Genomic DNA, 576,716 nt, shown 5'->3' on the forward strand with positions numbered 1-576,716 from the left:
TCAACATGGTGTTGTTCGGGTGGAGGAGGTGGTGGTGGGACAGGATTCATCACACTTGAGACCACCGAGTTTGAAAACAACCATACGGGTAAACCAATGGTCAACCCAGGCAAAGACAATGTTGCGATATACTGAACACCAACATTTCCAACAGAAGGAAATGGGCGAGGGTACCCATCAGGAGGAATGCCTTGGCCGGTGGGCACCGGAAAGGCTGCCATTGAACGAGAATTAACCCTACTCAAGCTAACGCATGCAAAATCTAATTGGGTAGATGTTATCGTGGCCAATAAATTTTAAGACACTGAACTTAACCTTTTCATTTTTTAAGAGTCGAGAAAAGGGTAAAAGATGACTCTAGTCTCCTTCGAATATTTAATGAGCACGAAGTGACAAGACGCTCATAGGCACCTTTTCGTTTAGGGAGTCCGAAAAGGATCAAAAGTGACTGCTCTGGAATTCTAGGTAGAGGGTGTGCCAAACTTTTCGCAAAACCATAGAATACTTTTTAGGGTACGGGTGGTCGATCTTCGTGAATGCTGTGTTCACTGCATTGCGAATCGTAGGGCGGCTGACACGGCTTCCTATGGATAAAGGCTTTATTCCTATAGGGGTCTCCCAATATATACTCGACGGTACGTGGGAGCACAGTCCGTATTGGCAGCTACCGTTTCACCGTGGAGGAATCACCCAACCACTCGACGATAAACTACCAGGTTTAACGACGCCGGAACACGTCTCTATCCTAGACCTCTAGAGTGTTTGCGTTATGTTCCAATGCGTTGTTATGTTCATTGAGTTAATTTTAAAGTTTATCTTTGATTATGTTTCAGTTTTTTGGTCCTACCGTATGTGATATCTCGAAAACTTCTTACATGCAAACTATATGCCGAAATTAAATCATTTGATTCGATGAATCCTATCTACAGGAGGGTTGAGATCTTTTTCACAAACGAAATGATCACTTCAACAAAGAACAAAGATCCTAATGCAGCTAATAACAAGAAACGAAATTTTGTCTTTTTCCTTTTAATAGCAACAAATAACAATAAATGCTAACTACTATAATGCAAGAGATTTTTTTTTTTTCCTTTCCTTTAAGATAGCATGATGCATGTAAAAAAATTCCAAGAGATATGCAAAATCCAAGTTCAGTCAATGAAATAGAACCAATTCTAAAACACAAAATGAACCATGCAAGCAAGGAAAAACACAAAAACTAGTGAACTTCAAAGAGGCTAGAAGTGAAGTATTCAGAGTATAGAAGATCAAGCTTCAACAAAGCACTGGATAGGTGTAGAACAATCAACAAGCTGACTGGATGATCAAGAGACCAAAACTTCCCACAGAAGGCTAGACATGCAAAGTCACTGGAAATAAGCAAACAGCTGAGGGATACAGGCTAAAACCAGTCAAGCAGAGGTTCAACACAGTTCCAGAGGCTGAAAGAGATATATAAAGAGACTGAATGAGCTTTCCACCCACACACAGGCAAAATTTACAGAGCTGGCGCGACTGTCATCCTGCAACTTGTGCTACCACAGAATTGGCGCGAGTTGCTTTTGAGCAACGTGCGCCAACTGGCGCGACTGTCAGAGAAATAACATCGCCAATTAAGCTTGCCAACTAAAAAGATAAATGATACGACCTCAAGTCGGGTTGACAGTGCTCAGATGGGTCAAACAGTAAAGAATCAACTCAGAACTGACTCAGGAAGCTCATGCACTCAAGCAGGCAGAAGAAAATTAACATGCAAGATAGAAAACAAAGAGTTAATCCCCAGTGGAGTCGCCAATTTCTTGGTAAGGTAAATCCCCTCTGCGGACAGAGGCGATCCCACTAGCCTATGACAGAACTAGCCACAAACAAACCACGCTGCTATGCAAGTTCCTAGTTATGCCTCAAAGGTGAATCAAGAAGACTAACCTGGAGTCCAACACTATGATTGAAGCAGAGTTGATATCCTCGCTCCCTTGCTCCAATAGATCATAACGAATACCTGCACATACAAAGGAAGAGACAGATACCAACATAAAAACTACCAAGGCACAACTATATTTCAGTCAGAAAGGAAATAAATCAACATATCACCATGACAGATAATGAGATTGGAACTATAATAGTAGTCGCTCATCAATTAATAAACAGGAAAAGTTACAACCATTGTTCTGACGTCGACCCTTCTCCTGGCTGGGTGAGTAACTATATGTGTCTTGACATGCATCTCCTCTCCGGCAGCATAACCTCTCTAGCACTCATTAGCATTCTCTCCATGACCAATAATCATCACTACTATAACTCAATTACCAAATCACTAGCATAACACTAACACCAACACTCTCTCTAGCACTAGCTTGTCCAATGCATAATGACAAGCTTATATAGATGGAGAAGGGAGGAGGATGCGATGAACCGGGACACCTTTTGTGGAATTAGCAAAAGCCATAAAGATGGATAAAGCTCGACAAAAAACTGATTTTCTATCCTCAGAAAAGCTCCATGTAATGAAGGAAACAACAGTCGGACGTGCATTAAGGCAAAAAGCACGACTAAATTTGGTTGGCGCGACTGTTTCTCTAAGATAGAGCGCCAATGGTCGCGCCCCCTTTTGAGGATCTCCATCATTGGCGCGGGTAGGATACTGTGGACTTGCGCCAATGGAAAAAGAGCATTTTTTAGGGATGATCTGCAGAAGGTGTCTTCAGGGAACATGGAGTACATACTCAGGGGAACATAATGCAGGTGTTTTTAGACTTTGTCACTTCTTATAACTCCCGGGATGGGTCCTCCAAGGTACGACAAGAGGAGTAATAGGGATGGTGACAAATTACTGTGTAACACTCCGTATAAAATTTCCCGCCAAAACTTCTTTTCGGAAATAAAAAGGGAAAAAGTCGTTTTTTCCATTTTTTTCTGCATATAGCGCCACGCGCACTCCAAATATAAAATCAGCCAAAATTAAATTTTCTAGTTTTAGACCGCCTCCGAACTAAAAAAGCTCCCGTAATGAGCCCGTGGCCTCAGCCAAGCTGCCAGTTACAATTTTCTTCCTTTTAAATACAGTTCGAACTAGTGCTAAGAGACATTTGGGCTTGCGGAAAAGGAAATAAAAGAATGAATAGGGATATTTGCTACCCTAGCTAGTGGAAACCTGTAGAAACATGAATTACAAGAGGAAAGGTGGTGTGAAGACACGTTAGCAGTTTTATTTTGCCAAAAAGTGGTGAACATGGGTCAGTTCAGCATTAAAGAGGATGAAAACGAGTCAAAGTGTATCAGACAAGCATTGAAGTGTATCAGATCAGAGTTAAAAGTAGTAGTTCAGAATTAAAGAGCCCATTTAAGACAGATATTCAGCGCAGAGCTACTACAGGATAGCTGCAGGCTGAACCCTAAAGGCCTGCCTCCAGCACAACATCAGTTAGTTGTTTCCATTCTACTTGTAAACTATTTTAGGTTAAAATCTAGATATTATCTCACAGCTTTTATGAGATATCTGTTGTACATATTTTGTTGTATATATACCCCCTCCATTAGAGTTTTGGAGAGGTTGGGTGTGTGTGGATTTCCTAGACTTTGTTGTAACTTAGATACTTTGGAATAAAGAGCTGTTAGAATCAACTATTGTTTGACCTACTCGATGAGGAATTGAAGCAGAGGACTTGTCACAAAATTCTTGAATCAACCTCTGGATCAATAAGTCCCTTATATCTTGTGTTTTACAATTTCATTTTTATTATATCACCTGTGTTTCACAATCTAAATGATAAAGAAAATGGTTAATTCAGAATTTGCTTGACTGCACTCTATTTTCAGTCTTTATTATTCTCTGTGTTTTCTTCAGAATTAGAATAAACAGTGAATTCTTAATTTCTCATGTTTTCCTAATTCTCTCATGTTGTTTATTTGCTAAGGAATTCTTGACTGCTCCTTATCAGTAATCATCCATTTTCCCCCTTTTGATATGTTGAAGGATTCTTAACTGCCCTTCAACCATTTGATCCCATTCCACCTGCTTCAAGTTTTTCATTTGTTCCCTGTTTGACTACCTTGCTCTGTGATGCCATCCTCTATTGAGAAACCAAATCCAGAAAGCTTGTTTTGTTTGACTCCATCATGCCCAATGGAATGAACTGTTCTATTTTACCTCACTATTCTATGGACTCTCACCACCCAAACCTAAAACAAAACCCTTGAACTTCATAACTAGCCTAATACCTTAAAAAAAAAGCTAAATCATAAAGAGAGAGCCCTCTCTAGATGCAGATTGGCTAGAAACTGTATCTAAAAGATTGCTCTGTGGTTACCTCGGTTGTATTCCCTTTCTTACAACTTTCAGGAACAACCTGAGTGGTAACAGAAGGAACGATCATTAACAAGTACACCACACATTCAAAAAAGTAAGCACGAAATCCAATTAACTAGTTCAATTTATTTAGTACAAATGAGAACATGTACCAGAAACATTGAAAAATAGTCTTACAACACTTATGAAATATGCATGAAAGTGTGTTGACTCAATGAGCTTCAAGTATTAAGAAAAAATCCCAAGATACATCGATACAATGAACACCACTATCTCCATAGTGGAGGATTGAGCCACCAATTTCTCTCCAAAAGAATTGTATTCCTCTCTAATGTGTAGTTGGAGAATACAAGGTGAGATAAGGTGACTCTCCACCTCCCCTATGACCCTTGAGCTCCCTTCATGCCTCTTGGACTTCCATATGACCTTTTGAATTCTCATGAGACCTTTGCCTTCTACATGATCTTTCACATTCTATACATAACCTTTGGCATTCCACCTACATTTTTTTTTCAATATATTGAAAATTACGTAATTATATCCACAAATGATGTGGCACACAATGGCTCATATGAATCTTGAGATGACACTTTCACAAGACATGACTTGAAATTGATGATATGGACTTGATGATGATGTGTCAATATCAAGATTCTCCTCTTGTTGATATATTTGTGTCTTCATGAAAGACGTCACATTTTCTTCCTCTACCTCCTCCAAAAGGCTTGAAAATAGGGAGTCCTCACTATGATTTTGATCCTTCATTTTCTATCCCAATCTAGTGTCCCTTCATCTACTTATTCAATGATCATCTTGTCTTTATAACTTCATAAGTTTCTTATACCATAGTCTCCTTCTCCTCCGTTTTTAGCACCATCCTGTCATGTCAAGATGTGGTACCTACAAATGGAACTCACTCATGACAAGATGACATTAGTCGAGAAATATCCTAGTCTAACTTTTGTCATGAGAATCATTGATTGACCTCGAACTAAGTATTGGACAGGGAGGAAGGATCATCGATTATATAGTGAACAATTCCAGAGAATAGGAGTGAGGGACTGATGGTTGTGATTTCACAATGCGTAGTAACTAGAGGCATTGGAAGCAAGATTACATAGTTGAGGGTCACAGTGAGTCAGGCTTTCCCACTCTAGCTACAATATGCAGTTGTGTAGTTTAGGGAGGCAAAGAGACAGGCTGGTAATTGAAACTACACAGTGCATAGAAAGAGGCTGGTTGGGAGGTAGGGTTGCACAATTTTGGGGATCAAGTGGTTGTTATTAAACACTATGACTACATAATGCACAATACTTGGAGGCAGTGATTACACATTGTATATTTCCAAGAGGAAGAGATGCAATGTTGAGGCTTACAATTGTTCAATGCACAGTTCATAGGGGCAGAGTGAGTCTAGCTTGGTCAGGAATGAAATTTTCTAAATTTTGGCTTAGCGTGGGATTGGTGAGAGAGAGATGAAACCAAGATAGAATTTGAAAATGATCACACACTCAGAAAAATCGATGACGCAAAATTGAACACTCAACAATTAGAATCAACAAAATTCCTTTTATCGGATGAAAAAACAACAATTTCCCCCAAGTGCAATAGTTAAGATACACTTTTCAATGCCAATGACGACAGTGACAAAATAGTGCATAAAACTTTGGGAATGAGTGTAGTACATGTATATATGGTAAATAGGACATATTAGTACCAAATTTTCCTCTTACAATGAGCCATAACTCCTCTTTTACAATGTGCACCACTTCCCATGCCAAAAGGTGACACTTATTTTTTCTTCAAAAGGGAACTAGAAAACTTAAAGTATTTACGTGGAATGACCCTTCCTAATAGAAACAAAACTTCAAAAGGTAAAAATATGCTTGGAAATTTGGATATAGGATAAATTTTTGGAGGGTGTTGTAGCAGCGACAACACTTGTTGACACATTGGTAGAACTCTAGCTTCTTTGCTTTGATCAAACTTTATGCACATGGTCTAGTTTCTCAGGAAGTATTGATTCATCATGTGGATTACTATGATTTTCCAACTTAACCCAATTAAGGATGTAGTCCCCTCCATCCCTTTCTTTGTTAAGCACATTCACAAAGTTAGTTATATCACAATTGTTTTCATTCAAGATAAGGATAATATATAATGGGAATTTTAAGATAATCAAAGTATGAGTTTTCATCTCTCGTGTTGCTCCATTGCCAGTGAGCCTATTCAGTACCCTAGTAGAGTCACTACAGGAACACAAGAATTTATTCACTACCAATGAGCCTACAAAGTACCTCAACGAAGTTGTTTGCTTCACCTCTTTTTATAGGGATCCTTTCTCTTCTTTCACCCTTTATTTAATTTATTTATAGAAATGTGCTAAGGTACTTATTATTTCATTAGGGAGGAAGAGGGATGATGAATTATTGAGAGTAGAAGAGGTTGTTCCTTCAGAGAAGGATATATATACCTTTAATGTAGGTTTTCTTGCTCTACATTTCCCCTTTCCCTTCTCTATTCGATTGGATGAACATGCGAAACACTGAAAGATTAGAGAACTGAGATTCTAAATGAGGTTCCTAGAATAGATATGGGTATCATGGTTCTGCACAAATCTTTCCTCACGGAAGGATCATATTTTTCATTAAAACGTTATTGAACATAAGATATAAACGAAGACAAAGAAGAAGGACTAAAAGTTAGGCAAATGTTGTGGTGTCACAAAGCCCTTTTCAATTTTCTACGCACATTGGAACCAAACAAAATAATTTCACACAAGGTTTTGTTCTCAAGGACAACACAAAAGACAATGGAAAAGAGTAAACACAACATAAGCAAATGGAAAAACTAAAGACAAGAAATGAAATATGTACATCAGGTAGGGACATAGCCCTAGACTATGATTGAAAATATCATTTAAGGTCTTTTCTATTGACAGGAAGAGAATCCATCTTCCCATCCAAGGACTGAAGATGATAAGTGTGGTTGCTAATCTTGTCATGAACTACATATGGTATGATCCAAAGGGAATAGAATTTAGTGTGTTTTCATTTCTCTTTGTGGGATTTATCCCAGTTCAATACTATGTCTCCCACACTAAATTCTTTATTCCCCACAGATTCCTTATCAAACCATCACTTGATATGATTCTGATGGATAACAAATTTTTCTTTACCCTTAATCCTTTATTCATGTAGCTTCAAAATACTGCCTATCCTACTCTAAACCAAAATAGAAGGCTTATCGTGAGAGTATTGAGAAAGTTGAAGGGTTGGGAGGTGTATGTTCAGAGGTAGGATGGCTTATTTCGCATAAACCAAGAAGTAAGGGTAAGTTTCCATAGAGGGATTACGCGTAACAAGGCCAGCCTATAAAGCATTCACCAAAGCATTGTGCGAGTTCCTTCGTTCAGAGTATACAAATTTCTTTATAATACAGATCAATTTTTTATCAGTTGACTCAGCAAGGCCATTACATTGCAAATAATAGTTAGATAAGTGTTTCAAAACAATGTCATTATCTAATGCAAAATCATAAGGTTTAAGAAATGAAAAATAAGTTTCACTATCAAAAACAAGTGATGTAGGAACGCCAAACTTGGTGATGATATTCTATTAGAGAAAATTTATGACCTTTTGTTCATTCACTTTTTTGAGAGGAATTGCTTCTATCCACCACGTGAAATATTCTGTAGCATTGAGTATGTATCAGTGTTTGCTTCGATGAGTGTGGAAATATTTCACTAATGACATCTAGTCCCCATTTTTGAAAAGGCTCTTCTACAACAATGGGCTACAAGGGGGTGGTTGGATTTCTATCACAAAAAGCACATTTTTGACAAACTATACACTTGGAGGCATAAGCATGAGCATCCTAGAAAATTGTGGGCCAGTAGTAACTAAACTACATGAATTTGTGCACAGTAGTATCACCCATGTAATTCTGACTTTTTGGTCCATCATGAAGATCCTATAACACCCTTTCTAAATATGGTGCTTCTAAACATCTAAGCAAGACCCCATTATGGTGCTTTCAAAAAAGCCCTCCATGTACCAACTTATATGATAGAGATTTAAATTGCATATCGCACTCATGTCATGCTGATAAGTGTGAGGGAAAGGTTCCATTATGAAGATAATGTTTCACATCTTCATACTACCAAGAGGTGGACACGTTAGTGGTGATAGCTTGTTCAATATTGTACATCTCAATTTCCTTCTCCCACCCATAAGTCTCCTCTTCTGGTGTATTAACCACATCTACTGCTATTTGGCATAGACCGTGGCCTTTTATAGTGTGAACTAGATTTAATTCAAGATCATACTCTTGCAAGCTTGTCATCTATTCCCCCCTTCTCTCACCCAACTCTTGTTGAAAAAACAATGATCTGACCATTGGGTGAGGCACAAAGATAATGAAGTGATTTTTTAGATGGTATGGCCTAAAGTATTTTACTACCTTGTACACTCCATAATCTTGTTTACCAATGGTGGGGCAATTTAACTCATATCCTTGTAATACAAGAATCATGAATGATATGCGCCACTTATTACCTTGATCATCCTTTTGTGTGAGAATAAATGTAAGATAAGTGTTAGAAGTGAAGGTATAGAAGAGGAAATCTTTGCTAAAATTTGGACTATATAGTGTTGGATGTTAGAAAATTATATATTACAGAGTAATGGAACACATAAAATATTATAGAATCACAAACACATAAAATGAATAAAATAAGAGAGAGACACAGATATACGTGGTTCACCAAATTTGGGCTATGTCCACAGAGAAACAATGAGTCCTTCCTTTTATATTATCTAGAAAAATGAAGAGATACAACCTACAACCAATTCACTACTCTCACACAGTCTCCTCTCTCTTTCTCGCTCCCAATACACATATATTCAGCCAATACAATTCCCTCATATATAGTGAGGGGTTGCCTTCTAGGGCCAAAAACCATAAATTAAACATAACTTATACCTTTAGATCATCCGCCTAATGAACAACCCAGATTGACTATGAAATTATAATATTTTAGAAAGTAATTTTACATCTATTTTTAGCTTCAAGGCTGCTACCCCCAAACCCCAGCCAGGCGGGGGCTCCTAAAAATCTTTGTCTCCCCCCCTTGTACCACCCTGGTGGTGGAAAAATGGGTGGCATTGCTACCCCATTACGAAATGGGGTCCACTGCAGTGATACCTTTGAATAAAGAAGATAATCAGGCTCCACACCCAACATTGGAGCTTTAACAATGACTTGCTTGATATCGACGAAGGCATATTTTTCTCTTTTATACCACTTATAAGTTGCATCCCTCTTAATCGTCTCTTGTAATGGTTTCCCTTTTTGTGCATAATTAGACATGAACTTAGGGAGGAATTTGATTTTCCCTAAGAAAGTTGCATAGGTTTCGTGTTCATTGGAAAGGGAATCTAAGAAATATCTTTGACTCATTCTAGGTCCACTTTAATTACACTCTTTGAAATAATATGGTACAAAATACTTCCCTAAGACACTCCAAATATGTCTTTTTCAAGATTTAAAGATATCTTATATTTGTGACATCGCTAAAAAATCTACCTCAAATGACACAAGTGATTAGATATTTTTGTTGAAAATATTGTCACATAATCTAAGTAGACCACAACAGTTTGTCCAATAAAATCCTGGAATGCGATGTACATAGCCCATTGGAGTGTAGCTACTACATTAATAAGTCCAAAAGGAATTTTCTTAAATACAAAGTACCCCATGTAGTCCTCAAAGTGGTTTTTTGTATGTCAGGTTCTTCTACTACAACATGGTTGTAACCGAAAAACCATCTAGTAACGAGAACATCTCTGACCTCAATATTGTTTGACGTTTTTTTTCCCTAGATGACACTAGATATTTATCCTTGTTTGTATCCCAGTTAAAATTACGGAAATCAACACACACGTGTATCTCTTCAGACTTATTTCTCACGGGGACTATATTAGAGACCCATGTCGAATGACAAAATTTGAATATGATCTGAGCATCCAGCAATTTTCTTAGTTTTTTTCAAATAAGGGATTCAAGCATAGGGTGAAATTCTCTAACTTTCTACTGAAAATGATTTACCCCTTCTTTGATGGGAATCACATGCTCGATTATCCATGTGTCATAAGTTTTTAGGTCATCGTACATCCATGTGAATACATCTTGATATTGTTTAAATAGGTAGGTGAAATCTTGACACTCTTGAGGTGTGAAACACATACCTATATTCACATAATTTGGATCCTCTTTCGTACCAATATTCACTTGTTCATGTGAAAGGGTGGAGCTATGAATCTTTGCATTAACTGGTCCCTTGAAGCGATTTTTCAGGACATACATATTTTCCAAAGATACCACGCCCTTGGGCATCGAGTTTCCTTTATTTTCTTGAGTTTATTCCTGCAATGCTTTATCATGCTTATCTTCATCAATGATGGTGTCCTTAGACACACCAAAATTCACCATAAAGTCCATTATTTGCTAGTCATCGTTAAAAACATGAAAGTTAGTAATATTGTCAGGCACATAAGGCATATAAATAATTTCAATTGAAAAATTATTCTTTAAATATGACAACGTAGAAGCAACATTATGAATTCAAGGAACAAAATTGATATTAAAGGCTTGGAAATGTGAAATAATATGCCGCACATCTTGTTGATAATTTCTAAGATTGGGTGACACATAATATATTGTCTTTTTTACATGACGTGTAACAATTTATGAGTCACCTATTGCTTTGAGTGCTTCAAATTTGAGGTTGATGGCTTTCTTTAAACCTAGAATGAACACTTCATATTCAACAACATTATTAGTGCACTCAAAATTCCAAGTGACATGAGATCAGATGTTTGTTCAATTGCGGGTATATTAAAATGCAACCAACTCCAAAACCCTCTTGCATCTTCTACCCATCAAAATAAAATGTCCAAATGTTAATAGTAATAGAGTTGGATCCTACTAATACTATTTACATATATAATACAAGAGTTTTTTGCACTAGTTGGGTTTCGAGGAAGGAATTCCAACTATGTTTTTGGTGGTAAGGGTGAAGGTTGTGCTAGATAAAATTTGTGATCTATTTCAAGAAATGAAGTTTCAAAAATGACATATGCAAAGCCTACCAGCTCATTATGTCCCTCATGTGGTGCCACAGTATACTTCCTATAAGTCTCACTTTCTAATCAAATATGATTGTTTCTTCCCTTATAAGGAAGCCATAAATGTGTCCAGTCTATTGAGAAATACCCTTGTAGTTTGTTGGACCAAACTTTACTCAAAATAAATCCATAAGCTTTAGGAATGTCCACAATAAAAATGTTAATGCACTGGTGAAATCTATGGTCTGATGAAAGATGAATGATAACATTATTGAGTTCACCAATTTCATGGACTAATGATCTGTCCAATTGTATGATTCAAGCAGTAGTCTTTTCCAATTTAGCATTAATTTTCTTCGAAATAGATAATGGAATGAAAATTGTGGATGCTCCAAAATCGACCAAACAATTATGGAAATTAAAATTAAATATTTCAAATGTTAAAATAAATGGAGGGTAGAGAGTGTTAATATTTAAATTAGCAGTATTTACTGCAAATTCAAAATTCTCACAAGACTTACGAGACAAAACTTGAGAAGAAGAAACTTCATTACCAGAATGAGATTGTGCTACAAGTGCAGGGAGTATTGGTTCACACTGTCATAGTTATATTAGCAACCTGAAATATTTAAATAATGGAACCTACTCTTTTCATGTCCTCAACAATGTTATAATGAATAATTTTGTTCTTAACAAGTTGTCTTGATGTATTGGGTGGTGTATCTTTGTTTGAATCTTCTGGAGTGATAGACTTATTCTTATTATTCATGGAAGTGTTCTTAGAATGATCTAGGTGGTTGTTAGTGGCTACCTGCCTATTCTACTTGGACCCCCACCACTGTCTCCTTCAGTTTTTCAGTTTTTCAGTTTCCTTAATTGTAGCATAGTTTACTATTTTTGGAAGTTTTTCGGTTCCTCAACATCTGGAGCCGTTTTGAGGCTGTAAACGACGTTTTTTGGGAAAAATAGCACCCACTAAAAATTTGTATTCCTTGGATATATATTTCTAACGAGGTATTGTGTGCATCCAACGGAGATCATATGCCAAAGTTACGACCCTAGGAAGTTGATGTACCAATTTACCCAAACGAGGCTCATAGTTTTGGTGCTTCATCTCCTAGGGTTACGTTTTTGGATGTTTAGGGTTTTCCATTATTTCTCAATAATAAATATGCCTTCGAGCCTCATTTTAACAAAATTTTAGAGGCATGCAGCCACCACATCTCTTCGAAGAGATAAGCTACAATCGCCCAAGCTAGTCTTATTTCCATTTTGTTTATAAGCATATTTAGGTATTTGGTATTAATGAAATGAAGTGTTATTTCTGCTACATCTTTATATTTATGGTTATATCTGTAATTTTTGTGTTCCCATTTAAGTTTGGTTCCGTGGTATTAGAGAGGTCTTCTCTTTCTCTCTTTTTTTCATGTCCCCAATGAAGTGTGGATATAAGGAGTTAGGGCTCGAATTGGTCGAACCTTTGCAAGACCAGTCTTGCAAATCCTTGCGGGCTCCCATGGCAGAAGAGAAGAAAGACGAGGGGGTAGGAGATCCTTTCAAAATATTACTTGAAGAAGCCCTTGAGTGACAAAGGAATGTGATCATGGAAAACTTTTCCCACATCCTTTAGCGGCTACCCAAAGGCGACACATCTCCTTGCAGCAGCTACTCTAGAAGCACCACACCCTTTAAGGTACAAGTTAAGTTTGATATCCCTATATATTAAGGTCAGATAGATGCGAGCATTGTAGATAAATGGTTAAATATTCTAGAAGGATATTTTATGTTCATGATTTTTCCAGTCGAGAAAAGATTACTTTTGCACTTCTCAAATTTCCCCCCCACATCAAGGAATGGTGGGAAACCTACTCTGAGAAGAAGGACGAAAGTACACCCTGATTATTTTCAGCCGCACCTACTCGGAATTTGTTCCAGGATGCCATAAAGGAGTAGTACTACCTTGTTGGGAGGTATGAGGATAAATACATAAAGTGGACCACACTATTGCAGGGAAGGGACCAAGATATGATGGAGTCTAACAATTTTTTTTATACCCTTCAAATGAAGTTGGGTATCAATGATTCTGAGTAGAATTTGGTACTCAAGTACCGCGACTTTCTACATAGGTACATCTAGGATGAGATGGAGCTCTTGGACATATCCTTGCTTGGCATGGCGTACTGATACGCTATCAAGGTTGAGCATAAGTTTAAACAAAAAAAATGAGACTTTGCATCTGCGAATCTGAAGCAAGGGAAAGGTGTCGTAAAAACACAGATCAAAGGATAGAGCTAAGGTGGGGCAACCTAGGATAACCCACTGAACATGCAAGAAAAGAACACACCATGAAGACAAAGAAGGAAACATGAAAGTGGTGTGAGTTCCATAAGAGCTCCACTCACAACACAAGTGAGTGTCGGGCCAAGTAGTCACAAGTGGACGAGATGAAGGTTTCTAAATCAGATGCATTTTCTAACTCTGAGTTAGATTCTGATAAGGGGAATGAAAAATGGAAGTAGGTCATTGACACAGAACCTAGTTCCATCGTGGCCACCACCAAGATCTAGAATATTGATCCTGAAAATCCAGAGGAGGGGGAATGCTTATTCCACTCATAGATGTGGGTGAAGGGTTCTTCGCTGCAATTCATTGTCAATAGTGGGAGCCAAAAGAACCTCATTTCAGTAGAGGTCATGAAGAGGTTGGGATTACCAACTATAGCACATCCACATCCATACACCATTAGGTGGCTTCACCAAGGACAAGATCTCTGCATCATCTAGAAGTGTCATCTTCCCTATAGCATCAAGCCCTTCACAAATGAGGTATTATGTGATGTTGCTCCTCTTGAATATTGTTATGTATTATTAGGACAACCATACTTGTGGTAGCGACATGATGTATATGAATCTAGACCCCACTATATTATTATTACTTTGTGTAGTAATTTATATAGGATACCGAAGGTAACACCGCCTACCCCCATTTCTTTGACCTCTGCTAAGAAATGCAGTAATATCATCTCCCAGACTAGGAAATTTATTTCTTTCTAATTCGATCTCAAAGTAAGTGGAAGATTGTAAACACATCCATGGCCCTCGAGGAGGGTTCCTCCATGCAGCAGAAGTAGGTGGATATTATTGTGGAAGAATACTAGGACATCTTCTCCTCACCCATAGGAATACCCTTGCATTATGAGGTCAAGCACTCCCAGAGCACCTCTACAAAATGGGCTAATATATCATCGCTCCATTCTAAAAAATGAAGAGATCAAGCAGAGAATCTAGGAGTTGTTGTAAAAAGGGCACATCTGACCAAGTTCCTTGCCTCGTGGGAGCTCGATTGTACTTGTACAGAAGAAGGATAGGACCTGGAGGCTCTGCATTGATTATCAGGCACTAAACAAAATCACTGTCAGGAATAGGTATCCAATCCCATGGATTGATGAGCTTCTAGACAAACACAATGGGGCCAAGTATTTCAGCAAGATCGATCTAAAGTTTTATTATCACCAGGTTCTAATAGAGCCCAAAGATGTATGGAAGACTACCTTCAAAAATAAGGAAGGCCTTTTTGAATGGTTGGTTATGCCCTTCAGGTTGACAAATTCCCCTTCTACCTTTATGAGGCTAATGGATGACATCTTGTGGCCCTTCACCAACTCATTCATGGTTTTTTATTTGGACAACATCCTCACCTTCAGCAAGAGTTGGGAAGAACACTTGCAACACATTTGGTAGATCCTTCAAACACTTCGGCAACAGAAACTGTGTGCCAACTTGGAGAAATGCACCTTTGGCATGAGCGAGGTCCAATATTTGGGTTACATCATAAATGAGCATGTTGTGCATGTGGATCTGACTAAGATCCAAGACATTCGAGATTGACCAGCGCTGACCACTCTAACAAAGCTTCGCATCTTTTTGGGCCTTGCAAATTTTTATCGGAGGTTCGTGTTGGGATTCTCCCATGTCACTTGGTCTCTCAGTCAGATTACAAAGGGCAGGGTGAAGGTAAAATTTTCGTGGTCTGAGTCCCAACAAAGGCATTCATTGAGTTGAAGCACTCACTTTGATCTGCACCAATACTCACACTGCTAGGCTTGGAATAGGCATTTGCAATCAAGACACGTGCCTTAGACTATGATATTTGTGTAGTCCTCACCCAAAACGGGCATCCAGTTTCCTATCATAGTGAGACACTTTGTGATAAAATTCGAAAGTACCCCACTTATGATAAAGATATGTATTCCATCGTGCAGGCTTGCCAAAAATGGAATAATTACATTCCAGAGAAGGAGATAGTCACCCACACTGATCACCGACCTCTTTAGTTTATACAGACACAAGGGAAGTTGTAGAACTATCGCCATCGGAAGTGGTCAACATATCTAGAACAATTCCACTTGAAAATTAAATACAAAAATGGCAACACCAATAATGTTGCAGACGGCCATAGCTAACCCCTATTTGTAGCACGGACTAATGTCCACAAGGCTTGTGGCCACGAGACCTTTGGATCCGCAAATATACAAAAATGATCCAGAGTTCACCTCTAGATATCAAATGCTAGTAGATGGAAATAAATTTCTTGATTTCCACCTCTAGGACACATTATTATGCTACCTGGGCCACCTTTATGTTCCTTCAAGTGAGTGTGCCAAGATGATTTCGGAGGTGCACTACAGTTGGGTCGCATGACACTTTGGGGTGGAGAAAATGGTGGTTGTACTGCAAAACTACTTTTTTTAGCCGAAACGCCAATTGGATGTTGGGAAATATATCAGATCTTACACTGCTTGTGACATTGCCAAACCAACCATCAAGAAGCAAGGCCTATACACTCCTCTGCCTACTCCCAACTAGCCATGGGAATCCATTTCCATGTACTATATGTCTGTCCTCCCTTCTAGCAAGCATGGTAATGACTTTGTATTTGTGGTCATGGAAACATTTTATAAGATGCCTATATTGGCGGCCTACAAGAAGAGTATCATAGCAGAGGAAATTGCCAAACTCTTCTTTGAACAAGTATGGGTACAGTTTGGGTTCCTGAAGACCATTATCTTAGATCGAGATAATAGGTTCTTGAGCACATTTTGGTCAATCCTCTGGACACTATTGGACACCAATCTCACCAAGTTGATTTCCTTCCATCCACAGACTAATGGCTAGACGAAGGTCGTCAATAAGATGATAATGCCCATACTCTACATGTATAACTCCAAGCATCATGAACATGGGATGAGATTCTTCCGTATGTGCAACATATTTATAATTGAACTCTCCATAGCTTGACTGGTCACAATCCCTTTCAAGTGGATCTATGATTTCAACCATTGTGTCTGATTGATGCTACCATGCCTCATGCGACTACACAGACAAAATCCACACATTTATTGTCCGAAGCTGATAAAGCGACTAGATTTATTAAACACATCCAAAAAATCTGCTATTAGGTTCATGACACCTTGGATAATTCAAATACCAAGTACAAGAAGCCACATGATTAACATCGGGTGCCACACAAGTTTCAGGATGGCGACAAAGTTTGGTTGCATTTGCAAAAAGAAAGCCTTACCGGAGCCCATCAGAAGCTCATACAACTCTGATATGGTCCTTACACCATTACCAAGGTTGTGGGAGACAATGATTTTGAGCCCAAATTTCCCCCATTCCTTTGCTTGCACCTAGTGTTCAATGTGGATACCCTTCGACCATACTTCCCACCATTATTGGACACATCAAACATTGCAGAACAACTCACACCAACAGAATTAAACGCAGACTGCATGGAACAGGCCACAACTAATTAGATTATGGACACATAAGTTAGGAACACTCACCAGTAGAATATCCAACTATATCAGGTTGTCAAAGCTGGCCAACTCCTGCACCAAGGCAAGTGGCTCACAGAGGCCCAAGTTCAACAGAAGTTTCCCAGTCTCATGGAGGCACTCAACGCAATGGGACCATTGCTTTGTAAGGGGGGGAGGAATGATCCAGGTGGATGTTGGTGGCCACCCACCTATTCCACTTGGACCCCCACCACTATCTCTTTTAGTTTTTCAGTTTCATTAATTGTAGCACAATTTACTATTTTTGGTAGTTTTTCAGGTCCTCAACTTCCGGAGTCTTTTTGAGGCCGTAAACTATGCTTTTTGGAAAAACTAGGTTAGAGAAGGGTTATAAAACGATGTTTTCCACTAGAAAGTTGTATTACTAGGATATATCTTTCTAACAAGGTATTTTACACATCAAATGAGGATCATATGCCAAAGTTACGACCCCGGGAAGTTGATGTACCAATTTACCCAAACGGGACGCATAATTTTGGTGCTTCACCTCATAGTGTTAGGTTTTTTTATGTTTATGGTTTTCAATTATTTATCAATAATAAATAGCCTTTGAGCCTCATTTTAACACAATTTAGAGGCATGTAGCCACCACATCTCTTCTCAGCGATAAGCTACTATTGTGGGGGAAAGTATCCAATTCGGAATGACCCTAACCCACTCTAAGGGTGACAGTTCCTTAGCAACAGCTGAAAGCAAAGCTATCTAAAGTTTCTTCTTTATGACATGCAAGAGATAGAAGGAAGAGATCCACTTACCGATGTCTTGCGCAAATGGTCGATCCAATCTCCTTTGTTTGCCGCTTGCTTCCAGATCCAAGTCTTTTCACGGGCCCAGCTACACGAGATCCTACAAATAAGACAGGAAAAGGAAACTACAAGAGGCATGCATTCATAATCGATTCAAGGATTAGCATAAATCAAAGACGCAAGTAAGACAATACACCATTGAAACACATGCGAATAGAAGAACCTCAAATGCTTTATTAATATATGGAAGTAAGGTTCAGGCGGTGATACAACCATGAGAGGTCCAATCCAGCATCACCTTCCCGACGGAGAGAAATCTCTTCTTCACCTCCCTCAAGCAATCACCCAATGCTCACAACTGTAAACCAACAGCAATTCTTTGCACAAAATTCCGGCCTCCAGATCCCATGGGATGAGATCCTTATATAGAGTTTTGGAGTGAAGATAAGTCAGCTTGATGTGTGACTTGTTGTCCTCTTCAACTCCAGTTGTTCTTCAGCTCTTCACTCGGAGTTTCTACCTTCCACTTGGAGTTTTAGAAGCTCTTAACTCATCATTAGGCAAATCTTTTGATCAAGTGTCTTTTTGGAAGCTTCCTGGGCACTGGCACATTGAGAAAAAGATTCCTCCACATGTCAAAGTACGCCCAACGCAGGTAGCCTTTGTTGCACTTGCTATGCAGCGCAGGTACACCATAGAGCTTTTGACATTCAGCGCAGATGCTTAGTGGAGCAGCTGCTTTGATCCAAAACTGACCTGTTTTTGAGTGTTTTTCAGTGGAGAACTGATTTGCAGTGCTGTGGTTTGCTGACCTTGTCCCTCTAAGGGTAATAACAACATGTTTAGGGACTTTGGATCCCTTAGATTATTGACATTTCATGCTCTATGCTGTAAGGCACAAAAATGTCTATAACAGTTGCCCCCTAAAGTATGAGGTCGTTTATCGGGTGAAATGCTTTATTAGGAGGATCCGAAGTTCATTCAATCGTCGGGAGGTGACCTGTAACAAAATACAATACAATACATTATCTTTTCACACTTTCTTTTCATGATCTAGCTGATGCGGGCATTTCCCATGCTCAGCTTTATAAATACATTTGCTGTACATAAACAGACGATCGTCTGATAATAGACTGATAATTCTCTGCTTTCAATTATCATCCTTTCAGTAGGATGATCATCTGCTGCACATGTCTATGTTTTTATCTCCTGAATATATATCGCAGCCCGGATGGATGAAACTAGATCCGGGGTCTTCAAACTTGTCCGATCTTCACTCTAGTACAAGTCGATCCATGTGAGAATTTCTTGAAGTCGAACATGGAAAGACATCGCTTGATTACCAGTCAATAATGTAAACTGTTAACAAGCGCGAGAGGAATCACCGATAATGATGATGACCCTCAAGGTACTGCAGCACAATTCACGTGGTGTGAATATAGGATCTGACGTCGAACACCACGCAAAGTCTCCTGGTCGAAGGTCATTAATGTATACCTATTGCCGGGAGTGAGAAACTTGCCATTGAGGCATGCAAGCTTCAAAGTACTGAGGGGGTGTTCCTAGATCAACTTCTTGGATAATGAGCTGATGTCGACAAGAAGTGATCCGTCAAAGGAGGGCCTTAATGAATCCCACATCAGTGACACGGAACGGAGCTAGTGATGATGGTGAAAACGATCTGTGAAATATGATTCAGGGTGGCGGTCATGGAAGGATGAAAGATGATGTACGGTAGTGGATGGGACCCGGTTGACACTTTCTGAATGACATCTCTTGAACATATAACGACACTGATGTGATGGATCGGTAGCATTACCCCATGTATGGATGGTATGGCGAGACCATGGTGAAGGGACCGGTGAATGATAATAACCCAACCCGATATTTACGGAGGCAAAAGTGTCATGTCCAAGAGCGACTTGCTACCATTAAGCTTTTGAGGTTCTTCCCAATTTTTCCCCAGTCATTTCTGACCAGTACCTCTTTATTTTTGTCAAGCTTGAGGAGGATAACATATGCTTGTTCTATAACCTGCCCTTCGGGCAAGCCCATCGCTATGTTTTAACGAGCCTAGCGATAGGGAAACTCGTTCTCGTCTAAAGACAAGTTTGTCACTATCTAATATTTTTAACGAGCCCAGCGACAAAGACAACTCGGTCCTTTTCATTTTTAGGGAGTCTGAAAAGGGTACATAAAGTGGACTCCAGGGGTCCTTTTTCGTCATTTAATCCCTTAAGTCCGAAAAAGTATAAAACAATACAGAAGGGATGAATGTTCGATATCTTTATCGAGCCGAACTAGACAAGCGCTCGATCTTTTTGTGCAATAATCCCTCAGGTCCAAAAAGATTAAAATCTAGAGGAGGGATAGCTCTTCCGGTCCTTTTAACGAGCTGGAAGGCCAAAACTCGGCAAAATTTTCATATTTTACGAGTCAGTGAAAAGAGCTCAAAGAAGACTCGTCTTTTGAGGAACGAGTGATAAACAGGGATAGCAGCAGATTCCAGGTACAGGTTGGAATTTTCCAATCACGGCAGTATTACAAGGATGGCTAGGTGGGATCACTCTTCGCAGCTGTTCCTCAAAATAGGTAAACAATCAAGTGGATGTGAATGATCGGCCAAATGAAAAGTGGAGGTGACGGTACACAAACACGACCAAGGCTTTTATGGCTGATGAATTTACGGTCTCAAATGGTTATTTACCGGTTCATTTTTTCTGAATGAGCTTGAACTCTGGGGAAAGCCTGCTCACAAGCTTATGTTTATTTTTTAACGAGCATGAATTTCCGCATTAAAACTGCTCGGATCTTGCGTTTATTTTTTAACGAGCATGAACTTTGCCAAAACTGCTCGTTTGATAAGGTCAAATTCATATTTTACCATGACTAGTTTTTTCTTTTCCAGAGATAGTACTGTTTTCATCAATTGCTGCAACAAACTTGTTAGAAATGGATAACATGAAGTAAAAAATACTAATATTTCACTTTGAACTACGTAAAAGCAATTAAAAGATGTTTTTACCTCTCATTTTACCATTTCATGTGCATTTGGTTTGTTGGAGCTTTGGAGGTGCCTCTTCCTCTCGATTTTTCACCAGCTGATTTCGGGAGATTCTGTGGACGATTTTCAGCGCCGTTTCCACCAGGTAGGAGCTAAACCCTAGCTCTATCTTTTCATGGTCTTATTTCTCAGTTTTATGCTTGTTTTCCTGCCCCCATGAGCCCCTAGGGTTTCTCTAGGGCGCCCTGCCATCAGCGCAGGTGCCCTATATCGAAACCTGCGTTGGGGGTTGTCATTTTCAAAGGCAGTTTGTCTCCCAACGCAGGTGAGGCCCTTCCCTACCTGCGTTGGGCGCAGAAAACATCTTGGTTGCACAATTTTTCATGAGATTTTTTCCATTTTCTTTACTCAGTCAGGGATCTTACTCCTCCTCTTGTTGGTTTTGCAGAGTTTATTGGAGCAGAATGACTCTTACGTGGCGAGAATGAGAGCATGAAGAGGAGGACATGATTGCCCTCCATGATCCTGTTACCGTGAGCGCGTTGCGGAACTGTGGCTTGCTAAAATTCTTCCGCATATCTAGCATGAGGGCACAGATACGTTTACTGCAGTACCTGCTTGATGCTTGGGATCCTGTTAACCAAGTGTTCCAGATTAGGGGCAAGTCCATCCCTTTGACCATAGTGGATATTTACTTCTTGACTGGGTTGTCAAGGTAGGGTGCCCCCATTTCCTTGTCCGGTTCGGCCCAAGGGAGTGATTCCGTGAAAGATTATATCCGTCAGTATTGCAGGGAGGGATCCCAGCCGAGCAGAGACGGCAAGATTTCTATCTGTGATGTTTACTGACAGGTCTCTCAGGTCTATTCTGTACACGATTTGTAGGATGGCCGGTAGTGCATCCCCTCATGTTGCCAACAGGTCATATGTGCAGCACGCCCTGGAGTGTCTTCAGCCGAAAGTTTTTAACTGGTGTGATGCAGTACTGGTTCAGATGAAAAACCAGTTGACCAAAGTAAAGGACAGGAGACTGAAGAATTTTGGCTTTGGTTCAGTTTTGACTGCCTTCGCTTTGGAGAAGATACCCTTGATGCAACCTCAGTACATTGTCCTCGACTTGCCATCTCCTACTGAGCCACGCATGCAGAGGTGGGTTGACCACATGGCTAGACATGCAGGCCAATCTCGGATTACTTTTACTGATGCCTTCTTTAGGTGGTTCGAGCGGCAGGATATGGCTTTTTCCGAGTATCCATATATTGGCATGGATTTCCGGGGTGATCCGGATTTGGTACTACCGGATGGCGAGCAGTGGGGTGATCTTGGTAAATATTTTGACTTTATCACTGTTTACTGTTTTTTATTTATAATGTCCTTGTGCTTTACTCTATCAAGACTCTAATCAAACTCATGTGTGCATGCAGATGTTGGTCCCGTCCGTCCAGCAGTTCGTCCGAGAGCTCCGGCTGCTGCCCCAGCAGGGGAGGCTCCAGGGAGAGCTATTCTCCGTGACCTTGACTTGGCCGAGACTCTTGCAGCTGTGCAGGAACAGGTCGAGGGTCTTACCCTTGGGATTACGGATGTACGGATCGACGAGTTGCCTCTACGATTGCAGCGACATACTGCTGGTGTTCCTAGACGATGGTCTCGTCTTCTGCGCATGATCGCACAGGCCGTGGCATGTTATCATGAGCATCACTAGGCTAGGGTGCCCCCCAGCCATTTTTTGAGTTTTGGGGTCGTATGACCGATTTTGTCTTGGTTACAGAACATTATATGTAGACCGTAAACAGTTATATATATTTTTGATTTTCGGGGTTTATTCCAGTTTTTATGTGATCCATGTATGAAACATCGATGATGCTTCTCTTTTTATCAATTTTGCAAATGTCTATCTAACACATAGTTTGCTAATGAGTCGGTTAATGTGTTTAAGTTTCTGGAAATGTGTTGATATTGGATAAAATCAAACTGGATAAAATCAAACTGTCTTTCCAAGATTTTAACTCTTAGGAACTTGCGATAAATAGCTGGATTTCGGACAGAGTAGGTACCATTGAGCTGTAGTACTACGAGCTGTGAGTCTAGCCTGACGACTAGCCGGCGTATGCCACGTGTGATGGCATCAGAGAGGAGCTCTATCAACGCGCTATACTCAGCGATATTATTTGTTGATTGACCAATACATACCCCCCTGAAACTCATTAACTCGCCGCTTGGGTTAAAAATGGCCCATGCTGCTGAGGATAGGTTCCTCGAACTACGACTCGCTCCGTCAGCATATCCAACCCATGGTTCCAATGGATTTGACATCTGCAATAAGTGTAAAAAGCGGATTACTTAAACCGGAACAAACGCTTTAGCGAAAACAAAAATGTAACAAAAGCATACAGGTTACTATTAGGCATAGTAACGCTTAAGGTACAACCCGTTGCGGGGTTGCGCCAGTGGAAGTCCGTCATAATCTACCAACTCGTAGGCACCTTTTGCTAACACCCTTTTAACAATATAAGGGCCCATCCATAAGGACTTGAATTTCCCAGCTCCCAATTTATCGGATTCTTGGTCATAAAGCAAGACCAAATCACCTTCCGAGAAGACACGGGGTTTGACATTTTTGTCGAACTGCGCTTTGACTCGTTTCTTGTGGGCTTCGTTGGCCAAGGCGGCATCACGACGGGTTTCATCCAACTGGATTAATTCCAAGAAACGAGCTTCTTCTTCCGAGGTTCCGGGGAGGAGATCAATTGCGAGTTTAAGGGACGAAATTTCACACTGGATTGGTAGGATCGCCTCTAGGCCATACACCAGTTGAAACGGTGTGAACCCAGTGGCATTCCTTACCGATGTTCGGTAGGCCCACAAAGCCGAGTACAGGATCAAATGCCATCTTCTTTTGTGAACCCCAACCATCCTTTGCAGCATGCGCTTCAGGACCTTGTTGATCGCTTCAACTTGTCCGTTAGCTTGCGGATAGTACGGGGTAGAGCTGTCGTGAGACAATCCTAGTTTGGCAGTTAATTCAACCATCATGTGATTGCGAAAATGCGATCCATGATCTGTTACTATGGCCTGTGGCACGCCGAATCTGGCGACTACATGATTAAAAAAGAATAGGGCTGCTGTTTCACCAGTGTTATCCAATGTAGGCATCGCCTCGGCCCATTTGGTAAAATAGTCAACTGCGACTATAATATACCCATGCCCCCCGGTCGAGGTGGGGTTACATTGCATGAAATCGATGCCCCACTTGGCGAAAGGCCCCACAGCTATTATTGGCTGTAGAGGAGCGGGGGGTCTTCTGGTTTTGCTAACTGTAGTTATGCAATCTTTGAACATGGTTGGCCAGAAGTATCCTGCTCGTAAGATTCTTTGTGCTGTAGCATATCCAGATTGATGCCCCCCACAGGTGCCTGAATGACATTCATTCAGGGCTTTTTCGGCCTCCTCATGGGTTAGACACCTTCTCAGGACCGTATCGACACCACGACGGTAAAGCGTATCACTGACGATCATGTAGTCTTTTGCTTGGTATCGAATGCGTTTTTGTTCTGAGTGAGAGATGTCTGGCCGAAACTTTTGGGTTTGGAGATAAACTATTATATCTCCATACCACTCATCACTTGCTGATATCAGAAACAAACTTTCGTCCACGATCGATTCTTTGGACCTTTCATCGTTGGATGATGATGGGAGATCGCATAATAATTCTGCGAAAACTAAAGCTTTCTTTGATTTGGATTTCACAAATTCCAGATCAAACTCTTGAAGGATAGCTATCCACTTTGAATATTTGCCCCCAAGCAACTGTCGCGACAGTATATAAGTCATGGGGTTGCAATCTGACAATACGGTGGTCTTCCTAAAGAGGACATAGTGCCGAAATCTTTGTATCGCTTGAACAGCCGCCAATGCTAGCTTTTCAACATGAGAATATTTACTTTCCGTATCATTTAAGTTTTTACTTAAATAATATATAGGGTGTTCAATTCCATCGACTTCTTGAACTAAAACCATCGCAATGGTCGTATCTGCTGCAGCCAGATACAGGTTAAAATCCCTTAGATAGTCTGGGGCGTACATTAATGATGCTTTGACTAGCGCTTCTTTCAAAGCATCAAAGGAAGCTTGTGCAACCTGGTCCCAGACGAAAGGTACATCCTTTTTCAGGAGACGGGTATAACCTTTAGCAAGTTCTGCGTAATTTGGAATGAACCTCCTCAGAAAGTTTGCTTTCCCTTGGAGTTTCTGAATCTGAAGCAAGTTCGAAGGTGGAGGCAAATTAATGATTGCCTGCACCTTGCAAGGGTCGAGACGAATCCCATCCTTGGAGACTATAAAGCCAAGTAAACGACCAGAACCGACGCAAAACACACATTTGTGCGGATTGAGTCTTATCTTGTAGTGTCGGCAACGTAGAAATATCGCTCTTAAATGATGCGGATGATCAGTCCGCTTTTGCGAATGAGCCGGAAGATCGTCGAGATAAGGTTGAACGATGTTCTTGATGTCGTGGAAAGCATAATTCATTGCTCTCTGAAACGTCGCCCCTGCGTTCTTTAAACCAAAGGGTAATTTTCGATAAGCGAATGTGCCCCACGGACAAATAAATGCAGTCTTTGACTGGTCCTGTGGGCGGATATTAATTTGATTATACCCGGAAAATCCGTCCATAAACGAAAAGATTTCACATCCGGCGCATTCATCAATTATCTGGTCGATGAAGGGTGTAGGGTAGTTGTCCTTTGGACAGGCTTGATTTACATCCCTATAATCGACGCACACTCGTATTGTTCCTTGTTTTTTCATAACAGGGACAATATTCGATACCCAATCGGTTAGAGGAACCGGGTAGATGAAACCAGCATGGAGAAGCTTCTCAACTTCCGCTTTAATGGCAGCGGCTTTCTTGGGGTGTACCTGCCGAAGCCGTTGTCTTACTGGTTTGACATCAGGATACATCTTAATTTCATGTTCAACGATACTCGAGTCAATGCCTGGCATTTCATCATATGACCAAGCAAAGACATCTCTAAATTCGCGGAAAAGAGCTTTATATATTTCTTGTTCTGAAGGGGAACAACCTTTGCCGACATAAATATTCTCTACAATGTCTGTTTTGGTCGAGATATTTATGGCTATAGTCTCTTCTATATTGGATAGGTTTCTCTCGGAATCCACCGTATTTACAGTATTTGTTAGGAATTCAAATACTGACGGGTGATACAGGTCGCCTTGAGTATCTTCCTTTGGAAGGGAACGATGGTGGTTATCATCCCATGGTGCCCCTTCAATCATCATTGATTGCAGGATTCCTTCGTCACTTGCATGCACTCGTGACCAAGGATCCAAAGGGGTTCCACATTCTCCTGACCTATCTACCCAAATGCTTGACGAGCATTGATTTGGGCTCGCCTCCCATGCCTGAAACATTGATTGCTACAATATTTCGATTGGGCTCGGGTGCAAAACCCTTGCCCGATCCATGATGACTTTACCTTTTGCGACCTTCGTGGAAGATATCATGTTGCAGGTGGCCACCAATGGTACACTTCCTATGTACATATGATTTGGTAGCGAGAAAGTCCCCATCATTGTGGGGTCTTTCAACAGGCCTACTCCTATATCTTTAATTGAATGGTCGCTTTCATGGATCATGGGAATGCTTCCCGTAACTTGTGAACCATTAAGGAGGAAGTTCTGTTGGTCGACGACCGTAATCCCTCCTTCAAACGGGAATGCGATCTTCCTAAAATAAGTCGACACGACAGCAGCCATGGCATAAATCCATGGTCTTCCCAGTAGGATGTTGTAATCCAGATTTCCATCTATGACCTCAACATCAATCTCTACTGTTTTTCCACCTAGTTCAACTTTTAAGTTACTTAGGATACCGTAAGGGGTATATGTCCTGCCGTCGAAAGCCTTTAGTGTTGTCGAAGATCTCGACAAGGTTGGTGACCCTAGCGTTTTCCAGCAGCTCATTGACATAATACATGTCGATGCCCCCTCGTCAATAATTGTTCTGTGAACAGTTTTGTTGAGGGCCTTTACTTGAATAAGGAAGGCTAGTTGAGCTGGTAACTGAGGGTCATACCCTTTGTGATCAAAGGACACAAGATTGGAATCCTTAGGATCAACCCCCCCTATTGCCGATAACAATGCCTGCCTTTGGGATGGACAATTTTGTAGTACTTCTAGAGTCGACATAGCGGATGGCGATTGAGCCAAATCTTCTACTATGTTATAATGCTGCGCCGCTCTGGCACGAGGATTAAACGTCGACTTGTGTACTACACCCTTAGGTGGTTTTATTGTTAATTCTGGCATTATGGGTGGGACAACTTCTGTCGAAGTTGTTGTCGAACTACTAGGTTGATCTTTACCTTTTTCGTTTGACAGTTGCGGATTCCCATAATCTTTGTTCCTTGTCGAAATCAAAGCATCATTTTGCTGCTTAGAGATTGACAACATCAGCACTTGCGACGGGGAAGCATTTCCACTATCAACCATATTTTGACCTGGATTGGGAAATGGATCAGTCAACACAGCTGGGTTCTTTGGACTTTTAAAGAATCTCTTGAGCTCAGCTTTGTATGGACAATCTGATGTCTTGTGATCTTCGTCACATATCATACAGGGCCATTTCTTTTTCCCTTTCTCAGGAGAGTTCGAAGAAGTTCTTTCAGGTGACGGATCATCCTGTTGCTTCTTCTTCCCTTTGTTTTGCTTCTTCTTGCTTCCTGGTTGATTGGTTTCTTTGCCTTTATCTGCTGATATGGCATTTACTTCCGAAGCAAGAATCTCTTCATGGGCGTTTCGATCTGAAGTCTTACGGGCTTTCTGAGGTGAAGCCTTTTTCGACTTCGCGCTTGCAGTGCCAATCACGCCATCTCCGGCATGAGAGTCAATATTCGATTTAGGAGGGGGAGGAATTGAAAATTCAGGTCTGGGGGCATCAGGTATTTTGTCATAGAGCGTGCCAGACTGAGTATATACCAAGTCTAAATATTGAGCACGAGCAATGACTTGCTCCTCTGTTACGACTCCCCCTTTGGCCACATCTTCCGTTATAGCTGGAAGTAATGACTTTATAAACCATTCGGCTAATAGCTGATCAGGAACGTATGTTTTCACCATCCTACGACGGCGACGCCACTCATGTATATGATCTGATATGTGAGTAGCTGTCGTTTGTTTGAAGTTGGTCAGTATTTCGGTTCCTGTTTCATACCTAATTGGTAATTGAAAATGGGTTAAGAAAGTCGTGGCTAAGGAGCTGAAATTGTCGAAAGAGGCTCTTGGCAATTCTATATACCATTTGGCCGCCGGACCTGTCAATGTCCTCTGGAAGAGGCGAAGTCTTATCGAATCATCGTTCAGAGTGTTCGATGAACACCATAGATGAAAGGTCATGACGTGATTCGACGGGTCTTCGCCCGGATTTCCATTGAATTTAGGAATGTCGGAGGGAAGTTTGTGAGGAATCGCTGGCCACCAAGGGGCATAAGCAATCAGATCGTTCGTCAACCGATGTAAATCGGGTAACTCTAGAGTTGCCACGAATGGCAGCTGTTGACTCAGATTAGGCGAAGCGTACCCAGGATACGAAGGGATCGCCTGAGCAGTTGGTCTTTGCATACCGGCATAATGTATTTGATGCTGGTATGATTGATACGGTTGGTGGACTACCCCACTGTAAAGTGGTTGGTTTTGACCGTATTGTAGGTACGGTTGTCCATTGTTCGCAAAAATCTGCTGCTCGGTACCTTGGTACACTTGCTGGAACTGCGGTTGTTGATACTGCACCAACCATGGTTGTGATGCCATTGGTTGTTGTGCGATGCTTACCACTGGGCCAAGATGAGGGGTAAGGGTACCCGTTTGTGCTTGTGTCGCCCCGCCAGTCGGCGATTGCGGTTGGGTTGCAGGGTCAAAGGGTTGTTGCATTACAACCTGAGAAAACTGAGGTTGACATACAACAGGCACCGTTTGAACTTGCGACACGGTTACAATCGCTGGTGTCGTCGGGATGTTCGTCACAGGCATTTGTTGTTGCATAGAATACACAACTCTTGGTTGCTGGGGTAGCATAGGTATCCAACCACTTGTAGTTATTCCAGTATAACCTGAATATGGTTGTGAACTCCCGTATGGGTAACCTCCCGGAGGGGGTAATGAAAAAGCATATTGCCCCCCATACGGCGGTGGTCCGGAACCGAGGGGATTTATTACACCTCGAGGACCGGATTGCCCAAACTGATTTCCGAAAGGATCAATTTGTTGAGTTCCAACATAGGAGTTACCGGGTATTATCCCGGGAGAACAAACAGGAACAGACCATACTGTCGTCATGGCCCCCGAAGGGACCCCCTCCAGTTGTTGAGAGTTAGGGACAGATGGTATGCCGGCGAACATTGTCGGAATGACTGCAGGGAGTTCTGCCGTCGCTGTGTCATTTGGCACAGTCCTAGATGTTGACGGTTGTTCAGACATTTTGAGTCTATCCAGCAGATTGCCTAGTGATTCTTCAGGAACTTCTCTGGGTGATAGGCTAGCTTCTGATGCAGTAGGAAGTAGAGTGATCCCTGCTCCAAAATGTGTTGGAGTAGTTGCTTGCGGATCTTCTACAATTTCTTCTATTGCGATCAGACCGGGTGGAAGAGGAAGACCGTCAGGTCCGTAGAATATTTCTGGTGCCGAAGAAGGGGTTGTTTCGACAGCGACAGTTGTTTGAGGAGCAAGACTCTCTGAACCGATCACTGATGGAACTGATTCAGTAACACAAGTATTTGCTCTCAGACTAGGATCAGTGTTACTGTCCTTCTGGGGCTGTCGAACTTCTTCAATAGGGGCAGGGTTTCCAGAAATGTTTGGAGTAACCGGAACCTCAGATGTCGTCGGAACACTTGTTCTAACTTTGACAGGAGATTTGGAACCAGTTGAACGAGATCGCTTTGCCCGGGTTGTTTTCGATTCCGGAGACAAAGACGGTTGACTCGTACGCCTCCGCGAACGACAGTTCATCGATTGAATTTCTTCCACGGTTGCGGATTACTTGATCAACCAACAATGCACAGGGTAAAATGTGTTTTCGAATTGAATTAATTTTAGACGCTTTTTAAGACACAACTTGCTTTTTCACTTTTTAAGAGTCGAGAAAAAGCTAAAGATGACTCTAGTCTCCTTCGATGTATTAACGAGCCCGAAGTGACAAATGCTCGGATGGACTTTTTCAGTTATAGAGTTTGAAAAAAGCCAAAAGAAACTACTCTGGAGTTCTAGGCAGAGGGTGTGCCAAACCTTTCGCGAAACCACAGAATACGTTTTACGGTACGAGTGGTCGATCTTCGTGAATGCTGTGTTCACTGCATCGCGATCAGTAGGGCGGCCGACACGGCTTCCTATGGATAAAGGCTTTGTTCCTATAGGGGTCCCCCAATATACGCGACGGTACGCGGGGGCACAAGTCCATATTAGTGCTATCGTCCCTCAGGAGGAATCACCCACCTTCGTAGAGATCGACAGTCACTATGTTTAACGACGCCGGTTCACGTCTCTACCTAGACCTCTACTGTGTTTCGTTATGTTTCAAAGCGTTGTTAGATAAATTCAGTTCTTTTTAGGTTGATCTTGCTTAGCAGTTTGCCTTTATGGATCACCACGTGATGTATGATACAACTCCTAAATGCAGTCTAAGAATGATAAGCAAGCTTTTTCAATTCTTTCAACTTATGAAAACCTTAACTACTGAAGGAAAAGAAAGACATCATCTTTTCAAACAGATCATAGAGCACACACTGATGCACTTTTCCTAAATCGACACGCAAACTGTCAAAATGCACATGCACAATGCAAGTATTTCTTTTCTTCTTCCTTAATGTTGATGTATTACAAAAAGAAAGCTGTTGTATAATTTCGAATTCAATTTCAAGCGAAAGCAACAAGTGTTTGTCCAATAATCAAAAGAACACCTTAAGATTCACTCGTTTCAACACAAGAAATACTGAAATTCGAACCATATAACGAAAGCAAATGCTCAAGCAGCTATGAACAGCAATAAACTAACTCTTAGAATCACAACGACACTTTCTCATAGGTCTAGATCCAAGAGGTCATAGCAAGACTAGTTCACTTTCGCTATGGGAAACTGTGAATGACAGCAAGAAATACAATAAGAACAATCACGGTTTCTTCATACAACTGAGGCGGAATGAAGGCAAAGAGAAGTGGTTTCAGCTGGGTATACAGGTTGACAACAGGCTGCAAAACAATACTGAAAACTGGGCAACAGACAGTGGGGAACCCGAGTTGCACAAGGCAAAACTGGATCAGCGCAGGTGCTGCACTGTCAATCTGAGATGCAGCGCAGGTAGCCCCTTCGGGACCTGCGTTGCAGTGCAGGTAGCCTTTGTTGCAGCTGCACTGATGAGACAACTCTCGTCTCTCTCAGATTCCGGGTCACAGTTTGCTCAAAAATCAATGGTTTTTGGCCAAATCAGAGGCTATCAGTCAAGTATACACTAGAGGGTGATTAAAGGAAGATGAACACTATCACAAAGAGCTACAAAGAGTCCTTGTGGATCAGCTCTTCAGATCATAAACATGCCCAGCACTGGGCTAGAGTAGCTGCCCTCTACTTTGCATTCGAAGGACTTGAATGCAGTTCGATTCGGTACTCCCTTTGTTTAAGAAATGAATAGCAAGAAACACAAGCTACCAACAAGACACGATCCCCAGCGGAGTCGCCAGTTTGTTTTGGGGGAAAGTATCCAACTTGGAATGACCCTAACCCACTCTAAGGGTGACAGTTCCTTAGCAACAGCTGAAAGCAAAGCTATCTAAAGTTTCTTCTTTATGACATGCAAGAGATAGAAGGAAGAGATCCACTTACCGATGTCTTGCGCAAATGGTCGATCCAATCTCCTTTGTTTGCCGCTTGCTTCCAGATCCAAGTCTTTTCACGGGCCCAGCTACACGAGATCCTGCAAATAAGACAGGAAAAGGAAACTACAAGAGGCATGCATTCATAATCGATTCAAGGATTAGCATAAATCAAAGACGCAAGTAAGACAATACACCATTGAAACACATGCGAATAGAAGAACCTCAAATGCTTTATTAATATATGGAAGTAAGGTTCAGGCGGTGATACAACCATGAGAGGTCCAATCCAGCATCACCTTCCCGACGGAGAGAAATCTCTTCTTCACCTCCCTCAAGCAATCACCCAATGCTCACAACTGTAAACCAACAGCAATTCTTTGCACAAAATTCCGGCCTCCAGATCCCATGGGATGAGATCCTTATATAGAGTTTTGGAGTGAAGATAAGTCAGCTTGATGTGTGACTTGTTGTCCTCTTCAACTCCAGTTGTTCTTTAGCTCTTCACTCGGAGTTTCTACCTTCCACTTGGAGTTTTAGAAGCTCTTAACTCATCATTAGGCGAATCTTTTGATCAAGTGTCTTTTTGGAAGCTTCCTGGGCACTGGCACATTGAGAAAAAGATTCCTCCACATGTCAAAGTACGCCCAGCGCAGGTAGCCTTTGTTGCACTTGCTATGCAGCGCAGGTACACCATAGAGCTTTTGACATTCAGCGCAGATGCTTAGTGGAGCAGCTGCTTTGATCCAAAACTGACCTGTTTTTGAGTGTTTTTCAGTGGAGAACTGATTTGCAGTGCTGTGGTTTGCTGACCTTGTCCCTCTAAGGGTAATAACAACATGTTTAGGGACTTTGGATCCCTTAGATTATTGACATTTCATGCTCTATGCTGTAAGGCACAAAAATGTCTATAACAGCTACCATCGCCCGAGCTAGTTTTATTTCCATTTTGTTTGTAAGTATATTTCACTATTTGATATTAATGAAATGAAGTTTTTTTTTGTGCATCTCTGTATTTATGGTTAAATCTGTAATTTTTTGTGTTCCTATTTAATTTTGGATCATTGAATGAGGAGCTCTTACATACTTGTTATACAAGGTCTAACCTTGATTAGAAGGTGGTAGAATTCTTCTCAATAATTTATTTTTAACCTCTTGCTTAGAGACATTTCCTTTGCTCCTCAAAATATATCGATTGATTGGTTGCTGAGGAGGAATCTCATTGAGTGGAAGCTCATCAACACTTTATTTTTCAATGTTATATAGGACATGAAATGTATTAACTGAGTGTCCAACACCTAAAATTTCCTCAGTCGGAGTAGTTTCATTTGGTTCTTCAGTATGCTCAAATTTCTCCTCTGCAAATAACGTGTCTACAAAGTTAGTCATCATAATAGTCATATTTATATGATTCCATTGGAGACAGGTCTTCTATGAATTCTTATCATGATGGAAAGTACAAAAGTTATGCATGCCCAACTTTCAACTTTAGATGTTGTGTTAGAACTTTGAGCAGAGTTAGCTGGTCGAGAATTGTTTTTTTCTTTTAAAGAAAGATGGCTTAATAGACATGCTGCTAGTAGTTGCCTCACTTGACCTTATTTTTAATTCAGATACTTTTTTTGTAAGAAATTTTGAAAGACTTAGTCAAGCTTTCAATATCAAAAGAATCTTTCTCTTTGGAATTGGTGGAAGAGGCTTGAGTTTTCTTACCAACATCTTTGGAGTCTTTGGGATCGTTAGGGTCTTCAATGGCTCCAATAGAACGCATATCTTTCTCAACAACAATAGCTTATTTGTAGTTAAAATCCAAATTCTCCTTTACAACTATTTTAACAAACATGAAAAATGTTAGTTGGAAATGCATCTATATAATAATATTTCGTACTTGAACCATGCGGTTGTACATCTGTGGGGAACTTTTTCAAAAAAAGAGTATATTTTTTATTAAAATATTTCATTTTTTATTTTATCCCCATCTTAATATTCCAAAGTTCTATTAATAATATGGTGGGATTTTTATAATTAGCAAAATTCCCTAAAAACAACTTCTTGAACTCCCTCTTACTATGTATCGAAAATTGATGGAAGAATGCGATACCATACTAATGTTGTACCAGCTAGAGTGTATGGAAAAATGCTAAAAGCAACATCATCAAAACTTACCTCAAGCATTCATAAATGCATGTAGAAATCATCAATATGGTCCTCATCTTTGGTCTTCTTATCATAAGAAAACTTTGATAACAAATTTTTTGAGTGTTTCGGAATGCATTGAAGATTATTCAGAAGAGCAAGTGGCCCTTGGGCCATCCAATCCAAATCTACATAAGCCATGTCTTCCTCTCCTTCCTCCTCCCCATTTTATAAATTTGAAGAGCCTTCTTGTTGGGAGCGGGATCCCCCAAGGGCAGTTTTGGGGCTAAAAGCCCATGTTTAAGTCAAATTTTTGTAATATTATTGTAAAGACGCCACATTTTGTGTTCATGTAGCATGAAGGTGTTATGTGTCACAAAGGATAGTTCGCCCATAGTTTTGTAAAGTAAAGTCATCTGTAAGAGATCTACCCATGGTCCGCGAACCATGGAATTGTATAAAAAGAGCTAAGCTCTAAGTAGTTAGAGAGAGAGAACAGGTAATAGATTCAAATCTTTAGAGCAAGAAGTCTAAGTCTTGGGTTGTAGAGTAGGTAGAGGCTCTACAGCTGAGTGCGCAGAGGCCTAAGATAGAAGTCCGCAACTAAGTGCGTGGACCCCTGCAGCTGTGTGCCCAGGGTGGACAGAGTCTGTAAACACCTAGAAGATATTAATAAAAGGAGTTATTCTGCAATTTCTGTGTCTTTGTTCTATCGATGCATGTGGGTATTTTATGTATGATTTTCCTTTATTATGCCTATACGATGCACGAATGAATGCAACTACATTGAATAATTGAACAAAATTACGAGTATCTACTTGTGCAGTGATAAATTTTATTAGTTGACAAGATAAACAAGTCACTTAGGGTAATTCAGGAATCTGCATGGCCCGCTACCATAACAACGCGAAAGTACTTGAGCCCCAGGTTAGGGCTGCGTGAAGGTCGATCGTATACCTTTGTGAAGGTATTGAAAGACGAAATAGAGAGTTTTTCTTACAGGCCCTAGAATGTGACCACCTATGTGAAGGCAGGGATAGAAGAAATCAAACGACATCACAACTATCTCAGGGTGTGGAAACTTGGTCCCAGCATCCCCCCATATTGCTTCAGGTGAGACTTCAGTCCGTGCTCCATGGGCTGATGCTAAAAGGGCTAGTAGTGAATGGATTTGTTTGGCTAATTAACGCTGAAACTGGGTCAGGCCCCCTCAAGCCAAAAAATGGTTATGTTGCCAGGACTGGAATCTGCATAAGAGATGTGTGTTGTCGTACCATCGAAATCCAACTAAGAAGGAGATTGGAGATTATTTGGATAGAAAAATCCACGAATTCGCGGCACAAGAGAACAGAAACCTGCGACTAAAAAAAGAACGGTGGTTGGATAGATACCTATATACAAAGATCCATGGGATCTTTTTATGCTCCTTCCCTATCGAGCTATACGAGTGGGTCGCGAAGCTATCATATAGCAAGGGAAGGTGGAAACTTGACAGTCCTATTGTGTGGACCCCAAGCTAGTGCGAAGGTTGGAAGCATCAGAGGATAATATCACCTGCACTGTCAACCATTGGCTCAATCGCATCATAGGAGGATTTGTGACTGAATTCGTGGTCGAAACCTCAATTATCTATAGCGAGGCGAAGTGATTCTTTTTCAAAGGACCGCAAGGTAAGTACATAAAAGCTTTGAATGTTTGGATTAAAATGCTGCTGTGCGAAAAATAGGTTATGCAGCTACCTTGATGTTTGGGGCTACGTGAAGCAGAAAAACTTATAGAAATGAAGGAAAAAAGGGTCCAGAGTATAGCCCTTTGATTTCACCTCCACGAAGTGACAAATAAGGGATAGAGAAGGTTTCTCTGTGAGGTTCTATTCAGTTAATAAGAAAAGGATTCCCGTGAATACCACCTCTGCCCACACCCCCTCCAACTTCACCACCCTCACCTCCAACGTCGCCCGTACCACCTCCACCTCCACTGCAGTTCAATATGGAAAATATAGTGAAGTTGCCTTTGTTCAAAGGCTTGGGAAATGAGGACCAAGACCAATTCTGGTTCGTTGTGAGAGCTGTATGGGAAGCTAAAGGTGTTACAGATTATCATATAAAGAAGGCGAAATTGGTTAGTTCTCTGCAAGATTGCACGCTAACCTAGTATATTATGTACTCTAATGATAACCCAAATGTTGGAGTAGCAAACATCCAGGCAGCCTTAAATAGGGAATTTAGTAGGCATAAATATGAGGCATAGTTGATTGTGGGATTCAAAGAGATTGTGATGCAACCAAGCAAGACACCTTGGGAACTAGACCAAAGGCTGAATTGTACAATCTGTGAAGCCAACATGAATTTGACAGATGGAAAACATCGCGAGTGGTTTGTGCCTTCACTACTACCACACTTAAGGAGTGCGTTGTTGTGGAAGAATATAACAACTCAGGTAGAGGCCTCTGAGATTTCCATGAGACTACATGAGACTCCAATGCAAGATCCTAATCTAGGAGTTTAGCATATCCATACACAACTGAAGAATCTGTGCCTCGAGATGTAAAGTCTAAAGCAGGATAGAATAGTTCAACCAGAGGTACACAAGGAGGTATGGTTCTTAAAATGCAAGAGCGAGGGTCATGAAAAATACCATTTCTTGGTCTTTGCAAATTACATTACAAGAGGAGGATCGATGCCTTTAAGGCCAGAAGATCAAACAGGACCTAGCATGGGGCCTGCATTATGGTGCACTATTAGTCAGGTAGTCAGAAAACATGCCATGGATAATTGTCACTTGCTACAGAAGTATGTACAAGCACCGCAACAGTTTTTTTGCAACTTTTTTAGGTCGGTAGGACATGTTGAGCATACTTGTAGGAGATCTGAAATGATGATGGATAGAACTCCCACCTATAGGGTTCGGGCCAAAACGCGACCCCTTGACTAGAACACGGGAATAGCGCGAACAAGATTTCAAGGGCACAGAAGAGGTTGAGGCGGAGGAGGACCTGGTAGAGGTTGAGGACAGTTGATTTGCTACAATTGCGAAGGACCAAGACACTATGCCCGTGATTGCACTAATCCAACGCGTCCCTCGTGCAAGTATTGCACACTAGTTGATCATGAAATGGAAGACTGTCTTACGTTGATAGCTAGGATATGTGACAAAGGGACACTACCACCTCTGCTGACTCAAAACCTGCAGATGATGAGGTCCGAGTCACGCGAGGAAGATCCAAATGTAAATATAGTGCTCAGAAGTGGAATCATGATATGAGATGACACAAGGAAACAACCAGAAGGTAATACATGGGTTCAAAAAGCCCCAACAAAGGAGGCTGAGTTTGATTTGGAGCACGCTCGTGAAGCCTTCATGGAAGCTAAGAAGAGCTTCACTGAGGCCTCCACCTGAGGAATCAAGGATAAGCCTGAGCCGAAGATGGACCCCTCTATGCTCACAACTTTCGTAGAAACCTGTATGAAGTTACTGCATGACAGTAAGGTTGTAAAAGGGTTACATGAACTCATTAATATATGTGTTGGAACTGCGCCAGGTGAGCCGCACATAGTACGAAAGATTGGCAAGCATAAGACAAGGACAGTATGGGAAATGAGGCTGACCATGTAGATAGGAGAATATAGAATGGATCAGGTCATTTCGGACTTGGGGTTAGATGTGACTGTCCTACCAAAACAGACTTGGGAGTGAATGGGGAGACCTGCGCTACAATGGTCTCCAATTCAGCTAAGAATGGTGACTCAGCATAAAATCATCCCCATGGGGCAACTGCAGGGGGTGACCGTGTGTTACACTAAAATTTGTCACCATGACTATTTGCAGTTAGTATGGCTCCATCAACTGTCATACTATCCTCCTTGGCAAGTCTCATACCTCTGCTCTCCATGTCAAACTCCAAGAAAGAGAGAAAGTATTTAAAAATCTATATATCTCTGGGTACGCAGTTTCTCTTAGCCTTACCTGTGTGTACGCACCCCAAGTTCACAATACCTGCGTACTTGTACGCTCTGTCTGTAAAGGGGAGGGTGCGTACTCCTGTAAAGGTCAAAAGGCGCAAGTTTCACTCCAAAAAAGTTACTTGTGGTCATTTCTAGATCATTCTAGAAGCTTGTTTGACGTGTATGGAGCGCCTCCAGATGGTTCATGTATCCCTATGAAAGAGGAACTTATCCCATCAAGAGGGGAGCTATCCCATCCAAAGAGGGGCTTATCCCATTGATGGTGGACCTGAATAACTTCCTCTAGAGCACTATAAATACAGGCATTAGGCCAGAAGGAGGGGAGGTTGAAAGCTGAACATTCCTAAGGGTAGATGCTGCTGGAATTAGGACTCCCTTGTAAAGCTTGAGAGGAGAGATTCCCATCCTTTCCTAGCCTTATTTGGAAGTGGGTGAGCTGATCAAAGTAAAGGAGAACTCTTGCTAGACACTAGGAGGGACCTACACAACACCAAGGCTCAGGTTGTAATGGTTTCTTTTGTTTCCACTTAATACAATTAAGCTCACTTTTCTTAACAGATTGTTATACATGATTTGTTTCATATACTCCTTGGTCTGTATGATGAATATGTGTTATTTTATAAGTTATTCAGGTGCTATGTAATCTTTTGGCTTGTTAGTGAATGCAGGTTTCGAAGAGAAGGAGGAGCTCATCCGGATCGGCGAGGCTGGACTACTACAAAGCGTTGGACTAAAGGTATGTTATAATCACCTGATTACTTGTATTCTAAATGCATATTTAGAGAAAGGTAGTTTTTACTTGTCTTATTTGTCACTAGAAAGCCTTAGCTTCTAGGGAGGTCGGTTTTGTCCGCAAAATTGACTCTTTCCGCATGACAAAATGGCAACTCCGCTGGGGAATCCATTGATGTGAATGATTTTTCCTTTGTGTGAAACTTTGATTTGAGAAAAGTCGTTTCTTTTCTGGTTTTTGGCTGTTTGACTGTGCATTTGGGTGGGATAGCTTAGGGTTAAATTAGATTTTAGTTTTTCTTGGTTTTGCTAGAAGTACGCAGCCTCTGCGTTGAGCACAGTGCGTACCTGTACGCACTGCAGCTTTGTACACAGAGCGTACACGCACCTGTGCAAATAGGCTGCCTGCGTACCCCTATCAAAAGCTTAGAAAATTTCAATTTTTTCCTTTTTCTCCTATTAGATTTTGTTTATAGCTTATTTTTGCTGCCCAGATCCACTGTTCACCTGTCAGAAGCTTTCATCTTGGTTAATTCCGTTGGCATTCCTGCTTTAAGCTTTCATCAATTGGGTGTTTTGTGTCTCTTTTTGAGAAATTCTTAATTTGATTTCCTTTGGTCATTACTTGGAGGTTTGTCTCAGTCTTTTCACAATTTTGTATGAGTGTTAATCGCCTTTGAGTGTTTTTATTTTTTGATCTTTGGAACTCTCACCCAATTTTCTCGACTTGCACTTGATTGGTTCTTAGATTACATTAGAATCATCTTGTGTTTGAGAATTCTCTTGCATAGATCACATTTGCATAATTAGAATTCTCATTTTCAGAATATGAATGAAAAATGTGCATAGATTACATTTGCACACTTTTCAAGTGAATTGTGCATAGATTACAATTGCATAGTTTACATTCTGAAAAATCAATCGTAGATTTAGATCAGCTTTCTTTGATTTGAATTTACACAAAAATAAAAATAAAAAAAATGGTTTGGAATTGATTTGCATTAGTTTTTCTTGATGAAATTAGTGCATTAGAGAATTTGTTATATTTTCTCTTAGTGATCAATTTTTTGCATTGTTGGAAGTGAATGGAAACTCTCTCCTTACTTTAGTTAGGATTCATCGAATTGAAAGGATTGCATTATCATATTCGATTGCATTCAGTTGAGTCGGGTCATAACACCATTGGTTTCATATCCATTTACCCATTTCAGTAATAACAGCCTTAATAACACAGCGCTTAATTAAAATTCATCTAGTAATTTTTACGTTTCTAGGGCTCTGAAACACCAACATAGATCAGGCTAGTGCCTTGGAGTAGGAGAGTAATTAACTCTCCAAGACAGCAAAACCAAACAAGTAGCTTATCTTGCGGTAGGATAAATCCAACTGTTACATTTATACTCTGGGAAAGCTCCTCTTAAAGGAGAAGCACGAGACCGTGTCTGAACTAGTGAGGGGATCAATCCTCTTTCATTGGGAAAGACGCCAGATACACACGTACTAGAAATGGTAAACCTCGGATTATTGTCGAGGAGCCTGGGGTCACTTGTCGGTAAACCTTGGATTATTGTCAAGGAGCCGGCAAGGGGATTGAGCTTGTTACTCTGCCCTTGCGTGCTATCAGGTCGTAGACTGTTCCCCCAGGTGTATTTGTTGCTGTTGGTGACCTTAGTGACCATTATCTTTAGGGTTCTACCCAAGGTGACGGTGGAGGGAAGATCCCACTGTACCTGGAGCAGACGTCGGCTAGACTCACTTGGATTTTCTGGGGGGTTCACTTCACTCGAGACGGTTAAAGTGGAGGAACTTGGTCCAGTCTATTCATTAAGCAGGTTGCCGGGGTAACTGTTCCACCCGCCACTTCTGTACTGAATTCTGCGATGTTGGATTTCATCACCAACTAGTGTTTTCGGTCCGAAAGGCTACTATTTGTGTGTGGTTTGACTCCTAGATTTGATAGCGCGTGTTAATTTGTTTGTTTTTACTTTTAGAGACCATAGGTGTGAATCGTGAATTTTAATTGTTAAGTGTGAATCGTGAATTGTTAATTTTAGTTTTAAATTGTTAATAAAATTCACTGAAGTTGAATATAATGGCAAATGTTCCGGAATTTACCAACCTAGGAACCCCTCCTAACGAGAATCCTATTACTTTTCCTTACTTTGGAAATGTTGGTCCTCCTTATATGGCTACTTTGTCATTACCTGGATTTACAATAGGTTTACCGATATGGTTATTTTCAACTTCGTTGGCCAAAGTACTCCAATTGTTCCACCTCAACCGGATGCTTCACCTCAACAGAGTTCACCATCTCAACATCACCAACCTTCTGTTGACCCTTTACCTTCTTCGCCTAATTTTTCTTCCTCCATTTCTTCCTCTTCGCCTGGTAAAAGCCTTGATGCTAGTAACCAGGAGGCTAAGAAGAAGAAGAAAGGGAAGAAGAAGAAGAAGAAGAAGCAAGATAAGAAAGAAGTCAACCAACCAACCACGACTGTAAGTGTTAGTTGTGTCGAGGAAAACTCCGACATGCCTCGTAAACCCAAATACCCTTGCAGGCTTTGTAAGGGTGACCACTTCCTTGTCAATTGTCCTGGTATACCAAAGGTCTTGGAAGTATGGTCAGAAAAATCTCATCAACTTTCCGTTGATCCATCAACCAGTGATAGTCAGGTTCCTGGGAAAAAGGGTAAAGTTAGGTTTCCTTGTAAGTTATGCAAAGGGAGTCATCAAACTCACATTTTCCCTCACATGGATGAAGCCTCAACATTGTTGGAAAACCTTACTGTTCCACAGCAAGAATTTCCAACTAGTTACCGTAAACTTTCTCCCAACCTACCGTCAACTGACGGAGTGATTGATTTAAATTCAAGTACAGTCGATCACACTCTCCCATTGGAGAGTGAAACTCATGTCACTCAGGTTGATGATCCATTAGTTGATCAAGTGGTCGATTCAATTTCACATTCGGTCGATCCCACTTTCCATTTAGAGAGTGAACTTCGTACCGCTCAGGTTCTTCTTGTTACATCAGATTCTTCTATGCCGGGGGGCATTTCACCTATTTCTACAGAACCCCCTCCAAGTACTGAGGTCTTTTCCTTTGATTGGAATAGACTGACAGAGAATAGACTGACAGAACCTCGTCTTCCTTCCTCCATCCCTTCCCAAATCATTGTCAAGGCTGGTGGTAGGGACATACATCGTACTCAGGTAGATGAAGGTGCTTCTGTTAGTATTTTATCCTCTACTATTTGGAAAGCTTTGGGTTCCCCTCAGCTTGCGCCTATTACGCAGAATCTGAAAGCTTTTAACCGAACCATTAGTGAACCTTTAGGGATCCTTCCTAAGTTTTCTATTACCTTGGAAGGTAAAAATGTCTGTATTGATCTTATGGTAGTTCGAGGTCCCTTGGATTTGAATTTACTCCTTGGGCGAGACTATGTTTATGCAATGAAAGCTGTCGTATCGACACTCTTTCGCGTGATGTCTTTCCCTCACAATGGAAATATTGTGACTATAGACCAGCTTTCGTTCCCTAGTCTTGTCTCAACTACCAATAATATGACACCCCTAAATGTTCCTGATTCTAAAGTGGTATCTACCCTGCCACGGGTTAATTATGTGGCAACTGGTCCCATGTTTTCAGTTACTGATGTAAGTGAACCTCTCACTTTTTGCTCATCTTCCTTTGATTTAGATCTGGTAATTGACATGGAGAACTCTATGGGATTATTTGAACACGATGTTCTTATCCCTTTGGAGTCCCTTGACATGTGTTCCTTCCAGAGAACTATTCTTCCTTCTGATGAAGACCTCTTGGAAGCCATGATCAAGGTGTGCCCATTGACATGTCTTTCTTCCAGTTGGAAGCCATGATCAGTGAGTACGAGGATAGTTTGTTCCTCTCTCAACCTCGTTAAAAAATGAAATTGGATGTTATGAGGAAAGTTCCTATTACTGAGTCAACCTCGTTAAAAAATGAATCAGGTTCGAGCATAGTTCCTCGTCTTGTGTCAAGCTTGTTAAAAAATGAAACAAGGGTAGGTTATGTAGGTAGATTGTAGAAAGTAGGATTTTGAGGATAGTTCCTGTTACTGAGTCAACCTCATTAAAAAATGAATCAGGTATGATGATAGTTCCTGTTACTGAGTCAACCTCGTTAAAAATGAATCAGGTATGAGGATAGTTCTTTTCTTGTGTCAACCTCCTTAAAAATGAAACAACTCCCTTTTCAAGTTCAATATTGAAAGGAAACATTCATTCCATCCATCTGGTTGAATGTAATGAAGCCTGGGGGGCATGTACCTCACTTTGCATCATTATACTGGGGGCATGCGAAATTTTAGAGCATAGTTCCTTGTCTTGTGTCAAGCTCGTTAAAAAATGAAACAAGGAGTCTTGAGCATAGTTCCTTGTCTTGTGTCAAGCTCCTTAAAAAATGAAACAAGGGTAGGTTAAGTAGGTAGATTGTAGAGAGTAGTTATGAGCATAGTTCCTTGTCTTGTGTCAAGCTCGTTAAAAAATGAATCAAGGTTTTTAGAGCATAGTTCCTTGTCTTGTGTCAAGCTCGTTAAAAAATGAATCAAGGTTTTTAGAGTATAGTTCTTTGTTAGGTAGATTGTAGAGTAGTTTTGAGCATAGTTCCTTATCTTGTGTCAAGCTCGTTTAAAAAATGAAACAAGGGTTTTGAGGATAGTTCTTTTCCTGTGTCAACCTCACTAAAAAATGAAACAACTCCCACAAGTATTTCCAAGATCTTGAAAGTAAAGCTTCATTCCATCCACCTCATTGAATGCAATGAAGCTTGGGGGGCATGTACCTCATTTTGCGTCATTATGCTGGGGGCATGTGAACTTATAACTAGCATAGTTTTTTGTTTCAAGCTTGCGTAAACATGAAACTGAATCCGAGCATAGTTCTTTTCCTGCGTCAAGCTCGTTAAAAAATGAAACAAATCCTCCTCTAATTGAGTCGAGAGTTTGACTAGATCTCATAAATGTTAAGTTGTATATTTAGGTTAGTTATTTCAGTGTTTTGCATAATTTTCTTACAGTTGTAGGTCGAGTCTTTCAAATGATCTCGTAACTCAACCTTCATTTCATCCAACTAATTGAATGAAATGAAGCTGGGGGGCATGCGCTCTAGCAGTTATGCTTAGGGGGCATCAAGCACAGTTTTCTCTCTGTTTCAAGCTTGTGTAAAAATGAAACTACTTTGAAGCATAGTTTTTCTCTGTTTCAAGCTTTTGTAAAAATGAAACCTATCTCGAGTCAATTTCAGTTATTTTCAAGACTCGTTAAACTCATGAAAGTCCCGAGATTATTTTGCTATCTTTCATTCTCGTAAAACAAATGAAAATTCCGAGTTCTTTCCGTCTTTTCCTGCTCATAAATTAAATTGAAAGTCGGCCATATGAGTACATTTTTATCATTTTTTCGAACTCGTTAAAACTTACGAAAAAGTGAAAACCATGAGTACATTTTTATCATTTTTTCGAACTCGTTAAAACTTACAAAAAAGTGAAACCTTGGAGTTCTCTTTTAAGCCCTTTTCAGACTCTCAAAATATGAAAAGATCGCCGAGTTTTTTCTTTTTAAACTCGTTAAAACGGAATTAAAAAGACGGTCCTCTTACAACCCTTTTCTGACCGTGAAAACATGAAAAGATTGCCGGATTTTTGTCGTTTCAAATTCGATATTGGAAATAAAACGACGTGTCCTTGATCGCTTTTTACTTTTCAGATCAGAGACACTAATCATGAAAGTACTCCTTGGTCGTAAAGATCAAGCGGTTCTCTCAAGTATTATTTTATACTTTTTCGGGCTTGGGAGACACAAATTTACGAAAAAGTTAAATCCTGGAGTCTTCTTAAGTTTTTTCAGACTCTCTAAAATTGAAAAACACCGAGTTTCTCCTATACTGGACTCGTTAAAATTTCACAGTAAAGGACCTGTTCGATTACAAACAGGAACGGACCACTCCTTCTTAGGGTTCGAATCAAAACTAAGTTGGACTCATCCGAAGGATGAGCTTATAATCAAGCATATGTTATCCTCCTCAAGCTTGTAAAAAATAAAGAGGTACTTGCCAGAAATGGTGGGGGAAAAGGGAGAAAAATGAGCCTATTTGTTATCCTTTGTCTCAGAAGAAGCCTTATCACCCCTCTTGAACACGACACTTTTCATTCACCTGGGTTGGGAAATCCTTTGCCTCACAGTTGATCAAACCACATTGAAAGTCTTCAGCCGGGTATTAACTTTGGGTCAAATGTCACCAAGCCATCTGTTGTGTCGTTATGTGTTCAAGAGGTCACTGCAAATAAACCATTCATCTGCAAAATACCCGTCATCCATCTCGATCATCCCTGAGTCAGTCCTTACAGCTACATTTCTTCAACTTGATCTATGATTTCGTGTTGTGGGCTTGCCTGCAACGGGTCGCTTTCTATCGACATCAGCACATTATCTAGAAAGATGACCTAGAAATCGTCAGTACCTTGAAATCTGCATGCATCAATGGCAGGTTTCTTGCCTTTGACGACGGTTTACATCATTGACTTTCGATCGAAGGATTCCGTGAAATGTTCGACATCAACTCATTCATTCACATCTCATGGATTGTACTGGTTACTTTGAGAACCATTGACATCACTGGTGGTTTCTCTCACACTTGTTAACAGTTTACATCATTGACTGGTAATCAAGTGGTTTCTACCATGTTCGACATCAACTCATTTATTCGCATGGATAGAATCGTACCTGCTCGGGAAGTAGAAATGAAGACCCTGGATCTAGTTTCCACCATCCAGGCTGCGAGGAGTTTTGTATTCATTATACAGTAGACTAATCATAAACAGATGGCTGCATCCATACTGTGTCTACAAGAGTCTATGATTATGATGTACTGCAAAATCATTCCTGTATCACAACAGTAGTTAGTTTGTTAGTTAAAGTTTTCAATTTGAGTATGGGAATGCCTACCTTAGCGATGATATGATCTTATATATGTATTTTGTGTTGAAGACTTGCAGGTTTCGACTGGGCTCTCCACAAGATAATCCTTGAAATGATAAAGTACTTCACCCTTCCTAGATGATATGAAACCCTAATCTACTACAGGCTTCGCACTTTAGGGGGCAATCTGTTACACTAAAATTTGTCACCATGACTATTTGCAGTTAGTATGGCTCCATCAACTGTCATACTATCCTCCTTGGCAAGTCTCATACCTCTGCTCTCCATGTCAAACTCCAAGAAAGAGAGAAAGTCTTTAAAAATCTATATATCTCTGGGTACATAGTTTCTCTTAGCCTTACCTGCGTGTATGCACCCCAAGTTCACAATACCTGCGTACTTGTACGCTCTGTCTGTAAAGGGGAGGGTGCGTACTCCTGTAAAGGTCAAAAGGCGCAAGTTTCACTCCAAAAACGTTACTTGTGGTCATTTCTAGATCATTCTAGAAGCTTGTTTGACGTGTATGGAGCGCCTCCAGATGGTTCATGTATCCCTATGAAAGAGGAACTTATCCCATCAAGAAGGGAGCTATCCCATCCAAAGAGGGGCTTATCCCATTGATGGTGGACCTGAATAACTTCCTCTAGAGCACTATAAATACAGGCATTAGGCCAGAGGGAAGGGAGGTTGAAAGCTAAACATTCCTAAGGGTAGATGCTGCTGGAATTAGGACTCCCTTGTAAAGCTTGATAGGAGAGATTCCCATCCTTTCCTAGCCTTATTTGGAAGTGGGTGAGCTGATCAAAGTAAAGGAGAACTCTTGCTGGACCCTAGGAGGGACCTGCACAACACCAAGGCTCAGGTTGTAATGGTTTCTTTTGTTTCCACTTAATACAATTAAGCTCACTTTTCTCAACAGATTGTTATACATGATTTTTTTCATATACTCCTTGGTCTGTATGATGAATATGTGTTATTTTATAAGTTATTCAGGTGCTATGTAATCTTTTGGCTTGTTAGTGAATGCAGGTTTCGAAGTGAAGGAGGAGCTCATCCGGATTGGCGAGGCTGGACTACTACAAAGCGTTGGACTAAAGGTATGTTATAATCACCTGATTACTTGTATTCTAAATGCATATTTAGAGAAAGGTAGTGTTTACTTGTCTTGTTTGTCACTAGAAAGCCTTAGCTTCTAGGGAGGTCGGTTTTGTCCGCAAAATTGACTCTTTCCGCATGACACCGTGGATATTGAGGGAGCAAGTGCGCTAGCTGACTTTGAAGTAATAGAGATAGTGGATCACAGAAATACCTATCCTGTGCTCCTGGAAATTGACTAGGCTATAGATATGAATGGGTTAATCAATCTGAAGAAGAAAAAGATGATCTTTGAGAAGAAATCCCTACGCGTAATAGTACCCCTCAATCCCACTGAAGGATCGCACTATACTAAACCTGTACGCGCTTATGAGAGTGATGACGACATGGACTGTATCTATAATATAACATCGCAAGACTGAGATTGGGTGAATCCCAGCGCGGATGGATGGATTACTTGGGATCGTAAGAGTTCTTGCACTTCATACTCCAACGAAGAAATAGAATGCTAGCAAAATTGGTTACATGAAGTAACTACAGTGAATTGCAACATGATGACCCAGTGGCTGCGTTGTGTGTCGTCAGAGGTAAGAAATTTGCCTACTTGTGATGGTTTGAATGAGGTAGATATATTTTTGGATGCATTTGAAAGGGAGGTACCAGAAAATCAGTGCTTCCAGGCCTTGGACTGTGCACTACGTGTGACGCCCGCAAGATGGTGGGGTACGAACAAGGGAAGCTTTGATGATTGTCGTGAATGTATGAGGATGATGAGAACACGATTTGGGAAGCCTAATATGCGACTGATAGACAAATACGATGTTTAGAATGATTCACGTGTGCATCTGGTCAAATGGAAGTAGGATTATGGAGAAAAGCCCCAACCTGAGTGGGTGCAACTATTTTGTCATACCCTGGATGTTATCCTAATGAATTGGTATATAGAAACAGAGCTTTGCGATGGGACATGCGAATGGATATCCTGTGCAAAGGATTCATGATGACATTCAGTTTTGAGGATGAGTTTGACAGTATTGATGAAGCGCTATAGGAGGTAAAAGCAGCAATCTTTAGGATACCACAGGATCCTTTAGACCTAATTTAGCCTTAATGGGCTACTCAGCTGAGTCAGGCACTAGAATGTTATAATAGAACTACTGAAGAAGAGGATGAGGATCTGCAAAAGACTAACATTCCAGAAATAGAAGGCCACTGCGTGGTTCAAGGACCACGGATTGAGAACCCTAACATAATTGCACCGTTGAAAATGAAACAAGTGAACATCGGTACAGAGGTAGAACCCAAATTCACGAAAATTGGAGACTATTGGGATGATGCAACAGTGGATAAGGTCGCGAAATTGCTTCATGAATATCAATACTTATTCCCTACCAAGTTTATGGATCTAAAAGGAATAATCGGGGACCTAGGAATCATGAAGATCATGTTAAATCTCAACGTAAAGCCAGTTAAGAAAAGGCCTTACTGTCTCGATCCGAAATATAAGGAGAAGGTCCACTTAGAACTAGACAAGATGCTAGCAGCAGGAACCATTGAGCTTGTCGAAGAATCTGATTGGGTAAGCCCAATTGTGGTGCAAAAGAAGAAGCAGAAGGATAAGATAAGGATATGTGTGGATCTCAAAAAACTAAATGATGCTTGTGTTCATGATCCTTTCCCGACTCCATTCACGGATGAAGTGTTAGACAATGTAGGTGACCAGGAAGCATATTCCTTCACTGATGGGTCATCTGGGTACCACCAAATCAAAATTGCGCCAGAGGATAGGAGCAAGACAACCTTCGCAAGTGAGTGGGGTTGTTTTCAATACATTGTAATGTTGTTTGGATTGAAGAATGAACCTACAATATTTTTGCATGTGGTTGTTGTGGCATTCAAGGAATTTATTCATAAGTTCCTGGAGGTCTCTTTTGATAACTGGACTGTATTTGGGTTGGTTAAGTTCCATGTAGCAGGCTTGTGCTTGATGCTTGATACCTGTCGAAGATACCAGATCACGCTTAATCTCAAGAAGTGTCTATTTTGTGTTCCTTTTCGGAACCTATTAGGGCATGTGGTTTGCAGACAAGGACTGATGGTAGGACCCATGAAGACCATGGTGATACTGAACATGGAAGTGCCGAGGAGTGTGAAATAGTTGCGCGCTACTCTGGGACATATGGGATATTACAGAAAGTTTATCAAAATTTATGCCCAGATCACTGTGCCTATGGAAAAATTGTTGAAGAAGGATGTCACGTTCTGCTGGAATGATGAATATAAGAAGAGATTGCATATATTGAAAGAAAATATGGTTACCGCATCGATTCTAGTCTTCCCTGACTGGAAGAAAGAGTTCCATGTACATGTCGACACGTCATGTTAGTGCTGGGAGTAGTACTAACACACGATGGTGGAGTAGTCTTGGACCACCCTATTGCGTTCACAAGCCGCAGATTATCCAAAGCAGAAAAGAACTATTCTACCACTGAACGCAAGGGTCTAGATATGGTGTATGTGCTCCAGAAGTACCGGAACTACTTGCTAGGAGGCCATTTTAAGATGTATACGGATCACTTCGCGCTGAAGTACCTAGTAAATAAGCCTGTGTTGGGGGGGATGAATCTACTGATGGCTCTTATTTTTTCAAGAGTACGATTTTGTAGTTGTTGTGAATCCAGGATGATTGAACATAGGAGAGGACCACCTATTGCGCATCGAAACAAGGGAGGAACCTACTAACTTGGAAGAAGGATTTCCTGACGCGCAACTATTTACAGTGCATGTCACGAATCATCATTTTGATGATATAATACACTTCCTAAATACATGAAAAACATTGGAAGGATACATTGTCCAACCAAAGAAGGAATTAGTGGTGTGCGTGGTATATTTCTCTGTCATTGTTGGGCATCTATACAAACTGGTTACTGATGAGATATTGTGACGGTATGTACCTACGTTTGAGAGAAGAAACATCCTTGCAGACACTCATGGGGGTGTCGCAAGAGGAAATTATTTAGGGAGAGCAATCGTGCAGAAGATTCTGCACACAGGGTTGTGGTGGCCAACCCTTCATCAATATTCAAAAGTATATTGCGAGGCGTGTGATGTATGTCAAAGAACGGGTAGGCCATCGTGGAGGGATGAAATGCCTTTGAATCCACAAATGACGTTGCAACCCTTCGAGAAGTGGCCGATAGATTTTGTAGGAACCATTCATCCATAAGGGAAGACAGGAGCAAGGTACATTATCACTGTGGTAGAGTATTTGACTCATTGTGCAGAAGCACAGTTGGTGAAGGATTGCATGGGAGCAACGACCATGAAGTTCCTATTTGATCATGTACTGAAGCGATTTGGATTTCCAAGGATCTTAATGAGTGATCGTGCTACGCACTTCATGAATGAGATGATCGGTGCACTAATGGATGAATTTCAGGTATATCACCAGAAGAGCACACCTTAACACCCACAGGCCAACGAGACAATGTAGGCATTCAACAAAGTGCTTGAAAATGCACTAACCAAGGTTTGCAATGCTCAACAAAGTGATTGGGACCTACCCATACCTACAGTATTGTGGGATTATTGAGTGACATGCAAGAAGTTGATGGAACAAAACCCTTTTAGGCTTGTCTATTGTGTGGAAGCCATAATGCCTACGGAATACATCGTGCCTATTCTACACATAGTAGCACTTATAGGTATGACGAATCACGGAACCCTAGAAGAGAGGCTCGCGCAGCTGGATGAGCTTGAAGAAGAAATATTTTTGGTTGGATTTCATCAGCATGTCCAAAAGCAGCGCGAAAAGGCGTGGCATGATCGACACATTAAGTTGTGAACATTTAAGGTAAATGATCTGATTTTGTTGTATGATAGTAAGTTTCATAAATTTCTAGGAAAATTTAGGATTCACTGGTTAGGGCCTTATGTTGTTAAGGAGAATACCGATGGAGGAGCAGCACAGTTGGTCAATTTAAATGGAGAACCCTTCCCAGGAAAGGTGAATAGCAGTCGCTTGAAGCCATACACCGATGATCTGACCATGTGAGTACATGAAAGTGGCACAGTCTTAGCGCTCCAGGTAGCTGAAAGGAGGCGCGAGACTATAAACTACACTGCTCGGGTGGGGGAGCTACATGATGGGAAGATGGTGCGAAGCAAGGATGTGTCACTGGGTTCGCGACAACGTGGAGGGAGCTGTGCTACCTAGGGAGAAATCATGCGGGTTGGTTGGAAAGTGACCCTTAAAGTCACTGTTCATGAAAATATGGTAGAAGTGAGGCTAAATGGAGCGGGCGACCGACATTTAGCACGAAATTTATGGCTTAGATCCTTGAAAATGTACCGCCAATCCGGCATTAATGAACCGATTTTGGGGGGAACAATAAAATTTGAATTCAAATTGCCTTATAAATTACAAGTGGCTGCCCAACAAAAAACACTTGGCATTTTTAGTATTCAGCGGTTGAGCTCTCAAGAACCTATCAATCATGAGCAATATGAGCTTCTGATAGTTTCTAGGGTATTTGTGACTTTGCCGGTGGACACACAAGAATTCTTGTTGAAGATCATGTCTGCTCCCCCAGAAGTTATCAATACACAGCAAGTAGTAGAGGAGCCAACACAAGGAATGGAGGGAGAGGTCGAAGTAGCTACCCCAGAAGTAGCCGAAGTATTGGCGAAGGTCCCTAAATCATTGAGAACATCGAGACCGAAGCCAACCCCAACCAAGGAGACCATGAAAGACAAGAAGGGTAAGCAGCCTACCATACAAGTGCGCACAGCCCCAAGATGAAACCCACCAAAGCCCACTGGCCAGGAGAAAGGCAAGGCCATAAACCTAGAACAGAAGAGGATGATATTGAAGACATCCCCATGGATGATGAGGTTGTGGGAGTGGAAATACAGGAGGTTGAAGCCCAGGGTGTAGACCCTATTACACGGTTGCCAGAGTATGTCCCTTCACGTAAGCCTAAGTCCAAGGTCCCAAAGGACGTTGATGAAAGTAAGACTCCCCTGCAAACCCCTTTGCTACCAAATGAATTCGCTTTTGACAGTCCACGTTTGGCACGGGTGCTGATTTTGAAGCTCAAGGACTGGGACTTGGTGGACCATGAGAAGTTCCTGCACCTGGAGACCGAACATTTGATGCACCACATCATAAAAAAAAATACGGGAATGAATTCACTATAGCCGCAGAAGAGGCTCAGAGGAGTAGAAAAGGTAGGATTACTCAACCTGCTTTGGGTATCGCACTATCACCACACCCCTGTGACAGTTTTGGTTATCAAGTAGCTGTTGTGCTTGGTACATGATGGGTGTCTATCACTGGAGGAGCCAATACCCATCACTGATATGTTGATTCACCACATAACGCACCTGCCGTATACAGACAAAACCCAGCTATGATCTTTGGTAGTAAGGGTGGCGAGCTCGTGCTCGCAAAATCAATGAAAGATAAGTTCAAACTAGTAAATAAGCCACACTAGTATGCTAGCTCTAGCATCTGCGACCCTGCTATGAAGGTGGTGACACAAATACTTGTAGGGAACGTGATGCGGAAGTGCCATGATGATGAGGTATCGGCGCCTGTCATCATGCTCGCACAGCAGTGTGCAGAAGGTGTCCAGTTTAACTGGTCAAACTACCTTCACTGAGGGTTCCTAGCAAACTGCTGTGAAGCACAAGAGAAAAGCAAGATGTTCCACTACGTGTGGCTCTTGCAGTCGATTGTGCTCATACCGTGGGAGCTACTAGCGGAGAGGAGATTCCCCTTGGTCGTGCCAGACCTTCCTAAAGCAGTGAAGTATGCTTCGTTGTGGGTGACCAAGGATGTCGAACGCATTCGAGACAGCAAGATCTTCTGGATCTTGATGGAAATGAATATCAGGATGGCTATGAATTGCAAGCTGTGATTTTCACCGATGGTATATGCTAACCTACATAGCTATGCCAAGTTTAAGGCTGATTTCCATCGAATTTAGATCAGGGCACAGAAGGACCCTACGCAGAAGTGGTACGATTTGCCGTACCTAGTGACAGATGATGCCATCAATGTGGTGTTGGATAAATGGTCAGAGGAGTGGCACACCTCGACGGACTTGGCGGTGGGTGGAATCAAGTCCACCGCACAAAAGAATAAGGAAGAGGCAAAGTTGAAGATGGCATAGCTGGTTGAAAAGAGGAAGAAGGAGGCCGCTGAGAAGACCCAGGTAGAACAGATAGGAAAGGAGGCAAGAAAACAGACAAGTGGCATAGAGCGGGGCTCTGACAAAGGTGCGCGATTTCCTTCACCTAAAAATGAAAAGGAGGATATAGAGAAAAATGAAGCAAACCGTCAGGAGATGTCCATCCACATTAAGCGCCCAAGAGAGCTGGAAAAGGGAGGGTCCAGAAAGAAATCCAAGGAAACCAAGACCTCGCTAGACCCCGTCACATTGATGGAGGGCGACTTATATGACATCGGTGACACAGTTAGAGATGTCACTGTGAAAGCCCTCCAATAAATTGAGAAGCAGCAGTAGGTCCTCCTAGGGGCCATCCAGACCGGGTTGCAAGAGTTGCAGACCTGCACATCACAAGCTCGTACACGGTCCACCAGCTTGGGTATCGACACATTAGAGGCTGCTGATATGTTGTGCATGAAGGCTTCCAGTGTGATAGTGATGTAGGATGGAGTACTAACAACAGAAAATGAGGCTGACAGGCCCATTATCAACACCTTGAAGGGAGTGGGATTGAACTTGGCAGCGCTCCTACACAAAGTGCTCCACCTCTTGCAGGATGGAGTCATTGCAGAGCTGAGGGCCCATGAGCACTGCGCCCTCTGGGTGATCAGTGAAGAAAAGATAAGCAAATAATAGATGGCCCTACAAAGGAATGTTTCCATCACCGCCGAGGATGAGGCGACCAGCCAGAACAAGAAGATCATACAGGTCATGGAGGAGGCCTGTATAATGGTCTCGAAATTTTCCATTCTGGAGGAGGAGATAGTCGAGGTCCGCATCCGCAAATTGGCCATAGGGGTGCGTGACACTTGGACAGAGATGATGTTGCTTCAGTTGAAGCTAAACCTGTAGATTACAAAGCTCTAGTTGAGGGTTCATCCTTCAACACCGCTAGAGGTACAGGAACGACGAGCGACCATTGTCACAGAAGCAGTTGCGACAATGGAGAGTGGAGTAGCAGACTGCACATAGTTGTTCAAACAATTGTTTGAGATCCTTATTGGCTTGTAGGAGGACCCAAACATCCAAAGGCTAGAAATAGAAGTGCGCAAACTCCAACAGCGCTATGACGAAGTTAAGGGCATGACATGATCCGTCGTGCTGACACAGAGGTTAGCTAAGCTGCAGGAAGCTAAGCAGCTAAAGGAACAGGTGGACGTAGCACTGCACAAGGAAGCAGTGCTGAAGGTGCGACTAAAGCCCTAGCTAGTGGAAGCTTATGCAGTCAAAAGAAATATTGAAGGAAAGCTTGCGACTCTATAAGAAACGCAACAATAATTGCAGGGGTAGTAATTGAGAAGACAATTGAAGATGTGAAGAAGGTAGTAGCTCAGCGTACAACCGAAGTTGCAGTCATTAGGGTCGAGCTGGATGGGCTTCGCACAAAGATCTCCGCGCCTACTAAGTGACTCGAGAGTGAGTCACGATATTTGTGTTGGGGGCCTGTTGGGAGCGGGATCCCCCAAGGGAATTTTTGGGGCTAAAAGCCCATTTTTAATTCAAATTTTTGTAATATTATTGTAAAAAATCCACATTTTGTGGTCACAGAGAGTGAAGGTGTTATGTGTCACAAAGGGTAGTCCACCCTTAGTTTTGAAAAGTAAAGTCCGCTGTAAGAGATCTACCCATGGTCCGCGGACCATGGCATTGTATAAAAAGAGCTAAGCTCTAAGTAGTTAGAGAGAGAGAATAGGTAAGAGAGTCATAGCTTTAGAGCAACAAGTTTAAGTATTGGGTTATAGCATAGGTAGAGGCTCTACAGCTGAGTGCGTAGAGGCCTAGGGTAGAAGTCCGCAGCTGAGAGCGCGGACCCTTGCAGCTGTGTGCGTAGGGTGGATAGAGTCTTTAAACACTTGGAAGATATTAATAAAAGGAGTTATTCTGCAATTTCCGTGTCTTTGTTTTTTCGATGCGTGTGGATATTTTATGTATGATTTTCCTTTATTATGCTTATACAATGCGCGAATGAATGCCACTACATTGAATAATTGAACACAATTACGAATATCTGCTTGCGCGATGATAACTTTTAGTAGTTGACAAGATAAGAAAGTCACTTAGGGTAATTGAGGAATCTACACGGCCCGCTGCCATAATAGTGTGAATGTACCTGAACCCTAGGTTAGGGCTATGTGAAGGTCAATTGTATACTTTCCCAAAGGTATTGAAAATTGGAATAGAGATTTTGTCTTACAAGCCCTAGAATGGGACCACCTGCATGAAGGTAGGGATAGAAGAAATCAAACAACATCACAACCATCTCACGATGCGAAAAGTTGGTTCTAGCATCCCCCCATACTACTTCGGGTGAGACTTTGGTCCGCACTCTGTGGGCTGATGCCGAAAGGGCCAGTAGTGTAGGGATTTGTTTGCCTAATTAATGCTGAACCTGGGTCAAACCCCCTCAAGCCAGCACTTCTCCTTCATTGTTGAAGTCTTCATTATAATCTAGTTTCTCTTTCTCTCTCAGCTATTATTTGTTAGAAAAATGAAAATATTCCCAGTCACCATCCAAATCCTCATCAATAGGTGGAAGAATCCCTTGTTTATTTGCCCTTTCTACAAAATCAGCTAACTCTTTAAGGGAGGCAATAACAAAATCTTCTACCAAAGAAACCAATACACCACTAGGAGTTGTTTATTTCTTTGATAGTTTGAGAGGAAGAATAACAGTAATGGGAAGTAACCCAAGTGCTCTTGTAAACTAACAAGTAATAAGTGTAATTTTCTATAGTTGATCGTAAGTGACTTCAAATGCTTCTTCTGGACCAAGATGAGAAGACCCCCCTACTTCAGAAGTATGAGTTGTAGTTGAACTCGGTGCATTTATACCTTGCATGGAAGATAAATTTTTGAGATGTGGCAACTTATCAACCATAAAAAGGTGGTTACCCTCCTTCTAGTGCCAGAATGTTGATGGTGTTGGAACTTGCCAACATACAAGGTGTCTCCCCAATGTGAACTCCCAATTAGACCTCACACCATTTGGTATAGGATCCCTTCGATAAATATGGCTTAACTATGATTATTCTTAAATATTTTCCTTGGATGAAATATTTAGTATAAGAGAGAAATGAACATGTACTTTTCAATGAACAAGTGAGCACGCCTTGTGAAATGTTCAATTGAAAACTATTTCAACCTCTTTCACTGGAGCGAAATCAAAGTGAGCCCTTATGACAAAAGTAATAGTACTATTCTAATGAAGACACACAGAAATACATATGAAGGAATTGTTAATCAACTAGAGAAATATTTTTCATCGAAGTAATGATCATTAAAATAAGCACAACACACATTCAACAAACTCAGCACTAAAGCTAGTGAACTAGTTGAATTTATTTAGTAAAAATGAGAACAACATATACCGCAAACATTCAAAGAATAGTCTTAAAACATTTTTTGTGTATGCATGAAAGTGTGTTGGCTCAATGAGCTTCATGTATTAAGTGAAAGTCCCAAGATACGTCGATAGAATTAAAACCACTAGCTTCAATAGTGGAGCGTTGAGCCACAACTTGCTCTCTAAATGAACTATCTTCCTCTCTAATGCCTAGTTGGAGAAGCCAAGGTGAAAATTCCTTTTCTTTAGCTATGAGGGTGTATATATAATGAATGAGGTGACTCTCCACCTCCCTTATGACCCTTGGGCTCCCCTCATGACTCTTGGACTTCCATACAAATTTTCTAATTCTCTTGAGACCTTTGACTTCTACATGACCTTTCACATTCTATAGGTGACCTTTGGAATTCCACCTACTTTATATTTCTCATTCTATTGAAAGTTACATAATTACATCCACAAATGATGTGGCACATGATGACTCATATGAATTTTGAGATGACACTTTGACAAGACATGACTAGGCACCGATGACATGGACTCGATGATAATGTTTCAATGTCTAGCTTCTCCTCTAGTTGTTATCTTTTTGTCTTCATGAAAAACGATGCATGTTCTTCCTCTTATTCCTCCAAAAGGCTTGGAAGTAGGGAGCCTTAATTATGAATTTAATCCTTCATTTTCTGTTGCAATCTATTGTCCCTTCATCTTCTTATTCAATGATCATGTTGTTTTCACATCTTCATAAATTTCTTCTAGCATAGCCTCCTTCTCCTCCTTTCTAAGAATCATACTCTCATGTCATGATATGGTACCTAAAAATGAAACTCACTCATGAAAAGACAATATCAGTCAAAATATCCTAGTCTAATTTTCTTCATGAGAATCACTTATTGGCCTGGAACTGATCACTGGACATGGAGGAAGGCTTAGGGATTATGCAGTGCACAGTTCCAGATAATAGGAGTGAGGGACTAATGGTTGTTACTGTGTAATTCATAGTAGCTAGAGGCCCAAGAAGAAATATTGCGAAATTGAGGGTCACTGTGAGGCAATCTTGGCCACTACAACTACACAATGTGCAGTTTTGGAGCGAGACTCAGAAATTGGATCAGACAATTGTGCAATTCAGGGAGGGAGAGAGACAAAATATTAAATGAAATTGCGCAATACATAGAAATAGGTTATATGGGAGGTAGGATTGTGCATTTCTGGGGAGTGAGAGGTTGTTTTTTAGCACTATCACTATAAAATGTGTATTCCTTAGAGGCAGTAACTACACATTGTGTAGTTCTAGGAGGCAGGAGATGAGGCTCATTAATAGGTATATGAGAAGGGTCACAATGCCATCCTCCAACTTTAAAATGATCTATTTCTCACATTTAATTACATATTTTGCTATATCATGCTTAGTGTGAGGGGTAAAATATGTGCTGCTATGTGATGTGGCCTAATATGTTTTAAGTGAGGGAATTGGATAAATTTTGAGATAATTTGAATGCAGGAGCTCTGAGTAGACATCAAGAAGAGATTCTAGGAGATTTTCCACCTCCTTAGATCCTTCAATTAGTCAAATATCACTATTTTATCTCTCATCAACTTGAGGTCATTGGCATCTAGGCCAATCTAGTTCAAGGAAGATCTAGGTCCACCTTTTTTGAGTTTGGGAGACACACATCTCTATTTTCTAGGGAGTTGTTGGTAGCTACCCTTTTGTATAAATAAACATGCCAAGGAACTCATTAGGATTCGAATTTTGGTTGTATCTAAGAGGCTATTGAGCTCAAGCACTTGTGACTACTATTTTTTATTATTATGTGATGTATTTGACATTTCTGCAATGATAATGAAAAGTTTCTTGTTGATCCATCACTGAGTTAGTCTAGAGGGCTGAAGCTCTTGGGTTTGGGCCCAACCCTAGTAGCTTAGGTCCCTCTTATGTATTGATATTTCTTTTAGCTTAGAATGTTTGATTAATTGTTGCATCTTAGTAGAATATAGTTCCTCAAAAAGTCTATGACTATGGCCTCTATCTCATCTCTCTCATGGGAGCATGATTAGAGGACTCCACCATCACAACCCAAAAACATTATGTGATTTCTTGTTTATGATTTCTTGGAAAAGTATACATTTGTTATCTTGATTTACATATGATTTTTGTAGCTTATAATTTAATTCATTGCATATATCAGAGTTCTTAGCATCAATTAGATAGTTTCCAAATTCAACTCATCTTTTCCACCATTGGTTGTAATATTTTGTAAATGAAAAGAATAATAGGTGCATGTGATGTTGCAGGACTATTGGACCTGCAGGCAAGGGATCTTTCCACCATCTCCATCCAGGACTTCTCAAATCTCCTTTGATGAATTCCAACTGCTGTTCTTGATATCTGTTTTTAGGTCATCGTGAGCACTCTCCTAGTCCAAAATTTGCCTTCTTGATGTGTTGAGCTTGGCCAGGGATGTCGGTCACCTTCCACTGACCCACCATTGATCTAGAAATGAGATCTTAAATCAATATAAAGGTATTACAGACTCATGTGTAGGAACGCCTATATTACTTAGTGCAATGGATCGAAAAGATTGTGAATAATATAGACAATGAGCAGTTAGAAAACATAACAGACACACACATCAACACAACAAATAATCAAGGAGTTCACTAGACTTCCTGGCTATGTCTCCTGGTCTAGCGTTCAGTGTCGACCTCTATATTATTTCTTCAAGAGCAGATTATTACAAATGTGAGCTCAAACCAAGTCTCAACACAACAGTGACAAAACAACAAGGATTTACTTGAAATACTCAAGTATATAAGAGTACACAGACTCTCCCTCTTGCTCTCTGTCTTCTGCTTTCTCTCTGTCTCAACAACTGCCTCCCTCTATCTCTAGCATTGAATGGCTTTTAAGCCTATTGGTGCTTGTCTGTTCGTCTCCCCATTCGGGCTCTCTAGCTTCTGGGCACTGTCCCTTCCTCTCCGTCTAGAGCGTCTAACAATCATTGCTAAATGCCCTAAGGTATTGTGGCTACCTATTTGTAACAAAAGGGACCACTAGTGTGGGTGAAATCCCAAAAAATCATTTCTTTGTTTACACAAAGAAATACATAGAAAACACTGAAAAATCTGACAAAACACTTTCTATCGGACTTCAAATAATATTGAATCTACCATATAATCCTATCGGGTCCACTTTTGGTCACTATCGCAAGCCCATTATTGATCTACGTGATCTTCAATTGAACGGTTGATATCTCTTTCGAGTGGCTTATGTGCATGGATATTACCCACCCGAACAGGCTGTTTTCTCTCTCTTATGCCAAGCCACGTGTCGGCAAATGTATGGGATCGAGTGGAGCCCGTCCAATACCACTTACTGCCTGAGGCCTGCCCGAAATATCTATTATTACGGAACTCAAATAATATAAAGCCACATCTATAATTCCTTTCGGGTCCAACTTTATCTCTTCGGGGCATTTTCTTTTGTATTTCGGTTTTTATACGAAAATGCACTAATACATAGAAAAAACCAACAAATCCCTTTATATCGAAACTCAAAACTTATAGAGTCATGTTTATAAAACCCGTCGGGTCTGGCTATCACAAGTCACATATTGTATTGGCCCCGCTCCTTTATATCGTTGCAATGTGATATTGCGATGCGATATTGCATGGTCTTCGGGGCTTCGTTAAGTTTTCCCTTTGCGTTATAGCGATGCGATATTGTGATTTGATCTGGGTTGTTGATCTATGCACTTGATCAATGGTCCTTGTTAAATCATGTCGATCGCTATGGTGATTTCCATAGGGCTACCTTTGATGTACTCCTCTAGTCTCTCCCGATTGCGATATTCCGATTTGATCTGGACCGTCGGATCGGTCTGATTCAACGGCTCCTATGCAACGTCACTTCCACCTTTGCTTAGCTTTGTTTTCTGCCATTCTTTCACTATTTTCACTTGCGATAGTGTTTCCAGTAGTTAACATATATGAAGACTTAGAGGTTTTAGGATCCATTTTGGATCACGCCTTCCCACTAAAAAGCTTTTGGACCACGAAAAGTTGGTTTTTAGGCATCGATCAAGTGAGGATACGGCTCCCTCACTTGTTTAACTTCTATCCATCGTGCTTTGCTTGGATTTGAACCTTTGAGCCCTATTCTCAGGTACTCAACATCCCCTCCATGCATATTTCTCACCTTCCTATCCAGAACTGTATCTTCCTGTAACTCATTGAGATATTCAGGCAATAGATCCTCAATGGAAGGCAACTGATTTTGCTGTTCTGGATCTTCAATCAATGTGAAAAGAATTTTCACGAACTTTATCAAGTATCTTGAAAGGTCCATACCTTATTGGTTTTAGTTTCTTACCTTCACCTTGCATTTTGTCTTTGCTAATGTAAAGCCAGACTTGATTACCAACTTGGAAACTATGCTCAACCTTATGCTTGTCATGTCTTGCCTTGTACTTGGCTTGACTTCTTTCTAGCTGTTCCTGTACTACCTGGTGAATTTCCTGGATTTGTTCAATGAACTTGGTTGCTTTGTCCACATCACTATGTCCATCAACTACGATGTCTTTACCAAATACAAAATCCAAGGGAGACTTTGGTATAAAATCAAAACAATTCTCAAAAGGAGATCTCTGAGTAGAAGAGTTCTTGGCACGGTTGTAAGCATGTTGCACATAACACAAATGCTCATCCGAAATCTTGGGATGCTTGCTGCAATAGCCTCTGAGCAACTGGATTATTATCCTGTTGACCACTTCTGTTTGACCATCTGTCTATGGATGAAATGTTCTGCTCTTCTTCAGCCTGGTGTCCATCAACTCCCATAGACTTGACCAAAACTTCCCAACAAATGGAAAATCTCTATCAGATACAATAGAAGTGGGTAACCCAAGATGAACCATACATTCTGAAAGAACAACTTTGTTGTTTGTTCAACTATAACCTACTTGTTACAAGGTATCAAAATACACATTTTACTAAACCTATCCACAACAACATACAAATAATCATGACCTTTTCTAGATTTTGGCAATCCCCCAACAAAGTCCATGGAAACACTTTCCCAAGGACGAGAAGGAATTGGAAGTCGAGTGTACAAGCCTAATTTTCTATTACTGGGCTTGCTTGTAGCACACATAGTACACCCTTTGATATATCTAGAAATTGTCTCATGCATTCTTCGCCAATAACAGAACCTTTGCAACTGTGCAATTGTTTTACTTACACCAAAACTCCCTAATATTAGAGAAGTATGTGCTTCTCGAATTATGTTAACTCTTTCATTTTGTGGAATGCATAACTTTCCCAAATGATATAAGAGTTGGTCCTTTACATAATAATCCAATTCTTCTACCTATTTTCCATGACTTAAACTTGCATATACATCTTTAAAATCTACATATTGAGCATATTGTTCAATGTAACTTTCATGCATTACTGAGTTATGCTTAAGTATAGTAGATGAATTTATGATTGGTCTTGACAACATGTCTGCAACCTTATTGTGTATGCCCTTCTTATATCTGCTGACAAGATGAAATTGTTGTAGAAAACCTATCCACCTATAATGTCTTGATTGCTGCAATTTAGTTTGTGACTGCAAATATTGAAGTGGTTGATGATCTGTGTGTATGATTGTTTCCTTACCCATTAGGTAATGTTTCCACTTTTTCACACTTTGTACTAATGCATATAATTCTTTATCATATGTGGGATAATTAAGTACTGCAGAAGAAAATGTCTTAGAATGATAACATATGGGTTTACCGTGTTGCATCAACACTGTTCCCATGTCATAGTCACTGGCATTTGTCTCAATCTCAAATGGATGTTGAAGATCTGGCAGTGCTAGTACTGGTGCTATACTAATTTTATCTTTTAAAGTGTCGAAGGCTTTCTGTTGTTTGCCTCCCCACTTAAACACCTGTTTCAATCCTGTTAAAGCATGTAATGGAGCTGCAATCAATGAAAAGTTAGTAATAAACTTTCTCCAGTATTGTGCTACCCCTAGGAAACTTCTAACCTCTGTAGCAGATTTGGGTTTAGGGCAGTTCACAATGAATTCAACCCTATAGGGATCTATCTTCAATTCACCATCCCCTACAATATGACCCAAATAATTTAAAGATGTTTTGCCAAATTCACATTTTGATAGTTTTACATAGAGATTTTCTCTTTTTAAAACATCTAAAGTCTGCTTTACATGATTTACATGGTCTTCCCATGTCTTACTAAAAACAAGAATGTCATCTAAATAAACAATTACAAAATCATCAATAAAAGGTCTGAGTACAACATTCACAACTCTCATAAATGTAGCAGGAGCATTAGTTAAGACAAAAGGCATAACCAACCATTCATACAGTCCTTGCTTTGTCTTGAAAGAAGTCTTCCATGCATCTTGTTCTGCAACTCTGACCTGATGATAGCCACTTCGCAAGTCTAACTTAGAAAAGTAAACTGCTTCTTTCAATTGATCTAATAGATCATCAATATGAGGAGGAGGATAACAATTCTTGATCGTTATTTTATTCAGTGCTCTATAATCAATGCACATTCTCCAGAAACCATCTTTCTTTCTCACCAGCATGATTGGAGATCCACATGGTGATGTGCTTGGTCGTATAAACCATTTTTCGAGCAAATCCTGTACATTCTTCTTTATCTTTGCATTCTCTAAATCTGATAACCTATACATTCCAATGTTAGGTAATGGAACATCTTGTTGCAAACAAATATCATGAACTATTTCTCGCTTGGGTGGCAGACCTTTTGGTTCTTGAAATAGAACATCATACTCTGAAACAAATTTAACTAAATCAGCTTTCTGTTTAGCATCACATCCTTCAAATGCATTGGATTTTTCAGGATCCTTTGCCTTTACAACCATTAGTAAAAGCTGCTTACTTGAATTCACAATTCTTTTCATCTATCCCGAATTTATGAGAGAATAATTACCTTTGAGTTTATGAGCTCTTACAATATATTCTATTCCATATTTAGTGAGTTGATACTTATTTTTAGCTCTATAGAAAATAAATTTTCTATCATACAAGTATGGACTTCTGAAAACAATACCACATATATCTAATGGAACTACATCTAACTCAACTTCATCTACAAATGTTGATCCAATAGCAATCCTAAGTTTACATTGTCTCGTTACTTGTAGCTTTATTTTATCACACACCCAACCTAATGGATATAGCTTCTCATGAGGTTTTGTTTGTAATCCCAACTTCTTTACAATTGTTTCAGAAATCAAATTTATTTGCGATCCATTATCAAACAAAGTATTAATCTTATTAGGCTTGGAAATTACTCTAATATGAAAAATCTCATTTCTTTCTCTCTCATTACTTTCATTATTAACATATTGTGCAGAATTACTAGTGGATGCTTCAGAATCTTTACCTTTAATACCTGTGGCTATAACTATTGTTTCATCGCCTGAATCTAATCCCAAGTCAAGTTGAACAGCTATAGCATTCTTCTTCTCCTAACCACCAAACATCTTGGGTTCCAGTTCTGGATGCAAAGACCAGCAGTGTGCCTCATCGTGTCCTTCTTTCTTGCAATGAGTGCACGAAGGTTTATCCTTCTTTACAGTGTTTTCTTTCCTCTCCTTCCATTTCAGTTTTTCTTTTCCTTGCTCTTGCTTACAAAATATTTAGATGTCCCCCCAATCTCTGGGTTTACATTCTTACCTCTAGCTTCTAGATCTGTGGCTTGAACTGATACATCATCTAATCTAGTGGGATTAAACATGAGAATAGTATGCTTTAAATATCTAGAAGACCACCTATATACTTCAATAAAGTTTCAGGTGAGTCTAATGATATTCCTAGAGTTAAAGGTCTCTTCCTGAATTCCTGAGTATAACTTTGTACACTTTGACCCTTCAACTGATGAAGAGTTTTCCAACTCATTATTTCTTGCTGCATGTAATCTAAAGGATATAATTTCTTTTTGATAGCAGAAACAAAGTCATTCCAAGTAGAAAGGATTTTACCATGTTTTTGTAGATCATCTTGGGTCTTGCCTTCCCACCATACTAGTGTAGTTCCTCCAAGTCGAAGGCTAGCCAGCTGAATCTTTCTCCTTTCCAAATCAATGTTCTGCACCCTGTAATATACATCAATCTGTCTTATCCAATTATCTAGCTTCTCTGCATTTAGTCCTCCATCATAAATTGGCAAATCAAACTTCACATTAATTTAATCAAAGAAGTTTTCTTCTTTTTCTTGTCACGGCTAGCTTTATGCGAAGAAGATGATGAGGTAGGTGATGATGGAGGAGTTGGTGGAGAAGGCATTTCTCCTTTTCCTTTGCCTTCTGGAGAGAAAACTAGAAAAGGTTCCTCTACTCCTTTATCTGCTTTAGGTGTTGAGGTGCTTTCACCTTGATACTTCTTAAACTCCAGATACATCTCTTCCGCCATGGCTTGCATGGCCTTAAAACCTTCCATATTGAGATTCTGATCCCAATGGAGTTTCTTTTCCCATTATTCTCTAAGAATAGACTCTTCCAATCTCTAGATTAGCCTCAACAAGTTCTCCTTCTCCTTGTCTGAGCTTTAATCTAGTTAGCATTCAAAATCTAGCACAAGCTTGTCTAACCTTATCAAAACCAAATTCTCTAATACCACTTGATCTAGAAATGAGATCTTAAATCAATATAAATGTATTACAGACTCATGTGCAGGAATGCCTATATTACTTAGTGCAACAGATCAAAAATATTGTGAATAATATAGACAATGAGTAGTTAGAAACATAACAAACACACACATCAACACAAAAAATAATCAAGGAGTTCACCAGACTTCCTGGCTACGTCTCCTGGTCCAGCGTTCAGTGTCAACCTCTATATTATGTCTTCAAGAGTAGATTATTACAAGTGTGAGCTCAAACTGAGTCTCAACACAACAGTGACAAAACAATAGGGATTTACTTGAAATCCTCAAGTCTACAAGAGTACACAGACTCTCCCTCTTGCTCTCTATCTTTTGCTTTCTCTCTGTCTCAGCAACTGCCTCCCTCTATCTCTGCCATTGAATGGATTTTAAGCCTATCGGTGCCTCTCTGTTCGTCTCCCCTTTAGGGCTCTCTGGCTTCTGGCCTCTGTCCCTTCCTCTCCTTCTGGGGCGTTTAACAATCATTGCTAAATGCCCTAAGGTATGGCGGCCACCTGTTTGTAACGGAAAGGACCACTGGCATGGGTGAAATCCCAGAAAGTCGTTTCTCTATTTACATAGGGAAATACACAGAAAACACTGAAAAATCCGACAAAACACTTTCTATCAGACTTCAAATAATATTGAATCCACCCTATAATCCTATTGGGTCCGCCTTTGGTCGCTATCATAAGCCCACCATTCATCTGCGTGATCTCCGATCCAATGACTGATATCTCTTTTGGGTGGCTTATGTGCAGGGAGGTTACCTGCCCAAAAAGGTAGTTTTCTCTCTCCTGCACCAAGCCACGTGTCGCCAGTGTATGGGATCGAGCGGAGCCCATCTAATACCACTTACTACTTGAGGCCCACTCAAAATCCCGCTTATATTATGGAACTCAAATAATATAAAGTCGAGTCTATAATTCCTTTCGGGTCCGACTTTATCGCTTCAGGGAATTTTCTTTTGTATTTCAGTTTTTATAGGGAAATGTGCTAATACACAGAAAAGCCCAACAAATCCCTTTATATCGGAACTCAAAACTTATAAAACCACATTTATAAAACCCGTCGGGTTCAGATATCGCAAGTCACATATTGTATCGGCCTCGCTCCTTTGTATCATTGCAATGCAATATTACGTTGCAATATATCACAATCACATATTGCATGGTCTTCGAGCCTCCGGTAAGTCTTCCCTTTGTGTTATACCGATGCGATATTTTGATTTGATATGGGCCATTGATCTGCGTGCTTGATCAATGGTCCTCGTTAAATCGCGCTGATTGCTATCGTGATTTCCATAAGGCTGCCTCCGATGTACTCCACCGATCTCTCCCAATTTTGATATTCCAATTTGATCTAGACCGTCGGATTGGTCCGATCCGACAGCTCCTGTGCATTGTCACTTCCACCTTTGGTTAGCTCTGTTTTCCACCATTCTTTCACTATTTTCCCTTGCGATAGTGTTTCATATAGTTAACATATATGAAGAGTTAGAGTTTTTAGGATCCATTTTGGATCAACCACAACCTTCATCCATCTTTTCATCCCTAGATCCCATCATTATTACCTTCCAAACACTCTCAACACCCTTCCTATAGCATTTCAGGACTCCGTGTAGAACGCTTATAGCAACCTGTGTTTGCCCTTGTTTTGACTTGTAATGCTAGTATATATTAGCATAGGAGTAGGTTAATCCCCTAACTTGGACTCCATGATTAGAGGTACCATGTAGGTCATTCCCTCCATTCCTTTTCCTTTACTGCAAGAAAAAATAGCATTAGTTTCTTCATCACAGATTTGGGAATTAGAGCATTACTTAATCTACAAGTGTGAAATAGATAAATGATGCAAGAATTCTTGAGTTGTGAGTTGGTAAAATAATCTTTTTTTTTCAAGTGGATTTGATAGCTAGATGGTTGATTGAAATTAGTGTATTTTCCTTTATGCAGGTAGCATAATTCTTGTGCTCTTTCATGGATTGACTCAATATCATTTACAAGTTGAAAACATTTACAAGTTAGAGTTGAAAAGAATTTACTTTTTCTGCACTAGGACTAGTGTTTGAATTATGCTTTCAATAGTTAATGTAGAAATTTCACCGTAGATTAAACTGATTATGCAATGTACTAAAGCGGAGTACTTAATCTAATTCTACCATCAAACTTGTGGAAGCTTAATCGATTTTGAGTAAGATCAAATAGAACACATATAACAGAGAAGAAGATTCAATCACACGCGAAACACAAAAGAATACTCTGGGCAAAGCCTCAGCAAAAAACCATGCTATCTGTATTATCATACAAGTGGAAATATCTCAGTATTACATAAAGCTTTAGCTCTCAAGCTATCCAGTTCTCAATACAATCCCTCACTGCTGCTCATAGACAGAATAGACAACACATATGCCTTCCTTCAGTCCTCCAAGCCTCATATTTCCTTGCGCAGTTTCTCCTGGGTCCTCAAGATACAACCTGTGTGTAATAATCCCTCACACACTTCTCAGACCTCTGAAATAAGTACGCAATCCTGAAGGAGTGAATTCCTTCTGCATGGATGAGTTTCCTTTATAGGAAAATTCCTCCAACTGACAGTACATTGTCCCTTCCTTTATTCTCAACTGGGTCTTTCTCTGAACTGACATGCATGAGTTATTTATGAGAGAATATTCAGTTATCTGGATAACACTAGTTCCATGCATGCATGCATTAACTCACTGAACTCGCAATTAGTTCCACAAACTGTTTGGAACTAATTTAACTAGACTTAACTTAGTTAACTAAGCTAACTAATTACAACTCAAACAAAACTGATCCTTATCTCCTTAATTAAGGGATAACTTCCTAAATCAAAGGGATAACTGTTGCATGTCTTCACAAAGACTTCATGTTTGATTTTCTCCAACTAATTAACTCAAGATGAATGAATTAATTATTTTTCAAATAGCTAGTGAGACTAAATTCAAATTTTAATTCAAGGACTAATTAAAATTGGAATATATCCTGAAATGCTATTGATAGAAATGTTATTTTTAGCATTTCTATTTTATCATTCCTTGTTTCTATTTTCAACACTAGTACCTGAAATGCTATTTATGGCAATGCTATTTATAGCATTTCTATTTTTAGCATTTCTTGTTGCTATTTTCAACACTCCCTCTCAACAAGAAAGGCATTCAACTCAAACCCGATCCTGAACCTTTGGAATGTTCTGCATGCAACACTTCTCCTTAGTGTTGTTGCTCTAGAAACTCTAGAAACAAAAAATATCCAACCTGAATTAGAATGATGCCTCCGTCATCAAAGTCTCTGACTGTTATTGCCCATGTCGACTAAAAACTCTGCACTTTTGTGCCCTTCAGTATCTGACCGCTCTAGCCTCTGTCACTTTGATCTCTGACTACATCAATCACACTAATTCCTCCTGTTGCATCTGTGCTGCTGCTAGTTCTATCTCCCAGCACTGCATCCGCATTGCACCTCCCCTCATCATGTTGCATAGTGCTGCCCACTGCTACACTACAACTCAATTATTGAGAAGTAAGTAATTGATCACCCAACTTACCACCCTATTGGGCTAGAAACACCCTCTAATGCTGAAGCTTCCTCTACTACTCCATCTGCATCTATCTCTACCCACTTAGCTTGTCCTGCTACTCCTCGTCGGGGCTCCCATAGCAAGGTCTAATCAAAGAGGTTGGGTACCTCAAGGATCCTACCCCTATTTTAGCCTTCTTAAGACTATCACTTCACATCGCCCCACCTCACACCTGAAGGTATGGACGCATGTGATCTCTCTTCCACTTTGCTCGAAATTTCCCCCTACTGGAGGTCCCTGCATGAGTGGATGCCTCCACTCGGTCTCCTCTTAGCTTCTCCAGTTGTGGCTACTCCACAACCTCATGAAGTTGCTTCACCAATTGTGGCTCCTCTATAATTGTCTGATACTTCTTCTGGTGCTGCATGTTGAGAGGTAATGTACTCTCCCTCTCAACCACCAAGTCTCTAACAGATGCCTTGCTCCTCAAGGCTTTGCATGCATCTTGAACCTCAAGAGCATATAGGTTCTTGACTCGTGAACCGATCTGCTTCACTTGCCTCGTGGTGATGTGTCTAAGGAAAACCTTTCCCTTACTGAAGACTACATCATAGCCTTTGTCCCCCAACATCGCGATCGATGCCAAGTTATTCTTCAGTCCTGGCACATATTTCACATCTGCCAAGGTGATGTGAGCTCCATGCTCCCTCTGAAAAGAAACAGTGCCCACTCCTGAAACACTATACTTTTCATCATTACCCATTTCTATGCGCATCTGAAGGTCTTTCTCCTCCAAGGTACTGAACCAACTCTTATCGCAAGTCATGTGGAATGACGCTCCACTGTCAAGAAATCAACCACAACCCATCATCGATGAAACCATGGATGCAATGAGGGTAAAATCCAATTCGAACTAAGAGGCCAATGCCTCACCTTTAGATCCTTCCGAGGATCCCTTCTTGGATTTTTCAATGGACAATTAGTTTCATAATGGCCCACCTCATCACAATTAAAGCATCTCACTTTAGATTTGTCAATATTCTTCCCTCCATGAGAAGAACTCAATTTGGGATGAGAATCCTTCTCCTTCCCTTTCCTTGTCCTACCTGCTAAGGAAAAATTTTCTTCATCCTCCTTGGATGAAGAACCATCTCTAGTGCTCCTCCTCATCTCCTCCTGCACCAGATCCGACCACAGTCATTCCCAATATGGCAGTTTCTCTCTTCTATTCACTAAGTCCTGGTAGCTATGCTAGCTCTTAGGAAGACTGAGGAGAGCAAGGCTCACCATATCATCATCGGCTTTCATGATTCCTACACCTCCAAGTTCATCTCTACAGGTGGTGATCTTGTGCAGATATGCAGAGATCATGCCACCCTTTTCACACTTGATTTTACGAAGCTTGTCCTTTAGCACCAGATTCCTCTAGTCACTGCTATTTTGACATAGGTCCTTCAATGTCTTCCACATTGAAAACAGGGTCTCCTTCCCATGGAGACTCGAGAAAATATGGTCTCGAACTCCCTCCTGAAGAATCCTCCTTGCTCTTGCCACACATTTCTTCCATTCTACCAATTCTTGGGAATTAGCTGTTGTTGGCTTGGGGACTTCTTGATCAATGAAGTCCTTCAAACCATTGTACTCTAATACCACCTCCATGCGATCCTTCCATGCTATGTAATTCAAGCTGCCATCCAGGGCATACTCAAGTCTCAAGCCATTAAATGCCATTGGTGAACTTTGAGATGTGATAAGAAATCGATTATGTACCTACAATCAAGAAATTCAAACTTTGAACTTCTCCCTTCTTTGTATATTGTTCTCCGCTTTGATCACCTTTGCTCTAATACCATGTAGAAATTTCACCATAGATTAAACTGATTATGCAATGTACTAAAGAGGAATACTTAATCTACTTCTACCATCAAACTTTCGGAAGCTTAGTCGATTTTGAGTAAGATCAAATAGAACACATATAACATAGAAGAAGATTTAATCACACATGAAATATAGAAGAATACTCTGGGGAAATCCTCAGCTAAAAACCCTACTATCTGTATTATCATACAAGTGGAAATATCTCAGGATTACACAAGTTTTAGCTCTCAAGCTATCCAACTCTTAGTACAATCCCTCATTGCTGCTCATAGACAGAATAGACAACACATATGCCTTCCTTCAGTCCTCCAAGCCTCCTATTTCCTTACGCAGTTTCTCCTGGGACCTCAAGCTGCAACCTATGTTTAATAATTCCTCACACATTGCTCAGACCTCTGAAATAACTACGCAATCCTGAAGGAGTGAATTCCTTCTACATGGATGACTTTCCTTTATAGGAAAATTCCTCCAACTGATAGCACATTGTCCCTTCCTTTAATCTCAACTAGATCTTTCTCTGAACTGACATGCATGAGTTATTTATGAGAGAATATTTAGTTATCTAGAGAACACTAGTTGCATGCATGCATGCATTAACTGACTGAACTCACAATTAGTTCCACAAACTATTAGGAACTAATTTAACTGGACTTAACTCAATTAACTGAGCTAACTAATTACAATGCAAATACAACTCATCCTTATCTCCTTAATTAAAGGATTAATTCCTCAATCAAAGGGATAACTATTGCATGTCTTCACAAAGACTTCATGTTTGATTTTCTGCAACTAATTAACTCAAGATGAAAAAATTAATTATTTTTCAAACAACTAGTGAGACTAAATTCGAATTTTACTTCTAAATTTTAATTCAAGGACTAATTAAAATTGGAATATATCCTGAAATGATATTTATAGCAATGTTATTTTTAGCATTTCTATTTTATCATTCCTTGTTTCTATTTTCAACACTGGTACCTGAAATGCTATTTATAGCATTTCTATTTTTAGCATTTCTTGTTGCTATTTTCAATAGTTAATCTCCCATAGTTCAGTAGAAGAATGGTCTTGTGGCCCTAATGATCAAATGACCTATTTGAGGGTGGCATGAGTGGAATTCCATCTACTGTGTGTATAACACTGTCACCTCAAACTTTATATGAACACCATGTTGATAAATAGAGTTGACGAGCCTCTAGGAGTTGCAACACTCTTGGTGCAATACCAAGGCTCACCACATTTTGGCATCATTCCCGGGGAGGTCTCTAGGTAGATGTTGTTTCTGATTTTCTTTCTATTTTTCATTCAGTTAAAAAAAAAATCATATAAAAGAAAAAAAACTTTCCTTCGTGCCTTGTAGGAGTAGAGTCATTCTAGGAAAATTCTTTCTAAACACACCCAAATCATCAAATAATCAACTTTCACTCTTCTTCGGTGACTGGAAATTTCCCTCTTTGACTATAGGGGAGTTAGAAGACCCCTTAGGTAAAAAAACTAAGATATTTGGACAACCTATTGGGGAAGAAGAAGAAACCATTCTACATACCCACACCATGGCTGAAAACAAGAATGAGGAGGTTTTTGCTATTAGAGAAACTAATGGAGATGTTAGAATGAAGAATATAAGCCCTAGTGCCATTCCTCACTTCCATGGATTAATCTCTGAAGAACCTGATACTTTTATGTTTGAGTGTGTTGTTGTCTATAGGACTTATGACTATACTTCTGATGACCATGAGCTAAAGTTATTCCCATATACCCTTAAGGATGCAACCTTGTGTTGGTTTATGGGTCTACCTGGGGATAGCATCACTACTTGGGCTCAGATGTAGAAATCCTTTAAAAACAAGTACATGGACTATTATAGGTCTAAAGAAACCAAAGAGGAAATATCTATAATAATTCTTGGACTTGATGAATCCCTATAAGACTATGAGGTAAGATTCCAGCTCAGTTATAGGAGGGCCAGATGCACCCTTGATCTGGAATCGCTCAATTTAGTCCTTCTTTGAGGAATCAAAAAGGACATGTTGGAAACCCTCAACATGTTGTCTAGGGGAGACATCTATCAGCTACCCTATGAAGACATCAAAACAGTGTTCAAAAACCATTATAGGGCTACAAGGAAGAAGGGTAGGGCTAGTCAATATTTGGTTAGCTCCTCTCCCTCCACAATATCCATCAAGAATGAAATTCGAAACATGTTGGAGGACTTTAAAAGTGAAAATTTTCATAGCTTTTCTTTGAAAATGGATACCGTACAGATCAAGAGGAGACAAGAGGAATCAGATAGGGCCTGTTGTTGGGAAAAGTATCCAATACGGAATGACCCTATCCCACTCTAAGGGTGATAGTACCTTAGCAACAATCAAAGCAAAGCTATCTAAGAATTCTTCTTTATGAAAGTAAAATAGGGGAGAAAGAGATCCACTAACCGATGTCTTTCGCTAATGGTTGATCCAATCTTCTCTCCTTGCTACTTGCTCCCAGCTCCTTTCTCTTTCATTGGCCCAGCTACACCAAGATCCTGCAAAATGGAAAGAGAGGGAAACTACAAGAAGCACACATTCATAATTGATTTAAGGATTAGAATAAATCAAATACACAAGTATAACAATACATCATTGAAACACATGCATATAGAAGAACCTCAAATGCTTTATTAATGGAAGAAGTAAAGTTCAGGAAGTGATACAACCATAAGAGGCCCAATCCAGCATCACCTCCCAGCAGAAAGAAATCTCCTCTTCACCTCCTTCAAAGCAAATCACCCAATAGTTCTATACTCAAACCAACAGCACTTCCTTACATTCACCAGATTCCAGCCTCGCTAGACCTCATGAGAGAGCTCTATATATAGGAGTTTTGGAGAAAGTATGAGTCAGCTTGAGGCTGGCATGAAGCTGACTAGTGTCCTCTCCCACTTCAGTTATTCTTCAGTTCTTGAGTCCACTTGGAGGTTCTTGCTTCCGCTTGGAGATCTAGACCCTCTTACTCATCACCAGTCGAATTCCCTGATCCAAGTGTCAGTTTGGAAGCTTCCTGGGCATTGACACCTTGAGGAATGACTGTGCCACTTGGCCAAACTCACCCAGCGCAGGTAGCCTTCTTTACAGTTGACATTCAGCGCAGGTACACAGTGGAGCACTTGACATTCAGCACAGATGCTCAGTGGAGCAGTTGACATGATCCAGAATTAGCTTGTTTTTGAGTGTTTTCAGGTGGAGAACTGATATTTAGTGCTGTGGTTTGCTGACCTTGTTCCTCTAGGGGTAGGAACAACATGTTTAGGGACTTTGGATCCCTTAGATTATTGACATTTCATGCTTCATGCTGTAAGGCACAAAAATGTCTATAACAGTTTCCCCTTAAAGTATGAGGTCGTTTATCGGGTGAAATGCTTTATCAGGAGGATCCGAAGTTCATTCAATCGCTGAGAGGTGACCTGTAATAAAATACAATACAATACATTATTTTTCATTCTGCTTTCATGATCTAGCTGAGGCGGGCATTCCCATGCTCAGCTTTATAAATTCATTTTGGTACATAGAACAGACGATCGTCTGATGGTAGACTGATAATTCTCTGCTGAAATTATCATCCTTTGAGTAGGATGATCATCTGCTGCAATGATGTACATGTCAAATGTCTTTATATTTCCTGAATATATATCGCAACCAGGATGGATGAAACTAGATCCGGGGTCTTCAAACTCGTTCGATCTTCACTCTAAGTACAAGTCGATCCATGTGAGAATTGCGCTGAAGTCGAACATGGAAAGACATCGCTTGATTACCGGTCAATGATGTAAACCGTTAACAAGCGTGAGAGGAATCACCGATAATGATAATGATCCTCAAGGTACTACAGTACAATTCACGTGGTGTGAATAAAGGACTTGGCGTCGAACACCACACAAAATCTTTCGGTCGAAGGTCATTGATGTATACCTATCGCCGGAAGTGAGAAACTTGCCATTGAGGCATGCAAGCTTCAAAGTACTGAGGGGGGTGTTCCTAGATCAACTTCTTGGATAATGAGCTGAAGTCGACAAGAAGCGATCTGTCAAAGGAGGGCCTTAATGAATCCCACATCAGTGACGCGGAACGGAGCTAATGATTTTAGTGGAGGTGAAAACAATCTGTGACATATGATTCAGGGTGGCGATCACGGGTGGATGAAGGATAATGTATGGCAGTGGATGGGACACGGTTGACTCTTCCTGAACAACATCTCTTGAACATATAATGACACTGATGCGATGGATCGGTAGCATTACCCCAAATGTGAATGGTTTGGCGAGACCATGGTGATGAGACCGGTGAATGAAACAACCCAACCCGATGTGATACGGAGGAAAAGTGTCATGTTCAAGAGCGACTTGCTACCATTAAAGTTTTGAGGTTCTCCCAATTTTTCCCCAGTCATTTCTGACCAGTACCTCTTTATTTTTGTCAAGCTTGAGGAGGATAACATATGCTTGTTCTATAACCTGCCCTTCGGGCAAGCCTATCGCTATGTTTTAACGAGCCTAGCGATAGGGAAACTCGTTCTCGTCTAAAGACAAGTTTGTCGCTATTTAATCATTTTAACGAGTCTAACGACAAGGAAAACTCGGTCCTTTTCATTTTTAGAGAGTCTGAAAAGGTACAGAAAGTTAACTCCAAAATTCCTTTTTCGTCATCTAATCCCTTAAGTCTGAAAAAGTATAAAACAATACAGAAGGGATGAGTTTTTGATAATTTTAACGAGCTGAATAAAACAAGCGCTCGACCTTTTTGTGCAATAATCCCTCAGGTCCAAAAAGATTAAAATCTAGAGGAGGGATAGCTCTTCCGGTCATTTTAACGAGCTGGAAGGCCAAAACTCGGCAAACTTTTCATATTTTACGAGTCAATTGAAAAGAGCTCAAAGAAGACTCGTCTTTTGAGGAACGAGTGATAAACAGGGATAGCAGCAGATTCCGGGTACAGGTTGGAATTTTCCAATCACGACAGTGTCACAAGGATGGCTAGGTGAAATCACTCTTCGCAGCTGTTCCTCAAAATGGGTAAACAATCATATGGAGGTGAACGATCGGCCAAATGGAATGGAGGTGGCAGGTGCAAAACACGACCAAGGCTTTTTATGGCTAATAAATTTACGATCACAATGGTTATTTACCGGGATAGGTTCATTTTTTTATTTAACGAGCTTGAATGCACCAAAAACACTGCTCAATCTTATGTTTATTTTTTAACGAGCATGAACTATGTGCTAAAACTGCTCGGATCTCGCTTTTCTATTTTTTAACGAGCATAAATTCCGCGGTAAAACTGCTCGATATACCAGTCATAAGATAAGAAATGTCTCCCATAAGATCCCATTTTTTATAGAGCTCGCGCCTTACCAAAGCTATGCTCCCTCTCATCCTTTCTTTATGCAAGTTCAGAAACGATTAATCCAAAAAACAGATAAATAACCGCCCTTTGCTTGCATTCCAAAAGGTTTGCATGCCCCCAGGTATAAAATACAATTTCAAGGCTGCCCCTCCTCTCCCCCACCTCTGCTTTTCTTTGGGTGTTCACAGCTACTTGTCGTCTTGCTAGTCTAATGTTAACGATACTTGTCTTCTCGTTATTTTTAACAGGTCTTATGCGGTACTTGTCTTCCCGTCAGCCCAACTTTTGACAGCTCTTTTGCAAGATCGCAAGAGAACAGCTACTTGCGACAAGAGAGCAGCTACTTGCGACAAGAGAAGAACACTACTCAAAGACAAAACATATGTATTATTGAGGGAGGCTTGCCTCTTTCTGGTTACCCAAAGATTGCTTTGTTAACTTCTTCAAACGAAAACATTTCTTCGGCACCGTCTACCGAAGTAGACAATGGTGAATGACCTTTGTCAAACAAGTAACCTTGACAAAAGAATCCTATTCTAGAACAACCCCTCTTCCATCCACGGACGGGGTACGGACTAGTCATATTCTCTCATGGAAATTCTATCTTATACCTAAGGTTTCTTCTCCCCGAAGCAGACCAGGATGCATGCCCCTTGGGTTCCAGTCCCATCTTTCCGAATCACTCGCACTCATCGGGAAGGAGGACTGGGGGTGGAGACATTTCTTGATTGAATAGACCATTCAGGGTTGGTATGTGACTATTTGCGATGCGTGATCCCGGAAATGAAAGTTGGTCTACGAGCTTGACCATCCTTCCTTCGTGTGGAAAACACATTACTCTAAAGAGTGAGGAGACTATAGCTCCCATGCAATATATATAGTCTCGTCCAAGGAGTATGTTATAATCCAAGGGTCCTTGAACTACCATCACGTTCATTTGAACGGTCTTCCCTTTCAATGTAACAGGCACATTGGGGAGGATCCCTAATGGTCAACTGGTTCCTTTATCGAAACCCGAGAGATTTCTTATCTCAGGAAAAAGCGCCGGGGAACCCAGTGCTTTCCAAGCAATAGAGGAAAGGATACTCACAGATGCCCCTTCATCAATGATAGTTCCAGCCATTACCATTCTGTATATTTGGACGATGATTCTGAATGGTATACTGGCTGGTAACCGGGGTCTGCCTAGTTGGTTCCAATCAAAGGACACAACCAGGTTGCTTGGTGGTGGGACCGAATACACGGCCGGATACGACCCTGATGATGTTCCTTCCTACGATAAAGGAATGGGCGCATTGCCCTGATGCTCATCAGAGTCTGTGTTGATGAAAAGAATCTGGATGGTGTCATCCTTATTCTCTTCAGTGAGGGTGTCATTTGAAGATGAATCTTCAGTGACGGTGTCATTTGAAGATGAAACCTCTGAAGGCGGAACCGGGTCAACTGCCGTTTCGACCTTTAGACTTTCGTCTGGTCTGGATTCAGTAGGTTCATTTTCAATGACTGACGCTTCAGTTGACCACTTGAGAGGGCCAGCTGTATTTTCAACCAACGAAGGACTTGGCACGAGTTTTTTGTATCCAGGAGGAAGTCTCAACGGTGAAACCGGGCGATCTTCCTCTCTTCGCTTCGTCTAAGAAGGGACAACGGTGGATGGCATGATCGCCTTCACACAGTCTGCAGGGGGATCTTGCTCCCCTTCTTTGTCTTGAACCTTCACTTTCGCTGGTTGACGGTAAGCACTCAACATGGCTATCAGAGGTTGATGCTCCCGGATTGTGCAAACGAGGGGACCAGTCCCTTAGTATCCGGGGAATACAGGGACAATCTCTATGGAAGTGGTCTCTTTTACATATGACACATGGCGATTTAGGCCCGGTCTGTGCTGTGTGTGGATTTTTGTTAGATGTCTTTTGCTTGCCCCCAGTCGCCTTAGGCTCCTTCTTCTTCTTCTCTCTCTTCTTCTTCTCCTTCTTCTTCATGGGAGCTTGGCTCTTGCCGGCTCTACCTTGCGAAGACGAAGGATTAGAGGAAGAGTTATAGGAAGTAGAAGGCTGGTGGGCAGCTCTAGACTGATCTAACTGTTGACTCAACTGTTTAGGAACCATGGTGTTCTGAACTACATTGGTTGAGAATAGCCAAATTGGCAGGCCAATTGTCAGTCCTGGAAGCGACAATGTGGCCATGTGGGGCGCACCAACTTCTCCCCAAGAGGAGAAAGGACTAGGATTTCCATCATGTGGAATTCCTTGGTTGGGGCGTTCCATGTTCTCAACCTACAGATCAACGCAGGAATAGGAGGTGATTATGTTCCATTTAAAATAAATTTTATAACGACGCTTTAGACACAACTTGCTTTTTCACTTTTTAAGAGTCGAGAAAACGCTAAAGATGACTCTAGTCTCCTTCGATGTTTTAACGAGCCCGAAGTGACAAATGCTCGGATGGACTTTTTCAGTTATAGAGTTTGAAAAAGGCCAAAAGAAACTACTCTGGAGTTCTAGGCGGAGGGTGTGCCAAACTTTTCGCAAAACCACAGAATACGTTTTACGGTACGAGTGGTCGATCTTCGTGAATGCTGTGTTCACTGCATTGCGATCAGTAGGGCGGCCGACACGGTTTCCTATGTATAAAGGCTTTGTTCCTATAGGGGTCTCCCAATATATACGCGACGGTACGTGGGAGCACAAGTCCGTATTGATACTTATCGCTTCACCGTGGAGGAATCACCCAACCACTCAACGCTAAGATATCACGTTTAACGACGCCGGAACACGTCTCTAGCTTAGACCTCTATGTGTTTGCGTTATGTTTCAATGCGTTGTTATGTAAATTCAATTTATTTTAAGGTTGATCTTGTTTAGCAGTTTGCCTTTATGGATCACCACGAGATGTATAGTAACACTCCTAAATGCAGTCTAAGATGATAAACAAGCTTTTCAATCTTTCAACTTTGAAAATCTTAACTACTGAGGGAAAAGAAAGACATCATCTTTTCACACAGATCATAGAGCACACACTAATGCACTTTTTCCTAAATCAACATACAAGTTGTCAAAATGCACATGCACAATGCAAGTATTTCTTTTCTCTTTCTTAATGTTGACGTAATACAAAAAGAAAGCTGTTGTATAACTTTGAATTCAATTTCAAGCGAAAGCAAACAAGCTTGTCCAAAATCAAAAGACACCTTAAGATTTACTTGTTTCGACACTAGAAATATATAAATTCAAACCATACGACGAAAGAAAAAGCTCATTCAGCTATGAACAGCAAACAAACTAACTCTTAAGATCAAAACAACACTTATCACAAGTCTAGATCTAAGAGGCCACAGCAAGACTAGTTCACTTTTCGTTATGGGAAACTGCAGATGATATAAGAAATACACAAAGAACAAATACAGTTTCTTTATACAACCAAGGCGGAATAGTGGCAAGGAAAGTTGGTTTCAGATAGGTACATTGACTGATAACAGGCTGCAAAAACAAGGATGAAAACAGGGCAATGAACAGCAAGGAACCCCAGTAGCACTAGGCAAAACTGGTTCAGCGCAGGTAGTACACTGGCAGTTTGACCTTCAGCGCAGGTAGCCCCTTCGGGAACTGCGCTGAAATGCAGACTGCCTTCACAATGCCTGCAATGAAGAGATAAACTTTCGTTTTTCTCAGTTTCCGGGTCACAGATTGCTCAAAAATTCACAGTTTTTGGCCAAATCAGAAGCTATCAATCAAGTACACACTAAGGGATGAAAAGGAGGATGAAAAGCTATCACTAAGAGCTATTCAGAGTCCTTGTGGATCAGCTCTTCAAATCATAAACATGCCCAGAAACTGAGCTAGAGTAGCTGCCCTATACTTTGCATTTGAAAGATCCAAATTCAGTTCGATTCGGTACTCCCTGTGTTTATGAAATGAATAGCAAAAACACAAACAACCAACAAGATACGATCCCCAGTGGAGTCGCCAATTTGTTGTTGGGAAAAGTATCCAATACGGAATGACCCTATCCCACTCTAAGGGTGATAGTACCTCAGCAACAATCAAAGCAAAGCTATCTAAGATTTCTTCTTTATGAAAGTAAAATAGGGGAGAAAGAGATCCACTAACCGATGTCTTTCTCTAATGGTTGATCCAATCTTCTCTCCTTGCTGCTTGCTCCCAGCTACACCAAGACCCTGCAAAATGGCAAGAGAGGGAAACTACAAGAAGCACACATTCATAATTGATTTAAGGATTAGAATAAATCAAATACACAAGTATAACAATACATCATTGAAACACATGCATATAGAAGAACCTCAAATGCTTTATTAATGGAAGAAGTAAAGTTCAGGAAGTGATACAACCATAAGAGGCCCAATCTAGCATCACCTCCCAGCAGAAAGAAATCTCCTCTTCACCTCCTTCAAAGCAAATCACCCAATAGTTCTATACTCAAACCAACAACACTTCCTTACATTCACCAGATTCCAGCCTCCCTAGACCTCATGAGAGAGCTCTATATATAGGAGTTTTGGAGAAAGGATGAGTCAGCTTGAGGCTGGCATGAAGTTGACTAGTGTCCTCTCCCACTTCAGTTATTCTTCAGTTCTTGAGTCCACTTGGAGGTTCTTGCTTCCACTTGGAGATCTAGACCCTCTTACTCATCACCAGTCGAATTCCCTGATCCAAGTGTCATTTTGGAAGCTTCCTGGGCATTGACACCTTGAGGAATGACTGTGCCACTTGGCCAAACTCGCCCAGCGCAGGTAGCCTTCTTTGCAGTTGACATTCACCGCAGGTACACAGTGGAGCACTTGACATTCAGCGCAGATGCTCAGTGGAGCAGTTGACATGATCCAGAATTAGCTTGTTTTTGAGTGTTTTCAGGTGGAGAACTGATATTCAGTGCTGTGGTTTGCTGACCTTGTTCCTCTAGGGGTAGGAACAACATGTTTAGGGACTTTGGATCCCTTAGATTATTGACATTTCATGCTTCATGTTGTAAGGCACAAAAATGTCTATAACAGGGCCTTAGCTATCTTTTACCCTAAATGCACTAGAAGGAACCCCAGAAATGAATGTCCAGTAAATTTTATAGAGGTATACCCAATCTTTGAGGAAAACAATGCCACAGATAAGTGTCCTTCTTTGCATGGATTGAAAGTTCTATACCAAGGGGTAGAAGGTGGGGCTAAGAAACTATGTTTCATCAATCAAAGGAGGCCTCAAGGACCTTGGCCATACCAGTAGGGCATGTAAGGTGCATCCTACTCTTATTACCATGACAACCAAAATGCACCCTTTTCACCTTGGTACTCTTCCACTCATCCATCATGGTCCACACCTCCTTCTTGGCCTTATGCACCTCAACATCCTCCCTAGTCTTTAAATCAACCATTTCAGCCATATGATTCTCCACATCCTCAGTGGAATAACCCATCATAAGGGTGGAGGCCTCAACTCAACCAACCTCCTACTTTAATGCCTCCAACTCCATCTCAACCACAGCTCACTCATGCTACTACACACAAGAAACCTCAGATGCCTGCTAAACCCAATCCAAACCCAAATAAAAAGAAGGCATAACAGGTCTACAGTGGAGAGACGTATTACCTTGCCTATGTTGTGGAGATTCAATAAATCAACCTCAGGTCTAGAAGAGTTATCATAGATAATCAACCTCCATCTCCGCTTGACGAGCTTGAAGAGGAAAAGGAAGAGAGTAACCCTTAAATAAATCTACCAGAGAGAGTGATCCATTCTAACCAGAACACCCTAGAAGAGACTAAACTTCTATGAGAATTGGAGAATATGTGTGTTAAAATTCCCCTCCTCCAAGCTATCAAGGATGTTCCCATATACAACAAGCTTATCAAAGAGAAATGTTTCAAACATCCTAGGAGGAGGAAGAAATACACCCCCACCATCAATGTTATTAGTCAATTATCTGATTTGATGTTTGGGAGAGTGATTTGCCCAAAATATCAAGACCCTGGAAGTCTTGTGGTAGATGTACACATTGATGGTATCATTATCCCTCACACCCTGATTGATCTCAGGGTTGCCATCAATGTGATGACTAAGGAACCATGCTAAAGCTAAACCTCCAAGTATACTTGATAGAAACCACTATAGTGTTGCAACTTGCATATAGGTCTACAATGGCCCCTTAGGGAGTTTTTGAGGATGTAATTGTGTCTATAGATTGATGGGAGTATCCTACTCACATTCTAGTTCTCCTACCCAAAACCAAATTCAATGGTTATCCTCTCATCCTTGGAAGACCATGGCTAGCCATTGTTGATGCATACATAAGTTCTAGGGCTGGGAACATGACCATTAAGAATGGGTATTTTGTCTAAACAATTGGTATTGTACCCTTCTGCTCAACCATCCATTGAGCATGACTTACCCCTATGGCTGGAGGAGGAGGATGAATATGAAGTGTATCATACAACATCCCATCCAATGTGTACCCTAGATGTTGTTATAGGAGGGAGAAAACCTGATGAAGATGACCTCATTGACCAAATCCTCCAGACACAACCCCCCAATACCTTGCCTCTTCGTTATCTTGTGAACGGAGCTGAGGGTAATCCTTAGATTGAGTTATGTCTAGCTGACCCAAGTCCTGCACATATCAAACTTGTAGAATTTTTTCCATATAAAACCTTGAAGATTAACCCATCTCTCTCGGCCAGCCAAGAAGATAAGTTGTGAAAGATGTTGACAGAGCACTTGGATGCTTTTTCTTGGAGCTATAAAGAAATGAAAGGGGTGCATCCTTCGGTTTGTACTTGTAACATATCCATCAAGGAGGAATGAAAACCTGTGTGCTAACCTTAGAGGATAATGAACCCAACCTTGAAAGACCTAGTAAAGGAAGAGTTTCAAAAGTTGTTGGATGCAAGTTTCATATACCCCATCTCAGATAGTGAGTGGGTGTCCCCTCTATTTTTGGTCCCAAATAAGAATGGGAAGTGGAGGATTTGTTTGGATTACAGAGAGCTAAACAAAGCCACCCAGAAAGACCATGTCTTTTTATCTTTCATCGATCAAGTTTTAGATGGTCTTGCAGGGAATAAGTTCTTCTCTTTCCTAGATGGATTCAGTGGTTGAAATAAGATCCAGATCAGCCCCAAGGACTAAGAAAAAACTACATTCACCTGGTCGTGGGGTACCTTTTCTTATAGGGTCCTTCCTTTTGGATTATGTAATTCCCCTACCACATTTGAAAGGGCAGTTTTGAGTATCTTTGTTGAGATGGTCCGTGAATATGTAGAGATCTACATGGATGATTTCACCCCCTATGCATGTGACTTCCAAGAGGTTCTCGCTAACCTGGGGAAAGTCATGAAGAAGAGAATTGAATTGAACATCTCGCTTAGTCCTGAAAAGTGTGAATTTTTAATGAATGCAAGGATTGTCCTTGGCCATTCAATATCTCAAGAGGGAATACAAGTGGACCCAAATAAAATTGCCATCATTAAAAGGGTCCCTACTCCTCAAAAGCAGAGGGATGTTAGATGTTTATTGGGCTTGGCTGGATATTATAGGAGGTTTATCAAGGACTTCCACAAAGTAGCCTCACCATTGTTTGAATTGGTGGCCAAGGACATAGAATTGTGCTCGACAAATAGTTGCCAAGAGACCCTAAAGATCTTGAAAGACAAATTAACCACTACACCCATACTTTGAGGCCCAAATTGGACTCTTCCTTTCCATATCCATGATGATGCATCCGAAAAATCCATGGGGGTGGATTTAGGCCAAATAGATGGTAATTTACCTTATGAAATTTACATCATTAGTAAAAAAAATTCTAAGGCTAAATTGAACTACAGTCTAACTAAGAAAGAACTCCTAGTTGTTGTACACTCTTTGAACAAGTTCAGACACTACATCACTGGATACCAAAATTATGTGCATACTAACCATGCAGCTATCAAATACTTGATGAAAAATCCTAATGTGAATGCTAGAATCATAATATGGTTTCTATTGTTACAGCAGTTTGATTTAACTATCACTGACAAGCCAGGAAAAGAAAATGTAGTTGCATATTTTTTGTTTAAACTTACTTTTCCTGTAAGTGATGAAGGGATGGTTGATGATCATATTCCATATGAGCACTTATTTTCTATCTTATTTCTCTTTCCATGGTTTGCTGACATAGCCAACTACCTAGTTGCTATAAAATCTCCTCCAAATCTGTCATCGAGGGAAAAGAGCATAATCGTAAGGAAGAGCGCCCCTTTCACATGGATTGGGGGCAATCTCTTTAAGCTAGGACCAGATCAAATATTGAGGAGATGTGTCACGGAAAAGGAATTCTTTGACATCCTCTCACCCTGTCATGATGGGCCTTGTGGAGGTCATTTTGCTGCCAAGAGAACAACTTTCAAAGCTCTACAAGTCGACTATTACTGTCCCACTATGCACCAAGATGCAAGAATGTATACCAACAGATGTGACCAATGCGAAAGGATGGGGACAACCGCACCGAAGGATGAAATTCCCCTATAACCTCAGGTTGATTTGGAGCCATTTGACAAGTGGGGCATGGATTTGATTAGGCCAATTCATCCACCATCAAGGTAGAAAAAAGTACATCATTGTGTGCACTCATTATCTGAAAAAGTGGGTTGAGTCAAAGGATGTCAAGGCAGCAACATAGGAGAAAGTGGCTGAGTTCTTAAGGGAGAATGTGTTATACAAATTTGGGTACCCCAGAGAGATATTCATCGACTGGGGAGCTCAATTCACATCAAATCTGATCGAGAATCTATAAGGCAACATCATATTAAGCACAAAAAATCTACCACCTATCATCCTCAGCCCAATGGAAAAGTAGAGGTCATAAATAGGGCATTAGAGGGCATCCTCACCAAGGTTGTGAGTAGCAACAATAGGGATTTGGTAGACAGATTAGTGGAGGCCACTTGGGCCTATAAAACAAGTTGGAAAACAACTACTAGTTTTACACCATATGATTTCGTCTCTGGAAATAAAGCTCTTCTCTCTATTGAGTTTGAGTATAATACTTTGAGAATGACAGTCCAATTGGATTTGGATATCAACAAAGCACAATAGGAGAGGTTTCTCCAATTAAATGGCTTGGATGAGTTCAGAATGCATGCCCTCCTACACACCGAGGTTATCCAATTGCCTAGAAAGGTCTGGCATGATAGGCATATCAAGGACAATTTTTTTCAAGAAGGGGATTGGGCCTTACTGTATGACTCTAGATTCAAGGATTTCAAAGGAAAATTGATGACAAGATGGTTAGGCCCATATCTGATAGAGAAATTCCATGAAAATGGAGATGTTCAAATAAGGACCATTGATGATGAAGGGATTCCCTTTCTTGCCAATGGCTACATATTGAAGGTGTACATAGAGCCTATGTCTAAGGAAGAATTCATCAGCGCCATCAGCAGAGAGGTTAATGCGATTGGAAGTGTCATAGCTTCCAAGTCACAACATTCCTAGATATTGTTTTTTGTAGAAAAAATAGAAAAAGGGGGAAATAAAATAAAAGGCCTGGATGAAAACCTTGATGAGGCATCTGAAGCCAACTCTTGGGTTGAAAACCTCCTTGGGGCAACCCTGGATTAAATAGAAAGGAAAAAATTAAGATCAATGGGGTGAAAACCTCTATTGAGGTACTCACGGTAGGCATATAGGTTGAAAAACGCTCCCCAGGCTGTGTGTCTCAAAAGAAAAAGAGTGAAAAAAAAAGAGAAAACAAAGGATAATCTCAGGACATGGATCCACAACATGTATGTTAATTATTTTTTTCATTTTGCAGGTTTGAGGACAATGGCGAATTCTGGATCTATAGGTCCAGCATCCTCACGATTCTCTCCATGTCTCCGTCCATCCACTCCATACCCTCCATCCAAACCCATGTCCTCACCACTCTCCATTATCCTAGTAGCTCAAAAATAAAATTTCATCCCCTCTTTGGATTACTGTAGGAAGACTGTAAGTGCTATAGGAAGATCATATAACACTACATGAGGACACCAAAAAACTATAGGAAGACGATCTAAATGAAAAGACCACCAAGCATGACCTTGCCAAATGTAAATAGGGTTCTCCAACCTTTATCAACCATCCATCCACCATTCATACATCCGATTTCACAAGAAAATTCAATATCTTTCAAAACCAACTTTCTACTCTGTCTCATCCTACAAATTTCTTAAAAATAACAAAGCACATCCTCTCCATTTTCACAAACCTACACTACTTAATCAGAGCCCTAACATCATCCTCAAAACCCTTTATACCCTTTCTCATCACTCTCATGCAATGAAAATACCTTAGAAGGGAAGGAAATGGCGTCTACATGAAGATAAACTCCTCCCTGTAGCAGCCTATGTAACCATTTTAGAAAATCCATTATCCTAGTTTTTTCCTTTCCCATCAAGTAGAGGGGTGATACCAACTCATGAGGTACTCTGTAGTAACCATAACACTCCAAGAAAGACTCTCCACCAGTAGCAGAAGCACCTGGGAAATAAACAAAGGACTTGCACACATAGCAACAACAATAGTCAAATACCATGAGTAGCAAATAAGATATAAGAAAGAGTAGAAAAACACGACAAGACAACTCCATTGGTGACAGTACAAAGGTCCATCACTCCAGCATGAACACCCCTGCATCATTTAATGACGACGTAGGCACAAGTATGGAAACCTCTCATCTCCTCCCTGTGTAAATAATGAAAAATGTATGAAGTTCAAGAATAGGTATTTTTATAAACTAGAGGTGTCCAGTTAACTTAGCCACCATCGGTCAGTAAACAAAAAGTGATTATGAGCCCTCATGCAATGTGGAGGTCTCACGTTAATCAAGATTAGATCACAAAGTGTGGGTGTTGATTATGAGGGATGAAGGAAGGATTACTCTAAGTGGGGACAACAGTCCTAAAGAGGAAACCTCGTGCCTTTGCCAAGTCATCAAAGTGCTCTGAGCCCTAGCCAAAAATATCATATAATGTATTGAGCCTCTAATTCTCTTGTATCTGCACTCATTTCAAAAGTAGTTAAAGTGAGGATGAGTCTAGGGAGCCATCAAGGAGAGTCGATCACTGCTCTGTTATTTCTACAGGAGGAATCAACAGGAAGCTACAAGAAGCCCACAAAATTTCTACAAGAAGCCTCAAAGGGTCTATAAAGAATGCTACCAAGGGTCAATTTGGTCTCCAATTATCCTTATCCAAGGCTATGTGGTGAAAATTAAGTGCACCATCTCTTTCATCTGTCCATAACTTATATGTTGTTGCACCCTAAAGTCTAAAGGAAATATCAGTCATTTTGTGAATTGAAAGAAGTTTCCTGGTTGTATAATAGATGGATTATAAAAATAATTGTCATCAACTAGAAATTTCAACCCTCTACTTCCATTGAATAACACATCATAGCTATGACAGGAAGCATCCTTCCTTCACTTAGTTGAAAACAAAGGAAAAATATGCGAGGAGCACTCAATAGAAGGGAGCCTACAGACACTAAAAGAATTCATCTTCATCCTCCTGTATTACACATTTTTCAAAAACATCAGTGGCTAGGATTCTTTGAACTAATGAAGGGATATGATTATGGCATTACATATGAATTTTCCATGCCCCTAAACTCTCAGACAGGAGTCAGTGCCACCACTATGGTGAGGGGATTAGTTATTTCAATCAGTCTTGAGCTAATTAGTAGGGTGACAACCCTTCCCTTAGGAGTCTAATGGAGAAGAGAAGAAAAAATTTCCAGTGCCATTTCCAGAAAGAACTTCTTCATTGTTGATAAAAAAACATATTGAATACAAGAATGAAGTTAGGAGGGAAATCCTACCCTATCCTTGGGATGAGGTGGGATACCATATCTTAAAATACATCTCCTATGAAGGAAAGTTGAGTGTAGTTTATGGCTACCATTTTAGATTACTCCATGAACTAAGGTTTCAAGAATAATTTCCCCTAGCCCAAAGAATTGGTATACCAAATTTTCTCCTACATTCCATTAGGGACATGATCTAAAAGGTGAGAGAGGGAGGGCACCAACACCTAGGCCACCATGGCCTCATCAAATTGATAGTGGTAGATCCCTTGAATAAACTAAGGATCCCAGTTCTTTGTTCCAAATTCATGGATATAGACATAGAGACCTTCATTAATACTCCAACCCTCACACCAAGTGATACCCCAACCTCTATTTTTGGAGGAAGAGAGGGGAAATAAGAAGAAGAAGAAGAGGTAGAGGAAGAAGTGGAAAGAGAGACAGAGGTAGATGTAGAAGAGGAAAGATAGACAGAGGCCAAGGCAGAAGAGGAAAGGGAGACAGAGGCATAGAAAACAAAGGAAGACCCAAAGGCATAAGTAGAGAAAAAGAAAGATGATGAAGAAGAAGAGGAGCAACAGGAAAAACCAAGACCTGGGAAAACCATTGCATTTGGAGAAGAAGAGGTATCCCCAGATCCAACAAGTTTGTCTCCAGTACCCAGTGAAAACGAGGTAGCTTCCACCTTAGCTACCTTGAGCACACTAATCAAACCCAAAAAGAAAAGGCAAAGGAAAACTCCCCTCTACTTTAAAACCATGAAAAGAACCAGGATGAAGCAATGAAGGCCTCAAACTCCCACAAAGGCCCCTATCACAATTGAAGAGTCCCCGAGTAAAAAAGAGGAGGTAGGACCTACTGAAAGGAAAGTTGAGGAGGTCACCTCTCTAGAAACCATATCAAAGACTCCTATAACATATGTAACTAGTCCCACAACTAGATCAACTTCCTTTAGACAACCCAAGGCACCTACCACACTCCAACAAAAATAAAAAGGGAAGCTACAAAAAAAAAAAAAAGTGTGCTACAGGAAGAATAGAAAGTCATACAAGAAGAACATAAGGTGCTACAAGAAGAGCAAAATGAAAAATAGGAGGGGCAAAAGGCAACACAATAGTTACAGGAGGTGGATTCTTCCCCAAAACAATTTGAGAAGTATTTCCCAGAGCTACAAGAGCCTATTCCACAACCTAGTTTGAGCTCCTATTATAAATTCATTGAAGGAGGGAGAGTTATTCCCAAAAAAATTATAATCCTACTTTTATTTGAACTTGAAGTAGAAAGAGGAAGAACCCACATATGGATGTATACTTCTAAAACCAAAAAGGTGGAAGTTTGGGGCCTCATGGAAATGAAAGTCCTTGAAATGGGCAAGGAGTTGAGTAAGTTAAGGGAGAAAGAGTCCACAATGAGAGAACAACTGCAGGCAGAAAATAGATGGTTGAGGAAGAAATTGCATGAGAACGAAACCCAATAGGCCATAATGGCAAGAATCTCCATGGGGGAACTACAGTGCAGATAATCATCCAAGTCTTATGCACTCCTTTTCAAAGAGAAATGGATGCAGTTCCAAATCAAGACCTTAGAACAACATGGATATATGCCATTTTAGGACTACAAACAATTCATTGAATTGTGTGAACAAAGTAGCATAGAAGACAGAACCAAATTGGTTAAATTCTACATGCATAACATCACCTTGACTGATACAAATGTTTGGGATCCCAATGTAAATTTGGCAGACCTGCAACTGACGGACCTTGAATCTTGGAATACTCATGAGGAGGCTAGAATGGAGGAGGTAAAGAAGGTAATGGAAAAGGAAAAAAAATAACCACTCTATATCATGGTAGAGCAGATAAGCCCAATGGTTGTAACTAGTACTCACAATATCATGTCCAATGATGTTGATGTAGCACCTAGATACCTTATCGGGCCAAGAGTAGGCCATCTTACATTTTGATGACACTCTAAGGATGTTAGGGAAAGAAAGCCGACAAGAATTATAGAGAATATGAAATGCCTTACCCCGCAATATCCAGATCACGGAGTATCAGTCTCCTGAAAGGTTGAGGAATGCATTGGAAAGGACACACCTATACAAAAGGCTCATGCAAAGATTAAAAGTCAACTAGATTGGACTCAAGCTCAATCCACCTTTGTTGTTGGGTCTATAGGAAGGAAGGAATGAAGAAGAAGAAAGGATGTAGTGGACAGACATAGAGAAGGATGTAGACTTCGATACTCAAGAAGGCACACCATCTGCAGAACCTTGGGATGTCAGAGAGGCCACCAGGGCCATGAAAGACATGGACATAGGTGACTAAGTTTCTCAGAGGATGAGAAACAAGTTCAGTAGGGGGTGATGATGAGGCTCATCAATGGATATATCATAAGGGTCACAATTCCATCCTATAGCTTTAAAATTATCTCTTTCACATATTTATTTACATATTTTGTTATATTATGCTTAGTGTGAGGGGTAAAAGATGTTTTTCTATGTCATGTGACCTAATATGTTTTAAATGCAAGAAGTGGAGCAATTTTGAGATAATTTGAATGTAGGAGCTCAGAGTACATGACTAGGAGAGATCCTAGGATATTTTCCTCCTCCTTAAATCCTTCAATCAGTCAAATATCACCACTTTATCTCTGATCAACTTGAGTTCATTGGCAGTGAATCAGGACAAGGTCATTGGTAGCCAAGCAAATCTAGTTCAAGGAAGATCTAGATCTACCTTTCTCAAGTTTGGGAGACACTCATATCTATTTTATAGGGGTTTGTTGGTAGCTACCCTTTTGTATAAATAAGCATGCCAAAGACCTCATTAGGATTTGAATTTTGGTTGTAGCTAAGAGGCTATTTAGCTCAAGCACTTGTGACTTCTATTTTTTATTATTATGTGATGTTTTTGACATTTCTCCAATGATAATGAGACGTTTCTTGTTGATCCATGACTGATTTAGTCCAGAGTGTTATAGACATTTTTGTGCCTTACAGCATTGAGCATGAAATGTCCATAATCTAAGGGATCCAAAGTCCCTAAACATGTTATTCCTACCCCTAGAGGAACAATGCTAACAAACCACAGCAATTCACAGAAGTTCTCCACCAGAAACTGCTCAAAAACAAGTCAATTCAAGATCAATTCAGTGGCTCCACTAGCTGTCTGCGCTAAATGTCAAAGCCAACACTGGCTACCTACACTGCAACGCAGGTAGAAGCACTACCAGGGTGCGTTGAGCGAGAATTGCCAAATGGCAAGTTCATTCCAAGAGGTTTCAAGACCCAAGAAGCTTCCAGAATCTTCCTCAATGACACTTGCCTCAGTGAATTCGACTGGTGATGAGTAAGAGGTTCCTAATCTGCAAGTGGAAGCAAGAACCTCCAAGTGGAATCAAGAACTGACAGAGGGAGAGGACACTAGTCGGATCTCAAGCTGACTCATCCTCTCTCCAAACATCTATATATGGATCTCTCCTCCATGAGATCCAGGGAGGCTGGAATTTTGTTATTGCAAAGAATTGTTGTTGGTTTGAGATTGGAATCATTGGGTGCTTAATGCTTTAAAGGGGGTGAAGATAGGAATTCCATTTTCTGGGAAGGAGATGCTGGATTGGAGCCCTCTGGGTTGTATCTCTTATTGAACCTTGTTATTCATCAATAAAGCTATCTTGGTTTCTCCTATATACTGATGTATCTTTGATGTATGATTGCATTAGTATGTTTAGTTTATTTCTAATCCTGAACTAGTTATGAATATGAATCCATGTCTTGTGTAGTGTTCTCTTCTTGTGATCTTGCAGAAACCTCTTGAAGCTGGGCGAGCGAGAAGGCAAGTAGCTGGGAACCCTCAAAGAGAAGAGAGACCGGATCGAGGGACAAACGGAAGACACCGGTTAGTCCATCTATCTCTCTTCATTCTTAATTCATAAAGGAAGAATACTAGAATAGCTATCTCTGTTTGTTGTTAAGGCACTGTCACACCTTAGGTGGATAGGATCGTCCTGCATAGGCATTTTTCCCCACAACACAGAGGGTTGAAGCTCTTGGGTTTGGGCCCAACCCGAGTAGCTTAGGTCCCTCTTATGTATTGATATTTCTTTTATCTTAAAATGTTTGATTAATTGTTGCATATTAGTATAATATAGTTCCTAAAAAAGTTTGTATATGTCACCTCTATCTCATCTCTCTCATGCGAGCATGATTAGAGGACTCCACCATCATAACCCAAAAACATTATGTGATTTATTGTTTATGATTTCTTGGAAATGTCTACATTTGTTATATTGCTTTACATATAATTGTTGTAGCTTAGAAGTTAATTTATTGCATAGATAATAGTTATTAGGATCAGTTAGATAGTTTCCAAATTCAACTCATCTTATCCATAATTGGTTGTAATATTTTGTAAATAAAAATACGAATAAGTGCATGTGATGTTGTAGGATTGTTGGACCTGCATGCGAGGGATATTTTCACCATCTCCATCCAATACGTATACAATCCCTTTTGATGAATGCCAATTGATGTTCTATATCTCTAGTTTTAGGTCATCGTGAGCACCCTCCTAATCCAAAACTGACCTTCATGAAGTGTTGAGTTTGGCTACGAGTGTTGGTGACATTCCACACACCTACCACAACCTTAATCCATCTTTCCATCCCTTGATTCCATCATTATTACCTTCCAAATCCTCTCTCTACCCTTCCTGTAGCATTTCAGGACATCCTATAGCATTTCAAGACTTCTTGTAGCACTTCAGGACTTCCTGTAGCACACATGTTGTCCTCTAAGATAATTCTAGGTTAGTTAATTATGGCAAAGCATCTAAATTTTTTTGGTTTTTTTAAAAAAATTTTGGACGACCAATTTGATGAGCAGGTTAAGGCAGGTGCTTAAACCTTATTAATATTGCATATTATGAAAGGGTTGATTCTTCACCTCTGACAGTAATTTGATTTAAAGTTTACAGAAAGACAAACTTGTAAGAGGCTATGATTTCCTAAATATTCAGACTGAATATTTAGTTTAATCATAAGGAAGCATGAAACTAAACAATGTTTATAGCCCAACAAAATATATTTAACCTTATGAATATTCTTGACAATTTATAAATGTAAAGGAGCTTATAAATACAAATAGTCCAATAAACTATTCCCTAAAATATATTATAACTTCATGGGGCTTTAAGATTGACTGATATTCAGTTCTCTCTTTCCCAATTATATTCATAAATATTAAAACAAAAATCAAGTAAAAACATTAAGACAAACTCACAAAGTAACAAGTTGTTTGAAGAAAATCCAGAATCCTTTCATTAATGTGAAGTTAATTCAGTCTAAACAGTTCTTCTTTAGAAAAACTCATGCAAGCGTTCAACCCTTATTAAATCGAATCACTGCTTATTTACACAAAAATATGGGTTCTAGAAACATGTGAACTAATTTACAAAATTGGTACTAAAATATAGAATTGCTTAAATTTTTGAGATGCTCGCACTATCTTTCAGGAAGTTGTTGATGACTTGGCCCCTAAATCTTGTCTTGTTGTCTTTCAGTTGGAGGCAAAAAAATTTACTGAATGGTATCACATAACTCATCACATATTTCATCACTCAGTATAGAAATATTTATTAGCTTTCTATAGACTTCATCTACTTCAATATACTTCTCTAAAGTTGGATGGTTAAAGAAAATATGCTTGATTTCATGTTTGATGGTTAAATCAAACTCAAATGCTTCAATAAATTCTTTCCTTGTAAAATGTCCCTTAATACCTGCAAGCTTTGATGTATCTATTGCAATGGTGTAAAGCTTTTCACAGTAATCTTCTAAGCTAATTAACCTTTCATTTGGTTCTACTAGCCCTCACAGTCCTCTTTGATTCAAAAAATTGAATTTAGTGTGAAATCTCTAGATAACATTTTCTAGAGCATGAGAATTAGTCTCCAATTGGGTCATTAAATTCATTTTCTATAATACCTTTTTGATCCCCAGAATGGTCTCTATTCTATCTGTAATCTGAATCTATTCCAACTCTGATATAGTCTTTGAATTCAATATTCTGATAATGGAAGTAGCCTCTCCTAGTTTTTGTCCTAGTGTTGTTCTGCATCTATCAATTAACTCTTCTTGCTCAAATATAATCTAGATAGATGGCCAAACTTTAGTCATGGCATGATTTATATCCACCCAAATCCTTTCCTTGGATTGGGCCAAGGTGTGAGCCATTAGTGACTAATTTTCCAATTGGTCAGTCTTCTTGGCCAATTGGTGAGATTTCTTCATCTCTTCCACCAAAAGAGAATCATTTTTTATCTTTCGTGCTTTTATATGCTTGAGATTTTGGTGAAGCCTATCATTTTCTTGTCTCTGAAGATACAAATCCTGCACAACTTTATGTAAATCACCATGTGTTGATGTCGAATCCCCTCTTGTGTCTGCAACTATGATTGGTGTGGATGCCACTAGAGCTGTAATTAATTGTGCAACCTCTTCTTCTTCCTTAAGGAGTTTCTCAATCTATTATTCCATCTCCTTCATCTGTATATTTTTCTCAATGATCAATTTGAGCATGTCTTCTTTATGTTGTTCACTTTCTTCAATCTCTTTTGTTAATGGATATTTTGTAGAAAGAAATTTCAACTGTTTGCTAAGTGCTACAATGCCTACATCCTTTTACTTGATAATCTCCTCCATTGCTTTGACATCACTGGGATTACATCCCAGTTTGATCACTAAATCTTCTGAAGTTTTTATTCTATTGTCTTTGACTAATGAATAAATTTTCTCCAATTTTAATTGTGTTTGGACATTTGCAAGACATGTCCTTAAATTTGAAAACTCTATGGAAGTATTTGTCATGGTGGAGAAAATCATTTCTCCAGACTGTCTATGCATATCCATTTGATCAATGGGATGTATTAACTTTGCTTCAATTGAAAATATGGTCTTCTTATAATCTGCAGATGGTTTTGGAGATGGTACTTGAGCCTGTAAGAATTCCATTTTCATTCTTCCTTTTTTATTGTCAAATGTTGTTAACAACTTGTGATGAGAGGTAGAAGTTTGCTTCCAAAATTGAGCATAAGTGTTGGCCTATAGTGTTTCATTCTTCTACTTAATCTACAAAAACTTTCTAAAGATATTGGGATCATCAAGTTCACCCAATTTTGTTGACTGTGATTTGTCTAAAGGATTCTGTGAGGCTTAAGAGGATGAGGTGTCAGGGAGGTGTTCTTCTAACCCTGTGGAAAACTAAAAACCACTCATAACAATAGTTTGCTGCTCTTCCTCTTTTTGAATGGTGAAATCTTTGAGTTGTGTCTTTTGTTTCTTCTGTTGAATAAAATTCTTGAGAACTTATTTATGTACATGATGGAGATGGAACTTCTCCTCTTGGTAGTTTTCCCTATTTATCGTGAAGTAGTGGAGTGTGGAGGGTAGTTGTAGACATAATCTTCTCTTCTGCTTCCTGTAATGTATTCTCCTCCCACTGGTCCTGATTCATAAACTTTTTGATCTCTGGTCTGGGGGTATGATTATAAGGTGTGGTTTTGAGTTCCACCCTAATATTAGAAATAATTTTGAATGAATCATATGACCAAGTGAAACTAGGCTGAAAGTTGAACTGCTTGAGAATTGAATTTGCCTCATCACCTGTTGTTCTAGTATTGCATATAAATGGTCCTACTTGAGTCTTGATTTTAAATTGTGATTTCCTTTTCCATGAAACAAGGATTTCATCGATGTTGATCACCTGCCTTATGTATTCCAAAGAGAAAATCCTCATTGGAACATACTTAGGTAGGTTGTAGGGAGCCAACTTGCATCCATATACTCTTATTTCTTTGTAATTATAGTATAAATACAAGTCTCCATTCTTTGTATGCTCACTCAAGTGTAAAACATTTTTAATTTCCGCACTAATTCTTGGCTCATTCTGACTGCTAAGAAGCCCTACAACTATATGAACAAAACTGTCAATGAATTATGCAAACTTAAACTCTTTTGAGTTTCTCTTGACTAACGAGGTCCATTGTGTCACTGCTTGATTGATGCCATGATCATCTTTCATGTTTAGATTTATTGGAAGTTTGTCTCCCTGCTGAAAAAGACACATGTAGACTAGTACAAATGCATAAGTAAATATTCCTTCTGTAGTAATCTTCAACATTTGTTCATGCATATTATTAACCAGAAATTGGGTAAAATTATACATGAATGTTGGCTTGTCTTCATTGGAGAAAATTGATAGAAAGCCTAAGATAGGCTCATCTACCCAGTGGTCTGATGGATACCCTAAAAGGAAAGAAACTACGGCAATTATCTGCTTGGATTTCTTAGGGAACATGGAAGCTGGGTAAGGGGGATTTTTCTTAGGAGGTTGAGAGTATTCCAGGAGAAAAATATCAAAAAATTTGAGCTCTCTAAGGAAAGGTTAACTTATGATACAAGTCCGTTAGAACATCTACAGAAAAATGGATGAGGGAGTGATTTTGAGGAATCAACATCATTTGGTTTATGGTTTCTGGTGTAATGGACATCAGAATATCTCCATTCTAAGCCATAATGGTCCTTTGCAGTGGATTATACCTGGCTTGACACCACATGACCAAATAAGGGAAATAATAGGTTTGAGTAAAGATAAACATAGGTAATAAGGATTCCCAAATATTAATGTCATCTTGCTGATCTAGATAATTTTTCTTTAACTAGTGATGTAATTTGAACAAGTCGAATTCACACTCGGTGTCAACAATCTTAAAGAATTAGTCATTTAATGGCGTATGATCTAGGTCTAGGGTAGTAGAGGTCTTAGGGTTATCATCAGTTTTAGATTTATTGCGAGAAGACTGGGATTTTCCCTTTGGTGCCATGAATGAGTATTTTGAGAAAGAAAGAAAGAATGAGGACATAATTTGGCTTTAACAGGCACCTGGATAAGAAAATAAATCTCTGTTAAGGAGATCTGGGCTCTAAATTGCCAAAATTGAAAGTGTTGGACAGTAGGAGTGTGGAAAATTTGAACAGTACCTGCAATTGAAAACAATAATCAAAGTAGCTAGGGGAACCACGTGAAATGTGTCAAATTGATTTTATAGGTCTCAATCGATTACCGTTGGGGTGGAACCGTTACCAAAAAAGATTTAGGTGTGTTAGTGGATAACGAAACTTGGTAATGGATAAGCTAGATTAATGGGAAAATGATAATGGGTATGTGGTAATGGATAATAGATGGGAAAGTGGAGGAATATGATTTGCAAAGGGAAATGTGCAGGAGATGATGTACTAACCATTGGCGGGAGTGAAGGAGAGAGGGGGTTGATGGTAAGTGGTTTAGGACGAGGGGGGTGCCAAGTCATGAGAGAGTGCCATGTTCTGTGGGGCCTGTGAAAAGAAATACCTATTTTCGGACGCACCCCTTGGGGTTAACGTGAAATGGGATGAGGGGGTGTGAATTGGTTTCCCCATCATTGATCTGGGCGGGGAAAATCATGGTTGTCGAAAAGTGCACTTTGGATATTTCAAAATGACAAGACATCAAATCATCCCCCGATGTAAAATAAAAATCAAGTTTAAAGATTATTACATAGAGCTAATCATGTTTAAATGACATGATTAGTTTATTATTAAACGAAATAAATCTAACAAAGCATGATTTATAATTTTAAAGGTAGATTTGGTCAAGCATGCCCTTTTTATTTCCTAAAGTAACTCCTAACCCTATTCTAGTACAAAAATACAATTGACCAAGATTAAATTCTTTGGTCACTTTTTCCTCTAATCTATCCTATCTTCTAATTTAGACCAAGATTAAATAGTTTGGTTGAATTATTTTCTAATCCTAAAACAGAAATTTAAACATGTTTGATCATGATTATACTATATGATTCAAACACGGTTTATTTCAAGTGGCATTTGAGCTTTCTCACTTGTTCTTTGTTTTTCTTTTGATGGGGTTTATTTTCATATTTTTTTCACAAATTTTCATATTTTCACTCTTTTATTATATTTTCTTTTTCAAATTTTTATATTCTATTTTAGAAATATCTAACTTATCAAAACTATCTATGTTACAACATTGGCTCCAACTGGGGACTGCTTCCACCTGCAAGATGCAGAGAACTTGCAAATCCATTTGTCTTCTCCTTGGGCTAATGGGGTCTCTGTTGAAAGCAATCACAGACTGCATGTAAAAATAAAAACAATCGGTGATGTACAAATGATGAATGAATGAAGGAATCTCAATATTGGATATAATGCTTCAAATATTTCCCATTGATAGGAAATGAGGAATATTTTCCTTCCGATTTCTGCAAGATAAAAGTATTGTTGCCTTTAACCTTTGCAATGTTAAAAGGCCCAAACTAGAGATTATAAAACTTTCCATGTTTCCCTTTATCTTCCCTTCTTGCATCCCATCTTAATAATAAATATTATTCTTTAAGATCTCTTTCTCTAGCATTTCTATCAGATAGACTCTTCATTTTGTTATGATATTTCCAAAGCTTATAATAAATTTCATTTCTGTTTTCATTAAGTTCTATAATCTGATTAATTCTCCTAGAAAAATCATCAGGTTCTTCATTTTCTTCTTGTAAAAACCTCATGACAAGAAAAGCTAGATGTGTAGGAAATATGGCTTCCTTACCATAAACAAGCTAAAATGGAGATTTACCTATTGACCTTTTTGGAGATATCCTATTTTCCCAAACTACATATATGAGATGGTTGTCCCAACTCCTTTTGTGGTCTTCCAGTGTTTTCTTAATGACTTTAGCAAGGCTCTTGTTTGAAGACTCTGTCAGTCCATTTCCTTGTGGATAGTATGGGGTAGAATGATGCAAGAAAATTTGGTATTTTTGACAAAATTTAATAATTTTGACACTTTTGAATGCTGTTTATTTGTCTATAACTATCTGTTGGGGTCATCCAAGCCTAGATAATATATTCTCTTTAATAAATTTAATAACTACAGTGTCAATTGCATTTCTAACTGGAATTACGTCTACCCATTTAGTAAAGTAATATGTGGCAGTCAATATCCATCTATGATCATCGCTTGATGTTGGATGAATTTCTCGAATGAAATCCAATCCCCATTGTAGAAACGTTGCTTGAACTAGTACTGAAACTAGAGGAAGTGCTACTAATCTTTGTTTTCTAGCAAATAATTGACATTGGGTACAACTTCTAACCTTTTCTCCTACTTTTACAAACAATGTAGGCCAATAAAATCCTACTCTTAAAATATTATATGTTGTAGCTCTCCAAGCATAGTGTCCTCCACAAATACCTGCATGAAATTGTTCAATAATTCCTTTTTTCTCACTTTCTATCAAACAAAGTAAAATGATGTTGAGTGGGTCCTTCCAATACATATTTGCATTGATGATTACAGTATTTTATGGCCTTCAACTTCAGTGTTTTACATTGATTCTTTGTAAATTCGGATGGACACTGAAAATTTGTAAGAAAATGTACAATATCAGTGTACCATTCAGATAACAAAGATTTCTCATAAATATGAATAGGAGTTGATTAGATTGAAGATGAAGGTTCTTGTGGATTCTTCTCTGCTAAATATTAAGAAGGTTCTTGTGGATTCTTCTCTGCTGAAATTTCAAAAACATAATTTATTCCCAAGGCTTTACAATTTGACTCATCTAAGAGTTTAGCCAAGCCTTGAACCTTTACCAACTTTGTCTTTTTGATAATGAGATCAAATTATAATATCTTAGTAATCGATATTCCTCTTTTTCCATCAGTATTAGGTTGAGTTAACACAGTTTTAACAACACTATTGGGAACATAGGAAGTAATGGAAGAATGAAGGACATAGACTCTAAAAGCATTCAGTGCTTGAACTAAGGAATAGGCCTATTTTTCAATAATATAATATTTGAGTTCGACATCTCTCATAAATTTACTGAAAAAGGAAATAGGTTGGTCATCTCCATCCTCATTCTTTCGTAAAAGAAAAAAGGCTAAGGTAGTTTCAGAGGCAATGAAAAAGATGCTAAATGTTTGTGAACAGTTTGGACTGGCTAGTATTGGGGCTTCTGAAATAGATTTTTTGGTCTGGTCAAAATCATATCTTGCTGGAATTGTCCATTTAACTTCATCATCCTTCCTCAACATATCAGTGATATCCTTAACTATTTCAGCATAATTAGGTATAAATCTTCTTAAAAAATTAATTTTTTCAAGGAAAGCCTAATTTTTCTTCTTATTCCTTGGTAATGAAAGATCTTGGATAACTGAAACTCTTCTAAGTTCAATGACCACCCCTTCCTTGGAAATAATATGGCCAAGCGATTTTCCTTCTTTGATTGCAAACAAGGACTTTTTGGGATTAAGTGAAATCCAAAACTTCCTACACCTGTCAAAAACTTTCCTCAAGTGCTTTAAATGTTTTTTATCAGAGTAAGAAAATACAGTCAAATCATAAAGATAAATGACAAAAAAAATTATTTTTCTTTCCCACAAATGCTCAATCCATAACTCTTTGAAATGTAGCTCCAATGTTGGTTAATTCGAAAGGCATCCTTGCATACATAAATGTACCCCAAGGAGTTGTGAATGTTATCTTTTCTCTATCTTCTAGGCTCACCATAATTTGATTGTATCCAGAAAAACCATCAAACATAGAAATTCTATTAGCACCTAAAAAGTTTTGAAGCAATTGTTCCATCATGGGTAATGGATAATTATCTTTCAAATATGATTTATTTAAGTTCCTAAAATCTACACACAACTTGATTTCACCATTTTTCTTTCTTACTGAAACTAAATTAGCTACCTAATCATAAAAACTCAATGGAACTATGATCTTGGCATCAAGTAGCTTTTTAATTTCTTTTTCAATGGTAGGAAGAAGGACACGATTAATTCTCCTTAAATTTTCCTTAAAAGGTTTAGCTTCTAGTTTTAAAGGGATTTTATGTTCAATAAGAGTTGTATCATATGTCTTCAACTCACTATAAGACCAAGAAAAACATATTTATATGCTTTACGGAGAGCTAAATATTTATCTTTCACTTCCATTGACAAAGATGCAGAGATTTTCATATTTCCGAATTATTCTGAAGTTCCAACACTACATTCTTGTATATCTTCTTTAGGTGAATTTGATAATGGACTTTTAGGAACATCATTGTGGTCAAACAGCGTTTCAAGAGGGACCAAGCCCTTAGAAATGAAATTGTTAGATAACTAAATGATACTATGATCACCAATTCTTGAGTCAAATTGTGAAGTTTGATTTTCCTTATTCAACTCATTATTATCCAGTTGTTCTTCTTCAATTTCCGAGGCTAAAAATTCATCAATTACTTGTAAAAAGGATTTCAGCTACTCATCATCATGAAATATTTGTCAATGTTTAAGATTGTCAGCAATTGAAGGCCTATATTTAACTTTTATTTGATATTGCACAAGCATTTGATCAGGAATTTTAAAAGAACTAGGTGACACAACCAAATAGTCTGCATGAATATTTTCATTCCTCGGAATAACAATGATGTTCAATGCTTGAAATAAATTATCCACTGAATCCCATACCTCATTTCTATAAGATATAAGTCTAGGATGTTTTGTTTGACAAAGATTCCTTACTTGTTTAACAATGAATTCTAAGTCACTGAATACACTTAGATTTTGCACTTTAAGACTTTTGGCTAATTCCAATCCTAGAAGGAAGGCTTCATACTCTACTAAATTATTTATCACATCAACTTCAAGCTTATAGGATTGAGTTATATTACCTTTGTTTGATGAAAATAGTACAATACTAGCTCCAAATCCTTCCTTTGAGCAAGAACCATCAAATTATTACTTCCAAATATCAATCTTAATGGTTTTTGGTTTTTCTACAATGTTTTCAATGCTAAGATGAGTGTTTTGTAAGTTATTTGATGATAATTGAAAACATCCAAAATCTTGATCTACTGCATAAATGGGATGATTTCTTGCTTGATCTGATTTTCAAACAGTATTCATGAATCTTACTTCTCTGTATAATCTGTGATGCTTACCCCCATATACAAGAATGGTAGCATAAGACATGTCCGTTTGAAGACTTCCTCCTAATTCGGCACAACATGATCTTGATAATAACATGCCACATTTGGGAGGAATATCAATAAGTACAATGTCTAATACCACACTCTTAATAGAGATTTGACCTAAAGTGACCACTAGATCTTTTATAAGTCCAAGACATGGTACTTTCTTGGAATCAAAAGTATATAGATCATGATAAGTTCAGGTAACTTCATTGAAGTTGGTCCACGATTACCTTTGGCATCAGATTATGGGAGGCTCCATAATCTAACATGCAGTTTTATAATAAGAAATCATGAACTTTTAGAGTAACATAAAAAGGTGATACATTTCCATCAATCATATCTGAGTTGGGACCAAATACTACTGAAGGTTTTTCATCTTGTAAGCTTATTACATCTCCTTCAGCATCAACACTTGGTGATTGGATCCATTTAGAAACTTTATTTTTATATCCTGGATTCTTTGAAAGTTTAGATAAAGGAATGGGTATTTTGATTCTTTCTAATTCCTTTTCAACATTGAAAGTAGTTAGAACAATTTTATCAATTAAAGTTGTTTCATTTGACTAATTCTATGGTTGGATAGTTGTTGTTTGAAATTCAATAGATTTAGTTCATGGTTCATTTACAATGGGATATTTGGGAGGTCTACCAGGCCCTAAACTAGGTATTAAGTCATATCCCCTATTCAATTATGCAATTAAAAACTCAGAAAAGGCCTTATATTTTGACACTTGTGAGTCTTCTTGATCTTGCTGAGAAGACCGAGTTAAAGGAAGAGAGACGATAACATTTTTTATAGATGAATGATCAAGATTATTTATATCCTTGGTAATCAAAGGGATAATGTATTTAGGTTGTTGATCATCAATCATCAATGGAGATTGAATTTGTTGATCAATATTTGGTCTTTATAAGGTTTGGGTTTGGGGAGCTCTCCTAAATTGAGTTTGAGGTCTAGCAGTAGTTTGTTGAATTGTTCTAGGCTGAGCTTCTATTTTTGAAATTCTAATTGAAAGGTTTCTAAGTAATGAAGTGATTTAATCTATCTTTTGATCTTCATTTTTAGTTTTTGAGGAAGAACCTTCTTCCCTAGCTTTCATTTTCCTCTCATCTTTTTCTACCTTAGCTTTGAGTTTAGTTGATGTTGACCTATTGGCTTCAACTTCTATAGCATTTGTTTGCATGTCTTCTAGGGTATGATATATCCTTTCCCTAAGAATAACTGAAAAATAATCTTCAAATTCTTTAGAAAATAAAAATTTCGCTAATGCTACTGGTGGCTTATAGTCAGGTGGAATTTTATGATAAAGTTTATTAAATCTCTTTATGAAATCAGCCACTCGCTCACCATCATTTCTTTTCAGTTCTTCAAATTCTCTGAGAAAATAAACATGGTCCTTCTTAACCCCCTATTGATTCTTAAATATGGTAGTTAATTCATTCCAGGTCGAGTAGAATAAGCTCTTAGTTGTCTAAACCAAATTCTGACATTCCCTTCTAGTGATTGAACAAACAATCTCATACATACATATTCATGTTCAATGTCCATGTTATCAGCAAAATGCAAGAAGGTAGCTAAATGGTCTTCAACAGACAAACCAGTTTCTAAATTAAACCTTGGTAGGTGTTTTAAATACCCATCAGGAAAATTATTGAGTATATTAGGAAGTTGTACAACAACATACCTAGCTTGAACAATAGGTCAAAAAACAACCATTCTTGAGGATGAAGGTGAATCAGTAGAAGATGTCATAGATAATGAGGTAGAGGATGATGAAGTTGTAGGTGAAGATGGAGGTGTTAGAGTAGGTGGAGGAGGAAAAGAGGGTGGAGGATCTCTTAAAGTTTTAAAAGGTATTTTGATGACTAACTTCTGGACCTCTATTACAACTTCTTCTTCTTTTCCAAACAAAGGATTTGAATATATAGAAAAAAATTTCTCAAGTTGGGAAGAAGTAGATGGAAAAGAATAGTGAGTGGGAGAGATAAAATTAGTAGGCTTTAACTCAGGTAAACTTACATCTAATTCTTCTTTTGAGTTAGGTGAATCTAAAGGTATTTTAGGAATTTGATATGGTTCCAGTGAATGGGCTACAAGAGTTGGCTATAGATCAACTCCTTTGTATAGTATCTATAAAACCCTAGGTGTTAAATCAGCCAAATCTAATGGAGATGGAACAGACCCAAAGAGATCATAGGTTGAAATATCTCATGTTGTAGTGGTACAGAAAAAGAGGAAGAAGCTTCAAGTCTTCTTCTTAAAGAGGCTTCTCTTAACAATATCTCTGGATCAGGTAATGGAGAAACAATTTCAGAGTCAGAATGAGACCTGGTATGTCTTGAAGGAGCCAATATGGGTTTGTGAAGTTGCCAGGTGAAAATATTTTAACCTACTATTCCTTTATTCACCTTAAAGGAAAATATCTATCATTCTGCAGGGAAAAATAATTCAATTTTCGTTCCCCGACAATGATGCTAATTCGATGTTGTCCTATAAGATAATTATAGGTTAATTAATTATGCCAGAGCATCTAAAATGTTTGGGTGTTTTAAAAGATTTTTGGATGACCAATGTGATGAGTAGGTTAAGGAAGGTGCTTAAACCTTATTAATATTGCATATTATGAAAGGCTTGATTCTTCACCTTTGACAGTAATTTGATTTAAAGTGTATGGAAAGGAAGAATTGTAAGAGGCTATGATTTCCTAAATATTCAGACCGAATATTTAGTTTACTCATAAGGAAGCATGCAAGTAAACAATGTTTACAGGCCAACAAAATATATTTAGCCCTATGAATACGGTTGACAATTTATAAATGTAGAGGAGGTTATAAATAAAAACATTCTAATAAACTATTCCCTAAATTAGATTATAGCTTCATGGGGGCTTTAAGATAGACTGATATTTAGTTTTCTATGACCCAATTATCTTCATAAAAATTAAATGTATGTAGAATAAAAAAAATTAATGGAAAACATTAATGCAAACTAACAAAGTAAAAATTCATTTGAAGCAAATCCATAATCCTTTCAGTAATGTGAAGTTAATTCAGTCTGGTACAATTCTTCTTTAGAAAAACTCATGCAAGGGTTAAACCCTTATTACATTGAATCACTGCTTATTTATACAAAAATATGGATTCTAGAAACATCCGAACTAATTTACAAAAATAGTACTAAAATATAGAACTGCTTAAATTTTTGAGATGTTGGCACTATCTTCGAGGAAGCTGTTAATGAATTGGCCCCCAAATGATATATTCTTGTCTATTAGTTGGAGGTAAAAAAATTTTACTTAGTGGTATCACATAACTCATCCCATATTTCATCACTTGGTATAGAAAGAGTTATTACCTTTCTATAGAATTCATTTACTTCAGTGTAGTTCTCGAAAGTTGGCTCGTTGATGAAGATATGCTTGATTTCATGTTTGATGGTTAAATCAAACTCTAATGCTTCAAAAATTCTTTCCCTGTAACGTGTCACTTAATACCTTCAAACTTTGATGTATCTGTTGCAATCGTGTAAAGCTTTTCACAGTAATCGTCCAAGCTAATTAACCTGTCATTTGGTGCTACTAGCCCTCACAGTCCTCTTTGATTCAGCAAATTGAATTTAGTGTGAAATATTTAGACAACATTTTCCATAGCTTGAGACTTAGTCTCCAATTGGGTCATTAAATTCCTTTTCTCTAATAACTTTTTGATATCCAGAATGGTCTCTATTCTATTTGCAATCTGAATTTTTTCCAACTCTGATCTAGTCTTTGAATTCAATATTCTGATCATGGAAGTAGCCTTTGTTGGTTTTTGTCCTAGTGCTATCCTAATATGTTCAATAGTTGTTCTTCATCTATCAATTAACTCTTCTTGCTCAAATATAATCTGGATAGATGGCCAAACTTCAGTTATGGCATGGTTTATATCCACCTAGATCGTTTCCTTGGCTTGGGCCAAGGTGTGAGCCATTAGTGACTGATTTTCCAATTGGTCAATCTTCTTGGTAAATTGGTGATATTTCTACATCTCTTCCACCAAAAGAGAGTCATTTTTTTGTATCTTTTGTGATTCTATATGCATGAGATTTTGATGAAGCCTGTCATTGTCTTGTCTATAAAGAGAAAATTCATGCACAACTTTATTTAAATCACCAGGTGTTGATGTCGAATCCCCTCCTGTGTCTGTAGCTATGATTGGTATGGATGTCACAGGCGTTGTAATTAATTTTACAGCTACTTCTTCTTCCTTATTTCTTTGACATCACTGGGATCATATCCTAGTTTGATCACTAAATGTTCTAATGTTTTGATTTTGGTGTCTTTGGCTAATGAAGAAATTTTCTCCAATTTTAATTGTGTCTAGACATTTGCAAGATATTTCCTTAACTTTGAAATCTCTATGGAAGTATTTGTCATGGTGGAGAAAATAATTTCTCCAGACTATCTATGCATATCCATTTGATAAATGGGATGCATTAACTTTGCATAAAATGAAAAGATGGTATTCTTATAATCTACAGAATTTTTTGGAGATGGTACTTGAGCCTGTAATAATTCCATTTGAATTCTTCCTTTCCCAATGTAAAATGTTGTTAGCAACCTGTCGTGGAATGTAGAAGTTTTCTTCAAAAACTGAGCATAGGTGTTGGCCTTTAGTTTTTCATTCTTCTTCTTAATCTGCAAAATATTTCTAAAGATGTTGGGATCATCAAGTTCACCCAATTCTGTTGAATGTGATTTGTCTGAAGGATTCTCTGAGGCCGAAGAGGAAGGGGTGTCAAGGGGGTGTTCTCCTCACCTAGTGCAAAACTGTAAACCACTCATAACAATAGTTTGCTTCTCTTTCTCATTGTGAATAGTGACATATTTGAGTTGTGTCTTTTGTTTCTTCTGCTGAATAATGAATTCTTGAGCACTTATTTCTGTACATAATGGAGATGAAACTTCTTCTCTTGGCATTTTTCCCTGTTTATCTTGAGGTAGTGGCGTGTGGAGGATAGCTATAGACAGAATCTTCTCTTCTACTTCATGTAATGTATTATCCTCCCACTGGTCCTGATTCATCAACTCTTCGATCTTTGGTTTGGGGGTATGATTATAAGGTGTGGTTTTGACTTCCACCCTTAGATTAGAAATAATGTTGAATGGATCATATGACCAGGTGAAACTAGGCTGAAAGTTGAACTACTTGAGAATTGAATCTGCCTCATCACCTGTTGTTCTAGTATTACATATAAATGGTCCTACTTGAGTCTTGATTTTAAATTGTGATTTCCTTTTCCGTGAACAAAATGGATTTAATCCATGCTGATCATCTTCCTTATGTATTCCAGAGAGAAAATCCTCATTGGAACACAGTTAGGCAGCCTGTAGGGAGCCAACTCACATCCATATACTCTTATTTTTGTGTAATTATGGTATAAATACTAGCCTCCAGACTTTGTCTTCTCACTCAAGTGTAAAACCTTTTTAAGTTTTGCACTAATCCTTGGCTCATTCTAACTGCTAAGAAGCCCTGCAACTTAATGAAAAAAATTGTCAATGAATTCTGCAAACTTAAACTTGTTGAGTTTCTCCTGACTAATGAGGCCCACTATGTCACTGCTTAATTGATTCCCTGATAATATTTATTGTGTATATTTATTGGAAACTTGTCTCCCAGCTGAAAAAAAAAAACATGTAGAATAGTACAAATGCATAAGTAAATATGCTTTTGTAGTAATATTCAACATCTATTCATGCATATTATCAGCCAAAAATTGGGTAAAATTGTACATGAATGATAGAAACCCTAAAATAGGCTCATCTACCCACTAGTATGATGGATACCCTAAAAGGAAACAAAATAAGACAATTATCTGCTTGGATTTCTCAGGGAACATGGAAGCTGGGTAAGGGGGGTTTTTCTTAAGAAGCTGAGATTCTTCTGGGAGAAAAATCTCAAAAATTTGATCTCTCTTAGCAAAGGTTAACTTATGATACAAGTCCATTAGAATAGCTGTAGAAAAATGGCTGACAGAGTCATTCTGTGGAATCAACATCATCTGGTTTTTTTGGTGTAATTGAGATCAGAATGTCTCCATTCTGAGCCACAATGGTCCTTTGTAGTGGATTATACCTAGCTTGATACCACATGACCATATCATGCAAATAATGGTTCTTAGGAAAGATAAACATAGGTAATAAGGATTCCCCAAGATTAATGTAATCCTACTGATCTAGATAATTTTTCTTTAACAAGTGATGTATTTCTAACAAGTCGAATTCACACTCGGTGTCAGAAATCTAAAAGTATTGGTTAGCTAATAACATACGATCTAGGTCTAGGGTAGTAGAGGTCTTAGGGTTGTCATCATTTTTAGATTTACTATTAGAAGAATGGGCTTTTCCCTTTCATGCCATGATTTAGGCTTTTGATAAAGAAAGAATGAAAGAGGACATAATTTGGCTTTAACATGTACCTAGATAAGAAAATAAATCTCTATCAAGGAGATCTAGGCTCTGAATTGCCAAAATTGATAAGTGTTGGATAGTAGGAGTGTAGAAACTTTGAACAACACCTGCAATTGGAAACAATATTCAAAGTAGCTCAGGGAACCGTGCAAAATGTGTCAAAGTGATTTTATAGGCCTCAATCGATTACCGTTAGGATGGAACCGTTACCAAATGGGATTTAGGTGAATTAATGGATAACAGGAACTTGGTAATGGAAAAGTGGGATTAACGAGCAAATGATAATGGGAATGTTGTAATTGATAATAGATGGACAAGTGGCGGAATATGATTTGTGGAGGGAAATATGTGGGAGGTTATGTATTAATTGTTGGCAGGAGCAAAGGAGCGCTAGTGGATTTTGGAGGGGGAGGGGTGATGGTAAGTGGTTTAGGATAGGGGGGGTGCGAAGTCATGAGAGAGTGCCACATTTCGTGGGTCCCTTGAAAAGAAATACCACTTTTCAGACTCCCCCTTGGCATTAACATGAAATAGGATGAGAGGGTGTGAATTGGTTTTCTCGTCGTTGATCTAGGCAGGGAAAATCATGGCAGTCGAAAAGTGCACTTTGGATATTGCAAAATGATAAGAAATCAAATCATCTCCCAACGTAAAATAAAACTCAAATTTAAAGCTTATTACATGGCACTAATCATGTTTAAATGACATGATTTTTTTATTATTAAACAAAATAAATCTAAGAAAGCATGATTTATAATTCTAAAGTCACATTTGATCAAGCATACCCATTTTATTTCCTAAAGTAACTCCTAACCCTATTCTAGTACAAAAATACAATTGACCAATGTTAAATGCTTTGGTCACTTTTTCCTCTAATCTGTCCTATCTTCTGATTTCAACCAAGATTAAACAGTTTGGTTTAATTATTTTATAATCTTAAAACATAAATTTAAACATGTTTGATCATGAGTATACTATATGATTCAAATAGGGTTTATTACAAGTGGCATTTGAGCTTGCTATCTTGTTCTTTTGTTTTTCTTTTGGTGGGGTTTCCTTTCATATTTTTTTCACAAATTTTCATATTTTCATTCTTTTATTCTATTTTTTGTTTTTCAATTTTTTATACCCTCCTTTTTAAATATCTAACTTATCAAAACTATTTATGTTACAACAACACCTGTAGCAGCCCGTTTTTCCCTTGTTTTGACCTGTAATGCCACTACGAATTAGCATATGAGTAGGTTAGCCCCCCATATTGGACTCCATGATCAGAGGTACAACCTAGGTCATTCCCTCCATTCTTTTTTCTCTACTGCAAGAGAAAATAACATTAGTTTTTTCATCAGAGATTTGGAAATTAGGGCATTACTTAATCTGCAAGTTTGAAATAGATAAATGATGTAAGAATTCTTGAGTTGTGAGTTGGTAGAATAACCTTCTATTTTCGAGCGAATTTGATAGCTAGATAGTCAATTGCAATTAATTTAATTTCCTTTCTGTAGGTAGCATAATTATTGTGTTCTTTCATGGATTGATTCAGTAGCATTCACAAGTTGACATCATTTACAAGTTAGAGTTGAAAAACATTTACATTTTATGCACTAGGACTAGCTTTTGAATTATGCTTTCAGTGGTTAATCTCCCCTAGTTTAGTAGAAAAATGGTCTTGGTGCTCTAATGATGAAATGACCTAGTTGAGGATGGCATGAGTACAATTCCATCTACTGTGTATAGATCACAGTCACCTCGAAGTTTGTAGGAACCCCGAGTTCATAAATAGAGTTGAGGAGCCTCTCAGAGTTGTAGAACTCTTGGTGCAATAACAGGACTCACCATTACGGATGAAGTGATGAGGCTTGAAAATGAGAAATGAGTAGTTCAGAGAAGCAGACTGAGTCTAGGTTGGTCAGGCATGAAACAATCTGGAATTTGGCTAAGTTTGGCATTGATGAGACAAAGATGAAACCAAGATAAAATTTAAATATTGATCAGACACTTAAAACAATAAATGAAACAACATTGAACATTCATCACTTAGAATCCACATAATCCCTTTGATTTGATGGAAAAAAAACACTTTCCCCCAAGTGCGACACTTATATGCACTTTGTGGATAAATCCCTTTTGTGGACATAAGTGATCTCCCTAGGTTCAGTGGCTTAACCTAGAAACAACTAGACACAATATAATGTCTTTCCCTAGAGATATTTGAAATATATCATAAGAATAATTACTTGGAATCTAATGCAAACTTCCTTCTTCTCTTCACTTGTTCCCTCAAGCCCCAACTTCGACTTCCAAAAGTGAAATATGATATATTCAAATAAATATAAACAAGAAATCAAGGAATCTTATTCTACACATGTAGAAGAAAATACATAATGTATGGGGAAAAATGCACTTTGTAGTAATAAAACTAGATAAATATTACAACAATTTCTAGGCCTTGACATTGTGAATCTCTCCCAGATTTATTTTCCTTTCTTTACCACAATGATAAGCCTCTAATATCTTCAATATCTAAGGATGGATTATGGAACTCCAAAGTTAAAATGACTAGCATAACGACAAGAATCATAGTTTCCAACATCCAATCCCTACTTTATAGTAGGTAATGATTTTATAGCACAAATGAGGAATTTTTAGATCTAACATAATAGGGCTAGATCCACTTTGAAAGGGTATAAGGTCCATGGGATAAGACATAATTCCTTACTAGTAAATGGAAGAATCAGCTCTCAAAGCATCCAAAAGGGGAATCTTCAAAATTATATTTTCTTTTTCCTCATTACTAGGTTCTATCGCACTTATTGTAAAGGGACCAACACAAGTTGCATGTGTGCAACCTAAACCATTTACTTTTTTCAAGAGTAAGTGCGATGGAGTCTTAAATTAGGGTTTTGAGCCAATGTAATCCAAGATTCTTATAACCTTTGGAAATAGTTTTTTATGAGAACTAGTATTGTAGCAAGAATGCTGCAACTCGTGGAACTACCAACTTTACTTTATCAACTTGGGGTTCATACAAACTTGGAGGTGAAAGTGTTGTATATACAAGTAGATGCGATGGGTCCACTCTTTGTCACTACAAAGTTGGTGATAGACCACTATGGTTTCTGAAACCAACCTTCTATTGATTTAGAAGAAGCTTGATTACCAATGAGAAAAAGGGAAATTTGCACTAAATGAAATCTTGTCCACTGTGGTAAGGAAAAGACAGGAATCAAATGCTTAAACACACAATTAATCTAACTAACTACTAAGAGGCTTTGCTTCAAAAGAATGCTAAGTTGACATGTGTGTAGTCCTACTATCCTAGGCATGCAATTTGAAACATCCAAACATTCTATTGCTGTGCATGTAAATGAACACAATGACTCTTTTTCCTTTTTGCCTTTTTTGTGTGAAAATGTGAATGCTAACTTCTCTTGGTAATGTGGCAGATGGATTAGGGATGATGTTGAATGGTCAGATATCTTGGGAGGCATGTAAGGGTATTATCCTATCTTCCTAGGTTTCTTTTTCCACAATTCATCCTCAAAACAGGCCACTACAAGTCAACCTACATGATATCCTAATGCCTCCTACAAGATGTCCTAATGCTCCTATAGGATCCCCTGTATTCTTAAATGATCCGACTGAGAGCAAGAGGAGGGATTTGGAAGGTGATGTATGGTTTAGAGAAGGTGAATGGTGGGTGAAATGAGGCAATGGAGTGGCTAGGACTCCTTCAGAGCTCAAAACAGAGCTTGTGAGATGGTCGGATTTTCTCAACAAACTTGGAGAAGTGTTCTTATGGAATGATGAACTTGGTGAGGGACTTAGTGGAAAAAAGTGATAATCATGGATGGATGAGGTTAGGATGGGGATTTTCATCATGAAATCTCTCTGCATTGCTAAAACTCCTACACTACATCATTCATTGACATTTATCCATGAATCATGTTAAACAAGAAAGATTTTCAATTAACTAAACAAAAAATAGAATTTCATTATCTAGTTGCCTATCTCATGCATGGGAAAACTTGCAAAATAATGTGAAGCCTTTATGAGATCTAATGCAAGGTTGGAGATATTAGAAATGACAATTAGAAATCTCCATAGCTCAAAGAAGTCTCCTAAGGTGTCTAAGATTCATCTATTCTATTCAACTTCTACTATCAGCAAACCAATAAAGAGAGTTTTTTCCATTATTTTGTTGACTTGTTTACTCCATTGAGAATTGTTTGTGTATTTACCTCTTTTTTTTAGTTTATGTTTTATGTTTGGATTGTTTCCACCATTTATAATGTTTTGTTTATCTAAGTTTGTAAACTAACAACAACAACTATGTCTGTGATCCTTTGCAAGGAACAATCGATTGGTAAGGAGGTGTCTTTTGGTATACCATTGCCACAAAAACACTACCAAAGGATTCTCTACTTAATACATTGAGAAAAGACTCAAAAAAGATACTCTACATAAGTTACATCTGCTTCAAATCTAACTAGATGGTTGGAAAACCTCTAACTAGGCTCTCCCCATGCTCAAATATGCCTCCAAACTGCTTCAAAACTGACTCTACCTCTAGCACTAAAACACTTTATTCTACAAAATGTCCATCATGAAGTGCTCAAATAAGAAAATTAAGGTTTCCATTGAGTCTGGGACACTTAAAAACCCCCATATATATGTTCTTTGTGAGCTCAAAAAGGTTAATAATTGAGCAAGATATGCTTCTCCAAGCCAAGCTCCGGTATCTATACTACAAATTGGAAAAACCTACTAATTATCGTGCAAATTCTCCCTTTAAAAACTCATTTGAGCAACAATTTCACCCAAGGCGGCATGATTATGCTAAAAGATGCGCAATTTGTTGCCTATTTAATTTCGCCAATAACCATTATGTGCAAGATCAGGGCCACATGGCACCCATAAGGCCCAGGGTTAGGGCCAACTTTCCACCCCCCCAGGTTTGGCTCCTTTCTAGTCATGACAAGGTCACGTGTGGCCATATGGCTAGGGGCCGGAGGCCCACTGCTTTCCCCCTCTGGCTGGGCCTCCGCATGTGGTCGTGTGGCATTGATGAAACCAAGGGTCAACGCTTATTCGCCCTCACCCTCTGCCTAGCCCTCCTCCGCTAGTCATATGTTTGCCGAGGAACCTGGGCCTAGGGTCAAGTTCCCCGCACCTCCGCCATAGCTCTGTCTGTCGATTATATGGTGAGAACATAACCAGGGGCTTGGGCCAATCCCCACCCACCAATTTTCTTCCGTAGTGGGAATGTGCATCAGACGTGACCAGGGGCAAGGGCCACCGCCCGACCCCTCCTCGCAACCACCAAACACTTCAAACTTAAATATATGTGGTAGCCTATAGCTTTTAAGATAAAATTCTTGGCTTGGTGGTATCGAACTGGACTATATTGTGACAAGTAGAGGGGTCAAAACCCACCGAGGCATTCCGGTCTATATATAAAAATTTAGTCAGTCATGGAGGCTCACGTGGCACCCTCCCATAGGGCCACATGGCATCCTCTGATTGGGCCACCTCATAACTATACGATCCAATCCAAACATGTCAATTTCCACCCGTAGAAATATGACGTGTGTCAGCACAGTATTATCCCATTTGACACCATACCCTAAATAGTCATTTGATGATGTTAGTTGTATGAACTACCCAAGCAGAAGCCCAGTCAACCTTGTTGTTGACTTTTTAACTATTGGTAAAAAACTTTAGAACATCATAACTTCTTCATACAACGTCAAATTGAGGAAATTCAAGCGTCATTGGAATCAGGATGACAAAAAATATGCCTTCACGCCAGTTTCAGGACATTTCAATCACTTTCACGTTTTATCCTATTTTGATCTCTGGATCATACCTCCCCACTAGGAACTTTTGGACCTCCAAAATTTTATCCTGTATCAGCAAATAAGTGAGGAAAAAGCTCATTAATGTTTCTGATCTCAATCCTTTCTATTTTGTTTGGCTTGGTGCCTTCGAGCTCCAATCAAGGTACTCCACCTTGCCTTTGAGTGAATTCCTTATCTTCCTGTTAAAAATTAAGCCACAATTCTTCTAAACAACCAGGGCCATGCTTGTCATATTAAAGCTAGTTTTACACTATGATTTACCTAGTCGTTTTCGTCTTTCTCTGAACTCATTATCATATCTCTCTAAGAATGGCTTTAAGATCCTTTCAGTAATGTGCTTTGGAGTTCTATCTTTCATAAATAATTTGGTTTTTATGGATGTGGGACCCTTAGTGCATGTGATTCACTTTTCTTGAACAAGTTGAGCTTTAGCTATATGCTTGGGTAATGGTAATATGGTCATCCTGCGAAGGTATCATTTTATCTCTATTTCCATCCATTTTAATACCTTCACTTCCAAATAGTGTCATTTCTATTTATAATAATGAGGATACTGCAACTGAAAACTTGCTGATTTGGATTACTCTTGAGATGCTTTGTGGAAATTTTATTGTTGGCTATTTCATTATGAAACTATCCTTGCAGTTTAGCATTTTTATAATACCCTTGGTATCATATTTTGTTGGAATAAATATTAATGAATGAGTAATCGAGCATGAAATAAACCAACATAAATCTCCATTGTCAAGACAATCATATATAGTAGGAAATCTTGCAAGGATATTGAAATCTTGTTTTTTTTGCAAGGGAGCGACAATACAACAATTGATTTTCTTGCATGGGGACATGTAAGATGATTGGCATGGGGGGATGTTAGGCCTTTGCTTTGTCTTATTTTATATCCATTTTTATTTGGAAATCCCTCGTGCTTTTGTTTATATTGTATGGTTATTTTCAACATTTGGTGCATTCTTAGAAACAATAAAGTAAATATTTATTGTGTAACATATCTCGCTTATTTTAACAAGATTTGACATTTAAGCCATTATTAATGATGGTTTTTGTGTTTGTAGGTTTAAACATGGTAAATTACCTTCTAACCTATATGAAAAGGGACGTTGATCATGTGCTCACCTCTCTATACTATAAATTAGGTTCCCCCACCACACATCGAATTCCTGCACCAATTCAGTGTTTACATCATTCCTGCGCCAATTCAGTTTTTACAACAACATTCCTGCACCAATTGCGGGCTTTCATACATTGACACTTTTCAGGGAAAATATGGAAGAGGTTTTGGTTCAAAATGTTGTTTAAACACTTCCACATGAGTCAAGATACACCCATTTCGTATGGATATATATTTAGGGAATAATTAGTGCTTCAGCCCTGGATTCACAGCAGTTTTCAAACTTCCTATTTCCTCCTTGATTTTCATGCCGATTTAGTGAATCTTAAAATTTTGAAACATGGGATTTTTGCCTAGCATAGGAAGTTGAGTAAGACGTGGGTAATTTTCCAAAATTCATAATGGTTAAGAAGATATGAAGTGTTCTTTGGAGACAATTTGTTAAAAATACTAATGTTTCCAGAATTCCAGAATATGACCAAATTTGGAAAATTCATATCAAATTTGCATTCTTTCAATGGGGAAACCATTGTACTGATATTTCATTGACGATAATTAGTTGGGATTCAATTCCCATATTGTTTTCAAATGAATGGATTTTCTAAAGCAAAATTTGTAATGTAAAAATATTATAAAAGAAACTGAGTTATGCTAGAAAGGGGAGGAAAACACTATTTATTGTACTTCCATGCTGTTGGATCAAGTTTAGGGGGCTCTTCCCCCTTCCCTATAATCATTTGGAGGCTAGATTCAAGGCTTTGATGTATAATTGTAGCAAATATTCAAGTTAATCTAAGGAGCTATGCCAGTTTATCAATTTCTGAGTTTAAGTCTTATGTGAATGAGTTGATTGTGTATTTGATTTCCCAGCCTTCGTAAAGGGAAACAAGCTAGTTTGCTAGGGCCCAATCAACCCAGCACATTCTCTCTCTTTTTATAACGTGTGCTAAAATATTTATATGAAAATTCATAGCAAAGGAGTATTATGTTTATGTACCTAGCTAGCAGATTCATTTTTTCTTCATGAACTGCATGCTTCTCAGATCCGATGTTTGACAGTGTGGTTTTGTGTATCTATTCAAGTTTGTTGTAGTATTTCTTTCCATTCCTTTGATGCATCATGTGACTCCCTTTCTCTTTATATAAATGAGTGTTTCATTTTAATTTCACAAGTGTGTTTAACTTAGGGTTGGTTTATTTTCATCCCCTGGGTATTAATGAGACTTTGTTTGCATCATAGGATCTATGACTGTGTCAGCCCCCTTGTGTGGAGTCTATTGTAAGAACCTTTGATTCAAAAAATTCATCTTAGAAAGATATAGATCTTGTTCATGCGGTGACAACCATTTAAGAAATAAGGAATGCTCTCTTTCTTAGATTAGATGCTTATCTTTACATGAAGAAACATTCTATTATGATAGAGATCTCTTTCGATTCTTGCAATGTTTTTTCTCTTGAATGAATGAATCGTTAAAGAGTTCTTTGATTTCATATGGTTCATTTACGATTCTTTCCCTTGCTTTGATTTGATTTCAATTGGTTTATAGTTAGCATCCTTTATCCTTTATGAAAGTGGTTGGGAACAAGAAACTTAGTGCAGGAGTTTTGGTTCCATAGTAACAGGGATGTTCTCAGTACAGGAATAGAGCACCCTGGTTTAGGAACTCAAAATTCTAATACTATGTCAAAATATTCAGTGCAGAAACAGAATAAACTTCTGGTACAGGAACAACATTCTAGTACAGGAATATCGTCCCAAATGCAAGAACATTGTTGTGGTAGAGGAACGTTGGTTCAGTCCATGAATGGAAAACTTATAATAGAGACAGGCATAACTATAAGTCTAAGTATTTCTCTGTCACTTAACGCGTTGATACTCAGTCACAAAAGATTTTATTTCTTCCTTTATTTACCAGAATTTTTTCTATTGATTGAAGTTCCTTTCATTAAGTTCTAATGCAGGAATGAGACTCATTTCGGCATAGGCACGGGGTTTGTCTAGTACAGGAATGAGATAACTTTAGTAAAGGACTCATATTTGTAAGTATAATAGAAGATCATCCCTTATGTTCTTTTTAAAGCATTGGAGTCTTGATTGCAGGAACATATTTCATTTTCCAACATTATTTTCAGATTGATTGTAATGCATGCTTTAATTTTTTTGTCAAAGTTTGTGGAAAGTATTTTTATTGAGTGAATCCAGTGTCCAAAATGGTGTGGTGTCATTGTATTAACTAGTGCAAGTTGTTGAAGTCCTTCTCTGGCATTTCCAGTGATGCACCTCTAAATTTACAAAATTCGGGATTGACAACTAAATGTTAGATTGTTTATTACGCCGGACAACAAGATTAAAAATTGAGCAAGATATGCTTCTCCAAGCCAAGCCTTATTATATGTCCTACAAATTGGAAAAACATCCTAATTTTCCTATGAATTCACCCTTTACATAGTCTACCAAGCGAAAGTTTTGCCTAAGACTGGCATGATTCCCGTCAAAAAAAGTGCAATTTGTTTCCTATTTAATCTCGCCAATAACTCCTACGTGCAAAATCAAGGCCACATGGCCCCATAAAGCCAACAATTGGGGCAAACTATCCACCCCTGTGGGCCTTGGTTTCTTTCCTGTCGGGATAAGGTCACATGTGGTCATATGTCTAGGGGTCGGGGGCCAACTACCCACCCCTGCCAGTTAGGCCTCTGCTTTTGGTCACATGACATTGATGAGACCAAGGGTCGGGGCTTATCTACTCGTGCCCTCTGCCTAGCCCTCCTCCATCGGTCATATATGTGTTGAACAGCTTCGGGCTAGGCCAAGTTCCCCGCTCTTCCGCCATACCTCTCACCATCAATTATATGGTGAGCTCGTAACTAGGTGTTGGGGCTAGTCCCCACCCCCCACTTCACTTTTTTCATGGGAATTTATGCCAAACATGACCAAGGGCCAATGCCACCACCCGAACCCTCCTCTAAACTAACAAACACTTCAAACTTAAATATATGTGGTAACCTATAGTTGTTAAGAAACAACACGTGGCTTGGTCGTAGACCATTAGACTGTATTGTAGCAAGTCAAGGGGTCGAACCCTGCCGAGGCCTTCAGGCCTATATATAATTTTTTTGGCTAATTATTGATATGAAATGATCATATGTTAAAACTAAAGTAGAATTTATTATGTTAACAGTGAAATGAATGTAAACTTAAAGTGTTGAAACTGTGAGAACTGCTTCAGAAGAAGATTTTACGATAGATGAGAAAACATAAGAAAGATGAAAAACAAAAGTGAGAAGAGCAAATACATAGTGATACCAGACAAAAAGATTGACTACGGAGTTCGTCCCTGATGGACTACGTCTCCGGGTCTGATTTCAGGATGGGCAACCACTTTATTAGGATTGAAACCGAAGAGGTCGATTACACAAAAATTTGACCAAATGGAATGTACATGCAAGCACTTTTGGTCATTTTCATAAGATAGCTCTTTGAACTAGCTTTCCAACGCCTATCACGATTCCCAATTCCGACTCCAAATGCTCTTGTTACACTGAAAACAAAACAAGCTATATCCCTCAAGAACCTGCACATGAAACTCAAAACCACACTCCTCTTTTTCAATGAGAAAAAACTACCTCTGATAACCCTGCAAGTACATTCAAACTTCTTTGGACTAAACTTGGCATGAATTGGCTGAAATTTGGGTTTATGAGTCTCGATCATACCATGGTTTGACACATTAGGGTAAACACGCAAGGTTCTTGAATTAGTTTTAATGCCAAAACTTAACAAAACCCAAAAATAAACCATATATTAAACATTTCCACTCATGGTTTAGTAATGGTGCAGAGTTGGTTGACCACTCGCATGTGAATAAGTGGTTTGGCTGCGGTCTTGTCACAAGCCGCCACCTTGTAGGTTAATCTCAATGGTTGTGATCTACCATGTGAACACATATACCCTCTAACCGACGCGGGTTACCTAATGGTCTTACCCCGGCAGTTCCAACACGATCTCCATCTAATCATTGGCTATTCACATGGCCTTATCGCCATGGTTCCACTGTGGTTAACTCCCATGGATAGGGACTGTGTTTAAGGCTCTAACATCTCCACTTTTTTGCATGAACAATGGTCCCCACATGGTTTAGGCCCATGGTTTTATGACTATTTTATGTATTTTGTAATGTTTTTTTATTTTTTAACAAATTTCGAGTGTTTGTAACATAGATTTTATGTGTTTTATGTTGTTTTATTTCATAGATTTGTAATGTAACATGCCTGATAGGTATAGGATTAGGGTTTAATGTATTTTTTATACATTGTTTGTATTGCAATTTGGTTTGATAGGGTTTAGGACTTAGGGTAAAGGCTTAATGTTTTAGGTTAGACTTTAGGATTAATGTATTAGGGTTTTTTCATTACATGGTTTTTTGTTTTAACATAACCTTTTACATCAACTTGTCACAAGGTGACATTTGCATCAATCGTCACATGATGACAAATCTATTGGCAACCAACTCTGTGAAGATGGATGGCAACCACATCTCAACAACCATTTCCTGGCGGAACTGACGACAACCACATGTCGACAACCCAAATCCTACGAGGTAGATGACAAACACAGGTCGACGACCAAATCCTGGTGGAACTGACGACAACCACATGTCGACAGTCAAGTATAAAACCATATTGCCATGAAAACCATTAACATCACCTGAACAACCTGAACCATAAACAACACTGTCGAAGTTGAATGACACTAGATTGAATGTTGACGACGACATTGAACCTGTATAACTGATCTAACAAGATCCTCCTAGATCAATCCTCTCCACTTGAAAGCTTTTGAACCACAAAAGTTTGACTTAAACAGATAGTAGATGAGGGTAGAGCTCCCTCACTCTCCACCTAGCCCTGATGATGTACCAATACATTCGATCAACCACCTGAAAGTGATGACACTGATGATGCTGACTGTTGCAGCTTATATTGTGTTTGAAGTTTATTTATCAGTTATATCACTATCGGGAGTTCAAACTCAATGAAACTCCTTTATATTCTTTAACCCCCCCCCTCCCCCACCCCAACAAAGTCTAAAAGAAATGAAACAAGGAAATGCTTGAAGCATTCGTGATTAAAAGAATCACAGAGCTCAAGCTCAGGAGAGAAGAGTTGCACAGTGGCATAGCAGAAGGCCAGAATCACTGAGGAACCTGAAACCCTGAAGAAAACCCAAAACCACAGAAAACTTGAACAAGGCTGGGCATAAATCAAGACAAAGGACGGATTTAAAATTACAAGTGAGATTTCGGGTGGAGTAAAAATGGTAAGTGGTTTTTAGTGGAGCTCACCCAATTCCACTTATCGTTCGACACGTAGCAGTCAGGTGGAGAGAGAAAACTGCTCATTTTGGGCAGGTATTCTCCGTGCTTGTGTCTCACCCGAAATCTTTGTAGACCGTCTCATCCACTAAGTGCAGATCTATGGTGGGGAACTATTAGGCAAGTTATGTTTATTCGGAGAAGACACCAGGCATTGATCTAGTGGCAGAAGATTAACGGTGGAGATAAATATTGCATTGGAGGAGAACACAGGCATGAATAACCCCGACCTTAATCGATGCCCGATTGCGATCAAGCGATAAAGCGAGGACCGTTATATCTATGAAGAGGATCAACAACGGGAATTTAAATATCACATCGCAAGCAAAGAAGTTTCGTATCAGTGGAAAATGGATACGACATGTGTTATGGCAAACTTGATAGAGTTATGAACGCAACGTATATGGCTTGAAGTCCGATTGCGTTTATCGCATATCGGAAGCGGAGGAGGAAAGTGTTAAAGAGGATTGTGGAAGATTGCGATTGCAATAAAGGTATGCCTCAATAGTTGTGCAGAGCCCACGTTAAAAGCGAAAAGTGCATGTTCATGGCGTATTTCTATTATAAAAGATATATAATAGAAATAGTGCAAATATGAAGGATTTATGCGTAAGTCCAACATCACCATAGTTATAAAGTGGGGTTTGTTTTATATGCGGCTTAAGGATTGTGTAAAGTTAAGGGTTGTGTTATAAAGTTCTGATAACACTAATTGTTCAAGGCTGGGCTATTGTAATGAATTATTCCACGAGGATTAAGAAAGGGCCTTAACCATTGATACACGCGGGTAACCCCATTTTAGGTTGTCCTGTGTGATTGGGTTGATATAACAATGGAAAGCGCCGATTGCGATTTGCAATGGGAAGTCAACGGAGCACTGAGTAGGTGGATCTAATAGATTTATTAAACAGATTTAATTCCTTTCAGTTCCGCTTTGTGTGTTTTGCATTGATTTCGCTGTGTAAATGGAAAAATTAATGTTAAAACTGAATCTGAAGAGGAAGGCAATTGGGTGTATTTTCTAGTGTTTTGGCCAATAAAAATGCATTCGATACATACATAAGACTAGGTTATGCACAAGTCAAACACAATTTATTATGATTAAAGTGGATTAATTATTATTAAGGCATATAGAAAGGAACCTGGTAGCAGATTAACAAAGCTGAAAGGGCAGCAGTCATTGTCATTGTTCAATTATTTTCTGTTATTTTATGTTCTTTGAGATGTCCTTACCCTCTATGTAATATTTTGTAATAATTCTTACTTTAGATAGTTAGAGAAACAATTTTAGTATTTTGACAGTTTCAAAGATCAGCAATTGTTTCACAATGTATAAAAAGAGGAAAATTTACAGAGAAGGGGTTGTTCGAATTTTGGAGAGCCCTGAGGCAAGGCCATTGTATTCAAGATATAATTGTTGATTAATGAAGAACCAGAAGTTTTCATGTATTTTTTGGGTATGATTCTATGACTTCTCTGTTATGTGCCATCTTATGTTTTCTTCCTTCAAGTATGATAATGAAGCTACAGGTCTTTATTTTCTTAGGTAGATAAAGTTAAAATTCCTTAAAAGAGCACTCCTGTACTTGAAATTTCACCTTTCTTTCTAAGTTACAAATAGTAGTTTCTGTGCAAGGCAACATATTATCTTTAACTTCTCCAAGAGTCATAAATAGTAGGTTCTATGTTAAACAACATATTGTTTATGATTCAGTGTTCACCTTCATAATTCTTCTAAGTTACAGATAGTAGTTTCTGTGTAAGGCAGCATACTATTTTTAACTTCTTCAAGCTTTCTTCATTTATCATTCATATTCAGCTATCAAATGGAATTCTAATATTCCCTTGTCAACTAAGTATTGAGAGTAAAAAACCAAGTCTCTAGGTCCTTCACTTGAGAACATCACATATATCTAAGTGACAAATAAGGGATAGTAAATAATATTTATTAATGTCTTAAGCACAATTTCTATATAGCCAGGAAATTGGTTTCTTAAGGTACAACACTAACAATGGCACATTTTGAATAGGTGACCTATTTCATCCATCTACAGTATGTAGAACTTGCGAAGATTTAAACAACCTATCATGAACATGGCAATTGATTTCTTTTCGCGAAATACCATGAGTTAGTGATTCATAATCATATTTGAAAACAATCTATACAGGATATTGTTCAATATCATTGATGTGTATTAACAATCTATTTTGTGGAATGACAGAGACAATCAAAGACATTTTTGTCATCAAACTATCTACTTGACTTGATATACTTTCCTGCTTCCGGATTACTAAGTGAACTCGCTGCAATAAACCCATCAGACTGTAAGGTGAAAACTGCTGCAACTTAGTTTGATTTTGAAAGTGTTGAATTAGTTGTTGATTTTTTTGGATCATTATTTCTTCATTTATTAAATGATGTTTCCATTGATTAGCACTTCCCTTGATGCATAAATCTCCCTTAGATAACTTGACACTGCTTTAGAAAAGCCTTTGATATGAAAACAAATAGGCTTCCTCTCCACTTGAAAATAGGCTTCCAAACTGTTTGAAACATGAAATGGTGACACAATACAAGAGAAATTTAACACTGAATTCCCCCAATACTGACCTACATCCATGTAACTTATAACTTCCAAACTTGTATTGAATTGATTAATTTTGACATTAGGAAGAGGATCTTTAGGCACAAACTGTAATTCACCTTGGATTCCCTGCTTATGAGTACGATATTTGGTTTCTTTAAATAGAACTGGAAAATTTTCTATCTCTTGGATCAAACTATCTTTAAGCTAAGTCTCATAAGTTGAACAAACATCTTGTCAATTCTTATGTTGTTCCTTCAAACACATGATTACAAATCTTTTATATGAACTTATTAATCACTTCATATGATTAGGAACAACTAAATTCAAGTGATTTTTACTTTGATGTGCCTTGACAATAAATTCAACCCCATCCTTCTTAAGGTGATATTTATGCTCTCTCCTATAAAATACTGCATCACGATCATAAAGATAAGGACTTCCTAAGACAACTCCACATATGTCTACTAGAGCCACATCTAATTCCACTTCATCAATGTAATTCGTTGTAATGGAAAATATTAATCGACACTGTTTTGTGACTTTTATTTGAGCTGATTTATTTAGCCATCCTAATGGTTAAGGTCTTGGACAATTCCGTGTCTCCAAACCCAAATTCTTAACTAAATATTCAGATATTAAATTGGCTTGTGATCCACTATCAAACATTGTATCTATCTTTGTGTGCTTAGAAGTTATCCTTATGTTAAATAATTCAACTCTTTTATCCTCATTTGAAGGATTTATGTTTGATGAAGACACAATGGTATTCAAACTTGAACCAGTGTCAGAAGTTTTACGTATTGAAACTATGGTAGTTATCCTCCTTTCATCACCTGAATCTAAACCTAGATCTTGCTGGACTACTACAATTGCCTTCTTTTCATCCTTCTCCTTAAGGAAATTTTTGCGCTTAAGTTATGGATGAAGTTTCCAACACTTAGATTTATCGTGACTGACTCTCTAGCAATGATAACAAGTAGGTCTTTCCTTTTGAGCTATTGCTGATTTCTTTCTCTTCAAATTGTTCTTCCCTTTACTGTCATTGGAATCATTGATTTCCAACTCTTCGGATGATTGAGGTCAAAACTTCAATGGTCTTCCACCTGATTCAATATGTATGGCTTGAACACACACTTCATCAAAATCATCAGGATTGAACATCAATAATGTATGCTGCAAATAAGAATGTAAATTGCCGATGTATTTTAATAAAGTTTTACGTGTATCCAATTAAATACCAAGTGACAATGCTTTCATTCTGAACTCTTGAGTAAACTCCTGAGAACTCTGCCCTTTACCTTGCCTCAAGTGCTACCAATCAATAACGGCTTGCTTCATGTATCCTAAAGGATAGAATTGTTTCCTAAGAGCTTTTAAAAACTTAGACCATGAAGAGATGACTTTACCTTTCCTCTTTACATCTATCTGAGTTTTACTTTCACACCAGATTAAAGATGTTCCCCCCATTCTAAGTGTAGCTAACTGAATTTTTATTTTATCGTCAGAAATGTTCTGAATACAACAATACACTTCTAACTAATTAATCCAGTTATCTAGCTTTTCAGGATTCATTTCGCCATCATAAATAGGTAACTCAAATTTTACATCAAGTTTCAAAAGAGATGTTTTCTTAGGTTTTTTTTTTTTTTTTTTCTCTGTTTCAGATTCTGCACTGGAAGAAGAATAAGAAGATGATGATGATGATGGAGATGATGGAGGTGAAGGTGGTTTATCAGCCTTGCCTTTACCTTTTTCCTTCTTCGATGTCTTTGAAGAAGAAGTTGCATCTCTTGCCTTCTTATCTTCATAGAGTTATCCCAACATCTGTTGCATAGTCAAAAATGCTTGCTGAAACTGTTCATCGCTCATCTTAGTTTCTAGAATTTCACCTGCATCTAATCCTGTCATGGTCGACTTATGAACGACTATCCACTTTCCAATCTCTGGATCAATCTGCTCAAGGATTCCTTCTCCACGTTGCGCCTTTAACCTGGTAAACATTCAATGAAAAATTCTACAAACACAACCTGCTCTGATACCAAATCATGTGATCTGAAATGATAATATGTTAAAACTGAAGTAGAATTGATTATCCCAACAGTGAAATGAATGTACACTTAAAGCGCTGAAATTGTGAGAACTTCTTGAGAAGAATACTTTACGCAGATGAGAAAACATAAGAAAGGTGAAAAACAGAAGTGAAAATAGCAAATACTCAACAATACTAGACAACAAGATTCATTACGGAGCTTGTCCCTAATGGACTACGTCTCTGGGTCCGCTTTCAATATGGGTGACACTTTATTAGGATTGAAACTGAAGATGTCTATTACATAGAAATTTGACCAAACTGAATGTACATGCAGGCACTTCTAGTCACTGTCATAAGATAGCTCTCTGAACCATCTTTCCAACACCTATCAAGGTTCCCAATTCTGACTCAGCATGTTGTTGCTACACTAAAAACAAAACAATCTATATCCCTCCAGAACCTGCACATGAAACTCAAAACCACTCTCCTATTTTTCAATGAGCAAAAACTCCCTCTTATAACCTTGCAAGTAAATTTGAACTTCTTTGTAATAAACTTGGCATGAATTGGCTAAAATTTGGGTTTATGAGTCTCATTCATACCATGTTTTGACACCTTATGGTAAACACCCATGGTCATTAAATTAGTTTTTATGCCAAAACTTAACAAAACCCAAAAATAAATCATGTATTAAACATTTCCACTGGCGATTTGCTAACAGTGCAGAGTTGGTTGAGCACCTGCATGTGAAAAGGTGGTTTGGTTGCGGTCTTGTCACAAGCCTCCACCTTGCAGGTTAATCCCGATGGTTGCAGTCTGCCAGGTGAACATGTATACCCTCGACAAACGCGACTTACCTGATGGTCTTACCCCGGTGGTTCCCGTGTGATATCCAACTGCTAGCCCCAATGGCTAATCATTGGTTGTTCGCATGGCCTTATCGTCATGGTTCCGCTGCGGTTAACTCCCACAGTTAGGGACTGTGGTTAAGGCTCTGACATCTCCACTTGTTTGCATGAACAATGGTCCCCCCACGGTTTAGGCCCATGGTTTTATGATTGTTTTATGTATTTTGTAATGTCTTTGTATTGTTTAACAAAGGCCGAGAGTTTGTAACATAGGTTTTATGTGTTTTATGTTGTTTTATTTCATATATTTGTAATGTAACATGCCCGCTAGGTATAGGATTAGGGTTTAATGTATTTTTTATACATTGTTTGTATTGTAATATGGTTTGATAGGGTTTAGGACTTGGGGTAAAGGCTTAATTTTTTTAGTTAGACTTTAGGATTAATGTATTAGGGTTTTGTCATTACATGGTTTTTTGTTTTAACATAATCTTTTACATCAACTTGTCACAAGGTGACATTTGCGACAATCGTCACATGATGACAAATCCGTCGACAACCAACTCTGCGAAGATGAACAAAAACCACATGTCGATAACCCAAATCCTGCGAGGCAGATGGTGAACACATGTCAATGACAAAATCATAGAGGAACTAAAGACAATCACATGTCGACAACCAGGTACAAAACCATATCACTATGAAAACCATTGACATCACCTGAACAACTTGAACCATAAACAACAGTGTCGAAGTTGAACGACACCAGACTGAATTCTGACGACGACACTGAACCTGTATAACTAATCTGACAAGATACTCCTGGATCAATCATGGAGGGTGACATGGTACCCTTTGATATGGCCACATGGCAACCTCTGATTGGGCCACCTCACAACTACACGATCCAATCAAAACATGTCAACACAGGATTGGCTCGTCTGACACTGTACCCTCAAAAATTACCTAATGACGTCAATTGTACAGACTGCCCAGTCAGAAACCCAGTCAACCATGTTGTTGACCATTTTAATGTTTGCTAAAAACTTCAGGACATCGTACCTTCTTCATACGAGGTCAGATTTTGGCAATTCAATCCTTGTTGGAATTATGATGAAGAACACTATGACTTGATGTCAGTTTCGGGAGATTATGAGCACTTTTGTTTTTGACCTATTTTTAATCTTTGGATCACTAATGCCTTACTGAGAAATAATGAATCCCAGTAGTCATCCTGTGTTGAAGCAAAATCCACTCTTGAGGGTTTCAAGTGTAGGTTATATTGTTAACACCTTTGAAAAATCAAGCGGAGATATTCCAGGTGGTATGAGTGCTTTTTGGATTGTGTTGTAAGGTCATCCAATTAGGATAATATTAGATGAGCCATGTTGTGGAATATATAATTCATGTCCCATTATAAGGTGGCACCAACATTTTTATGGCCAAAGGGAATGATGTGATAGGTGAACTTTCCCCAAGGGGTAGTAGATGTTTTTTTTTACTGGTATGTATGTCATATCTGAATCTAGTTACACCTTGAGAATCCATCCATAAAGGATAAGATTTCATGTCCAGCATAGGCATAGATTACTTGAGAAATGAAGGGCGTAGGGTAATTATCTTTGAGACATGCCCTGTTCAAATATATGAAGCCAGTACAAACCCGAATGTTGCCTTGTTTCCTAACGATGGGTACAGGGTTAGAAACCCAAGTTGTGTAAGTGATAGGGTAGATGAAACTGAGTTTTTTAAGTTTGTCAATTTCTTTTCTAATTTCTTATACCTTGGAAGGGTTGAGCTGACATTGATTTTTCTTAAATGGTAAGCATCAAGCCATGTGTCAATGTGGTGCTCCATGATTGTAGGACTAACGCCTGGCATTCCTGAATAATATCATGAAAAAATATCCATATATTCTTGAAATAGGGCTTTGTAAGTGGCCAATTCTACTAGAGAGAAAGCTACCCACAATGAGATTTTTTTTATTATGCTTGGCTTGGTGGAAATATCTTACATAATTGTAGATGATATGTTGTACATGTTCCCTTCCTCAAATGCGCCTAGTGTAGGGATGGGATTTTTGAACCAATCTATTTATACTGGTGGTATGAAGTCCTTTGTCTCTACTGTACAAATATTATCGCATGGTGCTTTAGTAGATGAGAATGGTTTTCTAGGTCAAAAGAAATAATGATGATAAATGGCATCCCAAGGGAACTCTAGCTCCATCATTCCCTATAGAATATGTTCGTCTGAATGAAAAGTATTTTCTAATGGTGATAGAGTTTATGAAAGGTCATGGGTTTTGGATTGACACGCAATGGTGTCGGTTGACAAGAAAGAGAATGATTTAGTGGTTGCTTCCATAAAACCCAGTGATGTTGACAATGGGAATATTGCATGGGTCTACACAATCAAGGGTGGTGGAACCTTCGCAATGGGCGAAGTAGTCTCAACGCCAAAAAATGATGAGGAGACAAGACGAAGAAGTGTCCATATAGACAAGGAAATAAATCATATTCGATGTTGGGTGTCATAAGCACTAAGTGGTGGAGGCATCTCTCTTATGGTTATAGGTGGGGAACTTGTTGAAGGTGAATCCCACCCATTACCCATGAGAGAACGGTTAGAGGTCCCAATGTCACTTTATAGCAAGGTTTCCTTTGCCACTAGAAATCAAGAAAGTTATGTGCAGTTCCATGTATGATTGACTTGGGAACAAATGTGATAATGGCTACACTTACGTTTAGCCTTATTTGAGTGAAAAGGCCAAGGAAGGTGGGCTAATGAGAGTAAAAGGTCCTTGATCTTTCTCAATTCATGACATTTGTTAATCAAATGCTCTGGTTTGTCACATAAGGAATATGAGTGAGTAGGTGTTGGTGATGTCATTTTAGGTAGCTTCACCATCCTAGATGGTAGGGAGATTGTGTGTGAGGTTGAGTGGCAATAAGCACACGGGTGTTACTTTCGTGAGGTTTCTTTCGCAAAGACACAATAAATATTCTGAGACACATCATCCACCACTGGGGTGTTGGGAAGCAATGATGTCACAATATTAGCTTAGCTGAGAGCTCCCAATACATCTTGATAGTGAGGGATTTCTAGACAGTCATGCATGTACTATTCGTACTATGTGCATATTATGTATGGGTGGTTGGTATGTAATGATTTATTATGTGTTCGTGTGGCCTTGTCTCCAGAAGGTGGAGGTGGCACCACCAATGCTTATGGAGCATGAAAAAGATATTTTAACTCCTCTAGTTCTAGGCACTAGTTGGTGGGGTGGCCTGATGTCTCACATAATGAAAAGGGTAGAGGTGTCTCGAAGAGGAAGTGGATGGATTTTCAACCTTTTGGTGTTGACACATGTATTACTCTCTATGGGGCGATTTCTTGAGAGTTGACCACTAGAATGACACTTGTCAAAGCAATACTTGAGTTTTCTCACATGGCATGTGGGGCCAAATACCATACATGTATTGCAAGAGGCATGTTTGCCAATGTAAGTGTTGTCATGACTTAGTGTGAGAAAAAATCAGGTGGGGGATACAAGAAAGGTGTTTGAGTGATTGCATAGGGTAGGAATGGTCACTCACTAGTCATAGCACTACGGGTGTCTAGAACTCGTTCCTAAGACCGTGGTGTGTTTAACGAACTCATCATTCATACTGATGTTGTGGGCTCTGGTGTGGCGATCAGAGGATTTCCTAGATATGTTTTAAGGAGTGATGATTCCTTGAACATCCTTGGACCAGTATCAGTACGATAGCACTCCATCAGGGGATGTTGATGCTCATATATCATAATGTGTGAGTTGGTCTATGGTGATCATATTCCTATTATGTGGTAACATCATGATGTGAAATAACAATGTTGCTACTATTTTCGTGGAGTACATATAGCTACAACCCAACATGATATTGTAATCTAGTTGGGCATCGAGGAGTTCAATATCAATGAGAACCATTTTTCTGGCAATCTCTACCACAACATTCTGAAATATTCCTATGGGTGCTGAGTAGCACCCGTCATATCCCTTGAGTGTGATGGGTGAAGTGGTTAGCTCGATGGATCCTAGATTCTGCCAAACTGATTTGGACATGATACAAGTAGATGTCCCCTCATTAACGATGCAACAATGGATGGTGTTATTCCAAATAATGATTGGAATCTAGAAGGAGACTATCAATGGTAGCCATGGTTGTGCATTGTCCAAATTAAATACCATCCACTATGATTCAGATGGGTCAATCACACCTAAAGAAAAAAGGAGATATTTTTACTTCTTTGGACAAGTTTCCATGACCTCTAACGTTGACATGGCAAAAGGTGACTGCGCCAAGTCATCAACAATGTTATAGCTCTGAGTTTCCTTTGAATTCTACCATATACAACGTAGTGCAATTTTGATCATCCGTGGTATGGTTTTGATAGGGAGTCAAAGCAACGTCAAAGGTGTCGTGTATGTAGCATTAGTTGATGTGGAAGGATTTGTTTCTAGTGGGGTTCCATAGTTGCAGTTCCGAGTATGTAAATGGACATTGAAGGCTTCCATATAAATGTCATGATTTGCTAGGTCATTGATATTGCCCCCATTTTGGTTTTAATAAGGTGGACGTGCTTCCTCATGTTGCGTGGCCAACGTTCATTGGTGAGGAAAATTGTTCAGCATAACTGCAGATTGTTGGTTTGCTCCTCCCACTCCCCTGGTTTTTCTCATTCTCTTCAACTCGGGGAGTGGAGGGAAATGATGAGTGTAATGCCCATGCACCACAAATAACACATGCATGATTAGTCCTCAGACTAGCATTATTGTTATGCTTATGTGGGTTATTTTTATTCCGACCTTGGTTCTAGTTTCAATTAGGGAGATTTCCCCCATCCAATGCCCATGGAGGTTGTTGTTTGTTGCTGCCCCTGTGCCCACGTTCCCCTTTTTGTTTTCTCTTTCATTGATTATTGTTGGTACTTGAAGGGTTTGTTGTATTTAGTTTTTCAAATGACTATTGTTGTTGTGGGAAACAAGGTTTCACAAAATTAATCTTGATGTTTGGTTGATCCATAAAGTTGGTATGTTGGGTCGCTGGAAAAGGGTAGTAGGGGTTCCTTTGTCTAAGGTTTTTATAATGGGTTTGGGAGGTGGACACCACCACTACGAAACCTATAGGGTACTTGCCACCCTGCATGGTAGGATATTGGTTACTCTGAATGTTAGAGTATTGAATGCTCTCCATGGTGGGGTTTTAAGAGGGAATAGGCTGATTGGGATAATATCCCGTGTTGGGTGAAATTTGAGCTGAAAGTGGACCACCATATGATTGGAAATGAATTTGTCCACTTGTTGATGGAAAGAATTGACTGCATCAACATTTGGGAATCCACCCAGTCAAGGCCCCAAATTAAACCCTTTTTCATTGATAATAATGGTTCCGACTGGTTGTGGGTGCAGTTACCCTATCAACTAAGAGTATCCTAAAGTTAATCTAGCCTAATTTTATTTATCCTATATCAAGTTAACACTAGGTATTAGTCCTATGATATTGTGTTAGATATATATTAATGCTAACTGAATTCCACTGTTATAGATGCTACTGTGTTAATAATTATTCTGTAAGTTATACCTATATAATTATCTTAGTATTACCTAAATAATCTTATATTAATATAACCTATGATATAACACTAGTTATATCATATACTAAGTGTTAATATATATTAATCCATCCATCCATCCATCCATCTGATATTACTTATAATTATAAATAATTAAATAATATATATCTATGAACTATTACTAAATCAAATAAAATAAATAAATGTTAATTATTAAAATACATATATTACTAATATTAATCCTAATACTATACTAATATTTTATCAAGTCAAATTCCAAAAGGATATTAATAAAACATATAGCTATATTAAAATTTTAGAGTTAAGTGTTAATCATTAGTTAGCGTTACCATGACTAACTTAATATTATTTATAATTATAATTACAAATATTTTATCAAGTCAAATTCCAAAAAAATATTAATAGAACATATAACTATATTAAAATTTTGGAGTTTAATGTTAATCATAAGTTAGCATTACCATGACTCACTTAATATTATTTCTAAATATAATTATACTAAGATAAATATTATATGTAATATTAATCTACCTTGAAAATTATTAACACTAATTAAAATAAAATTATTACTATTATTTAATCTAGCGAAACAAAAATAAAAATGTCAAATTGAGTTAGTGTTACCATGACTAACTTAATACTATTTCTAATTATAATTATAGTAAGATAAATATTATATGTAATATTAATTTACCTTAAAAATTATTAACACTAATTGAAATAAAATTATTACTATTATTTAATCTAAGGAAAGAAAAATAAAAATGTCAAATTTTAATATACAAAAATGTATATTTGTTTTTTTAATAATTTAAATAAAAGATTAAGATTGATTGATATGATAGGCTTACAAGATAATTTCCTTTATGAAAGAGGACGTCGTCATATAAAGAAGAAATGGAAATGGGCACATGAGTGTATGGTTCACCGGCTTATTCGCGCCTCGCCCGGTTTCGACTCGCTATCGTGAAGTTCCTCTGCAACAATTTGTATGATCATCAGTGCATATTGATAAATGATGTTTGATTGATGTGATGCTTATCAGCCTGGATACATGTAAATTTATTGTACATATGGCCTAATAAATGCTTCTTCAGGGAACTGGCCACCCCATTTAAAAAAAAAATAAAATGGAAATGTAGATTCAACACTATTCTATAATGCAAATTCACAGTTGTAAAAATCTCTTTCGAATAGAAAAATGATTGAAAATAAGGGGAATAGGACCGTGATTGTAATTAGAATGATGATATACTTGAAATTAGCCAAAATAGTTGCTGATTAACAAGTTATTTACACATATGAAACAAAGATAATTTTAACAAATAATTGTTGAAATTACTTGATACATGTAAAAAAAAAATGAATCCATTGTAGAGATTATATATTTAAATTGAGGAAAAAAGTTTCTTCAACGCATGAAATAAGCAAAATAAGCATGAAATAAGCGAATAAATAGTCATTGATCCATTACACATGTATCTTAATAAATTCGTCTTTTGATCCTAATTAAATTTTGTTGAGCCCTGCAAAACATAATTTCACTCAAAGCACCAATTAGTATAGTACAAATAATCAAAATAAAAGTATTGAAATTGATAGCAACATATTAACTGGAACAAAATCGAATCAAGTAGGAAAAACAATGAAGGAAATAACAATTGAATTTTATATCTAGATAACAGAGAGAAGAAAAGAAACACAATTTCTATTATCTTCAGTGCTTATTACATATACAATTCTTTAGATTTTAACTCCCTTGGGAAATCCTTGTACAATAGTGGAGAGAAAATCCTTTACAAAGCTCAAGCCCTTTTTTGCTTTCTACAACAAATCCAAAATAATTACAAAAAAGCACCCATTAAAATTCACAGCATAAAGAGCTTTGCCTTTTCTTGAATCTAATCATGTCTATCACTTCCTATGAATTCAAATCCCCCCTCCTTTTTCACTGAGCTTAGCCTCTACTTAAATATCTTTATCCAAGCCTGATGCTTCCTCTACTCTTGAATTTTCCAAAACAGTTTCCTCTTAAAGTGGGCAATGAACTCATTCAACAAATTGGTTTCATTGATACAAGTGAAAGAGAGTTTGATTCAATTCAATACCAACATATTTCTAGAAACTTGAACACATTAATAGATTCATTAGCAAACTATGTATTAGATAGACATTTACAACATATATAAAAAGAGATGCATCGGTGCTATGTAAAGTGGATCACAAATAAACTGAAATAAACTCCGAAAATCAAAATATATAAAGCTGTTTATAGTTTGTACATAATGTGCTGTAATCAAAACAAAATTGGTCATATGACCTAGAACTCAAAAAGATGCTAGGGGGCACCCTAGCCTAGTGGTGCTCATGAAAGTACGTCACGGTCTGTGCGATCATGCGCAAGAGACGAGTCCATCGTCTAGGCACGCCAATAGTGTGCCGCTGCAACTGTAAAGGTAACTCGTCAATCTGTACATCCGGAAGACCACGAGTAAGGCTCTCAACCTACTCCTGCACAGCTGCAAGTATCTCAGTATCACCAAGGTCGCGAATAACAACTCTCCTAGCAGGCTCTGCTGCTGGGGCAGCAACTGGCGATCGTGGACGAGCTACTGGACGAACAGGACCAACATCTGCATGCACCCAAGAGTTTGATCAGTTTTGAACAGTAAACATCATGAATAAAAACAATAAACAGTGATATGGTCAGAGATTTTACCAATAGCGCCCCATTGCTCGCCATCCGGAAGCACCAAGTCCGGATCACCTCGGTAGTCCATACCCACATATGGATACTCAGAAAATGCCATCTCCTGACGCTCGAACCACCTAAAGAAGGACTCAGTGAATGTAATATGAGGTTGACCAGCATGCTGGGACATATGGTCAACCCACCTCTGCATGCGTGGCTCGGTCAGAGAAGGCACATCAAGCAAGATGTACTGAGGTTGCATCAATGGGATTTTCTCCAAGACAAAGGCAGTCAGAATAGAACCAAATCCAAAGTTCTTCAGCCCCCCGTCCTTTACCTTGGTCAATTGACTTTTCATCTGAACAAGTACTGCATCACACCAGTTGAACACTTTCGATTGGAGACACTCCAAGGCGTGCTGCATATAAGATCTGTTGGCAACATGTAAAGCTGCGCTACCGGCCATCCTACCAATAGTAAACAGAATGGACCTGAGAGACCTGTAAGTGATGTCACGGATGTTGATCTTGCCGTCTTTGCTCGGCTGTGAACCTTCCCGGCAATACTGACGGATATAGTCTCTGGTGGAAGTAGTCCCTCGAGCCGTACCTGACAAAGAAATGGGGGCACCCCACCTTGACAACCCAGTCAAGAAGTACATGTCCTCTATGGTCAAGGGGAAAGACTTCCCCCTAATCTGGAATACTTGGTTAACAGGATCCCAAGCATCAAGCATATACTGCAGTAAAGAAATCTGTGCTCTCATGCTAGAGATACGGAAGAACTTCAGCAGGCCACAGTTCCGAAGCGCGTTCACCGTGACTGGGTCATGGAGTGCAACCATGTCCTCTGCTTCATGTTCTCGTTCTCGCCATGTAAGGGACATTTTGTTCAAAGTTCCCTGCAAGCCAACAAGAGAAGGAGTAAGTTCCTGATTTTGATGAAAATCTGGCGAAAAAATCATCAAAAAACACATGCAAGGTCGGCTTTTCTAGGCCCAGCGCAGGCAGAGAGGCTTCCCCTTGCGCTGTAAGGCAGTCTGCCTTAAGGCTGCCTAAAATACAGCGCAATTTTCGAAAGGGGAACCTGCGCTGATGCCAGGGCGCCCTGATGAAACCCCTGGGGCTCAGAAACCCTGAAAAACATGCATGAAACTGAAAAAGGAAACCATGAAAGTGAAGGGCTAAGGTTTAGCTCCTACCTGGTCCAAACGGCGCCGAAAATCGTCCACAGAATCTCCCGGAATCAGCTGGTGAAAATCAAGGAAGAAGAGGCACCTCCAGAGCTCCAACAAGCAAAATGCAAATGAAATGGTAAATGAGAGGTAAAAAAAAAACCCTTTTTATGACTTTTTACACAGTTTAAAGTTAAATATTAGGGTTATAATCTCGTTTTCATGCAAATATTGTCCATTTCTAACAAAATTTGTTGCAGCAATTGAAGATGAAGTACTACATTTGAAAAGAGAAACGCTAGTAAAAGTAAAAAATTAAATTTGACCATGAATCGAGCAGTTTTACCACGGAATTTATGCTCGTTAAAAAACAGAAAAGTGTGAGCAGAGTTTTTCCACCAAAGTTCAAGCTCATTAAAAAATGAACCTATCTCGGTAAATAACCATTGCGATCATAAATTTATAAGCCTTAAAAGCCTTGGTCGTGTTTTCATCCATCACCTCCATTTCATTTGGCCGATCGTTCACCCCCATATGTGTGTTTACCTATTTTGAGGAACAGCTGCGAAGAGTGATTTCACCTAGCCATCCTTGTGACACTACCGTGATTGGAAATTCCAATTTGTACCTGGAATCAGTTGCTATCCCTGTCTATCACTCGTTCCTCAAAAGACGAGTCTTCTTTGAGCTCTTTTCACTGACTCGTAAAATATGAAAAGTTTGCCGAGTTTTTGGCCTTCTAGCTCGTTAAACGACCGAAAGCTATCCCTCCTCTAGATTTTAATCTTTTTGGACCTGAGGGATTATTACACAAAAAGACCGAGCGCTTGTCTTGTTCGGCTCGTAAAAGTACCGAACAGCCATCCCTTCTGTATTGTTTTATACTTTTTCGGACTTAAGGGATTAGATGACGAAAAAGGAATCATGGAGTTGACTTTCTGTACCTTTTCAGACTCTCTAAAAAAGAAAAGGACCGAGTTTTCCTTGTCGTTAGACTCGTTAAAATGATTAAATAGCGACAAACTTGTCTTTAGACGAGAACGAGTTTCCCTATCGCTAGGCTCGTTAAATCATAGCGATGGGCTTGCCCGAAGGGCAGGTTATAGAACAAGCATATGTTATCCTCCTCAAGCTTGACAAAAATAAAGAGGTACTGGTCAGAAATGACTGGGGAAAAATTGGGAGAACATCAAAGTTTAAAGGTAGCAAGTCACTCTTGAACATGACACTTTTCCTCCGTACCACATCGGGTTGGGTTGTTTCATTCACCGGTCTCATCACCATGGTCCTCGCCAAACCATCCACATTTGGGGTAATGCTACCGATCCATCGCATCAGTGTCGTTATATGTTCAAGAGGGGTCATTCTGAAAGTGTCAACCGTGTCCCATCCACTGCCATACATTATCCTTCATCCATTCATGATCGCCACCCTGAATCATATGTCACAGTTTGTTTTCACCTCCACTAAAGTCATTAGCTCCATTCCGTGTCATTGATGTGGGATTCATTAAGGCCCTCCTTTGACGGATCGCTTCTTGTCGACTTCAGCTCATTATCCAAGAAGTTGATCTAGGAACACCCCCATCAGTACTTTGAAGCTTGCATGCCTCAATGGCAAGTTTCTCACTTCCGGCGACAGGTATACATCAATGACCTTCGACCAGAAGATTTTGCGTGGCGTTCGACGCCAAGTCCTTTATTCACGCCACGTGAATTGTACTGCAGTACCTTGAGGGTCATCGTCATTATTGGTGATTCCTCTCGCGCTTGTTAACGGTTTTCATTATTGACCGGTAATCAAGCGATGTCTTTCCATGTTCGACTTCAGCGCAATTCTCACATGGATCGACTTGTAGTTAGAGTGAAGATCGAACGAGTTCGAAGACCCCGGATCTAGTTTCATCCATCCGGGCTGCGATATATATTCAGGAAATATAAAAGCATTTGCCATGTACATCATTGCAGCAGATGATCATCCTATTCAAAGGATGATGATTTCAGCAGAAAATTATCAGTCTACCTTCAGACGATCGTCTGTCATATGTACCAAAATGTGTTTATAAAAGCTGAGCATGGGAATGCCCGCCTCAGCTAGATCATGAAAAAAGAATGAAAAATAATGTATTGTATTGTATTGTACTACAGGGCACTCTCCTCAGCACTGGAACGAACTTCGGATCCTCTAGATAAAGCATTTCACCCGATAAACGGCCTCATACTTTAGGGGGCAACTGTTATAGACATTTTTGTGCCTCGCGACATGGAGCATGAAATGTCAATAATTACAGGGATCCTCAGTCCCTAAACATGTTGTTCTTACCCCTAAAAGAACAAGGTCATCAAACAACAGCACTTCCAATCAGTTCTCCACCTGAAAACACTTCAAAACAGGCTTATTTTGGATCATGTCAGCTGCTCCACTGAGCTTCTGCGCTGGAATGCAACTGTCCCTCCTTGTACCTGCGCTGGAAGTCAAATTTAATGAAGGCTACCTGCGCTGGGCGAGATTGGCCAAGTGGCACAGTCATTCTGCAAGGTGTCAACTGCCCAGGAAGCTTCCAAACTGACACTTGGTTCATGAGATTCGCCCTATGATGAGTAAGAGGTACTTGATCACCATGTGTAAGCAAGGATCTCCAAGTGGACTCAAGAACTGAAGAGGGAGAGGACACAAGGCAGCTTCATGTCAGTCTCAAGCTGACTCATCCTCTCTTCTTCTCTCCTATATATAGAGCTCTTCTATGAGGTCTAGGGAGGCTGGAATTTTGTGTAAAACAAGGAGGTGCTGTTGGTTTACAGTTAGAGCTATTGGGTGATTGTTTTACTAGAGGTGAAGAGGAGAGTTCTTGCTGCTGGGGAGGTGCTGCTGGATTGGAGCCATCATTGGTTGTAACCTTCTCAGAACCCTGTTACTTCTATCAATAAAGTTTTGCATGTTCTCCTATATACTTGTATTGCATTGATGTATTGTATTTACATGTATATTTGATTCATCCTAATCCATGCTTCAGTTATGAGTACATGTATCTTGTAGTTTGCTCTCTTGTTTTGTGCAGGATCTGTGTGTAGCTGGACCGGCAAAGAGAGCAAGGAGCTGGGAACAAGAGACAAAGAGAGAGGACAAGGATCGACTAAGCGAAAGACACCAGGTTGGTTAATCTTTCTTCATTCTCTCTGTACTTTCATAAAGGAAATCATCAAAACTTTACTTTCAGTTGTTGCTAAAGACTGTCACCTTTAGAGTAGGGATAGGGTCATCCGCATCGGATACTTTTCCCCACAACAGTGTCCCTTTTCGCCTAGAGGGGACCATAGTGAGTAGCTTCCGGCCATTCCAAGTCCATGACTAGAAACTGGCTTTCTTTGGGCAAGTCAGTGGTGACCAGCATGATGGATAGGAGCAACCACGCATAATGGAAAGTCTTTCCCTCCTCCTGCACTTCACGGCAATTGGTCAGAAACTCTTCACAAAGGAACTGTGATCAATTGAACCGTATGCCGACTGCACATTCCTCAACAAGTGTGATAACTACTGCGGGAACCTTAGTGCCATGGCATTTCCGCATTACTTTCCCTACCAGCAACTGAGTGGTAATGCGGACTGTGTGATTTGAGATATTGTCAATGATGTACCCTCGCTGGCCCTTCACAAGGTGATACTTCTTTTTCAATCACTCTATCATCCCCACATCGTTACTTCTATCAGTAATTTCCTGAGGGTCTCCTCCGTCGTAGGGAAGGTGTGGGACCTGATGAACAAGTGCAGCTGTGATATGGACGGGTTTGCTAACCCATAATATTTCCTCATGAACTAAACAAAGTAGCTGCTTAATGACCAAGATAGTGATAGGAGGCCAGAGGAAGTGGGGAATAGACAAGAGACAGAGCAACCTGGCTTTGTCCACCTTCCACAGCCCCTCCTTTGGCTGTAGTGTTGTCACTGCCCCTTCCACATTCCATTCCATTAGTGCGTCCATCGCTAGGTGGGGAAATTTTACTATATCTGCGAGGTCCCAATCTTCGAACTTCATTGTCGCAACCCAGCCAACCACTGAGTTTTCCACTGGGATGGCTTTTGGTAGAGACGGGGTAACGATTATATTGTCGACTTCATCGAGGTTTGCAGGCACCTTTGCCTTCCCCTTGATAGGAGGCACATATTTGGGTCGTCGCACTGGCTGTATGGGGTCCTCCTCAGGGCTTACTTCTTCGACATATGTGGTAGACTCTTCTACTTCCTCGCCGTTGTCAATTGTAACAGTTTTACCCTTTTCCTCCATTGTAAACTTGCCAAAGTGCAAATGTCGCGGTGACTATCGTACTGATTCTAGAACCTGAGGGTCCTTCCTAGTCCACGACGTCTTGGGAGATTTAGGGAGCTTGGCTGCTTGCGGTGAATCTTGCTGTGGACTATTGGTGGTAGGGTTTTGTGCTTCGAGGATTTCTTCTTAATAGTGCTTTGGCAATGCCTGACACCACGGACTTTCTTCGAGTTGCTTGTCACTCATCTTGTGCTTGTCCTAGACCCAGGGTGGCTTTCTTGTAGGACGGTAAAGTGTAGGGGTGTGATCCTTACTATGATTGTATAGGATTTCAAATTTAAACTCGTCTGGTCTCCCATGCGGCAACTCATAATTGCAATTTTGGCGGTTATTTCCTTGCCTTAATTGCCCGCTGCCCGCTCCAATGTGCCTTAATTGAGTCATCATATCATGAATAGTACTTGCAATGGTTGCTTTCCATCTTTCCTTCGCGGTAGCGAATCCCTAGGGATGCAAGTGCGGTTCCTACATGTATGCTGTGGCCAGGGTACGCAGCTTTGCAACAGCCTGTTTTAGAGTCTCGCGCTCTCTTCCAACTGCGCGGGGCATTGGGACTAGGCCCCCTATGGATAGTTAGGTGGGAAAACCGCTTGCGTGGGTCTCCCGTCTGCCGACTAGCCCGGGGTGCGAGTACCTTTTACATTCCCTCGATTATGCTATCGAATGGTTGTGTGTGCATCCTTGTCCTCTCGGGTGCAAGTGCAACCATGCTAGTGGCATCGTTGGTTGTAGCAAGGTAGGAGAGCCAACCATCTCCGTTCCCATCACTAGTTCTTTCGTGTAAGTGACTTCTAACTGTAGCTGCTCAATTACTTCATCTAACCGCACACTTTGTGCTCGGAGGCTGGCCTCTGTTGCTTCTAACTTTTCAAGTTGTGTTTTACCGCGAAAAATGGCTGCCCAGAGCTGCTGAATCCTTTCGCGGGTGTTGTTACTGATGGAATGGGCTGTATCGGTGCTTGTTGGTTCGGCTGTAAAGAAACTTCCCTGTCTGGATGTGCAAGCCTTCATTCCGCGCAGATCCATGTGGGTTAATGGTCACTTGATGTGCACCTGTACCCTTCGTTGTTGACGAACGACCGATCTATACTTCCCTGCTGCCACATACGTCCTCCAATCTGTACCTGGAACCGCCTCCCATGTTTCGGAATTTGTGGCCCCCCTGCAGGTGAGCGCACCACATCCTCCGACACACTCTGGTGCTCCCGTGCTACACCTAAAGTGTCAAGCTGGACGAGCCGACTTTCATCTTTCGTGTCACTCTCTACTGGTCGCTGTCGTTCCTTGGTGGTTACGCATCGCAATGACTGGATCATCATATTGCAGTTCAGTGACGTAGCTTTTTGCACCCAGTTCTACCATATATCAGTTTCCTCATTGGAATCCTCTGTGCAGGTGCTGTCGCATTCCCACGAAATTTTCCTACCGTCCGTAGAGTGCACCTGATCTTGGTCCTGCACAATTATTTGGTAGATGCAATCCAGTTTGTCATCACTATCCTCGTTACGCACAGGTTCGGTGTAGCATTCTCCTTCCGCTGGGTCCAACGGAACTACTACTTGCAGTGACTTATTTTCAAATGTCATCTTCCATATTTTTAAGTTAATGATCCCCTTCATGTCCATTGGCCAATCAATTCCAAGCAATGCAGGGTAAGGGTTACTATCATCGTCAATCTCTATGACTTCGAAATCATTCTATGTACTGACGCCGTCAATATCCACGGTCACTCTCTGCAATCGACCCATGGGTAAGATCTTTTTTTGGTTGGCCATTCGCAGTTGAATTGGGGACCATTGCAGTGTAGGCTTGCCCACACACTCCCATGTTTGTTTAGGTAATACGTTTGCATCCGAGCCTAAGTCCAGAATGAATTGATCCATTTCGTATTCACCGATTTGCGCTGTCAGTCTCATCTCCTGTCCAGTGCGCAGAGCATGTTTTCTTTTTTCTGGACTACCTGTGGCTCGCTAGATCTGGCGCACCTAGTGATCAGCTCTTGCAACCCTTGAACAGTTGCATTATCGCGCAGTAGTTTTATGCAGGTTTCAAGAAAGGTAGTAACCATGGAGGGCTCCAATCTCGGCTCTGTTTGATCCCTCTTACCCATAATAGAAGCTTCCGCTAATCTCCCCTTAGCTTCCCTTGGCATCTTCTTCCCTTGTTCTGGCTCAGAGTCATGTTTCTTTGTAGGAATGTCGCACCTCTTTCCGCCTTCCGCACGCTCTTCTTGCGGATGGCCTCGTATACTTGCGCTGCTCCTTAGTACCATATTGATGCTGGGATCCTCTTTGCAAGATTCTGCTCGCATCATTTGGATATTCTGGGTAGGTGGAGGTTGAAGTACTCCATTTTCGTGCATTTGGGCAATTAAGGTCGGACAGTCTACCATTTCGTGATCAAACTGTTCGCAGTAGGGGCACGAAATCCTAGTTGGGTTAATACAGTTGCGAGCGTAATGTCCGAGCCCTCCACAATTATAACAGATTAGCTGTCCGCGGCCCCGCTTGGGCCCCATTCTTCTTCCTTAGACGCGTCCTTGAAATCCTCTCCGCACTTTAGCTTGCATTTGGTAAGCTGGGGTTATTTCCATCATTAAATCATAACTTCGGCATGTTTGCTCATCGTGTTCCACTGATCGACAAAAGTTGCAATACAGCTGCTGTGGGGTTTGGGTATACTTTTGCAATAGGTGGCAGTTATCTGTTGCATGTTTCACACCCACCTGACAAATCGCACACCAGAGTGCAGGTGCGGCACTTGGTCTTGCTTGTACCTCCACTTTTAACGACATCGGGCCTCCCCCTGCCAGATATTTTACGAAGATAGGGCAGTGGTCCTTATCGTGCGCTTGGCACTTGCATCTAATACAGCCTACCTATGTATGTACCTCTGGTTGGGACACTCTTTCTTGATTCAAGCTCTACATTTCTAAACTCAAGTTTTGAATTTTCACGTGGATTTGTTGAACTCCCGAACCCGGATCCAGTATTGGGGTCTCATGTTACCTCATTGCTGCCTCCAGTGCCTCAGCTTGGGTTGAGATCTTTTGCTGTGACAGAGCCATCCTCAGATGTGGTGTCAATGATGCCACAAACCACGCACAATGTTGCGCATCCGTTAAGGTCATGTTAGCATCGCGGATAGTGCTTTTTAACCTTTGGTCCAAGTCCCATGGAGTTTCGCCAGGCAACATTGTGATCTCCTTGAATCCAATAACTAACTGAGCTTCTGACTTTGGCCAGTCAAACTCTTTATCTAGCGCCTCCTAGATTGCCACTATTCCTTCATTTGGATGGTTGGTCGAGTATTTTATATACCAGGTCAGTGCGCGATCCTGTAGTGCACTAACTAAGGTGGCCTTCTTGACGTTTTCATCTGTAATGGCTTGGGTTTCCCATACAGATCGTATCACAAACCAGAATCGTCCTGGTTCTTCGTTCCCCACACCCTTAAATACTGGTAGTTTAATTTCACTTTCCATTCCAACTCTTGGTGGAAGTGATGGAGGAGGTAGGGTCGGAGTTGGTGTTCACAACGTTGATGTAGGTGAAGTGGGTGGTGGTGTAGATGGAGGTGGTATCAGTTGGAAGCGCTCCCTAATCAACCAGACCGCACTTCCTGGTGAGAACCTCACGAGTTCCTCCTCACTTTCACGGGGAATGGAAGCTAAAGCACTGTTCTCTACTCCTCCCATTTCGTGGTATCCTCTTCTGCTCCGCGTTACTCTAGACATCAATAAATGCACATAATTTGTTTCTCACATAACAACATCTTAATCCAAGTATTCAATGATTTGATATACCTAACCTAAGGTCCTTGAAGAAACCGCCTTTCTTCTTCGCTATAGCTTGCGGTAGTATCTATTGTGAACTCAGTGATAAATCCTCCTATTACCCAATCTAGCCAATGATCTACTGCGCGCATGATTTTATCTTCGGTAGCTTATAACCTACACACCAATTCTGGGGTCCACACAATAGGTTGGTCCGATCTGCACCTTCCCACACCGTCAGCCAGCCTCACAATCCACTCGTATAGCTCTACCAGGAATGACACAAAGAAGATCTTGTGAATATCTATGAATATGTATCGGTCCAACCCATCTTCCTATGATATTCATGGGTTTCTGTTTTCTTGAATTGCAAACTCGTGGATTTTCAAATCCCACCACTCTTCAATCTCTTTCTTTGTAGGGTTCCAGTGTTCCCACATCAGACACCCCTTATGTAGATCCTGGTCCCGGCAACGGAACCATTTTTTGGCTTATATGGGCCTAACCCAGGTTCGGAAGAATTGTTTAGCCAAACAAATCCCACAGCTACCGGCCCTTTCAGCAACAACCCACAAAGCGCGGACTGAGGTCTCACCCGAGGTAGCAGGGGAGGGTGCTAGAACCAGGTTTTCGCACCCTTGGGATGTCTAGATGTGGTCTTGGAGGTCACACGCATCGTTCCGTAGCTCCACGCTGTCTGTTTCACGCAGATCCAAATCTAGAATATTCTTTACCTAGCACGCTATTTACCGTTCTATTTGATGAAGTATTGTGACTTAGATCTACTTAGAAGGGTCTTTAAGCAAACATTTATAAGAGTTATCCATTTCGCGTATTTCGAACAGACACTAATTCATATATTCATAACAAAAACATATGCGCATAAATAGTTACAATAACCATACAAAAGCCAGATTCGTGATAATTCAGATTTAACATAGAATTTTAGAAACCACTTATCTTTATTCACTTTCTTCACCAATACATCCAAATCCACCCTGTGCACTTAGCTGCAGGAGTCCGTGCACACAGCTGCGAACTCTTTCAAGCCTCTGTGCACACAGCTGCAAAGCCTCTATCTACTACCCAAACCCTCGACTCGGACTTACAGACACTTTCCAACTATTTTCCTCAAAAACCCATTACATGTCAGGTCGTTCTCTTTTTCCAACTTCCCCCCTCTACCCATAGAGCCTCACTCTATTTATACCTTTCCATGGACCGTGATCCATGGGCGGGACGACTCACTTACATTTCTTTACATTATTTTTGGGTGGACTACCCTTTTTACTTTGACTTATTACAAATCGCGCTCTGCGCATCCACGGAGTCTTTACCCTATGTTTACCCAAAATTTTGGGCTTCGCGCCCCATGACCGTTGCGCAGGGCTTCTGCTAGCCAACAAGCTTCTAGAATTTTAGTTTAATTAACAATACTTATTAGGTAGATTCTAGAGAATTAACTTGAAGATTCTAGAATATTTATCATAATATATGCAAATTAAAGGTTGATATTTATCTCTAAAGTGGTTATGTCCTTTTTTCCCTTTTAATTACATTGATTAATTGAAAGAAACTTATGTGAACAAGAGTCATATGGAGTGAGTTAAGCCATAGTATTGGCCTATGCTATTGTAACAAACCCTATTTAGAGATTAAGAATCTCCACGTAGAGAGAGGTAAATGTCTATTGTTAAGAATATTGTTCCCCATTTTTTAAATGTCTATATGTTGAACTTCTATATTAATTCTTTTTATTATTTATTGTAAATAATAATAATTTTAAATAAAGTTATAAATTAGTTAGTATTTACTATTTTTTTAATTTTAGCAACGTGATATTATGTAATAAGTTTTTTGATGTTTATTATGGATTAATGCATCTTGGGGTTTACCATCCATTTAATTTATGTGACTACACTAGTCCTGCTCATAGGCATCTCTAATTTGGAATAGGTCTTCTAAAATTTCAATTTAATATCAATAATTATTTTGTGGATGGTAAGGATTTAACCTTAATAATAATTTATTGGTCGTATTCACTGGCCAAAGGTTGACATTTATCTCAAAAGTAGTTATGCATCTTCTTATATTTTAGTTAAATTCATTAATTATAAAAAAAATCATATGCAATGACTTATGTGTTTTTGGACATTGACAAGACATGGTGTTGCCCTATGTTATCGTAGAAAATTCTATTTACAAGGTAAGAATCCCCATGGTTAAATGAGGTGAATCTTCATTCTTAAGAATCTTGTTACATGTTTTTGTAAATGTATATGTGTTTAATTAATAATAATAATATAAAGCTATAATTTAGTTAATTTTTATCATTTTTTTAGTCTTTGGAAATGTGATATGTATTATGAAGTAAGTGTTTTAATACTTATCATGGATTGATTCCCATTAGCATTTTATATCCATGTAATTATATGATTTTCTTAGTTTAAGTGTAATAGGAGTTTTCTAGGCACTGAATTCATTTATGCATTTAAAAATAAAATTCATTTTGTTTAATTTTAGACTTATATTATTCAGATCCTTTTAATATTATCTATATCCCCACATAGAAATCAAAAAATTAATAAAGGAATGATGTGTGGTTTGTAAATGTACTCATTTAACCTAGAAATACAGATATAATACCACCAACATTGAGTGATAATATTGATTTTGAATCCAATTTTGTTGTTGAAGGGTGTAGCTGCAAAATCCATCATAGATAAATAGTACCAATGGGAAATGTATCTCTACATAATTGAAAATACTTGTCCTCCCATCAATCCACATGGACATTTTACACATTTGTTGGGCCTTTTCATAAAATTCCTTGATGACATTTCATACTCCTAGTAGAATAACAATAAATACTTATATAAATAAAATTGCTACAATGTTTAAATCCTAGCATCAAATTGTAAGTTGAACAAAAAAAGATACTATTTATGTACTTGTCAGTAACCTTGGAAGTGGCCAATTATATCTTCTTTCATTCATTCCCTCCCTCATCATTGTATGTGACATATTTGAAGCTTTGCTAATTAACCTCCTTCCTCCCCAATTCATACTTATCACTCACGTTGATGCACTTTCTCAGTAATGCCATTCTACTAGAACTGAAGCATGTCCCCTCTAAGAAAGTTTTTTGTTAAAATGTACCCCCATCAAGCATTATGCTTAGGATACTATGAATAAAGTCTCTAGATGATGTCGACAAAAATATAGATAAGAATTTATGAAAAAGGGTGGTATGTGATACTATGTGTGTGTGTGTGAGTGAGTCATATAGTAAGAGTATTCAATGTGGTGTCAATAACAACATGTGATATGAGTTTTATTTATTTTAACATACCAAGGCTTGCATTTTTCAAATTATATTTGGCCCAAGTGAAGTGTAGAAAGTGAATTCTTAAATATCTTATATAACTATGTATATGTCATGCAAAGGAAGTGTTTAATGTGGGGTACACGTTCCCTATAACCACTTCTTAATTTTATTACATATTATGCCAGAAATTTTCTACTGGTCCCTTAACTACTTCAATTAACATCATAATAGAATGAGGTAGCCTACCAATGAAGGATCAACAATATATTTGGCCAACTGTGTTGAGGATATCTTTTCTAATAGAATACTTTTGAAGGGTTTTGACATTGCATTTAATAGGAGGGAATATGGGTTTTAGGAATTGACATTTTCTTATGATCTTGCTAACTATAGATTGTGACAAGACACAATATGCCACATTATGGTCTTGTGATTGAGTTTTCTTACTACTTTTTTTAAAAGCATTCATAAAGTTTTTAACATTATAATTATTTTTTTTTCTATATTTTTTCAATGTTTTAATGCCTGTAATTCTTGTAACAACAGTTAAACTCCTAGATTTTAGCAAAGACAAAAATTATTGGCATTTGGATGCATCAATCTTCCATTTAAAGTATTCTTTAATAATATTATAAGATTGGTAGTGAATAGTTTGTTCAAGTAGCTTACCTTGAAGTAGAAATAAACCACTTTCATCCACCTAAAGACATTTTGGCTTCCTTCATCACACAATGTCCAGTCTAGGTAGGGGTGATGAACCTATATTTTGGAACTCTTGATTTATTTGTTGTGGGCTTACATTCATTGAATGGAATTAGATGTTCTCAAGGGTGGTTTCTAAAACGTCAGATTTTTTAATTAGAGGTTGCATAACGAAATATTATTCATCAAGAATTTGTGCACTAATCACCTCTCTGATTTCATACATCTTATAATCATCTCCAAGAAAATACATCACCATCTTACCATCCACAACAATTTTTTCGAATGGAATATTAATTAGAGGTTCATTTGTTGCACTAGAAGTTGGATTGTCCTTTTATAAAGTTTGTGTCTTTCCATATCTACCGTAGCCTTCTAGTTTCCTTCAATGATCTTTTCTATTGATTGTTTTTTCCCTTGGAGAAATATTTTTTGACTGTATTTGTTCCCCATGTTTAAATAGATTGTAATTACAAGGAGACAACCATGGTCTTCCAACCACAAATAAAAATAAAAATTTTCTTTTAATTACAAAAATTATCTTCCAATTATACAAGAAATGAAATATTGTCTCCCATTCTTACAAGAAAGGACAAAATCGTCTTCCAATTTCACAACAAGACAAAAATATTCCTTACAATTACACTAGAAGACAAAAGTTGTTTTCCAATTCCTTAACAAGAGAATAATTTTCTTCAAATTAAACAAATTTCCTTTTAATTATATAAACATTTTATTGTAGCTACACAATAAGACAAAACCTTGATTAACAATGGAACACATAAACAAAAATTATTTCCAATTACACAAAATCCCATACCAAGTGTTAACATACTCATTTGTCTTCTATTCTTTTTCATGATATTTATGTTTGTATGTTGGGTGAGTGGAAATCACATAAGCTTAAGGCTAGACAAAAAATTGTGCATGCATTCTTAGGAACGTGCATGTGTTCTTGGGAATGCACACACACATTCCCAATAGCATGCATGCATTATCTAACTTCCTCTCTCTTCTTATCATTTTTTTCAATAATGGTAGGAAAGCATGCATTAAATAATGCAGGTGTACTTTTTTCTCTGGTTCCTTCCCTCTATCCTTTATCTTTCCCTCTCTCTCCCCCATGCCCCCCAAAACTCTCTCTGTCTCTCCCTCTTTATCCTGCCTCCATCTCTGTCTCTACCTCTCTCCCTCTCTCCTTACTGTAGGTTGTAACTCTATACAATTAATAAATGCAGACATATTCTTAATAAAATAGAAAATATACAATGGAAAACACACGCACATTTACACCAAGAATTTATCTTGGAAACCCAAACCAGGAAACCTAATTTTGTTTTTCAATATATTACTTTATGTATAGTATTCCAATACAATATAGAACATGTGGCATGCATGAACCACCAATACAATCATATTTCGTTAACTAAAAGTAAAAAACCATGGGAAAAACCACCATGAACCAGAAAACCATTTTTAGCTAAAATTGTGTGTCAAAAACTTCCAAAAAAATATGTAGAAAACCACCCAAAAAAAATCATGGCTACTACCCCCAAACTGTAACGCAGGGAGACTTATGGCCCCCTACAAACTCCCCAAATAGGGGAAGTCTACGCCACCTCTGTGTCCCCCCACTACACCTAGTGGATCGTATAATGCATGAAGATAATCATGCAAAAAATGTAACACATACCCAACATTCTCCCACTTATTGTGTTCTTTTCACACGAGGGTCATAATAGTGGTCTAACAACCCCGTGTTAAAAGTTCATATAATAAAGTTAATAAAGTTAAAATAATATCAAGGTCATGGGACATGTATTCCAAGTTGAATATTGGGAAAGCATCCTAGTGGGTTTTCATTTGGTTTATTATGGCTAAGGAAATTGGTACAAGAATTAACAAAGGCAACGGTGCATTAATTAACAATTTGTTTATGAAAATAAAGGAAAATAAGAGAAAAGGGAGATGAAAAGTCACATGTTTGCATGAGAGGATAATTGAAGGGAAAATAGAGGAAATTGAAGAAAATAGAGGCGTGAATAATAAAATGATTCTAAGGATCAGTTCACAACTCTTGTCAGTTCATTATTTGGAGCTCTCTCTATTCTTTCATACTATTGTACACTTAGAGAATCCCTGGAGAAATCTGGCATTGGAGAAAGGAAAGGAAATAAAAGGAAGGATAAGAAGGCAAAGGAAATCAAGGGACAAGAAAGGAAAAGTTGGATCAAGCAGTTTCAGCTGGAATACTTGCATGTAACAGGTTGCATGTGTGATTTCCTAGCTAGTATGTGAATGTATGGTACATTCATGCGTGTATCTGGTTCTCATGTTGTCATTGGCATGGGTTTTACCGAGTTTCATTGTGGTTTCATCCTTGCCTTTCCATTTCTATATAGTGATTGCATGATGGAGTTATTTTATTTGGTTGAGCTTTGGATTCCTTGATGGTTTTGGAACCAGGTGAGGTGGTCTTAGGAGAATTCCCACAGGGCCTAATAATCCCTTGACCGGTTTTCGCGGGATTGTGGTAAAGCCTAAGGATGGGGACAAGAAAATTCCTCAAGGTATTGGTGAACAAATTATGAGGCATCCAAGCTTGTTTTCATCCTAGTAATGTCTTGACTAGTTTTGGCAGGATTGCGTTAAAGCCTGAGCGTGGAGGTTGTTTAATCTTTAGGAAGCATTGGTTGTTTATTTATTGGTTTTGGGCCTAGTAATCCCTTGACTGGTTTTGGCGGGACTGTGGTAAACCCTGAGGGTGGAGGAAGTTTAATCTCTGGGAAGCCCTGGGGTTTTTTGTCTTCAGCCCCACATTCCTGTTTAGAATATGGCACGACGGTGATTGGCTTAAAGAAAGATTTGGTTAAGCTTCATCTATGGTCAGGTGGTACGTGAAACTACCTGATTTGGTTGGATTTTTCATATTTTAATAAGAAATCTCTTCCTCTTGTATTTCATGAGTACTTTTACTTTTTATTTCATGGATTTGATGATTGTTCTATCATGGTTATTATGTCGGTCATACAATGGTTATAAGCATTGTTCTATAACAAGTTCTAGCTATCGATATTGATATGTTTGATTTGTTGATTAATGGTTAATGAATGCATGAGCTAACAAATGTGATTGCATGTATTATGAGAGGGAAATAGACCTTCTTAATGATTCTCAAATAAGTATTTGACCCCTATGTTTAGATATGCAATCATGACCTGTAGATTACATGTTCTCAATATGTTTGACGAAATGACTATCATGGTTAGGCCTGGTTAGGTCAATTTTTTATCAAAGTTTGGCATGACTGTTTTGTCTTAATGTTATTTATCATTTTTGAAAGTCTCATTGAGTGCTAAGCAGTGGTCTGTAGGATTTCCTGGAATTTAGGCTTAGAATTCAGGATCACACACTCTGAACTGAAGAGTTTAGGTCACAACCGTTACATGGTAGGCTTATGCATACATTTGGAGGCTCTCAACCACATGCAAGATTTGGCATGCATGCAGTTGGGAGACTAAGTCATTGAAAAAGCATTCCATCTTAGGGTTTGGGCACTGGGAGTTTTTGTTTGGCTCTTGGGTGTCATGTATCTCTTCAGGAAGGTTAGTGAGGTTCCAGTTTGTTGATTCCACTTCATTAATGGGACCTAGGAGGTTGGTTCATGTCATAGTAGCCCTCAGCTCATGTTTACCCCTGTAGGGCGATGAAACTTGGTAAACATGGGAGGGGTGTTGTTGAAACCTTGAAATTCGCTGCAACAACATGGGGGATAACCACCCGATCAGGGACTTGAATATCGTCCCTTATCCATTTGGCTTGGTGGCTCCAACTGGAATTATGGGACTTGTTTCCCAATCTAAAATATGGTAGGTGTTGTACCTCTGAGATAGTAGTTGGTAAAGCTACCAATGGCAGAGCATCTAAAATAACTGTTTTGGGGGTTTTTGGTTTTAATTTTGGAAGATCAATGAAAGAAGGCAGATGTAGGATTGACGTAATTAATCCTTTGGGATATATTAATTACTTCAGTAGAGCACTACTATAAGACTTTACACAGTGATATAGATCAAAATAGTGGTGAGTAGAAGACATAAAAAAATATGATATCACAGTTTCCATAATGTGAAACAGAACAATCATAAGTTAGAAAACCTTCTGAATTACATTCAAAAGATTCAAGGTAGTATACTTAAGCTTACACAAGATGCTAATGATTTATGATTAGAGGGGATTTATAGGCACAGAAATTTGCATTAATCCATTCTATTAATAGGTGATCAATTCAGGAGCTTATAGGAATCAATTGATACTCTAATTGTTCCTACCTAGATATCTCTGCAAGTCATAAGCATACGAAGAAAACACTTGATGATTGAAAATTGGAAAAACTTACAGGATAACACAAACTATGTAAAACCAGATTCAGAATCCTCTGTTTTGTATTAAGGCCCCAGAAAGACTGAGTACAACAAGTATCTACAAAAGCTTCCTTCAAAGGTGACTTCCAAGTTCAAAGTGGAACCAACAGTCACAACTTTACAGCAATGCTATGAATCTTGAACTCCGAACCATTTACAACTCAGAAAAGGAGTTATTTATACAACAATAAAACTACAAATATCTTAAAACTATTTAAGATTTATTCTAGGAATGAAGAAGACCTTCATGGCAAGAAGATAGGGGCAGCTATTGAACTGCTTCTTGCTGTCCTCCTTTATTTAGGTTGTGCTAGCTTTTGTATGATGATATTTTCCCCTTTATGCTCCTTGATTGTTTACATTCTTCACGCTGGCTGATTCCTTCATTTTTGATTTTTCACCTGTCTTCTTTAAACTCTGTAATTGTGGCTTTCACCGGGTTGAGTGATTATGACTGTGCATTCCAGTTTTTACTGTTATTTTTAATAGTAAATCTTCATATTCTTTTCAAACTATTACGTAGGTTCATTTTCTTTATAAACTTGCAACAACAGTCTTCCCTGTAAGAAACAGAAATTTATTAATAAAAATAATGTGACAGAGAAGGTTGTGATGGCTCTGTTGAGCTTGAAAGGTTTTCAAAAGAAGTCTAGGGCATATTAGAGGCTAAATGATGGCTTTAAATGGGCCACAGAGGCATTATGATGCTGCGCCATGTTAAAACGGGCAAACATAGCAAAATGGCGTAAAAAAGTGTTTAATGGAGAAAAACAGTTAACCCTTTAACTATTGGGCGATGAATACTGCGAAAGAGAGAGTATGGACAGATTAAATATGGTGGGAATGGCTTAATCGTGATCAAAATAGTGATTAGCAGCTTAAATGGAGGTTTTGGGTCATTTCTACGTTTAAATCGAAAATCGGTTTAACACAGAAAATCATTGGAAAATAATACATGGCAGATTTGAAATTTAATGGAATCGGGCGAATAAAGATATCAGGTCTAAGGTTAATTGAATATCGTTATTGGAGTGGGCGGGGGTAGGCCCATCGCAAAGAGATGCGAAATGGTGTTTAACTGGAATGTATGCAATGTTGGGTCCGTGGTTTATTGCACATCGCTATCGGAGTTGGCGGGGAGTCATGGCTTTGGTCGAGACTCACGACGAGAGGCGGACGCGATATGCGAATATACTATGATATAGATGTGGTTGGGTACGGGCTATGTATCATAGTCAGGGATCAGAGTTTGCAATGCGGGGAGGGTTTAATATATAAAGGACTTTCAACCCGCCGATATGCGATGCGATGTTTATATGAAAGGTTGCGATATTTATATAATACATAGTTTTATTATAAAACTATTGTGTATGCATGTTTTAAAGGCCTGCGGTTCCACCGATTTGCGATGCAATATATAGTTTCTAACAAAACTAAAAGGTTTTCGGGATATTTAATAAAGGAACTATATAATACGGGAAAAGGGGAATTATATTAAGGATTTAATACATTATGTCAATGTTAATATGAAATATAGCGGAAAAGAGGAATAACACTCACAGTAATGCTTTCTATGAATGTTTTGACTTTCATATATGGATAATACTAAGGGAAAATGACTTTTTATGGGTTTTTACTTTTCCTAGGTAAAAAGGATTTTTACCATAGGAAAGGGGATTTTTAGCAGAAAATGGATGATTATGGATATATGAAGGGGAAATTAGTAAATATATGAATAAAAGGAGATGAATGGGAAGCTAATTAATCAATTTGTAGACCTTAATTTTCCTTCTATAATTGCCTTCTGGGCCTAGAAACATTTCAAATATTCTATTTAATCAGAACCAAAAAATGCTACAACATTGGCTCCATCTGTGGACTGCTTTCTCCTGTAGAATGAAGAGAACTAGTAGACTAGTCGCCTTTAGTGTTGGGCATGGAATCATACCATGAAACCACCAACCATTGGTTTGTCATCTTATGTAAAAATATAACCAATCCCCATGGATCAATGCTGTCATTGCAATACTCTACTACTGCATACTGCAACCTACAACTGTAAAATGGAACTGTATGGCTCCACTAATTCGAATACTCTTTCACACTGAAATCTGAAACTTGAAAACTGTTGAAGTGAAACAACTGACAATGTAAGCAGAAATAAGAAGAAGAGTGCCTACTTCACGGGCTATGAAGTTAATCAGTTACTCCCTTGGAAGTTATTGCACTCAACAAAGCAAACTTGATACTACAATCTTGAAATATAATTGAAACAATTGTAGATCTATTGCACCCTAAAACTGAAAGTAGCTAATCACTCCCACACCTCTATCTAACTGAACTGAAAAACTTTACATTGTTAAGTGTAATATGTTTTCCAATGTAACCAAGTGCGGAGTGGATTTATTGACAAACCAAGTTTCCAGCAACTGAAAATCTAAAGGATATATGCAATGTGAACATGAAATCCCATGGAAAACTTATACTCACAAGTGTACGTTAAAAGTTACATCCTCTGTAGACATTTTGGATTTCTGACCATGGCTGAGAGGAAAAGACATATACTGCTAATTTCAAGTATCATTGAACCTTGCATAATAGTAAAGGCAACTGAAATTTCAAAACAAGAGTGGGATCAGTAATCCAGTGGAATCACCATCCGACAAAGTGGAGTCGCCAGGTGAAAATAATGTGACCAATACAAATGCTTATTCCTTGTTCACCAGCAAGAAATAGATCTAAACTTTATCATTCCCCAGAGAAAGATCTTTGTTACTTCGCTCCCCAGCATCGGCACCATTCTGTTGTTGTACCTCTGAGATAGTAGTTGGTCAAGCTACCAATGCCAGAGCATCTAAAATAATTGTTTTGGGGGTTTTTGGTTTTAATTTTGGAAGACCAATGAAAGAAGGCAGATGTAGGATTGAAGTAATTAATCCTTTGGGATATATTAATTACTTCAGTAGAGGGCTGCTATAAGACTTTACATAGTGATATAGATCAAAATAGTGGTGAGTAGAAGACAAAAAAAATATGATTATCACAGTTTCCATACTGTAAAACAGAACAATCATAAGTTGGAAAACCTTCTGAATTACATTCAAAAGATTCAAGGCAGTATACTTAAGCTTACACAAGATGTTGATGATTTATGATTAGAGGGTATTTAGAGGCACATGCAGTTGCATTAATCCATTCTATTAATAGGTGATCAATTCAGGAGCTTATAGGAATCAATTGGTACTCTAATTGTTCCTACCTAGATATCTCTAAAAGTCATAAGTATACAAAGAAACACATGATGATTGAAAACTGGAAAAACTTACAAGATAACACAAACTGTGTAAAACTAGATTCAGAATCCTCTGTTTGTATTAAGGCCCCAGAAAGACTGAGTACAACAAGTATCTACAAAATCTTCCTTCAAATGTGACTTCCAAGTTCAAAGTGGAACCAACAGTCACAACATTACAGCAATGCTATGAATCTTGAACTCCAAACCATTTACAACCCAGGAAAGGAGTTATTTATACAACAATAAAACTACAACTATCTTAAAATTGTTTAAGATTTATTCTAGGAATGAAGAAGATCTTCATGGCAAGAAGATAGGGGCGGCTATTGAACTGCTTCTTGTTGTCCTCCTTTATTCAGGCAGTGTTGGCTTTTGTATGATGATATTTGCCCCTTTATTCTACTTGGTTGTTTACATTCTTCACGTTGGCCGATTCCTTCATTTTGATTTTTCACCTGCCTTCTTTAAACTCTGTAATTGTGGTTTTCACCTAGCTGAGTGATTATGACTATGCATTCCAGTTTTTACTGTTATTTTTAATAGTAAATCTTCATATTCATTTCAAACTGTTACGCAGGCTCATTTTCTTTATAAACCTGCAACAACAGTCTTCCGTGTAAAAAACAAAAATTTATTAATAAAAATATGTGACAGAGGAGGTCATGATGGCTCTGCTGAGCTTGAAAGGTTATCAGAAGAAGTCTGGGGCATATTGGAGGCTAAATGATGGCTTTAAATGGGCCGCAGAGGCATTATGGGGTTGCGCTGTGTTAAAACATGCAAACATAGCAAAATGGTGTAAAAATGTGTTTAATGGAGAAAAACAGTTAACCCTTTAACTATCGGGCGATGAACATTGCAAAAGAGAGAGTACAGAGAGATTAAATATGGTGAGAATGGCTTAATCATGGTCAAAATAGTGATTAGCGGCTTAAATGGAGGTTTTGGGTCATTTCTATGTTTAAATCGAAAATCGGTTTAACACAGAAAATCATCGCAAAACAATACATGGAAGATTTGAAATTTAATGGAATCGGGCGGATAAAGATATCAAGTCCGAGGTTAATCGCATATCACTATCGGAGTGGGAGAGGGTAGGCCCATTGCAAAGGGATGCGATGGGGGCCGTATACGAAATGGCATTTAACTAGAATGTATGTAGTGTTGGGTTCGTGGCTTATCGTGCATTGCTATCAGAGTTGGCGGGGAGTCATGGCTTTGGTTGGGACTCGCGATGATAGGTAGACGCGATATGGGAATATAATGTGATATATATGTGGTCGGGTCCAGGCTATGATATCGCAGTCGGGGATCAGAGTTTACAATGCAGGAAGGGTTTAATATATAAAGGACTTTCAACCTGTCGATATGTGATGCGATGTTTATATGAAAGATTGTGATATTTATATAATACATAGTTTTATTATAAAACTATTATGTATGCATGTTTTAAAGGCCCGCGGTTCTGCCGATTTGCGATGCGATAACGAAACTAAAGGATTTTTGGGATATTAATAATGGAACTATATAATATGGGAAAGGGGGAATTATATTAAGGATTTAATACATTATGTCAATGTTAATATGAAATATAGCGGAAAAGAGGAATAACACTCAATATAATGCTTTCTATGAATGTTTTGACTTTCATAGATGCATAATACTAAGGGAAACTGACTTTTTATCGGTTTTTACTTTTCCTAGGTAAAAAGGACTTTTACCATAGGAAAAGGGATTTTTAGTGGAAAATGGATGATTATGGATATATGAAGGGGAAATTAGTAAATATATTAATAAATGGAGATGAATGGGAAGTTAATTAATCGACCTGCAGACCTTCATTTGCCTTGTGTAATTGCCTCCTAAGCATAGAAACATTTCAAATATTCTATTTAATTAGAACCAAAAAATGCTACAACAGTAGGATGGGGTATGTGTTTGATTATGAAATCTGATTTGGTAGATGAGGGTGGTTTAAATGAAAAAATCAAACTATCTATATATATTACTATTACCCGGGCTTAAAATATTTTTGCGATCTAAATAAATGACTATTTTGAATGATAATGAAGAATATTCATATTATCATTAACAATTTCTATCATATTGTTTGATGTTTCACTTGCGCTAGAAACTGCCCTTTCAACCTCTTTTATCTGGATTTCCCAATCATTAAAGAGAATGTCCTTGGGAGATTCTCTGATCTTTGGCATTTCTGTTATTTATCCCTTTCAATTGTCGCACCATGTGATCAAGTTTGAAATCTTTTCATCTATTTCCTCAAAGTTGATTTTAGCATCTGTGAATTGATTCACTAATGCATCAGCTTCTTCGCACAATGGGTTAATCTCTACTAATTGTTTACAAAAGATAGATTGTTGATTTGAAAGCAATGAATTGATTTCTAAAGCCTCTTTGATGAATTCATCAACTTTTGGGTAATCCTTCATTTGATCTACAGTAAATCGCAGCTGTGCAATTTCAGCATCTTTGGAATTTAATTCTGCTTGGCTTTGAAGTTTTAGGCTCTCGAAACTCTATTGCATTTGTTCAAGCTATGACCTAACCTATTCCTGTGCATTCACCTTTTCTCTTGTGAGTTGATCCTCCAGCTGCCTTATTCTTTCCTCCTTTTATTTGATCAAATTTCTTACTTCTTCTGCTTTGTCAATCATTGCAGAAGCATAAGCTCCTGCAAATTGAGATAACTTTGTCATGTTGTCGGATGGATCTATAGGTGTATCTTTCTAGACAACGTCCATTGGATAGTTTCCTAGAAATATAATAACATCATGGTCAATCTTTCTCTTTTTCCTTTGTCTCTTCACGACTACCCGATGTTTGGGACTATATAAAATATCTAAAGGAGGAATTTCCTCTTCTTTCAAAAAAATATCTGAAGAGGGAAAAGTAGGAATAAGTTCGATATCTTCTGAAGTAGTGAGAGGTTTTTCCGAAGATTTCTCAGGAGGTTTTGGTGTCTCGAGAAAAGTCTGTGTTTGATTCGTACCCCCATGTGGTTCATTGATTATCTGTTCAAATTGTCCCCATTCTTTCTGCATTTGCTCCTGATCAAGTCCCTTCTCAGTATTCTTTTTGTTGGAAGGTTCTTCTATGTTCTTCTCTGTAGCAGACTCCTTTTGTGATTCAGTATCTTTGGAGGCTTTCTTTGCATCCTTCCCTGAAACATTAGTAGAAACCTGTTGGGTCCCTATAATACTAGTGATTACCCCATTACTATTGTAGTTATACCCCATATCTATATTGTTGTGCCCCTATTACCCCCATGTTGTTATTTCTGTGCCCCATAGAATCCCTCTATTGTTATTTTTGTGGCTTTATATTATTATTGTTAGGTCTGCTGGATTATATTGTGACTCCTTAGACTCCTATATATAGAAAGGAGGTTTTGTCATTTGAATCATCCAAGAATTGTTCATTTATGTAATGTAAAGGAGGTTGCCCCCTCAAAGAGGCTGAATTCTAAGGCGTTGATCTATCTTTTCTATCTTTTCTTGAGCTGGTTTCATAACATTTGGTATCGGAGCTTTGGATTCTAGGGTTTCGCTGCTCCAAACAGGTCATCGTGGCATTTTCGCTATAACTTTTTTCGGTGACATTTTAGAAGTAAAAAAAAAACTCATTTGAGAAGAAATCGCGCTGATCCTTGGGTCCGAATTTCAGAGCTTTTCGCGCGATATTTGCGGAGATATGATCTGAGGAATTTGGTCTTTTTGCAGACTCCTGAATTACATTCAAAACAGGTGACTTGGGGAAAATCGTCATAACTTTCTCTCTGGGGATCGGATTGAAATTTTGTAGGAAGTTACAGAAAGAGGACGGACTGTAGTTTCTTGTGTGCATGTTTCAGATCCAAAGGTTGAAACAGTGACTCGTGGAACGTCATACAAGTTCGCTCTACTGAACTAGTCTAGAAGAAAGTCACTGTGGGAGATTTCACATAACTCTTCATTGGAGAATCCAATTTGGGTTAGAATTGTGGCATTGGAAAGAGGACGCAGAAGGCTACTATAGATCACAATTTCAGAACTGGATGATCCGAAATTACAGAGATACATCAGATTCAATATCAGGCTTCTATAAAGTGAAAAAAGGTGTGTAGGTTTTTTTTTAAAGTTTTGCGTAAGCTTGGTTTAATGGAATTCAAAGGGCATAGTAAAGCATTATTATCGGTAACTGATGCCCTGAGGAAAGAAAATGAAAACACCTAGTAAGGAACCTGAAAGCTCTAGCATGACTCATGAAGAAGAGGAAGAAATGCTACATGATATATCAAAATTACAAGAACAAGTGCAACAAATGTCACGCTCACAAAAGCTAACAGAAGCTAAGATAAATGGCGTGGAATCTAAGATAAATGTCGTGGAATCTAAGATAAAGGGCATGGAAGCTAAGATGGATGATTCGAAGATAGATTTGAAAAGAGACATGGCAGATTTGAAGACAGACATGGCAGATTTGAAGACAGATTTGACAAATTTTCTACAAGAAATACTTACTAATGGTGAAAAGGTTGTAAAGGAAACTCATGATGTGAACAAAAGAAATGTTAATCATGATTCCATAGACTCTAATGTTGGATCGAAGACCCACCATATTCCAAAAATCGATATGAGGAAGTTTGATGGCAAGGATCCCGCCACATGGATATTACAGATGGAGCAATTCTTCGATCTCAATAATGTGCAAAACACACAAAAGGTACGTATGGAAACTGTATATTTGGAACCAAATCAGTTTGTATGGTATCAATGGCTTTGCTCTCGTAAAAAATTTATCACTTGGGCAATTTTTATAGAAGAATTGATAGCACATTATGAAGATACAAAAAGCAACACTTTTTTTAGCCAATTGATAAGTCTCAAACAAAAGGGTTCAGTAATGGAGCACATTGAGGAGTTCCAAAAATTGAACATAAGGGTAAAAGATATTCCAGAGGAGCATAGGATTGATGTGTTCATAGGGTCTTTAAAGGATAATATCCAACATGATGTTCGCCTTTGGGAACCTGATTCATTAGAGAAGGCATTCAGGTTAGCAAGAAAAATGGAAAGCAAAATTATGGCAACCAGGAAGCATACCACTCACAACTATAAAGACGAAAGTGTTGTTGCCCCTAGTCTTCCACAACCTATAAGGTTGACACCACAACAATTGGAAGAAAAAAGAGCAAAAGGGCTTTGTTACAATTGTGATAGCAAATACACTAAAGGTCATAAGTGTGCTGAGAAGAAATTATTCTACATAGATTATGAAGAGGAAGAAGATATACTCCAGGAACAAAGCCTAGATGAAGAAAAAATAAATCCGACCATATCTTGTAATGCATTGGCGGGAATTACCACTCCTCAAACCATCAAGATAGAAGGACAAATCAAGAAGAAAAAGGTAATAGTGTTGATTGATTCAGGAAGCACCCACAATTTTATTCATTGTAGGGTAGCAAAAGAATTGAATTGCTTCCTATATCCAGCACCAGAGTGTCAAGTGATGATTGCAAATGGAGGAACAATAAATTGCTCTGGAAAGTGCCATAATATCAAGCTATCCATGGGAGAATATGTATTGACTAGCCCAATGCTTTCCATTCCAATGGGGGGTGCTGATGTTGTACTAGGAGTCCAATGGCTACAATCCTTGGGTACAATAGCTTTTAATTTTCAAGAACTTTTCATCAAATTTTCTACGGAAGGAAAGGAAGTTGAATTAAGGGTATTGCAGGGAAACCAGGAAAGATAATCAGCTCTAATGGTATGACAAAGCTTCTAAAAAAGGAGCAAAGAGGTGTAATTGCACAATTATGTTCGCTAGATGTTTCCACATTGGAATCATCTATTTCTCCAGATCTCCAAAAAGTCTTGGACAATCATTCCAAGGTATTTGAGACTCCCAAGGGTCTCCCACCTATGCGTGATCATGATCATGCTATTCATCTGATTCCAGGAAGTGTTCCTCCAAACATCAGGCCGTACAGATATCCCTATGTCCAAAAAAGTGAAATTGAACGTATGGTTGCAGAAATGCTAGAGGCTGGTATAATTCAACCAAGTCAAAGTTCTTTCTCTGCTCCAGTAGTATTGGTGCACAAGAAGGATGGATCATGGCGCATGTGTCCGGATTATAGGGAGCTCAACAAGCTCACTATTAAAGATAAGTTCCCATTCCTGTCATTGATGAATTACTGGATGAATTGCATGGATCAATTTACTTCACCAAGTTGGATCTTCGTTTGGGATATCATCAAATCAGAATGAAGATTGAAGACATTCCGAAAACGGCATTTAGAACTCATGAGGGTCATTATGAATTTTTGGTCATGCCTTTTGGCCTTACCAATGCACCTTCAACATTTCAAGGTTTGATGAATTCAATTTTCAAACCATTCCTTAGAAAATTTGTGTTAGTATTTTTTGATGATATACTAATCTACAGCAAGTCTTGGAAGGATCATGTTGAACATGTTGACAAGGTGCTACAACTATTGGAGGAGAAACAATTATATGCAAAAAGATCCAAATGTTTCTTTGGAGTCCAGGAGGTGGAATATTTGGGTCATATTGTATCTCATGAAGGAGTTAAGGTAGACCCTAGCAAAATTAAAGCCATTAAGGAATGGAAAATCCCCACATCCATAAAGCATCTGCGAGGATTTCTTGGGTTGACAGGGTATTATCGCAAGTTTGTTAAGAATTATGGGAGAATAGCAGCACCTCTAACAACATTATTGAAGAAAGATGCATTTTCATGGACTCCGGAAGCAACAAAGGCCTTTGAACATCTTAAAGAGGCAATGTGCCAAGCACCGGTCTTAGCTACACCGGACTTCACAAAAACCTTTATTGTGGAATGTGATGCTTCAGGAAATGGAATTGGTGTTGTTCTAATGCAAGATGAAAGACCCATTGCTTTTGAAAGTCGTCCAATCAAGGGAAAGTTTTTAAGCAAAGCTATTTATGAGAAGGAAATGTTGGCAATACTCCATGCACTTAAGAAATGGCGACCCTACCTAATGGGAAGACACTTCAAGGTAAAAACGGATCATGATAGCCTTAAATACTTTTTAGAACAAAGATTATCCTCTAAAGAGCAACAAAAGTGGGTCACAAAGATGTTGGGTTATGACTTTGAAATCATCTACAAAAAAGGGAAGCAAAATGTGGTGGCAGATGCACTCTCAAGAAAGGATGAGGATGTGGAAAGCATTGTTGTGTGCCATTTCTATTATCCAACCAGATTGGATAAACGAAGCAAGGGAGGAATGGAAGAATGATGAAGAAGTGTGGGCACTTATTCGAAAGCTACAACAAGATTCCAGTACGACTGATACATTTAGCTGGCAAAATGATTCGTTATGGTACAAAGATCGCTTATACCTCTGTAAGAATTCCCAGCTAAAACAAAAGATTCTTATGGAATTGCACACTTCTCCCTTAGGAGGGCACTCAGGATTTTTAAAAACTTACCACAGGGTTAAGAAGGAATTTTTTTGGGATGGCCTTAAATCAGATATTCAAAAGTTTGTGGCGGAATGTTTGGTTTGCCAACAAAATAAAGTTGAAACAATTAAGACACCGGGTCTATTACAACCTTTATCCATTCCAAGCCAACGTTGGGAGGATGTTTCAATGGATTTTATCACAGGTTTACCCAAGTCTAAGGGAAAGAGTGTCATCATGGTGGTAGTTGATAGACTTACCAAGTATGCACACTTTTGTGCATTATCACATCCATTTAAAGCCAGTACAGTTTCTACTGCATTTATGGAAACAATTCAAAAGCTACATGGAAACCCAAAGATTATTGTAAGTGACAGAGATCCCATTTTCACTGGAAATTTTTGGACAGAATTATTTTCTTGTCTTGGTACTCAGTTAGCTCATATCTCATCTTATCATCCTCAATCTGATGGGAAAACTGAGATAGTAAACAAATGTTTGGAAGGATATCTTCGTTGCTTTGTTTATGATAAACAGACACAATGGGTCAAATGGTTGCCTCTGGCTGAATGGTGGTATAACACTTCCTTCCATACAACAACAAAAATGACCCCATTTATGGCACTTTATGGGTATCAACCACCATCCATCACATCATATTTAAGAGAAAATTCTAAGGTTCAGGCAGTGGAACATCACATCGAACATCAACAACAAGTCCTCCAACTCTTAAAGGATAAGCTCGTGTTGGCACAGAATAGAATGAAACAACAGGCAAATCAACATCGCAGTGAAAGAAGTTTTGATGTAGGCGATTGGGTATTCCTACTGCTACAACCATATAAGAAAATGTCCCTATAATACTAGTGATTACCAGAATTTTATGCAAAAGTATCCAGAACTACTCAAGCGTTGAGGACAACACTTTTTTGAAGGAGAGGCCATGTTAGGTCCCTATAATACTAGTGATTACCCCATTACTATTTTATTTATACCGCTTATTTATATTGTTGTGCCCCTATTACCCCCATGTTGTTATTTCTGTGCCCCATAGAATCCCTCTATTGTTATTTTTGTGGCTTTATATTATTATTGTTAGGTCTGCTGGATTATATTGTGACTCCTTAGACTCCTATATATAGAAAGGAGGTTTTGTCATTTGAATCATCCAAGAATTGTTCATTTATGTAATGTAAAGGAGGTTGCCCCCTCGAAGAGGCTGAATTCTAAGGCGTTGATCTATCTTTTCTATCTTTTCTTGAGCTGGTTTCATAACAAAACCCTTTCTTCTTGATATTCCTCCTTTGATTATTTGAAGTATATTTAAAAGCACTTCATTAACATTTGATTTATGTACTCCTGAAATTCTGCTAATTTAGTTGGATTCACTCTAAGGGCAGTTAATCTCTGTACTTGTGAACATTGTTTAGTTGCTTCAAAAGCATCGTAAAAATGATCGTCTATATGAATAAACACCTTGACTTTAACAAATGAGGTAAAATCATACATGAAATTATTATGTTCAGCCTGTGCATGTCTGAAGTCATTTAAACAATAAACACCACACCAAAGCAGAAAAGTGGGCCAGAAAGATTTTTTAGACTCTTTGAGAGACCTAGTTACACCCTTGCTAATTATCTGGTATGAAATTTCTCTGGTTAATAATTTATCAGGGACATACCATGGAAGTACATGTGGTGGAGCGGTGCTTCCAAAAAATCTAATATATGTGAGTAATTCCTCTCCAAAACATTCTACCATAGGTTGAATATCAACCTTAGCTTCTTCATATAACCTTGGGGCTTTCTTGTCAAAGAGAGATAAACGCCTTAGAATTCAGCCTCTTCAAGGGGGAAACCTCCTTTACATTACACAAATGAACAATTCTTCAATGATACAAATGATAAAACCTCCTTTCTATATATAGGAGTCTAAGGGGTCACAATATAACCAAAGTCGACCTAACAATAATAATATAAGGGCACAAAAATAACAATAGTGGGATTATATGGGGCATAATAATAACAATATGGGGACAATAGGGGCACAGCAATAACAATAAGGGATACAATGAAAATAGTAATGGGGGACTCACTATTATTATAGGGACCTAACATGCTCCTCTCCTTCAAAAACGTTTTGTCATCAATGCTTGAGTAGTTCTAGATGATTCTGTATAAAATTCTCATCCTCCCATGTGGAATCTTCAACGGGTAAGTTCTTCCACTTGATGAGATACTCTGAAATTGATCGATTTCATAGTTGTCGAGTTCTTGTTTCTTTGATTGCTTCAGGCTCCAATATGACTCTTCCTTCCTCATCAAGTTCTGGCAATATTGTTTGAACTGGGAACTTGTCACCTATAACCTTATTTAAGCATGACATATGGAAAACTAGGTGCACTCGGGAAGCTGCAGGAAGCTCCAATTTGTATGCCATAGTACCTATCTTTTGCAACACCTTGTATGGACCATAATACTTTGCTGATAATTTATTATCCTTCCTACCTTGCTTAAGGGATATTTGTTTATATGGTTATATCCATAGGAATACACAATCACCTACATCAAAACTTCTTTCGCTGTAATGTTGATCTTCCTGCTGTTTCATTCTATTCTGCACCAAGGTGAGGTTATCCTTCAAGAGTTGGAGAACTTGTTCTTGATGCTCGATGTGATATTCCACTGCTTGAATCTTAGAATTTTCTCTTAAGTATGATGTGATGGATGGTGGATGATATCCATAAATTTCCATAAATGGAGTCATTTTTGTTGCAGTATGGAAGGAAGTGTTATACCACATTCAGCTAGAGGCAACCATTTGACCCATTGTGTCTATTTATCAGATACAAAGAAACGAAGATATCCTTCCAAACATTCGTTTACTATCTCAGTTTTTCCATCAGATTGAGGATGATAAGATGAGCTATGAGCTAATTGAGTACCAAGACAAGAAAATAATTATGTCCAAAAATTTCCAGTGAAAATGTGATCTCTGTCGCTTACAATAATCTTTGGGTTTCCATTTAGCTTTTGAATTGTTTCGATAAATGCAGTAAAAACTGTACTCACTTTAAATGAATGAGATAATGCAAAAAAGTGTGCATACTTGGTAAGTCTGTCAACTACCACCATGTTAACACTCTTTCCTTCAGACTTGGGTAAACCTGTGATAAAATACATTGAAACCTCCTCCCAATGTTGGATTGGAATGGATAAAGGTTGTAATAGACCTGGGGTCTTAATTGTTTCAACTTTATTTTTTTGGCAAACCAAACATTCTGCCACAAACTTTTGAATGTCTGATTTAAGGCCATCCCAAAAAAATTCCTTCTTAAACCTGTGGTAAGTTCTTAGAAATCCTGAGTGCCCTCCTAAGAGAGAGGTGTGTAATTCCCTAAGAATATTTTGTTTGAGTTGGGAATTCTTACATAGGTATAACTGATCATTGTACCATACCAAATCATTTTTCCAACTAGATGTATCAGATGTACTGGGATCTTGTTGTAACTTTTGAACGAGTGCCCACACTTCTTCATCATTCTTCCATTCATTCCTTGCTTCGTTTATCCAATCTGGTTAGGTAATAGAAATGGCACAAAGAAATGCTTCCACATCCTCATCATTTCTTGAGAGTGCATCTGCCACAACATTTTTCTTTCCTTTTTGTAGATGATTTGAAAGTCATAACCCAACCTCTTTGTGGCCCATTTTTGCTGCTCCTCTGAAGATAATCTTTATTCTAAAAATTATTTAAGACTATCATGATATGTTTTACCTTGAAGTGTCTTCCCATTAGGTAGGGTCGCCATTTCTTAAGTGCATGTAGTATTGCCAACATTTCCTTCTCATAAATAGCTTTTTGTAAATATTTTCCTTTGATTGGACGACTTTCAAAGGAAATGGGGCTTTCTTCTTTCATTAAAACAACACCAATTCCATTTCTTGAGGCATCACATTCCACATGAAGGTTTTTGTGAAGTTCGTTGTAGCTAAGACCAGTTCTTTGCACATTGCCTCTTTAAGATGTTCAAAGGCCTTCGTTGCTTCTGGAGTCCATGAAAATGCATCTTTATTCAATAATGTTGTTAGAGGTGCTGCTATTCTCCCATAATTCTAAACAAACTTGCAATAATACCCTGTTAACCCGATAAATCCTCGTAGATTCTTTATGGATGTGGAGATTTTTCATTCCTTAATGGTTTTAATTTTGCTAGGGTCTACCTTAACACCGTCATGAGATACAATATGACCTAGATATTCCACCTCTTGTACTCCAAAGAAACATTTGGAGCTTTTTGCATATAATTGTTTCTCCTCTAATAGTTTGAGCACCCTGTCAACATGTTGAACATGATCCTTCCAAGACTTGTTGTAGATTAGTATATCATCAAAAAATACTAACACAAATTTTCAAAGGAAGGGTTTGAAAATGGAATTCATCAAACCTTGAAATGTAGAAGGTGCATTGGTAAGGCCAAAAGGCATGACCAAAAATTCATAATGACCCTCATGAGTTCTAAATGTTGTTTTTGTAATGTCTTTAGTCTTCATTCTGATTTGATGATATCCTAAACGAAGATCCAACTTGGTGAAGTAAATTGATCCATGAAATTAATCCAATAATTCATCAATGACAGGAATGGGAAATTTCTCTTTAATAGTGAGCTTGTTGAGCTCCCTATAATCTGGACACATGCGCCATTATCCATCCTTCTTATGAATCAATACTACTGGAGCAGAGAAAAAACTTTGACTAGGTTGAATTATACCAGTCTCTAGCATTTCTGCAACCATACGTTCAATTTCACTCTTTTCGTCATAGGGATATCTGTAAGGTCTGATGTTTAGAGGAACACTTCCTGGAATCAAATGAATAGCATGATCATGATCACGAATAGGTGGGAGGCCTTTGGGAGTCTCAAATACCTTGGAATGATTGTCCAAGACTTTTTGGAGATCTGGAGAAATAGATGATTTTGATGTGGAAACCTCTAGTGAACATAATTGTGCAATTATGCCTCGTTGTTCTTTCTTTATAAGCTTTGTCATTCCGTTAAAGCTAATTATATTTCCTAGTTTCCCTATGATACCCCTTAATTCAACTTCCTTTCCTTCTAAAGAAAATTTCATGAAAATTTCTTGAAAATTAAAAGCTATTGTACCCAAGGATTGTAACCACTAGACTCCTAGTACAACATCAGCACCACCCATTGGAATAGAAAGCATTGGGCGATTCAATACATATTCTCCCATGGATAGCTTGATATTATGGCACTATCCTGAGCAATTTATGGTTCCTCCACTTGCAACCATCACTTGACACTCTGGTGTTGGATATAGGAAGCAAATCAATTCCTTGGCTATCTTACAATGAATAAAATTATGGGTACTACTCGAATAAATCAACACTATTACCTTTTTCTTCTTGATATGCCCTTCTATCTTGATAGTTTGGGGAGTGTGTTGTGCTATTCAACAACCCCCCATTTGTTAATAGTAGTATTCAATATTACATTAATAATGGGGACCCTTTAAAAAATCTTTCCAAAAATAAGTTTAGCATTTAGGCATTTTCTTTATTAATTTTTAGTAAAACAAGATATCAATCAGACCCTGTTGGGTAGTGGATCCCCCGCGCAAGGGTTTGGTCTAGAGTCCGAAATTTTGGGTAAGAGTAGGGTAAAAGCTCTGCGAAATGCGCGGATAATGATATGTAATAGGTCAAGTCAAGGGGTTGTCCACCCAAGAATAATGTAAATTAATAGAAGTCGAGTCACCCTGACCATGAGTCATGGACCATGGAAACGTATAAATAAAGGTCCTAAGGGTAGAGGTAGTCTGATTTTGGATCTTGAATGTATGGGCTATTGGAAGCTAGAGAAAATTTGAGTCTGTAAGTCTAAATCTGGGGTTGGTGATAGGAGATAGAGGTTCCGCAGCTGTGTGCACAGAGGCCTAGTAGTGTCCGCAACTGTGTGCGTGGACCCCTGCAGCTAAGTGCGCAGGGGGAAAGGGGAATGTATTGATCTGAACACATTAATAAAGCTAAGTGATTCTGGAATACTACGATCTATGCTTATTCTGTCTATGCATCTATTAATGATCTTTGTGTTATGATTTTTCATGTGAATCTATAATCCGTTGGGTACGCACACTAGTTAATATTGTTAAATGTTTTCTTAAAGACCCTAAGAAATAGATCTGATCTGTAATAAAATCCTTAAACGAGTGAAAGAGTGCTCGCGTGAGGGTCAAAGAGTAGTACAGAGCAGCGTGAAGCCACAAGATTAATCGTGAACCTTCCAAGTTCTCATTACGACATCCCTCCGGTGCGGAAGCCTAGTTCCAACACTCCCCCCCTACTACCTTGGGTGAGACCTCAGTCTGCGCTCCGCAGAATGCTACCGAAAGGGCCGGTAGCGCAGGTTTTATTTGGCTAAATAACTCTTCCGAACCTGGGTCAGGGCGCAATAAGCCAACAAATGGTTGCGTTGCCAGGACCGCGATCTGCCTAAGGGATGGCTAATGTCTGAACACTGGAACCCTACGAAGAAAGAACTTGAAGATTGGTTGGATCAGAAGTTGCACGAGTTTGCGGTATAGGAAAATAAGAAACCGCGGATATCAGAAGAGAGGTGGCTAGATCGTTACATATACATGGACATCCACGAGATCTTTTTCGCGACCTTCCAAATAGAGCTGTACCAGTGGATCGCAAGACTCCCTGACAATGTGGGAAGGTGTAGACTTGATCAACCTATAGTGTGGACCCCAAAGTTGGTGTGCAGGCTAGAAGCATCCAAAGACAAGATTGCAAGGGAAGTAAATCACTGGCTGGAGCGGATCATAGGAGGATTTATCACTGAGTTCGCGATAGACACCACTGTAAGCTACAGTGAACCGGAAAGACAGTTTCTCCAAGGACCGCGGGGAAAGTACATCAAATCATTAAATACTTGGATTAAAATGTTGTTATGTGAAAAGAGGGTTATGCGAGTCCATTGATTTCTGGAGTAACACGAAGTGGAAGAGGCTACTGAGGGATTGCAGGATTAGGAAATAGCCCCCTGATCTCACTATGACGGGAAAGTGAAGATGAGCTTGCTGGGTTTTCCCCGAGAAGCACAGTCTGGTTGATCAACTAGCAGATTCCCCTATCACTGCATCCATCCACACCATCACCCACTTCACCTATAACAACCCCACCATCATCAACCACATCTTCATCTACCCTACCTCCACCTCTGCTGAAGGTTTGGATGGTGAATGTAATCAAGTTGCCTGTGTTTAGGGGCATAGAAAATGAGGCACGGGATCAGTTCTGGTCCGTAGTGAAGGCAGTACGGGAAGCCCAAGGTATTACAGATAAGAACCTTAAAAAGGCCACTCTGGTAAGTGTGCTGCAGGACCGGGCGTTGACATGGTATATAAAGCACATTAACAATCATCCGACTAATGGAATAGTGGAGATCCAGCTCGCCTTGAACAAGGAGTTTAGTCAACCAAAGTCGGAGATGCAGTCGATCATTGGGTTCAAGGAGATTACGATGCTACTAGGAGAAACTCTGTGGGATCTGGATCAGAGGTTGAAAAGTATGATCTGCGAAGTTAACATGACACTGACAGATGTGCAACACTACGTGTTGTTTGTGACGTCTTTCACACCGCACTTGAGGACAACGTTATCATAGTAGAAGGTCTTGACCCAGGCTAAAGCATTAGAAACCACGATGAGATTACATGAAACTCCTATACAGGACCCTGGGTTGGGATTTCAGCAAATCCATGCGCAGCTACAAAACCTATGTTTAGAAATGTAGAGTTTGAAACAAGAGAAGGCACCTTGTGCAAAGATGTGTGCAGAGGTGTGGTGCGTAAAGTGGAAGGGTCAAGGTCATGATAAAGAACATTGTCCGGTTTTTGCAAACTATTTGGCCAGAGGGGGACCGATGCCGTTAAGACTAGAGGCGTAGGTAGGGCTGAGTGCGAAACCCGTGCTTTGGTGCACGATTTGCCAGGTAGGAGGAAAGCATACAACGGAAAACTGTCATCTATTGCAGAATTTTACGCAACCCACCCAACCACTATTTTGCAAGTTTTGCAGATTGATGGGACAGGATGAAGGGAATGGTTGAAGCTATGAATTATTGATGGATTGGGCTCCGGCTTACAGAATGAAAACTGAGGCGCGAGGTCCAGATCTCATAGTAGAAATAGTGCGAGGGGGGTTCCAGGGGCGCAGACGAGGCCGAGGAGGTATGGGACCCGACCAAGGGTGTGGACAGTTAATATTTTATAATTGTGGGGGACCAAGGCATTACGTGCGCGATTATACGAATCCAACCCAACCATGCTGTTCGTACCATTACCAATTCGACCACGACGCAGTAGATTGTCTGACACTGATTGCACAGATGCGGGAAAAGGGTGTGCTACCGACCAACCCAACACAAAATATTCAAATGCTGAAGGCTGAATCGCGTGGAGGGGGCCCTAACATTAACATGATACTCCGAAGTGGGACCACCACCGGTGAGGATAAGGGGAAGCAACCAGAGGAAAATACCTGGGTGTGCAAGGTCCCTACAAAGCAACCTTAATTCAACCTGGAGTGCACAAGGGAGGCATTCATGGAAGCCAAGAAGAGCTTCGTAGAGGCCTCTACATCAGGTAATGGAGATCAAACTGAATCAGAAATGGATCCGTCCATGCTAACTACCATTTTGGAGACCTGCATAAAACTAGTAAGGGACCATAGAGCTATCCAGGGGCTACAGGAACTGATAACTCAGTGCACAAGAGCAGGGGAACTGCGCATCATTCGAAAACTAGGCAAGCAAGTATTGCCCACCAGGCGTGAAATGCGACTGACTGCCCAAATTGGTGATTATGAAATGGATCAGGTCATTCTCGATTTGGGGTCGGATGCAAATGTGCTACCTAAATAGACCTGGGAGCGTATGGGCAGACCCGCACTACAATGGTCTCCTATCCAACTGCAGATGGCAAATCAACAAAAAATCTTGCCCATGGGGAGGTTACAACGCGTCACAGTGGATGTTGGAGGCACGAGCACACAAACAGACTTTGAGGTAATCGAAATTATGGATGATAGCAATCCCTACCCTGCCTTATTAGGGATAGACTGGGCCATGAACATGAACGGGGTCATTAATTTAAAGAACGAGAAGATGATATTTGAAAAGAAGTCCCTACGCATGGTTGTTCCATTGGATCCAGCTGAAGGGGGGCACTATACAGAACTGATGTGTGATGAGGACAACGATATCGAACTGGATTGCATCTACTAGATAACAGCGCGTGACCAGGACCGAGTGAATCCAACTATGGACGGGCGACTCTCATGGGAACGCGATAGTTCTTGCACATGGGACTCAGATGAAGAAACAGAGTGATGGCAAAACCGCTTGCATGAGGTAACAACTCTGAAATGTAATCGGATGACCCGAATGCTACACCGTGTAGTGTCTGAAGTAAAGAAACTGCCAGCCGCGAAGGACACAGCATGCATGAAGGATCCCGAGGGGATGGTGATGTAGATATAGAATGGGCACGACGTGAGTCCAGGGCCACGGCCCAGGACTAGTGCATTCAGAGGGCCGCCACACCAGAAAACCAAGACGATTAGGCACGAATACCAAAGGCGGACGCATGTGCATACTAAATGACACATCTTTAGCCAACCCCTCAAGGTAGGGATAAAGATTATGTGAACACCCACCCGACTAAGAAGCATGAAGCAGAGCCCATCACAGCGGCTGGAAGAGCGATGCACTCCCGCTGCTCGCGCCACAACGATTGGGATAGTTGACGACAACATGATCCATGTTCACATGGAAAGGCAAACCAATGAAACACCACACGTACCAAGGGTTACGACGCGTAATCAGTCCTCAATCATAACATGGGTCATCACCTGGGACGTAGAAACCCATAGGGCATGTCGAGCCACTCGGCGCGTCAGCAGAAGGCATCGTGATCTCACCACCACACCAGCGCGGCTGCGAAAGAAATATGCGATACGGGTGGGCCATGCAAAGGTAGGAACACGTGGACAGGACCTGGCTGACCCTCCTCCCCTCGTACAACACACTATGACCCTGCTATCATGGTTGCCAATGCACCTTATTAAACACGGGCAAGCAGGACAAGCGACGGACCCTACTTCGAAGGACCGGGAGGGGTGCCCGTAGGCTGAGCTAGCAAGGAGGAGTGAGGCTCACACGTGGAATGCGCCTACCTAACTATCCATTAGGAGTTTGGTCTCAACGCTTCACGCAGTTGGAAGAAAGCGTGGAACCATAAACAAGTCTACCGAGAAAGGGCGCGAGTCTGTCTTAACGTGCAGAATCTACAGGAAGCCAAGGTTTTGATTGCGTACTGGAAACTGCGCTGCCATGTGGATAAGATGGAAGGTGACCGTTGCATCTGTTATCACAAAATCACTACTAAGGGCTGCAACCAAGTAAGATTTTATGTAACTCTTTCAACCAGACTTTAGACTAGGAATTAGCCTTCCTAGTCAGAGAGGGCTCTCTCACAGACTTATAATAGAAATCAATCACAACAAAAGATGGCTAACTCTTCACTCATTCATGAAAACAACAGCTGGTTGAACACATATCAAATTGGTCTTCATTGGGCTATGGAGTCTTACACATTTAATAAACAAAAGCACAGTCATTTCATGGAAGTCAAGGCTCTTTGCATTAGATGTTCAAACATATTTCACACAAACCACAACTTGCCAAACATACAGGAAGTCAGAGCATTAGAAATGAATTCTGAGTGATTATGTTATAACAAGGTTGTACAAGAACATATAAGATAAAACACCACCATCATATTTGAACAAAATAATCCATTGAGAATCTTGAGAAGAAATAACCACTGTTTTACTATTACTGTAACAAGTCTTACATTGGCCCAAATAACTCTGTTTTTGTATAAAATGTCCAACCCTTTCTACATCCAACATTGATCCATATATAGGCAAACAAACTTAACCACCTCGAGCTTCCTCCTCCAGCATGAGGGGAGCCTCGAAGGTGGCTATTGACTATCCTTATCTAGTGCATAACTAATTTATTAATTACATAATGGCTAAACTGAAATTACAAATGGTTTTCATTTAATCAAAATCCAAAATCTTTGCTCCTCGTAGCATGATGCTTTTCTGGCTCTTGACACATGTCCTTTTGCTGCTTGGGTTGAGATGGCTGAGCTACAGATGCAATGAATGCTGACTTTGGATGCTTGAAAGCGCTGTTGGTTCATTAATTGACCAAAAGATGTGCTCCTATTTTAACGGTCTCTGTCTCCCAACATTCTCCGAAAGTTCAGCAACATGTCTCAGCTCTTTTAATAACCCCAAGTATGGAATGCTGCCATGTTTTTGATGTGCTGGCCACCCTTTTCCATATACCTGTGTGATAACCGAACTTTCAAAAAGATTTGCAGTCACATGTACATAATTAACTGGCTTAACTGAAACATGCAGCTACAGCAGTTTCGTAGCGCGCTACGAAACTGCTGTATAATTTCATCATACACAGTCTCATCACTTCTCTGCATTCTTGCTATCTTCTCCTTGCAGTTGATGGACTTACAACAGATAAATGACGAATAATAGCTGCTCCTAACAACACTGAAGCCACCACTGTATAGCTAAGGCAATGATCAAGATACCAATAATGTACTCTGAAGCATATTAAGAAGACTCTGTATATTCCAGCCACAAACAAAACAGCAATTCGACTTTTTGAAAAGTTCAAAGCCAAATAATCATGCTTCAGTACTAACTTCAATCCCATCCACATAAGCAAATTTATAGGACCTCCGGACATACTCATCTGCATCTAGGCCTGCTCCATGAAAAACCAATCCATAACATGTGTATCTCTGTCCATTTTCAAGAGTCCTTCATCAAATGTCTTTAGATATTTGATCTGCACATTTGTACCATCTTTGCTGTGAACTTCAGGAAAGGACATGCCGAAGCATGTTATAGACAAGGCAGTAGAAGCTGTGAAACTGAATTTAGTTGCATAAAATGATGCAACAGATAAAAGGTCTTTGATTACCAACATGACATCCTTCAAATCACTGATGTTATATTTATCTGCAAAGCCAACTTTCAAAGACAGGTGATCTAGCAGCTTAGAATAGCACAGTGAGCACCAATGCTTCTTTTGACCATTCACCAGCAATTTCCATGATATTTTGAAATGCAACAAAAATATAAGAACGTTAATGAATAGTAGCACCATGTATTAATTCTTCATCCAGTTCAGGGTTTAGTGCCCATTGCCACATTCCAAGTTTTAATGTATTCAAACAAGGAGGGAAATACTCGAATTTGAAGGGCTAACAGAGCTTGATAATTTCTCTTCAATTTTATCACGGGGAACAGAGGACATTCCAGTTCTTCTAACTTCCTTATCTTCTTTCTTGACCATTGTTTTCCATTTTTAATGCGCTGAGGATGTAAGCACAGTTCCAGGTAATATCTCATCTTCCAAGTTCTGGAATGAGTGAATCAAAAAGATCAAGTAATTTGTTTCTCTGCTATATTTAGGTTTCTTTCCTGCTGTTTCAGTAACCAAACTCATCTTAAGAAACTCTCAAATGCATTGTCCCTGTCATGAAAGCCTTTCCATGTTGGCACATTTTCCCCAAACCTTTCCTTCGCCATTAAAATCATAGACATAAGATGCTCAAAGGTTGCGTTGTCGGGCTCAAAATTATGCAACAGATAATTCTTCAGATATCGGCTGACTTCAAGGAGCATCACCCTTTGCAAAGGAACAGATTTGTCACTTGTTACAAGAAGTTCAGTTCTATAAATCTCCTCCACAAGGCTAGAATTAAAAGTATGCTTTGACACAACATCTGGAGAGATTATCTAGTTTGCATTTGCAGTTTTGGTAATCCGATCTCTTTGAATCTCGTCAAGAGCGATTATATTTCCTGAAATAGACCCCGTCTTCAAACTGTGTATCTTTATGTATGCAGCCATCGCTGGCATCCGAATGGAATTGATGTAGAAAACCGTAGCCAGATTAACGAAGGTTCCTGTCATGACAACATCACCTATCGCCTTTTGAGCAGAAGCAACTCGTTTGAATGCTCGTTCTGACTCCAGTGTGCGAACCCTGAGCATTCAAATCTCCTTGTTCCAGGCGTTGGATAAACTCAGCAAGTTTTTCAACTTTGTCAGCCTGTCTAAAGAGATTAGAAAATACACGTGACTGCTAATCCCCTTTAATGGATTCTGGTTCATCAAATTGTGTTCTACCCATTGCAGAAGCCACTGGATACCACACCAAATCGGATTTTTCGTATGGCTGGGAAACTGTTTCAAATGTAAGGCGAGAAAAATCATTCAACCAAGCATCAATTTTACTCTCCGTCCCCAATATAACATGCATTCAATCATGAAGCCACGCCAACGCCTTAGAGGAACGTGTAGTCAAAATAGTAAATGTAAAGAACACTCCTCCTTTAGAAACTTGCCATGTGTCATAAGGAGCTACAGGTAGGCAAAGAAAAGCTACGAGGGATAAAACTTCATGAGGTTCAGCAAAACGCTTTAAAGGAATACGATCAAGTAACACAAACTCTTTGTCTTCCAAGAGCTTCTCCAAGAGCGATGTCTTGGTACGCCATGGTGCCACACAGTTAACACGTATGTTGTCACTTGTCCATGCACATGCAAGACTTTTTGTGAGTTGGCTCATTACTCCTTTGCTGGCCGCATACATGGTACCAGAAAATAGCTACAACACCAACAACCGATGAAATGAAAACAATGCTTCCCCTTTTTAATGCTTTTAGTAGAGGATGTGACAGCTGAGACATATGATAAGCTGATTCAACGTTGGTAGACATAAGAAATGAGAAATCCTCATATTTATACCGACATTATTAATCAACATATTGAGTTTCCCATTGCAAAATGAAAAACATCTTTCAATCAACTCCTCTTGTGCTGAACAAGATGATAAAACATAGACTATACCATCAAACTGCAGCCCAGATTCCTTTCACTGAGTCAAACATTCATTAAAATCCTTCTCTGTACGCGAACATGTCATTAACAGTGGAAATCCTTTGTTCATTTATCTTGAAAATGTATATAGAATGATTGCTTCTTCGCTCCATCCTTTTTCCACTCGTAAAATCCTTCAACTGACACAAGGTAATGATAACTTGGAATAAGTCAACGAACAGAAGCCTTCTCATAACCGATTCTGATCAAGCATTGATTTCAAAAAAGACCACGGTTTTGAGACTTGAGTATGAAATAGAGTTTTGATGGAACTTCGTTGGTGATCATGAGAACCTCGTTTCCTGCAGTGTTTCCATCAATTCACTTTAAATATCCGTCATTTCCCAATTTTGCAGCGCAGCCAGTGCAAGGTCAGTGTTTTCGCTACGAAATCACTAAAACAGATGGCGCTGCGAAACTGCTAACGGATTTATGTGCTGCGAAAACACCCTGTCTTTAAGCTAGGCAAAAAAAAATTTGGCAACAGAATTATCAGTGATAACAGCATCTACTATTCATGACAAGCCGTTCAAGTGATGGTAAAATGGAGCGGGCGACGGATCATTAAGACAGGAGTATCACGCTGGATACGAAAAGATCTGCCGCCACAATGCTATTAATACTTTAGCAGGAGCGAGAAGGGTTCTATTCAAAGTTTCACATGCATCTAAAAACCCTTGGGGAACATTGCGGTCTTCAAGAAGCCAGGAAGCACATATGACTATGATGGCCAGAACCCGAGCATAGTTCGCAGTAGACTTGTATACAGCCCAAGAGGAGTGAGACAAAGCAGTTGCTAGGCTCGAAGTCCTTAATTCCCCACAAACACCACGACCCTGAAAGAACAAGCAGACAGTGGGACCAATCTGGGCATCACCATGACTCAATGAAATAGCAATGGCTGACAAAACCAAGGTAGTCTCTACGGAGATCGAAGAAGAGGACGACAACTTCTAAGACCTGATCAAGTTGATTGAAACAGAGGATGAGGATGAAGAGGATGCTTTCCGCATGTCGGTGCTACCACCATATCTTTTTCCATGGAACAGAAAGGCCAAGATACTCAAGGACTTAGATGCTGCCAAAAGCACACTTCAGACCCCGCTCCTTCCTAATGAGATCAGATTCGAAGGATTACCACTGGGACGAGTACAGAATGTCAAGTTTGAGGACTGGGATCTTGCAAACATTGAGAAATTCCCCAACTTTGCCTCATATAACTTAATGCCACGGAAATGGCTATTAGGAGTGGAGAGGGCAGGAATTCTCAATCTACGGTGGATACCTCACTATCACCGCATGGCCGTCACCAGTTTTGTGATCCGCCAATTACTCTATCTGCCACATGAAGGGTATCTCTGGATAGAAGAGCCGATTTCCATCATGCCTGACTTCATACATAGGATTACCCATCTGTTGTTTAAGGGGAATGATCCCACAAATATAGCTGAAACCAGTAGTGAGCTAAGTCTGGCGGACGTAATGAAGGTGAAATACAAGTTGGAAAAGCGGAAGCGAGGATATGTCATAGCAAGCATCAAGAACAGAGGGGTGCGCATCACAACCCAGCTACTGGCTTCTAAGCTCATGAAGAAATTTCGCATGGATGAGGTACCAGCCCCTGCCATTGTGCTCGTAGAGCAATGCACAGAAGGGGTTCAGTCCAACTGGTCGCAGTTCTTATGTGACGATTTTTTGACAAATTGCAGGGAAGTGCAAGAGAAAGGCAAAACTTTCCATTATGCATGGTTGCTCCTATCCATCCTACTGGTCGCAAGCGAATTACCACAGGGTAGCCAATTCCCTAGTCTTGAGAAGAACCTCCCAGAAGCAGCAAGGTATAGTTCGCTCGGGGTGACAAAGGATGCCACGCGGGTTCGGCAAATCAAGATATTATGGACATTCATGGAAGCAAGTATTCGGATGTGGATTGCTCACAAACCAAGGTTATCCCCCACAGTCTACAACACTTTGCAAAGTACAACCGAATTCAAAGTAGACATGCATAACGTCTATCTTAGGGCAAGAAAGGATCCACAACAGGCTTGGGTAAAGCTTCCATTCATCGCAACAGATGACGCCATTTATGACATAATGGCAGCCTGGCCTCCGAAATGGTGTGCCCCAGACCCAGTCACAGTAGCCAAGCTAGCCGCATAGCAGTGAAAGAAGGAACTCAAGCCACACCTATAGTACTTAGCGGACAACAAACAAAGGGATTGGAACACAGCATCACCACAGAAGGCGACTGAGGAAATAACCACCGAAGGAGGGCGGGTGGATTAGGAAATATCTTCGGAGCACGATATGTAGCAAGAACCCGAAACACAGCTACACACGAAATCATCCCAAGCTAAGATGTCGCGTATCACCGAGTTGCCCCACATGTGCAAAAAATCAAAAACCGGCAAGGCTTTGGGCAAGTTGATGCACATGCAGGCAGAGTATGAAACCAAGTAGCTGGTGATGGATAATGACACCTCAGTGGCGTGCATGGAACAAGTACAATAGCTGGCATCAAAGTTTGGAGCGAGTCTAAATGAAGCCCATATGTTGATGAAGGACCTTCAGGCGAAGATTACTACACCAGCCGAGTGACTCGAGATGAGTCGCCATGATTGTGTTGGGGGCCTGTTGGGTAGCGGATCCCCCGCACAAGGGTTTTTGGTCTAGACTCTAAAATTTTGGGTAATAGTAGGGTAAAAGCTCCACGAAATGCACAAAGCATGATATGTAATAGGTCAAGTCAAGGGTTTGTCCACCCAAGAATAATGTAAATTAATAGAAGTCGAGTCGGCCTAACCATGAGTCGCAGACCATGGAAATGTATAAATAGAGTAAGGTACTAAGGGTAGAGGTAGTCTGATTTTGGATCTTTGATGTATGGGCTATTGGAAGCTAGAGTAAATCTGAGACTGTAAGTCCGAATCTGGGGTTGGTGATAGGAGATAGAGGCTCTGCAACTGTGTGCGCAGACCCCTGCAGCTGAGTGTGCAGGGCAGAAGGGGAATGTATTGATCTGAACACATTAATAAAGCTAAGTGATTTTGGAATATTGCGATCTGTGCTTATTCTTGTTGGAAATAATACTGAGAGGGGGGGTGAATTAGTATTATTAAATCAATAAAACTTTTTCATTTCCATACTTAGATACATATACGCTACTTCAGTTAATGGAACCCACGTGTATACGCAATTTTGTCTAATGAAACTAGCGTATATCCAAAATACTTATGATTCAGTTAATCCATTAAATGTTGATCTTTAGTTGGAGCATCAGAACTTCATTAACCATATGAACACTAAGCAGGTGCAGTAAAACAGAACAGATTATCACACATAAGAAGCACACATGAACACCATGATATAAGGTGGAAACCCAATGTGGGTGAAAACCACCTGCTGCAAGTCATCTCTATCTTCTTTTAATAAGAAACTTCATTTTACAATATTTGTGTACTGGTGCAGTCTTATACCAGTACACAGGCTTCAACCTGCAGAAGGCTACAACTTTCTCTCATTCTCCAGACTCTCCTGGAAGGGAGCTACAACTCCTTTAGCTCTTGTACTAGCCAATACATTTACTAGTACATAGGTGCCTGCCTACAGAAATTCTCCAACCTTTACTTGTCCTCCAGCTGCTACTAGAAGGGAGCTACCACTCCCTTTGCTCTTGTACTAGCTGATGTACTAGTACGTAGGCGCCGGCCTACAATCTCCTTCCATCCTCCAGGGACCACATTTCATACATTTTCAGACTGGATACTCCTGAAGCACAACACTATAATCTGAAGGCCATGTTTCATCCAATTTTCATACTGGACCCATCAATATCATTGAAGCACAAAAACAATCAATACTAGCATCATCAATCTCTGAATCACCCAATACTGAATCACTGAAACCTTGTCAACAAAAATTGCAGTCACCAGAACACAGAGCAGAACACTGAACTCTGCAACAATATTCAGAACCAATTGTATCATCAAAATCATGCATCAGAGTGCATACGCTACTTGGAAGTGCTGAACCAGCATGTATACACAACTTCACCAAAGTGAACCAGCGTATATATCATCAATTACTTACTTATAACTTGATGCACTTCCTGACTTCAGACATATCCAAACTATTACATATGCAAGGATAATATGTGTGTTAGCAACCAGATGTAGTCCATCAGATCACATAAATATGAGTCATTATGATCTTGATCCATTATTGGATCTCATCCATCACCACTGAAGCTAAACACAATCAACCAAACAGAATATGCAGAATACTGACACCATTAAACAGTCATCAGAACTCATCAACAACCAGAACCACCTGTAACTTCAAACATCATGGCTCAAATAGTATACGCTACTACAATGAACCAAACCCGCATACATACGCACTTTCACCAAAGCCAACCCGCGTACAGATCTATAAATATTCAATCATGACTTGCAGCGATTTCAAACTTAAGTTATACCCAGTTCAGATCATTACATGTGTCAGTATACAGATCTAGAATAAACATAATCAATCATATAGAGATAGTTCATTTCAAACCATTTGATCCCGATCTATCCTTAGATCTTGTTCTCCATCAACCGGTGAGATTCCTCCTTAGGTCAGATCAAGCAATGCATCATAAACCCTTTACATGCATACTGGATCTCTTACTTCATCAGATAATCAAGTCTTTTCATACTCTTGCCTAATGATCTTCTTCTCCTTTTATAGTCTTAGGCCTTACTCAATACCATGGTCCAAAACCATAACAAATCAATACCATGGATCCAATACTTGGGATCAACAATTCTGACGAGATACCATGGTCCAAAACCATAGGTCCAAATACCAAGGACTTAATACCATGTACCAAAACCCAATGTACACGCCTTCCCTTGCATGAAAGTGCGTGTATACGTATACGCGCCTTTTGATCTATGATCCCGCGTGTATACGCGACTTTGATAAGAGGAACCTGCGTATACCTTATTTTCTTCATTCTTTGTAGTCTGATCATCAACTCTTTGCTACTGACCTGCTGCACTATGATCTGTCATCTATGTGATTTTCCATCAAGGACAACACTTGTCTCATAATGCCAACAATCTCCCCCTTTGGACTTGATGGAAAAGCTAACTTGTCATTACTGAGAACTGTCATCCGATTCCTTTGAGTTGTCCTGCATCCTGTGCATTCAGTCATATCTGATATAAATAAGTGAGATGTTCTTCTATGAGTGGGTTGCCATCAAGTACAACACATGCATCATAATGCCAACAATCTCCCCCTTTGGACTTGATGGCAACAATACTAAATCACTCTCCCCCTTTGACATCAAGTTCAAAGGGTGGAACAAGATATTCTCTTTCCTTGATAAACATTCCATTGTCCATACTCCCCCTGAGTACCTGCTAAAATCTCTGAATGAGCTCCCTCTTTGTATATGCCAAGGTGTACCAATCTGTCCATGCTCCCTCTGAGTACATGCTGAAATCTCTGCTCTGCTGAAGTGTGTTGTTCATGCTCCCCCTGATTGTAACCCAGGTCTGCAAAAAGATGTTCTACTAGAAGAACATGATTGTATCATAAATGACCTTCCTATCACTAAGGACTCATACATTCATCTCTCAACCTAGTGGGGATATACCAATATTGACTCATCCACCCAACCAAGTGGGGATACAAGAGTATAACCTCATTCATCCCAGGCATAGTGGGGAAAACAACATACTCCATTACATGACCTTGATATGACTGAAATATTTCATCATCCTTCTTATGCATAAAGGGGTTACAAATTACATCATGTGACCAGAAGAGATTTCATCAAATGACTACAATAGATAGAGACACATTATTACATCATGAGTCTTGATATGACCTTTACATGAGACCAAACATCTAAATAATACCATGATAGTCATTAGCAACTATCATACATAATGAATGATCTGCTCCATAAGCATCTTTCAACAACATCTAGACCAGCAATCATGATCTCCCTCTGTACCTGCTCCATCTGTGCCAGATGGTTTCTGTCAGGCCCATATCAGACTCTTCTCATTCTGAGATTGGCCCACTGATTTCCTTCAAATTAACATATACGCTACTATATCCACAGAAACAAGCGTATATACATGGATACTCCTTATTAAACTCATGTACAACCATTTCCAGATCAGCAACCTGTAAATGTCCTATGACAGGGTATGTCTGCATATAGATATCAACTCATCATCATAAAATCATTCACATTATATCATATGTGTAAAAAACCATAGCCATCTTATCAACAAGATCATCCATATATCATCACTTGGGAATATCTGCATCAATCAACATATGTAAGTATCAACCTATCAACATATAGGTAAGAACTCATCATCATCATGTCTCCAACAATGCAACTTTGAGTAATCATTCATGTATCCAGCGCTATGTATCTTGAGCTCAAGATATTTTGTCAAGGCTTCTTTATATCATCAACTTCAACAATCCTTATCCACATGAGCACCAAGAACTATAGGAATCCTGCATCATAACTGTATTATATGATCTTTATGCATATGATGACAGCAACATATGAGTGACTCATCATCAAGTAATGAAGTTGTGTATTCAAGCTTTGTACTTCTCCTTATCCTTATGAAGATCAAAATGTAAGCATCATATATGCACCATCTAAGAATCAATTCACAAATATGATCTGAACATCAACTATGTAACCCCAAGAATCATATGAGATTTTATCATGGACAACTCATAACCACATCATAGCAAGATATATCATTTAGCCATATAAGCATCATCACCAAGGACTATTAACCATAATGCCAACAATGCATTATTAAAGGCATATGCTCCCCCTCAATCTATGCCATCTGTTTACTGTTAGATCTGATCATGCATATATCAGCAATAAGCATCAAGCTAGGATCAAAACACTGCTAAAAATCTTACAAGTATCAAGACATTTCCACACATCCTCAGCAGACTGTAACTATTAACCAATAGAGAAAATAATGGACTGAATCATATCAAATCCTTTTTCTGAGCCTGTCCCCACTGCTTTTCCTCAGACTGACATATATGCGACTTTGCAGTGTCTAACTCGTGTATATATGCGACTTCCCTTTATGAAACTTGCGTATGAGATTTAGGACACTGAAGTTTTACACTTTTAGCTCCCCCTGAGTCTGTGATGTCTGTGTTGTGTTGTGTCTGTGCGGTGCCACATCTTTCTGACGGAACTTCCTTCTTTTTCCATATCTTCAAGCGTGATGATGTTTTCTCCTTTTGGTATGGTGCCCGTACTTTGTTCCTGCATTCCTTTGCTATATGTCCAAGCTTGTTACAGGCATAACATCTTACCTGTTTCATATTCCTTCTGTAGCAATCAACAGCTTTGTGACCAAACATATTGCAAGAGAAACAATATCCCTTAAAGTACCTGGACCGTGATGATCTTTCTGTGTGATGGTCTTGAACCATTCTTCTTCTGCATCTGGCTGCAACATGTCCAAGATTATGACATACATAACATTCAACATTATTCATTGGAGGAGTAAAAGATTTTCTTTGAAGAATTTCTTTCCTTGGTTGTTGATGGGGTCGACCTTTCATCTCCTTGTTGAGCATTTCAGATTTTGCATTAGAGTTCCTTGTCTTATTTCCTGAACTAGATTCACCTTCAATAGATTCATGAAAACCAAGACCAGTTTTGATAGCAGGAGACCTTTGACTACTAAGAATATCATCCAAGATCTTAGTACTATCTTGAAATCGTAAGAGCTTATCCTTTTCTTCTAATTTATCATTTAGAATATTTACCTCAACCTGAAGTTGCTCTTCCCTTTCAAGATGTTGCTTCTTCATGTTTTCTTCAACTTTTCTTTCTTCTTCCAACTGATGTCTTAGTTCAAGAACTACGTTTTCTTGTTTTTCAAGAGCTTGGAGTAGTTCTTTATTCTGCTTCTTTGATTCTTCAAGATCTTCCTTTAGCGAGAGGATCGTAGCTTCAAGCCTTTCATAGTAACTGGATCTATCATTGAGTTTCTTGATAGTTGTGCTTCTTTCATTTACTTCATTTCTTAATGATGTCACATCATCCTGCAACTTTTGACATTGATTTTCCTTGTCCTTGAGTAACTTCCTTACCTTGTTTCCTTCCTCTAGTTGAGCTTTTAGTTTGGTAACTTCTTCTTTGAAAGCACATTACCTTTTGTTCAAAAATACTGCCTCTATTTGATATCTTTCTTGCTCACCCATAACAGCAAATTCAGTTGCTTCGCTATCACTTTCATCATCTTAACATGGATGGATACCAGAAGATAATAAATTCATACCTGATAGATCTTGTTCATCTTCATTCTGAAGTGATTCTGAACGTGAAGTGCTTCTTCCACATAATCCCCAATTGATGCTCCCACTGTCATAGACTTTCTGAGATGTCTTCTTATTTTTAGGTGCTTTCTTCTTAAGCTTCTTTCCCATTGTTCCACAGATCTCCTTCAAGTGATCAAGCTTCTACCAAAGGACTGCTTTGATACCAATCATTGGAAATAATACTGAGAGGGGGGGTGAATCAGTATTATTAAATCAATAAAACTTTTTCATTTCCATACATAGATACATATACGCTACTTCAGTTAATGGAACCCGCGTGTATACACAACTGTGTCTAATGCAACTAGCGTATATCCAAAATACTTATGATTCAGTTAGTCCATTAAATGTTGATCTTTAGTTAGAGCATCAGAACTTCATTAACCATATGAACACTAAGCAGGTGCAGTAAAACAGAATAGATCATCACACACAATAAGCACACATGAACACCATGATATAAGGTGGAAACCCAATGTGGGTGAAAACCACCTGCTGCAAGTCATCTCTATATTCTTTTAATAAGAAACTTCATTTTACAATATTTTTGTACTAGTGCAGTCTTATACCAGTACACAGGATTCAACCTGCAGAAGGCTACAACCTTCTCTCGTTCTCCAAACTCTCCTGGAAGGGAGCTACAACCCCTTTAGCTCTTGTACTAGCTGATCCATTTACTAGTACATAGGTTCCTGCCTACAGAAATGCTCCAACCTTTACTCGTTCTCCAGCTGCTACTAGAAGGGAGCTACCACTCCCTTTGCCCTTGTACTAGCTGATGTACTAGTACGTAGGCGTCGGCCTACAATCTCCTTCCATCCTCCAGGGACCACATTTCATACATTTTCAGACTGGATACTCCTGAAGCACAACACTATCATCTGAAGGCCACGTTTCATCCAATTTTCATACTGGACCCATCAATATCATTGAAGCACAAAAACAATCAATACCAGAAAAATCAATCTCTGGATAACCCAATACTGAATCACTGAAACCCTTTCAACAAAAATTGCAGTCACCAGAACACAGAGCAGAACCCTGAACTCTGCAACAACATTCAGAACCAACTGTATCATCAAAATCATGCATCAGAGTGCATACGCTACTGGGAAGTGCTTAACCAGCGTGTATACACAACTTCACCAAAGTGAACCAACATATATATCATCAATTACTTACTTATAACTTGATGCACTTCCTGACTTCAGACATATCCAGACTATTACATATGCAAGGATAATATGTGTGTTAGCAACCAGATCTAGTCCATCAGATCACATAAATATGAGTCACTATGATCTTGATCCATTATTAGATCTCATCCATCACCACTGAAGCTAAACACAATCAACCAAACAGAATATGCAGAATATTGACACCATTAAACAATCATCAGAACTAATCAACAACTAGAACCACCTGTAACTTCAAACATCATAGCTCAAATGGTATACGCTACTACAATGAACCAAACTCGCATACATACGCGCTTTCACCAAAGCCAACCCACGTACAGATCTATAAATACTCAATCATGACTTGCAGCGATTTCAAACTTAAGTTATACCCAGTTCAGATCATTACATGCGTCAGTATACAAATCTAGAATAAACATAATCAATCATATAGAGATAGTTCATTTCAAACCATTTTATCCCGATCTATCCTTAGATCTTGTTCTCCATCAACCGGTGAGATTCCTCCTTAGCTCAGATCAAGCAATGCATCATAAACCCTTTACCTGCATACTGGATCTCATACTTCATTAGATATTCAAGTCTTTTCATACTCTTGCCTAATGATCTTCTTCTCCTTTTATAGTCTTAGGCCTTACTCAATACCATGGTCCAAAACCATAACAAATCAATACCATGGATCCAATACTTGGGATCAACAATTTTGATGAGATACCATGGTCCAAAACCATAGGTCCAAATACCAAGGACTTAATACAATGGACCAAAACCCAATGTACGCGCCTTCCCTTGAATGAAAGTGCATGTATACGTATATGCGCCTTTTGATCTATGATCTCGCGTGTATACGTGACTTTGATAAGAGGAACCCGCGTATACCTTATTTTCTTCACTCTTTGTAGTTTGATCATCAACTCTTTTCTACTGACCTGCTGCACTATGATCTGTCATCTGTGTGATTTGCCATCAAATAAAACACTTGTCTCATAATGCCAACAATTCTGTCTATGCATCTATTAATGATCTCTATGTTATTATTTTTCATGTGAATCTATAATCCGCTGGGTACACACACTGGTTAATATTGCTAAATGTTTGCTTAAAGACCCTAAGAAATAGATATGATCTGTAATAAAATCCTTACACGGGTGAAAGATCACTCACGCGAGGGTCAAAGAGCAGTACAGAGCAGTGAGAAGCCACGGGATTAATCGTAAACCTTCCAAGTTCTCATCATGACATCCCTCCGGTGCGGAAGCCTGGTTCTAGCACCCCCCCCCATTACCTCGAGTGAGACCTCAGGCAGCGCTCTGCGGGTTGCTGCCGAAAGGGCTGGTAGCGTGGGTTTTGTTTGGCTAAATAACTCTTCTGAACCTAGGTCAGGCCCCAATAAGCCAACAAACCACTTTTCTAAAGAACTAGTAAATGATTGACTTTCCCGCATATTGCACGATTAAGCATGATTGAAAGCCTTGCTAACCTACCAAATCTAGCGAAAAGAAACCAAAGAATGACTTCATGCTAAAACACTTTGAAACTACTAAGTTTCTTATATAAACTAGGTCCTTAGGTATTTCTCATCAAAACTAAGTCTCGCATCACATATCACTATTCATAGAAGGAACGCCTTAATAAGTAGCCTAAAAAACAAGCAAAATGCAAAATTGTGATTGCATCATTTCCCTTACCACATCGCATTTTGAGCATTTAAAAGAGCACCGCAAACTTACCATCAGTGAAAATTATTAAATACGATTAAGACCCAGACCCACTCTTGAGATACATTACAAACAAATGTTGAGAAAAAGGGCATAATGCGATAATGCGATCTGCGATATTGCTTCGCAAATCGTAAAATCGCATTATCGCAATTCAAAGGCTCGCCACCCTAGAAGCTTTCTTCCTGACTTATGATGCGTACATTTATGAGCATTAAAGCTAAGAGATAACGAAACATTAGTGGGTATTTAGTGAAGGTTAATGGAATTTATGTGTGAAAATCCATTCAACGTGATATGATATCTTCTTACTTGTGTTCAAATAAAACTCATTTTTATCACCTTTACAAGTTGCCTATATTATTCCATTCACGTTCATTATTATCTCTTAATATCCAATAGCAATTTTTTTTCTCCACTTTCAAGAACAATCCACAAAACAAATCTTTGAGAGCGATGGTGAAGAAAGGCAAGGCAGTCGTGTCTGAGAAATAAAAAATGACTCCTCTATTTTCAGATACTACATGCATCAGAGATGGAGGAACTTGTACGTGGGAAACCATGTATAATATATTAGAAGAAGAGGAACCAAGACTTCTGGAAACAAATATCACAGTTGATGACCGTGATTCCTCAGATGCCTCCATTTTTGAGATGGTATGCTCATTTTTGCATCACATAGCTGTGCCCCCAAAGATAATCCCTTATATAGATATGGTTAAATGGGTTAATGATGAGGACGATATCTCAGACACAGAATTCAAGACCAGGAGCCAAGAGGTTATGGGATCTTTTTCACTAGACAACCTACGGCTCATGTACCACCTACCAAAGCCACTAGCCATTTACAAAAAACAGTTTGTTGAGAATTTTTCCAAAGAGAACGAGGACCCAACAGATTGCACCCGGACCCAGTCAAATAATGAGGGAAAAATAAAAAAGGACAAAAACGGTATGTACTCTACTCCATCTATTTCTCCCCCTCATATATTTGCAATGGTCATGCTATGTAGGATATTTGGCAAGCCTGATAACACTAAATTTTCCCCAGAATGGCTGTCATTAATAGATGCAGCCATAAACACAAATATAAGGAATTGGGCCCAAATTTTGTCTGATAATTTAGCAAGAACAATAATGGAGTATAGGAGGAAAAGAAGTGTCCCTTCTAGGGTTTACCCTCCATTTTTAATGAGTGCATATGTAATGGATGCAATCTATTTTGGTTCAAAATTTCGTGTAATGGGATGCAAGTGGACTATCAAAGATCCACTTCCCATTCATATATACCATAAAGACATGTGGGAATCTCAGTTTGACCCACATTTTTACAAAATTTATCATGGAGTTATGCTACCTATCCATAAACATATTTACAACCGAGATGCTCCTACGTTTTCCAAGGAATCTAAGGTAGATATCCTCCCAGTGGCCAGATGGTTTAGAGAGGAAACATTCACATATATCAGGGTATTTGGCAGCATTACCTCACCGCATGTCCTCCCATACTATGTTCTGGACAAATTGATGGCCAGAGAGATAGCCTATCAAACAGCTAGCGAGGGTGGGCTGAGAAAAGCATTAAAGGAAGTAAAAAAGGCCATTTGGCCTACATTCCCTTTGTAGTGTGGAGCATTTTCACTACACGATGTGGGCATGCATTTAAATAAGTAGAGATCATGTTATCTCTACAATTACCTAAATTCCCAGGAAGGCAGTCTAACCCATTTGGCACTGCCAAAGACTTTACTACCGTGGTAAAAGTGAAGGTATTCAGTCATGAGAGATGCATTTGATGACATATTTTTACAGAAAGAAACATTCACAGATGTGAAGCACATGACATCACTACTTTTTGACCCAAGATATCTCAAGGCCTTTCATGAATATAAAGAAAGGAGACTATTAAAGGTCCCATTGGACCAATTGCAGATTGATCCAATAAGGGAGCCAACTCCTAGCGTAAGTCTAGAAGGGAGTTCCAAAGAAAATTCTAAAGTTGATTCTAAAGCAGAATCCCAAGAAAATTATACCAGGGAGTCAGAGCACTCAGAACAACAATCACAGAATGGGAGAAAAAAAATTAAGGAGGCAGGAAAAGATACAGCCCAGTCTACAGAAAAACAGTTGAGCAAACTTCAACTAAAAACAGGTTGAAATTCATTCCACCTCCACCCAACCAATAAACCCCTAGTGATTGATTTAGACGAAGAATGGGAGCACTTTAATAGAAAGATCCAATTATAAGAACAAACACCAGAGCTATAGACTTCACAACATAGAACAACTAAAGAAATTGCAGTAGAGAAAATTGTAAATACTCAAGAGGTAGAGCACATTCCTATCACTCCTACCTCTGAAATTGTTTTAAGGATTGAGGATATTCCTCCTTTAGATGTATTGTATAGCCCTACCCACAAAGATGTTGTTAAAAGACAAAGGAAGAAGAGGAATTTGGATGCTATAGCTGCTACTACTCTCGATAATGAACTGCTGGATATTGCTTGGAAAGACTCACCCATTGACCCATTCGAGAACCTTAGTAGACTATCACAGTTTGCAGGAGCCTATGCTATAGTGAATATCGATAAAGCAACAAAGGTGAAAATGTTGCTCAAGGAAAGGGAAAATAAAATTTTCTTGTTAGAACAACAATTACAGCAAGAAAAATCTAACCAGCAAGAATAATCGCAGTTAGCTGAGCTCCAACAAGAATTCGAGCAGATGCAAATAAAACATCAAGCCATCTTAGTAGAAAAGGAAGCACATATACAAGGAATAAATGATTTGCATAAATATGATCCAAAAATTGATCAGTTTATTACTGAAGCACTTGGCCTTAACTCCCAGCTGATGCACCAAAAGGAACTATTATGCCAGAAGATCTCACAATGGAATTCCTATTGCGAGACAAGTGACAAATTGACGAGTAATGTCATTGAAATGAGACTCGAATATGATGAAATCTTGAAAAGAGTTTCTGAATTCATTACCTGGAAGAATTGAGAATATGGGATAAAGGGTGACTTGCCTAAACTGGAGGAATTACACAGCGAAATTTTATTTTCAGACTGGGATTCTCAGCTTAGACAGGTAGGAAAGGAAATAGCAGACGCAACAACAGTACCAAACAGTGCTATCGAGAACATCAATGAAAATTTACATAGCACCAACCTAGTGGCAGAGTCCTTCCAGGTTTTCTTCCAAATGTCAAACAACTTGAACAACAGTGGAGGAAGGCAACAGAGGAAAAAAGGAGAAGCAATTAGGCAAACGACCAGGTTAAATTGGGAAGCATATTGAAGACATTTAGTGAAACCTCACTAGTGGATGACCCTGCAATTCCTAACCACTTCCACGGAGAAAATGGTGCCAGCACAAACCGACGTCATGTTCACTAGGCAGTTGAAATGTAAAATCGATCGATCATCACAGCTTAAGCTCATGACAGACATCTGCGATCTCAAAGATCAAACGCAAAGGAGTTAGTCACCATGTTCATTTCTATTTTTGTTTTATTTTGCATAATTTGAGGAAGGTCATTTAAACCTCCTCAACTATTTTTGTAATAATCTCTTTTTAGTTTTATAGTTTAGTATTTAAACCCCTCTCATGCATGTAGAGAGAGGTGCATAAATTTTATCAGAAAGAATCTTCAAAACATGCACTTTTGTCCCTTTGAGGAAGTTCTAGTGAAATGAATGGAATAGGATTTATTTTTATCTTATCTGTCATCTTCTACTGAAATCCAATTTGGTACTCTTAGTTGGTGTTGGATTGATTGGAAGTAGATCAATATTGTTGAATCACATGAGAAGGACTTATTACAAATGGTACTTTTATCTCGTAATTTTGTTTTACTTATGTATTAAGCAATAACTTCTCTTCAAGTTGTTTATGTATGAAAGTTTGAATCTTGGTTAGCATTATTGCACTTTTGTATGGTGATGGCCTAAATTTTATGTTGAATACATGAATAATTTCTTATACGATATATCTTTCACAATCGTTTCGGCTAACTATTTATTCGAAACAATTATTGTTAAAACGATTTCATTTCTTATTGCAGTTGAATTATCTTTATTACTAATTGCTTTAAGACATTATTGTAGATCACATACTTCAAATTTATTGCTGGGTATAGTCATAGCTAGATAGTGTTTAAATTAGGATATATAAATGTGATTGTTAGTTTAGATTACATTAATTTTAGCTTAAACATTACTCCAAACTATCACATATCACCCCATCAACACTATCATAAATTATATTGGGAAACTGGTCCCATTATCCCCAGTCGAAGCCACTACACCAAACGAAAAAGGAACTGCCAACCAAGGTCCAGACCATGTGGTTTTCCCCCATGTTGTAAGGAACGATTTTTGAGGTTTCAACATTTTGGCACTAGGAGGAGGGCCTCACTATGAATGGCAAGTAAATCCAAATCAACATGCCATTCTAAGAGTAAAACTCCCTCACCATCACCTCCAACTTCTCGACTGCATTCCAAATCTCTTGATCCTAAGTGAGAAGTTGCAAAGAAAACTACAGAACACATTACTGAAATCCCAAACAAGCTAGATCATTCTTCTCCTACTGAAGCCCCTGTAGTCCAATCCTTGATTCATAAATTACAATGGCTTTCGTTATCTCAAGAAGAATCTGAGTTATCCCAAGATAGTGTTACCTCTCAGTTTACCCCATCTCAACGGTTAACTAGAGCACAGAGTGAAAAACTTGGAATCCCACTATTCGAATTCCCTCTTCCAAGCCATAAGAAAGCTAAGAAAACACCATTTCAATCCAACAACGAGGTTCTCTCATCGACACAATCATCATCTTCATTCATTCCATCCATACCATCACAAGATCAATCACCCACCTCACCACTCCAGATTGTGATTCACATAGGTACAGGAACTACATCCTCCTCTACCCAATAACCTTCAACCACTGGTACACCTTCTTCTACTCACATACCAACAATGGCACATAATCCTCTGAGGCCATGGAACAACCCAGGAGCCGTTAGGATGGCTGGGCCTTTACATCAATTACCAGCTCATCCAGAGAAATGGTTACCAAAATTCAATCCTAATAATGGCCTACTTGCTGAGGAACATATAAACAATTTCATGTTGTCCATTAACTTGAATGAAGTAGTAGAAGAAGACATAGTTGTAAGATTATTTCCATATACTTTACAAGGAGCAGCAAGATCATGGTACTTCTCATTACCATCAGGTTCTATTAATAGTTGGGATGCTTTTCAAGAGAAATTCTTAACTAAATTCGGAGATGATAGATCCACGACTACCCTAATCAGTGACCTCTCAAATTTGAAAGACGAACCCAAAGAACCCATTAAAGACTTCAACTCTCGCTTCAATAAATTATTAAATAAGATACCAACTCATCTAAGCCCAACAATGAGGTCCAAAATGAGTGGTATATTTCTGCTCTCCCTTCAAACACAACTATTTTTGTTGATAGAGCTGCCAAACTGACTTCGACAAAAAATATGAAAGAGGCAATAGCTGTAAAAAAACACATTCAAGTTGTAGAAAAGAAAAATGCATTACAAGAACAAAAATCTAAGAGAGTGAATTTTAGGTATGACTCCAAGAAGAAACCACCTAAAGATCCTTTTGATCTTGAAGGTTTGAAAAAAGTCCTCAAAACCATGTCTAACGAAATGGTTGATATCAAAAAACAGGTAGCAGAGACTTCCTCTAAGAAATATTTTATACCATTTAAGAGGAATTCCCTTGCTGATCCTAAACCTCCAAATGCTATATCAAATGTCGAACCAAATGGAGAGGAAGATGAAGTCTTAGCAAACTAATAACAAATAGATGATGAAGAAGTGGCGGAGTTACAAGGAATGTGGGATTTTATACTTCCCAACAAAGAAACTCAAGAAGCACTGCCTGTTTCCACCCGAAGTAAAAACCTTGTTGATTTTCCACAAATAAATCCAAAGCAGAAGGCTTCAATGCCACCTCCCAGGGACAAAACAACAGGTAAGAAGTCTTCACCAAAATCCACTCAAACTACTCCTCCTTAGTTGAACTCTTCATATTCAACTAAAACCCTGATAGTATCAGATGAAATGGAATATAATATTGTTGATGATATGAAAAAGACTAGGGAAAACATCACCTTTCATGAGCTTAGCAAATTAAAACATCAACAGAAGCTACTCCTTAAAGAACTCAAAGCAGTACCTACTACACCTCTTCCTGCTGTTGTGATCTCACAAGCTGCCCAAGAAATGGGAAGACCCCCTAGCACTTCTTTAGACAAAATTGATCCAACTGACATTGCTCTGATTGGAGGAAGATCTAAATCTCATACTCCTCCATTTCTCCTTACTTTTGAAATTTTTAATAGGAACTTACACAATTGTTTAGTTGATTCAGGAGCTTCATCTAACATTTTACCTAGAACAGTTTGTGCAAAGTTGAATGTTTAGCCCCAAAAATCTATTATACATATAGTACAGTTAGATCAGTCTCAAGTCGAAGTTGTTGGGGAACTTAGTCAAGTAACCATTAGACTTTCGTCAAAACCCTAAAGTTTGTCAAGTCATTGACATTCTTGTGGCTGATATTCCTTTCTATGGCTTAATATTTAGTAGAGACTAATCAGAAAAACTTCATGGTTATTTTGCAGCTGATTGGTCTCACATCTGGCTTCCCTATAATGGCAAGCCAAATCAAATAAGGGTTGATCGTGAAAAACATCAAAAGTACATAGTCACAGAGCTAGAAGGAGAAAATGAACCAGTCGTGTATACCAACAATATCATCGGAAACTACTCAGTAGAATCATTTGTAGGAAATTTCAATGCTTATACTTCACCTTTCTTGAAAAACTCCGTTGTATCTCAAGTCGAAAGTTTTTCCCAAACAAACACTTCTAGATGCATAAATTTTGTAGATAAACCTATAGTTAGCTCTTTATTTTGGAAATTATTTTTTGATGGATCTAAATCCAATGATGGAACAAGCGCAGGATGCATATTAGTTATCCTAGAAGGGGAAAAGACTATGTTAGCGTGCAGACTTGAATTTGATTGCACAAACAACACTGTTGAATATGAAGCACTAATTCAAGGTTTGTATAAAGCCATTGGCCTTAATATCAAACACCTCCAAGTATTTGGAGATTCAGAAATTGTGATTAAGTAGGTAAGAAATGCTATACACTGTTTGTTAGGACATTTGAAACACTATCAATCGTTGGTCCAAGACCTAACTTCCCACTTTACAACATTTAATATTTCCCCTATTCCAAGACTCCAAAATGCCAGTGCCGATCTCCTAGCTAATGTTGCTTCCAAGCTTATTCCACCAGAAGATTATAACCCCAATCGCTTTTCTATTGAATTGATTTTTAGGCCTTCTATTCCTGATAATATCACCAACTGGAGAGTCTTTAATAACGACCTAGATATCATAAGCTTTTTGACATCAGAAGGCTCTTATGATGACCAGATAGTTGATGAAGACCAACATGATAAGAAACTTAAACAAGAAACAACCAATAATGTTATACCAAAGTCTGTAGTTAAGTTGGAAAATTTATATGACCTCAAAGATAGATTTAAAAAACCCACCAATTCAAAACTTCAGATTTTAACTTTGAGATTTGAAATGATTAACCTTGGAACTAACCTGAAACCTCAAAATATTAATCTAAGCCTTGGACTTACATCAGATGAAAAATCAGCCTTTATACGGTTGTTGAAGAGATGCAAGAATGTCTTCACATGGAACTATGAAGATCTTAAAATGTATGACACTTCTATTATTCAACATACTATTCCCAGGACATTTGATGAAAAACTTGTTCAGCACAAATTAAGGAAAATCCATCTTAATTTAGAAAATCAGATTAAATCTAATTGAATAAACGCTGAAAGTCAAAGTTATTTTCTGTGTTAGACATTCCGGGTGGGTCTCAAATCTTGTCCCAGTCAGAAAGAAGAATGATGATATTTAGATATGTATAGAACTCCACAACCTCAACAAATATTGTCAAAAGGACAATTTCCCATTACCTCCTATGGAACAGATATTGTAATCAATTGTAGGCTCAGAACAAGTGTCTTTCCTGGATGGATTCTCAAGTTATAATCAAATCCTAGTACATCTAGATGACCAGCTAAAAACTACATTCAGGACAAAATGGGGCACTTATTCTTATCAAAAGATGCCATTTTGATTGATTAATGCTAGTGCTACTTTCCAGAGAACCATGGACATAGCCTTCAAAGGTTTAGTAAACAAATAAGTAGTAATCTACTTAGATGATATAACTATATATTCCAGAAAGCGCAGTAATCATCTAAGAGATTTAAAACAAATCTTTGAGCGTGGCCAAAGGTACGGAATTTCTCTTAACCCTAAGAAATCTTTCTTCACGTTGAGAGAAGGAAAGCCCCTTGGATTCATTGTGTCCAAATCAGGGATTCACATAGACCCTGACAGAATAAGAGAAATTTCTGAAATACCTTTACCTCATAACAAAAAATCAATGCAATCTTTCCTAGGTCAGATAAATTTTGTTAAAAGATTTGTCCCTAACTTCTCACAAATTGTTTTACCTCTTCAATCTATGATAAAGAAAAATTCTATGTTTAAATGGGGACACTCAAAACATGAAGCTTTTAACTTGATTAAACAAGAAATCATAAATTCTCCATCTTTAGCAACTCCGAATTTTTCAATTCATTTCATTTTATACACTTTTGCTTCCGAGAAATCATATGCAGCCATATTGACACAAGTCAATGAAGAAAAAGTTGAAGCCCCAATCTCTTTCTTTAGCTCCAATTTGCAGGGGGCTGAATTGAATTACTCAAATGTTGAAAAACAAGCTTTTGTTGTTTTCAAATCAATAAAACACTTCAGACCTTTTCTCCTCAAAACCCACACCAAAGTAATAGTGTCATTCTCAGCAGTGAGAAATCTGTTAATACAAATGGATGTAGGTGAGAAGAGAGCAAATTGGGTAACAACTCTACAAGAATATGACATTGAAATCAGACCAGCAAAAAGTATAAAAGGTGAAGGTTTTCGTAGGATGTTAGAAGGATCATCTAATCTATCAGCACTACAAGACTCAGGCGATGATGTACAAGTCTATGAGGTAAGACTTAACGAAATTGAGTCAAGATACGCAGGTATCATATTTTACTTAAAAAATGGATATGCCCCAATGCAATTAAATTACAAGAAGAGAAGGGTCTTGAGGCTAAAAGCTAGACAATATCAAATTGTCAAAGATGCGCTGTTTAGAATAAATTATGATTCTATTTTACTTAGATGTCTTGAAAAATATGAGGTGGAAAAGGTGTTGCAGGAACTACATGATGGACCAGCTGGTGGACATTTCAGAGGAGATACCACTGTGCATAAAATCCTGCATGCTGGCTATTACTGGCCAACATTATTCAAGGATGCACACAGTTATGTAAGGAGATGTAAAGTTTGTCAGACAGCTACTGGGAGACAAAGAAAACCCGCATTACCATTGCTTATTGAACAACCTTTTTAGAAATTGGGATTGGACATAATAGATGAGATCGTTTCTCATTCTTCTAAGCAGCATAGATATATTCTTACAACGATTGATTAATTCACAAAATGGGTGGAAGAAATTCCACTCAAGGTAGCCAATTCTGAAAACATCATTGAGTTCATCGATCAATTTATCATAACGAGATTTGGTCTACCATCTGCCATGATGTTTGATAATGCATCTTATTTTTCAGGCAATGCTATGATAGAATTTGCTCTTAAAAGAGGTTTCAAGCTCAAGTACTCTGCTAACTATTATCCACAGGGAAATGGGTTAGCTAAATCTATAAACAAAAAATATCATAAGGATTAGTAAACGAACTATTGACCAAAGTCAAAAGAACTGGCATAAGTCTTTGATATTTGCTCTATGGGCAGATCAAATAACTCAGAAAGCCTCCATTGGCACTTTTCCTTTTCATTTGGTTTATGGGAAAGAAGCTGTCTTACCTACAAATGTAGCCATTCCCTCTTTAGCCTTAGTTTAGTTCATTGAAGAAACTCCCTCCTCTTCTATGCAAGTTAGATAATTACAAATCCTTAAGCTCAAAGAGGAAAGGGAAAAAGTCAGAATCTCACATGCACATCATCAACAGTTAGTCAAATCTTCCTTTGATTCACATTCTATAAGTTCAAAATCATTTCAACTCGGAGACCTAGTATTGAAATGGGATAAAGCCCACGAGGAAAAAGGTAAGCATACCAAGTTCCAACAAATGTGGCTTGGTCCATTTCAGATTGTTGAACAAATAGGCCTATCAACCTTTTTATTATAGGATTTATCAGGAAAGAGTGAATCTCTACCTGTTAATGGGTAGATCTTAAAGAAATATTTTCCATAGAAGATGATCTATTCTATTCACTGTATATTATGGACTTTATTTTATTTTTCTAGAAAGAATAATACAAGTTGAAAAACATTTACTTTTAGCTTTACCAATGATAGTCTCTTTTTATTTTTTTTACTTTTCGCTTGTATAAGTAAAGATTATTATGAAAATAAAATTCACACATAAAATATAGAATTAAGTCATGCTACTCTCAAATTGCTTGTTCCCTGCCAAAATTATTTGATCTTTGATCAAACTTAACTTTAGAAAGGAACCTTTCCTCTACCTCAGTCAAGAAAAATATCAATAACGAAACAGAGTCTCTCTACAGAAAATCATCTTTAAAACTCTACAATTCTCATCCAGATGCTCTTAGCGAGCCAATGATTCTCCCCATCAATTCAGTTTACATTTTTTTAAAGTGTAATTCTAAAATATACTTAAAAGTTAAATGCTAATAGGTCTCATCAAGAGCTGGCTTACCATGATCATAAGGTTGTAACTAGCTGACATTACCAATACTACATATCAAAATAGGGTAATGGCTTGAGATTGTATCAAAAGACAAGGGGTCTCATCAAGAGCTAGCTTGTTCAGTTAAATTTATAATCAAGTGAATGGCATTGTCAATTTTGGCCACCAAACCAAGACATTGTCCTTTAAGTGATAAAAAATGAAATTTTGAAGAAAAAAGAATTATTTCAGAAAATGAAAGAAATAAGTGTACACTCTGAGCTTATCTTTAAAATTTGTATTCTAACCTTGGTGGGATACTGAATCATTGTTGGTTAAAAGGTAACCCTATCGAGGCTATGAACGCCTGCTGGCAACAAAGGCTCTACCTATGACAACTGAGTATACCAAAAACTAATCTGAGAAGAGCCTCCCTGCTTTTATCTTTAAAACCAAGTAATGACTGATGTAGACAAAGTAACTTTATTATGAGCTGAGGATAATCAAAAGGATGATAATTAAGTAGATATTGCTTAAATACTCAAACAGCAGTATGATTTATCTTATATTTCATGTAAATTTTATTTTCTAAATCATCTTTATTTTGAAAGTTTTAGAAATTTCAAAAAACTCTCAGAGATAACTGATTCTTCCAAGTGAATCTCCAATTGTTAATAGTAGTAGTCAATATTACATTAATAAATGGGGACCCTTTAAAAATTCTTTCCAAAATAAGTTTATCATTTATGTTTTCGGGAAAAGTTTATATTCAGAACGACCCTATCCCACTAGGTTGTGACAGAGACCTCAGAAACAAATAGGGAAAACTACTCTTGTATTCTCCTTTATGAACTATAAACGAAGATGAATAGGATGAACCAACCTGTGTCTTGCGCTAGTTCTTTGATCCAACCTCTCTTCTCTTTGACAGCTTCCAGCTACCTGCTCCCTTACTTTCCCAGTGTCACCAAGTTCCTGTAAGTTCACAGAAGAAAGAAACTACACAGAGACATAGATTTATGTTCATAAAAAGCTTAGGATCAGATTTAAGCTAAACATACCAACATAACAAACATCAGTGATATACAAGCATGTAGGAGAAACTCAAGTAGTTTTATTGATAAAACAAGAAGATCCAGGAGGAGTTACAACCGATGATTCCTGATCCAGCATCCACCTCCCAGCATAGAATCCCTTCTTCACCTCTAACAAAGCATAAATCACCCAATACTCTGATATCTATCACAAAACAAATAGCAATTCTCTGCAATGTACAAAATTCCAGCCTCCGGATCTCTTGGAGAGGGATCCATATATAGATGTATGCAAAGAGGATGAGTCAGCTCATGAATTGATTAGTGGCTTCTCTCTGTCAGTTCTTGCTTCCACTTCGAGACTAAGAGCCTCTTACTCATCACTGGTCGAATTCAGTGAGGCAAGTGTCATTGGAGAAGATTCTGGAAGCTTCCATTGTCTCTCCACCTCATGGAATGACTCTGCCACTTGTCATTTCCCGCTCAACGCACCCTGGTAGTGCATTCAAGTGCGTTGCAACGCACCTAGCCAGTGTATTTGGGTGCTTTCCAACGCAGCTAGGTAGTGGAGCATCTGAAATGATCATGATTTGACTAGTTTTGAGCAGTTTCTGGTGGAGAACTTCTGGGAGAAGCTATAATTTGTTGACCTTGTTTCTTTAGGAGCTGGAACAACGCTTTTAGGGACTTAGGATCCCTTGGTTTATGGACATTTCATGCTTATAGCTGTAAGGCACAAAACCATCTATAACAGTTGCCCCCTAAAGTATGAGGCTGTTTATCGGGTGAAATGCTTTATTAGGAGGATCCGATGTTCTTCTAATGCTGGGGAGGAGACCTGTAATAAGATACAATACAATACATTATCTTCATACTGTTTTCATGATCTAGCTAAGGCGGGCATTCCCATGCTCAGCTTTATAAATTCATTTTCATGTACATAGGACAGACAATCGTCTGATGGTAGACTGATGATTCTGATGAAGTCATCATCCTTTTGGTAGGATGATTATCTGTGCTGCAATGCTGTAAATTTCAATGTCTTTCTTTTTCCTGAATATATATCGCAACCCGGATGGATGAAACTAGATCCGGGGTCTTCAATCTCGTCCTATCTTCACTCTAAGTACAAGTCAATCCATGTGAGAAATGTTTTGAAGTCGAACATGGAAAGACATCGCTTGATTACCAGTCAATGATGTAAACTGTTAACAAGCGCGAGAGGAATCACCGATAATGATAATGACCCTAAAGGTACTGCAGTACAATTCACGTGGTGTGAATAAAGGACTTGGCATCGAACACCACGCAAAATCTTTCGGTCGAAGGTCATTGATGTATACCTATCGCCGGAAGTGAGAAACTTGCCATTGAGGCATGCAAGCTTCAAAGTACTGGATGGGGTGTTCCTAGATCAACTTCTTGGATAATGAGCTGATGTCGACAAGAAGTGATCCGTCAAAGGAGGGCCTTAATGAATCCCACATCAATGACACGGAACGGAGCAAATGATTTTGATGGAGGTGAAAACGATCTGGTGATATATGGTTCAGGGTGGCGGTCATGAAAGAATGAAGTATAGTGTATGGTAGTGGATGGGACACGGGTGACTTCTCTGGATGACTTCTCTTGAACATGTCGGCGACACTTATGTGATGGATTGGTAGCACTTACCCCAAATGTGGATGGTATGGTGTGACCATGGTGATGTGACCGGTGAATGAAACAACCCAACCCAACTCAGGCACGGAGTGGAAGTGTCATGTTCAAGAGCGACTTGCTACCAATAATGTTTCTTTGAGTTTTCTTCCCAATTTTTTCCCAGTCATTGCTGACCAGTACCTCTTTATTTTTGTCAAGCTTGAGGAGGACAACATATGCTTGTTCTATAATTTTCCCTTCGGGCAAACCCATCGTTATGTTTTAACGAGCCTAGCGATAGTGAAACTCGTTCTCGCCTAAAGACAAGTTTGTCGCTATTAATTCTTTTTAACGAGTTTAACGACAAAGATAACTCGGTCCTTTTCATTTTTAGAGAGTCTGAAAAGGTACGTAAAGGTAACTCCGGAATTCATTTTTCATCATCTAATCCCTTAAGTCCGAAAAAGTATAAAACAATACAGAAGGGATGAATTTTGGATAGTTTTAACGAGCCGAACAAAACAAGCGCTCGATCTTTTTGTGCAATAATCCCTCAGGTCCAAAAAGATTAAAATCTAGAGGAGGGATAGCACTTCCTGTCGCTTTAATGAGCTGGAAGGCCAAAACTCGGCAATCTTTTCATATTTTACGAGTCAGTTGAAAAGAGCTTAAAGAAGACTCGTCTTTTGAGGAACGAGTGATAAAATGGGTAGCAGCTGATTCCAGGTAAGGTTTGGAATTTTCCAATCACGGCAGTGTCACAAGGATGGCTAGTGAAATCACTCTTCGCTGCTGTTCCTCAAAATGGGTAAACAAACAAATGGAGGTGAATGATCGGCCAATGGAAAAGTGGAGGTGACGGTGCAAACACGACCAAGGCTTTAATGGCTGAAAATGTTTCATTCACGGTGGTTATTTACCGGGGGATAGTTCATTTTTTAACGAGCTTAAACACGGGTGGAAAAATTTGCTCGGTCTTATGTTTATTTTTTAACGAGCTTGAACTATGTGCTAAAACTACTCGATTAATCCAGTCATATGATAAGAATGTCTCATATAAAACCGGCAACTTTTAGATTTTTGCCCCACATCCTTTCTTTATGCAAGTTTGGTGACGACTAGTCCTACGAGTTTAAAGGGTTAGAGGTCCTAAAAATTTAAAAAAATAAATAGCCGCCCCTTACTTCCATGCCAAAATGTTTGCATGCCCCTAGGTATAAAACAGAGTTTCAAAGTTACCCCTCAATTTGCAGACAAAACATTTGTTCTATCAGGAGAGGCCTACCTCTTACAGGTTACCCAAAGATTGTTCTATTCGCGGTGCAAACAAAACACTTCCTCGACGATGTCTATCGAGATAAAAAAAGGCGAGTGACTCCGTCTGTCAACTCACATAACTTTGACAAAAGAATCTTATTCTAGAATAACCCCTCTTCCAATCACGGACAGGGTACAGACTAGTCATATTCTCCCGCGGAAACCTACTCTATACCCGAAGTTTTCCTGCCGAAGCAGACCAGGACGCATGCCCCCTGGGTTTCAGTCATATCCCTCCAAATTACTCGCGCTCATCGGGAGGATGGAATGGGAATTGAGACATTTCTTGCGTGAAGAGACCATTTAGGGATGGTATATGACTATTTTCTATGCGTGATCCGGGAAATGAAAGCTGGTCCACGAGCTTGACCACTCTTCCTTCGTGCGGAAAACACATTACTCTAAAGAGTGAGGAGACAAATGGCTTCCATGCAATAAATATAGTCTCATCCAAGGAGTAGGTTATAATCCAAGGGTCCTTGAACGACCATGACATTCATGCGAACTGTCTTCCTTCTCAATGTTATGGGCACATCGGGAAGGATCCCTAAAGGTCGACTAGTTCCTTTATCAAAGCCTGTCAGATTTTTCATTTCAGGCAACAGCGATGGCGAACCTAGCGCTTTCCAAGCAATAGAGGAAAGGATACTCACAGAAGCCCCCTCATCTTTGATGGTGCCAGCCATGACCATTCTATATATTTGGACGATAATTCGGAATGGTATGCTTGCTGGCAAACGGGGTCTGCCTAGTTGATTCCAGTCGAAAGATACAACTAGGTTGCTTGGACGTGGGACCGAGTAGACGGCCGGGTATGGCTCTGACGAACTTCCTTCCTGCAGTAAAGGAATGGGTGGATTGCCCCCATGTTCGTCGGAGTCTGTGTTGATGAAGAGAATTTGGAAGGTGTCATCTTTGTTCTCTTCAGTGATTGTATCATCCGAAGATAAAACCTCTGAAGGAAAGACCGGGTCAACTGCCGCCTCGACCTTTTTACTTTCGTCTGGTATGGATTCAGATGGTTTATCTTCGATGATAGGCACTTCAGCCGACCACTTGAGCGGGCCAGCTGGGTTCTCAACTAGTGACGGACTCGGCAAGAGTTTTTTATATCCAGGAGGAAGTCGTAACGATGAAACCGGACGATCATCCAAAACTCTTTTAGCTTCGTCTAAGAAGGGACAACGGTGGAGGGCATGGTCGCCTTCGCATAGTTTACAGGGAAATCTAGCTTTCCCTTTTTGTCCTGGGGCTTCACTTTCACTAGTTGACGGTGTGCTTTCAACATGATCACCAGAGGTTGATGACACCAGATTGTGAAAATGAGGAGACCAGTCCCTTAGTATCCAGGGGATGCAAGGACAATCTCTGTGAAAGTGGTCTCCTTTGCAAATGACACATGGCGAATTAGGCCTAGTCGGTGCTGTGTGTGGGTTTTCGTTAGACGACACTCGTTTTCCCCCATTTGCCTTTGGCTCCTTCTTCTTTTTCTCTTTCTTCTTCTTTTCCTTCTTCTCCTTAGGGACTTGGCTTTTAGCTTTACCAGTCCCGTCAAGCAAAGAGGAAGGAGGAGAGGAAGAATTAGAGGAAGTAGAAGGCTGGTGGGTAACTCTGGACTCATCTAATTATTGATTCGATTGTTCAGGAATAGTGGTGTTTTGAACGACATTGGTTGAGAAGAGCCATACTGGCAAGCCAATTGTCAGTCCTGGAAGCGACAATGTGGCCATATGGGGCGCACCAACATCTCCCCAAGAGGAGAAGGGACTAGGATTTCCACCAAGGGGAATTCCTTGGTTGGTAGGCTCCATCTTCTCAACCCAAAGATCAACGTAGGAAAAGGGGATGAATATTCCATTTAAAATAAATTTTAACACACTTTGACACAACTTGTTTTTTCAGTTTTAAAGAGTCGAGAAAAAACAAAAGATGACTCTAGTCTCCTTCGATTTTTAATGAGCCTGAAGTGACAAGTGCTCAGATGGACCTTTTCCGTTAAGGAGTCTGAAAAGGAACGAAAGGGACTGCTCTGGAGGTCTAGGTAGAGGGAGTACCAAACCAATCGCAAAACTGCAGAATACTTTTTACGGTACGACAGTCAATCTTCCCGAATGCTGTGTTCGGTTCATTGCGATCAGTAGGGCAGCCGACACGGCTTCCTATGGATAAAGGTTTTATGCCTATAGGGGTCTCCCAATATATACTCGACGGTACGTGGGAGCACAGGTCAATCTTCCCGAATGCTATGTTTGGTGCATTGCGATCCGTAGGGCGGCCGACACGGCTTCCTATGGATAAAGGTTTTATGCCTATAGGGGTCTCCCAATATATACTCGACGGTACGTGGGAGCACAAGTCCGTACTGGCACTTATCATCTCAAAGTGGATGAATCACCCAACCATCAGTGAGGACAACAGTTACCAGGCTTTACGACGCCGGAATACGTCTCTAGCCTAGACCTCTAAATGTTGTGCGTTAAGTTACAAAGCGTTGTTAAGTTCATTGAATTTATTTTAGGTTGATCTTTCTTATGAAGTTTGCCTTTTGGGTTCACCACGAGATGTAGATGTAATTCCTAAAATGCAATCTAAAGATGATAAGCAAGCTTTTATCTCTTTTCAGCAATGAAAATCCTAGCTACAAAGGGAAAAGAAAGACACAATCTTTTCTCAAAGAGCAAAGAGCACACTGTAAATGCACTTTTCCTAAATCAAGCCAAACAGACTGTCATTATGCAAATGCACATGTGCATGTATTTTTTTTTCACTTTCTTAATATTGATACCTAAAAAGAAAGTTGTTGTACAAATTTGAATTCACTTTCAAGTGAAAAATGCAAACAAGCTTCTTTTTGAAATCAAAAGGTAGAGACGATTACGACACTTTATGATTTTGAAGTAAACACTTGTTTCGACACTAGAAATTCACAAATTCAAGCCAAAGGCAAAAGTAAAAGCGTAATCGACTGTCAAGAGCAAATAAACTTTCTCCTAAGATTAAAATCGACACTTACGACAGATCTAAATCCAAGGACGACAGTATGACTAGTTTACTTTTGCAATGGGAAACTGTAAATGATGTAACAAACACACAAAAACAAAAATAGATTCTTTTATACAACTGAGGCGGAATTAAGGCAAAGAAAAGGGGCTTTTAAACAGACACACACACTGATCACAGGCTGCAAAAAATCAGAGGCAAAACTGGAAAAAGTGAGCAAAGAACCTCAGCTAGACAGGGCTAAGCTGATCAACGCACCTGCTACACAGAGAAATTGAATTGCAACGCAGGTAGCCCTCTCGGGAACTGCGCTGAAATGCAGAGTCTCTTCACAGAGCCTGCAATGGAGTAGAAACGAGAATTCTCTCCGGGTTCTGGGTCACGGTTTGCAGTTTAATCTATGGTTTTTGGCCAGGTAAAAGCAATCAGTAATGCACAATCAGAGGGTTGATTTAAAAGAGGTTTAAGAGCTATCACAAAGGGTAATCAGATCATTTGTGAATCAGCTGTTCAAATCATAAACAGATCCAGTGAATGGACTAGTGTAGCAGATGTCTACTTTGCATTTGTAAATGGAAAATGCAGTTCGATTCGCTACTTCTAAGTTTATGAGATGAACAACAATAGAAACAAAAACAAACTAACTAGACACGATCCCCAGCGGAGTCGCCATTTTTTTTCGGGAAAAGTGTCTATTCAGAACGACCCTATCCCACTGGGTTGTGACAGAGACCTCAGAAACAAACAGGGAAAACTACTCTTGTATTCTCCTTTATGAACTATAAACGAAGATGAATAGGATGAACCAACCTGTGTCTTGCGCTAGTCCTTTGATCCAACCTCTCTTCTCTTTGACAGCTTCCAGCTACCTGCTCCCTTACTTGCCCAGTGTCACCAAGTTCCTGTAAGTGCACAGAAGAAAGAAACTACACAAAGACATAGATTTATGTTCATAAAAAGCTTAGGATCAGATTTAAGCTAAACATACCAACATAACAAACATCAGTGATATACAAGCATGTAGGAGAAACTCAAGTAGTTTTATTGTAACAAGAAGATCCAGGAGGAGTTACAACTGATGATTCCTGATCCAGCATCAACCTCGCAGCATAGAATCCCTTCTTCACCTCTAACAAAGCATAAATCACCCAATACTCTGATATCTATCACAAAACCAACAGCAATTCTCTGCAATGTACAAAATTCCAGCTTCCGGATCTCTTGGAGAGGGATCCATATATAGATGTATGCAAAGAGGATGAGTCAGCTCATGAATTGATTAGTGGCTTCTCTCTGTCATTTATTGCTTCCACTTGGAGACTGAGAGCCTCTTACTCATCACTGGTCGAATTCAGTGAGGCAAGTGTCATTGGAGAAGATTCTGGAAGCTTCCATTGTCTCTCCACCTCGTGGAATGACTCTGCCACTTGTCATTTCCCGCTCAACGCACCCTGGTAGTGCATTCAAGTGCGTTGCAATGCACCTAGCCAGTGTATTTGGGTGCTTTGCAACGCAACTAGCTAGTGGAGCATCTGAAATAATCCTGATTTGACTAGTTTTGAGCAGTTTCTGGTGGAGAACTTCTGGGAGAAGCTGTAATTTGTTGACCTTGTTTCTTTAGGAGCTGGAACAACGCTTTTAGGGACTTAGGATCCCTTGGTTTATGGACATTTCATGCTTATAGCTGTAAGGCACAAAAATGTCTATAACAATTTAGGCATTTTCTTTATTAATTTTTGAATAAAGCAATATATCAATCAAACCCCTTTTCAAAAGAACTAGTAAATGCTTACCTTTCCCACATATCACACGATTAAGCATGATTGAAAGCCTTGCTAACCCACCAAATCTAGCGAAAAGAAATCAAAGAAGGACTTCATGCTAAAATGCTTTGAAACTACTAAGTTTCTTATATAAACTAGGTCCTTAGGTATTTCTCATCAAAACTAAGTGTCGCATTGCATATCACTATTCATAGAAGGCACATCTTAATAAGTTACCTCAAAAACAAGAAAAATCTGAAATTTCCATCACATCATTTCCCTTATCACATCGCATTACGAGCATTTAAAAGAGCACTACAAACTTACCATTAGTCGAAATTGTGAAATACGATCAAGACCCAGACCCACTCCCGAGATACATTACAAACAAATGTTTAGGTCCTTCACTTAGTAAAAAGTTATTTACATAGAAAACCTAATAAATGAGCTATGTATTAGAAATGATAACGAGTGGCTCACATCTCACATCTCACAGGAACATAAGAGATGATAAGAAAAGCAAAAAGGCATAATGCGATAATGTGATATGCGATATTGGTTCGCAAATCGCAAAATCGACATTATCACAATTCAAAGGCTCACCACCCTAGAAGCTTTCTTCTCGAATTATGATGCATACATTTATGAGCATTAAAGTTAAGAGATAACAAAACATTAGTGGCTATTTAGTGAAGGTTAATGGCATTTATGTGTGAAACGCCATTCAACGTGATATGATATCTTCTTACTTCTGTTCAAATAAAACTCCTTTTTATCACCTTTACAAGTTGTTTGTATTATTCCATTTCACGTTCATTATTATCTCTTAATATCCGATAGCTGCTATTTTTCTCCACTTTCAGGAACAATCCAAAAAACAAATCTTTGGGAGCGATGGCGAAGAAAGGCAAGGCAGTCACATCTGAGAAATAAAAAATGACTCTTCTATTTTCGGATACTACATGCAGCAGAGATGGAGAAACCTCTACGTGGGAAACCATGTATAATATATTAGAAGAAGAGGAACCAAGACTTTTGGAAACAAAGATCATAGTTGACGATCGTGATTCCTTAGATGCCTCCATTTTTGAGACGTCATGCTCATTTTTGCATCACATAGCTGCACGCCCAAAGATAATCCCTTATATAGATATAGTTAAATGGGTTATTGATGAGGCCAATATCTTAGACAAAGAATTCAAGACCAGAAGCCAAGAGGTTATGGGATGTTTTTTGCCAGACAACCTACGGCTCATGTACCACCTACCAGAGCCATAAGTCATCTACAACAAATAGTTCGTTGAGAATTTTGCCAAAGAGAACGAGGACCCAGTAGATTGCACCCGGACCTGGTCAAATAATGAGGGAAAAATCAAAAAGGACAAAAATGGTATGTACTCTACTACGTCTATTTCTCCCCCTCATAGTTTTGCAGTGGCCATGCTATGTAGGATATTTGGCAATCCCAATAGCACTAAATTTTCTCCAGAATGGCTGCCATTGATAGACGCAACCGTGAACGCAACTATAATGAATTGGTCCCAAATTTTTTCTGATAATTTAGCAAGAATGATAATGGAGTATAGGAGGAAATGCAGTGTCCATTCGAGGGTTTACCCTCCATTTTTTATGAGTGCATATGTGATGGATGCAATCTGTTTTGGTTCAAAATTTCCTGCCATGGGATGGAAGTGGACAGTCAAAGATCCACTTCCCATTCATATATACCATAAATACATGTGGGAATCTTAGTTTCACCCACATGTTTACAAAATTTGTCATGGAGTTATGCTACCTATCCATAAACAGATTTACAACCGAGATGCTCCTAGGTTTTCCAAGGAAGCTGAGGTAGATATACTCCCAGTTGCCAGATGGTTTGGAGAGGAAAAATTCACACATATCAGGCTATTTGGCAACATTACCTCGCTGCATGTCCTCCCATACTATGTTCTAGAAAAATTGATGGCCAAAGAGATAGCTTCTCAAACAGATAGTGAGGGTGGGCTGAGAAAAGCATTAAAGGAAGCAAAAAAGCTCATTTGGTCTACATTCCCTTTGTAGTGTGGATAATTTTCACTACACGATGTGGGGCATGCATTTAAAGAAGTAGAGATCATGCTATCTCTACAATTACCTAAATTCCCAGGAAGGCAATATGACCCATTTGGAACTGCCAAATACTTTACTACCATGGTAAAAGTGAAGTTATTCAGTCATGAGAAAGATGCATTTAATCACATCTTTTTACAGAACGAAACATTCAAAAATGTGAAGCACATGTCATCACTACTTTTTGACCCAAGAGAGCTCAAGGCCTTTCATGAATACAGAGAAAGGAGACTATTAAAGGTCCCATTGGACCAATTGCAGATTGAACCAATAAGGGAGCCAACTCCCAACGTAAGTTTGGAAGGGAGTTCCAAAGAAAATTCTAAAGTTGATTCTGAAGAAGAATCCCAAGAAAAGTCTACCTGGGAAGTCATAGCACTTGGAAAAACAATCACAAAATGGGAGAAGCAAAAGTAAGGAGTAAGAAAAATATAAAGCCCAGTCTATAGAAAAAACAGCTGAGCAAACTTCAGCTAAAAAATGGGCTGAAATTCATTCAACCTCCACCCAGCCAATAAAACCCATGCTGATTGATTTAGATGAAGAATAGGAGCACTTTAATAGAAAGCTCCATATAGAGGAACAAATGCTAGAGCTACACACTCAACAACACATAACAACTCAAGAAATTGCAGTAGAGAAAACTGTAAATACTCAAGAGGTAGAGCACATTCCTGTCACTCCTACCTCTGAAATTGTATTGAGGATTGATGAGATTCTTCCTTTAGATGTATTCTATAGCACTGACCATAAAGACGTTGTTAAGAGACAAAGGAAGAAGTGGAAGTTGGATTCTACAGCTGCTACTTGTCCCGATAATGAATCAATGGATATTGTCTGGAAAGACTCACCCATCAACCCATCTGAGAACCTTACTAGACTGTCACAGTTTGCAGGAGCCTATGTTATAGCAACTATCGATAAACCAACAGAGGTTCAAATGTTTCTCAAGGAAAGCGAAAATCAAATTTTGTTGTTAGAACAACAGTTATAGCAAGACAAATCTAACCAGCAAGCAGAATCGCAGTTAGCTAAGCTCCAACAAAAATTCGAGCAAATGCAAATAAAGCATCAAGCTAGCTTAGCAAAAAAGGAAGCACAGATATAAGGAATAAATGCTCTGTATAAACATTATCCAAAAATTGATCAGTTTATTACTGAAGCGCTTGGCCTTAACTCCCAGCTGATGCACCAAAAGGAACTATTATGCCAGAAGATCTCACAATGGAATTCCTATTGCGAGACAAGTTACAAATTGATGAGTCAAGTCATTGAGATGAGACTCAAATATGATGAAATCTTGAAAATAATTTCCGACTTCATTACCTGGCAGAATTTAGAAGATGGGAGATAGGCCGACTTGCCTAAACTGGAGGAATCACATAAGGAAATTTTATTTACAAACTGGGATTCTCGGCTTGGACAGGCAGAAAAGGCAATAGCAGATGCAACAGTAGTACCAAACAGTGTTATCGAGAACATCAATGAAAATTTACATAGCGCCAACCTGGTGGTACAGTCCATTCCAAGTTTTCTTCCAATTGTCAAACAACTTGAACAACAATGGAGGCAGGCAACAGAGGAAAAAGGAGACACAATTAAGCAAACGACCAGGTTAAACTGGGAAGCATACTGGTGACATTTAGTGAAACCTCACAGCTAGTGGATGACCCTACGATGCCTAACCACTTCCACAGAGAAAATGGTGCCAACACTAACCGATGTCATGTTCACTGGGCAGTTGAAATCTAAAATCGATCGACCATCACATCTTAAGCTCATGACAGACATCTGCGATCTCAAAGATCAAATGCAAAGGAGTTAGTCACCATGTTCATTTCTATTTTTGTTTTATTTTGCATAATTTGAGGAAGGTCATTTAAACCTCCTCAACTATTTTTGTAATAATCTATTTTTAGTTTGATAATTTAGTATTTAAACCCCTCTCATGCATGTAGAGAGAGGTCCATAAATTTTATCAGAAACAATCTTCAAAACATGCACTTTTGTCCCTTTAAAGAAGTTCTGGTGAAATGAATGGAACATGATTTATTTTTATCTTATCTCACATCTTCTACTGAAATTGCCCTTTTGTACTCTTATATGGTGTTGGATTGATTGGAAGTAGATTAATATTACTAAATCACATGAGCGAGACTTATTACAAATGGTACTTTTATCTCATAATTTTGTTTACTTATGTATTAAGCAATAACTTCTCTTCAAGTTGTTTATGTATGAAATTTTGAATCTTGGTTAGCATTATTTCACTTTTGTATGGTGATGGCCTAAATTTTATGCTGAATACATGAATAATTTCTTATGCGATATATCTTTCACAATCGTTTCGGCTAACTATTTATCTGAAACGATTATTGTTAAAACGATTTCATTTCTTATTGCAGTTGAATGATCTTTATTACCAATTTCTTTAAGACATTATTGTAGATCACATACTTCAAATTTATTCCTGGATATAGTCATAGCTAGATAGTGCTTAAATTAGGATATATAGATGTGATTATTAGTTTAGATTAGATTACTTTTAGCATAAACATTACTCCAAAATATCAAATATCACCCCATCAGCACTATCATAAATTAGATTGGGAATGTAGTCCCATTATCCCCAGTCGGAGCCACTACAACAAATGGAAAAGGAACTGCCAACCAAGGTTCGAACCGGGTGGTGTTCCCCCATGTTGTAAGAAATGATTTTTGAGGCTTCAACAAAGTCGTAATTCTAGCCAATGCATTACAAGATATGGTTGGATTCATTTCTTCTTTCTCTAGTGTTTGTTCCTCATGTATATCCTCTTCTCTTGACATTTCTTGTTCCTTTTCTTCCTCCTCTTCACAATCTATGTAAAATATTTTTTTCTCAACACACTTATGACCTTTAGTGTATTTGCTATCACAAGTGTAACAAATCCCTTTTTCTCATTTTTCTTCCAATTGTTGTGGTGTCAACCTTATAGGTTGTGGATGGCTAGGGGCAACAACACTTCCATATTTATGATTGTGAGTGATAGACTTCCTTGTCGCCATAATTTTTCTTTCCATTTTTCTTGCCAACCTGAATGCCTTCTCCAATGAATCAAGTTCCCAAAGGTGAACCTCATGTTGGATGTTATCCTTTAAAGTCCCTATGAACACATCAATCCTATGCTCCTATGGAATATATTTTACCCTTATATTCAATTTTTGGAAGCCCTCAATCTGCTCATCATTGAACCCTTTTGTTTGAGATTTATCAATTGGCTAAAAAAAGTGTTTCTTTTTGTATCCTCATCATTTTCTATCATTTCATTTGTGAAAATAGCATAAGTGACAATTTGTTTACGAGGGAAAAGCCATCCATACCATATAAACTGATTTGGTTCCAAATATAAAGTTGCAATGCGTACCTTTTGTGTGTTTTGGACATTATGGAGATCGAAAAATTGCTTCATCTGTAGTATCCATGTTACGGGATCCTTGCCATCAAACTTATTCATATCGATCTTTGGAACATGGCAGTTCTTCAATCCAATGTTAGAGTCTATGAAATCATGATTAACATCTATTTTGTTCTCATCATGAGTTTCCTTTACTACGCTTTCGCCATTAGTAAGCATTTCTTGTAGAAACGTTGTCAAATCTGTCTTCAAATATTCCATCTTAGCTTCCACACCTTTCTTTAAATCATCCATCTTAGCTACCACACCATCCATCTTAGCTTCCATGCCATCCATGTTAGCTTCCTCGTCATTCATCCTAGCTTATACACCTTTCTTTAAACCATCCATCTTAGCTTCCACGCCATAGGTCTTAGCTTCTACATCTTTCTTTAAACCATCCATCTTATCTTCTGTTACTTTTTGTGCGAGTAAAATTTGTTGCACTTGGTCTCGTAATTTTGATATATCATGTTGAATTTATTTCTCTTCTTCATGAGTCATGGTAGAGATTTCAGGTTGCTTACTAGGTGTTTCAATTTTCTTTCTTCGGGGCATCAATTACTTATAATAATGCTTCATTATGCCCTTTGAATTCCTTCAAACTAATTTTTCAAACCAAACTTAGGCAAAGAAAAAAAAAAACTACACACCTTTTTTCACTTTGTAGGAGCTCGATATTGAATCTGCTATATCTCTATAATTTTCGATCTCCAAGGTCTGAAATCTCTTCCTACGGTAACCCTATAAGTACTCTTTATAATCCCACAAGTCTGACCAAGATTGGATTATCCAATTAAGATTTATGTGAAATCTCCCACGATGACCTAATTATAGTCTAGTTCAGTAGCGTGAGCTTGTACGAAGTGACACGTGTGACTGTTTTTCCCTTACGATCTAAAACTGATACATCGAAAACCAAATTTTGTCCTCTTTCTGTAAATTCTTACGAAATTTCAATCTAATGCTCAGCAAAAGAGTTATGAAAATTTTCCCTAGGTCACTTGTTTGAGATATAATTTGGGATCCTGTAAAAACCCTACCTTCCTTGGATCATATCTCCAAAAATATAGCGAGACAAGACCTGAAATTCAGACCTGTAGTTCAGAATGATTTCAGCTCAAATGGGTTTTTTTTTTCTCTTCTGCAATGTCACAGAAAACAATTTATAGCGAACATGCCACAATAACCTGTTTAGAGCAACAAAACCCTGGAATCCAAGCTCTGATACCAAATATTATGAAACCAGCTCACAAAAAGATAGAAAAGAGAGATAAATGCCGTAGAATTTAGCCTCTTCGAGGGGGGAACCTCCTTTACATTACACAAATGAACAATTCTTGGATGATACAAATGAAAAAACCTCCTTTCTATATATAGGAGTCTAAGGGGTCACAATATAACCAAAGATGACCTAACAATAATAATATAAGGGCGCATAAATAACAATAGTGGGATTCTATGGGGCACAATAATAACAATATGGGGACAGTAGGGGCACAACAATAAAAATAAGGGATACAATGACAATAGTAATGGGGCAATCACTATTATTATAGGGACCTAACACACCCATTCAACTAAAAACTTGGTAGTATCTGCATATCCAAATAATCTACATAACATTGCGACAATGTATAAATAAGGAGTGGCGAGAGAGGCTACCAAATACATACGAGTTCTATCCATCTTGTGGTTGTTAGGATTTTACCTCAATTTCATTATAAATTAGGATGATTCTTCATTTTAAAAAGCAAATTTCTCAACAAATTCTTTATCATAAACCCTGTGTGGTTGTGGTAAATGATACATCATTCTAATATCCTCTCGTTTAAAAGAGTCGATGACCACTTGTGTTGAGGTTACAAATTCTTTGTCTTCAATGTTCACATTTTCAATAACCCATTTCACCATATTAGTGTAGGGTAATAATTTTGGCATGGCTATTAGCTTATGCAAAATAGAGCATTTGACCTCAAGATGAGAAGTGTCTGAGGATTGAATATCATCTATCATCACTCCCTTTTGTATTTACTTCTTGAATATATTATAAACATTCTCCCAGGAGCCGACGCTGCACTTTGTGAACAAGTTGTACCATAAAATAGAGGTGATGATTCCAGTACATCTTCATCTGTGGGCTCTATAACCTTTCCCTTATTCATCTTAACCATCAAGTCGAGTAATCGAGTCTCTGTTATAGTCCTGTCACCACAAAAAAGACGAGAGTGGTAGTGCGGAGGATGAAAAATGGAAATATAATGACATGCAGATATGAAAATATTTTTCAAAGTAATGAAACTGAAACACTTAAATGCACCTATAATGGTGAGAAGACATCGAATTTTTTGAGTCGCGAGGTCATAAATATCCATAACGTGAAACGATATCTACGTAAGATTCGGATTAACTCACATTAATGTAGTCTATTGCAAACGATATTTTTGGAGAAGATCATTAAAACTTGTTATCGTACCATCCTTAGAACATGAAATGTGATTTAATGACGTGTTAGTCAGTCCAAATTCTCTCGCAAATCAGCTACTCGCAATGTCGCATAATAGTTTGATTGCCAGTTTTGCGTGTCAGATGCGAACATGTTTTGATATTACGGTTAATTCATTTTTTGGGTCCATCGTTATATCACAATACTTAAAGGAAGGTTTAACATATTTTGTTTCTTTTTTGTGATGCTAAAAGTCCCACATGATTTGAATGGAAAGGAATATTCCTAGATTCTACGCATATCACAAATTGACGATGTTCATATACTAACATTAAGTGTTGTGCAGGAAACTTTGTGAAATGTGAAATAAGATTTTTCTTTGTAGCAAGGTAAATTATTTTTTTATTTGGATTTTAATGAATTTAAACAAAATTGTTTTCTAAAGGGTCCCCATTTATTATCTAAAGGATTTTACCAAAAATGGGAGTTGTTGTACATCACAGCAATTGGCGATTCACCGGAAGAACCAGTTATCTATGATAATTTTGAAGTTTCTGTTACTATCGGTATCTTCATCCCTCCATCAGTGATCAAAGTTCTCTTTTTGCATGCATATTAGGTGTCCCATCTGATCAGCTGCATTCCATTAGGTCATAGATCAACTGATGGTAGTGGTTCATTGTCAATTTCCTTCATGGCATTTACCTACTGGCCTGTTCTCACATGTTTAGGTCATTTACTGTCGTTTTGTTTCATTTCATTTACCAAAATCAGTTTTAGGGTTTTTAGTCTCACTAGGTATAGGGTTTACCACCATGGTCATCCAAACCTCAATAAAAGGTCAACGGGCACATGAGGAAGTTTTATAAATTCATAAGATCAAAAAATTCACTAATGATATGCTCAATAAATTGTTTTTACCTCAAAACTTTGTTTTGAGGTGAAAACAAGGTTTTTTATTTTATGTACAAATATTATGTAATTTAAAGTGTTTTCATATGTAATAAGTTCCAGCTGCTGCCCTTGCTCACCTTGCCAACTCCAGCCACTGCAAACAAAAGCAAAAGCATCAATGCATTAGTTCATCAAGTGATCAAGGAAAGTCAATTTAAATGAAAAACAGAGTTTTAAAGCAAAAGTGACTATGACATTATAAAAGTGGGTTTGAAAGAAAGAAAAATCAAAAGCCATCCATATATAAAGTGAAAGGAGTGCTATTCATCCATTTCATTGTGCAAGATACCCTTAGAGAGCTAAAATCGTGATTTTGAGGCAAATTGAATAAAGGAAGTTGAAAACCCTATTTTCCAAGCAAATTTGCCTGGCGCTATGCATCAGACTGGCGCTACGCATCAGTGAGTTTCTGCTAGTGTTAATTTGCAAGGGCACTGCGCATCAGGAGGGCACTACGCATTGGGCCCAGTGCACTGCGCATAAGTCAAGAAGCTGCCAAAACATTCCAAATCACCCAATAACCCTCAAAAACGCTGCATTTCTCTTCTACAAGTAAGTCTTCATTGCATTTGAGCTGAATTTGATCTTCTACATGTGTTCTTCATGAGTTTTTCATTTTGAAAAGCAAACCCTAGCTTGTCTTCATTATTTTCCATTTCATTGTACAACTTTCACTCCATAACTACAACCAACATCATTTTCCCCTTTTCTATCTTACATTGCCCTAAATCAATCCATTAATCCCATTTTCCATATCCCACTCCCATAAAACAACTCATTCCCTTCATCAAACCCTAAATCCCTCACAAAACCCTAGTTTTCTAAAACCTATCCCTTCATTCCCTAACTCCTTCTCCCATTAGTAAAATCTCTTCATACTCATCTCCCTTGTCCTCCCTCATTACCATCCTCTAATATATTATCATCACATCACTTCCCCAAGAAAAGAACCAAGCACCATGGCAAGAAACAGTGAGTCAAGTTATGAGGAAGAAACACTAGGTGACAACTTAAGAGAAAGAAATGTACAGCCTAAGAGACCTCATAAGGGTGGAAAAGTTATCAGAGAACAACCTATTAGCATGATTGAACTACTTGCTTGCCCCCTTGCTACCACTTGTTTCAGATACCAGTCTTGCTTTGAGTTTTGTGAGATGGTTGAGAGGGGTAAGTACCATCATGAGTTAGCAAGGCAGTTTGTCGTAAACATGGAGAATAATGTGGTACACCTTGATGGGATCAATTTCACTCTTTCACGAGCTATTATTGCAGAAGCCACTAGAATGCCAGATGTAGGGGAAAAGGGGAACAAAAGGCATAATATCAGCGAGCAGCATTATGAACCATATATTAAGGCCAAATATCATGGTAAACTGAGCAGGGTGTTTCCTTTCAAGTTTTTGGAGGACCAGTATGTTCCACTTATGAAACTTATCATTAAATACTTCACATATGAGGGTAGGTTCTCCAAACTCTATGCCTACCATATCAGAATACTTATGCACTTCACCAAGGTCAAAATGATGAGTATTCCATATTTCATATGCAAAAACATAGAGAGGATGACTGTGATTGCAAAAAAAAACCATACCCACAGCAGCTCAACAATATTTATCACTTTGCTGTCATCAAAATTGTTGTTGTGCATCAGCTCACTCAATTGGGAGAGTCATGGGAAACTTTCATTTCCCATGAAATCTTCAAGGGGCCTCAAATTTTTGTAGATCCTCAAGAGGAAGGTGAACCTTCCAGGCAACAAAAAGATCCTAAAAGCAAAACGGAAGAGGCTCATATTCTTGTGTTTATAACTTATGAGAAAGGCACTAGGAGGCTTTTTGCAGCTGCCAAACGAGTATTATCTCCACTAGGGGTGGAAGGGGTCTCGTTTTCTTCATCGGATCACAGGAAAATGCTATCTTCACCTCGGGTGAAAGGGGCTTTGCCTTCTTCTTCAGTTAAACAGGTACAGGACAAGGATAAAGGAAAGCAACAAGTGCATGATGAAAGGCCTATTGAAGGGTAGGACAGGGATTTTGTTTTGATTGAGGAAGATGACATTGATTTGCACTCTCAAAGCTCAAGACTCAAGGATATGATCATCAAAGAGAAAGAGGCTGAAGTCCAAGCCTTATCACTTGACCTTGAGAGGGCCAAATGGATCATTAAATTTCTTGAGCAAGAGAACAAGCAATTGGAGGAGAAACAAGCAATCATGGAGCTGCAAACAATTAGAGAAAACTGACAAGTGGCAAAGAGAAGGAAAATCAAGATGACATCCTTAGAGCAAGAAATTGAGGCCAACCGGGAATCATGGTTGGAAAGAGTGAATATTCACCTTGAGAAGCTTCTTGATAAGGCTAACAAGGAGAAGAAAATGTTGTGCCACATTGCATACCATTACTTAGCTCGGAATAAAATTTGCAAGACAAGGATAAATGGCCTAAAAGCTAAGTTGAAGAGAGCCTTAAAAGCCAAAAAGGAACAAGACAAACTTAAAATTTTGGCTGAAGCTTCCTTGGCTCAGCAAAGCAATTAGTAAGCTTGCCTCTTGCCAAATTTGAAGCAATTTTGAGAAAATTTTGTCATTTCACAATTTTTAAATGCAAAACACAGGAATTTTCAGCTAATGCGCAGCACCACCGGTGCTACGCATTGAGTTGGCTAGGAATTTTCAAAATGGCTTGTATTTTTGGATTCCTCAAGGAAAAATGATGAAACCTAGAAAGTTTCATGAACTTCTGAGGAGATCTGGGTCACCTAAAGGGCAAAAAACACCTAAAAAATACCCTCTCTGCCACTTTTTGGACCCACAGGAACCAGTCTTGGGAGAAATGATTTTTGAACGGGCAAATGGACTCCAAGTCCAAAAATTCTAGTTGTTATAGAAAGTAGACAGGCAGTGCTTTCCAGCAAGCTATCTTGGGCCTAATTTGGTGAAGTGGAAGGCCTTCAAACCCAGCCTTTAAGTGGCGCTAGTCATCAGGCTCATGGCGCTGTGCATGAGGCAAAATTTTGCCAATTTTGCCTAAAAACTCAAAATTTCTCCTAGTTTGTTGCTAGTTTGACTTTTTCTTCTCTATTGGGTAAATTGATGATGTAATATGATGTAATGTGATGTACCATGATGTAAAAATGATGAAAATGACTTAAGGAGGTAGATACATCAGTTTGAGTTGGTTTGAGGATGAATGAATCAGTTTCCATAGTTTTAGAGGCAAGTTGTTCCACTGCCTATTTTTCAGTTCCTAGTTTAGATCCTGTTGAAACAGTTCCTTGAATCATGGATTCGACTCCTGATGGCAAGCATAGTTGGTTTGATGCCTACATCTTGTACTTTCTTAGTCATTTGTCGAGGTTGGACTGTTGTGGATGCATTGAGCTACTTTGTAAATCACTTCTGCAGCTTGGCAAGGAAATGAACCAGAGTTTTACAGCATTTTGTGGGATTCTTGTGGCAAGGTGAATTAGCATTGTTTTCTCCTCTATTATTTAGTGTTTCTCTTATGTGTATATGTGCCATCATCTATCTTTTTCTGCATAACTAAATGAATCAAGATTAAAGGGTGGAATCCATTGGTGTTTCAGTGCTCTGCCTTGGGGTTTATTTAGTTTTAAATGTTTTCTACTATTTGAAGAGGACTCATGAAACTTGCATGCCCTCTCCAACTCCTCACCAGTCTTTAAACTCACCATCACATTCATTTCAAAGTGCTAAAACACTTGCCTACCTCGCCCCACAAAAACCTCTACAAATCTGAGTTGATTTCTCAGACCCAAAGCTTCCTTCCTCATATGATCCAGCAAACAATCATTAAAATCAATCAGATTGCTCTGAGCATATACCTATCCTAAAATTAGTATTCATATCAGTCATCTCAAGCCTTACTTTCTATATTTTCTTTGAGATTGACAAGGAGAGAGCCCTCTCTCGACCTGGTAGGGCTAGCTACCAGGTTAAGCGTGGTTTGATGTTACCCTAGACCTGCCTTCCTTCAGCCTAAGGTAGATTTAGGCTCTAATAGTTTCTAAAAATTTCAAATTAAATATAGTTCAGGAAGTAGGAATTGCATGAATTTTTAGATAAGTAACATTTCTTTGAATAATAAAAGCAAACTCACCTAATTATCATTCATTTGCTACCCTCTTAAAGATGAAAATTCCTTTGTCTATATCAGTCTTTACTTCGTTTAAAAATAAAGTAGGGGGCTTTTGCATATTAGCTTTTTAATGTACTCATTTGTCACAGGTAGAGCCTCTGTTGCCAGCAGGCATTCATAGCCTCGACAGGGTTACATTTTAACTAACAATCATTCAGTGTCCCATTGAGATAAGAGTGCAGTTTTTAGAGATAACTTCTAAATCATATACTTGTTCTCCTTTATTTTTTGCAATTTTTATTATTATTATTATTACTCAAAAGTCATTGTCCTGGTTTGGTGGCCAAATAATGACAACTCCATTTTGTTGTACTATGTAACAATCGCCCCATTTATACAAGTAATAGTTGATATTTGACATATAAATGGGGACCCTTTTTAAAATTTTTAGTCTTTGAAAAATAAATGTTAACTCTAAGAAATTTCCTTGAAACCCTTAGAAAACAACCCAATCTTAGGATTTTTTTCGCAAATCGCATTTCACAGTTTTCCATTTGATAATTATAAACATCTTTAAGAAAATCCTGAAATGCGATGAAGCCCCCCCGCTACAATATTTCGTTCAAAATTCCCTAAGAACACGCGATCACACTTCGCAGAGTCGCAAATAAATAATGCATGCCAATGTGTCATCCTCTAACTATTTGCGAAATGTGATATTGTGATTTCGGCAATTGCATTTCGCATTATCTCCAAGCAACACTATATTACAACATTTAAAAGTTGTGATGCACGAATAAAGCATGAAGCATGGAAAATTACTGTGTTCTAATATAATAATGAGTGGCTTGGTAGGGTAATTAAAGTTTAGCAACTCGAGGAGAGGTAATGATGTTTCAAGTTATGGCTATTTAACAATGAATATCTTGTTCAAAATCTTGCCACGATTCAAAGTCATTTCAGAGCGATTTCAACCTTAATTTCCCTATATCATCTGTGCTTATATATCTCTTCTGTTTCAAGCAAGCTTCAAAAGACATGTCATTGTGAAAGGTGATGCAAAAGCAGAAGAAGCAGAGCATTACAGAGTCTAAGCTAACAGAAATGTCACCTATATTCACTGATACAGTTTGCAATGCTGATGGAGGAGCAACAACATGGGAAGTCATATACAATAGACTTGAAGATGAACTCCTAAAATTATTATCATAGAGGCAATGGTTGACTCAATAAAACCTTCGAGAGTCCAATTCAAAGATGTATCCTGTTCCTTCCTTCATAGAATAGGAGCGAGAGTGAAAATACTCCCATACACTAATATGATTAGGTGGGTGTTGCAAAATCTCAGTATTGAAGACAGGAAATTCAGGAAATCGAGGATGGAGCTCATGGGGTCATTCAAAGTTGAAGACCTGAAGCAAATGTATCATATACTTGATCCTAAAGACATATATCACAAGTCATGCCTAGCCAACTTCACAAAGAAAAATTAAGAACCTTTCAACATGATCCAGGGTTGGAGGGTACTGGAGAACAAGTTCAAATATGATAAAACAGGTATGTATCCCATAGCCTCTTCGGCAAACCCTACAACTATGTAGCTTCTATGTTATGTAGGTTATATAGATTACCTAATAATACCAAGTTTTCCATAGAATCGACTCCTTTAATTGATGCCTATGTCAATTCCCACATAATGAATTGGGCCACTATCCTATCTGATAACTTAACCACCACCATCTCCGAGTATCGTCAGAATAGATCCTCCGAGACAAAGAACCTTCATCCATTTTATTTCAATGCATATATCATGGATGCCATCTGTTTCTGCACTAAATTTCCAATCATGGGTTGGAAATGGAATTTGTAGGACCCCTACCATATCCATAATATCCATAAAGAAATTCGAGAATCCCATTATATACCCCATTTTTATAAAGTATGCCATGTTGTTATTTTACCATTACATCAATTGATTTTTAGTAAGAAAGCCCCCAGGTTTTCCAAAGAAGCCGCTACGGACCTTCTCATAGTAGGCAAGTATTTTTTTGAAGAATGGTTTACATACATCAGGGTTTTTGGCAGTACAGCGAACCCTCATGTCCTCCCTTTGTATGTCTATGATAAACTATTAGCAAGAGAAATAGCCCACCAGACTGTGGGAAAAATCTTGACGAAGACCCTAAAAGATAACAAATAGTGATTGTGGCCATCTTTTCCCATTCTATGTGGTTCCTTTTCATTATCAAATTTCAACCATGCAACCAAGGAATCACTAAGACTAGACAGCCTCAGGCTCCATACTCTACCGAAGAGGCAATTCGACCCTGACAAGATAGCACATAATATTACTACTACAGTGAATATTAAGCCCTTTAACCATGAGGCTAATAATTCTAAAGACCTTTTACAGTCATCTGAATCATTCGAACAAGCGTTCGAGTGGGCAAGGGAAAATTTGAGTCCTGAAGATTTTGAAAGCTTTCAGGAATTCAGAAACAAAAGGCTTGAAATAATTCCATTGCATTTGTTAAAAGCTGAGGACAAACCTATAGCCAGTGTAACTTTCAACAACGAGGAACAAAATTCTTGCATAGAGTCTCAAGTGGACACAGGAAAAGAACTAGATACATGGAAAGCCCAAGACACCGAGAATATGGCGAAATCTAGCATGAGGTCAGTGGAAAAGCAGGTCATAAGTGACCTCACTAAAGATACCGGTTCTGAGACCAAAAGCAAGAATTTGGAGCAGGAGTGGTAGCAATGCAATAAAAACTACAAGACACTCCTAAGACAACAGATGCCAAGGAAACCACAAAATATCACACTCCTCTACATACCTAGAAAATTATAGGGTCTGAGCCGATGGATGAGAAAGTGATAATTTTGTAGCAGACAAAAATCATTCTTGCTTTGCCCACATCGGAAATTTTCCTAAAGGTGACCAAAATTCCTCCTTTAGATGTGTTCTACAACCCACTTCAAAAGGCTGTAGTAAGGAGACAGAGGAAAATAAGGAGGGTAGAGACACCAGAGATCCCACCTGGGAATGAGTCGATGGACATAGTCTGGAAGGAATTCAATCCTATGCTCCTATGGAATATATTTTACCCTTATATTCAATTTTTGAAAGTCCTCAATCTGCTCCATCATTGAACCCTTTTGTTTGAGATTTATCAATTGGCTAAAAAAAGTGTTTCTTTTTGTATCCTCATAATTTGCTATCATTTCATCTGTAAAAATAGCATAAGTGACAATTTGTTTACAAGAGCAAAGCCATCCATACCATACAAACTGATTTGGTTCCAAATATAAAGTTGCAATGCGTACCTTTTGTGTGTTTTGGACATTATGGAGATCGAAAAATTGCTCCATCTGTAGTATCCATGTTACGGGATCCTTGCCATCAAACTTATTCATATCGAACATTGGAACATGGCGGTTGTTCGATCCAACGTTAGAGTCTATGAAATCATGATTAACATTTATTTTGTTCTCATCATGAGTTTCCTTTACTACCCTTTCGCCATTAGTAAGCGTTTCTTGTAGAAACGTTGTCAAATATGTCTTCAAATATTCCATCTTAGCTTCCACGCCATAGGTCTTAGCTTCTACATATTTCTTTAAAACATCCATCTTATCTTTTGTTACTTTTTGTGCGAGTGAAATTTGTTGCACTTGGTCTCGTAATCTTGATATATCATGTTGAATATCTTCCTCTTCTTCATGAGTCATGCTAGAGATTCCAGGTTTCTTACTAGGTGTTTCAATTTTCTTTCTTCGGGGCATCAATTACTTATAATAATGCTTCATTATGCCCTTTGAATTCCTTCAAACTAATTTTTCAAACCAAATTTAGGCAAAAATTTAAAAAAAACTACACACCTTTTTTCACTTTGTAGGAGCTCGATATTGAATCTGCTATATCTCTGTAATTTTCGATCTCCAAGGTCTGAAATTGCTTCTTGCAGTAACCCTTTAAGTACTCTTTATAATCCCACAAGTCTTACCAAGATTGGATTATCCAATGAAGAGTTATGCCAAATCTCCCACGATGACCTGATTATAGACTAGTTCGGTAGCGCGAGCTTGTACGAAGTGACACATGTGATTGTTTTTCCCTTACGATCTAAAACGGGTACATCAAAAACCAAAGTTTGTCCTCTTTCTATAAATTCTTACGAAATTTCAATCTGATGCTCAGAAAAAGAGTTATGACAATTTTCCCTAGGTCACCTGTTTGAGATATAATTTGGGATCCTCCAAAAACCCTACCTTCCTTGGATCATATCTCCGAAAATATAGCGATACAAGACCTGAAATTTAGACCTGCACTTCAGAACGATTTTGGCTCAAATGGGTTTTTTTTTGCTTCTGCAAAATCACAAGAAAAAAAAGTTATAGCGAACATGCCACAATGACCTTTTTGGAGCAGCAAAACCCTGGAATTCAAGCTCTGATACCAAATGTTATGAAACCAGCTCACAAAAAGATAGAAAAGAGAGATAAACGCCTTAGAATTTAGCCTCTTCGAGGGGGGAACCTCCTTTACATTACACAAATGAACAATTCTTGGATGATACAAATGAAAAAACCTCCTTTCTATATATAGGAGTCTAAGGGGTCACAATATAACCAAAGCTGACCTAAAAATAATAATATAAGGGCACAAAAATAACAATAGTGGGATTCTATGGGGCACAATAATAACAATATGGGGACAGTAGGGGCACAACAATAACAATAAGGGATACAATGACAATAGTAATGGGGGAATCACTATTATTATAGGGACCTAACACACCCATTCAACTAAAAACTTGGTAGCATCTACATATCCAAATAATCTACATAACATTGCGGCAATGTATAAATAAGGAGTGGCGAGAGAGGCTACCGAATACATACGAGTTCTATCCATCTTGTGGTTGCTAGGATTTTACCTCGATTGCTTTATAAATTTGGATGGTTCTTCATTTTCAACAACAAATTGCTCAACAAATTCTTTATCATAAACCTTGTGTGGCTGTGGTAAATGATACATCATCCTGATATCCTCTAGTTTAAAAGAGTCGATGACCACTTGTCTTGAGGTTACAAATTCTTTGTCTTCAATGTTCATATTTTCAATAACCCATTTCACCATATCAGTGTAGGGTAACAAGTTTGGCCTGGCTGTTGGCTTATGCAAAACAGAGCATTCGACCTCAAGATGAGAAGTGTCTGAGGATTGAATATCATCTATCATCACTTCCTTTTGTATTTACTTCTCAAATATATTATAAACATTCTCCCAGGAGCCGACGCTACACTCTGGTGAACAAGTTGTACCATAAAATAGAGGTGATGATTCGAGTACATCTTCATCTGTGGACTCTGTAACCTTTCCCTTATTCATCTTGACCATCAAGCCGAGTAATCGAGTCTCTGTTATAGTCCTGTCACCATAAAAAAGACGAGAGTGGTAGTGCGGAGGATGAAAAATGGAAATATAACGACATGCAGATATGAAAATATTTTTCAAATTAATGAAACTGAAACACTTAAATGCACCTATAATGGTGAGAAGACATTGAATTTTTTGAGCCGCAGGGTCATAAATATCCATAACGTGAAACGATATCTGCGTAACATTCGGATTAACTCACATTAATATAGTCAATTGCAAACGATATTTTTGGAGAAGATCATTAAAACATGTTATCATACCATCCTCATAACATGAAATGTGATTTAATGACATGTTGGTCGGTCCAAATTCTCTCGCAAATCGGCTATTTGAAATGTTGCATAATAGTTTGATTGCCAGTTTTGCGAGTCGGATGCGAACATGTTTTGATATTACGGTTAATTCATTTTTTGGGTCCATCGTTATATCACAATACTTAAAGGAAGGTTTAACATATTTTGTTTCTTTTTTGTGATGCTAAAAGTCCAACATGATTTGACTGGAAAGGAATATTCCTAGATTCTATGCATATCACAAATTGACGATGTTCATATAGTAACGTTAAGTGTTGCGCACGAAACTTTGCGAAATGTGAAATAAGATTTTACTTTGTAGCAAGGTAAATTATTTTTTTATTTGGATTTTAATGAATTTAAACCAAATTATTTTCTAAAGGGTCCCCATTTATTATCTAAAGGATTTTACCAAAAATGGGGGTTGTTGTACAACACAACAATTGGCAATTCACTGGAAGAACCAGTTATCTCTGATAATTTTGAAGTTTCTAAAAATTTCAAAGTAAAGATAGTTTAGGAAATAAGAATTGCATGAAATTTTAGATAAGTAACATTTCTTTGAATAAAAAAAGCAAACTCACCTAATTATAATTCATTTGATACCCTCTTAAAGATGAAAATTCCTTTGTCTATATCAGTCTTTACTTAGTTTAAAAATAAAGTAGGGGGATTTTGCATATTAGCTTTTTAATGTACTCATTTGTCACAGGTAGAGCCTCTACTACCAACAGGCATTCATAGTCTTGACAGGCTTACATTTTAACTAACAATGATTTAGTGTCCCATCGAGATAAGAGTGCAGTTTTTAGAGATAAATTCAAAATCATATACTTGTTCTCTTTTCTTTTTTTGCAATTATTATTATTATTATTACTCAAAAGTCATTGTCTTGGTTTGGTGGCCAAATAATGACAACTCCATTTTGTTGTACTATGTAACAACCGCCCCATTTATACGAGTAATAGTTGATATTTGACATATAAATGGGGACCCTTTTTAAATTTTTAGTCTTTGAAAAATAAATGTTAACTATAAGAAATTGCCTTGAAACCTTTAGAAAACAACCCAAGCTTAGGATTTTTATCGAAAATCATATTTCGCAGTTTTCCATGTGATAATCATAAACATATTTAAGAAAATCCTGAAATACGATGAAGCCCCCCCGCTGCAATATTCTGATCAAAATTCCCTAAGAACACGCGATCGCACTTCGCAGAGTCGCAAATAAATAATGCATGCCAATGTGTCATCCTTTAACGATTTGCGAAATGCGATATTATGGTTTTGCAATCGCATTTCACATTATCTCCATGCAACACTATATTACAACATTTAAAATTTGTGATGTGCGAATAAAGCATGAAGTGTGGGAAATTATTGTGTTCTAATATAATAATGAGTGGTTTGGCAGGGTAATTAAAGTTTAGCAACCCGAGGAGAGGTAATGATGTTTCAAGTTATGGCTAGTTAACAATGAATATCTTGTTCAAAATCTTGCCACAATTTAAAGTCATTTCAGAGCAATTTCAACCTTAATTTCCCTATATCGTCTGTGCTAATATATCTATTCTGTTTCAGGCAAGCTTCAAAAGACATGTCATTGTGAAAGGTGATGCAAAAGCAGAAGAAGCAGATCATTACAGAGTCTAAGCTAACAGAAATGTCGCCTATATTCACTGATACACTTTGCAACACTGATGGAGGAGCGACAACATGGGAAGTCATATACAATAGACTTGAAGATAAACGTCCTAAAATTACTTTCATAGAGGCAATGGCTGACTCAATAAAACCTTTGGGAGTCCAATTCAAAGATGTTGCCTATTCCTTCCTTCATAGAATAGGAGCGAGAGCGAAAATATTCCCATATAATGATATGATTAGGTGGGTGTTGCAAAATCTTAGTATTGAAGATAGGAAATTCAAGAAATCGAGGATGGAGCTCATGGGCTCATTCAAAGTTGAAGACCTGAAGAAAATGTATCATATACCTAATCCTCGGGACATATATCACAAGTCATACCTGACCAACTTCACAAAGAAAAATGAAGAACGTTTCAACATGATCTAGGGCTGGAGGGTACTGGAGAACAAGTTCAAATATGATAAAACAGGTATGTATCCCGTAGCCTCTTTGGCAAACCCCTACAACTATGTAGCTTCTATGTTATGTAGGCTATATGGATTACCTAATAATACCAAGTTTTCCATAGAATCGACTCCTTTAATTGATGCCTGTGTCAATTCCCACATAATGAATTGGGCCACTATCCTATCTGATAACTTAACCACTACCATCTCCGAGTATCGTCAAAATAGATCCTCCTCTACAAAGAACCTTCATCCATTTTATTTCAATGCATATATCATTGATGCCATCTGTTTCTGCACTAAATTTCCAATCATGGGTTGGAAATGGAATTCATAGGACCCCTACCCTATCCATATTAGCCATAAAGAAATTCGAGAATCCCATTATATACTCCATTTTTATAAAGTATGCCATGTTGTTATTTTACCATTACATCAATTGATTTTTAATAAGAAAGCCCCCAGGTTTTCCAAAGAAGCCGCTACGGACCTTCTCATAGTAGGCAAGTATTTTGTTGAAGAATGGTTTACATACATCAGGGTTTTTGGTAGTACATCGAATCCTCATGTCCTCCCTTTGTATGTCTATGATAAACTATTAGCAAGAAAAATAACCCACTAGACTGTGGGAAAAAGCTTGACCAAGACCCTAAAAGATAACGAAAAGTCATTTTGGCCATCTTTTCCCATTCTATGTGGTTCCTTTTCATTATCAAATTTCAACCATGCAACCAAGGAATCATTAAGACTAGAGAGCCTCAGGCTCCATACTCTACCGAAGAGGCAATTTGACCCTGACAAGATAGCACATAATATTACTACTACAGTGAAGATTAAGCCCTTTAACCATGAGGCTAATAATTCTAAAGACCTTTTACAGTCAGCTGAATCATTCGAACAAGCGTTCGAGTGGGCAAGGGACAATCTGAGTCCTGAAGATTTTGAAAGCTTTCACAAATTCAGAAACAAAAGGATCGAAATAATTCCATTGCATTTGTTAAAAGCTTAGGACAAACCTATAGCCAGTGTAACTTTCAACAACGAGGAACCAAATTCTCACATAGAGTCTCAAGTGGACACACGAAAAGAACTACATACATGGAAAGCCTAAGGCACCGAGAATACAGTGAAATCTAGCACGAGGTCAGCGGAAATGTAGGTCAGAAGTGACCTCACTAAAGATACCGGTTCTGAGACCAAAAGCAAGAATTTGGAGCAGGGGTGGTAGCAATTCAATAAAAAACTACAAGACACTCCTAAGACAACAGATGCCAAGGAAACCACAGAATATCACACTCCTCTACATACCTAGAAAATTACAGAGTCGGAGTCGACGGATGAGCAAGGGATAAGTTTGCAGCAGACAAAAATCATTCTTGCTTTGCCCACATCGGAAATTGTCCTAAAGGTGACCAAAATTCCTCCTTTAGATGTGTTCTACAACCCACTTCACAAGGATGTAGTAAGGAGACAAAGGAAAATAAGGAGGGTAGAGACACCAAAGATCCCACCTGGGAATGAGTCGATGGACATAGTCTGGGAGCATATCCCTTCCAATCCAACTGAAAACTTGACCAGATTGTCATAGTTTACTGGGGCATATGCAATTGCCACCATGGATAAAGCTATGGAGATATGTATTTTGTTAAGGGAAATAGAAGAGAAGATAATGCAGCTCGAGCAACAACTGCAAATTGAAAAAGAAAATGTAAACCAGCAAGCTGCCGAAAAAGTCGCTCAATTACGGTAGAACATGGAAGTGTTAAAGATAAGACATGAAGCAAACATGTCTGTGAAGAACATGCAAATTCAAGAATTGTAAGAAGCCATGGAAAAATATGAAGATGTCCCTACTGTCAATGAATTCAACAAAGAGGCACTAGAGCTAAATTCCCTTCTATCAAAACAACAAGAGTAATTTTGCCAAAGAATGTCACATATTGCTCTTTATCTGATCTCCAGTGATTATTTAACCGATAAGGTGATTGACCAAAGAACTGAATTTAATGATTTAATTACAAGGATCTCAGAATTCATTGAGTGGCAAGAAACAAAAGAAGGAAGGTGAGCTAATCTGCCTGAGATTGATGAGAGACATAAGGAAATTCTATTCACGGATTGGGATGCGCGGATTAAGCAAGCTGAATTAGCAGTGGCAAGTGTAGCAGGGCTGTCAAAGAACATAGTAAGCAGTAAACCACACTTTGGATGCCACCAACCTGGTGAAAGAAGGTAACCCGAAAATAATTCTAGATTTAAATGACTTGCATAAAATATGGAAGGAAAGAGCAGAAATCCAAAGGGAAGTGATCACAAAGTTAGCAAAGACTGACTGGGAGGCGTATTGGCAATACCTTGTCAAGCCACACAGCCAAATCATGACCCTCAACTGCTCACTCCATTCAACTCAATGGATGATGCCACCTCTCACAGATGTTATTTTCACAGGACAAGTCAAAACACAGTTTGGGGCACCTCCTCAAGTGAAATTGATGGCCGATATATGTGATTTAAAAGAGCAGCTGGCAGACAACAAGTCATCGTTATAACCTCTACTCATCAGGTCACTTTTATTCTTAGAGTTAGTTGACTAGTTAGGAGGAAGGCTTTTTGAAACCTCCTCAATTTTTTGTATAATCTATTTTTGAACATTAATTAGAATAGTACGTATACCCCTCTGATGCATTTAGAGAAGGGTCCAGAATTTTATCAAAAACATTTGCAAATAATGCACTTTTGTAAGTTTGTGAATGCCATGATGAAATTATGGAACATGGTAGTTTCTTTCAAATATCAGACTACTTTCCTTTGTTTATGCACTATTGTATACTTGGAAGATAATTTGATCTAAAGAAAGGAGTTGATCTATGTCATTAGTCAAATGAGCAGAACTTCACACATATGGTACTTCTATCTTGTATGATTAGTTTTGTTTCTGTTTAATTACTAAGAACATTTCATTTTCATGAAATGTATATGAGATATGTTCTTTCTATTATGTGTTAATTGCACTACTGTATGATGCCTAGCTGAAATTGTTTATTTTTCATATATAATCATCAAATATATGTGATATAGTTTATACATTTCTTTGAATAACTATATAGTCAAAGAAATTATCTTTACACGTTATCACATATGTTTAATGCGTGATTGATCTTTATTATCACATGTCAACCAGATATCTTTTTTAGATCGCATATCACACAGACTACCTGAGTTTATATTAGATTAAGTTAGTTAGAGATTTGCATGATAGAATAGGCCATTTCATTATCATTATCCTTACTGCAATCGATTGAAAACCACCCTGGGAAACCGGTCCCATTATCCCCAATTGGAGCCACCCGTTCAAATGGAAAAGGAGTTGTCTTTATGGTCCAGACTGGGTGGTTATCCCCCATGTTGGAGTAGCAGAAATCTGAGGCTTTAACATTTTGGCACTAGAAGGAGGGCCATCCGACTATGAATGGCATATAAACCTAAAGATCAATCGAAAAACATTTATAAGAGTTAAAACCCCTCCACAACTTCTACACCTTCTAGATCTCATTCAAAATCTCGGGATCAGAAATCTAAAGTTGTAGAAACATCTCCCTCATCTCCTGAAGTATTAAGACAACCACCTTCTTCAGATTACACTTGCGAGTCTCTGGAAGTTCACACTTTGATACAAAAATTAGAACATATATCCATTTCTACCGAGAAACCAGAGATGCCTGAAGTTTCTAAAGAAAGTGTCACTTCCTTATTACGAGAAACTATTATATTAACTAGATTACAAAGTGAAAGGCTTGGAGTAACTCCTTTTGAGTTTCCCATTCATTCACAACGTAAGAAAGTTATCACATCAAGATCTAAATCAGATACCAATGATATCACTTCACCTTTCTGTCCATTCACTTCTCAATCCACTTCTTCAACTAGTACTGCTACTAGTAGTACTAGCCCAATAGTAAGTTCTTCACCATATATACCTAGTTCTGGATCAGCCTTCCCATCTTCCCAGTCTCCAACTCAAGTTATGGCCAATCAACCCACTTAACCTTGGACAAATCCTGGTGCTATTTTGGTTGCTAATCCAAATTCTCTCCCAGCAAACCCAGAAAAATGGTTACCGAAGTATAATCCTGATGATGGTCTTCTTGTTGAAGAACATCTAAATAACTTTATGCTAGCCATGAATCTTAATGGAGTTGCACATGAAGATGTTGTAATGAGACCGTTTCCTTATATTTTCCAAGGATCTGCAAGATCTTGGTATTTTTCCCTTCCAGTTGGCTCAATAAGAAACTCGGATACTTTTCAAGAAATATTTCTTGAAAAATTTGGTGATGACAGGACTATAGCATCCTTAATCAATGATCTTTCCAACTTAAAAGCAAATGTAGATGAAAGGATCAAATACTTCAACTCCATATTTAACAAGTTGTTAAACAAAATCCCAACTGCCTCTAAACCTGTAGTAGATGTACGAATAGAATGGTACATATCCTCCCTTCCTTTTAATATCGCAATTTTTGTAGATAGAGCCAATAAGGCTACCCTTGTAGAAAACATGAAAGAATAATTGTTGTAGAAAGAAGAATTATTTCCTTAGAGAAGAGGTCATGGACGAACGAAAGGAAATCAAAGAAAGTAAAATTCAAGGATGATTCAAAAAAGAAAGCTCCAAAGGACCCTTTTGACCTTGAAGGCCTTCAAAAAGTGTTGAAGACCATGTCCAATGAAATGGTCAAAATCAAGAAAGAGATTGCAGAATCATCTACTCCCAAGAAACCTTTTCACTCATTTAAAAGAAATCCTTCTACATCTCATCCACCGAATACTATTTCTAATGCTCAATCTAATCCAGAAACAGAAGAAGACTCGCCAACCGAAGAGGAAGCTAAAAATGAAGAAGAAGTTGAGTTAAACGGAATGTGGGACTTCATTCTTCCACCTGAAGAGGAAGCACCAGCTATTCCAGTAACTACAAGAAGTAAAAACTCTCCTGATATGTCTACAACAATTCAGAAACAGAAAATTGCGACTCTTGTAAAGGACAAGACAGTAAGTAAGAAATCTAAGACTACTCAAACTGATTCTATTCCACTAGATCCTCCAACTTCTTCCAAAATGTTAATGATCTTAGATACAATAGAATATAACATAGTTGAAGATATGAAAAAGACGAGAGCAAGTATTTCATTACATGAGATGACTAAACTCAAGCAACAACAAAAAATTCTACTTAGAGAGTTAAAAGTAGTTCCTGTAACCCCTCTACCATCCTCCGTAGTCACTCAAGCTTCTTATGATATGGGAAAACCTCCTTCATCTTAAAACAAAGTAAATCCCTCATATTTAGTTCTGATAGGTGATAGGTCTATTTCTCATACACCTCCATTTCTTCTTACTTATGAGATTTTCAACACAAATGTCAATAATTGCCTTGTTGATTCAGGAGCCTCTTCAAATATTATGCCAAGAATTGTGTGCACCAAATTGAATATTACACCTTAAAAATATGGTGTACACATAGTTCAACTAGACATAACTAAAGTAGAGGTACTTGGAGAAATAGCATCAATTTCAATCAGGCTTTCCTCTAATCCAAAAGTTTCACAGATAATCGATATTCTAGTGGCTGATATCCCTAAATTTTATGGTTTAATTCTAAGTAGGGATTGGTCTGAAAAGTTACACGGATACTTTGCAACTGATTGGTCTCACATGTGGTTGCCACATAATGGTAAACCAAACCAAATCAGAGTAGACCGTGAAAAATTCATGAAGTACACAGTCACTGATCTCGAGGGAAGCAATGAACCTGTAGCTTTCACCAATAACATTATTGGAAACTACTCAGTTGAGTCATTCTTGGGATCCTTTAATACTCAAAAATCTCCCTTTCCAGATAATGTTGTAATATCTCAGATAGAAAAATTTTCACAAACAGATGCTTCCAAGTGTGTATATGTAGTTGATAAAGTTGTAAATAATTCACTATTATGGACTCTTTATTTTGATGGTTCCAAGTCTGAATATGGTGTAGGTGCAGGATGTATCTTAATAAACCCGCAATGAGAGAAAACCATTTTAGCATGCAGGCTTCAATTTCAATGCACTAACAATATTGTAGAATATGAAGCCTTGATTCAAGGTTTGTACAAAGCCATTGGCCTTAATGTCAAATATTTGCAAGTATATGGAGACTCTGAAATAGTTATTAATCAAGTAAGAAACAAAATCCATTGCATGTCTGGGCATCTCAAACATTATCAATCTTTAGCCTAGAATCTTACTTCTCATTTCACTGCTTTTAACATTTCTTCAGTCCCCAAATTACAAAATGCAAGTGCTAACTTACTTGCCAATGTAGCATCTAGGCTTATACCTTCAGAAGAATTTAGTCAAGATATATTTTCCATAGAGTTAGTTTTTGTACCATTCATTCTTGACAATGTAACAAATTGGAGAGTGTTTAATAATGATGTTGATATAATTGATTTCCTTACATCAGAAGGATCTTATGAGGAGAAAATCATAGATGAACATGAGCATGACTTGAAAATCAACCGTAAACAAGATCAAAACCCAATTCCAAAGTCTGTAGTCAAAATGGAAGATCTTTATGATTTGAAATACAGATTGAAGAAGATTACCAACTCCAAGACTCAAAGTTGTACTCTAAGATTTGAAGTGGTAAACCTAGGAACAACTCAAAACCTCAAAATGTCAACCTAGGTCTTAGTTTATCATCTGAAGAAGGGATATCATTCATCAATTTGTTGAAACATATAAAGGTGTCTTTTCCTAGGATTATTCAGATCTCAAGATCTATGATACCTCTGTAATTCAACATAATATACCAATGATTTCTACTGAGAAACCAGTTCAATAGAAGCTGAGAAAGATTCATCCAAACCTTGAAAGTCAAATCAGATCTGAATTGAAAAAACTTCTGAAAGCAAAGATAATCCTATTAGACCCTCAAAATGAGTATCAAATATGATTCCTGTGAGGAAAAAGAATGAAGACACTAGGATTTGTATCGATTTTAGAAACTTAAATAGAGCTTGTCAAAAGGATAACTTTCATTTGCCTACCATGGAGAAAATATTGTAATCAGTGCAGGTTCTGAGTTAATGTATTTTCTAGATGGATTTTCAGGATACAATCAGATTCTTGTACATCCAGATGACAGATTAAAGACAACATTCAGGACCAAGTGGGGGACATATGCTTATCAAAAGATGCCTTTTGGACTTATCAATGCAGGTGCTACATTCCAATGCGCCATGGATATTGCTTTTAAAGGTCTAATTAATAAATCAGTTGTTATTTACCTAGATGACATCATAGTCTACTCTAGGAATAGAAACAATCATTTGAATGACCTAAAGCATATCTTTGAAAGATGCAAGAAATATGGCATTTCTTTGAATCCAAAAAAGTCATACTTTTATTTAGCAGAAGGCAAGCTTCTTGGGTTCATAGTATCGAAGAAAGGAATTTATATTGATCCTGATAGTATCCAAGAAATTGAAAAGATTCCTCTCCCACATAAAAAAAATACCATGCAATCATTCCTATGTCAGATCAATTTTGTAAAAAGATTTGTTCCAGATATCTCACAGATTGTTTTACCCCTTCAATAAATGATAAGAAAGAATGCAGTATTCAAATGGGGTAAATATGAAAGAGATTCATTTGAGTTAATCAGAAAAGCCATTAGCAATTCTCCTTCTTTAACACTCCAGACTTTCTCAAACATTTTGTGTTGTACACTTTTTCATCTGATACATTATATGTGATAGTTTTAACACAGCTAAATGATCAAAACATAGAAGCACCTATCTCTTTCTTCAGTTCAAATTTACAGGGTGTTGATTTAAAATACTCAAGTGTTGAGAAACAAGCTTTTGGTGTCTTTAAAACCTTGAAACATTTCAGACCTTTTCTCCTCAAAACTCATACAAAAACAATAGTACCTTACCCTGCAGTAAGGCAACTATTGGCTCAAATAGAAGTGGGGGAGAAAAGAGCCAATTGGGTCACTGCACTTCAAGAATACGATGTAGAAATGTAGCCAGCTAAAATTGTTAGGGGCCAAGGTTTTTGCAGGATGTTAACTGGAGCTTCCCACTTATCAACAGAAGAAGACCAAGGTAATGAAGTGCAAATATCAGAGGTAAGCCTCAATGATGCACAATCACAGTATGCTGATTTGAAGTTTTATTTGAAGAATGGATATGCTCCTATGCATCTCAATTACAAAACAAAACGTGCTTTAAGGTTGAAATCAAATCAGTATCAATTGATTGATGATTTATTATTTAGAAAAAATTATGATGAAATATTATTAAGATGCCTTGAAAAACCTGAAGCTGAAAATATTATGCAGGAGTTACATGATGGACCAGTTGGAGGCCATTTAAGAGGAAACACCACAGCTCATAAAATCCTACATGCAGGTTATAATTGGCCAACACTATTCGAGGATGCACATGACTATGCAAGAAAATGAAAAACTTGTCAATCTGCAGCTAGAAGAGAAAAGAAACCAGCATTCCCTTTGCAGCGAGTTAATATCCAACAACCATTTGAACAATGGCGATTAGATATAATTGGTGAGATTGTTCCTAACTCTTCCAAGAAGCACAAGTACATTCTTACAACTACTGATTATTTTATGAAATGGGTAGAGGCTAACTCAACAAAGGTAGCTAATACAGAAAGTATCACAAACTTTATTGATCCTTACATAGTCACCAAGTTTGGCCTACCCACAACTTTAATGTTTGATAATGCATTTTATTTTTCTAGAAATACTATGGTAGAATTTGCTTTGAAAATAGGTTTCAAATTGAAGTATTCAGCCAACTATTATCCACAAGGTAATGGATTAGCTGAATCAACAAACAAAAACCTTATCAGAGTCATCGAGAGGACTATAGAAAAAAATCATAGGAATTTGCACAAAGCACTGAAATTTTCTCTTTGGGCAGATAGAATAACACAGAAGGCCTCAATCGGTTCTTCTCCTTTTGCTTTAGTTTATGGAAAAAAAGTAGTCTCCCCACAAACATAGCAATCCCATCTCTTGCCCTAGTGCAATTTATCAATGAAAATCCTTCCTCTTCTCTTCAAGCAATACAATTTCAGATCCTTAAACTCGAAGAAGAAAGAGAAAAGGCTAAAGCTACCCATTCCAATCATCAACAGTTAGTTAAAGCCTCTTTTGGTACAACCTCTGCCAGTCATAAAATTTTTGAAGTAGGTGATCGGGTTTTAAAATGGGACAAATCACATGAGGAAAAGGGTAAGCATACCAAGTTCCAAAGACTGTGGCTTGGACCATTCCAAATCATTGAGAAAATTGGTCGATCAACATTTCTTTTACAAGACTTGTCAGGTAAAGTGGATTCCTTGCCCGTTAATGGGAAAATTATAAAAAATACTTTTCCTAGAAGACAAACTCTTTTATTTTTGTATCATATTGTCTTTAATATTCTTAGGAAAATAAACGTTAAAGTAGTATTTATTTTTGGCTTCTCAAAATAAAATCCCTGATAATATTTTTATTTTTCACTTCTATAAGTAGGAAAAGATAAAGAAATAATTAGAACATTTGAGTATCAAAATGAACCTTATTTCTTTGGAAACAATTGACCTTGCTAAAAACACTTATTCAATGAAACAAGATCTTATCTTTATAAAAGTATAGATGTCTTCTTATCAATCAGGAAAAGAATCTTTAACCCAGTAAGGACTTTCTACAGATGAGTATCTCAAAACTATATCATTATCATCCAAAACTATTTAAAAGGGCCAATGATTCACCCCATCTGATAAAATTTTCTTTTCTGACAATGTAATTCTAAAATATAAAAAACTTAAAAGATAGTAAGTCTCATTACGAGCTTGTTTACCATGATCATAAGGGAATAATTAAACTGATATTACCAAAACTGCATTTCAAAACATGGTAATAGCCAATGATCTAATCAATCAAAGGACAAGGGGCTCATCAAGAGCCATCTTGTTCAGTTTAGTTACAACTGGTGAATGACATTGTCATTATTGGGTTACCAAGCCTAGACAATGTCTTTTAAGAAATTTCAAAAGAAAATTACATGAAAAGAAAAACAAGGTCCAAAGAAAAAAGAAAAAGCAAATGAATATCATTTTGAATTTTGAAAATTGCTTCGGATGGGACAATGAATCATTGTTGGTTAAAAGATAACCCTATCGAGGCTATGAATGCCTGCTGGTAGCAGAGGCTCTATCTATGATAAATGAGAAAACCAAAAAACTAATCTGTAGAAGACACCTGCTATATCTCTTTAAAATCTTAGTATTGACTAAAGTAAACATTTGTATTTTTATCACTACAAGAGTAAAGTAGTTGAATAGATAGATTGAGTGAGTGGTTATAATTTCAAAGGAATGTGGTTTAGTTTATAACTCATGTAATTATTATCCCTATAACTTTTCTTATTTTGAAAGTTTTAGAAATTTCAAAAAATCAATCAGAGATAGTTGGTTCTCCCAAGTGAATCGCCAATTGTTGTACTATGTAACAACCCCCCCATTTATATGAGTAATAGTTGATATTTGACATATAAATGGGGACCCTTTTTAAAAAATTTATTCTTTGAAAAATAAATGCTAACTCTAAGAAATTTCCTTGAAACCCTTAGAAAACAACCCAAGCTTAGGATTTTTATCGCATATCGCATTTCACAGTTTTACATGTGATAATTATAAACATCTTTAAGAAAATCCCAAAATGCGATATGCGATGAAGCCCCTCCACTGCGATATTCCATTCAGAACGCCTTGAGAACACACGATCACACTTCACAAAGTTGCAAATAAATAATGCATGCCATTGTGTCATCCTTTAACGACTTGCAAAATGCGAGATTGTGATTTCCGCAATCGCATTTCTCACTATCTCTAGGCAACACTATATTACAATGTTTAAAAGTTGTGATGCGCAAATAAATCATAAAGCATGGGAAATGACTGTGTTTTAATATAATAATGAGTGGTTTGGCAAGGTAATTAATGTTTAATAGCCTAAGGAGAGGTAATGATATTTCAAGTTATGACTAGTTAATGCTGAATATCTCATTCAAAATATTTCGATGATTCAAAGTCATTTCAGAGTGCTTTCAACCTTAATTGCCCTATATCATCTATGCTGATATATCTCTTCTATTTCAGGAAAACTTCAAAAGACATGTCATTGGAAAAAGTGATGAAAAAGTAGAAGAAGCAGAGCATTACAGAGTCTGAGCTAACAGAAATGTCGCCTATATTCACTGATATAGTTTGCAATGCCGATGGAGGAGCAACAACATGGGAAGTCATATACAAGAGGCTTGAAGATGAACATCCTAAAATTACTATCATAAAGGCGACAACTATCTCAATAAAACCTTTAGGAGTCTAATTCAAAGATGTTACCTGTTCCTTCCTTCACAGAATAGGAGCCAGAGCGAAAATACTCCAATATACTGATATGATTAGGTGGGTGGTGGAAAACATCAGTATTGAATGACAGGAAATTCAGGAACTCGAGGATGGATCTCATGGGGTCATTCAAAGCTGAAGATCTGAATAAAATGTATCATATGCTTGATCCTCAAGACATATATGACAAGTCATACCTAGCCAACATCGCAAAGAAAAATGAAGAACCTTTCAAGATGATTCAGGGCTGGAGGGTACTGGAGAACAAGTTCAAATATGATAAAACGGGTATGTATCTTGTAGCCTCTTTGGAAAACCCCTACATCTATGCATCTTCTATTTCATGTAGGCTATATGTATTACCTAATAATACCAATTTTTCCATAGAATAAATTCCTTTAATTGATTTTCCTATGTCAATTCCCACATAATGAATTGGGTCACTATCCTATCTGATAACCTAGCCACTGCCATCTCTGAGTATCGTCAAAAGAGAACCTCCTCCACAAAGAGCCTTCCTCCATTTTATTTCAATGCATATATCATGGATGCCATCTGTTTCTGCACTAAATTTCCAATCATGGGTTCGAAATGGACTTTGCAAGACCCCTACCCTATCCATCTCAGCCATAAACAGATTTGGGAATCCCATTATATACCCCATTTTTATAAAGTATGTCATGCTATTATTTTACCATTGCATCAATTGATTTTTAATAATAAATCCTCGATGTTTTCCAAAGAAGCTACTACAGACCTTCTCGTAGTAGGCAAGTATTTTGTTGAAGAATGGTTTACATACATCAGGGTTTTTGGCAATACAACGGACCCGCATGTCCTCCCTTTCTATGTCTCTGATAAACTATTAGCAAGAGAAATAGCCCACCATATTGTGGGAAAAGGCTTGACCAAGACCCTAAAAGATAACAAAAAGTCATTGTGGCCATCTTTTCCCATTCAGTGTGGTTCCTTTTTGTTAGAAAATTTCAACCATGCAACCAAGGAATCATTAAGTCTAGAGAAACTCAGACTCCATACTCTGCCGAAGAGGCAATTCGACCTTTATAAGATAGCATATAATATTACTACTGGATTGAAAATTAAGCCCGTTAACCATGAGGCGAATAATTCTGAAGACCTGTTACAGTCAGTTGAATCATTCACGAAAGCATTAGAGTGGGCAAGGGCCAATCTGAGTCGTGAAGATTTTGAAAGCTTTCAGGAATTCTGAAACAAAAGGCTCGAAATAATTCCATTGAAATTGTTAAAAGCCGAGGACAAAACTACACCCAGTGTAACTATCAACAGCGAGGAACCAAATGTTGGAAATAATACTAAGAAGGGGGGGGTGAATCAGTATTAGAAAATCAATAACTTTTTCATTTCCATAATCAAATTCATATACACTACTTCAGTTAAGGGAACTCGCATGTACACGCAACTGTATTTAATGCAACTAGCGTATATCCAACAAACTTATAATTCAGTTAATTCATCATATGTTGATCTTTAATCAGTGGATCAGAACTTCATTAACCATATAAATAGTAACCAGGTGCAGTAAAAACAGAACAGACCATCACACATAAGAAACACACATGAACACCAAGGTTTAAGGTGGAAACCCAATGTGGGACAAAAACCACCTGTTGTTGTCTTCTTTTAATATAAGAAAAACCTATTTACAATCTTGTACTGGTGCATACTCATACCAGTACATAGGCACCCACCTACAGATGGCTACAACCTTCTCTCATTTTCCAGCTACTACTGGAATGGAGCTACAACCCCCTAGCTCTTGTACTAGTTGATCCGTTTACTAGTACGTAGGCGCTGACCTACAGAAGGCTCCAACCTTCACTCGTTTTCAAGCTGCTAATGGAAGGGAGATCCAAACCCCTGGATCTTGTACTGGCCGATATGTTTACCAGTACGTAGGCATCGGCCTACAGAAGATTACGACCTTCTCTCTTCCTCCAGGGACCACGTTTCATCAATTTTCAGACTCGATACTCCTGGAACACAACAACATAATATGAAGGCCACATTTCATCCAATTTTCATACTGGACCCATCAACAACATTAAAGCTCAAAATCATTCACCACTGTAATACAACTATTGCATTAACCAATAATTGAATGTTCAATCATCAATCCTTGAATCACCCAACAACTGAATCACTAAATCCCTATCATCAAAACACAGTCACCAGAACACAAAGCAGAACCCAGAACTCTGCAACAACCACTAGAACTAACAACAACCTCAAATATCAAATCTCATAATGTATACGCTACTATGATGAACCAAACCAGCATGTATACGCGCTTTTACCAAAGGCAAGCAGCGTATGCATCTACAAACATAATTTTTCAGCTATTACAAACTTCAGTTATACCCAAATCATAACATTTACAGGACAACACATGCATCAGTATTCATATCTAGACTATACATGATCAAACCTCATAATGATAATTCATTTCAAGCCTTAAGATCCCGATCCATCAATAGATCTTATCCCTTCATCAACCGCTAAGGTTCATCCTTGATTCAGATTAGGCAAAGCACCATAAGCCGATAACCTGCATACTAGATCTCACACTTCATCAGATATTCGATGCTTCCACACCATGGCCTAATGATCTTCTCCTCCTTATATAGTTTTAGGCCTTTCTCAATACCATGGACCAAAACCACTTAGGACCAATACCTTGGACCAAATACCTAGGGTCAATACTTCGGACCAGATACCTTGGACCAATACCATGGATCAAAATACCATGGACCAAATACCTTGGACCAAAACTTAGTTCTCCAAGATATACGTGATTTTCCTTCCGTGAAAGTGTGTGTGTATGTTATACACTCCTTTTTTTCTGTTAACCCACGTGTATACGATCCTTTGTCAAGGTGAACCTATGTATACCTCTCTTTATTCATTCTTTGTAGTCTGATCATTAATTCTTTTCTATTGACATTCTGCACTATGATCTGTCATCTGAGTGAGTTTCCATCAAGAACAACACCTGTATCATAATGACAACAATCTCCCCCTTTGGACTTGATGGCAACAACCACACCAAGTCACTTTCCCACTTTGTCATCAAGGGAAAAGGGCAGACCAAGATATTCTCTCCCTTTGATATAAATTATGCTATCCATACCCCTGAGTACATGTTGAAATCTCTGATTGAGCTCCCCCTCTGTACATGCTAAGATGTACCAATCCGTCCATGCTCCCCCTAAGCACATGCAAAGTCTGCGAAAATAATTTTCAAAAGAATAACATGACTCTACAACTCAACTAAGTGAGTATGACTTTCCTATCACCAATGACTCATACATACATCCATCTCCCAATCAAGTGGGGATATACCATATTTGACTCATCCACCCAACCAGGTGGGGATATACCAATTGTTTATACATGACAAAATCAAGAAATATTACATCATCCATCCCATACATAGTGGGGTTACAAATTAGGTCTTTTCATGACCTTTACATCAAATGATATACATGACAAGGACAACTGATATAAATAGGACCATGATAGTCATCAGCAACTATCATACACCATATATATGATCTGCACCATTAGCATCATCAGGATCAACAACCTGTATATTTCCATCATCCAAAGAGTCACCTGAATCAAAAAAATTATGTGGATTAAGCAATATAAGCATCTTCAAGTACCAAAATCTTCTAAGATAATGCCAACAATGCCTTATTAGAAGCATATGTCCCCCCTGAACCTGTGCCAACTTATGAGTACCAACATATTTCTACATATCATCATCAAACAGAGCAGATGAGTGACTGAACCATATGAGACTCCTTTTCCTGAGTGTGTCCCGCTACTTTTCCCTCAGAATACCATATATGCAGTTGTGTAGCTTCTAACTTGTGTATATATGTGACTTCTCTTCATAATAGCTACTTACAAAAATTGGGATACTGAAGTTTTACACTTTCAGCTTCCCATGGGTCTGTTATGTCTGCAAACTGAGCTATGCCACATCTTTCTGACAATAATTCTATCTTCTTCAACACCTTGGATTGTGATAATGTATGCTCTTTTTGGTTTGGTGTCTGAATTTTTCTCTTGCATTCCTTTACTTTATGTCTAACCTTGTTACGTGCATAACATCTTACATGTTTCATATTACTTTTATTACAATCAATAGCTTTGTGACCAAACATATTGCAAGAAAAACAATATCCCTTGAAGTACCTCTAACGTGATGATCTTTCTGTGTGACGGTATTGAACCATTCTACTTCTTCATCTAGCTGCAACATGTCCAAAATTATGATATATAAAACATTCAACATCATTCATTGAAGGAAATAACTGACTATCACTTCCACAGTTAGGAGTAAAAGGTTTTCTTTGAAGAATTTCATTCCTTGGTTGTTAATGGGGTTGACTCTTTATTTCCTTGTTGAGCATCTCATATTTTTCATTGGGGTTCCTTACCTCACCTTGTGAGCTAGATTCACCTTCATGAAAACTAAGACCAGTCTTTATAATGGGAAAACGCTGAACTTTGAGGATTTCATCTAACGTTTCTGATCCTTTAGCAAATCTAAGATTCAGAGTATTTGTCTTTTCAAGTTCTTTTCTTAGACTTTCTACTTCAAATTCTAATACTTCATTATGTTTGTCCTTTTCAGTGAGTTGATGTGTCACTATGTTTATGACTGTCTCCTTTTCTGACAAACTGATTTTAAGTTGACTGATTTCTTTAAGGAAGTCTTCCTTTTCTAAGCCATTATTTTCATATGCCATGAGTAGTTTAATTTCTTGATCATCTTCATCACTATTGGACAATCCATCACTATGATCATGAGTATAATAACTTTTATTACCTTCGTCAAACATATTTCCTTTGTTATGAGGGCACCTAGTAGCGTAATGACCAACTCTACGACAAGAAAAACATTTGAAAGGTAGCTTACCTTTGAACCTTCCAGAACCCCGTTGAAGCTTCTTGACAAAATTTACCTCATCTTCTTCTTATGAAATGTATCCTAATCCATTGTGTTTTTCTTTTTCTTTTCCCTTTGTTGATGCTTTAAACATGAATTCTCTCATATCCGATGGTCCTCCTTTTCTCATCTCAAAAGTAGTTAAGATTCCATGAAGTCGCGTCATAGTGATATTCTGTAGATCTTGTTTTTCTTCTATGGCAAACACTTTGGGTTCAAATTTAGCAGACAAGGATCTCAAAACTTTCTCAATAAGGTAACTTCCTTAATTTCTTCACCCCGATTCCTCATACAATTGACAATCTCATCTATACGTAGGAAGTAACTAGCTATGCTTTCATCATTATGCATCTTAAGAGTTTCATACTGAATTCTGAGAGTTTGAAGCTTAGCATGTTTTATGTAAGAGTCTCCTTCGTAGCTCAGAACGATTTTGTACCATATTTATTTGGCTGATTTGAGCTGCATGGCGTTGACAAACTCTGATTTTGACAAACTTCCCAATAAAATATTAACATCTTTGGCATTGGTTTCATATTCCTTTTTACCTGCCATATTTGTAGGAATTGTTTTTGGAAATGCATATCCTTTTTCCACAATTTCCCAAACATCCATTCCAATTGATTGTAGATAGGTCGTGGTTCTTATTTTGTAGTAAACAAAATAGCTCCCATCGAAGATTGGCGGTCTGATGAATCCCATGCTCTCTGGATTATTCATTTTGATGGATCTCCCTTCAAGCGATCAAGATTCTTCTAAAGTATCTACTTTGATACATATTGTTGGAAATAATACTAAAGGGGGGGGGGTGAATCAGTGTTAAAAAATCAATAACTTTTTCATTTCCATAATCAGATTCATATACGCTACTTCAGTTAAGGGAACTCGCGTGTACACGCAACTGTATTTAATGCAACTAGCGTATATCCAGCAAAATTATAATTCAGTTAATTCATCATATGTTGATCTTTAATCAGTGGATCAAAACATCATTAACCATATAAATAGTAACCAGGTGCAGTAAAAACAGAGCCGACCATCACACATAAAAAACACACATGAACACCAAGGTTTAAGGTGGAAACCCAATGTGGGACAAAAACCACCTGCTGTTGTCTTCTTTTAATATAAGAAAAACCTATTTACAATCTTGTACTGGTGCAGACTCATACCAGTACGTAGGCACCCACCTGCAGAAGGCTACAACCTTCTCTCATTTTCTAGCTACTACTGGAAGGGAGCTACAACCCCCTAGCTCTTGTACTAGCCGATCCATTTACTAGTACATAGGCGCCGACCTATAGAAGGCTCCAACCTTCACTCGTTTTCTAGCTGCTACTAGAAGGGAGCTCCAACCCCCTGGCTCTTGTACTGGCTGATATGTTTACCAGTATGTAGGCACCAGCCTACAGATGGCTACGACATTCTTTCTTCCTCCAGGGACCACATTTCATAAATTTTCAGATTGGATACTCCTGGAACACAACACCATAATATGAAGGCCACGTTTCATCCAATTTTCATACTGGACCCATCAACAACATTGAAGCTCAAAATCAATCACCACTGCAATACAACTATTGCATTAACCAATAATTGTATACTCAATCATCAATCCCTAAATCACCCATCAACTGAATCATTGAAGCCCTGTCATCAAAACACAATCACCAGAACACAAATTAGAACCGAGAACTCTACAACAACCACTAGAACCAACAACAACCTCAAATATCAATTATCATAATGCATACGCTACTCTGATGAACCAAACCAGCGTGTATATGCGCTTTTACCAAAGCCAACCAACGTATACATCTACAAACATAATTTTGCAAATATTCCAGACTTCAGTTATACCCAAATCATAACATTTACAGGACAACACATGCGTCAATATTTAGATCTAGACTATACATGATCAAACCTCATAATGGTAATTCATTTCAAGCCTTAAGATCCTGATCCATCAATATATCTTATCCCTTCATCAACCGCTAAGGTTCATCCTTGATTTAGATCAGGCAAAGCACCATAAGCCAATAACCTGGATACTAGATCTCACACTTCATTCGATGCTTGCACACCATGGCCTAATGATCTTCTCCTCCTTATATAGTTTTAGGCCTTTCTCAATACCATGGACCAAAACCACTTAGGACCAATACCTTGGACCAAATACCTAGGGTCAATACCTTGGACCAGACACCTTGGATCAATACCATGGATCAAAACACCATGAACCAAATACCTTGGAACAAAACTTAGTTTTCCAAGATATGCGTGCTTTTCCTTTCATGAAAGTGCGTGTGTACGTTATACGCTCCTTTTGGTCTGTTAACCTGCGTGTTTACACTCATTTGTTAAGGTGAACCTGTGTATACCTCTCTTTATTCATTCTCTATAGTCTGATCATTAATTCTTTGCTAATGACTTGCTGCACTATGATCTGTCATCTAAGTGAGTTGCCATCAACGACAACACCTGTATCATAATGCCAACACCAAATTCTCACATAGAGTCTCAAGTGGGCACAAGGAAAGCACTGGATACAGGGAAATCCCAAGACACCAAGAATACAGCAGAGTCCAGTAGGAGGTAAGCCGAAAAGCAGGTCATAAGTGACCTGACTAAAGATATCAGTTCTGAGATCAAAAGAAACAGTTTGGAGCAGGAGTGGGATAAATTCAAAAAAAAAATACAAGACACTCCTAAGACAACAGATGCCAAGGAAACCATAAAATATCACACTCCTATGCCTACCCAGAAAATTACAGAGTCTTAGTCAATGGATGAGCAAGGGACAAGTTTACAGCAGACATAAATCATTCTTGCTTTGCCCACATCGGAAATTGTGCTAAAGGTGACCAAAATTCCTCCTTTAGATGTGTTCTACATCCCACTTCACAAGGTTTTAGTAAGGAGACAGAGGAAAATAAGGAGGGTAGAGACACCAGAGATCCCACCTGGGAATGAGCCGATGGACATAGTCTGGAAGGATATTCCTTCCAATCCAGCTGAAAAATTGACCAGATTGTCACAGTTTATTAGGGCATATGCAACTGCCACCATGGATAAAGCTATGGAGATATCTATTTTTTTAAGGGAAAGAGAAGAGAAGATAGCACAGCTCAAGCAACAACTGCAAATTGAAAAAGAAAATGTGAACCAGCAAGCTGCTAAACAAATCGCTCAATTACAACAGAATATGGAAGTGTTAAAGATAAGCCATGAAGCAGACATTTCTGTGAAGAACATGCAAATTCAAGAATTGCAAGAAGCCATGGAAAAATATGAATATGTCCCTACTGTCGATGAATTCATCAAAGAGGCACTAGAGCTAAATTCCCTTCTATCAAAACAGCAAGAGCAATTTGGCCAAAGAATGTCACATATCGCTCCTTATCTGATAACCAATGATCAGTTAACAGATAAGGAGATTGACTAAAGAACTAAATTTAATGATTTAAATAAAAGGATCTCAGAATTCATTGAATGGAAAGAAACATAAGAAAGAAGGAGAGCTAATATGCCCGAGATTGAGGAGACACACAAGGACATTCTATTCACGGATTGTGATGCACGGATTAAGAAAGTTGAATTAACAGTGGCAAGAGCAGCAGGGGTGTCAAAGAACATAGTAAAAGTAGTAAACCACACCTTTCACACCACCAACCCGGTGAAAGAAGGTAACCCGAAAATACTCCCAAATTTTAATGACTTGCATAAAATCTGGAAGGAAAGATCAAAAATACAAAGGGAAGAGATCGCAAAGTTAGCAAAGACTGACTCCGAGGTGTATTGGAAATACCTTGTCAATCCACACAGCCAAATCATGACCCTCAACTTCTCACTCCATTCAACTCAACAGATGATGCCACCTCTCACAGATGCTATTTTCGCAGGATAGGTGAGAACACAGTTTGGGGCACCTCCTCAAGTTAAACCGATGGCCGATATATGGGATTTAAAAGAGAAGTTGGTAGACAGAAAGTCCTAATTATAACCTTTGTGCATCAATTCACTTTTATTTTTAGAGTTAGTTGAGTAGTTAGGAGTAAGGTTATTTGAAACCTCCTCAAATTTTTGTATAATCTATTTTTGAACATTAGTTAGAATAGTATTTATACCCTTCTCATGCATTTAGATAAGGGTCCAAAATTTTATCAAAATTATTTGCAAATAATGCACTTCTGTAAGTTTGTGAATGCATTGATGAAATTATGGAACATGGTTGTTTCTTTCAAAAATAAGACTACTTTCCTTTGTTGATGCACTATTGTATACTTGGAAGATAATTTGATCCGAAAAAAGGAGCTGATCTATGTCATTAGTCAAATGAGGAGAACTTCACGCATATGGTACTTCTATCTTATATGATTAGTTTTATTTCTGTTTAATTAGTGATAACATTTCATTTTCATGAATTGTATATGAGATATGTTCTTTCTATTATGTGTTAATTGCACTATTGTATGATGCCTAGCTGAAATTGTTTATTTTTCATATATAATCATTAGATATATGTGATATAGTTTATACATTTCTTTGACTAACTATTTAGTCAAAGAAATTATCTTTACACATTATCACCTCTTCTTAATGCGTGATTGATCTTTATTATCACATGTCAACTAGATATATTTTTTAGATTGCATATCACACAAAATACCCGGGTTTATATTAGATTAAGTTAGCTAGAGATTTGCATGATAGAATAGGCCATTTAGTTATCATTATCCTTACTAAAATCAGTTGAAATCCACCCAGTCTCATTTTAAAACCCACACTGGGAAACTGGTCACATTATCCCTAGTGGGAGCTACCACTTCAAACGGAAAAGGAGTTGTCTTTAAGGTCCGGGCCAGGTGGTTATCCACCTTGTTGGAGCAACATAAATCTAAGGCTTCAACACATTCACTGGTTGTAATTCAACTGAACAAGATGACTCATGATGAGACCCCCTGTCTTAAGATTAAAATAATCTCAAGCCATTACCCTATTTTGGTATGCAGTATTGGCAATGTTAGTCTATTATTTCCCTATGAACATGGTAAGCGAGCTCTTGATGAGACCTCTCATCTTTTAAGTTTTAGTATATTTTATAATTACACTCTAAAAAGAGAAAAGTTTACTGGATGGGGAGAACCTTTGACTCCTTAAGGGTTTTGGATGACAATTATAGAGTTGAAGATGCTTATATGAAAATAGTCTTTACTTTGTTAATACTTTTCTTGAGAGATAATAGAACAAAAGTTTTTTATAAAGTTGGAGGTTTCTCAAAGAATAAATAATTTTGGAGGAAAATAAAATCTCATAGATTCATGGAACTTAGCTAATTCTAAAATGTTATAATTATTTCCTCAACAATCTTCACGCCTAAAATCGAAAAATCAAAATATTTCTAAAAGATTTATTGTCAAGCCAAAATTAAATGCTATTTAACATTATGTTCCTACAAAGCATAAAAATGAAATAAGATAAATGCGACAATGTTACAATTAGGAGAGGTTATTCCCTAAGAAAATAATTTCTTTAAGATAAGACCATTAACATGAAGAGGATCTATTCTTCTTCATAAATCTTGTAATAAGAAGGTCGATGGGCCTATTTGCTCAACAATCTGAAATGGTCCTAAGCACAGTCTTTGGAATTTGGTGTGTTTACCTTTTTCCTCGTTTTCTTTTTCCCATTTCGAGACAAGATCTCCGATTTGAAATGACTTGGTGGAAACTAAACTTGCATCAAAAGACATTTTAACTAATTGTTGATGATGGACATGTGTGATATTTGCTTTCTCTCTTTCCTCTTCTAATTTGAGAATTTGATCTTTCCTTAATTATAATGAAGAAGAAGGAGTTTCTTCAATTAATTGCATTAGGGTCAGAGAGGGAATAACTAGATTTGATGGAATGACAGCTTCTTTCCCATAAACCAAATTAAATGGAGAAGTGCCTATTGAGGCATTCTCAATGATTCTATCTTCCCATAGAGAAAATGTTAAAGATTTATGTCAATTCTTTTGGCTTTGGTCGACAGTCCATTTAATGATTCTAATGAGATTTTTGTTAGTTGATTCTGCTAACCCGTTTCCTTGAGGATAGTAATTGGCAGAATACTTCAATTTAAAACCTCTTTTTAGTGTGAATTCAGTCATACTGTTTCCAGAAAAATAAGATGCATTGTCGAACATGAGTGCATTAGGTAAGCCAAATCTAGTTATTATAAATTGATCAATGAATTCAATAATTGCATCAGAATTGACTACTCTTAGTGGAATTTCTTCCACCCACTTGGTAAAATAATTTGTAGTAGTAAGAATGTATTTGTGTTGTTTTGAAGAGTTAGGAACAATCTCACCTATAACATCCAATCCCCATTGTTCAAAAGGTTGTTCAATGTTGACTGGCTGTAAAGGAAATGCTTATTTCCTTTGTCTTCCAACAGTTGTTTGACATACTTTGCATTTTTGAACATATTCATGAGTGTCCTTGAACAATCTTGGCCAATAATAACTGGCATGAAGAATTTTGTGCATTGTTGTATCTCCTCCAAAATGTCCACCAGCTGGGCCATCATGGAGTTCCTACAAAACCTTTTATGCTTCAAATTTTTTGAGGCATCTTAATAAAATGGAATCATAATTTTTTCAAAATAAGACATTATCAATGATTTGATATTGATTAGATTTTAGCCTTAAATCTCTTTTCCTTTTATAACTGAGTTCAAGAGGAGCAAATCCATTCCTCAAATAGAAAATTAAATCAGCATATTGGGATTCAAACTCGTTTAGATTTACCTCAGATATTTGCACAGTATTACCTGAATCTTTGTTTGCTGATATGTTGGAAGCTCCTGCTAACATCCTGCAAAAACCTTGTCCTTTGATGATTTTAGCTGGTTTAATTTCAATGTCATATTCCTGCAGTGTTGTCACCCAATTTTCCCTTTTCTCTCCTAATTATTTTTGCACTAGTAAATTTCTCACAGATGAGAATGGGACTATTACTTTAGTGTGTGTTTTAAGAAGAGAATGTCTGAAATTCTTTATAGATTTGAAAACAACAAAAGTCTGTTTTTCAACATCTAAGTAATTTAATTCAATGCTGTTAGGCCCCTATACTACTAGTGTAACCCCTTATTATTATTAGTACAACCCCCTTATTATATTTATGTACCCATGTAGTGCCCATATTGTTACTATTGTGCCCCATAGAAGCCCACTATTGTTATTATTGTGCCGTTAAATTATTATTGTTATGTCGGCTCTGATTATATTATGACCCCTTAGACTCCTATATATAGAAAGGAGGTCTTTTCATTTGTATCATCAAGGAATCATTCATTTGTGTCATGTAAAGGAGGTTGCCCCCTCGAAGGGGCTGAATTCTAAGGCGTTGATCTATCTTTTCTATCTTTTTGTGAGCTGGTTTCATAACATTTGGTTTCAGAGCTTTGGATTCTAGGGTTTCGCTACTCCAAATAGGTCATCATGGAATTTTCGCTATAACTTTTTTTCTGCGACGTTTTAGAAGCGAAAAAAAAAACTCATTTGAGAAGAAATCGCATTGAACCTCGGGTCCAAATTTCAGAGCTTTTCACGCTATATTTGCGGAGATATGATCTGAGGAAGTTGGTCTTTTTGCAGACTCTTGAATTACATTCCAAACAGGTGACCTAGGGAAAATCATCGTCACTTTCTCTCTAAGCATCAGATTGAAATTTTGTAAGAAGGTACAGAAAGAGGACGGACTGTAGTTTCTTGTATATATTTTTCAGAGCCAAAGGTCGAAACAGTGACACGTGGCACTTGATACAAGTTCGCTCTTCTGGAAAGGTATATAATCAGGTCATCTTGGGAGATTGTGCATAACTCTTCCTTTGAGAATCCAATTAGGATCAGACTTGTGGCATTGGAAAGAGGACGCAGAGGGCTACTGTAGGTAGTAATTTCATAACTGGAAGAACTGAACTTACCAAGTTATAGTCATTTCAAGATCGAGCTCCTAAAATCAAGAAAAGGCGATATGACGAATTTTGATGGCAAGGATCCGGTAAATTGGATATTTCAGATGGAGCAATATTTTGATCTACATGGTGTACCACTATTACAAAAGGTATGTATTGCATCTTCATATTTAGAACCAGATCAATTTTTATGGTATAAATGGCTTTGTTCTCGTAAACAACTTGTTATGTGGTCAATTTTCACAGAGGAAATGACAACACATTATGAGGATACAAAGAGCGACACCACAACAATTTGAAAGAGTAAAAGTGCTTTATTACATAGTGGAAAGTAAAATTATGGCAACAAGGAAGTTTACCCCTCACAACTATAAAGATGGAAGTGTTGTTTCTCCTAGCCTTCCACAACCTACAAGGGTTAAACCACAACAATTGGAAGAAAAAAGAGAAAAAGGTCTTTGTTACAATTGTGATAGCAAATGCACCAAAGGTCATAAGTGTGCTGAGAAGAAATTATTTTACATAGAGTATGAAGAGGAGGAAGAAAAGGATCAAGAAACATCAAAAGAAGAGGATATATGTCAAGACCCAGCCCCAGAGAAAGAAGAAATGAATCATACCATATCTTGTAAAGCATTGGCAAGAATTACCACTCCTCAAACTCTCAAGATAGAAGGACATATCAAGAAGAAAAATGTGCAAGAAGTGAAATATCACATCGAGAAAGAAGAAATGATTCCAACCATATCTTGTAATTCATTGGTCGGAATTACCACTCCTCAAACTATCATGATAGAAGGACATATCAAGAAGAAAAATGTTCAAGAAGTGAAAGATCACATCGAGCATCAAGAAATGAATCCGACCATATCTTGTAAAGGATTGGAAGAAATTACCACTCCTCAAACTCTAAAGATAGAAGGACATATCAAAAAGAAAAAGGTTCAAGCAATGAAAGATCACATCGAGCATCAACAACAAGTTCTCCAACTTTTAAAGGATAACGCCACTTTGGTGCAAAATCGAACGAAACAACAGGTAGATCAACATCGTAGTGAAAAATGTTTTGATGTAGGTGATTGGGTATTTTTACTGCTACATCTCAAGCAAGCTATTTATGAGAAGGAAATGTTGGCAATACTACATGCACTTAAGAAATGGCGACCTTACCGAATGGGAAGACACTTCAAGGTAAAAGTGGATCGTGATAGTCTTAAATACTTTTTAGAACAACTATTATCTCTAGAAGAACAGAAAAAACGTGTCACAAATATGTTGGGATATGACTTTGACATCATCTATAGAAAATGGAAGCAAAATTTTGTTGCAAATGCACTCTCAAGAAAGGATGAGGATGTGGAAGCATTGTTTTGTGCTATTTCTATTATCCAACCAGAATGGATAAACGAAGCAAGGGATGAATGGAAGAAGGACGAAGAAGTATGGCCACTTATTCAAAAGTTGCAAAAGATCCCAATTCAAACAATATTGCCAGAAATTGAAGAGGAAGGAAAAATCATATTGGAACCTGGAGCAGTCACAGAAACAAGAAACCGACAGCTACGAAATCGATCAATTTTATAGTATCTCATCAAGTGGAAGAACTTACCCGATGGAAATTCCACATGGGAGGACAAGAACTTTATACAGAAGCATCAAGAACTACTCAAGCATTGAGGACAACACTTTTTGAAGGAGAGGGGCATGTTAGGCCCCTATACTACTAGTGTAACCCCTTATTGTTATTAGTACAACCCCCTTATCATATTGATGTACCCATGTAGTGCCCATATTGTTACTATTGTGCCCCATAGAAGCCCACTATTGTTATTATTGTGCCCTTACATTATTATTGTTATGTCGTCTCTGATTATATTATGACCCCTTAGACTCCTATATATAGAAAGGAGGTCCTTTCATTTGTATCATCAAGGATTTATTCATTTGTGTCATGTAAAGGAGGTTGTCCCCTCGAAGAGGCTGAATTCTAAGGCGTTGATCTATCTTTTCTATCTTTTTGTGAGCTGGTTTCATAACAAATGCCATGCAAATTGGAGCTAAAGAAAGATACTAGTGCTTCAATTTTTTCATCATTGATTTGTGTCAAAATGGCTACATATGATGTCTCAGAGGCCAAAGTATATAAAATAAAATTGTTAGAAAATTTCGGGGTTGCTAAAGAGGGAGAATTTATAATTTCCTATTTGATAATATCGAAAGCTTCTCGCTCACTATGTCGCCATTTAAAAACCAAATTTTTCTTGATCATCGATTGCAAGGGTAAAACAATTTGTAAAAATTAAGGGACAAATATTTTAGAAAAATTTATCTGACCTAGGAAGGACTGCATGGATTTTTTGTTGTGAAGCAAAGAGATTTCAGAAATTTCTTTTATACTATTAGGATCTATGTGAATGCCATCTTTGGATACAATAAATCCGAGAAGTTTACCTTCTCTTAAATCAAAGTAAGACTTCTTTGGGTTTTGAGAAATTATGTACTTTTTACAACATTCAAAGATCTATTTTAAGTCTTTTAATTGATTAATGAGTTTCCTTGAATATACTGTTATATGATCTAAATAAATGATAACTGTTTTATTTACCAAACCTTTGAAAGCTATATCCATGGCTCTCTGGAAAGTTGCACCAGCATTGATTAATCCAAATGACATCTTTTGATAGGCGTATGTTCCCCATTTGGTTATGAATGTGGTTTTCAGTCGATCATTTGGATGTACAAGAATTTGATTATAACCTAAAAATCCATCTAGAAAAGACATTAATTCTGAACCTGCAACTAACTACAGTACCTGTTCCATAGGAGGCAATGGAAATTTGTCCTTCTGACAATCCTTGTTGAGATTGCAGAAGTCTATGCAAATACAAATATCACCATTCTTTTTCCTGACTGGTACTAGGTTAGAAACCCATCTTGAATGTCTAACAGGAAAAATGATTTTGGCTTTAAGAAGTTTGTTTAATTCAGATTTGATTTGATTCTCCAAATTTGGATGAATCTTTCTCAACTTCTGTTGTACAGGCTTTTCATCGGATATCATAGGAATAATGTGTTGTATGATAGAAGTATCATATGTTTTAAGATCATCATAATTCCAAGAAAAAACATTTTTATATATTCTCAACAAATGAATGAAGGCTAACCTTTCATCAGGTGCAAGACCAAGACCTAGATTAATATTTTGTGGTTTTAGATCAGTTCCAAGATTTACTAATTCAAACCTCAATGTTGAACTTTGAAGTTTTGAATTAGTTGGTTTCTTGAATCTTCCTTTAACATCATACAGATCCTCCAGTTTAACTACATATTTGGGCATGGGATATCATTTGTCTTTTGTTTAAGATGACTATCATGTTGGTCTTCATCTATTATTTGGTCATCGTATGAGCCCTTAGATGTTAAGAAGTTTATGATATCCTAGTCGTCATTAAAAACTCACCAACTGGTGATATTATCAGGATCAAAAGGTCTAAAAATTAAATTTATAGAAAATCGGTCAGGACTATAATCTTCTGATGGTATGAGTTTGGAAGAAATAATAGCCAAGACATCAGCACTTACATTCTGAAGTCTTGGCATTGGAGAGATATTAAATGCCACGAAATGCGACGTAAGGTCCTGGACTAATGATTGATAATGCTTTAAATGTCCAAAAATGCAGTGAATAGTGTTCCTTACCTGTTTGATCACGATTTCAGAGTCTCCAAAGACTTGGAGGTATTTGATATCAAGGCTTATGCCTTTGTACAATCCTTGAATATTGCCTCATACCCAACAATGTTATTCGTGCATTCAAATTCAAGTCTACATGCCAACATATTTTTCTCTCTTTTAGGACTAACTAATATGCAGCTTGCCCCTTTCCCATCATTAGATTTAGATCCATCAAAAAATAATTTCCAAAAAAATAATTAACTACTGGTTTATATACAAAATTGATTTGGAAGAACATATTTGTGAATAATTTTCAATCTGTGAGGTAACAGAATTCTCCAAAAAAGGTGAAGTTTGTGCATTAAAACTGCCCGAAAATGATTCAGAAAAATAGTTTCCAATGATATTATTGTTGTATGCAACATACTCATTTTCTCCTTCCAGTTCATTCACAGTGTACTTTAAATGTTTCTAATGATCGACCCTTATTTGATTTGGCTTGTTGTTGTAAGGAAACCACATATGAGACCAGTTTGTCGCGAAATAGCCATGAAGCTTTTCGGACCAATCCCTGACGAGGATCAAGCCATAATATGTCAATTACTTGACATACTCTCAGATTTGAAGAGAGTCTGATGGTGACCAAATTAATTTCTCCAATGACTTCGACTTGTGTCCAGTCTAACTGCACAATGTGTCTGCTCATATTTCTGTGGTAAAACATTTAATTTAACGCAGACTATTTTTGGCATAATGTTGGATGAAGCCCTTGAATATGTTGGGTTGTGTTATATTCTTTCCACGACTAGCCCACGTAGTTAACCGGGGGGTTAGAGGGGGGGCGGAGCCCCCCCCCCCTTCGTTGCAATGATTACACAGCGGGGGGGTCATAGGGGGGGAAGCAGCCCCCTTTTCCAGGGGGTTTGAGGGGCATGGGTAACCCCCCTCTATGGGGTCTAGGGCAACGGCCCTGTTATCACTCAAAATGTACCTTAAGGCTAAGAAAAGGCAACTTTGAGGTAACCACAAACTAAGCTTTCGATCTGGCATCTAGCCCTGCCAGACCAGAGAGGGCTCTCTCTTTGCCAATAAGATGTGGCTACAATAAATTAAATTTTAGGCTAGAGATGGAGTGCGGGGAATATGTTTGAAAGTTTTTGCGTCGAAAACAGCAAGAGAAAGGACCATTTGGGCTATGGAGTCGACGCCAGTTTCTGCCGACAAACTAGGGGCAAAGTAAGTGCAATGTTCAGCCAGATAAAGATTGTGAATGTAAGAAGAATAAGGGAGAAAGCCTGCTGCCTTGTAGGCACCAAATAGGGGATGGATCTGCAGCAGCAACTTTAGACGAAATAGGAACATGAGGTTGCTCAGCAGAGCATCTAGCAAGGGATGAATTCTGCAAAGATAACCATTACATCTAACAGAAAAATCATCGTGAAAGGAGCATCACATGGGATGGATTCCTAACATATCTCTTAGATAATGTTGTAACAAGGTAGAGAAAACAAAATATGTAAGTGATTTTTATGAGAAACATACTGAACAATAACACCGCAATGGATCCTAGGTCCAAAGGGCAGAAAACTGCTTTATTAAAATGATATTCAGGAAAAATTTACACAATGCCAAGCAGCCTCTCTGCTGCCAAAATCCAACACTTACACTCTAAAATTCATAAAATATATACAAATTGCTCATCCCTGTTCTAAGGGAATTGAGCTCAACCATCTTCTTCAAAATAGAATCAGTTACATTAAATTTGGACCGAATTTCTAAAATTAGGTGTCAAAGATGAACTCGTATCTCCTGAACCATAACACCTATTACAAAACTGAAGGAGGCTTTTGTAGATGGTCATCTTTTAGAACAACCTCTCTCAAAGTTTGGAAATTCGTTTCCAGTTGCTAGGAATATGTGCCACAAAATCATCTCTAAAACAGAAAATCATTAAAAATTTAAATCTGTAAAAATAAGCTGTAAAGATCTAGTCAAATATTTCAATTCACGACACTTGTGAATAAACTAAAAGAGGTCTTTGTTATATGGCTCGTGTTTGACTAGAGCCTCCTTGGGTTTCTCAAAATTACTTTCCATCTGTTGTAAAATGATGCCACACTAAAATGAGTAAAATAGTAAAACAAATGCAAAATTTGTTTTGTTTTAATGTAGGCTTCAAATATCATCGCATATCTCCCACATAGTAACACCTGTGCATAAACTGAAGGAGGTTTTTGTTATATGGTATGTGATTGAAAAAAAGCTATTTCACTTTTATAAAATGCATGCCCATTACTTCCGAAACTGATTTTGTAGTAAACTTGTCCCTGTGTGCAGCAAATGACCTCAAAACATGCACAACCAAGAATCAATCATTCATTTCGATCATATCTTCTTATCCAGGAACCGGTTTCGGGCGTGCAATATACCGTTAGAAATCTATTTCTGAGCTTCTTCTGATGAACATACTTATGATATTATTTGCACTAGAAATCATGTGCAAAACATCTCTGAAAACCACACATTGTAAGAGCCCATTTTGATCCCTGGTGACACGCTGTGAAGACTGGAACTAACAGGCCCAGGTAAAATAAATTTGGACCCTATAATAGGTTGGGTGGACCTACCTATGGTTTTGTGCATAGATTTCACACATGGTTTTGGATGCAATGGTTTTCGGTCCATGGTTTTGGATGTGATGGTTTTTGGTCCATGGTATTGGATGCTTCAGCATGTATAAATATGTATTGTAACATTGAAAGGAACATAATGAAAAATCAATCTGGTAGTCCCGATTTTGGGATCCAGGGGAAAATCTCTATGTATATGTGTTTTATGTGTTATTCTATCGCATTTTTTATTTTCTGTGTTTTAGAATTCGTATGCAGGTAATTTATGTACGGGGTTAAAACCTACATTTGGTATCAAAGATGTTTTGGCTTCAAGGGGACACCTTTGTTGCTAAGGGGTTTCGCTTGGGCCTATGGTAGACCCTATTAAGTGGGAGACCTGCGGGATCGATTATGGTGGTGAAAGAAGATGGCGAGTAGTGGAAAGATAGAGATCGAGAAATTTAATGGGAATAGTTTTGAGTTATGGAAACTCAAGATGGAGGATCTGTTGGTGGATAAAGATCAGTGGATCATGATAGATCCAGGTACTAAACCAATGGGATGGTCCAATGAAGAATGGAAGAAGTTGGATCAAAAGGAAAAGAGAACAATATGATTGTGTGTCTCAGATTCAGTATTGCTGAATGTATCAGGGAAAGCTACGAAGAAAGCTTTGTGGGACAAGTTAGGGACTTTCTACCAATCTAAGTCTCTGGTGAACAAACTATTCCTACGGAAAAAGTTGTATAACCTGAGGATGAAAGATGGAGACTCAGTGACAGAGCATCTGAATGCATTTAATACTGTGGTAAGTCAGTTATTATCTGTTGATATGAAAATTTCAGATGAAGATAAATGCATCAATTTGTTGTGTTCTCTACCAGATTCGTGGGATAGTCTGGTTATTGCAATAGGTAGCAATGCAACTACCTTGCAGTTTGATGAAATAGTCTCATCCTTGCTGACGGAGGAGATGAGGCGGAAAAATATGGAGAGCCAGAATGGTGATGCCTTGTCTGTCTGAGGATGGTCCCAGAGCATAAACAAAAATAAGTCATCGAGTGGGAGATATAAATCTAGAGGGAGATATAAATCTAGAGGGAGATATAAATCTCCAAGAAAACCTGTAAAGGTGGTGTGCTGGAAATGCGAAAAGGAAGGGCACTACAAAAGGGACTGTAAATCTAAAGCTCTTGACAAAGGAAAGGGATCTGATGATGCTCCCTCTGCAGAGGCGAAAACTGCCTCAGATGAAGGTGGGGATGTGTACTTGGCTTCTTCAAGTACACATGTAGATCATTAGGCATGGTTGATTGACTCAGGTGCATCCTTTCACCTCACTCCCCATAGAGAGTGGTTCTATGAGTATGAGAAATATGATAGTGGTGATGGTTTCTTGGGGGATGACAGGAAGGCTAGAATCGTTGGCCGCGGAAAAGTAAAGTTGAAGTTGCAAGGTGGAAGGGTTAAAACACTTCCAGGTGTTCTACATATTCCTGCATTGACCAGAAATCTGATTTCCGTAAGCAATATAGATAATGCAGGTGTAAAAACAGTGTTTGAGAAGGACACCTGCAAGATGGTTCGGGGAGCACTGGTATTGATGCGAGGATTTCATATTGGAACTCTATACAAGCTGCAAGGCAATACTGTTGTGGATGGGTGCAACAGTTCTATGGTTCTTGAAAGTGGAGCAGAAAATCTAGTGGTCTCTGGAGAGAATACCATGTTGTGGCATCAAAGGCTTAGACATATTGGAGAAAAGGGCCTTCGAATACTTCATGGTAAAGGTATGATAGAAGTTATGAATATTATCTCTCTAGATTTTGATTTCTGTGAAAATTGTGTATATGGGAAGCAGAATTGAGTGAGTTTCCCCTCTAGTGGTAAGAGGGTGAAATAGATATTAGAACTTGTGCACGCTAATGTCTTTGGACCTGTGAAGGTTCCATCACTAGGTAAGTCTGTGTACTATGTAGCATTGGTAGATGACTTCTCAAGGAATACATGGATATATTTCCCTAAGAAGAAATCTGAATTCTTTGATAGGTTTAAAGAATTTAAGGCTCTGGTGGAAAACCAGACAGAGAAGAAGATAAAGGTGTTGAGGACAGATAATGGTGGAGAGTCTTGCTGTAAGGAATTTGAAAAATTATGTAAGAAGTGTGGTATAGCACAATAGAAGACTACTCCATACACACGTGAGCAAAATGGAGTTGCAGAAAGAATGAACAAGACATTGATGGAAAGGGCAAGAAGCATGCTCTGTGGTGTCGGGTTAGGATAGGAATTCTGGGCAGAGGCAATGGAGAAAGCATGTTACTTGGTCAACAGATCACCTTCATCAGCATTTGAAGATAAGACTCCACAACAAGTATGGACTGGTAAGAAACCCTCTCTTTCACATCTGTGGGTATTTGGATATGATGCATATGTACATGTTCCAAAGGAGAAAAGAACCAAGATGGATAGTAAATCTAAAAAGTGCATCTTTATTGGGTATAAGGATGATTTAAAGGGTTATAAGCTTTGGAACCCAGTAACAAGGAATGTTGTGTACAGCGGAGATGTGGTGTTTAGAGAGGTGAAGAATGTTATTAAACATGAAGTCCCATGAAAGGAACTTGAGAAGATAGAGTTTGAGCTTAAGGAGGAAGAATCAGACTCTACAACAGAAGAGGAATCAGATGATGAAGAGCCACAAACTCTAGTTGGGACAAGATCAGTTCGATAAAGAAGGCAGTCAAAAAGGTCTAGCCCATCTGCTTTCTATTCAAATTTTGCTCTATCTATTACTAATGATGATCCCATAATTGTGAAGGAAGCAGTAGATTCATAGGATGGAAAACTCTGGAAAGAGGCCATGGTTGATGAAATGGCATCTTTGCACAAAAATGAGGCTTGGGATCTGGTGGAGTTACGGGCTGGAAGGAAACCCATTGGCAATAAATGGGTGTTCAAGAAGAAGACAAATGTAGAAGGAAAGGTGGAGAAATACAAAGCTCAGTTGGTAGCAAAAGGTTATTCCCAGGTGCCAGGAATTGATTTTGGTGATATTTTTTCTCCTATTGCCAAGGTATCTTCTATTAGATTACTTGTATCTATTGTTGTTGCTTTTGATTTTGAGGTAGAACAAATGGATGTGAATGCAACATTTCTTCACGGGGATATGAAAGAGGAGATCTACATGAAGCAACCTGAAGGCTTTGTGGTGAAGGGTAAGAAAGAACTGGTATGCAAGTTAAAGAAGTCTCTTTATGGGTTAAAACAATCACCAAGGATGTGGTATCAAAAATTTGATACATTTATATGGGGACTTGGCTTCACCAGAACAAAGCAGATCACTGTGTGTATTTTAAATTAATTGGTGACCAGGTTATTTATCTGGTCTTGTATGTGGATGACATGTTGTTGCTTGGAAATGACAAAGAAATTATCAAGGATTTGAAGACCCAATTTTCCTCCAAATTCGACATGAAAGATATTGGTGCTGCAAACTACATTTTGGGCATGGAAATTAAAAGAGATCAGGCAAAGAGGAAGCTATGTTTAAACCAGAGGAAGTATGTTGAGACAATATTGCAGAGGTTTCATATGCAGCATAGTAAACCGGTGAAGGTTCCTATTCTTGTAGGTGTAAAGTTATATACTGAACAATGTCCCAAGACACAAGTAGAGGAAGAAGACATGTCCCGTGTTCCATATGTAAGTGCAGTCGGTAGCCTGATGTATGCAATGGTTTGTACGAGACCAGACATTGCACATGCAGTGGGAGTATTGAGCAGGTTTATGTCAAAACTAGGGAAGGAGCATTGGACAACAGTGAAGCAGGTTTTCAGGTATTTGCGTGGCACTAGTGATTATGGTTTGTGCTACCAAGGAAGACCAAGATTGGACAAAGTGTTGGATATTCATGGCTTTGCTGATGCAGACTGGGCTGGAGATTTGGATAAGGGAAGGTCTACAAGTGGGTATGTGTTTAACCTATTTGGAGGTGCAGTCAGTTGGACGAGTAAGAAACAATCTGTAGTGGCACTATCAACTACAGAGGCAAAATACATGGCAGCCACTCATGCAAGCAAGGAAGCAGTTTGGTTGCAGAGATTGTGTTCAAGTATGGGGTTAGTACAGGGAGATATAAGGATAGATTGTGATAGCCAAAGTGTAATTTTCTTGGCAAAGAACCCTGCTTACCATTCAAAGACAAAGCACATTGATGTTTAGTATCACTTTTTGAGGGATATGATAGAAGAAAAAAAGGTGTTGTTGGTAAATGTGGACACTTTGAATAAAACTGCAGATGCATTGAAAAAATCTATGAGCTCTGAGAATTGTTCTTGGTTTAGAGAAACAATGGGCGTTGCAGGGTTGGATAAATGAGTAAGCTCTCACGTGGCCCCCTGTAGAAAGAAAGCAAAAAGTGGGAGAATCTTGGGTTGTGTTATATTATTTCCATGACTAGCCCACGTAGTTAACTGGGGGGTTAGAGGGGGGGCGGAGCCCCCCCTTTGTTGCGCCGATTGCACAAGGAGGGGGTCATAGGGGGGCGGCAACCCCCCCTGTCCAGGGGGTTTAATGGAGGCAAGCAGCCCCTCTCTACGGGGTCTGGGGCAGCGCCTTGGGGGAAATTTTTTTGGACCCTATATTAGGTTGGGCAGACCTACCTATGGTTTTTTGCATGGTTTTCGCACATGGTTTTCGGTCCATGGTTTTGGACGTGATGGTTTTTGGTCCATGGTATTGGATGCTTTGGCATGTATAAATATGTATTGTAACATTGAAAGGAACATAATGAAAAATCAATCTGGTAGTCTCGGTTTTGGGATCTAGGGGAAAATCTCTGTGTATATGTGTTTTATGTGTTATGCTCTTGCATTTTTTATTTTCAGTGTTTTAGGATTCGTATGCAGGTAATTTCTGTACGGGGTTAAAACCTACAGAATCAACTAAAGAATAGTGTAAATTCTTATTAAAGATTTCAAAAGTCAAAAGAAAAGGAGAAGTATGAGAATTAGATCTACCACTAATTAAAATAACATCAGTTGATTTGATTTTATCCGATGAAGTACTGGGAGGCTTACCCATTCCTTGAGCAGCTTGAGAAATTACAACAGTAGGAAGAGGAGAAGTGGGAACTGCATTTAATTCCTTGAGCAATAGCTTCTACTAATATTTCAACTTTCTAAGCTCATATAGCATAATATTAGCTCTGGTATTCTCCGTGTCTTCAACTATGATATATTCCATATCATCAGAAATTAATAAGGTTTTGGCTGAAGGCAAAGGATTAGATTGAAGTGGGGACTTTTTAGTAGACTTGGGAGATGAGTTTTTACTGATTACTTTTTCTTTGACAACACGATTTGATGGTTTTTGTTTTTGACTTGACTGTGGTGAATCAGTGGTGCTCTTGCTTCTGATGGTAACAAGTAAAGCTTCTTATTCCTCATTGTTTGACAAAGGGAGAATGAAATCCCACATTCCATGTACTTCAACCAGCTCTTCATCATCAGTTTGTTTATCATAGCTGTTGATACTTCTTCTTCTTCCAAATATGATTCAACATTTGATATGGTATTTGGAGGTTTAGGATCAGAGATTGGATTTCTTTTACAAGGTCTAAAAGGCTTTCTAGAAGAAGTTTCAGTTGCTTGTTTCTTTATCTCAACCATTTCATTGGACATGGTTTTAAGTACTTTTTGTAGACCTTCAAGATCGAAAGGGTATTTAGGTGTTTTCTTCTTAGATTCGTCTTTGAAGGTGACCTTTTTGGATTTTATTTCTTCTAATGCATTTTTCTTTTCTAAGGCTAAAATTCATTTCTCTACAACTATAGCTTCTTTCATATTTTCAGCCAAGGTTGGCATAGCAGCTCTATCAACAAAAATAGTTGTATTTGAAGGGAGAGTAGAAATGTACCATTCATTTTGTACTTCAGCACTTAGTCTGGATGCAACTGGGATTTTATTTAACAATTTGTTAAAACATGAATTGAAATCCTTAATGGGTTCTTTTGATTCAGCTTTTAAGTTGGAGAGATCATTAAGAAGAGTAGTTGTTGAGCGGTCATCTCCAAATTTGGTTAGGAATTGTTCTTGGAACACGTTCCAATTATCAATGGAACTAGATGGTAATGAAAAGTACCAGGATCCTGCTGATCCTCTGAAATTATAAGGAAATTGTTGGAAATAATACTGAGAGGGGGGGTGAATCAGTATTATCAAGTCAATTATTTTTCATTTCCATAATCAAATTCATATACGCTACTTCAGTTAATGCAACTTGTGTGTATACGCGGCTGTGTTTAAGGCAACCAACGTATATCCTGCAAACTTAAGATTCAGTTAATTCTTCATATATCAGTGCATCAGAACCATATAAACAGTAACCAAGTGTAGGAAAAAATAGAGCAAACAGTCACACGCACAAGAACACAAGATATAAGGTGGAAACTCAATGTGGGTGAAAACCACCTACTGCAATCTTCTCTATCTTCTTTTTAAATTAGAAACTTCTTTTTACAATTTTCGTACTGGTGCAGTCTTATACTAGTACGCAGGCTTCTACTTGCAGAAGGCTACAACCTTCTCTCGTTTTCCAGCTTCTCCTAGAAGGGAGCTACAACCCCCTAGCTCTTGTACTAGCTGATATGTCTACTAGTACGTAGGTGTCGGCCTACAGAAGGCTACAACCTTCTCTTTTCTTCCAGAGACCACGTTTCATAAATTTTCAGTCTGGATCCATCAACAGCATTATTCAGTCATAAAATATATCTACATCAACCAATCTCCTTTTGCACCAACCAAAACGGAATCAACCAATCAACTTGACAACCCTTCAATCAGATCTTTCAGAATGCTATAACCAGAATACAGTAACAGTAACGAGAACCCAAGCCAGAACCCAGAACACTGCAACAACAAACAGAAGTAGATAAAATATATTTTGTGAGATATACGATACTTCCTTTTGTCAAACATGCGTGTATACGCACTTTTATCAAGGCGAACCTGCGTATACACTGTATTAATATGTAGAACGAACATGTATACGCACCTTTTCTTAAGTGAACCTTTGTATAGATCTGTAAATGATGATTTAAACTTTACAACAATTTCAGACTTCAGTTATACCCAGATCATCATATTTACAGATTACAACATGCGCCAGTTATACAGATAAAAGATCAAAACCACATAGAGATACTTCACTTCAAGCCTTAAGATCTTGACCCATCAATAGATCTTATCCTTCATCAAGCGCTAAGGTTCATCTTTGGTTCAGATCCAGCTATGCACCACAACCCAGTAATCTGTATATCAGATCTTGCTCTTCATTAGATATGCATTGCTTGAGTGCCTTTGCCTAATGATCTTCTCCTCCTTTTATAGTCTTAGGCCTTGCTCAATACCATGGACCAAAACCACTTAGGACCAATACCTTGGACCAAATACCTGGGGTCAACACTTCGAACTAGATACCTTGGACCAATACCATGGATCAAAATACCATGGACCAAATACCACGGACCAAAATTTAGTTTCCCAACATGTACGCGCCTTTCCTTCTGTGAAAGTGCGTGTGTACGTTATACGCCCTTTTTGGTATGCTAACCCGCGTGTACACGCGGCTTGGTCAATAAGGAACTTGCGTATGCCTCTTTTCTTCATCCTGTAGGTCTGAACTGTGATTTGTCATCTGAGTGAGTTGCCATCAAGGACAACACCTGTGTCATAGTGCCAAATCTATTTCATAATGCCAACAGAAATAATCGTACAACAACATCTTCTTCTACAACTCCATTTAAATTTATAGATAACATGAAGTTGTTTATATGCTCCTCGGCAGGAAGACCATGATCAGGATTAAACTTTGGCAACCATTTTTCCGAATGGGCAGGTAATGCATGTAATGGTCGTACCATTTGAACAACTCCTAGATTTGTCCACAGTCTTTGAGCCATTATCCGTATCTGTGTGGAAGAAAATGCACCAGTAGTAGAAGGTGATTGGGTGGAGGAAGATTGTGCTCCTGTACCGGTGTAAATGACTATTTAAGATGGTGAAGTGGATGATTGGATAGAGTGAGTTTGTGATGCAGATGATTGAATAAATGAAGGATTTTGTGGTGATGGTGAGAGAATCTCACTATAAATTTCAGACTCATATTTCTTGGTTTTCCTTCGAGGAGGAGGTAGAGGAAATTTAAATGGAGGTATTCCAAATTTTTCACTCTGCGATCTGGTTAATCTTCGAGAGGAAGGAAAAGATGAAGAAATGATGGCTTCAGATAATTCAGATACTTCTTGAGATAGAGAAATCCCTCCTAATTTCTAAATTAAAGATTGTACTTCAAGAGTTTCTACAGAAGAAGGTTGATCTGATTTCTTTGGGGAAACACTAGTGGATTTTAGAGATTTTTTTACAACTTCACGTTTGGGATTTGGAGATATAGAATGTGACTGGGAAGTTAGAGGTGACGGTGAGGGAGTTTGAATCTTAGAATGGCTTTCTGATTTAGATTTACTTTCCATTCATAGCCCTTGCCCTCCTTCTAGTGCCAAAATGTTGAAGCCTCGATATTTGTTGCTACAACATGGGGGATAACCACCCAGTCAGGGACTTGAATACCATCCCTTATTTGTTTTTGGGTTGGTGGCTCTGACTGGAATTATGGGACCAGTTTCCCAATTTGAAATATGGTAGGATGGGGTATGTGTTTGATTATCAAAGTTGATTTGGTAGATGAGGGTGGTTTAAATGAAAAAATCAAACTATCTATATATATTACTATTACCCAGGCTTAAATCAATATTTGTGTGATCTAAATAAATGACTATCTTGAATGATAATGAAAATTATTCATACAAGAAGTATAAAACTTTCATAAAAACAATTATTTCGATTAAATAGTTAATCGAAATGGTTGACTGTAAAACGTATTGCATCAAATACTTAACAGAATTTTGCTTATCAAAAATAAATAGAATGACAGCTCAGCTATCTTTCAAAAGTGAAGGAATAGCAGGCTGTATTAAAACACAATTCACAAACAATGTACATATAGAAGAAACAACTTAACAGTTCATAAAATAATCATTATGCAATGATAAAAGTACCCGATGTGAGATGATTGATCCATGGACAATCAAGCTGCAATCCATAAGTTTTCTTCAAGATCGATCATCGAAAAACAGAAGTGAAATTCTTAGCAAAATTTCTTAAATAAACTTCATGGACTAGATCTTCAAAATTAAAGAAAGCCTTTAAAAGTACATAAGTGTACGTTTTTAAAGAGTCTCAAATAAAATTGTCAGACCCCTTTCTAAATACATGAAAGGGGTTTAAATAACAAAAATATTACAAAAATAGCTAAGCACGAAATTCTGAGGAGTGAAATGACTCTCCTTAGAATCAGTGCCAAAAATGCAAAACTAAATTTGATTTAAAATTCAAAAATATGATCTTGATTGGTGTTAGCTTTTGATTTTTTTCCTAGATATCTATCATTGCCTGAACTCCTGGACGCTGCTTAATGCTTATCTTCACTTGTCCCGCATAAATTGTATGTGATAATCACAGCGTCATATGGGTGATAGAATTGGTTAAGCATCGTAGGGTCATCACTTGACTATGTGATTTTACCAGATATGACCAATATGATTCCCAATTCAAATGTGACAGCTGTCTGATCCGTTGTTCTTTTGCTGCAAGACTTTCGTGCCAACTTGATTGCAAATCCTAGATCTCGGGAAAATTACCTGGCAAACATTTTTTAATAAACCCTGCATACCAAATATTATCATTAACAGTTTCTATCATATTGTTTGATGTTTCAATTTAGCTAGAAAATGCCCTTTCAACCTATTTTATCTAGATTTCCCAATCAGCAAAGAGAATGTCCTTGTGATGTTCTTTGATCTTTGGCATTTCTATTGTTTTTCCCTTTGAATTGTCCTACCAGGTGATCAAGTTTGAAATCCTTTCATCTATTTACTCAAAGTTTATTTTAGCATATGTGAATTGATTCACTAATGCATCATCTTCTTGGCATAATGGGATAATCTCTACAAATTGTTTACAAAATATTGATTGGTTCTTTAAAATCAATGAATTGAATTCTAAAACCTTTTTGATGAATTCATCAATTTTTGGGTAATACTTCATTTTATCTGCAGTAAATCGAAACTATGTGATTTCAGCATCTTTGGCATTTAATTCTGCTTGGCTTTGAAGTTTTAGGCTCTCGAAACTCTGTTGCATTTGTTCAAGCTGTGACTTAACCTGTTCTTGCACATTCACCTTTTCTCGTGTGAGTTGATCCTCCAACTACCTTATTCTTTCCTCCTTTTCTTTGATCAAATTTCTCACTTCTTATGCTTTGTCAATCATTGCAAAAGCATAAGCTCCTGCAAACTGAGATAACTTGGTCAAGTTTTCGGATGGATCTATAGGTGTATCTTTCTAGACAACATCCATTGGCTCGTTGCCTGGAAAGATAATAGCAACATGGTCAATCTTTCTCTTTTTCCTTTGTCTCTTCACAACTTCCCGATGTTTGGGACTATAGAAAATATCTAAAGGAGGAATTTCATCTTCTTTCAAAACAATCTCTGAAGAGGGAAAAGCGGGAATAACTTTGATATCTTCTGAAGTAGTGAGAGGTTTTTCTGAAGATTTCTCGGGAGGTTTTGGTGTCTCGAGAAAAGTCTGTGTTTGATTTGTACCCCCCTGTGGTTCATTGATTATCTATTCAAACTATCCCCATTCTTTCTGCATTTTCTCTTGATCAAGTCCCTTCTCGGTATTCTTTTTGTTGGAAGGTTATTCTACATTCTTCTCTGTAGCAAAATCCTTTTGTGATTCAGCATATTTGGATGCTTTCTTTGTATCCTTCCCTGAAAAATTAGTAGAAGCCCTTTCTTCCTAAGATTCTAGCAGGATTATTTTAAATAGATTTAAAGGCACTTGCATTAACCTTTGATTTCTGTACTCCTTAAATTCTGCTAATTTAGTTGGATTAAGTGTGAGGGCAGCTAAGCTTTGTACTTGTGAAAATTGTTCAACTACTTCAAAAATATCATCAAAACGATCGTCCTCATGAATAAACACCTTGACTTTAACAGACGAGGTAAAATCATACACGACCTTATTAGGGTCATACTTCCTTTCGTGAAACTCAACAAGATTTAAACTGTAAATGTGTTTGACTTCAACCTGTGCATGTCTAAAGTCGTTTAAAAAATAAACACCACACTGAAGTGGAAAAGTGGGCTAGAGATATTTTTTAGACTCTTTGAGAGACTTGGTTACACCCTTGCTAACTGTTTGGTATGCAATTTCTCTGGCTAATAATTTATTAGGGACATACCACAGAAGTACATGTGGTGGAGCGGTGCTTCCAAAAACTCTAATATATGTGAATAATTCCTCTCCAAACCATCTCGCCACAGGTTGAATATCGACCTTGGCTTCTTCAGATAACCTTGGGGCTTTCTTGTCAAAGACAACCTGATGAATAGGGAGCATAACCCCCTGACAAATATGATAGAAATATTCATTGAAACAAGATTTCCAAAGGGCTTTATGATATACATGAATTGGTGTGGGATCCTAAGGCGTCCACTTCCATCCCATAATCGGAAAGGGAAAAATGAAACACACAGCGTCCATGATGTAGGCACACATATAAAATGGAGGAATGGTTCTTGTAGTGACAAAACAGTTCTTTCTATATTCTATGATGTGGTGGGCTAAGTTATTTGACAATATTGTGGCCCAATCCATTATTATAGAATTAGAAGCAACATCAATGAGAGGCACCCATTCAACTGAAAACTTGGTAGCGTCTGCATATCCAAATAATCTACATAGAATTGTGGCAATGTATAAATAAGGGGTGGCGAGAGAGGCTACCGAATACATACCAGTTATATCCATCTTGTGCTTGATAGGATTTGAACTCCATTGCTTTATAACTTCAGATGCTTCTTCATTTTCAGCAGCAAATTTCTCAAAAAAAGCTTTATCATAAACCTTGTGTGGCTTTGGTAAATGATACATCCTCCTAATATCCTCTGGTTTAAAAGAGATGATGACCACTTGTCTTGAGGTTACAAATTATTTGTCTTCAATGTTCACATTTTCAATAACCCATTTCACCATATCAATGTAGGGTAATAATTTTGGCCTAGTTGCTACCTTATGCAAAACAGAGCATGCAACCTCAGGATAAGAAGCATCTGAGGATTGAATATCATATATCATCACTTCCTTCTGTATTTCATTCTTGAATATATTATAAACATTTTCCCAAGAGTTGGCACCACACTCTGGTGAACAAGTTGTATCAGAAAATAGAGGTGATGATTCTAGTACATCTTCAGCTATGGACTATGTAACCTTTCCCTTATTCATGTTGACCATCAAGTTGAGTAATCGAGTCTCTGTTATAGTCCTATCACCACAAAGAAGACGAGAGTGATAGTGTGGAGAATGAAAAATGGAAATATAATGGCATGCAAATATGAAAACCTTTTTCAAATTAATGAAACCGAAACACTTAAATGCACCCATAATGGTGAGAAGACATCGAATTTTTTGAGCCGCGGGGTCATAAATATCCATAACCTGAAACGATATCTGCATAAGATTCAGATTAACTCACATTAATGTAGTCTATTGCAAATGATCTTTTCAGAGAAGATCCTTAAAACTTGTTATCGTACCATCCTTAGAACGTGAAATGTGATTTAATGACATGTTGGTGGGTCCAAATTCTCTCGCAAATTATCTATTTGCAATGTCACATAATAGTTTGATTGCCAGTTTTGTGATTTTGAGATTTGCGAGATTGCGATCTCACAGATGCGAACATGTTTTGATATTACGATTAATTCATTTGTTAGGTCCATCATTATATCACAATACTTAAAGGAAGGTTTAACATGTTTTGTTGATTTTTTGTGATGCGAAAAGTCTCACATGATTTGACTAGAAAAGAATATTCTTAGATTTTGTGCATATCGCAAATCGACGATGTTCATATAGTAACGTTAAGTGTTGCGCACGAGACTTTGCGAAATGTAAAATGTGATTTTACTTTGTAGCAAGGTAAATGAATTTTTTATTTGGATTTTAATGAATTTAAACCAAATTATTTTCTAAAGGTTCCCCATTTATTATCTACAGGATTTTACCAAAAATGGGGGTTGTTTTACAACACAACAGGTGGTTATAGATTGGTATCAGAGCATGGCTCAAATACTTAGACTAAATGAATAGAATGTGTTTGTCTTGCATGCATGGAAGTGTCTATATGGTTGTTATGCATGCATTCTCATGGTTATGGTTTCTGTGCATGAGCTCATGGTATGTAGTTGGTGTTATCATGCATTATCATGTATGTAGTTGGTGTTATCATGTATGTAGTTGGTGTTATCATGGTATGTAGTTGGTGTTATAATGCATTATGTATATACATGTATCATGCTAATATGGATTGATTTTGCAGATGAGATATCCTCTCCTCAACTTCACTAAGGTATGTTGATTATGTTTGTATTTGGTTATCTTACATGGTATGCTTGCAAGAAGAAGAGGATCAGAGATGACTAGAAAAATGGTGGATTACAGTTCATGAGACTCTCCTTATATATCAAATGAGAAACCAAGAGATGGGTACTCTCCTGACATAGCAGACACCTTGAAAATTTTAAAGGTAGAAATCAGAAGTTGCAAAGCAGATAATGAGAAGCTCATTCTGTCATAGGAAAGACTTTTCAGGGCATAGGAGAAATAAGTAGAGTGTAATGCAGTTATCCTTCAAAGTTTTTCAGACTTGCAGTGATAGGGAAAACCATGAATGAGTTATGGACATGAGGATAGGACTAATAGGGCATATGGTAGCAGGTCTCATGGTGGTCACAAGTCGGACATGGATGACGCAGTCTGAGATGGAAGTTTCTTGGATACATCGGATAGGAGAGGTAGTGGATATGGGTTCTACTCTGATTCGGGTTCAAACAAGTATCATCGTCATCATCACTATCATCCTTACAAAATGAGTGACAAGGGATATTTTTCGGATGAGTTCAAGAAAGACAAGCCACCTACATTTGAAGGAGAGTTGAAGAAACCAGAAGATGGAGAGTCATGGTTACCTAGGATGAAGAAGTTCTTTTAGCTTCATCATTACACAGAGAACATGAAGGCCAAGATAGGCATTTTTGGTCTCAAAGGGAAAAAATACATCTGGTCGGAAGGTGTGAAGCATTATAGAGACATCAGGATAGAGGAGTTGAGTTGTCATGAATTCAAGAGACTCTTCAAGAAGAAGTATTTGTCAAAGAGGTACTATGATAGAAAGGCCAAGGAGTTCTATGAGATGAAGATGGGATCGTTGAAAGATGAGGAATACAAGACTAAGTTCCTAGAGTTTTTTAGGTATGTGTCGTATCTTAAGGATGAGAAGACAAAACTTCAAAGATTTATCAGTGGACTGCCATTAGCATTTAAGGATCATATTGAGTGTGATGAGCCTCGGTCGAAGAAGTCATTGGAAGGTTGAAGCACTTCTATGAGAAATCGAAGCGTAAGATTGAGTGTAAGTAGGGTTGGAAAGGGAATGCCAAGACTAGGTTTGGAAAGGGAACGAATAGCCTTCCTCCATAAATATCCTTTGTAATGCATCCATCTTCAGTTCCAAATCTCTCTTTGCATGAAATATGTTGCCAAATTCTAACCTATTACACTGCTTTAATTGATATTTTATATATCTTAATTGGGCCAACAATAGATACATCTTAGGGCCCCTAATTGGTATCAAACCCCCCACCATTTATTGATATTTTCCAGAAAAGAGGGATGATCTATCTAGAATGCCTAAAATCTAAACGATCTATTTTTATGGGTACCTAACATTGCAATAATTAATATCACAGGCCAGTGATCTAATCCTCCGTAAAGGAGGAGATTGGCTTCCATATGTAACCCTCTCATCAACAAATCCTCCGAAATTAAGAATTCATCTAACCTTAATGCAACTTGATGTTCCCCTCCATGCTTATTACTCCAAGTGAAGCTACCATTGATAGTTTCCATATCAATTAGATTAGCTTCATCAATATTTAAGTCTCCCCCTATAATCCAGGCGAGATGGATTTTTCTACTTCTAAGCCCCTTAAGGTATCGAATAAAACTAAGCTTCTCCTCTATCCTTTCACAACCGTAAATATTCATGAATACTAGCAACCATGGGACCCCTGTGACCTACATTTCCACTGATAAGTAAGATCTAGTGGCTTTTGCTTCAATTAGATTCAAGGCCTGAGTGTTCCACCAAGTCACCTGCAAAACCTTGCATTGCTACCGCCAAGAAAGTAAAACCCCTTCCTAATTTCCTACTTACCTCCCTAATCTTTTCTATGGAACATTTCATTTCCTAAAGAAAAACAAGATCTGTCTGTTCCATTTTTATTGTTTTCTTAAGAAATATTTGTTTTCTGAGGTTATTTATGCCCCTTGCATTCCATGTTAGAACTTTCATTTTTAACTACAGAGATTGGGTTGCGAGCTTAGTGCTCTCATATTACCCGAAGTGATCAAGATTTCTTCCAGCTCCTGAAAAGATACGATGTTAGACTTCCTGCCTCGTTTCCATTGGATGTGCCATGGCACTAATACTGGTTGAGATCCTGATGCATTAACTCCCATCTCCCCTATGTCTACATGTGTCTGTTTCTATTCTTGTAATTTAGCCTCTTCTCTCATCAGAAATAGGTATTGTATTCTATCCATCTACTCTGCTAGGATGGCCTCTAATCCTTATTTCCGGACTTGTTCCACCATAGTCTGAAGGTCAATCCCTTCCCTTTCCACTATTTCCTGTAGATATGGGTCTTTTGTACCTATCTCACTTGGGGTCATCTTAGCATCTCCTTCAAAGTCCTTAGACAGATCTGGTATGTTCAAGTTTTTTCCAAGATCTTCTGGTGACTATAGCATTTCCTCCTCTTCACCTTTTTCCTGCTCCTCAATTTTATCTTCTTCATTCCTGTGAGGCTCCATATTTTCTTGCGACAAGACTTCAAAATTATTCCTTTGTGCCATTCTGCCTCCTTGATTTCTTTGTTGTTGTCTTCAGTTAACACTTCCCCTTATGTTTGCTATCACAAAACCTTCAACATCCTTTCGTTCTTTTTCTTTCCCCTGTTCCTCAATTTTATTCAGAGGGCATTCCTAGATCAAGTGGCCATGTTCATGAAAGTGTCTACACCTGAAGGGAATCTTCTCGTAATCTACCTATTATAACCATATTTCATCCCTGAATTCTAGTTTGACTGCTCCAAGAAATGCACCTGAAACATCCATTTCCACACATTTTTTTGCATACGATGTATATCATCCCTAAATTGTTGCCTCTGATATCTTGATAGGTTTTCCTAGTGTGTCTCATATGAGCTTTAGGGTCAAAGCTAGCCAGTAGTCAAGGGGTAATGAGTACAACCTGACCCAAACTAGAACTTTGGTAAACGTTTCCTTTCCTGGAGTAAAATTTTTCGTTCACGGGTGCATATGTAGATCTGTTGATGCAAAGAAGTAGGGTCATCGCCAAAGATTCGGCCTCTATCCTTCATAGTCACAAAGACCACAATAATGAACCCTTTATACCCTAGATGTAGCTCCATTTCCCCGTGTGGTTATTGTTTGTTCCAGTCACATAACACTTTTTCCGTGGGCTAGAGGCACATAAACTTGCAGATAATAGCATATGATTGCATGCAATCCCTAAAGGTCTATGTCTCAGGACTTGTGATTAATTTCGTTGGGAGTATCGTTTTTTTGGGTTTACATGGCCCTTTCCTAGTGGTCCCTTTAGACTTTTGTTGCTAATCTGCCTAATTCATGCAATACTTTTGTCCTCTTCTCTTCTCTAATCATTCCCACGCTTAATACCTACTCCAACTTCTCCTTGGCTATTACCTCGTACAGCATTAGCTAAAAACTTGAAACATGCCTTGGATCCCTTCCCTTTGTCTGTTACCACATTACAATAGAAGGGAGTGGATTGCCTCCCCCTCTCAACACTATTTGTTTCAAACCCTAACTTCGCATGCACAAAAACCCTCGCTCTAGTTCGCCTTCTAGCCCAATTTCATTAATTTCTTCAATTACTCAATTTCCCATTGTGACAAAGGTTTTGAAAATTAAGACAAATGTGAATAAAAATTGGACAATCCAAGAGAAAATACTTTCTATCTTCAACCTTTTTAATATGGAAAAAACGAAAAACTCTTTAGTCCCAAAATAATTTCTTACCTATCTTTATAAAAATATTTTTTTACAATCTTTAAATTTATTATTTATTATTTTAATTTAATTTATATTTTAAATCTAAATTACTTTTATTATATTTTATATCCATTTACTATTAGTTAATTATTTTTTATATTTATATAAATTTAAAAACGCATATTATATATTTTATATTTATATAGATTTAAAGACGCATATTATATTTCATATTTATTTATCTAATAATTTCATTTAATCCAACAAAAAAATAGATGTAATTACAAGTTTAACTTGTATAGTGTATACAATCCAGCAAAAAATTGTTCTAATTGCAAGATCCAACGTACAGCCTGAATGTGATGGCTGGGAACCCAAATAGCGAAACCGCCAGCTCCTCGGCAGTTAATTCCTGGTTTCGCAATTTACAAGGGTCAAAAGCCCGACAACAAAATGCAATCGAAAACACAAATAAATACACGGAACGTGCATCTCCGCAGCCACGGTCGGTGCCCAATATTGCACGAAGTCGTGGACGAGATAATCCGGTGAAACCCGCCCTAACAGGCTTCGGAACAGCTTCTCCATGCCATCCATAGCTTTCTTGAATAGAAGTGTCATTTCTAATGGGATGTCTGTTGCGCATTTAACACATAAATGATTTAATGAATCTGAATTTTAGTTTAAAATTGTTTGGAGCACTCACAATAAAATTTCTATAACTTCTAAATCAAATACCATTGACCTGGATATGCCATAATATTTGTACATATAAAATATGACTAGGGAAATATGATGAGACATATAAGATCACCAATCAAAAATAAGGAATTTGTAGAGTGAAACATTAATAAGTTAATATAGAAGATTCCTTGTTTCCTATAGAGTTTTTACCATTTTTGTTTAGGGAAATGTTCATTGTTGTTTGCATGTGTTTGTTAGTACAACAGCAATATTGGTATTATTCTCAACTATATCTTTATATTTTTATACATTTTTTTTTTTCAATGATTGCTTACCTATAATTTGACCAAAACAAAAATCAATAAACCTACCAATCATATTTTATTTTCATACCAAATGTACCCATCACTATTGGGAAATAGCTATCCATCAAAAGGAAGGTCCTCACCATCTCCATGGAATGTAACATCTTCCTAAAAAATAAAGAGATAGAGGTTCATATCGAGTAGTGGCCTCTACAGAGGACAATCAAGACGTGAGGAAATGAGATTTAAAACTTGGTTAAAAGTGAGTAGAGGTGACCTAGGATTTGGTTAAGAATGATATAGCTATCAAATAGAAAAGTCTTTCAAGGAAAAGATCAGATAAAGTAAGGTTGTTGGATTTTATTTTCTTCAATTAAGCTTCCATAATAAGTATGCTACCTTTTAATAGGACACAATACAACTTGTTTCACCACTTGAACTCGAGGACTCTAGATTAAGCTAAGCGTGAATCATAACAAAAGTATCTTTAATGATTGGATTTTTTTTGCTTAATACAATCCAACGTCTTTAGAGGAGCTACTACACAATCTTTCTACAGCTACATATGTATAAAATATTATTAAACACATGAAATGAAATAAACATATAAACATAATTATTTATTAAAATAAAACCCAAAAGAAACAATGCATACATTGTTTACCCACTCCACATAATGTGGAATGTACATCAACCATTGTTATAGGGTTTAATCATTGAAACTATCACCTCCTCTCCCATAGGATACAAAATGTAAACAATAAAAAAACACCAATATCAAAGCCCACCTCCTCTCCCATAGGATACCAAATGTAAACAATAAAAAAACACCAATATCAAAGCCCACCTCCTCTCCCATAGGATACCAAATGTAAACAATAAAAAAACACCAATATCAAAGCCAAATAGAAAACCCAAATTCCACAAAAAACACACGAGCAAGAACAAGAACAAGAATAGATAAATAATCATTGACATAGCAAAAACATGAACAAAAGAAAGAAGCATAATGAGAAAAGGAAAGACAAATCAATTGTGTACAATGGAATTGAACTCAACTTAACAACATACAACCCTCTATTCCTTGCTCTATAACAATGTTCCTTTCTTCTTTGTTAACTTTGAATGAAGAAGGCATTAATGGTATACAAAATGGAAGAATATAAGAAAATGTGAATTTTCAAGAACAGACCTAAACATTACATATAATGAAAAAAGGTAATCAATATATATACCTATGATTAACAAAGGATATTTACAAAATGAAATCTAGTAGCCTCTTCTCAATAACTCAATTCTTGTGATGGAGTATACATCGGTGTGAATAGATGACCCAACTAAATTCATGATAATGAAGTTAAGACTCTCTTGCACGTTGGGTGGCCTATACCTCATCTTGCACAACTAATTTTTGCACATCTAAGTTGGGTCCAAACCTATGTAAATATCACTAGTTTATTTCTCAATGGAGTTCACGCGAGTGGAGGAAATCTTCCCTATATTACTCGTAATGGTTTCATAATTCTAGGGTCCTAGGCCACTTGTCATCAATCTCCTTAACCCCTTATTCAATCACCTAGCTATTGGATTAAACTTCATGGGTCATGGCATATGAATTAAGGAATTAGGTGGATGTGGGGTGGAAACATTCACACAATGTTCCAGAAGGATAGAAAATTGCTTTCTTGGACAATGAGTTTGCTAGTTGAGCCGAGATGATCATTCTACAACCCAGTATGATGTGTAATGTTATTCATCCATCATCAAAGTTCAAATTTTTCTCATCTCATCAAAATAAAAATAAATAAATAAAAATTGAAAAACTATACAAAACATTTAAATAATATCCACTTATAAAAAAAATTGGGCGTGAAGAAATTCCCTCTCGGCTCATGTTAGATCCATATTTAAGATTGATCCATGCTAGTGTATTATGATCCCACAATACATGGATATATTGATATTATGGGATGAAAGATAGGCTTGATACAATTTTCATAATGATTGATTTAAGATTTGGATCTAAAGGATTAGTGCCGAGGTTTACCTTATGATATTATTGGGATTACACACAATAATTAACTTGTGAATTAATTATTTCTTAGCAAAATTGATTCCCTATAGTACTATATACAAGTCACTTGGTTATTCAAATTTGTACCTAGACTCAAGCACAGCTCCACGGGGGGAGCAATACCATACCACATGCATTTATATTGGGGGATATATATTGAGGGGAAAATGACATAATATATTGGAAGATATGTAGGCGGTAAAGGGTTTTTGTATTATTAGGTATAAAAAATGGAGCTCAAAGTTAATGGCAAAATATAAAGGGGTATAAAAAATATTAATGAAAAAATGGATACCTACAATATCTAGTGAAAGTATGGGTTTTTTAAATTGGGAAGGTGTATTGGATTTGTATTGATAGGGGGTTAAACAATGTGATTTTTAGAGGTATTCTCTAATATGTAGTCAAATTAGGGGTATTGTTTAGTATGCCACGAACGCACATGATATGTTAGAGGTTCATTGAGTGAAGCCTCTATGGACTCAAGTCATTTGGTTATTCAAAGTTATACCTAAACTCTATGGATAAATTAGCTTAATATATCGATCAAAGATGAAAATTTCCTAGCCTCACACACAATTGTTATCCATTTGAATAAATAATAATAAAAATATATTAAAATTGTAATATTAATATTTTAATATCACAAAATTATTTTTAAATAATAATGATTATTTTATTATTTTAAAAATGGAAGATTTTTTTTAAATAAGATTTTAATCATGTTTGTGTTATATTTATATTTTAAATTTTATCTCACGTGGAAATTAAAACAATAGTAACTAGTTAATTTATAACTAGTTAGATTATATTATTTTAATAATAATATTATAAGGTAATGAATTGTATTTATTTTTTTAATTTTATTTTAAATAAGAAAATATATTATAATTTAATGGTCTATTCAATTTTTTATTATTATTTTAAAAAATCACATTTAAAATAATTTACTAATATTTTTTTAAATAAAGTTTTATTAATAAAAATATGAGTAAATATTAACCTAATACTGTCTTTTTTTTATTTTCTTTCATGAAAATAAATTCTTATCTCATCATAAATAATTTTGGTGAAAATATATTCCACACTTATATATATAGAGAGTAAGTTTTCATAAAATATGTAATTTTACCTTTTGTAATTAATATATATATTTATATATAATTACAAAAAATCACATATTTTATATATATGATTACAAAAAAGGTAAAATTAAGTATTTTATGAAAACTTAATATAAATGTTGCATATTTATATATACAAAATTAATTTTATATTATATTATATTTTTATATTATTTAATTTAAAATATTTTATTAATAATTATTTATTTTATTTTTATTTCTAATCTAATCAAATCATGATATTAGATTTCATTACAATATCTCTATTATATTTAGTATATCTGAACACAATAAAATTAAATGTTATCTAAAAGACAATTTAATTTTTTATTTTTTAAAATATAAAATAATAAATAAATTAGATTAAATTTAAAAAATAATAAATTAAAAAAACTCGTAAATCTTTAAAATGACTAATCATATAAACATACATGTTTTCATATGTTAATTGAAACTGATCTTCAAAAATATAATAAATTATTAGAATAAAATAAAACAAAACATTTTGAATCAAAAATTAAAACTTACTCTATATTATGCCATTAAAATTATTCTTCCCAAAAACAGTTATAAAAATGATTTAAAATAGAATAAATAATAAATTATTAAAAAAAAAGAATTTTTTTATTTAAATCTAAACTTATGGTTACCCGCTTCCTTACCAAATTTCAATAACTCTAATCTCCCAAGTCCATTTAGGCGATGGCCGCGTTTGTAAGCAGACAAATATATCTCACCAAATGTCGTGTTTCTTACAGAGTTTTCCTCTCACGATTCGGCCGTGGGCTACATACTTTTTGTCCGCAATCGAGATAAGCTCACGCAAATGATAAACACAAGGTATAACAATGTTAAATGAATTTTGCGGGCCTAAAAGGATATATGTGGCCATGGAAATACCAGAAAGTGAAGCTTCTTCTCTCCATTCTGATTGTTCATCTTCCATGACATTAATATTTAACATGGAACACTTATCTCATCTTCCATGTTCCAACTCTACAAAAAGAATACTTGTTACATCTTTATATTTACAATTTGGTAAATTTGGGTGGCATTGAAGACTTTAAGAATGTAAAAAGGTCTCTATTGCCTCTTGCATAGTTTTTATGGAAGAATTGTTTGCAGATTACGATGAGAATACGAGTAACACATTCTTTAGTCAACTAACAAAACTCAAGCAAAGAGGTCCAATATAGAGTACATTCCTCTCTCTCAGTCTTGGAGTTTCCCATGTTTTGGTTACACCAAGTGGCAACTCCACTCTCTCCTCCTACTTGTGGTAGTAAGGCTCCTAATTCTAACCCTTACTCCACTATGATTTTCATCAACTCTACACCCGATTGAATGGAGGCTCCATCCTTTTATTTTTTTATCCTCTTTTCAGTTTGTTTGCTCATGAGGCCATTTGTTGTTCTTCAAATGTTGTCTCCTTTCTTCCCTAATCCTCACATGGGCTTTTTCTCAAACAATTCTATTTAGTCCAATAGATTGGGATACAGAGGTAGTTGCATTAATCCAAGTATCCCTTCAACAATTTTAGATATATAAACATTGTACTCTACCTATCCACAACATGTAACCTAAGAGAATTCAAAGTTTTAAAAATAACCATGAATATTTCTTCAGTATTTTCAATTAGAGATGTATTAGATCAAAGAAAATAATCGATGTTTTAGCTTAAATTATTATTCTTCTTGTAACTCAACTCACCCCGTTGATCTGAGGGAACAGTAAGAAGATTTTTAAGATTCCTAAGAATAAAATTTTTAAAGCCACAAAATTACTAGAAGCTTTTTCAACTTCATGAAAGAAGAAATTCACCATCTTAAAAGAAAATGTGTTTATGTTATTTTTTAGGTAAGATAATCAATTAACCAGATATGTAAATGTTCGTAGAGTAACTCCATTATATAACAATGGAGGAGGCCTAGTAATGGTTAAAGAGAGCTAGGAAAACTAGGAAGATACAAATTCCTACATAGAGATAGCTCATTGAGAAAATAAGAATTGAAAAAGGCCAACTCTAAGACCTCCCCTTAAGGGAAACATAGGGAATAAACATAAACAAAAAATTGGGCCTTGGAAATAAGGCCTACTAAGGTACCCAAGTATAAACTCTCATAAGCGAAGAAAAGAATAAAAACTTTAGGAAAATATATATTCTCCAATAGAGAGAAAGATGTCAATGCTTAGATAAGCATGGAGATCAAATTGTAGATCCCACAATAATATAATGAATGACAAGAAAAGAATCTCACTCCAGTGAGGAAGTATCGATATGTGAAGATGACAGTCATGAAACCTTAGTGAATTTGGTTAATATCTAAAGTAGAAGAAGTCACAAAGGCATAAGAAAGGTGAACAATGACAACCACTTCATCAAAGGTTCAAATAAGCAACGGTAAAAAATTAACACAAAGACTTTGAAATAAATCAACATCATCATTGAACAATTGTAAGTATGGAAAAAACAACTCAAGTTAGATACAATAACACCACAAGGGCTTCACTCAATGAACATTTGACATATCACAGGTGTTGATGGCATACTAAAAATACCCTTAAAATGACTATGTATTGGAAAATACCTCTAAAAATGTTGGGCATGGAATCCCCCCAAGGCATGTTTCAGGGCTTGAAGCCCAATTTTTGACCAAGTCTTTTGTAAAAACTCCGCGAATTATGGGCACCGAGCGCGAAGTTATAATAGAGTCACAGGGTTGTCTGCCCTCATTTTTGTAATGTAATGTCGGCTTGATAGACCTATCCATGGTCCGCGGACCATGGGATTGTATAAATAGAGCGAGGCTCTAAGTCTATAGAGAGGGAATATAGAGAGGAAGCATGATGAGTCTAAGTGATTGAGTCGAAGTGTAAAGTGTGTCCTTGGGTCGTAGAGTAGGAAAAGTCTCTGCAGCTGAGTGCGTGGACCCCTGTAGCTGAGTGCACAGGACAGGTCGAGTCTGTAGTCATTGGAAGAATTAATAACGAGAAGTTTACCATATTACTCTGTATCTTTCTCTGTTTTAATGTATGATTGGGTTTAAATTGCAAGTTTACTGTTTATTTGTTGCGCGAACTCTTATGAATGTGTTGTATAAATAAATATAACATAATACATCCATTTCTGCGAAGATAATTGACTAGGCGTAGGAAGATAAGTAAGATCTCAGGTGTGACTTAGGGGAATAGCGCAGAGCATTGCTCCAGAAGCGCGGAAGCTCCATAGCCCCTGGTTAGGGCTGCGCGAAGGCAATTATATCAGGGCATAAAGGCCTGGGAAGTGCGTGAAGCAATCTGCACGAAGGGACTAATAGTTGGACCAGTTAAACCTCTCATACATCTCAAGAGTACGGAAACCTAGTTCCAGCACCCCCCATACTACTTCGGGTGAGACCTCAGTCTGCGCTCCACGGGCCGTTGCCAAAAGGGCCAGTAGTATAGGGATTTTTTTGGCTAATTAACTCCGAACCTAGGTTAGGCCCCAACAAGCCAACAAATGGTTCTGTTGTCAGGACCGGGATCTACATAGAGATGTCTGATGTCATATCATTGGAATCCGACAAAGCAAGGAATTGAAGATTGGTTGGACAAAAATATTCACGAGTTCGCAGCGCAGGAAAACAGGAATCTGTGACTATCAAAGGAAGAGTGGCTAGACTGCTACTTATACACAGATATCCATGAAACTTTCTTCACATCTTTCCCTACTAAGCTATACGAGTGGATCGCGAAGCTAGCAGATAGCCAACGAAGGTGTAAACTCGACAAACCTATTGTGTGGACTCCAGAACTAGTGCGCAGATTGGAAGCATCAGAGGATAAGATCGCGCACGCTGTTGATCACTACCTCGATCGAATCATAGGAGGATTCATCACCGAGTTCACGGTAGATACTTCAGTCAGCTATAGCGAGGCAGAACGACGCTTCCTCAATGGGCCACAAGGTAAGTATGTTAAATCTTTGAACACTTGGATTAAAATGCTACTATGTGAAAAGCGGGTTATGTGAATAAATTTATTTTTGGGACTACACGAATTGGGAGAATCTACAAAAACAAAGGTAGTACCGAACTAGAAACTAGCCCCTTGATTTCGCCTCTGCGAGGGGGCAAAGAAGAGCTCGCAAAGGTCTGACCAAGAAGTGTGATCAATTTGATAAGGAAAAGAATTTTGTGCATACCACCCCCACCCACACCACTACCAGTGTCACCCTCTTCACCTCCATCTTCACCCATACCACCTCCACCACCACCGCGAAGTAATATGGTGAGCGCGATAAAGTTTCCAGTGTTCAAGGGAGTAGGAAATGAAGATCCGGACCAGTTTTGGCTCATGATAAAAGCTGTATGGGAAGCGTAGGGAGTCACAGATGATAATATAAAGAAGGCAACGTTGGTCACCGCTCTCCAAGATCGCGCGCTGACTTGGTACATTAAGCATTCCAATGACAATCTGAATGCAGGGATTGTGGATATCCAAGCTGCGTAAACAAAGAATTTAGCAGGCCAAAGTCAGAGGCACAGTCGATCATTGGGTTCAAGGAAATCAAAATGCTACCATGCGAGACCCCTTGGGAGTTGGATCAGAGACTGAAGTGTACAATTCGCGAAGCTAACATGACATTGATGGATGGACAACACTGTCAATGGTTTGTAGCATCGTTAACGCCGCATTTAAGGAATGTGATGACACTACAGAGGCTAACAACTCAGGTCGAGGCCTTGGAGGTCACGATGAGATTGCGCGAGACCCCGTTACAAGATCCCAACCTGGTAGTTTAGTAGATTCACACGCATTTGAAAAACTTGTGCCTTGAGATGCAGAGTTTGAAACAAGACAGGACAGCCCGTGCAGAGGTGCACGATGAGGTATGGTGCGTAAAGTGTAAGGGCCAGGGACATGACAAGGACCACTGCCCGCAAATTACGTCGCGGGAGGAGGGTCAAGGCCATTGAGACTAGAGGCACAAGCAGGACCGAGCGCGACGCCTGCACTATGGTGCCTGATTTGTCAGATAGGAGGAAAGCATGCTATAGATAACTGTCATTTATTGAAGAAGTACACGCAGAATTCACATCAATTGTTTTGTAATTTCTATAGATCAGTGAGACATGATGAGCGTACCTGTAGAAGTTACGAGTTGATGATGGATCAGACTCCTACCTACAGAGTTAGGCCGAAACGCGGCCCCTTGATCAGAACGCAGGGATGGCGTGAACTGGATTTCAGGGGCGTGGACAAGGCCGAGGTGGAGGAGGACCAGGAAGAGGTCACAAATATTTGATATGTTACAATTGCGAAGGGCCAGGACATTATGCCCACGATTGTACAAATCAAACGTGGCCATCATGTTTGTATTATACATTGTTTGATCACGAGATAGAGGATTGTCTCATGCTGATAGCAAGGTTGCACGATAAAGGAGCACTCCAACCTCCCCCAACTCAGAACCTGCAAATGATGAGGTCTGAGCCACGCGAGGAAGACCCTAATGTGAATATTGTGCTCCAAAGTGGAATTACGACTGGGGATGAAAAAGGCAAGCAACTTGAAGAAAGTAATTGGGTTTGCAAGGCTCCAACGAAAGAACCAAAGTTTGATTTGGAGCACACTAAGGTGACCTTCATGGAAGCCAAGAGGAGCTTTGCTGATGCCTCCACTGCAGGAAGTAAAGACAGATTGGAGTCGGAAATGGACCCATCGATGCTCACCACGTTCCTGGAAACATGCATGAAGCTGCTACGTGACAACAAGGCTATAAAGGGGCTACAAGAACTCATAAATAGATGTGTTGGGACCACGCAAGGAGAACCGTGTGTAGTCTGGAAGCTCAGAAAGCACACAACATGAACAGGAAGGGATATGAGATTAACCGCGCAGATTGGAGAATGTGAGATGGACCAAGTGATTTTGGATCTAGGATCAGATGCGAACGTCTTGCCAAAGCAGACATCGGAGCGTATGGGAAGGCCTACATTGTAATGGTCTCCTATCCAACTGCGAATGGCGAACCAGCAAAAGATCCTACCAATGGGGAGATTGGAGGGAATCACAATGGATATCGAAGGAGCAAGCGCGCTAGTAGATTTCGAAGTGATAGAAATTGTTGATGACAAAAATCCCTACCCTGCACTATTAGGAATAGATTGGGCCACTGACATGAATGGGGTGATAAATCTAAAGAAGCGCAAGATGATTTTTGAGAAAAATTCTCTGCGCTTAGTGGTACCTTTGAACCCTGCAGAAGGATCATGCTACACGGAGCCGGTGCACGATTATGACAGCGATGATGATTTGGACTACATCTACAAGATAACTGTGTGAGAAAAAGAATGGATGAATACGACTGCGGGTGGACAAATCTCATGGGAGTATGAAAGCTCCTGCACATCGGATTCAGGTGAGGAATAGAACGATGGTAGAACCGGTTACACGAAGTAACCACACTAACCTGTAACATGATGACAAGATTGTTGCACTGCGTATCGACAGAGGTGAGCGATCTGCCTATGTATGATGGGTTAAGTGAAGTAGATGACTTCCTGAATATATTTGAAAGTGAAGTGCCGGAACAACAACGTCTCGAAGCTTTGAAATGGGTACTGCGCACTCCACCTATGAGGTGGTAGGGTATGCACCAAAGAAGTTTTGAGGACTGGCGCGAATGCAGAAGAACGATGTGCATGTGGTTTGGGAAGCCTCAGATGCAATTAACAAACAAGATTTCCAGACGAAATGGTCTATGCACCCACCTATCGAGATGGATGTAGGCATGTGGTGCAAAACCTGCACGGATGCACACAGTCTTCATGTTAGGAGACAAGCTCAGTAAGCGGGTTTGGGCAAGGCAATGGTGCGAACAACCCCTCCAATTGGAACCACGGAGTATGGAAAGACCAAGTGCGCAGAAGGTTATCCACACAGAAGCCTTTAACAAAGTGTGCAGTGTGCTGAACAAGGTCTACAATGTGAAGCGGACAGACTGGGACCTACGCGTACCAGCGGTTCTATGGGATTATAGGACCGCGTGCAAGAACCCAATGGTGCAGGCGCCGCCAAGGCTGGAATATGAAGCAAACATTGTAAGCCTCATAGAGAATGAAAGGCCTAGTCCACGCATGGCAGCACCAGTAGATACAACGGTTCTTGAAACCTTGGAAGAAGAAATCCAACATGTAAGTTTTAGGCTCCAAGAACTTAAGAAAGAAAGGGTGCGATTAAGGAAGAAAAGCACTCTGGTAGAAGCGGAAGTCAAGAAGCTAGAGGAAGAGATAAAGGAATATTTTCTCGATAAGAAGACTCAGGTGATGAAATAGGGTGTGCACGATCACGCTAACAAGTTTGAGGACTATCGCCGCGAATTGATCAGTCTGATGCCTTGGCTTGGACCACATATTACTAAGTGAATCAACTAGGGTGGCATGCTGTAGAGGATAAAGTGCGCGACGCCGCCAGTAACAATAAAAGGTGGGTATTTTCTAGAAAAGGTGATGGATGACCAGATGACACCCTATACAAGTGGCGTGACCACCTGACAAGCCATGGAAAGCACAGTCTTCACGCTCCAAGAATCCAGACAAAGGAGTGGGACTATAAACAAATGCAGGGAACACAGGCACAGATGCAAGGAAGCAGTTCCAACACTGTGGTCTCGGAATAATGCATACAGGAGATCCAGCAGGCAGCCGCTCAGTGCGTTACAGACCTTGCAGCAGTTCAGACAAAGTTAGAGGGACTCCGCACGAAGATCTTCGCGCCGACAGAGTGACTCGAGGACAAGTCATGATGTTTGTGTTAGGGGCCTGTTGGGCATGGAATCCCCCCAAGGCATGTTTTGGGGCTTGAAGCCCAAGTTTTGACAAAGTCTTTTGTAAAAGCTCCACGAATTATGGGCATGGAGCGTGAAGTTATAATAGAGTCACAGGATTTTCTGCCCTCATTTTGTAATGTAATGTCGGCTTGATAGACCTACCCATGGTCCACGGACCATGGGATTGTATAAATAGAGCAAGGGTCTAAGTGTATAGAGAGGGAATATAGAGAGGAAGCATGATGAGTCTAAGTGATTGAGTCGAAGTGTAAAGTGTGTCCTTGGGTTGTAGAGTAGGAGGAGGCTCTGCAGCTGAGTGCGCAGAAGCCTAGTAATCCGTAGCTAAGTGTGCGGACCCCTGCAGTTGATTGTGCAGGACAGGTCGAGTCTGTAATCATTGGAAGAATTAATAAAGAGAAGTTTACCATATTACTATGTGTCTTTCCCTGTTTTAATGTATGATTGGGTTTAAATTGCAAGTGTACTATTTATTTGTTGCATGAACTATTATGAATGTGTTGTATACATAAATATAACATAAGACATCCATTTTCGTGAAGATAATTGATTAGGCATAGGAAGATAAGTAAGATCTCAGGTGCAACTTAGGGGAATAGCGCAGAGCGCTACTCCAGCAGCGCAGAAGCTCCACAGCCCCTGCTTAGGGCTGCACAAAGGTAAGTATATCAGGGCGCGAAGGCTTGGGAAGTGCACGAAGGGACTAAAAATTGAACCAGTTAAACCTCTCAGACATCTCAAGGGTGCAGAAACCTGGCTCCAACACCCCCCCCCCCCCCCATACTACTTTGGGTGAGACCTCAGTCCGTGCTCTACAGACTGTTGCCAAAAGGGCCAATAGTACAGGGATTTGTTTGGCTAATTAACTCCAAACCTGGGTCAGGCCCTAACAAGCCAACAAAAAATCACATTATTTATCCACTGTAACAATATGAACCCAATATACCTTTCCTATTTAAACAACCCCTACTTTCACTAAATATGGTAGGTATCCATTTTTTCATTAACATTTTTTATACCCCTTTATTTTTTTCATTAATTTTTAGCTCCATCTATTAAACCTGCTAATATAAAACCCCTTTACCCCCTATTCTAAGCTCAATATTTTATGCCATTTTTTCTACAATATATATTGTAGAATTTCCTATAGATTCATAAGCTCATGCAATGTACTAAAGCATAGGACAAGAATCTACTTCTACTTTCGATCAACGGAAGCTAATAGATCGATGAAAACAATAAGAACAACAAGAAGATAAATCAATGGCACATAACAAAAGATGTATCTCGAGAAATCCACTGTTCAAACCTCTGCTATTTGTATTGGATATATTAGAAATATGAGTGAAGATACAAAGCTTATTCTCACTAGAACAATTTTGCACAAGTATGCTCAACTCCGTTAGCTCATAAGTAAGATCTTGGCCAACACTTAGCCAATTATGCATCTCTCCAAGACCCTATTTCCTTACATAATTCCTAGATGAATTAGCCTCTATTTAATGAGGAAATCCTTCTTCCATAACTGCACAATCCAAACTTAGGTCCTCAACTGATTGCATGCACCATCTATACAACTCGGAGAGCTATACAACTCATACTACACTGTCCCTGCACTCTAATCTTAACTTGGTCTTCCTATGAACTGACATGCATGATTTTCTCTTGAGTGAATCTCCAATTAGCTAGAGTAGCACTGAGGATGCACTAGTGCACCAACTCACTACTAGACCTCTACTAGTTCCTCCAACAATTAGAACTAGTTTAACTGAATATAACTCAGTTGAACTGAGTTATCTAATTACAACTCCAATAAACTCAATCGAGGCCCCTAAAACTTAGGGGTCACATTTACATGACTCCAGATAGACTTACAACTCGAATTTCCTAAGCTAACTAACTCAACTTAACTTAGTTAACTATTACAAGTTGTTATGCGAAAAGAATTACAAATTAATTCACTATTTAATTCAAGGACAAATTAAATTGGAATTTCTAGATGTTATTTTTAACATTTCTTGTTGCTATTTTCAACATATATCTCCCAATATGAATGCACATGGTATGGTATTTCTCCCCAGTGAAGCCCTCGTGAATAGCACTCATTGAAGTGTATGAACACCGTTACCTTCACATTAATTGGACACAAGAAATGACAACAGTCAACAACAACAATGCAATGAAAACCATACATGTCATCGTCTAACTTCCCTCACTGAAACTCAAATAACGAACTATTGATAATTAACAACCTATGTCATCATCAAATTTCTAGCACCTAAAACACAATTGAGGGGGAAATTGTGACCAATGTAAAAAAGAACATTGTATGACTACATAGAGCAAGGTTGCTCGTGACGATGGTGTTGAAGCATTGAAGTTGATTAAGGGTTGAAGAAGCTTGACAATTGATGATAGTGGAAGCAGGTACTTGCAAGTGAAGGAAGTTGGTTTCACATACAAGTGGAACAAGAGCTTGTTCATGATTGCAGGGAACTTGGTGAAGTTGGTGAATGCTGAAACAGGTTTAGTAGAGGTGAAGCTTAGTACTTGGACCAAGCTGAACAACAAGGCATGGCAAGTTTGGAAGAATGCGAAGGGAAGCTCTTGCTTACCTTATACAGGTTGAAGCGGATGAAAGAAGAGAATCCCCAGATTTGAGATAAGCTTGAAGTCTTGGAAAGGAATGTTGAAGACAAACATATTCAACTTGGTCAGACAATGGAGTAGGATGAAGTTGCAGATTGTGCTGACAAGGGAGAGGAAGCTATGATGATTGAGGATGTTGCAGATATGACTATGATGGAGGATGAACTTGAGGATGATCAAGTTGGACCAGGATCGTTAGTTTGCAGACATGGATGAATGGGGATACTCACATGGAGGAACCTCATGATGATGATGTAAGTACTATTGCTACTTGTGTTTCATTTGAGCATTTGGTAGATGGACCGTATGCAGGGAAGAGCAAAGTCAGTTTGTCGATGCTAGGGAGGATCTTACCATGGATGTCTATGATGAGACCTTGTATGGAGAAGCAAGGATTGTTGACTGTTGCAGGACTTTTTGGGGTTGTTTGTGACCTTATGGTAGAAGGTACAAAGGCCCATGACAAGGGAGGAACATGATGATCGTTGTGAAGGATTGGGTCATGCTTTAGCCACATGGAGAACTAGCTAAGTGCCTGGCATGACTCATGGACAGATTAAAGGGCACACACTTGAGGTATGATGATACTTGGGTGGACTTCTCATGGCCGAGACCAAGAGCAAGTCTTGGTGGAACCTTCAGTGGGGGAGCTATGATGGAAGGGACTCGTGATGATGATGATATGGTTGGGTGACCGAGTTCACTAGACCGAAGATCGCAGACTTGGATGAGGATGACCGATTGTTGTGATGGGTCTACTTGGTTGGACTACATGGGCAGCTTAGTCATGGACATCAGGTTGGAGACATGGGGCATGGCAGCCTTATGCAGGGACATTATGCAGGAGCACTTGTAGAGGTGTCACTTATGTGCATCCAATGAGGAGTGCCAAGGCAGGGATGTTGTGCAAGTAGATTTGCGATGTTACATGGATACTTATTACTTATGAGTCGATGGAGAGGTTGTGAAGTTATGTACAACAAGGCCGCGGACTTGGATGGAGTTGTGAGCAGACTATGGAGCATTCCTACTAGATGGAGAGTTGAGGCATCTTGTAGAGACCTTTGGGTCGAAACTTGTATGCTTTCTGAGATGTAGGTTGGAGATGACTCATGGAGCTCATGATGACATGAGGTTGTGACTTTTAGGGACTTCATATATGGTGGACTTGGAGGATCTGATGCACTGAGGAGCTGAGGTCAGAGACTTTGATGCAGGACGGGGTGCATACTTCAAGTACATGTATGGGAATGGCTTGAAAGAGTGACTTGATGTGGAGGATTGATACGAGACACTTTGAAGTGATGGAGTTACAACGATGATGATGCCTTGGTGACTACACTTGGGCATGGGTTGAGCTGAGACTCAACTACTTTGGACACATGGGAGCTGATTGATCTATGATCATAGGCAGCACATGGATAGATGAGATAGGTGTATACTTGTTTCTATGGCAGGCTTGAGGGATGGCACATTGCAGATATGATGGAGGTTGCTTCATGGGCCTGGATGTGGCACATCGAGAGTCGGAGTTTGATGAGATGGTCTCTTCATATTGAGGAGGCACACATATGGATGATGATGTTGGGGTAGATGTGGTTGATTTCATGCAGCACATTAGTACCAGACATCATGGACAACATGTTGCAGATGAGATGGGGACTACTTCATGGACCTGAGCATGGCTTACACTTGTATGGATATGGATTCTTGATCGAGTTGAGGATGTGACGGGATGTTCTGAGAAACGATTGATGGTGGCATGAGGATGTGCATTCTCATGGTTTGATCACCGGACTAGTTCAGACATGGGGTCGCGAAGTGTACAAAGATGTGTTAGCATTTGTTTGAGTATCATGGTTGTAGTTCACATGAGGAAGACACATGATGAGGTCGACACGAGAGGTTGCAGGAAACATGTAGCTTGAGATGGAAGGGCCAGCCTTCCACAATGGGGAGCAGCATGTGGAGATTGCGACAAGATGGTCGATGGTCATGGATTGAGATGATTTCCGATGTATGACATACCGATGGGTTGTATACCTTGGTATGGTGATCTTGGTGACAGATGGTTGTCGGGACGAGACATGATGGAGACGATGGTTCTACATATGTTGCAGGGATGTTTGCAGTATGTGGAGGAGTTGACATCATGGATGAGACAGTTGTTATTGATCTTGGTGGATGGCTACCAAGATGGTATGTTGTCGAGGACAATAACGACTTCAGGTGGAGGAGGATGTAAGGACCTGCAGTCCTTATACGAACACTCTGGCTTGAAGTGCGACGCGAGAGGAGAAACCCTTGACTTAGCACGCGTTATAATGAAGTGCAGGAGGAGGGTGAGCTGTTTATAGGCGCAGGAGCATGGAGAAGCACCCACGGGCCGACCAACAAACGAAGGCAAGCTGACCATGGTTGAGGACGTTTGGAGGGATGGCCGACTTGATGTTTAGAGGCTTTTGTGATGAGGTTTAGGGTGTGGGCAGGTTGGCTGGGTAGCTGCGACCTCGCCCAACGCTCATATATATTGGAGGAGCATTGGAGTTCATTCCACCATCGAACGACTTCGCTCAACAAAGAGGATTGTGCATAACTAGAAGGTGGACCCAGCAAGATAGGGAGGCGTAGATTTGGGAGATGCGCCTGTTCTTGGGCGAGGCCACACGGAGGTGAACGCATATCTTGGTTTTGGGTGAAGGGCGTGGGCAGGGTCGCCCGCCGATTGGAGAAAGGAGTGCATGGGTGTGGCGCCCGGTTTGTGCGACGACTTGGCACAGGTTCTTGGGTGACTTGGGTGAGCGCCCGCTCGTCGTGAAAGTGTGCACGGTGTGACTTGGTGAAGTGTTGAGATTGTGAACAAAGGTGTGTCTCGGGTAGAGGCGCCTGTGTGTGGCGACTTGGAGGCGCGCCCAAGTTGGGCAAACAACACGATCGTGCGACGAGGTGAATGAAGGGTTGGTGAGCCGTGCAGAGGCACCAATGAGCTGGGCAACTGAGTTTGCTGAAGTTGAAAATTGGCTAAATGTAAATTTGGGTTTCCCAAGATTTAACTTGTAAAGTTGTGTAACATTGAAAATTGTATAATATATTGATTCGCGCAGACTCATATTGCAGGGAGTTGCCCCTCCCTTTATATTGTTGTGCATTTCTCTTGTATAATGTTGTTTATGTGAATGTTATGGGCTTTCACTTGTATAAAGGAACACATTAATAATACTTGGTTGCGAAACACAAACTAAGTAGGCTAAGTGGAATGTTAGGCGTAGTCTACAATCGTAAGTATTGGTGAAAAGAAAATGCTTGGTAGTGCCGCACCTCACTATAAGCGGTTGAAAGACTACCGCAGATGTAGGGGCGTGACAGTTGGTCTCATGGGACACAATGATACGAGGTTTGTAAACTTATTTTCAAATGATGTCATTGCTATCCATCAATCCAACCACAAGTTATTTATGATGGTTCGCACTAGTCTATGATTGAACCTTTCATATCATTTTCATAATGATTTGACTTCATATATACAATTTTTTTTTTATTTTTTGGTAAATCCGCGGATATGAAAGCTCATAATATTGTTTCGCTGGCTCAAACTTAGGTTCCACAATAGGAGGAAAACCATATACATCGACAACAACATTTTTATCCATCTCATCAATCTGCACAACAAAAATAGTAGGGGGTTTAAGTTCCATGCATTTGAACTTCACATGCAATAAAAAACGCCGTCATGATCATATGTAGTTAGTGAATCAATCACAACAAAGTATCCAAGACTTTCTCTAGATGCATTCAATTTGAAAGAAATAGGAACAAAAATACCATGTCGATTTTTCCCAAGACCTCCTCCGGTATCCCATTTTTCTTAGTATTCAAGATCTAATGTCAGTGCTGTATTTTTCAAAGCTATGTGAGAGAAAAGTACCATTATCAACATCAATAGGTGGGCTTGACAACTCAACAATAGCATTCTCTTTCTTAATGCTCTAAAGGCAATTAATTTACAACTCAAGGTGCTACTTGCACTCTTGCAAGTGTAGTGCCTTTCTCTAGTTGATATCAAATTTACACTATCTTTAACCTAAGAGATTATTTTATTTATACATTATTCTTCAAAGACATCAGTATGATGATCCAAACATTTTATGTATTTTGGGGAGACATATTTTCATGATGTTATGATATTTTATGGTCATTAATGATGATGATGTTGATTATAACCTCTATATGTGATTATTATTATGCTTACTATATGGTAGTTATATCATATTAAAAAAAAATACTAACACTTTCCTGAGTGTTACAAGAAAAGAGGCTTATGGAAACAAACCCATACAATGACAATTTGATCTGTGTGTGTGTGTGTGTGTTTTTTGGGAACTTGACATTGAGGAAGATAATGGGTATGGCTATATATATGGATTAAACTCATCAATTCTCTTTGGTTTTTGCAGCGTGTGATAAGTGTTGATCAAATGACCCACATACGGGTAGTATGATTGTAAGACAAAGAGATTATACATATTTGGAGGGCTCTGATCAATGTCCCTAATCATACCTACTAGTAATCAAGCTGTGGCTCAAGATGAAGTATAGGGTTGCTTATCCTTTCAGTTGCATGATGTTGTAATGGTTGAACCATGGATATGATCACTCATTAGGTACTACTGAGGGGTGCACAATAAGGAAAACCTTGATCCTCAGTCACCACAAAACTATGAACAAGATTGATGGTGAGACTATTGTGTTTCCTTTCCACCAATACCTCTTCCCTTGCTCAGATCATTGGTGTTTGAAGGGAAACCTATGGTACCCTTGGAATGAGAGATTCTTAAAGTGCACAAAAGTTGACACTAAACTAATATCTAAAAACGAGTTTATTGTAAGTTATAACGAAGTGAATAATCGATACACAATTTATTTACATGATATCAGGTTTAAAAGGGGGAATACTCAAAATTTAACTTGATGTGACATAAGTGGGCTAAAATATAAATAGTAATGTGAAATATTGGAATTATTTAAATAAGGAATTGTAGGAAATTTCAATCAACAAAATCTCTCCTAATTGAGAAAATCCTCGAAAGATAACCTAAGTTGAAGATCAGAACTTAAAGGACGTAACTACTACTAATTAGGACTCTTGGTATGTATGAAAAAACTAATGAAAACAAATAGCAAAAGTTAAGGTAGAGGAAAAGAGCATAAAGTAACATATAGGAGTAAAATTAGGAAGATGCGACACTTGGTTGAGATAAAATCTTTAGTTTAAATAAAATAATAGAAAATTAGATGAAATCCAAATTATGGAGAGTACATGTAGCTGTGTGAATAATCAAATTTATGCGATTTAATATTTAGTTATTTTTCATGTGAAAACAAGTGTCACATATAATACTCGACAAAAAGAATCTACAAAAAAAACACATTGATGTGAAAGGGGCATCCTTGAGCTCGTTAGAGCGGGATGGGTCTTCCAATGACATTGTAAATTTTTCTAGTGAGAACTTGTGATTTATTTTAAAGTGGTCATCTTGAGAATTGTTGATAGTTTGGTGGATAGGAATCATTGATTTTAGGAGATGAGTGCTATGACCCAAATTCATGTTGGCTAGTGTTATTCTCTCCTCCTATGTACAACCCCATTGCATCTCAGGTGCCCAAAGAGAAGAATAGTACCTTAATGATCAGAGGGTGGACACTTGAGTGTGTTAGCAATTTTGGTCAGGCATAGTGGAAATTATAGAATATTGGTCATTGGTTCCATGATGAGAAAGTAATGATGACTATGATATCTTTCATTAAGGATTCCATCTTTCTCTAGGTGAATAATAACTCTTGTATTCCATTTTGTTTATTATTTAGTAAACACCCATTCTTCATTATATTTCATGCATTATTTTTTTACATTGCTATAGAATTTAATAATGATGTTCTGCTTAACTATTGAAATTGTAATGCTTTGCAACTATATTTATAGATGCATTTGCTAATGTTAAAAAAAATACTAGAAATTAGGGTCACATGGAGGGGCTTGGACTTGGTATCAGTGCCTTGGTTGAGTATCTATTATCTAGTTTAGATTTTTTTATTATTACGTATATGTTACCATTAAATAATATTAGACTTTAAATACCCCTTTACTGTTCAAATACAAGAAGTTTTTCGCTCCTACAACAATTACAACCTGTGCACCAAGGAGATTAAATACAACAATTTCTCTCGCAATTGATGGTGTGATCATTGGGTCAAGATTTTTTGCATTCATTGCTAAATTAACAGCCTTTTGTAAACCACCATACCATGCTAAACTGTAGATTCTTACGGTTTCGTTCTCTACTTTAATTTTCATGTCTTAATGTAAGCTGATGGGGAAGATGTTCGAGTTAAGATATTATATATATATAAAATAAAAAATTGTCGAAACAGTGCATCGTATAGTATTTTGTGAATGTGGCAAAAGATATTTCTTAATTAAGTTTCATTTTGTTTAAAATTGGCGAAAATTGGTAGAAACCGTGCATTCTAACCGTGGTTAGATGTCTTGTTTGGTAAAATAATATATATATTGATTCATCTTAATCTGACATTCTAACCGTGGTTAGATGTCTTGTTTGGTAAAATAATATATATATTGATTCATCTTAATCTGACATTTATTATAGAGACGTATAAATATTTTAATTTTCAAAATTTTTTGATGTTCAAAACTAAAAAGAAATTACAGGTTGAAAGATTTGATTTTTTAAGACCCTCGATATATATGATTATATATATATATATATATATATATAAATTATGGTTTTGAATATGATTTTATATATATATATATATATATATATATATATATATATATATAATTTTATGGTTTTGAATATGATTATATATATATATATATTATGGTTTTGAATAAATAAATATATTTAGCATTTTGAAAAAAAAATATCCCGAAAAATTTTAAAGTTAAATTGTGTACATTCTGTGATCCGGATTTAAACAGGAATGCAATAAAATACAGAGATAACCATAAAGACAGATATGCAGCGGAAATAATACCTCAATTCATTACTGTAAAATACTGAAATATGCTTACAAACAGAAATGGAAATAAACCAGCTAGGGCGATGGTAGCTTATCTCTGAGAAGAGATGTGGTGGCTACATGCCTCTAAATTGTCTTACAACGAGGCTCGAAGGCCTATTTATTATTGAGAAACAATGGAAAACCCTTCACATTTCAAAACCTAACCCTAGAAGATGAAACGCCAAATTGTGGGCCCCGTTTTTGGGTAAGTTGGTACATCAACTTCCCGGGGTCGCGAATTGGTTGCACTATCTCCGTTTGACATGCATGATAGCCCGTTGGAAAGATCTCTCCGAGGACTACGACGGAAAAGACAATTTTTATCAAAAAAAAATCGTTGGCCATAGATTTCCCAAAAAACATCGTTTAGAGCCTCAAAACGGCTCCGGAAGTTTAGGACTCGAAAAATTGCTAAAAATAGTAAATTGTGCTATAATTAAGGAAACTGAAAAAACTATAAGAAGCACTAGATGGGATCCAAGTGGAATTAGTAGGTGGCCACCAATATCCACCTGGATCATTCTGGGGCTTAATTTTGTAAATTCAATAATTTTTTTGGGATTTTAGGCAAAATTGACTTAAAAATATACTTATACAAGTAGCATCTTATATTGAGATATTTATTTAACATGAAAGTTAAAATATTTTATTTAACTATTATATCCTGCACATTAATATGATATTTTTTTGTTATTGTTGAAAGTAATGCTTCCATGTCATGTGTGAGTTGTCATTATGAGTCTCTAGGTGTCAATCTAGAAGTAGTTAGTGTCCTATGTGTGAGTTGTAATAGTTATCTAGATGTGTCATGGTCAAGTGATCTAGATACTATAAATATGTAACCATTGAGATCAATAAAACATAGTGAGTGTGATTTGTTGTGTTGTGTCCTCATCTCTCATTTTCTATCAATTATTAATATATTTTAAATACTTGTGAATATAATTTAATCTTCCATATTGAAATAACATTATATTTTTTATTATCATTAATATTTTTTTAATAATATATTAATTTCATATTAAAAATTAAATGATTTATATATTATCCATAAATATTAAAATATTCTATTATTATCAACATTAAAATATTATTTTTATTTTTATTTTGAATATATATATATATATATATATATATAAACAAAAATAATTTAAATAGTTTATTTAAATACCATATGGCAATATTTTTAAAAAATATAACAATGATATAACTTATGAAAAGTCTTTCCGTATAAATTACCTAACATAATTGTTTGGCTAACGCTTTTTTGAAAAATAATATTTAAATTATGATATTAACAAATATTATTAAGTAACAAAAGTTTAATTTTGGTCTCTACATTACTTTATATTTAAGCAGTTGCCATGGTCGACCTTTTTATCTTGTCCTCATGATGAACTACACTGATTGGTTCCCAAAATATTATGTTATGTGATTTCTACCAAAAAAAAATTGATAATTCATTATGGATAACAAAAATTTGAATTCATAGTTGTTGTGCTAGAAGAGGAGGGAAAGCGGAGGGGAGCGCGAAGAACAGCTAGGGTTGATAGTCTGCAGGCGTTGAAATCCATGGAAGGGCATGGAGGAGGGAGCTCCACTCACTCCTACAAGCAGGTTGTTTCCAGCCGAGGTAAGAAGCCAATGGAAGAAGTCAGAGGTCTTGCTGACAAAGGGAAAGAGAGCAGGGAAGAAGAGCAAGAGGGAGTCAGAGATCGTGAGAATAAAAGCAAAAAAGAAAAGGAAGAAAATGACAAGGAAAAGGGAGCACAAACCAAGGCACAGAAAGGACCTTGTAAGCCCAAAACTAAGGTTACACCCAACGTAGTTCTGAATGATCCTGCGTTGCAGGCACACAGGGACCACATGTGAACTTATGTTATCATTTGTAAATTCATGGGAGTATGGCCCACACAAAAAGCTTTACAGACATGGATTAAATACCATTTGAAACCAAAAGGGAGCATTGACCTACATCTGGGGTCAAAAGGATTCTTTATTGTGGTCTTCACTAATATTGAGGATAAAGATAGAGTGTTTGAAGGAGGGCCCTACTTCTATGCAGCTGTTGGCCTCTATATGAGGCCGTGGATGATGAACTTTTTCCTGGAGCAGGAGACTTTCACATTAGTTCCGGTTTGGGTAAGACTTTACTCCCTTTCTCTTGATTACTGGCAAACATAATCATTAACATCCATAGGTAATAAATTAGGACATTTTATCAAAGCTTCTGAAGCCACTAGAAGAGGAAAATATACTTCCTTTGCATGAATCTGTGTGGAAATGGATCTCTCCGGAGCTCTACCGGATGAGTTGATCTTGGAATTTTTTTATGAAGAATGGGTGCAAACAATAGATTATGAACATATTCCCTTTAGATGTCATAGATGCCATAAGCATGGATACCTACTCAGAGATTGCCCTCTCAGTAAAATAGAGAATAAGAGAAAAACTTCCACAACGAAAGATACAAAAAACTTTCAAAAAGTGAGCCACAGAAAAAAAGGGGCAAAAGGGGACTTAAGCAACATCAAGTAGAAGGGCCTCAAGTTACGCAGAATAGGTTCCAGGTTCTCGAGGAAGAAGAAGAGATGATAAAAGTAGACCAGGGAATGGAGGGAAGTCCAGAGGACAAGGAGACAGAGGAGGACAAAGACCAAACAAAGATCAATAATATACAGAAAGAGGCTATGATGAGCGATGTAGAACTGGATATGGACCAGGAAATGACCCAGAGTGTGATGGATATGGAGGATCATGAACTTCAGGAGATTCTGGATAGGGAGCACCTAGATTTGGAAGGGTTCTTGAAACAGGGAACCATGGGAGGGTTAGACTCGTTACCTCAAGAAGAGTTCTCTAGAGTACAGCAGCTGTACTTATGGAAAACCCAGGCTAAAGGGGTGGAAAGGCAAGGTACCATGACAAACCATGGTAAAGAAGATGTGAAATCTATAAAAGATACTCCAAGATTAGCACCTCGAGGCCCGGGAAATAAAGGAGGCAGAAAAAAGCAGAATGAGCTGCTGATGGAGTATGGAAAGCTAATGATAGATTCAGGTAAGATGAAAGACCTAACTAGTTACTCTTTCACAAATCTTTAATGATGAAGTTTACTTCTTGGAACATTAGGGGTCTAGGTAGTAAAAGGAAGCAAAGATTACTTAGTAACAGAATGAAACAGGAAGCTCTGGATATTATTTTCATCCAGGAAATTAAATGTTCCATTCAAAAAATAAAAGAACTATATAGTAATTGGCTCAATCGTTTTGAGTTTCTAGAAGTCAAGGCAGAAAATACAGCAGGTGGCATTCTTACTCTTTCGAATCCCCTAAAGATTGGTATAATAGATGTTGAGGCTTCCAGAAATTATTTATCAGTGGTTATTCAACCTGTGGGGGATAGGGAGAGCTATCTGGTCACGAATGTTTATGTCCCTCAGAGAATGGACGACAAACTTAGATTTCTAGATTCTCTTATGGATCTCAGAGAGAGATATGTTGGGATACCATGGATTATGGGTGGGGACTTCAACATGATCAAATCATTATCAGAGAAAAAGGGGGCACCAAAACTCTATCGAAAGATGCCTTAGCTTTTCAATCTTTTATGGAAACCATGAAGCTCGTTGACATTGATTCAAGTAATGGTCTCTTTACTTGGAACAATAGAAGAGGAGGAGGGTCTCTTGTTGCCTCAAAGCTAGACATATTTATCATCTCAGAGGACCTAATACTCAATGATAAAGGAATGGAAGCAAGGATTCTCCCCTTTGGAGGATCCGATCACTGGCCAATTCAACTGGAGATCAGGGGCATTGGTACTCCCAGGAATAGACCTTTTAGATTTGAGAATATCTGGGTCACCCATCTAGATTTTACCAGCAACATTTCAAGTTGGTGGTCTGAAGATTTGCATATTTAGGGTACAAGTATGTTCCTTCTTCACAAAAGACTAAAACATATCAAGCTTAGGCTTAAAGATTGGAACATGAATGAATTTGGCAATATTTTTGAAGGAAAAAAGGCTATCAAAAACAAATTGCAGATACTCAACCAATCCCTTATCAAGGATGGCTTTGATAAAGTCAACAATGATAGAGCCACCAAATTTCAGCATGATCGGGAGAACTTATGTAAATAAGAGGAATTTTTTTGGAGACAAAAGTCTAGAGTGCAATGGTTAAAAGAAGGGGAACGAAACACCAGATTTTTCCACAGGTCAACCTTGGCAAACCGAGCTCATAATAGAATCTCTTCCATTAAGGATGAGGGAGGGCAACTGCTTAGTACCCAAGAAGAAATAGAAGCTGTATTAGCTCAACACTTTCGTGGGATTGCAAAGTAACCCATTTCAAACAGAGAGCCTTACATTAAGGATTTAACAAGACATATACCAAGACTATTGTCCAGAGAGGATAATTTCAACCTCAATAGGCCAGTATCTGAAGAGGAAATCAGTGAAGTCCTTAAGGAAATGCAGAATGGTAAAGCACCGGGACCTGATGGTTTTAATGTGGATTTCTTTAAATCTTGCTGGGATATTGTTAAACAAGATATTTTGAATGTAGTAGAAGATTCCAGGAGGAATAGAACTATTCTAAAGGCACTCAACACCTCCTTCATTTCTCTGATCCCTAAACAAGATAATGCCCTAACTCCTAATAAGTTTAGACCCATAGCATTGTGCAATGTGGTTTACAAGATTTATCCAAGGTTATAGCTAACAGACTCAAACCTCTTCTCCCCACTCTTGTTTCTGGGGAGCAATCTGGTTATGTGGAAGGTAGATAGATTCTCAACAACATCATTCAAGCATAGGAGGTGGTGCACTCACTGACTAGCCACAGGAAGGCTGGAATGATCATGCAGCTAGACCTAGCCAAATCCTATGATAAGTTGAACTGGACCTATATAAGGAGAGTTCTTATTGCTTTTGGGTTTGATCATAATTGGGTTAGATGGGTCATGGCTTTGGTAACTTCTTCTAGCTTTTCAATTTTGGTGAATGGCTCTCCCTCCGAGATTTTTATTCCCTCAAGAGGCCTCAGGCAGGGAGATCCACTCTCTCCCTTTCTCTTTATACTCATGATGGAAGGACTTAGTAGATCGATTAAGCAGGCAAAAGAAGAAGGAAAAATCAAGGGTCATCAACTTTCTAGGAATGGATAGACATTGATTCATCAACAATTTGTGGATGATACCATGCTACAGGGAGTTCCTACAGTCAAAGAAGCTTTGGCATACAAACAACTTCTAATTGAATTTGGCATGGCCATAGGTATGGAGGTTAATATTTTCAAATCTAAAATATTTTTCTTTAATACTGATATTGCTATTCAAAGGAATATCTCCAGAATATTAGGCTTTCAAAGAGATTCTCTTCCTTCGAAATATTTGGGAGTCCCTCTAATGGCTAAACCTCTTCATAAGAGCATATGGGAACCGGTGATTAATAAGATGCAGGATAAAATCAGGAATTGGACCATCAAATCTTTAAAGTTGGCTAGCAGGTTAGTGCTTACAAAGGTTGTTCTCCAATCTATCCCAGTTTTTATGCTTTTATCACTCCCAGCTCCAAAAGGAGTCTTACAACAATTCAAAACCATTCAAAGAGGCTTCCTCTAGGGTAAGGGGGGAAAAGGAAATGGGCCTTAGTTGCTTGGGAAAAGATTTGCAAACCCAAAAATCAAGGAGGTCTGGGTTTGGATGATCTAGAGGTTCTAAGCAGGGCTTTAGGAGCTAAATTATGGTGGAGATGGGTCAAAGAACCAAAGGCCCAGTGGGCTAGTATTTGGACAGAAAAATATGCTAGCACTTGGGATATTAACGATCATATAAGGATGTCTGGAAATATAAAGGGTTCATACATCTAGAATAAGGCCTGGGAGAATAGAGGCTTAGTTCAAAAGAATAGCTTTTGGGAAATCAGAGAGGGGGATCTGGCACTTTTTTGGGAAGATAAATGGCAACAAGAACCAATACTGCTAAAAGAGGAATTTGTGGACCTCAAGAGAGAGACAGACATCATAGGGCTATCAAAGGTCAAAGACTTTTGGGACCAAAACAATAATGCAAGCAAATGGAGAAAGTGGAGGAACGTGATTTACAGGGAAGATAATCCCTTGAAAGCTAAAGTAGAGGCTCTCATGCAGATATTGGAACAAAGGAAGATTCTAGTGATAGGGGGGCATGACCGGTTGAGGTGGGGCAACAATAATGAGGGCACCTTTAATCTTAAGGAGACAAAATGCAAACTCCTTGAGATGGATTCTCTTGCTCCGGATAGAATATGGCAGAATCTGTGGAGGCATCAAGGCTGGATGAAGATTAAACTCTTCATGTGGCTTGTTTATCATAAGAAAATTCTGACTTGGGATAACATAAGGAAAAGGGGTTTTCTGGGGCATTCCAGATGCCAGCTCTGTGAAGCCCAAGAAGAAACCATGGAACACCTCCTTAATAACTGTATCTTTACCTCTAGATTGTGGGATTCTTTTGCCAGCATCTTCGAAAAGAGTGACAGGGATAGAGGGTGTATTATCAACACCCTAACCAAGTGGACGCGAAATTATTCAGATAATGAAATTCTTGGCTCAGCTTAGGCTCTTATGCCCAACTTCATTATTTGGAATGTCTGGAAAGAAAAGAATAAGAGAATTTTCAAGAATGAAAAAAGACCCTTTCAATGTTTTTTGGAGCAGACCTTGGCTCAACTTAAGGAGATGGTTGGTACCATTGTGCGAAATACCCCTAAAAATCCACCTTCAGATGCTGACATGAGGATTCTAGGACAGTTTGGCATGCAGGGGCTTATTCCACAGGGCCTGAACATAAAGGTTAAGGTTATGGATTCTGAGCAGGACTTTTGGCAACCGCCCCCTATGGGCTTTGTTATAGATCTGATCCAAAAGATATATGAGAATAGAAATAACCCAAGAATAATAAGATCCAAATATAGAAATGATTCACTTTATTGATATCGAACCCTTAAGGTAGGGCAACACCATACATTCACTCCTTAAGGAAGGAGAACACTCCACAAGCCATATCCCTGTTCATACAATAATCCTTGACAATATTCCTTGACATGGAGTCTCTAGCCTCTATATAGGCCTCATACATACAATACCATGAGTCATTACCATGGTTCCCTCATACCATCAAACTAATACCATGGGCCCATTAAATTATTACTAACTACTTGCGGTCCCTTACATGATATGGGTTAACCACCTTATTTATTACTATGGCCCATCCCATTATTACATTATTATCTTGGGTACCTCCCTTGGTACCCCATATTATCCCCCCAGGTATATAACATTCAACCCCCCTTAGCATGTTTCATCCCCGAAACATGGGAAGAACACAAATAATAAGATCTACTCAAAAGAGTAGTCCACTGGTACCATGCACATGTATCTAGCCATCCAAGAGAAAGGTGAACCCTCGATCTTGCTGGTGCCTCGCTCACTTGAAATGGAAGTTGACCATGGCAGCTCTTCTGTGTTGATGTGTAGTAGGTGGATCTTTGCTCCTCGCTATCCATCATATGGGGGTTGTTGTCCTTGTGGCTAATTGGTTGCCATCTTGTTGGTTGTTTTCTTGCGGGGTGATGTGGGTGATGATATGTTGAAGTTTTAACCCTCGGTGTATTTTTCTTTAATTCACCCTGCTGTGGTGCCTGTTGTGGTGTCTTCTTTTCCAGTATGACTTCAACCACTGAGCCCTCATCTGATGTACCTGTAACCTTTTCAGCTTCAGCCTCTGTTTGTGTTTGATTGTCTATCACCACTGGCTCATCATCTAATATGTCAGACCCTGGAACATCTTCTGCTTCAACATTCGTGGACTCTGCCTGTTTATTGATGGAAATATCCTGTAATGTAATTTTCTTTTTTTTTTATACCAGAGCTTCAGGAATTTCTTCTGCACATTAATATTGATAGTACCCGTAGATTCCATCCAAGGATATCCCAAAACAACATCCATATTATCCATCTCTGAAGTATAAAAATCACCATGCAACACATACTTATCCATAGAAAGCTTCAAATCCTTATAAATTTGAACATCCTCATCATCAACCTGTGTATTTTCAATTTTTTTTGCTGGAACTTCCAATTTTTTTGCCAAATTAACATTGATGAAATTATGCTTGCAACTAGGATTTATGGAAACAATGATCTTCTCTTTCTGAATCAATCCATGAACCTGCAATAAGGAGATACCAGCAGAAAATAACCCTTTAGGTTCCTTGGTTTCCTTCTTTTCTGTAAAAATAAAATCTGTGCTAGGCAGTGTGTCTGTCTGTGTGAGCATATCAACAAGATTAGTTTTACGGTCAAAGTGGTCCATAATAGATTTTGTGAATATGTCCCAAGTCAAGGGCCTTCGATAGCAATGTTGATGCCTTTGCCACCATTACCATCTTTCATAGTCCAAGTACATTTGTCCCATTCTCAGCCGAGCCTCATCATCCATGATATAATTCAAACTAAAACATTTCTCCATTTGTGCTAGCCATTTGGCTGGATGAGAGCCATCAAATTTATACAAGTCCCTCAAACTCCAATCTTGGCCCGCCATCACAAAAAAAATTGGCGACAATTTTAAATGGCCACAATTCTGTCAATATTGCTCAGAATCCCTATTATGACCTATTTTTGGAAATGAAACAACCATTCTGCATCTACCCATGTGATAGAAATCTTGATCCAGACACTGGAATTTCAGATCTGTGCTGCAACTCTCCTGTCGTCACCAAAATTTCTGCAAAAAGAGTTGATTTTAAATCAGCTATATCTCCCTCATCAGAACTCCGATTCGACCAATTGTTTTTTTGAAATCGATTATTTTTTCACATAGAATCCAGATCTACAATTATATTTTGCAGATCTTGCACCAAGACGTCCAGATCTGCGCCGCAAACTCGTTTCCCTGAAAAATTGTCTGCAACCCCACTGATTTTTAGATCAGTGGTACCTCCTTCATCCGGACTTCGATTCAACCGATTTTTTTTTGAAATGGGCTATTTTTTCACAAAGAATCCATATCTGCAATTATATTTTGCAGATATTGCACCAAAACATATAGATTTGATCTGCAAACTTGTCGCACCCGAAATCCTGCAAAAAATAAAAAAAAAATCTCCACTTTGGCCCAAGAAAGTGCTCTGATACCGGTTGTTATAGATCTGATCCAAAAGATATATGAGAATAGAAATAACCCAAGAATAATAAGATCCAAATATAGAAATGATTCACTTTATTGATATCGAACCCTTAAGGTAGGGCAACACCATACATTCACTCCTTAAGGAAGGAGAACACTCCACAAGCCATATGCCTGTTCATACAATAATCGTTGACAATATTCCTTGACATGGACTCTCTAGCCTCTATATAGGCCTCATACATACAATACCATGGGTCATTACCATGGTTCCCTCATACCATCAAACTAATACCATTGGTCCATTACCTTATTACTAACTACTTGTGGTCCCTTACATGATATGGGTAACCACCTTATTTATTACTATGGCCCATCCCATTATTACATTATTACCTTAGGTACCTCCCTTGGTACCCCATATTATCCCCCCTAGGTATATAACAGGCTTTCTAAAATACAACATTGTCGAGGCTTCAAAAGGCAACCCGGGCAATGCGGGCTTTGGAAGGGTGTTAAGGGATGATATGGGTATTATCCTTTCCATCTTCCATGGCCATTTAGGCAGAGCTAATAATAACATGGCAGAATCCATGGCTATGGAGCAGTGCTTAGAACTCCTGGTGCAGGATAATCGGCAAAATGTGATTATCGAAGCTGACTCTGAATTAATTATCAACACAGTCAAAAAAATTAGTTGGGGTTCAGAGCTGGAGAAGGTTTCAAAACACTGGAGATTTATCTAGGTCTTTCAAAGGATCCAGCTCCACCTCAGAGGCCTACGCACGGTAAGTTTTAACCATGTGCGAAGGCAGGCCAACAAACTAGTTGATTTACTGGCTAATCAAGGAGCGAAGTGTACCATAAACAGGGTCGCGATGGGTGGGAATGGGTTGCCTCAGGATGGTCTCATGGATCAGTGCAACACCCAAGCAAACGGGGATATGATGGTGTATCACATCAAAACTATGGAAGCTCTGTCCAATTAATTTGGTTTAGTTATAAGCTGCAAGTTTTTCCTTTTTTCGTTCTTTCTTAAGTTGCTCGGAGGATTATTCTGCCTGAGTAGTTGGTTGGAAGGATGGGGTTGTACTTCGCTTAGGCTCACATACGGTTGTAAAGGAGAAGGCGGGAGCTGCTGGAATCCGGGATCTAGTGGTGACCAGAATATTCTTGATTCGTTGTATAAGGATGCAAATCCGCTCGTAGAGTGGTTTCAGGTGTATCGGGGGCCTCTCAGGCGGGAAGTGGTTTTTAAAAATTGGGAGTGATCCCACACATCGTGCTACACGTGGTCGAGGGGTGGGTTTGTTTACCGCCCTTATCGCACGTTAATTAGCAGTACTTTTGCTCGGTGCAATATGATCCTTAGCCGTCGGATCAAGCACGACAGATCTACAACTATGATTCAACGGGCATGTAAGTGGGTCCATAAGGTTAAAAGGAGGACTTCTAGGCTGCGTGATATTCTCCTCAACCATTGGATCAAGTTCTGAGGATCGACGGTTAGGAAACTGCGCGCTTATTGGCGGGTCCAAATGGTTAATTGGCGGGAGTCTTGGCTCAGCGAGGTCCTACTCTGTCGTTGGTTGGGGCAAGGAGTTCAGATGGTGGAGATTAAATGCTTTCTCCCCCTTCCGGATTTGATGGGTTGATTTTGTGGCCTTGGTATTTTTTGCTTTTAAGGATGGTGCAGTTTTGTGGGTAGGGGTTGGAGATTTCACTCTTAACTCGAGACCCTTGGCTTTCTAGAAAATAGTTTTGACTAAGATCCATGTTTCCATGTGGATGGTTGTATTCTATGTAAATATTTTTCCGATTTAATGATAACGAAGGTACGACTCTTTCTTTAGCAAAACAAAAAAACAAAAATTTGAATTCAGAAAATAATATAATTTCTTTACATTACTCAACTATTAAAATTAAAATGAAAATTATATATAACTCCTCACTTTCCATAATTAAAATTGTATATATATATATATTAGTTTAGATAGACATTATTTATATATGAAAGTTGGAATGGAATATTTTAAGAATTTCTTTTTCGGTTTCACTATACATTGTTTTTTTTTTTTCTGATTGAACTAATATATATATATATATATATATATATATATATATATATATAGATAAAGACTCAATTTGAAATTAAGCATGGAATAAATTTTGCCTCTTAGATCTAGTCTGTAGAATTCATTCTCCCGATCAATTTGTAAGTCTCAAATAACGATTATTCTATAACAATCGAAAACTTTAACAATGTTAAATCTGAACTTTAATGCGGAATATTTTTTTTTTTATGCCCAAGAAAAATACCTCCAGCCATTGATGTTGCTCTTGCTGCAAACCAAACTTTCTGCTAAGCTTGAAGCAGTCCCTTCCTTTTATAGATAACCAGTGCTCATGACAACGAATGCAGAAACACATTATTTTAGGCTGCACAATCTCAACACTACGCTCCACGGTTGTTGGTGGATTCGCAGCAACCCATCTCTGTTTATTCATCCGCTGCACTACTCCACTGTGTTGTAACGAGGAACGACCTTCAAGTTTAAATGAGAAGCGTGAATGTATGGATGAATGGGTGGATTATATATGTAAAACAAAATTCATATGAACAGGCGCTGTCTAGGTGGATTTCCTTTTTATGCAGATCTCCAAAACAAGTTTCAACACAAAGTTTGTATAACAGTGAATTGCAACAACCACACCATGCAATGGTCAACGCATTAACACATCTCAGTATGAAACACATATAAACCTACAACTGCAACTAATCTAAAGCCAGAGCTTTTAACGCAGAATTTGTAGAGCTTCCAACTATGGCAGCATTCTAGTATCTATAATCTTCCAAGCTCTGCTCACTCTTACTTGATGGTGTAAAATTGAAGGGGATTGAGTTAGTGAGCTTGGGGACCAAACAAAAGAATTTATAGCCAAGCTTCCATCAAGCTTCTGATGGCTATGTGTCAAGTGTTCCACAGATCATGACAGATAACTGCAGAGGGAGTAATGGACCACTCTAGGAGCTCCCAACAAGAAATTAATTAACTGAAGATAGTTTCTGCAAATTAAGGAAAATTACTGCAGTTGTTTTCCAGAAGTTTTGGAATGGGCGGTAGATGGCTTCCTGATCATCGCAGCCGTTAAGGGAGCCGACTCACGGTAGTTATGGGAGCTAACATTCTCCCACTTCGTCCACACTTCCAATCTTAATGTCTCATCTTAAAACCCATTGATAATCTGTATTAAGTAATAGATACATGAATCATGGCGATAAGTCCTCTAATGATGAGTATTATCTTCCATGTATTACTATGTATTTATTTCTACTAAAATTTATGTGGCAACAATTTCTTAATGAATAAACCATATGTTTATTCTTGGTCCTACAGAGATGAATTTTCTCAAATCAAATTAAGGTGCACATAAATATGAGAAAAACATCACAATAATTAAGAATTTCATTAAAATAACATTGTTCATACAATGAGAAACTACATAATGGAACCAAGTCCGATATTCATTACATGATCCTTGAATTTAAACGGTGGCATGCCCTTAGTCAAAGGATCGGCGATCATCAACTCAGTGCTAACATGCTCAATGACCACTTTCTTTTCTTTAACATGTTCCCTTATAGCTAAATACTTAATGTCGATGTGTTTATTTCGGCTCCCACTTTTGTTGTTTTTAGCCATAAAAACAACAGCTGAATTGTCGCAATATATTCTCAATGGCTTAGAGATAGAATCCATAATTCTAAGCCTGGAAATAAAACTCTTAAGCCATACACCATGTAAAGTAGCCTCAAAATAGGAGACAAGCTCGGCTTCCATAGTGGAAGTGGCAATCAAGGTTTGCTTGGCACCCCTCCATGATACAGCTCCACGGCCATCATAAAAATGTATCTTGATGTTGATTTGCGTGAATCAACACATCTAACAAAGTTAGAATCTGAGTAGCCAATTACTTCCAAATTGTCCGTCCGTCTATACATAAGCATGTACTTTTTGGTTCCTTGAAGGTATCTCATTACTTTCTTTGCAGATCTCCAGTGGTCTAAACTTGGATCACTCTGATATCGTCCCAACATTCCCACAACAATTGCAATGTCAGGTCTTGTGCAGACCTGAGCATACATTAGGCTTCCGACAACAGAAGCATATGGAATGTTCTTCATTTGTTCCCTTTCAAATCTGTTCTTCGGGCATTGGTTCAAATTGAACCTATCACCCTTCACAATGGGAGCTACACTTGGTGAACAATCCTTCATCCGAAATCTCTCTAAAATTTTATTAATATAGGTTTCCTGAGACAGACCCAAGATGCCTCGAAATCTGTCTCTATGGATCTTAATTCCAATGACATAAGATGCCTCACCCATATCCTTCATATCAAAATTTTTAGAGAGGAATTGTTTCACCTCATGCAACAAACCCTTATCATTGGTTGCTAGCAAAATGTCATCCACATATAAAACAAGAAAACAAATTTTACTCCCACTAACTTTGAGGTATATACATTGATCCATAATGTTTTCTAGAAAACCGAAAGAAGAAATTACATTATGAAATTTCAAATACCATTGGTGGGATGCTTGTTTTAAACTGTATAATGAATTCTTGAGCTTTCAAACCAATTTCTCACCATCACTAGAGGGGAATCCTTCAGGTTGTTTCATGTAAACCTCCTCCTCTAGATCTCCATTGAGAAAAGTTGTTTTCACATCCATTTGTTGCAACTCCAAGTCGAAATGGGCTACTAATGCCATAATAACATGCAAGGAATCTTTCTTAGATATAGGAGAAAAAATCTTCATGTAGTTGATTCTTTCTTTCTGAGTGAATCCCTTAGCAACAAGTCTTGCCTTGTATCTCTAAATGTTGCCCAATGAGTCTTTCTTTGTCTTAAAGACCCATTTACATCCAATGGCTTTTCCACCATTAGGCAACTCAACAAGATCCCAGACTTCATTACTCTTTATGGAATTCATCTCTTCCTTCATGGCATTATACCATAATTCTGATTCTTTGCAACTCATGGCTTGTGAAAAGGACTCGGGATCATTTTCGACTTCAATGTTGTAGTCAGATTCTTACAGATACACAACATAATCATCAGGAATTGCTGATCTCTTTGGTCTAGTAGATCTTATTAATCTTGTACCATCATCTTCCTAAGAAGTATGTGGTTCAACTCGTTGTTCAAAAGTTCTTGGCAACTCTTGAACTACTTGATCTATTAGAATGTCGTCAGCAGCTTATGGAACTTCAACAATTGGTTGTTCAACACCAGTTTTTACTTGAGGGGTGCTGTGAACAATGATAAATCTATCACTTGAGGTGGAAGGTTGAAACTCTGAATGATCCTTCTCAGAAACTATGTTCCTGGTTTGATCGCTCCCACTGATTAAGTCATTTTCAAGAAACTTTGCATTTCTTGATTCCACAATCCTAGTGTTGTGAGATGGTGGTGGGCTCCAGTATTGCAGCAATAATGCTGCAACTCCTGGGACTCCCTTCTTTACTCTTATCAACCCGGTAGTTCGTAACAAACTTGGAAGCGACGATGCTGTATGCACAAGTACTAGCTCTTGCCGCAGCTATCACTTGGTCAGCTGGCAGAAGTCCGCTAGGGGCTCAAGCCAACTTCTATGAGCTCTTAGAAGAAGCTTTATACCTGATGGATGGAAGCTAACTCAAAGGAAGCTGATCTATTTGCAGAAAGAAACTGAAAGTCAAATAGTAACATAAACCCTGGCAAACCCTAATTCTACTAGCTAGTCCTACTGATGCAAAGGAGAGGATGCAAACTATTGAAAAATATGACATTACCTCTACAAAGGTGAAATGCACATGCCTATGCTATCTCTATCTAAAGAACACATCTTTTTTCTATTTTTGATTACGTTATCAAAATTATCATACATGTACTTTTAACTGGCTTCTTACTGTGCAGGGGTGGATCAAGGAGGAGAAATGTTTGGAAAAGGTTGGGAAGGTTCAGAGAGGGTCTAAGGAGTCCCTAACACCCTCCCAGAGAGTTTCACCAAGTTTGGCTATCCATCAACCTCACTTGCGAGCTTCTACAGGAAGTCTGCAGGGGTTCTACAGGATGTTTCAGGGACTTCTACAGGATGTTCATAAATTTCTACAGGATGTTCTGACATTGGATTTTGGAGGATGGGTGAGTGAAAGAGGATGCAGAATGGATAGGGAGGTAGGGTAGGGGTCTGAGATGACCCAGTGACTGATGGATGAAGTGATGAGAGGGTGTGGAGAGCTAACTTGTCTTAAGGAAGGCTAAGGCAATGGAAGAGCAAGAAGGTAGGGTTACGTTGACAGAAGAGGAGTTGTGAGATGAAAAAGCTGACTAGGAGATGGAGAAGTTGGCCTGGACGAAGCTTAGGTGGATGAGAGAAAGATGGATAATCCCTGCACGGTGTGTACTTAACTAAATCAACCAAATCCTGCATACAATCGAAATCTTAGCTAATCTATCCAAACTGTCAATGAAACAAATGAACAACAGCTTTATTTCCAAAGAGAACCATGTACAACACTTAATCAAAGGAACATCTAAAAAGGTCTAAACGCATGACTAACTTCTACAAATGAAAAACATTACACCAACGATTGCATGGTCAAGCAAACTAGTGTTTTTGTTGAGCAGCACTGGCTCCACAATTCCAGCCCCTAATCCAATAAGGGAGAGGTGAAACTGAGAGTGCAGGCAACCCTTTTATGGAGCTTTCATTAATCTTTATCTTATCAATATGTTCTACACATCTGAAGTAATTCTATTCCTCAACAATCACCTACTTAACCAACACAACTAAGTCTAGCTCAACAAACTTCGTTTCAGATGCATAAAAGGAAAATCATAATGCTGGAAGGAAAGGTAACAATACAAATAAGGAGGCCCTAGGCTCTCAGGTTGGGCCCAACCCCGAGAGCTATGGCTCCTATAAAAAACTCAGAGCTGATATCAAATCTGACTGCTTCCCATTATCAAAAAATAATCATATGTCAAGAGTTATCCCAATAATGGCTACAAAAGAACAAAACAGAGCTAGCAGCACGTAGTGCAGAATATGCAAGAGTTTTTCCAAAATTCCTTTTCGAAGGCTGAAGCCTTAACATTTATACACTACGAGGCCCTAGCTGGCCTCCTAAATCTATGGGACTTGGCTGCCCAAACTGTGAGTGAACAGCTCCTTCCAAGAAATCTGCTTGGCTGCCATCTAGATCCGGTTTTGGTGGCCTTTGGAGCTCGGAGTTGGGGGTGAAGATCCCGAGGGGGGCTATTCAATGCCATAAACAAACCCCCTACGAATCCTCAACCCAAGCTTGACTGTCTCCTAGCCCATGTTTGCTCGGTTTTGCTTCAACATGTGTCAAAAATCCTGAAATGAGCACGTGTTAGCCACCTAGGAATAGTGACTACCCTTATTCATACAAATGACATAAAAATACTAGAAAATGATGCATAAGTTATGAAAAATGAAGGATTGAACAAGGGTAGTTAGGCCAAATGAACCCAAAATGTTACCAAATTTGGGGCTCATCATCACCCCCTTGCTAAAATGATTGCTCATCTTTGAGCAACTAATCCAGCTCCTCGTCCTTCATTGCTTTAACCGCCACTCTCACATCCCAGGCTTCTGAAATAGTATCCTCCTCACTGTCATGGAACCCGGCCTTCTTTTCCACCTCTTCCCATTGCTTATGTTCTTCTTTTTCTGTGCTTCCTTCTACCAATCCCAGAAGCAAAGGTGGGCTTAGCTTGAGGCCGATCCAGCTGGCCTGAAGGTTCTGCATGGACTTCTTGTAGAGAGGTACCTGTACTAAGCCCTCCCTCATTCTAGTTGGAGTGTGATACTCCCTGATTTTGAGGCTGTGGGACAATGTGTTCCACCTCCGGGTGCAGGCATGAACACAATTGTCCCCTAGTAGTCGCTCCATATCCTCGAAATGTGCTATAGCCTGATCCTGTTGATCCATATATTTTAGTAAAGCCTGCGGGTTGGTTGTTAGGTGTTGGTGGGTGGATATCAATGCAGTGGGGTCCCCTGGCTCTGCTTTGATTAACAATGGTTCATGTAACTCCCGGTTCATAACATCTTTGACCTCTGTCGCTCTCTTTTCTTCGTGGTTTAACCATGAGGTAAATGCCATTAGCTGCATATCTCCCACAACTGTGTTGGGATCCCATGAAGTTACATTAGGAAGGGCCAAATTATGGAGGTAGAACTCTAATAGCTTGGCCTTGTCTTTTGAGGAGCTACTGTTGCATAAATCTGTGAACTGCTGGGGGTTTTGGATCTGGGAGATACTGCTTTGTGATAATGCATTAATCTAGAATTGCAACCACTGGTCCCGTAGGTATAGGCCATAAGATTTGGCCGGCTGCCTACATTGTAGAGCATCCATAGCCCAACTGGCCATGCAGGCTAGTTGTGCCTCTTTTTCTTGCAACTGCTATTTGAGAGCTTGTATCTCTATGTTTGCTTGCAGTTACCTTTCCTGTAGATGCTGGTTTAGTTCCTCAAGACCAGCTTGCATTCCTTCTTTGCCTTGAGGTTTTGCTGTAGTGTCCTCTGAGGCTGTGCCCCTTTCTTTCCCCTGTTCCTGTAGCTACAGTTTGAGCTTCTCATTCTCTTCCTGTAGAAATACTCGCTGGCAGTTTCCCACGTGCTTGGCCATAGCTAATTCCCTTCTTGCCTCCTTGAGTTGTTCCTCCAAGGGGCCTACATCTGCTACTCCTTTAGATTTAGCTATCCTCATCCACGTGTGGGTCCGTTCTCTTTCTTCTTCCAATGCAAAGAAGAGCGGTACTGTGAATTTTTGTGGGATAATTTTCCCAGCCTCCAAAAAGTCATAATAAGAGCTCAAGCTGGGTTGGGGGCTAGGCTCCATGATGTGTTCGACCTCTGCTTCCCTTTGTGGTGAGGTGGCTGCCTCCCCCTCCATTCTTTCGGCCTCCTTGAGCCTGGTTAAAGTTTCCTGTAGAACTGCTTCAGGGTCCTGTAGAGGGGTTTTTGACGCTGACCTTTCCATTGTCTCCCTCCAGGTAATTGTCTTGGGGCTCCCCCGCTCATAAGTGACTGATACTTTGGAGGGGGACTTCTCCCTTGGCGAGGTAGGGGTGTCTTCGACGGTAATTGGGTCTTTAGGTGGAGGTTGGGGCCTGCCAGTTTTAATTCTCACACTTCTGCTCGCTTTGAAATACAGAGGAGTCTCCCTTTTGCGTTTCTCCTTTGGCTTGGGAGAGGTACTTAGGGTGGCCAACACAGTTGCTGCCTCCCGAGCAAGAATTTCAGCTGTCTTCTCCTTCTATGTTCTTTTCTCAGGACTTCCTATAGAAAGCCCTATAGTGGCTGATTTTTGGCTTCCTGTAGAAGCCGTTTTCAATTTTCCTGTAGAAATAGATGGCACCGTTTTAGCCTGCTTGGCTGAGGGTTCTTTTTCTTTCAATTTTGTTGAGGTTGCCTTAGAGGTGCCCTCACTGACATGGACCTTTTCAGTCCTTTCCACCCTGCTCTGTAGTCGTTTCTCCCTGGGGGTTAATGTGGTTTTGTCACCCTCTGTTTTGGCAGCTTGTTTTTCCTCTTGTTTTCCCTTGTGCTCTTTCTTTGGTGCTTTGGCCATGTTTTCTTGGCCTTTCTCTTTCTTCTCTGTTTGAATTGGTTCCTTCTCCTCGTTGTTGGAGGAGGTGAGCTCCTCAGCCAGCACTCGAATGTCATCATCCTTAGTCAAATTTCGGAAGGTTTCCCGGGAGAGAGGGACGGTATACGTGTGAAGTGCATCTTCCACGAGGAGCTTAATGAGCCCATGATGGGCTATCTGATCTGGCGTCCCCTCTCTCAACTTAGTGGCACACTTGTTCATGGACTGTAGGAGGAAGTAAAGGATGCTCAACTTTTTCTCTGAGGGTAGGTCCCTTTGGTGCCTAATTTCTGTGAGCAGCTGAAAATGGTATCCATACACGATGTTGAATCGCCCCTCGCACATGATATACTTCATAATTTGGAGGCTGACCTCACTCCAGAACGGCTGTAGGCTGGTTGCTCGCACTCCATTCTTGTCTTCTGAGAATTGCTCCTCTGGCAATAAGAATTCCTTCTTAGCCTTCTGGCCTAGTTTTCTCTCCTCATTATCCCAAGGTACCACCATCGGTAGATCAGTGACCCTGCTAATGAACTGCGAGGTAAGTCTGAGGGTCAAACCTCTGAACTTGACAACAGCCAACATTTTGGACTTTGGCTGCAAGGATCGCAAGAATTCCTCTGCAACCTTGTCATCGTGAACTTGAAGCTTGTCACAGAATGACATCAACCGTGCACGAGAAAACAGGTCTACCACCTCAGGGGTTTCCCGTAGCTTCTTTGAGTCTGTAGGCTCTTTCCTGATGAACCCATCTGGCATGGTAAAAGCTTGCTGTGGTGGCCTGAGCTGGCTAGCGTGTATAAAAAGATGGACCTTTGGGACTTCCTCAGACAGAGCGCAGAGTTACGCCTCTATCATGCACACAATTTATAAATTCACGACTGTCTACAGGTGAGCCTTGACAGTGGCTCAATTATGAACCAAACCCTGTAGAAAATCCCGCATATACACTACGACGACAATTCTCATGCAGAAATAAGAAGACACTTGCAAATTCATGCACAGACTGAAATTTACGGTTTTCTACCCCTTTGATATGTCGACTTCACCACCTTTCGAACCAATTGCATGGGAGGACTATGTTCAAGCTTACCTCGTTCCAGACTTGCCACCTTTGACGTGAACAATTTAATTTCTCTGTAACGTTGAGCTTCCTGTAGCACAGCTTCCTGTAGAAGTCGTGCACGGGTTCTGGGGAGCGCTTCAGTGGTTCTGGGCCTTCTGTGCAACAACAGGACGTTTGAACAGGCCGAGAACTCGGAGTATCAACCTTCAGGAAATTGCGGATGCGTACTCGGCTGCAAAGCGGTTGGAATAAATGAGTGTAGTGCGCCATACGCGATCTAGCCGGTAGATTTGAATCTCTGCGGAACTCGTGGCGTGGGGGTGAGCTGTCCCCGTCGGCCCGTTGGCTGACATCACCTGTGATCATTCCACTGCATGTCTGCCTGACCACCGAATCATTCCCTGCATATCTACTGCCGCCACTCCTGTTAGATCGTCACTTCTCTCCGACTGGACTCTTCCCACGTGTCCATTTCCTGCCTCGTCAACACACCCAAAGCTTTTCGGATTGGACGAGGCCGTCGGGCTGGTTGTGGTGGCCAGTTGAATGGCTACCCGACTTGCTCAACCCATTCATTTTCATATTTACACACATTTTAAAGCATTATTCATGTAATTTGACGAAACAGGGTGAGGCACTTACCTGTGCGGCTGTGACGTTATTTTTCTCATGCTTTAGGACGAGGGTGACAGATCCACTTGCTGCTGCTTCGTGCACAGGCACGGGAGCTCCTTTTCGCTGATTGCTGCTGGTTACGAGACCGGTTGCTTGGCTGTGGATGGTGCATGCGCCGGCTCACGAGTTTTAGGTATCTTCATGATGTGCGCTCTAGCCAGATCAACTGCTACAGGATTCCTGTAGGACATCCTGTAGTCGTTTCTCCTCCTCAGGTGCATGCTGAAACGGTGGAGTCACGTTCACGGTTGCAGGGTCTTCGGATTGCCTTGACAGGTAGTGCAGTGGCCTCTGCATGCTTTGTTTTTCATTTGAAAATGATTTCTTCTGAGAGTCCAACGTTCTGGTTTGACTGCGCAGGTATTTCAATCGTATGGCAGCAATGGTGGTGGAAGGAGGCGACAGCAGTGGGTGATGGAGAAAAACATTGGTTGCATGCCTCCTTATTGGACTTCGGGCTTCAAATTCTTCTACACAGTCGGTCCTGGCCCGTCCCAAGATTCTACAGGAAGTTTCCTGTAGAAATACAGAACTTCCTGTAGAAAGTCCTGTAGCTTCCTGTAGGAGGCTAAACTATGACCAGACTGTGCCCAAACCTTGGAAGAGATGAGTGTTTCTGGAGGGAGTGCTGGTGAGGTCACCTGGTAGCATGGTAGGGACCCTTATCCTTGAGTTGAGAGGCCTCCTTTTCTGCATGGGATACCTACAACCTGCATTAATTTCCAAAGCTTGGGCCTGTTTTTCTGTTTCTGCCTCTTTTTTCTTTTCCTTGGTTTTTTTCTCCTTTTTTTTTTTTTTTTTTTTTAGGAGACAGCAGGGGTGCCTCAATGAGGTTTTCACCCCTACTATCTGCCTTGGGTGCCTCAGACAGGTTTTCACCCAAGGGTCTTTTTTTGTTTTTATTCCAATTTTTCAGAGAGATAGCAGGGGCGCCTCAATGAGGTTTTCACCCCTACCATCTGCCTTGGAAGCCTCAGAAAGGTTTTCACCCAAGGATCTTTTTATTATGATTTTTTTTTTTTTTTTTTGGATGCTCAGGGTATGCCCAAAATAGAGGCAGAACCCTTCTCTATGACCAGCACTGATTTTTCCACAGTTTTGATGAACTCTTGCCTCGAAAGAGGTTTCCTGTAGATCTTTAGTTGATGCCCATTGACGAGCATGGGGATGGCTTCCTCATCGATGGTCCGGATAAGAAAAGACCCATTATCATTACACTTCTCTACTACATATGGCCCTAACCATCTTGTCCTCAGCTTCCCCTTGAAATCCTTGTGTCTGGAATCATACAACAACGCCCAATCTCCCAGTTGGAATTGCTTGTCATTGAGGTGCCGGTCATGCCATATCTTCCTCTGAAGTTGAACCACTTCTGAGTGGATAAGGGCCTGCATTCTGTGTTCATCTAGCCCATTCAGCTGCAATAACCTTTCTTGTTGGGCATGGCTGAGATCTAGGTCCAGCTGAGCTGCCATCCTCAATGTGTTGTACTCGAACTCAATTGACAGCAAAGCTCTCTTCCCATAGACCAGTTCATAAGGTGTGAAACCAGTTGTGGTCTTCCAAGTGGTGTTGTAAGCCCAGGTGGCCTCAACCAGGCGATCTGCCCAATCCTTTCTGCTGCTGCTCACCACCTTAGTCAAAATCCCTTCTAATGCTCTACTGGTGACTTCCACTTGCCCATTTGCTTGAGGATGATAGTGGGTGGAAGTCCTATGCTTGATCTTGTGATGAGCAAGCAAATATTCAATTAAGTTGGAGGTGAACTGGCTTCCTTGATCGGTGACTAGCTCTCTTGGGTAGCCAAATTTGTAGAAGATGTTTTCTCTTAAAAACTTAGCCACCTTTTCTTCTGTCGCTGCTTTGATTGCCTTTGTTTCTGTCCACTTTGTCAGATAGTCTGTGCACACAATGATGTAAGACCTTTGCCTTGAAGGAGGATTGATAGGACCCACAAAATCCATGCCCCACTTCTCGAATGGTTCAAGAGTCACTTGAGGTTGGAGAGGCATTTCGTCCCTTGGGGTTGGCTTCCCCATCCTTTGGCATCGGTCACATTGGCTGATATATCTCTTGACATCTTGATGAAGCGTGGGCCAATAGTAGCCTGCCTGTAGAATTTTGAAGGTAGTCCTCTTGGCTGCAAAATGTCCTCCACAAGGCCCATCATGACAGGTTAGGAGGATGTCAAAGACTTCCTCCTCCCTTACACAACGCCTTAAGATCTGATCGGGGCCAAGTTTGAATAGGTTGCCCCCAATCCAAATGAATGAGGCACTCTTCCTTACAATTTTGCTTTTCTCTTTGGAAGATAGATGCGGAGGGAACTGTGCTGAGACCAGATAGTTTTCTATATCAGAAAACCATGGGGAGAGTACTGAGATGGCAAACAGATGTTCATCTGGCATCTGGTCGTCCACTGTTCCATCTTCACCTGCAGGTAACTCCAATCTAGACAAGAAGTCAGCAACAACATTTTCTTTACCTGGTTTGTCAACGATAGTCAAATCAAATCGTTGCAACAGAAGTAACCATCTAATAATACGAACATTCACATCTGGTTTATTCATTAAATATCTAATTGTAGCATGATCAGTATGTACAAATGTTTGATAGCCAGTGATGTAGTGTCGGAACTTGTTCAGGGCATGGACCACAGCCAGGAACTCTTTCTCAGTTACAGTATAGTTCAGTTCTGCCTTGGATAAGTTTTTGCTGACAAAGTATATGGCATATGGGAGTTTTTGTTCAACCTATCCTAAGGCTACCCCTATGGCTTTGTTCGAGGCATCAATGTGGATGTGGAAAGGTAGGGCCCAGTTTGGACCTCTTAATATCGGGGAGGACACCAACTTATCCTTTAATTCATTCAGAGCCCTTTGACAGTCATCCGTCCATTTGAACTCAACATATTTTGCTAAGAGGCCAAACAGTGGCAAGGCTAGATTACTGAAATCTTTAATAAATCTTCTATAATATCCTGCTAAGCCTAGGAAACTCCGAACATCTCTTACTTTCTGAGGAGGTGGAACCTTTTTGATGAGAGCAATTTTATTAGGGTCCACCTGCAATCCCTGGCGAGAAATGGTATTGTTAACACCCAGGTTGTTCCCTATGACTCCCAAGGGAATACGGCCGGGGTAACCACTAACCAATCTTTGGATCACTGTTTCTAGCCAAACTGTGATCAGAGAGGGCTCTCTCTTTATGATTTGTAACTGTTTATGATAGGGTTTTAGGCTAGCTATTATGCACAGGTTTTGTTTATGTTTTGGTTGATGAAACTCCTTTTAGATTCCAGTGATGTAGTTTTCAGAGAAGTTGAGTACCATTGGGCAATGGAGTCTGTGGCTATATGTGTTTGAAACTTTGAGATGAAAGATGGAACTTACAAGGCCATTTGAGTGCTTAATAGAACAGATTTTTGATTAAATGACTGGAAACAGGTAACACAAACAGTGAAAGCATTTAAGAATTTTCACTTATTGTTTATGTATTCCCAACAGACAGGTTTAAGAGGAAAAGACAGAGGTCTCAGGGGCAAAAATTGAATCCCTGAGAATGCCTATCACAGTAAAAGACACAGTTTTGAAATGCAGCAATTAAGAATTACAATTTTGTCACTGTATCTGAGGAAAACATGTATAATAGCTCAGTTTGAGTCCAGGGTAATCATGGGTTAAGTCCTGGAACTATCCTTTCACCTTGCTATCAAGTGTAAAACATTTAAACAACAAAAGAGAACAAAAGACTCGAAAACATATAACAAAGAGATTTGAGAATACTTATTGTTTTATGCAACACCCTGGAATCCTGTAACATTCATCTTTCACCACAATACATCAAAGTACACCACGCCTTGGAAATTCCATTCTTCCTTTGTATTACTTCTCTGAAAATATTACAGTAAGAGAGAGTTCTCAAAAGAAAATTACATCAACCCCTTCAACTGCTGTGAAGGGTGAATATATACTTGCGGTGATTTACAAAATATCTGAGTTTTGAGTTATCTCAGATTGTACATTCTTACCAACTACTTAAGATATTATGACCAAAATTTAATACAGCATTGATTACAGAGTACAGGCATTTTAATGCTCTGTCAGAAGATATTTTAGCCTTTGGGAACAGCTAAGTCGGTCGAGATATTCTGAATAAATGCTGGAAGACCTGTCTTTAAGGCTTGTACGCTGTATCCTGGACTTTTCACCTGTGATTGTGACTGCTGCTTGTGGTGAGTCAATGGTCCTGCTGAGTTGGCTCAGCCTCAGCCTCTTCCTTGTAGATATCTTTCTTCAAAATTGTGCCTGCGCATGTATGCTTATTTGCCTGGAGAATTAGCGCTACTGATTCTGGCCTGACAAAATTGTCTGTGACAAATTTCTCCAGACATCCTGTGTGGGCAGTTGGTGTGCTAAGATTGCCCCTAGAGTTTCATCTGCTTCTGTGAATTTGAAGAAGTTAGGTGGTGTATCAAACAGATGCTCAACTTCATTCATGAGGAAAAATAGGTTCTCCACCCTGTCATACATAGTCTGCCCGGTTGCTGGCCCTGCGTCTGCTGAAGTGCTGGGCGGTTTTGCAATCTCTGCTACTGCATGGGCATCAATTCTCTTGTTGTAATTGTCTAGGGTGAGCAGTCTTCCTACACTGCTTAAAATGCTGGGGAGGCCTCTGTTCTGTAGTGCCACGAATTTTTCCAGGAATCTGTTGATTTCAGTCTGCATATCCTGTGTCCTCCTCTCCAGTGTTCCAACTAAGTTCCTCAATGTTATAACTCTTTTGGCTACAGCAATTGTTTCTGTCCTGTTGGTGATTCCCATGACAGCTAATTGAGAGCTAGTCTTATAGTTCAGAATATTGATCATCCTAGTGGCAGCTTCTGGCATGTGTCCAAGGCTTGCCCTCGCTCTCTGTACTTCTCTGTTTGCTTTAGTGATGAGCACCATTTGCTCATCCATGGTCTCAATATATTGCCACTGGTTGGCAATGGACCGCCCAATGTTGCTCCATAGCACTGCTTTCATTTCAGCTGTCACTTTTTCTAGTGCAAGCTCTTTCTCTAGTTCAGCAATTCTCCTCTTAAGAGCTCTTACCTCTCTCTCCTTGGCTGCCTCATTCTGTTTGCTCTTGTCAAACTTTTCATTTACCTTAGCCAAGGTTTTCTTAAGTTCATCCAGCTCTTTCATTTGAGATTCCATGGCTTGGATCTCAGCTTGCAGCTTTTGCATGTCTAAACTAGTAGCCTGTTCCGATGTTGTAGTTGTTGTTGCTGTGGATGGCGCTGTAGTTGGTGCTGTAGCTTCTGTTTGCTGAGGAGGAGGAGTAGTCTTTGGAGGGACTTCCTCAAGATTTATTATCACAGGAGGAGGCTGGGAGGGTTGGCCCTCTTCTCTTTGCTTCAGTGCTTCTTGTAGTGCTGCCTTTGCAGCTTCAGTTTGTCCTAGCTGGTCTTGAGTCCTAACCAGCTCTTTGTATAGGGATACCAGCAGGTCTGTAGTATCCTTTTCTTGCCTTTGCTGGGCAACTTCATCTGTTTGTGGATGGATGGTGGCCGGGAGTTTGATTTTCTTTCTTAGGGCCGCCATGTCTGCATCCCTTATCTTCAGGAGTTCTTGGATGCCTTTGACATCTTTAGGATCATGCCCTATATCTATAATTACCTCTTCCAAGGACTTGATCCTATTGTCCTTGGCTTGTGATGATGCTCTTTCTAATTCCAGCTGAGAAGCTGTGTTATCCAGGCTGCTCTTTAGTTTGTAGTTCTCCAATGTCTCATCTGCCAGGCAGGCATACACCATTTCACCAGTTTGTTTATGTAATTCAATCTTGTCCATAGGGTGTATGTCTTTGGCAAGAACCTCCATGTTGGTTCTTAGATAGTCCGAGGTGGACTGAGGATGCAGAGTTGTGGGCATGAAGTGGCTCATTGTCATTTTGCCTTCGCTCACATCGAAAGCAGACATGAGTCTCTGCTGGTTGCTAGGAGCTAGGTTTAACAAGTGATTATACAGCTGCACTTTTATGGGATCACTCCTCCTTTTGATGTCAATGAATTGCTGCTTTATACTTGACTGCCCTTCTCTATGTTGACCGGAGGAGCTGACCTCTCCTCCCATAGTCATGTCATGTCCACGCTGAGATGAGCTGGCCGAAAGTTCTCCACTGGGTGGGCCCATGCCCATGGCTTGCCTTACTGCTATGTCCTCCTCTTGGGAGTCATTCAGTCTTTGTCTCTTCTCTCCTCTGATGAAGGATGAGGTGTGGGGGGTCTCTCTCTCCCTTTTCCTGGTCAAGTCCTCCTTCTGTGGTGTTTGGAGGACTGAGGTGTCTACATTGGTGTCTGTCCTGGGAGGCACCTCTGTTTGGGGCTGCTGCTCAGTGTAACTAGGTAGATCTGTCCCCTTTTCCTGCTGCAAGGGCTGCTGTTCACTGGACTGTGCTTCTTCTTGTTGCTGCCCCAGTTCTTGCTGTTCCATTTCTTCTTGCTGCTGTAGCAAGGTGTCAACTTGTTCTTCTGTCAATATAGGTGGCTGTTCCACCTGTTTTCCTTTGTCTTTGCTTGCTGCCTGGGGTGTCTTCTCAGTAGTTTGCTGCTGTGCTGCTGAAGATTTAGCAGCTGTTCCAATTTGCTTTCTGTAGGAGAGGGGCACCTGTCCACAAGTTTCCAAGTCAGCTTCTTTTTGCACATTCCTAGCTTCTTTCTCAAGTAATTCTTCCTTAGTGACTTGTTCTACTAGTGTACCCTCTTCCCAATCTAGTGCATTGGCATACTGTTCAATTTCAGGTTGTCTTTTATGTGCATAGTTGCCCAATTTGTATCTAATTCTTCTGAGGGAGATAGAATGATTGGGGTCATAGGGAATCCATTCAAAACTGGTCTGCAATCTGAGGCCTTCCAGGATGCTGTCTGCCTCTTTCCACCCTTCCTCTTTCCTGTTATATAGGAAGGAACCTAGCTGGTTTCTTACCTTCAATTGTGACTTCTTGTTTCTACTCTGAAAGTGAAGGTAATCTGAGTTCCCAAACTGCCTGAAATATTCTAAGGCGAAAAGCCTCATGGGGACATACCTTGGCAACCTAAATGGGTTCAATTCACAGCCATATATCCTAATGACTGTGTGGTTCTGGTAGAAGTACCGGTTGCCAATATTGTAAGATTTGTTCAAATGTAGAATCCTCTTCATTTCATCGGTTAATCTAGGAGGAGGAGTACCTTGCAGCGCTGTTAGGGCTGGATGAACAAATAAATCAATAAACTCACAGTATGTATAGGGTGATACTGAGGTAGAATGAAAGACAGAGGTCCAGAAAACAACTGATCTTGGGATTCCTTAGGCATTGAGTGGCCTCAAAGGAACTGAGAAGGTAGCTGGCTGGTAGAAAAGGAATAAATGATATATATAGGAGGAGTACCTGAACAGTCTCTCCCTTTTCAAATTCATGAACTGCTCATGGATTTTCTCTGCTATGTAAGTTGCATAATCATACTGCACAGCTGGAGGCTTACCAGGGGCAAATATAGACAGCATTGCCATTATGCTGTCATCTACATCTTCCAACCCCCTGAATCCTAGGACATAGCCAATTAGATCCACCAACATTCTGCCCAACTCATTTAGATATTGGTACCCAATAGGAGGGGTTCTGACTGTTTCAGAGCCTGGTGTGACAAACAGTTGGTTGATTTTGACAATCTGGTCACTGGACAGCTTGATCCCTCTGTTAATCAGATTCTGCATGGATAGAGGGGTCAATTTCTTGGCTGTTTTGAAGCGCAGCATCTGGTTTATGCTCTCTGGGGTGATCTGGAACAGGACTAGGCCTGTGGGGCTCATGACTGCTCTTTGGCTGGGGTCATAGCATTCCTGGCAGCTATAAATGAGCTCTGGCATAGGATTGACTTGGGGAAGGTTGTATATGGGCAAATTTGACTCCCAAATCCCCAAGATATCTGCCCCACTGAGGTGCTGGGCCCTTAATTCATTCAACATTTGAATATTGTACTTGGTTCCCATGGGGAACCAATCCAGCATTTGGTAGTCCATGTCTCCCAGGGCTTTCCATGCTAATTCCTGGTGAGGAGCATTGATGGGCTTAATATTCAGTGCAATAGGGGTCTCCATAGCTCTTCAAGATGCAAGAATTGCAGGTGGACAGGTGGAATGGTAAAAACACAGTCTGGAGGCAGTTCTCTGTGGAAACAGTTGATGTTTTGAGTATCCAAGGGGAATTCTCTCAATAGCAATTGAAATACTACTGGAGTCTAGTGACAGAACTTCTCTGTGGTCTAACTGAACTCTCCAATCGGGTGAATTATATCTATTAGGAGCTCTGCCGGGAAAAATGGTGAATTACAGTGGTTTTATGTGAATTGCAGGTTTCTAAAGCTCTGCAGGTACTTCTTGGCCCTCACAATGACAATGGTGGATGAACAAATGGAAATGAACGGTGCAAATAGCGTTTTTATGGTTCTACTATCCCTCTGAGCAATTTCAAGCTTAATGAAGGTCGTATGGAGGGCGAAACGGTCTAAATACCTGTAATTCGATGAGCAGAGGTTGAAGCAAAGGTGCACAGTTGCTGCTTGAGGAGGTCGCCCGGGCTAATAGACTGGTTGGCGAAAATTAGAGTGCAAACGGTCATGCAGAGCGTCCAACAGAAATAACAGTGAAAGTGGTAAAAAACACGGGAAAATTGGTAAATATGGGTTATTTTACCAATTTGGCGCTTTTTTCTGCTGACGTCAGCATGATGTCATTGGTGGGTCATGGTGAGGTGACGTCAGCTGACGTCATCGGGCGACGTGGCAGTGGGTGACTGGTCAAAGGGGCGGTGAGGTGGCAACCCAGTCAGCAGCGAGGTGGACCAATAACAAAGGCAGGTACGAGCAGACAAGGACGTGGCGGCGAGTTAGCGACGGGTAGGTGGCAGTCAAACCGCAGCGGTCACGGTTAAGGCCTTAACCGCCGCGGTTTCTCGGGGCGGTTTAGGTACGGCGCAGAGGCTGTCAGACTTGGCTCCGAGATGGTTCATCGATCGACGCGTGGAGGAGGCGTGACAAGGCGCAACGTCACTTTCCCGGAGGTTAAAGTGCCGCCATATGATGCGCTCCGATATTGATGTGGACCGTCGGATCTGATGGGCTTGATCCGACGGCTGGCGGAGGAGAAAGATGCGCGCTTCATACTGCGGGCGGAAAAGATTAAACTTTGTGGGTTTTTATGGGTTTTTTCAAATGTTTCGTTTAACCAATAATGTGGTAGGATTGGGGAACGTGCCAGAGGCGGGTATTAACCTTTGCAAAGGTTTTTATAGGCAAAAGGGGTTTGGAGAGGGGGTTTTATCAATGCAGAGGTGATTTGAGGGTAAATTATCTTGCAGCAAAGGGGGAATAGGGTGGAATAGGTTCACCAAAGTGGCCAGATGCCATTTGGTCCCTTTTGAAAAATACACGGCTATTATGCCTAGGGGAGGGAATATACATAAGATTTGGGGTTTTATACACCTTAGTGTTAATATTATTAGGGGTGGGGGTAAGATAGGGGAGGTTATATAGTATAATTAGGAGTTAATATGAATGAAGGAGGGGAATTAGAAAGGGGGTGTTAGTGATGGACTAGAGAGGGAAGAAAAAGAAGTTAGTGATCCTCTTTGCTGTGAGTTCATGGAATTCACCACTTTGTTTGCTGATAGATTTATTGCCTTGGCAAGAGACCTATTGATACCTGTGTAATGGTGATCATATTCTTTCTGCAACCACAACTGCCTACCCAACTATTTTGCCTAGCATTTTTTGTTTCTTCTTGGAGGGGCACTTGGACTTGCAACCCTCAATTGCCTTTTCTTTTCTTTGGCTTTTTCCTTTTCTCTCTACCTACTTCTACCCTTATGTCTTCCAAGGTCCCAGATTAAACTTTTGGGAACCTTTGCTTCTCTACCTGAACTACTTGTCTGCCAAGATTAGGCTGTTTGGACAGACTTCTTTCTCTATTCTAAAACTCAAAATTGAAACATGGCATGATCCAGATTAGACTGTTGAATCATCCACAAAATTTGAAATAAGGTCCTCAATACTTGAAACACTTTACCCAGCTCTTGCTTTCTAAGAAATATGGGATCTTTGGGACACCAGAGCAGAGCATATTTGGCTTTTCTCTTGCCAATCATGAAATATGAAACCTATTAGTATAGGTATCCAACAGGTATGTCCTAGCACGGTCCCTTCAGTCATCAAGAATTCACATTTTTCCAGACTAAGGGACATGTTCATCTCAATGCACTTGGTTAGGACTTTTCCCAGATTGGACAATGCTTCTTGGAAGTTGGACCCATAGGGAGTGAAGTCATCCATATAGATTTCCACTGAATCATGGACCAGCTCAGAAAAGATGCTCAACACTCCTCTTTGGAAAGTGGCAGGAGCGTTGCATAGCCCAAAGGGAAGGACTCGGTAAGCAAAGGTACCCCAAGGACAAGTGAAGGTGGTCTTATCTTGGTCTTCCGGGCTGATTTGGATCTGGTTATACCCGCTGAACCCATCTAGGAAAGAGAAAAACTTCTTCCCCGCTAGTCCATCCAACACTTGATCTATGAAAGGCAGAGGAAAGTGGTCTTTCTTGGTGGCTTTGTTCAGTTCTCGGTAGTCCACACAGATTCTCCACTTTCCATTTTTCTTGGGTACCAACACTAGAGGGGACACCCACTCGCTATCCGAGATGGGGTAGATGAATCCTGCATCCAACAATTTTTGCAGTTCTTCTTTGACAATGTCCTTAAGGGCTGGATTCATTCTCCTCTGAGGTTGCCTGACCGGTTTACAATCTTCTTTGATGTAGATGTGATGGGTACAGACCGAAGGGTGGACTCCTTTCATCTCCTTATAGCTCCAAGCGAAAGCATCTAGATGACTGGCCAACAGACTATACAGCTCCTTTTCTTGGGAAGGAGATAGGGAGGACCTTATCTTTAACGTTCTCTCGGGGCCAAACTCCACATTTTTGACCTTGGGAGAGAGTGGATCGGTCACACAAAGGTCCACTAAAGTGCTGGCTTGAGTATCTTCCACCAATTTCTCTAAGGACAATGCACTGGGAGGCGGATTCTGAATCAAGGTCTCAATCAAATCATCCTCAGTTTGAGGACCTCCCTTGGTGGTCTCTAAGGTGCACAAGGGTGCAGAGTACACCTCGTCCTCTTCTCCTTCTTCCAACCAAAGTGGTAAGTCATGCTCTAATAGAGGTTGGGCAGGAGGGTATAGGACTAGCTGCTTGGACATAGGACCATTTTTGATGGTCATGTTTCTTGCTCGGCAGCTTATGTAAGAATCCGCAGTGGCTAGCCAAGGTCTTTCAAAAATAAGGGGGTATCCGGTAAGCTTTTCCTTTGGCTGAAGAACCAAGAAGTCTGCAGGATACTCCCAAGAGTCAACAGAGACCAAGAAATCCTCCACAATCCCTTCGGGAGTCACGGTGGAGTGATCTGCCAACTGCAGGACTGTCAAGGTCTTCCTTAAGGAACCCTGAAGGTTGAGTTTGAGCATGGTATCCATGGTCATCACATTAATGGCAGCCCCTAAATCAATCAAAGTGTGGGGTATGATGGTGCCATTGATGTGGACATCAACTACAGGACTCTCAGGATCCAAATACTTTGGACAGATTACTTGCCCCAACATAAGATCAGACAGTTGTCCTATGACATTGATGGTTGAGGCATCTCTTTTTCGCCTGCCTGGGTGCCTGAAACACTTTTCCTTAACCAATTTGTTGTATATCGGTACATCTTTGATGGCTTGGAGAAGTGGTATTCTTACACACAACGGTTTGAGTTCTCCCAGAAGCTCATTCTCCTCTGGGTCAGGTTTTGTGGTTACGTTAGTCTCTCAGGAAAGGGTGGAGTGGTCTTGGGTTCACTTTCCTGTTTGTCTTCCTCATCCTCTAGGGGAGGAGGTTGGCGATCCGGAAGAGTCTTCCCGGATCGCAGGTTGATCTCCTGGATCTCCACAGCATAGGTGGGGCAGGTTGTTTCCCCGGTATATACCTGTTGGGCCTGTCGGTTGTTGGGGTTCGGGTTCAGTTGAGCAGGCATTTGGGGTTGTCTCGGAGGAGCAGGAGGTAATGGTTGTGGTTGAGCTGGTGGTGGAGGCAAAATGGCGTGAGGAGTGTTGTACTGGGGCCTCGACCCTGGTTGAGGTGCATTCCACTGAGGCTATGGTTGGGCATGTGAGTGAAACGAATGAGTAGTGGGCTGAGTATGGTATTGAGGTGGATGATACCATGGAGGAGGCACAGACCAGGGAGGATGAGAAGGGGGCCCCCAAGAAGGCATAGGAGCAGATTGGTTGGGGCTATAATAGGCTTGGGATGTCCCTTGCATCCCCTACTGGTAAGGTCTAGGTCCATGTGGCCTTCTTTGGTTGAGGAAGTAGAGAGGTTCAGTGGGTGCCTCAGTTCCTTGGTACATGGCCTTAAACCCAGGTAAGGTTGGGCATTGGTTTGTGGGGTGGTCCTCCTCACAAACGAAGCATACCTCTACCGAGTGTAAGGGACACTCGTTCTTAGGGTGCTTCCTTGTACACCTAGGACAGAAGATGGCCAAAGCCCTCTCAACTTCCTCTTTCTTTTGCTGGATTCGGAATGTATCAAGTTGCATGGCAATGGTCTGTCTCACCTCACTTTTGAGGTCCTCCAGCTGATTAACAAACTCATGCTTGGAGAAAGTAGCACTAGCTGAAAGGGGGTTTCCCCTACCTCTTTTCCGAGCTACCCTAGAGTGGTTTCTGAACACAGTCTTTATATCCTCGTAAGGTAGTTGGTAGATGTCTCCTCCAGCTAGCATGTGAAGGGTATCTAGGAGGTCTTCAGGGACTTCTCGGAGCAGGACCAACATGAGAGATTCAAGGTCAAGTGTGCACCTGGCCCGTTTATAGCTAAGTTGGAATCTTTCCTCATAATCTTCTAAAGACTCCTCATTTCCCATGGTCATCCAGAAGATCTCTCCCTTGGCTTCCTTGGACCTACAGTAGTCCCGGTATTTGGTATTGAAAGCTTGTTGCATCTGATCCCAAGTGGTGATATTGTTTCCAGGTAATCCCATGAACCAGCGTAATGTTGCATCCTTGAGAGTAGAGGGAAAGAGTTTCAGTTTTTGCTCATCTTCTGTATAGTCATAGGTTCGACAAAGGATAGCAAACTCAAACAAGAAGGTATCAGGGTCTTCAGTAGTCAATCCATGGAAGTGAGGTAAAGCAGAGGGGCTTATGTTTTTCATTTTCATGTCCCCATTGGTCTCTCGGATGGGAAAGGCACCTTCTATTCTCTCATCTTCTCTTCCATCTTCAGCCATGGCTTCAGGGCGGATGGTTTCTAACTCTTCTTCTGGTATAGGATCTTCGTATGTCTCAGGAGGCTCGCCTATAGGTTCTTCTAGATCACTGTCACCAAAGAAGAGAGAAGGGTGACTCAGTGAAGTGGTGGGGGTGTTGGGTAAGAATTTACCGGTTTTATCTCTGTTCCTACGAGGCATGAAATGGAAAGGCTTTTGATTGCTTTTTGCTTTTTCTGCTTGTACCTGCAAAACTAAAATAGATTGAACTGCAACTAGCTATCTTGCTGGAATGAAGATGCGGAATTGAAATGAGACTAAGCTACGTTGCTCAAATGAAATTGCAGGAATGAAATGCTAGTCTATGCTTGCAGAATTGAGATTGCTAGTCTACGCTTGCAGAATTGAAATTGCTAGTCTACGCTTGTAGAATTGAAATTACTAATCTATGAAAGCAGGAAATATCTATTTTACTTTTGCGGAAATGAAATTGCAGAATGGAAATGAAATGAACTATTTAGTAGAAGGCGAGTGTAGAAAAATAGAAGAAAAGCAACAATCACCAATACTCTGACGCTTCCCCGGCAATGGCGCCAAAAAGATGGTGGGCTCCAGTATTGCAGCAATAATGCTGCAACTCCTGGGACTCACTTCTTTACTCTTATCAACCCGGTAGTTAGTAACAAACTTGTAAGCGACGGTGCTGTATGAACAAGTACTAGCTCTTTCCGTAGCTGTCACTTAGTCAGCTGGCACAAGTCCGCTAGGGGCTCAAGCCAACTTCTATGAGCTCTTAGAAGAAGCTTTATACCTGATGGATGGAAGCTAACTCAAAGGAAGCTGATCTATTTGCAGAAAGAAACTGAAAGTCAAAGAGTAACATAAACCCTAGCAAACCCTAATTCTACCAGCTAGTCCTACTGATGCAAAGGAGAGGATGAAAACTATTGAAAAAGATGCCATTACTTCTACAAAGGTGAAATGCACATGCCTATGCTATCTCTATCTAAAGAACACATATTTTTTGTATTTTTGATTACGTTATCAAAATTATCATACATGTACTTTTAACTGGCTTCTTACTGTGCAAGGGTGGATCAAGGAGGAGAAATGCTTGGAAAAGGTTGGGAAGGTTCAGAGAGGGTCTAAGGAGTCCCTAACACCCTTCCAGAGAGTTTCATCAAGTTTGGCTATCCATCAACCTCACTTGTGAGCTTCTACAGGAAGTCTGCAGGGGTTCTACAAGATGTTTCAGGGATTTCTACACGATGTTCAGAAATTTCTACAGGATGTTCTGACATTGGATTTTGGAGGATGGATGAGTGAAAGAGGATGCATGAATGGATGAGGAAGTAGGGTAGGGGTCTGAGATGACCCAGTGACTGATGGATGAAGTGATGAGAGGGTGTGGAGAGCTAACTTGTCTTAAGGAAGGCTAAGGAAATGGAAGAGCAAGAAGGTAGGGTTACGTGGACAGAAGAGGAGTTGTGAGACGAAAAAGATGACTAGGAGATGGAGCAGCTGGCCTGGACGAAGCTTAGGTGGATGAGAGAGAGATGGATAAGCCCTGCACGATGTGTACTTAACTAAATCAACCAAATCCTGCATACAATCGAAATCTTAGCTAATCTATCCAAACTGTCAATGAAACAAATGAACAACAGCTTTATTTCCAAAGAGAACCATGTACAACACTTAATCAAAGGAACATCTAAAAAGTTCTAAACGCATGACTAACTTCTACAAATGAAAAACATTACACCAACGATTGCATGGTCAAGCTAACTAGTGTTTTTGTTGAGTAGCACTGGCTCCACAATTCCAGCCCCTAATCCAATAAGGGAGAGGTGAAACTGAGAGTGCAGGCAACCCTTTTATGGAGCTTTCATCAATCTTTATCTTATCAATCTGTTCTACACATCTGAAGTAATTCTATTCCTCAACAATCACCTACTTAACCAACACAACTAAATCTAGCTCAACAAACTTCGTTTCAGATGCATAAAAGGAAAATCACAGTGCTGAAAGGAAAGGTAACAATACAAATAAGGAGGCCCTAGGCTCTCAGGTTGGGCCCAACCCCGAGAGCTATGGCTCCTATAAAAAACTCAGAGCTGATATCAAATCTGACTGCTTCCCATTATCAAAAAATAATCATAAGTCAAGAGTTATGCTGATAATGGCTACAAAAGAACAAAACAGAGCTAGCAGCACGTAGTGCAGAATATGCAAGAGTTTTTCCAAAAGTCCTTTTCGAAGGTTGAAGCCTTAACATTTATACACTACGAGGCCCTAGCTAGCCTCCTAAATCTATGGGACTTGGCTGCCCAAACTGTGAGTGAACAGCTCCTTCCAAGAAATCTGCTTGGCTGCCTTCTAGATCTGGTTTTGGTGGCCTTTGGAGCTCGGAGTTGGAGGTGAAGATCCTGAGGGAGGTTATTTAATGCCATAGACAAACCCTCTATGAATCCTCAACCCAAGCTTGGTTGTCTCCTAGCCAATGTCTGCTCGGTTTTGCTTCAACATGTGTCAAAAATCCTGAAATGAGCACGTGTTAGCCACTTAGGAATAGTGACTACCCTTATTCGTACAAATGACATAAACATACTAGAAAATGATGCATAAGTTATGAAAAATGAAGGATTGAACAAGGGTGGTTAGGCCAAATGAGCCCAAAATGTTACCAAATTTGGGGCTCATCAGATGGACAATAAAATCTGTAACCTTTAGACCTTTCAGCATATCCAATGAAATACCCACTAATGGTCCTTGGGGCCAGCTTCTTCTCTTGTGGATTATAAATTCTCACTTCAGACGGGCATCCCCAAATGCGCATATGTCGCAAACTCAGTTTCCAACCTTTCCATAATTCAAATGGCATTTTAGGAACATCCTTGGTTGGAACTCAGTTTAGTATATACATTGTCGTCTTAAGTGCTTTAGTCCCCAAGGATTTAGGAATATTGGAGCTGCTAAGCATACTCCACACCATGTCCAATAATGTTCGGTTTCTTCTTTCTGCTACACCATTCTAGTCAGGTGAACCAGGCATGGTGTATTGGGCAACAATCCCATGCTCTTGAAGAAATTTAGTAAATGGCCCAGGTGCTTGTCCATCTTCTATGTATCTACCATAATATTCTGCACCTCTATCTGATCTCATGATCTTAATTTGCTTGCCGCATTGTTTCTCTACATCAGCCTTAAAGATCTTAAAGGCATCTAATGCTTCGCTCGTTTTATGAAGCATGTAGAGATATATATATCGTGAGTAATCATCTCTAAAGGAGATGAAGTATATCTGACCATGTGAGTCCATGTCTGGACTACATCAATCAGTACGTATGATCTCTAATATGTCTGAACTCCAATTGGCACCTTTCTTTGACTTGTTGGTTTGCTTTCCCTTTATGTAGTCCACTCAAGTCTCAAAATCAATAAAATCCAGAGTATTAAGTACCCCTTCATTTACCAATATTTTAATTCTTTATGGAGATATGACCTAGTCTCCGGTGCCATAATTTAGAGGAATCTTCATTAATAGCACATCTTTTAGTGTCAGTGTGAACATGCATTGAATCATAAGTGACATTGTTTTGTAAATTAATGCAGTAAAGACCATTAGACAAAATACCATTCCCAACATAATCAGATTTATAAAATAGACTGAAGGATTTTTCTGAAAAGTTAAAGGAATATCGAAAAGGTACAAGCCTTGAAACTGAAATCAAGTTTCTAGAAAAACTTGGAACATAAAAGGTCTTTTCTAATTCTAAAACAAAGCCACTACTTTAAGTTAAATAAGATGTTCCTATAGCTTCCACATGCGAGCCCATCTTGTTTCCTGATAAGATGCTTTTCTCACTTCCCACTGGCTTCCTTGGGTTTTTCAAACCCTGCAAGGAATTCGAAATGTGAATTGTTGATCCAGAATCAATCCACCATTTGTTAATATTGACATTAACCATATTAGATTCATAACAAACAAACGAGATTAAATTACCTTTGTTCGCAACCCATTTCTAAAATTTGGCGCATTCCTTCTTCATGTGTCCCTTCTTTTTACAGAAAAAACACTTGGAATCCTTCTTGATATCGGCTTGGGGAGGTACTTTACCTTTCCCTTTCTGATTGGCTTGAGATTTGCCCTTTCTACGCATTGCCAGCATTGCACTCTTTCCCAGTTCCATCACTAGTCTCTCTTCCTCTTGAACACACATGGTCATAAGTTCATTAATTGACCATTTATCCTTATGTGTGTTGTATGAGATTTTGAAAGGTCAGTATTGGTGTGGAAGGGTGTTCAGGATATAGTGCACCAGGAAAGACTCCGATATTTCAACCTCGAGTTTCTTCAATTGAGCCATACTGTCCCTCATCTGCATGATGTGCTCACGCACACCTTTCACACTAGTGAGCCTTAGGGATGAGAACTTCATGATTAGGGTGCTTGCTAGTGCCTTGTCTAAAGTGATGAATTGATCATCAATGACTTTTAACAAGTCTCAGACCTTTTCATGTTGATCAACAGAACTACAAATACCAGCTGAAATTTTAATCTTAATGAACATCATGCTCAAGCAATTAGATCTCTCTCATCGTTCATAAAGCGTGATGTCCGCTGCAGTGCTGGTATTAGTGAGTGCCGGTGGTTCATCTTTCCTAATAGCATAGTCTATGTCCATCTACCCCAAATGAAGGAGAACCCTCTCCTTCTAGACCTTTTAGTTATCTCCCTTAAGTTCAGGGATATCACAACGAATTTAAGAGAAATTTGCATGTTGTACAACTGCATCTAAATTAAAGATCACATGCTTATGTTAAAATTGAGGCCTAAATAAAATTTCATGCTTTACCAATGTAAATCATGCTTAAAATTGAATCTATTGACATAAAAATTGTCTGTGGGCTAAATTTTCAATTCAAATAGATTCAATTATTCTTTATGATAGAATTTATCAAATTATTCACATCACTCACAATTCTAAAGGGTATATTATGATTACAATTTGATATAAATTCTATTTTACAGTTGAACTTTATTATAAAACTATTAATTCATAATTCCTGTGGGTAAGTTATGAATATTTTATCCTAATTAATTATATAAATATAATAAAAATTCTTGTGGGATAAAATTTATTATATTTAGTATAATTAATTACAATTAATGTTTAAATAATCTTTATGTGATCCTAATCTATCATAATATATAATATTATTTAATTAGAGATGTTGTGGCTATTCTCTAATCAATTAAAATTATATGGATCACTAGACATTATTTCTTACATAAATTGCATAAACAAAACTATACATAGTACTTCACATTTCATGCTACGTGAAATGGCGTATACACAGTTTAATATGAAGCAATTAAAAAATATATATATGGAAAACGGAAACACTCACACGAAACACTTAAAATTCACTTATAAAATTATAAACAAATTTTAACCAGTAAAAATAATGTTTCATGAAAGCAATAAGTCAAAATGACAAAAAACCCAAAAATAGGATTATTGGGTTGAATCATCTAAATTCAATCGCAATTTTAACAATTAAATTCTAGCCGACCATATTTCCACAACTGCATTTCTTTCTTAGAGTAATAGCATAAATCTATAAATGCTATTTAGTTGTTTCACTCACTAGTTTATATGTTTTCAAAACATTATTACTGCAGTTACACTGATGCCTATTGTAGCTTTGGAGGACGAAAAGATAATGAAAAAACGGCCATGGATAAACATAGCAGGATGTGAAATGCAAATAATTCAACCAGATGGTAGGCAAGTATGTCTATAACACCAAGGCAGAGATAAAATATGGGCTCTGATACCAAATGTAAGTCCCAAATAACGATTATTCTATAACAATCAAAAACTTTAACAATATTAAATCTGAACTTTAATGCGGAATATTTTTTTTTATTTTTTTTCTATGCCCAAGAAAAATACCTCGAGCCATTGATGCTACTCTTGCTGCAAACCAATCTTTCTGCTAAGCTTGACGCAGTCCCTTCCTTTTATAGATAACCAGTGCCCACGACAACAAATGTAGAAACATGTTATTTTAAGATGCACAATATCAACACTACGCTCCACCGTTGTTGGTGGATTCACAGCAACCCATCTTTGTTTATTCATCCGCTGCACTACTCCGCTGTGTTGTAACGAGGAAAGGCCTTCAAGTTTAAATCAGAGGCATGAATGTATGGATGAATGGGTGGATTATATATGTAAAACAAAATTCATATGAACAGGCATTGTCCAGGTGGATTTCCTTTTTATGCAAATCTCCAAAACAAGTTTCAATGCAAATTTTGTATAACAGTGAATTGCAACTGCCACACCATGCAATGGTCAACGCATTAACACATCTCAGTATGAAACGCATATAAACCTACCACTGCAACTAATCTAAAGCCAGAGCTTTTAACGCAAAATTTGCAAAGCTTCCAACTATGGCAGCGTTCTAGTATCTGGAAGATGCTCTGCTCACTCTTATTTGATGGTGTAAAACTGAAGGGGATTGAGTTAGTGAGCTTGGGGACCAAACAGAAGAATTTATTGCCAAGCTTCCATCAAGTTTCTGATGGCTATGTGTCAAGTGTTTCACAGATCATGGCAAAGAACTGCAGAGGGAGTAATGGACCACTCGAGGAGTTCCCAACAAGAAATTAATCAACTGAAAATAGTTTCCTCAAATTAAAAAAAATTACTGCAGTTGTTTTCCAAAATTTTTAGAATGGGCAGCAGATGGCTTCCTGATCATCGGAACCGTTAATGAGCCGACTCGCGGCAGTTAGGGGAGCTAACACAATTTTGCACCGCTGGAACGAGTAATCACGTGTTAGGAATGAATATTAATATAATGATATTTTATATGCCACAAGGCAGCAAAATGATGAAACGATAGTCGAACATGAAGAACTTATGTGTGAGACTGTTCGTTTTTGGAAGAAGACCATCAGATTTGATAGAATCTGTTCAAACCTCGTACACGAAGACCACCTATGCTTCTACCAAATTCGCTATTACCTTATATAGTATACATGTACAAAAAAATATAGAATCAAATAAAAAACAAACATTCGCTATTACTGTTGAAAAGTGTGCAACAAGAAATTCTTGTTGAGAATGCAACAAGATGATGGAGCTTAGTGAAAAGAGTCACCTTCACTAAGTGGGCCCGCAAGCAAATTATGGCGCAAGTTCTATTTTTGATCACAGTGTGGATGATCACAGTGTGGGTGACCACAGTGTGAGTGATCACAGTGTGAGTGATCAAAGTATATTTTTAGACTGGCTGTCAAAAATAGAAAAGTCAAATATTATTGTCTCATAATAATATTTGGACTATAAACTTGATCTTATTCTCTTGGAGCACTTCAGGATGAGCTACGGATGTGGTACATGGAGATCCCAGAGGGAAATACGTGGTTACCTATGGGATGACTAATATTTGCATGCAGGACTTTAGTTAGAACTCAAGTGAGTTGAGTTTAGTGGACTGGAGGTGCAGTTGATGGAGTTGTGTTCAATTTAGCTTTGTTAAACTAGTTGTATTTAGTCTAACTGATCAATAGACTAGAGATGAGTTGGGTGAATTAGTTATTAATTAATTCACAAGTTATTAACTCATAATGCAACTATAGAATACATCAGTTAGCTCAGTTGCATGTCAGTGCATGTTCAGTTCAGCAGGGACAGATGTTAGAGGATCAGATTGCTATCAGTTGTGACTATAGCTGTGCATGATGATTTGCACAATCAGAGGGATTGAGTATGCCAATGAATTGGCCAATATCAAGAATTTTAGCCTGTGCTCACGTCCAACAGAGTGTGAGTGATTATTTGTAGGTCAAATACGAGTTTGGTAAGCCATTCTCATTAGTTCTTAAGCAGGTATTGAGTTGGACAGGCAGGCAAGCACTGGAATAGATTTGGAGATCAGATCTGAGCTGTATTGTGTGTAACAGGTGGAGCCAGTACTGGATTTCTTGTGATAAGCATTGTACTTTGTAATGTTACATGATTCAATCAATATAATATACAGATAGTGTGGGGTTTTTAGCGAGATGCTTTCCCCGGGATACATACTATGTTAATGAGTTTGATTGATGCTTCTATGTGTGCCTGTGAATGTTTCTGCTTCCGTAAATCGATGATCAACATAGAGGAGATTATGTATTATACATGTTCCGCTTATAATTGTATGATTAGGATAATCTCTATGAATATGTGTTAAATTATTCAAAATCTCTACATGGTATCAGAGCTGCTTGATTTGTAGAAGAGATTTTTACAGGATATCAAGCGAGGATTGATCATCGAATCTATTATTCAGAAAGTGTTTACATTTTATTTCTTCAGGGAGAGTCTGTAATCGGGCCAGGTAGCCTCTGGATTCATCCTTCTTTTGGAAGGTGAGATATCCAGGGAATTCCCATACACTCGATCTATGTACAAGAAATAATTTGTTCTCACGAATTCTAGATCGGAAGCAGTTGAGTTTTGAGCTGGTGGAATTTGAATTTAATTCCAAAGCAAGAGATAAAACTCAGAAACATTCAGTGTGAGAATGGAGACAATATGCCCCAGTATCTCACGAAGTTCACCCAATGCCGGGATGAGCTGGGAAGTGTGGGGGTGACTGTCGGATGAGGATGGTGAGTCTAGCACTCCTTGACCTTCCTAAGAGTTGGCATAGCTACTAGGACTTGGTGAATGGAAGGGAGAAACTTCCAAATTGGGAACAACTACGATCGGATTTGATGCAGGAGGAGATTAGACGGCACACCAGAGACAGTTCTTCATCTATGCATGATGAGGAGAATTGTGCCTTAGCGAGTAAGGTGAAGAAGGGGAATGGGAAGGTTTCTCTTTCTGAATCCAGTTCTTCAAGTGGTGGGAAGAAGGTTGACAAATCAAAAGTGTGATGCTTTCGTTGTCATGAGGAGGGTTCACGGGTCAAGAACCTGTATGCTCTTGAGGTTCAAGATGCATGCAACGCCTTGAGTAGCGAGGCAACTGATGGAGACTTGGTGGTTGAGAGGGAGCGTATATTACCTTTCAACATGTAGAGCCAGAAGAAGTCTCAGACGATTGTGGAGGAGCCACGATTGGTGCAGCAGCTTCAGGAGGTTGTGGAGGAGCCACAACAAGGGAAGCTGAGAGGAGATCGAGTAGAGACATCTACTCATCTAGAGACCTCCAGTAGGGGGAAACTTCGAGCCAGGTGGGCTGAGGGATCGCATGCAGCCATACCTCCAAGTAGGAGGTGGGGTGATGTGGATTGATTGTCCCAAGGAGGAGGGGCAGGATCCTTGAGGTACCTAACCTCTTGGACGAGACCTTGCTACGAGAGCCCAAAATGTGTAGTAGCAGGAACTGACTGATTGGGTAGAGACAGATGCGGATGGAGCGGCAGAGAGAGCGACAGTGCAGAGAATCCCAGGATAGTGCATAACTAGCAGGCTGCAGCAATGCGAGAGGCACAAGTGTTTTGCACAGTGCTAGGTGGCACAGAGAGGTGTGCAATGGTGCGAGATGCATGGAGATGTTGCAGTAGCGCAGATGTCAGAGAGGGAGTGCTTGTCAGCAGCAGGTAGAGCTTCAGCATCAGAAGGTGTTTCTAGCCCAACAGGGAGGTCAGTTGGGAGGTGCAGTGCAGATGCAATGCTGGGAGATAGAATTAGCAGTAGCACGGATGCAGTCAGAGATCAAAGTGAAAAAGGCTAGAGCAGTCAGATACTGAAGAGCATAGAGATGCAAAGTCTTCAGTCGACAGAGGCAATAGCAGTCAAAGACTTTGATGATAGAGCAAGTGGACCAGCCAGATGTGTTGCATGGAGAACATTCCAGAGTTTCAGGATCGAGTTTGAGAGGAATCCTTTCTTGTTGAGAGGGAGTGTTGAAAAGTGTGCAACAAGAAATGCTTGTTGAGAATGCAACAAGATGATGGAGCTTAGTGAAAAGAGTCGCCTTCACTAAGTGGGCCCGCAAGCAAAATATGGCGCAAGTCCTATTTTTTATCACAGTGTGGATGATCACAGTGTGGATGATCATAGTGTGGGTGATCACAGTGTGGGTGATCACAGTGTGGGTGACCACAGTGTGAGTGATCACAGTGTGAGTGATCAAAGTCTATTTTTAGACTGGCTGTCAAAAATAGAAAAGTCAAATATTATTGTCTCATAATAATATTTGAACTATAAACTTGATCTTATTCTCTTGGAGCACTTCAGGATGAGCTACGGATGTGGTACATGTAGATCCCAGAGGGAAATACGTGGTTACTTATGGGATGACTAATATTTGCATGCAGGACTTCAGTTAGAACTCAAGTGAGTTGAGTTTAGTGGACTGGAGGTGCAGTTGATGGAGTTGTGTTCAATTTAGCTTTGTTAAACTAGTTGTATTTAGTCTAACTGATCAATAGACTAGAGATGAGTTGGGTGAATTAGTTATTAATTAATTCACAAGTTATTAACTCATAATGCAACTGTAGAATACATCAGCTAACTTAGTTGCATGCATGTTCAGTTCAACAGGGACAGGTGTTAGAGGATTAGATTGCTATCAGTTGTGACTATAGTTGTGCATGATGATTTGCACAATCAGAGGGATTGAGTATGCCAATGAATTGGCTAATATCAAGAATTGTAGCCTGTGCTCAAGTCCAACAGAGTGTGAGTGATTATTTGTAGGTCAAATACGAGTTTGGTAAGCCATTCTCATTAGTTCTTGAGCAAGTATTGAGCTGGAGAGGCAGGCAAGCAGTGGAATAGATTTGGAGATCAGATCTGAGCTGTATTGTGTGTAACAGGTGGAGATGGTACTGAATTTCTTGTGATAAGCATTGTACTTTGTAATGTTATGTGATTCAATCAATATAATATACAAATAGTGTGGGGTTTTTAGCGAGATGCTTTCCCCGAGATACATACTGTGTTAATGAGTTTGATTGATGCTTCTATGTGTGCCTGTGAATGTTTCTGCTTCTGTAAATTGATGATCAACGTAGAGGAGATTATGTATTATACATGTTCTGCTTATAATTGTATGATCAGGATAATCTCTGTGAATATGTGTTAAATTATTCAAAATTTCTACAATTACCGTATACAGTATACATGGACAAAACATATAGAATTGACATCTGCACAGCAACAACTACTAAATCTGTAAAAAGCATGTGTATGAAAACATAAACATATAGATTTGACATCGGCACAGTAACAACCACTCCAATCAAGAACAAACATTGGCTATTACCATTGTTTTAAGAAACGGCTGTTTCGAAACCGAAACGGCTGTTTCGAAACCGAAACGGCCGGGTTGATCCGAGCCACAACCTCCAACATTGAAACGGCCTTTGGAACGGTCCGGCTGGCCGAGTCAGCCATGACTCGGCCAAATCGGCCGTTTCCGTTATGACTCGGCCGAGTCACAAGAAACCGCCCAGCAACACATATTACAATGGATTTGTAAAATTTTAATGGATTTTTAAATGGTTTTTTGGTTGGTTTGGACTCCAAATAGGTATATGAATTTGCTAAATGATTTTTGGGGTCCATTCCCCCCCCCCCCAAACCCTATTTAACACACCCAAGTGCTCTCATTCACTCACAGCAATCTTATGCATTTGAGTGAGAGTCTTCTTTCAGAGTTAGTGAGCAGTTCTTGAGCTTGTTTTGGAGCAACAGTGAGGAGTCTTGGAGGAGCATTGTAGCTGGAGTGAGGAGCTTCTTGGGCAGCCATTTGGAGCAGCATTGAGGAGCTTATTCTTGGAGCAAGCTTGAGGAGGCAGTTTGTGCCTGGAGGTATTTTTTTTCACCTCTATAAATCTGTTTTTGCTTAGTAAATTTTAGGTGCATATATAGAAATCTTAGAGAGTGTTTTTTGTCAAATAAATGAACATTAAATCAAGGTTTTTTTTTTTCATTTTCAAATTGTTTGCTTTCATTTCCTAGTCAAAATATGGCACCTAGAGCAAGAGATCCTACTTGGGCATATGTTGAAATGGTTGATAGTCAAATGCAATGCAAATTTATCCATAGGAAAATTAAGGAAGGTCCTGGGGGCATTAATAGGCTGAAACAACACTTGGCAGGGATTAGAGGCCAAATCACCCCATGTACCTCACCAAAAATTGGGGAGATTAGGAAGAATTTGTTGGCGAGCTTTGAGAAATTTAAAGAAGATAAGGCTAGGCAAAGAGACATACAGGCTGAAATTGGGAGGAAGAGGGAGATACAAAAAATGATCGCTGCCAACCCCCATTATGATTTTGAGGGTTCTTCCTCTATCCCTCAAACTGATACATCCAACCCTTTCTGATATGTTCCTCCCTCTTTTGTTTCTGTTCAAGATAAGGGAAAGGGTATAATGTCAATGAAAAACGGTGATGTGACTATCAAAAGTTATTTCACTCCCTCCTCTCCATCAGATGCGCATGGTCCTGAAGTTAGTAAAACTCAAATGCAACCCACTTTAGATGACCATTGGAAGAAAGAATTGAGGGAGACTGCTTGTGATTACATAGCTAGATGGTGGTATGATGCTGATATCCCCTTTAATGCTGCTCGTTCACCATATTATGAGCCTATGTTTGATGCCATACATGCTGCTGGAAAAGGCTTCAAAGGCCCTACTATGCATGAGTTAAGGGGGTTTCGTTTACAGAAAGAAATTCAATCCATTAATGAGTATTTGCAAGAGTTCAAGGACTCATGGGCAAGAACAGGGTGTACCATCATGTCAGATGGATGGACTGATCAAAGAAACCGTACCATCATAAACTTTCTTGTCTTCTGCCGACAGGGAACCATGTTTTTAAAATCAGTTGATGCATCTAATAAGATAAAAGATGGCCACTTGTTGTTTCAGCTATTGGATCAGGTTGTTGAGGAGGTGGGGGTGGCTCATGTTGTTCAAATCATCACAGATAATGCCTCTAACTATGTTCTTGCTGGTAAACTGTTAGAGGAAAAACACAAGACCATCTTTTGGACCCCATGCGCTGCACATTGTATAGACCTCATGCTTGAGGATATTGGAAAATTAGATTGGGTCAAAAACACTATAGATCATGCCAAAAGCATAACAAAATTTATCTACAATCATACATTGTTTTTGAGCCTCATGAGGAAACACACTAGGGGCAAGGATATTATTAGGCCTGCCATCACTAGATTTGCTACACATTTTTTGAGATTGCAATCTATGCTTTCCCAACATAGAAACTTGCAAAAGATGTTTTCCAGTGATGAATGGAATCAAAGCAATTGGTCTAACAAACCAGAAGGCAAAGAATTGAAAAGGAAAGTCCATGAAGAAACTTTTTGGAGAAAGGCAGCAGAGTTTGTGAAGCTTGCTGAGCCACTAGTTAAGGTGTTGCGGTTGGTGGATGGGGAAAGGTTGGCTATGGGCTTCATTTATGAGGCTATGGATCAAGCAAAGGAGTAAATAAAGATGGTATACAAGGATAGAGTGGCAAAGTATGGACCCATTTGGGCAATCATTGATGAAAGATGGAACAATCAACTCCATCGCCCTATACATGCAGCTGGGTATTTTTTGAACCCACGGTATCATTATAAAGATAAGGAGTCAGGAGCTTTGAGGGGGGAGGTCAGAGATGGACTGGTTGATTGCATTGAACGCATGATCCCATTGGAGTCTGATCAGATGGAGATACACCGACAGGCCAATATCTTCAGCAATGCAACAGGTACCTTTGGGAAGAACCTAGCAAAGATTGCAAGAGAAGAAGATGAGCCACGTAAACAAAAATTTCAATTTTCAAATTCTTAATAGTTTTACTTTTTTTTTTAAATTTGTTAAATCGTTTATAATTTGAAAGTTAGATATAATTTGTAATTTTGTTGAGCTAACTCATTACAATCCTATGTTTTTTGCAGCACAATGGTGGGAGGCCTTTGGTGGCCATTGTCCTGAATTGCAAAGGTTTGCAATTCGTATTTTGAGTCAAACTTGCAGTGCATCTAGGTGTGAGCGCAATTGGGTTGTCTTTGAGAGGATTCACACAAAGAAGAGAAACCGTTTGGATCAAAAACGGTTAAAGGATCTAGTTTATGTCCAATACAACCTTCGGCTCAGACGAAACCATTTGTTGAACAAAAGACCTGATTCAGATCCCATTGTGTTGGAAGACATTGATCCAACATCAGATTGGGTAGTGGAGAGTTGTCCAACAGAGTTTGATCCTGATGAGGATCTTGATTTAGATTTAGATATGGAGACATCAGTTGAACTTGAACATGTTGTTCAACTTCAGCCTGTTCAGTTGAATGCAGATCCCAATCCACCAGCCTCAGTCTCACAGCCAGCAAGGACTCCAGTTGTAGGTGCTTCCTCTGCTCAGCCACGACAGAAGCGCAGCCGCATATCTACTCTATCTCAGCTTGCATCTGCTGCAGTTGCACAGCCTGCTAGTGGTACCACTTCTACAGTTGCAGTTGGGGATGATGATGATGAGGAGGAGCCATGGGGCCCCCTGTCTGACTCTGATGATGATGGTCTAGAGATTGATCGACATGATCTTGGCTCCTCTGGCAGTAGCTACTAGCCAATAGTACTGTAGTACTAGTACTGGAGTTTGGTCACCGTCACAGTTTACTTTTGTTGTAGAGGCCATTTCTAGCCTCCTTGGTTATGTGTTTTTTGTTTTGAGTCTTCGATCATGTATGACAGTTGACTATGTATTGCCATTGGGTACCATTTTGATATAATGGATTGGTTCATGAGCCTACTTTGATCATATGTTGTCTTCCATCTATATTATAATGCTGTGTGTTTGGAAACATGAATGAAAATCTTTAAAATTATGTTTTTTTATAAAAAAAATAAATATTTAATGTATTTTTTACAACGACCTAGTCATTGAAATTGAGCCGGCCGAGTCATTACCATTTCAGAGTCGGAGTCGGAGTCGATCCTCGGCCGAGTCGGAGTCTTAAAACATCGGCTATTACCTTATATAGTATACATGTACAAAGCATTGCACAGTAACAACCACTCCAATCAAGAACAAACATTGGCTATTACCTTATATAGTATACATGTACAAAACATATAGAATTGACATATGCACATCAACAATTACTCAAATACTGTTAAATTCATAAAGATTATACATATTAAAATATAAAAAAGTAAGGAAAAAAACCAAGAAAATATAAAAAAATTAATGAACAAAAATAAAAGAAGTTTGATTCTCAACTTATGAGCTGAATTCTCATTGGAATTTCATTTCGCAGTAAAAATAATAATACATTATTTTATAACTAACATATTTCTAATTAGATTATCTATGATCTCGCTAATCTCTAATTTTAATCTACTACACCTAATATTTTAGTGAATAATAACTAACTATATCTATTATAGATTTATTATCTTAATTCTGATAACTCAAAACACAAATTTTATAAACATTATCCTCAACCATATTTGGAAATTGGATATCTTCCATCTCGAAGAGATCATTATGCTCAACTGAAATTGAAATTTGAAAATGAATAGCGAAACATAATAATGTTATAGCCCGTGGGCGTTATATTCCTTACCAGCAGCACCTTTAAAAACACTGATAAAACTCATAGTACCATTAATGACCCATATTAAATTCCTTACCAGACTGATACAACTCGTAGTACCATTAATTAATGACCCATATTATTTGACTTCACTAACATTGCTTAGACTTTTAGGGTATCAATATTTTTGTCATGTGTTTTTTTATCGATAATACCTTCCACAGTAACTACATTGCAAATAAACGTGTAGACCGGAAAACAAACTACGTAAGATGTAAAAGCTAAGCTAGACATGCTTATTGTTCTTAGCAGCTGCTAAATATAATGACCAGATGTAGTCACCATATACACTGCATTATTCACTGTAACTACATTGCATGGCCTGCTTTTCTTCTTTAGTCGTCAGCCAACTGTTGGAGCTTCTGAAGGAAATCATCGATGCAACTCTGCTTATTTGCCGCTATAATATCGCGGGCCATGGCCGCCTTGGATCTCAACTTCTCCCCTTCCTCTCCAGTCATTGCCATGGTAAGTGCTGTACATATGTTTTCTCTCATAAAAGAGCCATCGTCTCCTCTTTCTATTTCAATCCCTGCTTTCAGTTCCACGGCTATTAGCCGGGCATTCAAGCCATGGTCAATTCGAATGGGGAGGAAAATTAGGGGTATTCCGAAGCTCAGTGATTCAATGGTGGAACCCCATCCACCGTGAAACAGAAACACACCCAGCGAGGGATGCGAGAGGATTTGCAACTGCGGTACCCAGCCCTGGACGATCAATCCCCGTCCCTGGGTTCGACTCTCGTGTCCCTCGGGAAGGAGCCCTAGGTCGTCACCGCGATCACCATCGGAATACGGCGGAAAGCGAAGACACCAGAGGAACGGGAGCCCACTTGATTCCAAACCTAGCGCCAGCTCCTGAATTTGGTGTTCCGAGAGAAATACCTCGCTGCCGAACGACACAAAAACGACCGACGCCACCCTCTGCTGGTCCAGCCATTGCAGCATATCGGAGCGGTCGCCTCCGACGGCAGCGGGCTGGACAACTGGTGTAAGAGGGCCGAGAGAAAACACTGGTTTTCCGATGGTGTCCTGGAAATAACGAATATACTTATTTTCTTCACGGAAGGAGGTTTTCAGAGCCACCGCCACGCATCCTTCCAGGCATTTAGCCATCCGATAAGCTTGACTAACATGGCCGGGTATTGTTGCGTTCAAAAGTAAAAGATCCCGAACCTCGTACGGCCTGACAGTGATGGCAGAAGAAGGAAACCCAAAGGGCGGCGCCGCGATCTCCTCCATAGTTATTTCTGGGTTCCTCAATTTTTCTTCAGAAGATTCTTGGGTTTGGTTCCACGATTTATAAGGGTGAAAGACACGAGAGCAGAATGCAGCGCGAAACACGCAGAAATAAATGGCCGGAACACGCATTTCCGCAGCCGCCTTCTGCGCCCAATATTGCACGAAGTCGTGGACGAGATAATCCGGTGAAAGCTGCCCCAACAGCCTTCGGAACGGCTTCTCCATGCCGTCCATAGCTTTCTTCAACAGAAGCGTCATTTCTATCGGAATGTCTGCAGTGCATTCCGCTCCGGGAGTCAGTCCCTCCGTGGGCGGTAATGGCAGTTCCAGCAGATTGATCTGGCCTGGACACTCCCCAAGCTGTAAGGACTGCTTGATTCTGGAAATGTTAAGAGGCGTGGAGAGGAAGGAGACCGTGTGGCCGAGGCTTGCAAGAGACTTTGAAAGCTCTAAGAAAGGATTTATGTGGCCCTGCGCCAACCATGGGAATACCAGAAAGTGAAGCTTCTTCTCGCCATTATGACTGTCCATCACAAACCTTCCTTGTACGGGACGGAATGGATGTATTCTCTGCTGCGATGAACGTCAACGTCAAGGGAATTCAGAGGGAGGGAAGCCTGGCAAAAGAAACGGATCGATCTTTTAAAACGAGCCACGGCCTAAATTCGAAATCAGTCTTATTAAATCCGACTCCTTGAGGTCCTTTTATGCTATTCTATGACGCTAGATGTTAAGCATAACGATTAGTTTAGTGACTTTACATTTTGTTTTTCTGTACATCATTTTTATTTTTTTTAAATGAATGACCAGTCTGGTGACTTTACATTTTGTTTTTCTGGACATCAATTTTTTTCTTAAATTTAATGATTTGTTCATTTTTTTTTTTTTTAATTTAATGATTAATTTATTGACGTCACATTTCTGGATATCAATTTTTTGATCTATGTAAAAAAAAACGCAAAATAATAATAATAATAAATTTTATTAACTTACAACTGCTTCATATGCAACAAACCCGACATCAAAATAGTTAAAAGGTGGCCAAACAATATCTGTGCCAATGTGGATCCGCCGCTGGAGTTTAAGCAAATAAACAAATGCACTCCTCTTATACTTCCTTTAGGGGCGCCCGTTGTGAACCCTACAAGGGAGAGTTAAAACCAAGTGAATAAGATCTAAAAAGGTAAAAACCAATTCAAAATAGTTAAAAGGTGGGTAAAGCCACTACTACGCCTCGAATACATATATGTGCCGATGTGGATCTGACTTCCAAGTTTAAGCAAATAAACAAATCTTTGTATAATCCTTATACAAACAACCTCAAGGAGTTAATATTGCATAAGTGGTTAGATTGGCCTCTTTTTTTCCCTAGGTTTGTTAATTTGTTAATGAAGAAGAGAATGATACTTTAATGGAAGAAGTTAAAAGTGTTCTCACTAGTTTTTAGAGATACAGAAGTCTAGGTTGGGATGGGTAGATAGACAATTGGCGACGATCTTCTAAGAGTTGTAGAAAAATCAAGGACATCTCGGCATGTTTTAGCTTATTTCAATACTATTTTCATGGTACTCATTCTTAAAGTGGATACCTTATTTATCTTCGAGGAATTCATACCTATCTCATTGTGTAACTGTGTTTACAAGATTATAGCAAAGATTATTTCTCGAAGAATTAAGCCCATTCTTTCTAGGGAAATTTCCAAAGAGAGAATTGGTTTTCTCAATGGTAGACAAATTCATGAGGCTATTTGGGTAGCTCAAGAAGGCAGCTTTAGTTTAAAGATTAGAAACATTAACTTGGGCCAATTCTTAAGATTGATCTTCCAAAAGCTTATGACAAAGCTAGTTGGACTTATATCAGACTTCTTCTTACCCATCTCAAGTTCAAACTGAATTTGGTTAATTGGATAATGGGTTTCTTAACTTCAGTGTTCTTTGCAGTACTTAGCAATGGATCCCCTTCCTCTTACTCTCATTCTCAAGAGGATTATGGCAAGGGTGTCCATTATTCGCCTGCTTATTTTTATTTGTTCTTGAAGCGTTAAGTAGACTACTTTCATAGGAGAAAAGAAGACAGAATCTGAAGGGGATTGGTATTTCCATTTATCTCTTTATTTCTCATATACTATTTGTGGATGTTATTCTCATCTTTTGTGATGGTTCCAAGAGGGATTCAAGAACCATTCAAGAGACTCTTTCTTTATTTAAGATAGTTATAGGTATGGTCATTAAAATCGGAAAGTCAATTCTTTCTCACTTTGGTCTAAATGATGTTGAATATCATAGATTGCAAATTATTTGTCCATTTCGATCTACTGATCTTGCTAAAGGTTTGAAATATTTTGGTTTCAAGATCAAACCTAATTGTTATAATGTTTTTCATTAGAGTTGGGTTATCGCAAAGATTGATAAAATACTCAAGATATGGTATATGAGATGGTTATCAAGGGTTGGAAGATTAGTACTCGTAAAAAAAATATTGAAATTTATTTTTGTGTATTGGGTTTCATTGTCATGGGTTAGGGGTATGCTTTCTAAAATTAGGAAAATATGTTGCAGGTTTTTATGGTCTGCTCTGTTGATCGCAATGTCATTCCATGGGTCAAGTGGGATAATATTTCCCTTTTGAAATATTTTAGGGTGTGGGGACTTAAGAGTCTTCCCTTATTCTAGAAAAATCTTGTTGGCAAGGTTGGTTGGAGATTATAAAAACTATTTCTCTATGGACTGGGGTGATCATTAAGAAGTATATTTCTCCCTTGTCTGCGGGAGAATGGATAAGGAAGACGAATAAGGTAACACCAAATTCTTCAATCATTTTGAAAGTTGTAACCTCTTCCTTTTCACCTATAAAATAGCATTTGGCCTTGAAAGTTGGTAATGGTTCTCAATAAAGAGTTGATTTGGACCATTCAGAGGGAAGTTAGAATAACCACAAATTAACTCCTAACTTTGTGGAATTTCTTCATGGCTTAGGGTGCAATACTTTGAATCAATTTGCTCATGTTGGGAATTATTGGGAACAAAGTTGGTTGTACGCTGAATAGTGGGGGCCGCCTCAAGCATATTGTGGTCAATGGAATAAATATATTTATTTTTTTAGAAGGGCTCATATTAAAATTCCCCACGAAAATGGTGAATTAGTATGGTCATTAGATCGTATTAGCCAATACTACCCTAAAGAACGATATCTGTTGCTGATAGCTGATAGAATTGAGGTCATTCATGGAGACTAGTGGAAAATCATTTGGAAATTTAAGTGCTCTACTAAATATAGGCTCTTAATGTGGTGTTCCCTTTCTAATAAAGTTCCCACTATTGATAGTCTAAAGAAAAGAAGGTTTCATGGTCGAAACTGGTGTGCATTATGCATTATGTAGAGAATAGGGAGAATCAATAAATTATTTATTTTTACATTGCATTTTCTCAAGGGTTGTTTGGTAAATTATACATAATATATTTGGACAAGAATGGTTATGGTAACGAGAAGAGATTATGGAGGTATGGTTTAAGTGGATTTATGTGAGGGGGTTGAAGTCTTTAATTATTATCCCACTTACTTTTTTTTCGGGGAACGTGTTTAGCTTGGAACAATGTTATATTTAATGGAAAGCATATTTCTATAGACATTCTGGTTACTCAGATAATAGGAATTTTTCACCTACTTCCGAAGAAGATTTGGGAACAAAATGTGAGAGAACTTAATCATATCAACATAAACGGGAATATGCCTTGGTATTTCTTTGATGGGGCACCTTAGAGGAAGCCAAATGTTTTTGGCGGGGGCTGGAAATTATACTTATCAGAAAGTCATTCCTTATCCATCAAAATGGGGTTGGGACTTGGATCTAATAACTACGTCGAATTAAAAGTCCTCAATCTATTGCTAAAATTTTCCATTGGAAAAAGAATTGACTAGATCCAGATATTTGGAGATTCATTACTTATTATCAACTGGGTCAAAGGACTATAGAGATGCCACAATTTAATCCTAATTACTTTTTTGAATGTAGTCAATAGATTAAAAGATGTGTTTAACCACTTTAATATTTCTCACATTTATAAGGATCTCAACACTGATGTCAACAACCTCTCAAAAGAAGGACCACAACTAGGTTTTGGGAAATCGATGATAGGAGAGCACAACAATGATAATCTTTTTTAGTATTATCATCCTCCATTCATAAATCCAGTTGAGGACAAACGTAACAACAAATTATCTCTATTTTGACCACATTAGACTGAAAATATGGAGTTTATTTATCTTGTTTAATATTTTAGCACTTCCTAGTAATATTGTGAACTATTTAGTTATCTTGTGACCTATTTAGGGATGGATATTATACATGTTTTTGTATTAAAACATACATATTTCTAAATTTTTTTAGTATGGCTATATGCTATTCTTCAAGACCAAATCCATTACATGCATCCTTTTTTGAATCATGCCAGACATGTATGTATAGAAGGTGATTTTATAAATAAATAAAATTATGCTTTTCTTCTAAGGAAAAAACAAACAAACAAATGTTGGTCTCATCTTATGCTTAGGGGCCCTATCATGAACTCTACAAGGGAGAGATAAAACCAAGTGAAGTGAAATAGGTTTTAGGTTTCAATTTTTTTTAAAGAATTGCATAAAATCTAAAGTATATACTCTGTATTAATGATGATAGACTACTTATTAATGAATATTCGAAAAAGTTATCGATTCTTTTATCTTAAAGTATGTTCATTATGAAGAGGAGAAGAAAAAAAGATAATCAAACTCTAATCACATGTGGAGAAAACACTAATAAGTATGGAGAATAAGAAAAATGAGTTCTAAAAACCTAATCATTGATCACACCAACATCCACAATATTAAGGTTTAAAATCTACATCAATGAACTACTTCATTCTCAAGATTAATATGAAAATATTTGTTGGTAATGATCCCACGACATCAATATTTAAGATAAAATGCTCATCTCATATAGCAAGTGCCAACTCTTCAAAACATATTATGTAGGTAATAGCATAAATACATTCTTTAATCAATTAACAAATCTCAAGCAAAGAAGTCCAATATAGAGTACATTCCTTTCTTTCTCTCTCTCACTCTTAGAGTGCGCAACTCCACTCTCTTCTACTTGAATCTCTTCTACTTGTGGTAGTAAGGTACCTAATTCTAACCCTTACTCTACATATTGATGTTGCCACTATGAACTTTCTAGAATGAAGGCTCCATCCTTTTGTTGTTCTATCTTTTTTTCAATTTGTTAGCTCATAAGGTCCTTTGTTTTCCTTCTAATGTTGTCCCCTTTCTTCCCTAATCCTCATGTGGGCTTTTGTCAAACCATTCTATTTTTTCCATTAGATTGGTATAGGGAGGTAGTTGCATTAACCCAAGTATCCCTTCAATAATTTTAAATATATAAATAATGTACTCTACTTATCCACAAAATGTAACCTAAGAAAATTCAAAGTTCTCAAAATAACTATGAACATTTCTTTCTTATTTTGAATTTCAGAGGTATTAGATCATATAAAATAATTGATGTTTTAGTTCAAAATTATTACTCGTCTTATAACTTAGCCCACCAAAGGAACACACATATCCACATGTGTGCTTGACACCCAATATTGCATGAAGTTGTGGATGAGATAATCCATCAAAAGCTACCAAGCAGGTTTTAGAATGACTTATCCATGTTGTCCATAGCTTTCTTCAATAGGAGCGCAATTTCTATTGGGATGCTTGTAGTGCATTCCGCTTACAGAGCCAATTTCTCCATTGGTGGCAAAGGAAGTTCCAATAGATCAATTCTCCCTAGCCACTCCTGAACTTGTAAGGAAAACTTGGTTCTAGAAATGTTGAAATGCATAGAGAGGAAGGAGATTATGTGGGCATGGATTGTGAGTGCCTTGGAGAGATCAAAGGAAGGATTTAGGTGGTCCTGTTCCAACCATGGAAATACAAAAAAGTGAAGTTTTTTCTTTCCACCCTGATTTTCCATCATAAAACTCCTTATATGTAACAATGGTATGTGATCTATTATTTGGTTTGTGCATCATTGACCTTATAAATTAATCTTGAAGTTATTTTGATTCCGGAAATATTCCAAAATATGATGGAACAATGCGTGAGAATTACAATTCAGGGTTTCAATCACATAATAATATCTAATTACTGAAATTATTCATGTTAATAGAGGATTGTCGGTACCGCAGGTTAAAATTTTATAGGAGGGGTTGATCGTGGAATTTATTTTGGGAATTGAACTTCTCAAGGAAGCATTTCATTATGAGTGGATTGGTCTTCTTCCATCCAAAATATAGGCCAACTATGACGGACTCAACCTAGTAAAAAAAAATAACTAATGGATTAAATGCTCAATTTTATTAAGATATTGTTATAAAAGTTAAGTGAAACCAAAGGGAGAAAAGTTTAAGTAAATAAATTTTTGGAATTTTGACTCCATATATGGCTCAAATTATGTTTACCTAGGAATGCTAGAGGGGGAAGAGCAATGCATGAAGTTTAGCTTTTACAAATTTTATTTAAATTTGAATTTAAAATATATAGGCTAACCGTGACCGACTCAACCTAGTCCCCCAAAAAAACTAATGGATTAAATGCTCAATTTTATTAAGAAATTGTTATAAAGGTTAAGTGAAACTAAAGAGACAAGTTTAAGTAAATAAATTTTGGGAATTTTGACTCCATATATGGCTCAAATTATGTTTGTCTAAGAATGTGAGAGGGAGAAAAGCAATGCATGCAGTTTAGTTTTTGCAAATTTTATTTAAATTTGAATTTAAAATGTTATGAAAATTAATTTTATATTTATATATATATATATATATATATATATATATATAATTGAAAATTAAAATTTGTTTAAATAAATAAATAAATAAATAAATCTATTCTAATTATTAATTTATTTTTAAATTAATAATATAATTTTGTATAAAATTATGATTTTTTATTTTTTAAATGATATTTTTTTAATGTCTAAATTAAATACTTTTAAAATAATTTTTCAAAATATTTGATATTAGGAATATTTGAATTCCTTTTTTAGAAATATCTATTTTTTTTTTTAATGGTAGAAATAGATTCCAACATCCTGAAAAACCTTAAAACACTTAAAATTCTAAAACTGATAATTATAATATTAATTTCTAACAATTTCCACCCATACAACAAAACGATTCTTTTCTTGCCCACGGGGCTTTGGATTGACGGTGAATGGGTGCGTTGTTAAAAGCACTCCCTGCTATAGGCCACTGGTTCAAATCCCCCGTGAGTGCATGAGATTAGTCTTAACAAACAAAAAAAAAAAACGATTCTTTTCTTAGAAAAAACATCATCTTAAAATCTATATCACAAAAATAAATAAGTAAAAACTCTTGAAAAATCCCTAAGACATGCAAATGATGGACATTAAATAGTCAAAACTTACTTTCATAGGAAATCCCTAAGAAATTTCTCCTTGCAATTCTCCAAGGCGACTAATTCCCTCCGATACCCGATATGTGTCAATGGGGGCCCAGTTCCGAATTTAAAGAAAGCCTGAATCTCTCAGTGGCCTCCTCTTATCCTTCCATTCGTATATGTGAACCTTACAACAGCGATAAAAACAAGTGAAGCTTCCAAAAATTTATGACTTTCTAATGTTTGCATGTTACTGATCATTTTTTTAAAATAATATTTATATCATTTTTTAAGGGTTAACGATGTTTTCAAGAGATGGAGATGGACATCATGTGAGGGCACTTTGAAGTTATCTTTTTAATTTCGGACATCTAGAATTAATTTTAATACTTAATATCTGGCTTCTCTATTTTAAGTACGTCTAGGATTTCGTATGTAATACTTTAAAATTTTCAATAATGTTGATTTCATCATTTACAGACGCATAGGCTCATTAAAAACCAATATAGAATGACTTAATGTCTTTCTTATTTTAAGACATATATTTATATGATTTTTCTTTAATATCCTTAACAGTTAAAATTTTTTATTATTAATTCCTATCAATGAGCGAGGAGGTTGGAAGTTACAATTCTAATTCTAAAAAAAATATATATATATAAAATTACGGTTTAATATTTTTATCTTTTAATTTTATATATATATTCAAATTTTCCAATGAATTTAATATCATCATTTGTTTATATATAAAAAGACAAATTCTTGATAATATAATCATTTTAAGAAATCAAATACACTTAAATATATCTATATCTATCTATATATATATAACACTTAAAGCAGCGATATTACTTGTCTTGGCCGCACTTAAAATATATATAATAACTAATTAATTAAGAAGTGATATTACTTATCTTTGCCGCTCTATAGTAATGAGTTTATTATTTGAGTGCATATTAGACACTATAGTAATGAGGTTATCATTTGAGTGCATATTAGTTATAAGTTTACTGAAAATTGTTTTAATTTTTATTTTAAATATTTTAAATTATTTTTCTTATAATTGATTAGTAATACAGATTGAAATTTTATTAAATTTTTATATTGTTAAAGTTTAAATATTGATTACAAAATTAATTATAGAATTATCTATATATGTTGCATATCATATATATGTTATATATAGTCTAAATGAGTTTTGTTTTTTCTTATATATTATCCTAAAAGTTTGAATTACTATCACTTTGATGTCTCATGTACATTGGCAAAATTACTACCACCTTGATTTCTCATACACATGCTTACCTTTGATTTTGCCACAATTAGTGCTATCACTGTCATTGCCCTTAGAATTGATTTCTTTTGTGAATCCAAGCTTGTCCATTATTACAAAAGATTACATCTTGTCATAACATGTTTCAAAAACATGTTGGCCTCACTATTACTAGATTTATTAGCCAACAAATGAATACCTAGATATATAGTAAATTTCCAAAATGATAATGATTTATATAAACTTATAAGAGAAAAATGATAAAACAACCACAAAACTAAAATACAACCAAGAATCATAACATATCATAAGAATTTACTAAGACAGGATGATCTGTAGCCGAGCCAGGGGATGGTGGGGGTTTGAAATCACAATGAACATACCCCTCCATGTGTGCTAGCCTAGTTTCCAAAGGTCGATCTACTCCTAGATGCGTTGTTGTCCTCTCCATAGATTGACCAGTTTGTCATGGATCTCCCACATGTTTCGTTGAATTCGATTCATTTAGTCAGTGGTGTCATTGTGATTATCTTGTTGGGCCCAATTGAGCTGGCCCAAATAACTGCTCAACTTCCAAAAGTGGATCGCGCTATCTTCCATCGAGGATGTGTTTCCCACAAAGGGAAAGGATTGAGAGAGCAATGGTATACAGTTTCTCCATGTCCCTTCTCCTGTTGTTGTTGTCGCCCCTAAAATCCCCTCGTTGTCATCCCCTAACACGCCCATCCTTGCTAAGGATGCATATTCATCACCCTCCTTGGACCTTTTTGTCCCGTAAAGAAAATGTTTCTGATGCACCAGCTAAACCTACTAAGTGGATGGGGGTCCTCCTTCTTCCCACTAGAGGCCAAAAACACCCACAACCCTCAATTCATACATCACTTACCAGGGAGATCCTCGCAAGCTACAACAAATACTACATAATCAACAAAACAACAACCAATTCGTCGCTGCCCAACTTGACCCCAGTGGAGGAAACACCCACCAACCACCCCAAAGAAGTTAAATAAAGCTCAGAATGGAATATGCAGAAAGTCGGGACTTTCAGAACCACAAAACTAATAAACCAAATAGGATCCCTTCTTTCCTGGATACAACTAGTATGGATAACCCACAACAACTCTGAGAATGATTCCAAGCACCTGTATCAGCAATGTAGCCTAGTTGCTTCGTGATATGTCTCCCACCACATGGCACAAAGCCAAATTTCTCTTTACCTTTTCTCTGAAACTCTTGCACACTATGTTTCTCAAGGTTAATTCCACTCAATATTACCCCTACCGTCCCTAGGATGAGGCAGGGTTCATTCCCCTTGAAGCACTCCTCACTAAACGCATGAAAAAACAAACTAACAAGCATCCTTGCACCTATTTTACACTGGGACATTAAGCATCGTCGAAAAGAGCATTAACGTCTCCTCAGGTATAATAGTGATATGACAAATGTAAATGCCATTAATTTCCCTCCTAAAGTGGCTTGGGTCATCGTATGGGCATGCATGCTTCCGATTTGCCACTTGAAGACTCACATAATATCAAGAGGGGGACATGGCGTGGTAAGCCCATTCCACATTACCCAAACCCTGGTGATTTGTCACCCCCATCAAAAGAGTTTTTTCCATTTACAAAATATTTGTCATTTCTTCAGCTCGACTGAAATTAGATAAGACCAGCTGAGTGGAGGAAAAATCCACATCTATTTCGTTACTAGCCCAATTAGCTAAAAGATTAGACACTTTATTACCAAATTTATGGTAGTGAGAAGTGATCACATAGGGAAAGGATAATAATGAAGAGTGAATATGAGACATCAGAAGCTCCAACCACTAGCTATTAACAACTTTCATCACCGGTTCCCCATAGATTGATTTTTAAGTTCGCTCGATAGTTATTTTAGAATCATCGTCAACCTGGATCTTTATTAACCCCTTCTCCCTTGAAATTTTGATCCCCCTCTCCAATGCACTAAATTCAACAACATTTTTACTAGTATAGCCACAATATCATGCATATACACGCTTTACATTTCCTTGATCATCCCATAATATTCCTCTGTAGCCAACAAGTCAAGGATTCCCCTTAGATGCCCCATCAAAACTCAACTTTATGAATCTCAAAGGCAAGGGGGGTGGGTGAAGCATGAGGTAGAATCTCTTGCCTATGGAGGGCGTTGAATCTTCACTAATACCACCATCTCCTGAAATATTTGTAAATCACTCAAGATTCTCTTCTCTAACTAATCCACCTTCCAATCGTTAGGATCCCAAGATTCCAAGAGAATGGTCTCTTTCAAATATTTCTTTGTAATTTATGATACATGTTCCATGGATGGCTTCTAATATTTAAAGATGGTGTTGTTATACTCTTTCCACACGTTCCATAGAAGGAAACCCAAAATTATGACCCATGATATATTCACCACAAACTTTTTAAACAGAGATAAGCATCACATTTCCAAGGTCTCCCTGAGGGTGTTTGGAGAGTGGTCCAAATGTCCTAATAGATGGAATACTTTGTTCCACATGTTCCCAATGAATTTACAAGAATTTAAAAGGTGTTTTATTTTTGCATCTTGAATTTTGTGTAGGGGACAATAAGATGGGATGATGTGTCTATTCTTTATAAGAAGATCCTGTGTTAGCAGTTTATGTCTTCCTATTAGCCATAGGAAATGTGCTACCTTTCGCCATAATTTCACTTTGAATATTCTCCACCAGAAAGGATATTTAGGAGCTTCTTTATGTCCCACCATGATGCTACAACCTTCTTTTACCATGAACATACCTATTAGAGGAGATAGTCTGATTAGCTGACTAACCTAAGTTAATTCGACAAGTCCGCAATGTAATGAAAGGCTAACTAATGATAAACTAAGTAACATGTTTGGTCAAACAGTTAGAATAACAAAATTATCTCGATAGTTTATATATATTTATGTATAAATACAATGTAACAATTATGGTTCTAATTTCGACATATAATAAAGATATATATGTGCGCTTTTGTTGATTCTCCATTACTGTGTCACTCCATCTTTTTCAATGCTTATTATGTGATTACTTGATGTCTCTCTACTAGTAACTATGCATGATTTTTTCTAGATTACAACATTGGTTCCGTTGCCGGTAGCCACAACTCGAGTCACAGAACATGCAAGCATAAATGTTAACTTTAGAAGAGATATAATTATGGTGGGAGACAAAGATCAATAATTGTTTAAAGAACTACACAAACAAAAATTGTCTAAAAATTGTAGAAGCGAGAGTTAACTTCTCTATGGAAGCACATGAATGATTTATAGAATGTGCCCTAGTTGAAATCAAGAAGTACCTCGCCTATGTTTCCCATGAAAAAACCTCAAAATGAAACTAACACTTGATTGTTATCGAAACTGTTGAATGATAGTTGAATGAATTTACATGCGCAGATTGAGTCAATTCTTGAAGACAATTGTGAAGAAAAAGAAAAAGAAGACCAGACTTCGATTAAACGTATTAAGACCAGATTTTATGATGACTTGAACGTTGGTTTATTTTGCATAATCCTTAACCTTGTCCATAAGTTCCATCTTCAAAAAGGTCTAGGACATATTTTCAAGTACTAACCACCCTTAGGGATACCAACGAATACCGATTGGAAGAAAGATAAAACCAAGTGGTGAAAATTTAGTGATGCTCAGTGTAAAGGTAAAAAGGAAGCATGGGATTATTTCTTAAGTAAATAATCATGACCGATAGATACCTCTCTGTAGGCCAATGCTAATCCGGGTCGGCATGGGTGGGGGGTATTGGATCATGAGAAATAAAGAAGAAAATGAAAAAAAAGAAATAAAGTTGGATAACTACATGTAATCGATAAGGATGGAAGGAAGAAAGTTGTCTGGCCATGAAACAACAACAAGAAGATAACTTACCAAATAATGATTGAAAATATAAATTATTGATTGATATATAAAAAAATAGCAAGGGACAAGAGACAACAATGACGAGAGAAAATTAAAGGACAAAAATACTAGAGGAAAAGAATGTAGAATCAAGAGTGTGAGAGAAGAGATGCATGAGACTCCTTAGAAGAGTTGAGAGGCATATCACAGCCCACACTGATAGAGAATTAAGGTCTACTGATAATCCCTGGGGAGGAAGTAGATGCCATGGAAGTCGACAACTCTAGTCTAGTAATAAAAAAAAACTCCAGATATAGAAATAATGAGTCTGAACATTAGAGAATTTCTTTAGTTGCAAAATTATTCATAATTACTTGCAGCCTGGTATAACGAACAATAACAAAGAAACTTTCAAGAGACAAAAAACTATGACCAAGATCAATCAAATAATAATCATGAAGGGGGACAAGTATCTCTCCCACTAACCTATCTCATGATTGTACCGCCTTGTCATAGCTTGTATCCATTAAAGAAACTCAAAGTAGAGGAGCAGTTGATGAAGAGTCACAACCTCAAGAAGGTAGGTTCACAAAATATATGGGTAAGGCATGCCAGACCAATGAGTAATAATATCAAGTTATCAATGACAACAAATAAAAATAACAATACGTCATTTGATGTTGGGTCTGACAATAAAAACCATTTATGTCTAATACCTCGACCACCATGACCTACTTCAATCAAAATGGATATGGACCACATACCCATCTATGAAGGCGACGAAGACCCGAAAAGGCATTGGTTTGTTTGTGAAAAATTCTTGACCGTGAATGATATAAATGATGAAGACAAGAAAATGGCGTAGTTTGATGCAACCTTAAGAAAATGAGCATTAACCTGGTTTAAGAACCTCACAAAGAAACAACCTAAGTCAAAAAGTGAAATTAAAGCTAGTTTTCTTACATTTCGTAAAGCACAAGATGTTAAGTATCTCATTGCCAAGGAATTAAATGAAATCAAGTGAAGACCGAATGAATCTCTACACGAGTATGAAAAATGATTCAAATATTTTTTGATCTGGATTCCATATATTACCATCGACGAACATCTTTTAGTCCGATGGTATATGGTTGGTCTACTACAAAAAATATGAGGTCCTCTTTGAATGCATGAAGTGTATTGAAGCCTCCCCTCGTATCTTCCCACTTTAACAATCTTTCCTGGGGTAAACATGAGATGAGGGGCTACTATGACAAGACTCGACCTCCTAGGTGACCTTAAGGAAGTGGAATCAATGAAAACCCACAACACAGACCTTCTATACCTGCTACAGGACTCCCAGAAGCCTTCCCAGTCATCTCCATGACTAGTCACTGGGTCCCACAGAATTTTAGTGCAGCAAACCCATGGACGCTCCCTTGATATGGACAAGGGTGTGTCTGAGAGGCTCCAGACGCTCCCATAGCAAGGCATGGGTGTGACTAGGGATTTTTCTCCTAAGTCTTCTCCTTGCGACTCCAAGATTTGTGCCACTTTTCAAGCCCAGAAACCCTTGTGGTTTTTAGAATCCATAATTTACATGAAAACAAGACTTGCAAGCCAAAAATTGGCTCTAGGACTAGGCCTAACCATCCCCAACCGGGACTGACATTCTGTCAAACACTTGGTATCAATGCAATCTACATGGCATGAATACAAGATAGGTCTTAAATGACTAATAACTCATATGAGACTTGACAAGAAGGATCACCACCCTCTTCTCTTAACTATTTTGACATCAATTAGGTCTTGCATCCATTATCCTTTCAATTACAAGTAAATACCTGAAATAACCATGACTATAACGAGTCACATATCCATGCTTATAACCAGCACTAAACCATTTAAATAACAATGAGAGAATATCCATTAAGGACACATAATAACAAGTACAAAAGCAAGATAACTTAGCTTTTATTAAACATAGACAAGAGCCAACCATGTTCGTGACTTCCATGTACCACCTGACCATAGACATCGTTGAACAAAATATTTCTTTCAACCAGTCACCGCCATGCCATATTCCAAGCATGAATGTGGGATCTCATGGATAAACCAATCCAAAAAAATGAAGGGAATCCATAGGTGAAACCACATCGACCTTCGCCAAACCATGATCTCACCAAAACCAACACCTAGATCACGAAATCAAATCTAGCTTTCAATGCCTCTAGACTCCATCACTATCCTTGATTAATTTTTTGTCTCCTTGTCTCTTAGGATTTACCGTAATCCAAACCAGATCACTAGGCCCAAAATCGAAACTCCACCGTTAGGCTTTACCGTGTATCTCACCAAAACAGGTCAAGGGATTACTAGGCCTTTAGGAATTTTCCTGAGACCACCTCCACCACGGTTTCAAAAACCATATGGAAATTTAAAAGCTCAAAGTTGAGAAGCAATCCCATCACACCATGGCTACCTAGAAAAAGGCAAGGCAAGGTTGAAAACCATTGTCATGACCTGGAAAAACCATGCCACCGACAACAAGAGAACCATATACCAACATCAAAATCCATGCATGTCAAAAATAGCTAGGACATCGCACATGCAATATGTTACCTACATGTATTCTTGCTCTTAGAACTCCGTATTTTTCCTACGCTGAGGAGGAAAATTACAAAGGTAACCATAAGCCACTTTTAAAACTAGGATCTAGCCCTTCCAGCTTCAGAGAGGGTTCTCTTTGTATGATTTAATTTCTGCTTTTAAGGTCTTAGGGTAGATATTAAAGTTTGAGATACATTTTTAAAAATATTGGTTTTAAAATGCAGGAAAAGTCCATTGGACATGGAGTCATTAAAATTCTCGGAAATCAATCACAAATTAACAGAGTAGCTAAAACATGGCAAAGTTAGAAAACTCCTGGGTATTAAGATACTTTATGGTGTGGATGAAATGATAAAGCAGACGATGAATTAAATATAAAGCATACTCAAATGAATTTTATATTTAGTCCCATAACGAAAATATTAAGATTGTTTAAACAAGCCAGAGCAGACTAAAATAAGTAAATTCAACTCTTAATCTTCTTGCAACAATCAGGAAGGGAAATCCATATGAAAACTAAAAAATAAGAACAAATCGACATGAGGATAAACATCACCATTTGTTTGACACAAGAATCCTAGAACAAAATTGTCTCTATATTTTTGAAATTGATTACTTCAAATAAAAATCCACAGCTTACATCAAGGTAGAGCTCTTTTATTCATACATAATCCAACCCTTACTAAGACATTTTACAAAATATTTATAGAGTTCCTATGGAAATAACTTCGGATCTCAAAAAGAAATCAATTACAAAAACATATCTATCAAAATATGTAGATATTTCTAAAATAGAACTAAGAAATAGGAATTTTGTACAAATTTGGTTGTTCTGTTGACACTTTTGAGGAAAGTTGTTGCTGAATGTAGCTACATTTCTACTCCTTCTATTTATCTATTCTCAAAACTGTAGGATTTATGTTTGTCTTTATTCAACTAGCTCCAGCAATTGATCCCATCGTTCTTCACTAGGAATTGAAAATTTTACCATGTTGCGAAATCTCTCATCTAATTCTGTCTATGTATGGAAAGTTGATTTGTTTAAATATACATGATGGATTTGATGTTGAATGAAGAGATCATGTTGTAGTACTTCCATGAAATATTCTCCACTTATTGTTCCTCTTATTTATTAAACTTGGATGTATTTGCAGCTATATTACATAATTGATCTTGCTATTTTTCTAATGGAATCAATTTACCATTAGAAGCTCTTAAGGTTGGGAGCCCTTTCTCTTGCAATAAAGAAAAATTTTGGTTAAATATTTTAACTCGCAATTCTGATTCTTTGCATTTATTCCCTAGTTGCACCATGAGATTCCTCTTTGTTAATATTGTTTTTACTTCCATCATTGTGGCTATTCTGTCTTGAATATGGAGTTCTTCAAGCTCTTCCTTAGTTTCATAATTCGAGATTTTAATAACTCTATTTGTTTTTGCCGACCTGTGCTCTATTTCAATATTTGCTTGTTCAATTGTTTCCTTGACATTTTTCACTAACTCCTTCTCAAATATGATCTAAATGGATGACCATAATTCTACGATATTTGCATTTATATTATGCCATATACTCATTTTGGCCTCTGCCAACATCTAGGTTGTTAAAGACGAATTCTCACACTTTTGAATTTGTTGTGTCAATTTGAATTTATTTTGCACCTTTGCTAGGTATGCATTATCTTCTTTATCTTGTTTTCCTTAATCTTTGATAGTCATGCCATTAACTTCTCATTTTCCTTATTTGTTAATGATAATTCTCCCAAATCTTGGACTATCTTCTCAGAAGTGTCTGAAGTTGATGCTTGTGTTTCTTGCTATACTTCTTGTTGTACTGATGTACCTATTTCTACCAATTGTTCCTTTTTCTTCAACAATGCTTCCATGTCCTTTTCCATCTTCTGGACTTGAACATTCTGTTCAACTATTAATTTTAACAACTTTTATCTCTTTATTTCCAGATTGGTTACTTCTTTGGCCTGAGGGTGCCCTATGGTTGGAAGCTTAAGTTGTTTCCTGAGGGTTTGAATATCTACATTTTTATTTTTAATTATCTCCTCAGCTACCTTGACATTACTAGGATCATATCCTTGTTTTATTATTAAATCTTATAAATCTTTAGTTCTAGTGTCTTTGGCCAGAGAATACATTTGTTCTATCTTCAATTGTGAATGCATATTATTCAGAGAGGCTTGTAACTTTTAGGCAGTCATGGTTGAGCTGGTCAGTGTTGTATAAATCATCTCACCTACTTTCTTATGCAAATTGATTTGATCAATTGCATGAACCTTTTTGGTATCAACAAATAATAATGAAGCTTTGTAGTCTTCTGCACTTCTAGGGACTGGAACTATAGGTTCTAGGAAATATAATAGAAACTGTCCCTTTTCTATGTGAAATGAAGATAACAACCTATGTTGAGTGGTAACATTCTGTTTCCAAAATTCTAAATATGTTGAAGCCTTCAATGCTTCATTCTTCTTCTTGATCTCCCTTTATCTAGAAAACATATTTTGTTGTGTTCCCATCTGAGATGTAGAAGATACATGTGACTATGTTATATCTTCAACATTTGAAAAAGGAGTGACTGGAAAACATGTTCGGACAATTGTAGCTTGGTCTTGTGACTCCTTATCTTCTTATGATTCTTCTTGAATGTTTATTATCTGAGTGTCACTTTTAGTATTAGTCTTTGGATCCTTTTTATCCTCTTGAAAACACGAAAGTCTGCAGCTTGAGCTTCTGAATCTGTAGGGGACATACTTTCCCTTGGTCTCTTTATTTCTTTGTATTTTGGAATAGGAGTTTGTAGAGATGATTAACTGATGATTTGTTCTTCAACCTTCTATACTGTGTTCTCTATCCACAACTCCTGATTGGCATGCTGATCTATCTCCAGTCTAGCTGTATGTGCATATAGAGTTTTCTTATGCTCAACTCTCAGCTTTGAAATTATCCCTAATGGATCATAATACCATGTGAAGTTGATCTTAAACTTCATTTATTTCAATAGTTCATCCACTTCCTTGGTTGCTGCTCTGGTATTCAAAATGTATGGCCCAACATGTGATTTCAATTTAATTGTGCCTTATTTTTGTTTGATACAAAATGTAAGTCATCCATATTTAGCATATGTACAATGTATTCGAGGGAAAAAATCCTCACTAGCACAAACACTGGCAATTTGTAGGGAGTAAGTTCACACACATATATTTGAATCTCTATGTAATTCTCGTAAAGATAGTAGTCCCCAATATTTTCTTATTCTGTAATATTCAAAACTCTTTCGATTTTTGTTGATATTCTCAAAATGACAATGTTGTTTAGAAGGAACAAAGACATGTAAAATTGATAAACAAAATCATTGTATGAATAATCCTCTAAATTCTTTCTGAGCAAGGAAGTCGAGTGAAAAACTGATAATGGTCTTACCTTTTCATCCACCTGATAAAATCTGATAAGTACTGATTATAATTGAAAAGAACTGAAGGCTTATGACCAACTAAAAATATTGATAAAACCCTAACACTACCTCATCTGCCCACTGGTCTGTGTGACAACCTAAAAGGCAAGTAACCATGGAGAACTTCCCTTGACATCTCAGGAAAAATAAAAGCAGAGTAAGGGGGCTTATTTCTGGGTAAGTCATAATTCTTAGGTAGGAAACATTCAAAAATATGGGCTCACTGGGGAAAATTAAGCTTTTGGTATATTTCCGTCAGTGTATCAATGGAAAATGGGTGAAATTAGGCCTATGGATTTATCTGAAGGTCTTGATGAATGCTTTATGGGTTAATTGAAAACACGACTTGAGCGTTTTGGGAAAATATCAATTTGTGGTTGGGGAGGTATCTCAGATGGCACCATGTAATGAATTCTAGGAAAAAATGAGTATGGGGAAACATAAACTGAGGCAAGAGTGATCCCCAGATACTTAGATCATCACTATTATCTAAGAATTTTTTATTTTCCCAATTTCGAAGCTCATATAAATCAAATTCGCATTGAGTTTCTACTATCTTGTATTGGGTATCGACCAAAGGGGACCTATCTAAATCGAGGACAAGAGGTAACACAAGATTCTCGTCAGTCATTTTTCACTTTCCTTGGTGCGAAGACATTTTTAATTCCAATGGAAAATTTGAAAAAGCAGTGTTGCTAGGTCGTAATTTGATCAGATGCAAAAGGGGAAAACTTTGTAGAGGGAGTTGGTGAACTTGGAAATCTTCAATCTGAACCTACGTGGATGAAATAACTAGAAAAAGGGGATAATGTAGGAAGATATGAGATTTTTATAATGGGAATTGAGGGTGATTAATGGAATTATTACAGTTTTGTACCATAGCATTTATGAATTTTCTATGTTGGCGGGAGGAAATTTTAATGGCCAACGACTACATGACTGTTGGCAAGAGATTTGAAAGCTAACGACTATATGATGTGTAGGATGGCTGACATGGACAAAGTTATGGATGACAGGTGCCAAGGATGGAGTGGGAGCAAACGGGTGAAAAGTGTGTCGAATGGTGGATTTCAAGGGGGGCGGGGTGTGGGGGGGGGGTAGGAGTGGTAGGAGACAAAGGGAAGGGACCCTTGAAATTAATGTGGAGCTGCCATGTTATCTCGGGTGGTTTTATTGTAAACAACATTTCAGAACCCCGCCCGTTATGTCTCGAAAGGTTAGGGGGTTGGGGTTTGAACATTCTCCCCCGTCGTTGATCCGGGTGAGGACGATCTCAACCCTTCAAAAGAGAAAGTGCCTTATGGAAAGAGACAAAACATCAAGTCACCTTTATTCCAAACCTTTAAAATAAAAGTTAATATAATTTGACAATTGGTAACATTTGAACTAGCACGCCCCTTTGGGGTTTTATTTTTTAATTTTTTTTTAATTTATATATTTTGTTCTTCATCCCCATTTATTTTTAATTTTATTTTTCTTTTCTCTTTCAATTTTTTTATCTTTTATATTTTTCACTTTTACTATTAAAAATAATTTGGAATGGGAAAATAAATTACAATATCCCATTGGATAAAAATCTAGATAATCATCAATTGATCACTATATTTATAGACTCTAACAATGGCTCGAATTTGAATGGCATCCTCCCTGTGAGGTGCCAAGAACACCATATATTAGTAGCCTTCTCCATTGGGTAGTCATTTGGCCTGTCATTTGTTGAAACTGAATTTACCAATTGCAACTTTATATACAATGTAGAAAAATCATTAGAAACTTAGGGTCTTCACTATGGGCTTCAATTTCCGATGGTATCCACCCACACTTGCAATATCTAAAGAAATAACATGATATTTACAATGTTGTGTTTTGTAACCAGCTAAACTTAGTTGAAGTAGTGCTAGAGAAACCTTCCATTAACAAGCCCTCTTGGCAGTGTTTTTCCTGTCAAATCTTCTAATATAAATGCATTGGTTCCACGGAAAGCTTCAGCCTTGTAAGGGCCTTTCCATAAACTGTCAAACTTTCCATCTTTCCCCTTTTCCTCATTTCCGGAAACCCATTTAAAACAAGGTCATTTAGCTAAAAATCATCTTCTTTCACCATCCTATCATGAGTCCTTTTGATCTTGTCTTCAATTATCTAAGTGTTGTTGTAGACTTCTTCTCTAGTTTGCTGCAAGTGGATCATTTGGCTTATCCTTATTTCTACATCATTTGGTTCTACTTCTATTTCCTGCAATATGTTTCATACTAGAATTCCTAGGGAAGTAGGGAAAATGGCATAAATTCCATAAATCAATTGGAAAGGTGACATTCCCATTGACTTCTTAGTACTTTCCCTATCAGCCCATAGAGAATTTATCAATTTCTAGTGCCAGATTTTTTTGTTTTCATGCAACAACTTCTTAATTATATTGACTAAGCTATTGTTATAATATTCTGCTAACCCATTTCCCTGGGGATAATCAGCAGTAGAATGTCCCATCACTATATGATATTTATTACTGAAATAAACCATGTTTTTATATTTAAAAGAAGCAGCATTGTCTGTGATGATTTTGTGAGGACAACCAAACCTAGAAAGAATATTTCCTTCCATGAATTGGATAACTACTGAGTCTGTGGAATTGCTTCTACCCATTTAGTGAAGTAATTTTTATAGCTCCAAATCTCACTCTTATGGTTTGTGGTGCTGCACTCATGGCCTAGGGGAACCCCTCCTTCCAGACCTGGTCCAAAAATTAAAAAAACAGTGTTTTATCCCTTATACGCGACATTTCCCTGAGTTAAACACGTTTATACGCGGGTAGGCATATACCCAACCCACGTATATGTATTAAAACACTTAAAAAAATATAAAACTCCTTAATTTCGGGTAGAGATCGCGGGTTTTACCTGCTGATCACCTGTTAGTGCCCGTGGCCCAATTGTTCCCAACAAACTCCCAACTAAAAAACTACTTTGGGAGAAGTATAAAAAGGCTTCAATGGGAAGGCCTAAGGGAGGAGAGAAGAGAGAGAAAGGTTATTATGTTGAGATTTCCCTGACTAGGTCTGAAGATCCTTGTGCCCCTGCACTTCCCCCATTTGTACAGGAAACACTTGTTTCCTTGTGTGTTGATGCCCATCCACTACTTGTGATATCATGGAGTAAGTCATGGAAGGAGTTTGTTAAAGGCTTGAGGCTAGACGAATCCGGAAGAAGGCTTTGCTTGGATCCTGCGAAAGGACGACTCAGGTGAACTTATTCCTTTTCTGTACTTTATTTGTCTATAATAAAAGAAACACATGTCTTGGTTCTTGATGTAAATCTTCTTCATGTTTATGATATTCATGTTAGAATGCATATGTGAATGGTTGTTTAAATTTCATAACTAACTACCTTTCTTTATAATATGAAGATGGTTTCTTTATAAGGTTTAGTCCATATACTGTTGCACTCTCCGGAATTGGTTGTTTTGCAGGTCAAAGGAGAAAAAGGAACTCGAAGAAGGGTTTGGACCCTAAAGGACCTTCTCAAATGTAGGACCTCAGGTACGCCCCTTATCATAGAATTTGCTTATAATAGCATAATGGCTGTGTGAATGTGTGTTTCTTTGTATAGACAACTTTCAGTCTGCTAGGGTTTCAACCCAAAAGCCCTAGGGGAACATTTCCCTTAACAAAATTGGCGACTCCATTGGGGACAACACTGTTGTTGTTCCTAGTTTGGGTGTTTTCAAGCCAATCAGGGCTCAGCTGCCTATTTGCTTGTTGTTGCTGTGTGGTCTGTTCTTGAATTCTAAGTTTTGCCAGTTTCTTCAGACTGTTTTTTATTTTTCTTGAATCTTTTATATACGTTGTTTTCCTTGCTTACAGAGGCATATATACGTATATTTCCTGAAGTGAAACTGTGTATACACAGGTTTCCTTAGATACAATCGCGTATACACGTAATCTGTACATAAGTACAGTCACGTATATCTTGCAATTTTCTAGATTTTTTTGTCTCTGAAGGTGTGTCTGCTGGTTTGATTCAGTCTTAAACAGTCACTTTCCAGTATCATTTGTTAGTTTTACAACAAGCATCTTGTTCCAAATTCTCTCTGATTGTAAGAATTGTTGGTCTTGTTTTTGTTGTTGCAAGCGTCATCTTTTTTTGCTTAAGCACGCAAGATTTCTTGCTTGGAATCTTGGATGCTCTGATTCATCAGGGCAAGAAGATTGATCTCAATCTTTGTGTTAAATCTTGCTTTTGGTGACTTTTTGTTTACTTGAAAAAACCACTTGTTGTGACCATCCACTTTTTTGTTTCATGAAAGTTGTTGATTGATACTTTCTTGAAGTTTGTCTTTTTGATATTTTTGGTCTTTGTTGCCAAAGCTTTCATTGCTGCTTTTGATTGTTAAGAGCATCTTTAAACACATTTCTTTTTGTTGAGTTTTCATCCATTGTGTGGTGTCAACTTGCAAAAGTGTTTGTTGCCTATTCTTCAATCACAAAGTTTCAGTCTTGTTGAGAGCATTTTTGAAAAGACATCTTTGTTGTTGCTTTTGAAGAAAACTTTTTGAAAAACTTGGTTTTTCTTTCTTGAACTTTGTTTTGATTTGGTTTCCTTTTAGTGAATGAAAGTGCTTTTTGTTTGTCTTGAAACTTGTTTTTAGTGTTTAGACGAAATGAATTGTAGCATCTTATATTCCATCTAAACATTTTAAGTGGAAAAATAAAAATTGATAAGCAAGCAACTTTCATTTCTTGATTTTAGAGTAGTTTTGAGTCTTGCATCAGCATATACTTGTTGCATTAGGATAGATTTGCATATCTTTTTAGGCATCCATAGCTTTGTTAACTTTTGTGAGTGTGAAGCTTGAATTAACGAAAAGAAAAGAAAAAATTGTTTTATTTGAAGTTCCTCTGAACCCTGTAGAGATTTCTTTTCATCGAAAAACGAAAACAATTGCATTTGCATGTAGTTTGGTTTTTATTATTTTCTTTTGCGTCAAAACACCACTAGTTTCACTTCTGTTTATCCCGTGACTTAAAGACCAGCCTATTTTAAAATCAAGCGCTAATTAAAATTCAGCAAAACTTTTTCTTTATCAAGTTAGATACACCAACAAGTTTTAGGATTTTAGGGCCTTGGATTAGGTGAGTGGAGAGTTAACTCTCCAAGGCCATTTAAACTGTCAAACATAGGAGTCTGAATAGTGAGTGAAAATCCAATAGTGTTAGGAAGACCAGGAAAGCTCCGGATCTGGGAGTTAAGCATGAGGGTCTGAGAAGACAGGAAAGAGAGATACCCCCTCTCCTACTTGTCCGAACTTACCTCACGACTGTTCCGCCTGGCTTCTGCGACGAGTTGGTATCCATAGTTGCTACTCCTAAGGATCTACACAGGTGGCCGCGGAGGGGAATCTTGTGGCACCTGAGGTCGACGTTGCATCACTCTCAAAAGTACTACTAGAGGGCACCCTTGCGAAGCTTCGGGGCTTGCACCGGCGCAGGCTATTGTTAGGAGGTCAGCATAACTTCCTCTGTTACCTTCGCTGATAGGACTGGGCCCTCATCATCCCAAACTATCTTCGGAAGGCCCCTTAATTCACTTTCTTGTATTTTGGTGTCCGGTCCTAATCACCCGGAGCGAAAATACTTGGAATTTGTTTGACTGGCTGGTATCTTTAGGGACTTTATAGTGTGTGCTCTATGCTCTTAGTTGGCCTAGCTTTCAATTTTTTAAGTCTTTAGTTAAATCTTAACAAAAAATTCAAAGTGGCCAGCCGATCACCTAGATGATCTCGAAGACTATGTGGTCTTTCACCACCAAGTTTAGAGCCTTCTCATAGGAGGCACAGAGGTAATACTGCTGGTGGGTTTCATCCTATGGTAGTTGATGCATTAGTGATTGATCCTCCTCTCGGGGGCATTAGTGTTCAAGCAAGACCTAGCACTTCCACAGAGCAAGAGAGGAACACTCCAGTTCTCTCTTGAGTTATCTTTCAAACAGAGAATAACATAGAGGTAGAAGAACTCTCAGAGTCGTTAGCGGCTCCGAATTCTCCCCTACCATCTAGCCATCCGGACGTATTACAATACGTTGGGACTCCGACGCATAGACCGTCAAGTCCAGGTTCTTTATGCACTTACCGTCGATGACCACTACTGGAAGCATGGCTTCTACTACAAGTGCTACAAGGGGGAGGAACAATTTCCATCTACTTTGCTTCTTTGTTTGGATATTTTGCTAGCACATCTTTAGTTGGGTCTACCTCCATTCCTTCCACGAGTGGAAATTCCCAAACCAATGCTTTTAGTTCTGGATTCTTCCCATTTGGCACCCATTCATAGGGTATTCCATCAGTTCCGTTTAGTGCCGCCACATCCATGCTGGGTGGATCGGCTTCATTCCAGGGTTTTCCTTTCAGAAGTAGCCATATACCACATTCCAACTCGATAATAGGATCCATGCCTTTTTCTTCTACAGGACAAAGCAGCAATCCTTTCCAAGGTTGGACTAACCCTGGGGTTAGTGGCATGGGAACTTGGAATCCGTTTTTCGGCCAACAAGGGAATAGGCCGTACTCCACAGTTAGTTCGTTTCAAAGTATTCCTCCCTTAGCTTCGGCTTGGAATCCGTATCAGGGGTTATCAAGTCCTTATAATCCTTTAGGAGGAGGCTTTGCTGGTTATGGAGGCTTTGCGGCCGGAGTTGGTCAAACTCCGAATTTTGCTGGATCACAAAGCTTGCCTTTTGGTTCAGCCGGTTCTGCTGGTTACTTTAGGCAACCTGGTGCCTTCCAAAATCTAGGCCAATCTTTTCAGAACTTTGGGAGTTCTGCCCAGTCTGGGTGGAATCCCCAAGGTCCTCCTAGGCTTCCGTTTCTAGCAACTTTGAACTTGCCAGATCTCACTAAGTTAACAAATGATCCAATCAAATACAATCCGGCCTAGCCTCCGGTCCCAACCAAACTCTCTTCGAACATTCCAAAATTCGAAGGGAAGAGCGGTGAAGACCCAGGCGACCATGTAACCACATTCCATTTGTGGTGCTCGTCTAACTCCCTTATCGATGACTCGATTAGGTTGAGAATTTTTCAACGCACCTTGACTGGCAATGCGGCCAAATGGTATATAGAGTTGCCAGGGGGCAGCTTTACATCTTTCGCAGGCTTAGCTAATATTTTCTTAAATCATTTCCAGTTTCCTGTCCGTTATGATGCCGGAACTGAACTTCTGGCCACTTTTCGTCAGGATAAGGCAACTCACATTTCGTACCATATTTAGGAATGGAGACAGAGAAAGAGGCTCATTAAAGCCAAAATCCCTCCAGAGTACCATCTCGAATGGTTTTTGAAATCTTTACAACTCGAGATCTCTAAGGATGTCTCCATGTCTGCAGTCTATTCTGAGGAGCAAGCCATTTTTAGGGCCCAACAATTAGAATTGATCTACTCTCAGTCTGGGATCCTACAAAAATAATTGCCAGATGCTCCTGGTTCTAAGGTTGACATAGTCAAGTCGAAGCCAGGTCCCCATGCAAATGTTATCGTTGGGTCGGTAGACACAAATGCGATGAACTTGGTTCTGAACCAATTGCAGCAGTTGTCTTTACAAACTATTTCTAACAACCAAGTCACATCATCTAACCCTCCGGCTTCCCAAACCTCTTCGATTAATGCCATCCAATCTGATAACCCCAAAGGAAATCAAAATTCCAATGGGAAAAAGAAAGGACGAGGTAAGAAAAAGAACCAGGATGGGAAGGCTGACGCAAATAAATCCTGCAATAATGCTGGTGGTAGAAATGAGTCTAGAAAGAAAGTCAAGTTTCCATGCAAGTTGTGCAGTGGAGACCATTTAACTCACCTCTGCCCCAAGATTGAAGACACTCAGTGCTTGTTAGCGCAGCAAGGGACTTCTAGTTCTCAGGCTGTGTTAACCAACCCTTTTCTCCAAGGGCAGCAACTTCTTGCTAGGGCGAGTTCAAACCCTGGAACCTCCGCAGGGGGCAACCAGGAAGGGGACAAGTCATCAAATGTTTTCATGATGGGTTCTCACGCTAATGTGGCCACACGATCACGTGATTATGGTGAAGGTGAAACTTCCAAGGGTAAATCAGTTCCCAAAACTAACAACCCACTTCATATTGAGCGACCTTCTGTCGAGACTATACCACGGGTACCGAAAGGTTCTGCTAAATGCGCGACTATCAACCCTAATATCAGGGCAGCCTAGAATTACTCCATTGTTGAGGATCTGGCTCAGAGTCCATGTGCGATGTCCGCTTTAGAGGTTCTCCAGTCATGTCCTCCTCAAAGAAGTTCCTTGCTGTCGGCAATGGGGGAAAGTGGATCCAAGTAATTCCTTAGCTCTCACTTTTGATATGAATAATTTCAAAAAGAGACTTCCTCATCACATGGCTTTCCAGATAAATTCTACCTACCAGAAAATGAATATTTTTCGGATGGTTATAGATGAGGGAGCTTCCACGTGTGTCATATCTATGTCATGCTAGAAGGCCATTGGATCACCGTCAGTTGTTCCTTCACCTACCCTCTTGACAACGTTTGATGGTCATTCTCATAGGCCATACGGGATTATCTCGGCCTTTCCTATATGTGTTGGAGGGAAGGTCATTAATATTGAAGTAGAAGTCATTGATGCTAACCTAGACTATAATCTCCTCTTAGGAAGGAACTGGGTATACGAAATGGAAGCTATTGTTTCGACTTTGTTTCGTGTCATTTTCTTTCCTCATGAAGGGAAAATCGTTAAGGTTGATTAATTGGATTACTCTCTAGTCGATCCTCGAGCAACTTTGGACTCTATTGTTCCCTTAGTGGATAACCCCCGTCCGCCTACTGAGAATCTAGGAGTCGGGATGTACTCTTCATTGATGGGTACATTTGATCTTCCCCCTCCTACAGCTAGAATAGGTAGAATTTCATCCTCCAGGGACCCTTTACGGAAAGAGTTTGTTCAAGCTCGTCATTTTTCGGATCCTGGAACCTTATATTTATCTGTGACCAAATCAAGTGATAGAAAGGCGGGTGGAATCGAATCTCTTATGTCTATAGTAGAACCTAGATGTGAATCTGTCGATAACTCTGTAGATAACCATTCTACTCCTTCCTCTGGGAAAAAGATAGATGGTGATGTGGCTCTGATCGGACCCTCGATTCCACTTCTGCGTTGGATTGCTTGAATATTGTTTTTCCATCTTGTTACACTAAAAAATGTCACCATGACCACTTACAGTTAGTATGGCTCAAATCAACAGTCATGCTACCCTCTTAGGCAAGTCTTATGCCTCTGTTATCCATCTCAAACTCAAAGAAGAGAGAAAGTCTTGTCAAAATGTGTTTATCTCTGGGGTCGCAGGTTCTCTCTAGCCTTACCTGCGGGGACGCTCACAATGTTCACAAAAGTTGCGTCCATGGACGCTCTGTATGTTAAGGGACAGGTGCGTCCTTCTGTAAAAGGCAAAATGCGCGAGTTTCATCTTAAAAAAGTTACTTGTGGTTACTTCTAGAACTTTCTAGAGGTCGGTTTGATGAATTGGATGCGCCTCCAGTTGGTTCATGTATCTCTATTAAGGGGGAACTTATCCCATCAATAAGGGAGCTATCCCACCCAAAGAGGGGGATTATCCCATTGATGGTGGACCTGAATAACCTCTTTACAGCACTATAAATAAAGACATTGAGCCAGAGGGAGGGGAGGTTGGAGCTATACATTTTCTTTGGGTAAATGCTGCAGGAATTAGGACTCCCATTTAGAACCTTGTGAGGAGAGATTGTCTTTGCTTGATTCTACTTGGAAGTGGGTGAGCTTTGTCAAAGTAGAGGAAAACCCTTGATGGACCCTGGGAGGAACTTGCACAACACCAAGGCCAGGTTGTAAGAGTTTCTTTGTTTCGTTATTAATACAAACTGGTTTATTTTTCTCAATAGCTTGTGTTAATGAGTTATTTCATGTGTTCCTTGGTCTGCATGTTGAATATATGTTTTATTATATGAAATGCAAGTGCTTGGTAATTGTTTGATTGTTTGTGGTTGCAGGAATTGACTTGAAGGAGGAGCTCATCCGGATCGGCAAGGACAGACTACAACAACAGCGTTTTGGAATAAGGTAAGCCTAAACACTTGTAGTTTTCATGTCTTAAAAGGTATATTTAGAGAAAGATTACTCCATTTTGTCTTGTTTGTCGCTAGAGAGTTTAGACTCCTAGGGAGGTCAGTTGTGTCCGCACAAACGACTTTTTCCGCCACGACACATCTGATGAAGCAATATTCGAAGCAACGACGACAGTAGATCGACCTTTGGAAGACTTACATCGTTGGTCATGTTTTCATTCCCCTTCGCATAAAGTTGAATCCAGGTCCTCCAGTCCGACTAGCGATGTTTGTACGGTCCCTTTGGCTCCAACACAGTCATTTGCTGAAGGAAGTATATTGATTGGTTCGATAATTGTACCTATAAACATCCCTAGGAGCAAGTTGGTGGAGCCCCCTGATGGGCTCTACCTAAAGAAGTACTTTGCTTAAGTAGGAGTTAGGCAATTGCATCTTTATACATTATGTATATTTGTACATATATTATCGAGAGTTTTTGATATCAACACTTTTTGGTCTGTTGTGATAGGTTTTGATGGATGACTTGGTCCATTTTGGGTTTGCCGATGGTGCTAGGCGGCACACTCAGAATCTGGCTTCCGCAGCTTGGGTACTCTATTATCAAGGGGAGTATGCATTGGTCCTGCTTCAAACAATATGGCTGAGTATACTGCCATTATTAATCTACTATTTGAGGCAATTTCTCATGAGATCAACTCATTGGTAGTTTATCTTCATTCTCAATTGATAGTGTCACAATTAAACAACGTTTAGCGGGTAAGGGATCCATGTTTATATCGCCAGTATTTAAGGGTGAGGTTGTTGCAAATATCATTTACTTATTTTAATTATTTGCACATTCCAAGATCTCATAATTGGTTAGCTGATTCTATCGCTAATCAAGCATTAGAATGACACATCAATCCTTCATCACAATAAAATCAAGCATCAAAAAATCGAACTGTATATATATATATATATATATATATATATATATATATATATATATATATATATATATATAGATATATATCATAAAGCGTCTCGAGTGTACATATGTTTGTCCAAAAATATACAAAATTGGGACTCAAATGCCCATAATCATGTCCAGCATATCTAATGCCCCAACTCAGGATGAGCGGCTAAGTAGGTAACTATCGCATTGGCCACACGCCAAAAAGTGCGAACCCAGTCACGTGGCATGCCAACCACATGACGCTGCATATCCTCAGGAAGGTCCTCTACAGCAGCCATCGGCACTCGGTGACTCGGTCTCGCCAAGTGTCGCTGGATGTTATGTAGAAGTCGTTCTGTATCAGTAGCCACCTCTTCGGCTCCTCGGCCGCGCCGTCCATGCCGCGAGAACCCATCTGGTCATACCGGCCCAATATCTGGATCTGGATCATCATTTTAGTCATTTGAATCCCAGCAAAAATATTTTTCAAAATTCATCATTATATTTGAAAAATCCAAAAAAATCATAAAATCAAAAAATACTTACCAATGTCGCCCCATGCTGCGGTCAGTGGTAATGCTAGATCAGGATCTCCTCGGAAATCCAACCCATCATAGGGGTAGTCATCTATGGCGATGATCTGTTGATCCCACCAGGTAAAGAAGTCATCGCCAAATGCAGTCCGTGGGACCTCCCCACCCCCTAGATGTTTCATTAGGTCAGCCCACCGGCCCATGCGTGGATCTCGTGGGGTGCTAATGGAAACTGCTACCCTAGGGCGGAGTGCGGGGACCTTCTCGAAAAGGAAAGAACACAGGATAGTCCCATATCCAAAGTTTTTGGTCTGTCCCCTCTTGATAGAAGTGATCTGGATCTTCATGTTGGCCAAAATATGAGTACCCCAGTCAAATACAATTGTGAGACAGTCAACTGCCACGCTCACGGTTAGCCATGATGCCTGATGCAGAGAGGCTGATCCGTTCACTCGAGCTATGGTGAACAGGATTATCCTCAGTGATAAACTCGCCACATGTGTGATGGAAATCTGACTCCCAACCTTCTTGGGATGTCTCGGGCAATATATCTGTATGTAGTCCTCAATCGTGAGACTGCTCCGTGTCCTGCCCCAGAATGTACTACCTCTCCCCTTTGAGAAAGGCCCGTGATGAAATAGATATCTTCCACTTCTATCCTGAGTGGCATCTGGTCAATCATAAAGGCATCCTCCTCGATATCCCAATAATCAATGAGCATCTCAAGCAGACGTGTGTTTGCTTTCATATTCGGCAGTTTGAAGAATTTAAGCAAACCACATCCCCGTAGGGCATCCAAAGCATCAAGATCGTTCATGACTTCATTATCCACCGCGGCATGCTCTCTTTCTCGCCAGGTGACTGGCATCCTGAGGAAAAAATGATTTTCAACCATTAGTTTTTTGTTTAAAAATGTTCACGGCGTATACGTGGGTCCCCGTGCACAGAGTCGCGTATAGGGCCCGCATGTACGTGGGTTTCATATTACCAACCCGCGTATACGCCGCGGTGAAATTTTTGGCAAAAAATTCAACACTAAAACATTAATTAAAAATCCTAAAACTAGTCACAATCAATTGCAAGATAAGTATAAGAGTTACCTCGAGGTTTTTGAAGAATCTGAACGGTTGAATTTGGCGTATGGGAAGTTTGCTCCTTTTGCTCCAATTCTTTGCTCTCAAACTCAAACGGTGAAAATGGTGAGTCCAAAAGTTCTTTTATAGGTTTTGAAAATGCAAAAAATTTTCAAAATTTTATTTTGTTTGGCCTCATGTGACTTTTAAGTTGGGAGCTTGGAATTTCGAGAATGGTTTGATTTTTAGGACATTTTGGATGTTTTTTCGACAGTTTCAAGATGGTTCCATGACTGCTAACCCGTTATGGAAGGTATCATTTTCTCACTGGCATATAGGTTAGGGACACCATTTTTCCCTTGCGTTACGCATACTAGCCTCCATTTGTTGATACATCTGCCATAGGGTCGACCCCATCGTGTTATGGTTCGTAAGCCATCTTCACTCACCGATTCTTTAAATCATGACATGATGGTAGAGCCATCCTTTACATGGGCATCGTAGTTAGCACCTCACTGACATTTGTTGCCCATGCTGCTCCGATTTGAGTAGGCTTGGGAGTCCTCTGTAATCCTGCCATGACTTATGCGGTGAAGACTCATTCCTCTTTGCTTCTTCACTTTGTTCTGGCCTTATAACCTAGACGCTCCTTTGTGTTGAGTTGTACTACTGCATTGCATGTTGACTACTTCCACCTTCTGGCCTAAAACCAGCTTCACTTGGACTCGTGTTTAAGCCAACTTTTGACCATGACGACTACAAAATCAACCTTGCATACCTTTGACTTCTTCAGCTTGACACACCTTGACCCATGGAAGGAACGCACCTTTGAGTGTCACTGACCAGTTTTCACCTCCCTGCTTTGAGCATAGGAACGTTCCATTCCTAGGAACTAGATCATCTGTTTCACCGACACTCGTTCTTTCCACTATACCATAGCATTATTTTATTCCTTTTCAAGCTTAACAGAAAAAGACAAAAAAATTAAATATTCCAAAAAAGAGCGAGAACGGGACAGTATTTCCATTTATTGTTGGCAGCTAGAGTCAGTCGTGTCGCCCTTGAACAAAGCACTCAAAGCAAAGTCTCCTCCGTTTGGGCGGGATTTAGTTTGACTTAGGTATGCCTTAACCTTGTTATTGAGTCAGTTCTCCCCCGATTGTTTATCTCTTCCAATCATATGGAGGGTTCGTTCGTGCCTCCTACATGACGAACTTATACAAAGTCATCATATGATGCCACATAGTCACATTGAGTCGTGCTTTTGTTCAAGGGAAGTTAGCCTGAGTCGGCCTCTCTGCGGTGTCTCTTGACTCATTTTTCAGTCGGCCATCCCTGGTTGTCAGTATCATGTCTATCATCACATCAGCTATATTGGTCCTTTACTCGTGCCGGTTTGAGAAGGTCTCCATTGACTTCTTGCTGGCGGGTCTTGTCCTTATCGACGACGACATCTTGCTCTGAGGACAGGCCTAGAGCTGCACCCTCGCCCTATTTTCATTATTGATAGGTCACCTTGTGCTCAGCATCGATCAGTATCATGGGTCTTTGACTAAGTAGTTTCCCTTGTGTTCGACATCAGCTTACATTATCACACATTGGGATTCATGCAGTACCTTGATTTCCATTTGACCCTATTGGTGGATACCTCGCCTCTGTGTCAGCTTCCATTATTGGTTGGTTGAGAGGGTTTCTGTCGTGCGCTAGCCACATCTTGTGTACATTGAAAACGTACTTCGGTTGGGTTACTACATCTCTTTCTTCTGATTCCTTCCACATTATTGGCCTACGGGTTACACTCGCGCTAGATTGATGAAGGATGCCTTAATGCCGTCCTTCTAGCGAATCTTTCCCTCTCGACTCCGACTCATTGCTTCGGGGCAAAGATATAGAGTCCATTTGGTAGTACCTTGGGGTTTGCAGTCATTAGTGGAAGATCCTTCGCTATCGACAGTGGGAAACCATCATTGTCTCCTAATCGATAGATTCTTACAGGTGTTCGACTCCAGCTCATCTATTCACACATGTTGGATTGTACTGGGTACCTTGACGCTCATTATCATTATCGGTGAGTAGTCTCGCGTTTGTTAACAGTATACATCAATGACTGGTAATCAAACGATTTCTCACATGATCGACTTCAGATCATTTATTCCCATGGTGTAGAAATGTACCATGGCGGTCGGTGAAGACCTTAGGTTATATCATCATTCATTGGTTCACATGACAGTTGCTCCTGTTGCTACTAGTTGATACCACTCCAACTTATATGTTGCAGTCAGTCATGGCGACATTCTATACGCTGGCACCTGAGTTTGCAGTGTAGTACCATCCTATTACATCATGTTCAGTTGGTACCTTTTGGGATCAGTCTTTGATATCAGTGATCCGTTGTATCTTTCAACATCATTGACAGTATTATATGTGATATTCAGACATGTACTTGTTCGATCATGATCAGATGATCCATTATGTATTTTCCAGTCATTTAAACTTGTATACTTAGTGGATCCGCTTGTACTTGATATGTGGACATGCTTTGCTTTTTCTGAGCATGGGTATGCCTGCCTCAGACAGTGTTTCTTTCTGATCTCCTTTTGTGGCTTGGCAGGCTGAACTCTGGTGAAGTCCTTCTCGGTTTTTGACAGATATCCTTTCCATGTACTTGCTTAATACATTTCGGCCATCATGTACCCCTTATGACCTCATATATTAGGGGGCATCAGTTATAGCTCCAAATCTCACTCTTATGGTTTGTGATGCTGCACTCATGGCCTAGGGCAACCCCTCCTTCCAGACCTGGTCCAAAAATTTACAAAACAGTGTTTTATCCCTTATACGCGACATTTCCCTAAGTTAAATGCGTGTATACGCGGGTAGGCATATACGCAACCCTTGTATATGTATTAAAACACTTAAAAACATATAAAACTCCTTAATTTCAGGCAGAGATCACAGGTTTTACCTGCTGATCACCTGTTAGTGTCCGTGGCCCAACTGTTCCCAGCCAACTCCCAACTAAAAAACTACTTTGGGAGAAGTATAAAAAGGCTTCAATGGGAAGTCCTAACGGAGGAGAGAAGAGAGAGAAAGGTTATTATGCTGAGATTTCCCTGACCAGGTCTGAAGATCCTTGTGCCTCCTGCACTTCCCCCATTTGTACAGGAAACCCTTGTTTCCTTGTGTGTTGGTGTCCATCCACTACTTGTGATATCATGGAGTAAGTCATGGAAGGAGTTTGTTAAAGCCTTGAGGCTGGACGAATCTGGAAGAAGGCTTTGCTTGGAGCCTGCGAAAGGACGACTCAGGTGAAATTATTCCTTTTCTGTACTTTATTTGTCTATAATAAAAGAAACACATGTCTTGGTTCCTGATATAAATCTTCTTCATGTTTATGATATTCATGTTAGAATGCATATGTGAATGGTTGTTTAAATTTCATAACTAACTACCCTTCTTTATAATATGAAGATGGTTTCTTTATAAGGTTTAGTCCATATACTTCTATACTCTCCGGAATTGGTTGTTTTGCAGGTCAAAGGAGCAAAAGGAACTTGAAGAAGGGTTTGGACCCTAAAGGACCTTCTCAAACGTAGGACCTCAGGTACGCCCCTTATCATAGAATTTGCTTATAATAGCATAATGGCTATGTGAATGTGTGTTTCTCTGTATAAACAACTTTCAGTCTGCTAGGGTTTCAACCCAAAAGCCATAGGGGAACATTTCCCTTAACAGTAATCTGTGGCTTTCAGAATCCACTTGTATTGGGGTAAAGAACTAGGATGAATCTCCCCAATAAAATCCAAACCCCACTGTTGAAAAGGTACTTCTACTGAAATAGGATTCAAAGTCAAAGGTAATATTTTCCTTTTCCCTTCAAAAATCTGACACCGATGACAAGTAGAAACCATCTTATGTACATCAACAAATAAAGTAGGCCAATAGAAACCAGCTCTCAAGATTTTATTTGTTGTAGTTTTCTAGAATATGTGTCATCCACAATCGCCTTTATGAAAATATTCCATCATCTTATCCACTTCATCCTCTAACAAACAATTCAATAAAATCCCTCCAGCATCGTTCCAGTATAAAGCTTGATCTAGAATGTAGAATTTTATAGCCTTTAATTTAAGAAATCTTGCTTTAGTCTTGGTCATACCTGGTGGAGCTTGTAAATGTTGTAAAACATAAATAATGTCTCTAAGAAATCTAGGGCAATAACATAGGTGATTTCTCTTCTATTAGTGACTTCTTGTGAATGCTTTTTACTTCTTTAGATTACTATCTTCTTCATGTTCGATTATTAGTGTTCTTATTTATCAAACAATAATTGATGCATGAGCATAAATACACAAGAGACACAACATGTAGGCTATAAGCTAAGGCCAAAACCTCTCACTATTTGGGAGGAAAACCCACACAAATTCTTCTTATAAAGATTCCAATTGATGAATATGAAGACCAAGACCCCTGATCTAGTATCTTCTCCATGTCCAAGACACAATTCCTCTTCTCTGTCATTCTTCTTCTTCGATTCTCTTCCACTTCGATCTTATTTGCATCTAGATCTTCCACATGTGATAGTATAGAGACCTTCTCACTTACCAGTGATCATTGAATCCTATTTGTTGTAGGAAAAATATTATACCGAAATCATTACTATGGTGTTTATCAGTGTTTGATCTTCTTATTGTAGCACTGAGACTCTCCATCTGAATTACTATCCATGAGATTAGCCCTTAAACCAATCTGAATCGATCTCTGCATCAAGACTCCTTTAGCCTTTTACTGAACTTGATACTCGAAGCCTCTGAGATATATACATGAACTTCACTCTGTTGTTACCCATCTGAAAACCACAGAGATATATCTCATTGTCTTTACTTATCCAAATTCTGAACTGTGATTTGACATCCGAACTTCTTCATAGTTGATCACTGAAACAGAGGAATCTGAACTTTCTTTGTTGACAATGTTCACCGAAATATCAGAGCTATGTGAAGTCTGAACTAATCTTATCCTAAGTGCCATCACACCTATTTATAGTGGTTGGTCCCATAAATATTTCGACCTATACATATCCGAATAGGTGTGTCTATTTGAGGTGAGCCGACATGAGTTTGTCACCTTATCTTAAAGATGACATGAAGACAAGACTGTGTGCTTGTCGTTGGAGGACTACATAGACTTATATAAAATTTTACACATGCTCAAAAGATATCTTCATACATGACATTGACTCTTTGACTCAATGATAAATCCTAAGGCTCTCAATGGGAGCCATCTAAAATAAAATCACTTGCTCATGAAACCCATGAAGCAAGGCTTACAAAAATAATTTTATTTTCTTCATTTCATCATTTACAAAGATCATAATTACATGTCATTATGAAGACCGAACCTAGTTACACTTTTCAACACTCCCTCTTAACTAGGGAGGTATTCATAATTGTTCTTGGTAATTCTCAATCTGAAGAATTTCTCATAAGAATAATCAGATTGGTAACCCATCTATATAGCATCATATTAGCCACCATTGTCACATAGTGAGGCCTTGACTAACAATTCTATCTCTCCACAAGATCATAGCACAATTCTGGCAAGACCAATGATTTATAGACACCATAATCATTATCTCTACTGTGGAACATACCCACCCGAGTTCACAAGGTGTGTTCCAACATGTCTATTCTTATCTTGGATTCCCAGTCCTCAAATAATATCGGTCCTCATGATTACTCTTATCTTGGATTCCCTATCTCATCCTCAAATAGTATTTGACGCTAGATGATTACCCAATCCTCCATTCTATCTTCCCAAGTGAAGACCAGAATGTTGTGTCTATCTCTCCCTCTCAATTTGGGAGGATATCAAGTTTCCATCAATTAAGAAAACTTGTTTCCAGGCTCCCTCTTAGCTAGCGACCTACAGTAGCTCCTCATGTGGATATCATGGAACAACCAATTGCTTGAATATCTCCTTCCTTCAATGTCATGAATTTTTTCTTCGTCATGGAGTCTTTATCTTTTGGGACTTCTTCAGAGGGAAGAGACCATCCATCACTTTCACAAGTCAGTCATGTCATTATTCCTTCCATCTAAAAGTGATATGTATCTGGCATTACTTCATGTCATGTTTCCTTCTTTAGAAGGTTCTTACATTCATTGATCTTCCCTTGATAGTCCTGCATAAGGCCATCTAGATATTATGTTTAAAATAATTAATGAGAACCTAAATCAAAATTACCGTTATGATGGTCTTTCATCATGACATCTTTCAGTGTGCATCAACATCCTGCATGTGGACACATCTCCCAAAGATACCCATTGTCAAGGGTCTCCATATTTTTTAGACTTCCATCGGAGTCTTCATATCTTTCTGGGAGATTTCCTAGTCAAATATTCTTGGTATTTTAGATGTTGATTTCCTTTATCATGGTTGCATATCTCACGATCTCTTCTTTCCTTTCTTCACAAATTTCATTCCGACGTGCTTCCAATCAGAGTTCCTTAATTGTATTCAACCACCTCATACTTCATATGAGGACATATTATGTTGATTTCATCTAGTGTGACTTGTGCCTTCTGGAATCCTTCCAGAGGAGGAGATCCTTTTCCCTTGATCATGCTTCTCATGATAGAAGTAGTGATCCATGTTACCTGCAACAATACGACATCATATTATAATATTAAATACAAGAATACATACCTCATTTACCTTTGGGTCATATAGGATTCTTTCAATAGCTTCCTTGATTGAAAATATCTTCAACCCCTTGATATTCTTCATCTCTCATGTCATCATACCATCATCCCATGAACTCCACAAGTTGGAGTTCTTGATGAAACACTTGCTTCCTCTCTCGATCGATGAACCCTTCGATGAGGATTCCATCAAACAATCTTAAGGATATTGCATATCCCTATCTGGAAGATGTTTCCTTTTTGACTTGATGTATAATGAGGCTTGCCTTGGATTACTTATTCCTTTCTTTAAGTTTGCAATGAGGTTCCCAAGATCTATATCCTTCTTATTTGACTTCCATGGATTTTGTTCCAAACATCCTTCATGTTTCCTGTGGTGATGTCACGAAGTCTTATTTATAATGCTTCCAAGACGCCACAATGCACCTTATTATTTATTATAGCCATATCTTCTAACAAAAGATTTAGGAGCTACGAAAATACCTTTTGTGAGGGAAACTATCTCAACATAGTATAGATCTCTTACTTCCTCTTTTCTTGGACTTATTCTCTTCAGCTCCACTTCTTTGGTGACATGTGCTTCTCCTCTTCCTTTCTAAGGAAAAAAAAATTCCAAACTGCACTTTCCTTCTTGCAAATGTTTGAGTCCTTTAACCTTCAAAATTTTTGTCCTCAACCTATCTTCTTCTATCATAAAAACCACAAATTGTTGAATGAGATAACTTTCTTATCCTCTTTGAAATTTGTTACCTTTTTCATTAGTTAGTGCATTTAGAAGAAATCATGATTATCTTCTTATCATCTTTCCCATCTCTTGCAATTGAGATATTATGAATACATCCCTTCATTCGTTGATACCTTCAATTTTGTGTAGATCATATCTAAGTGATGTGACCTTATTTATCACATCCTCAGAGAATAGCTCTACCATCCTATCATAGATATCTATTTGATTACTCCAATACTGTTATATATGGATGAGGGATGTTTAACTGATTACATAACAATCCCTTGAGCCCTTTGATCCCTTTCCATATATTCAAATGAGACCTTTCCATTGATATATTCAATGACTTTATTTTCTTTGAGGATTATGTCTATCCCCATTTTCCTTCCAAGGAATTTTGATGACCCAACCAACTTATAGATCTCCTTTCAAACACGAAGTCATTTTTACCAAATTGATTAAAGAATAAAAGATACTTACTTGAAAAGTGAAGATGAAATCTTCAACTTGATCACTTTGATGATAATTGAAGAATATGTATTAGTTCTCCCTTTAGGATGATCTTCTTCCAAATGAAGAACCCTTCTTCAATGAGAGGATATTGGTCCTTTTATAATGACAATGCCTTTAGATCTAGCTTTTTTGATTATATTCTCCTTTCTCCTTTTGGTTGTTATTACGCATTGAGATAATTTCCTTTCTGAGCATGATATGATAGAAATGAAATATTGACACACTTGATATGGCACTATATTATTGTCTTGACACCAAAATGTCCTTTCTATAGCATTAAAAAGACATTGTAATATACTTGTCTTAATGGCAGCTCCTTCACATCGCCAAATCATGGCTTCTATACATCATCTAGCTGAAATGAAATTATACCATAACTCCTTTCACTGTGGAGATCTGAACTTTGCCCTAAACAAACCCTCAATTTCAATTGTGTTTAGTCCGAAATTTATACTGTGATATGACATCTGAAACTATCCATCGACACAGAGATCCGAACTGTTGTGTGAGTGTTCTAGGAGTTATAATTCATCACTGTCCTCTCTAAGATGATGTAATATTCAAATTTAAAGTAATTGGAGCTACCTTTCTTTGTAGATAATTTGATGAGGATCTTTGTGGTCTTTTTATGATGACTATAGGATCCAAAACTTTTGTTGTTGTAGAATGCCTCTTCGATCTAGGGTTTGATTCTTCAATGTAGATCTTGGTATTTTATTTTGATAACCTTTGACTTACTTTGATGCCTTTCTTGAATCTCAATCCTTGCATGTCTCTTTGATTAGATTCCCTTCCTTTGACTTCAACACCTTAGCTTTGATACCATGTTGAGAAATTTAGGGCATTAGAATTAAGTGATTTCTCTTCCATTAGTGACTGCTTGTGAATGCTTTTTACTTCTTTAGATTTGGATCTTATTCATGTTAGATTATTAGTGTTATTCTTCATCAAATATTAACCAATGCATGAACATAAATACACAAGAGACACAACATTTAGGCTATAAACCAGGGTCAAAACCTCTCACTCTTTGAGACAAAAACCCGCACAAATTCTTCTTATAAAGATTTCAGTTGATGAATACCAAGACCAAGACCCTTGACCTAGTATGTTCTGCATGACCAAGACACAAGTCCTCTTCTCTATCAATCTTCGTCTTCGATTCTCCTCCACTTCGATCTTGTTTTCATCTAGATCTTCCACATGTGATAGTACCAAGACCTTGTCACATACTAGTGATCATCTTTCTGAGATAACACCGAATCCTCTTTGTTGTAGGACAAAGATTATACCAAAATCATTACTATGGTATCTATCAATCCGTGATCTTCTTATTGTAGCACCGAGACTCTCCATCTGAATTATTTTCCCTGCGATTGGCCCTTAAACCAATCCGAACTTATCTATGAATCCAAACTCCTATAGCCTTTTACTAAAATTGATACCTGAAGTCTCAGAGATATGTACAAGAACTTCACTCTGTTGTTACCAATATGAAAACCACAGAGACATTCTTCACTGTCTTTACTTATCAAAATTTTGAACTATGATTTGACATCCAAACTTCTTCATAATTGATCACCAAAATAGAGGAATCTGAACTTTCTTTGTTGACATTGTTCACCAAAATCTCAGAGCTATGCGAAGTCTGAACTACTCTTATCTCAAGTGCCTTCACACCTATTTATAGTGGTTTGTCCCATAAATAAGGTGGCCTATACATATCCAAATAGATGTCTATTTGATGTGAGCCAACATGATTTTGTCACCTTATCTTGAAGCCAACATGAAGAGAGGATTGTGTGCTTATCATTGGAGGACTGCATAGACTTATATACAATTTTACACATGCTCAAAAGATCTCTTCATGCATGACGTTGACTCTTTGACTCAATGATAAATCCTAATGCTCTCAATGGGATCCATCTAAAATAAAATCACTTGCTCATGAAACCCATGAACCAAGGCTTAGCAAAATAATTTTATTTTCTTCATTTCACCATTTACAAAGTCATAGTTTATGTAATTATTAATACCGAACTTAGTTACACTTTTTAACAAGGGAAGTAACCAAACTCTTTGATATCTGTTGAATAGATTCTTCTTCACCATCTAGAGGAGCAATAAAATTGATATCCAATGCATGGAAATTTGACTCGGGCATTAATTTAGTTAACCCTTGACCCTTAATTGGCTTTGTAGGCTTAATATCAATATCATATTCTAAAATAAAAACTATTCACTTACCTCTTCTTCCTTCAGGATCATTCTGAGTAAGGATATCCTTTACTACTACATTGGGAACAAATGCAATTGTATGAGAATGCAAAACATACACCCTAAAATATTTCAAAGCCTTTACGAAGGAAAAAGCTTGATTTTCCATAATATTCTTTTTCAAAGAAGCATCTCTTAACCCCCTACTAAAAAAGGTTATGGGCTACTCATATCCATCCTTTTTTTTCTGCATTAGTAATGTTGCAATAGTATGGTCTTAAGAAAAAGAAAAAATAATGAAATCCTTAGTGAAATCAGGACTCGATAAAATGGGAACATGAGTCAAACTCGACTTTACCTCATTGAATGACCTTCTTTCTTCTGCATTCCATTTTATTTGACTATATTTTCTCAACATATTGGTCATAGATCTTAAGATCTAAGCTAAATTTGGGATAAACCTCCTCAAAAATTTAATTTTACCACTGAAAGACTGTACTTCCTTTTTGTTTCTTTGGGGATCAATTTTCATGATAGCCTCAATTCTACTTGGGTCAATTGGGATACCTTATTTGGAAATTATATGACCTAGCAGTTTACCTTCTTCCAGATCAAACATAGAATTTTTAGGATTCAAGGAAATACTTACTTTTCTACATTTTTCAAAGACAATTTTTAAATGAAACAAATGATCGTCATCAGTTTTATAAAACACAGTGATGTCATCCAGATATATTACAATAAATCTTTCCTTTTCATCTACAAAATAAATATCCATTGCTCTTTGAAAATTTTCTCCTGCATTCATAATCCCAAAGGGCATCTTCACATACATAAAAGTTCCCCATGGTGTTGTGAAGGTTGTTTTGTCTTGATCATTTGGATGCACTAAAATCTGGTTGTAACCTAAAAAACCATCAAGCAATGAAATTATGCTAGAACCAACTACCCTCTATAGAATATGATCCATCTTTAGTAAAGGGTAATTATCTTTGAGAGAAATATTATTAAGGTTTCGTAGATCCACACATAACCTTATTTCTCCAATCTTTTTCCTCACTGGTACTAGATTTGATAACCATTTAGAAAATATCAAAGGTACAATAATCTTGGCATCAAAAAGATTCCTTACCTCTTTTTCAATTAAAGGTAGCAGAACAAGATTCACTCTCCTTAGCTTCTATTTGAAAGGTTTCTGGTCCTCTTTTATAGGAATAATATGCTGAATAATATTGGTATCATAGGCCTTCAAATCTTCGTATCCCCATGCAAAAACATCAAAGTATTTTCTCAATAAATAAATATATTTATGTTTCCCTTCCTGAGGTAAAGAATTAGAAATCTCCAAAATCTTTGGATTGTCTTTAGTTCATATGTTACAATCCTCCACTTCAGCTCCTACAGGTTGCATTTTGGGCTTTTGAGGCACATCGTTAAAATGAAATAATTCTTCAAGTGGTACCAAATCTCTTGGTATTACATTGTCTTTTAATTGCAAGACTTCAATCTTCATTTCATGTTTATCAGAATTCTCACTGGTTTGATCCAAAATAGTTTGCTTTCCATCATATTTAACAATACTTTCCATATCAATATGAAAATTTTCAAAGTCCGTGTTTAATTGAAAATAATTGTTTAATTATTTGTTATTGTCGAACATTTGCCAGTAGCTTATTTTATCAAGGATAGCAGCTCTATTGTTTACCTTAATATCATATTTCTTATTTGGGTGGAAAGGAATTTTACATGTACTTGCTGAGGTAGCCAATGCATCGGCAAACATGTTTTCATTTCTAGGAATAAATGACAATTGATACTCTTGAAAACATTGTAAAAAATCTAAAACAACATTTATGTATGCCCTCAATCTAGGATGCTTCATTGAATACTCACCTTTAATTTGATTTATTATGAGTTTTCAATCTCCATGGATTGAGATTATTTTGGCTCCCGATTTCTTTAATAACTACAACCCCTAAATAAGAACATCATATTCAGCTACATTGTTGGTGCATTGGAAAGCAATATTGTAGGGATATGTTTTTGTTCTTCATGTTTTTGTCTCTAGGATCCATACCCCAGCTCCTTCTCCTTCCTTGTTGACTGCCCCATCAAAATCCATATGCCAAAGGCCTTCATCATTATCATCTTTTGATTCACTCTTTAACTTCACATCCTTTTTTCTCTTGATTGACTTTCCATGTCTGACATTTCTTCTTCTAAACATATGTCATTATATAACATAAAAGAATCAGTGTTTGAATGTACAGAATAAAGTGCGTAATTATGGGGTTTGTCTTGAATTCTTACCATATAATTCATTAGAGTCTCCCTATACAACCTCCTTGGTTGCCCAAAAATAGGAATTGTTGCATATGTCATATCCATCTGCAAGGTGCCCTGCAACTTTTCTCCCCAAGATCTTGAGAAGAGAATTCCATATTTAGGAGGTATATTCACCACAACAATATCCATGAATACATGTTTTGTTGGTATTTGGGCAAGGGTTACGCATAAATCCTTGATCAAACCTAAGCATCTTACTTTTCTTGAATCAAAAGAGAAAAGGTATTTATATGGTTTAGTTATATCTAATCAGAGTTTCTCCATAATCACTTTAGGCATGAGATTATGTGAAGACCCTAAATCCAACATGGCATTGTGCAAAATGAAATGATGAATATTAATGCAAACATAAAATGGTGGCACATTACGACCTTGTGGCTTTCCCTCAACTTATGGCCCAAACAAAAATTTAGGCTAGTCATCACTTATGTTTACAATATCTATTCCCTCCTCTATCTTTAGTGCTTTTATAACTTGACTTCTATATACATCCTTTTTCATTAATTCAGTTAGAGGAACATGAATTTTAACCTTTGACAACTCATTTTAGATATTAAAAGAAGGTGGAGGATTTTCTACCTCTTTCACAATTGTATCTTGTTTTTGAGGGACTTCCTTTAGAGGATCAATCTTTGTTTGACTTATAGAATGTGTATCAATTTGGATCTTTTTAAGAGTGTTTGCTGCAAATTTCTTACTTCTCAGATTATATTGTTTATGCACTTCCATAATGGAATTTTGATAACCCTTTTCGTAGTCCTTTGATTCTATAGGCATCACTTCTTGTTATGCTAATAAAAATAAATCTTGTTCTTCTTTGGTTAAGAAAAAATTATCTATTTCTCCTTCACCAAAGAGATTTATCTTATTCTCTTCTCGCTCATCTCCTATCTCATTTTCTTCCTCTGCATAATTTTCCTGAAAAGGAGGTATGATTTGTTGTTGATTTGCTAGGTTTCTTGGCTCTCATTGTTTAATTTCGGGCTACTGTTGTCTGAAATTTGGAGTCCTGATCTGAGGAGTCCCTTGTGGTTCCCTTGGTGGAGTTATATTTGTTAGAGACATTCTTTCCATAATCCTTTCCATAGTTTTCACTAGAGTGTCTAGTTTCACATCTGATGAAGAAGAAGTCTCTTCTTTAATGGTCACTATTTTCTCACCTTTTAACTTTTCTCTCTTAACCAACAAATTTGCCTCTACACTAAAAACATTTCTTTGCATCTCTTCAATGGTAGGTGGATTTATTTATCTTAGTTGATAATCCATATGAGCGTTAAATCCATTTGGAAATTGAATTAAAGTTAGTCTTGGTGGAGGTTTTATTGCTTCTGGAATGGAATTATAAAGGTTGTTAAACCCATTTGAATAACCCTGAACTGATTCACCTAGAGCTCTCCTTAAAATTTCATATTCTGCAATAATATGAAATGGATTCTTTTTTACTTCCGATCTAGAGAGAAAATTTTGATGAAATTATTGTAGATTTTCAATAATGCCTCTTGGAAATCCTCTATACCATTTTCTAACTTCCCCTGCTAAACTTTGTGCAAAGAGGCTCATTTTGACATCATCGTTGTCAATTTCTTCTAAATCTATGAAATCATTCATTTTGTCTATGTGTTGTTTTGTTGTGATAGGCCTAGTGCCATCAAATTGGGGTATACGTTTTCCATAATTCTATGGAATGAAATTCAATGGAGCTTGTAAGACCAAAGTCACAAAACAGGTTGTCATGACTGGAGTATGAGCGATAGATGAAATTACAGTTGTACTTGATGAGGGGAGTGGGAGAGGTGATGGGATTGTACCCTTTGAAGTTAGTATATGAAGAGTAGGATTAACTAATATGATTAGGACAATGGAAAGAGGAGGAAACAATGGGTAGGTAAATTATGGAGTAGAAGAAGTAACAACAATGTGATAATTTATGAATGGTTTTTCAACAGTTTTATTTAATTTAGTTACCAAATCCTAAAGCTTTTCAAATTGTTGTAAGATGTCCTTATCATATTGTGAAATCATAGGTTTTTGTACTGAGATATATGGCCTCATATACAATTGTTTTAGGGACAAAGCTTTCTGATTTGTTTCTGTAAAGACTATGCTCAAAGGGTAACTCAAAATCAATATCCTCAACTATTATAAAACTTTCTCTGAGTGAATTAGATCTTGGCAAATGATTATCACTTTCTTAACTTTCTGTAAAGCTTTTTTTCCTAATCAACCTCTTGGAATAATTTACAACTTTAGGAGGATTAAGATCTGGATGGGATCGGGTGTAAATATTTATAGAAGCCAGATCTTCAAAGAAATTATTTATTGCTGGTTATATACACAAATTTTAGGTGGAAAATTTATCCTAATAGCTTATACTTCACTGTCATCCACAAGAAATATTTTTAAGACTTTGGAGGCAATATTTTACCACGGAAATATTTTGTTTTTGAAAAATTCTCCAGTATGGTCGCCAGAATGTTAGCACTTTGTATTTTTCCTAGGCTAAGGTGGAACATTGCAAAGGTAACCACAAACCACTTTTAAAGTTGGGATCTAGCTCTTCCAGCTTCAGAGAGGGCTCTCTCTATATAATTTAATTTTTTATTTCAAAGTCTTAGCTAGATATTAAAGTTCAAGATAGTTTTTTCAAAATTTTGGTTGTAAAATGTAGGAAAATTCCATTGGGCATGGAATCATTAAAATTATCGGTAATCAATCACAAATTAACAGAGTAGCTGAAACAGGGTGAGGTAGGAAAACTCCTAGACCTTAAGATATTTTATGGTGTGGCTGAGATGATAAAGCAGATGATCAATTAAATATAAATCATACTCAAATGAATTTTATATTTAATCTTAGAAGGAAAACATTAAGAATGTTTAAACAAGCCAGAGCATAATGCAATAAGTAAATTCAACTCTTAATCTTCTTGCAACAATCAGGAATGGAAATCCATATGAAAACTTAGAAATAAGAACAAATCAACATGAGGATAAACATCACCATTTATTTGACACAAGAATATTGGAACAAAACTGCCCTTGTATTTATGAAATTGATAACTTCAAGTAAAAATCCACAACTTACATCAAGGTAGAACTCTTTTCTTCACACATAATCCAACCCTTACTAAGTATTTTTACAAAATATTTATAGAGTTCTTATGGAACTAACTTCAAATAAAAAGAAATCAATTACAAAATCATATCTATCAGAAGATCTAGATATTTCTAAAATAGAATTAAGAAATAGGAATTCTATATGAATTTGGTTGTCCTGTTGACACTTTTGAGGAAAGTTGTTGCTGAATGTAGCCACATTTATCATCCTTTTGTTTGTCTATTCCTAAAATTGTAGGATTTATGTTTTTCTTTGTTCAACTAGCTCCAACAATTGATCCCATCACTCTTCATTAGGAATTGAAAATGTTACCATGCTTCAAAATATCTCATCTATTTCTGTGTATGTCTGGAAAGTTGGTTTGTTTAAAAATACATGACGGAGTTAATGTTGAATGAAGAGATCATGTTGTACTCCTTCCATGAAGCCTTCTCCATTGATTGTTCCTCTTACTTTAGTAAACTTGGATGTATCTACTATTATATTACATAGATCTTGATAGTTTTATAATAGAACCAATTTTCCATTAGAAGCTCTTACGGTTCGGAGCCCTGTCTCCCACAATAAAGAAAAATTCTAGTCAAATATTTTAACTTGCAATTCCAATGATTTGCATTTTATTTTCTAGTTGCACCATGAGATTCCTCTTTGTTAATACCTTTTTTACTTCCATCATTATGCATGTTCTATCTTGAAGAACTCCAGATTCAACATGGTGTTCCGAAGAAGATTGTGTCAGATAGGGATGCAAAGTTCACTTCCAAGTTTTGGAAGGAGCTATTCGTAGGTTTCGGTACACAATTGGCCTTCAATACAACCTATCATCTGTATATAGATGCATAGACAGAGAGGGTCAATAGGATCTTGGAGGATATGTTGAGGATGTAAGTGATGCACCGACAGAGAAGGTGGGAGGATTATCTTCCATTGGTTTAGTTTGCATACAACAATGGTTATCAGGATTCATTGAGAATGAGTCCTTTTGAGACACTGTATGGGAGAAGTTGTAATACTCCCATCAGATGGAGTGATCCAGTGAGAAGTGTACTTATTGGACTAGATATGTTGGCAGACTTGGAACATGAAATGCAGGTTATAAAGAATAATCTAAAGGCAACACAAGATAGACATAAGAGTTATGCGGGCCAACACAAGGCATTCAAGGAGTTTTAGGTTGGGGAGCATGTGTATTTTCTCATCAAGCATAAGAAGAGCTCTTTGAGGATTGGATCATGTGCCAAGTTGGAACCACAATATTGCAGGCATTTTGAGATCATTGAGAGGATTGGACCACTGGCCTATCGACTTTCACTGCCTCCAACAATGAAAGTCGATGATTTTTTCCATGTTTCATTGCTTAAGAGGTATATAAAGGATGTTGATCATGTTATCGATTGGTATGTATTGCAGGTGGAGAAAGAAGGATAATTCGAGCTAGAGCCTTAGTCCATATTGCAGTGGAAGTAGCATATGCTCAGCAACAGAGCCATAGAGCAAGTTAAAGTGTAGTGGAAGCACTTTGGGCCCAAAGAAGCTACATGGGAGATAGTGGATCAGATGCAGGTCATGTATCCTTCTTTCTTTGTTGATAAAGGAAAACAAGCTTTGGTATGATGTTTGGTATATTTTTGGCATATGTTTTGGTATATGTACATATGTATACGGATGTAAATACTGCCACCAGATGTATTATAAAGCTCCAATAAGCGGTATGAATGTTATCTTGTCATGTTGTCATGATGTTTTTCTTTTGAGCAGGTCATTCATTATACATATTGCAATGAGCCAAGTTATAAAGCAACATGTGCAGTATGTTTTCTTTTTAACGTTTTTGCTAAGGTCTTGGTGTGGTTTAACACCAAGGACGGTGTTCCCCAAAGGGGAGGGGTTTGTAACAACCCCTAGTTAAAAGTTCATGTAATAAAAGCTAGTAAAGGAAAAATAAGACTAGAGTTAAGGGACACTTATTCTGAGTTGAATGTTGGGAAAAGATATCCTAGTGGGCATCACTAGATGTATTTATGGGTAAAGGAAATTGGCAAAGGTAATGGCTAAGGCATTAAAAAGGAAAATAAAGTATTTTGGCACATTTATTTTTCAAAATAAAGGAAAATAGGAGAAAAGGAAGGTGAAAGGTCACAAGTTGCATATCAGGAGGAAAATGAATGAAAATAATGGAAAATTAAGAAAATAGAGGCCTCATTAATATCAAGGATTCTGAGGATCCGTTCATGGCTTTTTCTTGGAGAATTTTGGCTTTGGAGCAAGGAAGGGAAACACAAGAAAAGGAAGGACAAGGAAAATAAAGGAAAGAAAAAAGCAAGAAAGGAGGAACAGGATCAAGCAACTTCAATAGGTGTTAGAGTCCTATAAATATAATGACCAGTTAATGATTGTCTAGATATTTATCCAATGGGATATTGTAATTTATTTTTCCCATTTCAAATTATTTTCAATATTAAAATTGAAAAAATTGAAAGAGAAAAGATAAAGAAAAATAAAAATAAAGGGGAATAAAGAAACTATATATATAAAAAATAAAAATAAAAACCCCAAAAGGGCACGCTAGTTCAAGTGCTGCCAATTGTCAAATTAAATTAAATTTTCTTTTAAAGGTTTGGAATAAAGGTGACTTGATGTTTTTTCACTTTCCATAAGGCGATTTCACTTTTGGAGGGTTGAGATCATCCCTACATGGATCAATGACAGGGGATGATGTTCGGAGCCCCCCCCCCCCCCCCCCCCCCCCCCACCCCCATGACCTTTTCGGATTTAACGAGGGGTGGGGGGGATCCAAAATGTTGTTTACAATAAAAAACCCAAGATAATGTGGCACCTCCACATTCATTTCAAGGGGTCCCTTCCCTTTACTGCATACAGCTCCTACCCACACCCCCACGGGCCCCGAAAACCACCATCCGACGCTATTTTCACCTATTTTCTCTTGCTCCATCCTCACCACCCATCAACCATCACTTTGTCCATGTCACCCATCCTCCATGTCATATAGCTGTTAGCTTTCAAATCTCCCTCCAATAGTCATGTAGTCGTTGGCCATTAAACTTTCCTCCCGCCAACGTAGAAAATTCATAAATGCTATGGTACAAAACTGTAACAATTCCATTAATTACCCTAAATTCCCATTATAAAAATCTCGTATCATCCTACATTATCCCATTTTTCTAGTTATTTCATCCACGCATGTTCAGATTGAATATTTCCAAGTTCAACCACTCCCTCTGCAAAGTTTTCCCCTTCTGCAACTGATCAAATTACGACCTAGCAACACTGCTTTTTCAAATTTTCCATTGAAATTAAAAATGTATTCGCACCAAGGAAAGTGAAAAATGACTGACGGGAATCCTATGTTACCTCTTGTCCTCGATTTAGATAGGTCCCCTTTGGTCGACACCCATTATAAGATAACAAAAACCCAATGCGAATTTGATTTATATGAGCTTTGAAATTGGGAGAATCAGAAATTGTTGGATAACGGTGATGATCCAAGTATCTGGGAATCACTCTTGTCTCAGTTTATCTTTCCCCAGACTCATTTTTACCAGCATTCGTTACATGGAATCATCTAAGATACATCCCCAGCCACAAAGCTAGAGCTTCCCAAAATGCTCAAGTCCTGTTTTCAATTACCCTAGAAAGCATTTATCAAGCCCTTCAGATAGATCCCCGGGCCTCTTTGCAACCATTTTCCACTAATGCACTCATGGAAATATACCAAAATATTACTTCTCCCCAGTGAGCCCATGTTTCTGAATGTTTCCTGCCTGAGAATTATGAATTACCTAGAAATAATCTACCTTACTTTGCTTCTATTTTTCCAGAGATGTCAAGGCAAGTCATCTCCATGGTTACTTGCCTATTAGGTAATCACACAGACTAGTGGATAGATGAGGTAGTATTAGGGTTTTTATCAGTATTGACAGTTGGTTAGAAGCCTTCAGTTCTTTTCAATTATAGTTAGTACTTATTAGATGTTATACATGAGCAGCTTCTCCAATTTAATGTTGAAGGTGCGTTCAATCACCAGTCAGTCCTTGTTTATCTAATGTTATTCTATCCACCAGACAATTTTAAGTTTCAGCTACAAAAGGTGGACGAACTTGGAATACCATTATCAGTTGTTCATTGGACTTCCTTTCTCAAAAAGAATTCAAAGGATTATTCATACATAGATTTTGTTGATCAGTTTTTACATATGTCTTTGTGCCTTCTAAACAACATTGTCATTCAGAGAATATCAACATAAATCAAAAGAGTTTTGAATCTTACAGAACAAGCAAAGGTTGGATATTGGTATCTTTACTAGAAGTACACAAAAATTCATATCTATGGGTGTGAACTTCCTCTCTACAAATTTCCAGTGTTTGTGCCAGCGAGGATTTTTTCCCTAGAATACATTAGAAAGAAGCTAAATATGGATGACTTACATTTTGTATCAGGAAAAAAGAAGGTAGAATTCAAATTGAAATCACATGTTGGGCCATACATTGTGAATACCAGAGAAGCATACAAGGAAGTGGATGAACTACTGAAACAAATGAAGTTTAATCTTAACTTCACATGGCCTTATGATCCATTAGGGATAATTTCAAAGTTGAGAGTTGATAAAAATACCACTCCATATACACCTACACCTAGATCGGAGAGAGAGAAGTATGCCAATCAGGAGCACTGGATAGAGAACATACTACAGGAGGCTGAAGAACAAGTTTTCAGTCAATCATCTCTACAAACTCCTATTCCAAGGGACAAATAAATCAAGGGACCAAGGGAAAGTATGTCCCCTCTAGATTTAGAAGCTCAAGCTGCAGAATTTCATGTTTTCAAGAGGAGAAAGAAGGATCCGAAGACTAATACTAAAAGTGCTGCTCAAATAATAAACATTCAAGAAGAAACATCAAAAGAGAAGGAATCAAAAGATCAAGCTACAGTTGTTCTAACAGGTTTTTCAGTCACTCCTTTTTCAAATGTTGAAGATATAACACAATCACCTGTTCTATCTTGAATCTGTATCATTATGCATGTTCTATCTAATCTCATGATCTCCTTGATGAAAAAAATTTCCACCTCACTAGTTGAATATGTAGTCTTCACTTGAATGAAGTGAGCTACCTTGCTCAACCTGTCAACCATGACCATAATAGAATCATGTTGTCTCGCTATCCTCGGAAGGCTTGTAATGAAGTCCATGGAAATGACCTCCCATTTCCATTCTGGAATTAGAATAGACTATATTAGACCACTTGGATGCTTACACTTTTCATTTATCTACTGACAATCCAAATGTCTAGCCACAAACTTTGCCACTTCCTTCCTTAGATTTGACTAATAGTAGAACTTCTTCACCGCTGTCAACGTCTTCTGATATCCTGGGTGACCTGAGTATGACTTGACGTGAAACTCCCTCGAGATAAGATTCTTGAGTTCACTACAATCTGACACATAGATCCTATCCCTAAATCTCACCAAACCATCTATCGTGAGACGATAGTCTGGATCTTAATCACTTGTACCTATACCTGTACCTATACCTGTTCATGTACCTATACCTATTCCTGTACCTATACCTGTACCTATACTTGTACCTGTACCTATACCTATACCTGTACCTGTACCTGTACCTATACTCTGCTATAACCTATGCAGAATATACTTGCAGTGAATAGATGAAGGGATTTTACATTGATGCTAGTGCCACCATTTCATTCAAATCTGGCAATGATGACTGCATGGTGCATGCTGATGTACACTGTGGAATGCTATTAGGAGGACTTGTGCATGAAGTCTTATGTTCCTTTTTAGTATTGTTTCACACTACTACTAAATGAACAAGTCCTTAACTTTCACTGTTCTACTACAAATAGTTGCAACAAGGCATAAACAAATGACTCTACTAGTACCAAATTTCTGGTCACAACTTTTAGATCCCTTATTTTACTTATTAACATTAATTGTATGAATTATTATCTTTTCACTAGGCACTCATTTAGTTTTAGCTCCATTCAAGCCAAAATTACAGTCATAGAGTATTGAGTTTGTATTAGTGATTAAAAGATTTTGATTAACAACATCATTTCCAATGTGCAATACAATAATCCTTGATTATTCAACAAAATCCTCTTCTCCATCCTTACCATTAAAAAATTCTGAAGAAGCATTGAGAAAACACTTTCAACTTTTTAGAGCACATGAGTTGTGAACTGGGGTGTTGAATTCATCTTTACAATTCTCAAGATGACCTACATGTTCCTCATCACCTACTAATTCCACTTCTATAGAATTTTCAAGTTCATAACATCTCTTCTAAGCTTCTTTGTAAAGCATTGTCAAATTCTAGAGCATTTGACTTGTGAACTAGGGTGTTCAACTCATTTTTACAGTCCTAAACAACACCTACATGTTCCTCATAACCTGAATATTTCCTTTCTGTATAATATTCTAAGTTCTTAGAGTCATATCTTCTGATCTTCTTCATAATGTTGAATATATTTTGAGAAACTTTGTTGAGTAGATTCTTTAATATAAGATTTATATAATCCTAATAATTCATTGATGAGGGCTAATAAGCAGTCTTCCTCTCCTATTATAATTTCTTTACATCTAGAAAAGATACCATTGATGGTGTGCACCTATGAGACAAGAATGGTTCGAAGGTTCTCAAGTGGCAAGTAAGCAAAATCCATTCTCTTTGGATACTGATTAGATACACAATGGCCCCATTAATGAGTATTTTAATTCTATCATCAACCTAGCACCAATTTTCTCCTTCTACAAGAACTGCGGAGGAAGGATTGCCACTAAATAGACTAGAAACAAAGTTGTTATTTGACTGCATTCCATTTGATTTCTTTTTTCTTTTATGAAAGGTTACCTAGTCCATTGGGATATTTGTAGTTGTAGAAGAACTTGGAAATGATGAACAAGGAAAATTCATTATCAAGTAAGTTGAAAGGAGAATGCACCATTATTGAGCATTTGGTGAGCAAGTGCAAGCATCCCAGATGGCTCCTAAATTGGTTATAATAGTTTGTAAGACTTGTCACTTGCACACCTTCTTCCATTTCTATTTTAACTAGAACACTAATTAGGTCCTAGATATCCAATAGCAAGGGCACACTTCTCATTGGTTAGTATTCATTCCCCCATCTACCTCCCCTTTCTATCTATAATTCTACTTGTAGGGGTTTGATGTTCAATTTTTCTTTATACCCATTCAGAGAGGTGTGCCAAAGTTTCATAAAGTTAGAGATATTTTTAGATTAATTCTACTTTTCTATCATCAATTTTAATGTCTAGATCATATATAACATAGGAAGGGTTATTTACTAAAAGGAGAAAATTGCATCTGGCATTGCGGTATTTTTTGAGGGAACTAGTTGAAATTGATGCTCTAACAAAAAATTCAACTAGTGTATGAAGTTATCTCCTTATTTTGAAGTGTTAAGGCTACAGAGAGGTTTACAAATTTTCAACATTGGAATTTTTTATTATTATGTGCAAACTTGAAGTAAAATAGGTATAATGTTATATATGTGGTTTCCAAGAAAACTCAACAAAAGTTTATCATTTAGATATTATTTCAAATTATTTCTTTCTCAACTCTTTCATCTGTGGCATTAGATACTTCTTTGGTAATTTTCTTAATTAAAACTGGCATAATGAAACCTATTGAATCAATTTTGAATTCATATGTTCCAGAACTCATTTAAGTATTCAAAGTTGTGGTCAATCTAGCATTTTCTTCTGATGCAGCGGCATAAAAAAATGCTCACAAAGGAAGTCATGAAATCCTTAAAGTTATTGTGCGCTCACAAGGAAATGAAGGCACGATTTCTCAAAAAGCGTAGCTTGTATTTGACACGTGTTTGAATAGTGAAGATAATGAAAAAATATTTTACTCAATATGACATCTTATTGTAAATCAAGTCTGTCACTAGGCTCACATGGTTCAAATGTTATTGTTTTGTCAGCATCATGGGAAATTTATGTCTATCCTGCATACCAGAGGACTTATAAATGTTTTAACCATATTCTTGGGGAAAATTATGAAATGGTCAATCATGGAGGGATAACATTTATTGCAGAGTAGGTGTTTGGGGCTTTATTTGTTCTCAAAGGTGTTATTCATCTAGAAAAGACTTCCAGGTTGGTCTGGATGATTAGGTATCTCTTGATGTAGTATAAAATTCTCTTTTTTTCAAATCTCATTGCTTCCTAGAATTTGTTAATTCAAGAGATACAATTTTTCTTCTGGTTAAAGTAAAAAAAGTTTCTTGGAAACTTTGTGGTATTTATCCACCTGGAAAGTCACTTCTCAGAAATATTTTTCACTCTTTCCTGATTAGATAATTTTCCTTTCATATATATGTATCATGCATGTTTGCAAATTGGTTGTTTCTGTTGACTAGCGGTGGTAATTCTTTTGTTTAATTTTAATTTTTAATTTTTATTTTGTAATGCATTTCTTGGGAAAATCCATTGGCTACTTCCCCCCATTCTGAGGATGATGCCTAGGGTAAGCCAAATTCTATAAAATCTTGCAGCTTTGTCATGTCACTTAGTAGAAGAGAACCTAAGTGGGAAGTATAACCTTCTACAATGCCAACACTTGGGCAAGACCCAATCTACAATTGGAAGTGGTATTTTTCTTTATTTTTGGTTATTAATAAATACAATACCTTGGTTCTAGCTTTATTTTCCATTTTTGTATTCAGCTACAAAATTGTCCTTGAGGTTGTTGCTTGGATGAAATTCAAATATGGTATTTTTTTGTAAAAAGTTCTAAAAGTCTTGGAAATAGATGATAGAGTTATTAAGTCCACTAAGCCTATTTTTTTGCAAAGAACTTTATAGATTTTCTTGAGTATCGCTTGAATTGTCTGAAGGATAGCATAACCATATAGAAGGATAATTTTCATGTATACAAGCTTGAGTTTGATTATATATTCAAGGAATAGTCAATCACTAGAAATTTTCTATGTACTTCTCTTGATCTCAAGTTCCATCATTCTAGAATATCACTTGTCATTTTCAAATCATATAAGAGGACTTGTTTGACCAATCACAAAGTCAAACCAACATTTATTTGTTTCACTTCGATATTAAAAAGGAGATATTCTCATGAAAATTTATATTTGCAATCTCTTTTAGTTATAAAAAATGAATGAGTTGTATTTGCAAGCCAACTATTTTGTTCTAGAAGGGCAAAATTTAATCATAAGTTGAGTTTCCCTCTGCAATGTTAACTATAATGACACGCATTTAAAAATGGAATCATAATATTGCTTTAGATTGGAGATAACCTCCAAAGGGCTATGCAGCACTCCAAGAGGCCATTTAACAGATAACTTTTGCATTACACTTTGGAGGTAATGATATCTTATCTGAATTGACTTGGACAATTCGTGCTTGTTTGCAACCTGTGATTTTTATGGAGATAGAACTTTCCAATTTGTGTATGCATGGATTTTTTTAGGATGTTTGGTGCTAAAGAAATCTGGATAGGTTCTAGATTTGGTGCTACTTCCATCTAAAGTTCATAACCTAATTTTTGGACAAACTTGGATTGATTGACCAGGTGAGAAGGTGTTACAAATTTGACTATAGGAGATAAAGTGTTGCTGTACTTTCAACCTTGTGGTTGGTTTGGGCATGAAAATCAATCCTCTTTATTTTTCACCTTCTTTATCTATAAATAATTGAAAGTAAGAAGTGATGTTTAATATTTTCTACATATTGGTGTTGTCCTATTGCAATGGTATTTACTATTTATTGATTATGCAAAAGGTATTCCAAGTCTATAATACTTCTAGAGCTCTGTACATTTGTTAGCCTTGATATGATATTATTGAATCTACTTAGTTATCAAAGGACTTGTTGGGAAGATACCTACTTGTTGTAATCTATATTTAGTATTTACTTTTCAGAGCCTAGGTGGGAACATAAGTATTTTCCATGCTAAAATTATCTTTCTTATCCTACACTTAGTTTCAGGGATTTGGAACATGCCCTAACATGCATGGACACCTAATAAGTGTAATAAGTGTGGAGCTATGTTTGAACCTGAAGTCAGACGAGGTAAAAAAAATATCAAATTCACACCCTAAAATGAGGCATATGTTACAATGGCCCAGTGTTGAGGCCTCCACAAATTAAAATTATGACTACAACATAAAATGGAAAAAAATATTATGTTACAAGTTGTATATATGAGATGCTCATTCTCAACGAACCAAATCACAAACCACCCCTTCAATTAACTCATTAAAGATTAAACTATAAACTTCAATTCTCACTGTTTCAATATCATCTTGTATATCTAATATTGGATTTGGACGTCCACCTTTTGTTTTGGTTTTTTTCCGAGTCACAGGTTTCATTTAATTCATTTCCAAGAACTTCATCTATTGCACAACAAGATGGAACACCCAACAACTCTCTAGGTAAAATTTCCTAGAATACATATACCAGTCAAACCATTCAAGAAAATAAGCCTGATAGTTCAAGTGGAAATCATAAAATGCATAGACAATGTGTAGAGTCAAACAAAACAATGGAAAGCTTATTACGCCTATCATGCAATCAACACCAATACCAGACAAAGTTTTATTCTCTATTGTTGCGGGGACCAAAATTGATGCTTCGAGAACACATTCTTCAAATCCTTTCTCATCTGCAAGTGAGACTTTACGTATGTTGCATGTGCTCTGCAATTGTTATGTTGCCATGTTTGGAACATCTCTTGATTGTGGAGGAGTTTTCTACTGTGATACAACCGATAGATTAGATAATCTCTCCTTGAGCATTCTTGATTCAAAATGATCTTTGGGCACTAAATCATATCCCTTATCCAAGTGAGTTTCAAGATAATTGTTTGATTGCAAGGTACACAAAGAATCCATTTTCTTGCTGCTTGACCTCCACTTTCTTAGCAGAAATCTACCTTTCAAATTTAAAACTTTAGCTTTAAACCTAGATATTTTGCTCCTAGATTTTATTTATTCCATAAGTAGGGTGTCACCTCGTATGTCATGGTCAATTCCATTTTCAGTTGCCTTGTTATCACAAGAAGCATTACCATTCTTCACAACACTACCCCTCTCAAAACTTGTGGCAGATACTGGAAGAGACTGGGATCTCAGTAGGATACTAGGTGAAATATTTGTCTTATTCATCCATACTTTTGTTGTTTAATTATATCCATCCCACTCTGAATGCATGTCCCATCTACTAGGCCTTTTAATCTTTCTACTTGGTTCGTGCATATCACAAAAGAATTCATAACATTCCTCATAACTCACAGTAGATGTATTATTTTGTTGGTATCTTTTTTACCGATACACTTGTTTATTTTCATCAATAAAAGCAAGGAGTTTCCCTAAGGAATCCTGAATTTGTCTGTTGTGTTGCTTCTCTTCATGCCCTTGAGTAGCTCTCGACCTTTTTGAAATTGTCTTCGCAACTGCTTTGTTTCCATATTTAGGTCAATCAAAAGGTTTGCAAGGGGGAGATGACAAGGATGAGCCTAACTTGGTTTTGTAATCCCATGAAGATTTGGTACTAGAGGTGGAAGGTTCCAGGGAAGTATTAATGCACACATATGGAGAAGTATCTGTCAACCTATTTGGTGGACATTTTTTTTAGAAAAACCCATCAGAGTTGGAACTTAAACTAAACTAGATGAATCGTTTTTCATATATCTTGTCACATTTTCATTGACTTTACTTGTCATCTGTCAGGATATTTTCCTTGGATGCTTAGGAACATTAGGAAGTTCATCCAAGACAACTTCTTTATTAATCCTTAACTCATCTTTTCTCTTCTCCACAAAACCCATTTGAAGCCTATGACTCACTTCTTGAAGAAAATATTGAGTGTTATCCCTCACTTCTTCTGGATACCTAAATCGAATTTGAGATCTGGGGAGCAGCTTGGTGATGGAATAGGACTAAAAATTTTGACACCTTTCTAGAGTAGGCTTTGAGACAACTATCCTTGTTGGTACAAAGCCTATGGTACAAAACTCTATATTTTCAAAGCCTGTGTTATCACTGTGTTTGCTACATTTTCCTTTGTCGTTTTGTGATATATTATTATTTGATCAAGGTTAATATTTTTCTCATGTTAGATATGTGACATGGTTATGATTATCTCAATGTGACTGTGGTTGTCCCAAAGCTGGACAAGGCTTCATTTTTGGAAGATCCTAGGTGTTTAACTTCAGTATTCCTCCTATCTGTTAATAGATCTTCATTATGTTTTATTGATTCATTTCAGCATTGGGCATTTCATGGCATTAATTACTTGTGGGGGTGGTTTATCCTTCATGTTTACTTTTGCAAAAAATAATCTTTAATTTTAAGTGAATACTGAATTTGAAGACATTTTTCATGTTGATCAGTTTATCACATCTCTCAAAGGCAAGTTTCAGATAGTAAAGAAGCTTTCTTCAAATTTGAAGGCAAAGGCAGAATATGGGGCAATCTTCACCATGCATCTTGTGAGCTAGTCAAACATGTCCTATTACCTGCATCAGGTTGCGTATCAAGGACTATCATTTAATACTTTGGTCTTTGCATAGAAGGATACTAACAAAGTTTCCTACCATGATACAAATCCTTCCCCTTATAAGAAAGCACAAAGTTTTGCATTTGAATAAGACAGATGCACATCTGGCAAATAATAGCCTATCACTTGAGGTTTAAAAGCTATGTTGTTATGTGAATTACAACACTCTTCTTTTCACTTCAAAAATTAATGAATTGGGTCAATTTTTTTTTTTCAATACTACAACAGAATGGTCCTTTTGTGGCTCTTCATCTTTGTTATGAAATGGATATATTGGTTTTTTCTGGTCGCACTCTTGGCTGTACCAATGAATAAGTTGAGGAACTCACTAGACTGAGGTATGTTTAGAAATCATAATATTTGCCAGGTCAAGTCAAAATATTTATTGTTAACAATGTTGATCCTATTATCTTGTTATATTTCTTTCACAGGCATGCCTACCCTTGGTGGAAGGAGGTCATAATTTCTTAAATGAAGAGGAAGGACGGACTATGTCCTATAACACTAAAGGAGACTCCATTAGTACTGAAAGCTTTTGATTTTGATAGAAATATTCATATATATATTTTTGCTGAAGAAATCTATGGGGTAGAAAGAAGGATGCATGCCCTCTATTCAACCTATCCAAATATTCTAAGTTGACCGATTCACCCACTTCAACTCATTTTCCTACGAAGTTGGATTTTCTTATTTCATGCACTCATGTTGATCAACAAAAATCTGTAGGTGAGGAAGGAGACTCTTCTTAGTCCTATGGATTTAAAGCCATTCCAAAATCATTCATCTGAAACGGCTACACTAAATTACATGGTGTCTTTGGCCAGCGATGTGTTTATTCCTACGTATGATGACAACATGGAAAAAGTTATGGAAGGGAAATATGATAAATTTAGTTCTCTTAGAATACACCTTTGTAAGTAGCATTAAGAATCCTTGGGAATCGGGTCATAGGTATTATTAGTAATTTTCCAGTCAATTGTCTACATTATTTATTATATGTTGCATTTTTCTTTCTTGATTTTGTTGGATACTTGATTGAGTTTCAGTTCAATGTAAATTGTGGAAACGCTTTGGATGTGTTAATCTTGTTATCCTAGTGATGCATCAACATTATTAGAATTATTGTTATGTTAATATTTTAGAATAAAGATCCCTAGTTGTGAAATCCTTAAATGAACCTCTTAGAAGCCCATTTATAATCAACCCTGAAGGGCCTCAATTTTAACTTAAAAAGTCACTTTGAGTTGGAATTATTTTTTGAAGTGTGACAAATGCCTTGGAGATTGATTGAGGGCTCTCTTAGAAAGCCTTTGAGTCTCCATCTCAAAAATCCTTGGAAGCGAAGTTGCATGGTATTGGGAGAGGGGTACATGCTGGAAACATGATCCCTGCCTCATCCCCCATCAAAAAAGTAAAAAGACAAAAAAAGAATTGAAATAGGGAAACAATATCTGTCTGTCTATCTATAAATATAAAATAGCACAAGAAGAAAGGATAATTGAGTAAGAAAATTTAAATGTAGCCTCCAATAATATCCATGTTGTCCAAAATGCACAGAGCATGCTTGTTGTAGCTGTAGAAAACACTTTTGCCTAAAAGTTGTTGAAGAAAATGTGAATAAATGAAGTGTGGAACAATGTTGTTGCTCACAATTGTCTTCTGGTTGTGACTACAAAACCATTTCACAATGCTTCACACACAATATAAGTGCTTGTTGTTTGTGTAGGAGATACCTTTGCTTAAACAGTATGGAAGAAAGTGTGAGGAAATAATAAGTGGTAAATTGTATTTAGAACAAAGACCCTGTAAGGGTTTTCTAGAAGCTTATTCAATGTGAAATTAGTGTCAAAATTTATGTCAATGCCAATTTAAAACACTTGCACAGGTTCCTATGGTCAATTTCCCTGTCAAAACACAGTTAAACTAGATTAAGACGTGCCCATTTTGCCTTGAAATGCCACTTTCCATTTTAGATGGAATTTTAGAATTGTGAAACATTATTTGAAATGTTTTATGGCATTTCAAAGGCATAACTTCTTGAGATTTGTGCTAACAACTGAAAAAGGTTATAGTCATCCTTATATCTAGGGCATTCCTTAAAAAACTCCAATCATATATTAATATTAAATTACCCTTGTATCCCTCAGGCATGGAGCACTTTACTTCTTATTGACTCTTTGACCTTGGAGAATATGCCAGCTACCTTGTATCCCTTAAAGCTTGGGTATTCTTCTTCATGTTAACCAACTCCTCATAAAAAGGATCTCAAGTGCAAGCTACAACTTCCTCAAAATGTGGCCACCTCCAGGCTCCAAAAGAGGTGCATTAAAGTAGTGATCCATGTGCACGGGATGGAGTGCTCCTCTAATGTGGTCCTTCAGGCTTTTTAACCAACCAACCTTCAAAAATAAGAAACTTTCAAAAATGAGTTATGCCTTTGCAACGTAATGAAAATGTTCTTTTCAAATCTAGGTATAGAAATCAGATCTGAACCGGTGCTCTGATATAACTGTTGGCTGCAAACAATATCTCTGCAATATCATCATATCGAGGCAATGATAAAGTTTGCTTAACACCTCTGCACATTGTCACCAATATCCAAACAAGGTAACTATTTTAACTTTGTAAGTAATCTTTGTAAGTTGTAAGCACACCTAAATCATGATTATAGACCTGACAGGGGTCACAACCCTTCTAAAGAAGGGTTTTTCCCTGTTACTATACGCTGGGTTGGTTAATATCTCATAGAATTCATTTTCCATATGCTGGATGATAAAATAGGAGTGCTGGCATAAACTAGAAATTTGTACCGTGTGTAAAGGTCCACAGGATCCACTTTTGTATCTGCTCTTGCTGATGTGAAAGAGATGCCAGAAGAAGGTACAAAGTGAACAATTTCTAGCAAAGTGTATTCATGTGGACAAATTTCACATCATTATAAAAGATACAGCAATAAGGTCAACTCAGAAACAAATCTTGGACATTATTTCAATTCAACAACCATTCTCCAAATGATCCCCCCCTTTAGTCAGTGATGTTCCTTGGTCAAGATTTCTAGAGTAAGGTAAAACATAACTTACTTACGTGGTAGTCATGGCCACTTGCACACCAAATCATAGAATAGTAGGCCTAAAATCAACTATGGAAAATTTTAGATGGAATCCTAAGAAGAGGATGGTATAAGTGATGTAATTATGTACAGACAGTTACACTGACTTCCGTATTCTGGTGCTTTTTATACCCAGAAGCCTGGAAAATGGGACATCCCTTGCAAGGATGGAAAAATTACTGGTGTAAAGACCTCAAAACCCTTAAGCTTCACACATTAAATTATCCAGAGTAATGCAGATATGTCGGCCAATGCCTCAGAGATGGTTGTATGTTGTCTTGTAGTTGCATACAGTGCTTCCTTGTGCAACCTGTTTTCATCTTTTATTTGCATATAGAGGAACTCTTTTACTTCTTCTCCGTGCTAGTTATTTCTCCACTAGAAAATGAGACTCAAAAATCATGCCAATAACATGACGGGAACAATGTTGGAAATAATACTGAGAGGGGGGGGTGAATCAGTATTATCTAATTCTTTTAATAAATCTTCCTTATTTGTTCTTTGAATTAGTTTTGCATGTCAGTACCATAAAATAATGAGCATGAACAAAGAAAACAGATAGTCACATCAAAGAACACAAGATGTAAGGTGGAAACCCAATGTGGGTGAAAACCACCTGCTGCAATATGTCTCTATCTTCTTTCAAATTAGAAACTCCTTTTACAATGGTTTTGTACTGGTGCAGTCCTTTACCAGTACGCAGGCTGCTACCTGCAGAGAGCTTCAACTCTCTCTCGTTTTCCAGTCTCTCCTGGAAGGGAGCTACAACCCCCTACTTCTTTTCTTACAAGGATCACTTTTCATAAATTTTCAAACTGGATCCATAAGCATCAAATGATCATAAAGTATAAGAAAATCACCCAGTCAACTGTAGTAACCAGATCAACAATAATAGGACCAAACCCAGAGCACAACAATGATAAACAAAGATTTTAAGAGAAGTAAGCACCCTGCTCAACTGCTCGCCTGCTTACGTAAGCACACTGCTCAACTGCTGGCCTGCTTACAGTACTCACCCTGCTCAACTGCTTGCCTGGTTACAGTACGCACCCTGCTCAACTGCTAGCCTACTTATGTACGCACCCTGCTCAACTGCTAGCCTGCGTACCTCGCTCTGAGTCCATTGAACTGCCTGCGGACCTCCGCACCTGCAACCCTACTGTGCCTGCGTACCGGCGCACCTGCAATCCTTTTGTGCCTGCGTACCGGCGCACCTGAAACCCTTCTGTGCCTGCATACCGGCGCACCTGAAACCCTTCTGTGCCTGCGTACCGGCACACCTGAAACCCTTCTGTGCCTGCGTACCGGCGCACCTGAAACCCTTCTGTGCCTGCGTACCGACGCACCTGAAACCCTTCTGTGCCTGCGTACCGGCGCACCTGAAACCCTTCTGTGCCTGCGTACCGGCGCACCTGAAACGCTTCGTTCCTGCATATGTACGCACTTTTCTCTCACTGTACCTGCGTACCTTCGGGCATAGATGATTTTAAGACTTCAGAAATAACCCAGACAGTCAGATCTATAGATCTGAACATGCGCCGAAGAGATCTCGGTCCATCAGTAGATTCGCCTTCTTTAGATCTAGACCAGATCTAGCCCTCATAAGATATTCAACCAATGACATACTCAAGCCAAATGATCTCCTTTGCTTTATATAGGAAAGCTCTTCCTTAAAACATGGATCAATACCACGAGCCGACACCATAATAACACAATACCGTCGGCTAAATACCAAGAGTAAAACATAAGAAAACCCCACATGTGAATGTCTTTGCCTTGAAATGTGTGCACTGGGGGTACGCACCTCCTGAACAGGATAACTGCGGGTATGTACGCACTTTATGTAACACTGACCTGCGTGTACGCACCTTATGCAAGGTGTACCTGCGTACCCCTTATTTTCTTCAATATTTGATAGCTAATCATCAATCTCTGCTGCTGACTTGAAGTACAGTGATCTATCACCTGAATGGGTTGCCATCAAGGACAACACTTTAGCCATAATGCCAACAATCTCCCCCTTTGGACTTGATGGCAACCTCAAAGCTTCATTCTCCCCCTTTGACATCAAGGGCAAAGGGTTATGCTCCCCCTAAGAACATGCTCCCCCTGAATATGAACCAGATCTGCAACGAAGAACCATAATCCACCATGAAAGAGATAGAGACATATTGCAGCTACTTCCAAGATCTCCTTCTGCACATCCTCCATAATGCCAACAATGCATTATATGCTCCCCCTGAACCTGTACCATCAATCAGAAGAGGTTCAGCAATAAGATGATGCATCAACAACCCCCAGCTTTTGCCCGAGGTATTCAAAAGTGTCCCTGGGTAATGGTTTGGTGAGCATATCAGCAACTTGTTCCTTAGAAGGAACATACTCCAATTTGACCTTCTGTTCAAGCACTTGTTCCCGGAGAAAATGATACTTGATTGGTATGTGCTTGGTTTTTGAATGCATAACAGGATTCTTTGAGATGCTGATTGCACTTGTGTTATCACATAAGATGGGGATTGGTGGTGTACAAGTGATTTGAAAATCCTACAAAGTTTGCATCATCCAAAGGAGTTGAGTGCAACAAGATGCAGCAACAACATATTCCGCTTCAGCTGTAGACAAGGCAATCGAACTCTGTTTCTTGCTGAACCAAGATACCAGTCTGGAACCCATAAAGAACGCACCACCACTTGTGATTTTCCTGCCATCCACGCTTCCGGCCCAATCTGCATCTGTATAAGCATGAAGTGTAAGATATGTATCTCTAGGATACCATAAGCCATAATTTTGAGTCCCTTGAAGATATTTGAAAATTCTCTTCACTGCCTGAAGATGAGTCTCCTTCGGATTTGCCTGAAATCTTCCAACTATTCCAACTGCATGCATGATGTCTGGGCGGGTACCTGTCAAATAAAGTAAACTTCCAATCATAGATCTGTAGGTTGGTTGATGTACTGCTGTAGATTCATCATTTGCACTGAGGCTACATCCTGTGACCATGGGTGTACATACTGGTTTTGCATCTTCCATTCCATATTTCTTCAAAATCTGTTTGAGATACTTGGTTTGAGATAAAAAGATTCCTCCTTCTTTTTGTTGGATTTGCAAACCAAGGAAATATGTCAGTTCTCCTAGCAAGGACATTTCAAATTCTTTCTGCATGACCAAGGCAAAGTTTTGACTCATAGCTTCTTCATTGCTCCCAAAAATAATGTCATCTACATACACAACCAGTATTAGCAATTTGTCATTTTCAACTTTTATATAAAGATTGCTATCTGCCGATCCTTTTGAGAAGCCTTGTTGATGAAGATATTTGTCCAAACGGTAGTACCAAGCCCTTGGAGCTTGTTTGAGACCATAGAGAGCCTTTTTCAATCTGCATACAAGATTTGGATCATTTCCAAGAATGAACCCATCTGGCTGTTCAATGTACACTTCTTCTTCCAAGTCTCCATTCAGAAAGGCTGATTTCACGTCCATTTGAAATACTTTGAAGTTTTGAAAACTTGAGAGAGCAAGGAACATTCGGATGGCCTCAAGTCTTGCAACAGGAGCAAAGGTTTCTTCAAAGTCTATTCCTTCTTGCTGCGCATACCCTTTACAAACAAGTCTAGCTTTGTTTCTAATTACTTCTCCATTTTCATTCAATTTGTTTTTGAAGACCCATTTTGTCCCGATAACATTCTTATCTTTTGGTCTAGGAACCAGCTCCCAAGTGTTGTTCTTTTCGATCTGCTCAAGTTCTTCATCCATTGCTTTCACCCAACATTCATCTTTGCATGCCTCTTTCACATTTTGTGGTTCAGTAGAGGAGAGTAATGCCAAATAGCTTGAAGCTTCTGCAACTGTTCTTCTTGTTTGTACACCTGCTTCTTTCTGCCCCATAATCTGAGATTCTGGATGATTCTTCTGAACATATCTGGATGGAGTCTTTTCTTCTATTCTTGTTTGCTCCTCTGGTTCTTCTTGAGGTTCTTCTTCTTCATCATTCTGTCGTTGGGGGTAGCCTTCATCTTCTTCTTCATGATGTACTTGCCTAGGAATGTATCCCTTCTCATCAACCACTACATCAATGCTGTCAACAATTCTGCCAAGTCTTTTATTGTAGCATTTGTATGCTTTGCTATGTGGAGAGTAACCAAGAAGAATGACTTCATCTGCTCTAGGTTCAAGTTTGCCAAGCTGCTCATCAGTATTCTTGATATAGCATTTGCTCCCAAAGATTTTGAAGTGCTTTACCGAAGGAGTCCTACCACTCCAGAGCTCATGAGGAGTTTGAGTGCTGTTCACTCGGACATTTTTTTTGTTAAGAATAACAACCGCAGCATGTGCAGCTTCACCCCAGAAAGTTACGGGAGTTCCTGACTCATCAAGCATAGCACGAGCCATTTGTTGGATTGTTCTGTTCATTCTTTCCACAACTCCATTTTGCTGAGGGGTTCTTGCTGTAGAGAATTCTCTTCTTATCCCATGTTCTTCACAGAAATCGAAGAATTCATTTGAAGTAAATTCCCCACCTCTGTCGGATCTGAGGCACTTAATTTTGTGACCTGATTCATTTTCAACCAAGGCTTTGAAGGATTTGAATTTTTCGAATGCTTCATCTTTGTGCTTCATAAGTCCTAACCAGACAAACCTGGAGAAATCGTCAATGAATAATATCAAGTATTCTTCTCCTCGAGGTGTTCTTTTCCTAAAAGGACCGCATGTATCTGTATGTACTAGCTCAAGAGGCATGCTAGCTGAACCTTCTTTCTCTGGAAAGTTAGTTCTGGTTTGTTTTCCAAACTGACATGATTTGCATATGGTGTTGTCAGGAATTTTGATATCTGGAAGATCGTGAACTGCCTGATATTTGCATGCTTTCCTTATTAGTGAAAAGCTTAGATGTCCCAACCTTCGATGCCATAACCAGTGCTCATCATCCTTGCTCAGATAGCATTGTTGTTGTCCTTCTTCAAATATGTACAGATTATTTGGAGTTCTTTTGCCTTTGATCACTGTTTTACCTGTATCAAGATCACGAACAAGACATCCATTTGATCTGAATATGACCTCGGTTCTTTGATCACACATCTGGCTGACACTTAGAAGATTATGCTTCAATCCATCAACATACAAAACATTTCCAGCCTTGACCTTTTCTTTTAACTGAGCAATGCCTTTTCCTTTTATAGTTGCAGGAGTATCATTTCCAAAAGAGACTTTCTTTCCTTTTTCTAGAGCAGAAAATGACTCAAGTTTTTCTTTATCACCTGTCATATGCTTCGAACATCCACTGTCAATGTACCATAGATTTTCCTGTCCCTCTGCATAAAATGCTATCCCACATCTTTCTGTTTGTGGTTCCTTTATTCTCCATGTTTTGGTGCTTGAGGCTTGTTCCTTTTTCTGCTGAAACCTGCTCCTGCATTCAGAGTCTTCATGACCAAAGTTATTGCAAATAGAACATTCAACTTCATTTTCAAGAACCGAAAAGTTGTTATAGGTCCTTTTTGTAATCCCAGTCATACTTCTTTGTTTTTGAGCTTCCCTAGTCATGATTGTTTTATATGCAACACATTGAGCTGCTTTGTGACCAAAGTTATGGCAAGAAAAGCATTGTCCATTGAAGAAACTTCTGCGGTTATCGAATCTACCAGCCAATTGATTGTAATTTCTATTGTCATCTATTCTTGAACCAAATTGAGAAGATTTTACCTGTGGCTGGTTGTAGCTTTTGTTCACCCTTAAGATGGATTGCCCCTGATAGTTTCTGTTTGTAATTCGTCCCTGCTTTACCTGATGATCTTCATTGTGCTTTTGCTCATTTCTTCTTGTTGCATCAAGATAACTTTTTGAGGTGGATGCTTGAGAAGTTTCTCCATTATAGCCCAGACCTGTCTTCTTTAGTGGAGACCGCTGCACATTGATAATCTCATCCAAAGTTTCAGATCCTTTTCATCAATTTGAAATTGTAGAGTATCAATGATCATGTTCTTTTCTTCTATACATCTCTTGAGTCTAGTAATTTCATCATAAAGGTTATCCACATCTATAGCATCCATATAATCATCATCTTCAAATGCCATTAACAACTTATATTCATTACCTTGTTCATCTTCATCACTGTTTGATAGACCATCACTATCTTCATGAGTGTAGTAGCTTTTCTTATTTGCATTCTGTTTCTTGTTCCATCTAGCAGGTTCCTTTCCTTTATCCTTATAAGGACATTTTGCAGCATAATGACCTACTCTTCCACAAGCAAAGCATTTAAAAGGTAACTTACCTCTGAACCTTCCAGAACCCCTTTGAAGATTTCTGACAAAATTTGATTCTTCTTCCTCTTCTTCTGGGACGTGGCTCGCTTCATAATAATCTCCTTTGCCTGATGCCTTGAAAGCAGCTTCTCTTCTGTCTGATGGACCTCCCTTTCTCATTTCATAAGCAGTTAGAATTCCATGTAGCTGAGACATAGTAAGAATTCGTAGATTTTCCTTTTCTTCTATTGCAGGTACTTTGGATTCAAACTTGGGGGACAATGATCTTAGGACCTTTTCAACCACAATAGCCTCTTTTATTTCTTCACCCAAATTTTTCATACAGTTAACAACCTCATCTACCCGAAGAAAATAGTTAGCCACACTTTCATCATTATACATTTTGAGAGTCTCATACTGAATTCTGAGAGTTTGAAGTTTAGCACGCTTTACCTGTTCATCTCCTTCATAGCTCGTGACAATTTTGTCCCATATCTCTTTCGCGGATTTATAGTGCATTACCTTCATGAATTCTGATTGAGATATACATCCTAATAGAGTACTGACTGCTTTTGCATTTGTTCAATACTTCTTTTTCTCGGCTGCATCTGTAGGAGTGGCTGAAGGAAAAGCGTAGCCTGTCTCTACGATGTCCCAAACTTCTGTACCAAGAGATTGAAGATAGGCAGTAACTCTTACCTTCCAATAATTGAAGTGTGTCCCATCAAAAACCAGTGGCCTAATTCATGCTTCTCTCTCGTAGTTGCTCATGATGAACGATCTACCTTCAAGCGATCAAGCTTCTCTGAAGGACCTGCTCTGATACCAATTGTTGGAAATAATACTGAGAGGGGGGGGTGAATCAGTATTATCTAATTCTTTTAATAAATCTTCCTTATTTGTTCTTTGAATTAGTTTTGCATGTCAGTACCATAAAATAATGAGCATGAACAAAGAAAATAGATAGTCACATCAAAGAACACAAGATGTAAGGTGGAAACCCAATGTGGGTGAAAACCACCTACTGCAATATGTCTCTATCTTCTTTCAAATTAGAAACTCCTTTTACAATGGTTTTGTACTGGTGCAGTCCTTTACCAGTACGCAGGCTGCTACCTGCAGAGAGCTTCAACTCTCTCTCGTTTTCCAGTCTCTCCTGGAAGGGAGCTACAACCCCCTACTTCTTTTCTTACAAGGATCACTTTTCATAAATTTTCAAACTGGATCCATAAGCATCAAATGATCATAAAGTATAAGAAAATCACCCAGTCAACTGTAGTAACCAGATCAACAATAATAGGACCAAACCCAGAGCACAACAATGATAAACAAAGATTTTAAGAGAAGTAAGCACCCTGCTCAACTGCTCGCCTGCTTACGTAAGCACCCTGCTCAACTGCTGGCCTGCTTACAGTACTCACCCTGCTCAACTGCTTGCCTGCTTATAGTACGCACCCTGCTCAACTGCTAGCCTGCTTATGTACACACCCTGCTCAACTGCTAGCCTGCGTACCTCGCTCTGAGTCCATTGAACTGCCTGCGGACCTCCGCACCTGCAACCCTACTGTGCCTGCATACCGGTGCACCTGCAATCCTTATGTGCCTGCGTACTGGCGCACCTGAAACCCTTTTGTGCCTGCGTACCGGTGCACCTGAAACCCTTCTGTGCCTGCGTACCGGCGCACCTGAAACCCTTCTGTGCCTGCGTACCGGCGCACCTGAAACCCTTCTGTGCCTGCGTACCGGCGCACCTGAAACCCTTCTGTGCCTGCGTACCGGCGCACCTAAAACCCTTCTGTGCCTGCGTACCGGCACACCTGAAACGCTTCGTTCCTGCGTATGTACGCACTTTTCTCTCACTGTACCTGCGTACCTTCGGGCATAGATGATTTTAAGACTTCAGAAATAACCCAGACAGTCAGATCTACATATCTGAACATGCGCCGAAGAGATCTCGGTCCATCAGTAGATTCGCCTTCTTTAGATCTAGACCAGATCTAGCCCTCATAAGATATTCAACCAAAGACATACTCAAGCCAAATGATCTCCTTTGCTTTATATAGGAAAGCTCTTCCTTAAAACATGGATCAATACCACGAGCCAACACCATAATAACACAATACCGTCGGCTAAATACCAAGAGTAAAACATAAGAAAACCCCACATGTGAATTTCTTTGCCTTGAAATGTGTGCACTGGGGGTACGCACCTCGTGAACGGGATAACTGCGGGTATGTACACACTTTATGTAACACTGACCTGCGTGTATGCACCTTATGCAAGGTGTACCTGCGTACCCCTTATTTTCTTCAATATTTGATAGCTGATCATCAATCTCTGCTGCTGACTTGAAGTACAGTGATCTATCACCTGAATGGGTTGCCATCAAGGACAGCACTTTAGCCATAATGCCAACAAAAAATTGTTTTGGTTCCCACCTCTTCTTTTTTTTGAAATATAACATTTTCTTAATTCTTGCATTCAAGTGGAGAATGTATAAAGCTAGAAAGGCGTGAAAGGTTGAACTCATTGTGACAATGAGGGAAGAGATGAATCAAGACCAAACAATTGGTTAATAATTGTCATTCTAAACTTGATCAATGACTACTCGTGCATAAATAGTGAGGCATTATTTAGTGACAACCATCAAATTAAAATTCTCTTGGTCTGGTGCATTATTGACAATAGTGGCATAAAACATTTCACTCATAGGACCTATTTCAACAATAATGCTACCCCAAATTACCATCCACAACCATATACACCAAGACGAAATATATAATGCATGCCTAAAACATAAAATCATATTTTTCATTTGAGGAAATGGGAGGCTGAACCTTGGGCCTCCATGACCATTTTAGAGGGAACCAGTTGAATATGGCTTCAATTATGGAGTCACTATAAATTATGGTTGGGTGCACATTGGTTCACTTCAACCTCCACCTAGCGGTTAAGCAATCTTCCACTCTTAACTTAAGAAACACATTTGTAGACTCTACCTCCTATGGCCCATCTCATTCTATGGATACACCCTAAGTGGTCATATCTCAAAGCTACTGGAAAGCCCCACTAAAGATAGTGATGTGTCTATCTACATTGATACTAGATCCACAATTGTGAAATATGAAGCCTTAGCATTTCCTATGGACCAAGTAACTAAAGCCCAAAATGAGCATTACATTTTTACCTTTTTTTTAGTAACCTAGTATGTTTTGTTGAGTTTGTTTTTATTATGCCAGTATGTTAAGAAGTATACCTGTAGAATTCTAAGAAGCAGATATAGGTAGGCCTCCATAATATTTTGACTGGTTCATCCTTAACTAGGGGTTCTAGGTTATACTTGCCCAAGACTATATATTTTTAGTAAAATTAAGTTGTATCGCATGGCCACAACTTTTTTAATATAAGCTCTATTGACCCTCACCCACCTCACCTTGAAAAGAAAAACATAAAAAAATAACTAACCTAGCAAAACTTGAAATTTACGATATCCCTTAACAATGAACAGGGATAGTTTTCTTTGTTTCTATTGGGGGGGTAGGGTTTAGGTTTAGGGTTTTCAACAGTGCCCTTAACTAATACAAAATGCACCCAACCCATTATATGGACTACAAGCTCGCATGGTTAACCATGAGTTTCCAACAATGACAACTTCAAGTAAAGGTCAATATATACTTCAAAGGAATCCATAAGTAATGGAATGTATCAATTGCTATACTTACTACCTAGAAACAATTGCAAAAAGGATTCCAATCAAGTCAAAATGTTTACATAATATTACTTCATATTGAAGAATTGGATATTCTATGAATGCATCCAAATAAAACCTTTATGCTGTAATTGTTAGTCTGTTTTATTCATTTGTAACAGTGAGTGCCAAATTGCTTTTTAACCTAGAGATCTAATTTTTTTGTAAATGATTATGTGTGTGATCCTAAGCACAATTGTACTTTTATTTCTATTTGTTTTTATCTCTGTTGGGAAAGCAATGTGTCGAAATAATCATAATAGGATTTGTGCTTCTATTTCTTTACGCCAAACACTTTATCAACAAACTCTATTGTTGTCTCTTAGTGAATGGATTGATTCCAAGATGAATTTTCTCAACAAGCATTTTTTTAATGGTAGCAGTAGCATAGTTTTCATTGAATTTTTGCAGTATGCAATGTCAGTGGCAATATGTAATTCACAATAAGAGCATAAGATGGTAGGCTCTGTAACATAAGCAGCTACAAAGCTTATATGCAATCATATTTTGTGATCATTTTTCATACCCTCTATTTTGGTAACATTATTAAAAACTTGAAACTTTGCAACAATTTTTTGTATGATCCGTAGAACACCAAACTGATTGCGATAGGTCTGGAGGCAAGTATTTTCCATCATTTTGTACTTGGCACTAAATCAAGCATCAAGTAAGTATTACTCATAGCAGTGATGGTGTATGATACATAATAGAAATCATTTTTGACAATAATTGCTAACTACCATTCCCTTAGTAACCTTTCATCTTCCTCCATATTTCCTGTGAAAGCCCCATAAGTAGTACAACTCAGAAACAAACCCTATTCAAAATTTATTTCAATTAGTTGTTTGCATCCTGAATTTGGCTAGCCTTACATAGGTCATAGATCATAGAAAAACAGACGAATGAAAACAAAAATCTTTAAGAGCAATATTCTATCACATTATTAGAATGAAATTTCCTGTGGCAGATCAGAAAACCTCCTGACATGAAATTTGTGTACTTGGACTTCAAATCATCTATTGCAGTTTTTGATGGCTTTTCCCCTTTACTTGATGGAAATTTCTCCGAAAGAGTTGCTTCCACCAATTTCAAGATCTCCTCACCTGATAGATACTTCTCCTCGACATTGACATTGGTGAGAAAGGAAGAAATATTATTTTTTGTTAACTGAGAGGAAAGCTCCTTGGTAACTATGATAGGACCAAGAGACACTGGACCTGACTCATATGCAGATACAAAGTTTCCATTTTGATATCCAACCCAAAAGTGATATGAAACTTAACTAGGTGTGCGGGCGTTAGCTTGAATATGTCATTTTATTATTTTGAGTTCTTTATGTATCTAATTGACTCTTATTGTTAGGCCTATCTATACTAATAGAGATTGGATGCATAACCTTAGGATTCCCCTTGGTTCATTTAGAGTGGGCTCCCACTAGCTTTGGTTTGAGATAGCTCACGAATTCACACACCTCAAGGGAATTCTCAGCTATGTGACTTATAAGAGATCAAGTTGGGGGAGAACATTGTCTTCAAATGTTCCATCTAGTAGGAGATAACATTGTTACATATTTATTGGATCTATTCTTGACTAATAATACTTGTTGTTTGGTTGTTTTTTCATGACTCACATCTTATTCATCAATTTTAAAGTTGTGTTTGTTGCTTAGAGTCTATAGCCCAGACACGAGGCACTATGTCTTGCCTAGCTTTCCATTTTAAATCTTAAAAGAAAAAAACAATATCATTTTGGAAATATGTTTTTTTAGCATTTGAAGGACAAGTTTGTAGGATTATCATGGATTCCTCCCTTATGTTGGAGGAGAGCTATCCTTATGTGATAAGGATGATCACCAAGGTGGCAATGGGTGATGTTGTCAAGTAACTTTGGGGTTTATAGTTGATAATTGAATCTATATTTCGAAGCATAGATTTTAGAGGTAACAATGAAGTGATTTTCCCCTTGGATTGATGGAATGAGTTTAAGCACTTATTCCATTTATTAACAAACTATCATTTGGCTGATTTTATGGCTCTTTTCTTTTGAGAAAGAAGCTTCCACAAGATATTTGAAAGATTTTGTGTCTACCTCAAAGTCTGGATCAAAGGAGGAGAGGGGGCCACCCCTCCTTAGGGAAGTCATGGCTACCCCTAAGAATAGAGAACTTGAGAGAGAAAACTTAGTTGTGAAAGATGTCATCTCTATTAATTGTAGGATTTGAACAATCAAACCTATCTTTGACATCATATTTAGCTATGAACAATTTGCATGCTTAATGTATGTGTTTTTCTGTAAAGTAACAACCTACAGTACTTTGTATTAATTGGGACATTGCTACATTCTATAATTTAAAACATTCTTTTAGTTATTGTGGCATTCATTTTTACCATTTAGGAAGACATGACAATTAAGGTGATTAGACATTTCTATCAATTGTACCATTTTCCTGAATGCATATATTTGCAATATGTTGTAGTTTTCATTTGTAGTGTGCTCTTCCACTCAGTCTCACCTAAGAAGGGATCAAATTTCCAGTTCTGCAGTTTGAAATAAGTCATTTGGAAGGATATGAAAACTAATAACTGGTTTTATATGTGAGAACCATTGCAACAAAACATCTTGTTCTTGTTTGTATCTGGAGCCTTTACTTTGTAAAATTGTAGACATTTACTCGGAAATTCGTATTAGTCAGGCTTCAACATGCCCCCTAATTTTGATAATCAATAGTCACAAGGTTATGTACATGGTAAAATTTCATGCTGGTATGTTGTGATAAACAAAATTCTTAACAACATTCTTCATGTTTTATAATGATAAAAATACTTTTGTAATTTTTTTGTGACACGGATTACACTTTAATTTTGCTTACATTATATATTGTAAATTTGACAGGTTGAGCTTCAACATATGCATGATTATGCAGGGGTCAGTACAAGAATTTTATTGGCACCATCTCCAATAACACATTTCTCAAGAGTAATTGGAAATGACAATCTTTCTGTAGGGGGTGAAGTTGCTTTCTACATTGCAGTAGGAAACTTCTTGAAATATGATGAAGGCTTGAGTATTTCAAAGCTTGATTTTGTTTCTTCTTTGACCCTGTAATACTTGGTCCTTGCCATTCTTGTAAACTAAAATAATGAATTTTAGTGGTTTTTTTGGTAAAATTTACGGGCAATTGCAAAATTTCTTATGAAGCATTGCATATAAAGTTTTTTGGTGTCATACTGAAAGTGACTCATGCTTTGCAGAACTAGTAAGGGTGATACCTTGAAGGCATCTTACTTGCACACTATTAGTCCTCTAAAAAATATTGTTGTTGGAGTAGAGATATCACATAGCTTTTCAAGGAACAAGAATATGTTCACCATAGGCACTCAACATGCTTTGGACCCACCAACAACAATTAAGGGGTGCCTCAATAATTATGGAACGACAACTGCACTACTTCAGCATGAGTAGAGGCCTAAAAGTTTTGTTACTCTTTCTGGTGAGGTGGACACCAAAGCCTTTCACAACCATGCGAAGGTGGGGTTATCTCTAGTTTTGAAGACTTGAAGGATCTGTCATGGATATGCACTATTTGGTACAGATTTAAGCGAAGGTCTGTGCCAAATTTTGATTGGAATTTTTTAATTTTTCCTTTCAGAATAATTATTTTAGTTCATGTGTTTTCTTTTGAGGCATAAAGCAGCTCAACACCTTGATTTAATTTTAAATGTAGTTTTGTGAAGTCAGATGTGGCAAATTTTATAAGGCGTATGATCTTGAAAATGGGTGCTGCCAAACGTGGTTGGTCAGAGCTTCAATCTGGTTGAAAAGTTGTGAAACATTTTTGGTTTTAGGTAATAGTAAGATTATTAACTGAGCTCTTCAATGTTTGATATTGGTGGGGTTTTGTTCAAGCCCTTCATTTCATATTGTTTCAGCGTTTGGACGAGGGCTTAGACCTTCCCATTTTGATTGAATTAATAATTTGAGTGTGTGTTGGCTTGCCCAAATTTGTTGTGGACATCAGTTAGCATTAGTGCTCGACCTTCAACTGATCCAATTGGTTGTCTTTTTTCTACAAGAAAAGGAGCTGGCACTATTGTGTGTGTAACACATTAATTTTTTGTTGGGACTGATATTAACACCATAGTTGATATTTATGCTTTATTTCCATTTGATATTCAAAGTTGATTTAATGTACTTTTGCATAGGTGTATGTAAGTGCCATAGAAAAGTCTGAAGAAGCATCTTTCTTTGAATCATACGAGGCCGCACATTCCATGCATGACTTGACGGCTACAATAGCAAAGGTATTTTTCCATCCAGTTCAAGATCTTGTGATATTCTTTTCTGCAGTTGGAAAAATGGAAATTTGTTAATGAATTGGGCTCTACCTTTTCTTAGAGGTCATGGCCAAGGGTATCTCTTCCTTTAAATTCATCCAAGATTTCATCTTTCGTCGTCTGTTGAGATATGCCATAACCATGGGCCATCAAGGTTGCTAAGACTTCCACCCACTTTTGGATGGGGTAGATAACTATGTTGGCCACATTGAATTAATTCAATACTTGCATCTTTCCTCGTTTGTTGAGACAGACCACAACCATGGGCCATCAAGGTTGTTAATACTTCCACCCACTTTTGGATGAGTAGATAACTTCGTTGGCCATATTAATTCAGTAACATGTCTTCGGGTGGCTTTAAACCTAGTTTTTTGCATTGAAAGTGCTTTGATTTAACCACTTGAACACAACCCATGGAAGAGGATTTTGAGCAGTTCGCTTCAATTTGTTTTAATATACAATTTAACTTTTTATTTACTGGATCAATTGTGAGACTCTTGTGAATATATCCTTGACAGACCCCGGGTTAGGATCAGATCCAGGTTTACCATGTTAGAACCTAGGTTCATTAAGATGATGACCTTGGTTTGAAGATATCCACTATACCTACTAGGACCACCGATATTTATCATTGCCATCTCTCTTTCATCATCAAGACTAACATACTAAGGAGTTGTAACCCGTGGAGGTCCATGGTAGTCATTGCAATGCAATTTATTAGAATACATGCCATGTCCACAATTTTTTATATTTATTCTCTACATCCAATGTGGCCATTTCTAATTATGGTATTTACCACATTTGAAAATGGAATCATTCACATCATTTTGAAGAAGTCTACAAAGGTCAAAATAAAATTTTTCACATCTACAACTTCCCTCACATTTGTTGGTTCCTGAAGCTTGAGCACTTTCATAACAAAAACAGGCAAAGTAAAGTGGCAAAAATGGTCCACTCTCTTTTCATCTACTGATATTAGAATGAAGTTTTATTAGAGGCACTAGTTTTTTTTTGTTTTTTTGAGGCTTTGCTCTTGGTTTTATCTGACTTTTAATTTATCATATGTAGCATGTTGAGCAATGGGAAAGAATAATGTGTGACATTTATCTTGCAGAAATTGATGTTGAATGAAAGGATACCAAGTTTAACCAAACTCCAATTCGATTTGGTAAGGGTGGAGGAACATCTTAAAAAGTTTCTTAAGAATACACCATATACAGATTTTGAACATAAGTAATATATGGATTTTTCTTTTGTAGATATGTTCTTTTTTATACCCAAGATATCATAGCAAGAAAAATATATTGTAGAAATTGTTTGAGGACCTCATTGAGGTTGATTTTTCTGATGTCATGCTTGATTGGTACCTTCTCATATGTCAGGAAGACTTTAAATATGAATTAATATGTTCTCAAAACAATTCAGATTCAAATTTTATAGATAGAAAAGATAAAAACAAATGTCAATATATTTGTTTGATTGTTACTTGACTCTGTTGTGGGCATGTTACAGGAAATGTGATTGGAAAAAGGATGGGGAGACAATGTAGAGCATGTATTGGATATGATTCATTTGTTGTTAGAGGTCCTCCAGGCACTTGAGCCATCGATTTTGGAAATGTTTCTAGTAGGGATTCCTATGGTTTTTAATATTGTGATTCTTTCACCTCATGGTTATTTTGGGAAAGAAAATGTTTTAAGAATGCCAGACAAGACATCGATGGACAGGTAAACAATTTTTTTATAATTGCAATGTCCATTCAATGATATCCTCTCTTTATTGTTTGATTGTATTTTGAATGTTTCTTATGATTTTGTTTTGTCTTTTAACTATGAAATTGAAAATACTTGGTATCATGTCAATTTAAACAACAACCAAAGCTTGAAGATGAAATTAGTATTACACAATATTGATTGGAATCCTTATAACTATTTTGTGTTAAAAGATTTTCATGACTATCAGAAAAGTTTACTTTCATGTTGTTATTTGAACACATGTTGTTTATATACTTGACCAAGTTCATGCATTAGAAAATGAAATGTTGTTGCGAATAAAATGACAAGGATTAAACATCACACCTTAGATTATTTGTTTTCACAAGTTAACTACATCTTGAAATTTTTAGCATGTAACTTAGTTGGAATGATTGTGCCTAAGCTTTCCTTGACGGTTGAATACTAAGTTACTAAGGTGTTATTTTATATGGTGACATTTTATTTGCTTTGTTTATATAGGTCATTTGGCCATATTATAGTGGCCACTATCACCCAACTAAAGAAAACTTGTTCAAGTTTCTTGCTTGTATGGGTAAAATGGATTTGACATTACCGATGTTGAGGTATATGTCATATAAACTCTTTATAGTCTACTTAGTTTATATTTTACTATTCATTGTATTTCATGTCTTACACCTCTGCATTGTATCTTATTTTTTTTTCAGAAAATGAACTCAGTATTGATGCTAAGAAGCAGGAATTGAAGAAAGTGGTTGACAGCAATAACACTAGAGTGACAAATGCAAAGAGAGAGAGAGAAGAGAACTGGTCTAGTGATATTCTTAGATTCAATATCCCACATAAGACACACACATAGAGACTGATGGTCAAGTCTTCAGAGTTGGTGAATTCACCTGTAATGCCTTAGAAACACAATGATAATGTTCTGAAGTGATGAAGCTTCATTTAATGTGTAAATTGTAGTTCAAACAATATTAAGTTGGAAACTCATATTGTAATACTTTAACATTTAATATAATATAATTTATGTGGTTGAAATTATTTATAGATGCACTTGATATTGTTTAGTATTATAATTAACGTATGGAACTCTGCATTTTCATATTAGATGAACACGCACATTGTATGACATTTTTTAAATTTAGTTGCAAAATCATACTAATTAATTTATGTTGATTAATAATGAACACATAAAATAAATTTAAAACTAGTAAATTAGTAGTTTATATTGATTAATGATGAACACAAATAAAATGAATATATGACTAAATTAGTCATTTATAATGATTATTAATGAAAGTAAATGAAATGAATATAAACTACTAAATTAGTCGTTTATATAATAAATATGAAACTACAAAAAAAAATGACTACTGCAAATGGTAAATTTGTGATTCCAAAGGACGACTAAATTTTGCATATATATGACTATTAGTAGCTAATTTACAGTATCTTATAACACGACCAAAATTTAGTCATATTTCTCTGGTCATTAATTGGTTTCAAATGATGACTAAAATTTGCATATATATGACTATTAGTAGCTAATTTACAATATCTTATAACATGACCAACATTTTGGTCATATTTCTTTGGTCATTAATTGGTTTTCTCGGGTGACCATATAGTAATATATTTTGTTGTATATTTGGTCATTAATTGTGGCAATTAATGACTAAATCAATGACCAAATTTATGACTAAATATACTACTAGATGATAAAATTGAGACAACCAATTAATGACTAAGCTAAAAACGACTAAAAATTGGTCACGTTATAAGATACTGTAAATTAGCTACTACTGGTCACCAACTGAAAAATGGTCATTTTTATGCAAATTATAGTCATTTTTTTAGTAATTAATTAGTCGTTTTGTACTAGTGGTGGGAAGCCAAAACACAAGAGGACATGAAGAAACATGGTAAGGTTCTATCCTCTTGGAATGATTTTTTGGTTGCAATAAAAAAGCATTTTTATCCATTAGCATACATGCAAAGATCTATTATGGATTGGAAAAACTTTAGACAAGCTAAGGGGAAAAATGTTCAAATATATACTCAAGGATTTAGAAAAAGGGCTTTGGTTTTGGGCATAGATTTGTCTTCTCAAGATACTTTGCTCAAATACATCGGAGGATTGCATAGTTATTTGAGACACATAATACTCATGTTTAACCTTACAAAACTAGATGAAGTTTGTGTATAGAAAACTCATTTATAAGAAAGAGGGGAGAATGTTCTTCAAGAGGGCAAAAGAATCCATTCAAGAATGCTAAAAAAGGAAAGGGGAATTTCAAAGGAAAAAAGGAAATAAGAATGCTTCAATCAAAAAGGAGGGAGAAAATCTCACCTATAAAAATTGTTCGAGAGAAGGACATGATGAAGACCACTGCTGGAAACTTCATCCTGAAATGTAACCCAAAAATTTTAACAACAAAAGGAAACAAAATACTACTATAACTACATAACATAATTTAGGATCTAACTCTAGTGATGAAACAAATCTCACAGCCATGGGATTCAAAGGTAAGGACTCTAATGTGAGAACTAGTTCTTCAAGTAGTAACCTCAATGAAACTCAAGATGAAAAATAAAGAATAGAGCTTTTCCACATTAGAGTCATTTCAAATAATACCAAGATAGATGCACTGTTTGATAGTGGTTCACAAGGAAACCTCATTTCCAAAGACATTGTCAAGAAATTGAATTTGGAAACAACTCCTCATCCTAAACCATATTTTTTAGGTTGGATATCTGACAATGAAATATTGCATGTGACAAAAAGATGTAAATTAAGATTTTCCATCACTACAAACTTTATAGATGAGGTAGAGCTTGATGTCATTCCACTTGACATATGTGCTATTGTTTTGGGAATCCCATATCTATATGATAGGAGAGCCATATTTCATTTCCATGAGAACAAATATCACTTGTTTAAAAATGGAGTTGAGAACATTGTTAGAGCACATAACAAGAAATTGAATTTGTCACTTATGAATGTTGGACAAATTAAGAGGTTAGTAAATTCTTGTAAGAACTTTGTACTCTTGATGATCAAAACCAAAGAGAATGTTGAAAATGAATCTTTCCAAGGATGTGATGAAAAGTTAAAATCTGATTTGTATGAAGTTCTTAACACATATGATGAGATGTTTCAGGTGCCCAAAGGATTGCCTCCTAAAAGAGGTATCCAACATGAGATCCAATTGCAGCAAGATTGTCATGTTCCGAACATTGGCATGTACAAGATGTCAGTCATGGAGAATGTAGAAATTGAAGGAAAAATCCAAGATTTTCTTTAAAAAGGGATCATCAGACAAAGCACATCACCATGTGGGTCACCAATTGTTTTAGTACCAAAGAAATATGGTACATGGCCCATGTGTGTAAATTTCAAAGCCTTGAAAAAGATTACAGTAAAGAAACGTTACCCTCTTCCTCGAATTGATGATTTGCTTGATCAAGTGAAAGATGATGTGTATTTCACTAAGTTGGACTTGAGAAGTGGTTATCATCAGATTAGGATTGCAGAAGGATACACATGGAATACATCTTTCAAAACAAAGCAGGGTTTGTTTGAATGGTTGGTTATGCCATTTGCCCTTCGTAATGATCTTGCAACATTCATGTGAGTTATCAATGATGTCTTAAGGCCTTTTCTTGATGATTTTGTAATTTTCTACTTAAATGAAGTATTGATATTCAAAAAATATCGTGAAGAATATGTTAGGCATGTGAAACAATTCTTAGATGTCTTGAAGAAATAAAAAAAAATTCAAAGATGTCTAAATGTGAGTTTGGAAAGACCTCGTTAGTTTATTTAGGACATATCATTGGAAGGGGTGAATTTAAGATAGATCCCTCAAAGGTCAAAGTCATTGTAGATTGGCCCAAACCCAATAATGTAACTGAGGTTAGAAGCATTTTGGGAGCAACTCAACATTGGAGAAAGTTTATTTCTAATTTTTCTTCAATTGCAGCTCCATTACATGCCTTAATAAGCATAAAGCAGGTTTTTCAATGGGGAGGAAAGAAACAGAAAGCTTTTGATGCATTGAAGGAGAGAATCGGTACAGCTCTAGTTCTTGCACTTCCTAATTTAAGACATCCATTTGAGATACAAATAGATGCAAGTGACTTGCCATGGGAGAAGTCTTGATGCAACAAGGTAATCCCATATGTTACCATTCTGAAACTTTTAATGGTGCAATACTTAACTATCCTACTTATGACAAGGAACTGTATGCATTGGTGAAAAATGTGAAAAAGTGGAAACATTATTTCATGGGAACGGAAACTATCATTCACACTAATCATCAACCATTGCAAAACTTTCAATCACAAACTAAGTTGCATCAAGCGAGGCACTTGAGATGGATGTGTTTCTTGCAACAATTCCACTTGGTGATATTGTATAAGAAAGGTATCTATAACAAGGTTGTTGACATGAATTTTAGACCAACTGTTAGTGCTTCAGTTATTCTTAAGCATAATTCTATCATGCATGAGAGCTATGTTCAAAAGTATGCTTTAGATGATGAATTTAAAGATGTATATGCAACTTTGTGTCAAGGCAACCAAGTAGAGGAATTGTATTACCATGTGCATGATAAATGGTTGTATCATATTGGAAAGCTATGCATTCCACAGGGTGAAAGAGTCAACATCATAAGGGAAGCACATACTTCTCTTATTACTGGCCATTTTGGTGTAGGCAAGATGATGGCACAATTACAAAGGTATTTTTATTGGCCTAGAATGAATGAAAGTGTATCACGATATGTAAGAGGATGTTCTTTATGTGCTACAAGTAAGCCTAGCAATAGAATGTTAGGATTGTATACTCCACTTCCAATTCCTTCCCATCCTTGGGAAAGTGTTTCTATGGAATTTGTAGTTGGACTACCTATGTCTAAAAAAAATCATGATTATATTTATTTTGTGGTGGATCATTTCAGCAAGATGTGTATTTTAATGCCTTGTAAGAAGCATGTTACATTTGAACATACTTCATAAATGTTCTTTCAACATGTATGGGTACATTTTGGATTTTCCCAAATCCATTATTTCTGAGCAAGATTCTTGATTTGTCAGGAACTTTTGGTCAAGCTTATGGGGACTCAAGACACCAAGTTGAAAAGGAGCACATCATTCCATCCAAAAACTGATGGTCAGACAGAAGTGGTGAAAAGAATGGTAATACATCTTCTTTGTGGTTATTGCAGCAAACATCCCAAGCTTTGGGATGAACACTTACAGTACATTCAACATGCTTATAACCTGGTAAAGAATTCATCGACTCAAACATCTCCATTTCTGGCATGCTTTAGTTACTTACCAAAATATCCTATAGATTTTATCTTTGGGAAGTATTTTTCTATTGATGGTCATAGTGACATTTATAAGGCCAAGTGGTTCATTGATAAAGTTCCATTGGTGCATCAAATGGTTCAAGAACAGTTGGAAAAGAGCCAAGAAAAGTATAAGACAAGGTAGGATAAGCATCATGTTGACCACAATTTTGAAGTTGGAGATGAAGTTTGGATTTACATTAGCAAAGAGATTCTTAAAGGAGAAGGCAAAAATATGAAACCAAGAATGTATAGACCTTTTAACATTCTAGAAAAGATTGGTAACAATGCCTTCCATTTGGATTTGCCTTGTTATATGCAAATGTACATAGTTGTTAATGTTGACAATTTGAGATTATATGAGCCTCCTTTCATTGATGATCAAGGAGAGCATGTTCAGATTCCTTTAATAGAAGATTTCTTGCCAAAATTTATTGAAGAATTGCAACAGGATACCATCCTTGACAAAAGGACAAGAACTTTGAAATGAGGGAATGTGGAATACCTTCGTGTTGGTATCAAAGGCAAAAATCAAAGAAAAGCTAAATGGATTCAGGTTGGAAGGGTGAGGGAACCATACCCTCATCTATTTATTGACTAAAAGTAGTATTTTGGAGGTCCAAAATCTTCCAATGGGGAGGAGTGATCTATGGGATCAATTTAGTGCTTAAAATTAAACGTTTTCAAAAATTCTTGAAACTTGTACGATTGGATAGATCTCGGTGATCTGAATCCAACGCAACTCATTTCACTAAAAACAGATATCGTATGGTCTTAATATTGTGTTTTGATCGAATTTCCAAACAAGTAAAATTTTAAAGGTTGGGTTGGAGGTATGCCCAATCAATAGTTTGTATGCTGACTAGGCATGTGATTGGGCAGATGGATGTGTACAATTGGGGCAATGGTATGACAACAAGTGTCACTTAATTATTGGTTTATGAAGGTGCAATTTGATTGGTTGAGGGTTTGTTTATATGGACCAATGTTGAAGGGACGTTGTAGCAGATGAACTGGCCCTGACCTCTTCTAGCGCCTCCTCCTCATCCTCTTCCCCGTCCTCAGAATCCTCTGCGAGTCGCAGGTGTGTCCTGATCGTTCTGCGTGGGTTTTACCCTACATCTTATACATTTGGGTTCTGGCTATCATCAAGTCATAGCTTCCGGAATCTCTTTCATCATGGCCAACTAACTTAAAAATTTTACAAAATAGTTCCTTTGGTGACTGTACAAACTTTTGCAATAGATAAAAATTATTTGTTGGATGCATTCTTGACACTTGCCAGATACTATACCAGACACTTGAATCGATGCTTGATCCAGCAGGAGACTCTGGTTTTAGTTGGTTGGGACCTTCCATAGATATATAGTCTCGGTACACATGGCACTGATCCTTATAGTGGCCTATAGCCTTCTACTCAATGCACCAAACTTCAGGGCATAAACCCGAATGAACCTCCTTTCCCTCCTTCAGATCTTGCAACTCCATATGTAGGCTTGCTAACTATGATTGGATCTATTGGACTCCTATATTCGTGTCCTAGACTTGCAAAGTTTCTAGCTTCATTGCAATCTCTAATTCCTCAGCCTAAGATCCAATCTTCTGTTGAAACAAAGGCAATCTTAAGTGTGGCAATAATGAACCTATGTATCATTCCTTATGTTTTTCGTCTAAATTTGAAGATTAGATTGTATCAGTAAGCACTTCAACCTCTGATCTATATCCCATGTAGACTCATTAGCTATCCACTTGATCTCCTTTATTTTAGTTACACACTAAGCTTTTGATTTCAACTTTCTAAATTCTGCATTCAATTCAGTCTTTGTCTTAGCCAGCGTAGCATTTGGATTGGTTGTACTATATTTCATATACCATGTAATTTCTCTATCCTGTAGTGTTGTAACTAGTTTCTCTTTATTCATGTCATCATCAATGATCTGTTGTCCCTTCCGCATAGCTTCTGCTACAAACCAAAACTGATCAAGATCCTCTTATCCCTGAACCTTGAATACATACATTTTCACTATACTTTCCATATTGAAGAATGGAGGTGGAGATGGAGGTGTAGGTGTAGGCATAGGTGTATGAGGTGGCAATAGAGATGGAGTGGATGGATGCCAAATTCCGAAAGTGCCCTGACCTTCTGTTTGTGGCGCACCTCTAGGTGTGTTAGAATTGGTCCTTTCTTTTTCGTTGTCTCATTCACCCAATAATGGACTATACGCGTCCTCAATATATTTGTCCCTATCAGCTCTAAATCTTTTCTTTCTTCACATAGATCTAGTCTGACCTGTTTTAAACATCAATTCATAGGAATAACACCCTTTTCACACAACAACATTTTAATCCAAGCTTTTAGCGATTTCAAGTACTTACCTCTCAAACCCTTAAAGAATCAACTTTTTGCTTTTCTATCTGATACAGATGTGTCAATTACATATTTAGTGATGAAACCACCGAAAACACTATCAATCCAATAGTTGACATCCCTTGCAACCCTATAATCAGACTCTTCAATACGCTTGATCAGTTCACGAATCCACATAATAGGATTGTTGTGCTTCCAAGTAGGTTCGTTGTCCGCTAACTTTTAAAGCCACTCGTTCAGTTCATTAGCAAATTATGTGAAAAATATTTTGTTCTCTTTTGCGTAGATATATCTCTGTAACCACCTATCTTTTGACCAACAGAGGTTTCGATTTTCCTCAGCTGCAAACTCGTGCAACCTCTGATCTACCCACTTTCAAGTTCTTTCTTATTTGGTATCCACGGATGCCGCATCACACATCCCTCAAATAGATCCTAGTCCTTGCAACAAAACCATTTGTTGAGTTGAGGAGGATTGGAATCAGGTTCAGATTTAGCTACACTAGCCAAAAAAACCCTACACTACTATCCCTTTCGGAAATAGTCCACTTGGTGAAAACTGCAGGCTCACTCGAGGTAGTATTGGGGGATGCTAGAACCAGGTTTATGCATCCAGAAGGTTATATGATGTAGAATCAAGGTTTTTCCTTAATATAGGGCCCGATTTGACCTTTGCAAACCCTTGTCTTCAAAATCACAGACAAGCAATTTCTACTTAAAAAGATCGATGAGCTTCGCCTAATTTTTCTAACATGCATAAGTTATTATACAATAGTAGATGTAGAACTTTGTGATGCAATTAGAACAATATTACAGAGAATCGAACCATAACTGAGAATAAATACAAAAACATAAATTATATAGAGAATTGGCAGAATTTCTTCAAATAGTGTTTATTTCTTCATGTCTTCAATTAATACACTTCTTTTGACCTTGCGCACATAGCTGCAGCACCCTATGCACTCAGCTGCGAACATACCAGGGTCTCCACGCACTCAACTGCAAGAGCATTCCCCTTCACTAGAATATTGAATTACAGACTCAAAATCTTATTCATGCACTTTCAAAAAGGAGTCTAATGACTCCTAGATGACTTCCTTTTATAGTTTTCATATTACATTAACATGGTCCGCGAACCATGGGTGGAGCTCATTACTTAATAAAACCAATCCATCCCTTTAAATATTAAGGGACTTTGACCTTCCTAAAATCCCCTTTGACTCTTACATTTTGTGTTATTCGTGCTCCGCTCCTCAAAATGCAGAGACTTTATAATATTACATCAAAATTAACTCAACATTTAGACCAAACTTAGACCTGGGGGACCCCATCCCAACATTGGATTCCTCTTTTTGGAGGTAACCCTTCAGGTTTTGAAAAATCTTGTCATAAGTGTTAAAAACTTCAACCAATTCATGCTTGGGTTTAGAATCACATCCTAAGAAAGCTTCAAATTCAATAGTATCTTTAGCTTTAATCATCAACAAAACAAAATTCTCACTAGCATTCACAACCCTTTTAAAATTTGACCATCACTAACAAGAGATAAATTCATGTTCTTGTGATGTGGTATAACAATAAACTCAAATGCATCTTTGAAAAGACGATATTTGTTCTCATGACGATAGAATATAGATTTTTGGTCATATAAGTATGGACTCCCTAAGACAATCCCACAAATATCAAGTGGTACATGATGAGCCCCAGAAATGGGTAACTATATGGGCTCATTCTGCCTATTATTTTCATTTAATCCACCATTCTCAATAGTTTTTTGCATGTTTTTGAATATATTTATGTCAAAAGAGTGAATGGGGTTAGTCACTTTGCCACATAGTCTAATGAGTGTTTATTGCAGATTTTTGGACATTTTTGGACAAGGACCGGGCATTTATGCGCAGATTGGCAGCAAAACTCGAGGAAACATGGCTGAGGACTTATAGTAGGGTGTCTCCTTCATTAATGACCCCTTCCTCGAGTTCTCCATCAGCAGCTTGGAGTACAAAGGCCCACAATGATGATCCAAAGGGGTAGCCGAGCAGGTCTAGTAGAGTTGTTGTTATCTTCAGTTTAGGCAGCTGAGTTCCTTAAGTTTAGGAGGACTGTTGGGAGTCCCCACATGTATAAATAAGAAGGCTTCAAGACTCAATAGGTTAGCCATTTGTTAGTCTATTTTTCACTTTAGTGTAGCCTTGTACTCAACTCATTTTCGAGCTCTTTTTGCAGAGAGTCTTGTGATGTAACTATTATTTTTTGATCAGTGAAAATGAATCCAGTTTTGAACCAGCACTGATCTTTCCTAGAGGGCTGAAGCTCTTGGGTTAGGGCCCAACCCAAGTTGCTCGGCACCTCCTTTGTGTATTTATATTCTCTTTGCTTGCATTCATAAGATGATTTCTGTTGTTTAGGTTAAATCTTACTTTGGTAAAATAGGTTGCTTTTGATGGTTAAATTAGTTGTTCTTACTTCAAGTTGCTTAAGTAGTTTGTTGTAGTAATAGAGAAAGATCCAAAAAGGCTACCATCAGGTCTTGATCTCCTTTCTCCCTCCTTGGGATCATGATTTGAGGTCAAGGCACTACTGCTGCCACCAAAAACATAGTTTTTTCCCTTCATGCAATTCCTAGTGTGATGTTTTGAGTTGGAGAAGTTGATATTCATTTGGGTTCACATGCTTAGGCCATTTTATGTTCATTTACCATGGCTTTCTCCCACAACTTTCTTTTCTTAGAATTATGTTCAGCACTTTTCTATTTTTATGTCAAATTTTAGGTCAAAATAGACAAACTCTATTTTTTCGGTTCTTGCTTGGGTCAGTTTTGAGAAGTAAGTGTGCAGCTCACTTGTAGAACATTCCAGCTTATCATTCCTCCATAGCACAGCCAACACCACCCCACTTCTCCAATATTTCTCCTCTCATTCGCCACATTTCGCCAATCTGCCCTAATTTCTGCGTTTTTATACAAAGTTGCTTTCTTGCCCTTTGAACAAATCCAACCATCTCCTTCATTCCTGATCTTCATTAACAAAGTCCTAGACTTTTCAACACCTTCATCCAGCCTTCATTTTCACTTTCCCATCATTTTCCACCTCCAAACCTCCAACAACCACTTTCAGCCTCCTCCTGTAGATCCTCCTGTAGAACCTCCTGTAGATCCCCTGCAGCCTCTTGTAGAAGTTCATGCGAGTGATTTTTTGAAGTCTGATCACACTGGAAATCTTCAGAAGGGTACTAGGGCCTTCTTAGGACCTCTCCACATCTTCCTCTCCATCTTCAAAAGCCAACTCCATCTTCCTTTTCCACCAAACCCCTGCACAGTCACAAACAGTCAAATCACAAGCATAATAATTCTACATAAAAATACTCAAAAGTACAAAAAGATGATTTCTCCTCATTTCTCTTCAGAAATAGCTTGAATAAATGCAACTTACCTTTTCAGTAATCAATGGCACCCGTTTCAATAGTTTCCATCTCTTTTCTTGCAAAATTAGGGTTTGCTAGGGTTTGCACTCCATTTCAGTTTTCATTCTCTTTCTGCAAGTAGAATATCCCCTGTAGAATTAGTTTTCTTCTATCACAATAAAGTTTCTTCTGAGGACTCATAGAAGTTGGCTTAAGCTCCTAGCGAACTTGTGCCAGTTGATCAAGTGACAGCCTGCAGTAAGAGCTAGTACTTGTGCATACAGCACCATCACTTCCAAGTTTGTTATGAACTACGAGGTTGATAAAAGTAAAGAAGGAAGCCCCAAGAGTTGCAGCATTATTGCTGCAATACCAGAGCTCACCAGTACAACATCAAGCTCTACCTCATCTATAAAATTATTAGTGATGTCAAATTTGAGTTTACGTTTTGTTTTCACTTGCAATTTAGCATCATCGCATACCCAACCCAAAGGGTGAGGTTTTGCATGAGGTGTAGTCTCTAATTTAAGTTTATTGAAAATTTCTTCAGAGATAAGATTGACTTGAGATCCACTATCAAATAATCTATCAACCTATGTATGTTTTGCAATGACCCTGATATGGAAAATCTCACTTCTTTCTTTATCATTTTTAGATTCAATAGGCTTACTAGAAGAACTAGTACCTGCATTAGAATATTTAACTTTCATTCCCATGGCTATGATTTTGGTTTCATCACCTGAATAAGATCGTAGATCTTGTTGAGTTGTAGCAGTAGCCTTTTGTTTCCCCTTATTATTAAACTTTTTTGGTCTCAATTCTGGATGTAATTTCCAACAATGGTCTTCATCATGGTCATCTTTTGAACAATGTTTACAGGTAAGTTTCTCTCCTTCTTTCTGGACAATAAAATTCTTCTTTCCTTTTCCTTTAAATTTTTCCTTTCCTTTGTCTCTAGATTTTAAAGGGTTTCTTGCTAAACTCTTGAGGAACATTCTTTCCTCTTGATTTTAAATGACTTGCATGAACACATACTTCATCTAGATTGGTGGGATTAAACATAAGTATAGCATGTCTCAAATAGCTATTTTATCCACCTATATACTTAAGGAGAGTACCTTATGGGGTCAAATCAACACCTAAGCTAAAATCTCTTCTTCTAAATTCTTGTGTTTAACTTTTGACACTCCGACCTTTAGCTTGCCCAAAATTTTGCCAATCCATAATTGTTTTTTGCATGTAAGCTAATTTCCTTCTTAATGCAACTATAAAATAATTCCAAGAAGAGATAATTTTACCACTTTTCTTCAAATATTCTAGAGCTATACCTCCCACCAAATGAGAGTTGCACCTTCCAAGCAAAGATAAGCAAGCTAGATATTTGTAACATCATCATCAATCTTTTGAATCCTACAATATACTTCAATTTTATGAACCCAATTGTCCAAGTTTTCAGCATTTACTACCCCATTGTACATTGGAAATTCAAACTTGATATCAAGCTTAATCAAAGCAGACTTAACATGTCCTCTTGGATATGTAGGAGGAGTAGGTCTATGGAATGAAGGAGGTGAGGATGGAGGTGTAGATGGAGGTGAAGGTGGAGGCTTGCTCCCATTACCACCATTAACTTATGGTTGATTAGAAATTTCTCCTTGCAGCCTTTCTATTCTCCAATTAAAAAACATTTTTACCATCTCAGTCATATCAAATAAATCATTTCTAAAAACTCTCATCCTCATACACCAGCTCTTGTCCTTGTCTTTCTTCATGTGCAATGACTTGTGGAGTTTGTGGACGTATTGAGCTAATTTGAGGGTTTGGTTATTCAAGTGCTCCTTCTCCCCTTCTCAGTTTAGACCTTGTAAGCATTCAAAAACATTGAAAATTTTTGTCAAACCTTCACAGAAACCATGCTCTGATACCAAACTAATCCAAAATTAAAAATCAAGGTTTCATGAAATTATTTGTAATCTATTTTATGTCTTTTATGCAATGGATCGTGATTGCAAAAGCACACATTCTAAAGTAAAATTTTCAAAATTTTAACAGTTAAAGTGGACAATAAACAACATCAAAACACAACAAATTGATGACAGAGTTCAGCTCTCCCAGGCTATGTCTCTGGGACCAACTTCCAATGATGGCCATTTTTATTATATGCTAAAATGCTCAAATACACCAAAAAACAAGTCTCAAGTTTCAAAAATATCACTACCATTGCATCCAAAATGACAAAACACCCCTATGTAGGCTCTTCTTGGGATCAAAAAGGCTGAAAAATGACCAAGATAGGCCTCTTTCTCCAAAGCCTCCTATAAAGTTCTCTATGAAATCACTTGCCTCTGCAAAAATTGGAAACAAAGTGGTTGTAGCTCAATTGGTAGGGTGAAAAATTGGAAACTTGGAGGTCTCGGGTTCAATCCACGGATTCCAGTGGGATTGGTGTTCTATTTATTACAAAAATTAATTTTTTAAATGACTTTGGGTCGAACCCCCCCCCCCTTATGTCACACTCCTAGTCATTTAAGGCCACATGTGACTAAGGAGCATACGCTATATTCCATGTGTACTCCCTGCCCCCGCTCTCAGTCTCATGGCGCACATATGACTTGGCTTGGAGTGTAGTCAAGGTGTCATGCACCCCGCCCCTCCGTTTTTTCCACTATGGATCTGTGAATCGATATTTGACGAGGGTCTTAGGCCTTGGGTGCTGGCAGTAGCCACGCACCCTATATTTCCACTAGTGGTCATCACATAACAATAAAACATGGTTTGGTATGGTCGATCTCTGCGGCCGGCCCGCACATCCCCCCAACTATTGAATCACATGATTTTAAATATAATCTTCCTGGTATACGTTACAAGAACTACTTGTAGCTCTATTGGTTGGGCATCTGTTGCGCATTTGGGAGGTCACTGGGTCGAACCCCATGGAGGATTTTCAGTTACTCAACTGTTTCTGGGCCACATGGCACCAACTGATTGGCCCATGTGGTGGCTCAAGTTTGGACCAACCCATGTACCTACTACCCAATCACAATGCTCCATGTGTCTATTCTTGATTAGCTCCTATACTTCTTGGTCAGTGGATGACATAAACATGGTGTCATCGTATAGACTGCCATGTGGCATCCGTACACTGCAAAATCAACCTTGCAAGTTGATTTTTTAGTTGTTTGCCAAAAATCCGGAATGTGATAAACTCCTCATACGATGTCGGATTGAGACAATTAAAGTGTCATTGGAATCAGAATGATGAGATCTACAATTTGGCATGAGTTTCAGGATATTTTTAGTGCTTTCATTTTTAACATATTTTTGATCCCCTAAATCAATAGTTTTGTCCTCGCATCTCTTATTTGCCAAAAACATTTCTCCTTGATTATTTTCTTATTACCCCTGGAAAGATTCCAAATTGTTGACCCTTGGTTTAGTTCAGAAAAAACGAATACGGTCATGTCATGGGGGCTTCATTGGGGAGAAATACCATACCATGTGGGTTCATATTGTTGGATATATATTGAGAAAAAAATGACATAATATATTGAAGGATATATATGGAAGAACTTTATATTATTCTCCCCCTCCTGTAGCCACATGATTCAGGATTTTTGTTTCCATAAAATTTCCTCTTGCATACATTTATCTTGCCATTCCTTCATCAGTTCAAGTTCCTTTTCTTTCTTCTCCTCTGTATATCTTTATTTGATCAGAGATCTATGTAGGTGCTCCATATCAGTTTCTAGGTCCTTTTTTTCTTGAAATATATTACCAAACTTAGTTTTGTTCCAACTATTAATTTGGTTCTTGATATATTTCAATCTTACTTTCACTCTAAACATCTTGGTGCATCATACTGGGATAGACTCTGACCACCATTTCTTGATGTTTTCCCTAAAGGAGGGGTGATTTATCTAAAATGCTTCAAATATGAAAGGTCAGTTTTTAGGGGTTCCTAAAATTGTCATTGTTAGTAATACCGACCAATTTATGTGAATCTCCACTTGGAATAATGTTTGCCTCAATGTATAACCCTTGCAGTAAATTTTTTTTAGAGACCAGAAAACGATCTAGTTTGAAGGCTACTTGATGTCCCCCTCCTCTCTTATTTCTTGAAATGAAGATACCATTAGATGTATCTATGTCGATCATGTATTCATCCTCCATGAAACTTTTGAAGGCTTCAGAATCTATGTCTAACCTTCAGAATGAGGTGAGCATCTTAAAGTCTGCCCCTACTATACACTTTGGGTTTTGATTCCTTCTCCTCAGTTTTTTCAAGGCTTGGATGAGGCCTATTTTCTCTTCAACTTTTTTGGGGGCTATAAACATTTGTAAACAAAATAGTCCCCTTAGACCCTATTAACTACAGCTTGAGGGAGGGAAATAATATAATGGATTCATATGCTACCATATTAATAACCTTAGGTTTCTACTAGGTTACTAGCCCTCCTACATTATTTTGAGACTCCACATATAAATAATCGAAATTCCTTCCCAGATTCCTATGTATTTCTTTCATCTTAGCTATTGTACATTTAGTTTCTTGGATGAATATCAATTTTATCTGTTCCATATTTATGTTCTTTTTTAACAGTCTTTGTTTTTTGAGGTTGTTCATACCTTGAGAATTCCAAGTAGCTATCTTCATTTTTAACTACGAGGGTTAGGAGGTCAGCGAGGGGATCTCATCTTGCCTGAGTTGCTTAGCATCGCTCCTAGTTCGTGTAGGGCTACACTATTCATTTTTCTCCCTCTTTTCCTTCTGGGTTGGTTTTCCTTAAGGTGGAGCTGGGATTTGTTCCCATTGATTCCCATGTCTTCGATCTCCCCATGCATTCTCTTCAATCCTCATAGTTTCACCTCTTCTTGTAGGAGATAAAGATGTTGAACTCGATCTAATTGATCCGAAGGGATTGCATTTATCCCCTGTTTTCTCCACTGGTCAACCATGATTTGTAGATCTATTCCTTCCCTTTCCACTAGTTCCTAGAGATTAGGGTCCTATGTTCCTACCTCACTTGGTTTCATTTCAAGATTGCCTTCATGATCTTTGCCCAGATTTGTGCTATCCATGTCCTTGGTGATATCATTATGAGCCTCTATATTTTATTATTTGTTAGTCCTTGTCGGGTTTTCTTCTTTGCCTTCATCTTTTCTTTCCTCCTTGGGTATCATATCTAAGAGGATATGAAAATTGTTAATCAATGATTTTCACCCTACTGAATTCCTTGTCTAGTGTGTCCTTCTTGTTCGCCCTTTCTGGTTGGGTTTAACAAACCCATCCTTATCTTTTGGCTCTTTATATTTCTTTTTGTTCTTCTTCACAATTGAGTGGAAAGTCCCTTATCAAATGTGTGTTCTCATGGTAGCTCCGACACCTAAATTGAATTTTTTCATAGTCCAATGTCTCCACTCATTTTTCATCCTAGAATTCTAGCTAGATCGCTTCACGCAAGGCTCCTGATACATCCATTTCCACACATATCTTTGCATATGAGGTATATCTTCCATGCAAGGTTGTATCTGATATCTTGATCAACTTCCCTAGCATGTTACCAATGTTGTTGGTAACCAACAATCCAAGGGCAAGAAGTAAATCCATACTGACACAGGAACATTAGTAAAGGTTTCCTTCTCTCGTAAAAATTTCATCTTCCACGGACACATGTACAACTTGACTGAGGCAAAGAAATAAGGACCCCCATCAAACACTTTATCTTTGTCTTCGAGGTTTGAGAAAACCACTATGAAGAACACTTTCTATCGCACGTGAAGATTGAATTCACCTCATGGCTTCCAGGACCCACATCTATGTGATCCATGTGTAGAGGGCTATCTCATTTGACCACAATCCCATAAATTTACATATTAGTGCCTATGTACACATGTGATCTCTGAATGGTGGTGTTTGGGAATCTGTGATAACAATTTTTGGTATCTTTATCATTTTGAGTCTGCATGGCCCTTTTCCATTAGACCCATTTATTTCCTTTCCGAGATCTAGCTAATCCTTTGACACATCTCTTTCTTCACAGTGATTATGCCTACTCGGGCCTTGATTTCCAGTCCCACTTACTCCCTGACTTATGCAAACCCTAACCTAATGAGTCGAAAATATTTTTTCATTTATTTTTTTATCAATTTATGAACAAAAGTCCTACAAAAATTTTCCGCATATGACAACATTATTTAATTATTTATATAAATAAAATCATTATAATAAACTTTATGTTCACTTCATCTATCTTCAAATTACAATCAGACCCTAATCTGATATCATCAATCGATAAAAAATAAATAAATAAACAATTCCAAATTTGAACCTCAGTGAATGGGACATGAAAACACTAATAAATGGTTAATGGTGAAAAACGGGTCGTGAATTTCCTTTTTTAAAAATTTGACACTCGTCAATCCGAATGGAAGTAGAGTGCTTGCGTGCTAGAATAGTTCTCCTCACGCAAAGTTCAACAACGACCACCTTTCTTCACCGCGCGGTTTTATATTTGTGCTATAAAGGGAGGAGACCCTCCCCCAAGAAGTGTGTATTTGTTCATTTGCTTGGATGGCGTGAGAGATCAGTGCATGGAGAGGAGAGGAATTTCAGTGTGGTTTCCACGAATATCATTTACGGTTTACGAAGTTCATACTCGGTTGGTTATTAGTTTGTTTATCTTGTGACAAAAATTGAAGAGAACAAAACGAGGAGCAGAGGATTCTCCTTTATTCTTGGAGAGATGGACATTGACCCTTTGATTATCTGACTGTTTCTTTCTGCATTCATGTTCAAAATGCCCAAATTTCTTGGAGTAATAACATTGGACATTAGATTTTCTCCATGGTTTGCTTCTTTGAGTTTGGTTTTGTTGAGGTCTCCACAACTTTGTTGCATGATGATGTTTTGATCTTCCTCTGCTTTGGCCTCTGCCTCTGCCTCTACCAAAAGAAAGTTCTGCTTTGATAGCTTGTTCCATGGAATCTTTTGTCAAGTTGAGTCTTGTTTCGTGTGCCAGAAGCGATCTGATCAACTGTTCTACTGAAGAAGTTGTAAAATCTTTGGATTCCAAAATGGCTGTTACAATCATGTCATATTTCTTGGGCAAGCTTCGAAGGACTTTTTGAACAATTTTCTGATCTGAAATGGTTTCACCAATGAGCTTGATATGATTCATTATTCCCATGACTCTAGTCATGAATTGATCCACATTTTTTGTGTCAGTCATCTTTAGGGTTTCAAATTATGATCTCAATGTCTCTAATTTATTTTTCTTCACTGTATTATTACCTTGATACACAACTTTCAAGATTTCCCAAGCTTCATGTGTTGTGGATGCGCCAGTTATCTTATCGAAAATAAAGTCATCGACTGAGTTTTGTATCCAACATTTGGCTCTGTGTTCTTTCTTTCTGAGTTCAATAACTGCATTCCTTTGATTATTGGACATGGTCGTCCATGCTTCTTGGGTCGGCTCTACATAGGCAGTCTGAAGTGTATCCCAACACTCTTGGGCTTGCAAGAATGTCTTCATTCTCAAAAACTAAAACACGTATTTTTTACCAAACAAGATTGAGGGCTACGGCAAAGAGTTAGAAAAAGCCATTTCTTCAAATACAAATTTATGCGCCTTTTTATCTTCTTTTTTTAAAGACTCATATAAAAAATACAACACCCCTTTTTTTATAACACAACTAAATCAAACACCACCTTCTTAAAAAATCTCTTTTTCCTTTTAAATTTTTATTTGAATTTTTTTTTATATAACAAACTCTCTTTTTAATACTCCTTTTAAAAACATAACAAACTTCGTACCTTTAAAGGAATTATAATACATACATTTTTATAAAAACATTTGCCATGAAGTTTTCGAATATGAAAGAGAGCTTACGAGGATTTTATACAAATGCCATAAGGTGTTTACCCCTAACTCTTTTTGAAAAATGACTTTTGACGGGTGTGTTGTTCTCTAACGCAGCGGTGTTCAGGACTATGCGGCGTTACTTCGATAACGGTCTAAAGCGATTGAGATTAACGGGTGTTATTGCAATGTCGTTAAGCGTTAGTAATGCTAACTTGACTCTGTTATCTTGTGTTGGCCTTAATAAACGGAGTTTTTTTTTTTTTAACTACATGGTGAATTGGTAACTTCGAGACCTAATTTATGGGAGACTAAGGATCAAACCTCATAGCTGCCACTATAATAAACAGTGGCCTTTTATGCAAAATTTCTGAAAAAAAGTTCAGGAACTTTCGTCAATCCCTTTCGCCTTCACAGTAGCTGGCTTCTTCGTTCTCCTGTTGTTTTTTCGCCTTAAACTTTTTTAGATTCAAGTGAGATTATTAGATGTTTCTAATGTAACCTTACTAAAAAGAGCTATCTACTACTCTATTGTTTTGTTTTTTCAATTTTTGTTGTTATTATATAGGTAGTACTCTAACAAGGTCGAGGTTTCAAATTTGCCTATAAAACCATGGAAATTTGGGTATAATTTTAATCAAATTTTTACAAATTTAGGTTTACTTGTCAAGCTTCAAGATTAATCTTCAAAATTTTTGGATGGTGTTGAAGGATCTCCACCATCAAAACTATAAAAAAAAACATGATTCAAACACTCCTACTCCACATGTTTAAGATTTTAGGTGCCTAAATTTTTTGATGGTGCTAAATTTATTTTCACTATCAAAACAATTAAAAAAACATGATTTAAATGCTCCTTTTTACGTGAATTAAATTCAGACGATTTTGACTGTCCGCACGCATTTGCCTCTCCGTAGACAACGCAATTTGGTAATAGTCATTGGGCCATATTTCTTTTTTGGTTTGATTGTGGTATATTGAAATTATACTTTCAACTGCCGTGCAGCAACATTAAAACAACAACCGTGAAACTACTCCAGAACACTACCAAGCTCATCAAACCGCTTTTGGTGAGAAAGTGGTATTCCCTCAAACTCACCAGATGCAATCACTTTTTGACGCATGTCCTTTGTACGTTTTTCAAAATAGCTTTTCATCGGGACATAACGTTCAACAAATAAGGGGCGTCCGATATTGTTCCGAACCGTTCGATTGAAAGGATGGTGGATGTCCGTCCGATTAACCCAAAGTTGCATACCATTGCGTGAAGTAAAAGTTTTGTTTGACCATCTGCTTGTCAATTTAATGAATTAATTATGTTCGTAGATTCTAGGTAAAAGAGTTTTAATTTTAATGTTTTTTATTTTTACGGAGGTATGGGCATAGTAAAAACATATTTTATGTATTATGTTTTTTTTATGTTGTTAGTTGACCATGTATTGTATATGAAATGTAATCAAAAGAACACGCACAGCAGTGTGAAGAAAAAGAACAGGGCAGCGTGAAAATCCCTGGTTGGTTCAGTGAAATGAAATATATTTACGCACAGTAGTGTAGTGAATGTTTTTGTTGTTGAACATCAAAAGAAAGATAGGCGCAACAGTGAAGGAGATCTCCTTTTGTTATGTAATGAAATGTAAAGATTTACATTTACAGCAGTAAATGTAATCAATTTTTTTTTTTTATTTACAGCAGTAAATGTAAACAAAAATTTACACACAGCTGTGTAAATCTTTTCATAAAGAGACAGAGTAATTTTGTTGAAATGTTTTTGGTGAATCCCTCTGAGAGAAAGAGGATGAATTTTGTATCAGGCATTTTATTTTAATGAATACAAAGCTTTTGTGGGTGTATGTAATACTCTGTTCTCAGAAATCAGTTATAGCTTCCCTGTGTTAAGATCCTGGAGAAAAACAGAGCATTGTCTTTGTGTTCAGTTAATTTGTTTTTGGAATTTTACCAGAAAAATTCCCAACAATGGTATAAGAGCTTGTCCAGGCTCTTTGAAGGTGTCAAAGAAGCTAAAGGAAGGGTTTTTTGTTGCAGCAGCTTCTCCAGCAGTGTGAAGTCTCAGTCAAAAATCCAAGGTATTTCACAAGCTTTTTTTTGTGTGTGTTTCTGTTGAAGACACTCAGTGATTTTCAAATACAGTCAAGCATTTTGAAGCATAGTTTAGAGAGCTAGAATGGCTGGCACTAGCACCAGCACTAGCATGGGTATCTTTAATACCTAGCTCCCACAGTTTAATGGGAAAAACTATGACTATTGGGCAATAACTATGAGAGCCATGTTTGTCTCACAAGATCTATGGGAATTTGTTGAATATGGGTTTGAAGAACCAGCAGATGAAAATGAATTTAACAGATTAACTCAGGCAGGGAAAGATCTGTGGAAGAGCAATAGGAAGAAGGATTCAAAAGCCCTTGTATTTTTGTATCAAGCAGTGGACCAGAGTGTGTTTCCAAAGATAGCAGCAGCTAAGACATCCAAAGAAGCATGGAAAACTCTCAAGACAGCTTATCAAGGCATGGAGAAAGTGAAGACAGCAAAACTACAGTTGCTGAGGAAAGATTTTGAGAATCTATGCATGAAGGAGTCAGACAATATTGACTCATTCTTCACACATGTAATTGGTCTGGTCACACAGATAAGGACTCATGGAGAGATTCTTGAAGAAAGGAGGATTGTGGAGAAAATATTGAGAGTCCTACCCTCAAGGTTCCATGTGATTGTCACCACCATAGAAGAGACAAAGGATTTCTCAAACTTTTCAGTTGATGAACTTCATGCATCACTGATAACACATGAGCAGAGGTTGGGTAGAAATGAAAACTCATCTGTAGAGCAAGCCTTCAAGACCCAGATGTCCTTTGGAAGAGGAAGAGGTCAAGGCAGAGGAAACAAGAGTGGAAGAGGCAGAAGCCAAAATAGAGGTGGAAGGAACAGTCCAACGAATGCTCAAGGAAGAGGCAGCAATCCAAATCAGAACCAAGGCCAAGGCAGCAACCAACAAAGTGGACAACATCATGCTCAAGGACAAAGGTATGAAAAATCCAATGTCCAATGTTATTATTGTAAAAAATATGGGCATTACGCAAATGAATGTAGGAAGAAACAACACGATATGAATAGTATATCTAGTTCAAATATCACTAGAGAAAATACCAGCCAAGATAATGTGCTTTTTGTTGGCATTATGATTCAGGTGTTGTACTTGATGGCAAACGCTTTCAGGTGGTAAATCAAGAAGGACGCAGAAAATTGTGTTCAGCAAGCGCGTCCCCGCAGGTATTCCATTCAGAACCCGCGTCCAGGGACGCCGGCCAGCCGTTCAGAAGGTGCGTCCGCCCAGTGCACACATTTCAAGGTAGAGAAAAGCTCGTGGGGGCTTCTTGTGTGGTATCTAGCCGACGGTTGTATGTTTCTATGGTGTCGGCTCGTGGTATTGTTCCACGCTTTGGGGAGAAGCTTGCCTATATAAAGCAAAGGAGTTCATTTGGATTAAACATCATCTTGGTTGATCATCTCTTGGTGTGATCTAGTCCATATCTTTAAGGGTAAATCTTCTAATGGACTACGATCTATATGGCGCATGATCAGATCTGTGGATCTGAGTGTTTGGGTTGGTTCTGAAGTCCTCTTATCTTCTATATCTAAAGGGACGCAGATTCAGTGAAGGGAAAGTGCGCCGGGACGCAGTACAGTAAAGGATCAGGTGCGTCTCTGAAGCGAAGGACGCGGCGCGACTGTGGTATTGGGTGCGTCTCTGAAGCGAAAGACGCGGCGCGATAGTGTTGATGTGTGCGTCGGTCGCAGACAAGCAAAAGGAACAGTGCGTCTGCACGCAGAACAACATAAGGTATACTGCGTCCAGTCGCAGGCCACAGAAAGAAAAAATGCGTCCCTGTCTCAAGATGATCTGTTAACTGTATATTTCTGTTCATAAGGTGTTCTGGGTTGTTTCTGTAATTACTGATCTGATATCTGTAGTAGACTGTATCTGTTGTATACTTGTTGATCATTTTTGAAAAGAAGTAGGGGGTTGTAGCTCCCTTCCAGGAGAAGTCTGGAAAACAAGAAAGAGTTGTAGCTCTTTGCAGGTTGCAGCCTGCGTGCTGGTAAAGGACTGCACCAGTACAAAATCATTGTAAAAAGAATTTCTTGAAAGAAGATAGAGACATTATTGCAGCAGGTGGTTTTTCTCCCGCATTGGGTTTCCACCTTACATCTTGTGTTCTTTGGTGTGACTGTCTATTTTCTTTATTCATACTCATTGTTTTATGGTACTGATATGCAAGAAAATTTCAAAAGATCAAATAAGGAAGATTTGGTAAATTGCTAGATAATACTGATTCCCCCCCCCCTCAGTATTATTTCCAACAATTGGTATCAGAGCAGGTCCTTCAGAACAGCTTGATCGCTTGAAGGTAGATCGTTCATCATGAGCAACTACGAGAGAGAAGCATCAATCAGGCCACCCGTCTTCGATGGAACAAACTTCAATTATTGGAAGGTAAGAGTTACTGCATATCTTCAATCTCTTGGTACAGAAGTTTGGAACATTGTAGAATCAAGCTATGCCTTTCCTTCAGTTACTCCTACAGATCCAGCTGAGAAAAAGCAGTATGAAACAAATGCAAAAGCAGTCAGTACTCTATTAGGAAGTATATCTCAAACAGAGTTCATGAAGGTCATGCACTTCAAATCAGCAAAAGAGATATGGGACAAAATGATCACTAGCTATGAAGGAGATGAACAGGTAAAAGAAGCTAAACTTCAAACTCTCAGGATTCAATATGAGACTCTCAAGATGTATAATGATGAAAGTGTGGCTAATTATTTTCTTCGAGTAGATGAGATTGTTAATTGTATGAAAAATTTGGGTGAAGAAATAAAAGAGACTATAGTAGTTCAAAAGATTCTAAGATCTTTATCCCCCAAGTTTGAATCTAAAGTATCTGCAGTAGAAGAAAAGGAAAATCTCCGTGTTCTCACTATGTCTCAGCTGCATGGAATTCTAACTGCTTATGAAATGAGAAAGGGAGGTCCATCAGACAGAAGGGAAGCTGCTTTTAAAGCATCAGGCAAAGAAGATCACTATGAAGCATGTCATGTTCCAGAAGAAGAGGAAGAAGAATCAAACTTTGTCAGAAATCTTCAAAGGGGTTCTGGAAGGTTCAGAGGTAAGCTACCTTTCAAATGTTTTGCTTGTGGAAGAGTAGGTCATTATGCTGCAAAATGCTCTTATAAGGATAAAGGAAAGGAACCAGTTAGATGGAACAAGAAACATGGTACAAATAAGAAAAGCTACTACACCCATGAAGATAGCGATGGCTTATCAAACAGTGATGAAGATGAACAAGGTAACAAATATAGATTGTTAATGGCATTTGAAGATGATAATTATGAGGATGCTATAGATGTGGATAACCTTTATGATGAAATTACTAGACTCAAGAGATGTATAGAAGAAAAGAACATGATTATTGATACTCTACAATTTCAGATTGATGAAAAGGAAAAACATCTTGAAAAATTAGAAGGTGAAATTGTTGGTCTTAGAAAAGAAATTGAGAAAACAAAAACTATTAATCTCAAGTTTGTCAAAGGATCTGAAACGTTGAATGAGATTATCAGTGTGCAGCGATCTCCTCTAAATAAGACAGGTCTGGGCTACAATGGAGAAACTTCTCAAGCTTCCACTTCAAAAAGTTATCTTGATGCCGCAAGAAGAAATGAGCAAGAACACAAGGAAGATCATCAGGTAAAGCAGGGACAAACTTCAAACTATCAGGGGCAATCCAGCTTAAGGGTGAACAAAAGTCACAACCAGCCACAGGTAAAACCTTCTCAATTTGGTTCAAGAATAGATGAAAATAGAAATTACAATCAGTCGGCTGGTAGATTCAATAATCGCAGAAACTTCTTCAATGGACAATGCTTTTCTTGCCATAACTTTGGTCACAAAGCAGCCCAATGTGTTGCGTATAAAACAATCATGACTAGGGAAGCTCAAAAACAAAGAAGCATGACAGGGAATACAAAAAGGACCTATAACAATTTTTCAGCTCTTGAAAATGAAGTTGAATGCTCTATTTGCAATAATTTTGGACATGAAGATTTTGAATGCAGAAGCAGGTTTCCGGAAAGAAAGGTACAAGAACAAAAAAGGGAACAAACCTCAGGCACCAAAACATGGAAAATAAAGGAACCTCAAACAGAAATATGTGGGATAGCATTCTATGCAGAAGGACAAGAAAATCTATGGTACATTGACAGTGGATGTTCAAAGCACATGACAGGTGATAAAGAAAAACTTGAATCTTATTCTAATTTAGAAAAGGGAAAGAAAGTCTCTTTTGGAAATGATACTCCTGCAACTATAAAAGGAAAAGGTATTGCTCCTTTAAAAGAAGATGTTAAGGCTGGAAATGTTTTGTTTGTTGATGGACTAAAGCATAATCTTCTAAGTGTAAGCCAGATGTGTGATCAAAGAACCGAGGTTATATTCAGATCAAATGGATGTCTTGTTCGTGATCTTGATACAGGTAAAACAGTTCTCAAAGGAAAAAGAACTTCAAATAATCTATACATTTTTGATGAAGAACAACAACAATGCTATTTAAGCAAGGATGAAGAGCACTGGTTATGGCATCGAAGATTGGGACATCTAAGTTTCTCACAAATAAGGAAAGCTTGCAAATATCAGGCAGTTCGCGATCTTCCAGATATCAAAATTCCTGACAACACCATGTGCAGATCATGTCAGTTTGGAAAACAGACTAGAACTAACTTTCCAGAGAAAGAAGGATCAGCCAGTATGCCTCTGGAGCTAGTACATACAGATGTATGTGGACCTTTCAGAAAAAGAACACCTAGAGGAGAGGAATACTTGATATTATTTATTGACGATTTCTCCAGGTTTGTTTGGTTGGGACTTATGAAGCACAAAGATGAAGCTTTCGAAAAATTCAAATCCTTCAAAGCCTTGGCTGAAAATGAATCAGGTCACAAGATTAAGTGCCTCAAATCCGACAGAGGTGGAGAATTTACTTCAAATGAATTTTTCGATTTCTGTGATGAACATGGAATAAGGAGAGAATTTTCTACAGCTAGAACTCCTCAGCAAAATGGAGTAGTGGAAAGAATGAACAGAACAGTCCAGCAAATGGCTCGTGCTATGCTTGATGAATCAGGAACTCCTGCAACCTTCTGGGGTGAAGCTGCACATGCGGCAGTTATTATTCTCAACAAGACAAATGTCCGAGTGAACAGCACTCAAACTCCTCATGAGCTCTGGAGTGGTAAAACTCCTTCAGTAAAGCACTTCAAAATCTTTGGGAGCAAATGCTATATCAAAAATACTGAGGAGCAGCTTGGCAAACTTGATCCTAGAGCAGATGAAGGAATTCTTCTTGGCTACTCTCCACATAGCAAAGCATACAAATGCTACAATAAAAGACTTGGCAGAATTGTTGAAAGCATTGATGTAGTGGTTGATGAGAAAGGATACATTCCTAGGCAAATACATCGTGAAGACATTGAAGAAGATGAAAGCTACCCTCAAAGACAGAATGATGAAGAAGAAGAACCACAAGAACAATTTCAAGACGGACCTCACGAAGAAGCAGAAGAAAGAACAAGAATAGAAGAAAAGACTCCATCCAGATATGTTCAAAAGAACCATCCAGAATCTCAGATCATGGGACAAAAGGAAGCAGGTATACAAACTAGAAGAACAGTTGCAGAAGCTTCAAGTTATTTGGCATTACTCTCCTCTACTGAACCACAAAATGTGAAAGAAGCATGCAAAGATGAATGTTGGGTGAAAGCAATGGATGAAGAACTTGAGCAAATCGAAAAGAACAATACTTGGGAGCTGGTTCCTAGACCAAAGGATAAGAATGTTATCGGAACAAAATGGGTTTTCAAAAATAAATTGAATGAAAATGGAGAAGTAATTAGAAACAAAGCCAGACTTGTTTGTAAAGGGTATGCACAGCAAGAAGGAATAGACTTTGAAGAAACTTTTGCTCCTGTTGCAAGACTTGAGGCCATCCGAATGTTTCTTGCTCTCTCAAGTTGTCAGAACTTCAAAGTATTTCAAATGGATGTGAAATCAGCTTTTCTGAATGGAGACTTGGATGAAGAAGTGTACATTGAACAGCCAGATGGTTTCATTCTTGGAAACGATCCAAATCTTGTATGCCGATTAAAAAAGGCTCTCTATGGTCTCAAACAAGCTCCAAGGGCTTGGTACTACCGGTTGGACAAATATCTTCATCAACAAGGTTTCTCAAAAGGTTCAGCAGATAGCAATCTTTATATAAAAGTTGAAAATGACAAATTACTAATACTTGTTGTGTATGTAGATGACATTATTTTTGGCAGTAATGAAGAAGCTATGAGTCAAAGCTTTGCCTCAGTCATGCAGAAAGAATTTGAGATGTCCTTGCTAGGAGAACTGACATACTTTCTTGGTTTGCAAATCCAACAAAAGAAAGGAGGAATCCTTTTATCTCAAACCAAGTATCTCAAGCAGATTTTGAAGAAATATGGCATGGAAGATGCAAAACCAGTATGTACACCCATGGTTACAGGATGTAGTCTCAGTGCAAATGACGAATCTGCAGCAGTTCATCAACCAACCTACAGATCTATGATTGGAAGTCTACTATATTTAACAGGTACCCGACCAGACATCATGCATGCAGTTGGAATAGTTGGAAGGTTTCAGGCAAACCCAAAGGAGACTCATCTTCAAGCAGTAAAGAGAATCTTCAAATATCTTCAAGGGACTCAAAATTATGGCCTATGGTATCCTAGAGATACAGATCTCACTCTTCATGCTTATACAGATGCAGATTGGGCCGGAAGTGTGGATGACAGGAAAAGCACAAGTGGTGGTGCATTCTTTATGGGTTCTAGACTGGTATCTTGGTTCAGCAAGAAACAGAGTTCAATTGCCTTGTCTACAGCTGAAGCGGAATATGTTGCGGCTGCATCTTGTTGCACCCAACTTCTTTGGATGATGCAGACTTTGCAGGATTATCAAATCACTTGTACACCTCCTATTCCTATCTTATGTGACAACACAAGTGCAATCAGCATCTCAAAGAATCCGGTTATGCATTCAAAAACCAAGCACATACCAATCAAGTACCATTTTCTCCGGGAACAAGTACTTGAACAGAAGGTCAAGTTGGAGTATGTTCCTTCTAAGGAACAAGTTGCTGATATTTTCACCAAACCGTTGCCCAGGGACACTTTTGAATACCTCAGGCAAAAGCTGGGGGTTGTTGATGCATCATCTCACTGTTGACCATCTTCCTATTGATGGTATAGGCTCAGGGGGAGCACATAATGCATTGTTGGCATTATGGAGAAGGAGATCTTGGAAATAGCTGCAATATGTCTCTGTCTTCTTCATGATGGATTTCTGGTTACAATTCTGGAGAAGCATGAGCATAGGGGGAGCATACCCTTTGCTCTTGATGTCAAAGGGGGAGAATGATGAAGCTGAAGATTATGTGGTTGCCATCAAGTCCAAAGGGGGAGTTTGTTGGCATTATGATTCAGGTGTTGTACTTGATGGCAAACGCTTTCAGGTGGTAAATCAAGAAGGACGCAGAAAATTGTGTTCAGCAAGCGCGTCCCCGCAGGTATTCCATTCAGAACCCGCGTCCAGGGACGCCGGCCAGCCGTTCAGAAGGTGCGTCCGCCCAGTGCACACATTTCAAGGTAGAGAAAAGCTCGTGGGGGCTTCTTGTGTGGTATCTAGCCGACGGTTGTATGTTTCTATGGTGTCGGCTCGTGGTATTGTTCCACGCTTTGGGGAGAAGCTTGCCTATATAAAGCAAAGGAGTTCATTTGGATTAAACATCATCTTGGTTGATCATCTCTTGGTGTGATCTAGTCCATATCTTTAAGGGTAAATCTTCTAATGGACTACGATCTATATGGCGCATGATCAGATCTGTGGATCTGAGTGTTTGGGTTGGTTCTGAAGTCCTCTTATCTTCTATATCTAAAGGGACGCAGATTCAGTGAAGGGAAAGTGCGCCGGGACACAGTACAGTAAAGGATCAGGTGCGTCTCTGAAGCGAAGGACGCGGCGCGACTGTGGTATTGGGTGCGTCTCTGAAGCGAAAGACGCGGCGCGATAGTGTTGATGTGTGCGTCGGTCGCAGACAAGCAAAAGGAACAGTGCGTCTGCACGCAGAACAGCATAAGGTATACTGCGTCCAGTCGCAGGCCACAGAAAGAAAAAATGCGTCCCTGTCTCAAGATGATCTGTTAACTGTATATTTCTGTTCATAAGGTGTTCTGGGTTGTTTCTGTAATTACTGATCTGATATCTGTAGTAGACTGTATCTGTTGTATACTTGTTGATCATTTTTGAAAAGAAGTAGGGGGTTGTAGCTCCCTTCCAGGAGAAGTCTGGAAAACAAGAAAGAGTTGTAGCTCTTTGCAGGTTGCAGCCTGCGTGCTGGTAAAGGACTGCACCAGTACAAAATCATTGTAAAAAGAATTTCTTGAAAGAAGATAGAGACATTATTGCAGCAGGTGGTTTTTCTCCCGCATTGGGTTTCCACCTTACATCTTGTGTTCTTTGGTGTGACTGTCTATTTTCTTTATTCATACTCATTGTTTTATGGTACTGATATGCAAGAAAATTTCAAAAGATTAAATAAGGAAGATTTGGTAAATTGCTAGATAATACTGATTCCCCCCCCCCCTCAGTATTATTTCCAACACTTTTAGCCTGTAACATGGCTAAAACAAACAGTGATGATATATGGTTTCTAGACTCTTGTTGCAGCAACCATATGACAGGAAACATAGCCCTGTTTTCTGTTTTAGATCAAAGTGTGAAGTCACAAGTCACACTTGGGACTGATAGTAAAATTTCTGTTATGGGCAAAAGGAGAAGTAAAAATATTTACAAAGAAAGGAGAAAGGAAAACCATAGTAGATGTCTATTATGTTCCTGGAATGAGATGTAACCTCTTAAGTATTGGACAACTTATTCAAAAGGGTTACAATGTTTTCTTTGAGAATGATGTATGCATCATCATGGATAGAGCACCCAGCAAACGATGTATTGCTGAAGTGAAGATGACAAGGAACAGGATGTTCCCTCTCAGAATAAGGGCAAATTTGAAAAACAAAGAAGTAATTGCAGTAATTACCCAAGAGGCTTTCCAAAGCGCACCAAAGGATGAAAATTGGTTGTGGCACTTGAGATTTGGACATATCAACTTTGGAGGTCTTAACTTGTTGAGTAGAAAAGGAATGGTAAGAGGATTACCATTGATAGAGAAACTAGACAGCCTTTGTGAAGGTTGTATCTTGGGGAAACAACAGAGAGAAAGTTTTCCATCAGGGAAAAGCATAAGGGCAAAAGCACCCTTAGAAATTGTCCATTCGGATTTATGTGGACCGATGCAAACTCCATCACTAGTAGGCAGCCAATATTTTCTAACACTCATTGATGATTTCACCAGAAAAACTTGGGTTTATTTCCTGAGGAACAAAAGTGAAGTGTTTGAAAAATTTCGAAATTTCAAAGCACTTGTAGAAAACCAAAGTGGGCTGCATATCAAAGTTTTGAGAACTGATAGAGGAGGTGAGTATATCTCCAAGGAATTCCTACAGTTTTGTAGAGAAAATGGAATTCATAAGCAATTTACAGCTACGTACACCCCGCAACAAAATGGAGTTGCTGAAAGGAAGAACAGGACCATTATGGATATGGCGAGGAGTATGTTGAAGGCAAAGTATTTGTCAAATGATTATTGGGATGAAGCTCTACACTGTGCAGTATATATTTTGAATAGGTGTCCTACAAAAGCAGTGATGAACAAAGTGCCGGAAGAAGCATGGAGTGGGAGAAAGCAAGGAGTCACCCGCATGAAGGTTTTTGGTTGTGTGGCTTATGCACACATTCCAGATCAGCTAAGGAATAAGTTGGACATCAAAGGGGAGAAATGTATTTTCATTGGATACAGTGAGGAATCCAAGGCTTATATGTTGTATATCCCATCCACCAAGAAGTTTTTTGTGAGCAAAGATGTTCAATTCATTGAGGAGGAAGCTTGGGATGGAAGCATAGAGAAAACAGTGAATGTTAAAAACTGTTTATCTCATGATGAAGATGATGAGGAGATGGCTGAAATATATCCTCAAACAGCAGCGCCAAAAAAAAGGCAGCAAGAGACACACTTGAGGAGAAATGAAAGTGCTTCTCCAAGCACACCACAAGGAGGAAATTCGAGTGCATCTTCAAGCACTTGCACACCAAATGAAAGAGGTAAGAAGTTCAGAAATTTAAGTGACAATTATGATGAAGGTATGAATTCTTTGTTTGCTTTGTATTGTCATGTTGATGACCCTATTCATTTTGAAGATGCAATTAAGGATAGGAAATGGATAGAAGCTATGGATGAGGATATCAATTCGATAGAAAGAAACAAGACATGGGATTTAGTTGAGCTACCAAAAGGTAAAGAAGTCACTGGAGTTAAATGGGTCTACAAGACCAAAAGTGATGCTGAAGGCAAGATAGAAAGGCACAAGGCAAGACTGGTTGTCAAGGGATACAAGCAGCATTATGGAAGAGACTATGAGGAAACTTTCGCACCGGTTGCAAGAATGGAAACCGTTAGAGAAGTGTTTTCCATAGCAGCACAAAACAAGTGGAAAGTTTACCAAATGGATGTGAAGTCAGCATTCCTAAATGGAGTGTTAATGGAAGAGGTTTACATTGAACAACCTCTAGGCTATGAGAAGAAAGGCCAAGAGCACAAAGTGTGCAGATTGAAGGAAGCTCTTTATGAGCTGAAGCAAGCACCAAGAGCATGATACAGTAGGATAGATTCCTATCTATTGGAAAAAGGATTTGAAAAATGTGAGGGAGAACCCACCCTCTACATCAAAGAAAAAGATGTTAAATTACTAATTGTTGTGTTGTATGTTGATGATGTTATTTTTACAGGTAATGATGACTACCTCATTGAAAACTTCAAAACAGTCATGAAAGAGGAATTTGAAATCACTGACATGGGTTTGCTAAGATACTTCCTAGGAATAGAAGTAGATCAAAATGAAAATGGGATTTTTATCTCATAAGCAAAATATGTTAATGAAGTGTTGAAAAGATTTAACATGCAAGAGTGCAAGGCAGCAATCACTCCCACAGTGATGGGATTAAAACCCAGCAAAGAGGACAGCAGCAAGGATTTTGATCCTAACTTGTATAAGAGCATAGTTGGCAGCCTAATGTATTTGACTGCAACTAGGTCGGACATAATGTTTGCTATTAGTTTAATTTCCAGATTCAAGGAGAGGCCAAAGGAAGCACATTGGCAGGCAGCAAAAAGAATTCTGAGGTATGTTAAAGGTACAAAAAGGTTTGACATTTTATATACTGTCTCAGAATGTTCAGATTTAATTGGGTACACTGATAGTGATTGGGCTGGAAGTGTAGATAATCGGATAAAGCACATCCGGTTATGTTTTTCACATGGGTTCAGGAGCCATTTCATGGGCTTCTAAGAAATAGCCTATTGTAGCACTGTCTACAGCAGAGGCTGAATATGTGGCAGCTACAGCTGCATCATGTCAATCAGTTTGGATGAGGAGAATGTTAAGGAGCTTAGGCCAAGAGCAGGCAAGAGGAACGGTGATTTTTTGTGACAATAGCTCAGCTATTGCATTATCTAAGAATTCGGTGTTTCATAAGAGAATGAAACACATTGACACAAGGTTTCATTACATCAGGGAATTTGTAAGCAATGGAGAAATTGTCTTAATACATTGTAGGACTCAAGAGCAGGTTGTAGACATTCTGACCAAGCCATTGGACCAGAAATGTTTTGAATTTTTGAGGAAGTGTTTGGGTATGACTGAACGCCTAGCAGTTGAAATTAAAGGGGACTGTTGAAATTATACTTTCAACTGCCGTGCAACAGCATTAAAACAACAACCGTGAAACTACTCCAGAAAACCGCCAAGCTCATTGGACCACTTTTGCTAAGAAAGTGGTATTCCCTAAAACTCACCCGATGCAATCACTTTTTGACGCGTGTCCTTTGTACGTTTTTCAAAACAACTTTTCATCGAGACATAACGTTCAACAAATAAGGGGTGTTCGATATTGTTCTGAACCATTCGATTGAAAGGATGGTGGATGTCCGTCCGATTAACCCAAAGTTGCATATCATTGCGTGGAGTAAAAGTTTTGTTTGACCGCTGGCTTGTCAATTTAAGGAATTTATTATGTTCGTAGATTGTAGGTAAAAGAGTTTTAATTTTAGTGTTTTTTATTTTTACGGAGGTATGGGCATAGTAAAAACATATTTTATGTATTATGTTTTTTTATGTTGTTAGTTGACCATGTATTGTATATGAAATGTAATGAAAAGAACACGCACAACACGTTCAACAAAGAAGGGGCGTCCGATATTGTTCCGAACTGTTCGATTGAAAGGATGGTGGATGTCAAATTAACCCAAAGTTTCATACCATTGCGTGGAGTAAAAGTTTTTTTTGACCGCCAGCTTGTCAATTTAATGAATTTATTATGTTCGTAGATTGTAGGTAAAACAGTTTTAATTTTAATGTTTTTTATTTTTACGCAGGTATGGGTATAGTAAAAACATATTTTATGTATTATGTTTTTTTTTATGTTGTGAGTTGACCATGTATTGTATATGAAATGTAATGAAAAGAACACGCACAACAGTGTGAAGAAAAAGAACGGGGCAGCGTGAAAATTCCTGGTTGGTTCAGTGAAATGAAATATATTTACGCACAGTAGTGCAGTGAATGTTTTTGTTGTTGAACATGAAAAGCAAGATAGGTGCAGCAGCGCGACAGTGAAGGAGATTTCCTTTTGTTATGTAATGAAATGTAAGGAATTACATTTACAGCAGTAAATGTAAGCAATTTTTTTTTTATTTACAGCAGTAAATGTAAACAAAAATTTACACACAGCTGTGTAAATCTTTTCATAAAGAGACAGAGTAATTTTGTTGAAATGTTTTTGGTGAATCCCTCTAAGAGAAAGAGAATGAATTTTGTATCAGGGATTTTATTTTAATGAATACAAAGATTTTGTGGGTGTATGTAATACTCTGTCCTCAGAAATCAGTTATAGCTTCCCTATGTTAAGACCCTGGAGAAAAACAGAGCATTGTCTTTGTGTTCGGTTAATTTGTTTTTGGAATTTTACCAGAAAAATTCCCAAATTGCTATTCCTTTGCTGGTTTTGCAGAGAAGGTTACTTTGTTGACGTCTGTTTTAGTATCATGCATATTATTAAGGAAGTTATTAAGGATGCTTTCCATCAATAATTCGGTGGGCCTTTCTTTTTTGAATAAGCTAACATTGGATATGCAAAAATCAATTAGCTAAGGTGCCTATGCAAAGCAGTTAACTTAGGAAAAAACATAGCGAGGCGTTCAGTTCTCCTCGATGGAAATTGAGGCGCATCACTACTCAATGCATTTCCGTCTGTTCTCTCATGTTGGCTACGAAAACCAGTCAGCTTTTGGAAAAGATAGCCAGTTTCCCTAAACGGACAATGAATACAACAAGGATGTTCATTACGAGCTATCTACAAAATCAACATCGCCACATAGGAGAACAAACCTAAATGCATTGAGGGATGGTGCAGGCGACCGACCCTCAACGGGGCTGAACTCTCTTCAAAATCAACGCCGCCAACATAGGAGAGCATTCCTAAAGGCATTAAGGGATAGTGCATGCTACTGGCCCTCAACGGAGCTGAGAGGAAGCCCTCAATGGAACCATGTTGTATATATCGGTCCTTTGCTATGTTATATTGTCCCTCGCCATGCCCTACCCATGCTGTATATGTCGATCCTTCCCCATGTCGTATGGTTCTCGGTCATGTTCTATATCTCGGTTCTTCACCAGCCCCAACCCTTCAAACGGGAATGCAAACTAACCCTCTAAGCAAACCTTACCAAGAAATTACCATGAATATATGGGTTCTTAACTAACCTTCAAACGGGAACACAAAGTAATCCTCTAAGCAAACCCTACCAAGAAATTCCATGCAGCCTCTAGGCAAACCCAACCAAGAAATACCCATGTATATATCGGTTTTTAACCAACCACAAGCCTTTAAACTGGAATGTAATGTAATTCTCTAAACAAATTGTAGCAAGGAATTCCCTGCAATCCTCTGAGCAAACCCTGCCATGAAATTTTCTTCCCAGCCACGCAAAAGCGCAGTGAGTATACTAAATGAATAAGTATAGAGTAGCAAGGAATTTCCTGCAACCCTCTTAGCAAATCCTACCAAGAAATTTTCTTCGCATCCACGCAAAAGCGCAGTAAGTATACTAAATGAACAAGTACAGAGTTGCGTTTTCTCTACCCTACCAAGAAATTCTCTGCGCACCCATGCAAAGCCGCAACAAAGATGCCCAATAAATATAATGTCTTACAATCGATTTTTCCCGCAACAAAGATGCCGATTAAGTATAATGCCTTAAAATCGATTTTTCTTGGATATGGGATTTGACAGTCAGGTAAAGTCTATTTATTATATTAATTTGCAATAATCATTTTTTCATGTCCATTTTTTTGTATGGATTGCTCATTGAGTATCACGTTATTATTATTAAATTGTGATAATGATTATTTAATGAATATGTGTATTTTAGGTTTAATGGATTTTTATGGATTGCTTACTTAATATACTGTTGTTATAATGAAATTGTGATGATCGGAAAAAATTGATTAAAATTTTTATTTTCTGAATTTTTTATTTTATTTTTTTTTAACACGAAATTATTAATTATTTTTATAAATTTATAAATAATAAAAAATAATATTTTTACATTTAAATTTTTGTTATTCAAAAATTTTCTGTTATATGATTTCTTTAAAAAAAACTTTAATTAATAAAAATTAATATTATTAATTAATATTATTTATAATATTTTATAATAATATTATAATATGTTTTTTTAATAATATTTATATTCATATAAATTTAAAACTTCATAAATATAATAATATAAATACAGAAGTGTGAAAGAATATTATTAATTCAAGAATATTAAATGTGGCAAATTAAGCCCAGAATACATAGCGAGCATGGTTCGGGACGTTATAAAATTATACTTTTTAATTGTTAAAATGGCTTGTATTCAAAATAAAAATGAATTTAATATTTTATTATTTACTATTTTACAATATTCATTAGGCAAATTTGTAATTCTATTAATTTTTAATAATATTTATTAATTAAAATAATAAAAATAAATTTCTTCACATATTTAAATTACTATGGATGAAGATTTTTTTTATGAAATTTGGTTATTTTTTCTTTAAAAATTAGAATGTTGGAGTGTTTGAATGGTTTTATTGACGGTGGAAATGGATTCAACACTATCAAGAACTTGGTGACATACGAAATCTTGAAGTTAACTGCCGTAATCTAGATTTTCAAAAAAAATTACTAAATTATTTTATAATCTTACCAAAACTTCCATTTATCTCCAAGCTAATTTAATTTTTTTTTAAACTACACATTTAAAATACACCCTATTATTAATATTAAACTTATATATTTTATAATAATAAACCAAACATATTAAGACTGACTTATAATGTGTATATGGATATTTGAACCAACTAATTGAAGAAATAAAAAAGACTTGAACCTTAAATATCAATCGGACTTAATTCCTTGACATATACGGCCAAAAATAGAGTTATTTCTTACATTCCTTTTTTTCTCAAGGCACAGTTATTTCTTACATTCCTATTTTCTCAAGGCACATGGGATAGGCCCTCTAAAATCTATTTATTATATGAATTTGCAATAATATTTTTTCGTCTATTTTTTATATTGATTCGCAATACTCTTTTTATTAGTCTATTTGTTATATTGATGTGCAATAATTGCAATATATTAATGTGCAATAATTGCAATATATTAATGTGCAATAATTTTACTAGTGTTTATTTGTTATATTGATGTGCAATAATTGCAATATTAATGTGCAGTGATTGTAAAAACATAATGTGCAATAATTATTTGACAAGTCTATTTGGTATAAAGATTATTTTATTTATTTATTTAGGTTATCTAGGTTATGATAATTTAATGAATATATGTGTATTTTGTCGTTAATGAATTTTTATGAATGGCTTGACGAGAATTGTTATAATGATAATGGAAAATATTACTTAATAAATTTTAGTTTTCTATTTTAATATTATCGTTTATTGTTTATAAAATATTTTTTTATGAATTTAAAAAATTAAAAATTATTAATATTATATTATAATAATATAATATAATATAATATTATATTATATTATATAATAATAATAATATTATATTAAATTATATGATGAGTGAGGTGTTTAAATTAACATTATAAAAATGTAATTTTATATTATATGATGGGTGGAGTGTTCATTTAAACACAAAATGTTCAGGATATTTATATAATATTTAAAACATCAATTTTCCCTAACACAATTTTCTTAATTTTATGGAAACATTTAGACAATATGAAAAGACATTTCAATTAATGTTTATATTTATATGATATTTAAAACATTACACATATTATTAACTCAACCATATGAAATCATATCAAAGGTAAGAGTTAGAATAACAATCCATAAATACAAGAACATGGTGGGGTTAGTACAAATGGAGCCAACATTACTACCTAATTGTGGCAAAGCAAGGATGTGGAAGAATTAGATTATCAATTAAGAAACACAAGGGAAGAATTTTTAAGTGAGACTTTCTCGAAGGTTTTATGGTTTATTTTCCGATCTAATTTGTCTATAATTAGGGAGAGATTCATTGAAATCACAAGTTTGAGAGATGAACTCTTCACAATGGAAGTGCCTCTGGGTTTTCTAAGGGTGTTGAATCCATAGTGGGGCCAGCACAAATGGAGCCCACACTATCACCTAATTGTAGCAAAGCACCTAAATGTGGCAAAGGAAGGACATAGAAACACATAAGACATAGACATCCTAGTGCTAGAGGTTATACACTTTTTTATAAGCTTGGAGATACCTTTCTATTAATTTTTGGAAAGAAAGCAGGTTACATCCATATGTCTGAGAGTTAAATGGCCTCAACCTACCTAGTGGGAAAACAGGTGTGTTGGCCACCTAACTACAAAATATGTCATCCATAAGCACAAAATACTAAGTGTGTCTAGCTAAGCTATATATGCCTGAGAGCCTTTATACTTTCTATTCTTTAGGTAACGATAAACATAATTGATAATAAGTCTATAACTATAGGACTAAAAAATTCAAAATGAAAACATGGGTGCGCTGTCACTGTTCATCATCAACAAAATCCACTTGAGCGGGGTCCTTCACAGTAGAACCAAGCAACTCCGAGTGGGGTATGCAAGGGATGTGTTGCTCAATTCGACTTTGCTGACCACTCTGTTGTTGCAGTTGGAATTGAATTTTTGCAATTCTTTGTTGAAATTTGAATGCCCCCGAGCGGCTACATGCATGTGAGAAGGGAAGTGTTCTAGAGATTTTTCCAAAATGCTCTTCATCATCCAGAATAGGTGCACTGTTTGCTTATATATAGTTACTCTTCCACAAGTATGGTCTGGATCCGGGGCCACTTCTTGCCACTCATCCCTGTTTAGATCAAAGTCTTCCATGGTCTACCAGATTTCTTCTTCCCACCCTGCAATTGGTTTCCTAACTAGGTTGGAGATGTTGGCATGATAAGCTTGATTTGCCTCATCAATTATATGTGAGGTTCGATTGCACCCTCGTTGTGTCCCAGCTGCCCCACTGAAAGAGGTAGCTTGGCTTCTCAGCGACGGGGCTGCCTCACTCTTCCTCCCCCATCCTTGGCTTTCACCCTCATTTCTCTTTATTCCCTTCGCTCAGGTGTTACGTAGTAATTTGTCACTATCCTCATCTCATTCCCTCTGTTGTGTCATGTATCAAGTAAACAAGTTCATATCTTCCCACTGATGTAAGAAGATTAAGCAAATGCTCTCTGCTGCTGCAAGTTGACCCTCATTCCCTAAGTTTCTGCCTTGTCACGAATAATGCTTTAATATACGCGACAGTCCTCTATCCTAAACAGTCTCATCGCGACACCGTCGCAGGTGTACACCTGTTTTCCATGACGGTCGGATTTCAAGGTCCAGTGCGAGGCTATTAGCTATTTATCGTGATGATTGGTCTGCATGCATTGCCTCCTTGCGATGTCGTCGCAGAGACTTAGTTCACGGCTAGCGACAATCCAGATTGGGTGAATTTGTTCCAACAGTCGGCCTTCTGGATGTCTCTAGACTTGGTTGTTGGGTCAGTTTGGGTCGCCCTTCCTCCTCTGGGAAGGTGGTTCTGTCTTTTGTGCAACCTTCCTTGAGGATAAGCTCCCTCTCCCTCATTTCATGGAGACTCCTTCTCCTATAAAATCACTCACCATTGTTATGATCTGCTAGTTCTTTTGGTTGGACAGTGCTACTAGTGCTTTTGAGTTGGTAGATAGCTTTGGTGTGAGTGTGACAAGTGTGGGATTTCTAATAGTTTGTAAGAGGTTGTGGAGTGCCTTCACTTTGTATTAAAGCTTCTGAGTGAGAGAGAGATATTGTCTATTTGGGAGACTGTTTCTCGAGAGTGAATTCTTGAAGAAACATACTGGCTGGACCCTCCGAGAAGGCTTGCGATGTCAAGACTTCATTGTAAGCTTTACTCTTGATTCATTATTAATACAATTAATGATGATTTCCTATGTCTTGCATGTAATTTACTTGATAGCTCATGATTTCTTGACTTTATGAGTAAATAGATCATCGTTGTTCTCGGTTACATGCTCTGTTGTTTTCTTGTGGTGTTTCAGGTTGATTGCTCATTTAGGAGAAGAAACGGAAGCTGGAGTAGTGCAACAGAACTTCATCAACCACCGGTTTGAGGTAGGCCTCCAACGATGACTGTTTAAGGGAATCAATTGTTGTTTTGTCTTTGTTGTGACTAGACCCACTCCAGGGCTAGGAGGTTTGCCTCTGTCCGCAGAGGGAACACTTTCCAACTTCACACCAACCAACTAAAAAAGAGCCTCCTGCTGGATCAAGAGTTGGTTCAAGTGTCTGTGTAGTATTTGGTAAGTGTGAGGAATGCATTTGATAAACAATTGTTATCTATTGCAAAAGTTTGTATAGTCACCAAAGAAACTATTTTGTAAATTTTGGAAGTTAGTTGGCCATGATGAAAGAGGGAGTACCACTTAAAAAAGTTCTAATAGAGGGAGCTCTGATATTGGGGCTGGCCCGTGGTTGCAAAGAGCTCAAAGAACCAAAGGCTAGGGCTAGGAATATCAGAAAGTTACACCCCGACACAATATATGGTGGTATTGTTATAGACATTTTTGGGCACTGCAACCCCACTCATAAATGTCCATAAACCAAGGGCTCTTAAGTCCCTAAAAGTGTTGCTCCAACCTCTAAAAGAACAAGGTCAACTGATTGCATCTTCTCCCAGAAGTTCTCCATGAAAAACTACTCAAAACTGGTCAAAGCCGGACCATCTCACCTGCTCCATGGTCAAAGTGCGCTGCATCCCACCTAAATACGCACGGGAGGTGCGATGCATACTGAAAATGCCTTCTATGGGGTGCGATGGGCGAGAGTGGACAAATGGCAGGGTCAATTTGCAAGGTGGAGGATCATGGAATCTTCCAGAAACTTCTCCTGTGACACTTGTCTCTCTGCATTCACCCATGGATGAGTAAGAGATCATCAATCTCCAAGTGGAATCAAGAACTATCAGAGAGAGGACACTAATCAAATCTCAAAAGCTGACTCGCCCCCCTTGCAAACATCTATATATGGATCCCTCATCCCAGAGATCCAGAGGCTGGAATTTTGTATCTTGTAAGGAAGTGCGGCTGGTTTCTTGGTGCAACATCATAGTGTTGGGTGATCTAAGATTTTCATGAGGTGAAGAAGGGCTTTCTTGCTGAGAGGATGATGCTGGGTCAAAACAATTGGTTGTAATCCTCTTTGCTATTCTTGATTATTAATAAAGCTATTTAAGTTTTCCTCCACATTCTTGTATGATTGATGATATATGCATTTGTGTGGTCAATATATATCTGGTCCTATAATGTTTATGATAATAGATCTATGTTCTTGGATAGTGTTATGCTGCTTTGATTCTATAGGTGCTCTTTGAAGCTGGGTAGACGAGGAAGCGAGTGGCAAAGATCTATCAGCAGGGAGAGGAATCAAGCAAGGAACCAAGCGCAAGATAGAGGTTGGTCTCCTTTATTCCCCTCTTATCTATTTCTCATAAAGGAAAACGAAAGTGGTTTTAGTTTGTTTGTTTCTAAGGTAGCTACCAACCTTAGTGGGACTAGCAGCTCTGCATAGAAACTAGATTTCCCAATAACAAAATGGCGACTCCACTGGGGAGCGAATAGATTGTTTGTTTGTCTATATTTGTTTAATTTATAAACTTACAGACGAAGCCTGAAGTCAAGCCAGCTAGCCTTCGAACTGCATTTGCTATGCAAGTGCAAAATAGATCAATGTTGCTTCAGTCTATCTCCAGGTTTTGTTTATGAACTGAACAATCGATTTACAAGCTCTCTAATTGCCCTTGTGGTGGCTCTAGTAACCTCCTTAGATCTACCCCTGTGATTTATTTACTGATTACCACTTGCTCGGCCTAAATCCCTGAACTGAGCTGCAAACTGTGACCCAGAACCCAGTTGAAGTCTCATCCCTGGACCATCGCACTATCTCTTCTTTGGATTCTGGATGCATCGCACTTGCTGAGTGTAGTAGGTGCACTACATCTCTTTTTCCCTGTGTTAAAGGTGTGCTGATCAGACAAGGCCTCTTCTGCTCTTAGATTTTGGTTTCTATGTTCACTCTTTTTAGCTCTATTCAGGAGTTTTGCTATCTATAGTCAGTATACCTCTATTGAAACCCCCTTCCTTACCATTATTCCACCTCCATTGTGCAATGAAATGTAAATGTTTTTATGTATTGTGATCCATTTTCGGCTCTCTTTACAAAGAAGTAGCGTAATTGAACTGTCGTTTCTTGATTTGAAAGTGTCTCAAGTGTCGTTTTCAGTCATAGAAGAGAATCTGATTGTTCTTGATAGTCGATTACACTGTTACTCTTGTATTTGATTTGAATTAGTAGTTTTTCAAGTGTCAAAAGCAAGTTTTCAATTCCAAATCACAAAGTGTCGTCGTTGTCTTCATTTTGTCTTGAAAAGAAACTTGTTAGTAATGTATCTTTGAAAAATAATTCAGATTTGTGCTTAGCTTTCTTTTTATCATTCACACATTAAGAAGGCTAAAAAAAAATACATGCATGTGCATTTGCATTTAGACTGTTTGTTGGTTTGATTTAGGATAGTGCATATAGTGTGTGCTCTCTGCTCTATGTTAAAAGAATATCATCTCTCTTTCCTTAATAGCTAGGATTTTCATTGCAAAAAGAAGATTAAACAATTGTTTGTCATCTTAGATTGCATTTTAGGAATTGTACATCTACATCACACGGTGAACCTGAAAGGAAAATTTCTTAAACAGATCAACTGTAAAATAAATTTAATGAATCTAAAAATGCTTTGGAACCTAACGCACAACATTTAGAAGTCTAGGCTAGAGACGTATTCCGGCGTCGTAAAGCCTGGTAACTGTTGTTTTCATTGTTGGTTGGGTGATTCCTCCACTTTGAGATGACAAGTGCCAGTACGAACTTGTGCTCCCATGTACCGTCGAGTATATATTGGGAGACCACAATAGGCTATATCCTTTATCCATAGGAGGTCGTGTTTGCCGCCCTATCGATCGCAATGCACTGAACAGAGCATTCAGGAAGATTGACTGCCGTACCGTAAAAAGTATTCTGCAGTTTTGTGATTGGTTTGGTAATCCCTATGTCTAGATCTCCAGAGTAGTCTCTTTCATTCCTTTTCAGACTCCTTAAAGGAAAAGGTCCATCTGAGCACTTGTCACTTCAGGCTCATTAAAAATCGAAGGCGACTAGAGTCATCTTTTGTTTTTTCTTGACTCTTAAAAATTGAAAAAACAAGTTGTGTCAAAGCGTCTAAAATTCATTTAATTTGGAATCATTTTCCCCTTTATTTTGAGTTGATCAAGTAATCCGCAATCATGGAAGAAAGTCAATCGAAATCACTAGAAAATCTTTTGGATAGACTAGATATGTCTGAACAACCGTCGACATCTAGGACTTTCTCGTCTGACGCAGTAGTGGCAGAGCCTCCTGCTACTACTCCAACGATGTTCGCTGGTATACCATCTGTCCCAGCAAGTTTTCAACAACAAGCCGGAGTCCAATCAGGGACTGTTTCGAAGACATGGTCGGTTCCTATTTCTTCATCCAGACTATCATATGGTATTTCTTATGTTGAAACTCAACAAATTGATCCAATGTGTCTTCAAAGGCCAATCTACCCTTTAAGTACTGGATTGCCACCATATGGAGGGCAGTACGCCTTTTCATTATTCCCTCTTGGAGAACAACCATATGGGAGTTTACAACAAAGTTCAGGTCAAACTGGAATTACATCCAGCGGTTGGGTACCAATACTGCCTCAGCAACCAAGGGTTGTATATTCAATGCAACAAGTCCACCCCGTGTCGAATATTCCCACTATACCTGCTATGGTGACTGCATCGCAAGTACAAGCGCTACCTGTTGTATGTCAACCCCAAGTTTCTCAGGTTGCAATACAACAGCCTCTTGTCTCAACGACTCGATCACAACTTCAGGTTAGTGCCTCCTTATCTAGAGCGACTCAGGCTCAAACAAGTACTATGACTCCTCATCTTGGTCAATCATCTAGTATTGGACAACAGCAAATGGTCCAACAACCATGGCTGGTTCAATCTCAACAACCGTAATTCCAACAATCATATCAAGGACCGTAGCAACAATTCTTTGTAAGTAATAGGCAACTGCATTTCCAAAGCGGTTATCAACAACCATACTCTAATGGTTATGCCCATCAACCTTATCAATGTTACTAGCATCAAATACATTATGTTGGTATGCAAAGACCCACTGCTCAGGCGATTCCATCTTATCTTGGGTATGCTTCGCCTAACCTGAATCAACAGTTGCCCTTTGTAGCAACTCTAGAATTTCCAGATTTAAACCAGATGACGAATGATCCAATTGCTTACACCCCTTGGTGGCCGGCGATTCTGCATAAACTTCTGTCAGATATTCCTAAATTTAATGGAAATTTGGGTGAAGACCCGTCGAATCATGTGATGACCTTTCATCTGTGGATTTCATCTAACACTCTAAACGATGATTCGATTAGGCTTCGCCTTTTTCAGCGAACATTAACTGGTCCGGCAGCAAAATGGTATATTGAATTGCCTAGAGCTTCATTCGATAACTTCAGTACCCTAGCCACAACCTTTTTAACCCATTTTCAGTTACCCATAAGGTACGAAATGAGAACAGAAATTCTTATCAATTTCAAGCAGACGACGGCCACTCACATATCCAATCATATTCATGAGTGGCGACGTCGTCGTAGAATGGTAAAAACATACGTTCCTGATCAGCTTTTAGCTGAATGGTTTATTAAGTCACTATTACCTTCTATCACAGAAGATGTGGCAAAGGGATGAGTCGTCACTGAAGAGCAAGTTATTGCTCGTGCACAATATCTAGACTTGATCTATACTCAGTCTGGCACGCTCTACGATAAAATACCTGATGCTCCTAGACCAGAATTTTTCGTTCCTCCCCCTCCTAAATCAAACAAAGACTCTCATGCCGGCGATGGTGTGATAGGTACGACAAGCACGAAATCGACAAAGGCTACATCTAAGAAAGCCCATAAGATTTCTGATCAAAATGCAAATGAAGAACTTCTCGCCTCGGAGGTAAATGCCGTGTCGACCGACAAGGGCAAACAACTGAAGCAACCAGGGGGCAAGAAGAAAAAGAAAGGGAGGAAAAAGAAGCAGGATGAGTCATCTCTTGAAAAACCTTCTGTAAACCCTTCTGGAAATAGGAAACCAAATCATCCATGCTTTATATGCGATGAGGATCATTGGACATCAGATTGTCCATATAAAGCTGAGCTTAGAAAATTCTTCAAGAATACAAAAACCTTGGCAGTATTAACTGATTCGTTTTCGGATCCAGGAACAAATATGGTTGCTAGTGACAATGCTTCCCGATCCCAAGTATTGATGTTGTCGGTTTCGAAACAGCAAAATGATGCTTTGATAACGACAAGGAATAAAGATTACGGGAATCCACAGCTGTTGAACAACAAGGATAAAGATCAACCTAGTAGTTCGACAACAACTTCGACAGAAGTTGTGTCGCCCATAATTCCTGAGCTAACGATAAAGCCGCCAAAGGGAGTAGTACATCGACATTTAATCCTCGTGCTAAAGTAGCATAGAATTATAATATAGTAGAGGACCTGGCCCAATCGCCATCCGCTATGTCGACACTTGAGGTACCGCAAAATTGCCCCTCCCAAAAGCAGGCTCTATTATCAGTAATAGGTGGGATTGAGCCAACAGATTCCAGTGTTGTATCCTTCAATCACAAAGGATATGACCCTCAGTTACCAGCTCAACTAGCTTTCCTTATTCAGGTGAAAGCCCTCAACAAAACTGTTCATCGAACAATTATTGATGAGGGGGCATCTACATGTATTATGTCGATGAGTTGCTGGAAAAATTTAGGCTCACCACCCTTGTCGAGATCGTCAACCATGTTAAAATCATTTGATGGACGATCATACACTCCATACGGGATTTTAAGTAACTTGCGAATTGAACTGGGGGAAAAACAGTAGAAATTGATGTTGAAGTAATCGACGGAAACCTCGATTACAACATCCTACTGGGAAGGCCCTGGATATATGCCATGGCCGCAGTTGTGTCGACCTACTTTAGGAAGATTGCATTTCCCTTCCAAGGAGGAATTACAATCATCGACCAACAAACATTTCTCCCCAACAGTTCACAAGTTACGAGAAGCATTCCAATGATCCATGGAAGCAATCATTCACTTCAAAATATTGGAGTAGGCCTCCTAAAAGGCACTGCCTTAATGGGTACTTTTGCATTACCGCCTCCGAGTAATCTGGCGGAAGTGGCCACAGTGGAAACCTGCAATATGAAATCTTCTATATCTAATGGATTCGGAAGATTCCTAAACATTTTGTCAGCATGGATCATCGCCATTTTAGAAATATTGTAGCAATCAATTTTCTTGTCTTGGGGGGCAAACCCAAATCAACGCTCATCGAGTGTTTGGATAGATAGGTCTAAGGAATAAGGCACCTCTTTTGAAGATCTCGAAGGTAAACCTTGATTCCAACCACCGAGATGAATGCAATGAAGCTTGGGGGGCATGCACCTCGATTTGCGTTATTATGTTGGGGGCATGCAAACTTATCACGAGCAGTGTTACCGCAGGGTTCAAGTTCATTAAAAAATAAACCTGCCATGAGCAGTGTTACCGCAGGGTTCAAGCTCATTAAAATACAAACCCGCATCAAGCAGTTTTAACGTGGAATTCAAGCTCGTTAAAAAATAAACATAAGCAATGAGCAAATGTCCCCGCAGAGTTTAAGCTCATTTAAAAAAAAAAAGAACCATTTTCCAGTAAATAACCTTTGTGAATGTATTATCATCAGCCTCTGAAGCCTTGGTGATGTCCTCATCATCACCTCCAATCTGTATTGGCCGATCCTTAACCTCCATTTGATTGTTTACCCCTTTTGAGGAACAGCTGCGAAGAGTGATCCTGTTAGCCATCCTTGTGACACTGCCGTGATTGGAAAATTCCAAACCTTACCTAGAATCAGTTGCTACCCGAATTTATCACTCGTTCCTAAAAAAACGAGTCTCCTTTAAGCTCTTTTCAACTGACTTGTAAAATATGAAAATATTGCCGAGCAATTGGCCTCTCCAGCTCGTTAAAGGGACCGTAAGTCCTATCCCTCCTTTAGATTTTAATCTTTTTGGACTTGAGGGATCATTACACAAAAAGATCGAGCGCCTGTTTTGTTCGGCTCGTTAAAAGTGCTGAAAATTCATCCCTTTTGTATTGTTTTATACTTTTTCGGACTCAAGGGATTATATGATGAAAAAGGATTATTGGATTTTTCTTTACGTCCCTTGTTCAGACTCTTTAAAATTGAAAAGGACCGAGTTATCTTTGTCGTTAAACTCGTTAAAACTGAATAGCGACAAACTTGTCCATACAGACAAGAACGAGTTTCACTATCGCTAGGCTCATTAAAACATAGCGATGGGTTTGCCCAAAGGGAAAATTATAGAACAAGCATATGTTATCCTCCTCAAGCTTGACAAAAATAAAGAGGTACTGGTCAGCAATGACTGGGGAAAAATTGGGAAGAAAACTTGAAGAAACTTTATTGGTAGCAAGTCACTCTTGAACATAACAGTTTCACTCTGCATCCGAGTCGGGTTGGGTTGTTCCGTTCATTGGTCATATCACCATGGGTCCATCACACTATCCACATTTGGGGTTAATTCTACCAATCCATCATGTCAGTGTCACCGATATGTTCAAGAGAAGTCACTCAGAGAATTCACCTGTGTCTCACCCACTGCAATACATTTACGCTCCATTATTTCATGACCGCCACCCTGAACCTTATATCACCAGATCGTTTTCACCTCCATTAAAATCATTTTCTCCATTCCGTGTCATTGATGTGGGATTCACTAAGTCCCTCCTATGACGGATTGCTTCTTGTCGAAATCAGCTCATTATCCAAGAAGTCGATCTAGGAACAACCCTTTCAGTACTTTGAAGCTTGCATGCCTCAATGGCAAGTTTCTCACTTCCGGCGACAGGTTTACATCAACAGCCTTTGACTGAAAGATTTTGCATGGTGCTCAACGCCAAGTCCCTTATTCACACCACGTGAATTGTACTATAGTACCTTGAGGGTCATCATCATTATCGTTGATTCCTCTCACGCTTGTTAACAACTTACATCATTGGCTGGTAATCAGGCGATGTCTTTCCATGTCCGACTCCAGAACATCTCTCACATGGATCTACTTGTACTTTGAGTGAAGATCGAACGAGATTGAAGACCTCGGATCTAGTTTCATCCATCCGGGCTACGATACATATTCAGGAAAATAAAGACATCAAATGTACATTGTTACTGCACAGATAATCATCCAATCCAAGGGATGATGACTCTACCAGGATCATCAGTCTACACTCAGACGATTGTCTGTCTTATGTACATGAAAATGAATTTATAAAGCTGAGCATGGGAATGCCCGCCTTAGCTAGATCATGAAAATATCATGAAGATAATGTATTGTATTGTATCTTATTACAGGTCGCCTTCCAGTTTGAAAGAACTTCAGATCCTCATGATAAAGCATTTCACCTGACATCAACAGATTAACGACCTCATGCTTTAGGGGGCAACTGTTATAGACATTTTGGGCACTGCAACCCCAATCATAAATGTTCATAGACCAAGGGCTCTTAAGTCCCTGAAAGTGTTCTTCCAACCTCTAAAAGAACAAGGTCAACTGATTACATCTTCTCCCAGAAGTTCTCCATGAAAAACTACTCAGAACTGGTCAAAACTTGACCATCTCACCTGCTCCATGGTCAAAGTGCACTGCATCCCACATAAATACACACGGGAGGTGTGATGCATACTGAAAAGCCCTTCTATGGGGTGCGATGGGCGAGAGTGGACAAATGGCAGGGTCAATCTGCAAGGTGGAGGATCATGGAATCTTCTAGAAACTTCTCCTGTGACACTTGCCTCTCTGCATTCGCCTAGGGATGAGTAAGAGATCATCAATCTCCAAGTGGAATCAAGAACTATCAGAGAGAGGATACTAATCAAATCTCAAAAGCTGACTCACCCCCCTTACAAACATCTATATATGGATCCCTCATCCCAGAGATCTAGAGGCTGGAATTTTGTATCTTGTAAGGAAGTGTTGCTGGTTTCTTGGTGCAACATCATAGTGTTGGGTGATCTAAGCTTTTCATGAGGTGAAGAAGGGCTTTCTTTCTGAGAGGATGATGCTGGGTCAGAACAATTGGTTGTAATCCTCTTTGCTATTCTTGATTATTAATAAAGTTATTCAAGTTTTCCTCCACATTCTTGTATGATTGATGATATATGCATTTGTGTGGTCAATATATATCTGGTCCTATATTGTTTATGATAATAGATCTATGTTCTTGGATAGTGTTATGCTACTTTGATTCTACAGGTTCTCTTTGAAGCTGGGTAGACGAGGAAGCGAGTGGCAAAGATCTATCAACAGGGAGAGGAATCAAGCAAGGAACCAAGCGCAAGACAGAGGTTGCTCTCCTTTATTCCCCTCTTATCTATTTCTCATAAAGGAAAACGAAAGTGGTTTTAGTTTGTTTGTTTCTAAGGTAGCTACCAGCCTTAGTGGGACTAGCAGCTCTGCATAAACATTAGATTTCCCGATAACAGGTATACAATAAAAAGTTTCGATAAGTGAAACTCCAATTGTGTAACACCAAGTGTTAAGAAATGAATGGGTCAGCAATTTTTGAATCACGGGAAAAGGGGAATGTATATTTTGAATGGACAGTCATAAGCAGTTGTGAAAACAACTACAACCACTCCAGATTTCAAGCAAGAGGATCAGTATTAAATAAAGCAATTTCTAGTTTTAAAGGCTAAAGATTTTCGAGCAAAAGTGAAGAAGAATGGAGCAGTTGCAGAGGGACCTGTTATGATAACAAAAATGCTAAAACTACGATTAGGGACTTGTTCTACTTTCAAGGGAAGTAATTGACTAGATGTTTCTGTTGCTTGAATACAAGCATATTTTCCTATAGTTATTCTAGGACATACAAAATATTTTTCTAAGTTTATCTTTGCATACATGAATTTGAGAGGTATTTAAAATATCTCTTTTTCTGTAATTATGTCATGACTATTATTTTGCAAAACTGTTATGTAAAGCACTATATAAATAGTTTATGAATATGTAAAGAGGGTTGGATTATGTATGAAGAAAAGTGCTTTGCATTGGTGTAAGTCGTGGATTGGACTCAAAGTGATCAATTTGCAGAAATATAGAGAGTTTCGTTCGAGGATTCTCATGTCACGAAATTGGTGAAGTGCTTCTTATGCTAAATAGTTTCTTTGCTTAGTTTCCATATGTTTTTCCCTTTTTATTGTTGCAAGAAGATTAAGGGTTGTATTTTCTTAAGTGTACTCTGCTCTCGCTTGTTAGAAATATCCATGTTTTCTTTCTGATCTTAAATATAGAATTCATCGCAGTATGCTCTATATTTAATTGAACTCAAATCATATTCATCCTGTTCACCCCACAGACACTCTATAAGATCCAAAAGTTTTTCCATCCTACCCTATTACATCTACTCTGTCATTTTGTGATTGATTACCCAAAGGTTCATGACTCCATGCCCAATGGATTTTTTCAACATCTTTCAATCAACATTTTGAAAAACCCATCTTGAACTCAAATAGCTAGCCCAAAATCTGAAACATAAATCTAAATCATATAAACAAAGCCCTCTTCGAAGACGGAAGGGTTAGATCCTAGCTTTAAAAGTGGTTTGGTGTTAACGTTTTTAGTTTTCTTCCTTAGCCTAGGAAATTTACATAGTAGTAATAGGAATAACCCCTAGAGACGTCGAGCACCTAAACTGTGGCCCCGGGTTGATAGAAATCTAGGAGTGAGGGAAAAGAAAAGAAATTTACAGGAAATGACAACAAAATGGCCTGAGCGAAGGGAACAAAGAGAAATGATGGTGAAAGCCAAGGATGGGGGAGGCAGAGTAAGGCAGCCCCATTGTCGAGAAGCCAAGCTAGCTCTTTTAGTTGGGGAGCTGGGATGGGACAAGGGCGCAAGCCAACCTTACGTATAATTTATTAGGCAACTCAAGCTTACCATGCCAACATCTCCAACCTGGTTAGGAAACTGATTGCAAGGTGGGAAGAAGAAATCTGGTAGACCATGGAAGACTTTGATCTCGACATGGATGAGTGGTAAGTAGTGGCCCCGAATCCAAGCAATACTTGTGGAAGAGTAACTATATATAAGCAAACAGTGCACCTATTCTAGATGATGAAGAGAATTCTGGTCAAATCTCTAGAACAGTTCCCTTCTGACATGCATGTAGCCCCTTGAGGGCATTCAGATTTCACCAAAGAACTACAAAAAATTCAGTTCCAACTGCAACAACAGAGTGGTCAGCTGAGCTGAATTGAGCAGCACATCCCTTGCATACCCCACTCGGAGTTGATTGGTTCTACTGTGAAGGACCCCGCTCAGGAGGATTTTTTTGATGATGAACAGTGACAATGCACCCATGTTTTCATTTTGAATGTTTCAGTCCTATAGTTATAGACTTATTATCAATTATGTTTATCGTTACCTAGATAATAGGAAGTATAAAGACTCTCGGGTATATATAGCTTGGCTGGACACACTTAGTATTTTGTGCTTATGGATGACATATTTTGTAGTTAGGTGGTCAACAGACCTGGTTTCCCACTGGGAAAGTTGAGGCCACTTAACTCTCATACATATGGATGTAATCTGCTTTCTTTCCGAAAATTAATAGAAAAGTACCACCAAGCTTATAAAAACAAGATTTGTATAACCTCTATCACTATTATGTCTATATCTTATGTGTTTCTATGTCCTTCCTTTGCCACATTTAGGTGCTTTGCTGCAATTAGATGATATTGTGGGCTCCACTTGTGCTAGCCCCACTATGGATTCAACACCCTTAAAAAAATGAGAAGCACTCCCATTGTGAAGAGTTCATCTCTCAAACTTGTGATTTCAATGAATCTCTGTCTAATTTTAGACAAATAATATGTGTAATGTTTTAAATATCATATAAATATAAACATTAATTGAAATGTCTTTTCATATGGTCTAAAGGTGGAGTTTTCTTAGAGGGTTACTATGCTTTCTCGTTTGAAGGGTTGGAGTTGGTGAAGAACCGAGATATACAACATAGCCGAGGACAATACAACACAACAAAGGATCCATATATACATGGGTGGGGCATGGCGAGAAACCATACAACATAGCAAAGTACCGATATATACAACATGGTTGGTGTATACCTCTATTGTCAACTCCATTGAGGGCTTCCTCTCGGCTCTGTTGAGGGCCCGTCGCAGGCACTATCCGTAAAGGCGTTTAGGCCTGCTCTCCTATGTTGGCGGCACTGATTCTGAAGAGGATTTGGCTCCGTTGAGGGCCAATCCCCTTCACCATACCTCAATGCATTTAGGTCTACTTTCTTATGTTGGTGGTGCTAATTTTTGAAGAGTGCTCGTAATGAACATCCTTCTTGTATTCAATGTGTGTATGGAAAAACAGGATGCCCCAACTATGCCCTTTCCAGAAGTTGATTGGTATTCGTAGCCAACATGAGAGAACAAATGGAAATGCATTGAGTTGTGATGCACCTCTTTCTTTCTTGTATTCCATGGCCATTGACGAGAACTGGATGCCCCGTGACACTAACTGGTTTGTATAGGCACCTTAGGCCATTGATTTCTTCATATCCATTGTTAGATTATTTAAAAGAAAAAAGCCCACCTGATTATTGATTAAAAGCATCCTAACTTCCCTAATAATATGGCATGATACTGACTTTTTATTATAATCATTTATAATAAAAAGATTATTATAAATGATTTTATTTGCATAATTAGATAAATAATTACTTTTTTTTAATTATAATTAAAATTAATTTTCAAAATGTCAAGTCTGACTAGTATAATTAGTTGAGAACAAGCCTTTTTAACAAAGTAATCTAGAATCAAATCTCAAAAAGGTAATTGTGCTAGGAGAAAACATGCTAAAAAAAATCTAATAAACATAAGTGACTTTGAAGATTCAAAGCTAAAAAATCACAAACAACTTGACATTAAAAAAACATAATTTTCAAAATAAATTTAGTATTAATAAAACTATTTTAAAATTTCTCAATCTATATTTTTATTTTTATTTTAACTATTAATTTTTTATTTATTTATTTTAACTATTAGAAAGGAGATCATTCTAATATATTATACAAACATTTTTTGTATGGTTGTATATAAACTCTTTGTTTACTATTGTGAAAATATGTGAATTTAATATCAGTAATAATTTTTTAATGTATAGTTGTGAAAACGTATAAATTTAATATGAGTAGTAATTTTTGGGTGTATATGTGAAGGAATTAAGTCCAATTGATATTTAAGGTTCAAGTCTCCTTATACACATTATAAGTGAATTTTAATATATTTGGTTTATTATTATAAAAATATATAAGTTTAATATTAATAATAGGTTGTATTTTAAATTCGTAGTTTAAAAAAGTTATAAATTAGTTTAGAAATTAATCAAAATTCTCTTAGGATTATAAAAATATCTGGCAATATTTTTTGAAAATCTAAATTACGGTTGTCAAACTTCAAGATTTTGGGTGCCTCGAAATTTTTTATAGTGCTGAAACCATTTCCACCATCAACAAAACCATTCAAACACTCCAACATTCTTATTTAAAAAAGAAAATAACCAAATTTCCAAAAGAAAATTCTCCATACCATATACTTTAAATATCCTTTAAACATGATTAGTAGGATTATACTATGGGTTATGGAAAACACTTGAACGCGGGCGGCGACAGCTCTGGTTCTAGGGTTTAACGAAGCAAGTGACAGAGGGCGCCAAGCATTCATGGAGACACAAGGAGGAGGGAGCTCCACTCCCTCCTACAGTAATATGGTAGCAAATAGAGCAAGAGGAAGGAAAAAGAAAAAACCTCCACAATCCTTGGAGGTCAAGACAAAAAACACAGAAACTCAGAAGGTGGAAGGCAACAAATCCAATGTAGATCAAGGGGCCCACGAAGAAGACTATCAAGAGGAGAAAGAGGAAGACAGAGGTCAAGGATCAGAGAACAGAGCTAAGATGGGGCCCTGTAAACCCAAGACCATAAATAAACCTTGGGTTATTATGAACGATCCAGCTTTGCAAGCGCACATGGATCACATGGCTAACTATGCCATCATATGCAAATTTATGGGAATCTGGCCATTAGAGAAAGCGTTGTACACTTGGATAAAATACAACTGAAAACCAAAGGGGGAGTTAAATATACATCTTGGATCTAAAGGTTTTTTCACTGTGGTGTTTACGAACATGGAAGACAGAGACAAAATTTTTGAAGGAGGGCCATACTTCTTTGTAGTTGTTGGTCTCTATATGCGGCCATGGATGATGAACTTTGTGCTAGAACGAGAAACCTTCACTTCGGTACCGATATGGATTCGACTATACTCCTTACCTTTAGATTACTAGATGCCAAAGTCTTTAAAAGCTATAGGCAATAAATTAGGTCATTTCTTAAAAACTTCAGAGGCAACTCTAAGGGGAAAATATACCTCCTATGCTCGTATATGTGTGGAGATGGACCTATCAGGAGCCCTTCCAGATGAGGTCATTCTAGAAGTCTATGACGAAGAATGGGTTCAAGTAATTGACTATAAACATATCCCATTCAAATGCCACAAATTTCATGAGCACGGGCATCTATCCAGAGACTGCCCTCTCAATAGAAGGGAGGAAAACCTAAATACCAACAAAGGAAGGAAGAGCTTCACCATCAAGGTACAAAGATGTTCCTTCTTCACTATAGGTTCAAACACATTAAAGGCAGAATCAAAGAGTGGAACAAAAAGGAATTTGGTAACATCTTCAAAGCTAAAGGAGAGGTGGAAAAGAAACTAAAGGAAATAAACCAGATTCTTATCACAGAAGGCTATATAGATGAAAGGAAAGAGATGGCAGAGTCACTCCAGCAAGAGTGGGATAACAGATGCCTTCAAGAGGAAATACTCTGGAGACAGAAATCCAGAGTACAATGGATTAAAGAAGGGGAGAGAAACACCAAATTCTTTCACAGATCAACCATAGCTCACCGAAACAACAATGGAATTGTGAAACTTACAGATCAGCATGGAATAGAGAGAAACACTCATGAAGAGATGGAGAAGGTTCTACTCCAACATTTTCAGAAAATTGCTGAGGAAACCTCGGAATATAGATACTAGTTTACAGAAAAATTTACTCAGTACATCCCTAAATTGGTTACCAGAGAAGATAATTTCAATCTCAATAGACCAGTAACAGAGGAAGAAATTGAGGAAGCCGTGAAAGAGATGCAAAATGGGAAAGAACCAGGCCCGGATGGCTTTAATATGAACTTTTTCAAAGCTTGTTGGAGGATAGTGAAACAGGACATCCTGGAGGTAGTGGAAGGCTCTCCAACATTTAAGAAAGTCTTAAAGGCACTCAATGAATTGTTCATAGCCTTAATCCCCAAACAGGAGAAGGCCACCTCTCTAGACAGATTTCGACCCATAGCATTACGCAATGTGATATACAAAATTATATCCAAAGTCATTGCCAACCGTCTCAAACCTCTCCTCCCAACCATAGTGTTAGAGGAACAAACGAGCTATGTGGAAGGAAGACAAATTCTAGATAATATAATTCAAGCACATGAAATGGTTCATTCACTCATTACCAACAAACAGGCAGGAATGATAATGCAGCTGGACATAGCAAAGGCCTATGACAAACTTAGCTGGTCGTACATAAGAGCAATTTTAAAAGCCTATGGATTTGATTACAATTGGATTAAATGGGTTATGGCACTAGTTACCACAGCCAACTATTCAATTCTTCTCAATGGCGCTCCTTCCAAAACCTTCAAGCCTTCTAGAGGTCTTAGCCAAGGATATCCTCTTTCTCCTTTCCTTTTCATTCTAATGATGAAAGGGTTAGGAAGAGCTATCAGAGCTACTAAGGAGGAAGGGAGAATCCAAGGTCTGAGACTCACTCAAGGAGGGGACACGGTGACACATCAACAATTTGTGGATGACACTATGCTTCAAGGCACACCCACTGTCAAGGAAGCCAAAGCATTCAAACAGATTTTGAGTGAGTTTGCTAGGGCAGCAGGCACAGAGGTAAGTCTCACTAAATCAAAGATTTTCTTTTTCAATACAGATATTTCAATTCAAAGAAATCTTTCCAGAATTTTGGGCTTTCAAAGGGAGTCACTGCCTGTGAAGTACCTAGGAGTTCCTCTCACTGACAAACCGCTTCACAAGGATATCTGGGAGCCTGTTCTTAATAAGCTAAAAGATAAGATCAACAAATGGACAAACAGAGCACTAAATCTAGTAGGGAGATTGATTCTCACTAAGGCTGCTCTCCAAAGTATCCCTATTTATATGCTATCTAGCATTCCAGCACCAACCGGTGTTATGACCAACATAAGAAACATTCAGAGAGACTTTCTCTAGGGGAAAGGTGAAGAAAAGAAGAAATGGGCCCTTGTAGCATGGGACAGAGTATGCGAACCTAAGTCCCATGGTGGCTTGGGTCTTCATGACCCAGGAATTCTGAATAGAGTTCTTGGTACCAAAATCGAGTGGAGATGGCTGAAAGAAATACAATCCCCCTGGGAAAAATTCTGGAAGCACAAATATGCTAGCGAATGGCAGGAGAAAAATCTAATCAGAACGACAGGACAAGTAAAAGGTTCTACAATTTGGAATAGGGCATGGGAGAACAGGGCCCTAGTCCAAAACCATAGTTTTTGGGAGATCAGAAATGGGAACCTGGCTTGGTTCTGGGAGGACAATTGGCAGCAGGAGGACAATCTCCAAAGTGAAGAATTAGCAGACATTCACACCGATACCATCAACAAAGGACTAAGGTGGGTAAGTGACTATTTGGACCAATCAAGGAACGATGGGAAATGGAGAACTTGGAAACTTCCTGATTATAGTGGAATGGGCATGCTACATACTCAAGCCATAGCCCTTCAAGGTCTTTTAGACAAGAGACAGATCTTGAACTCAAACTTGAATGATCAACTAAGATGGGGAAAGAACAAGATAGGTCTCTTCAACCTTAAGGAAGCCAAAAGAATAGATGCAGGGCTTAACCTTCTAAACACTGATAAGACATGGAAATAAATATGGGAAAATCGTCATTAGATGAATGTAAAATAGTTCAAGTGGCTGGTTCAACAAGGAAAGATTTGGGCATGGGATAACCTAAGAAAAAGAGGCTTTGTTGGCCCCTCAAGATGTCACTTATGTAGACAACAAGAAGAAACTACAAATCATCTACTGAATAGATGCACTTTCACTACAATACTTTGGAATTGGGTTGGAGAAGTCTTTGAGCAGACAGACAGAAATGTTAATGACATCACTACTACGTTGAAGAATTGGCAGAAAAACTTTTCAGACAATGAGATCATTAACTCTGCCTAGATGCTGACCCCAGGATTCATAATCTAAAATGTTTGGAAGGAGCGCAACAATAGGATTTTCAAGGAGAAAACGAGTCTGGTGAGCAGCATCCTTAAGCTAATCCTTAAACAACTCAAAGAGACTGTTCATATCCTGGGAGGTGCAGCTACTGGCAAAGCCATCGGTTAAAGAGAGCCAGAATTTTGGAGAAGTTAGAGCTCAAGGTTCATCCCCCTCAAGGTTCTATGAAGACTAACAAGAAGACCTCAGCAGACAAGTCTTCTTGGGAACTCCTTCTCATGACTTTTTAAAATTCAACATAGACGGGGCCTCAAATGGAATCCGAGAGAAGCTGGTTATGGAGGGGTCTTGAGGGATGAGGAAGGAAACATACAAGTAATCTTCCATAGTTATCTAGGAAAATCAACGAACAATATGGCTGAGCTCATGGCGATGGAATTATACCTGGAAATACTTCTCAAGCACAACATTCACAATGTCATCATTGAGGCTGACTCGGAATTAGTCATTAACTCAGTGAAGAGGATAAATGTTGGCGCTACTCCTGAGAAAATCTCATAACACTGGTGGCTTCTGCAAGTCTACCAAAGAATCCAAGTGCACCTACGAAGGCTGAGAACTCTTAGGTTGGTGCATGTTCACAGGGAAGCCAACAAAGTTGCGGACTAGCTTGCAAATGAGGGGGTACGAAACAAGCATACCGACTTGTGCTGCTAGTGGGAGGAGATAACGGATGACAGGTTGAAGGAGGGATGCTCATCCAGGGCCATCAGCGACCAATAGCAGCATCAGGAAAAATCAAGAGACAGAATTTCCAAAACAGAGCCACATAGATGGGGTCTCGTCGATCTGGATTCATTATGAAATGTTATGACATATGTGAGGTCCTTTTTAGGATGCAGGTCTATGTCAACCTCCTTAACCCAGGTAACAGCAAACTAGCAGTCTCAGAGGGACGGCCAGAAGGAGGGATCTTCATCTTCCTTTGGCCCTTGTGCCGAAATCCAGATTTTCTCGGCAGGCGCAAAACCCCCGCTTGTATTCCTGTGATCGCTTTACTGCCCTTAGGGTGGTTTCCAATTTATTGCATGCTCTTTAGGCCGGAAGCGGTTTTTAACAATCAAGAGCGATTCCACTCATCACGTGACACGTGGCTAAGGGTGGGGAGGAATTACCGCCCTCATCGCGCGCTAACTATCGGTGCTTTTAGTCTGCGCGATATGATCCCTAACCGTTGGATCAAGCGAGGGCATTCCACGGCCAGGATTGAACGTGCATGTTGGTGGGTCTGATACAACGGTTATGTTTCGAGCTGTTTGGATGACCTCATGGGAATCGCGTGCAAATGGTGGATTTCGGGCGGTAAAAGTGATCACCGATTATGCCAAAAATGGACCCGATATGATTATAAATTATGGTTTACAGGGTTCATCGGGTCTGATGTATCTGTTAAAAGGTGAGCTTGTTGGCCACCCAATATGTTTTTCATCCGCTAGATCTCTAGCTTAGGATCCAACGGTTAGTTTTGAACTGCTGGTTTGTTTTGGTGGGCCACGTCCCTGGGTTCAATTTGTTGTCTTGCGACCATGGATTGGGGTGGGCCTGTCTTTTTGGTGAGCCCCACCGCCGAGGTCGTTGTTTGTACACTATTTCTCTTTTTTAATTGAATAAGAAGGATCTGCTCTTGCCTTAGCAAAAAAAAATATCCTTTAAAGATGTGAAGAATTTTTTTTATTATTATTATTTTAATTAATAAATATTATTACAAATTAACACAATTACAAATTTGCCTAATGAATAATGAATATTGTAAAATAATAAAATATCAAATTCATTTTTTATATTAAATACAGCCATTTTAGCAATTAAAAAGTATAATTTTATAACGTCTCGAACCATGCTCGCTATGTATTCTGGGCTTTAACGTCCTTGCTTTGCCACATTTAGGTGGTAGTGTGGGCTCCATTTTGTGCCAGCCCCGCTATGTTCCTGTATTTCTGGTTTGATATTCAAATTCTCACACTCGATATGATTTAACATTATTGATTTAATAATATTCTTTCATCATCTGTATTTTATAAAATTTTATTCTAATAATAATTATTATATATTATTATATTTCTGACGTTATAAATTTTATAGGAATATAAACATCAATAAAAAAATATATATATTATAAAATATCATAAATAATATTATTCTTACTATTTGTAAATTTTATTTTTAGATTTATAAAAATAATTAATAATTTCATAAAATTCTTTTAAATTTAAGAAAATAATGAATAAATTATTTTACTCATAAAATAAAAATTTTAACTATATTTTTCCCTAAACATTATACTAAGGAAGCAATCCATAAAAATTCATTAAACCGAAAATACACATATTTTCATTAAATAATCACTATGACAATTTAATAATAATAACTTGATCCTCAATGAGCAATCCATACAAATCCATTAACGCGGAAATACACCTATATTCTCATCAAACTGTCGTAAACTCAAAATAAAAAATGTATCCTTATTCCAAAGGCACTTGTTAAAATATTTGCACGTCAATATTTTACTATTATTGCACATCAATATAACAGATAGACTGGGTTATGCAGGTTTTCTCAGCCCGGGAAAAGAAATGATAGACTAGTAAAAAGGTATTGCAAATCAATATAAAAAATGGACATGAAAAAAAGAATATTTGCAAATTAATATAATAAATAGACGTTACCTGAGTGTCAAATCCCATATGCCAAGAAAAATCGATTGTGAGGCATTATACTGATTCGGCATCTTTGTTGCGGGAAAAATCGTTTGTAAGACATTATACTTATTGGGCATCTTTGTTGCAGCTTTGCGTGGGTGCGCAGAGAATTTCTTGGTAGGGTACAGAAATGGAATGTCAAAAGCAACTCTGTACTTGTTCATTTAGCATACTTACTGCGCTTTTGCGTGGATGCGTAGAAAATTTCTTGGTAGGGTTTGCTCAGAGCGTTGCAGGGAATTCCTTGGTACTCTATACTTGTTAATTTAGTATACTCACTGCGCTTTTGCGTGGATGCCAAGAAAACTGCATGGTAGGGTTTGCTCAGAGGGTTGCAGGGAATTCCTTTGTTTAGAGAATTATCTTGCATTTCAGTTTGAAGGGTTGTGGCTGGTTAAAAACCGATATATACATGAGAATTTCTTGGTTGGGTTTGCCTAGAGGCTGCATGGAATTTCGTGGTAGGGTTTGTTAAGAGGATTACTTTGCGTTCCCGTTTGAAGGTTTGGGGTTGGTTAAGAACCTATATATTCATGGGAATTTCTTGGTAGGGTTTGATTAGAGGGTTACTTTGCATTCCTGTTTGAAAGGTTGGGCTGGTGAAAAACCTAGATACAGAACATGACCAAGGACCATACAAGGATCGACATATACAGCATGGGTAGGGCATGGCGAGGGACCATATAACATAGCAAAGGACTGATATATACAACATGGTTCCATTGAGGGCTTCCTCTCGGCTCCGTTGAGGACCAGTCGCATGCACTATCCCTTTATGCCTTTAGGTCTGCTCTCCTATGTTGGCTGCATTGATTGTGAAGAGAGTTCAGCCCCGTTGAGGATTGAGGGAGGGTCGCATGCACCATTCCTCAATGCATTTAAGTTTGCCCTCCTATATTGGCGGCGCTAATTTTGTAGAGAGCTCGTAATGAACATCTTTCTTGTATTCATTGTCAGTTTAGCGAAACTGGCTGCCTTTTCCAGAAACTGACTGGTTTTCATCGCCAACATGGGAGAACAGACGGAAATGCATTGAGTAGTGATGCGCCTCCATTTCCATTGAGGAGTTTGCATAGGTCCTTACAACTCTAATAATTTAAGACATTTAGATCTACTCTCCTCTGTTGGCGGAGCTAATTCTGAGGAGAGTTTGGCTCCGTTGAGGGCTGCACCATCCCTCGATGCATTTAGGTACGCTCCCCGGATGTTGGGGGCACTGATTTTGGAGAGACCTCATAATGAACATCGTTCTTGTATTAAATGTTAGATTAGCAAATCTGGCGACGCTGATTTTGAAGAGAGCTCATAATGAACATCCTTCTTGTATTAAATGTTCGTTCAGCAAAACTGGATGCCCTAACTATGTCTTTTCCATAACTTGACTGGTTTTTGCAGCCAACATGAGAGAACAAACGAAAGTGCATTGAGTTGCGATGTGTGTCATTTGTTCTTCTATATAATGTCCATTGAGGAGAACTGGGCGCCCCACCATGTTTTTTCCGAAGCTAACTACTTTGCATAACCACCTTAGCCAACTGATTTCTGCACTTCCTAAGCTAACTAATTTGCATAGGCACCTTAGCCAACTGATTCCTGCAAATCACTATTAGATTATTTAAAACAGAAAATCTGTTCTAATTATTGATGGAAAGCATCCTCACTAACTAAGTTAACAATATGGCATGATTATGAAAAACAGGTTAACATAGTAAACATGGTTTGTAAAACCAACCAAGGAATGCCACAATCAAACCAGAAATAAATATGATCCACTAACTACTACCAAATACCCAAACTAATAACTAACGCAATATGACCTCCGGAAACCCTAAATGACCTTCGTGAAAACCCTATTGAAATTCCTCTCGGCCATCGGAGAAAATGAACAAATACACTCTTCTTGGGTAAGGGTCTCCTCCCGTTATAACACAAATATAAAACTGCGTGGCGAAGAAAAGCGGTCACTGCTGCACGTTGAGCGAGGAGAACTATTCCAGCAGTCGAGCACTCTACTTCAATTTGGATGGACAAGTATCAAATTTGTTAAAGAGGAAATTCACATCTAGATTATCATCATGAATCATTAGCGTAGTTTTTCATCATGAAAAAATAGGAATTCTAACATGATTCTGAAAAATTTGAGTAGAAATTTTTAAAACTCTAAATTATAAATTATAGTTATTAAGTGTTATTAAGCGTTCCGATTTTAGGTGTTAATCCATTTCAAAAAAATAAAAAATAAATAAGCACTCCCATATTTGAATTTCTTAAAACCTCGTTACAACATCTCGACAATTTTGTAGTGTTTTCATGTATATATTATTTTATTTTACATTTAAATTCAGCGGAATTCTTAACTCTGTTTTGAATTTCTTAAAACCTCGTTACAACATCTCGACAATTTTGTAGTGTTTTCATGTATATATTATTTTATTTTACATTTAAATTCAGCGGAATTCTTAACTCTGTTCAATTCAAGCAGGTTCAAATCTGGGAGCGTCTATTTATTTTTTCTTTAATAATGGATTAGGTTAGGATTATAATTTGAAGTGAGATGGAAAGAATATAAAATTTATTATTAATAATTTTATTTATATAAATATATAAGTAAATTTTTTAAATATACCATTAAAATTAATATTCAAAATAAATAAATTTCAAATATTAAAAGATAATTTAAATTTTCACCATCCATATTTTTAACGGTTAAAAAAAAGATCATTCTAACGTATTCTACAAACTTATTCTAGAATGATTCGTTGTATATTATTGTGAAAACATATAAATTTATTATTAGCAATCATTTTTTGGTGTGTATAGATTCTTTGTTTATTGCTGTAAAAATATCAAGTTTAATATTAATAATAAGGTTTTATTTTAAAAAATGAGAAATTGATTTTTTATTATTTGAATTAATAATTTATTGTGTTTTTATGTACATATTAATTTATTTTATATTTAAATTTAGTTGTTTATTGGGTTTTGAATAGACGGTGATAGGGTGTTAAGGAACTTTTTGATGTAATCCGGCGTTAAGGAACTTTTTGATGTGAAGTCACTCGTTCAATTCCCTGCCCCAATCGAGGTGATATATTGGAGATGATGGAAATGTAGTCTTGCCAAGCTTACCAAAAAAATAGTCAAATTTTTAACTAGTTCAATTCACCAATGTTCATATTTGGGAGCATCTATTTATTTTTCCTTTATTGATTAATCCTAATGGATTAGGTCCCCGGATGCGGGTGCTATGTTGCATCACAAGGACGTGCCACTTGCCACGGATGAGAGGACATGCGCCGGACGAAGCCCTTTAAGGCCTCTCGCCGCCACCTCCACAAGCCGGGCAATGCAGCATACCAGCCTTAATGAAGGCGCAGGGACCATAGCTGGAGTTGATGGCCGCATTCAATGTGGGAGAACTTCGAAAGAATGAGGAGGGTGATAAGAATGGCAGCTTGGAGGCAGTTGCGGCTCAAAGCGATGGTGTTCATGCTCAGAATTCTGAGAATTGCGGGGTTACTGTTGACTTGGGGGAGGCTAGCCGACTGCTGGCCCTCCCTAATTCTTGCCTGCGTGCATTTGTGTGTCACACGGAGCCGAATTGGAAGGGAATACTGTCTGAGAAGGAAGCTGCTGGAAGTATGGTGCGAGAAAGACTGCCATGTCGAAGAGGCAGAGGTTCAGGGCGTGCCAGATCCTCTCGCGGGCCCGCAGCAAACACTCATCACCACTGCTGCTGCTGTTACTGCCATCGACGAGTGGGAGCTGCCCCTGTGCAGGCTAGCCAATTCATGGAGGTTGGAGGGTCCAACAATGGTGAGCCAAGGCTACCTGCGTTTGGCTCGGTTATTTTCACATTGGGCAATTCCAGAGATAATGCGAGTATCAATGCCCACATATCTGTGTTATTCACCAGAGTTCCTGAGGAAAATGAGGAAGGTATGCCGCGGCCACCTGCAATGGAAAACCCAGTGGAAAACGAGGGAGGAATTCCCCTGGAACATGAAGGAAGCCAGCCACAGTCTCTGGCGGAAGTACGTAGGGTGGTTGACAAAGGAAAGCGCCCACAGGGTGAGGCTTCAAGCTCGGGGGGCACATCAATGCGGGAGCACCACCACTCTTCCAGCCATGAGCGTGAACCTGAATTGCCAGCCTTCATGGATGGCTTACCCGAGGGACAAGGATGGGCGTGGATTAGGGAGGCGGAGCCAGAGGATGAGCCTGAGGAAGCTGCGATCGAAGACTAGGCCCAAGTGGCACTCCCGCGTTCATCCAGGACGCGTCTGGGATCGAGGACGGTTCAATTTTCTTTCTTGTTGTCTCGTGTCTTACTTGGCTGGTTTCCTGTTCAATGCTGTCACTTGGTTTCATGTGTCTACTGCTGTTACTTGTTTTCTTTTCTGTCATGAATAGTAGCGTCTTTGCTTTGGGCCTTATGCGCATGCCCTGTAGAAGTCTGAGTAATGGAATTTTTGAACTCTGCCCCTGCGTGGGTTTCACAGAGATGTTTAGTTGCTTTTTGTTAATGGATGCACTGGTTAAAACTGGGAACATTACCAGGTGCAATTGGTCTTGGAATCTGTCACAGCTACCCATGGAGCCACCAATGGACATGGGCAGCCAGATATCCCGAATGTAAGTTTCAGCTATACATATTAATACAAAAGTAGGTAGTGTTGCTTAGAAAAAAAAAATCCTAATGGATTAGGTTCTAATTGTAATTTCAAGTGAGATGGAGGGAATATAAAATTTATTGTTAATAATCGTATAACCTCTTTATTTTTCCTTTATTAATTGATCATAATGGATTAGATTCTAATAGTAATTTCAAGTGAGATGGAGGTAATACAAAATTTATTGTTAATAATTTTATTTATAATAATTGTATAACCTCTTCCCTAATCGCAGTGCGAACCAGCCCTAGTGGGCTTATACATGCCCAAAGATTAATGTCGCTCATTAAGAGCATCACGGCCACCCTTCGCATGCAACGAGCACATGGAGCAATGGCGACAAGCATGCGAGGGTTAATGCATGAGGGTGGAAGCATGTTAAGGGTATTTGGAGAGGGAAACACTCTGTTTGGATTGTTGAGGACAATAGCGTGGGTGCTCACAATCCCGTGGAAATGATGTGCGAGGGGAATTCAGGATACACAGAAACAACGAACATCCTCAGCAATTGGTAGTGATTCATGGTATGTAATCAACCTTAACTTTGTAATTTCAGTTAGAATGGACAAGTGTAGTTAGCATTGGGTTGGGGAATTGAATGTGTATGGGCGATGGGGTGGCATGTTATGGAAGAGCCAGAGACATGGCCTCACTGGGCTCCATGTCGGGTTTGTATCCATAGTTCTGCTTGTCTTAGTGCCAGTAGAGTTCGGGATATGCTTGTCTCTCATGGGTGCATGCAAGATCGGGATGGTAGAATGTAGGGTAAGTGAAAATTCCCCTTCCACAAATCTGGAAGAGATGACACGGGGTTGGGTCTGCAGCGAATTGGGGCGGTTCAAATTTCCTTGGCATAGAAAGAGCCAGGGGTTCAAAGAAACCTAGATATACCCTCTAGTGGTAGAGGGATGAACTTAGAGAAGCCTTGTTCGTCAAGTTATGGGGCAGTTCGGTCCTGTGGAATTCATCTCAGGTATTGGTGGTTGGTTTGGAATGACGTCGAGCAATTGAAGCGAGTTATGGATAAAGGGGTCTCAACTCCTAGATCCTAGGCATCTTATATGAGCTCATTTAGCAAGGGGTTTGATGGGCTATGGGCTCGGTCTCATGGTCGGCTCGAATCCCTGGTCAATTCTTTTTATTATGTTTGGTTGATGGAGTCAATTATTGTTGGAAATTGTTGCTATACTACTGATGGCCTTGTAATAGTTGGCATGGTTAGTTTGTTTAGGCTCTTCACTGGGCAGAGGAAGTCATGTAAAAACAATGGCACTATAACCTTGTGGTGGCATACAATTACTTGTAGTAAGTGGAGTAGATTCCTTACTCGGATGCTGGAATTTGATTTTGAAGTAGGTAAGTAGTGTGGGCGTTGTTAGGGTCCTATAATATAGGTAATCAAAGTCTGTTTGTATAGTTATTTATTTTGGGAATCTGCTTGTGAAGTTTAGCCTATAAATTCACCATTTATTATAGTCTTAATTATCTTTGCACTAAGGTCTCAAATTTCTCAAGTCGTTAAAGATATGTGTGTGAAAAGGGGTCCTCTAGTCATGATTTGAACTGTAAGGTCCCTAAGGGGTCATCAGTGAGTTGTCATGAGTGAATGTTGGCACTAGTGTCCACCAAACTAGAAAGAACGTGTTGTAGTGCATGGTTCAGAAGGATTCCTATGCTAGATGCAGGTTTCATGTAGAGGATCATCATGGTGGGTGTGCTTTTCAGCTATCCAAAGAGAAAATGAGAAGAGAGGTTTTTAGTCACTTTCTAAGCAGCATAAGGATTAAATGTCTACATCAGGCCCTCTCCATTGGAAAGTTCTCAGAAAAATATTTCCAACGATATGTGGAAGTCCAAAAATGGACTTCAAGATCAAAAGATATGGCTTATTGAATTTTGAAGGTTTCAAACCTTTGAAAGTAAGGAAAAATAGCATATCAGAGGTCTAGAGTGATATCGACGATCGGAGGTCCAGATCGATACCGGCGATTGGCGATCAAAAGTTCATGGCACGTCAGTGATCGCATATAGGAGGAAAGCCCCAAGGGAAAATCGACAATTGTATATTGACATATTGACAGGTATTTTATATCGATGATCACAATAGGCAATCAGTGATGGTCGAGGGGACATCGCATATCACATGTCGGAAATTAGTGAATTAGAAGACTAACCACTTTAAAAAATTTTGATGTGTGAAGTTGTGACATGGAAGGGGCTGATAGTGTTAAACCGTAGGGAAAGCATAACAATAGGTTAACAAAGAAATTAGTTAAAAAACCAGAGCACGACCAGGCCTTTTCTCTCTCTGCTAACTGGATGTGTGGTAAAATATGATTGGTTTTGATAAAGCCACATGTCATGTGACGTTAGCATGACATGGAGGTATGACAGGAATGTGGTAGGCAGATTCAACATTTTTCAGGGCCCTAATGGGGCAAATGAGGGTGACATGTGTCACCACTCACGAGGTGACACGTGGCAAAGGATGACATCAGATCAGAGATTAATGATCGTAGGTTGATGCATGTCATAACTCTCAAGTAAAATCTTCCTATTAGAATCCTTTGGTTGAGGGGCTCCGGTGTGGGGGCTGGCCCATGGTCAGAAAGAAGTAAAGGCATGGGGTTGAGAACCATAAGCAATTGCACATCGGTGATCACAAGCAATGTGATATCGATGGTTTGTAACATGTGCCGCTTGAAAAAGTTCTGTTAGAGGAAACTTTGATATTGGGGTTGGCCCGCGGTTGTAAAGAGATCAAAGAACCAAAGGCTAGGGCTAGGCATATCATAAAGTTACACCCCCACACAATATATAGTGGTATACAATAAAATTTTCAGATAAGCGAAACTCCAATTGTGTAACACCAAAGTGTTAAGAAATGAATGGGTAGGCAGTTGTTGAATCAGGGGAAAAGGGGAATGCATATTTTGAATGGATAGTCACAAGTGGTTGTGAAAACAACTACATTCATTCCAGATTTCAAGCAAGAGGGTCAATATTAAATAAAATAATTTCCAGTTTTAAAGGCTAAAAATTTTCGAGCAAAAGTGAAGAAGAACGAAGGAGCAGTTGTAGAGGGACATGTTATGATAACAAAAATACTAAAACTATAGTTAGGGACCTGTTCTACTTTCAAGGGAAGTAATTGGCTAGATTTTTCTATTGCGTGAATACAAGCATATTTTCCTATAGTTTTCTAGGACATACAAAATATTTTTCTAAGCTTATCTTTGCATACATGAATTTGAGATATATTTAAAATATCTCTTTTTCTGTAATTATGTCATGACGATTATTTTGCAAAATTGTTATGTAAAGCACTATCTAAATAGTTTATGAATATGTAAAGAGGGTTGGATTGTGAATGAAGAAGAGGGCTTTGCATTGGTGTATGTCATGGATTGGAATCAAAGTGATCAATTTGCTGAAATATAGAGAATTTTTTTCCAGGATTCTCGTGTCAAGAAATTGGTGATGTGCTTCTTATGTTAAATTGTAACAATGTAAACTTTGAAACGGGAACTGATACTGTTACCCGTTTCGTAGAGATAGCAAAAAAGTGACCTGATTTTGAAAAGGGGTGATGCAGAACAAACATGTTTTTCTTAGAGCATAGTTTTTGGCACTTTAATTTTTTTATGTACATTACGTTTTAGAATCATAGTGATTTTCATGCTGATTTAAAAAAGTGAGTATTCTGCATCACCCCCTTTTTTTAAAAGACCTGTTTTTTGGCTTTAAATTTTCTAATGTATAAAATGTAAATAATTATTTTGTAAATTTGATCATTGTTGAAGTGGTTGTTTTCTTCACATTTTCTTGTTTTTTATTTTAATTTTAACTTTTTTTTTTAGTGAGGTTTTTATTGTTTTGCATTTTTAAATTAGGAGGTCGATATTTAGAATTTTCGATATTCTACATATTTATACATCCTTAATTAATTTTTCAATCCACATGAAATAATTGTTTCTAAAAAACAATATTTTTTAACAATGGACATAAAAATAACCATTTTTAACATAAATATAACTAAAAAACTACACGTTTTGATAATTTTTTGCTAGAATTGACATGTCAAAATCGCAATTTTTATATGATAATTTTAACTAAAAATGGTTAAATAATAGCTTTTTTTATGAATTTCATGTCAAAAAAATAATAATAATCACTTTTTTTTTCAAAAAATAATGATTAACTTAAAAATCAATGCGAAAATCACATATTACAGATACTGAACGTATAACAACCCTAATTGAGTGTTTATTCTTCTCATAAAATGTCAAAGTCAAAACATTGCAAAGCTTGATTTACAAGCATAACTTAAATTTAATCAACAATGTCACGTAATCCAAACTCTTCGTCCTCTAGAGTTTCATCATTGCCTTCTTCCACAATATTTTCTGTTTCCTTTTGCTCATTTTCCTCTTCTAATGGGTCTTTGATGTCTACGAATCTCGCACACAACCCCCGGCGCCCCAACCCTCTCAACCCCCCCCTCCACCGGCCCGGGCGCCCTCACCCGCCCCCCCAACCGACACCCCACCCTACCCCGTCGCCCTCACCCACCCTCACCCGCCCCCCACCCCGGCCCGGGCACCCTGCCAACCCCACCCGCCCGGGAGCCCACACAAACCCCCGCGCCCCAACCCTCTCAACCACCCCCGGCTCGGGAGCCCTCACCCGCCCCACCAACCGCCCCCCCACCCAGCCCCGGCACCCTCACCCGCCCCCCGGCCCGGGTGCCCTCACCCACCCTCACCCGCTCCCCCACCCGGCCCGGGCGCCCTCACCCACCCAATCCGTGCGCCCTCACCAGCCCCCTGCCCGGCGCCCTCACTCGCCCGCCCTCACCTGGCGCCCTGCCAGGCGGGGGCGCGGGCTACCCGGGTGGCGCGGCTGAGGCAGGCGCCACCCGGGCGGCCTGCGCCGCCGCCCGACAGGCGGCAGGGCGATTACCAGAATCGCCCTGCCGCTTGCTGGGCCGGGGCGGGGGCCGCCCGGGTGGCGCGGACGAGGCAGGGTGGGTGAGGGCGCCCCGGGGAGGGCGGGTCAGGGCGCCCGGGCAGGGGGCCGGGCGGGTCAGGGCGCCGAGCGGGTGAGGTGGGTGAGGCCGCCGGGCGAGCGGGCAGCCGGGTGACGGCGCCGGGGCGAGCGGGCGGGGGTGCCTGGGCGGGTGAGGCGGGTGAGGGCGTCGGTCGGGCAGGCAAGGGCGCCTGGGCGGGTGAGGGCGCGGGGCGGGTGGGGGGGCGAGCGAGGGCGTGCGGGCAGGTGAGGCGGGTGAGGGTGCCGGGCGGGTGGGCGAGGGCGCCCGGGCGGGTGAGGCGGGTGAGGGTGTCGGGCGTGCAAGGGCGCCGGACGGGCGGGTGGATGAGGGCGCCTGGGGGGGCAAGGCGGGTGAGGGTGCCGGGCGGGCGGGCGAGTGAGGGCCACTTGGGCGATTGCCGGAATCGCCCTGCCGCCTGCCGAGGGGGGGGGCGCGGCCGAGGCAGGGTGGGTGAGGGTGGCCGGGGGGGCCGGCGGGTCAGGGCACCCGTGCGGGGGGGCGGGCGGGTCAGGTCACCTGGCGGGCAAGCGGGTGAGGGCGCCGGGGCGGGCGGGCGGGTGAGGCTGGTGAGGGCGTCGGGCGGGCGGGTGCGGCGAGTAACGGCGCCGGGCGGGCAGGCGAGGGCGGGCGGGCGAGGGCGCCGGGCGGGCGAGGGCACCGGGCGGGCGGGCGAGGGCGCCGGGCAGGCGAGGCGGGAGGGCGAGGGCGGGCGAGGGCGCCGGGCGGGCGAGGGCGGGCGAGGCGAGTGAGGGTGTCGGGCGGGCGAGGGCGCAAGGGCGGGTGAGGCGGGCGAGGGCGACGGGCGGGCGGGCGGGCGAGGGCGCCCGGGCGGGTGAGGTGGGTGAGGGTGCCGGGTGGGCGGGCGAGGGCGCCCGGGCGGGTGAGGCGGGTGAAGGCGCTGGGCGGGCGAGGGTGCCGTGCGGGCGGGAGGGTGAGGGCGCCGGGCGGGCGAGGGCGCTGGGCGGGCGGGCGGGTGAGGACGCCCGGGCGATTCCCGGAATCGCCCTGCTTCACCCGCCCGCCCACCCGTGCCCTCGTCCGCCCGGCGCCCTCACCCGCCTCACCCGCCCGGCGGGCGGGCGGGTGAGGGCGCCGGGCAGGCGAGGGCACGGGCGGGAGGGCGGGTGAGGGCGCCCGGGCGATTCCAGGAATCGCCCTGCCGCCCGGGCGATTCCCGAAATCGCCCGGGCGCCCTCACCGGCCCGCCCGCCCGGCGCCGTCGCCCGCCCGGCCTCCTCACCCGCCTCACCCGCTCGGCGGGCGGGCGGGTGAGGGCGCCCGAGCGATTCCCGGAATCGCCCGGGCGCCCTCACCGGCCCGCCCACCCGGCGCCCTCGCCCGCCCGGCGCCCTCACCCGCCTCACCCGCTCGGCGGGTGAGGCGGGTGAGGGCGCCTGGCGGGCGAGGGCACGGTCGGGCGGGCATGTGAGGGCGCCCGGGCGATTCCGGGAATCGCCCGGGCAGTAGGGCGATTCCGGGAATCGTCCGGGAGCCCTCACCTGCCCGCCCGCCCAGCGCCCTCGCCCGCCCGGCGCCCTCACCCGCCTCACCCGCCGGGCGGGTGAGGCGGGTGAGGGCGCCGGGCGGGCGAGGAAGTCAGGCGGGCGGGTGGGTGAGGGCGCCCGGGTGATTCCGTGAATCGCCCGGGCGCCCTCACCCGCCCGCCCGCCGGGCGGGTGAGGCGGGTGAGGGCGCCGGGCGGACGAGGGCACGGGTGGGCGGGCGTGTGAGGGCGCCCGGGCGATTCCGGGAATCGCCCGGGCGCCCTCACCCGCCCGCCCGCCCGGCGCCCTCACCCGCCCGCCCGCCCGGAGGGTGAGGGCGCCGGGCGGGCTGGCACCCGCCGGCCCGTCCTCGCCCGCCCGGCGCCCTCACCCCCGGGCGCCCTCACCCGCCCGCCCGCCCGGCGCCCTCACCCGCCCGCCCGCCCGGAGGGTGAGGGCGCCGGGCGGGCTGGCACCCGCCGGCCCGTCCTCGCCCGCCCGGCGCCCTCACCCGCCCGCCCGCCGAGCGGGTGAGGCGGGTGAGGGCGCCGGGCGGTCGAGGGCGCCGGGCGGGCGGGCCAGTGAGGGCGCCCGGGTGCTTCCGGGAATCGCCCGGCGCCCTCACCCGCCCGCCCTCCCGCTCGCCCGGTGGGTGAGGCGGGCGAGGGCGCCGGGGGGGCGAGGGCGCCGGGGGGGCGAGGGCACCGGGCAGGCGGGCGGGTGAGGGCGCCCGGGCGCCCTCACCGTCCTGCCCGCCCGGCGCCCTCACCCGCCTCACCCGCCCGGCGGGCGGGCAGGTGAGGGCGCCGGGCGGGCGAGGGCGCCGGGAGTTTGGGAGACTATAGCTTACGATATTTGGACAGTCGGTTGGAGATACAAATGCGCAGAGCTACGTGAGTGTTTGGGAACACTCGGACAACGGCGCAGGTTGTAAGACATAGCAGATTGTCTACGGTATTCGAACAGCAGGTTGGGTTATACAATTGCGCGGATTATGATGAAGCGTTGAGCACGTTCAGGCAGCAGCGTGAAGGGTATAAACAGCAGGTTGTTCACAGTTGGAGATTGTTGGAAAACACGGTTGCATGCGGTCAGTTATATCTTGAAGAGTGAACAGCTCTGCACTGTCTTGGCAAAGTGGCTCACGGTCTATGGTATAATGGATCTGGTTGTAAGTGCTGGTTTATGGTCTCTATTGCATACACAATTCGGAGCAGTATTTGGGTGAACGGTGTGTGACCCGGGTGGGTAACGTTCACATACAAAAGGTGCAGTTTGATGTATGATTAAGGCCTCTCGTGCCTTGTTGTAATGATTATAAGTATGGCCGTGTGTTAGCCGGCATACTCATGTACATGTATTATTGAAAGGAAGTTCTATAATATATAATTGTGGGCGAACTCGGTTGGGAGTTGCCCCTCCCACTTACATATATGTGTTCTTAGTGCTGTTCGGTTTATGTTATACATGAAGATGTTATGATTGTTTATATGAGAACAACGATTAAAGATTCATGTTGATGTACATCGGTTTATGAATATAAGGATTAAGATTTATATGGTTGTAAGATAATCGGTTAATGCATGTTAATATATCGGTTTAGAGGAGAAGACGATATCGGTTAAATGCTCGGTTGTCTTGGTTAAGGCGTAGTCTACAACGCAAACCCGTTAAAAGGTGAGCGTTGGTAGTGCCGCACCCGCCCAATAAACGAAAAAAATATTGGGGGCGTGACACCGGGAATCGCCCGAGCGCCCTCACCCGCCCGCCCGCCCGGCGCGCTCACCCGCCCGCCCGCCGGGCGGGTGAGGCGGGTGAGGGCATCGGGTGGACGTGTGCACGGGCGGGCGGGCGGGTGAGGGCGCCTGGGCAATTCCGGGAATCGCCCGGGGGAGGGCGCCCGGGCGATTCTGGGAATAGCCCGGGCGGCAGGGCGATTCCGGGAATCGACCGGGCGCACTCACCCGCCCGCTCGCCCGTGAGGGCGCCGGGCGGGCGGGCGGGTGAGGGCGCCCGGGCGATTCCGCGCCCTCACGCGCCCGCCCGGCGCCCTCACCCGCCTCACCCGCCCGGGCGCCCTCGCCTGCCCGGGCGCCCTCGCCCGCCCGCCCGGCTCCCTCACCTGCCTCACCCGCCTGGGCGCCCTTGCCAGCCCGGCGCCCTCACCCGCCCGGGCGCCCTCTCCCGCTCGCCCGCCCGGTGCCCTCACCCGCCTCACCCGCCCTGGCGCGCTCGCCCGCCCACCCGCCCGGCGGCCTCGCCCGCCCGCCCAGGCGCCCTCACCCGCTCACCCGGGCGATTCCCGGAATCGCCCTGCTGGCTGCCGGGAGGGGCAGTGGGCCGCCCTGGTGGCACGACCGAGGCAGGCGCCACCCGGGCGGCCCGCGCCGGACAGGCGGCAGGGCGATTCCCGGAATCGCCCTCCCGCCTGCCTGGCGGGGGCGCAGGCCGCCCGGGTCGCGTCGCTGTGCGGCAGAGCCAGGCGTCACCCGGGCAGCCCGCGCCCCTGCTCGGCAGGCGGCAGGACGATTCCCGGAATTGCCCTGCCGCCTGCCGGGCGGCTCGCTCCGCCCCCCGGCAGGCGACAGGGCGATTCCGGGAATCGCCCTGCTCCCTGCCAGGCGGGGGCGCGGCCGAGGCAGGGTGGGTCAAGGCGCCCAGGCTGGTAGGCGGGTGCCAGGCGGGTGAGGGCACGCGGGGGGGGCGGGCGGGTGAGGGCGGCAAGCGGGTGGGGGCGCCCGGGCCCGGCGGGTGAGGGCGCTCGGGCCGGTGAGGGCGCCCAGGTGGGGGGGCGGGTGAGGGCGCCGAGCTTGGGGGCGGGTGAGGGTACCCGGGCCTGGCGGGCGGGCGGGTGAGGGCGCCCGGGCCGGGCGGGCGGGCGGGTGAAGGTCGGTGAGGGCGCCCGGGCCCGGGGGTGGGTGAGGGCGCCGGGGCCGGGTGGGGGGGCGGTTGTGGGCGCCCGGGCTAGTGGGAGGTGGGGTTGAGAGGGTTGGGGTGCGGGCAGTTGTGTGGGCGCCCGTGAGGGGGGGATTGGCAGGGTGCCCGGGCCGGGTGGGTCGGCGGGTGAGGGTGGGTGAGGGCACCAGGGCCGGTGGGCGGGTGAGGGCGCCGGGGCCGGGTGGGGGGTCGGTTCTGGGGTGGGTGAGGGCGCCCGGGCCAGGGGAGGGGGGCGTTGAGAGGGTTTGGGCACAGGGGGTTGTGTGGGCGCCCGGGCGGGGAGGGTTGCAAGGCGCCCCGTCCAGCGGGGGGGGGGAGGGTTGGGAGGGTTGGGGGGGCGGGGGTTGAGAGGGCGCCCGGGCCGGGCAGGGGGAAGGGTGAGGGCGCTCGGGCAGGCGTTGGGTTGGGTTGGTAGGGATTAAAGGGGCCAGGGGTGTGGGTTAAGGTAGTAAGGGTGTCGAGAGGGGGGTTAGAGGTAGGGGACGAGTCGTGCTGTGGCGCCCACCCTAGCATGTTATGGTTGAAAACATGTTAAATTTATACTTAGGAAAGAAAAATGATATTCTACCAAAAACATTAATGTGTTTTTTTTCCTCATAAACAACTTTGTTTGACACATAAAAATTTGGTTTTATTAGCGTTTTTTAAAAATGTTGAAAATTGACCCTAAAAAAAAAAAAATCATTATTCCAGTATCATCACTTTCATTTTGAAGCTATATTTTGCATGAAAATTTCATAGTAAAGTTCGTAGTTACTGCCATTTTTAAAACATGTTCAAAATTAACGCCTAAAAAATAAAAACATCGTTCTAGTATACACACTTTTCGTTTTTAGCACTGTTTTTGATGTTTTTTTGGGGTTTTTTGGCCAGAGTTCCCGTTTTGAGTTTATAGTTCCCGTTTCAAAGTTTACATTGTTTTGTTTCTTTTCTCAGTTTCCATATGCTTTTCCCTCTTTATTGTTACAAGAATATTAAGGGTTTTATTTTCTTAAGTGTACCTTGTTCTCGATTTTTAGAAATATCCATGTTTTCTTTCGAATGTTAAATATAAAATTATAAAATTCATCGCAGTATTCTCTATATTTAATTGAACTCAAATCATATTCATCCTATTAAACCCAAAGACACTCTATAAGGTCCAAAATTTTGTCTATCCTACTTTGTTACATCTACTTTGTCATTTTGTGATTGATTATCCAAAGGTTCATGACTCCATGCCCAATGGATTTTTTCAGCCTCTTTCAACCAAAATTTTGGAAAACCCATCTCGAACTCAAATAGCTAGCCTAAAATCTAAAACAAAAATCTAAATCATATAAACAAATCCCTCTTTGAAGATGGAAGGGTTGAACCCTAGCTTTAAAAGTGGTTTTGTGTTTACCTTTTTAGTTTTCTTCCTCAACCTAGGAAAATTATAGAGTAATAACAAGAACAACCCCTAGAGACGTCAAGCACCTAAACTACGGCCCTAAGATGGTAGAAATCTGGGGGTGACGGAAAAATAAAATAAATTGACAGGAGATGACAACAAAATGGCCCGATGTGAAGTTGGAAAGTGTTCCCTCTGCGGACAGAGGCAACCCCTCTAGCCCTAGAGTGGGTCTAGTCATAACAAAGACAAAACAACAATTGATTCCCTTAAACAGTCATCGTTGGAGGCCTACCTCAAACCGGTGGTTGATGAAGTTCCGTTGCACTGCTCTAGCTTCCGTTTCTTCTCCTCAATGAGCAATCAACCTGAAACACCACAAGAAAACAACAGAGCATGTAACCGAGAACAACAATGATCTATTTACTCATAAAGTCAAGAAATCATGAGCTATCAAGTAAATTACATGCAAGACATGGGAAATCATCATTGATTGTATTAATAATGAATCAAGATCAAAGCTTACAACCAAGTCTTAACGTCGCAAGCCTTCTTGGAGGGTCCAGCCAGTATGTTTCTTCAAGCACTCACTCTCAAGAATGGGTCTCCCAAATAGACAATATCTCTCTCTCACTCACAATCCTTAATACAAAGTGAAGCCACTCCACTACCTCTTACAAACTATTAACAATCCCACACTTGTCACACTCACACCAAAGCTATCTACCAACTCAAAAGCACTAGCAACACTGTCCAACCAAAAGAACTAGCAGATCATAGTAATGGCGAGTGATTTTATAGGAGAAGGAGTCTCCACAAAATGAGGGAGAGGGAGCTTATCCTCAAGGAAGGTTGCACAAAAGATGGAACCACCTTTGGAGAGGAGGAAGAGTGACCCCAACTGACCCAACAACCGGGTCTATAGACATCGAGAAAACCGAATTTTGGAACAAATTTGCCCAATATGGATCGTCGCTAGCCGTGAACTAAGTCTTCGTGACGATATCACAAGGAGGCAATGCATGCAGACCAATCGTCGCGATAAATAGCTAATAGCCTCGCGTCGGGCCTTGAAATCAGACCGTCACAGGAAATAGTTGTACACCTGTGATGGTGTCACGATGAGACTGTTTAGGACAGAGGACCGTCATGTATATTAAAGGATTACTCACGAAGAGGCAGAAACTTATGGAATGAGTGTCAACTTGCAGCATCAGAGAGCATTTGCTTAATCTTCTTACATCAGTGGGAAGATATGAACATGTTTACTTGATACATGACACAACAGAGGGACAGAGATGAGGACAGTGACAAATTACTGTGTAACAGATGCCCCCTAAAGCATGAAGTCCGAGAGAGTGGGAGGGGTGAAATGCTTGATGAAACTATCTGAACTGGAATACCGCCTTGAAGAACCTACAGGCGCAAGTACAACTTGTTAGAGTCGGTCTTGAGCCCTCCATCAGCGATCAAAACTCTTTGCATTTGCATAAGTAGGTGTCTCATCAGTGTCAATTTTTGCATCCCATTAGGCATGCCATAACCCTGATGGAGGAGCTGGTGTATTTATACCCCTCTTGGCATTTGCTGGATCAGGTCATTTCAGTCATTAAGCTCTTTCAAGCTTGTCTTGTCTTGTCTTGAGGTCAAATTCCTAGGTCTAGGGTTTTGGTCAAGTATGTCTACAAGGTCATGTTTCTGAAGGTCAATAAGTGCTCAGCAAGCCAGAGGGATGATTGTAAAGATGTTTCTTCGAAATTTTTTATCTTGTACAGTTAATTTTCACCTTGGATTTAAAAACTCTGTTTTTAAAGCCAAGGTCATTTTTCAAATTTTTGTAAAAAGTGATGAAATTTCAAAAGACTTCAGCGGACAGTATGCAACCCTGGTCCCCTTGCCAAGATCCCTCAGATGATCTCCCTGCAAAAAGAATCAAGCCAAAGCACTAAATGAGTCAATTTCAGGACAAAGGAAACCAAAAAGTCAGTTTTATAAAGTGTCAAAGAGAAACATTAGAAAGTGGGTTTGAGCATGAAATTTATTCAAATGAAACCTATAAAGACCCAATCTCCCTCCTTTTACTCTCATTGTGCATCCAAGACACTTGCAAGAGAGTTTGGGCGAGTGATTGAGTGAAAGGAGTGAAAGTTGAGCGAATTCGGGCGATTGACAGGCGCGCGACCCGTCAGAGGAGCGCGACCCGTCAGAGGGGTTCCCCCAGTGTATTTTCATAACGGGCGCGACCCGTCAGGCCCGCGCGACCCGTTGGGTGAGGCGCATGACCCGTCAGCGACCTCCCTTCCAAACTCATTCCAAATTCGTTCAAGCACCCTCGAAATCATCAAATTGCTTGAGGTAGGTTCTCCAAACTTGGCAATGGTTGCTGGTTATGTTTAAAAGACATCATGAATGTGTTTAAAGATCAAATTGTGCAAGAGAAAAAGCTCCATATGGCTGTATGTTAAATTTGTAAAAGTTGCTAGGGTTTATGCTGTTTCAATGGTTTTTTCCCTTGTAATCATTTTTCCTTATTCCCATTTCATTTTCCTTGTATTTCCATGTAAATTTCCCTTTTAAATTGGTAAATAAAATAAACCCTATCCCTTTTCCCTAAAAAATAAAAAATCAAGCCCTAACCCTACCCCTCATAATACCCATGTAAACACATGAATTTGATGATGCATGTGCAGTGATGTTTGCAGTGTTTTTTCCCTAAATTCCTTGTTATATACATGTATTCCCATTTTCCTTGTAAAAATGTCCCTCCCCTAACATTTCCCTCATGTTCCTTGTCCCCTTGAAACAACATATAAATCAGCTTTTTACAGGTAGAAACATCAGCACAGTTTGTCCACTTTGCTCCTTAAACAATGTCAGAAACCAAAACCTATGAGTAAAGTGATGACCAGTCATCAGCTTCAGAGATTGAGGTACAGAGGAGGCCTCATAAGGGTGGACATCATAAGCGAGAGGAGCCCACCTATTTAGCAGAGTTACAGGCCTGTCCTATGGCAGTCACATGTTTCCAGTATATGTCTTGCTATGAGTTTTGTGAGAGGATCTCTCGGATTCAGCACCATAGAGAGTTGGCTCGCCTATTTGTTTTACACTTGCATGATGGACATGCAACCTTGCAGGGGTGAACTTTACATTGACACCCGAGGTGATCTCACATGCCAGAGGGATACCTAATGTTGGGGAGGTGTGGAATAAGCGCAAGGTGCTGGATAATGTTCACTTTGAGCCTTTTTTCGGCCACCATTCATGAGACATTTGGCAGGTGTGTTTCCATTCAGGTTTCTCAGGAGCAAGTATGCTCCCATGATGAGGCTCATCATGCAATATTTTACCTGTGAGGGCAGATTTTCACAAGTATATTCATATCATATTCGCCTCTTGATGCACTTCACCCGAGTGAGGATGATGAACATCCCTATTTTCTTCTATCAGAACATTCAGAGGATGGTGCCCATGTTGCAGAGGAAGAGTCAGGCACAGCAGTATAGGAGCCTGTACCATTATGGTTTGATTCAGCTTGTAGTATTGCATCAGTTGGCTCAGCAGGGCATCTCATGGGAGGAGTTCATCTCTCGTGAGTTTTTCACAGCACCACCCTCGCCACATCCTGAGGTTGTTCATGAGGAGGGAGGACCATCATAGCAGCATGACATCCCTGTCACTAGCCATGTCAGCTCCTCACCTTTGGTTACCTATTAGAAAGGCCCGAGGGCCTTATTTGCAGCAGCTCGGCGAGTACTATCTCCACAGCAGGTGGAAGGGGTCTCGCCTTCATCATTAGCTCAGCGAGTGTTATCTCCACATCAGGTGGAAGGGGCCTCGCTCTCTTCAGCAGCACAGGAAGCACAGAGGGGCAAGCAGCCCATGATTGATGAGGGGCCATCAGGAGTTCCAGATATTGAGCTTGTTGATCTTGAGGCCAGTTCTCCTAGCCGAGAGGCAAAGGAGATCATTCAGCATCTCAGAGCTGAAAATGATGCCTTGCAGAGGAGATTAGAGGGTGCACAATGGACCATCACATACCTGGAGCAGCGCAACAAACAGTTAGAAGATGAGCAAGCACTTGATGAGCTATGGAGGATTCGTAGTGACCGAATCTTGAACCGAAGAAGACACGGTGACCCATTGCCCGTTGACCGAGAGTCCATGCTCTTCCGGGTAAATGCACACTTGGAGAGGCTGTTGGCTAAGGCCAACCAAGAGAAGAAATTGTTGAGGAACATGAAGAACCATTACTGGGCAAGAATGCATGTGTGCAAGGCAAAGATGAAGATGTTTCAAAGGCAGTTGACCGAGGCACTAAAACGGAGAAAGAGGCCAAATCCCCTCCGTATCTTGGCTGAGGCTTCACTCAAAGATCAAGGCACTAAATAGCCTAGCCACAGCACAAATCCCAAGAAATTTTGAGAATTTTGGGTGAATTTTGGCATTTTCAGGCAATTTGCAGATTTTTCCCATTAACAGGTCTCACCCCCCGCGCGACCCTTCATCATGGCAACTCCATTGGACAAAAACTCAGCATTTCTAGATTTTTCATGCAAAGTTACACATGCTCATGGATGGACTTGAGATTTGGTGAAGTTTTGGGCCTCCAGAAAGTCAAAAAACTAGCAAAAAATGACTTTCTGCCACTTTTTTGAACTGCAGAAAGCAGTCTTGGGAGATTTGATTTTTGACAGGGAAAATGAACTCCAAATTCAAAAATTCCAGTTGGGTTGGAAAGTAGACTCACAGACCTTTCGAACAAGCCTACTTTTGCCCAATTTGGACACCCGAAAGTGCCCCAAAAGTGTCTCCAAAGGAGCGCGACCCGTGAGGCAGGGGCGCGCGACCCGTCAGGCAGATTTTTCCAAAATGCATTATACAGCTCAGAAAAACGCAGTTTGACCCAGTTTGACTTTTTGGGGTGAATTATGATTCTATTTGATGTAATTATTGTACTTTTTAGACACTTTTACTCTTATGTAACATTTCTAGAAGATTCATTCATGAAAAGGGTAAATATTAAATGAATGAATTGGTTTCCTAGCTTATAGAATCAAGTTGTTTTGACTGCCTAGTTTGTAGTGCTTAGTTTAGAAGTAGTTGAAAAAGCTCCTAGGATAGTGAGCTCGACCCATGGAGGCAGGGAAAGATGTTAGATCATCTATATTATGTACTTTCTTGCTCATTTTCATGGTTGGACTTTTGAGGGAGAAGCTATCATTGTATTATTCACTGTATCTCTGCAATTTTTGGCTAAGGAAGACCAGGGTTTTGCAGTCCTCTTTGGGATTCTTGTGGACTCATGTGTTGATGGTGTGTTTCTAAATGTACTTGTAAGCTTGTTATCTGACTCATTTCCTTTCTTTTATTTCTGCACATTAAACAAATGAAGTGTTAAAGTAAGAATTCATGCCTGCCATGCTCTGCTTTTAAGTTTGTTTAATTTCAATGTTTTCTTTTGTCTAAAGAGAATTCAAAGTTATGGTTTGCTCTCCTTAGCTCCTCACCTTTCATTCCTGACCATCCACCTCAATCTAAGGCATCAATACTGTCTCCTACCTCGCCCCAAAGAACTCCCTGCAGAAACTGTGTCCAATCCCCGCACCCAAAATTGCCCTCTCCTCAATTTGCCACCAAAAACCCTAAAAATTCCAAATCAACCCTTTTGATCAGTTTACTAGCCTAAAATCAGTGTTACCTTATTGGTTATCTCGCCCATTGAAGATCTTTATCGAGATAGACCGGAGAGAGCCCTCTCCCGCCCCGTAGGGCTAGCTACGAGGCTAAGTGGTTTGATGTTGCCTTTAGGTTTACCTTTCTGAGCCTGAGGTGAAATTTCAAGCGCTAACACAACTGATATCTATGATAGTGAAATACATGTAGTCTAGGTATGGGGGCAGTCATCCAAAAGACATATGAAACTTGGTCTATGGTATGGACGCAGCCACCCAATTGACAAGACCATGACAATGATAAAGGTATGGTTGCAGCCATCCATGAAGACTCAGGTATGGTCACAGCCATCCATCAAAGAGTCACATATGTAATCACAAACCAATCCACGCAGCCCGAACATATGTAATCTTAGTTTGAGGTCTTGAAACCCAACCGATCATAGTAAAAATTCTAGCATGGGAACAGATGTGCTGAGGTCGAGAATGATAGAAAATCACTTGATTACCAGTCAATAATGAAAACCGTTAACAAGCCCAAGAGAAACCACCAATAATGCCAATGGCTCTCAAGCTACTGTCAAGTAAAATCCACTAAGTGTGAAAAATGAGCTAAAGTCGAACACTCGTGGAATCACCCAACCGAAGACCGATGATGAAAGTCTACTGTCAGGTGCAAAGAACTTGCCATTGAGGGATGCAAGCTCCAAGGTACTGAAAGGGATCTCTAGACCGATCTCCTGGATAATGAGCTGGCTTCGACAAGAAATGATTTGTCGTAGGAGGGCCATAATGTTTCCCTCATCAACGATGCGAGATAAGAAACAAGTGGTAGATGGTGAAACATAGTATCAGAGGAGGAGGTAAGGGTGTGAACTGCAGAAGGATTATACTCTTGAGCATATAGGTGACACGACTCCAGAATGTGGCAGCATTTTGGTACCAAGGGATCGGAGGCTTGATGGAGACTACAAGGATAAGATGGAATGAGGCAAGATGACAACCCAAAACCCCGGAAGGCCAAATGACGATGTGTGGATATCCCAACCCGACAAGAAGCAAAAGTGTCAATGTTCAAGAGTGACTAGCTGTCGTAGACAACCAATGATGACTTCCAAATTTTCCCCCACTATTGCTTGCGAGTACCCCAATTATTTTTGAAAACAAGCTTGAAGGGGATAGCATATGCTTGTAATATAGGTTCGAACTTCGGACGAATCCAACCTCGTAATAGTTTAACGAGCCCTGGGGAGGAGAATCTCGAGTCTTGTCATGGTAACGAGTCCAATGTTGTCAGGGTTTAACGAGTCTGACATAGGGAAAACTTGGAGTCTTTTTCATGTTTATAAAGTTTGAAAAAGACACGGAAAAGAAAACTCCAAGGGGGTCCTTTTTCATAAATTTGTGTCCCTCAAGCCCGAAAAGGTATAAAATAATACTCGAGAGAACCGCTTGACCATTATGATCAAGGAGTACTTTTCGTAACTAGTGGCCTCGATCTGAAAAAGTAGAAAAGCGATCGAAGACACATCGTTTCGTAACCAGTATTGAACCTAAAACGACAAAAGTCTGGCAATATTTTCATGTTTATACGGTTAGAAAAGAGCTCAAAGTGGACCGCCTTTGATTCTGTTTAACGAGTCAAAAGGGAAAATTTGGCAATCTTTTCGTCTTTTGAGTCAGAAAAGAGCTTAAAGAGGACTTTTGGAAAATATGGACCAATTGTATATGGATCACGATATGTACTTGCCACCCCTGTTTCTGCACAAAAACACCATATCATAAGATCCATTCGATACAAATACATTATATATAAGGAAATTAGGTCAAAAAACTAAAAACCCTAAATAAACTTTTAAAATAAATGACAAAACCCTAAACCCTATAGTGCAAAACTTTAAAAATTTTGAAAAATCACTATCAAAGGGGTCAATGTTAAGTCATTTTTACATTTACCTTTGAGTTTTTTACCTTTGGTGATTTTGTGTGCAAACCTGAGCGAAGTTCCGAGTTCGATTCCGGCATCAATGATCAACCATCTCACTAGAGACTCCTACCAAGTAAGTAATCCCCCCTTTGCACTGCATTTCAATGGTTTTTTCATTCAATTTCATGTTGGATAGGTGGTTTTTCAGTGGATTTTTAGTTGCAAATCTGCCTCTCGGTCGTCGTGGAAGCTCCGCTCGGGTTAGCGACGATCGAGCATGTTAACACATACCACCACCGGGATCGTCGCTAGAGATAGATGTACTCTCGCGATGATCGTGGAAAAAATGAACGTCTGTCCTCAAGCCGTTGCCGCTATTTGAAAAACAGCCACGACGCCGCCGTAAAGATTAAATTTTTTATAATTTGTGCATTTAAGCTTATGAAAAGGCTCTAATTATTTTTTCCTTCAACGCAAGGAAAAATGGCATTCGTGTGGCAGGAAAGAACCCATGATAACAACGACGAACAAGCATTTAATGATCCCGGGTGCAGGAGAGCCCTACTTGAGTGTGGGTTGCTGAAATTTTTCCTCACCCCACATCTTCAAGCATAGCTTGACTTGCTATCATGGAACCCGACAGACAGGAAGTTTGTCGTCCGTGGCAAGGATATTGAATTTGATGCAATGGACATATATTTTTTGACTGGAATGTCTCGTCATGGTGAGAGACTGATCTTAGAGGGTACACAGGTTGCCGATGAGATGCTAGATATGTTGATAACACAGGTGTGCTCAGGCGCATGAAAATCAGCAACCAGCGGGAAACTACAGATCTCGACAGTGGAGGATTTGACTCTACGCTCAGTATTGTTCATGGTTAGAGAGCAGTGGCCTCTGAAGCAGAACATGAGGCAAAAAAGACTCATCTTCGGCTAGCTCTTGATTGCCTCAACCCAACCATGTATAACAAGGTCAGAGCAGTGGCCGTTAACATGAAGAGGCAGCTTACTAAGTGCCGACGAGGGGAGACGAAACAGTTTGGATACGAATCCATTCTGATCCCGCTCATGCTGGAGCAGGTGCCATCCCTTCAGCTACAGGATATGGACCTGTATATGCCTGGACCACGGGAGACCTGCATCACCCGCTAGGCACATGTTATGCCGTGAGGGGGTGGCGGTCAACCAGTATCATGGGGGGTGCTATTCTGAGAGTGGCTCGACCGTAAGAAATTCATCGTCGAGGATTGGCCGTACGTAGGCACAAATTTTCGCGGAGCCCCCGACATGCGGTTCTTGCCTAGTGAGTAGTGGGATGAGGGAGGTAAAACACTTGATCAAATACCACACTATTTATGTGTTTTGTTTTTATGATGTTTTTGAATTTTGTCATGCATATGTCTTAATGACGTCTCTATGTTACTTGCAGATGTGGTACCGAAGAGACCCATGGGGCTAGCTACTGAGGCACGGAGGGACCCGCAAGGAAATAGAGAGCTGGCCCTCCTTTTCCCTGGTGGCAATGCAGAGGAGGATATAGCTCGTAACCTTGAGGGCTTGACTGATGGGATCCCAGACTACAGGGGCATCGAGGAGGTTCCAGTAGAGCATCAAAGACATACAGTCAGAGTGACACCTAGGGTGCATAGGCTCTTGAGACGAGTTGCGCGGGAAGTGGTCTGCTATAGAGAGCAGAACCCACAGCTGTAGACACCTAGGCTTTACTTTCTGCTATTTTTGTGAGACATGTGTCTCGGATGTATCTGGAACACAGACTTTGACATACACACTTATTTTTGAGCGCTTCGGTGTGCCACGCGATATGTATATATATTTATACATATCCATGGTTTATAATTCCCGTTTCTTATGCATAAGAGCTTGTTTATGATTTATGATGATGTAAATGTTCTCCAATATATAATTTCAATATATCAGTTAATATTCACAACAATTTATGATCATGAAAATGTCCACCAATATATAATGTCAACATATCAGTTAATATTCATAACACTCACATTGAAGACAAAGAACACAACAAACAAGAAATCATCTAACGCACCAAATCATAAGAGCTACAACGATGCAAGGGTTCATTTGTACGCAAGCTTGAACCATAGAGAACTATGCTTGAATAAAACATGCCCCGACATATAATCCGATCGAGGCATATGCCCCCTACGCTTTATTGCATTCAATAAGATGGATGTAAGAAAGATTGAAAAGATGAGATCCAAAAGACTCGAGAGGAAAAAATTGTTTCATTATTTTAACAAGGTTGACACAAGGGAAGAACTATCCTCAAACAGCTTGTTTCATAGTTTAATGAGTTTGACACAAGATTAAGAACTATGCTCAGACACCTTGTTTCATTTTTTAACGAGGTTGACACAGGAACAAACTATCCTTGTACACGTGTTCATGGGCCATTTGAGAACATGGCTCCCAAGAGGTCTTCGCGAGATGGAAGAAACATGCTCCGGGAGAAACACATGTCATTAGATACCAATGACACATTGGGTTCCAATGCCCCCAGTACATGATGTACGAGACCATCTGCATGATTATTAGTAGAGGCGGAGGAAGAACGGGTAGCCACATAATTAACCTGATGCAAAGAAGGTATAGTCACCATTCTTCCATCGTGCAGAAAAAAAATCACATGGAAAAGTGAAGAAACAGGATCCCCCATGGCATAAATATAGTCACGGCCAAGGAGAAGACTGAAATCTAAAGCACCTTGGTCAACCATTACATCTATATAGATGGTTTTGCCTCCTAAAGTCACAGAAAACTTTGGAAGGATCCCTAAAGGTTGACCGGTTCCTCTGTCAAATGCCAACAGATTCTGCGTGACTGGCACAAGCTGTGGGGAGCCCAAAGCTTGCAAGTAGTGAAAGGCATGAGGCTAACTGATGCACCCTCATCCAAGACAGTGCCGGGTATTGCCTTATCATATGCATGTACTGTAATCTGGAAAGGCACGTAGGATATAAGGCGGAATGCAGTCAAATGACTCCAGTTAAAGGAACGACTGAACTACTTGGTGGGGGTATCTTATGATTTCCCTCATGCTCAACAGGAATCAAAGAAGGACTCTCCGAATCAACTAGGATAGGAGGGTCATTCTCAGACTCAGGAGAGTCTGACGAGATGAGAAGAATATGAGCAGTATAATCATGATGCTTCTCCAGAATAAAGTGATCGACAGGTGGTGAATCCAGGTCGACACTTTCTCCAACCAATGGTTGGTCTGGAACATGCTTAGCATAGCTAGGTTTGGAAAGAGGAGGATGGAAAAGACAAGAATCTAAGTCAATCTCTTTTTCAATGGGTAGAGGGTCTGAATAGAACCTCTGATAACCAATGGGAAGTTGACGTGAAGAAACTCTAAGACTTTCCAAAACGACATAGGCTTTATCCATGAGCAGACAAAGGTGAAGGGGATGGTTGCCTTCACACAGTCTACAAGGGAATCAAATCTTCCCTTTCTTCTTATTGCTGCCAGTTGATAGGGTAGCATCGTCATGAGCTTCAGAGGATGATGAGGGACGAGCCAGATTGTGAGACCATACTTCTAAGATCCTAGGGAGGCTAGGACAAAAAAGAAGAAGATGGTCACCCTTGCACAATTTACAAGGGAGATTAACCTTCCATGGAGGATCAGAGGGTGGTACGAACTGAGATGTACTCAGAGCAATAACGACATAGGTGACCTCGCGCTCATCATACTTCTTCTTCTTCTTCGTCTTCTTCTTCTTCTTCTTAGTCTCCTGGTTATTAGATGTGAAACTTTCACCAGGCGAAGGAGGAGAGGAGGAGGAAGAAACAGGGGAAGAAGGCATAGGCTCAACCTCGGAATCAACATGTCATGGTTCAGACAAAGGAGACGGTGGAACAAGAGTCATGACGCTCGGGACCACCGCAGTTGAAAACAACCAAATGGGTAGACCGATGGTTAACCCAGGCAAAGACAATGTTGCCATATACATAGCACCGACATTTCCAAAAGGCAGAAACGGACCAGGATTTCCATCTGGGGGAAGACCTTGGTCGGTAGACTTGGGGAATGTTGCCATCGGGAATGAACCTGAAAAATACTCTTATCACAACCAAGAACTCGAACTGTTACCAGGAATATTTCGTGGGCAGTAAATTTTATGACGCAGGAACAAAACTTGACCTTTCCAAGTTTCGAGAGTTGAGAAAAGGACAAAAAGGTGACTCTATCTCTTTTGAGGTTTAATGAGCCTGAAAGGACAAGTGATCAGATGGACCTTTTCTCTTAAGGAGTCTGAAAAGGAACGAAAGCGACTACTCTGGAGAACTAGGCAAAATGTTTACGAAACAACCCGTAAAATTGCATATACACCTTGGCGATCAGATGAAAGCCAAGGACTTTCCATACAGCAGTCAATCTTCCCGAATGATGTGTTCGGTGCGTTATAGTTTGCAAAGGGGTAGACATGGATTCCTAAGGATATAGGATGATAACCTAGCGGGGTCTCCCCATATATACTCGATGGTACTGGGAGCAAAAGTCCATACAAGGCAGCTATTGAGTCACAGAAGGAGGAATCACCCAACCTTAAGTGAAAGCAATAATGACTAGGTTTAATGACACCGAAGCACGTCTCTAGCCTAGACCTCTAAATAATGTGCGTTATGTTCCAATGCGTTGTTAAGTTCATTCAGTTCATTTTAGAGTTGATCTTGAATTAGGTTTCAATTTCTAGGCCCTACCGTATATAAAAAACCTTAGGATGCAGCTAGAATGAGTAAAGCATCTTTCATTTCGATGAACACCTACTTACAGAAGGGAAGAGAGATCATTCCCAAACCAAGACAAAACTAAGACAAGTGAATGCAAGCGCTAAGAAACATAATGCATAAACACATCAATCCTACAGTGCATCGATACTACTAATGATAGATTTAAAGTTTTCTTTCCAATTTCTCAAACATGAAAACTTGAAATGCAAATGTACTTTCACTCTCGTATACTAAATGAATGTAATCTTTTTTCTGTTGATTTTGATAGCTTTGAATTTAAAGAGACAAACAAGCAAGCGTGAACTAATTGATCCAAACAACTGTAATCTATGTCTGGTAGTGAAAAAATCGAATCAATATCAAAAATTGGTTCAATAATTGGCACTAAGCATCACCCAGCAAGAAACAAGCAATGAAAAAGCCTCAAGAAAGTCAATAAGACGGCCACGGATGAACCTTGGGTAGACAAGCAACCAGGACAAACAATTCAAAAACTTGAAAGAGCTAGGTCACAAAGCCAAAAAACACAAGATTCGCTCAATGAAACCAAAGAGACAATACCTTAACCAAAAGCAATTAAAACAAACTAATGGGCAAGAGGAAGACAGCAGGGGGATGAACAAGACTGTTGGATTCAGGAGGTAGAGTTGAAAAACAACTCTACAGGAATCGTCGTAGGCGTAACACCAACAACTAGTGACGATCAATCAATAGCCGTAGCAACAGAGCGATGTTGTCGCGAGAGTACATGTCTCTTCCGCGACAGGGAATCGCCGTGACTGTACGACAGGATTCAGTGATGCACAAGTTTATAAAACAGAGATAGGGCGACGTTGGCGCGACTGTTAAGCTTTTACTAGCGACGAGCTTAAAAATAATGGAAAATGGATGAAAACTCCTAAACAAAGACCAGACTATTCTTCCAAACAGCAAAGGGATTTCCCAGATTGACCCAGGTGATCCAAAAACTGATGGTTTAACCCAAAAATCTAAGAGACACTAAATGAAAACCAAACAAAAGTAAACAAGAGAAAAAAAATACAAAGGACTCCCCAGTGGAGTCGCCAACTTGTGAAGTTGGAAAGTGTTCCCTTTGCGGACAGAGGAAACCCCTCTAGCCCTAGAGTGGGTCTAGTCACATCAAAGAAAAAACAACAATTGATTCCCTTAAACAGTCATCATTGGAGGCCTACCTCAAACCGGTGGTTGATGAAGTTCTGTTGCATTGCTCCAGGTTCCGTTTCTTCTCCTCAATGAGCAATCAACTTGAAACACCACAAGAAAACAACAAAGCACGTAATTGAGAACAACAATTATCTATTTACTCATAAAGTCAAGAAATCATGAGCTATCAAGTAAATTACATGCAAGACATAGGAAATCATCATTGATTGTATTAATAATGAATCAAGAGCAAAGCTTACAACCAAGTCTTGATGTCGCAAGCCTTCTCAGAGGGTCCATCCCATATGTTTCTCCAAGCATTCGCTCTCAAGAATGGGTCTCCCAAATAGACAATATCTCTCTCTCACTCACAAGTCTTAATACAAAGTGAAGGCACTCCACAACCTCTTACAAACTATTAGCAATCCCACACTCGTCACACTCACACCAAAGCTATCTACCGACTCAAAAGCACTAGAAGCACTATCCAACCAAAAGAACTAGCAGATCATAGCAATGGTGAGTGATTTTATAGGAGAAGGAGTCTCCACAAAATGAGGGTGAGGGAGCTTATCCTCAAGGAAGGTTGCACAAAAGGCGGAACCACCTTCCCAGAAGAGGAAGGGCGACCCAAGCTGACCCAACAACCAGGTCTAGAGACATCTAGAAGGCCGATTGTTGGAACAAACTCACCCAATCTGGATCGTCGCTAGCCGTGAACTAAGTCTCTGTGACGACATCGCAAGGAGGCAATGCATGCAGACCAATCATTGCGATAAATAGCTAATAGCCTCCCGCCGGGCCTTGAAATCCGACCGTCGCGGGAAACAGGTGTACACCTGTGACGATATCACGATGAGACTGTTTAGGACAGAGGACCATTGCATATATTAAAGGATTACTCGCGATGAGGCAGAAACTTAGGGAATGAGGGTCACCTTGCAGCATCATAGAGCATTTTCTTAATCTTCTTACATCAGTGGGAAGATATGAACATGTTTACTTGATACATGACATATCAGAGGGACTAAGATGAGGACAGTGACAAATTACTGCATAACAATTGGGACCTCCTGCATCTATATAGCCCCGTACACAGGGCAGTGATCCTTATAATGGCCTATAGCCTTCTACTTAATGAACCAAAATTCAAAGCATAATCCTGACTGAACCTCCTTTCTCTCCTTCAGATCTTGCAACTCCATATGCAGGCTTTCTAACTATTATTGGATCTATTGGCGTCCTATATTCATGTCCTAGATCTGCGAAGCCTTCATCTTCATTACGATCTCTAATGCTTCAACCTAATATTCGATCTTTTGTTGAAACAAAGGAAATCTTAAGTGTGGCAATAACGAACCTATGTATCATTCCTTATGTTGTTCATCTGAAATTTGAAGATTAGCTTGTCTCAGTAATCACTTCAACCTCTGATCTATATCCCACGCAGACTCATTAATTGTATGCTTGATCTCCTTTATTTAAGTAACACACTAAGATTCTAATTTTGACTTTCTAAATTCTGTGTTCAACGCAGTCTTTGTCTCAACTAATGTAGCATTCGGATTGGTTGCACTATATTTGATATACCATGTAAGATCTCTATCTTGTAGCACTGTAACCAGTTGTGCTTTATTCATGTCATCATCAATGATTTTCTATGCCTTCCACATAGCTTCCGCTACAAACCAAACCTGATCAGGATCCTCTTATTCCTGACCCTTGAATACAGACATTTTCATTGTATTTTCCATATTGAAGAATGAAGGTGGAGGTGGAGGTGGAGGTGTAGGCATAGGTGTATGAGGTGGTGATGGAGATGGAGATGGAGTGGATGGATGCCAAATTCCAAAAGTTTCTTGACCTACTGTCTGCGGCGCACCTCCAGGTGTGTTAGGACTATTCCTTTATTCTTCGCTGTCTGATTCACCCAATAATGCAGTGTACATTCCCTCTATATATTTGTCCCTGTCAGTTCTGAATCTTTTCTCGCTTCATGTAGATCCGGTATGACCTATTTTAAACATCAATTCATAGGAATAACACCCTTTTCACATAACAACATTTTAATCCATGTTTTTAGAGATTTCAAGTACTTACCTCTTGGACCCTTAAAGCATCGGCGTTCAACTTTGCTATATGATACAAATGTGTCAATTACAAATTCAGTGATGACACTTCCGAAATCATTATCGATCCAATATTTGACAGCCCTTGAAACCCTATAATCAAAATCTTCAAGATGCTTGATCATTTGAGGAATCCAAACAATAAGATCGTTGTGTTCCCAAGTAGGTTGGTTGTCCGCTAACGTTGAAATCCACTCATGTAGTTCATTAGATAATGATGCAAAAGATATTTCGTTCTCTTTTGTGTAGATATACCTCTTTAACCACCTATCTTTTGACCAGCACAAGTTCTGATTTTCCTCAACTGCAAACTCGTGCAACTTCGGATCTACCCACTTCCGAGTTCTTTCTTAGTTGGTATCCACAGATGCCACATCATACATCCCTTAGATAGATCCTGGTCCTTGCAAAAAAACCATTTGTTGACTTCAGGGGGCTTGGAATCAGGTTTAGAGTTAGCTACGCTAACCAACAAAACCCTGCACTACCAGTCCTTTCGAAAAAAGTCCACTTAGCGCAAACTACAGGCTCACCCGAGGTAGTATTGGGGGATGCTAGAACTAGGTTTCTGCATCCAGAAGGCCATGTGATGTAGAAACAAGTCATTTCCTTAATCTAGGCCCCAATTTGACCTTCTCAAACACTTATCTTCAGAATCACAGACAAGTGATTTCTACTTAAATAGATCTATGAGCTTTGCCTAATTTTTCTAACATGCATAAGTTATCATACAATAGTAGATCTGGACCTTCGTGATGCAATTAGAAAAATATTACAGAGAATCAAATCATGCCTAAGAATAAAAACATAAACATAAAATATACAGAGAATGTGCAAAATTGCTTCAAATAGTCTTTATTACTTCAGATCTTCAATTGATACACTTCTTCTAACCATGTGCACGCAACTGCAGGGGCCTGCACACTCAACTACGGACTTACCAAGGTCTTCGCACACTCAGCTACAAGAGCCTTCCCCTTCACCATAATACAAAATTAGAGACTCAAAATCTTATTCATACACTTTCAAAAGGCTGCCTAATGACTCCCAAATGACTTCCTTTTATAGTTTTCACATTACATTACCATAGTCTGTGAACCATGGGCATATCTCATTACTTAATGAAAACAACCCATCCCTTTACAAATTAAGGGGCCTTGACCGACCTAAAATCCCCTTTGACTATTAACGTTCTATGTGATTTGCACTCTGCTCCTCAAAATGCTGAGACTTTACAATATTACATCAAAATTGATTCAACATTTAGACCAAACTTAGACCTGGGGGACCCCATCTGAATAAGATTTTTTGGCTTGAGGGGGCTTGGATCTTTTGGAAATAGTCTGCTTAGCGCAGACTATAGTCTCACCCGAGGTAGAATTGGGGGATGTTAGAATCATGTTTTTGCATCCAGAAGGCTATGTGATGTAGCAACAAGGAATTTCCTTAATCTAGGGCTCGATTTGACCTTCATGAACCCTTATCTTCATAATCATAGACTTAAGCGATTTCTACTTAAATAGATCTATGAGTTAAGCAAAATCTTTCTACTTAAATAGATCTATGAGCTTCACCTAATTATTCTAACATGCATAAGTTATCATACAATAGTAGATCTGGAACTTCACGATGCAATTATAACAATATTACAGAGAATCAAATCGTAACTAAGAATAAATAAAGAAACATAAAATATACAGAGAATGTGTGGAATTTCTTCAAATATTGTTTATTTCTTCATGTCTTCAATTAATACACTTCTTCTGACCTTGCGCCCACATCTGCAGGGGCTCGCACACTCAGCTGCAAACTTACCAAGTTCTCCACGTGCTTAGCAGCAAGAGCCTTCCCCTTCGCCAAATAAAATATTATTCATGCACTTACAAAAGGTGACATAATGACTCTTGGATGACTTCCTTTTATAGTTTTCACACTACATTACCATGGTCCGCGAACAATGGGCAGAGCTCATTACTTAATAAAAATAGTCCATCCCTTTAAAAAATAATGGGCTTTGACCTTCCTAAAATCTGCTATGGCTCTTAACATTCTTTGTTATTCATGCTTCGCTCCTGAAAATGCAGAGACTTTATAATATTACATCAAAATTGACTCAACATTTAGACTAAACTTATACCTGGGGGACCCCATCCCAACATTGGACTCCTCTTTATGGAGGTAACCCTTTAGGTTCTAAAATATCTTGTCATAAGTGTTAACAACTTCAACCAATTCATGCTTGAGTTTAGAATCACATCCTAACAAAGCTTCAAATTCAACAGTATCTTTAGCTTTAATCATCAACAAAATAAAATTCTTACTAGCATTCACAAGGCTTTTCATTTGACCATCAATAACAAGAGATAAGTTCATGTTCTTGTGATGTGCTATAAAAATAAACTCAAATGCGTATTTGAAAATATGATATTTTTTCTCATGACGATAGAATACAGATTTTTGGTCATATAAGTATGGACTCCCTAAGACAATCCCACAAATATCAAGTGGTACAACACCAAGCTCCACCTCATCTATAAAATTAGTAGTGATGTCAAATTTGAGTTTATGTTTTGTTGTCACTTTCAATTTAGCATCATCACATATCCAACCCAAAGGGTAAGGTTTTGCATGAGGTGTAGTCTCTAATTTAATTTTCTTAAAAATTTCTACAGAGATAAGATTGACTTGAGATCCACTATCAAATAATGTATCAACCTTTGTATGTTTTGTAATGACCCTGATATGGAAAATATCACTTCTTTCTTTATCATTTTTAGATTCAATAGGCTTACTAGAAGAACTAGTACTTGCATTAGAATATTTAGCTTTCATTCCCATGGCTATGATTTTGGTTTCATCGCCTGAATCAGATCCTGGATCTTGTTGAGTTGTAGCAGTAGTATTTTGTTTCCCCTTATTACTGAACTTTTTTGGTCTCAATTTTGGATGTAATTTCCAACAATGGTCTTCATCGTGGTCATCTTTTGAACAATGTTTACAGGTAATTTTCTCTCCCTCTTTCTTGACAATAACATTCTTCTTTCCTTTTCATTTAAATTTTCCCTTTCCTTTGTCTCTAGATTTAAAGGGTTTCTTGCTAGACTCTTGAGGAACATTCTTTCCTCTTGATTTTAAATGGTTTGCATGAACAAATACTTCATCTAGATTGGTGGGATTAAACATAAGTATGGTATGTCTCAAATAACTATATTATCCACCTATATACTTAAGGAGAGTATCTTATGGGGTCAAATGAACACCTAAGATTAAATCTCTTCTTCTAAATTCTTGTGTTTTACTTTTGACACTCTCACCTTTAGCTTGTCTAAACATTTGCCAATCCATAATTGGTTTTTGCATGTAAGCTAATTTCCTTCTTAATGCAACTATAAAATAATTCCAAGAAGAGATAATTTTACCACTTTTCTTCAAATATTCTAGAGCTCTACCTCCCACCAAATGAGAGTTACACCTTCCAAGCAAAGATAATAAAGTTGGATCTTTGTAACATCATCATCAATATTTTGAATCCTACAATATACTTCAATTTTATGAACCCAATTTTCCAAGTTTTCAGCATTTACTTCCCCATTGTACATTGGAAATTCAAACTTGATATCAATCTAATCAAAGGAGACTTAACATTTCCTCTTGGAGATGTAGGACGAGTAGGTCTATGGGTTGAAGGAGGAGGTGAAGATGGAGGCTTGCTCCCATTACCACCATTAACTTATGGTTGATTAGAAATTTCTCCTTGCAACCTTTTTGTTCTCCCATTATGAAACACTTTCACCATCTCAGTCATATCAAATAATGCCTTTCTAAAAGCTCTCTCATCCTCATACACTAGCTCTTGTCCTTGTCTTTCTTCATGTGCGACGACTTGTGGAGTTTGTGGACATATTGAGCTAATTTGAGGGTTTGGTTATTTAAGTGCTCCTTCTCCTCTTCTCAATTTAGACCTCGTAAGCATTCAAAAATGTTGAAATTTTTGTCAAACCTTCACAAAAACCATGCTCTGATACCAAAACACAACAAATTAATGACAGAGTTCACCTCTCTTGGGCTACGTCTCCGGATCCAACTTCCAATGGTGGCCATTTTTATTATATGCTAAAATGCTCAAATACACCAACACACAAGTCTCAATTTGAAAAAATATCACTACCATTGCATCTAGAATGACCAAAAACCCCTATGTAGGCTCTTCTTGGGCTCAAAAAGGTTGAAAAATGGCCAAGATAGGCCTCTTTCTCCAAAGCTTCCTATAAAGTTCTCTATGAAATCACTTGCCTTTGAAAAAATCCAAAACAAAGTGGTTCTAGCCCAATTGGTAGGGTGAAAAATTGGAAACTTGGAGGTCTCGGGTTAGATCCAAATATTCCAGTGGGATTGGTGTTTTATTTCTTACAAAAATTATTTTTTTAAATGACTTTAGGTCAAGGCCCCCCCCTTATGTCGCGCTCTTGCTCATTTGAGGCAACATGGGACCGAGGAGCACAGGCTATAGGCTATGCACACTCCCTAGCCCCGCTACTAGTCTCATGGTGCACATATGACTTGGCTTGGGGCGTGGGAAAGCTGCCATGCACCCCAACCCTCCGTGTTTTCCACTACGGATCTATGAACAGATATGTACCCAAGGTCTTGGGCCTTGGGTGATGGCAGTAGCCACGTCCCCTATATTTCGACCGGTGGTCGTCACATAACAAGAAAACATGGGTTGGTATGGTCAAGCTCGCCCGCCCATCCCCCCAACTCTCGAACCACATGATTTTAAATATAATATGCCTGTTATACGTTATAGGAACCACTTGTAGCTCTATTGGTCGGGTGTCTGTTGCGCATTTCGGAGATCACTGGGTCGAACCCCATGGAGGATTTTTGGTTAGTCAACTGATTTTTTGCGCCAATCCCAGGGCCACGTGGTGGCCTCTCATTGGGCCACATGGCACCCACTGATTGGTCCATGTGGTGGCTCAAGATTGGCCCAACCCATGTACTTGCAACCCAATCACCATACGCCATGTGTCAATTCCTGATTAGTTCATGTACTTCTTGCTCAGTAGATGACATAAACATGATGTCATCGTATAGACTACCATGTGGCATCCGTACACTACAAAATCAACCTTGCAAGTTGATTTTTTAGTTGTTTGCCAAAAATCCAGAATGCGATAAATTCCTCATATGATGTCGGTTTGAGACAATTCAAGTGTCATTAGACTTCGAATGATGAGATCTACAATTTGGCATCATTTTCGGGAGATTTTGAGTACTTTCATTTGTAGCATATTTTTTATCCCCTAAATATAGTTTTGTCCTTCCATCTCTTATTTTCCAAAATAATTTCTCCTTAATGATTTTCTTATTACCCGAGCAAAGATTCCAAATTGTTGACCCTTCATTTAATCCAGAAAAAATGAATACAGTCCTGGCACGTGGGCTTCACTGGGGGAGAAATACCATAAAATGTGGGTTCATATTGTGGGATATATATTGAGGAAAAAATGACATAATATATTGGGGGATATATATGGAAGAACTTTGTATTATGCTCCCCCTCCTCTAGCCACATGATTCTGGATTTTTGTTTCCATAAAATTTCCTCTTGCATACATTTATCTTCCCATTCCTTCATTAGTTCAAGTTCCTTTTCTTTCTTCTCCTTTGTATATTTTTCTTCAATTAGAGGTCTATGTAGGTGCTCCATATGAGTTTCTAGGTCCTTTTTTGCTCGAAATATATTACCAAACTCAGTTTTGTTCCAAATATTAATTTGGTTCTTGATATATTTCAATCTTACTTTCATTCTAAACATCTTGGTGCATCGTACTGTGATAGAATTTGACCACCATTTCTTGATGTTTTCCCTAAAGGAGGGGTGATTTATCCAAAATGCTTCAAATCTTAATGGTCATTTTTTAAGGGTTCCTAGAATTTTCATTGTTAGTAATACCAACCAATTATCTGAATCTCCACTTGGAATAATGTTAGCCTCAATGTCTATCCCTTGTAGTAACTTTTCTTCAGAGACCAGGAAACAATCTAGTCTGGAGGCTACTTGATATCCCCCTCCTCTCTTATTGCTCCAAATGAAGATACCATTAGATGTATCTATGTCGATCATTTATTTTTCCTCCATGAAACTTTTGAAGGCTTCAGAATCTGTGTCTAACCTTCAGAATGAGGTGAGCATCTTAAACTCTACCCCTACTATACACTGTGTGTTTTGATTCCTTCTCCTCAGCTTTTTCAAGGCTTGGATGAGGCCTATTTCTCTTCAACTTTTTGGCAGCCATAAACATTTGTAAACAAAATAGTCCCCTTACACCCTATTAACTACAGCTTGAGGGAGAGAAAGAATATAGTGGATACAATTGCTACCATATTAAGAACCTTAGGATTCTACTATGTTACCAGCCCCCCTGCATTATTTTGAGACTCCACATCTAGATAATCAAAATTCCTTCCCAGCTTCCTACGTATTACTTTCATCTTAGCTATTGTACATTTAGTTTATTGGATGAATATACATTTCATCTTTTCCATATTTATCTTCTTTTTTAACAGCCTTTGTTTTCTGAGGTTATTCATACCTTAAGCATTCCAAGTAATTATCTTCATTTTTAACTAGGAGGGTTAGGAGGTGAGATAAGGGATCTCATCTTACCTGAGTTGATTATAATTGCTCCTAGTTCCTGTAGGACTACACTATTCATTTTTCTCCCTCTTTTCCTTCTGGGTTGCTTTGTCTTAAGGTGGAGATGGGATTTGTTCCCCTTGATTCCCATGTCTTCGATCTCCCCATGTTCTCTTCAATCCTCATAGTTTCACCTGTTCTTGTAGGAGATAAATATGTTGAACCCGATATAATTGCTCCGAATGGATTGCATCTATCCCCTGTTTTCTCCATTGATCAACCATGCTTTGTAGATCCAATCCTTCCCTTTCCACTAGTTCCTAGAGATCAGGGTATTATGTTCCTGCCTCACTTGGTTTCATTTTAAGATCGCCTTCATGATCTTTGCCCATATTTGTGCTATCCATGTCCTTGGTGATATCATTCTGAGCCTCTATATTTGCTTATTTGTTAGTCCTTGTCAGGATGCCTTCTTTTCCTTCATCTTTTCCTTCCTCCTTGGGTGTCCTATCTAAGAGGATATCAAAATTGTTCATCGATGCTTTTCACCCTAGTGAATTCCTTGTCTATTGCGTCCTTGTTGTTCGCCCTTTCTAGTTGGGTTTAACAAACACACCCTTATCTTTTGGTTCTTTATCTTTTCATTGTTCTTCTGCACGATTGAGTGGAAATTCCCTTATCAAATGTGTGTGCTCATGGTAGCATCAACATCTAAATGGAAATTTTTCATATTCCAATGTCTCCACCCATTTTTGATCCCGAAATTCTAGCTAGACCACTTCCTGCAAGGCTCCTAATACATCCATTTCCACACATATCTTTGCATATGTGGTATATCTTCCATGCAAGGTTGTATCCAATATCTTGATAAACTTCTCTAGCGTGTTACCAATGAGTTCAAGTATTGTTGGTAACCAACAGTCTAGGGGCAAGAAGTAAATCCTTACCAACACAGGAACATTAGTAAAGGATTCCTTCTTTGGTAAAAATTTCATTGTCCATGGACACATGTACAACTCGATTGAGGCAATGAAATAAGGACCCCCATCAAACACTTTATCTCTATCTTCGAGGTTTGAGAAAACCACTATGAAGAATCCTTTCGATTGCAGGTGAAGATTGACTTCACCTCATGGCTTCCAGGACCCATGTTTGTGTGATCCATGTGCAGAGGGATTTCTCATTTGGCCACAATCCCATAAATTTACATATTAGTGCATATGTACACATGTGATCTATGAATGGTGGCGTTTTGGGATCTGTGATAACAATTTTTGGTATCTTTATCGTTTTGGGTTTACATGCCCCATTTCCATTGGACCCATTTATTTTCTTTCCCTGATCTAACTAATCCTTTGACACATCTCTTTCTTCACAGTGATTATGCCTAATCGGGCCTTGATTTCGAGTCCCACTTACTCCCTAACTTGAACCTTCTTAAATTTCAGTTGGAACTCTGAAACCTCCATGGGCTCCCCTCCCTTTGTCCGTTACTACATTTATGTAGGAGGGAACCCCGCTCCTCCTCCTCTGAAAAACATCCCAATCTATAACCCTTCTAGTACTAATTATGCAAACTCTAACCTAACGAGTCAAAAATATTTTTCCTTTTATTTTTTTATCAATTTATGAACAAAAGTCCTATAAAATCTTTCCGCATATGACAACATTATTTAATTATTTATATAAATAAAACCATTATAATAAACTTTATGTTCACTTCATCTATCTTCAAATTACAATCAGACCCTAATCCGATATGATCAATTGATAAAAAATAAATAAATAAATGATTCCAAATTTGAACATCAGTGAATGGGACATGAAAACACCAATAAATGATTAATGGTAAAAAATGGGTCGTTAATTTCCTTTCTGAACAATTTGACACTCGTCAATCTGAATTGAAGTAGAGTCCTTGCCTGCTGGAATAGTTCACCTCACGCAACGTTCAATAACGACCACTTTTCTTGGCCACACGGTTTTATATATGTGCTATAAAGGGAGGAGACCCTGCCCCAAGAAGAATGTATTTGTTCATTTTCTTGGATGGCGTGAGAGATGGGCTCATGGAGAGGACAGGAATTTCAGTGTGGTTTCCACGAATATCATTTACAGTTTACGAAGTTCATACTCGGTTAGTTATTAGTTTGTCTATTTTGCGACAAAAATTGAAGAGAACAAAATGAGGAGCAGAGGATTCTCTTTCATTGTTGGAGAGATGGACATTAACCCTTTGCTGATTTGATTGTTTCTTTTTGCATTCATGTTCATAATGCCCAATTTTCTAGGTGTAATAACATTGGACATTAGATTTTCTCCATGGTCTGCTTCTTTGAGTTTGGTTTTGTGGAGGTCTCCACTTCTCTGCTGCATGATGATGTTCTGATTTGCCTTTGCTGATGTTCTGATTTGCCTTTGCTTCAGCCTCTGCCTCGCTTCTTGCCACTTCTATATCCTTTGCCTCTGCCAAAAGAAAGTTGTTCTTTGAAAGCTTGTTCCCTCGAATCTTCTGTCAAGTTGAGTTTTGTTTAGTGTGCTAGAATTGATCCAACCAACTGTTCTACTCAAAAAGTTGTAAAATCTTTGGATTCTAAAATGGCTGTTACAATCATGTCATATTTCTTGGGCAGGCTTCCAAGGACTTTTTGAACAATTTTTGATTTGAAATGGTTTCACCAATGAGCTTGATATGATTCACTATTCCCATGACTTTAGGGTTTCAAATTATGATCTCAATGTTTGTAATTTAACTGTCTTCACTATATCATTACCTTGATACGCAACTTTCAACATTTCCCAAGCTTCATGTGTTGTGGATGCGTCAGTTATCTTGTTGAAAATAGAGTCATCCACTGAGTTTTGTATCCAACATTTGGCTCTGTGTTCTTTCTTTCTAAGTTCAATAGTTACATTTTTTTTATTATTGAAATAGAGTGATCCACTGAGTTTTGTATCCAACATTTGGCTCTATGTTCTTTCTTTCTAAGTTCAATAGTTGCATTTCTTTGATTATTGGATATGGCTTCGACTCTACCTAGGCAGCGTGAAGTGTATCCCAACACTCTTGGGCTTGCAGGAACGTCTTCATTCTCAACAACCAAAACTCGTATTTTTTACCAAACAAAATCAGGGTCTATGGCAAAGCATTGGAGGAAGCCATTTCTTCAAATACAGATTTGCGTGCCTTTTTGTCTTTTTTTAAAATCTCCTTTAAGAAAATGCAACACCCTTTTTTTAATAACAAAATTAAATCAGAAAACACCTTAAAAAATTATCTTTTCCATTTTAAATTTTTATTTTAAATATAAAAATTTTAAATTTTTATTTTCTTCAAGTACAGATTTGCGTGCCTTTTTGTCCTTTTTTTTTAAATCTCCTTAAGAAAATGCAACACCCTTTTTTTATAACAAAATTAAATCATAAAACACCTTAATTTTTTTTTTTTTCCATTTTAAATTTTTATTTAAAAAAAATAATAATAAATAAATTTATAACAAACCCTCTTTTTAATACTACTTTTAAAAACATAACAAACTTCATACTTTTAAAAGAATTTTAATACATACATTCTTATAAAAAAAATGCCATGAAGTTTTCGAATATGAAAGAGAGCTTAAGATGATTTTATACAAATGCCATAAGAAGGTGTTTACCACTTTACTATTTTTGAAAAATGACTTTGGACGGGCCGTGTTGTTCTCTAACCCAGCGCTCTTCACGGCTATGCGGCGCGGTTATTTCGATAACGGACTAACGCCTGTTCTTGCAATGTCGTGAATGGTTAGTAACGCTGAGTTCAAGGCACAGCGGCCTTTTATGCAAAATTTTTGAAAAAAAAATCAGACTTTGAACTAAACTTTCTTCAATCCTTTTTTACTTGGCTTTCGCTGGGTTCGTTGTAGCTGCGCTTCTTCGTTCTCCTTTGCAGTAGATTTCTTCATTTTTTTTAGAATTTTAGATTTAAGTGAGATTATTACTAATGTTTCTAATGTAAGTGCTTTGTAATACTAAAAAGAGCAATTCTCTGTTCCATTGTTTTGTTTTTTTCAATTTTTGCTTTGTAATACTAAAAAGAGCAATTCTCTGTTCCATTGTTTTGTGTTTTTCAATTTTTGTTATCATATACAGTGTAGTCTAGCCAGGCAGAGGTTTCAAATTTCGCCAGAAAACGATGGAAATTTGGATATGATTTTGATTAAATTTTTGTTTCAAATTTGGCCAGAAAACAATGGAAATTTGGATATGATTTTGATTAAATTTTTGTAAATTTAGATTCACTTGTCAAGCTTCAAACATTAATTTTCAGAGCTTTTTGATGGCCTTGAATCATCTCCACTATCAAAACTATAAAAAAAACACCATCCAAACACTCCTAACTATAAAAAAAACACCATCCAAACACTCCTACCCAGAAATTTTAAAGATTTTAGATGTTTTTTTGATGGCCTTGAATCATCTCCCCTATCAAAACTATAAAAAAAAAACACCATTCAAACACTCCTACCCAGAAATCTTAAAGATTTTAGGTGCTCAAATTTTTTTTGGTCACTATCATATTTCAATTTCTTTTTACCAAATTGAAAAGATTTTATTTTCCGCACGAATTTACCAATCCGTAGACAACGCAATTTGGTAATAGCCACTGGGACATATATCTCTTTTTGGTTTGATTGTGGTATTCCTTTGCTGGTTTTACAAAGAAGGTTACTTTGTTGACGTGTGCCTTAGTATCAACGCAATTTGGTAATAGCCACTGGGACATATATCTCTTTTTGGTTTGATTGTGGTATTCCTTTGCTGGTTTTACAAAGAAGGTTACTTTGTTGACGTGTGCCTTAGTATCATGCCATATTATTATTAAGGAACTTAGCGAGGATGTTTTCAATCAATAATTCGGTGGGCCTTTCTTTTTTAAATAAGCTAACATTGGATATGCAAAAATCAATTAGCTAAGGTGCTTATGCAAAGCAGGTAACTTCGGAAAAAACATGGCGGGGCGTTCAGTTCTCCTCAATGGAAATTGAGGCACATCACTACTCAATGCATTTCCGTCTGTTCTCTCATGTTGGCTACGAAAACTAGTCAGCTTCTGGAAAAGACAGCCAGTTTAGTTAAATGAACAATGAATGTAACAAGGATGTTCATGAGAGCAAACCTAAATGCATTGAGAGATGGTGCAGGCGCCCGACCCTCAACGGGGCTGAACTCTCTTCAGAATCAACGCCGCCAACATAGGAAAGCCGACCTAAATGCATTTAAGGGATAGTGCATGTGACTAGCCCTAATAGAGCCGAGAGGAAGCCCTCAATGGGACCATGTTGTATATATAGGTCCTTTGCTATGTTATATGGTCACTCCCATGCCTTACCCATGCTGTATATGTCGATCCTTAGCCATGTCGTATGGTCGTCGGTCATGTTCGATATCTAGGTTCTTCACCAGCCCCAACCCTTTACACTGGAATGCAAAGTAACCTTCTAAGCAAACCCTACCAAGAAATTCCCATGAATATATGGGTTCTTAACAAACCCGAAACCTTCAAACGGGAAGCAAAGTAATCTTCTAAGCAAACCTTACCAAGAAATTCCATGGAGCATCTAGGTAAATCCAACCAAGAAATACCCATGTATCTATCGGTTTTTAACCAGCCACAACCCTTCCAACTGGAAAGCAACTTAATTCTCTAAACAAACCGTAGCCAAGAATTCCCTGCAACCCTCTGAGCAAACCCTACCATGAAATTTTCTTCGCATCCACGCAAAAGCGCAGTGAGTATACTAAATGAACAAGTATAGAGTACCAAGGAATTCCCTGCAACCCTCTGAGTAAACCCTACCCGGAAATTTTCTTCGCATCCACCCGAAAGCGCAGTAAGTATACTAAATAAACAAGTACAGAGTCGTGTTTGACATTCGATTTCTGTACCCTACCAAGAAATTCTCTGCGCACCCACGCAAAGCCGCAACAAAGATGCCGAATCAGGATAATGTCTTACAATCGATTTTTCTTGGCATATGGGATTTTTCACAACTAGACATTAAAAAAAATTATTACTGATATTAAATTTACATATTTTCACACTAGTAAACCAGAAGTTTATATACAACAATAAAAAAACGTTTCTATAATATATTTTAAAGATTTTTTTTAATTATTAAAATAGTTTTTTTATTTTTTTAATAGTTAAAATAAAAATATATATTGAGAAATTTTAAAATATTTTTATAATTATTAAATTTATTTTGAAAATTATGTTTTTTTGTTTTTCAAATTGTTTGCGATTTTTTAGGTTTGAATTTTTCATAGTTACTTTACACTAGTTTTATGTTCACTAGATATTTCAGCATGTTTCCTCCATAGTACAAGACACAATTACTCTTGAAATTTGATTCTAAGTCACTTTGTTAAAAAGGTTCATCCTCAATTAATTAATTTTAATTAAAATTTAAAAAATTAATTATTTATATCATTATGTAAAAAAAGCATTTATAATAAACTCTTTATTATAAATGATTATAATAAAAGTGAGTGTCATGCCATATTATTAGGGAAGTTAGATAGGATCCTTTCCATGAATAATCAGGTGGGCTTTTTTCTTTTAAATAATCTAACAATGGATATGAAGAAATCAATGGGCTAAGGTGTCTATACAAACCAATTAGCGAGGGGTTTAGGTCTCGTCAATGGCCATGGAATATAAGAAAAAAGAGGAGGTGCATTACAACTCAATGCATTTCCCATCCTCTACTGGGAGGAATTGTTTTGGAAAGTAATTGTCTTGGAAAGTTATGGAAATTTCGGTCATATTTAGAGAAAATCTAACAAGGATTTTTGTAAATCCAAGTTATAGTTGTTAAACTTCAAAATTTTAAGTTTCCCTTTTTTGATGGTGTTGAATCCATTTCCATCATTAAAAACATGATTCAAACATTGCCTCTGCAAGATTTTTCAAATTCTTTTGACCAAATTCCAAGCGCCTTAATAGACTACTCCATTTCATTTGTTCTCTTATATTGGCTACAAACATACAGACATTGAATACAAGAGGGATGTTCATTACGAGCACTCTTCACAAATAAGTGCCACCAACATAAAAAAGCATACCTAAATGCATTGAGGTATCGTGAAGGGGATTGGCACTCAAAGGAGCCGAATTCTCTTCGGAATCAGCGTGGCCAACATACGAGAGCAGGCATAAACGCCTTTTAGGGATAGCGCATGCGACTGGCCCTCAGCGGAGCGGAGAGGAAGCCCTCAATGGAGTTGACAATAGAGGTATACACCAACCCTGTTGTATATATCGGTCCTTCTCTATGTTGTATGGTCTCTCGCCATGACCCACCCATGTATATATCAATCCTTCACCGTGTTGTATCGTCCTCGGCCATATTGTATATCTGGGTTCGTCACCAGCCCCAACCCTTCAAACGAGAATGCATAGTAACCCTCTAAACAAACCCTACCAAGTAATTCCCACGTATATATCGGTTCCTAACCAGCCACGACCTTTCAAATGGGAATGTCGTGTATTCCTCTAAACAAACCCTAGCAAGAAATTCCTCGCAACCAACAGGCAAACCCAACGAAGAACTTCCCATGTATAATATATCGGGTTCTTAACCAGTCTCAACCCTTCAAACTCGAATGCAAAGTAATCCTCTTAGCGGTCCTTAGCCAGAAACTCCGTCCAATCCACTAAACAAACCCTACAAAGAATTTCTCGTCTTATCCGGGCAAACGCACAATAAAGATGCTAAACAAATATAGATATAGAGTTATATGTTACATTCGATTTTTCTATCCTACCAAGAAATTCTCTCGCCATCCACACAAACGCACCACAAGGACCCTGAGTAAGTATAGAGTTATTTCTTTCATTCCTTTTCTCTCGAGGCACACGGGACAGGCACTCTAAAATCTATTTATTATATGAATTTGCAATAATATTTTTTCAAGTCTATTTTTTATATTAATTTGCAATACTCTTTTTATTAGTCTATTTGTTATATTGATGTGCAATAATTGCAATATATTAATGTGCAATAATTTTACTAGAGTTTATTTGTTATATTGATGTGCAATATTAATGTGCAGTGATTGCAAAAAAATAATGTGCAATAATTTTTTGACAAGTCTATTTGGTATAAAGCTTATTTTATTTATTTATTTTATCTAGTTTATGATAATTTAATGAATATATGTGTATTTTGTCGTTAATGAATTTTTATGGATGGCTTAATAAGTAAAAATTTATCATTATCAAATTGCGACGAGAATCTTTATAATGATAATGGAAAATATTACTTAATAAATTTTAATTTTCTATTTTAAGAACAAATAATAATTAATTATTATTTTTTTTCTAAAATATCTCTTTTATGAATTAAAAAAAATTAAATTATTAATAGTATATTATAATAATATAATATTATATAATAACAATATTATAATATTATATCATACGATTAGTGGAGTGTTTAAATTAACATTATAATTTAATTTTATATTATATGATGGGTGAAGTGTTTATTGGAAACATAAAATGTTAAGACAATATGAAAAACGTATTGTTTAAATTAACATTATAATTTAATTTTATATTATATGATGGGTGAAGTGTTTATTGGAAACATAAAATGTTAAGACAATATGAAAAACGTATTTCAATTTACGTTTATATTTATATACTATTTAAAAAATTAATTTTCGGTCCAACACAATTTTCTTAATTTTATGGAAACATTTAGACAATATGAAAAGACATTTCAATTAATGTTTATATGTATATGATATTTAAAACATTACACATATTATTAACTCAACCATATGAAATCATATCAAAGGTAAGAATTACAATAACAATCCAGAAATACAAGAACATGGTGGGGTTAGTACAAATGGAGCCCACATTACTTCCTAATTGTGGCAAAGCAAGGATGTGGAAGAGTTAGATTATCAAGTAAGAAACACAAGGGAACAGTTTTTAGGTAAGACTTTCTCGAAGGTTTTATGGTTTATTTTCTGATCTAATTTATCTCAAATTAGGGAGAGATTCATTGAAATCACAAGTTTGAGAGATGAACTCTTCATAATGGAAGTGCCTTTGGGTTTTTTAAGGGTGTTGAATCCATAGTGGGGCCAGCACAAATGGAGCCCACACTATCACCTAATTCTAGCAAAGCACCTAAATGTGGCAAAGGAAGGACATAGAAACACATAAGACATAGACATCATAGTGCTAGAGGTTATACAAATTCTTTTATAAAAGCTTGGTGGTAGCTTTCTATTAATTTTCAGAAAGAAAGAAGGTTACATCCATATGTCTGAGAGTTAAGTGGCCTCAACCTGCCTAGTGGGAAAACAGGTCTGATGGCCACCTAACTACAAAATATGTCATCCATAAGCACAAAATACTAAGTGCGTCTAGCCAAGCTATATATACCTAAGAGTCCTTATACTTCCTATTCTCTAGGTAACGATGAACATAATTTGATAATAAGTCTATAACTATAGGACTAAAAATTTCAAAATGAAAACATGGGTGCACTGTCATTGTTCATCATCAAAAAAATCCACGTGAGTGGGGTCCTTCAAAGTAGAACCAAGCAACTCCGAGTGGGGTATGCAAGGGACGTGCTGCTCAATTTGGCTTTGCTGACCACTCTATTGTTTCAGTTGGAATTGAATTTTTTTCAATTCTTTGGTGAAATTTGAATGTCCCCGAGGGGCTGCATGCATGTCAGAAGGGAAGTGTTCTAGAGATTTTGCTAGAATGGTCTTGATCATCTAGAATAGGTGCACTGTTTACTTATATATAGTTACTCTTCCACAAGTATGGCCCAGATCCGGGGCCACTACTTGCCACTCATCCATGTTGAGATCAAAGTCTTCCACGGTCTACCATATTTCTTCTTCCCATCCCGCAATCAGTTTCCTAATGAGGTTGGAGATGTTGGCATGGAAAGCTTGAGTTGCCTCGTCAATTAAACACGAGGTTGGATTGCACCCTCGTCCTGTCCCAGTTGCCCCACTGAAACAACTAGCTTGGCTTCTCAGCGACGGGGTTGCCTTACTCTGCCTCCCCTGTCCTCGGCTTTCACCGTCATTGCTCTTTATTCCCTTCACTTGGGCCATTTTGTTGTCATTGCCTGTCAATTTATTTTCTTTTTCCCTCACCCCTAGATTTCTACCAACTTAGGGCCGTAGTTTAGGTGCATGACATCTCTAGGGGTTGTTCCTGTTATTACTCTATAATTGTCTTAGGCTGAGGAAGAAAACTAAAAAGGTTAACACAAAACCACTTTTAAAGCTGGGATCTAGCCCTTCCATATTCAAAGAGGGATTTGTTTATATGATTTAGATTTATGTTTCAGATTTTAGGCTAGCTATTTGAGTTCGAGAGGGGTTTTTCAAAATTTTGGTTGAAAGATGATGAAAAAATCCATTGGGCATGGAGTCATGAACCTTTGGGTAATCAATCACAAAATGACAGAGTAGATGTAACAGGGTAGGATAGAAAAAAATGTGGATCTTATAGAGTGTCTGTGGGGTGAATAGGATGAATATGATTTGAGTTCAATTAAATATAGAACATACTTCGATGAATTCTATATTTAACATCAAAAAGAAAACATGGATATTTCTAAAAAGTGAGAGAAGAGTACACTTAAGAAATTACAACCCTTAATCTTCTTGCAACAATAAAGAGGGAAAAGCATATGGAAACTAAGAAAATAAACAATTTAACATAAGAAGCACATCACCAATTTCCTGACACAAGAATCGTGGAACAAAACTGATCAGAAAATGATCCTTGATGACTTTTAATGATAAAAAATAAAATTCAAAGGATGCTCTTGGAAATAGTCTCATTACATAGATCTCTTCATTCCGAATCTATTGCAATTTGAATGGACCAAAATAGACTCCAGATGAAGGAGTTATTGTAAAATGAAAATTGTCCAATGTCCTTAGAAAAGGAGGCAATTTCATTGAAAATGTTGATTTTTGGTATAGGCTCATGGGCCAATCCACAGCTGACACATGGCAGGCCGAGATTGGGCCACGTGGCCCTATTTGATTGGTCGAAAAGGAAATTGGGCAATATTATATCGCATCGCAAATGTGCCAAAGGGAAGGACTTAACCAAAGGCATGAAGACTTGCGATGGGCCGATTGCGATGAGCATTGTCAGCCATTGGATCAAAAGGAATCAATGGTCGAGATGTGATCGGTGATCACAAATCGGAGAGGCAAGATTGCGGGCCATGGAACCAGCGATATGTCGACCATCGATACGCTGAAATGCTGATGGGCTGATGCACCGATAGCCGATGACGCGGCGATCAGAGTGATCGGAGATGAGAGATCGGATCGAAACAAGGCAGAAGGGAGCACTATACCATGCGCAAAGAAACTTGTGATATTGCAATAAAGGCACAGACCCGAAAGGTTTTATGGACGCGATTTCATTTCATTTGAAATCCAATTTTGGCGTTCAAACAATGTATTTCTTTGTATCTCCGAGGTAAACGATATTTTAGATAGGATTCTGGCGGTAAGCAGTATTGGAGAGGCTCCGCCCGAATCCATACACTGGCTGACACATGGCACGACGCAGGAGAGAGAAAACCACTCATTTCGGGTGGGTTTTCCCCATGCAAGTGGGCTGCCTGAAATGATCGTCAGTCATGGATTATCGATCACTGATCAGACGATGGATGATGAACGAGCTGTTTTACGAACCCGAAATGATTATAGATGCAGCTAAATTTCATTTGAGTTCTGGCTTTAGGCTCATGGTTGGGTTTCCATGAAGTTTTCCCATGTATTCCATTATTGGGTTCTGTTTCAGGATTTATGCCGGAGGAAGGTCAAATGGGTGGGTTACCCATGCCCGCGTTTCCTTTCATTTGTGAACTGATTCCTTTAATGAATAGTCAGTTCACGCTTTCAACGATTTTTGTAACAGAACGTGTTATAAAACACGATGAACCCAGAGATGCTGGGAATGAAGGATAGCCACCAGAGGTTGGGAGGCAGAGCCAAAGCGCTTAACAGAGCGAAGCCACGAGAGGTTGGAGGTAGCACCCAAATGCTTCAGTGAAGTAACAGATAGCAAAGAGATCGAAGGATCAAGTTGTTGCTGGTGTCTGTTGTGTAGAAGACAGAAGAAGGAATTCCAGAGATAGTGCAAAATTCTGAGGGAGTCATAGAAGCTAGAAGCTCAAGAAGCTCAGAGCATTGACTGAAAGAATTAGTCTAGAGAAGCCTAGATCTGTCTGCAGCTAAAGGATAGCCAGGGGTAAGATGGCATTCTAAGCCCATTTTTTCAGTTGTAAATCTATGGAGTTGAGTCAAAGACTTGTAAAAGAATTCAAGCCATAATCCCAAAGAGTCTAGTCGAGTTGATTAGAGCTCAAGGAGACATAGCCCAAGATATCAGGGTGAACTCCATGTTATATTGTTGTCTTATGTGTTTTCTTATTTGCTGCATTGTATTTATTGTCATATGTTTAAATATCAGTTTAAGCAAATGAGCTCAAGCACTTGAACAATTAAAGGCAAACAAAGCATACACCTATTTCCAGTTCTTTTAATTCCACAAATTATCAATCATAAGCACAGATCTTGGAAATTTTTTAAGCTTTGGAGTGGGAGAGGTTCTTGTAGGTTTACAAGAAGCCTTTAGGTCCCCATTTCAGATTATGTGGTATCAGAGCATTAGGTTGATTAACCCCACCTTCAAAGAAGGTGGTATCAGAACATCAGGTTGATTAACCCCACCTTCAAAGAAGGTGGTATCAGAGCTGGTTATATCAGAGTAAGTTATACCAGAGCAGGTTGTATCATGAAGCAGGTTGTATCATGATGCAAGTGGTATCAGATCAGAATGCTTGATTGACAGAGCAATCTATTTTCTTTCTTAACTTGAAAGGTGTTTAAACAGTCGAGGATTGATTGTTTGATTGTTGTAAACTGATTGTTGTTTAAGTTTGCAGAGGTGAAGGGAAAGCTATTGATAGCTAAGTCCAGGAGAGGATAAGAAGGAAGAAGGGCTAAAGGCATTCTTCTTATCCCAAAGGACCTCAAGACAATCCTTGAAGCACAAGAGGTTTGTTGCAAAAGGTTGCTTGAATAAAAGCTTGACTCTGAAGTCATTTAGTTCATAAATTTGTCTGAATTTTGTTGAAGTTCTTTTATTCATTTTCATAATGATAACTTCTACAAGTAAGTTCTCAAAATATTTCTCATTTACAGGAGTCTTTGATCATTACATGATGCAAGACTTGTTCATCATGATGGATATGGTGAGAGAAATGAGCACCAGACTTCGAGAGTAGTTGAATTCCATGAAGGAAGAGAAGCAGTTGCTTTTTGACAAATTACAGGAAATGGAGAGACAAATTCATATTGCAAATATGGATCTGGAAAGGGTGCATGAGTTGGAGACACAACTCCTTGTTGCCAAAGAAGCCTTAGTCAAGTATCAGCTTGAAGAAGAGGTAAATAATTCCAGTTTGTCTTCAATTTCCTCTAAGAATGTTTATATTGGTTCTTTTGAAAAACATTCCAGAGGCATAGGTTCCAAGTTGATGTCTAAAATGGGCTATGAAGGAAAAGGATTGGGAAAACATGCACATGGTATTGTTCAGCCAATAATGGTTGAGGAAAGGCCTAAGTATTTGGGTCTTAGCTATGGACAATCTTATGGAGAAAGTTCCAAAGTAGCCAGGAAGGCAATTGAAATAGTTCCAAGAAGGAGTTTCATGTCAGGTCTTCTACCTCAGATGTGTAAAGATTGTGTTGAGCTAATTTATTAACATAAATTAACACAAGCATTTAATTATCAAACCGGGTTTGTAAAACTTGGAGGCAAGTCCACTATATATGGATATCAGATATAATCAAACTTGAAAGACAAGTTTTCAAAAACTAAAGAAGTGCATATTACAAATATAGCCTACACTAACAATTTCCAATTCACCTTGCAATGACGGAAAGCTGAAATGGCTCTTAACTTAACAGATCCAATTCTTCCTCAATTATTACTTGATGAACAGAAATTAGAAACCATGAACTCTCAATACCTTAAGATGGACAAATCATCAATGAAGGGAGGCTCTTAACTTAAGAGACCTTTGGTATTTTCCATAATAATTCATTCACCATAATGCTATCAATTGAAGACTGAAAATACATAAGAAAAACTTCTTGCATGTAATCAAGGAAAACCCTAGTTTCAATACACCAATTTAACAGAAGGAGTGTTCAACTTGAACACCTTGTTATTCCATATTACTAAAGTGATGAACAAACTAAGATTCAATAAAATAAATCATCACACATCAACCATAAACCAATATGAAGCAAAGCACATAAACAAGTTCTAAGATAACCAAATTATGGAAAATTAAACTACCCTAACAAGAATTGTACTTAGCTTGGAGTGGGAGCCCTCCACCCTTGCTTTGCACACTTGAAGGTTGATATCAGAAACTGAAACTTCAGTCACACATCCAAATTATTGAACAAAAAAATAATGGTAGAACATGTTCTTCAAATTAGCTTCAAACTCCAAAGTGTCTCAACATAAAATTATACAAAAGTTACATACATAAGCCATCAAAGTCTGGGCTTTAAAAAGAAGTTTTAGGAAGAAAAATGATCTATATTATCTCTAACACTCATATCTAATCATATCCACCTATCTAGGTCGAACTCATCCAATTCATCCCAAGAAATATGGTCAATCCCATAAAATCTCAAAACTGCCCTATTTCCTAGGGATTTTCTGGTGACTAGTCATGTTTGACTAGCCTTGAATGGGCCTAATAAAGCTTGTTCTGACCAAACCAAGTGGAGTTAGCTCAGTCCTAGTTCCCAAGATTTCCATTCATGCATCCAACTCGAGCCCAAGTGTCCTGAAAACATGTCATCCATATAGATATTACGAGAATTTCTGAATCTGCCAAAAATTGCACTTGAAATCAAATTTTCATAAAAACTTTAGAATTTGAAAAATTAAAATCAAATACCTTAATTATACATGAAACACATCAAAATGAGATAGATATAGTGGAAAATAGGTGGAAAACATATAGATTTAGTAAGTTTCCTCAAGCAAAAATAGGTCAAAATCAAGGCCCAACAGATTGTATTCTTGGGGAATGCAATAGTTTGAAACATACTTTGCAGGATAAAGGTGTTCATAAGCATACACTTGAACCAGAGAGTTGTGGAAACTTAGAAACTATTGAAGAGATTTATGGTGATCCAAAGGGAGCCACTTCTTCATTTGACTCACCTCATCATGAAGGTAATAAAGGTGAAAGAGAAAGGTATAAATCTGGTTCTAATCATATTCCTTTTGATTATGTAAAGCATGGTAAATTTCCATATAAGCATGGGAAAATAATTGCATGTTCCTTTTGTGGTTTGGATAACCATAGTGTTTCTAGATGTTGGAAGAGAATGGTCGTATACAGGAAACTTTTGAAGGAAAAGAAGCAAGAAGCCAAGGGTCCATTGGCCAAGGCAAATCATGCTGTTGAGAAGATGCACATGTGTTGCACTTATTGCCATAAGCAAGGACACATTGCTGAAAAGTGTTGGACTCTAAATCCAACAATGCTTCCATGAAACTTGAAGAAGGTGGAAAGAGAGAATGACAAGAATGGAAACGAAGTTTCCATAATTGATGTGTTTCAGGATGATTCAAATGTTGATGAAAATGTGTAGACAAAGGAAACACCTTTGAAATGGATTGGTAAGAAATGGTTAAATAATTCTTATCCAATTAAAGATTGTATGTCTATTGATATAATGCATCTATTTGCTAATAGAATGCAGGTTACAGGGTTTTACCAAGAAGGTGAATGGAAAAGTTGAGTAGGAGACTCACTTTATTGTTGCAACATCATGTTCATTTCAGCTTCGAAAGTACAGTGTACTTAAGCGAAAGTTGAACGATGAAATGCATCCATGAGAATGATGTGCATGAACACATGGATGCTGATGATTTCCTTGTATTTGAACATGTATGTGTAATTAACTTGAAGGGTTGATTGCTTTGTTTTTAAGCATACATGTAATGTTAATGTTGACTTGGAAAAAATTGATTTGGTCTCCAAGATGAAGATAATGATGAAGTGTTTCATCTTTGAAAAAGAATCCTAAAGTTCTTTTTCTCATGCTTAAATTGAAGGGTCAATTGTTTTAAAGGCATGTTTTTGGCTTGTTATCTAGTCAATCATTTGTATGCAGATGTAAAGACATGAAGGTGTTCACAAGATGTGAAATCTGTTTCTTTTGATGAAGCAAGAGTTTAGGCCATCCAGTTGTTGCCTGTAATTATGTTGTTGTTAATAGTTGTTGCTAACAATATGTCAAACAGATACAAATGTAGATTTTTGTGAAGAAGATGTGACTTAGAAAAGGAGTTCTGCATGAAGTCAAGGAGGAAGACAGTTCTTAACTGGAGAACCAGCACATCTAGGAAGGAAGTGTTCAAAGGCTTTGGTTCAGAGGCACTATACAAGGAAAGTGTATGGCGGCTGAAAGAAGAGGGTGTTGTCACTCTCATCTACTGTTCAGATCAGTATATCAGTCTTTTGGGGTCCAAAATATTTCCAATGGGGAGGTGTGATCAGAAAATGATCCTTTATGACTTTTAATGATCAAAAATAAAAGTCAAAGGATGCTCTTGGAAATAGTCTCATTGCATAGATCTCTTCATTCTGAATCTATTGCAATTTGAATGGACCAAAACGGACTCCAGATGGAGTTATTGTAAAATGAAAATTGTCTAATGTCCTTAGAAAAGGAGGAAATTTCATTGAAAATGTTGATTTTTGGTATAGGCTCATGGGCCAATCCATAGCTGACACATGGCAGGCCGGGATTGGGCCACGTGGCCCTTTTTGATTGGTCAAAAAGGAAATCGGGTAATATTATATCGCATCACAAATGTGCCAAAGGGAAGGAGTTAACCAAAGGCGTGAAGACTTGCGATGAGCATTGTCAGCCGTCAGATCAAAAGGAATCAACGGTCGAGATGCGATCGGTGATCACAAATCGGAGAGGCAAGATTGCGGGCCATGGAACCAGTGATATGTGACCGCCGATACACCGAAATGCCGATGGGCTGATGCGCCAATAGCCAATGAGGTGCCGATTGGAGTGATCGGAGATCAAATCGCAACAAGGCATAAGCGAGTGTTATACCATGCACAAAGTGACTTGCGATATTGCGATAAAGGCGCAAACCCGAAAGGTTTTATGGACATGATTTCATTTCATTTGAAATTCAGTTTTCGCATTCAAACAATGTATTTCTTTGTATCTTTGAGGTAAATAGTATTTCGGATGGGCTTCAGGCAGTAAGCAATATTGGAGAGGCTCCTCCCAAATCCATACACTGGCCGACACATGGCACAACGTAGGAGAGAGAAAACTACTCATTTTGGGTGGGTTTTCCCCGTGCAAGTGGGACGCTCGAAATGATCGTCAACTGTGGATTATCGATCACTGATTGAACGGTGGATGATGAACGAGTTGTTTTACGAACCCGAAAGGATTATAGATGTGGTTGAATTTCATTTGAGTTTCGACTTTAGGCTCACGGTTGGGTTTCCATGAAGTTTTCCCGTGTATTCCATTATTGGGTTCTCTTTCAGGATTTATGCCAGAGGAAGGCCGAATGATTTGGTTACCCGCACCTGCCGTTCCTTTCATTTCTAAACTGATTCTTTTAATGAATAGTTGGTTCACACTTTAAGAGATTGTTGTAACAAAACGTGTTATAAAACATGATGAACCCAGAGATGTTGGGAACAAAGGATAGCCACCAGAGGTTGGGAGGCAGAGCCAAAGCGCTTAACAGACCAAAGCCACCAGAGGTTGGAGGCAGCGTCTAAATGCTTCAGTGAAGTATCAGACAACAAAGAGATCGAAGGATAAAGCTATTGCTAGTGTCTGTTGTGCAGAAGACAGAAGAAGGAATTCCAGAGACAGTGAAGAATTATGAGGGAGTCAGAGAAGCCAGAAGCTCAAGAAGCTCAGAGCACTAATTGAAAGAATTAGTCCATATAAGCCTAGATCTATCTGCAGCTAAAGGATAGCCAGGGGTAAGATGGCATTCTAAGCCCATTGTTTCAGTTGTAAACCTATGGAATTCAGTAAAAGACTTGTAAAAGAATTCAAGCCATAATCCCAAAGAGTCTAGTTGAGTTGATTAGAGCTCAAGGAGACGTAACCCAAGATATCAGGGTGAACTCCATGTTATATTGTTGTCTTATGTGTTTGCTTATTTTCTGCATCATATTTACTGTCATATGTTTAAATACCAGTTTAAGAAAATGAACTCAAGCACTTGAATAGTTAAAGGCAAACAAAGCATACACCTATTTCCAGTTCTTTTAATTCCGCAAATTATCAATCATAAGCATATATCTTGGAAATTGTTTAAGCTTTGGAGTGGGAGAGGTTCTTGTAGGTTGACAAGAAGTCTTTAGGTCCCCATTTCAGATCAAAAACTCTATATATTTCTGCAAATTGATCACTTTGAGTCCAATCCATGACTTACACCAATGAAAAGCCCTTTTCTTCATACATAATCCAACCCTCTTTACATATTCATAAACTATTTATATAGTGCTTTACATAACAGTATTGCAAAATAATAGTCATGACATAATTACAAAAAAAGAGATATTTTAAATATCTCTCAAATTCATGTATGCAAAGATAAACTTAGAAAATATTTTGTATGTCCTAGAATAACTATAGTAAAATATGCTTGTATTTACACAACAAAAAAATCTAGTCAATTACTTCCCTTGAAAGTAGAATAAGTCACTAACTGTATTTTTAGTATTTTTGTTATCATAACAGGTCCCTTTGCAACTGCTCCTTCGTTCTTCTTCACTTCTGCTCGAAAATCTTTAGCCTTTAAAATTGGAAATTATTTTATTTAATATTGATCATCTTGCTTGAAATCTAGAGTGGATATAGTTGTTTTCACAACCACTTGTGACTATCTATTCAAAATATACATTCCCCTTTTCCCCTGATTCAACAACTACCGACCCATTCATTTCTTAACACTTTGGTGTTACACAATCGAAGTTTCACTTATCTAAGCTTTTTAGTGTATACCACTATATATTGTGTGGGGGTGTAATTTTCTGATATGCCTAGCCCTAGCCTTTGTTTCTTTGATCTCTTTGCAACTGTGGGCCAGCCCCAATATCAGAGTTCCCTCTATCAGAACTTTTTCAAGTGGCACATGTTACAAACCGTCGATATCACACTTCTTGTGATCGCCGACATGCGATTACCTTTTGTTCTTAGCCCTGCGCCTTTACCTCTTTGTGACTGTGGGCTAGCCCCCACACCGGAGCCCCTCAATCAAAGGATTCTAATAGGAAGATTTTACTTGAGAGTTGCGACATGCATCAGCCGACAATTGTCAATCTTCGATCTGATATCATCCTTTGCCATGTGTCACCTCGTGAGTGGTGACACGTGTCACCCTCATTTGCCCCATTAGGGCCCTGAAAAATGCCGAATCTTCCTGCCACATGCCTATCGTACATCCATGTCACGCTAACGTCCGATGACATGTGGCTTTATCAAAAACAATCATATTTTGCCACACATCTAGTTAACAGAGAGAGAAAAGGCCTGATCGTGCTCTGGTTTTTAAACTAATTTCTTTGTTAACATGTTTCTATGCTTTCCCTGCAGTATAACACTATCGGCCCCTTCCATGTCACAACTTCACACATCACAATTTTTTAAAGTGGTTAGTCCTCTGATTCACCGATTCCTGACATGCGATATGCGATGTCCCCTGGACCATCACCAATTTCCTATTGTGATCGTCGATATGTCAATATGAAATTGTCGATTTTCCATTGTGGATTTCTTCCTATATGCGATCACCGACGTGCCATGAAGCTCCGATCACTGATCGCTGGTATCGCTCTAGACCTCTGATCACCGATATCGCTCTAGACCTCTGATATGCTCTTTTTCCTTACTTTCAAAGGTTTGAAACCTTCAAACTTCAATAAGCCATATCTTTTGATCTAGAAGTCCATTTTTGGACTTCCACATACCATTGGAAATATTTTTCCAAGCACTTCCAATGGAGAGGGCTTGATGTAGAATTTTAATCCTTATGCTGCTTGGAAAATGACTACAAACCTCTCTTCTCATTTTCTCTTTGGATAGCTAAAAAGCACACCCACCATGATGATCCTCTACATGAAACCTCCATCTACCATAGGAATCCTTCTGAAGCATGCACTACAACACACATTCTTTCCAGTCTGGTGGACATTAGTGCCAACATTCACTCATGACAACTCACTGATGACAGCTTAGGGACCTTACAGTTCAAATCAAGACTAGTGGACCCCTTTTCACACACATATTTTCAATGACTTGAGAAATTTGAGACCTTAGTACAAAGATAATTTAGACTATAATACATGGTGAATTTATAGGCTAAACTTCACAAGCAGATTCCCAAAATAAATAACTAGACAAATAGACTTTGATTACCTATATTATAGGACCCTAACAACGTCCACATTGCGGACCTGCTTCAAAATCAAATGCCACCTTCTGAGTAAGGAATCCACTCCACTGACTATGAGGAATTGTATCCCACCACAAGATTATAGTGCCATTGTTTTTACATGACTTCCTTTGCCCAGTGAAGAGCCTAAGCAAACTGGCCATGACAACTATTACGAGGCCATCAATAGTATAACAACAATTTCCAACAATAATTGTCTCCATCAACCAAACATAGTAAAAAGAATTGACAAGGGATTCGAGCCAACCGTAAGACTCAGCCCATAGCCCATCAAACCCCTTGCTAAATGACCTCATACAAGATGCCTAGGATCTGGGAGTTGAGACCCCTTTATCCATAACTCACTTCAATTGCTCGACATCATTCCAAACCAACCACCAGTACCTGAGATGAATTCCATCCAAACAGAGGTTCCCAACCAAAGAAATTCAAGTCCACAGGACTGAACTGCCCCATAACTTGACCAAAAAGGCTTCTCTAACTTCGCCCCTCTACCACTAGAGGGTATATCTAGGTTTCTTTGAACCCATAGCTCTTTTTATGCTAAGGAAATTTGAACCCCCCAATTCTCCGCAGACCCAACCCCATGTCAGCTCTTCCAGACTTGTGGAAGGGGAATTTCCACTTACCCTACTTTCTACCATCCTGATCTTGCATGCACCCATGAGAGACAAGCATATCCTGAACTCTACTGGCTCTAGGACGAGCAAAACTATGGATACAGACCTGACATGGAACCCAGCTAGGCAATGTCTCTGGCTCTTCCAGAACTTGTCACCCCATCGCCCATACACATTCAATTCCCCAACCCGAAGCTAACTACACTTGTCTAACTAAAATTGCAAAGTTAAGGCTGATTACATACCATGAATCACTAGCAATTGCTGAAGATGTTGGTTGTCTCTGTCTGTCCTGAATTCCCCTCGCACACCAGTTCCACAGGATCGTGAGCGCCCACAATACTGTCCTCAACAATCCAAATAAAGTATTTCCCTCTCCAAATGTCCTTAGCATGCTTCCACCCTCATGCATTAACCCTCGAATGCTTGTCACCACTGCTACATGTGTTCATTGCATGTGGAGGATGGTCGTGATGCTCTTAATGAACGACAATAATCTCTGGGCCTGTATAAGCCCACTAGGGCTGGTTCACACCGCGATCAAGGAAGAGGTTACACAGTTATTATAAATACATGAATGACTTACTTTAACGCAGTTGAATCCCAAAAATGATATCTAATATAATGCACTACGTAAACCCCCTTTACTTAAATTCAAAAAGAGTGAAGGGATCTCTACTTGAATGGTTCATGAGGCACAATACTTGCTAAGGTTTTACAAATGGGGTAGCAAGCTAAGTGGGCTTGATTTTGGGGAAAACTCCATAGTTAAGCGTGCTTGAGCCAGAGGCAATTTGGGATGGGTGACCTCCCAGAAAGTCCTAATTATCGGGTGCAAACCCCGGAAGTGATGATTGACGCTATGTGATTTATTTTTCACCAGTTTCAATCCCACTTCTTCACCCCTGTGAGCATCACCCGATGCAATGAGTGCTAAGTGAACTATTCAAATCATCCCAAAAATGACATCTAATATAATGCACTGCGTAAACCCCCTATACTTAAATTCAAAAAGAGTGAAGGGATCTCTACTTGAATGGTTCATGAGGCACAATACTTGCTACGGTTTTGCAAATGTGGTAGCAAGCTAAGTGGGATTGATTGTGCGGAAAACTCCATAGTTAAGCGTGCTTGAGCTAGAGGCGTTTTGGGATGGGTGACCTCTCGAGAAGTCCTGGTTACTAGGTGCAACCTCCGGAAGTGATGATTGACGCTATGTGATTTATTTTTCACCAGTTTCAATCCCACTTGTTCACCCCTATGAGCATCACCTGATGCAATGAGTGCTAAGTGAACTATTCAAATCATGAGAAATTAGTCACTTACGACTACCTCTCATGGAAATCGTCATACATGAATGACTTACTTTAATGCAATTGAATCCAAAAAATGATATCTAATATAATGCACTGCATAAACCCCCTATACTTAAATTCAAAAACAGTGAAGGGATCTCTACTTGAATGGTTCATGAGGCACAATACTTGCTAAGGTTTTGCAAATGGGGTAGCAAGCTAAGTGGGCTTGACTGTGGGGAAAACTCCACAGTTAAGCGCGCTTGAGCCAGAGGCAATCTAGGATGGGTGACCTCCCAGGAAGTCCTGGTTACTGGGTGCAAGCCCCAGAAGTGATGATTGATGCTATGTGATTTATTTTTCACCAGTTTCAATCCCACTTCTTCACCCCTGTTAGCATCACCTGATGCAATGAGTGCTAATTATATTCGCTCCATCTCACTTGAAATTACAATTAGAACCTAATCCATTATGATCAACCAATAAAGTAAAAATAAATAGATGCTCCCAAATATGAACATTGGTGATTTGAACTAGTTAAAAATTCAACTGTTTTTTTTGTAAGCTTGGCAAGACTACATTTTCATCATCTCCAATATATCACCTCGATTGGGGCGGGGAATTGATCCAGTGAATTCACATCAAAGAGTTCCTTACCAGAGCACTCGATAAATGACTAAATTTAAATATAAAATAAATTAATATGTACATAAAAACACCAATAAATTATTAATTCAAATAATAAAAATCAATTTCTCATATTTTTAAAGTAAAACCTTATTAATATTGAACTTGGTATTTTTATAGTAATAAGAAAAAAATCTATACACACCTAAAAATTATTGCTAATAATAAATTTATATGTTTTCACAATAATAAACATGAGTTTATAAACAATGAATCATTCTAGAATAAGTTTTTTGTTAATTTTCTTGCGAATTTTAGCACTTTCAATTCATGGAAAAATCCAACACTTTAAATCTCCTAGTGGTTTCCAATCCTTTGATCTTCAAACATGTAAAATTATTTTAATTCACCTTCTTCAGTCTGCTCAGAGATTTTATACCATGTTAAATTATTATATCCTGCACAGCTAAGTACCTCGATGGAGAATAATTCCATAAACTTACAAGAATTGAGAAAAAAAAATTGGAAGAGAATGAGTTTTGTATATTCAATAGTGATGAAAGAATCAATAGATAAAGCACCTAAGTTAATATTAGTTGCATAAAAGCACTAAAGCTAACTAGATCTGTGTGTTTTATGCTATGTTAATGTGCATGTACACCACATTCAAGAACTAAAGCTAACTAAAGCTAAGTGTACTTTTATGTGATGTTAATGTGCATGTACACCACATGCAAGCACTAAAGCTATGTGTGTTTTATGCTATGTTAATGTGCATGTACACCAACAAAAATGCAATGAGGGATGGTCCAAGCAATTGCCCACCAACAAAGAAGAAATCTCTTTATAATCAATGTTTCCACATTAAGAGAGTAGACCTAAATGCATTGAGGGATTCGGCAGGTGTCTGGCCCTCGACGAAGTCGACAGGAAGCCCTCAATAGAGGGGCCAATGGAAGTACACACCAAGAGTTTCTTTAGATTAAAATATTTTTGTTTGATAATGGTGTAGGGAACTTAATTTGATGAAAGAAAAAACGAGGAAGAACTATCATCTCTGATGTTAGCGACATTGATATTGAAACAAGCTTGATAACATCCTAATTGGTGTAGCCAATACTAGTTGGGAGAAACTGGATACCACCATTAAGGAAATGAGAAAAGGCACAAAATGATTTAATCTAAACCCATTGGTTGTGTACCCGTTCAGTCTCAAATTCATTGGGTTTTTCCATTGACAAATCGCCTCCATTGCGAGCATAATAACCTATCAAATGAGAACTGAACCATTTTCTCACTTTTTTAAAGGTAGCAAAAAATCATCTGGTTTTTAAAAGTGTTGATTCTGAATACACCTTTTTTTTGGAGCATATTTTTGATGCTTTAAATTTTCCTAGAGGTGAATAACAAATTCAGAAAATGGAACAACATGCGTGTGAGTGAGGTGAGTTGCCAAATAGGCGACCGTTCGTGAAAAACAATTTCATGCATGTGGCAGCGGTGAGATGCTGACAAAAACTGAAACGGTGCTAGGACAAGATAATATACATGTAAAGGAAAACAAGTGTTCAAATAAATCAAGAAAACAATACTCATACAAGTGAAAAGAAAAAAAGCAACAAAAACAAAACACAAGGCATGGGAAGCGGGCTTACCCCAAAACAACTGAGTTGAATGTGATGACTGCTCCTAGATGTGATGTGGGATGTTAGAGCTACAAGGTTGATCTGAGGAATGAGCTCTGCAGTGTTCGGTTAATGAGTTTTGATAACATCGAGGTTGTGACACACATGCCACAAATCTAGGGAAAGTAACACTTGGTGGGAGGTTTCTGTAATGATCCTTGCATGTAACCTCCAACTGCTAAACATAGATCCCTGAAACAAGGGATGTATTTGCACGCTACCTTGGGAGAAGAAGCCCATGCGTGGAAGTGAGTTTTGCTTGGTCTCGGAGGGATTCGGTCAACTCAGCTGCACATGCAAGAGACTGCTCAACTTCTGGGGAAAAATATGCATTTCTGGCTGGGAGCTAGGCTGGATGACCAGGAGTTTTGCCCAATTTCTGGGTAGAGCAGCTGACTGTTGCCCATATTTGTGCAAATTCTGGGCTGAGCAGCCTTGTTGGGGAAAATTTCGCAATTTCTGTTGGAAGTGTTGACTGGTAGAATTGCATAATCTTGGAGCCTAGCAGGCTTCCAGATAGGATTGCGCAACTTGTAGAGGGAAGGCTAGTTTCCCTCTAGAAATGCACAATTTTCTTAGGTAAGCTGCTCAGCCTTGTTATAGACATATTTGGGCACTCCAACCCCAATCAAATATGTCCATAAACTAAGGGCTTCTAAGACCCTAAAATTGTTGTTTCACACCCTAAAGGAACAAGCTGTGCTGATTACATCATCTCCCAGAAGTTCTCCCTCAAAATCTACTCAGAATTGGTCAAAACTGAACCATACAGATTGCTCAATGATAACGGTGTGATGCATCTCACCTACTACATGCAAAAAGTGCGATGCATACTAGAAATCCCTTCTGTAGGGTGTGATGAGTGAGAGCAGACAAATGGCAGAGGCAGTTGTCTAGGTGGAAACCTAGAGAATCTTCTAGAAACTACCCATTTGACGCTTGCCTCTCTGAATTCACCCAGGGATGAGTAAGAGATCATGAAATATCCAAGTGGAACTAAGAACTATCATAGAAATGACAATAATCAAAATCCCAGAACCTGACTCACCCACCTGTAGATATCTATATATGGATGCCTCATCCTGGAGATCCAAGGGGCTGGAATTTTGTATTTTGTAAGGAAGTGTTGTTGGTTTCTCTGTGCAACATTGTATTGTTGGGTGATCTAGCTTTTCATGAGGTGAAGAGGGCTTTCATGTTGGGAGGATGGCACTATGTCAGACCAATGGGTTGTAATCCTCTCTTCTAGTACTTCTATCAATAATGCTATTTGATTTTTCCTCCATATTCTTGTATATCTCTGAATATTGTATTGATATATGCATGTGTATGGTTAATATACATCTGATCCTATAGTGTTTATGGTTATAGATCTCTATACTTTGATGGTATTATGCTGCTTTGACTCTCCAGGTGTTCTTTGAAGCGGGACAAGTAAGGAAGGAGTGGCAAAGCTCTGTCAAAGGAGGGAGGAAACAAGCAAGGAGCCAAGCAAAATATTGAGGTTGGTACTCTCTGCTTCTCCCTCATCTATCTCTCATAAAGGGAAACACAAGTAACTTTAGTTTGTTTGTTTCTAAGATAGCTACTCGTCTTAGTGGGACTAGTAGCTCTGAATGGACACTAGTTTTCCCGATAACAAAATGGCGACTCTTCTGGGGACCGAATAGTTTGTTTGTTTGTTTCTATTTTTTTGCTTTATAAACTACAGATGGAGCCTAAAGTTAAGCCAGCTAGCCTTCAAACTGCTTTTTCTATGCAACTGCAATGTAGATCAACGCTGCTTCATTGCATCTCTGGGCTTGTTTATGAACTGAACAACTGACTTGCAAACATCCTAAGTGCCCTGGTGGTAGCTCAAGTAACCTCATTAGATTAGCCCCTATACTTTGTGTTTACTGCCTATCATTAGCTTAGCATAAACCCCTGAACTTAGCTGCAAACTGTGAGCAAAAACCAAGCTTAGTCTCATCCCTGGCGCATCACACTGTCTCTCATTGGCAACCTAGATGCATCACACCTCCTATGTGTTGAAGGTGAGATGCATCCCTGTTTCCCTGTGTTACAGGTGCGATGATTAGGTAAAACTTTTTTTGCCTCTAGACTTTCATTTTTTCTTCATTGTCTTCAGCTTTATTCAGTAGTTTTGTTGTCTGTGATCAATATATCACTTTTGAGAGTCCCTTCCTTTGCATTATTCAGCCTCCATTGATAAAATAATTGTGAATTTTTCTATGTATTTTTTATCATTTGTAGTTCTCCTTTGCAAACAGTAGCTTAATCTAACTGTCTTCTTTTCATTTGAAAGTGTCGCAAGTGTCATTTTCAATCAAAGAAAAGAGTCTTCCTCTTTTAGATAGTTGATTACACTTTTGCCATTGTATTTGATTTGAATTAATAGTATTTCAAGTGTCGAAAGAAATTTTTTGAATTCGAAATTGCAAAGTGTCATCTTAATCTTCCATTCGTTTTTGAAAAGAAAATTGTTAGTACTGTCGCTTTGAAAGAAAAATAGTTCAAATCTGTACTTAACATTCTTTTTGTCATTCACACATTAAGAAAGCAGAAAACAAATACATGCATGTGCATTTGCATTTAGACTGCTTGTGGAAATTGATTTAGGACAATGCATCTTAGTGTGTGCTCTTTGCTCTATGTTGAAAGAATCTTACTTCTCTTTCCTTAGTAGCTAGGATTTTCATTGCAAAAAGAAAATAAACAACTTTTTATCATTTTAGATTGCATATTTAGGAATTGTATATCTACATCACAAGGTGAACCTTAAAGGCAAACTTCTTAAGAAATATCAAATGTAAAATAAATCTCAATGAACATAAAAATGCTTTGGAACCTAATGCACAACATCTAGAAGTCTAGGCTAGAGACTTATTCTAGCATCGTAAAGCCTGGTAACTATCATTTTCATCGTAGGTTGGGTGATTCCTCCTCTTTGATACAACAAGTGACAGTACGGACTTGTGCTCCCATGTACCGTCGAGTATATATTGGAAGACCACAATAGGCTATATCGTTTATCCTTAGGAAGTTGTGTCTGCTGCCCTATCGATCACAATGCACTGAACACAACATTCAGGAAGATCGACTGTCATACCGTAAAAAGTATTCTGCAGTTTTGCAATTGGTTTGGTAATCCCTCTATCTAGATTTCCAGAGTAGTCACTTTCGTTCCTTTTCTGACTCCTTAAAAGAAAAGGTCCATCTGAGCAATTGTCACTTCAGGATCATTAAAAATCAAAGGCGACTAGAGTCATCTTTAGCTTTTTATCGACTCTTAAAAATTGAAAAAGCAAGTTGTGTCAAAGCGTCATAAAATTCATTTAATTCGGAATAACATTTTCCCCTTTTTATTTTGAGTTGATCAAATAATCTGCAATTGTGGATTAAAGTCAATCAAAACCTCGTCGTTCGCGGCGACTAACGAGTCGACCGTATTTGACTCTGGAAACAAAACCATTCCGGGCCACGCGATCGCGTTTAACTTGGTCAAAGTCTCCTGGTTTGTTTGAAACTTGTGTTTCAACATCCTCAGAGACTCTAGTTACTCCAACTATTTTTGGTATCCCTACCTCTACAGAAGAAGTTCCACAGTTACAAGAGGACACTAGAACTGATCCTAGTGTAATGGAAAACACTTCTATTCCTGAACCATCTCCATCTAGGGCTAATTCGGAAGGTGTCACACCTCCAGCATCTATCATTGCAGAGTCTTTACCTTCTTCGGCACCAGAAATATTTTACGGACCTGATGGTCTACCTCTTCCACTAGGATTGATTGCTATAGAAGAGAGTGTGGAGGATCCTCCATCCAGTACTCCATTTCATTTTGGAACTGGGATCCACCTATATCCTTCTACTGCAGAAGTTAGTCTCCCTTCATCCCAAGTTCCTGTAGAATTTCTAGGAAGTATTTTGGATAAACTCGATATGTCTGAACAACCATTGGCATCTAGGACTGTGTCATCTGATACAGCAGCAGCAGAACCTCCTGCCACTGCTCCAACAATGTTCGCTGGTATACCATCTGTCCAAACTAGCTCGAAACCACTAGATGGAGTCCACCCAGGGGCTGTTTCGATAGTATGGTCTATTACCGTTTGTTCATCAGGAATAATATCTGGAATTTCTTATGTTGAGTCTCAGGAAATTGATCCTTCACAACAACATCAATTTGGGCAATCCAGTCTACAAAGACCAATTTTCCCCTTGAACACTGAATTGCCACCATATGGGGGGCAGTATGCCTTTTCATTGTTCCCTCCAGGAGAACAACCATATGAGAGTTCACAATAGAATTTAGGTCAAGCTTGAATTGCATCCAGTGGTTGGGTGCCAATACTGCCTCAACATCCAAGAGTTGTATATTCAATGCAACCAAATCTACCTATGTCGAATATTCCCACTACACTGGCTATTGTGACAGTGTCACAAGTACAAGCGCTTCCTATTGTATGTCAACCTCAAGTCTCTCAAGTTGTAATACAACAGCCTCTTGTCTCAACGACTCAACCACAATTGCCGATTAGTGGCTCCTTAACTGAAGCGACTTAGGCTCAAGCGGGTACTATCACCCCTAATCTTGGTCAAACATCCAGTATTGGACAACAGCAAATGGTTTCACAACCATGGCTGGTGCAATATCAACAACCGCAGTTCCAACAAGCTTACCAAGGACCTGAGAAACAAAGCTTTGGGGGTAATGGGCAGCCATATATTCAAAACGGTCACCATCAATATTATCATAATGGTTATGCCCATCAACATTATCAAAGTTACCAGCATCAAATACATTATGCTGGTATGCAAAGACCCACTGCTCAGACGATCCCATCTTATCCTGGGTATGCTTCACCAAACCTGAATCAACAGTTGCCTTTCGTTGCAACTTTAGAATTACCAGATCTGAATCGGTTAAAAAATGATCCAATTTCTTACGCCCCTTGGTGTTATAGACATTTTTGTGCCTTACAGGTATAAGCATGAAATGTCCATAAACCAAGGGCTCCTAAGTCCCTAAAAGTGTTGTTACACCCCCTAAAGGAATAAGGTCAACAAATTACAGCTTCTCCAAGAAGTTCTCCACCAGAAACTGCTCAGAATAAGTCAAATCAGGATCATTTCAGCTGCTCCACTAGCCAAGTGCGTTGCATAGCACCTAAGTCCACTAGCTAGGTGCGTTTCAATGCACCTAAATGCACTACCAGGGTGCGTTGAGCTGGAAATGACAAATGGCAGTGTCATTCCGCGAGGTGGAGAGACAATGGAAGCTTCCAGAATCTTCTCCAATGACACTTGCCTCACTGAATTCGACCAAGGATGAGTAAGAGGCTCTCAGTCTCCAAGTGGAAGCAAGAACTGACAGAGAGAAGCCACTAATCAAATCATGAGCTGACTCATCCTCCTTGCATACATCTATATATGGATCCCTCATCCCAGAGTTCCAGAGGCTGGAATTTTGCACATTGTAAGGAATTGCTGTTGGTTTGAGATACATATCAGAGGATTGGGTGATCTATGCTTTGTTGGGGTTGAAGAAGGGACTTCTTTGCTGGGAGGTTGATGCTGGGTCAGGAATCATCGGTTGTAACTCCTCCTAGATCTTCTTGTATATCAATAAAACTATTTGAGTTTCTTCTCCATGCTTGTGTTTCATTGATGCTTGTTACATTTGTATGGTTAACTTAAATCTGATCCTAAGTTATTTATGAATATAAATCCATGTCTTTGTATAGTTCCCTATTCTGTGATCTTACAGGTACTTGGTGAAGCTGGGGAAGTAAGGGAGCAGGTAGCTGGAAGCTGTCGAAGAGGAGAGAGATTGGATCAAAGGACTAGCACAAGACATAGGTTGGTTCATCCTATTTCTCTTTGTTTATAGTTCATAAAGAAGAATACAAAAGTAGTTTTCTCTGTTTGTTTCTAAGGTAGCTATCACACCTTAGTGGGATAGAGCAGTTCTAAATAGACACTTTTCCCGATAACAAAATGGCGACTCTACTGGGGAGCGTGTCTAGTTAGTTTGTTTGTGTTTCTCTTGTTGTTTATTTCATAAACTTATAAGTAGTAATCGAACTGCATTTTCCATTAACAAATGCAAAGTAGACATATGCTACTTCAATCCATTCACTGGATCTGTTTATGATTTGAATAGCTGATTCATAGACTAACTGATTGCCCTTGCGATAGCTCTTAGACCCCCCTTAGATCTACCTCTGATTGTGCATTACTGATTGCTTTAACTCGGCCAAAAACCAAAGATTAAACTGCAAACCGTGACCCAGAACCCAGATAGAACTCTCATTTCTACCCCAATGCAGGCTCTGTGAAGAGGTTCTGCATTTCAACGCACTTCCCGAGAGGGCTACCTGCGTTGCAATGCAGCTTCTCTGTGTAACAGGTGCGTTGATCAGCCTAGCCCTGTGCAGCTGAGGTTCTTTGCTTCATTTTTTCCAGTTTTGTCTCTGATTTTTGCAGCCTGTGATCAGTATTTGACTGTTTCAAACCCCTTTTCCTTACTGATATTCTGCCTCAGTTGTACAAAAGAACTATAGATGTTTTTATGTGTTTGTTGAGTCATTTACAGTTTTCCATTGCAAAAGTATAATAGTCGTACTGTCGTCCTTTGATTTAGATCTGTCGCAAGTGTCGATTTCGATCATAGGAGAAAGTTTATTTGCTGTTGATAGTCGATTATGCTTTTACTTTTTCCTTTGGTTTGAATTTGTGACTTTCTAGTGTCGAAACGAGTATTTATTTCGAAATCATAGAGTGTTGTAATCATCTCTACCTTTTGATTTTGAAAAGAAGCTTGTTTGTGTTTGTCACTTGAAAGCAAATTTAGATTTGTACATCAACTTTCTTTTTAGGCATCAATACTAAGAAAGGGAAAAACAAATACATGCATGTGAATTTGCATATTGACAGTCTATTTGGCTTGATTTAGGAAAGTGAATTAACAGTGTGCTCTTTTCTCTTTGCGAAAAGATTGTGTCTTTCTTTTCCCTTAGCAGCTAGGATTTTCATTGCTGAAAAGAGATAAAAGTTTGTTTATCATCTTTAGATTACATTTTAGGAATTACATCTACATCTCGTGGTGATCCCAAAAGGCAAACTTCATAAGAAAGATCAACTTAAAATAAATTCAATGAACTTAACAACTCTTTGGAACTTAACGCACAACATTTAGAGGTCTAGGCTAGAGACGTATTCCGGCGTCGTAAAGCCCGGTAACTGTTGTCCTCACTAATGGTTGGGTGATTCCTCCACTTTGAGACGATAAGTGAAAGTACAGACTTGTGCTCCCACGTACCGTCGAGTATATATTGGGAGACCCCTATAGGCTTAAAACCTTTTATCCATAGGAAGCCGTGTCGGCCGCCCTACTGATCGCAATGCACCGAACACAGCATTCAGGAAGATTCACTGCCGTACCGTAAAAAGTATTCTACAGTTTTGCGATTGGTTTGGTACTCCCTCTACCTAGACCTCCAGAGCAGTCCCTTTCATTCCTTTTCAGACTCTTTAACGGAAAAGGTCCATCTGAGCACTTGTCACTTCAGGCCCATTAAAAATCGAAGGAGACTAGAGTCATCTTTTGTTTTTTCTTGACTCTTAAAAACTGAAAAAGAAAGTTGTGTCAAAGCGTGTTAAAATTTATTTTAAACAGAATATTCATACCCCTTTCCTACGTTGATCTTGGGTTGAGAAAATGGAGCCTACCAACCAAGGAATTCCCCTTGGTGGAAATCCTAGTCCCTTCTCCTCTTGGGGAGATGTTGGTGCGCCCCATATGGCCACATTGTCGCTTCCAGGACTGACAATTGGTTTTCCCGTATGGCTCTTCTCAACCTCTTTCGTTCAGAACACCACTATTCTTGAACAATCGAATCAGCAATTAGACGAGTCCAGAGTTGCCCATCAGCCTTCTACCTCCTCTAATTCTTCCTCTCCTCCTTCCTCTTCGCTTGATGGGGCTGGTAAAGCCAAAAGTCAAGTTCCTAAGGAAAAGAAGGAAAAGAAGAAGAAAGAGAAGAAGAAGAAGGAGCCAAAGGCGAATGGGGGAAAACAAGTGTCATCTAACGAAAATCCACACACTACACCGACCAGGCCTAAATCGCCATGTGTCATTTGCAAAGGAGACCACCTTCACAGAGATTGTCCTTGCATCCCCCGGATACTAAGAGACTGGTCTCCTCGTTTGCACAACCTGGTGTCGTCAACCTCTGGTGATCATGTTGAAAGCACACCGTCAACTAGTGAAAGTGAAGCCCCAGGACAAAAAGGGAAAGCTAGATTTCCCTGTAAACTGTGAAAAGGCAATCATGCCATCCATCGTTGTCCCTTCTTAGACGAAGCTAAAAGAGTTTTGGATGATCGTCCGATTTCACCGTTACAACTTCCTCCTGGATACAAAAAACTCTTGCCGAGTCTGTCACTAGTTTAGAATCCAGTTGGCCCGCTCAAGTGGTCGGCTGAAGCGCCTATCATTGAAGATAAACCATCTGGATCCATACCAGACGAAAGTCAAAAGGTCGAGGCGGCAGTTGACCCGATCTTGCCTTCAGAAGTTTCATCTTTAGATGATACAGTCACTGAAGAGAACAAAGATGACACCATCCAAATTCTCTTCATAAACACAGACTCCGACGAACATGGGGGCAATTTACCCGTTCCTTTACTGCAGGAAGGAAGTTCGTTAGAGCCGTACCTAGCCGTCTATTCGGTCCCACCTCCAAGCAACCTAGTTGTCTCCTTCGACTGGAATCAACTAGGCGGACCCCGTTTGCCAGCTAGCATACCATTCCAAATTATCGTTCAAATATATAGAATGGTCATGGCTGGTACCATCATAGATGAGGGGGCTTCTGTGAGTATCCTTTCCTCTACTGCTTGGAAAGCGCTTGGTTCACCATCGCTTTTGCCTGAGATGAGAAATATGACAGGTTTTAATAAAGGAACCAGTTGACCTTTAGGGATCCTTCCCGATGTGCCCATAACATTGAGAAGGAAGACAGTTCGCATGAATGTAATGGTAATTCAAGGACCCTTAGATTACAATCTACTCCTTGGACGAGACTATATTTATTGCATAGCAGCCATTGTCTCCTCGCTCTTTAGAGTAATGTGTTTTCCGCACGAAGGAAGAGTGGTCAAGTTCGTGGACCAGCTTTCATTTCCCGGATCGCGCATAGTAAATAGTCATATACCATCCCTAAATGGTCTTTTCATGCAAGAAATGTCTCAATCTCCAGTCTGTCCCCCCGATGAGAGCGAGTAATTCGGAGGGATATGACTGAAACCCAGGGGGCATGCATCCTGGTCTGCTTCGGCAGGAAAACTTCGGGTATAGGGTAGGTTTCCGCGGGAGAATATGACTAGTCTGTACCCCGTCCGGGATTGGAAGAGGGGTTATTCTAGAACAAGATTCTCTTGTCAAAGTTATGTGAGTTGGTGGGCATCGTCGCTCACCTTTGTTTGTTTTGATAGACATCGCCGAAGAAGTGTTTCGTTTGCGCCGCGAATAGAACAATCTTTGGGTAACCTGTAAGAGGTAGGCCTCTCTCGTCAAAACAAAGTGTTTTGCCGGAGAGAAGTAGAGGTAACCTTGAAACTCTGTTTTATACCTGGGGGCATGCAAACCTTTTGGAGAGCAAGCAAAGAGTGACTATTTATTTTTTTAAATTTTTAGGACCTCTAACCCTTTAAACTCGTAGGATTGGTCGTCTCCTAACTTGCATAAAGAAAGGATGTGGGGAAAAACTCTAAAAATTTCCGTTTTTATATGAGACATTCTTATCATATGACTGGATTAATCAAGCAGTGTTTACCGCAAGGTTCAAGCTCATTAAAAAATAAACCCGGACCGAGCAAATGTTTCCACCCGCATTTAAGCTCGTTAAAAAATGAACTATCCCCTGGTAAATAACCACCGTGAATGTAGCATTTCAGCCATTAAAGCCTTGGTCGTGTTTGCACCGTCACCTCCACTTTTCCATTGGCCGATCATTCACCTCCATTTGATTCTTTACCCATTTTGAGGAACAGCTGCGAAGAGTGACTTCACTAGCCATCCTTGCGACACTGTCGTGATTGGAAAATTCCAAACCTTACCTGGAATTAGCTGCTACCCATTTTTATCACTCGTTCCTCAAAAGACGAGTATTCTTTAAGATCTTTTCAATTGACTCGTAAAATATGAAAATATTGTCGAGTCCTTGGCCTTCCAGCTCATTAAAGGGACATGAAGTGCTATCCCTCCTCTAGATTTTAATCTTTTTGGACCTGAGGGATTATTGCACAAAAAGATCGAGCGCTTGTTTTGTTCGGCTCGTTAAAACTATCGAAAATTCATCCCTTCTATATTGTTTTATACTTTTTCGGACTTAAGGGATTAGATGACGAAAAAGGAATTTTGGAGTTACATTTACGTACCTTTTCAGACTCTCTAAAAATTAAAAGGTCCGAGTTATCTTTGTCGTTAGACTCGTTAAAAAGATTAATAGCGAAAAACTTGTCTTTAGACAAGAACGAGTTTCACTATCGCTAGGCTCGTTAAAACATAGCGATGGGTTTGCCCGAAGGGAAAATTATAGAACAAGCATATGTTATCCTCCTCAAGCTTGACAAAAATAAAGAGGTACTGGTCAGCAATGACTGGGGAAAATTTGGGAAGAAAACTCAAAGAATCTTTATTGGTAGCAAGTCGCTCTTGAACATGACATTTCCACTCCGTGCCCGAGTTGGGTTGGGTTGTTTCATTCACCGGTCACATCACCATGGTCTCGCCATACCATCCACATTTGGGGTTAATGCTACCAATCCATCACATAAGTGTCGCCGACATGTTCAAGACAAGTCATCCAGAAAGGCCACCTGTGTCCCGCCCACTACCATACATTATACTCCATTCTTTCATGACCGCCACCCTGAACCATATATCATCAGATCATTTTCACCTCCATCAAAATCATTTGCTCTGTTCCGTGTCATTGATGTGGGCTTCATTAAGGCCCTCCTATGACGGATCACTTCTTGTCGACATCAGCTCATTATCCAAGAAGTTGATCTAGGAACACCCCATTCAGTACTTTGAAGCTTGCATGCCTCAATGGCAAGTTTCTCACTTCCGGCGACAGGTATACATCAATGACCTTTGACGGAAAGATTTTGTGTGGTGTTCGACGCCAAGTCCTTTATTCACACCACGTGAATTGTACTGCAGTACCTTGAGGGTCATTATCATTATCGGTGATTCCTCTCGCGCTTGTTAACAGTTTACATCATTGACTGGTAATCAAGCGATGTCTTTCCGTGTTCGACTTCAAAACATTTCTCACATGGATTGACTTGTACTTCGAGTGAAGATTGGACGAGATTGAAGACCCCGGATCTAGTTTCATCCATCCGAGCTGCGATATATATTCAGGAAAATAAAGACATTGAAATGTACAACATTACAACACAGATAATCATCCTACCAAAAGGATGATGGCTCTATCAGAATCATCAGTCTACCATCAGATGATTGTCTGTCCTATGTACATGTAAATGAATTTATAAAGCCGAGCATGGGAATGCCCGCCTCAGCTAGATCACGAAAACAGTATGAAGATAATGTATTGTATTGTATCTTATTATAGGTCTCCTCCCAGCATTGAAAGAACTTCAGATCCTCCTAATAAAGCATTTCACCTTATAAACGACCTCATACTTTAGGGGGCAGCTGTTATAGACATTTTTGTGCCTTACAGCTATAAGCATGAAATGTCCATAAACCAAGGGCTCCTAAGTCCCTAAAAGTGTTGTTCCACCCCCTAAAGGAACAAGGTCAACAAATTACAGCTTCTCCCAGAAGTTCTCCACCAGAAACTGCTCAGAATAAGTCAAATCAGGATCATTTCAGCTGCTCCACTAGCCAAGTGCGTTTCATAGCACCTAAGTCCACTAGCTAGGTGCGTTGCAACGCACCTAAATGCACTACCAGGGTTCGTTCAACGGGAAATGACAAATGGCAGTGTCATTCCGCGAGGTGGAGAGACAATGGAAGCTTCCAGAATCTTCTCCAATGACACTTGCCTCACTGAATTCGACCAAGGATGAGTAAGAGGCTCTCAGTCTCCAAGTGGAATCAAGAACTGATAGAGAGATGCCACTAATGAAATCATGAGCTGACTCATCCTCCTTGCATACATCTATATATGGATCCCTCATCCCAGAGATCCAGAGGCTGGAATTTTTCACATTGTAAGGAATTGTTGTTGGTTTGATATACATATTAGAGGATTGGGTGATCTATGCTTTGTTGGGGTTGAAGAAGGGACTTCTTTGCTGGGATGTTGATGCTGGGTCAGGAATCATCGGTTGTAACTCCTCCTGGATCTTCTTGTATATCAATAAAACTATTTGAGTTTCTTCTCCATGCTTGTGTTTCATTGATGCTTGTTACATTTGTATGGTTAACTTAAATCTGATCCTAAGTTATTTATGAATATAAATCCATGTCTTTGTATAGTTTCCTTCTTCTGTGATCTTACAGGTACTTGGTGAAGCTGGGCAAGTAAGGGAGCAGGTAGCTGGAAGCTGTCGAAGAGGAGACAGATTGGATCAAAGGACTAGCGCAAGACACAGGTTGGTACATCCTATTTCTCTTTGTTTCTAGTTCATAAAGAAGAATACAAAAGTAGTTTTCTCTATTTGCTTCTAAGGTAGCTCTCACACCTTAGTGGGATAGAGCAGTTCTAAATAGATACTTTTCCCGATAACACTTGGTGGCCAACGATTCCTCATAAACTTCTGTTAGATATTCCTAAATTCAATGTAAATCTAGGTGAAGATCCGTCGAATCATGTGATGACCTTTCATTTGTGGTGTTCGTCCAACACTCCCAATGATGATTCGATTAGGCTTCGCCTTTTTCAATGAACGTTAAATAGTCTGGCAGAAAAATGGTACATGGAATTTCCCAGAGCTTCATTTGATAACTTCAGCACCCTTTCCACAACTTTTTTAACCCATTTTTAGTTACCCATAAGGTACGAAATAGGGACATAGCTTCTTACCAATTTTAAGCAGACGATAGCCACTCACATATCTGATCATATTCATGAGTGGCAGCGTCATCGTTGAATGGTAAAGACATATGTTCCTGATCAGTTGTTGGCTGAATGGTTTATTAAGTCATTGTTACCTTCTATTACAGGAGATGTGGCTAAAGGGGGAGTTGCCACTGAAGAGCAAGTCATTGCTCATGCGCAATATCTAGACTTGATCTATACTCAGTCTGGCATGCACTATGAAAAAATCCCTGATGCTCCTAGACCAGAGTTTTCCATTCCTCCTCCTCCTAAATAAAACGAAGACTCTCATGCCGGTGATGGCGTGATAGGTACGACCAGCACGAAAACCACAAAGGCTACATCTAAGAAAGCTTATATGGTTTCTGGTCAAAATGCAAATGGAGAACTTCTTGCCTCGGATGTTAATGTCGTGTCGACCAACAAAGGTAAAGAACCAAAGCAACCATGGGACAAGAAGAAAGGGAAAAGCAAAAAGAAGAAACAGGATGATTCGTCTCTTGAAAAATCTTCTACAAACCCTTCTGGGCAAAAGAAACCTCCTAGGCCATGTCTCATATGTGATGAAGACCATTGGACAAGAGAATGTCTACATAAAGCTGAGATTAAGAAATTATTTAAGAGTTCAAAGACCTCAGCAGTATTGACCGACCCATTTCCAAACCCAGAAACCAATCTGGTTGCTAGTGAAAATTCTTCCCCGTACTAAGTTCTTATGTTGTCCATATCGAAGCAGCAAAATGATGATTTGATATCGACAAGGAATAAAGATTATGGGAATCCACAACTGTCGAACAACAAGGCTAATGATCAACCTAGTAGTTCGACAACAACTTCGACCAAAGTTGTGCCACCCATCATTCCTAAGCCAACGATAAAGCCGCCAAAGGGAGTAGTACACAAATCGACGTTTAATCCTTGTGCTCGAGCAGCACAAAATTATAATATAGTAGAGGATCTGGCCCAATCGCGTCCGCTATGTCGACACTTGAAGTACTGAAAAATTGACCCTCCCAAAAGCAGGCTCTATTATCAACAATAGGTGGGATTGACTCAGCGGATTCTAATCTTGTGGCCTTTAATCATAAAGGATATGAACCTCAGTTATCGGCTCAACTGGCCTTCCTCATCCAAGTGAAATCCCTCAACAAAACTGTTCATTGAACAATTATTGATGAGGGGGCATCTACATGCATTATGTCAATGAGTTGTTGGAAAACATTAGGCTCACCACCCTTGTCGGGATCGTCAACGACATTAAAAGCATTCGATGGACGAACATACAACTCGTACGGGATTTTAAGTAACTTGGAGGTTGAACTGGGGGGGAAAATAGTAGAAATTGACGTCGAAGTTATCGATGGAAACTTCGATTACAACATCCTACTGGGAAGGCCCTAGATTTATGCTATGGCCGCTGTTGTGTCAACATACTTTAGAAATATTGCATTTCCTTTTCAAGGAGGAATTACAATCGTTGACCAACAAACCTTTCTCCCCAACAGTTCACAAGTTACGGGAAGCATTCTGATGATCCATGGAAGCTCTCAATCACTTCAAAATATTGGAGTTGGCCTCCTAAAAGACCCTACATTGATGGGTACTTTTTCCCTACCACCTCCAAACAATCTGGTGGAAGTGGCCACGGTGGGAACTTGCAATATGATATCTTGTATATCTAAAAGATTCAGAAGATTCCCGAACATTTTGTCAGCATGGATCATCTCCAGGTATTTCCCCCAAGCCCAATAGAAATATTGTAGCAATCAATTTTCTTGGCCTGGGTGGCAAACCCAAATCAATGCTCATGAAGTGTTTGGATAGATAGGTCTAAGAAATATGGTACCTCTTTAGATCCTTGGTCACATGTACATTCTACAGATGAAGGAATCATTTAGTCAATGATGATAGGAGAGGCACCATGGGAAGATCACCACCACCATTCCCATCTTCCAGATTACGACAAAGATTATTCCAGCAACCTTAATCATCCTTCAGTTTTTCATTTTCTATCAAATACTGTAAATATGGTGGATTTTGAGGACGGTTCTTATCTTGCGTCGACCTTGTTAAAAAATGAAACATGGAGTTATGAGGATAGTTCTTTGACTATGTCAACCTCATTAAAAAAATGAAACAACTCCCTTTCCAAATCGAGTCTTTGATTACAATCTCGTAAAATCCAAGTTGAGTCTTTCAAAGATCTCGAAGGTAAACCTTCATTCCAACCACCGCGTTGAATGCAATGAAGCTTGGGGGCCATGCACCTTGATTTGCGTCATTATGCTGGGGGCATGCGAACTTATAACAAGCATATTTTTTTTCATTTTAAGCTTGTGTAAACATGAAACCGAAAACGAGCAGGTTTACGCAAAGTTCAAGCTCATTAAAAAATAAACCTAGCAATGAGCAGTTTTACGCGAAGTTCAAGCTCATTAAAAAATAAACCTAGCAATGAGCATATGTTCCCCTAGAGTTTAAGCTCATTAAAAAATGAACCCATCTTTTAGTAAATAACCTTTGTGATCGCATCGCTATCAGCTTTTGAGCCTTGGTCATGTTCTTACCATCACCTCCAATTATTAGCCGATCATACGCCTCCACTTGATTGTTTACCCCTTTTGAGGAATAGGTGCGACGAGTGATTCTGTTAGCCACCTTCTTTACACTGTTGTGATTGAAAAGTTCCAAACCTTACCTAGAACCAGCTACTACTCGAAAATATCACTCGTTCCTCAAAGACGAGCCTCTTTTAAGCTCTTTTTAGACTCGTAAAATATAAAACGATTGCCGAGGAATTGGCCTCTCCAGCTCGTTAAAGTGATTGGGAGTGCCCTCTCTCCTCTAGATTTTAATCTTTTTGGACCTGAGGGATCATCACACAAAAAGATCAAGCGCTTGGCTTTTTCAGCTTGCTAAAGTGATTGGAAAAGTCATCCCTTTCGTATTATTTTATACTTTTTTGGACTTAAGGGATTATACTACGAAAAAGGACCATTGGAGTTTCCTTTCCATCTCTTTTTAGACTCTCTAAAATTGAAAAGGACTGAGTTATCTTTGTTGTTAAACTCATTAAAACTGTTAGTGTCAGCCTTTGTAGCCTTCCTCCAGTGATCAAATATTCTCTTACAAAGTGATTTTAAGGTGTCAAGGTCAATTTTGTCATTTCAAAGAGTCTTCAAGCAAAATTTGGTCACTAGGCATTAGGTCTAGGGTTTACTTTCACTCTTTTCAAAGTTGCCCAAATGTCAGTCTATGTCACTATTCAGCTGAGTCTATCATCATTCATATGGTTGTTATCATCATATCAGGTTCCATTGGGTCATGTTACACCTTGTTCATGCTTCAGTTGTGCCTTGGTAAGGTCCATTTCCCTCTCCTAGGGTTTTGGAGGTAATTTCTCTTGGATGGTCAAATCATCGGAAAAATTTGTATCCTGATGTTCATACACCTTCCTCTATCATTAATGTACCTTATTAAACACTTCCCATCACTGAGATTCCCCAAATTCCTCATTTTTCCACAAACCCTAGTTTCTTGCCACAACTTGGCAATTTTCTAGGCTAGGCCTGTGTTTCGCCCTTTTCGACCCCTTCCCCTCACTCGATCTCTAAGATTCCACCTTCCCCTGCTTCCTAACATCCCTACCTACTTCCAAAAATTTCCCCAATAATTTAGAAGCCCCTTATCCCCTTCATTTCGCTTGATTTCGAACAAATCCCTTGTTTCACACATCGGGATAGGTTTCACTCAAATGATGTTTCAGAGCAATAAATGATGAATTTTGGACAACGGAGAGAGGTTTTTGTTTAAGACATTCCAAGGAAGAAAAACACCTTCACTTTTTACATAGGTATAATAGTTTTGGAGAAATGTCAAAAATACAATCGCCTCGGGAGAATTGATGCACCTCTGAAGTGCCCTTGGGAAAATCAATTTTTCTCCTAACGTAATTGTCCAAATAACTTTCTTGATGAGTCAAAGCATAACTAGACAATAATATCTTTCCAATGAGCTAACATGAGCTCAATTTGGAGTTGAGGAAGGGATTCAAAAGTTGACTGCAACAACACTCTTTCTTGAGGCAGCCTCATTTGGCACATTTTGACCAGTCTTGGGCGATTTGATTTTTGACAAGGCAAATAAACTCTAAATTGAAAAATTCCAATTGATTTGGAAAGTAGACTCAAATAAATTTCCAACGAGCTATCCTGCACCCAATTTGGACACTAGGAAGGCCTCCAAAAGCCTCCTGCAAAATGGTACTACGCATATAAGGAGCGCTACGCATATAGCTTCCCCTGCCTTTGTAAAATAACACTGGCGCTACGCATATAAGGAGCGCTACGCATTGGGCCAGAACACAAAATTTTTTGCCACTGCTCTTCAAAATTCAAATTCTCTCAGTCTTCTTTGCCTCCTGTAAGTTTAAATCATCTTGCTATTATCTTTGGTCAGTGTTTGGAGTTGTTTGAAGATCGATTGTAAGAGTATGAATGTTGAAAAACACAAACCCTACTCTCTTGCAGTCCACTATTCACACGGCCCTATTTCCAACAGTTCCTCCCACATTTTGCGTTTGAAACAAAAGCACCAAATCCTCATTCTTCATCTCATTTAAGCCAACACAGATTTTTCAACATCATGGAGGTGGACAACAACACATCATACAACCAAGACAGAGATTGCACCACTGAACTGCATACACCAGGAGGACACTGAAGTGCCGTGAAACACCTGATCCATTCCGCATTTTGGCCGAGGCTTCACTGGCTGGGAATGATAAATGATGGAGGGTCTTCGCTCCAAATTTGAGAAAATTCGGAGAAATGTTTGTCATTTTGAAATTTTTTGGTCCCAAAACAGATTTTTCAGCTATACAAGTAGCGCGTCAATGCGCTCGCTTATGATTGGGACACTTGTTGGAGGAAAAAATTATATTTTTGGGTTTTTCATGGTAAGTTATGCATGCTCAGTTATTTCCAAAGCATTTCATCAAGTTTTGGATGATCAAAAGGCCCAAAAACACCATGAAAACCACCTTGCTGCCACCTTTTGCAACAGCAAGAAGTACTTCTGGGAGAATGCAATTTTGCGGGGGCAAATGAGCTCCAAATTGGGAAATTACACTTGGGCTGGATAGAAGACATCTAGGGCTTTCCAACTAGCTATTGTGAGCTTGATTTCAATGTCGGTAAGTGCCCCAAAAATAGGCTGAAAGGCGCGCTATGCATAGAGATCAGGGCGCTACGCATAGAGGTTTTTGGTCAAATTTTCATCCTCCAGCTCAGGAATTCGGCCAGTTTTCACCAGTTTCACTTCTTGATGTGATTTTTGACCCAACTTGATGTAATTTGATGTGTATGAGGTAACTTGGCACTAATTTACCTTATTCTAGATGATTCATTCACAAAATAACAAAAATTTAATGTAATGAATCAGTTTCCTAGCATATAGGGGTTAGTTGTTTGACTACCTAGATTTCAGTTCCTTGTTTAGAATTGGTTGAAACAGCTCCTAGAAGGAGGAGCTCGACCCCTAGAGGTTAGGGAATGGGTTGGCTTGGTCTATATTATGTAAATTTTCAGTCAGTAGCAAGGGTTGGACTCTTGGGAAGATTTTGGCACACTATTGTACATATTTTTCATATTTTGGCTAAGGAAAGATCAGAGGTTTTGCAGCACCTGTTGGGATTCTTGTGGCTTTCAGTTCTTGATGGTGTTATCTCTCAGTTATTGTAAGTTTATTCATATTTAATGTATGCCATTCCCTTCTTATGCTTCTGAAACTAAATGAATGAGTAAATGAGGTTGAAATCATTGTTTACAGTGCTCTTCCTTTAAATTTGTTTAGTTTTACATGTTTTCGCCAGTTTGGAGAGGATCCATGTTCTCCCTTGCCCTCTTCAGCTCCTTGTCGTTCTAATCCATCCATACATCTGATCAAAGGCATCAAGGCTACTGCCTACCTTACCCCAACTCGAATTCTGCAAAGATCTGGCCTTATCCCCAGACCCAAAATTGGTTTTCCCTTTTCTCCAACAAAAAACTCAAAAATTTAAATCAAACTTTCCTATCTCTTTACTAGCCTAAAATCAGTATTAATTTTGAGTCATCTCAGCCCCTTTGAAGACCTTTTTCCGAGATAGACCCGGAGAGAGCCCTCTCCTATCCTCGTAGGGCTAGCTACGAGGCTGAGCTTGTTTTGATGTTGCCTTGAGTTTTTCCTTCCTCATCCTAAGGCAGATTCGAGCGCTAACATAGTGGCGACCATACGGGGGAAGAAAATGGTTTGCTTGTGGATGTCATTTGTTTTATAGCTACAGACGGAGCCTAAAGTTATGCCAGGTAGCCTTCGAAACGCTTTTGCTTTGCATTAGCGGAAGTAGATAAACGCTGCTTCAATCAATCTCCGGTCTAGCTTGTAAACGTGACATTTAACTTGTTAATTAGCCTAGTACATGTATCAAGTTCAGATCTGATTGTTGATGGTGGACAACGATCAGACACTGGCAAGGCTGAAATCATTCACCTGGCGACTCTAAATCATTTTCGAGATCAGATCCAAAGACTCCACTGGAGGATGATCCTGACCAGCAGAAACATGAAAGGACAATATGGACAGATCAGGTATTCAAGTTGGAATTTCATCCAAGACATTTTGTTCTTTGTTATAAATTATTTCTTCTCTTTTCCGGAGAACATTAACAAGGCTTTGCAAAATATACTATGCTTGAGAAAAGATCCCAGGTCTGCATTTGATCCCTTCCCTTTGAAGATGGTAAATACCAAAGATTTGCATACCTTTGAGCTTGATCAAGACCTTTCTTCTAAATCTTGTGATGACCATCTTAAAACTGATGAACCTCAAGAGACCAAGACTGATTCTATACCAGTTGTACATACCCCTACACCTTGTAAACTTCCAGATTGGTATAAACCTCTTGTTTTACCTTCTATTCTCCATGCTTTCCCCAAAAACTATGATCTATACTTGCCGAGGTTCGATGGTGAAAGTAAGAATGTCAACGCTGAACAACATGTGTATAATTTTGAGTCTTTTCTAGATCTTTTTGAAGTTGATGCAGAAGATGTCAGTATAAGGCTTTTTTCTCTTTCTTTGCAAGCTAAAGTGAAGAGTTGGTTCAAAACCCTGCCTGATATGAGCATCTCAGATTTCCAACAGTTCGTCAAATTTTTTCTTGACAGGTGGATGATCGAGCAGAACCTTTTCTTGATTGTAGAAGAGTATAAATAGCTAAAAAGACTACCAGGGGAGATAGTACAACAATTTTCGGCCAGATTTAATCAAGTTTATTATTCAATGCTAGTTGAGATAAGGCCTACTCCTAGATCTACTCTCTTGCACTATCCAGGTTCCTTTGATCAGGAGATGGAGTTTCAACTGAGAGAAAGGGATATTGCAACACTTCACGAGATGAAAAATAGTGCAGTAAGTGTAGAGGCGCATTTTCTGATCCAATGGGCAAGGTTGAAAGAAGAAGAGATGAAAAACATAGATCCGGTCGAATCAACATCTCTAGAGGTAAAGCTCGACCTTTTGGTAAGTGCAGTAGAAGAGATGTTGCAAAGGATCACCCCAAGGAATGATTATGATGTTCAAGCCCATGGCTTGCTGATTGAAGAAGAACAAATGGCCACTCCAAAACATTTTGTTTCTTATCCTAGTTGTCATAGATCTGAATGACTGTTTTGTAGATCACCTTGGCGAAGAAAGAACTGTTGATATGACCTGCATGCTTGATGATATGTTTTATACCGATGATTTACCTCAGTTTGATCAGTATGATGATGATTATGTTCTCCAAACAAAAGCTAATCCTGCAATCAAACAAGCAGCTAGTTTGTGGGAGGAAGAAGTTCATTTTCAGCAGCTTGAATACAATGTTCAGCCATCACATATCAGCTATGACAGTGATGAGGAAAGTGCAGCAAATTTTGAAGTAAGTGAAGGATATTTGCCTTTTTGTTTTGATTCATGTAAGGTCATCAGAGACAACTTCCATGCAATCAGAAATCAGCTGTCAACAAATTTTGATTTGGACCATCTTGAGAACAATGAAAACCTTGTTCAAGACTTGTCATATCCATAATTGTAGCCCCCGAATGCCTTTGATTGTCAAGTTGCAGATGAAGGCATGGAATCTGACACATTTGATCAAATGATACAAGAAGGTTCCCTACCTTTATGTTTTGAATCATTTCAGCTTTTGAAGGGAAATTCGCATAGTACATCTTCAGTGAAGAATGAGCAGCATGTAGGCAATCATGTAATCACATTGGAACCAATATAAAATGGTTTGCAACAGTCTTTTCAAGGTTTTCATGATCCAATAGCTGATGTTTTGGATGAGGTTTGTAGTCAAAGTCTTTCTCCATTGACTATATGTCAGCTTGAAACGTGTATTGATACAAACTTGATCCGGTAGCCGGTTTCTTTGTCATTTTCAGCAGAGGTCTCGTCACAAGGCTCAGATCAAAGTTTGCATTCATGGTATGAGGAAAAGAGAATTAATCCATTGGATGAGCCAAGTTCCAGTGTGCTTGAATTTCAAGATCATTATGCAGTGTTTTTGGAGGCGGATAGAGAATTCATATCATTCAACGGATCTGTTTCTAGGTTATCATGGGAGTTTCCTTTCAGTAGTTCTCTCTTGTTGTTCATAAGTGAGCACTTGTGGAAAATTCGAACAACAGATGGAATACTTACTTGGTTGCATTGGTTGTTTCATTTCACCTGATCAGGTGATGAATGAAACTGTTAGAGTAGGTTGTGATGAATAAGCTCCCCTTTGAGCATCATTAACAGTTTGTCAGTTGTGTTTAAGTATCGAGTCAGTTTTTAGTTGAGTGAGAGTCAATTTGTGTTGTCAAGTCATTAGTTTTCAGTCATGCATTTCAACTTGAGTTTTTGACTCCATTGCCCAATGGATGAAGGCACTGGTCTTCTCTCCCAAAGATCTGTCGTTCTTGGCACCTCTAAGGAGCTACCATCCCCATTGGAGCCAATGTTAGTGTCAGCCTTTGTAGCCTTCCTCCAGTGATCAAATATGCTATTACAAAGTGATTTTAAGGTGTCAAGGTCAATTTTGTCATTTCAAGGAGTCTTCAAGCAAAATTTGGTCACTAGGCATTAGGTCTAGGGTTTGCTTTCACTCTTTTCAAAGTTGCCCAAATGTCAGTCTATGTCACTACTCAGCTGAGTCTATCATCATTCATATGGTTGTTATCATCATATCAGGTTCCATTGGGTCATGTTACACCTTGTTCATGCTTCAGTTTTGCCTTGGTAAGGTCCATTTCCCTCTCCTAGGGTTTTGGATGTAATTTCTCTTGGATGGTCAAATCATCGGCAAAATTTATATCCTGATGTTCATACACATTCCCCTATCATTAATTTACCTTATTAAACACTTCCCATCACTGAGATTCCCCAAATTCATCATTTTTCCACAAACCCTAGTTTTTTGCCACAACTTGGCAATTTTTTAGGCTAGGCCTGTGTTTTGCCCTTTTGGACCCCTTCCCCTCACTCGATCTCTGATATTCCACCTTCCGCTGCTTCCTAAAATCCCTCCCTACTTCCAAAAATTTCCCCAAGAATTTAGAAGCCCGTTATCCCCTTCATTTCACTTCATTTTGACAAAATCCCTTGTTTCACACATGAGGATAGGTTTCACTCAAATGATGTTTCAGAGCAATAAAAGATGAATTTTGGAAAACTGAGAGACATTTTTATTCACAACATGCCAAGGAAGAAAAATATCCTTCATTTTTACACAGGTATAATGGTTTTGGAGAAATGTAAAAAATACAATCGCCTCGGGAGAATTGATGCACCTCTGAAGTGACCTTGAGAAAATAAATTTTTTCTCCAAGCTTGGTTGTCCAAAGAACTTTCTTGACAAATCAAATGATAGCTAGACAAAAATATATTTCCAATGAGCTATCATGAGCTCAATTTGGAGTTGAGGAAGGCATTCAAAAGTTGACTGCAACAGCACTCTGCCTTGAGGCAGCCTCATTTGGCACATTTTGACCAGTCTTGGGAGATTTGACTTTTGACAAGGCAAATAAACTCCAAATTGAAAAATTCCAATTGTTTTGGAAAGTAGACTCAAATACCTTTCCATCACGCTATCCTGTGCCTGATTTGGACACCGAGAAGACCTCCAAAATCTTCCTTCAAAATGGCGCTACGCATATAAGGAGCGGTACGCATATAGCTTCCCCTACCTTTGTAAAATAACACTGGCGCTACGCATATAAGGAGCACTACGCATTGGGCCAGAACACAAAAATTTTTGCCACTACTCTTCAAAATTCAAATTCTCTCAGTCTCCTTTGCCTCCTATAAGTTTAAATCATCTTGATATTATCTTTGGTCAGTGTTTGGAGTTGTTTGAAGATCGATTGTAAGAGTATGAATGTTGAAAAACACAAACCCTACTCTCTTGTAGTCCACTATTCACATGGCTCTATTTCCCATAGTTCCTCCCACATTTGGAATTTGAAACAAAAGCACCATATCCTCATTCTTCAACTCATTTAAGCCAACACATATTTTGCAACATCATGGAGGCAGACAACAACACATCATACAACCAAGACAAAGATTGCACCACTGAACTGCATACACCAAGAGGACACTAAGGTGGCATGAAACACCTGATCCATTCTGAATTTTGGCCGAGGCTTCGCTGGCTGGGCATGATACATGATGGAGGGTCTTCACTCCGAATTTGAGCAAATTCGGAGAAATTTTTGTCATTTTGAAATTTTTTGGTCCCAAAACAGATTTTTCAGGTATACGAGTAGCGCGTCGACGCGCTCGCTTATGATTGGGACACTTGCTGGAGGAAAAATTTATATTTTTTGGTTTTTCATGGTAATTTATGTATGCTCAGTTATTTCCGAAGAATTTCATCAATTTCTGGATGATCAAAACGCCCCAAAACACCATGAAAACCACCTTACTGCCACCTTTTGCAATAGCAGGAAGTACTTCTGGGAGAATTCAATTTTGAGGGCAGAAATGAGCTCCAAATTGGGAAATTCCACTTGGGCTGGATAGCAGACATCCAGGGCTTTCCAACCAGCTATTGTGAGCTTGATTTTGATATCGGTAAGTGCCCCAAAAATAGGCTGAAATGTGCGCTATGCATAGAGATCAGGGCGCTACGCATAGAGGTTTTTGGTCAAATTTTCATCCTCCAGCTCAGGAATTCGGCCAGTTTTCACCAGTTTCACTTCTTGATGTGATTTTTGACCCAACTTGATGTAATTTGATGTGTATGAGGTAACTTGGCACTTATTTACCTTATTCTAGATGATTCATTCACAAAATAGCAAAAATTTAATGTAATGAATCAGTTTCCTAGCATATAGGAGTTAGTTGTTTGACTACCTAGATTTCAGTTCCTTGTTTAGAATTGGTTGAAACAACTCCTAGAAGGAGGAGATCGACCCTAGAGGTTAGGGAATGGGTTGGCTTGGTCTATATTATGTAAATTTTCAGTCAGTAGCAAGGGTTGGACTCTTGGAAAGTTTTTTGCACACTATTGTACATATTTTTCATATTTTGGCTAAGGAAAGGTGAGAGGTTTTGCAGCACCTGTTGGGATTCTTGTGGCTTTCAGTTCTTGATGGTGTTATCTCTCAGTTATTATACTTTTATTCATATTTAATGTATTCCATTCCCTTCTTATTCTTCTGAAACTAAATGAATGAGTAAATGAGGTTGAAATCATTGTTTACAGTGCTCTTCCTTTAAATTTGTTTAGTTTTACATGTTTTCACCAGTTTGGAGAGGATCCATGTTCTCCCTTGCCCTCTTCAGCTTCTTGTTGTTCTAATCCATCCATACATCTGATCAAAGGCATCAAGACTACTGCCTACCTTACCCCAACTCGAATTCTGCAAAGATCTGGCCTTATCCCCGGACCCAAAATTGGTTTTCCCTTTTCTCCAACAAAAAGCTCAAAAATTTAAATCAAACTTTCCTATCTCTTTACTAGCCTAAAATCAGTATTGATTTTGAGTCATCTCAGCCCCTTTGAAGACCTTTTGCCGAGATTTTCCCGGAGAGAGCCCTCTCTTGTCCTCGTAGGGCTAGCTACAAGGCTGAGCTTGGTTTGATGTTGCCTTGAGTTTTTCCTTCCTCATCCTAAGGCAGATTCGAGCGCTAACAAAAAAAATAGCAACAAACTTGTCCATTACAGACAAGAGTGAGTTTCACTGTCGCTAGGCTTGTTAAAACATAGCAACAGGTTTTCCCGAAGGGAAAATTATAGAAAAAGCATATGTTATCCTCCTCAAGCTTGACAAAAACAATGATAGGGGAAAAATTTGGAAGAAAACTTGAAGAACTTCATTGGTAGCAGGTCGCTCTTGAACATGACACTTTCACTCCATCACCATGATTGAGTTGCGTTGGGTTATTTCGTTTACTGGTCATATCACCATTGGTCCTCCGTACCATCCATTTTTGGGGTTAATGATACCAATCCATTGCAGTGTCGTTGATATGTTCAAGAGAAGTCACTCAGAGAATTCACCAACCCAACTTACGCCTCATCCATTGCAATGCCTTCATGCTTCATTCTTTCATGACCACCACCCTGAACCTTGTATCATCAGATCATTTTCACATCCACCAAATCATTTGCTCTATTCCGTGTCGTAGATGTGGGATTAATTAAGGTCGTCCTACGATGGGTCACTTCTTGTCAACATCAAATCATTATCCAAGAAGTCGACTTAGGAACAACCCTTTCAGTAATTTGAAGCTTGCATGCCTCAATGGCAAGTTTCTCACTTCCAGTGACAG

General features: G+C 38.8%; 1 protein-coding gene and 4 pseudogenes across 1 annotated transcript; 2 read left to right on the forward strand and 3 right to left on the reverse strand.

Moving 5' to 3' along the window:
* Positions 1-176,320: 176,320 nt before the first annotated feature.
* On the reverse strand, positions 176,321-176,653 carry LOC149244205 (tropinone reductase homolog At5g06060 pseudogene; annotated as a pseudogene).
* Positions 176,654-348,161: 171,508 nt separating this feature from the next.
* On the reverse strand, positions 348,162-349,930 carry LOC149244206 (putative UDP-rhamnose:rhamnosyltransferase 1). Its single transcript, XM_089367945.1, has one exon. It carries the CDS (start codon positions 349,825-349,827, stop codon positions 348,391-348,393), a length of 1,437 nt encoding a protein of 478 aa, XP_089224071.1. The 5' UTR covers positions 349,828-349,930; the 3' UTR covers positions 348,162-348,390.
* A 56,687-nt stretch (positions 349,931-406,617) lies between these two features.
* LOC149244207 (uncharacterized) lies at positions 406,618-408,227 on the reverse strand (annotated as a pseudogene).
* Positions 408,228-408,349: 122 nt separating this feature from the next.
* LOC149244208 (rhamnogalacturonan I rhamnosyltransferase 1-like) lies at positions 408,350-409,702 on the forward strand (annotated as a pseudogene).
* A 15,070-nt stretch (positions 409,703-424,772) lies between these two features.
* On the forward strand, positions 424,773-425,441 carry LOC149244209 (mitochondrial outer membrane protein porin of 36 kDa-like; annotated as a pseudogene).
* The last annotated feature ends 151,275 nt before the right edge of the window (positions 425,442-576,716 follow it).

Source organism: Pinus tabuliformis, chromosome 8 (genome assembly GCF_031772625.1).
Source record: "Pinus tabuliformis cultivar Carrire ecotype Pingquan chromosome 8, CPIR1, whole genome shotgun sequence".
Lineage (NCBI taxonomy): Eukaryota > Viridiplantae > Streptophyta > Pinopsida > Pinales > Pinaceae > Pinus > Pinus tabuliformis.

Bases quoted from the DNA above. Each gene is read 5' to 3' on its own strand.
- LOC149244206 (XM_089367945.1), bottom strand. From the start codon at position 349,827: ATGGACAGTCATAATGGCGAGAAGAAGCTTCACTTTCTGGTATTCCCA.